Here is a 576,716-nt window from a genome sequence, read left to right as displayed (position 1 = left end):
TTCTCTGAAAGAAAATCTCTGACACTGAAAATCAGGATGTTGAGTGTTGTGAGTTCTGCAGAGAAAATAGATATTCTTAAGCCTACATAGGAGCCATGAGCTCAGGGTCACATATGCTCCATTTTTGCAGAACCTGAGCTTGTACTTGCATCAACGTAATGTATGTATAATATGAAAAACTAACAGGAAAGTAACCTTAGGTTGAAATGTAACATAAGGCTATGGTAACACATGCCAGTTCACCAAGATTTTGAGGCAAATCAGTCCAATAATAGCTGGGGACCATGTTGTCTTGGCATCCACACTCTCTGCACTCATTGCATTGCTCATACATGCGTTAAAAATTAAAACAAAAATGTGTCTCACAATGCATCTGATGACATGATCTGGTTCAGTGAATTGAGAGTAAAATTGACTTGGAAGCATCCAGATCTGCTACTTATTTCACCCTTGTGTGGTCAGATGGAAAAGTCACACAAGCAGCCAGTGTGAGCCTCAGAGATATCAGCTTGCTGCACGCGTTGCTTCGTGTGTGCAGCAGATTTACTGTGTTCACTTTAAGTTTACACTCCAGGGGGATAATGATCAATGGTTTGAGTTAAGTGCTCTGGAAAGTTCCTTTATTATGTGCCATATTTCCTTTGTGCTGTATGCTTCATTTATCATAACTTACTCTCTCTCCTCCTCTTATTACACCGTAGCATCATACGAATGTAAAAGAGGGAGAGGTGCCAGTGCCCATGTTCACCCTGTAGAAAGAAACCTCAGCAGTCTGTCTGCGAACATGGCTCACCTTGATTTAAAATGGAAGAGCTGATATTAAACCATGGTCTTCCATAGTCCTGCACTTAAAAGTCCAAAGCATTGCTCTGTGTTGCTTTAAAAAGTGCAGACATGTGTCTGAAGATATTAAATATTCAATCCGCTTGTGCTCTTTACAGTGCAATCTCACAGAAGAGTCAGTTGGAAACTTAGCTGAGTGGAATCATCTGAAACGATCCCGAGATCCACTTAAAAGCCGTGTTCGTACAAATTGCTGATATGTGCAACAGCACAAAGATTGGGAGGAGTTTTTAAGGATGGATTTATATACACGGTCAGGGTGATAAAGATGTTTTCCCATAAAAGACGAGCAGGAAAGTCTCTGTCTTCATTCCACGTCTTCTTTCCTGGAGTGGATTAGAAGTGGCAATATTCTCTGTCACAGATATCCACCCTTCAATTGCACACCACAGACTATTATATAATGTAAACAAGAAAACACTGCCCTCTCTACCTCATGGAGCCTTTTACCTCTAAACAATAGCAAAATAAATAAGACTACATCTGTGCAGCATTGCTAATGTGCAGACAAACGCTCACTGAATCCACAGCAAACACTCGGTATTCCTGCCTGAATACAACTGAGATAGGATCGATATTGCACTCTTTTCCCATCAACTACTTAATTTTGTGGTCGATCGATAAAAACTAAAGACTGCACTCAAGACCTGCACCATTACCATTTCACGCAAGCACTCAATAAATTAGGACTCAGCTGGAGTTCTTTGCAGTCATACAAATATGATGCTCTTGAATAACAAATAAAACATGTTGTGAAGTTGTAACAGCAGGTTTCCAACAACACGAGCTCAGAGGAGAATCACAGACCCCTGTCCTGCTTCACTAAGTTTAAGAAAATAAACAACCACCCTGGGAACATAGTATACCCTGCATGCTTATCACAGATAATATAGATCTGTGTCTTCTTTATAATCATCTCTCTTTTAGTTTGTCACTCAGTACATGTCTGCAGCTTTGGCTTTCAATATACAGAACAGATGCCTGCCTTTCTCCCAGGGCTGTAGAGCTTAATAAAACTGAAACAACCTCCTACACTCCAATATTCTCTCCTAGATAACAACCCCTGTAAATAGAGTTATTTTCCAACATGCAATATATGTATCTTAGGAGAAAACACCACTGGTTCAAGTTCATTACTCATTCCTGTCAAATAGGATCCAATGAGCTAAAGTCGAACTGGATACAACGAGCAATTTTACCTTCCCATTACTCCTAAGACGTTTAATATTTCACATTAAGCTATATTTATCAAAGAGAATATGCCACTTTTCCACAAAGGTTAGAAGGAAACTCATAGAGTCTATTCAGCAAAGACGTCATAATAAATAAAAGTTAAGTCTGTGGCCAGCCAACGGCCTCCCTATAAAAGAGCACATGACGTCTCAGCTGTCTTTTGCCCTCCATCCCAACAACAGACTCCATTTACCTGCTAATTATTCCTTTAATTTGGGAGTCTTTCTCCATTTGCTGTAGCCGTAGCCTCCTCTCACTATCCTCCAGTCGGTTCTGGTACTGTAGGAGGATCTTATTGGTCTGCTGCTCCTGTGTGAGGAGCCTGCGCTCGTACTCCTCAAGCTTCTTGTGGGACATCGACAGGCGCTCCTTCAGGGAGTTGATCTCCTCCTCGTACTCGCGTACCTGAGGCAGAGATAAGGGGAGAACACTAATTAGAAATGTTGAACCCTTTGCACCCTCCAATGGGAATGTGTCCACCGGTGCATAGATTGTATTTTCTCTTTCATATTGTGATGTTATTTCTTGGAATACTTCAGATGCTTTATCCATTTTATCTGTACATCCTGAGCTGACAGGTCGTGTAAGTCAAAACACATTATTAGTGATGAATTCATTGAGACTGTGTCATAATGAAAGATATGAAAAATTATATTTAAATTCTTTAGGTTCTGCAAAATAAGCACATAAAACATACTAATATTAAACAATTGTGAATGATGAAACTTAGGAAAACACATACTATAATTCAACAATTTATATGTGTACTTTTTTTAGATATGGCCATTGATACAAGGATATTGCAGAGGTGTTTTGATCATTTCATCCCCTGTGTTGGTTTTGGGTCCCCCTGTGTACTCAGTGGAACCTCTTAAATTTGAGCTTGTTTTCATACAGCACGTGTGAATCTCATCCTGTTGTCTTTTAACAGTTACATGTATCACTCAGTGAAATCTCTTGGGCCAACACTTTCCCCATGACAGCAGTTTTGTGCATTCAAAATAACTATAGATGTGCATGTGTGGCCGACTATGCAATTAAACATTGTCATCCTTGCTGGTCAGCATCAGAATAACGGGTCTGTTAAATTAACTATTGGTTCTTACTTGTTACTATAGGCCTGTAATGCCGGTTATATGTTGTGTCTAACTGGTAGTCCTCCCACTGGCCACTAGCTGGATCAGCAGCTCTGGTTCTGCCATAATGCTATAATGCTCTACTACTCTGATGTAAACAAGTACAGATGGCATGTCATAGTGCAGTACAGTTTGGTAGTAATTTGATCTAGGACACTGTGATAAAGTTGTATATGGGCTGTGTGGAAATGGCATAGAACTGACCAGAGCAATACTTAACCAGCATGTGGACGTTAACCTGCGAAGAGGATTGAAGGCTGGTGGTGCTAGCTCTACTAATGTTATCCACTCTTGTGTTCAGCCATGTTAAATAAGGTGTGATCACTTTTGACAGTTAACATCACAAATAAAAGCAATACAGAAATAATCAACGTTGCAGGTGATCATTCACTCTTGCAGATCATGTAGAGGTGTCAGTATTAACTCCAGTCTCTTACATAACTGAAAACCTCCTCACAGTCTCCTCAAATTTTCTTCAAAAACTGTAAATTCTGAAGGTTATATTGTTAAAGAAGCTTTGTTCTAGCTATTGCATTTTTTTATTTTGAATCTGTTGAAACAGAATCCAAATAAACTAGATATTCTACATTGTTTTGCCACTTTTAAGGCAACTTAAAGTCATTATTAATGAATTCATAATATGGAGACCCAGAAGCCAGAAGTAAATAAAAGGAGAGTCTGTGACAGTTTTCACTTTGGATGGATTTTAACAGAATCAAGTTAAATGAATAACCACCATGCCTCAGTCACCTGCAGGAGGTACGCTCTCAAAGGGTTTAACAAGGTAAAGCTCAATGCCTTGTTCTCACAGTTTATAAACTTTAAAGACACTGACGAGCAGAAAACCGCCTCCAAACACTCCAGGTTGGAGTGGATGTTGCATAAAAGCTGATGAAGATGAAACACTTAAAAAGATTTATTAGCACTTGGCTGACGGATGGTGTTTCCCACACTTTTCAAAGCCTCTGAACTTCAGATATCTGAGAGCCATCTGCTCAGCAACCATAGACATGACTCAATGTTCCTGAGGTTCTTTATTAAAGGAGTAGATCTTAAACATCAAAGTGGTACCCACCCTGTCCATGCGTGACTCATCCATGCTCTTTGAGTACTCCTTCAGTTTAAACTCCTCACGGTCGATCCGCGAACTTTCAATGTCGGCCGACAGATGAGGCATGTTGGAGACCCAGGCCACTGTGCGCTCGTTGGCTGGGGTTGGGGCATTGAGGCTGGATGGAGTCTGGGAGGTCTGGGAAAAAAGGTTGGAAGACTGAATATGAGAACATGAGTTAATAAGTAGATCAGAGTCAGTTTCATAACAAGCAGAGGAACCTTGGAGTTAGTTCAAACTGTTTGAGCATGGCTGGACCCTGGTGGGATTCTGGCTCTTATTCTTTGCACACACACACAAACACACACATTTAAACCATAAACAGTAAGAGATATCTTACACATTTTGTTGTAATAGATATAAACTAGAGTGCTTCAGTGAAAACAGGAAATAAAATGAATAGAGGTGAGAACAGAGAGTACAAATCTTTTTCAATTCAAAGCTAGGATTCAATCTCTTCAGGTCATTTTACATAATCTACATATTTTTATATATTTTGAAAATTCTGTTTAAGTTTGTTTTCTTTTGCACAATCAAAGAGGTACAGAGCTGACCTAAAGAGCTCAGAGTATGCAGGTATTACCTGTTTGGCCATGGTGGGTTTGAGCAGGTGTTGTTGCTGTGGCTGAGACTGTTGTGGTGACTGTTGAGCGTTCTGACTGGTGGTTCCCTGTGGACTCCCGCTCTCCCTGACAGAGCTCTGCTGGTGGGGCAGGCCCGGGGCAGTGTTGTCTTTGACGGACAGCTGCCGGGACCCGTGCTGCCTGCCGCCGCCGTAGGCCGATTCGGGTGACTGGAGGAGGTTCCCGCTCTGCGGTCGTGTTTTGGCTGGAGCGGCGGGTGCGGCGGCCGCGCTGACCGACAGCTGATGGGAGGTCTGAGACTTCATGCGCTGGGAGGGGGGCGGGGCAACAGAGCTCTGGCGTACAGGTTGGACTGTGGTGGGAGGCGTGGTGGCTAGAGAGGAGTGGGAAGTTCCTGTCTGGGAGGCCATGCCCATCATTTGTTGCTGTTGGAGGTTATCCTTGGGAACAAAAGATGTGAATAATAAGTGATTCATTTCCTTCTCTCCTGTAACATCTCGGGACTTACACTTAAAAATAAGCTGCTTTAAAGAAATGCATGAGGCAGTAGAGGTCAAGGTGATGTTATTAATCATCAGGAAATTTAGTTAACTGACTGAAAAATGTCTTTGCATCATAGAAGAGGATTTTATGATCTGGAATGACGCCTTAAAATAGCATTCATCTTACAAACTCCTCTTTCAAATGTTTGCTTGCTTACATTTGATGAGTAACAACACCGTTCTGGATGTCATGATATTTGGGTTGCAGCAAAAGTTGAGCCAGGTTCAACTTTTTTGCAGACAACCCTTTGATTTTTGCTGAAGCCCTCTGCATCGTCAGCCCTAATGCATCAGATGGGCGGTGTTATTCAGTTTAATGAAGAGGGGCTTTTTTTTGTCTGGATGCAGCTTTAGCATGTCACATGAGTAAACATCTTAGCAGGTAAAAACAGTTTTAAGAATGGGTTTTCAGGTTTATAGTCCAATGACAGGCATATGATCCATTTTCCATCTGGCCTCAAATAATACATTGGTAGAAAATGGTTAAAGCCACTATGAGCAGGATTTTACTTGTGCCTACTTTTTGACTAATAATCAAATATAAGTCGGAACAAATCTGAAACAAAAATTGATCATAACTTCCTAAAGACCAAAGCTTAATCTACCTGTTGATTATTTTGTCAGACTGACAGTCCTGAACCCAAAGAGATTCAGTTTCATCATGTTTTAAAAAGAAAGCGAGCAAATCCTCAGACCTGTGAGGCTGAAATAAAGAATAGTTTGGTCTTTTTGGATTAAAACAGATGTATATTGATGATAAATTGACAATCTAAATAATAGCTGAATCATTTTCTGTCACTGACTTGTAATTTATTGAGTAATGATTTTAGCTCCTTTGTAAAATGAAGCTAAAATGACATGACTTGTAAGTTTTCTCAAAACTCATCAAAATGATTACCTTTGTGAATTATTTGTATTAATTTTAAAAAAGGAAAATTATTTGGCTCCATTCTTATCTGGAGAGGTGCTGCTCTGTTATATTGTTTCACTTTGAAATGTTCATGGTTTTTGCATTCTCATTTGGTCAGAAAATAACCTGAGAATGTCACCACAGGCTTCTTGTGATATCACTTTCTCAATATTTTCTGTTCCAATGAACAAAAAAAAAGGAAAAACAAACTGAAGCCATCGAAGTAATTTAAACTGGAGATTTAAATCCAGACATAGTGGCTTTAAGATGTCATGGGAGTAGTATGAGCAGACAGGTACCTGCACATGCATGGACATCTGTCTGCGTCCGTATTCAGCCCTGCTGTAGTCGTCGCTGTAGCTGTGTGAGTGGATGATGCTGGGTTGGCCCAGGTGACCGTCCCTGGTCCTGAGGGTGGACAGGTCCTCACTGCGTGAGAACCCCCCGTGGGCGAACTGTGGCATGTAGCCCTGGTGGGACGGCTCATGATCTGGGGTGAGGAGCAGGGGCGCTGGCGGCTGGGCTCGGCTGTGCTGGTGGTGGAGCTGTTGTTGAGGCCCGTCAGCGGTCGCCAGATGAAAGAGGGGATTCTGGAAGGAAAGCGGGTAGCGCATGGCGGCGGCCTGCTGTTGCTGCTGCTGGGATAGCGAGTCGGTGGTGGTGCCCATCTGGCTCAGCTGGCTCAGCCGGAGGCCACCGGACATGCTGGAGCCGCCAGAGCCAGCTGACAACCTCCCACCGGCCCGCAGCTGGCTGCTCAGGCCCGACCCCAGGCCGCCACCGCCTCCGCTGCTCAGCCCTCCGAAGCTGCCCATGCCGGCGATGGAGGCCTGGGAGGAGTTGAGCATGTCCACCGACTGCAGGTTAGACACGCTGTTCATTCGGGAATCCTGGAGGTCCATCATAGATACGCTTTTATTGACACTAAGAACCTAGATTATAAGGGATATGAAGGGCTAGAGTGCCCCCTTTTATTATGTATGTTAGGTGGCCACGGATGACATGGGTGAGGGTGGTGCGGGTGTTTTTACCGCGAGGCCTGGATATCGGAATGCCTCAAAGTATTTCCCAGGAAATACCGCTAGGATGAGTTGCGTGGTGAATCAGTGGAAAAAAAGCAGATGTCATGATATACTACAGCCTCGATCACACGATGGCAGATTGTATTAAGTATGACTAGCATGCACGTCATACTAACCTCACGTTGATAAGAGATAAACCTAGTGGATGGGATGATTATTCCCGAGGTTCAGTGTGATAAGAACTCACCTTAGGGTCAGGTTCAGTGATGTCCGAGCTGCTCGTGCAGTATGCCGGGCTGGAGCGGGCCAAGGGAGGACGGGAGACATAAAACATGTCTTTGGAGGACGCTCGATGAGGGTGGTCACGGTCCTGAAAACTCATCTGGGGGCGGGATGGTATGACCCCTCCAGCGGACGTGGGGGAAGGCAAGCGAGTGATATCTATAGAGCTGGAGAGGAGCGGCGAGTCAGGTCAGCAATAAAGTCATAGAAGTAGACAGAGCTGAAATGTCATGAAGCTGTAAACATCGGCCTACCTATTCAGATCCCTCGTCATTAGATTTTGGAACTCGGATGAGATGCCCCTGTTGAAGCTCGGCCGTGACAGCAGCTTTTCTGTCTGTCTCTCCGTCACCCAGTCTGTCTGATGGCTGGGCTGCCTCTGGAGGTGAGGGTTACGCAAGGCCATACTGATATCGTTCAGGAGGCGAGGCAAAGGACCCAGTTTGATGATGGCATCCTGCAGGTATAAGAAAAAGAAACTGAGCTCTGCAGCAAAATTAAGAATGAGGAATATTTTTGAGAGGAAAGGCTTTCATTAGAATGCCAAATGTCCTCTTCTAATCAGCTAAAGATCATGTGTTCAAGTCAAGTAAAGCCAGCTTACTGACTTCAAAATACATTTTACAAAAAATGGTTGAAGTGAGAAAACAGTGAAACCAAACTGTTAAAATTAAAGCCTTTAAATTGTACACTCAAAATTGTCATACATTGTGTCTTAACTGCAGAAAAGTCACCAACTACTCACGCTCATGTTTACCTTGCTGAGCTGAGCCATGACCTCCCAGAGAAGACTGTGCAGTATGGACAGCTCCCTGCCGAGGTCGATGTATCCCTCAAAGCCGCCCGCGTTGCTGACGCTGTCCAGGTTGGAGATCTCATACAGGAACTGCTGCATGGAGCCCCACTCCATCTCTAAAAACTCATTCATGAAACACATGTACTCCTCTTTGTTGCCAAACCTGCAGGTGGGAGAGGAAAGAGGGATGATGAGGAGAGAGGAGGAGAAAGATATGAGAGGAAAGTGGGGAGACAGCAGGAAAAAGTGAAATGTTAAAATGAAATGTCAACTCGAGTCACCGTCAATAACAACTCTTAAATTGAGGTTATGTTTCCCACACAATGTCACTCACTGCCATCATGTCAAATCCAAACAGAAGCTTTTTGAGTAAAAATAAAACACACAGGAGAGCTTCAAAAGATTAAAAACTTTGTGCTTAGAAGTAGGGTTGCAAAATTCTGTGAAATTTCAAAGTTGGAAACTTTCCATGAGAATTAACGAGAATAAACCAGGAATTTATTAAATTGAAGGTTGGCTCTTAATAGGGAACTTAGATATAGTTGGGGAAAATCTTATTTTAGCATAATCCTGACTTAAAAAAACAGATTTCATGCAAGTACAGTTGAATATCTATGCTATTCCTAAATCACATGCACATAGCACACTGCTTAATGCAGGGCTATTGAGACCACGCCCCCTACATGCACTGTGCATTCCTCCATCACATGCACAGATGATTTCTAGAATCCTGCAGAGGCTAGGCTTGAGAAGCTTGAGGGAAGATGCTTTTTTATTTGCATGTTGAATGGGACTTTTATGGAGGGAGAGGGGTTCTTTTCATTTAAAATTTTGAATGGGACTTTGTTGGGATTGCATTTTTGTTAATTTTTGAATGGGTTGGGTCAGGGGGGATGAGTAATATTTAACTCAACATTCATGTTTTTGTTCTTCAGAGAAATAGTTGATTTTTTAATAAAATATTTAACAATTGATAAAGTTCTAATTACAAATACATCTGTTCAAAATACATATGTCGTCTAATATTTGTGCTTGGATATGATACCTTTCCATTAAATTACCCTCATTTCCCATAAATTCCCATAATTCCCATGGAAAGTTTCCAATTTGGAATATTTCCAAAGTTCCCCAGCTTAACTTCCCATAGAAATTTACTGGAAACTTTCCAGAAATTTACCACCCCTTTGCAACCCCAGTTAGAAGTCAATACAACCGAAATCTTGGTTCTTAGTTCTCTGGGGTCTAATTTAACACAACTAGGGCTGTAAGTGTTGACTCATTGATCACAATGTGATTAAGAAAATTGACAATTAATGTTTTTGTACAGACGCTCCTTAAGTGTTATTTTGCCTTTATGCAGATGACATTTTTTACAATAGTGTCCATTCTTTCATTGGAATTCTCCATCACTGAAACCTTGCTTCATATTAAACACTGTATAGTTTTGAGTGAGGTACACAGTTTATTTTGCTGCTGTTTCCCAGTATGACTCCAGTTAGAGAAGATTGAAAACCTACAAAAGCAAAAATATTGAGTTTTTCTGGCCTGCTTTTAACTCACCTTCACAAAAGAAAATAATTTAAGATTTTACTTCAGAAAAATATTTTTTTGTATCTAAGAAGGGATTTATTTTTTCTATTTTCATGTTAGATTGGTTATGTTTTGTTGTTTTTTACCTCAGCACTCAGCTGTTTAAACTTGTTAGACACTCGTTCTTTTCACACAGCAGAGAACAAGTCATTGAGTTGATTTAAAATGTACAATTCAAAACTCAAACCCAAAATGAAATAACACTGACTTTGAGAAGTTGGCCAGGTTTTGCACTACTTTCGCGATGAGGGTGAGTGTGCGTGACGTCTGCTCGTCGGGATACTCCTGGGTGAGATTGAAGAGCGATGGAGACATAATGGCCGGACACAGGAAGCGCAGGAAGAGGGACCCGCTGATGAGACGGTCCGAGATGTCTTCTCGACCTCTCTCAGCACAGCGCACTCTCCAAGACGCAAAAACTTCCTTTAGCTCTCGAGGAAACACACTGTTGAAGGAGGCAAGATGTGGAGAATCAGAGAGTCTTCGGTTTCTTGTGAAATAATCTGATGACTCATGCAATTTTAAAATAGCAGACTGATACACAACAACCAATACAAAGGACTTATAATGCAAACTACTCACCAATGGGAGTTAATGATCTTACAGAGTGCCAGTTCACAGCACATTCGGAGATTGGCTTGGTGGTCTGGGAGCACAGAGGGTGGTGTTCTCATGGGATCCACTTCGCAATTTTCCTCTGACTCATACAAGGCCCTTATGAACTCCCCTGCAAAGGACATTTCATTAGGAACAGCAAATGGTACAGACTATAAGATCAAACCCGGTGTTGTTACATACTGACAAACAAACATAAAACTCAATAGTACAAAATAAATCAATTTTAAGAAAGTTTTACAGGATGTTAACATCAGCAACTAATTCAAGGGAGTGAATGCATTATTGCTAAAAGAAATGTGACAGTTTGAACCAAGACAAAAAAAGGAAGAGTTGAAAAAAAGTTTTAGAGGACAAACTGAACAACTGAGAAAGCTAATTTTATCTTTTAACATCCACAGCTTCAGTGAGGAGTTTTTAAATGGTTGAGAAATAGACTGGTATTAACATTGATGACTCTCTTTGACCTACAAAAGCACAAAAGCAAACAAGACCATCAGACACAAGACTGACTTTCTATTATTGGTGATATCTGATGCTTCCAAACACTATCATGTAGGTGTCAGACAAAGTTAGTAAAAGCATGCTGCAGTCTGCCCTTCTTTATGTTTTCAACATCAGATATTCACACTGAGTAGAAGGAGACAAGATCTATCTAAAGAGGGAGCCAAAATCTATGCAAACCAAAAGTTCCTTATACAAGCTTTAAGTCATCTATCATTAATTTATGTCTACAAAGAAGTCCTTCATTATAATATTATGAGAATTAGGTTGTAATCTTACTAGTATAAAGCAGTATGAGGAAAAAGACGTACATTTAAGTGATTAAAGTTGTAAATTCACAAGAAAAAAGTTGTACATTTATGAGACTAAACTCATAAAATTGCAAGATTAAATTACTAAATTGAGGATAAAAACAGTTGTACATTTATGAGAATAAAGTCCTAAATTTACAAGAATTAAGTGATGAAAGAGGGATACCAGAAGGGCAGCCAGCCTGCCTGCACTAAAATGAGGAACATGGATCATCTTGTGAAGTTAAACTCAACAGCTGAGGACAAAGAGAAGCATGCACAGGCTGCCTGTTTAGCCTGCCCTTCTTCAGACTCAGTTTCTTGCACAATCTATTCACAATCCCTATTCTTATCACAATGTGCTAAAAATGTGAGTATTCAGTTATTTATGAAACCTATACTAAAGTATAATTCAGTGTAGATTCACTGCATTCATGATGGTAGCGAGGGCAGCTATCAGCTCCTCTGATCTTCCCAATTCGATGACTCGGCCCTCGTACTTCATCGTACTCAGAAAAAAAGGAACAGTTCACATACTACAGAATGAAAGTGTCACAGCTAAATCAAATTCAAGAGGGACAACAAGAGATAACATGAAACTAACTTGACTGAAATAATCTAATCTTTTTCAACAAGAATGCAAAGGAATTGATTCATGCACCCATGGTCTCTTATCTATATTCTTTCTGCTCTTTTAACGTGATTATCAAAGAAACCAGTAAAAGCATTGTAGCATCACACAAAATGAGGCTACCACAGACTAAACAAATGCAACTTTACAGAATATTACACCCCTCTTCACAATTATCATTGATTTAAAATCATATTACAGTTTACAGAAGTCTAACTGTCTTATATTCAGCACTCTTCCTCTCCCTCTTTACTCCAAGCTGCTCTTTGTAACTGTGCAGCATCAAATGAACCAAAAGTTAAGAAAAAGAATTAAAGGACAGGAGAGGCTAAATGTCTTTGTAGTGGAATCAAAAGTGTTACCAAAGAGTTCTCTTCACTCAAATATCTGTGAGGCAGCTTCTGAAATCCCTTCAGAAAGCTTAACCTTTTAAATCTGGGGTTTATTCCTGTATCTTTTCATCCTTGTTAAAAGTTTCATCCTACCCTTGCACGTTACTTATATATACATATTGTATTATATTTTATTACCCAGCTGTGTTAAATACTTGATTCTGATTGGTCAAACTGATCACACACATCACATCAAATCAATCCACGAAGAGGAGTCAGGCACATTTTACCTTTACCTGTTGACACTGCGGCAAAAACTTTAATTTCTGACAACATCAGTAAACTGAATGATGTTTTAATATTACTTTTAATATTGCAAGGCTGAGAAAAGACCCCTTGCCACAGGGTCTTGCTCACCCTGTCTGAATCATAATTTGCATTACTACCTGCTCACTATACATCACCCCTTACTTCATTATTTGTTATTTTTGCAGATCCCATCTTTAATTCTTTGTGGTTTGTGGCTGAGCCACTCAATGGTTCAGCTCCCCAGTACATCTCTGACTTGCTCACAGTGTATAACCCGACCAGGATCCTTAGGTCGGCAGGTGGAAGTCTTTTAAATATACCCAGGGTCAAATCTAGGTCCGGTGAAGGGGCCTTTAGTTACTGTGGTCCATCTTTTTGGAACAAACTGCCGGCTGACCTCAGGTCCATAACAACTGCCTCCACTTTTAGAAAAAGACTGAAAACATATTTATTTTCTCAAGCGTATGAATGATGTGATGACTGTTGTGACTGGATGCATGTGCAGCAACACTTGCTGTTTGTTTGATTGCTGTGTCTGATGTATGTTGGGTGCATCTATTGTTTTTTTGTTTTTATTTATTCTATTTTGAAAAATGTCTTTATGATTTTAATTCTCCATGTAAAGCACATTGAACTTACGTGTAATGAAATGTGCTTTATAAATAAAATTGCTATTGCTATTGTTTAAATGTTTCTGAATACAACTTTTTTTTAAATCTAAAAACCATAAAGCTGAACTGTTTATATAAATGAAATAAAACAATTTATATAATTATTTTCTGTATTTTGTATTATATATTTTGATATTTTCAGGATCCTCCTGCTGTTTCCAAGTACCCAAAGTTACATTCGAATATATTTTAAACAACCCTCACTGATGAAACTGGGCTAGTGTGTACTAAATATTACATGCCTTTCCTTTCCTTCATAGAAGATGTATTTCTGTAACTCCTTGCAGAACTATTGCAAAAGCATACAACAGTTGTGCACGGATGAGGAGTGAAATAATCCAAGAAATAAACCAAATTATTATTACGCCAGGTGAAAACTTGAGACAGGCTATTAGCAAAATTGCAGCATCATCTTAACGAGGACTTACCCTTTAATTAAAAGTTTTGTAATTTCAAAACTTGCAAAAGTCAATATCCTGAATTGAAAATCACTTTCCTATTAGTATGAATTTCCCACAGTTGCTTCAATTTATACAGTCAGATGTAGAGTGCTTCACTGTTGTGGCTCACCTATAGCGTCCTTGAGGTACTTATGTCCGATCAGTTTGAGGTACTCTTCTATGGCTTTGGTGGCCAGAGTGTTCTCTCTGAAAATAAGGTGTTCTCGGTCGATGAATCTGTCTACCTCGCACATCGCCATGTCTGACAGGAAATCCTGGAGAAGAGAACAACTTATTATTGATTTGTATTATACAATACTTACAACAGAGCAAGAATCTCTGGTCATGAAGACTGAAAAATTCTTTGCTACAGACCAGTTTCATATATTTCTCTCACCAATAATTAAGCTTTGTCCCTACCTTAGCTTTCCCTGTGCTCTGCAGTATATGCACCAATGCACAGGCCACCTCCTCTTTGCTCTTCACACTCAGCACGGGCTCCAGCACGGCACACATGGTGCGGTAGTTATTGGTGACATACTCTGCAAACTCCTTGTACAGCTCCATGGGCAGGATGTTCATGGTCTGGAAGCGGGATTTGAGGCGTAGGGATGCATTGATGATCTTCCCTCCTCCCACACCGGCTCCCTTGGTAAGGACGCTAGGCTGGATGACCGGGTACCACTGCTCCACAAACTGACGTCCGGTGATGCTTGAGATGGGGATGCTTACAAGTCCTAAGTATGTGCTCTTTTCCTTGGAGGGGGAAAAAATAGATATCAGTGAAGACAAGCACTTGTTAAAGAAAAGATGTCTTCCATAAAACTGTGGTGTACAGATTTTATCAGAGTAATGTTAACAACTGAAATGTCAAAAAAAGTTCATCTGCAGCTTCAGCGCTGAATAAATGATGAGAATAAAGACGATCACGGGATCCCTGGAGTGTCTTGAAGCTACAAGTGAGCTGTTTTCTTGTACTCATAAACCAATAAAATAGAGAAAATAGAGATTATTGTATTTATGACTTCTTGTTCAGTCCTTTGCTGAATAAATGTTGTATTTTTAAAATTTTTACCTTAAGAGGCACAAAAATAAGATTTGTCCTGCCAAATGAAACACAGCGGCCTTACTGCGGTGCATCAGCAGGGGACTGATAGGGTCACTGATCCGTCAAAATGACTCAATGATTACTTCATCAGTTACGATTGTTTCAGGCTTTCATTTTGTTTGAGCACTCAGAACATAATCACTGCAGTTTTACGACCCTCCTTTTTTCTCTCCAACCCAGACTATGGACTTTATATAACCAGAGCTGTTTTGTTAAAAAGCAAATGAAGATAAAAGCAGACAAGCCTTCCAACATTTAGCTTACAGTGCCCTCCTTTTAAGTTACTATTTCCTTATTTTACTTCCATTCTGTTGTTGAACCACTGTTCTTATTACAAAGGTGTTTATTTATGTATTATTATTATTCAAAGGAGGAAGCTTTCAACCTTTAAAATGAACTTCCAATAATATTATCCCTTGTTAACCCTCCTGTTATGTTGCGGGTCAAATTGACCCTTTTAAAAGTCTATTTTAGGCAATATATGCCTTCAAAACCAGCTAAATGCAGCATACAAATCTGGGCAGCATGTGACAGAAGAGGTGTCGTGTTCATTTATCAACATCACTTCATAAAAAAAAAAAAATTCAAACTGTAAAATTAAACAAAAATAAGTCATGTAAAACTATTGTATCTATATTTAGGTCTTTCCAATGTACATTAAAAAAGTTTTAACTTTAATTTTCATGAAAAACGAGTGAGTTATCCTCATTGAACTATGATCTGTGAGAATTAAAGAACACCAGTGGACCAAATCTTGATTTAAATGGTTAGTAATGGAGTTAAAAATTGGATTTAAAAAAAATGTTTACTGGGATTTTTGGGGTTCTGACACTTATGGATAATTGAATATGCCCCGGGTCATACTGACCCAGGAACATAATTGCTTGTTCCAGAGAAACAAACATAATACTTTATTTATATAGCACTTTTCAATACAAGTGCTTTACAGTGGGCAATAAAAACAAGAAGTGCAAAGCAAAATGAAACGATTAAAAATAAAATGGAATAAAAGCTTAAAAACCCTACAAACTTGTAAAACAGACCCTTAAAATCAGAGCTGAAATTAAATAAAAATCACATAACAGGAGGGTTAATGAATAAGAACATTTTCAGTCCACCTGAGGGATAAAAGTTCAATAGTGTGTCTTTTTTTAGCTCTGTTTTTGGTCTCTATCCAAATTACCCTTAATTTGGCTAGTCTCTTCTAAATGACCCTTTACTGTCAGTACTGTGTGGGCTACAAGAAAAATCTTGTTTTTTGCACCACACTCCAACCCCGTTCCTCCATAGTCTACTCTCTCTTTTCCATTCCCTTGTTGAAGCGAAACAGAGCAACACCATGATGGCTATAAAATATGCTCTGGTCAACCCTCAGGCAGTAGGCGCTCTGTATTTCAGCTCACTGCTTGTTATAAGTAAGTCACCTGAGCTGTTTCTCTTCAAAGCACATAAAGGGATTTTGGGGCCAGAGTCTTCTAAGTGAGCACCACACAAAAACACAGAACCCCTTTGTTTCTGGAGTGGTTTGGTTTCTGGCATTTTTTTAAGAATGAATGAACAATGGTGGTCGCCATGTTGGAAGTGCTCTCTCATCAATTATTGGTCTACTGAGACAAATTCAAAGAAGGGGAGCTGAGCATTTAGCCTCCTGGCAAACAGCTACAACGAGCACACCTGTCAGTAAACTCAGCTGTGCACCCAATTATGTAAAAGAATGTACGAGTCTGAGCCTTAATATTATCTTAACATGTGTACAAATAAATAAATAAGCTACATACCCAAAACCATCTTCTGAACTTTTCTGTAAACATGTTTACTTCTGCTGTAAAGTTGGGCTTTTTACTACAGGCTCTATTGGAGATTTCTTGCCTCAAGTGGACGCTTGAAGAACTGCAGCTTTTTGGCACTTCTGCATCAGGTTCATTTTTCAACGGGTTGCTGCTTTGTTGAGCACTGAAGGAGTCCTGTGTCTGTTTGGGTTTTAAGTGAAAATAAAGTTTCTCTAGAAGTGAATACTTCAGCTTTTAGTTCTTGTGTTCAGCAGGTAGTCTAAAGAGGGCTTTTATAGCAATTTCACTAAAAGGGAAGCCTGCTGCTTCCAAAGAGGACAGTTGTGAGAGTAAAACAGAACAGGTGAGTTGCAGGTTTTGGTTACTGGGCAAAAGAGCTGAAACCATGAGAGGAGCTGTAATTCCAGAGGATGAATCTCTGTAAGTTCATCACTAGAACCTCCTCTTCAACAACATAGAGATTCTAAGACCTCACTGTCAACATCCAGACTGGTACCTTGCGTCTCTTCTTGTCTGTCTCCTTGTATAGATGAAGGCGTAGGTTGCGGACAGCAGGCAGGTTGTTGAATTCAAAGTGCTCGCCCCAGAAAACGGTGTCGGTGCGGGGCTTGCTGGTGGTGCGTGCGTACAGCATGTCATCCAGACAAAGTTCGCAGTAGTAGCGTTTCTTGGCTGGAAGCTCTCGGGCCTCGATGATCCACAGTTTGAGCACATTGTCCACCCGCCGGCTGTTGTCCTGCATGGAGATGAAGTCAGGTCAGATAAGTTGAAATGCATCTTAAAAAACCTGACATTCAAAAGCCGACCAAGAGAAAATGAAACCATGCAGCAGCGTCAAAACAAAAAACAACAAAGAGATACAGAAACAGAGACAGTGTGTGTGAATGAAGGGCGACAGCAGGTCAGCCTGCAGGAGGACAAAGTAAATGACAGGAAAGAAATAGCTGGCGACATGGCGGGCGAGCTTCTGTGGATTCTAGGCAGAACTTGATGAATTACTCTCAACTCTGAACATGACTACAGAGACAGAAGACAGCGTGACAGCGACACAGAAATGAAAAGATACCAGAAAATGAGAAAGGGAAGAGAGGGGGGAGTGGACGCACTGGATGAAAAAAGTAATCCACTTAAACATTCAAAGACACAAATGACACAATGCATATGCTTCCAAAGCAAGGGACAAACAATGGTGCTAATGTTTCTGAAGACAGCTACACTTCCTAATCATGATCACAAAGCCACGGCTATATTTGACATCCCCTGTGGGGGGGAGAGAGAGCCGCGTTGATTGCACAGTGAAGCTTCAGCAAACGGGGGGCTGACTCATTTCAATCGGGCTCAAATGCCATTGTTGTTAGTCCCCTGTTTTCTTCAGACTATTTAAGTTCTCATTTAGACGGCTCAATACGTGAGCATCAGCTAGATCCACACTCCTTAAGTTCTCCATTTGTATGCTCTTTGATAGGCAGCGCCAAACATGAGGTATAATTAATTCCAAACCCCTGCGTTTGAAAGTGCAGGGCATCTGGTAGCTCAGTTTGCTCGTGCACACACGGTGCAGCAGCACCAGCATGGGCTCCAGCTCTCCATCTTGATGTTGTGCTATATCTACTCTAGTTTCTGTCATATCTCAGTTTCACTACCAAAAAAACGAGAATCACACCAAAGCAGGGTGAAGTAGCTGCTCTTCTTTTTGAAAAAAAAGAAAAAGAAATGAAAGCTCAAAGAGGGAATTAAAACGCTCCACAAAGTTAAGAAGCGTAATGATAATCCTTGTCTCTGCAGTGAGTCTTATCTCTGTCGTTGCATCTGGTCTGAGGAGCACAGAGCGTGTGGTTTTGTGGTAAGAGGGGGATGATTTTGGAGCGTGCCCCCGTGTGGAGTCCTCGGAGCTCCATGACTCAGCCAGGACCCCCGCGGCCCGAGCATCTGGACCAAGCATTCAGCTCGGGTGATGTTTCATCTCAGCCTGGCTTAATAACTGCTAGTCCCTGGTTGTCTTCAAAGCTGTATATCTCACATGCCTGTTCACTCTTTCTAATAACAGAGAGACGATCTGGGACAATTTTACTCCACTATGAAATCTGGGTCAAAATTAAGATATTGCTTTTACTCTGACTTGATATGAAGGGCTGAGATTTGTTGCATTTTAAAGCTATGAAGATGGAAATAAAGTCACAGGACTTTAAAGCTGCACTATGAAGGATTCTCAAGTTAAAAAAACACCATCATATCAACTTGAATCACACAATAGCGCTTTGAAATCTGCACTAATAATCTAGCTTCAGAAAAGGAAACACTGACAATGGGCCTCATGCAAGAACACCAGGCTCGTACGAGTATTCCCAAAAACTCTTTAATATTTTAACTAAACACACTTGCTGTCAATCCCTCATTATTCTGATGAGCTCCCCTGGTTCATGAGGACGTGCTTGTTCAGGAGATTGGATCATTAGCATACCAGATGCCTCTGAAAGCTGCCTGTTCAGCTGTGTTGGTGGGAAAGTTTCACTCCTTAAAAAATGCTAGCTAAAGAGTAAAAGAAGAATTTGACACTGTGGATGTTTAAGTTTGGCAAAGCTGCCTGCAACATGATATCAGAGCTGCTCTGCACCTTGGCAGAAATAAGGAAGGAAGGACTGAGCGTGAAGTCAAATAACAGAAATCATCTCACATCTATGACTGATCTGAGACATGTCCACAAGGATGTGACGCGATATATCAGAAAATATAAAGTCATACTATCGGCAAGGTGTTCAACTTCAGATGCAAACACAGAAATACCAGACAGGCAACCTCAAGCAGGAAGGATCATTGTCAAGCTGACATCAAAATAAATGTATGTTAACATTTTGTTAGTGTATTAGTCAGCAAAGGTGGTGAGGAAATGGGGACCAGGTTTTCATTTATTTAAATTCCTGTTCATTCAGATTAAAGTGGCAGTCTGGAAGATGTGGTTTTTCACTCTCAAGCAGCACCGATGGTGTAGGCAGATTTTGAATTTTATCCTGAATGTGTCTTAAAGCCATTTCTTCTTTAGACCTCTTAGTATTCAGGAGGAATCTTTTTTTCTGAACAGCTGCTCTAACCCTTTATCTCAGATCAGTTAAGAAGATACAGCTTGTTCCTGTTCTCCCCAGCGGTCCAGCCACAGCTAGATACACATCCAGGCTTTTTGACCCGGGTGGGGAGCTATCTTATACAGGGTGGCATCCATAAACTTCAACTGGTTCAAAATTCCACTGCCCCCTTCATCACCAGAACCCCCTCCACCAGCCACATCACACCTGTCCTGCAGCAACTCCACTGGCTTCGGGTCAAATACCGTATCATTTTTAAGATTCTGTTTCTCACCTTCAAGGCCATCAACAACCGAGCTCCTCAGTACCTCATTCAGCTCCTCCATACAAAAACACCCACTCTTAGTCTCAGGTCCTCCTCTTCCACCTGCTCGCTTGACCACCATAGGGTCGAGAGCCTTCGCCTGCTCGGTCACCCCCCTCTAGAACTCTCTCCCCCAGGACTTACAAAATTCCACCTCTCCCACCACCTTCCAATCCTGCCTCAAAACTCACCTTTTCCACCAAGCCTACTCGCTTGAATTTGTCTTTATGGGGCTGAAATGACTTCACTTTCGCTTTCACCATGACTTCACTTTTATTTTTCTAGTATTCCATTGTTATTCGGTTGTATTTATGTATCTATTTACTGTTGAGTGTTGTTTTTTACTGTTTGTATGTTGTAAGGTGACCTTGAGTGTCCAGAAAGGCGCCTATAAATAAAATGTATTATTATTATTATTATTATTATTAAGTATGTGTGCACATAGAAATGAACAGCAGTTATTTACCCTTTCTACAATCACCTCTAGCAGACTTGCAGATTAAATCCCAAGGGACTCCTCATCCTACACCCTGAATCTGAACTGTTACCTTCAGAGCCTGTAAGTTGAAGAGCAACCAACTTAAGCTGTATTTCCTTCTGACCTCAATCACACTGCTGAACAAACAACCAGCTGAACCTGACCCTGATGATCCAGACCAATGCACAGTATTTTAAAATCAGGTTTTACATTATTGTTCATGCTTAAAGAATTCATTTTATGTTGTACCTGATCATATTTATGATTGCTGTCTTTTGTGGTGTGTTTGTTTTTATTGCACTAAACTGAGTAGTCCCTCTGCTCTACTGCCCAAGACAAATTCCCCCTCGAGGAGAATGAAGTTATCCAAACTGTTGTAATCTAATCATTAAAGTATCTGAGAGTTCTTATATCCCTGTGTAAACTTTTTTTTAACTTTAAAAAGTAACACAGCAGAGTTTCTGATTATATCTTCACAGTTTCATTCTATAAGGACTTGAAAAGATGAGGTATAAACTACAGGAAATGTGCTTCATTGGCAAGCAAAGAAGGCCTTTAGCAGTCTGTTGCAGCACAAGCAAAGCAATTCATTCTAACTTAAGTACCGCCTCTGACAAGGCAAGCATCAATGATAGTTTTTAGATTGTGGGGTGGCACCAATCAGACTTCAAGGAGGTGGGGGGGCAGGCCAACCTTTGGATCCTGCCTTGTAGATAGAAGCCACATGTGAATGTACTCAGATATTTGGCACTATATCAGGATCATGATAGGAAAAGTGTAATTAAAATGCCAGGGTTTCCATCAGTGAGACCATCGTGTTGTGAACAGACTTTAGAGACCCTTCTAAAATACAGTTTTAAGACATTTTGACTTCATGAAAAGAAAATGTAGTCAAAGAAAGTCAGACAATAATCCTGTGACTTTCAAAGGTCTGGACCACTCAAGAATTCTTGTTTTTGACTGTGTTTTTTTTGCATAAGGCCCATTGTCTCCTTAAGAGCAGTAAAAACTGAAATCAGCAGCATTTGATCTTGAAAGTTTCATCCCTTCAGTATTCTTTGGTATCGAATATCACAGACATGTTGTGTCTGTAAACATGAGCCTGCTGTGTGTAATATTCTACCATCACATTTCCTGGTTTGAGGTAATAAAAGCATTTCTAAATAGCAGTTTGGACCCTCCAGATGCAACATTACCTCGTGCAGCTGTAATATTTGCTCTGAATTTACAACACAGACACACACAGACACGAGGATGGAGTTCACACAGAGAAATGAAGCGGTGCGCTCGTTTTGAAAAACAGACAACAACGGGAGACGGGGAGGAGAGAGAGAGACACACAGACAGAGGGACCATCCTTTTTTTGTTTTTTTTTCCTCTACCGCATCCCTTTCTCTCCCCTCACCTTGTTGGGCTTGACAGCTCTCTGCAGGTTCTCGATCCATTTGTCTCTCTCTGCAGCTGAGCGACACGCAAAGCACTTGGTTCCCGATGATGTAGTCACCTGAGGTTATAGCCAATGGTAAATTCAACAACCACAGCCATTAGTAACTATGGAGACTGCAAGTGAAGCGCCAAAACAATGTCTTGCATGTCATGTTGTGCTAATGGAAAGGTGTTGGAAAAAACTGGGACTCTTTTTAGTGTACTTGATGCTTTTATCTTTCATATTTAAAAAAAAAAAAATCCATTTACATCAGTCTCTTTCACATCAGTGTCATCTGTCAGGATAAACATCATGTTTGGTTCTATTTTCTGCTCTCTGTGTCTGTGTGCTGCTGTTTGTTCACACTCTACAGGCCTCAGTTCTCACCTCAAAGCAGTATTCTTGTCCCAGGATGCTCGAGTGCACAGGTTTGATGATGGCGTCCTCATCCAGAGTGAGGTCCAGCGCCTCGGCAGCGCTGCTGGGAGACAGCAAGGACTCATGGGAGTGGGACTCTTTGAAGCTCTGCATCAAACGGGTCCTGGGAGGAGAGGGAGTTGTGGTTAGATGTGGAGAGGGGCGACGCGTTGATTGAAGGTGGCACGAGGTGGTTTCAGTTCTATGTCCAAGAAACTACAGGAAATATGTTTATCACTGTGATGAATTAGCCAGACAAGTTTCTTTTGATTTTATCTTCCTGAGGAAACAACCACATAATGAAGTACAAGACTATCAGCACAGACCGGATATCAGAGCTTTGAGGATCCTGTGCCAAGAAAAACACACCTCGGTGGCAGCATAGGGAATGCAGAATTAAATTATAAAGGAAACTTGAAAAAATATTAAAAATTTGATAAACTACTCCAATTTCTGCATAAGTTAAAACACAAATCCTATTAGGGCAATAAAAGAGCTTCATATTTCTCTACGAGTCATACATCTACATTTTATATTAGAAAATTCTTGACATGGTCTGCACATTTACATTTCAGTTTTTCCTCCGATGATGTTTAATGTGCTGACTTTGGAAATACTTTATACTAAGGTAATTATTTTCATTAGTTGACTCTAGCACTCATTATTTCAAACTCTGACTCTTAATTGGTCAATTTAAGGCTCAATCTGCATGACCACTTCCTGCAACTTTCCTTCAATAACATCCCATGTGGTGCTTATGAGTAGTCATTAAGTACAGTATTTATAACTTTAATATTTTTTGCTTGCTATATGCCTAATAAGTTTGAAGTACCATAATACTGCATAAAGCATAACACGGTCTTAACTCTAAACCTCTCTTACTATAAACAAGATTACATCTACTTGTGTTTAATAATGAATATCAATTAGCAGCTAACGAGAAGCAGCTAAAAGAGTTATTAATCATTTGTATTATTGTAGGCCCAAAATATGTTGTGTCTAAGCTGTAGATCAGCCACCTGCCACTTAGCTGGGCTGTAGCTTCAGTTGGCTCCAGATGACTGAAATGTGATGGTGCTAGCTCTGCTATTGTAAGCCATACTCAGCCTTATCAACAGACTCTGTGATCCTCTGTTAGATCAATTCTGCTTCATTTTGTCTGAAATAAGAGTGTTCAGTTAGCCAGTTTTCAAATCTCTGTTTCAACGACCGGGAAACATCCCTAACAGATAGCACTGATGCTACTAATATTCATGCTGATAATCAACTATTTAAAGCACCTGTGAGGAACTTGTAGACTCCTTAGACAAATCTGCTGATTTTGCACAGTGCATGTAAAAGATGTGTTTTTGTCTCATTTTGTTTTCTTTAAACAATCAAACGTATCACTCACTGGGAATCTTTCCTGTGGAATAAACTAAGGCTGCTCTGGCAGGGTGCCTTGACTCACTTGGTCTGACTTCACTCAGTGGTAGTGGTTACAAGCATCTACAATTTCTGTAAAGAAAAACTTATTGCTGATGGTCTTGCTGATGTTAGCTTTTGTAGATCAGGTAGAGACATCAGTATTAAGTTTGGTGTGTTTCATCACCAGATGAAAACTCCTCACAGGAGCTTTAACTTAGTATCACCCTGATTAAAGACATTTGTGATGGCTCAGCGTTTATGATGTTTGGGCAGACCACAGCATGTAATCATTATCCCTTGAAATTCAACCTTCATTGCCAAAAGATAAAAGCAGAGAGAGTAATGCAATGAATAAAAAACATTTTGACTCTAGCTATCATAAATTGTTCAGAGGAAGATCTAAAAGTGGACCATCTGATGGCACTTTCAACAATGCTAAGTCCACTTGGGAATTTTTGAGAAATCCATGCTTTAATTCTGAAAGTCTTATTACGCCTTGTTTGAAATTTAAATGACTGCTTGTATCTGGTGATCAATTACACTCCATTCATTTTTTGTCACAATCTGTTACAGTTTTCATCTTTTTGTATTAATGTCGCTGTCAGAACAAATATATTCACTTTTTTTCCCTCAGGTGAAATATTCTTAACTTTAACACAGATATAAAGATGATTCTGGAGAGCATCATTAATCATTAATCCTGAAACACATATATAAAGGGTTATTTATACAAACAAGGAGAAGACCATCCATCATGCTCACCTACATACTCCCACACACACAGACACACACACACACACATGCAGGCACAGGAGCACGTAAAATCACAGAGTCGCTCGTCAGAGAGTCACACAGTCACAAAACAGACGTCTGATGACACAAAGTCCAACCAGAGAGCCAAAAGGGACGGTCAGGTGTGACGAAGCCCCCACACGGAAGAAAAGAGATGGAAATGAGGGAAGAAGAAAGAAAAGAAATGAAAATGTATATCCTCTGTGCTGCTGTCCAACTCTGATGCTTCTCCCCTGCGCTCGCACTGCTTTTGTCTTCGTTCAATCAAAATGTTCATCAACAGAGTGCTGATTACATGTGGGGGACTGTGGAGGGGGGGAGGGGGGTGAGAGAGAGAGGGAGGGAGTGAGGGTAAGAGAGAGAGAGGGAAGGAGATAAAAATAGACCCAAAGGAATGAGTCAGATTGAAGGAAAAGAAGAGAAAGAGAACAGAAAGAGAGGAGTTGTAGAGGTCATGAGAGGATGTGAAAGAAGGGAAGACGGAGAGGGGAAGGGGTGAAGGAATGAGGGGCGAGAGAGGACCTCTCAGAGGAAATCACACTGATTATGTAAACGGTGGATTCTTTAAAGAGGAGGGAAGTGAGAGGAGGGATTAGAGGGAGAGAGGAGGATGTGTGAGGGTCGGGGTGCAGAGAGGGATTCAGAGCTGGAGCTTAAAGAAGGTGTCAGTGGGGAGCTGCAAGAGCAGGAAGTGTCAAACATAAGAAGACTGCACACACACACGCACACACACACACACACACACACACACACACACACACACACACACACACACACACACACACACACACACACACACACACACACACACACACACACACACACTCAGGACTTGCGGTTTTTCTTTACAATATCAGGGCCGAGAAAAGCAGAACTGGTCTGACAATCAACCATAAAAAAAGACAAGAATAAACTGAATGAGTGAAGCTGAAATAATCACTCAATTAGCCCATTGGCAGAAAATTAATGTGCAACAATGGTTGAAGCCATTTAATCAAGCAAAAAGGTCAAACATTTGCTGTTTACTGCTACTGGAATGTTAACTCTGCCGCTCCCCCTCTGTTATACTTCTGTTCAAATTAATAATCTGTGATATTATTACTAGAACAAAGAAGAACTTTGACACCTTCACTGAAAGCCTGCCATGTCTTTTCTGATGAACATTTCATAGACTTCACAATAAACAAATACAAACTAAAACAGGAGCTGAAGATGCATCCTAATTGAAGTCTCTGTAAATGAGTTTTTATGTTGTGTGGATTCTGGGAACCCTTGATGAAATCAGTTATGTCTTTTGGAATGAAGACTTCATTTCCCATGAGCACCATCACCCACTGTCATAAAAAATGTTGGCTCTTGTCAAAGTGTGCATTTGTTGTGGAAGCAAATTAATGAACACAGATCATCTTATTTGATACTCCTTACAAGATAACTTTCAGCAGGATGCAGCGTGATGATGTTAAGTATTGATTAGTAGCTACGGAAGTTATTAACTTTTACGTTACGACGACTTAACTTTGTAAACTATAATTTATTATTGTTAGTTAGCTTACAAAGGTGATCAGATGCACCGGTTTAATGTTAACTGTCACAGATCCGGTGTGATGATGTGAGCTCTGGTGACCCAGTACATGTCTGAATAACATGACTGTGCACACAGTTTAACTCTTTAGTCCTCAAAGAGCAGTGAAGCTCTTAATATATATATATATATAAATTAATTATTATTACTAGTAGTGTTAGTATTATTATTAATTTACATCATAGGTATTATAACTATTAGCATTAGAATTGCAAGCTAAGCTATCATAATTTAAGTGTGTACTTGAGTGTTTGGGTGTATTCTCAGATATATTTACGTGCGCTTGTGTGTATTTAAACTTACGTTCGTGTGCTCTTGTATGCGTGTGTATGTGCGTTTGAATGTGTGTGTGTTGGTGGATGTGCTTGTGTGCCTGTGTGTATCGGTACATGGGGCGCCCTTTCTTCGTTTTACTTTTATTTGTTTATCTTTTTTATTTACTTATTTTTTTTCCTATATCACTCCCCTTCAATTTATTTATTTAGATATTTAGATATTTATTTTTGCTTATCCCTTTTCTTACTCCCTCAACTTTGAACTGACAATTTTTCAATCGCTCCAAGATCCATTACCAGTACCATATTATTATTATAATTTATTATTATTTTTATTATTATTATTATTATTATTATTATTATTATTATTATTATTATTATCTTACAAGTCATCTGAACTTTGTTGAAATACCATCAACTCTGTACCAGTTTACTTTCTATTAGTTATTCTGCTGTTCTGAGTCATGTGTTGTGTATAACGTTGTTAATTGTCCCTCTGCACAATCTGTCTGTCACATAAATCACAAAAAAAAAAGAGCAGTGAAGCATTCACACGCCATCATACTTTAAACACCAAATTATATTCATAGACATTTAGTTCTTTTAGCTAGCAAAGCCCTGGTTGTAGAGTTTTCTCCGTCTGGTACAAACTTCAACAGAAACTGTAAGTCTGTTTGATAATCCTGCTCCAGTATCAACCATGAGGACAAAACATTCTGTCAGAATAAAATGATCTAATGAAATAAAACTTCTCCTGCTTTCAAACTTACTTCTCAATGCTGAACACAGACAATTCAGGGTGAGTGCAGAGTATCAACTCAATTTTTTGCCTTGAAAATTTGACCCAAACACAGGCACTAAATTCTTTACAAGGATATAACCAATCTTGTCGCTGACAGCCTCATTAAACTATGTAGGTCATGAAAAGGCAACGGTATAAGAGTGAGACTATTTCAAACTCAGTTAAAAACTCCTGACAGTCTCTTTAAATCAATATTTCAGTGCTCTTAAGATGCTAGTGCAGCTTATAAAAGGTAAAAATGACAAATAAAAACAAAGAAGCAGACAATTTAATATTTAAATTGCTTTAAAAATGCTAACAGTCATTAAGTTGGAGATGTTAATCTAGCAAATTATTAAACAGCTAAACAAGGTTTTGAAAACATATGAAAGGTTAAAAAACACAGACCTAAAATTGGGCCATTTTCATAAAAATACACAAATTGTAAATAAAACTAGTGAGGTTTTTAATGTTTTTATGTTATATTATTGCAAAAAGATTGACATTATTACCAAAAAAGCACAAAAGTTCATTACAGACTTCTCCTCTGGGTGTATAATAAAATATAATAAGCTTCCTTTCACCTGTTTTCTGATTTTAAAAGCCATAGATTGAATATGTTAATTAAAAAATCAGATAATGAATATATTCAGAAAATTAAACTTTACAGGACAAAAAAGTACTAATTTGCATTGAGGTCACTTCAGGACATTAAAACTTACCAAAAAGTAGGAGAAGATGTGCAATATGTTAATGTAAGAGTTATTAACTACACTGTGTGACAGGGTGACCTACAGTGTTTTAAGTGAAGGAAACTCTGGGACCTATTAAGCATTTGCATGAACAATAAGTCAAAGCAAGAGTTGCATAAACATACATCACTGCAGGTTTTAGAGCCAGTTTGGGAGCTCAGAGGCTCGTTTATAGCTGCATGAATCAGCTGAAAAAAGGGCATGTGTTCTCAACAACTCTCTCTGGATAAATAAAGATAGAAGAGAGAAAAACAATGAACAAGCTGCAGATGTTTGCCAACATCTCTGACAGGAAACATGCAGATTCAAGCAGAAGCTGTGAAACAACCTGAAACAACTTCAGCAAACACTTGACTTTTGTGTCCGTTGTGTGTCTCCTAGGAGCAGCCGGGGATTATAGACATCTGCAACCTTCCCAAATGAATAAATCATGTGGAAGAGCAGCTTGGCAGACACCTGACTCAGAAAAGGTTTCAGGACTCTCCTGAGTGCACTTTCGCCCTGTGTTTATATTATCAACATGACCTTGTTCAAATCTGAAGTCTGAGTTTGTCTTGTCTGAAGTGGGAGCTTATAGATCGACTGAAGAGACAAAAGTACATCTTCAAACTTGTAGTCCATGATTTGTCAAACCACAGCTGATACATTTGCAGTGATAATGACATCTAATCCCTGACACACAAAATTAAACACTGCCTTCCTGCTCAAGTTTCTCAGTTATGATGATTTGCAGCTTACCTATGAGGGGTATTGGTTTTTTAACTGCTGGACGGACAAAACAAGTGATTACATGAGCGTCCTCTTCAGGTGCGTTTCCAGAGGGGTGGCAGGAGACCCCTTGAAATGTGAGTGGCCACCAAAAAATCTGAAGTATGATTAGCTATTTACTTTGTCAAAGATGGAAATGTGTTACCAACAACTAAGCTTTGCTTCAACCAAGCCCTTACCTCTGGTACTAATAAATGGAGTCATTGCGGAAGTGTTAAAAACTGCAGTTCCATAAGTGTCCACTTGAGGCTGGCTCAGAAAGCACAGAAAACCCCATTATAACCCATGTTAAAATGTCAATTTTTGCAGCAGAAATAAACATATTTGCAGCCTATTACATACAAAGGTTTTGGTCTGAGAGCATTAGTTTTAAAGATATTAAGGCCAGAAGTTTTGCATAATTAGATGTGACCCAATTAACCGACAGGCGGGCACACTGTAGCTTTCAGCTTTGTTGCTATTAGCTGTTAAATTAGTTTATCTAAGTTAATTCTTAGTCTCAGTTGGACTTGAATCAAAATGTATCAAATTGGGGCGCTGGTGGCCTAGTGGTCTAAGCGCCCCACTTTTAGAGGCTACAGTCCACGTCGCAGAGGTTGCTGATTCAACTCTCTGCCAGTTGACCATTTGCTGCATGTCTACCCCCACTCTCCACTCCCTACATTTCCTGTCTCTCTGCAGCTGCCCTGTCATTAAAGGCAAAAATGCCCAAACACATAACTAAAAAAAAAATGCATTAAACGAATGATAGTAATGATTTAGCACCAAGTGGCAACCCCTGAAAGTATAAAAAAAATGTGTCCACTTGAGGCTGGTCCCAAAGCCAAAGAAAACCTCATTAGAGCCCATATTAAAAAGCCTACTTTCACAGCAGAATGAAATGTTTGCAGTGTAGTTAAAAAGACAGTTTCTGTCTCATTTCGTTATCTGTGAAAGCTACATTAGTGTTTTTAACTCATTTGTTTTGATTACATTAAAGTCAACAGTCAAGTATCAATAGGCATGATTAGGGTTGTGGCTGACAGTCACATAGTTTGAGGATGGCCGTCTCAGGGTCAACCAGGAGGTTCTGCGGCTTGATGTCTCTGTGACACACACCCTGGGAATGGATATAAGCCAGACTGCGGAACAGCTGGTACATGTACACCTTAACATAGATGATAGGGATGGTGGTCTTGGCCTTGTTGAAGTGCCGAGCGACCCTGTACACTGTTTTGGGAACGTAGTCCCACACCAGATTCAAATACACCTCATCTTTCTTCTTGCGTTGTAGCTGTTCATCAGGCAGCATGGCTATGACCCCAGCTCCAGCTCTTTGCTTGTTTCAGTGTCAACATTTCAAATATGAGGAATGCTATCTTTTGGCTTCATGACTCCTCTTTGATGACACCGAGACTACACACATTTTGTACTGTGTATCTTTGTCAATTAAAGGACAATCTTCAATTTTACCTTTGCACGTATTACTTACTTTTATACTTGGCCTTTCCAATTGGTAGTGCAGCACTTTTTTGTTGAGGATACAATTTAGTTTTTCAGCAAATTGAGCTTCCACAGAAGACAAAAGTTGTTGAAAACACAATTTTTTCCTTCTTTGGTCACATACAAACTTTGGCCGACTCCAATCTTTTCCCATCAAGCTTTGCTGTGAACCTCTTCATTTGAGAAGAACACCATTGCAGTTTAACTGTGTACATGCCACAGAGGAGGTATAATCAAGCAAATCTCCCACTGATTCATTATGGGCTGTACAGCGGCCATATGGCTGTCTGCTGGTTACCATGGAGAGATGGGGGATGTTGTTTCCTGGCCCAGCAGAGAAACAGTATTAGTGCTGAGTGTTTTAATTGTAAGTGACACCATGATGGGTCACAAGAGAGGTAAATAAACAACAATTTACAGCCATGATGGATGGAAGCAGAGAGTGATTATGACTGATGGAGAGAGATGGATGTCGATGATGAGAGAGAAGGTACTAATGGGTAGAACAATAGTTGTGTAGATAACTAGACTGGAGTAGAGAGATATAGACACACAGATACATGAAGAAAAATACAGGTAGATAAATGGAGTAATGGAATAATAGATAAAAAGACTGAATTATAAAAAGAGAGCAGTGATTTAGGTCAACATTTCATGACCCTACTTTTTGAAAAACGGCAGATTTAAGGTCAGATACAAATAAACACACTACTACCTATATTTTTTTTTGCTATCTCTCTTTGAATGACTGCTTACTGCGCTACGATTCACACAAACATCCTTTCAAAACCAGAAATGATGCCTTAAATAAAGGAATAGACACAAAAGTAGAAAGCAAATGATTCCAGAAGTCAGTTTTCCTCCATTCATACAACCACACAGGGGTCAACACAGACTTACACAATCTGACACAACACATTAGTCCACACATACTCTCAGACTCGTTCACTGACCTGTCTTGGTCGGCACTGCGGAAGCGGGGGAGGATCATGTGGCGGAAACTGCTGGTTCGGTCCAGTTTGGGCTGACTCTTGGCCCTCTTGATCGAGCCCTTCAACCTTCTACTGAGGAAACTCTGAACGACGGCAAACAGATGGAAGAGAGGAGGGAGGACGTGCATGGTTGTGTGGAGTGAAGTTACAGAGGAGGGGAAGAGGGTGATGTGAGTTGAAAAAGAGGGATTGAAAGGCGAAGCGAGGATACAAGAGAGTGTGTGATGGTGAAATAAAGGCGGATGAGTCACGTGGTTTTAGTGTGGTTTGTGTCAGATGTAGAAGTCAGAAGGAGACACACACAAATGAGACACATGATGCACGTGATGGGGGAGAGCACAAGGTACATTTTATTATAAACAAGAAATCGTACACCCACACATGTCCATTTGCACAGAGAGGTGCAGTGTTGTAATAGATCCTGTGGTGGGCAGTAGAGAGCCATAGAGTCCAGAAACAAGCTCAGCAGAAGGCTCTTACAGGAGTACAGTTTGTCCTTCATTACATGATCTTTAAACACAATCTTAGACGCTGAAACAGAAACTTTTTCAATGATGAGGGAGATCAGGACTTAGGTATTACCGAATACCTGTACTTACTGTATGTGAAAGTGTTCAAGTGCATGATTTATTTGTGGTAATTTCCACATGAACATCTGGTAACACCAAAAATATGTCTGTTTTTTTTAGAGCTGACTGGATACTTTTTATCACACTCCAGATGGTAAAACCTAGCCTCGATGATGTGTATGATTGTAAAAACAATTTTAAGGTTACATCATATGACAGATAAAGCAATAGAAGTGAGTTAAAAGAGGTTTTGGGACTTCTTTTTAGATCAAATCATCCAACAATAGAGGTTAATTTATGATCTAATGATTCTCTTAGCCGGTCCTTGATGCATGTGAGAGGACTGCAGGACTACTGTGCATTAGAGACATTACATTCTACCGATTTAATGGTTTCTGTCTTTAGAGAGGGGTATTGTACTCGTTTCAGGCTTTGTCAGTAGCTTTCTATGATTTAAAGCTAAAAAGAAATTTTAATTAACATTAGATTGGTGTCTTGCTGAATGCTTTTCTGCTACTGTCTCTTTAAGCCACTCCAGAATCCTCCACCGTTGCCAAGCCACAAAGTCGTCGTCGTTGAGTTATCCAGTGTTTCTCTATTAAAAATGACGTATTACCAAATATGGCAAAATTTTTTGGACTCCAAATCTGACCCAGAAAGTTTGGAAAGAGACAAAAATATTCCCGGCAGCAAAGAACAGGTAACTGTCGGGTTCATTATGCCCTTTTATGGAGATTCACCAATTGGTGATGTCATAATTTGAGCAAATCTCATGTGACTCTCACTAAGTTCTCAGGACTTTTTGACCTCATCATTTTCTACTTTGCCCTTGTTGGGTACTGACGTCGAACGCTTTAGCTTAATATTTGTTAGTAAAATATACTTTTTGAGGATTATTTCCTTGATGTTCTGAATAAAATATTGAAAAAGCACAACACCCTCTCTTTAAGGATGAGGTTTAAAGTCTTCATAAAATGAGAACATCTGAAGTAGGCTACTGTTCTCTCCACATAATTTATACTTAGTGTAAGCTGCTGCTATTTTATTCCTGTTTATTCTTGATTTTTTAAAGGTGACATATCATGCAAAATGGACTTTTTAATGGTTCTCTACCTGAAATATGTTTCCCTGGCATGTCTACAAACCCCCCGAGAATGAAAAAAATCCATTCTGCCCCTGTTCTGATTTCTCCACCTTTCTGTAAATGTGTGTGAAACGAGCCGTTTCAGACTTCTGTGTTTTTGTTACGTAACAACAATATCCGGTCTGTCACGGAGTCAGAGCTCGGAGCTTGTTCAGCCCATAGACTGTATAAAATAATACTGAATCCCTCCTCTGTTTTTCATTACCTGCACAAATGTGTGCTAACAAGGAGCTTAGGAGGGAGGCATGCTAGTTGTAGGCTGTCTTAATAAACACAAAGGTCGGTTTTACTCCCCACGTCTGCAGATTTGAAGATCTAGTGGATGATTTTTATTTGTCATGGATAAGTGCTAGCACTAGTTAGCATAGCCACATAGCTACATGTTCATAGATGTAGCTGTAGCTGTGTACCAAGACACACGTCGACATACTGACAAATAAAACAACAAGAAACACAGAATCTGTGACCAATCCTTCAGAAAGGTCCTGCTGCCTTTCTGGCAGAGGTCGGTTTTACTCCCCAGGCCTGCAGATTTGAAGATCTAGTGGATGATTTTTATTTATCATGGATAAGTGCTAGCGCTAGTTAGCATAGCCACATAGCTACATGTTCGTAGCTGTGTACCAAGACACACGTCGACATAAAATAAAACAACAAGAAACACTAAATCTGTGACCAATCCTTCAGAAAGGTCCTGCTACAGGCGCCTCTCTGTCAGGATCAGATTCAGAGGGTTGAAGTAACGTGATCTCTGAGCAGCCGTGTATATTCAGCCAACATGTAAACATTAGATCAACGTGCTGGAGAGCTGAGACCACATCCACTTCCGGAGGGGGCGTGGTCAGAGGGAAAACAGAGTGTTCTGAGGAGGACTGAAGAAGAGGGCTTTTCAGGCATGCCAAAATCTGATTTCAAAGTGTTTTTTTGAGCATAAACTTTAAAGACATGTTTTGGGGACCTCTTAGACCAATATATATTGATGAAAAAAGCGTGATATGTCACCTTTAAATACAAAGTATTGACGTAGCTATTGACAGGCACCTATTTTTATCTCATTTAAGTTATAACTAACATTTCTTTTTTTCTGTTTGTGCACTAACTCTGCTCAGAGTGATGCTTTGCTGTTTCATTGTGCTGCACATTGACAATAAAGACTGGAGTCTTGAATCATTTATGTTTACCGCGTCTGATATGCAGTTTTATTCTATGAGACCCTTTAAAAACAACAGAATATTTGTATTACAGGATGTTTCACATAAACTTTGTCATGTTGAAAAATGTCATCATGTCTGCTGATTAAATATAGTCTTAAGAAAGTCTACAGGCAAATTCATCTGGATTGAACTGTAGTCAGTTGATTGATTAATTGATTCACTGATTGATCGACATCTTTATTTCAAACATGTTACAAAAACAAAGGTGGATAATTTAAAGTAGAATTACTTACTAATCAAGCTCAGACAGCTGCTCAGACCACGATTGCTGGTACAAGGACAGACCTTAGGTTTGCACCTAAATCCTGCCTAACAGCAGATCAGACAGCCTAGAGCTATATTTCTAACTCTGACCAGTTCTTTAAACAGCTTTCTGCAAATTTGAAGTTTAAATGGAACTATACAAAAATGTTTTTCAAATGTATGAAAAACAACAGAGTTGCAGAAAAGTGTCAGACTTCCACCACGATGATTGATCAGTGATCCATATTTCAAGACTTCCTTCAAGATAAGTAGATAAATTGGGAGACTAGACTAAAATTATCTGACATTTCCCACCTAAATGTTTATTTTCCGCCCACCAAGTAACATTTTAAAATTTCAGCCATGACAGTGTAATGTTTGCAGACTATAAATGTCAAATTTCAAAGTTGTTTTCACGCTCTGTACCTAAAAATGTTAACTGTGAAGGTAACTTTGGGGCTCTAAACAGGCATGAAATATCACTGTGCTTTGGTTCCCACTGAGCTGTGCTGAGACGTCACACCAACAGCTTTAAGGTGCATATTTAAGACACAGTAATAATGTTTGCATACCTGTAGCATGACAACATTATATGGTGGGGGGGTTTGACTGGAGGAAATGACACCTCATCATCTGGCAGGAGTGAAATGGCTTTGAAGCCTGTCTGGAGGATATGACTAAAGACTTGGCTCCATCTGCTGGTTCCCTGCTAATAGCCTGCATGACTAAATCTGATTTGATTAGCCGCTCCGTCTGACACTTTAAGTCTCTCAAAGTGAAAGTCTTCCATACATGGAGATATAGAAAAGCCTGAATCGTAACAAAAGGCAATAATGGGAAAAGTGAGGGAGGGGGAGCATCATCCTCATCCTCATCCTCTGCGGCTGTGTTTGCGCTGCTGCTGCTCACCTGTGGGTTCATTTCAGGTAAGAAGAGACTACTGGTGTCATTTTGTGTTTGAGCATATTTGATATAGTCCACATTGAGCAGCTGTATTTGATTAGTGATTTATTTATAAAACAAAAACAGCAGACATCGGATGAAATTAACTGCTGTCTCTGGCACAGTGATGAGATGTACCCGGATACCTTTAATGAGCTTGTAATTGACTTAAATATTAATAAATCAACAACAGTGTTTGAAATCTACAACAGTGTTTGAAAGTTAAAATATAACTGTGTCAGATTGTTGATGAGAAAAAACCTATTTTACAAAAATTTAAAACTAACTTGATCATCTGTATTTAAAAACTACTCACGCATGAATCAATCAAGATCCTTGATACACTGAAGACTGGTTGTTTAATCATGTGGAAACTAATCTGTAACTGTTTGTATCATCATATTATAGTCACATGTTTTTTATTAATATAAACTGCAAAGCGTTTGCTCACTCTAGCTTCTTAAATATGATCATTTAATATTTTTTATCTTAAGATTTGAGGCTTTTGAGCCCCATGTACAGAGAGGACTGTGACCTCTGTATATGGGGCGACTGCTCTGCCAGGCAAGCTAAACCAGCGACTCATTTGATGCCTTTATTTTTAATACAAGACAGTTAACATTATATTTTGGGATTTTTGACCATAAGTTGGACAAAACAAGATAGATAAAGATGATAAAATACTTTGCAGACAGATCAGAAAATAATAACAGTGGTTAACTTAAGACTTACCTTTTTAATCTAGCTTTTAATTTGGAGTAGTTTATTTTTAGCCCTGGACTGCAATATTATTTTTATTATTATTTTAATCATTATTATTTTAATCATTGCTTTAACATTTATTTATCTTATTTATATGAATTATTTATTTATTGATCTATTTATTTATTGTGTTTATCTGATCTTGTTAACTCTACCTTATTTTTAACTTTTCTTTCCACTCTTACTTATTTTATTAATTTTACTGTATTGATTTTATTTTATTTATTTTCATGCCTTTTTTAATTTTAACATTGCTGTTGTTTTCTGTCTCTCTGTTATTCTGTGAAGCACTTTGGGCTGCATGTTTTTATGTATGAAAGGTGCTATATAAATAAAGTTGAGTTGAGTTAATAATGCTAACAGACCTGTTGACTTCAGCTGCTACACTTTTTTATCATAATACTGTAAGTCTTACTTGTACAACTTATTATCATTACTTTACTGTTCATGCTAATGCACGTTAGACACATTCTTACTATTGTTATTGGTATCACAGCCATAAGCCTGTATTATCTGTTGTCTTGTTGTTGTTGGCGCTCTGTTTGGTGGTCTCTAACCATCTCTCTCTTGCTCCACCTCCCTCCATCTCACTTTCTAATGTCATCCAGTGGCAGCAGACGGATTCAAAGTGCACCATGAGTCTGGTTAGCAGGTTTTCCTTTGTCAAAAGTCTTTTCTCATGGAAAGATTAATGTTGGGTTTCTCTGAAAAATAAGAGAAAGGAGTAAAGTCTAGTGAGTCACCTTTCTTGAAATAACTCTGGCTATGATTTGGTGATATATAAATAACAAATGATTGATTGGTTGAAAAGTGTTTCACTCACAAAGACCATTTCCTTCATTATGTATGAATTTACTTAAAATAAAGGTTGCAAATACGCTGCTGAGACACTTAAATTTGGCATTTCTAACCTTGGACTTTCCTTTGTAATAGACTGTGATTTATAAGGCGGTTCTACTTTACATACACTGTAGTGAGAGTTAGAAACAGTGTAAAAGTCTGACAATATCTTTCGCCAGAACTGCAGGAGGACTGAGGACAAGTAGAGAGAAATGTGTCCCTGAGTTTTGTCTTTAAGGCGGCCCCCTGCCAGTCATAATATATTATAGAAGGAATTTTGCCTGAGAGGTTGCACTGCCTATTTTTGGAAACATTAAGGTAAGTTTACTTTTAACCCAACTGCAATGAGGTGGGTAAACAAAGGCTAAACCCCTAACAATGCACACTTTTTGAGGATTATTTCCTTGCTAACTCATCTTTTTGTACCTTCAGACTTCACCTGATTTACAGTAAACTAAATATAAATAGAGGAGAATCATAAAGTTGTCTGTGTTTGTTTAAAAGTTTTCTTTGGAATCTGGATCTCTGACTGTCCTCCAGCCTTTAAGGCTTTCTCATTCAATCAGAGAAGCTGAAATATTGATATGAAAACACTCATCTCATCCTCTATGAAATAATGATAACACACTAAAATTTTGAGCTACACTGAGGCATCACGGTTACTCAAATGGACTTTCTGGGTTTTGTAATTTTCAACTCTTTAACAGCCTTATTTTCAAATACTGCGACATTGGATTAGCAGTAAATAGTTTTCTGTGAAAGAGAGAAAAACAAGTCCTGTTATTTCCAGTTTCAGTGTCAGTGTGCAAACACCAGCAGAAATAATAGAAGAGATGAGTAACGTAGAGCTCTGGCACAAAACTCATAAAGGCAGCAATCTCTCCTTTAAGGCCTTTCATGTGCACGTTTGATACCTTTTGATTGAGTTTCTGTTGCCATGAATAAAACAATAAACAGATTATTTTTGTCCTCAGACACGGAATGTGTTTGGCTGCCAGCTCCGCTCTCCTCTTTGATTGAAGCTGACTGAAGTATAAAAAAAGAGTCATGATGATCCCAGGAGGAGCAGTGACAGCACAGTTTTTATACCATTCTACTTTGTAAAGAGTCAAACCAGGTTTTTAAATCAATTTACTACAAGTCACATTTACTCTACAGCACGTTTAACCATCTGTGAACCAGGCATACGTTGATTTGATTCACTTCTGAAGGAGATAAAGCTCTGTGAGCGGAATTTGAAACATGATTACGTTTTATTATTCCTCACTGCGAACATCAGGGGGTATACCACAAAGCGAGATTAGAGAGATTAGTAAACTGGGTGTGTTGAGCCCAAACCCAGAGTTTTCATTGCACACCCCTGGCTCTCTTTTAACCTGGCCAGATCACCCTGATAACTTATAAGTCAGAGTTAAGAACTCATAAGTTCAGAGTTAAGAACTCATAAGTCAAATTGGATTTATAACTCTGATTTTTCATCAACTAATGCCTGTTGATGTCATCCACATGCAACATAGCTCATCAGCTGATGTAGTATGATACTATGCATCATACCATGGGAGCCTACATGCATTTCAATTTAATTCCCTTAGTCATTAATATATTGGCTCCCCTCCAGTCACCAGATCATCTATAAAGTAAAAGAACGATAAGAGCCCAGATCTGTGAATTACATTAGATTATGTTTTTATGTTCAGTCCTAAAATCCTGCCAAGTCTGTTAATCACAGCTGCTTCTGAAATCACAGATAATAAAAGTGATTAGTCATCTGATATTTATCACAGATTAAATCAAAGTAACAAACTAATTGGACTTCTATTCGTCCACACACGAGTCACGAGTCACTGTTAAAGTTCAGAGTTGTACTATGTGTCGTTGTTAAAGCTGGGGTTGGTAATCAGATTTAGATACACTTTTTGTTATACTGGTTAAAATGATCTTTATGTCCTGATGGCAATCATTACATGATGTGTTCTTAAAAAAGAGCGAAGAAAAGCTGCTATCTACAGCCGGGGTAAACCTGGGAAAACACTAACCAATCACCGTTTTTTGGGTGCCAAAATTTTAAACCATTCAAATCCCGTCCTGCTGTTCTGCCCGCCTCCTGCGCGTACATTCCCCGACGTGCACTCTGAGTCCCCGTCTCCTGCTGCTGCTTCCCCTGACTCTACTGGCTGCCCCTCTCGCTCGACCTCGGGCCTGTCCCCTCTGACCCGATGAGGTGCTTTGCTCAGGACTGTAGTCCAGATCAGAGTCTAAAAAGCTCTCACCACGGGGCTCTGACAAGCAGAAGAATGAATGACATTTACTAAGTCCTACAGAAAATGTATATGTACTGTAGCGTCCTTCCGTACGCTGTAGGGATGACGAGCCGATTCGTGAACACGTTGAGTTTTAATAACCGGTCACTGTCGGCCGTGATCACGACAACCAACAAAACAACAATCAATGTTTGAATGAATGAAGAACTTCTCCTCTTGTCTCTCCTCTCTCCAGCTTGCACATGCTACACCTCTCCTGATGCCTTCACTGACTGTCAACACTGTAGGAATTAAGAGCATCTACACTGAACACGTTTAACAAACAGTAGAGCTGTTACAGTATTACATGTGTTATAACTTTTCTCCTGATATCGTGTCACCAGTACAACTGGATAATGCTAGCATGATAGTTGTGAGTACTAACAGCAGCCATATTTATTTGTGTTTTTAACTTTCACTATGATAATGTTTTGGTGAGGACCGGTTTTGAATCAGTCACCATCATATGGTCGCAAGTCAGCGGCGCTCGTGCATGTGAGTGGGGGGGCGTCGTTTTGGAGGAGCTCTGACGGAGGAGGGGAGGGGTTAGACGGAGTCATAAGGACATGCTACATTCAAATTCATGCTAGTTTTCCGAGACTACCAACCCCAGCTTTAAGGATGAGCATTTAAGTGAAATTACAACTCAGTATTTGAATAGTTTCAGCCTATGCTCACAAGCAGACAGTAGGAGAGACAGAAAGAGAGAAAGACCTGACCTTTGGCTGTGATCTACATCAGTGGTTCCCAAACTTTTCAGCCCACGACCCCAGAATATAGGTGCCAACGACTTGTGACCCCCACTGTCCCTCAAAGTGGTTAAATGTTGCTTCATACTTCAAAATGAGTTTACCTGGCTGCCTTTCCTGTGTTGATGTGAATTAACCTGCTGCTACTGATGCTTTTGTTAATTAACTGTTAGCTTACCCTAACTTAGGAGACATCTGGCAACAAGGAAAGGCAGAAAACTAATGAAATGTATTTGCAGGGTTTTATTTAAAAAAAAACAACACTATTTTTGTCTACATGTTTTCAATAATGGGTAAAATAAGCTGATTTAGATTACTTAAAAAAAAAAAAAACATCTGGAAGACATCTTGCAACCCCACAGGGGGTCTCGACCAACACTTTGGGAACCACTGATCTACATGGAAAAGAAGATCCCCACATGCAGAAGTCTCTGCAAATTTGATCCATTTCTGAATCTGACAGTACCATACCTGTTTAACCGGTGACTGACATGTAGATTCTTTTGTTTACACTTGTTACTTAACAGCTGTCTGATGTGCTACAGCAACTGTCTGGTGCCTACACTGCATTAAAACCACACACTGGCAAAAACAAAGTATTTATTGTGAGATTAGATTAAAGCCAATTAAACTATTCGATTTAGTATTATTAAATTGAATTTTTGAAAATCATAACCCAGTCCTTGTAGTTGTAACATTAGAAATAAACTTTGGCACTCAGCTTATGTTCTGTGGTAAAATCAATATAATAGTTTTCTTGCAGCAGCTGTGCCCATTTTTGCGGCAATAAGAATTATATATTCATCTTCACTTCTCCTTACATCAGTCTGACCGAAGCAGACGGTGATTGTTCCTTTTTGAGTGGAAAAAGTGCCAAAGGATGTTTTGAACGTCCTCTTTTGTATGAGCCTGCATGGACTGGCAGAAAGCCTGAGTTAACAAAGACAGTCTGGGTATGTTGAGCTCGCTTCGTGATACAGCCTCAGGTCTGCACTGACTATTAATTCTTCCTTATCTTAGATAACGATGATCACAAGAAATACTGATCTGTCTTTTCCTCTTAGATCATGTGTTGCTCATGTTTCTGGATGGTTACACTTGAGCGTGACTTTTGATTGTAGGAATCCTGAGTGAGATAAAACTCCATTAGTAGTCTTGACAACTTTGTTGTGCAACTATTAAAACAGCAAAATTCAATCATCTTCTCACACGTATTTATTTTTATGTAATCTGCTTCATATTTACTCTTCCAGCTGATTAAATCTGAGGGTATTGTCTGTTCATGACGCTCCTCCTCCTTCTATTTCTTTGTCCTCAGTGACGATGTTTCACTTTTGCAGGCAATTAAATTGACAAATGTGGTGCAATATTTTTGGCTCAATCTGCCCTTCAGTAGTATTGATGACTTTCTTTCAGAGCATAATGTAAATTATACAGTTCAAGTGCGTTTCATGCCATCAGGAAATGAATGGAGATCAATGGCTGTGCAGAAGGGTAGAAGAAAACAATATAAAGCATGCATTAAAAATAATCAACAGTAATGAGAGAGCTAAAATATGCAAACACACTGGTGTGGCCTTTAAGATAAACTCTTCAAATCTTTTTTTGTTAAAATCTGTGGGAATACATTTCAAAGAGCAGAAAGAAGGTGTGAGATGTTACCAAGTTTGAGGCCAAATGTTATTTGAGCAGGTTGAAGATATTAACCCTTTATACAAAGATGTGAACGTCGCCAGTGTCTCTGCTTTAGCCATGTTTGTGTCACATACCTCAACAGGGGGCAGTGGTGAAATATACGTTCCTCCCGCCACTGGACTCGAACCGGCAGCCCTCCAATCTCCGCCCCAGAAAGAGAAGGGGGAGGAGGAGTAGGAGGCAGCAGGCGAGTGGGGCAGGGTGAAGGACAGGGAGGGGGAGAGGGGCAGCGAGCGGGGCTTGGGGGGAGTGCCGGGCCCTTTCTTGTAGGCCTTTTGCTGCTGCTGCGGCTGCTGCTGCTGCTGGCACAGGGCGAGGGGGGGGGTGACGACCAGGGAGAGGGGGTAAGGGTGAGGCGGGGTGGCGCTGGCCCGTCGGCCGCAAGTGTGCGGCGGGCCCAGGGCGGGAGAAGGGTGGAGGGACAGCGAGAGGGACGGAGGCAGCGAGCGAGGCCGGGGATAGGGAGGGTTACTCACGGATTGTCGGAAGGGTTGAAGGGGGGCAGTGGGAGGGACCTCCATGCTGGGCTGCTTCCCGGTGGCTATGCTCTTCCGTCGAGCGCGATGATCTAAGAAAGCAAAAAAGAGAAGAGGTCGACAGGTGAGACACTTATACACACCAGTGGAAAGGAAACATCAGAGATAAAATGAAGTGAGGACAAAAAATTACAAAGCTAAGATGGAGGTAGAGCGAGAGGATGTGGAGAGAGAAAGATGAGGCCCATTGTGGAAATAAACAGCGCAGCAGAGCTGTTATTGACAGTCCGCCTGAAGGAATGAAAGAGGGCAGGAGAGAATATGAGCGCTAGATAGAGGTCAAAGGTGAGCCAGGCAGAAATAAAACCATACAGGGTCACAAATATCCAACAGCATAAGCTCACATACACCTTCATCTGTGGCGGAGATGAGGTTGAGGAAGTGGGCGAGAGACTATTTGAGGGATAGATTTTCTGTCTGGACATCAGATGAGGTGAACGTTAACAGTGTGTCGGCTGAAAGGAGGGAGGGAGGGGAGGGGCTGGAGGATGCATGGATGGAGAGGAGTGAGCATTAAACAAACAAATCATTTATTGACTTCTGTCAGCGAGTCAGTGTCTGATGCAGTGGACTGGTCAGTAAGGGAATAAACTCCTGTCCTGCACTTGATGGATGAAGGAGAGTTTCAGTGTACAGTTACATAATACAAAAACACAGGAGGGCTGTTTGACCTGGCTGGACTGTTTATCCACTGCAGCACAAAGCTAATTAAAAAACGGTGTGAATGTTGCATGCATATACTCAAGGTATCGACAGACATGAGCGACGGCCCTTGTGTTTCACAGAACTAAATTACAAAACTCCTGTTTGTCTATAAAACTCTGAATGTTTTGGCTGAAGACTTCATCTTCTTTAAGTCCTGCACATTGCAAGGTAGGGCTTCCATGGACTGTACATGTTTGTCCAGCACATCCCACAGATGCCAGATTGAATTGAGATCTGGGGAATTTAAATCAAGTCAACACTGTCACGAATCCCCAGGCCAACTTCTTCCATTGCTCTACAGTCCAGTTCTGATTCTCACATGCTCACTGTAGGCACTGTCGGTGGTGGACAGAGGTCAGCATGGACACCCTGACCGGTCTGCAGCTACACAGCCCCATAAACAACAAACTGTGATGCACTAGCAACTCTAGTAGTGCTTCTGTTGGATCAGACCACACAGGACAGCCTTCACTTTCCAAGTGCATCAATAAGCCTTGGCTTCCCATGACCCTGTCATCAGCTCCCCAGGTGCCCTTCCTTGGCCACCTATTGTAGGTACTGACCCCTTCAGACTGGTAACACCCCATAAGAGTGGCAGTTTTGCAGATTTGCAGACACATCTCACACACTGACAGACACCACTGATAAAAGATAATGATATTCCCCTCAACTGTCAAAGGTCTCAATGTTATGGCTGATCAGTGTACAAAGGGAGTGAGGGTTTAACGTAGGGGTGTGTAGTGAGTACCAGAATTATTGCTGGTTAAATGAGTTGTTAATGTTTTTATTACTGTAGTTCTGAAATGCCAGTCATAAATTGTGTCTGAGTTGTAATGCAGCCACCCACCACTAGCCGGGGCTGTAGCTCTGGTTAATTGCTACTGCCATAATGCCATGATGCAATGACGTAAACAAGCACAGATGGCAGATGGCAACTCATAGCTTGGAGTTGTTTGGTGGTATTTTGATCTAGAAAATTGAAATAAAGTGTTTAATAAACTGTCATCTCACCACTCAGCCAGAGCAATGAGTTACCAGCACAGGCGTGTGGATGTTAACCTGCAAGGCAGACCGAAGGCTGGTGGTGCTAGCTCTGCTAATGTTAGATAAGCTCTTCCAACCAATTTGACATCGTTTAGAATCTTTGATTCTGTGTTTTGTGCTCAATTTTGACTGTTTTCTGTGCATTTTCTTACCTTTAGACAAGATAGTTAGTCAAAATTTAAATTTCAGTTTAAACAGCTATGAAACTAGTTCACACATCAGTACATTCCTGGTTAAATGCAACAACATATGGCTTAAAATCCGTGTGATAAGTGAATAAAAAAAAGGCAGCAAATAAGAAAAGTTAGAGCGTTATCAGTACACTAATGAGTCCTTTATTTCTGGGTTTTGTGATATTTTAAAAAGTGAAGGTGGAAGGCACTTTGCAACTGGCTTTGTCATAATGTATAAATTGATTTACACAGATATACAAACATTGGTCACACAGACAAAAACTAGGCAAAGAGGCAAAGCTACATGGTATCACAAATCCTACAGCTATCTGTAAAATCTGTTGTGCTAATCATACTTTCAGAATTTTACTGGATGTTTGAAAATGCCGACCTGCCGTTGGAGCTAGATGAAAAGTTAACCTTGAATGTTTCAGACTGAGCTGACAGCAACAACAGGACAGTCAGAGGTACTTGACAGGTGATGGCCACCATTTAATCACTGGGGACGATGAATGTCTGAAGAAAATTTCAGAGCTTGGAACCTACAGCATCTTTGAGCTGTTCAAATGTTTAGAACAAATCAAGATTTATACAGTTAGCATGGCAGAAAGGACTACAAAGGATACTCCAGCTTTTCACTATACTTCCGTACACACACAGAGTATGTAGAGATATAAGAAGTCGACTGTATGTTGCACTCTTTCACCAGATGAAGGAGAAATTATCCCTGCTTTCAATCATTTTTATCGTCTTTCAGCGAGACATTAAAACCTGATTTACATCTTTGCACATTTTGTTCTTTCACTGTTTTACTTCTATTCCTTCCGCAGTCTTTCCCCTTGTTTTTCCACAACATAACCCTATCAAAGAAACATCCACAGCATGATAACCTCCGTGTAAAATATAAGTTGGGTGCATCCTTTCCGTTTGTTCTTATTTCTCGTCTATTTCTCCGGTATAACAGCCTGACTCTGCTGTGTTGATCATTCTGTCTCTGCTTTTTCCTTTGCTCTCTCCCTCTCTCAGCTTCCTCTGTCATGCAGTCACACTAATACTCAGACACACACACACGCCTCTCCTCTCCCACGCAGCTACTTTACATAATTCAAATAGTGCATTTATCCCACTACCTCTCTTCAGCTTCTGATATCTCTCTTCTCTCTCATTTTCTTTCTCCTCCTTGCACTTTCTTCTTGTTTTCATACTGTCCTCTCCTTCAGTCTCCTTCACACATGTGTGGCATCTAAAACCCTCCATTTTCTCCGTATTATCTTTATCTGAATTCTTCTTTCTACCCCATCGCCACTCTCCTCTTGCTCTTTTTTATTTACTTGTCCAAATGGCAACCTTTTCGCCACCAGCCTGCCCGTCTCTCTGTCTGCAATCCTAACATTTTCACCAACCCACGCATGCTGAGAAAAAGATGACGGTGAAGGTGTTTTGTCGTCCAGCAGAGACATCAAACTATGCCAGGGTCTCTTTGCCCACAGCTTCCCCGCTACCGAATCAAACTGTGGGCTGGGTGAGTGACTGGCGGGGGAGTCTTTCTAAATTAAAATCAAGAGAGCAGGGATCTTGCATGAAGAGATTACTGACAAATCACAAGAGAAGGGAAGAAGACTCAAAATCAAGCTTCATTAGGAGGCAGGAGGAGGGCTTTGACAGTTGATTGAAATTGTGTGAAAAGCAAGTTAATTTTGGTCTTTGCAAAACTGCAGTTTCTAATACAGTTACATGATGGAAACTTTCATTTGCATAATTTCAAACCTACGTTCTGGGGGAGAACATCACAAAGATAGGAAAATGGCACTGTTGGTAGGTGGTATATGTACACACATTTCAAGCAAGACTGTGCAAAAAAAATGCTTTTTTTTTTGCTTTGGCGGTACATACAACTTTAATTTTAGAGCCCTTCTCACTGGCGCTAACTGTTGCTGGGTTACATAAGTTGTCCCACTGCACTGCTTCCTTGGTGCTGATTGTTTGTTTTTAAATGCTCCCCATGCTTCACATTTTCTTTTATCTGACGAAATTACAAAGGAAATGTGAAAACAATCAATAGAAATTGTGTTGTATTATTAAGTCCTGAACATTTTACCCTCGCAAAATACAAATGTGGTTAGTTTCTCTTCCTGACATCTCTGAGCTGTTGACAAAGTATTATCAGAAGTCCCGCCTCCTCTTGATTTTGATTGGTTGGTCATGGTAACAGGGCTCTCAAGTTTTGAACTCAGTTCAGAGTGATATTTTGGCAGTGGGGGGGCAGCAGACAGACCGTGTCTCTCCCTGCATCATTACGCATGTGCATCCTTTTCTTCTTCCGTTTTACCCGGATAAAGTGATGCTATTTTTTTAATTGGCTGTTGGGTAGCTATATTTCTTTCTTTCTTTTTGATTAGCTGGTGCATGGCAAGCTCATTCTGAACTCTACGGGAAACCCACTTGATTCCTACCTGTTCCACAGTTTAAGGAAAAGCGGTGCAACTTGGTTGGTGTTGTCCTCGTAATTACTCTGCGTCAGAAATACAAAGTGTGGCGTGTCAGCGTGTGAACAGGTTGAAATGCTTGTGTGAGACTTGAGAGCCCTGTGGTAAGGTGACACTGATTAGCTCAAAGGTGTTCCAAAGTCAAACTACATCAAACTGGGAGTGCCATGAGCACAGCACAAAAAAATAGCTGATACTGAGAGCATCTTACACTGTAAAAAAAAATGTTGGCCGGAAAATGATTTTTTGGTTAAGTAAAGAAAATGTTTTCCATTTTGTTGCAGACTACATCAAAGTAGTTATCTCAACCACCTGTATTAAGTGTGTTGTGTAAAGTTGATCTCATTTCATAAGTTAGGTTGGCAAAACTTGAAATTATAGGTTTGAGGCTCGGCTAAATTATTTTAGTCTGCTTCAGGCGAAGAATGGGTTCTCCAACTCAAATCTACAGGGGTCTTCCACACTTTCAATTCCCCACATGTGGCGCCATCTCTCCTGTCCGGTGTGGATTTTATCGCCTTAAAGGTGAGTATTTTGTTTGAGTGTTGTATTGAAACTCTAGCTTTACAGTTGGTCAATTGATGGTGAGTTGATACCGGTTAATGTAACTTTAATTTGTTTAGTTAGTTTAATAAGGCATGGTGATGACCAACAGTCCAATAGTTAGCCGCCTTGAACATTAGCTAGCTACCTTGAGAGTGTGAAAACGGTGCATTACGTGCAGTAACAAAGGGACATTTTCTGAACCACAAATAATAAGTTGGCACAACTTTCACTTCTTAGTATGTAGAACTCAAAACTTTAAGTTACACTACATATGAATGATAAGGTGTCTCAACAAAAACTTATCAGTTTGCTCAAATGTAAGATTTCTAGTTAGCCTCAAAACTCAAACTTGCCTTGAAACTTTGAGTTTTCACAGTTTTTTTTGTTTTAACAGTGTAGCGCCTAGGATGCTTAGCACTTAAATCACCAAAATTAGTAGTTTTGTTTAGAAAATAAAAATGTACAAAAATACCACATGGCCGGTTGACCATTTCCTGGATGTCTTCCCCCACTCACTATTCCCCACATTTCCTCTCTCTCTTCAGCTGTCCAATAAAATAAGACAAAAAGGCCCAAAAATATAACTTAAAAAAATATATACCACTGGTGGACACAGGCCCTAAGTTTCCTCAGATTTCCTCCAGTATCATGTATCTCCATTTCTTTCTCAATGAGTAGTACTCACAGCTTTCTTAGGTGTTTGTTACTCTACAAGAAGTGTTAATTACCAGTAATCCTCCTGGGTGATGCCCTGAATGACTGGAGGTCGTGCAGCCATTATTTCTGCATCATAACTGCAGCCATCTCAATTAAAAGGCCTCAGAATAATGACATCATGATCCACTCCTGAATATATTGTTTCTCAAACTAATTAGTTTCTCCTGGAGGAGCAGATTGTGCAGGGGAGAGGATGGTGATTTAAGACTCAACTGGCGACAGTCTTACTGTAAAATAAAATTAAGTTTGAGCCCTCTCTGCGGTTTTAGTCAGACAAGGAGATGAGAAAAAAAACGCAGTCTGTGAGTTTTCATACCATCTACACCCTTAGGGGGAATACACTTTGGTCCTTTTGGTGCTAATTTAGAGTCTACAACTCAGCGAGAGCATGTGCTTTATTACATCCTCTAATAGAGGGTTGCATTGGGGTCATGGGACTCTTGATATTGTTGGAAATTAAGCAACTCTTTGCCTAGGGTTTAAGCTACAAGTGCAGACAAAATTTTTGCATGTTTGACAACGCGTTGCAAAACGACTATTCACAAGGACTTCCTCTGTTATTAACAAATTATGAATATTTAAATCATGCGTCAGGAAAAACCTTGAGTCATCTGTGTCACTCAGGAACGTCACACTTTCTTCAGCTGTACAGCAATGCGGTACAGCAGCAAGACAGGAAGGTACTCTTCATCAGAGTCTTGTCTCAGAAGGACAAGACTGGAATGTCTCAGAAGGACAAATTGTGATTAAGAGGAAGGCAATGTTACTAAATGCTCAACTATAGCGCTGAATGATAGCAAAGTCAGCTACTCTTTAAGGACTACCTTGTCTGATGTCCATCGTGATTAAATCTTTGTCTGACAGACGTTAGGAGACACACTGAAAGATTCTCTCTGGCAGACTTTGTCATTGAATGATGACCAGGAAGCACAATGGTAATTATTCACATCGTTAATGTTCATAGGCACTAAAACCTGGATCTGGTTTTTAAAACCTTTGACAGCCCATCAACAATTATCAAGTTTTTGACCTTGTTCTAATGCCTATGCATAAAAAGCTGAAAGGAATATCAGCAATTTATTATGATTCTGCATTTTCTGCTTTGAAGCTGCTGTGTACAAATTCTCAAATGTCTTAAAAGCACAGATTCAGACCATAGACTGTATAAATAATGGACGTAGTATTCATTGATTTGAAGCCAATATTGGATATACTGAAGTAAACCTAACTTCTGTCGAGCTAGTGTGAGGTGGAGAGGCGGGCTTTGAGCCTCCTAGCCAACAGCTACAGTGTTCCCGCCTGTCAATCAAGTCAACTGTGCCTCTCATGATGGGATAAAAGTCATCCCTCGTACAGTGTGTGCTGATTGAGAAATGAGCTATCCAGACTACACTCATTTTTGTACCAGACTGTAAACATGTTTATTTCTGCTGTAAAGATCGACTTTTTTGAATTGGTGTGTATGTGGTTTCCGGTACTTCCAGAGCCAGCCTCAAGCGGGCACTTAAGAAACGGCAGTTTTTAACACTTCTGCATTGGCTTCAATTCTCGCCGGCAGAGGTTGCCTTTTGATTCGGACAGGCTCAAATCGATACATCATACATGGAACCAATCCTGTCACACTGCTGGTTTGAGCCTCAGAGGAACAAGTTGTAACAGAGGAGGAGCCACTTGTAGCGGTGTAATTCAATAATACAACTTTAGTTTACTTTCACCTGTACCTGTCAGTGCTGCTAATCTGGACCATAGTGTATTAGCAGAAAATCATCACATGATCCCACCACTTAACTCAAGCTGTTGGCAAATAATAAATATTTAAAAATGTTAACTTTTTACATGATTGCAACGGCATGTCCATGGCCACTTTCTCAAAGACTGTCATATCATGTCCTTATGTAGCTTTTAGTCATTTTTAATCGTATGGTGCTATTTGTACTTTTCTTTTCTTCTCTTTTTTGTTGGTTTGTTTGTTTGTTTGTTTGTGTTTTGGTTTCTCCTCTACCTTCTTATTTTGATCTTATTTTACCCTATTTTTTCTTTGTTTAATCTTGATCTTTTTAGGGAGCCTTTTTAACATCTGGCAAGGGACTATGGATGTAAACTAGCCTTTTGGCTAACTCTGGCATATTTACAGAAGTGTTAATTAATATGCATGGTCCTTTTAAATAATAAATACATAAATTGAGTTACATTAAAGACTTTTAAGTTGAGAAAGGATGTTTCATGTAAATATTTCTAATTATGTAATTTTGATGAATAGACGAGAATTTGGGGGTTTAGAAAAAAGTAGTTTTAACAGTGTAGTGTGGAGTGACTGCTCTGCAGGTGTGCTGGACTGTAGTGTTGCAGGGCAACTCAGCATAATAACATGTTTTTTTTCATCACAATCATAAACACATGACTACTTAAATAATCACTAAACACAGTGTTTCTGTAAGCATCATGACGTTTCAAACACAACTCCATTGTAATACTATTTACAGATTGCTGCCATTTGCAGCAGTTTGTGTTTCATTCTCAAACTGCTGAACAACAATCCCTGCACCGTGTAAGAGTTTACTCTCTTAATCTCCAAAGAGACTCCAGAGCAGTGATAGGATTTACATTTAGTTTCAAATCCAAAAACAGGATATTTATAGACTGCCTTGGTATGAACACACTCTCTGCTTAAATCTAGATGCATCTGTGAGTCCACACATGCTGTAAAGATCTGTCCAACTCAAACAAATGATTCTCTTGCAGCTTATAGGAGAGGCCACAGAGGGCAGTGTGATTGACTTCCTTTATAAATCATGTCTATAATTTAAAGACACATAGGCCTGACACTCAAAGCCTTACTGAGAACTCAAGATGCTCTGAGGTGTTATGCACAGCTGCAGTGGTTGTCAGTCTGCAAGGTTAAATGTGCCTTTGTGTGTTAAAGCTTCCTCCACAAACACTGCAAGCACTTCTTTGCACAAACTCAAATGTTTGTCTGCAAGCCAGCGACTAAAAGCAGCGATAACTCCATCTGAAGCAGAGCCTTTTTATTCATCAACTATCCTCACAGTTATTTATTCAAGCAGATTACTCAATTATTCAAGTCTTGCTTTGTTTAATGAGGAAAGTGCAAATGATTAAAAATTGCTGTCAAAACACGGGCATTACCCAAAAGGACATTTTTAACTTGCTGCACCAGGATCGACATTACATACTGTCACACCAGAATAAAATGTACATCAAAATTGGTGGTTATTGTGATAGTTGAAGCACAGGTTGAGCAGTGATTTAAAGGTTATTATTATATTAAAAATACACTTTGTACTTTTGCTTGATAAAATCTGATCTTGATCTGTTTTGTGAGTTTATGCAATATCTTGAGAATACAACAGATGGATCCACAGATGAAGAGGTCAAACACTTTCATAAAAGCTCGTTAGTGGACCTTTAATTTGAATTATTCCATCTAAATTAAGGATTCAGTTTGTGTGTGTGTGTTGTGTAAAAACAAAACATCTGATTTGTGTTTTTATCAATGGCTGTTAACACGACGAAGCGATCTCAGACATTCAGCCCACCTGATCAACATTTGTGACTGTTTCATCTCAAACAGGTAAAATAAGGTAAGACTGAACCTCATTCAACAGGATTGAAATTTTAGGAATGACTGTCAAAATCGTGTCCCGAGAGGGTGATTTTTATCTACTGCCAAGAAGATTATGCTTTCAGTGCTCGTGGTCTGTTTGAAATCAGGATTATGAAAGAACTACAGACCTGATTTAGATCAAACTCGACAGAAGAAAACATGAAGAAACAAATCATGATATTTGGGAGGGGATCCTAATAGATACAGTCATACATAAAGTGGTTGTTCTTCATTCATAGAAGACTGGACTGTTGGCCTTGATGGAGGTCTTGAGTGCTTCCTGTTTCTTTCAGCCTCACCCACAATACTGAGTCTTCCTGTCAATGTCACAGGTTCAACCTCTATGTAAGACTCTTTTCTTCGCAGGTGAAGTCTCACTCCAATTGTTCATCTGCTGACAATTTCCCCTCTTCAGCTAAAGGATACTTGAGGAGGAAACGGCTTTACTAACAAAAACATCAGTGAAGGTTTTACTAAAGTTACATCCAATAACCTCTCAAGGAGCTATGGCTGTATTCAAAGTCTTTGTTACTGGTAGCATGAGTTAGGGCCTGATTTAAGAAAAATAGCTTTTACCATGAAATAATAGATGGCATGACAGCTCTCCAAAAGTGAAGCCAAAACAGAATCAAGCTGCAACTAGGGCAAAAAAAATTAAGAAAAATGCTGCAGTTCCATAAGTGTCCACTTGAGGCTTCAGAAGCCAAAAAATCCCCATCAAGTCCATGTTTGAACATGTGTTTCACAGCAAAATGGAACATGTTTGCAGCCTGTTTCTGGTATAGCTTATGTATCTATTTGTACACGCTGTAGGGGGTGGGGATTATGGCACATCTGTTAAGAGTTGTACATAAATCTGCATTAACTAGGGGCACAGCTGTGTTGACAGACAGGCAGGCATATCATACTCAATGTCACCTCTTTGTCTGTGTTTAGGTTGATCAAAAGTTTGCTGTAGTCAGCATTTCCAATATAACGCCCACCACTGACGGGCTTTAAAACGTCACACTGACCACGTCCATGTTTATAGTCTATGATCAGAACGAAGCAGCACAAGTTGATCGAGGGACAAAGTATCCTGGCCCGCCAAGACATTCTACAGCCTGTAAGATCCACCTCCCTTGCCTTTATAGTTTGCAGCATCGGCAAATCCTCCATATTGTTATGACATGGGCAGCAGATGCTTGAAAGCCTACGATGAGGGTGGGCGTTTTCCAGGGCCTGGTGCTGTGACGCCTAAGGGCTAGTTAATACTTCTGTGTCGTGTCGTGCAGCTATACGCTGATGAAATGCTTGCAGGCAGTGTGGTCTTATAGTTCGGAACCTTGCCTGTTTCAGGCCCTGCTTTGTTTTCTGCTTGCTTTTTCACAGCAATTCTAAATGTATTATGTTAATTTAAAGCTGATACATGTTGCTGTTTATCATACAGCAATGATTGCAGGGAAGAATAGAGAGGGGATGTCGGAGGAGATTAAATATGCGGCCGATGTGCTGCGTTTCCGGAAGTGCTGTAAATGCAGGAAATACAATGTCGTCAAGCGGACCAATCACAGGTCTTGTGGTCCCCACTGATTCGACGCGTAGTTACATTTTGGAGGAGGTCGGCTATTTGCAAAGGCCTCTGCGTAGGTACGGGGGCTACTCAGACCTACGCACGTAGGCTACGCCGGCGATTCGATGCAGAAGTATAAACCAGGCTGAAGATAGGACAGGATGACGTCAAATGAAATGAGATTGTTCATGTTGTTTAGGTTTTTCTTCCCTTGTAGGCTCTCCTCTCTTGAAGTAAGATTGAAGGTAGTCAGCTCCTTCAATGAAAACCCCGGACACTACAGTGGCACCTCTTTTTTAAAGAGTATTTCCACTTCCTGCCTGTACACAATGGTTGAAAGTAGATGAGAGAGTGACTTGCAAAAAGCCTTGGACAGGTTTGAAGCCATTAGAAAGCAGTGACTCGAGTTTGGATTACCTTTGAACATCCACCTGGATTCGTTCCACATGTTGCATTAACTATTCTTCAGTAAGAGCAGAGGCGCCGTGAGCCCATTTCATATTTTGGAAAATGACACTCTTCAACTTGAATGCAGACCAAATTTCCCTTCTCAAACACAACACGCCGTACCTGCTCCTTTTTGATGCCTCACAAGCATGGAGAGGGAGGAGAGTGGGCGTCAGCGTGCGCAGAGGCTCATTCAGAATCTGTGTATAAAATCATCTGAGGCATAGTCTTAATATGAGGGGGAATGAGATGGGTGGATGCAAAGAGAAAAGGCGAATTAAAACCTGTAGAAATGGCAAGGTCATTGTTCCTTTTTGTCTTTTTCTAAACCTCTGCATTCTCACTGAAGCGCCCCCAAATTAATCGAAATCCATTAAGCTTCCCTTTTATTAAAGCGTTAACAAAAGGTCTGGAACGAAAAGTCTTGATAGGTCCATTTAAATCTATTTCTCGCTCTCTTTTTGATCCCAACACAGGCTCTGTGTTTCGTCGCCATGGTAACATGTTTTTTTTTTTCTCTGAAGTGCCTTACATTTTCAGTTTCAAACATACTTTACAACGAGGCTCCGAAGAAAGACGGGGCTCAGTGTTGGTGCACAAAGTGGGCTGTTGTACACTACATGAGAACATGTTAAAAAACACGCATCCTCATACACACATAAACACCCACCCACCCCCACACACACACACACACACACACACACACCCACACACACACACACACAAACACAGAGGAAATAAAGGTGTTGATCAGATCTCAGTCAATCATTTTAAAGCTTCATTAGCTTTGGGATCACTGCTGATGACTGACAAGACGTGCTAACTCAAAGTGTGAAGATGTCTGTTTTCAGTCGCTCGTTGCGCTCATTATTTGAAACATCATTATGTAACGATTTTGCTGAGATGATGTAAAGGTTTGAAAAGCAGAGTTGAAAAAAAGGCTCATCATGTCACAGGAGGTTGAGATTCAGTCTGGTCGGGGTCATGCGGCAGGTAGACGTGCTTGTCTCTTGTGTTTAGCTGCTTAATAAATCATCCGTGTGCTGAAATAACATTGTTCTAGGTGCTCAGTCGGACTCTCGCTGTGGTGAAATGTTTCTCTGGCTTTTGGAGAGACAGCCAGGTGCATGCCAATTAAGATTTCAATCCATAATGAAAGAAAGGGAGAGGGTGTCCTGCCAAATCTGGAGGAATGAATGTCACTTGTCAAATTACCGTCAAAACAGGTAAGACAGCATTTCCAGCTGGTATAAACATGCAATGTTTATCCAACTTCTTTGTGTGAGAGACTGTGTTTTATTTATTGTCCAACATTTTATCAGAGTGTACAAATTCCCTGTGACATTTATGCACTACATGCTGCAGTAACATTTTACACAGGCGCATAAAAAAGGAAGTGTGCACATAATGTTAAACTTTTTTATGAGAACAAGTAGGGCTGCAAAACAAATCCCATTTTCATCAGTATCCCTACACCACAAGTGTTTGCAATAAACACCGTGGGTGGAGGCCTGAGTATGGCCAAGGCCATGCTTTGACAACATCTTCATAATAACTTGTGCACACGATAATAAGTCATTTGGGAATGTGTACTCTCTCCTGCTATGTGTGAACCAGACATTAAGTGTTTACTGTGATAACAACAGAAGCACGCAAGGTCTGTAACGGCCACCTTTGTGTTAGCAATAAGCTACAGAAAACGATTGAACAAAGGAAGCAATAATTTAGCTAACTGTGGGAAAGCGACACCGCTGAGATTAATGATGAATAATGATGTAGCTAGAAGAGCATCATGTGGTGAGGCACAGGTTTGGAATAGGGATGTTAATTTTAAGTATTTTCTGTGATCGATCTTTGGAAATGTTAACGATCAATTATCGATAAATCAATACAAAAAAAATGTATTCTCATGTCAAAAACAATGCCAAATACATTTGTTCCCCCCTAAATTATATGTTCCACAGCAGCAAAATGCATATAACTGATGGTATTGAATACTAGTACATGTTTAACAAGCTGAATATCAACGATCAGGCTCATAAAAAAATATTCTTATGAAGTGAAGGCTCAGTTTAAGAAACATCTTCTGATGCACAATCTTGGACACATTATCAGTGTTGTTTCCTGGAATCACCGGGTGTTTCGGGTCTTGCAACAGACACCCTCCTCCAGGCGACCCGACCGAGGCTGATCAGACCCCGGCCTGTGTCCAAGTGGCGTTCTACTGCCCCCACTTCTCTCCCCTCCTTAACCAGAGCCATCTGGATGCTTTTTCTGCTGCCTTCCCATTGTAATACTAAATACTAATACGTTGTCATAATACTAACAGAAAAATAATTCAGACTCAGTGTCCAGTTTTCTGTCTACTCGTTCTTATTGGGAAAAATAAACACGTGTATTTGGTCAGGTGTCAGCCGGGACCGTAACCGGGTCATAATCAGTCCAGCTGCAGAAAAGCCGAGACGGCTCTGATGTTGCTGGTCTGCAAACATAGCGCACTAGCAACTCCCACCATTCTGTTGGCTTTATATCCAAAGGTGGGGAAATGTCCTGTTTAAAGCCGTCAACCTTCATGTCTGTGTAGTTGTTGGCAGCAGTTGCGTATTGATCCTCTTTAAAAAGCGCTCATGGAGACCTGACGCACAGCTGCTGCTGCCAGCTGAGCTATGTGTGCCTCTAAAACACCTCCCTGATAGCTGAATGTAATATGAGACATGATGTTTGTTCCATGTGACGGAAAATTGAAAACAAAAATGTGTGTTTCCAGTCATTTCTTAAAATCGATTAATTGTTTGCATCCTTTCACCAAGAACCTAATAAGCTGAGCTGATTACATTAACAAAACACGGGGCACGCTCCTCCACTCTGACCAGCAGAGGGCTCTTATGATTCACACATAGTATCCGTCTCAAACAAATACACCACCTCCAACAATACGGTCTGTTTAAACTTCTCAAGAGAGACGTTGGTGACATGTTCCTTTCTAGACAGGTTTCAAAGCTGGGATTTTGGTTCATTTTTCTTACCGCACTTGAATGCAACAATCAGGAGTGCTTGACTTGTTCTTGAGGAGATTCAGATTATAAAAATGGGGAGAAAGAGAATAAGTGCTATTTCTGGAAAATCCAGTCAGACTTGGAGAACAAAATTACACCTTTTGTCAAATCAAGGAAGTATCTCCTAACAGCCTTCCAGTTTTCTGTTCTTTGTACGTTTCAGCCAATCAGCAACCAAAGTACTGAAGCACTGCTCTCCGACCTCTGCCCATCACTCACCCTCCTCCATGTCCCACTCATGGAGACAAGAGCTTCAGCATGATAGCACTACAGATTATTTCCCCCTTATGAGGCTGGCTTCCCCTCTATGAGGCTGAAGACACTTTATTGTGTGCAATGTTTTATTTCTTATTTGTCAAAATGTGTCTCTGACAGTGTCCAGGTTTGGGGCATCTTGAAGACCAAAATGCCTTCCAGAGGAGCACAGTTTGGATGATAAGATCAATTATTAAGTTACTACATTGCCAATGTTGCAGCTTTACATCTGACTAATATCAGATCATAATGCAACTACCTGCAGATTTGGTCTGTTTGATTCAACAGCTGTCCAGTGTATTCACATGCCATCACTACTTCAGTTGACACATTCAAAGGGCAGTCTGGTACTTTTGAAAATTACTTCTTTGCTTTCTTGTTGAGAATATCAAGACATGATTGATTACATTGTGGTGTCGGTTGTCTAAGTACAGAGGGGGAGGCCAGGAGGTGACAAGCTTAGCTTAGCATAAACACTTGAAGGACAAGAGGCACCCGTTTTTAGCTTTAAGTGCTCGCCACACTTACAGAGGCTTCAGTCCTTGTTGCAGTGCTCACTAGTTCAACTCCCAACCTCGACCCTTTGCTGCATGTCATCAGCTGCTCTGAGCTCACCACATTTCCTGACTCTCTTCAGCTGTCCTTTCTAATAGAGGCAAAACATTACCCAGAAAATTAGCTTTAAAGAAAACGCAGGAAGCAGGGAGAAACAGCTAGCCTGTCCCAAAGGTAAAAAACAACATGCTTGTATCTTGACCTTTAGTCACTGCAACGAAACTCACCAAAACTACAGAGTCATGTCATAATTTTAGGTGTGAAAAAAAAAAGTATTATTGTGCACATAAAGTTGATGTTATATCCTTGAACATGACATTTTTGTATCTACTAGGGCTGGGCGATATGACCTAGGAATAAAATCCCTGATTTTTTTTTTTTACAAAAAACTCAATTTACAATTTTAATTGATTTTGTTTTTCTCCTGAAAAAATAAATCTACAAATGACTAACAACAAGTTTTGATTTAATTTTATCAATAACATTTTCAAGGCAAACTGAATTTCCCCTTAAAGGTACAGTGTGCAGCACATAGTGACAGAACAGACTTGGTAGGAATGGGAAACAATACCAATTGTACTGATAGACCTTTTTTGATGGTACAAATTTGACAAATGGAGTCTCATACTTATCATTCATCACAGGAACTTATTTTCATTAAAGGCCACTGTTGTTTCACAGGAGGGGTGGGCAAGGAAGCATTTCAGTCTAAAATCTGAATGTTAAGACATTGCTAAATAGTCCTATGTCCACAAACTGTACCTAAAAAAAAGTGCAAACTGTAAACTCTTCTTTAAAAGTGTATTATGTAGTTTCGCTTACATTGAATTCAAACACAATATAATTTGAAGGCCTCTAAAAAGAAATACAAGCCTATGTGTGCCTGTAACAAAATGGCAGACACTACCATAGTAATAAAAGCAGTATAACTTTCAGCTAGATGTCTAGCTTGAAACAAAGCTACAGTACAACTTAAAGAGACTTTCCATCTCATGAAAATAATCATTTCTTTGATTGTGACATTAAGCACCAGGGCAGCAGAGGAGGTTACAGAGAAAATCTAGATTTTCTTTTTTTTAAATCGCCTGAAACAAAAAAATGCTAATTAATCGATTAAATGGATTTATCGTACAGCCCTAGTATCTACCGTACATTCTAGACTACAGTAAGGGTACCACCGATATAAGACGGTCTGATTTTGGGGCCGTCCCAGAGGGAAATGGTTTAAACTGTCCTCCTTCTTGAAGACTTTAATTCCATTCAGCAATGTGCAGTTTCAGTGCAGATGTGTAGCTCTTTACTCAACTACTACTCATATGGATGTTAAGCTCAGCCAACAATAGTGGTGTTTTTAATGACAAAAAAGATATTAAAAGTGAGTCTTATACACCAAATTTGATGATACTCGCCTCACAAAAAATTCAATAAACATAACTCCCCAAAATGTCTAACCTTCCAGATATAAACCAGGGTTTTATCAGAGCTACAAATAGCTTCAGTGCTTATTCAAAGTGTATTTTCACCATCCATTGATCTGGAAAGTCTTTTGGTTCACTTTGTTTCTCTTTATAAATCCACACCACACTCACCTAAGGTGGCATCCTTGAATCTCTATTCTCTCCAACAAACAGCCCAAAACCCAAAAATGTTCCATTTCCACTTTTCACAAAAACAGAATAACACTATACATCCTTACAGACACTGAAGGCTGAATATACTTTTACATTTCTGTTTAATAAATAATTACCTGACCATCAAAGTTAGTCTTAGTGTTGCTGCATTCCTGACATTTCCTTGCGTATTTCTACAGCACTTTAGAACGTACATGTAAAACACAGGAGTATGTGGGCATGTGTGCAAATAACCAGTTCACATGTTGGTGTGTGTAGCCATGTGCAAGGCAACATGTGAAATGCTGCGCTTGCTCATTGTGAATGTAAATCTGATGTCAAGCTGAAAGCTGAAGAGGGAACGTGTGGGTGGCAATCGCTTCCAGCTTAGACCCTGTGAGAGAGCTGAGAGAGAGACAGAGTTAAAAGAGTGGGAGGGAGGGATGTAGACACACATGAGTGAGAGAGGTTGGTTAAAAAATAAAAAACAGAAAAGGAAAAGTGTGTGTGTGTGTGTGTGTGTGTGTGCGGTGTGTGTATGTGTGTGTAAGTGTGTGTGGGGAGGTGGGTAAGTGTTCATGTAGGTGTAGGAGGGACAGCGCAGGAGCAAGGCTGTATGGAGTGAAGACAGAACAGTAGAAAGAGAGAGTTGGAGTCAGAAAAACAAAAAAAGGAAGAGAGTGAAATGGAGGAAATGCAATTGAGGGAGGGAGGGAGAGAGAGAGGGAGAGGGGAGAGTTGTACTGAGGATGGGGGAGTTGGATGGAGAGAGGGAGGGAGCTGTAGAGCCAGAGATGGAGGCTGGAGAGGGAGTGGGTGTCTTAATAGCGCTGAAACGCTCAGGGCTTTTTGTATGTTTGCCTTTGTTATGATAGAACGTTGGTCGGCTCCCTGTTTGCTTTTGATCCATGAACTGTGACTACAAATGCAAGGCGGTCTCTGCTGTGTTTAAAGCACAATGCAGCGGCTGCATCTCAGACCTCTTATTACATAATCTAATGTATAAATGTGGCCATCTAGAGCCCAGCAGGTAAAGAAAAGCACGGCTCTGCGAGGGGTCTGGGGGTTGCACTCCCTCCAGTAGCTACAGGCAAAGAGTTAGGGAGAACATTTTTTGGAAACATTTATCTGGACACTCGCTGACTGTGCTGATAATGTTCTGCAGAGGCTGTTCAAACCCGATCTGAAATGTGTGCAAATGTTAAGACACGCTGGCACAGAGCTGATTATAAAGATAGTGTACAAGCTTTCAATCCTTCATACTACAGCAGCAGCAGCAGCAGCAGCAGCAGAGCGCTTTTTCTCTGCAAACCCTGACCTCACTGACAAAATCCATTCTGCCCTCTGAACACATTTCTAAAATGGACTGTATGCAGACAGCTACATTACGTCTCCCATGAATGATAAATGTGATCTTTAGAGCTTACAAGTTGACTGTGTCGGGATCCATTTATTGAGGCCATATTACTGACTGTACTGTGATGGTGATGCATTTAAATACGCTGCAACTAGCACAAGCTTTTGTTACAGCTTTTTAATTTTTAAAGCTCATTTAGTCACCGCTTGAAGTCCCTGTTTTGTCTGACCACCACTCCAAAACCAAAAGATACATTATTCAGTCACACTCAGCAGAAATTCCTTTCTTTTGAGAAGGTGGAAAGAAAAATATTTGGCATTTTTGTGCAATAAATTACTGCTGAACACAACTCAAAGACATCACGAGTATTACTCAGCTGTGTAACTCCTCCTTTTTTAAATTAAATAGTTCAGTTTCGTCTGGAGACGTCATATTTTTAAAAGTCAGTGTCACAAATGTTAACTGTTATGTCTGAGTGATGTAGGTGTTTCCAAGGCAGAGAGGGTCTAATGTGTATGGAAATCAGATACTGAGTGGCATCATAAGAAAGTGGCATACAGGATTTTTTGGGCTTTTAAACAGAGAGCCAGTAAAACCATAATGAAGGAGTTATGTTGCAGAATCAGGAAACCAAGTTCAACACCCAGCCTGGATCCAGAGCCTTTCTCATATGTTGTGTAACCTGTATGTGTGCCTGAGGACTAAGACTTAAAGAAATGTACTATTACTATTCTTAGCAGCCTTTAACAAGCATCATTTACCATAAGCCCCGGGCAAACCCCAGATAAACGTCAGGGCTCGACAGTCGAGGCCTTACTTATTCCTACATGACTGCAATGACAGCAGCACAGAGAGGACTGAAGGTTGTGCAGCAGTTTACAGGACGGTTTTTCTTTATCTTGTGTATGCAGACAAAAACAAGTTATGATGACTAATAACTCTGCTGCTGAGCTAGTGAGTTTTTGAAGGAGTTGTTTTATTCACTTCCCACTTTCAAAAGGTAATCACGGTCTCTACATGAAAGTACCTCAGATTTTTCCTCAGAGAAAATCTGTCTGTGGTAGTCATGGAGGGTCTTACATAAAACCTGGGGGTGAAATAGAGTCTCTTCAACTGAAACAGATGCTGTTTTCTGATGCAAGGAGAACTAAACCACATTTTTTTTTATCAGTGATTCACAACTGTGATATTCTTTAAATGCAGACTCATCTTCACTGAAAATGTTGGACTCAGTGGACCTTGTGGTGCTGTGATTTGTCTGTTGCTGCATCTTGTATGATAAAGTTTGTTTGCCTGCCTTATACAACTATAGCATATGACATTGGTTCTTCTTTATAGGCCTCAGAATTTGTTAGCTTATCAGGTTTCCACTCTGAATATGAGCTCTCACCATCTGGCAGATGGTGCAGAGTCCCTCAATGAAAACTGACACATTGTTGAAAACATATTTCTGCCTCAATCGAAATGTATAACAGCATTTCCTGAGATGGTATAGATTGTGCATAGCATCATGGTGCTCATATCTCTTCACTTATACATGTTATGTAATATGAAGAACATGTGCATAATGGGTAGTGTGCAATATATGTTGTGTTCATGTTTGTTTCTGGTTTTTCATTACTTTAAGCTTCTTTGTGATCATGTCAGGGTATTTTTTTTTCAACACTTTGTGGAGTCAGCTAAATGTGTGTAGCACAAGTCCATGACACATTTCTGAACATACTGTAATGTATAGCAACGTAATGTAACCTAATGGAACATAATGTAACGTAACATCAAGTTACATAATTTGACATATCATATCATGTCGTATCTTTTGGTTTCATATTGTCTTTGTTGCACCATGTCACATATTATCGTGTAAGACTGTTTTGCGAAACAGTATTGTATCATATGGCATGGTAATGTATCGTAACATATCATGTTGGGATTTGTCGTGTCATGTCGTGTTGTGTCATGTCGTGTTGTGTCATGTAATGTCATATTGTATTGTATCAGATTGGATCATATTGCCTGCGTCGCATCATGCCACATGTTATTGTATCACATTGTCCTATACAAAACTGCATTGTATCATATAGCATGGTAACGTGTCGTACTGTATTGTATCATACTGTATTGAATTGTAATGTATCAGACTGTGTAATTTCTGTAAAATCTACCTCCTTAATTATGTTCTCTAAGGACTCCTAACTTTCAGTCGCTGCAATCTTTGGTGTCATGGACACATCATATTTCATCATTACTCAAACTCACTCTGTCTTCGGTAAATGTGCCTTTAACATATTGCTTAATTTGTCATTACCAACCATAATCACACCATGTCAACCTGTCACCACTGAAACATTGTAGTACTGCCTGTAATTACTTCTATTTAATCTAAATTCCATTGTAACATTGTATATATCTAAATTGTATTCTAGCTTTATTTATCTATTTTTATTTTTACTTATCTTATTTTATTTTATTTTATTTTATTTGACTTATTGAAACTTCTTCTTGATTGTACTTATGTCTGTGTTGCTGTAACAACTGAATTTCCCCCCCAGGGGATCAATAAAGTAATATCTTATCTTATCTTATCTTATAACTTTTTGTCCCCATGTTGGTTGGCGACAGCTCCTCATCCTCACCTCAAACCAGAATATTTTATTACCTTGGGAAATAATACAAATCAGATTAAGGGTTCTTTAATCAGTGACTGTACAGGTGCTAATATAAGGTTTCACACAACCTCTGTATTTGGTTGATTATTCTTAATGTTAAGTGTTTCGCTGCCGTCTCAGTCAGAGCCGCCTTGTTGAATGGGAGTACTCCTGGTGAGATATAGGTTAAAGAAAATAAATAAAAGTGCTGTAAAGGAGGCCAGTTTTTCCTGAAATAAGTCAACCATGGGCACACACTAAATGAAGAAGTGTTCCAGATGGTAACAGTACAGAGGATGTGACGCCGCGGCCTAATGGAAACTCAGTCTGCAAATCAAAACATCTTCTGGTGCAATTTAGAATTGTTTCAGTTTTCATCTAAGCCTTCCGAACTTTACAGACTTGCAGTAGCCGACTACTTAACCTTTTAAATGATTAGTCAAGACTTTTTGTTAAACAGCCTACAGTGGCTCATAACATCATTCCAATGCTGAATAAGAACATACAAAATGCAATGCAAACCCTCGCTGAAAAACCATGCAAGCAGTCCAAAATAGACATAAATTCACTGTTACATAAAGAAGTCAAATGATCTCTAGTGTGAATGTTACACAACAGCTGAAAGTGCAAAATATACCAGAAAAAAACCCTGAAATGTGCAGTTAAATGATGGGGCTTTGGATTGTAAGTGACTGTTGCTGAAAACTACAAATAATTACAAACAGAGTGAGAAAGCAGCAGCAGCCAACAGTCGGATCCTGATACATTTTGACTGCTGATCACAAGTTTCTCCACTCGACATGAACAGCAGACGCCAAGTTGGAATTTAACCAGAATTCTGGACAATCCTTTGTTTGCTCAGAGCTGATTTGCCTGGCAAAACTGTTTTATAACTCCAGGATTCATAAGCCAGTAGTAGAAAACAAGTTGTTTTTTTCTGGCGTTGCTCTTTGGAGTATCTGTTTGATGCTAAAATTGTCATAGGTAGCCTTTTATAGGCTGACATTTACAATGAATCAAGAAAAAGCAATCCTCATGCTGCGTTTAGAGAAATTAGAAAGAAAATACCAGAAAGCTGGATATATCAGTGGTGCTATTTCTCTGCTTTTTCCTTGAAATATTAATAGGCACCTAATGTAAGCTTGCAGGAATGCTTCATTCTCATGTGTCAATCATATGTCTGCAGATTGCTTTGCCTCCATGGGAAGTAAAAGGGAGTTCAGTGTTTTCTGCTTTTCTGCATTGACACCTGGTGCAGCTTTAATGCAAAGAAATCAAAGGTCTAATTTTGGATCAGGCGTGTGCTTCATATTGAGAGCTTTTTTGATCTGTAGAGCAAAAAGAGCAGAGTACAGTCTACGCTCATGTACTAGAATAATATTGCCAGAAGACATTACCGTACATGAGGAGTTTTAGCCTCAGGAACAGATCCTTCAAACACTCAAAATTGATCAAACTGTCCAGCATTAGAGGAGCAACACTGATACAGATTTATGCAAATGAGCTTTTATTTGACTGTTTCATTGCATGTGATGAAACAGCAGATGGGAGCGGTGCACTATTTGTGATCATGGGCTTGGTGCTGAACACAGAAATAGTGATGTCATCGCACAAGAGATGGGTGCACATGAGGTGAGGATTGAGAAGAACATTTTACAGCACACATTTACACTCAGGCTGCTTTTAATGTTTTTAAAAGTATGCCTCAAATTGTGTGTTGGACGTGGGTGTTACTGATACACTCACTCAAAGACAAATGACAGCAGTTTTATAGGGTTAATGCTGTGAACAATCTTAGACCGCTTTGTGCTTGCATCTGAATGTGTATTGATTTGGACTCACAAACATCGATTTAAGGGAAGAAGACGAAGAGGAAGACAAATATGTCCTACCTAGATCAGGTGGGGCTTGTTGTGCTTTGTGTCCAGACTCCGAGAGACAATGTCTCTAGGTTTGCAGTCTTTGTGACCCCCACAGTAAGCTGATTTCAGCTATTACAGGAGATGCATTCACTGACTTCAGCAGCCTGGATTCCACTGAGTCTCTGTTTCTGAAACTGCAGCAGCTCCGTGGTTTGTATTACATTCCAGCGAGCATCAGCTCTTGTTGCGAATCGATACTCCAAAAGCACACAGTGATACGAACGTCTATGAATAACTGAGCGTGTTGGTGTATCTGCAAACAACACCTGCCAACAAGTGTCATGACACACATGTGTTTGTCTGACTGTCTGACAGGCAGGTGGCCGTCCTCTGGAGGGTTTATAAGGCCGTGATCAAGTTCCAGGCAGAGAAGTATTGCTCAGATAGTCAGCGCTCACATCAGCCTGAAAAAAACTGCAATCAAAGAGGACTCTAACTACAGCAAAGCCAGGGAAATCAACGCCACGACAGAAGCCTGATGCAGCTAAACACTTCCATTTGCAAATGGATGAATGATGGCCTTGAACCAATCTCTGACCTTTAAATATTTCATAGACAAATAGATATATGAATAAATGATAAATCACCAGCCTCCATTATCAAGGCACCTGGAAACAGGGCTCCTTCAGCTATCTGGAAATACCTCAGAGTAAGTGAGTTCTAGGGTCTATGATAAACAAACAGCGGTTGTATCATAAAGTTGAAGTAAAATTCTATAGAAATATCACAGTAAAACTATAAACTATACATCATACTCTGAAGAAATATTATAGCTTTGTAATACTTAAGACATAAAAAGTACCATTCAGTGCAACATGGTGACCATTAACTCACTACTGAGCTCCACAGATGTACTAGAAGTCGTTATACAAAGATTACAGGATTATTATTAGGATTATCTCAGACTAGTCAACTACAAGCTAGGAAGAAAAAGTAACCATAAACAAAGTGAAACTGGAATAAAGTGGCCTTTAAGTGGGAGGATGTCCTTCCAAAAGGGTACAGCTCAGGTAAATTCGCAACTGCAGGCTTTACTTGTGCTGAATTTACCTTTTCAGGTGACCCCAAAGTGCCACGTTGATAAGAGTACAGGATGACAGTTATTAAGTAGGCCACTGTTCGTTATCTCGCATCTTCAGACTAATTAGTGAGGAGGTAAAACGACGGAAAAAACACAAACACTCCCAAAGCCAGCTGAGTGTTATAATTTCACACTGAGGCACTGTTCATCCTTCCCCCGCCTCCCCCCGGCGGCAGCAGCAGCAGCAGCAGCAGCCTGCTTCTTCAACACCGGCAGCAGCGGCTCTTCCGCGGCGGGCAGTCCGGCTGAGAGCTCCTCCTCCCCGGCCTCTCCCTGTCCTCTCTCCCCGCTGCCCTCCGCCCCGACCCTGCTGCACTCGCAATTCCGGTGACCGACGGAAGATCCGCTGAGGCCAATTTCTCTCATCTTTTAGATGGGAATGTTTCTGCGATGCTTTCCTTAGAGGGTGTCCGCCTTGTGCATGTCTAAAAAAAATCAACTTAGCCAAGGGATGGGTGAGTGGAAAGGTTAAACGCGTTTTCTACTTTGCACTGAGGAAGGAGGGGGGAACCGGCACAATCAAAAAGCTACACGCAGAGGGGGAGAAGAGCTGCGTGATTGCATGTGCATCCGTGTGTGTGTGTGCACGTGCGTGTGAGCGTGCGTATCCGCGCCATGTGTGCGTGAAGAAGCGGTGCGATGCGCAATAGGTCCGCCTCTCTCTGCATGTGCGCCAATGTACAGCTTCTGCGCTCCGCTCCCTGCTGCGCCTTCCCGTCCTGATCGGACCCCTCCAACGGGGCAAGCAAGCAAGCAAGCAGAAGAAATCAAAAGGAAAGCTTTAATTTCCAATGCAGGCGGATATGTGTGGACAAGCACCAGAAATCACAGAGCTCTGAGGGAGGAAAAAAACGAAGTGGAGTGGCCAAGAAACAAGCCACAGTATAAAGAAGTCTAAAAAACTGCAATGGCTAATCTGAACGTGCGCCAGCAGCTGACAGGCAGCACTAGAAGAAAGAATTAAAAAGGCGATGAAGGCAACTTAGTCCCTCGTTTTCCTTCCCACCAAACGGGGGTTCATCTTTAAGTAATCCGCCTGGCAAGCGATGGATGGTGTAGCGTCTCCTGTCTACTGCCTGGACGCAGATAATCCTGCACAGGTGGACAGCAGTACAGTTTGGAGAGGGAGCAGCAGTGCACTGATGCCCTGCGCTTCAATCTCCCCCTCCCTCTCCCTCTCTCTCTCGCTCTCCCTCTCTCTCTCACTCTCTCTCTCTATTTCCTGAAGTGTGTTGAGAGAAAGTGGAAGAGAAGATGTTTAAAAGAGGTGGGGCTAGCCGGATTCCTGCTGGGACCTGGGGGGATTTTCAGCCCTGCAAGTAGCCCTCACTCCTTCAACATCCCCTCTTGATTTATTCCTCTCCTCCTTTTCCCTTTTGCTTCTCAACCCCTTTCTAGTTCTCCTTCACCTTCTTACTGGCATGCACACAGCTCAGTGTGAAGTTCAGAGCCAGGGGCAAATGTGTGGGAAGCATGCAAGCATGTTATTACCCACACAATATACATCCACAAAGCCCGAGTGGACCACCTGCCTGTGCATATTGTACACACACACACACACACACACACACACACACACACACAAACACAAATCATGACCAATTGAAATTAAAAATCAGACCGCTGACTTCTACACCCCAAGTCTTGCTCGACCCCTGCTAATTTCCCATGAGCCCCCCCCCTTCCCTCTCTCTGGAAATGGTTAATGCTGCTCAGAAATCCATACAACAAGCAGCCAGCCAACATATGTAAGAATAAAATCAACCAATGGAGTCATTCCACACAGCTCCGTTTCTGAGTGCATAAATAACACAAGCAGCATCAAGTACTTTCAAATTTCAGCCATAAGGACAGCAGCATTGATTGGGCTCTCAGCAATGATAAGCAATCAGCCTTCCAGAGGGGTAAAGGGTATCTTTGATCAGTTTCCATGACAACTGTGGGTTTGAAGCAACTTTTTTTTAACCGTCAGTGTTTCATGACACTGTACTGTTGCTGTACTCACTGCATCACAGTCCCTTCATAGCTGGTGAGAAGTGAAGGTGGATGAAAAAAAGAGTGGCCTCCACACTTTCCTTTCATACGTTTCCAGCCTGATTAGTTTGGGTATCAGAGGAGTGATTTGTATCAGGATGAGGAAGATGTTGAACTCTGCAGCTTCTTTAAGGAGCTTTTTAAACTGCTTCTCAAGTTTAACCTCAAACACATCCCCGCTCGTGCCACCTTCAAATAGCTCCCAATCATCCCAGGCTGCACAGACAGGCTTCAGGGATTCCAACAAACATTTCAGCTACTTTACCACCCGCCGTTTCCTTCTCTCCTCCTCTTCTGTTGTTTTTTCCTCTTCCTCCCTCCCCTCTTTTACTCACACCCTCTTTCTCTTTCTCTGTAACACCGCCTGTCTGTCTGCTCTATAATTATTTCCATGGTTACCATTAAGGATGTGAAGCTAAGCCTGATGCACTATGGTAGTAATCTTTTCCTCTCCTCCGCCTTGTTCCCTCCATCCTTCCCTCTCATCTGTCGCTTTTTCTCCTGCTGTGTTGCTACGTTAGTCTCTGCAGCCTTCTCTCACCCACTCCTTTCAAGCCGCTACATGTGCAATCTGCTTAAAACCAACATTTAATTTGGAAGCTCAAACCGTTCCAGTATTCATACTCATGTCATCCATATGTAAGCAAGTCATGCAGTCAGCCTGTCCCATAAGCATGGATCTCATCCTGTCGTATCGCTGGAGGTGTCAGGATGCAAGACGCATCTTCACCCACTCTGCTCTAGTGTTTTTTAAGAAAGACAGCAGGTATCTAGCAGTAGTTATTACGGGGATCCAGGATTCACATCATTTAAGTTCCTTCATTGTTTTGTTGATACACAATATGATGTAGCTGGCAGCTGGAGCACTTCTAAGGCTTGCAAAGGCATGAATCATCATAATGAATGATGAGTAAGCCTGCTAAAATATCTGGTTCTTGGATGAAAAGTCAAAGGCTTAACACTGTGTACATAAAACTTTCTAGGAAATATATTTATTACTTCTTCACAGAGTCAGATGAGAACATTGACGTCTGTTCAGTAACTATAAAGACACAGCCAGGTGCTGCTGGGCTTAGCTGTGCGTGGAGATAAAAAAAAACAGGAGGATAATGTTAGCGAGGCTCTGTTAAAAGATAACAAAATCAACTTTCCAGCACCTCTCATGCTCCCTCAGAAACAATTCATATCCATCCATGAATTATAAGCCTGATTCACATGTCTTGGCCTCAAAATTTGAAGCTGGGTGGTTGACAGAGGAGATGAGTCTCATGACAAACTTCCACCAGATCTATGTCTGGTCCATCTCCAATCCGCTGCGGTCTGGCTCTGTGCTCTCTGTTCTGTCGTCACCCACCGGCTGTGTTTTCAGAATGCAGCACGGAGCAGGACTGGTAGACAGCTGGAGTCACGAGACCAAGGTTTTTCCACTGTAGTTACTGAATCAACTATTATTCGACTCCTTTCCTCATCCATGTTGTCTCTAACGACCTCTGAAAGCCCCTGACCTGTCGACTCCAGGCCTGGTTCCACTCATCATGACAGTCAGTTGTTGTGTTTTATTCTGAAAATTAGCCGGATGTTCAATTTGGTGCCTGACTTCCTGTTCTGCTTGATCTGCTCTGTTGAGATGCAGCCCAAATGCAACAGATCCAGTGGAAGTTAAAACATTGACTGGATTGGAAACCTATCAAATCCAGTCCTGTGACAAAGCAGAGAAAGGATCTGTGGAATTTAGCTGTCAGGAGGCCAGACATCTCATCAAAAGTACGCTGCCAAAGCCACAAGGTCATGCTGGTGGACAAAGGGGCGGCTGTGGCTCAGTCAGTCATCTATCAATTGGAAGGTTGGCGGTTCGATCCCAGCTCCAGCAGTCACATGCCGAAGTGTCCTTGAGCAAGACACTGAACCCCTAATTGCTCCCTCTGTTGTTCAGAGGTGTGTGAATATGAACAAATGAGATTAGCTAACACTGATGGTCCCTCACTACATAGCAGCCTCTACCATCAGTGAGTGAATGGGTGTGAATGGGTGAATGTGAGAAGTAATGTAAAAGCGCTTTGAGTGGTCAGACAGACTAGAAAAGGGCTATATAAGTACAAGTCTATTTACCAAAGTCACAGAGACCTAGACCATGCTCACAGTTTCTGCATTTGGATCAGTGCTACGTGTAAACAATGTGCAGACATCGCCAACATTCTTGTCTTGAAAATGGTTCCTCTTCAAACTCAGATGATTTTAGTCGTCCTGTTTCGTGTCCCTCTTCAAAGTTTGCACCAATCACATGATATATTTCACCAGGGAAGAACATTCCCAGTAAAGTTGGGGTAACAATTTTCTCTGTTTATGTTCACACATGCAGCCCACTCTGAAAATCTCAGGGGGCTTCAGAAGTTTTGAGCAAATGTGAACACAGCTCTTCTTCTAAATCTTGGGTCTTGTGTCTTTGCAGCTGAAGAAAGACAGGTAATGTGGGGACAAGAGAGTCGGGTAGACATGCATTAAAGAGTTTAGGCCGGGATTCAATCCCAGCTCCTGCAGTCAGATGCAAAAGTGTCCTTGAGCAAGACACTGAATCCCAAATTGCTCCCGCTGTTGTTCAGCGGTGTGTGAATTAGATCAGCTAGTACTGATGGTTCCTTACATTAGCAGCCTCTACCATTATGGGAGAATAGGTATGAATGGGTGAATGTGACGAGTAGTGTGTAAAAGCGCTTTGAGTGGTCAGAAAGACAAGACAAGTGCTATACAAGTACAAGTCCATTTACCATTTGAGGCCGGGACTCAACCTGCGAGTTGCAGGGTGCTTGCTTCTTTCCAATGAAAGATTCACGCCATTTGGCCGGGTGGAAATCATTTAAGACCCAGCTGTGAGGACATTAGGATTTAACGGTGGACTCTTCACTGTTGGTTTATAAGAGATGGTGATTTTGAGGGTATTTCTGATGTCTCTCTCTTTTGAAACCCTTTTCCCTCTCTCATTACTTCAGCACAAAGCCAAGGTGACTGTTTCCCTGACTCACTAACACAACATTATGAGTGACTGACATGACATCGACTGATTTTCATGTTCTCCTTTTGGAAAATGTTGCCCGTTGTTTACTGGAAGGATTCAATAAAAGCTGCAAATACTTCTTCATTTCACAAGAGGAAAAAGCATTTATCATAATAAACATTGTAATTAGTTTAGACATGCTCTGTCAAACATCATTAGCTGGCTACTAACAACACAGAGCTAAACTCCAGGGAACCAGTGCTCCCATCACAGGTCGTAAGACTTAAAAGCAGGAGTGATCTCAGACTAATATGTTCACCAGACTGTCTTCATCTCCTTCCTGTCCTGTCCAAACTTGACCAAGCTGCCAGCAGCTCCTACTCCAGTGAAACCAATTGCAGAGAAGACACCAGCTCGTGTCAGCCTCCATGTTTCAGACGAACAGATAACGGGAGGTTCGAGCTGACAGCAGAGGAAGGAACCAGAAGAGTTGTAAGAGGAAACACACTGTGACAGCCAGACCCCTGAAGAGCTGCAGGAGAAAATGGGAAAACGGGAGGGAGCCGGGTGTTGCATTGTAAGAAGTGCCACAGAGAAAAGTCGTGTATTTTGTGACGGGGATGATGGATGGTTGAACAACGAGGACAGAAGTAGACATGTGCACGCTGCCACCTGGCTGGGCTTCACGCCAAGGACGGATGACAATGAGGTGTAGAGGAAGCCAGGGTGGGACGGGCTGGCATTTCAGCATCTTGTAAAGTTTTTTTGTTTTGCAAACTTTTCTTTGGCCAGTGGGGACGCTCTGATCGATCAGGCTGCAACCAGAGTTGTCCAGTATCTTAAACAAATGACTCCATGTTTGAAATCTGCTGATCGGATCGAAAGATCAGGAAACACCTCAGGGCAAAAGAGCAAATGTCACTCTGACAATTTTTTCACTGCACAATCCATCATGGCCGCCCAAAACTTCACCACTGAGAGAGGCACTTCTTGTCGTTTAGTCTCACAAGGATGGAGGATGGTACTGCTTGCTCCACTGGTATCTCAGATGTACTGTAGTCAGAGAGGTAATAATAACCCCTTTTGTTCAGAAAGCCGCAGTACTGCAGAATAATAAGGTTGTCGTGACTCCAGCTTGCTGTTTCAGAGAGAAGAACCAACCAAGAATGGCATACTGCTGCAACAATCCTGATTACAATAGCAGACCAGACCATTCTATTTGATATGACTCAAGGTCAAACTTTACTTCTGTACGGTTTACGATCATCTACTGGATGGACTAGCACAACATTTCCTTCTGACATTTATGACTTCCAGACAATCACTTGACTTTTTTCCTGGTGCCACTATGAGGTTGACATTTGTGGTTTTGGGTGAAATCATGATTTTTATCCAGCACCATCTTAAGGTCACCAGTTTGGCTTTTCCAATAATTTGATATATGACCAAATACTAGGGCTTCACCTGAGTCCATCATGAAGATTTGACCATATGGTTTTTTTTCAGCCGACATGACTCTCAGTTCTTACCCAAAAGAAGCACTTTTATCTGAGTTCTCCAGTAGAGCCAACTGTCTGACATTAAGTCATTCACAGTGGAGAGTCCACAGTGTTTCAAGTTACATTCTCATTTTTTTAATCAAAGAATTTTGTCACCTGAGATCAAGAGAAGCAAAGCTTGAATTTGCAGCTACTCTGCTCACAGAGCTAAGAAACCAAAGAGCTGGTGAGGCGATTTTTTAATGTGAACCTGCTCTATTTAGTGTTCCTAACAGATTTAATTACGGGCTTGTTATTGTCAAAGGTGGCAACCTTTGCAGAAAACGCCTACATTTTTAAAAAGCCATGTACAGCAGGGCTATTTTAGAACTCTGTGTACAGTCTGCCCTGCTCTTGCTCCTGCATAACTTTGAGATCTGACTGACATTCTGCAAGACAACTAGAGTCATTGACTTTTAGGGGTCAGCTCTATTTATAACTGCAAAACCAGTGACATTGTGATACATGTTTTAGGCTAATCATCACATCACTTCTGTTTTAGCTTCTTTGCACTTGCTCCCTGAAGGTTTTAGGATTGATTTTAAGGTTTTACTGGTTACCTTCAAAGCTCTCCATGGCCTTTCTGCAAGCTACATATGATATCTGTTTGCACGGTACAATCCGAGACATATATCGAGATCCTCATGAAGGGGTCTTCTGTTTGTTCCAAATACCTAAGGAGGACAGAGCGTGTGCAGTGACAGAACAAACACTCTGGAGCGATCTGCCTGAGATCAGGTCAGCTGAGTCAGTGATATCTTCTAAACCGTTTCTTAAAACAAACTGTTATCAAAGATCTCTTAATTATTGTACTTGAATTTAAATTGTCACTTGATTTGAATTGTTTTACAGAAGCTTCCTAAAATAATTCTATTTCCTTTTTAGTTTCTTTAACCTTCCTGTTATGTTTGTTTCTCTGGAACAGCAATAATGTTCCTGGGCCAATTTGACACCAAAGTGTCAGAACCCAAAAAAAAACCAATACATGTTTTTTAAATCAAGATTTTAACTCCATTACTAACCATTTAACTCGAGGTTTAGTTTTGGTGTTCTTTAATCCTCACAGATAATGGTTCAATGAGGATAACTCACTCGTTTTTCATTCAAATTAATCTTAAAACTTGTTTTAATGTACATTGGAAAGCCCTAAATATAAATACAATCGCTTTACATGACATAGATTTTTGTTTATTTTATTTTATTCTTTATTAAGTGATTTTAATAAATTAACATGACACCTCTTCTGTCACATTTTCCCCAGATTTTTATCCTGCAATAAGCTGGTTTGGATGGCATATATTGCCTAAAATAGACTTTAAAAATGGTAAATTTGACCCGCAAAATAACAGGATGGTTAAAGTAATTTTACGATTAAAATGCTCGTTAGGTTAAATTGGATTTATGATAGTGTGAGTAGTTGCTTGCATATAATGTCCAAATACTTCAGACATTAGCATCAGTGCTTTTAAAAGAGAGTCCAGCTTTGAATACACAATACAATGCCAAGGGACTGCAGATGTAAATTAGCTTTAAGCTAACTCTGGTACAATGCATCAAATAGTAACATTCATGTTCAATATTGTACATGGTCCATTTATACATTAATCAATAAATAATAAAAAATAGATGGATGATATTATGTGCAGTGTGAGAGTTCAGAGTCTTTAATGTGAGAGAGTCTTCAAGCACAGACCTCATTGGCGATCCGTATCCCACTGGTTCCAGGTGATAAATAAAATGAGTATTTTTCTTTCCTGTTTTCATCGGCACATTGTTGCAGAGGTGTGAAGTTCTGGACCAGTTCTAGATTTCCTCGGGATCACATCAACAATAGTCACTATTTTTCATTATTTAGCACTCAATTTCATATTTTTCCACTAACATTTTGCAGATTCAAATCAGAGCATTTCCAAATAAAAGCCCACATTTTTAACCTTTAAAATACTGCCACCTGCCAATGGCGCACTGACCGCCCACACAAACACGTCTCTCTGCAGCTCTTGTTTTCTGCTTTTCAGTTATTGCAAAGTCATTTGTGAATCATCTATGCTTCGCCAACCACTTCTGTGCCACAGGATGTGGAAAGATGGAGGAGGTGACGATCGCATCCAACAACGCCAAGCTGATCCTCAGGTACCTCCTTGTGGGAAGTTATCTTCCCAAGTTGTCAAGGAGAGAAAGATCTCTTGAAGGAAGTGAAGTACTTCTACACCCTGACATTGACCGCTGAAGAGACACTCTGTAAGGATGCAGGTTCAGGGCTCTTCAAGAGGCTACATCCGTTTCTTATATTCAGTCTCATAGCCAGCAGGGGTTACTTCAGTGCAAAATGAAGTCAGATTATATGGAACCAGAACAGAAAATGACCCTATCTTTCAGTTAAATGTTATTTAACCTCAGATAATGCTTTCTAAAATGACTCGTGGCCTGAGTCACTAGTTTCAAGTCTAACATTTATTTGATAATTGTGGTCCCATTAGGAGTTCAAAAGGTGATGAAGTAGCACCTTGTTAACAAAGAATCAGACCACACAATGCTTTCAACCCTTATTTCTAAAGAGGGTCACTCCTGGTTCCACAAACACAAGCTGGTGACGGTCAAAGTTGGGAACCCCCTGACTTTAAATGGCGAACTGTAAACAATAGGTGACATATGGGTGGCTCCATCCAGTTGTTTTATGATAATATTGTTTGGGCTTTTTCATGCCTTCATTGATAGAACAGCGGATAGAGTCGGAAACAGGGAGAGAGTGTAGCATGACAAGAGGCAAAGTGCTGAGTGTGGGAGTCAAACCCAGGGCAGCTGCTTTGGGTAATGTAGCCTTGGTGGGGTGGACAATTGAACCACTGAGCTAAACCAGCACCCCAACATCCAGCTCTCATATACTGTCTGCCCACAGTACACTTCATCAGTTGAGATACATTGCTGTGCAGTTTGGATGTTATGTGCTGCTGTTACAATACAACCTTAAGACTTGTATGTGTATCTGTTGAGTAAGGGATCATTGACACATCTTTTCTTCAAACCTGACTACATTATTGATACCAAGTGAAAGACTTCAAAGGGGGGACATGAGGACATGAGATCTTCAGTGCTGAGAAACTCTCACTTGATCTCAAGGTGCTTCAGTCATTTTGTTCTTACACTGTGAGATACTGACGCATGAACTAAGCTCTTTTTTAACAGCTTATTCTTTTGAAAAATATATTTTCAATGCAAGCTTTTAGTTTTTTATTAAAGGGGACATATCACGATTTTTTCATCAATATATATTGGTCTAAGAGGTCCCCAAAACATGTCTTTAAAGTTTATGCTCAAAAAAACAATTTGAAATCAGATTTTGGCATGCCTGAAAAGTCCTCTTCTTCATTCCTCATCAGAACACTCTGTTTTCCCTCTGACCACGCCCCCTCCGGAAGTGGATGTGCCTCGGCTCTCCAGCACGTTGATCTAATGTTTACATGTTGGCTGAATATACACGGCTGCTCAGAGATCGCGTTACTTCAACCCTCTGAATCTGATCCTGACGGAGAGGCACCTGTAGCAGGACCTTTCTGAACGATTGGTCATAGATTTAGTGTTTCTTGTTGTTTTATTTATCAGTATGTAGACGTGTGTCTTGGTACACAGCTACGAACATGTAGCTATGTGGCTATGCTAACTAGCGCTAGCACTTATCCATGATAAATAAAAATCATCCACTAGATCTTCAAATCTGCAGACATGGGGAGTAAAACTGACCTCTGCCAGAAAGGCAGCAGGACCTTTTATGAAGGATTGGTCACAGATTTAGTGTTTCTTGTTGTTTTATTTGTCAGTATGTCGACGTGTGTCTTGGTACACAGCTACAGCTACAGCTACAGCTATGAACATATAGCTATGTGGCTATGCTAATTAGCGCTAGCACTTATCCATGACAAATAAAAATCATCCACTATATCTTCAAATCTGCAGACGTGGGGAGTAAAACCGACCTTTGTGTTTATTAAGACAGCCTACAACTAGCATGCCTCCCTCCTAAGCTCCTTGTTAGCACACATTTGTGCAGGGAATGAAAATAGGAGGAGGGATTCAGTATTATTTCATACAGTCTATGGGCTGAACAAGCTCCGAGCTCTGACTCCGTGACAGACCGGATATTGTTGTTACGTAACAAAAACACGGAAGTCTGAAACGGCTCGTTTCACACACATTTACAGAAAGGTGGAGAAATCAAAACAGGGACAGAATGGATTTTTTTCATTCTCGGGGGGTTTGTAGACATGCCAGGGACACATATTTCAGGTAAAGAACCATTAAAAAGTAAATTTTGCATGATATGTCACCTTTAAGAGCATGATGAACTTATTAAAGTTTTATGTTGGAATCTGTTTTAATATACTTTCTTTTAACATGAACTCCTCCTTATTGTAATCTCTTTTGAATCTGATGTGCTTTGTTCTGTCTTATGATTTTAAATATTTTAAACCTTATGTTAAAACATTTTGTTATTGTCATGGAAGATTTTTGTATATTCTTTTGCTTCTTCCAGCCTGCACTGTGAAATAAAATGTGCCCGACAAAAGATTTGACTAGACTTCACAAACAGATGGCAAAGTTGGGACTTGTGCATTATAACTGTTCACGTGACATCAACCACACAGTCAGACTTGAAGTCTAAAGATGTCAGGATTATCAGAAAGTGTCTCCTCTCCCCAAAAAAAACGTGCAAAGAATCTTCATCACGAGGTGTGATGCACAAACAGCATACTCTTGGATTTGATGATTTCTTTGCACTGGCATATTTTAAACCTGCAGGACTAGATGAACATATTGCTGCCTTTGTCACATCCTCCTACACACATATACATATTGGAAAAAGAACCACTTGTAGGAGTGCTGCACTGCATGTTCAGTTCACAACACACCTCGGAGCCTCACTGACGCCAGGTAAGATATTATGTACAAAGACAGGTGACGCATGTGGACATATTACATAACAGACAGGAACACATGGATGACGTTCTGGAAGGAAAGGTTTTTGCAGAAAAGAGCACCAAACTAAGCTGAGCAAACATCAATACACACACTAAGAGTCACATGTTACTCCAGGGCGAAGACGACTGTGTGCATCAGCACAGAACAGCACAGAGCCTTGAGGTGACAGCGAGACACAGTGCTGGTGTTGGCCTGACAACCTCCTCTCTCCCTCCTCTTTTACTTTCTGTCTCACTATCACCACTCCTCTCTCTCTCTCTCTCTCTCTCTCTCTCTCTCTCTCTCTCTCTGTCCTCCCACCTTCCTCCTGCCCCCTGTCTCTCTCCCTTCCAAAGCTGCATTTCACTGCTGTGTGCAGATATTCAATTAAAAGGCAGCAGAGTACAGCCTCGGAAGCCTAATGGTACCACACACACACACACACTAACACACACTGAGACACACTTACACATACATCCACAAGGGGAAGGAGAGAAAGGAAGATGCAGACTAATATCACACACCAGTTGGCGCAGAGGGATGTAGAGATACTGAGATATTTGTCATTGAGACACAATTGGATTTATGTGCGAACTGTACGCAGCTGCAGATTTTATCAAGCTCAATCCACAGAGTTTTCTTATTTTAATTTCTTCTCTAAACACAAAGACGGGTTTCATCTCTCTCTGAGATTAATTCTCTGTGATGCACAAAAGGCTTACGTCTATTTTAAACCAATCAAAGAATAGAAGTCATTGACACACTGCTGCTGATGCTTATTTGATCATCTGAGCTACACTGCAATTGGATTTGAATCCAAAGAAATGTTGTCTTCTTTCATAATCTGGAGGCTAACTTGAGATTGTTTCTATATCTCAATAAGTGTAACCTCATCCAGCTTACTAACACTGTCCTTAAGGATGCATGACTGTGTCGCTTCCTCACCAGTTTGAAGAGAATAAGAGAGGGCAGATCTTTCTGCTGGAGCGCCTTCACCTCTAACAAGCTCACAGAAACAATCTCAGTGTAGAAGTCTACAAACACCTCTCTCAGCACAGCCAGCAGCTTCCCTTCGCTAAGTGGAGATTCGTTTCCCGGCTTTGGAATCAGCAGATGACGTATTTCTCTGGCAGCCTGCCCCGTTATTGACCCACAGTCTGTCCTTTCATTATGCAGAGTTAGGAAAGCGTCGGCAGGGTACCAGAAGTCGAGTGTGTTACACAGCAGCTGTCTCCGGTCTGATCTCTGGGACTTTGGTTAAACTCTTCAGAGGGATACTCAGTTCACCAAAGCCTGAGGTGATTAGTTGAAAAGTGCAAACCAAAGAATATAAGTGCACTTAAAGACCTTTTTCTAACTTAATGTGAACATGAATCATCTCCCGGGGATGATAGAAGCGATCAATACATGGTGAATAAAAGGTGCTGAGTCACAGCAAGGTCAGACATGAGCCCACTGGAATAAAACAAAACTAGTTTCAAACAAGTGTTCATTTTGGAAACTGTTTTAGTGTTAGTCAGACTTTAGTTATTTTTACTCGTTATAGTTGAAGTCTTGTTTTAGTAGAAGAAGTTTTATTCAATATAAAGTCATGACTTGAGGTGTTTTCTCTAAACTTGTTCACTTAGCCGATTAGAAGATGATATCAAAGTTTGAATGAGTGTTGAATCTGCAAAGCAACATTTTACTCTCTTAACTCTTTTACTGTGTAACATCTGGATTCCTTACCTTAGTTGGATAATATAGACCCTCTAGTCTCACCTGGACTCTCCCTCAATGCAATGCTGCTCTGCTGTCCCTACTGATCTACTAACGTAAGGAACGACATTACACACAGATAAAAGTTGTAACATATTCCAGTCCATATTACCTTACTCCAAGTCAAGAACACAACATCTCTCTTTGGCCACTAAAGGCGTTTTTCGACTGTAGGAACTTTACCCCGGAACTATGGACTTAACCCCTGAACTACGTGCATTTTGACCGGAGGAACCAGGGTCTAAATGTAGTTCAGGGGTAGGTAATCTCCCCACTAAAAAGCCCCTGCTTGGGGGGCAGTACTTTTCAAAGGTCCCGGGACTTTCGGAGGAAACGCAGACAACAATGGGAGCAAAAAGACCTTTTAGTTCCAGAGAAAGTAGTTCTGGGGGCTAAAAGACCCCGGAACTCTTGGTCGAAATGCACCTTATGAGTTTATTTATGCTCTTGGACTTCAGATACAACTCCCTTACGGTGCCTGTGGAAGTAGGCATTCTGGGCAGACAATCAGTCCCCTGCTCTCTCCACTACACCATCATCAGTGATGATTTAGAGTTGATTGAAACTATAAAACACAATGTTAAATATGATCTCTAACATATCACCAAACCAGGATAAATCAAGGTTTGGACATGGACTTGTTTATGCAAACCAAGGCAAACAAAACAGACAAACGTCACATATTAATCTGATGTCACCCTGGTGGCTGATTGCTGCTTTGTTACTGACATGCACCCGGAAAAATCATCAATGAAATTGAGAAAGATGCATATAGGCGGTGAGGATTTGTACCCACAGCACACATGCTGCAGGTTAGTGTCAAAATTAACACTGAGCACAGTTACAGGCTGCATTGCTCATATTTTGATGGTTTAGATGCACAGAGGAAAATATGATGGATTTTGAACGTCTGACTGTCCACCACTAACATTTAAGTCCCATCTGTCTCATTAACAAAAACTAGACATACTTTAATCAGTTTTTATTATCGTTGATGTATCATTAGCTCGTATTTGTCTCGTCTTCGTCATGGAAGACGCCCTAGACGAACATTTATCATCATAATTTAGTTCACGAAATAACGACTGTTTTAAACTCCTGCCTGTCATGTTTATTTGTGTTCTTTGGATGTAATATGGGTGAGCATGCTGGCGAGGAGCTCTGCTAAACAGTTTGTATTGCAGTCAATCACACCAGAACAGCACAAATTGTTTTTATGGATGTGTAGTCACTCGCGGCTAATCCTCAGGAGGAAACTGTTGTCTGAAAGAAGCAAACTTTCCTTTACTATGTCCAGCTGTTCGTCTCCATCTCTGCAGGCTGAAAACATCTGTTTTGTTAAAGAATAATTCATTTGAGAAGCAGATTTGCCTGGGAGGAAAATATAAAATTCTGGCTCAGCTAAAGCGAAGTACAGCTTTCGCCTTAATTTCCCTTTCTTGTCCCGCTCGCTTTTTTCATTCATAAATTATCACTTCCAAATTTGCGACCACCGCAGGGCATGATTTGTGATGCGACTGATTAGTGTCTCACTCTGACGGCTTATAATGTGTCTCATTGTAAAAATTGTATGAGAGTTGGAAATGATCAAACAACCAAAGAGAAAAGACGGAATAATTTTACACTTGCTAAATACTCGTCTGCTTCCGCCTTGAGGATTGATTCTGTGTACGGTCACTCCAGCAAGCACAGACACAAAGCTCATTTTCATATGAACAAAACCTCTTCAGCCCCTTCACACTGATACTTCATACAGAAAATTAATGCAAGCAATCTTATCTTCTGATTTATTCATTTTAAGTTAAGCAAAAAATGTCTGGTTTATATTCCAAGACATTTCAAAGCTGAAGTAATGGGTTGAAATAAGGTGTCACTTAAAGTTCAATCAACCCACGAAATCCCATCCCCAATTCTTAAAAAAAAATTAGATGGTGTGGAAAATGTTGACAGAAACAGAATGTGATGGTCTGCAAATCCATTAAATCCTATAGTTAATTAAAAATACTGCAAATAAAACATATCAAATGTAGAAACTGACACGTTATTGTTTTAGGAAATATGTATACTCATTTTAAGTTTGATGTGAGCATGTTTCAACAAAGAAACAAAACACTTAAGAAGTTGTGTAAAACACCTGTAGGAACATCTCCAAGCTAATCAGGTCAATATGTAACATGTTAATAACATGATGGATGAGTTAGTAATAGAGCTAGCTCAGTCGTTGTCAGAATAACGCTACCTATGGGAGCCAGGATGTGACAGCAGTAGATAGCGTTCCACCTACTTTTGCTCATCATACAAGCCAAGCCTTTCTTTATTCTAACATTTCTATGTAGGGCTGCAAGGGGTGGAAAATTTCCAGTAAATTTCTGGAAAGTTTACAGTAAATTTCCATGTGAAGTTAAGCTGGGGAATTTTGGAAATGTTCCAAATTGCTAACTTCCAATGGGAATTATGGGAATTTATGGGAATTAACTGGGAATTGAGGGCAACTTTATGGAAAGGTATCATATCCAAGCATAAATATTTATTTTGTTATAAGCAGACATCCATCCAAAATAATACATTTATATGTGACATTTGTAAGTTAAACATTAGTACCATACATCAAATGTGTTAAATATATTACCACATAATATCATCAAAACTGACTTCACTTTGTTTAGTCCACAGGCTCAGATGTGTGGTCCAGGATTCTAGAAATCATCTGTGCATGTGATGGAGGAATGCACAGTGCATGTAGGGGGCGTGGTCTCTATTGCCCTGCAGTAAGCAGTGTGCTATGTGCATGTGATTGAGGACTAGCATAGATATTCAACTGTACCTGCATGAAATCTGGTTGTTTAGTCAGGATTATGCTAAATATATATTTTCCCCAACTATATTTAAGTTCCCTATTAACAGCCAACCTTCAATTTAGTAAATTCCTGGTTTATTCCCATTTATTCCCATGGAAAGTTTCCAACTTTGAGAATTCCTGGAATTTAGCAACCCTATTTCTATGTATTATCATCTGTAATTAGAGATTATAATTCACTCATCAGACTCAGTTCATTCCCTGCCTCCTCCAGTCTGCATGTCGAAGTGTCTTGAGCAAGATGTTTAACCACAATAGTGAGTTTCCTTGATATGAAAGAGATTCTCACCTGAACAGCAGGAGCCTTGCATTGAGTAACATTTTAAATATCCATCTAAACTATATATAAAAGGAACTTGGGGCAGCAGTAGCTCAGTCCATAGGGACTTGGCTTGGGAACCAAAGGGTTGCTGGTTCGAGTCCCAGTATGGACGAAGTTTGGCAAGTGGACTGGAGGCTGGAGAGGTGCTGGTTCACTTGCCTGGGCACTGCCGAGGTGCCGTTGAGCAAGGCACCGAACCCCCAACTGCTCAGGGTGCGCTGGTTGACGGCAGTATCCTCACTCTGACATCACTCCCTAAGCATGTTCACTGCATGTGCGTGCATTTGTATGTATATACCAAAAAACTGTATGTGTAGCATGTCCAAAATAGCATGAGTGAAAAAATTGAATTTCCCCCCTGGGGATCAATAAAGTACCTTTAACTTACAAATTTTATTTAATATAATGTGTAAAAGTCAAGTAAGGCTTTGTGGACACTACATTATAAACCCACAACAGTTCAGTGAGGTAGCCTTCACAGTGGTAGCAGTGCTGAAGTATCCCTGTGCTAAGTAAAGTAGGAGCAAACATGCACCATTACATTCATCATTTATTTATTATTATTATTTTAATTAAACTTATTTATAATTAGTGTTAATTTGCATGGACAAGTATGATGCAAGTGAACTGATACACAACAGTGTTTACAGCCTGAGGTAATTTGGAAAGCGCGTCCCTCAGTGAGCTTTTGAAATCAACAATAAATGCACAAGACAGTACAAAACACAGTTACAAAGATATGACAATACAGCACACAAATACAGCAGACACTGTACCTAATAATTTGATAAAGGTGCTCCAATAGATACAGCTGCATGAAAAACAGGCGCTTACAGCCGCGAAACTGGAAATGGAAGTCTAATGAGTGTCCATGTTGGACCTAATATTCTTACTTAATTAAATTTGTTAAAAATAAATGTACCTAAAGTTTGAAACGGATGTCTCTGAACATAATTTTTTTTTAACTTCATATGACCCATACTTATTAACGGTGGAAAGGACAAACATTTTTAATTGAATCACCTTCAAATTGTATTCTTTTAAAAGTACATTTTTGTGTTAGTGTGAGTGTTACTTTGAATTCCACACACCTCCCCTCATCTAACCCGTCTGAAAAACAACAGCTCACTAAATTTAAAACAGTCCCTTATCAGAATCCCTCTGTGAAGCTTTGAGCCGGGCAATTATTTCATCCACATCGTTTAGTGCATGATAATTCAATCCACAGTTTCCTTTGGTGACAGACTGACAACACATTGAAATGTCAGCTTAAAACAAATCAATAAATAAAGTTAGACCTGGTTTTAAGTATGAGGAGATGCTGGAGATTTTACACAGTGTAGTAGTCTTATTAATTTTCATATATGTATCTATTTGAGGGATGTTTAATCTTTACATTGAGGAGATTATTCATTCAAACTGAGGGTTTGTGTTTTAAAGATGGACTTCAAAAGTGGCGCAATGGATTTCACACTGATGAACCGTTCGATCAATCAATGAGATACAGGGTTGATCAGTAAGGATAAGACACCGTCTTAAGCTTGGCCGACAAGTCTCATGCTCTCATCTTAACCCTGAACTTTGGAGTAACTTGGCCGTGGAAACTGTCCAAGCTCATTTGAACAGTGACTCTATTTAAACTGTATCTTTATGTCACAGAGCTGGCACTGAATGAGGTCTCCATTGAAAAACTCTCCAAAGCGAGCTGTATTATAACTCCTGTCATTATGCCGAACCCTGTCCTTGCCATTTTCCACTTTCTCAGGTCTATTTTTACCCTTTTGTTAAGGCGGATGTATTGCAGGCTCGCCAGCAGCTCTGTCAAGGTTGTTGCACCTTGGATTCCTTGTGTGTCTCCACATTCACTTCTTTGTACTGCCACAGTGCTAACATTGTGGCTTTAACAAGCCATCCATGATTCACACCTGGGTTGCTGACGCATTGCTGGGATCTGGCAGAAAGCTAAAGGTTAAAGTGGAGCTTTGGGCTGTGGTGGGTTGTTGGTTTACATGTGAGAAGCCTGGGAGCGGTCAAAAGACAGAAATACATTAACTAAAGCTACACTTCTCTATCCAGTGTTTCTCTATTCTAACTCTGTTCAAGTATGAGCTAGTTGCTGTATATATGGAAGACTGGCACACCGCCACCTCCATATATTGTACAAAAACAATGTCAAAATATCCTCCCTTGGCGGCATAGTGGTTTGAGCATGCACCCCATGTACTGAGGCTGTAGTCCTTGCAGTGAACAGTGGAATATGTGAGAAAAGGCTGCATCAGCAATGTACAGTGAAAATTTTGCTCTGGCATCTACCTCCCATCAGTGTTTTCAGACATTCAAAACAACTATATAGAAGTAGTCAAACTTCTTGGTGATGGTCTTGTTTTTTCTGAAGAGACGTCAATTTTAATTTCAGTCTGTTTCATAACCAGCTAAAAACATCTCATAGGAGCTTGAAGCACAGATTGAAACACACAACAGCTTTTGGATGGATTGACATCAGAAGATCTCCATATTTACCAAAATCTATTGGAACTGAAATTTTGAGTTGTCTGATAGCTCCAAAGGATGTTACATTTACTGTAATATTCCTCTGAATTGCTAACATTTTAAAGAAACGATCCCTCAAAATCGTAAAAAGCTCCTGTAAGGAACTTTCTTTATGTGTTGACTTTGGCGCCCCCTGTGGACAAAGTGTTAATTCTTATCTCTTTACTGATCTTGTCTTGTAAATGTGTAAGTCATGTTTTAGATTAAAAACCATCATCCTGCTGGCTTTTAAGAAACAAGAGTTTTAAAAACTGTGAATATTTGCTGTGGACAAAGTAAAGAAAGTCTGTTTCTTCAGTATACAGTCATCATTTGGTTGGACAGCTACCCTTTCACAGAGGTTAAGGCTTTAAAAATTACAATATAGAAATCATCTGTCTTGTTATGGATAATCTTGTTTGCTTTTGAAGGTCATTAAAAGAGCATAATGGTTTATTTTGGTCTGTTTTATAACCAGCCAAAAAAGTCTTCACAGGAGCTTTAAAGACAAATGTACCACAATAATTTGTATAAGTCATTTAATAACTAATTAGAGAAGTCTGTTAACCTTATTGACTACTTAAAACATGAGCAGTTTTTGTGTCGTTGTATTTTTTTGACTAATATTTTAGGCCCATCAGCTCAATAGTCAATGCATTACTTGCAAGTAGGGATGTACATTTTAAGTATTTTCCGTGATCGATTTTTGGAAATGTTAACGATCAATTATCGATTAATTGATAAAAAAAAACTTTATTATTCTTACGTCAAAAACAATGCCAAATAGGTTGTTTTCTCCCTAAATTTTATTTTCTACAGCAACAAAATGCATCTAACTGACTGTATCGAATACGGGCACACGTTTGACACGCAGAATATCAACGATCAGGGTCATTAAAATATTCTCCGCGGACATAATCTTATAAAGTGAAGGCTCATAATACTAACAGAAAAGTACTTCAGACTCACAGTGTCCAGTTTTCTGTCTACTTGTTCTTATTGAGAAAAATAAACATGTGTATTCGGTCAGGTGTCAGCTTGGAGCGTTACCGGGTTATAATCAGTCCCGCTGGAGAAAAGCCCAGACGGCTCTGATGTTGCTGGTCTGTAAACGTAGCGTACCAGAATTTCCCACCTGTCTGTTGCCTTTGTATCCAAAGGTGGGACATATCCTGTTTAAAGCTGTCAACCTTTGTGTCCGTGTTGTTGTTGGCAGCAGTTTTGTATTGATCCTCTTTTAAAAAGCGCACGTGGAGACCTGACGCACAGCCGCAGCAGCCAGCTGAGCGTCTCCGCTGTGCGCAACACCTTTAACAGCTGAATCACATCGAAACATGCTTTAAACTTAAAACACCTCCCTGATAGATGAGTGTAATATGAGACCACATGATGTTTGTTCCACGTGACGGAAAATTGATAACAAAAATGTGTGTTTCGAGTAATTTCTTAACAATCAATTAATCGATAATCGATTAATTGTGGTCATCCCTACTTGCAAGGCATACAATACACATCAAAACTACCCAATATCAGATCATATTAAGGTGCATTCAAATCAGCAAAACTTTGACAAGGTGAGCTTGAATGTCAAGTTGTATTAATTATCTGTTCAACTGAGAAATTGTGGAAAATGATCCACGTTGAGAAAACATGTGACACTTTGGTTGCCTTTCTTTTTTAAAAGAAGCTAAGCTTCTAATGAGACATCTGAGAATTATTCTGACGAACAGTTAAACAGAATAAACGGTGCTAAAAACAAATGGCTTCCAATAGTGGTTACATGCAGGCTGGAGTGATGTCGGCAGAGGGGCTCTATGACACTACATGCACACATTAATGACCTATTCACACACTTTTTATGCAATGTACTTAAAACCCTCACTCATGCTATGCTAACACACACTCAGTGGGTTTGAATATGTACAAAAGGTAGAAAAGCTAAAAAAAAAATATGCACTCCTGCAGCTTCTGTTGAGATGAGCCTGAACATAACACTTCACCCTAAAACTCTGCCTGAAGAGCTGTGAAGTGCCCGACAGTAAAAACTGGTTGTTCTGGGTATCTGCCAGGTGTGAATGTGTGTAACTTGGTGTGAGGCGGGGTGTCACTGAGCACATACACTTTAACTGAAGAAGAAGAGGAGAACTGCAGTGAACAGATGACTGCCATCTTTTCTGCAGGTGATTCTGGTGAGTGTTTGATGCTAACTAGTTTAAGTCCTGGAGGGGTTTAAAGATATTAAACAGCTGTATGGAGCGGTTTATTTCCCAGTAGAATATATGCTGATGTGCCATGTCTCCATGAGATCTCCTCAGGGGAGATTGTCAAATGAGTTGATGTGGTTTGAAGTGGCATATGTGCAGGCATGGTCTGTCTGTCTTGGTGCATGTCTACTTCAATGGGACTGAAGTCTAGAAGACATCTTCATGCCTTGTGGAAATCAGAGAGTGAACATGAAGATAAGAACTCCAAGAAAACTGTGCTTTTGGTATATGGTAGATAAATATTAGGGGTGTAACGATTCATCTACTACATCGATGTATCGATTTATATTCCTATGATCCGACTTCATTGATCTGTGCTCGGCAAGTTGGCCTTCCGGACGACATATCGATCTAACATCGTTTTAAAAGGTAATAAATAGATACTAGGAAATAACGCATTGGATTTAAGCACGGCAGACTTTATATGGATGTGTTTTTATTTGCACTTTTAAACATAAAGACGTTAAACGTTACTCAATTCAGGCTGCCTGTCTGTGACGTCATCGCCACGCACCAGCAGACAGCAAGAAATGATCAAGCCATCGTTACAGTCCAGTGTGTGGAAACACTTTGGCTTTTGCAAAGATGGAGATGTTCTAAATAAGTCGCTCGCTGTTTGTAGGATATGTAAAGGTCAAGTAAAGTACCATGGCAACACTACAAATCTATCCAGCCACCTACTAAGGCACCATGGGATTTCACACAACGCCGATCGTCCAGGCACCTCTTGCAGCGTTCCCGCTGCAGCAGCAACGTAAGATAACATGTAAATGAACCAATATCATCCTTTAATCATATCGGTGACCACAAATCATGATACAAATCGAATCGTTGTTAAAAAAAATCATTACACCCCTAATTAATATATAATATTTAGGGCTATAATGTATTCCCCTAAGATCTATTTTTTCTATTCTGGACATCATTTCGATTGGTTTTGATAAAACTGTACGCAGGGTTTCAGAGTTTAAAGTCATCTTTAATCTCACCCTTCAAAATGTAAAATAAAATATTGTAAAATAGGATTTTACACTGAAACTCAAGCCATTGGCTACAAAGTAACATGTGACTGAACAGTACGTCATTAAACAAAAGCTCAAGATCCTTTTAAAGTGTAACATTTTAAGCCTGTAGATGTTCCAAAACTTTTCAATGCCTGCAGATATATAACAAAATGTTTGACTCACTGCAAAGCAAAGTTAAATAGAAATGAATAATAATTCAAATTGATCACTACATAATTTGTCTACCATAACTGAATCCCTTGAGATGTATTTATATGTGAATATTGCACAAGAAGCTTGTGTTAGACATCCTAAGCAGTGGCAAGAGTTTCAAATGGGCTATACAGACACACAATAAGGGCCTGTGTCCACTGACAGCATTTCTTAATAACTCTGGAAGAGCATATCTTCTATATAGAACTTAAGAAGTGTTTTCAGCATATAGAATCCTTAACATAAAAATGCCCTAGCAGCTTTTTGTTGCTGCGATCTCAGGGCAACTAATGTAATCCATTGGAGAAAACCATTGCCAGGTTTTGCATTACATCAAAGACCATTGGAGGATTCAGAGAGGACAGTTTGAAGCGTTTACCCATTGGGAGACGCCCCAAAAGGACTGTTTCGAGTGTGATTTATATTCCAAATTTTACAGTGTTTTTCACAACACCACTTAAAAAAGAAGAAGAAAAAATGTAGTGTCCCCTTCATAACATTATCTGGATATATATCATTTCCATATTTTCATACAAACCAAGCAGCACACAATCCTTCCTCCTACCACCTGGCAAGCAGGATAGGACGTCCTCTGTAACAAGCATCCCTGGTTGAGGAACACTAGTGTAGATCATCAGTGTTTCATTGATCATCGAGATGTCAGATCAGTGATACACTTTGAAGACTAATGAGCGATAAAGCTGTCAGCATTTCTCAGAGCTGATCACAACACAACACATTCCTGGAACATTCATAAAGACTAATGAGACCAGATGAATATGATATAATACAAATGTATGGACGGTGATAAAGTATGCAGTCTAAAGATTTCAAACACAGAGGGAAGACAAACTGACTGGACTAAAATCAGCTGTTTCAAACACTTGGAATAAAAGTAGCATTTGGTTTGTGGACCTTTCAGAAGCTGTAAATCCTCTCTCATCGTTTCATGGCAGATAGCAGCAGTCCCCATGGACTGCAGAGCTGTGTGTGTGTGTGAGTGTGTGTGTGCGTTAGCTGACTACCACACCTGAAGCTGACTAAGAACTGCAGTGTTGGTGAGCTAAAGACCCTCATGTTTGCTGAGCTGGTGGCCGTCTGTCACTCAAACCAAGGCCGGGCTTTCTTCTCCCCTCTCCCTCTCTCTCTCTGTTTTCACTTAATGCATGTTGTGAAGGTATGATAATATAGCTGTCCGTTATATCACACCAGCCCACGGGATATATCACTCAGGAAGACATTTCATGTTATATAATCATCTAATTTGCATATAATTTTGCATAAAAGTCTTTATACATGGTGTTGTTAAGAGCGCCCTGCCATATTATCACTAAATGCCAGCTGTGAGCGAACACAGTCAAGAAAGAAAGGAAGTGGATCTGATTGTCGGCCAGGTGGTGAAAGGGTTCAATCTGAGACATTAGTCTTTCTCTTCTTTTGCTGTTTCTAATAATGTCAGACAAACTTGATATTGCTCTCTCTGACTGTTTCCACCCACCCAAACACCAGCGGAGGACTTTCATTTCTGGACAACCAGATTCTAGTCTCACCTTCAAAAGAGACGCTAATGTAAAGCTCGGCTCTTGCAATCTTGTTTACCCGTTTTTGACTTTGATGCTCCGGTGTATAAAGATGTTCAGTGATGTTTTTCGAATCCAATAAATACATTTACGATAAAGTATTTTTTTATCCTCTGCAGGTCTTGCAAAGGTAACCCACGGCCTCATTTCCACTTGAAGAGAATACAACTTTTGACTTGATGGCACCAGAGTAAGAGACAGGGGATCTCCAAGGATACAGTTCATCCTGAGGTGTACTAAAAATGTGCTCCTTTAGTCAACCCCACATTTAAATATGGTCACCCATGCTAGTCAACATCAGATATACAAGTCATTTAAAACTGGGGTTGGTAGTCAAGTTTAGATACACTTTTTGTTGTACTGGTTAAAATTATCTTTATGTCCCGATGGCAATCAATACATAAAGATTGTATTCTTTACGTCAGCTCAGGGTGTTTGGTGTTAATCAGCAGGCTATGTTTTTGTTTTATCAGGCAGTACTGGAGAGTATCATTAGGTATGGGATGACAGCATGGTACGGTAACCTCTCTGTTCAGCTCAAAACCAAACTCTCTCTCGCCTGGTGCAGACTGCAATGAAGGTCATGAGGAAGACTGGCAACCCTTCCCTTCAGGCCATTTATGAGCAGTGTGTTCTTGTGCAGGCCAGGGAATACTTGGAGACCCGTTGCACATCCTTTACTCTGAGTACGAACTTTTACCATCTGGAAGAAGGTACAGAGTCCCCAAATGTAAATTGAATCGTTTTAAAAACTCCTTTGTGCCAATCTCTATTAGAATTTTAAATATTAAATAGCCTGTTAGGGTTGGGACAGTGTTATGGTGCTCTCTCTTTAAGAGTATAATGTGTGTTGTATGAATGTGTACTATTTATTGTACTTTTCTTATTTATTTATCTGTTCTTGTGTCAAAGAATCTTGGCGTCTGGTTTGACAGCAATTTAACATTTGAGCATCATATCACAAAACTTGTACAGTCGTGTTTTTACCACCTCAGAAACATTTCTAAAATTCGGTCCGTTTTAACTTTTAAAGACACTGAGACGATTTTACATGCTTTTATCTCATCACGCCTGGACTATTGTAACAGTCTTTTTAGCAGCCTGCACAACAAATCACTTGATCGTCTCCAGACTGTACAGAACTCAGCTGCCAGGGTTTTAACCAGAACCAGAAAATTCGACCACATCTCTCCGGTTTTAGCTTCCTTGCACTGGCTCCCTGTATGTTTTAGAATTGATTTTAAGATTTTACTGATTACTTTTAAAGCCCTGCATGGGCTTGCTCCGAGCTATATAGCAGACCTTTTAACACCCTATGAGCCGACACGTACATTGAGATCCTCGGGCAGAGGTTTACTGTGCATTCCAAACACTAAAATGAAAACAAAAGGGGACAGAGCGTTTGCAGTAAGGGGTCCGACGCTCTGGAACCTTCTGCCCGAGGAGATCAGGTCTGCTGAGTCAGTGAGCTCTTTTAAATCCCTTCTTAAAACATACTTTTATCGCAGAGCCTTCCCGGATTTTATCTGAATTTTATTTTATTTTAACCGTCTTTAAGAAATATATTTTGAAAGAATTTTATTCCTTTAGAGTTCTTTTAAGGGAATTTTATGTCTTTTAAAATATGTTTTATTTCTTTATCTTGACTTGTGTGTTTTTATGATCTGCCTGTTTTATTTGCTACCCATGTAAAGCACTTTGTAACCTGGTTTTGAAAGGTGCTCTACAAATAAAAATTATTATTATTATTATTATTATTGTGGTGATTTTTGTAGGAGCAGGTAACGTGCAGCACTGATGTCAAAGACAAATTTCCCTATGGGGACAATAAAGTACATCGTATCGTATAATGTGTTCTTAAAAAAGAGGTAAAAAAAACCCAGCTATCTACAGCCGGAGTAAACCTGGGACAACACCAACCAATCCCTGCCATCAGGAGCCAAATTATGAAACCAATCAAATCCCATCCTGCTGTTCTGCCTGCCTCCTGCAAAGCGTACATTTCATGTTTCATGTTTGTGTTTCTTTAACTTTCACTATGAGAATGTTTTGGTGTTTTCTTACTGCTGAGTGAGACATGAGTTGGCGTCGTGCAAAACACAAACGATGTGCTGAGGACTGGTTTTGAATCAGTCACGATCATATGGTCGCGAAGCAGCGGCGCTCATGCATGTGAGCGGGGGCGTCGTTTTTGAGGAGCTCCGAGGGGAGGGGGGGTTAGACAGAGTCCTGAGGAAATGCTACATTCAAATTCATGCTAGTTTTCCGTGACTACCAAGCTTTAATCGAGTTATGAATATTTTATTAATAAGCATGAAATCCTGGGGGTCTGTTTAGTCTGAGCTGTAGCCACTCGCCACTGACCAACTACTATCCGGTTGTAAACAAGAACACATGTTGGATGGCATCTCTTAAGGCAAAGTTGGGCACTTTTATATTTAGAAAATGGGGATAGAATTATATAAAGGATTTGTGTGATTAAGTCCACCAGAGGGATGTGTAACAAACAGTTTTATGAACATTAACCTGCAAGGAGGACCAAAGGTTGGTGGTGCTAGCTCTGCTAACATTAGCTACTCTCTGTAAACCTGTTAACATTGTTTCCCTGCAGGATCTGTGGTCCAGTCTGTCCAGCAGTGTTGAATAAATTCAACTGTTGTCCTGAGTTCTATCTAACCTTTAGACTTGCTGGAATTTAAATTTCTATATCAAAGACATGGAAAGTAGTCGCTTAGGTATGTTCCTTGTCTTTACCAAATGCAGTAGCAATGAATCCGATTGTTTTTAAGACATTTCAATTCAAATCACAAAGATTAACTTCATGTCAGCGTTCAGCAAAGATATCAGGATTCATTGCGTGTAGAGGAAGAATATTTAAGATTTAAAGACAATATAACTGAGTTGATGAGACATCTGATAGAGTAAAAATGTGGCAGGAAGATTTAAAGATCTTCAGACCAACACTGGAATCCAACCAGCAATCATGTTTGAAGTTCATCAGTGTGGTCTCAGCTTTCTTTCAATAAGCTTATGAAATAAATGCAGGTACAGAAAATTCCCTGCAAGGGAAAGCCACATTCATAGTGAACTGTAAGATTTAGATGTTTGGCTCCTACACTGGCCAACAAAATCCCACCATCCCCAAATGAATGTAAGCTATAATCACAGTGCGATGATCATTTGAGATTTGGCTGGTAAATGTACCACATTTGAACCTTCAGGCAGTTAAAGTTGTTCTGACCCAATAACAAAATTAGAAAAATGAGAAATGCCACTGACACACTTTTTAAAGGGATAACAGTGAGCACACCAGGGAATGTACTGATCCACTTCTGGGCGAGAGGCAGGGTACAAACTCAGAGACAAACAACCATTCACGCACACGCTCACACCTACGGGCAACTCAGAGTCACCAATTAACCCGACAAGCATGCTGGAGTGTGGAGCCAGTAGCAGCTAATAATTAGAACATCAACACAAACTTTATACACATGTTTTGACTTTTTCCTCTCTGTACATTACTCAGGTTTCAATTAATGCAAATAATTATTTATAAAAAAATTAATCTTCATTTGAGATGTGACCTTTAATTTTGTGTAATCCTGTTAAAACACTTTCACTTGAGGGCTAAGCTCCAACATCTTCAACGAAGAATCTTTCTATATTTCCAGTATGCTAATGATTCAATGTTTGCATAAGCTAAAATATGCGACTCAGTAAAATATTCAATACATTTAAAACAGTTTAGCAGAGTGCAGCAGTATTCAGACAGTCTATTGATCGCGCCCAGCAAACAGGCAGCTTCATAAAGTGCTGCACTTGGTTTTCAGGAGGTCTCTGTGTCCACGTCCATCAAAAGCTGAACACCACTGTGTAGCAAAACCATTTGTATTCATTCGCTGTTCCAAAGGCAAGACAGCCAGATGATTCAGCAAATCTCTCCAAACACAAGCCCGGCGTCTTAGGGCTAGATTTTCACTTTTCCCAGAGACTAAAACAAAAGGTTTATAAACTGTCAGCCTGCAACGCAACACTGATATCCAGCTCACATTTAAGCATACGGCTCTTTTTGTCATAGCACTCTTAATTAAGTCTCACCTCCAAACAGTGAAGCAGCTGATTAAGCTCAACCTCACTGCATTAGGTTATACATTCACTTTTGAATCCAGATTTCCTTCAGTGTGCTGTTTTCAGCAGATTTCAGCAGTAAAATCTCTTTCAAAATATCTCTTTGTGACTTTTCAAAGACCTACTCTACAAATCAATAAGGTCTTTCATATTTTGGAGAGTGAAAGTAAAATACAATCACTACATTTACAGGCTGACAGCTTGCCAGCCCTTCACTAAGTCTCCTAAAATCCAGGGCAATATGGTCAGAAAAATTCTGGCAGCATGCAGCAGGTCGTCTTAGTGCTGATGGAACAACACTAGACGATTCTGGTTGCTATAATTTTAACTGCGAGGCCACAAGCATGAGGGTCAACTGCATGAGAGTGCCCAAAATCAAAGTTAAGGCAACATAATTGCAAGACTCTCTTGTGTAATCATGTAAAAACAGACATATTATGCAAGTGAATTCAAAGTCAGAATATGGCACGGCATCAGGAGTTAGTGTACCGACAGATGGGATACAGGATCAGTGGCATTCTGAATTTACTGCCTGTGCTGCCACAAACACTCAAAGTTTAAAATGTTGGTAACCCTGTGTGGGTTGTTCATGTTTCAATTAATTCAAACAACGACAAATTTATAAAAAATAATCCTTCTTACTGTGCAGAAGAAGTGCCAGTTCAGCCACTAGCCATCAATCCATGTCAAAGTGAGTTCTTTCCACACATATATGGCTGAATATCACCACTGTCCTGCTGTGCTGTGTTATTGCTCTCCTTCAAGCTCGAGTACAGAGAGTAATTTAGGTCTGCATGTAATATCTCCAAATCCAGCACTGTACAGTGTGTTCACATCTTGTGGGCGTGCAACAGCCAAAAATGTCTGTGGAACAACTGTGGGTACATATAAAAAAAGTACAGGCTATCCCAAACAGCCACAGACTCTCTGTACCAGACAATTTTCATATAGACATTTGGTTTTATAATCAGCTTTTGGACAGAGCTTTTGTATATTTCTAAATTTACATTCTGTCTTTATTTATCTATTTTCATTTGTGCATTTTATTTGACTTATTGAAACTTATTCTTGATTGTACTTATGTCTGGGTTGCTGCAACAACCGAATTTCCCCCCGGGGATCAATAAAGTAATATCTTATCCTATCTTATCTTATCTTAGATAAAGCAGAAATCTTTGCACCAAGGCAAGCCAGCTTTATTTGTATAGCGCATTTCATAAACGAGGGCAACTCAATGTGCTTTACATTAAGACATTAAAAGCATTGGAGACATTCAGACAGGCATAAAAGAACACAATTAAAATGACAAATATGATAAAAAGAGAAAAGAAAAGGAAAATTAGAAATGTATTAAAAAATTACATTGAAATTTTAATTTAAAGTGGGTTAAAATGAGCAAAGATAGGAAGGCAGTGGCAAATAAAAAAGTCTTAATCTTGGATTTAAAAGGGGTGAGAGTTGGAGCAGACCTGCAGCTTTCTATATATATCTGGGAGTGTGTTCCAGATATGTGGTATTTTGGGCCTAAACCATTCAGTGCTTTATAAACCATCAGCAGGATTTTAAAGTCTATTCTCTGACAGACAGGAAGCCAGTGTAGGGATCTAAGAACTGGAGTGATGTGGTCTACTTTTTTGGTCCTTGTTAGGACTCGAGCAGCAGCATTCTGTATGAGCTGCAGCCGTCTGATGGACTTTTTAGGGAGTCCTGTAAAGACCCCGTTACAGTAGTCTAGCCTGCTAAAGATAAATGCATGGACAAGTTTTTCTGCATCCTGCTGAGACATAAGTCCTTTAATCCTTGATATATTCTTAAATCTCAGAACGCATCAACAGTTCTTGTTGAACAGAGGATGGATCAATCATTTCTGATGAGTTCCAGGAAGTCTGGAAATCTAAACGATGATTGGCTTTAGCAGCACAGTGTTGAGCAGATTTGTCACTCAATTTGAAATGTTGGATCTGTGTCAGATTGTTAGCTGTGCTTACACGAAGATATCTGTTATAGAGATATAGCCTCTGTCAGATTACTGTCACTGGGAGTCAGGATGCCATTACACCAGCCTGCCTGTTTTTGCTCTCCATATGGACTGTTTTTCCTGCATACACCAAAGCCTACTGATATGTTATTGGTCAATACTGTTTGGACTACAAACGAACAACAATAGGAAACCAGAACTTTTCTATGTGTTAATATAGAGTCTGTTATGTAAGGGTAATATATAGGGTAAGCAGGTAGGTATGGGTAATAGAATCCAGACAAGGTTAGACAAGACTCCCCCTTATTACCCTGCTACTAACTTCTAACACAAACACACACAAAAAAAACTTGATTAAAGATTATGTTATTGATCTAAATTATTTTTGATTACAGTTTTTAAAAAAATAGTCCCAGTGATTCCACAGCAGTTAACTTTCCATTGTGATGGATTCTTATCTCCTTGTTGTGGTCGATTTAACATGAAACTGTCCTCATCCAGCTCTCCTTCAGCTCCGAGCTCTGCAGGTCACACAACTTTAAAAATAAACTAGGCAAATTTCACAACTTTGAACCCTGCAGCTATCATCAACACCGCTCATGGTTTAAGTTTCTTTGTAGAGACCGGTAACCTCAAGTTTCACTCACCAGCCCTGCTGTCATTGCTAATATCGCTGGACAGGATCCAATATGAAAGTATGCATGTTTTTTAGCCTGCAGATTTATCATGCTAAACTCAACTTACGATCTGTGGTGTCAAGCAGCAGAACAAAATGTGCTGGAACTCTTTTCAGCTTTCCAGTTTGCCTCTGGTGTTGTTCTTGTTATTGAAAGTTAATAACCGTTGTCAAGGGGCTTTAAACAATCAGAAGCAAGCATCTTACACAGCCGGAAGATAAGTAAGAAATCCGGTTGATAAACAGAGATAATTTTACAGCAAATGAAGCTGTTGCTCAGTCAATGTGTTGAACGTTCTGTCCACCAGTAACTTTTGGTGTTGTGTCTGATGTCTCGTCTTACTCCTCTTGAGTCTGAAACACATTGTTTTATTCTTCTGCTCTATTTTTTTATTTTATTTTTGTTATTATTTTTCTGTAAAGTGACTTTTCAATACCAAGAAAAGCGCTATACAAAACCTATCAATTATTATTATTATTGTCTCAATGAAACTACATGTTTAAATAAGGCGGAAATGAATAAAATGTATATCACAAGCGTTGGTCAATACCGTGTCCATATGAACTCTTGAAACCACGAAATTTAAGATGTAATAGAGGATGGTTATCATGTTACAGATACAATGTGGTAGCTTCTCTAATGGGACTATCCCAATCTGTGCCTTGGAAAAACATTGTTTTTACTGTAAAGCTGAAAAGGAAAGTTTGATTCAAAACACAAACTAAACTAATGCCAAGAAATCTTCTTTATCCCTTTGTTGCGAGATGACAGATTGGAATGACTCATGATGCTCATCAACGATAACAACAGCGGAAAGTCTAACACCTTTTTTTTCCCTTTGTGATTTCTGTCTTTTATTTATTGTCTCAGTGTTTTTCTCCTCCTCTTTTTAAGGGAGGGAACAGGCAGCCTGAGGGAAATGTTGAGTAGGAGAGTGGAGTGGGATGGTGTCAGGTCTGTGGAGCGAGGGGGGGATAACAGGGTAAGGGCCGCGTGGTGAGACAGAATAAGAAATGCAGGATGAGGAGAATAGCAGCGCAGGGTTAGGAGGAGGTTCAAAATTTAGTACACACACTGATGCTGATGCTGCATTATTTATATTCAAATCCTGAAAAGAAATCTATGAGCAGACGCTGGGAAAGAAAAGATGCAATATGTCAAAAAAAAAAAAAATACAACATCTGCACTTCAACACACTGTTAAAATATTCTGTGAAGGTCACTCATTGTAAAGGCCAGTCCAACAATTGCTCAGCTGAGCCGGCTTCATCACAATGCTCTACTAAGCTGAGAAGTCTGAGGAATAAGTGAGATCCACAAGGACAAACCAAAGAGAAGTCACCGTATGTTTAAACTGCTCTTGCTGAAAAACTATTCAGCTGAACTTAACAACCAATCAGCTTTGTAATGCTGGTTTTTTTTTTCAGTTTTGCTCCCTGCGGCTAAGTCATTCAGATAATAAGGTTTCTCTCAACAACAGAGCAGACGAGATGAAGTCAATTTACAACTTGAACACAAAACATTAAAGGCCAAATTCATTAATGGGGATTATCTCATCGCATTTTGGAGAGGTTAATGAGGGAGAGAGGGGGAGAATGTTAGATTTTTGTTTGCCTCGTGTGCATCCAGCAGCGACATATATTAAAGTATGGAGGACATCTCATATTGCTGTGAGCTGGAAAGTGTCCTCGGCTTGTCCATCTGTCCTGTCCTTAAATAGCTATACAGTTGGCCGTGTTGTCGACTGAAGAAGAGCTTTACTGTCTTCTTCTATGTGTGGTCTCTGTTTAGAAAAGGATGCTTGTTTGGCCTCTGGCAGCTTCTTTTAAAACCTGCTCATCCAAAAAACTACACACTCAACACTGCACTTCATCCGGTCAAAAGCAATGCAGCCCCTAAGTGTGATTACATGTTGCAGAGGAAACTGAATGTACAGTATAGTTCTGTGTTTGGCTGTGTGTTTAAGCCCCTTTCACGCTTGAACTAATACATTTCCTCCATAATTTAAGCACATTCACGCTGTGATGTTTTCAGGAACTGCCTTTCACCTCACAGCAGGAGATTATCTGTGTCGGATGTGCTCACCTTAAAATACTCTGTTTGGTACAGGTGAGGTGTGGGGTGGGTAGCGCATGCAGGAGGGGTAAGAGGACTTGTTTAGAGACTCTTACCTGCTGCATTCTACCATCAGCTTACCCTGACTTAACCCCAGCTGCAACAAGTGGTGGTGAAAAATATCGCCAATGCTAAAGTGCACCGAGTAGCAGTTCCCAAAGTGCCCACTTCAGGCTGGCTTCAAAAGCCAAGGACACCCCATACAAGCCCCCATGCTGGCCATTGTAGCAGCAGAATGAAACATGGTTGTGACCTGAATCAAAGGGGAGCTTTGGTGTCTTTAGCTAATGTTTTCTTTCATGATATCTATACAGGGGGTGCATTGTTGTTGTTGTATTTCTGACAGCTGCACAACAGGGGAACATTTTAACACTCATCCATTGGGTTATATTAAGTCTATGAGGTGTGCAGAAATAGGGGCGTGTCTGATTTGACCAACAGGTGGGTGTTCTAGCTGTTTCCCATCACGCCTGTCTCACATCACCCCGGTACTTAAATCCCTTCACTGGCTCCCCGTCACCTATAGAATCCAGTTCAAAATTCTCACACTTACTTACAGATCTCTACACGGTCAGACTCAAGAATATTTGTCAGAACTCATTCACCCCTACCAGCCACCTCGCCGACTCAGGTCAAACATGTTACATTTTTTAATTGGACCTCGAACACATCTCAGCACTCGCAGGGACAGAGCTTTCCAGGCTTTATCCCCTAGGCTCTGGAATGCTCTGCCGATATCCCTGCGCTCTGCAGAATCTGCAGATGTTTTTAAGTCTTTATTAAAAACCCAATTATTCAGGAAGGCTTTTAGTTGATTTCTAACTTTTAATGCTTTTATGTATCATGTAACCACTGTAGTTTTTATGCTGCCTATCGGTTTTATTGTTCTTATCTGTATGTCTTGTCTTTATAAAGCACTTTGTGACGTTTGTCTGTGAAAAGCACTATATAAGCTATGCCGTCAACTCTACCTCCTCAGCTGAAAGTGGAGTTTCAGTGAGTTGGAGTCAGCAGATACAACCCACTACCCTTAAGTTGCACCCATGCATCCCCCACTTGCTTGGAGAGATGTAAGAAAATGAGGAGGGGGGGAGAAGGAATGAGGACATGTATTTTGAGAGACATGAGACGTCCTTTTCTTTGGAGTGCCACATACAGCAACATCCATGTGTGAAGACGGTCAGCTGAAAACAACATCTGATTGGCTGCTGTATGTTGATGCTATAAGTCTGCATCTTCTAGAGATCAGGATTCACGAGTACAGCACCAGTATTTACAGTTTGCATCTGCAACCATCAAAAAGTGGAGACTTTCTTAAAAGGCTTCCTTTCAATCATAATTTAACATTTTCATCCAAACAGCTCAACATCCACCACTTCTCTATGATCCTGAGAAATACACCCACGACGTCTGACGTGGATTGATTGAATGTTCTTAAGAAATCTGAAGGACAGACAGAAAGAAAAGAAGAATCCGACTTTAAAGATAGACACCAATTGTTGAAGACCTGAAGAACAGTCTGCAGGACTCGAGCATATTTCAGCTGATTTACCCTCATCCAGAAATATTAAAATTGGGATAAGCCTCCAAAATTCACTCTGGGCCCTCATAACCATCCTTCAAAATTAAAGTATAAATCAACTTAGGAAGTATAAGAACTGAGAGTTACATTAGATTTCTGGAGTCGTAACTACAATAATTATGCGGAGTCCCTTTGTCCCAAGTAGTCGAGTAAAGTCATTTTCCCTGTCACAATCATAAAATGTTAATTAAGCCACATATTTGCATAAAATGCTTATGCTGCGCTGTAATTATCCGGCAGAATTAATGTCTTCATTACACGTTAATTACCTCCTCAACTTTTAAATGTTTTCTGGAACATTAAAGGTACACAGAAGTGAACGAAAAGGGGAAATGAATGCTTGTGCAGGGCTTGATGTGTTTTGACATTGACAGAGACGTGAATTTAAAAAAAGAGCTATAATGTATTTGAGTAATTGTAGCTCGACTGTAGGGCCTGATATCCTCTATGTGAGTGTTTCACTACATCAGGTATCCAGCTGGGTTTCTGTCAGACGTCTACATTCATCAATATGTTGAGAAAAATACAGTCTTTACCCCACTCATGAATAGGGAATCAAGGCTGATGTATTAATGTGGTCAGGAACATGTGGAGGGGCGTTTGGCAGCCACAGTTTCTGCAGTTTAATCTCTTCTTGGCTCATAAGAGTATTCTGTACCGCCACATCATTATTTACCGATGATAGCGAGGTCATGTCTTTCAACTTTCTGAAAAGGCACCTTTAATTCTTAAATTTGGAGGGATGAGTAGTCCTAGATGTTTCCAAAATGGGCTTATTTAAGCCAAATTTAGAAGTATATGAACGCCCAAAAAGCATGCTGATCTAATTCTGTAAATAAAGACAGACAGATAAATCAGCCTGAGACTCAGGATCACTCTATCCCTGCCAAGAGATTTCACTTGTGGGCAAAATGTAGCTTTGATACTAAATGCAGGCACAGACATTTTTAAGGATTTTCTTTGAAATCAAAAACTCCAGAATATGTTTTATTGTACTTTTTCATTTTAAAATAGCTTGTACAAAATCATCTTATATGGCATACTACTGCAGAGGCGACGTCTCATATACGGTATTAAAAGAGGAAACAGAATAACAGCTCCTTGTAAGTGAGGCCAAAATATTTGAAGCTCCCCCTACTGACTTGCTGCCATGTGAACATATGGGAAAGCATGTGTTCAACTTGAAAACAAAAATGCACACACACCTGTTTCTGTGACGCAACGTGGCGTGTATGTTTACATTTTACAGTCATGCTCAGTCTCTGGAAATAAGTGTGTAGTAGTGCGAGATTCAGAAACGGAGAAAATTGCCGCGACTGTCGGCAATGTTTTCTTCTTCTTTCGCAACTTAATGGAACGCCGCCGGCAAGCTAGTTCAGGCTGACAACTCGAGCTGTGCAGATTCATACTGACACATCATCATCCTCTATCAGCTGATCTCAACATCCTCATTTGGCAGTACATTTAAGCTGAATTCTCCCCATCTCTGCCTCAGCTTTGCCAATGCTCCTGCTGTCCTGCTCAGTGCTGTGTGCAAACTTCATACCCACCTCCTCCCCAGCATCCACCTGCAGGCTTCGGGGGTTAGTCCTATCTCATTACTCCTAAATGTCTGCATTTAAATAATCTACGAGGAGTAATGAGGTTCGGAGCCCATGCGCCCAACACAATACTGTATGCTGCAATAAACTTTATCTGAAGTAAATGTGAGTTTGACTGAAATGTAGTTAGTATTCTTCTTCTTCTGTTACTTAACGCAGTTAGCAAAGAGCTTTAAGACGCTCTATAGCCACCGTCTGGCGGGAATACTGTATTACAACCAGGCAGCGGTGAAAATGATGAAAAATTTTACTTTTAAAATGAGAAAGTATTCAAAGCAACTCTTCGATTTTTCTAAGTGAATGAATATTTGAATATTCGAAAATCATTGCCTATCCCTTAAATATATCTCTGCACTGGATTAGGAGGGTAGAAAATAATATCATTCCTTTTTCTTCATCCCTTTATTTTACTTACTGATTACTCTTATTATACTATATTGCCATATTACTACTCTTGTTGATTGCTAATATTATTATATATTTTTTTGTTCTGTTTTTTTTTTTATTCTTTTTTTCGCCCTCTCTTCTCTTCTGTCTTCTCTCTCTTCACAAGTGTATAAATATGTCCTTCCATGTTTGTATTTGTTAGTATCGACTACATGTATATACACTAATTGGTGAATAAAAAGTAAAAAAATAAATAAGAAAAGAAAAATAAACAGCAAGAGAAAACATAAATATCACTCACACACAGCAGTCTAAGAACTTTCCATAATCATGAGCGTCTGTCTTACACTGACACTGGCGGTACGTTGTGGGATCTTTGTTGTATTATCTGCGAGTCATGTGATTTTTGGTTAGCAAAGGGGGTGGGACATCAACCCCTGCAGTGTGGATCCCGACTGCACAGACACTAGCTAAAAACACACAAGAGCTCAGCGCCTATTTTGGGGGTATTTTGGCATCAGTTTTGGAGGGATGGAGAAGCGCCATCCACTGTTCTATACAGTCAGTGTGAAGTATGAAGTGTGAAGTCTTAAGCCTTGTGTTGACACAGTATTTCTTCATTTGTTTCCAGTAAGGGAAAAGTGCAAATGACTGCATTCAAGTGCTTGTAATTAAAGAGTCTCTTTCTCAAAAAGAAAACGTCACTCTTATGAAAGACGACACAATATACTGGTCACACTGACAACCAACACAATGAAGCAGGAGCTTCGAGTGGCTCTGTCTGCCTGTTCAGAGCTTTAACACAGACATAATTATCAGTGAAACATATAAAACGTCACAGACCTTGAACAGAGAGGTGAAGGGTGACAGCGGGGAGATTATGAAGCTTATCCATAAAAAGTATGCAGACAAGCATACCCTGGTTAAACTTCGGACTGAGATGAGCCGTAGAGGCAGTTTGTTTGACAGAAGCGGTTATTCAGAAAAATAAATGTCTCTGGTTTGTTACAGAGCAATGAGAAAATCTAACCATCCAGTGAGGTAGATCTAAAACTGCAGGCTTCAGGCTAGCATAGTTTATCATAGCAACAAAGGAAGACACAGATTTTACAAGAGAATCCAAGGCTGCCATCTCACACAGATGGCTCATTTGATGTGTTTTGATTCAGATGAGAACATTGATCCATAGCTGAATTTTTCTTTCACTGACATTTGGACAGATGAACATATTTGTCCAATGTTGGATGAAGTGGAGATCTGTGATGTTTCTACGTGTAGCTCTTCAGTTGATGTTGAATGGATGGAGATGAGTAACCTTAGCCTATTGCTGTTCTTGGCGGCTGTGGCTCAGTGGGTAGAGTCGGCCGTCTATCAATGGAAAGGTTGGCGGTTCGATCCCAGCTCCGGCAGTCACATGCCAAAGTGTCCTTGAGCAAGACACTGAACCCCAAATTGCTCCTGCTGTTGTTCAGCAGTGTGTGACTGTGTACGAGTGAGATTAGCTAATACTGATGGTCCCCCACTTATAGCAGTGAGTGAATGGGTATGAATGGGTGAATGTGACGAGTAGTGTGTAAAAGCGCTTTGAGTGGTCAGACAGACTAGAAAAGCATTTATCATTTCTTAAGCTAACTATCAGTTGCCCCGTAGCTGTGTCTATCCAATAAGCCATCCAAGAAACAAACCCATCCAGGGTTCGGATGGAAGAAGAGAACTGAGACCGCCTCTTCTTGGAGATCTCGCCCCGCTTGTTTTGTTCCCTATCAGGGTACAATTGCTCTGTTTACATATGTCCAAGCCATGGGGGAAAACACTCTAAAAATATTGAGCTCATGCTTTGGGTTAAAATGAGATATAACAGCTAACATCTTGACACACATCATGTGGATTTTGAGTTCTGTGGACAAGGCCAGGCCAACACGAAAACTAAAAACTTACTTATTTATTTAGTCTGGCTTTTATGTAGGGTTTTATGATTTTATTTCTTACTTTTTTATTATTATTATTGATTTAAATGTTGCTTTAAGATTTTATTGATTTTAAATTTTAACTATTTCCTTTTTATTTTTATTTAATTATTCAATTATTTATTTAATCTACTCAGTTGTATTGATATTTTGAGCCTTAACTTTGTTTTAAACTCTTATCCTTACCCTTTTTAATGTATTTATTTTAATACTTCTATTCTTTGTATTAATTTGACATTTTTACTTATTTGAATTACACATATTTTATTTTATTTTATTTTATTTTATATATTTTATTGTTGTCGGTGTGCATTAGTCTCTATTTTAAAATCCATATTTGTTTTTCAATATATTTGCCATCATTTCATTTCTGCTTCTTTCTTGTTTTCAATCGCAGTAAATCACTTTGGGTTGCATTTGATTTGTATGAAAGGTGCTCTATAAACAAAGCTTGATTGATTGATTGAACACTTGCTGCCTTTATAGTCTCCTAATCCAGCTGTTAAGAACACAGCATACAGGTGTATATCCTCAAATAGGGAACTAATCTCTTTACATCTTGTGGGTGATATAATCGCCTCTTCTTGTTGATTAATCGCCTCATGTAATGGAGTGACCACTAATAAGACTGCACCATTAATATAATAAACAAGTCTAAAAATAACGTAATGCTATTCAAGATTAAATAGATGTAATATGATTTCATACAATAACTCGTGAAACAATCTTGGTGGATGCTAATCGCTTATCCATGCTGAATTACTGTCGTCATTAAACCTTCATCAGCTCAGTGTTAGATGTCAGAGATTACATTAAACAGGTCACATGACTCCCTGTAGACTCCATCTCTATCTGCGGCGTTATGACAACCTCCATTTGCTTTTTGTTGATCTGATAATTATTAATTGCTTCGGGCTTATTAATCTCTTTAGGCTGTCTAGGCATTGTCACCACGGATGGTTCATAATAGTGTCAGTGCATTAGTGCCTGTAGCGTAGCATGTTAACATATGTGAATGAGTTCAGAATACAAACACAAACGGGTGATATGAATTGGCATTGCTCCGTCAGCAGATGTCAAAACTTGGTGGGGACCACGTCAACTGATGTGTCACTTCTTTGACCGCTTTGAGGAAAGAAAAGCCCCCCCATCAGAAAACAGAGGGACATATATATATCCAGATGAATCAGCACAACTGTAGAGATGGCAGATATATCGAAAGAAGGCGTCGCGAGGGAGGCCCTCAAAATAGCTGAGTGAGACGGAGAGGTGGAGGGTGACAGAGGAGGAAGAAACTGAGCGGGACATTTGTAGAGAGCCCGGGAGAGAATGAGTCAGGCAAAACAAACAGCGGAAGAAAGCTATCTGACGGTTAGCTTCACAGACTCCGAGGAGAGTTTGAGAGGACAGCACAGCAATATAAAAACAGAGAGGAGCAGACACAGAGAAGATGACTGCAAAAATAAAAACTTCTAATCTTATTGAGAAGAGAAATGAGACAAAACTCAAAAGTTATGTATGATTATCAAGGCATCAATCAATAAAAAGCATTTCAAAGCACACAAAAAGATAAATTGCCCCAACCTGACAAAAGAAGGGCAAGATAAAATCTGTAAGAAATAACACAGATGCCTTAAGCAGTGATCAGAAGGGATGCTTTTATCTCCACTCAGATGCAGACTGCTGCTGGGAGCGTTGTTAGTAACAGAGAGAGTAATGGCTCAAAGGATGCAAAGAGCTTTACATAACTGTTGTTGCTATGCAACTATCCCATTTTTTAACAAAGATTACCTAAAGTTATACAGATGACTGTGTTGTTTTAAATCAAAAGAACCAAAAAGAAAAGAAGCTGAGTCAAAGTGAGACGCTTCCACAGCAACAACTGAAAACTGTCCCATAAATAAGCAGCGAGTCCTCTGGGTAATATGATATATTTGACATTGTCGTTAAAAAGTGACATTAATTAGAAAACAGCTGCTTAACCTCAATAATAAAAAAACATTGGGATACTTTATGGAGTAAAGCTTCTTAAAGGTTTGTCTGCTCACCCATCTCAGGATGGTGCCGTCCCTCAACAGGAACGCTGACTGTCCGCCGCAGCAGCTTGTTCCTGTGGGACTCTGAGCGCCTTTCGCGCATCAGCAAAGGGTGTACCTGCACACAGGGAAAAACAAGAGAGCACAAGGTCAGTACTTATACACACACTGCTGAAGTGCTGCTTCCTGTTCTGTACAGAGCTGCATAAGAGGTTCACACTCTTCTCCTTGTCTTTGTTGTAATTTAAGAACCATTGTGTTCACATTTCACTTTATGACTGCCCAACTGGTTGACTAATGGTCGTAGCAAGTGGCTGTGGTTTGTATTATTTAAGCATTTTACTGCCAGAGGGACACTTTTTGAGATTAAAATGGAACTATTTAAGATAATGGTGACAACGTGAGGAAAAAAAAGTCAAGAGAATTACAGCAGGTGCCAGAAAGGCTCCCAAAAATCATAAAACGATGACTGAACCTTTAAATTAAAGCATGCAAAGATCAGAGTCATCCAAGATATATATTTAAGTTTAATGTAGGGTTAGATGAAACCCACAGTCTAACACTTACATCATACTTAGCTGAAGTCCAAGCTCACTATTCAACCAAAGTAAAAGAAGGCACGCCTCATATGTTCTGATACATAACTAGAAATAAAAATGCCCAGATATCATCCTCTGCAGCGTTTCACTCAGTGATACATTGCATCTGATCTGGAGGAACTAGAAACAAAAAGAAAAGGAAAAATGTATACAGAAAAAGAATAAACCACATTTCACAGCTCTGCCACATTTGGCCCCACAGTCCCTGAATTCATAAAAGTGAGACTTGAGGGAGAATAAATGGGAGAATGTGCCTCACTAATCAGCAGCACTGGAGCTTTTGAAACATCACAGCTACACTCAGAAAATACAGCGTATACTGTAAAGTACCAAGCTATAAATCTTGACTGAACACCAAAGCTGGTACTTTGTTGGCACTGGGCCCCAGAAAACCAACAAAATCACACAGAAATAAAAAAGAGACTGCAGGAATGTGTGATGAGTTTTCTTTCAGCATTGCACGCTGTGATGAATTGTAGATGAAAGCTGTTGTATAAGACTGTATTAGTTTTAGATGGACTTACTAAATAAACTGGCAGCTGAGTGTATGAAGGTTTTTGGTCTTTTCATCTGATCGGTTTTATTGCCAGCAATTTTTGTCCATATTTATGTTGCTCTGTCTGTTTGATGTGTGATAAGCCAATGATGAATTAATACACTACTTCATAAGAGATAATGCACTCCTTGGCCACTGCATTAGGTGTAAAGTTGCAATTTAGTGGAACAGCTCTGCCACTTATTTTACCCTGAGAAAGCTTGTAACTCCAGTTTGATGTTGGAATGTATAGCTAATTAAACTACATGTATGTCATTCTGAGGGTGGATTTAGTGTTCTGTACTGAACTGCATTACATTGAATTGAGTATCCAATACTATCAACCATTAGGTTTGTGCATGTAGTGTGCAAACATCTGAAACAGCTCTTGATATTAGGAAATCTTTTTTTTAAAGTTACATTTCTGGGCCTTTTGCCTTTATTCGATAGGATAGCTGAAGAGAGACAGGAAATGTGGGAAGATAGCAGGGGAAGACATGCAGGAAATGGTCGCGGCCGGGAATCGAACCAGCGACCCCTGCGACGAGGACTGCAGCCTCTGTATGTGGGGCGCTTAGACCGCTAGGCCACCAGCGCCCCAATATTAGGAAATCTGACACAACCCATCAAGTGTTGACTCTACCAGGGTCTTCCTTTCTTGCTGCTTATGTTTATGCATTTTTCGACCGCAGGAACTTTACCCCGGAACTAGGGACTTTACCCCTGAACTACGTGCGTTTCAACCAGAGGAACCAGGGTCTAAATTTAGCTCAGGGGTAGATAATCTCCCCCCTGAAAAGTCCCTGCTTGGGGCGTAATACTTTTCAAAGGTCCTGGGACTTTACGTTGAATGTAACGGTGTTTGTGGAGTTTACACAGTTGTTGAAACACAGAGGGAGTTCCTGGGAATGCATACTAGCTTAGTTTTTTATTAAGATTTCTAAATATTATTTAATATCATTTTTTTTCTCCATACGTCACGGGCCTGATTCGCACAATCTACCCAGGACTTCAGCTTGCAGTCGAAACGCAGACAACAATAGGGGCACAGGAACCTTTTAGTTCCAGGGAAGGTAGTTCTTGGGGCTAAAAGACCCTGGAACTTTTGGTCGAAATGCACCGTTTGTGAATTTCTTTGACAGGATCTTGAAGGGTAGCCATTTCAAGGAGCGAGTCTAGTATTGGGACCTTTGAATCGTACATAAACTTTTTGCAGAGTGTGGTTCTGTTAGCATAATTAATCTGTAGCATGTAATGGGGCAGTTTGTAGTACTCTGAAAAGTCTTGATGGGGGTTAACATCCCTAAGTCTTCACAGTGGATTGCTCCCTTGAGTTTGTGTTAATTATTGCCTCAACTGAAGCAGTTCAAGTGTCTTGAAGCCTTGTCCAAAAAGGGTTACATTGATTGTGAGATTGACAGGTTAGCGTCAGCAGTAATGCAGACATCATACACCCCCTTGTAGTAAAGAGGGAGCTGAGTCGGTGGGCAAAGCTTTTGATTGACCAGTTTTCAATCCTCACCTACGGTCATGAGCCTCAGGAGGAGACCAAAAGAAAGACACTGCAGATATCAGCAGCTGAAATAAGCCTCCTTCACAGTGTGACATGGCTTAGCCTCAGAGATAAAGAGCTCAGAAATCCTGAAGGAAATCCAACTATAGCCACTGGTCCTTCACATCACTGCGAACTTGATGATGTGGTTTGGGCATCTGATTAGAATTCTTTTCTGAGATTCTTCCTTTTTGTGTTTCCCCTGGAAACCACTAACCAGAGGAAGACCTTCAGGTAGACGATGAGCACACTGATGGGATCTGGGCTTTGAATGTCTTGAGATCCCCCCAAGTGGCAGTATCTGCTGTTGAAAAATGAAGCCAATTTGGGAGTCCAATTCAGGCTGGCTCAAAAAGCTAAGGAAACCCAACACAAGCCAATATTGAAATGACTTTTATTTGCAACAGAGATAAACATGTGCACAGCCTGGTACAATAGACAGTTTTGGCAACTCTAGCTAATTTCTTTATTCCTGACATCTGTGAGGGAGGGGGAGGGGAGTCATCACAAGTTTGTGGGTGTCTGCATTTCAATTATGGTGACCACTACCTTTTGGCTTTATACTGCCTCTCCAGAAACATAGGATGACGTCACCAAGACTAAGGGTATTTGGGGACACTAATTTCCTAATCATTTTAAGTGAGATTTAACCAAGTAGTGTAAAGATAGGAAAATACTCTGGAAATATTCAAAATTGAGCACAAGTTATTTAACACGGCTAAACACGACATCAAAGTGTCCACGGGTAAAGGATGCCAAATTAGTTTGCAAAGTGGGACTAACATTAGCTGAGCTTCAGTCCTCCTTGCAAGTTAAAGTCCACTTGCCTGCAGTAGTTATATATTGATCCAGTGGAGATGTAATCATCCAGTTTGACAAGACACAGCCTACTTCTAGATTAAAATCCTGCCATATTGGGCACTGGGCTCAGGCCCAGCAGCAACCAGCCTCCACCAGGCCAGGCTTAGCTGCCACCACTGTACACCAGGCCAGTCTCAGGCTCAGCAGCAACCAGCCTACACCGGGCCAGGCTAAGGCTAAGCAACAACCAGCCTCCACTGGGCCCGGCCAGGCTCCAGCAGCAGCTCCTTGACACCAGGCTGGGCTTAGGCTACGGCAGCAGAACAGCTTCCCCCAGGCCAGGCTCCAGCAGCAGCTAGCTGACACAAGGCTTGGTTCAAGCTTCAGCAGCAATACAGCCTCTACAAGCCTGAGCTCCAGTAGCTGCTAGCTATTAGCTAGTCCTGCAAGTATCAATTCAAAAGTCTTTTGTAGTTTTGTCTATCTTTTCTGCATATTCTTCATCCACATCTTTAAGCAATGCCTCCAAAAAAAGGCAATCCGGAGGATGAACTTATATCACTCTCTGTTTCACATGAACTTCTGGACCAACAAAAGGCTTTCTACAAAGACCTATTAGATATTGCACCCTGCTACAAGATGCCATCTTTCATCTGCAATACAGCTTAGAAACAACATATGACATATGACCGGCATTTCAGGCCTTAAAAATATAAATAATTTGTTTAACCGTCTAGTTATTCTAGCGGCTATCGAGGGTAATCGTTTAGTCAAATAAACGTGCACATCCCTAACTGAGACAGCGCCCATGTTTTACACATACTATGGATTCTAAGGGGAAGCTGGACAACATTGCTTGGAGAGAGAGATGTCTTGACAAACATCCTCAGTCTGATGTACAGTAAGTGGGCCTTGGCCAAAGATAAGTGGAAAAATTACCACAAGCTCTTAATAAGAAACAGAGGGTTCAATTAAAGCCTCTGAAATTGTCGATAAATACTGCATCTCATTATCTTCGAATGAGGAGAGTTTATGGCCGGGTTGTTATGTTGGATTGCAATTGATTTTATTCTTTGCATGTTCGCCCATTGCTTACTTTGGTTTCGCTCCAGGTACTTGAGCATTCTTCTTCAGTTAGAAAAGCGTGTGAGGCTGATTGGCATCTCTAAATTGGTGTGAATGTGTAAATGGTTGTCTGCCTCTTTGTGCCAGCCCTGTGATTGATTGGCGACCTGTCCTGGGAGTACCTAACATCTCTCCCAATGTCAGCTGGGATTGGCTCCAGCCTCCTGCAACCCTCTGAGGACAAGCTGTTAAGCTAATGGATGGACCTAATAAAGTGGCCGCACAGTGTTTATGCAACCGACGTGTTCTTGCGCTTGTTGTGTTCTTCTGCACCCAAGCGGCCAAAAATCCATTTATGCAGCTTTAACAAATGCTGAATAATGGATTCAGAGTGACAAACATGGGCATAGGTGTATTCCTTTGAAAGTGAGCTGAAGCTACTGTCCTCTATGTATCCTTACCGATAAAAAGTCACTGAGTCTGTGGAAATGATGCAGCCTTCTTTGTGCTCTGATACAATGCTGCTGTGCCTTTGAGTGTGTCCTATTGAGGGTAGCGTCTAACAGAAATGCAACATCGGGACATAAAAGAGCTGGTGTGAACACAGAGGAACAGTGTCAGAAGGTGGGACTGACTGCAGCGCAGCGCGGGATAGTGCAGCCTGGGGGGCTTTGGGCCGTAGCCAACAACAGTGAAGGACACAGGCAGGTCACACTAAGCCATATGTCCCATAAGACAACCGAGTGCCACTCACTCTGAAGGAGCTCTGTCAAGAAGGAAAATGCCAGAGCATGTGTGTTTGTGTGCGCAGGGTTTATATCTTGTATGTTAGTGTTGCCTGAATCTTACTATTCTGTATGTGCCGATGTGTGTCCATCAAAGCGAGGGCACATGAAAATTTAATGCGGGCCTCGCTCCTCTTCAAGCTACTAACATTCTCCTCTACCACGCTACAGCTGTAACACAGCAGACCTACACACACTTGCACTTATACACACACATAAATGCACATCTCTACCGCAATAATCGAGTTAGAGCAGCCTTGCAGAAGATGCCTCACATCATGTATCAGGATCCTGTTTTTATGAGTCTCTATATCCAACTTAATCAGGGACAAGCATCGTAAATCAACGGCCTACATGATTACGCTCCAATTTACTGCTCGTGCAACCAAAGTGCACACAACTGCATTGTAATGGGGTGCTATCTTGGTACCAATATATTGCTTGTTGGGATGAAATTACAGTACAACCTCCTTGATGAAAAATATATTAACAGCATCCATTCTTTATGAGTTCAGTGTACAAACGCATAGAGTGTGTACGTTAATGTGCTGAGTTTCTCTTTGGTTGGGGCAATTACATAAGAGATAGTTGAGTCATACATCAGGCTGTTTTTCTTTGTTGTTGGTGTGTTGTTAAACCTGTCCCTCCTCCACCTCCCTCCTAAATTTAATATACACTTTTGGATGGATCACCTTGAAGTTTTTACAGAAAAAAAATTCTTGAGGAGAAATCTAAATGACTTGGCCAGTCCAAAGGTTTCGCTTGGCGCCATATATACAGTAGGTTGATATAAACACCAATCAGCCATAATTATGTGCAGACACCCCTCTTATCAGCTAAGGGCCAAAACAGTCCTGACAGGATGAGACTTGAGGTGCATTTCCACCAAGAGTTCCGGGGTCTTTTAGCCCCCAGAACTACTTTACCAGGAATAAAAGGTTCCTGTGCCCCCATTGTTGTCTGCGTTTCGACCTTGAGCTGAAGTTACAGGTAGATTGTGCAAATCATGCCCGTCACATATGAAGGGAAAAAAAAAGTAAATGCACTACACCACCAGACCAGTAGAGGGCAGTAAAACAAAGATGAAGGCCATTCATCACAGATGACACCATAGAAGCAGACGGACAGGCAGGTATCATTATGAGCAACACAACAGTTAGCCTGTTAGCATGAAGAGACTCAGCTGGTGCTGTTTTAGATGGTGCTATATTTCATCACAGATGGATTCACTGAATCAACACGTGAGAGGAGATAAGCACGAGTAGCAAAGACGTTTCAACACGGCTCTAAAATTATTTTTAACTCAAAAAGCCGGGGCAAAGATCGGACGGTGTTTTGGTTTAAACTGCGACCCTGTTATCTGCCAACTTTCAGCCGGATGCATCCCTCATAAACGTCTTTAGATGATTATTAAATATCTGATGAGGATATTTTGAAATCTTAATAAAAAACTAAACTAGTTTGCATTCCCAGGAACTCCCTCTGTGTTTCAACAGCTGTGTAAACTCCAGAAACACTGACATGTTCAGCTGAAGGTCTCCAGTTTACAGGGTCACTTTTAAAACCGTATCACCGGGAAAGATGCATTTGCAGTGGGCTGAGAGAAGACTACTGTTACAAGCTGCTAAATAAAGGGAATCACAGCTTCTTCTTTTGAAAAGTACACACACATACAAAAAAGATCAAATGACAAATGAAAGAAAGAGGAATCAAGTGAATCACACATGTGTGATGTTATTATGGACAGCGGGCGGAATAAAAACACTGCAGGTAATCTACCAATCAAAATCTACCCTGAAAGCCCCGGGACCTTTGAAAAGTACTACCCCCCTGGCAGGGGCTTTTTAGGGGGGAGATTATCTACCCCTGAAGTAAAAATAGACCCTGTGCTGTGGTATCTTGCACCAAAACTAAGCTTTGGATCCCTAAAAGTCCAGGAAGTTGTGAGGTGGGGCCTTCATGGATCGGACTTTGCTGTCCAGCTCATGCCACAGATGCTACATTTGAGTGAGATCAGGGGATTTGATGGTCATGTCAGCACTGCCATGTTCCTCAAGGTCACTTTCTTCCATTGCTCCATGGTCCAGCTCTGCTCATGTGCTCATTTTAGGTGCTTTCAGCTTGTGGACTGGGGTCAGTATGCAGCTATGCAACCCAGTACACAATAAACTGTATGCACTGTATTTTCTGACACCTTTCTACCTGAACCAGGTTTAATGACTATGGTGCTTGATTTAACTGCTTAGCTGAACCAGTGCCCCATGTTATATTTTCTGCTGGGAAACTGCTTATGTATAAATGAACTAGGATGTCTGTTTCATGCATCCTTTAAATCAAGGTTTGAATGCAAAATAAGCTTAACATACAAAATAATCCTACAATAATATAATAAAGCATACCTGTTCAATGATTTGCAACATCTCTTAAAAAGATTAACACACCCACAGATATAAAAGAGAGAGCAATCACTGCATGAAGGGTAAAGAAAACGTGCATGTTCCAACAGTATTTAAATCACCATATTGCCTAATTAGAATATCCCTCAAACCAGAGTGAAATTATTAGACACCCAGCTGCAGTCTTTATTCCAGCCTTCTTAGTGCATCCTGCTTCAATTTAAACCCCAGTCTTGTCAGTGCTCACAGCTTTTCTCTAACCTTCTTTTAATTCTCTCTGCCAGATTAATGTAGGAAACAGCAGCGGAGTGGCCAAGCACTCTGTTCATCTAATTGAATATGCTTTAGTGCCAATGAATAACAGTAAACCTGAATTAACCTCACATTCTCTGAACCCGTCATTGATCAGGACTACAAATAAAGCCTCAGTTACTGACTGCGGCTTTACTGCGACCGTGCTGCTTTACAGTGTTTCTAAATATACATAGGTGATAAGTAAAGTGGTTTCATAACGCCTGGCTGAGCACTGTGCCAGCTCTGACTCCATGAAAAAGGATTCAGGAGGCGAGTACGGAGGAGTAGCAAACATAGAACCCAGGTAATCTCACTGAATGGTTTTGTGGTTATTGAAGGAATAGTAGTGATTTTCAGCAGGGTTAAAGTGATGCTTCTCTCTGTCCACATTTTCAGCTGTTGCCATGGATTCCAGAGGAGACAAATGTGCTGCGTTTACTTCTACCTACAGTATGAGTTGTGAGACGGTTATGAAATGAATCTCTGGAAAGCTGAGGAACAGGTTTCTCTCTGATCTGCACACTTTGACACCTTCATCTCTTGTCTGCTTACCTAGAACTGAATCAAGACGGTGCATACATGTATTTCAGAACATGAGCTGCACATTAGAAGCTAGAATTTTCTAAAATCCACAGGTCTTAAAAAGTTTAATTCTAAGCAGCAATTAAGATGTCAGTGCCACCCAAATACATGGAGCTACATATGGCAATTTTCTTTAATCACATCCACTCGAACAAGAACAAGCCCACCCACTCTCCTCCTGCTGTCCTGCCCAGTGCAATTCATCACTGACAATTTAACTCACAGAGAAATACCCATAATGCCTCTCTATCCCACCCCGACACATCAGCCCACCAAGAAGCATCCCACTACTTCCTCCAGCAGGGGGGTAAAAACACCTGGCAGCTATTTCTGCTTTGCGTGTGTGGCAGGATTTAATTGGTCAGATGTCGCGGGGTCTGCAGCTGGAAACATGACATAACAGCGGCTCTGGGGTTGAGTGGGTGCAGGGAGCTGGCAGGCCTGCTCTCAGCACCCACAGAGAGGCAGCATTAGGCTAACACGCCGACTTTTTATCACTTCAGATGGTGCACTTACACCTCGCATATAATTTTAAAGGAACAATTTAATTTAGAACCCAATATACCGCTGTGAAAATAAACTGGGAAAGGCCTGGCATGGTGCCATTTTGAAGCTGCAGGATCCATTACCCTCCACTGGACTGAACAAACCACATACCGACTATTCTTAAGACGAAGGTTTGCTTGGTATTGAGTTATTTTTTGATATACTAAGGAATAAAGAGCCTTAATAGCAGCGGGGAAGAAAGTTATAGGTTCATCCTTAGATTAATCCTGGAGGAGAGAGCCGCAGGGTTATCAAAATAAAAAATGTCTCCCTTTAAAAATATGCAAATAACCGGCAATTTCTGTGCCATTGCTACATTTTGATATCTCTAGTGCCCAAAAGTTGCATGATTTATTCTTCACATGTGCAGAAAACTCACAAAACCTGCTGAAATTTAGGGTGTGAGCTGCATGTGTGAATGCAAACACTTGTTCCCCTGAATTTTTCCTGCCAGCTTCCAAGTAACATTTCCATAAGAAGTCGGATGAGCTGATGTGAGAACACAACAGGACATATTCAGGAAAATTCACTCTGAATCACTTCTGATTTTCAACAGAACAACAAAGTCCTTAGCTAATCTGTCTGTTTGCACATACCATCGATGCAAATGCAAGAACTGACTTCACAGCCTAAGTGTCTGTTGCCATCATGTTGTAAACATTACACTTTTGGCTACTGCAGCATGCTTCTGATGAGGAAGACTGTGGCGGACATGTTTTGAACAAGCAGCTGCAGAACTCCTGAAAATGTCTAGAATTTTCCAAGGTTGCATATGTGAAAGAGGCTTAAGGATCACAACTGGTACAGTAGAGCAAAATCAGAGAAGGTTAAAAAGGTAAGAAGGAAGTTTTTCCAATTACCCCTTCACAGATGTGATATTCCAGTGCCGTTGTCTGCTAGCAGTTAATGATCTCCAACCATAGACCTAGAAACCCATCTGTAACCCATCTGTTCCAGAAGCATTGTTTTGAAGCAAGCTGCAACCTCAGGCAGCGAGAATTGAAGCCAATGTGGAAGTCTTAAAAACTGCAGTTTCTCAAGGGTCCGCTTGAGGCTGGCTCTGGAAGTACCGGAAACCAAATACACACCAATTCAAGAAAGACAATCTTTGCAGCACAGATCAACATGTATACAGCCTGGTGCCTGGAATTTTTTCCAGACACTGCAATTTCGCCCTTTTCCAATGACCTTTTGTCCGAGTATCTTCCGCTATGTGCATATTCGCGAATCAGCAACTGAGGAGGAGCTACAGATGAAGATAGGGGATTGTTTTCTATGTTAAAGGCAATGAGGAGATTGCATCTCAAGCTGTAATTACTCATTCCTTGCAAGTTAAAAAGATCTTAAAAGACTCCACTCTCCTGTTATCTCTCCATCCCTGGCTCCACTTGTCAGAGGTGGTTTATGAGTGAATTTTTCTGACAGGTGCCATACTGGAAATGCTGAACACAACCTAACTTCGTCCATGCTAGTGAGGTTAAGAGGCGGGCCTGTAGCCTTTTCGCTAACAGCTACAGGGTGCCCGCCTGTCAATTAAGTCAGCCATGACCTTGTTTGGACAAAACTCTTAAGTTTAAAATCTTTGAAAATACAGAGTTACAGAAAAATTCCATCCCCGTACAGTGTGTGTGTCGAGAGAAATGAGCTATCCAGACCTGAACCGTTTTTTGAACCAGGCTGTAAACACGTTAATTATTGCTTCAAAGATCGTCTTTGTTGAATTGGTGTGTATGTTTTTTCCAGTGTTTCTGCAGCCAGCCTTAACGGACGCTGGATGAAATGCAGTTTTCATCACTTCCGCATGGGCTTCATATTTTAAGACCAGAGGTTGCCGCTTGTGTCCAACCAACAAATCATAAAGCATGCAGTGGTGAATGAGGCAGTGTAAGTAGAAGTGAAACGTGGTTGCAGAGAGAGACATACTAAGGTTAGTGTATATAACTCAGAAGCCTACATGAGTACAGTAGAGACATGTCTCTGATCCCTTTCTTCTAGCTCTGTGTATCAGAGAGTTCAAAATGATGGTTTTCTGTAGCTGTAACAGAGAAAAATTACATAACTGCTGTGAATGACTCTGCTTCTAAGACTCACAGCTACATCATCTCACTTTTACAGTTTTTAACACACTTGTTATACTGAATCAATCCTTTCCTGTAATATGGGGTCTATTAAAAAGCACTCCGTCAATTCCTGTACTTCAGTGACCTGCAGATGAGTGGTTGCACCCAAATAATCAAATAATCTCGCCTAATCACATAAAAGTTCTATAAACGGGTAGAGAACAAGAGTACATTTATCAGGGGTTGGATTTTTTGGCTGTGTTCTGTTGGCACAAGTGCTGCAGCAATCAGTTCTGTCCAATTTGAATTGTAAATCGAACACCTGATGGATTGAAGCATCCATGATGGCTGTTGTAATGGGCAGGGTTGAAATCAATCCATTTCTTATTTTAATTTCAAAAGACAATTCAAAATGATGCTCGTCAAAATATGAGCCAGATGCAAACAACTGTGCCACGCTGCAGGGGACAGACGCCGGTCCTGGCATGGAGAGAGAGAGAGGAGTCAATGCTGGGACCGTGGTGTTGAAGGAGGGAAGCAGTGAGGGAGAGACGGAAGTAGAGGAAGAGAAGGGAGAGGGAGAGAGAAGGAGTGTCATTGATCTGAGGAGGGGAGGAGGGTGTTTTTGTTCAGCTTGGCAGCTTGAGTTGAGCGATGCTGCAGGCTGGCTCGCCCATATGTCACTACCGCTTCCTCAGGCCCAGCTGTGAGGAGCAGGAGAAAATGCTGGGACACTGTATAAGTGTGTCTGTGTGTGTGAGAGAGAGTGCAGGGAAAGGTTTTGAGAGAAATGAAGAAAAGTGGTTGTGTGTGTGTGTGTCTGCATGTGTGCGTGTGTGTGTAAGACAGCAAGAGATAGAGTGTGTAACGGACGAAAAACTGTGCAATCCATTATTTCTTAACGGGGCGGTAATCAAACACTGCTGGCTGTCTAACTCTGGCACAAACACTACAACACAAACTCACAAACACAACTACACACACTCACAAACAAACACGTAAACCTGCACGAGAACACACACATGCAGGCAATAAAGAGAATTTGGCCATGCACCTGCTCGAATACAGAAATGAATTTCACCTCAGCATGGGCACACGCACGAAAAAACGAGCACAAACACACACACACACAAACACACACAAAAACTACACACAGCCCTGTGCGCTGTGATAGGAGGCTGAGCCGGCCAAAAGCAGGATTTGTCCTTCAGACCGTCAGTAATGTTCTTTCACGGACAGATGTTCCTCCTCCTCCTGACCTCAGGCACTGGCTACGGTGTTCATCAAACACACAATGATAGTACTTACTGAGTTACACACATACACTCACACACACACACTGAACAGACCAATAGGGCTGACATTTGGACTATTTCTGACCTTTCACACAGACAACCAATGAGTGGAAAGTGACTAGTATTTGCAGAGAGACGATATTTGAGGAACACAGTTTTTAAGTACTGTGATGTGACATACAGCAGATTCACAGGGGGCTTAAGTGTGTTAGTCCTTTATGGTACAGTGAGTTTTAACTTTCTGTTACTTGTAAATATCTTTGAGCTTTTTAAGGGGAATCCAGCAGACATTGAAAAACACAATGATTAAACATAAAGAACTTGAATGTGCAGAAAAAAAAAACAAGCAGCAACCTGTAGTATTGGAAAAATGAGCCAAGAAGACCCTAAAGTTAGGTTGAGTCAGCATTTCCAATATGGCGACTGTCATCTTTGGGCTTATGATTGCCTCTCTTGGCCAGGTCACCCTTGCGAAAGAGGTCTCGATCTCAATGGGTCTTTTATCTGGTTAAATGATGCCTTTTCAGAAACCAATTGGTGATGCCATTGAGACTATGGGTGCATCTCAAAGCTCTAAACTGCAGTCTCCTCGCTCCTCGCTACTCGGTCGAACCGGAAGTACTTACTGACGCGCCATTTTAACTCGCGTCCCAAAGCTCTAAATGCTGCTGGAGGAGAGAGGAGCGAGGAGCGAGGAGACTGATCCGAGGAGGGATAATCGAGGAAACACGAGAGCAGACTTTGCGGAAGTCTTTTCTCTGACAGACACGCCCCCTTATCGAATATCACTCACCGATTGGACGCTGCAGCGGCTCGGACTTAACCGAAACTTAACATCAGCTGAGTTTAATAACAGAGAAAAGATGGACCTTAAAACAGTCATTAAGGGTGCCCTGAAACAGATCATAAACATCCGTCGGTTTCTAAACAGTCTGTGTGTGATGAGCTGAGATTGAAAAGTGTTTGATGTGAATTTTAAAAACAAAATACTGATCGCAAAATCATAAATTCAATATAACAGAGGATGGATGTTATATCTGATTGTTTTTGTCAGATTCACTGTCTAATGAAATAGAGTAATAGAGTCTGACATCATTGATAGAATACATATCAATGATCAGTTATTCCTCCTGTTAGTTTCCCCATTTGTTCTCGTTTTCTTCATGAAGGGAAGTCTGACAGTAAAGTTTGTCTGTTAGTAAAAACACTTGTTATATTTCCAGTCAGGTTAATAAAGTTTCATACGAGGCTGATCATTAATGGGCACAGGGTTTGAAAAGAGTTGCATGGTTTCTATTTTCCCTTAAAGTAATAAATAATTTAATAATGAGGCATTTTACCGGTGAATCGATCCGCGATGCTTTAGGACAGAATAAACAGAGAGCTGATTCTCTTCATGTGCAAGTGTGTGTTAAACATGTAAACACAGAGACAGAGCTCTGTTACTGTTTATATTGATCAGAGTTATTACAGTGAACATGTGTGCAGACACAAACAGCTGTTAAAGCCGTCATCACAAACAGACGTCGCTTCACGTGACGCTCCGGAGGAGAGGACGTCTCATTTCTCTAAATACAAATCTCCTCTCTCCTCTCTCCTCTGGTTTCATTTCCTCGCATCTCTGGTGGGCGGGACTAAGACTCGAGGAAGAGACGCGAGGATGGACGTTTAGAGCTTTGAGATGCACCCCAGGTCTGTGTTTTATACAGTCTATGGTGAAAACAGCCAAAATGCTGACAAGACAAAATAAAAGCAAAATCATCAGAATCACTAGTCAGTCAAACCAGTTGTTAATATTTGTATTCCAATAGGTTCAAATCGCGTTCATATGTTGTGTCTAAGCTGAAGCACAGCCACCTGCCTCTAACCAGGGTTGTAGCTCCAGTTGATGGCGACTGCCTGTGAGGTCCCTAGTCTCCTTCCCTCCCTTTTCGTCTTCTGTTTCCCTTTCCCTATGTGTTTGTCTTGTTTGTCTGCTCACCTGGAGATGGGGGTGGACTAACCTCACCTTGCTGCAATCAAGTCTGCTCACCTGCTGCTAATCTACAACCAAGCCATCCACTCTGTCTTCAGTACTTAAGCCCAGCTCAGTCCTCCCCTCATTGCCAGATCGTCCATTTACCAAGCTTGATACTCAGCTCTGGCCCTATGAATTGTGTTTCTTGAACTTCTTTTTTTCTCTTGAAACAAACTATCCTTGTCTCTCCCTGTAACCAGATCTCTCAGCAACTTTTCAAGAACCACAGCCAGCCACTCACCATTTATAATCAGCCCCTCCAGGATTTTGCGGGATTTTTTTGTGAATGTTGCGGCCCAAAAAGCCTGAATTTGCGACAGCTTTTTGAAAAAATTAGGGTGAAAGTTGCGGGTTTTTTTGTTTTTTTTTCCCCCAATAAAATCTCAGGGGCCAGTAAACACGCTAAATTACAGATGTTTTTAGAAAACATTCTTGATGTGACCACTGTGACTGTATTTTGATTCTCTTGAATCACAGAAAAATGCCATGAAAGGACTGTCTTTCACATTTACGACTGTCCCTGAATGCACCTCGCAGCGACAGAGGCACAGACAGTCAGTTCACGGCACTCTGAAACGAATCTGCATCTTTGATGACTATGAGTTGATCAAAACTTACTGAAGGTGTCTGATGTTTCACCAAACTGGATTAAATCAAGCTCTAGACGCGGAGCTTTTTACGGTAATGGCGGCAACAACGTCAAACCTCAAATAGAAAACAGACATCCCCCGGTTGTGTCTTTGTCACTAACGCACACCGGGGGGTAAAAATCCTCAATGAAGATGAGACAGATGCATGGAGGTGAGGAGAGCTGGTTCATAAAGCACACCTGCTGCAGGTAGAGACCAAGCGAACACTGAGCCCCTCAATCTATAAATAACAACGTTGTCATCATCACTTGTCCTGCCTGCTGTCCTCTCTCTTTTCACCCGTTCTCTGTGCGTGTTTTGTTGTTGAAAAAAATGCCGATCAAGTGAGGACTTACATTTATGTTCCAAGGAAGTCAAATTGATGACAAATCCGATGACGTACAGGGGCTGAGATTAAGGTAATTGGTCAAATTTGCGGGAAAGTTGCTGTGATTGTATAAAATTGCAGGGCCGCGAAAAAATCGCGCTGATTGGTTGAATTTGCGTTGGTAGTTGCGATCGCGAAATCGCAACTTCCTGGAGGGACTGTATAATGCACCCTGGAAACTTGAACTCTACCTGCAAGTCCTTTCATTAGAACCCTGTTTTCAAGACTTCATCCTTGCCTCCATTTTGAGTCCTAACCTGGATTCATTACAACTCTACCATGATGCTACAATGTTCTCTGTTCATGATCTACTACCCAGATGCAAAAAAGCACAGATGACAGACAGCATCTCTTAGCCTGGTGTAGTTTAGCAGTAATTTGATCTAGAAAATAGACTTTAAGTTGTAAGTAGGCTGAGTCTGTTTAACTCGACTGGAGCAGTTACAGTGCTACGTTCTGCTTTTTCTTACTGTTACACTCGTCAGCCAGTAAGAATTAAAATTTCAGTTTAAATGAACAGGAAACTATTCGCTGGGGAACATCCCCGGTTATTACAGTAAGAATGTGATTTGAATCTGCAATATTTATCTACAGTAATTACACACATAAGACAAGCCATCAGGGAGATGTAGTGTCTCTAGGTTACAGTATGAACAATGCTAAGTACGAGAGAGTTACTCTAACTCATCAAAGTTGTAACAGGAATGATTTCCCTGGTCATATAAATGCTCTTATTACATTAGTAAGTTGCTAATTTAGTCACAAACCTTACAGCAACTTTTCATAATATTTGTCTAGTCAGCAGTAAATGGTGACAACAAAGAGAAAAAAGATCCAGAAGTATTTTAGATATGAAGGTAGTCTTTATTAGATGGCGTTAATTTTTGTTGTGGCATGTATGCTACATCTGATCTGAGCTACGTTAAAGCATGCAGATGAAAAGAAGCTCATCTGAAACACATTCTACTCCTCCTACCTAGATTTAAATCTTGTTTAAATTTGTGTTCAGTGAAATGTCACTCATGCATTTTGAAGATGAGGGTGGAAGAGTTTTAACATTCAAAGCATTTTCTTATCATGTGAGTATTGATGCACATTTGCAACTGGTTCAGCTGGTTAGTGTGAATTATTTCATTACGTTTTAGACATTTTCTTTTTTTTAAAGTTACATTTTTGAGCTTTTTGCCTTTATTCGATAGGTCAGTTGAAGAGAGACAGGAAATGTGGGGAGCAGAGAGTGGGGGAAGACATGCAGGAAATGGTCGCGGCCGGGAATCGAACCTGCAACCCTTGTGACGAGGACTGTAGACTGTATGTGGGGGGCACTTAGAACACTAGGCCATCAGCGCCCTAGTTTTAGACATTTTCTGTTCATATTCAAGCTACAAAGTCAACCAATAAACACTGCGTGACTGCAAAATTGTCTGAGAAATTGATGCATGTAGATAGTTTGCATTAAAATCTAAAAACATTTCAGTTAAACAGAAAAATAAAACTGAAACATGTTAAGTGATTAATCTTTTCCTTTGAGGGCTGACAGAGCTGTGACAGAAACAAACATGTAGCTTGTTCAGTGTAAAACAGCACATTATGCTTTTCTGCAGTTTAACACAGCAGTAAGAGAATGCAAATAATAGCCGAGTAGGTTGATTATGTGTGCTTGTGGACGCTAAGTGCAGAGGAAAAGTTCACAGCACCTTTAAGTGTCCATATTCCACAGAGACGGACCCGGCTAAGAACAATTCCTCTTAATAAAACTGATAAATGGCAGGGGATTGTTTTTAAGGTCATCCAGATCTGGCAGCTGCTCCTGCTAAGTTGGCAGGAGACAAATTAGGGCACTTTTTTCTCCTTCCCCAGGTGCCTCAAAGGTATTAGAGGGACGGAAAAATGTACACTATCTACAGGGAGATGTGAACTAATCAAAGTGCTGAGATAAAAGCCACTTAAACCCCTGTATGCACAAGATGACCTTTTAAAAGATGTTTTATTTCTGAGGGAGTGACGATCTGTATTCAAATGGATCACAGTGTTTACTCAAATACCAACACTTTTTTGTGAACGTCCCCTCAGGGGTTCAGGTCAGCTATCTTACTTTAAAAAATCAACCTTTTTCTGTTTTTTCGCAGAGTCACTGCCCACCGACATTTATTACATAATTAATCCCTCCAACTCCCACACGACTGCCACCTGAATAATGTTCTCCGGGGTCATGAGCATACTAGCCACCTCTTCATGTACTGTGACAACAGCTGCTACAGGCTAGAGTTACTTAGGTGCCTCAGTTGGGAACAGGATAATAAACCTCAGTGTGTAAATTCAGTGTGAAAGCTGCAAAAATCTGCAACATGCAAAGAGGGCAAAGTGTTCTACAGAGATTATAAAAACAATCCTGTTTGTGTAAAACCACTGCAGCACTACATCTACTTCTCCAGTGTGTTAAAATGTTGATTTTTTTTCCCGTCTCTTTCCAACACTTGCAGGCTAAACAAAGCTCGTGCCCCCCAACCGTTCTTCTTGCGTAACACTGGCACAGTCTGGGGAGCCGGAGCAGCCCGGACACATGACTCGGGGGACAGGGCACTGGTGCGTGGCGGTGGTATATGAAACTCTGTCACCTCAGATTAATGAGAGATGAGAGAGGGAGCAAAAGAAGGTGGTGGTGGTGGTGGTGGTGGTGGAGGAGAGGAGGATGGCAGGCGGGCAGGCAGACAGCCATCACTATCAGCCCTCTCGCTCCCCCTACAGGAGGGAAAGAGGCAGAGCAGCCTGCAGAGAGGAGAAGCTGTGAGGAAGTGGGAGTGAATGCTCATAGATCAAGCTCACACGGATTATTAAAAAAGTCAAGAGGATGGTGATCCAGAAGAAGTGATCGTTCATTTTCATCAACGCCAGCATGGATTTTTTCAATCCAGATTTCCCAGAGAAGAGCAGTTAGTGAGGAGTCCTGCAAGCAGCCTGCTTTATTATTCCTCTTTCTAAAACTACTCCAAATGATTGAATTTCTCTGATGTCCTAATAAGTGAAATATGATCCAGTTATTACTTCTATTACAAGTCAAACCAAGCACTCATGTCACAAAAAACATGTTGATAAGAAACGTATTTGGTCTATAAAATGACAGAAAATATTAAATCATGGATATTGAAATATATTTAGATAAGCATCAGAAGCAGTTGTGGCTTTGAAAGAGCAAGATGTCCACAAACTGGAAGAGGAAGTGATCAATACCTTGCTAATCCAGTGTGCAAATGCAACATTATATTCAAACTGGAAAGGTAAGCATCTTCTCCCAGTTGTATATAAAAGTGTGCATGATGGATGAATGTGACATGTAGTTTAAAGTGTTTTGAACAATCTGGAAACTAAAGAAGTATTTTCCAGGTTTAACATGCTTAATCAAGTAAAGGAGGAGAAGATGAAGCAACTGTGTGTTTGTTGTGACGGTACGTTTTCATGCCCTTCATAAGTACAACCTTGCACACTCCTCAGACATGTCTAGAAACACTAAACACAACTGTGATCAATACTTGATTCTGATTGGTTAAATTCCCTTAACAATGGTAATTATTCTCAACAGCCAAAGTGACACCAGGGACAAACTTGATAACAAGTCATATCAAATCAATCATCAGAGGAGCCGTCACATTTCACCACCAAAAACATTGAAATGTCAAAATAAATCTTCCTGCAGAAGTCGTGCTCACCTTGTCTAACGTTACCTTCAGTGGGAAATGTTCAGTTTGATGTTATTTATAACATATTCACAGACAAAAGTTTTAACTTTTCCAGTAATCAAAATATTCAAATACATATAGACATAGACATAAACATTTTTAAATCAACATTTTATATCTGCTTGGATATCTCATTAGTAATAAACTAGTTAATGTATGGTGAGCAGGTGGTGATGCAAATTAGAATCCCTTCAGGGTAAAACAAACACCTGCTTCACGTTGAGGTCATAACCTGGGATTCTAGTTTGTATCACCACCCATTCATCATACATAATCCCTTACATAATGCATTACATAACATTTATCTTGTCTTTATCTCCCCCACCTCTTTATTTATGTTTTATGTATTCTTGTTCAGACTGTGACAAGACATGTCCTTACTAAGGACAATCTATCTATCTATCTATCTATCTATCTATCTATCTATCTATCTATCTATCTATCTATCTATCTATCTATCTATCTATCTATCTATCTATCTATCTATCCATCCATCCATCCATCCATCCATCCATCCATCCATCCATCCATCCACCCGTCCATCCATCCATCCCTCCATCCATCCATCTCTCTCTTGGCCTTTGCAGTCGAGGCAGATGGCTGTTTGAGGGTGAATCTGGTTCTGCTCAGGGTTTTCTGCCTGTGAGTTTTTTATTTCAAGTGTTGCAAAAGTGCTTGCTCATGGTGGAATCATAATGAGTGTCTCTTTAAAAACACACTGAATTGACTTCATTATGAAACATGCTGTGCATATTAAGAAACACCTGCAAAATCACAATGTGATGTAATCCACTGAACCCCTGTATGAAGTATATCATGTTACATTTTTGGTGCAACTTCATCAGTCGAGTGTAAACGCACTTGATGGTTATTTCTGAGGCTTTGGCACTGCATCCATTTGCACCATTACAACATTTTTCTTCTAATCCTAATATACACAAAATGACACTAAGCAACATTTTCTGCTGCTCCAGGCTGCATGCTCGCTTGTTTTCTGAGTAACACATTTCCATTTTTCTGCTTAGATTGCGCTGGGAAGAATTTCCTACCAATCACAGAGAGGGACTCGAGGGAGACAGTGCAAAGTCACATTTACTTCTGGGTACTGAATGACAAATCAAGAAAAATAAAGGCAAAGAGAGGGCACTGTAATTATAGGCGCCATGTTTCACCTCGTCCTTTCTAATTTTACAGCTGTATTTTGAACTTTCAAGAGCATTTTGTTGTGGATACGCAGTGTCACAACATGCCACTCAGACAAACACGTGTTGTCAGCATATCTATTATCCTTAGCAGTCAAAATGAGCCAGGGGTGTTGACTTGTCACTGCGGGTGTAATCCCATTCCAGCCCTATGAAGTGTCTCCACTCCATCAGTAGGAAGCAGTTCAATGAAGCAAACACACCGGGAGTCAAGAGCAAACGCAGGCACTCGATTAACACAAATTTCCATAGTGACAATTTTCAGACACAACAGAGGAGCCTTGTTCCCTGAAGCGACACCTCGGCTCTCCGGGAGGACGTCTCCTCTGCGTCTTTCTGATGGCCACCATTCACAAAAAAGAACTCAAAAACACAGAGCAGAAGCGAGTGAATGGAGCTGTGAGGAGGACAGAGACAGGTGGCCTGTGGGAGAGCTGTAGATTCCTGCCAGTCACCCCAGAGAGAGAGAGAAAGAGAGAGAGAGAGTGGCAGAAATGAGGGTGAAACTGCGAAGGACAGAAAGAGGGAAGAGATGTGAGGAAAGAAGTGTGGTAGCAATGAATATAGAGACAGAAAGAGGGAGGGAGGGAGACAGACAGACAGAAAGTGAGAGGAGGGAAGAGATGGAGCTAACAGACGGATTATGTAAAAAGAGGAGAGAGATAGGAGGAAACAGAGAGAGTGTGCAGGAATCGATGGAGGGCGTTAAACCCTGGATTGAGCCGAGAGGAGGGAGGAGATACACGGAAAGAAAGCAGGGGATTGGACAGGTGATGCTGAGCATGGACGCAAAAGCATGAAAGCAAGCAGGGAATGAGAGAAATTAAAGGTGTGTGTTTCAGATCAGCTGACATGAATAATGTGAAGGAAGCAGCATTCTCCCAACACTCTGCTGTGGAAACGTGCAGAATGAATGCTGCTTTTGACGGCGTCTAAAACAAATGGAAGTAAATTACATTCTGAGTGTGTATGTGTGCATGAAAGAGAGAGGAAGAGAGAGAGAGAGAGAGAGAGGGAGAGAGAGACACCAGCGCTGCATGAGGTGAGTGACAGCCATGAATATTTAAAGCCTCCCGCTGTAGCCGAGGTGACGGCCATCAGCGCGTCAGTCCTGCCTCCGATCCGTTCCCAGCTGCTGCCTTATTGGCACAATTAGACAGGGATAGGGGGCTTTGATTAATTGAACTGGGCTCTCCATTCAATCCCTCCAGAGCAGTGCAGTGCAGGTCTCTTATCGGGATCACAGCGCGCTCTATTCTTTTGAGTGATGACACATTGAAATACTATTGGCAGCCGTGCACACAACAGTAAAGTCACCAGTGGTATACTTTGACTGGCCACATAAAGATTCATCGCTGTAGTGATTTGCCAACATTGCTGAGTGCTGGGATTTGCCTCAGTGCAAACGCCATACACTAATACTTAATGTGAAATATACAGAGAACATAATATTTTATCAAACAGCAAGAGAAAACAGCAAAATGCACTAAATGTGAGATTAAACGCACTAATTAAACATCAGATTAATTGTATTGCCACAAGACAAGAGCGATTCGACAAAATGCTGATGTGCCAGAGTTCAAGCCTTTGAAGTAAATTAAACAGTACAGTATGTTATGTTTATTTTATTAGGTGCAGAAACAGGCCCGCTATGTTAAAGGGAGGTGATGTATGGAATTATTCAGCTCTGGCCTCTGTAAGTTGGTATTGTAAGTGGTGTTATGAATCAGCAGTCTTGACTTTAACTGTGGTAATTTTGTGTGAAGAAGTGGTTATAGTGGAAGGCAGAGGTAGAAAAGTTGAAGAATAGTACCCTCTCCTGGCTCACAGAGCAACATGAGATTTTTACTCACAACCAGCAGCTCGTTCAGTGATGCACTCTCTGTGTCAGGTGCATTAAAACATGAATGGAAGGTGAATGAAGTTTCATCCAAATATTTCAATGTTCATCCCACATGATATTAAAATCAACCGTGAAGACGAAATGGTAGAGAAAGAGCCCCCCTCCTTCCTCTACCATTATATTGTGCTGCTTTAACAGCAGCAGATCACAGTTTTACTGTGAAGCTCCCCAGCTGTGAATGTGTTAAAACAGCTGAAACACAAAGAACAGAAGCACGGCTTAATCACCTCTCTGATAAAACTAACCTTAAAAAAAAAAACACTGCTCTTCTGCAAAACATTTCTGCTTATAAATACGTTGAGCTTAAAGGGATAGTTCAGTTATCTTTTCAGTGGGGCTGTATGAGGTACTTGAGAATAGTGAGTGTATTACCCACAGGGGGCGACGGTCAGCTCGGCCCCTTTGTTGAGAAACTGGACGGAGTAACCAGCACAGAAGCTAAGATATCAACTCCTGTAGACAGGGACAATTTGATCACACAATTAAGCTAGTTTTTAAATTGTAAAACCCAAACACTAATGACAGTGTAAGTGTACGCTGTATGTGGAAATATTTAATTGTTTACTTTGCCTCCAGAAAGCCACTTTGTTTCAGGACTACTTAGTTTACAGAGGAAGAACAAAAAGAATGAAAGAAGGGAGAAACTTTCATGCTAACTGTAGAACAGGAAAATCCCCATGTCACCTGGGGGTGTGTAAACTGTGAGTCCATGCCCACAAACCCCAAAGAGCCTCTGCTTTCACTTCTTCTGAATCAGAGGACACCAGCAGCTCACATCTGACTGCAGTCTTCATCACCAACCAGTTCCCGGCTTCACTGAGCGCTGCTGATTTATCTTTCCAACTTTCTTCAATTTTCAGAAGTTAAATCAGGAAACCAGATAAGTTTGTCTTCAAAGTAAGTGTACGACTCTTAATGTTTTTAATGGCAGAATGACATAACTCATGATACATGATACGCATGATACATTTACCTGATCAAAAAATATTGTGTTACCTGTTGAAGGGGGTATAAATATAATTTTTTATGCTGCAAATTGGCATTAACTTGTACATTATAAAACAGCTGATCAGTGGGCTGCAGGTGGAGGAACACGTATGTGTTGCATCCATGAAGCAGTGCCAAACAAGAGGGCCCTCTGACAGCATAATAAAGCACTGAAAGACTTCCAAATACAGCGTACACCTGAACCAACATCAGTGTTTGAATTGGACTTTCTTGAAGTTAACTAAATTAAGTGGTAGCATTGACCGTATCTGCAACAGTTGAGAGCCTTTATTTTTCTGTCCTGGTTCTCCTCCTGGTTTCTCAAAAAAGGGGCTGAGCTGACCGGATCCTCCTGAAAGTACCTCATACACAGGGGCAGAGACGGACTTTTTCACTGGTGTGCCAAACTTGGGCACTGACTTTTGGCAATAGGTATGTTTGCACAGATGATAATTATCATTTTTCCACATGTTCATACTTACATATATACTTTGAATGTATCCAAATGTGTATTTTGTTTTCACTTTAAAAAATAACACAACTTAGTGGCAACTTTTAAATCCTCTTCGCTTATAACTTTAAGGACTAAACAAAAAATGTCAAGTCATAATTTAAGGTACTAACAAAAGAAAAACATGTTACATTGAAATGCAAAGACGGCTGTGAGCAGCCTGTTGCACAGCTTTAATAATTTGTTTAACTAAGTCCATCACCTAAAAATGTCCAGGTTATACAACCTCAAGTATCTTTGCTATTAGAACATCCCTGCACATGCTGGAGGATTTTAAAGCACAGAAACAACACAAGAGGTTAAGCAGAGAGTTTATACAGAAGACTTCATGAGGTAACTCAGAATTCAGAACTGCTCTTCAATATCAAACTCTATAAGTGAGAGTGAGTACCTTCTCTGTTCAAACAGGCATAAGCTAAAAAGTATGCAGTAAAAGGCAGTTTGAGACAGGAATATATATGTGCCTCTGTCCCGTTTAGACTCCAGAGTATCGACAAATCCTAATAACAATTAATAAAACAATGAGCTGGCTGTTCTTAGAGTTTGGGTGAGATGGTGTGTACTACAACATTCTCACATTGAGGTTTAATGTTCAATTATTACATTAAAAAATATACTTAATTTGAAGAGCAATCCTCAAAAGGTGGTGGAGTCCAAACCAGAGCAAAAAAAATGCAAAATTTACCAAGGAGTCCAAATGACACCAAGTGATTAATAATGTCTCTCTTTGTGTGATAGATGAGAGAATGGTACATTCATGATGTGAAATTCTATCAGTGTAAATCTACAACCTGTTGCACTGCCCTCAAGTGGCAAAAAATAAAATAAAAGTTCATTTTAAAGACTCAGAAAGTGATGGATAAAGTAACATAACTTCTTCAATGTTTGGTCTTTTGATTTTTTCTGGAGCTGTATTTGATAATGTTTGTTTAACCTAACTTATATAGATAAACCCAGACAGGAGAATAGACGAGTACATGTGCTTAAATCAGTGACATATGAGGGACATAAAAAGGGGGATTTTTAAGACCCTACCAGGGTGATGACTGCAAACCAAATGCCAAAGTTATTGTTATTTATCACATCATAAATGTGTCTTTCTGTGTTCTGTGTTTATACTTATGTACTCATTTTTTCACCATATGTTGAATACATGTCTGGTAACAGTGTCAGTGCATTCCTGATGTGTAGATTACAATACCTCCTCCTGGTCCAACATGTAGAGCGGTGTTCCGGAGCTCACACAGAGACCAGGGTTCCAGCGATCAGGGATTGGGGGGCGGTCGTGTGAGGGGCGGTCGTAGATGGGGCGCTCGTGCAAAGGACGGTTGTAGGAGGGGCGGTCGAAGGAAGGACGGTCGTAGCTGGGACGGTCGTAGGTGGGACGGTCGAAGGAGGGACGGTCGTAGGAGGGACGGTCGTGAACAGCACGTTCGTAGGAGGGAGCGTGGAAGGAGAGGGCGTGGGAGCGATGATGGTGATGATGGTAGGAGGGGGGGACGGCACACCTTGCATCTGGGTAGGAGAGAGGGAGGAGAGTCAGGAAGGGGGGAGGAGGAAGAGGGAGGAAAGAGAAGGTCATTCAGGATCATTGGTAAGAGGGCTGAGAGGTTGTGTGTGTCCTCATAACACCAGAGTCAGACCTCTTTACAGTGTTTGATTGGTCTGATTGAAAAAGGTCATCTCACATTAGGTACAATGACACCAAGCAGGACACTTAGCTGGAGAGACGAGCAAGACTCTGAGGTGGTACGTGATGAAGACAAAATCCCTCAAATTTGTTAAACATTTACTCAGAAATACAATTTTCTTGCAAGAAAAAAACTAAATGAAAACCTTTAAAGCTACAGCATTAAATTAACAGAGCAGCAAAACAGTATAAAGTTGCTTCTTAGTACATCCAGCGCACAACCCTCACAGTAAAATCACAACATGTCAGGGACATATCCAGACTCTTTGACTTCAGGGCCCAACTGGGGCACCAACTTACACAGGGGGTGCATGAAGTATGTGTACACCGTTGACTGTGTAAATAAATGCACAGAGCAGCAGATATCCCATGTGAAGCTGTAATTTTTTGAGTGACTGGTTGCGTTAAAGGTCTTAAAGCCTGCCTCCTCCATTATATCAGATGGGACATGGGTCAAAGTAGAAAATAGAAATACACGTCAAGCAAATTGTTCTCACACATGTTTTCTGTGATAAAGTTGGTTCTTATAATGCAGATTTATGTCAAAGTGTACAATTTTCTGAGAAGTTTTCTCTTAGTTATTTAATGTAAAAATATGATTGTCAGCTCTGATGACACAACAAACATTAACACAAAAGTCACAGAACTTTACATAGACATGGAAGAATGTAAACACATTTTCCAATATGTTTGACTGTTCTTTCAAAACGCATTGGATAACAATGAAAGACTTAATCCCATTAGCACAAAATGTATGAACAATGTATCTCTCCAATCTGTGGATGCAGTTCTGCTGGATGTACCAAGATCCTTATAATAAAAGGTGACCAGGCTTTCTCAGTTAGAGCTGCAAGACTGTGGAACTCCTTGCCGTTACTAATAAGAATGTCCACAACCTTAACTGATTTTAAATCCTTGCTGAAAACCTTTCTATGTAAGAGGGTCTTTCTCAACCCTTAAATATTGGCTATTTTTCTGCATTCTGATGTCCTGTTTTTCCTGTTTTTTTATTTGTTTTGTAATTTCTGCATTTTTTTTTTTTTTGCCGTGAAGCACTTTGTAACTTTGTTAAGAAAAGTGCTATATAAATAAAGTTTATTATTATACTATCATTATCTTTTCACAGAGACATCCAGTACAGATGACAGAAGGAAACTGTTATCTGAATGAAAAGGTGTCTTAACGGCTTCATAATGACATCCAAAAATATCAGAACAAATCAGACAAGAGCTGAAACAACACTTTGATAAGTTAGCGCAACTGCATAAGTCACGCACGAGTTCAGCCGACAGTGATGCTTCAGTTCAGATCTTTTAACTTTTTGTCACTCATGTTAACAGACATAGATCCCCTTCAAACTAGTTCAGTTTTATATTATCAAATAACTTTGATGAAATGAAGAACGCTCTTTAAATCACAGCTCTCCCATTCAGAGAAATTAAGTCATTTTTTGTGCTGGTTTTTGTACCCGTACATTCATGGCGCTTACAGAGGAGCAAGGGAACAAGAACTTAAGTTAAGAGATAACTCGTGAATAATCTGGGAACAGTTTAAATGTAAAATAATTTAAAGCTCTAATCTACAAGTCCCATCTTTTCATTAAATAAATGTCTGGTAAGTCACTGTCTTTTGTTGGATGAGTTAATACATTGGTGATTGAGGCTACGGCCCACTGATGAAATCTGTTGCCTTTGCAGTACTCTTGGTATCACAGGGTTGGGTGGTGAGTCGACATTTCCACTAAAATCACAAGCTGTGTCCATCACGGAGCTGTGGTTGGTGCTTGAAGTTGAGTGTTTTCTGTGGTTTTTACTGAGTTGTGAGTAAAGTTACTTTGGCGGAACAAGGAAAAAAAAGACCAGATGACCAAAGATGATGAGAAGTTCAAAAACAAGTGGAAGTCTTGAGAAAAAGGAAAAGGTTAGAGGGTCAAATAAAGACAAAATCTGGACTTCTTTGGAAGTGAGGTTAAAAAACGTGCAGTTCTCGTCTTTTTTCCAATAGGTGTTGTAAGAGAGATCAAAACGCAGACCTCCCATATTGCTGTTTTCTTTACTGGAAACTCCTCCATTACCTTAGGACTGCATTATGACTTACTGAGCAACAACCCAGTGTTTGGAAGGAAATAAAAGACAACCTATAATGCTACTACTTCAGATAATTGGGTGCTTACGTCAGTACTGAAAAGCACCATAGTATGACCCTCCTTGTTAGCTGCACTTAGGCTAACTAAGCATCCATCCACTTCTGATGCTTCCTGTCAATTGAGAGCCAGTTGTTACTGGTTCCGTTGGGACTGTTGGAAAGGGATACTGTGATTTGTGTAGACATTGCCTGCGGGTCTGACTTCAGGTTTGCAAACTCTTCGGAAAAACCCTCAGCTTCCAGGTGGGTAAGTAGGTCAGAGTGTACTCCATAATATTTTAAAAAGGGTAGCTGAGGTTTCTAAGATCCCAACAGTTTAAGGTATTTGTAGGTTCCTGTCAAAACCAGATTACAGCTTAGTGGGTCATTTTGTACCCCTGAAATGTCCGGTCAACGTGACACTATTAAGCTGTAAATTGGGGAGATGTAGGGCATACATAGCAGGGAATAATCTAAAGCACTGACAAAATATAATTTATTTCCTCACTTTAGTCTGATTCACACAAACTGGACAGGCAAAACTAAAGAAAGGACCGTTCTGGGGACTGAACGGTTGGTCCTGAGACAAATACAAACCACTACAAGGTTTAGAAAAGCAAAGAGATATTTGGAAATAGTCCCAAAGGAAATGAAATACTGTTAAGTTCCCATCATCACTCTTACTCTTGGCTCCTTTTTGGCTTCATTAACACGAAGGTGCCTGATAGTGACTCTGCAAACTCACCCTTTGGATGAGTCTCTATCGCTGTTAGTTTTAGAGTCACGGCTAAAAGTGATAATTGTCTAATTGAAGAAGTCCTACACCCTGCTCACCGCCAAAATCTAATCATCTGTTCTTTGGCCCGGAGCGGTCCTGTCCACCAAATATAACAGAAATCTGCTCCGACGCTCCCGAGGTATCCTGCTGACAGACAGACAGAGAAACTAATCTTCTCTGTGGGGGTACGAATTATCTTTGACGTTATCCTGTGATTCGAAGCACCGTTTAAGAAGATGTGGAGGAAAAATGGAAATTATATCTAAGGGCTCTGCGCCTCGGATAATTTAAGGAATTGATCACACAGTATTGGAGACATTAATATGGATTTTTCCCAGGTAGCTGTTTCACTTCGTCTAAGGTGAAAAATGTGTGGCTAAGGACCTGAGGTAAATGAGGCACTTTGTCTTTTCTCTCTGTGCTGCTGTCTAAGTTTCCGGCCTTACGGCACTTCTTTTAATTTATGTTTAAACTTACACTGAAACACACTGAGCACAGAAAAGAAGTGTCTTTGATATGTTGAATAACTGGCACAGCTCAACTTTTATTATTTTCCATGTAATGTAAATCACACTACATTTTCATGCACTTTCAATAGACTGAGTCTCTCATGATGCATTTCTTGCTTTAAAAGTGACCTTGCATTTTCTCTTCTTTCCCCAAACACTCCTTATGTATTCTCTTTTTTAAATCAATTCTGTTACTTCTCCATAAAGTGAAAGGCAACACTGAGCATCATCTTCAGATTTCAACTCCAGCATTTTAGAGTTTTCGGCACTAAAACAAACGTCTGGAGGCAGTTCTCATGCTTCATCCCGCCGGAGTTCAAACACTTTCCTCCAAGTCCAATGGAACAACGCTGGGAACAAGTGAGCCACAATACACTTTCTTCAAACATTGCCAACAGGCTGAATCAAATGTAATTGATTAAAAATGCCTGATATTCAACAATGAAAAGACAACATATCCCTACAAGGCAAAGCAACACTCCACTAGAATCAACATTACGTTACATTCAAGGCACTTGAGCTGATGTGCATTGAAAACATATGACTTGTTTGCTGATATTTTCAAAGTGAAAGGACGTCTGGGGAGGATTTTCAGAAGCTGTTTGTTAAAGCATTTAAAGACACTTGTGGCTTATTCTTGGATATGTGCTTACAATTTGGAACTTAGTCACTCAAATTTATCAACACCCCGTCCTTCCACCCGAGAGCTGTGTAATGGCCCGGGGGTTACACATCCACTGCCCTAAGATTGACCCCAGAATCATCTTGAACACAACAAAATAAGAACCATAAAGAGAGAGGCAGGGTCTCAAATACAAGCTAAACCCAAAATGCTGTTTTAGATTACACCCAAGCAGCAACATCTGGTGATGAAAAACGAAGGCTGTTTTCGAAACGACCTGCTACATACTACCTACTAATGTAGTAGGCAGTAGGTACTGCCTACATTATATGGCGTTTGAATTTAGTCTGTGGTATGACTGTTCTGTTGGATCTGTGTTGCAGTACGCTGGGACAGACGTCACTGGATTTCCGGTTTTAGAAAGCGGAAGTTTAACAACGGACAAGCTGATAGTGAAACAGCTTCTTTAGCATAACTTGTGATTTAAAAAGTTAGGAAGTGGTTTATATGGAATTAATAATTTTCACAGCACCTTAAAGCTGAGTTCCCCCGTCCAAATAAGAAGAGAAAAGAAAAAGCGGAAAGAGCGCTGTGCATTGTGGGAAACAGAACGTGAGGCAGACTGGTCCGATGCATACTGAGAAATTTTCCCCGAATCAGTACGACATCCGGGGAGTTTTGGCATACAGCAGATTTTGCTCTTGTTCACATACTACTTACTACATACTGAATTTTGGCCAAATCAGTACGTACTGCTAGTATAGTAGGCAGTTTCAAAAACAGCTGGAGTCTGTGCAGAAGGGCAAAAAGTGCAGTTCCTCAAATGTCCACTTGAGACAGATGTGTGTCTAACATGAGTCTGGTCCTGCTGGAGGTTTCTGCTTGTTAAAGGAAGTTTGTCCTTGCCACTGTAACTAAATGCTGCAAAGTGCTCTGCTCATGGTGGATTAAGATGAGATCAGACCGAGTCCTGTCTGTAAGATGGGACTGGATCTTATTCTGTCTTGATGTTGGGTCTTTGATAATAATATAACATGTATGGTTTAAACCTGCTCTGTTTGTAAAGAGTCTTGAGATAATATTTGTTTTGATTTGGTGCTGTATAAATAGAGATTGATCGATTGAGTAGGTCCCATTAACACCCATGTCACTTTTAAAAATAAAATCAAACATGCTTACAACGTGGTACAAAAAACTGTTTCGGTCTGGGATTCATTATTTTACAACTCATCCACTTTGAAGATATTACAGCTAAGAATTATTAAAATATATACTTTGAATAAAAGTAATAACAACTGAATCTTGAGTGTGATCTTGAATGGGATGCTACTGTTGATACATGAAGGTGCAAGATGTTGGCCTCCATGGAAGCGGACCCTCTCCTATGTAGATATAAAAGCTCATTCTGAGTTAAAATCCAAATTACTTTTATATTGATGATTATAAACTCAAACATACTTACAGATAATATATTCAATTTCTACAGAGTCTGTACAGCTAAATCCTACACTCTGTACCTCTAAAGTAAAAACAAAGCAGTGTTAACAGAGTCACAGACAGTCGGCACACTTCAATCGTTTTTATACGAGTTCATGCACTTTTTTGTAATCTGACTCTGCCTTTAAAAGACATGTAAAAATGTGATTTGTGGAATAAATCCTGAGATAAACACGTTAGAAAGGTCTTCAGCAGTGTGTGAATAAGTCAAAGTTACATTCCCTCTGGGGCTCACACTTCCATGTGCACCAATGAAAAGACAAATTCACACCACCAACATCCGCAGGCTGTACAACAAGGCCAGAATACACACACACACAAACAAGAGGAGCCAAATATTGATACTTCTGAGCTGAAACACAGACACACACTCCACGAGAGGAGATCCAAGCTGTTGCCTCAGGATGAATCCCTGACAGTGACCACTGACCTTTAATGTTCACGGTCTGTCTGTCTGACTGACTCCCTCCTCTTGATAGAAAGCCACAAACGGTAACCTGTGGCCCACAATGCCACACTTCGGCATGTCATAACCCATTAGCTCACTGCAGCGTCACTTCTCAGATTCATCCCGGCTCGTGACAGGAGAGAAGTTGACGGCTACAGTGCGTCTGTGTCGCCTGCCAGAGGTGAAAATCACAACAGGCGATCATCTAATTGCAGCAAAATAACAGCTCAGATGATCCTTCAAGTTCCTGTTTGAATTATGAATCCAGCTGCTGAAATATAGATGAGCTTCCAAATAAGAACAGCTAATTAATATGCACCATTCATGAAAGGGAAGGAGTGAAGCAAGAAGAGCTGGTTCAGACAAAGGAAACAGTTTAATCTGTTGTTCTTAAAACACATGGACCCACACGTGGTCACCTTTTAATGACCCTTTATCAGCTGTTCAGGGACAAAGTCACCTATCAGTAGGCCAGAAGGGAAGGTATATTCTCACGTACACAGCCATAGGTGGAAGGCTTTTGGCTCCATGGTTAAATTGTAAAGGTGTGTAACATTCCCGGTCCAAACTCTTGTACTGTATATATTACTCAGACATATGTCCAACCTGAGGAAAAATATTGGTTTGATCTACAAGAACAATTTACATATTCTGCAATGCGTAATATTTTTGCCCACATAAACCCGCGTCCCATATACAGAGGCTATAGTCCTCATCGCAGAGGTCCCAGGTTCGATTCCAGCCTCGACCATTTACTACATGTCCTTCCCGACTCTCTACTCCCCACATTTCCTGTCTCCCTTCAGCTGTCCTATCAAATAAAGGCAAAAATATAACTTAAAAAAAATAGAAACACCTAAAAAACAGCTTTTATTACATTTCTTTTAATAATGTTTTACCTTCTTAAATGTGTTTCTATCTTTATCTTGTATTATTATTAATTTTTTTTTCTTCTTCTTCTCTAAATTGTCTGTTTTTATACTGGCTGTGTATAGCCTGACTGTTTTTGTGAAGAACCTCAGTGCAGATCGGGTTTTGCTTTTAAGGTGCTATATAAATTAAATAAACTTAAACTATGTTGAACCTCCCTTCTTAAGACTATTTTTTAAGGAAAACATTTGTTGAAGACCACAACTTGTTTTAATGAGGAAAAAAATCATTTGAAAATATGAGAAAACAAACTCATTAAATAAAACAAGATATTCTAAGATGTTCTTGTTTAACACCTTTTAAATACAATCATGTCCGCAGTGTCTATTCAAATTAAATGTCCATATTTTAATGGAATTAAATTTCATCACATATCTAAATGAAGCACTTGTGGTATCACTATCTAAATACCATAAATAATTAAATTAACCTGCAGTCTATTAATGGATGGCAGGTCTGCTAATGGGCAGACCATCGTTCTATTCTTCAGTCATATAGCCTACTCACACATGCATTTTAAGACGCTACTTTTGTGCTTGCCATCTTATGACATTGCACGTGGTGACAAAATACGTTTTGGCTGTTTGACAGTTGTTCAATGTATTTTCTTTTAATTAAAAAAAAGGACCATTACCAAGCATCAGTTTTTTTTCTTGCTCTACTTTTGTGCAACTTTGTTCTGGTACCATGTCTCTTCATCTTTCTTCCCCCTGGTGTTATAGTGTTTAGTGACAGCTGGCCTCAGTCATGAGAGGCACACTCACTTTACACATGAGTTTGTTGTAACCATTGACTGTGTATAGAATGGATAACGTTACTTCATTCCTGCCCATTATGAGTTGTGAAACCACACAGTCCCCTCAATAGACGCTGACATATTTGCAGAACGGATCCTTGTGTTGATTTGAAGTAGACTTCCATGGCTGTAGAAAGTTCAGTGACTCTTGTGTTAGTGTGTGTTACTTTTTCTCTTGCCGTTCCTCCTCCACTCTGATAATCCGGTTCAGAGCTGCAGGAGCATTTGTCAACCGAACTGCCAATGTACATCTTTACGCTGTCAAATAACTGGTTAAAACTACACTTCTCAGAAAAATATACACTAGGAAATAAATCCGCATGATAAGAACTAAGTTTCATGACAGGAAGCATGTATTATTTTAATACACAAGTGCTGATCGAGTGCTCTTTGGATTTGGATACATGCCCCCCCAAAAAACAGAAAAGAAACATTTTAAGGTTCTCTCTCTCTAAACAACTAACATGACTTTATTTTAACAGCATGGTCACTTTGAGGAGGCATAAAGACTTCCTGATTCCTGATTTTAAGGTTTTACACGTCCATGTTTTGAAATTAAAGGGATTTTTAGTGTTAAAAAGAGAGCTACTTGGTGTTTCTATTGTGTTCTAGAAAGATTTCTGCTAGGCTCTTGTATGCTTCTCTCTTCTCTGGAAGAACTTGAGTATCTGTCTGACCCTTCCATTCACCTGAACCAGCTCCAAACACTGACTTCCCTTTAAACATCACCCCTCAACACCCTTCAATGCTTAGCCTTGTCAAAATTAAAATGACCACTGATGGATGGCTACACCAAAGCTGGCGACAGCCCGGTAAATGGGCTTGGAAGTCAAACTGGGCCTCACTACTTCATATCTTTGCTCTCCATGACACCTGATGAGGATCCGCTAATGGGCTGATAGCACCTGATCAGGCTGCTGTGAGGGCCCTTCAATCACACTGATGGATATAATTAGGGGATAAAACACGAGCTCTCTCTGATGCTGGGATGACTCTCCTCCACTTTAAAAACTGAGCGTGAGTCCAGTCACAAAAAGTTGCACAAAGATACATCATGTTACTTTGTTTATGAACAAAGTAAAATGATGTAATATGAGTCATTGGGGTGGACAGACACTCGAGGCCATGAATATGGGCCACTGTGATGAGGCTGCATTAGAGGGTCACGATAGCCTTGGCTGAGCCTTTTGTGCTGGCAGTTTTTAAAAATGCAGGCAGCACAGGGAGAAGACAAAAAGAGGAAGGGGTGGCCCAGTGGGAAAGACTGAAGAATATAAGAACACAATTCTGTAAGCCACAAAAAGTACATAATTCATGGAGGGAAGTTTCGGCGGCTGGTGTATTGATTTCTATCTCATTTGATTTTTTTTACCTTTAGGACTGTTTAATCCAGCGGCTTTATTAATTGATTAATTGATTGTTTTGGTCTGCAAGACATCAGATAACAGTGACAACTGTCCTTCACAGTACCCTGGGGTACAAGATGACATCAAGGCCTGTCTTCTTTTTTTCAGCCAACAGTCTGACACCAAGAACAGAAACACATTCTCACATTCATGAATCTGAAACCATCTGATGTTAACTTTTTTGTCTGTTCTCTGACTTTAAGGCACAAAATGTAACTACTGCCACCAGACTAACATCAAACTACACCAAAGACGTGGTTTGATGATGTCATGGAGTACTGTAGTGTGGGATCATGGGAGTTTTTGTTTTTATTTCGAGCCACATTCACATCAAGATATGTTTAAAAAATGTTATGTGCTTATGAAATATTATAAGACGATGAGTAAAGGGCGCTCGCTTTATAGTGACATTTATTGAATCAAACAATGTTTTTTCAAATAAGTTATTAATGATTCTATTGTTGTTGGCCTGAAATGCTGGTCACATATTGTGTCTAAGCTGTAGGACAGACACACGCCGCTGGCCAGGGCTCCAGTGAATGGCTCTGCCATGACACCATAAGGCTCTTTACCCAGTAATAAACAAGCACAGATGACGGAAGACATCTTGCTGTTTGGCAGAATTTTCTATGGAGACAGAGTCATATGTGGGCAGAGTCTTGTTACAGTGGTGCTAGCTCTGCTATAGTTAGGCACACTTGGCAAAGCAATCCAACATTGTTTAACTGCAAACTCAGCGTTCCAGTGTTTGTCTTTAACTTTGATTGTTTTATTTCTTTAGACCAGTTGGTTGGTTGGAATTTAATTCCCGCTCAAACAACTACAGAATGATTGGCTCCCTCGAGTAAGGATCAGCATATCAACCAAATATACTATTTGATAGTCACTGCTAACCATTTGCTGATTAGTTGAATAGTTCCCCACCACCCTGATGACTGTGCAAAGTTGTTGTAGATATGCAAGTTAGATATGATATACGTATGGATATGATCTGGATATTCTAGTTTTACCAACAAAGGTTGCACTTAACCTCATTTTTCAGTGATATTTTTCATAGAAGTTCCTCCCAGAAGTCTTTGGCACTGCAGAAGTCTCTACATTTCTGAAACTCACAGAGCTGCACACATTTTATCTCTGGCTGGTAATTATGCTTTCTTCCATTATTTGGAGTTTTATCATGGAACTTTTCTATTATTTAATTGCAAAAGTGAACAGCTTTCAGGTTCCTTACAACCACTGTCAAGAGGTGGTACCGCACTACAACAAGGAGCTTGTAAAGGAGTGGTCTATGCGTGCCCCATAGAGTCCTACTGTCCTCATCGCAGATCGCTGGTTCGACTCCCAGCCAAGACCATTTGCTGCATGTCTTCCTCCACTCTCTTCTCCCCACACTTCCCTACTCTCTTCAGATGTCCTATCAATAAATATATAAGGCGAAAAAATGCTGGAAAAATCTTTTTTTTTAAATTAGATAAAAGTCAAATGAACTAATTGATTTTTTAATTATTAAACAATGATTAGAAAATTTGGAAAATCACATCTCATCTCTATTTATTATATTGCTTAATCTGTCAAAACCAACCATAATCACACCATGTCAACCTGTCACTACTGAATAAATCTTAATACTGCCTGTAATTATTTAAACCATTTGTAACATTTGTATATATCTTAAATCTGTATTCTTTTTTTATCTATTTTATTTTTACTTATTTAAACTTCTTCTTGATTGTACTTATGCCTAGGTTGCTGCAACAACCGAATTTCCCCAAGGGGATCAAGAAAGTAATATCTTATCTTCTCTTCTGTTATCTCAACCTATAGTGGACTTCTTGTCCTTCAGTAGTATGGACATTATAGGAAACATTTGAGATAGAATTCTAACTTTAAACAACGAACAAATTGTCCTAGAAATAGCTGAATATGCTTTAATTATCATCAAATAAGTGGTTAATGGTTAAAGCTCCAACCACATCACTCTGTTTTTGTTTTTTTAAACTGATTACTTCCCCAAAACCTCACAATGTTTTATTCAAGAGTCAGTTTTAGCCTTTCTTTATAAATAAATAACCACAAAGTTTCCTAAAGACACGGTACTTCTTCAAACTCGCAGCAGGATGCCGTGTCTGTACTGGAACAGTCCACGTGATGCTCTCAGGAGTGAGACTGTCAGAGTTTTATCTTATTCAAATACACAGTGACAACTCAATGCTGCCAGAGTTACAACCCAATTACAGACTGATTCTTCTCCGTCGGTCACATTTAGCATTTATGAGTCATTATACTCAAATAATCCTTGAGACGTATTGTGAGGTGCCGTGTGAGATATTGTCAAGACTGAAATGGATGTGTCTCATTAAAACTTCTTTCACGGCTGTGCTGAAAAAGCTGAAGAAGCATTTTAAAGGAACAAGGCTTCGCACTCTATTAATATGCTCTGAGCTGTTCTGTTGCACAGTGGGTTGTTTGGTAATTTTATCTTCAAAAGGGCTACATGGAAAATATTTTTGTTGCAAGGAGAAATTGTAGAAATGTTAGAGCTTGAATCAAACAAAAATCAGTCACTCTCCAGTTCTTAGCAGCGTCTCCATTGATGATGTGATAAAAAAGAGACATGCAATAAAGCTGATCTATCAATTATGACTTTTTAACGCTTCGATCTTTATTCTGCATGTGTGTATGTGAACGTAAAAACAAACAGCTGAAGCAGATTTGATGCCGAGCAAGTGCTCCGTGAACCGTTTGGTGCCCTTACACGGTTTCAGAGACATGAAGCACCAGGGGGCATGCTCTCCCTTTCTCCCAAAAAGCACCTTAGCCCCCTGAATCCAAAACTTTGCAACTGTGTGGAGCAAAGTCATGATGCTGAGATATTCACAGGAGGATGGCAGCGTGAGTCATCCTCAGCCCAATCTGCGCTACTCTACTGTAGGCCTCTCCACCCCCGAGGCTGCCTATTAAGGGCCTGTGAAGCGCAGTGGACAGAATTTCAATGAGCAGACTCATTCTTCTGTCTGTCCGTTCGTACGTACAGAGGGCACGTACACTGTAACCATTGGGCACAAGCAGAAATGCTGAGATGCCTCTTTTCTCTGCTCATCTTCCTCTTCTTCACTCTGTCTTTCATTCACTCTCTGTACTTTCCTCACTCTGCCTTTGTTCCTCTCCTTCTCTCCCTCTCTCCCTCTCTGTGGGCTCTTTTTATTTTTCTGCCATCCTTAGCAGTTTACAAAGAAGAGCGCCATGCACCAATCGGATGACTGGTCAGCCTTAGTCAACGTTGTCATTACTGGAACCCGACAGGCCTAATGTTGATTTACACACATCGCTGAGCTCCAAAACAGTGCTAAAAATAAAGCTTGCAATATCTGCGGGTCGCCCGGGGCAGATAATGTACTCCTGCAAGCATGGCGAAGCAAAGCATCTTACTTTCTAGGCAAGAAAGCCATGCACACTGCTCATGTCAATACACCGTGACCTCAGATGCACCAGCATCACACAGTACAACCTCCAGACAAGATCACTGGAAAATATATACGACTTAAAACCGATGTTAGGTTGAACGGTGAGTGAATATATGGACGGTATCAAGATGAGATGCTCGGCTTCACTTTGACAAGCTGTGAGTCAAAGCGCTGCGTGTCTGTGTTACAGTAGGCAGCTGTCAGCGCTGAGTCAAGGGGTGAAGTCAAGTGTCAGCAGCGGGGTCACAGAGGCCCAGAAGTACAAGGCTTCCTGCTGATCAAGCATATTGGTCGAGCCTTCAACTTTTTGCAACGTGCTGCCGTGAGGAGAAAGTCCGGCTCATTAGAGACGCATCTGTTTGGCCCATGGTTGTAGATTGGCATGAGCGTAGAGCGCATTAATAACAATAAGAGAGTGCGTTCAGAAATCAGGTGTGCTTCATTAAAAGGTGATCAGTAGAAGTTTTCTGCTCTAAAGCACAAATATAACTACATAAATATCTCAGTGGGGGGTTGATGGGTTTGTTGATCAATACCAATTACTCAATGATTACCTCACAGGGTGCCGAGACCTCTGGCTTTCAACACTCGATATCCAGCCTGGGCAGTTTAAAGTGCTCACAATCTGCACAAATAGCTTGAGGATGAAAAACTGTACAGTGTGAGCAGCAACCAATAGCTCAGCTATGACAATGACGGTACTTCTACAACCATTTTAACAGGTTTAAGAGGTTTTTATTCTTTTCCAGGCAGTATCACTGGCAGGATTTATTTTTTTTATTGAATTTTTTAATTGATTTTTTTTATTGCATTTTTTTATTTTAATATTTTATATTTCAGATGTTTTTGATCATTTCAATCTTTCATCTTTACCTGTTTTTGTTCTTCAAACATTGTTTTATTTCCTTTAGTTTGTCTTCCTCACATTTCTAGTTCATTTTATTGTCTTTTAGAGTCTTTCTCACTTTGTAACCCTGTTTTAAAAAGTGCTATATTAATAAAAAAGTATTATATTTTTATCATTCTGATTGATTTGCATCATGATACTACATATTTGACATATATTTGTGAGATCTCACCTCACTGTCCCCCCCTGCTCGCCTTGTTACCATGGGGAGCAGAGCCTTCAGCCGCTCTGCTCCCCAGCTCTGGAACTCTCTCCCACCTGACCTCCACAACACTGACTCACTCCCACATTTTAAATCCAAACTCAAAACCCATCTGTTTAAACTGGCTTATTCCATCTGACCACAACTCCTCTGTCCACTCACTTAAAACTTTTTAAATTGTGTTTTATTTACTGTTTGCTATTTAAACTCTGTTTGTTTTTAATGTTGTAAGGTGACCTTGAGTGCCATGAAAGGCGCCTATAAATAAAATGCATTATTATTATTATTATTATTATTATTATTATTATTATTATTATTATTATTATTATTATTATTATTTATTAAGATCCTGTTTCAGGAAAACAAGACTTTATTTGCACCAAATACAGGCTAACATCACTCAGCAGTAATTGTGAAGTCAAAGCTGCAGACTTAAGCAGGGGATAACTTGTATCCGTGTTCCTGCAGTTGTATCTGATCACTTAATGTCATTTCTACAATCTCATTTCACCATCACTATCTTTTACTGTCCACAGTTTGCACTTGGACACGTTCACTTGGTGCTTAAACGACTGCTACAATAACTGTCGTTTAACTATTTATGATGATGGTTTGCATAGCGCCTTTGCTTGTCTGCTTTATGACACAACAGCAAAACAGAATCTACTATAAAGTAAATTAATAATGACACACTGAAATGCACTCTGAGCTGTCGGCCCAGTACATCTTTCCGCTGTGGGCCAGAATCACTCAGCAGATATGGCAGCAACTTTATTTTGGTTTATTTTTAAGTGGCAGTATTTTAAGCTTTGAGTGGGGACAAAATGTGTCTCTTTGACTCCATTTAACTCCAAAAAGGAATGTAGTAACTGTTTGTAATCATTAGTAAAGTTTGGTCCAGTTGTATGAGTCCTTAAGAGCAGATTATAGTATCCCTGATTAGAAACTGATAGTACTGACAGAGAAATAATCCAAAGCAAGTGAATACTGACACTTCTAATATTTCTTATACAGGCCTGAAGTTAGATAGTGTACATCTTAAAATGTATGACTTACAATGCACTTAAATATATACAGTCACCAAGACGGGTATAGTTGCAGCAATCTTCTGGATTTAGTTTAACTCTGTCTTACTTTGTGTCTAGCCACAAACTAAAATATTGATGTTAGAGACCTTGGTACTGAATGCCAACTTAAAAAACTGTTAATTTACACTCTGAAGTGTTGAGTGAGTGTTTGGCTTAGAATTTAAAATGTGCACCCCATGTACAGAGGCTATAGAGTCCTCGTCGTCGGCCCCGCCTTGACCCTTTGCTACATGTCGTCCCCCTCTCTCTAATCCACACATTTCCTCTCTCTCCTCAGCTGTCTTATCTAAGAGAGAATACATTTTAAAAAAGGCCAGAAAATAACTTTAGAGTGTCCTGTGAGCTGAAACTTCAACACTATCTGCAAACTGACATATGCATACACAAGTCAACTTCAAGTCGTGGAGCTGTTATTTCATGTGATGGTAAAGTTGAATCTGCTCGTTAATGCACTACCTTTTTTTTTTTTTTTCTTTTTAACATTAACAGTTTGTTAACATGCACTCATAAGAAAAACCAACAGGAATGTTCACTTGACTCCAGAGCTCTGCTAGCTTGTTAGCATGCATCAGTCTAAACTGAGAAATATAAGTAGAGGTTTAGAAATCAAGCTACCAATCTACCACTGCTCTTTTTTTTAATTTGTAAATCTGAATCCTTAGCTGCATAAAATGATTTAAATTAACATTATCTAACAGAAAATAAAGACAGTTTTAAAGGCCTACAAATTCTGCACTCAGTTACGGCCAAATTCCCCCAGATCCGTGTCCGGTCTGTCTCCAATCCATCACGGCACCGGAGCTGATAGGTTTCTATTCTAGTCTATGTGTTAACTCCCACTGGATCCGCTCTGTTGTGTTCCGGCTGTGTCTCTGATCCGGCAGGTCGGAAAGCAACGTATCAGATATGCAAGACTTCTATTTTTGCCGGAGCACAATGCATCAATCTCAACAGAGCAGATGGAGTGGGACAGGAAGTCAGGCACCAAAACAAAATGAAAACACCTGGTTAATATTCAGAATAAAACACTATGTTATCGTCAGATCATTTTTAACTTGACTATGACAACAAAGTGTTATTTTCAGCGGAGCCAGGCCTGGAGTCAACAGATCAGAGGTTTTAAGAGGAAGGTAAAGACAATATGGATAAAGAGAGGAGGAAGATAATCATTGATTCAGTGATTGCAGTGGGAAAACCTCAGTCACATGACTCCAGCTGTCAAGCCGTCCTGCTCCGTCCTGCGTTCTGAAAACACAATCGGTGGGTGTTGACAGACGAGAGAGCACGGAGCCAGACCGCAACGGATCGGAGACGGACCAGGCATGGATCTGGTGGAAGTCCTGTGCTACCTTTACCAGCTGCAGTAGCAGCAGGCTGTTCTATGAAAACTTACCACTCAGCACCAAATGACAAAAGTACAAGAAGCTTCTAAACATGGCAGAGCATTTAGCAGCTCAGAAGACAGCTTTATCCTCATGGTTTGGTGACAACCTGAAAAATTCATTTGATAGAAAATACAGGATTTAACATCCCCCCATACATATACTAACGTTGCTCTGTGACTGTTGAATAGGGAACTGTCAGCCAACCCTGCCAACCCAATCTAACCCCTCACACCATGGTAGTGTTCCCTAAAAGTCAGTTTTGAGGCAACCTTTCACATCTTTTTCAAGCTCTGTTTCTTTCTTTTAAACACAAGGTTAATCTGACATTGTTTCAATTGTTATGTTTGACCACCAAAACTACTCTTTACCATGTCTACTCCCTGGCTTATAAATCAGGTTCATATAAATGTTGGGAAACTCGATTTTGTGGCCACACCTCAATAACCAAGGACCAGCGTGTTTTTGAATGAATTCTGTTAAGTTGAACTGCCCTTAATTTCAGCAGATATCTTAGTTGTTGTTTTCCCGACTGAAGACAGTCATGAACAGGATGTTTTGGTACTCTGTTCGACCGAGGGGGCATGTCCAAGTTCCCTCTACACCCAACCCTACACACCCATTTACAGGTAGTTTTTCTGACCATAGCACCAAGTGCACCAGCTGGACATACACCTGAGTGTATCCTAACATCCAACTCAAAGCCCAGTAGGTGCACTCTGTCCCCAGTAGGTTGACTCTGCCCCCAGTAGGTGGACTCTGCCCCCAGTAGGTGGACTCTGCCCCAAGTGGCTAAAACAGTTTCAGAAGCCCTTCTCTGCATCACCTCAGATTGATCACTGATACCAGAATCTACCAGAACTCACATGACTTCAGGAACCTCCCCTCACTTTTCCTTTTCTACAAACTACTTCATGCTTTTTTGGCGATATAAGACCGGTACATGAAAATTAAGTTCCTATCACGGTGGCCATAATGTTTGAAGTGTAAAAGACTTGCTTCTAAACACACAAGGGAAAACTATAATGAAAATAAAAGTTATAAAAAGTGCGTGTTGACTGAAATCTGAGCCCAAAGGTACGTTTGTTTTTGTTTTCTGTGCTTCAAGAGAGCAAAAAAAAAGAGAGTATAAAGCTGTTGTTCTAAATCAGTCAAATCTCTGCATGAATCCAAGCGGAAGCTTTGATCCCGTTTTAAATTCACCCACAACAATGAATCCACTTCAACCATGAAGGGGAGATGTTTGTTTTGAGAAGAGGGGGGGATGGGGGTAAGAGTGTGTGTGTGTGTGTTTGTGTGTACGTGAGGGTATGTCTGCGTGTGTGTCTGACAGAGCAAAACAGAGAGCGTGGGAGAAGTGGAGAGAGAGAGAGTATTCTCACCTATCAGATCATTCACCCAGCCCTCACGCGGCGCGTCCCGGGTTCCCCATTGCTCACCCAAAGCGTCCACACGGCGTCACTGTTGCTGCACTGCTAGCGCCTTGAATCCGCCCCCAACTCCACCACACAGGAAACAAGGTTACTGCCCAAGAGATGTCACTTCCGAAACACCCACTCCCGCTCGCTCGCTCGCGCTCGCTCCCTCACGCCCCCAGCCTATTGCCATGACAACCGAGAAAAGAATAGAATATAAGTGAGTGTTAAAGAGACAGAGGGATCAGAGAGACAGGAGGAAAGAGGAATGGAAGGAAGGCAGGAAGGAAGGAAGGGAGACAGAAAGAGGGGAAGACGGAGAGGAAATCTGGGGAAGAGAGAGGAAGAGAGTGGACCGAGGGGGGGGGTGAGAGAGAGAGGTGAATGAGTGGGCGGGGAAAGGATGGATGACAGGAGAGAGAGAGCGAGAGAGAGAGCGAGAGAGAGAGAGAGAGAGAGAGAGAGGAGGCATGTGGTGGGATGTGAGCGAGGGGGGGAAAGAGGAAGAGGAGAGAGAGAGAGGTGAAGATGCTGAGGATGCTGTGAAGAGGAGGAGAGAGAAACGAAGTGATGACAGACAGAGAGAGAGAGAGAAAGAGAGAGGGAGGAAAAGAGGGAAGGAAGGGAGGAAGGAAGGAGGACACTTTTTTGGGAATAGGGAGCCCACATCTTGTTCCCATAGCAACACAGCCATCCATGAAATACTGACTTGTACCTCCCTCTCACTCTCTTACTCTCTCTGTTTCTGTCTCTCCATCCCTCCCCCTCTCCTTTTCTCTTTCCATCTCTAACTATATATACACACGCACACACACACACGCACACACACACACATACACCATGAGCGTAAGTTGGCAGCGAGTATGTATGCAGTAATCCGAACGCCGCAACATTGTCAAACGCATCAAAAGGTACCAAATATACCATCAACGTATGGCTCTGCAGGAATCATCGGAGCTGTTGTGCTCACTGCAGATCCTTGGAGGGGTTTGGAGTCTTAATACAAAACTCACATGTATCAAAAAAAGAGTTCTTAACCACCGTCCACACTGACTGCACAGGGATCCGGTCTCTGACAAACACACAGCAGACGCCAGGTCATGCTGGGACAAACTAGTTTCAGAAATGTCCAAATGCAAACTGTGTTAGAGCTCATTCCAAAAGGCCAGACTGGAGGGCTGAGTGCAAAAATACAGCTGTTCCAGAGAGAATGATCAATCTTGTTAAAGAGTACAACAGCGCACACTTCTGGAGTTTATGGTGTTGCACTCAAGATGTTCACACAGAAATGATGGAAGCTGTGTGGAAAGTGGAATAATAAAGTGGAGCTGAGGCTGAAGGCAGGGAATGTTTCTCAACTTTGCAAACGTGGCGACTCGTCATGTGAAGCAGGCATTATGGGAGTACAACAGACAAATTCCACCAGAGATCTGTGTCCGGTACGTCTACGATCCGTCACAGCACCAGCATCTGATAGGTTTCTATTCTAGTCAATGTGTTAACTCCCACTGGATCCGCTCTGTTTCGTTCTGGCTGCGTCTCTGATCCGGCACGCCGAAACGCAACCGATCAGATACGCAAGACTTCTATTTTTGCCAGATGCCGGAGCATGACGCATCAATCTCAACAGAGCAGATGGAGCAGGACAGGAAGTCAGGCACCAAAACTATTAAATCCTCTGGTTAATTTACAGAATAAAACACTCTGTGTTATCACCAGATCGTATTTACCACTTAACTACAACAACAAACCGTCATGATGAGCGGAGCCAGGCCTGGAGTCAACAGGTCAGAGGTTTTCAGAGGACTATAAAGACAACATGGATGAGGAGAGGAGGAGGATAATCGTTCATTCAGTGATTACAGCGAGAAAACCTCAGTCACATGACTCCAGCTGTGTTCTGAAAACGCAACCGGTGGGTGTTGACGGACGAGAGAGCACGTAGCCGGAGATGGACCAGACACGGGTTAAAGATGTCTGTCACAATCTCACAAGTTCAAACATTCAAAGTTTTAGGATGTAAGAGATGCTGTTCTGTTCTCAAGTTTGAGGTGTTGAAGGACTGTGTACACCTTAAAGCTCCTGTGAGGAACTTTAGGCGCCCCCCTGTGGACACAGCAGCACCTGTTTTCTTGTTGATGCTGATGGGTTGTAATTTTCTAGTGGTGAGTCAGTACACTAAGATTTATTTTATGCCTTAAGGCTGCTTTATATTCTTGCATTGCCGCTACGCAGCAATGGCCGACACAGACGTGAGCACTCCATGATTGTGCGTTGATGTGTCGCAATCCTCCGCCAAAGCACTTGAGGGCAGTGTGTTCTCTGTTTGCTTTTTCACAGCGATTCCAACCCTATTATGTTAATATACAGCTGACACATGTTGCTGTTTATCATACAGACATGATTAAAGGGAAGAATAAAGAGGACACGTCAGAGAAGATGGAATACACAGCCAATGTGCAGGGATCCTGGAAGTGCTGTAAGATTTCAGTGTGCAACTTCAGGTCACTAACCAAGCAATATCATCATGTATGATGATGTATAGACTTTAAAATCCTGCTGATGGTTTATAAAGCACTGAATGGTTTAGGCCCAAAATACATTGCTGATCTGCTGCTACTACTTTATGAACCATCTCGACCTCTGAGGTCATCAGGTACTGGTCTGCTTTCAGTCCCTAGAGTCAGAACAAAACATGGTTAAGCAGCGTTTAGTCATTATGCACCACATATCTGGAACACACTCCCTGAAAGCTGCAGGTCTGCTCCAACTCTCACCTCTTTTAAATCAAAGATTAAGACTTTTTTATTTGCCACTGCCTTCCTATCTTAGCTTATTTTAACTCACTTTAAATGCAATTTTTTATTTTATTTTTAATATATTTCTAATTTTCCTTTTCTTTTCTGTTTTATTATATTTATCATTTTAATTGTGCTTGTTTATGCTTGTCTGAATGTTTCCAATGCTTTTAATGTTTTAATGTAAAGCACATTGAGTTGCCTTTGTGTATGAAATGCGCTATACAAATAAAGTTGCCTTGCCTTGTAAGCAACAAAATAATGGCAAAATAATAAACAGGACAGTTAAAATTACTCTGGTAAGTTTAATGTGACTTATAGCAATATTTCAGGATATTGTTTCGACTTTACCGTGAATGAAAATGATAAGTTTGATGTTAACTTGACCAACAAGTCGGCTGATACGACAACGAAGCGCTTAAAAGTGTTGGAACTGAGGGACTACTTTTTAGCTGTATAAATAAATGAACCGGCTAACAATAAATTATGCCTTACTTTGCTAACTCAGGCAGCTAACTTCTCCTTTAGCCTGAGATAAACTTGAGATCTCAAAGACGTCACAAAAGGATTGATTAAGAGTCAGCATAGACGAGAGGAATGGTTCCAACTATTTCATCTTATATTTGGTACATGAGTGTTTTAAGAGGATGGACCTGTGAGTTATGTGGGCTGTAAATTGAAGCTCAGGGTGTACAGACATGGTGTAGATGTCAGCTCAGTACATGAGTCGACCTCGAGATAAAAACCAAAAAAGCAATATGTCTGCAGGGGTAGGAGGGGATCGATGTGGCCATCATCCCTCCATGAATCCCAATGAAGTCCAACTTTCGACTCGAACTCCTGGCAGCCTCTCCTCGAACCCCCCCTCCCCCTTTCCCATCCATCGCTCCCCTCCTCCTTCTGCCCATCTGTTTCCCAGCCCCCCCATCCCTTCGCACTCTGGCTCCCTCTCTGGCTTCTTCTTCCTGGATGTGGCCTCCTCGCTTACACCCCTCTGTTAAATCTCTCCTCTCTGTGTATGCCTCCTCCCTCCTGTATTTATGCTGCCGCTCTTCCCCTCTTTCATCCTTAAAATTCCTCTATGTGGGATTAAAAAGAATGAAATAATCCGTCCTAGAATCACATTTTTACCATTCACCTCTCTCCCGTTCCCTCTCACTCCTCCATCTTCTCTCACACTCGGTTATTCTATTTTTATTTCCAGGTCTCTGTGATGTTTCCTCTGCCTCTCCAAAACTCAATTCAAATGCAGCTACCTGACTTTTACAGCTTTCTGCTTTCTCTTACATGTGGCCTTTCCTGTCTTCCTCTAAGCACACATCTTGATCTCCCTGCAAGATTTAAACCCATGTGCACACATGTCAGGATTAACTGATTGTTAATAATAACTGCACCATGAGCGCTGAACACAAATGACTCCATCTGTTGAAGTTTTCTGTTAAGTACTTTGGTGTTGGTCCATGGTTTTACTTGTGTGCTAAGGAAACAGTAGTCGCACAAACAGCCTCAAGATGTCCCTGTCATTCATTTGCATTCACTTGCATAAATCTGAATGCTGCTTATTTGAGACCTCATTTGACCCTGCTGCATGCAACAAGGGCATCTCACACTCTGAGCTGTAAATTGACAATAAAAGAAGTGTTCAGTTTCTTCTGAAAAGGACTGAAAATGTCCAAGAAAGTCAAAAAGTTCACATAAGGCACTTTCCCTTCTACATTTCAGTGCTGTGAAGTTTCCCCCCTGAGATTCTGAATGGACAGGGCACAACTTAGAAGTAAACACAGATGAATGACAGGAACAGCCTGAAACCATTCAGGCTTTGGCCAAAAGCAAAAGTTGCTTGTTATAGCTGTACAGTAGCCTTCTCTCACAACCTCCCTCTCTGCTGCTCTCTTGCTCGCTCTCAGTCTCCCACTCGCTTACACTCACTCCCACAACTCTCCCGTCCGCTCGCACTCTCCTCCTCGCTCTCTGTCCACATCTCTCCTTCACTTACCTAATGTCTTTTAACTAGAACGCTCCCACTCTCGCAGCGTCTCCATCAAAATGTCAAGTTAATCTTTTCCTAAAAACTGAAAATGTCAAAGATATAAAATGCACCTTGTGTTTAATCCTGCGTTTCTCTGATGAGCAAGAGGACAACACATTCCCAGTAACTATTGTTGTGTCTCTCTAAGAACAAAAGTACATGACATAAATTATAATTAGGTAAGAGCTAATGATCCTTGAAGCGGAGTGAAAGTCCCATTCATGGCGAGAATCAGTCGATATTTTAGTGAGGTCACAGTGAGTAGGTTTGTAAAAGACTTCAGAGTGTCCAGGATGCTTCTGTGTGGTAGTACGCCTACACCCAACAACACCAATGTGGGATTATCATGCCAAGTCTATGTCGTAATAAGGTCCAGAGTTCCCCAAAACTCAGAGTCCAGGATGTATGACTCTGAGAATCACACAGCCTTTGGGAACAATGGACGACTTTTAAGAGGTTCTGCTGCATGAAGGGTGATAGCCACAGAAATTAAAATAATAAAAGCAGGGTGAAGTGAAAATGAGGTGATCAATTATTAAGTAATTTGATTTATTAAAGTCAATTTGGGTTGTTTTTTTTAAAGAAGCTCTGATTTGATGAAAAAATAGTAATTTTTTAATTATTTTCCTCCTCTAACATCTCTCATTTATTACTTACATCACTAAATTAGTATTATATTAAATCAGAAAAATAGCCAAGGATGGAAATCAATAAAAATGGAGGCGATGAAAACGCACATGATTAAATGGATGAAAACTGAAAAATAAGCAGTAAAATTGAAGTGAATTTAAAAGCCTTAATAAATCAAGTGATGAGATAATCACTACAGTCTATCATTTATCATTTACAGCATCCAGCTTAACTTTATCATTTACAATATATGATTTTTAACATGTACTGTTTACAGCACATCATTTTCAAAACTGTGTACTTCCACAAAACAAAACAAAAATTAGCTCTCTTAGCCAATTGCTCAACTTTCAACCTCTTCTGTCTGCAGAGAGGACGAAGCTTTTGAAGGTTTTGAGGTGAGAAATTTGATATCTGAGATTATGAGTAAGCACAGTTTTATGATGGTTAACGTCAAACTGAAAAAGAACATGCTCCAGTATTTTTGAAGTCGAGAATCTCCACAAGCTCCAACAAGGGCAGCTGATAAAGCGGTGTCCAAAGTCAGGGTTAGGATCCCCTGGGAGGTTTTGAGAGACTCATAGGTGGATCAAGATATGCCTTCCAAAAAAATAAAAAATAAAAATGTATAATTCCATACTTGATCCATTATTGTAAAAGTATATTTTAATTAATAAACAAGTAATACATGTATAATAATATGATTAGGACAGATTTACGGAAGCATCAGTTGCAGCAGGTTCATTCACAGCACTAAAGGAAACAGCGACATGTGAACACAGTTAGGCTAACTTTCTGCAGAGCAGCTAAATTAAATATCTTAAGCTTTAAGACGGTAAAAAAGTTGTGGATCACTGCTACACTCTAAATATGAAGAATACCTTTATCCTGCCTCTTTTAAATGACTATAAAATAAAAATTAAAGTAGTTTAGCGGTCAGGTTCTTTCGTTGCTCTACTGTCAGTTTTTGTATTGGCCCAGTAGTGTTTAGTACACAGGACATCTTAAATGCAGAATCTGTGAAGAGATTAAGAGCCCACTAGAAGTTGATGTAGTCCACTCAGGTCCTGTCGGTCCAATCACTGTACTTAACAAATCTTGCTGCAAAATGACCCCTCAGTGTTGATCAGTGTTTGAGCCAAGTGTCCGTTTATTTGCCTAGATCCCTGCAGAATTGACAGACCTTCATGAAAATACTGAAAACAATGAAAGAAGCTTTATCATATAGAAATATGTTTGTTCAATGTTTTACTTTTATGGACCCTGGGTGTCAGGGGCTGGGAGCTGAGCTGCCACTGGCTTCTTTGAAACAACTGAGCTTGTATTTCGGTTGCTCCACAGAGATTTTATAAATAGACTTGGAGGTAGAGTTCATAAAAAGATGATTAATTCACAAAGGTCTCATCCTCTGAAAAATAAACCAACATAATAAACCAGTAAAGACACACTGAGCAGTTTTACGTTTGAAGCCAGTGTCTCTCTGACGCTCTTCAGCGTGGCCTCGGGAGCTGTGAGCCGAGCTGCTGCTTATTTTAGCACATTTAGCTGACTGAAATCCATCCCCCTGTTACATAAAACAGTCCAAAGAGATGGTTCTTCAAACACTAACACAGCAGTAGTTGTCTAGAAATATTTTGATGTCCAGTCATCTGGTCCAAAACTGCATTCATAGAGACTCAGATGTAACCCTGAGTCCTCCTGAGAAGATGTTGGGACTCTGATTTGGGATTTTGGTGTAGCGCTGCACGGAAGAAAACAGGTATAAAGAACCGTAATAAAGCTATCATATAAAACAGTTTTATCTCTAGCTTTCATTCTGAAAAGTAGCAGAAACTTGAATTACAAAAATTAATACAAGCTTTATTTGGGCTGTCATGATTCACAAAAGCTACTTGGAAGCAAACTCTCTTTTTACTCCCTCTCTCTCCCTCTCCTTCCCCGTGATTTTCACTCTTACACTGTCCAGCTCTCATGTTCTCTCCCTCAACTCCCCAGTTCACGGTCTTTTTATCTCTCTGACTTCAGATCTGTCCTGCATTTTGCTCTAAAGACTCTGACAGGCTACACAGGAAACTCTCCAGGTTGCTCTGTTAGGCCCTTTCCCCTCAGGGTGTGAATAAATAAACACGATGGGGGGGTTGAATGAGAATCCGGACACCTCTCTCTCTATCCCCCTCTCTCTCTCTCTCTCTCAGCTGTGGTTGTCTCATTCAGAGGTGAAGTCCTTCCTCTCCACCTGGCTGTGAAGGTGAAATTTAGTGTGCTGAGAGGAGGAAATGAAGACGAATGGGGAGAAGGTGGATCCCTGTTTATGTGAATATATGTGTGTGCATGGATTTACATGAATATATCAAGTAACAGAACATAACTGTGTGCAGCTTTAAAGTGTTTAAAATCTGTTTTATGTTTGGATGATATCCCAAATACAGAAGATGGTGCTGCTGTCTGATGGCTCATTTATACCACTTGAATACACCGCGTCTACTACAAACAGGATGCAAAATGCAAATAACATTCCTTCACAATTGTCATCCAAGAGTTCAACTGATGTCCCTCAAATAACAGAAATGCTCAACTCTGCGTTTTTTGTGATGAACATTTCTTGGAGGCAGAGCCGCGATGAAAGCACAAACGATCAGAACAGCCAATGAACCACAATCTGGCTCAGAGAGATGAGAGTGAGGCTATTTTAAAAAAAGATAAGAACAAGAGAGGAAGAAAGCAACATTAGTAAGTCAAAGATAAATTGCTACAACAGATAAACAGGATCCATACGAGCTGTTAAAACTCCCATAAGTTTGGTCAAAGTGTCAAATATTTGGGGGAAGGAAATCCCTTTTGGTCGACTAAATGATTAAACATTTGCATCCCTGCAGGTCGGCACTAGAATCACTAATCGGTTTAATTAATTCTAAATATTTCAGCTGATGTCCGCTAACAATACCAACAGTACAAAAGCTGGATTTGGTGAACGCAGCACTTTAAGTTACGTGTGTGTTCCAGTTTCTAGTTAAGTTACCCTGTTAACTAGTGACTTTCAGGCAAACTGCTCAACACTGCCCCCACGATTTCCAGTGGTACTGCAATTTTTGGTCATATTAGCTTCCAGAGAACGTGCAGAAATGTGCCCTCATTCCTTTGAGCATACAAGAGCCTTCAGAGTGTGACTGACTGTGATTGACAAGCCATGACAAGCACAACTATCCATCCATCCATCCATCCATTATCTAGACTGCTCACTCCGTTTGGGGTCACAGCCTACCCCAGCTGACTTTGGGCGGAAGTCAGGGTACACCCTGGACAGGTCGCCAACCTTTCACAGGGCAAACATGGAAAAGACAGACAACCATTCACGCACAACTACTGGCAACTTAGTGTAACCAATTAACCCGGAGAGCATGTTTTTGGACTGTGGGAGGAAGCCGGAGTTCCCAGAGAGAACCCCACGAACATGCAAACTCCACATAGAAAGGCACCTGCCCGTCCGGGGACTCAAACCAGAAAACCTTCTTGCTGCGAGGCAATAGCGCTGACCAGCTGCACCACCATGTAGCCCATTCAAGTGCAACTAGTCTAATAGAAATGAAGCAATGTGACCAAGAGACTCATTCAAATATGGCTAATGCTAGCTAAATAAAAAGATTGGGTTTGACAGTAGCATGTAGTATGACTTGTCTGTTGGATCTGTTCTGAAGCACGCTGGGACAGGCGTCACTGGATTCCCGGTTTCGGAAGCCAGAAGTAAACAACAGCCAAGCTGAAACTGCTTCTTTAGCATCACTTATGATTTAAAAAGTTAGGAAGTGGTTTATATGGAATCTAATAATTTTCAGAGCAAGTAAAACCTGAGTGCCCCCCGTCAAAAAACAAAAATAAACGCTTAACATTAGCGCAGTGCATTGTGGGAAACAGCACGCGAGGGAGACTGGTCCGATGCATACTGAAAAATTTTCCCGAATCGGAAAGACATCCAGGTAGTTTTGGCATACTGCAGATTTTGCTCTTGTTCACATAGTACACTACATGAATTTTGGCCAAATCAGTACGTACTGCTAGTATAGTAAGCAATTTTGAAAACAGCTGGTGTCAAAAGTGCCAGACTCATGGCTTCAAAATGGTCGTCCATGAACCTCTGGCTGGCATCACAGTGGCTGTGTCCACTTCTTTTAGTCTTTAGTAGAAACCTCTAATATCTATCAATGTATGTGTTCCCTTGTGTTTTTGTGACTGAGTCTGAAGGCTGTTTACTGAAACAAAGACTCCTCCCCTGGCCTTGTTAAAGCCACCACTTAAACTGCAGCAGCTTTATTCCAGCTCACAAACACCATTATTATGTCAAACATGTTAAACATTTAGAATCCAGGGCCGCTAACTCTGTAACAAACTCTTTCTGTTGACACCTGAGTAACAATTTGCCTGACAGAAGCCTCTCATGCAAGGCGAGATAACTTTTCATGTTGCTGACACCTGCAGGTGCCGTAAAGCACAGAGAGGAGATTGAGAGAGCACGACTACAGGATTGATATCAGGGAGAGGTTTATAGGTGCCCCCGTCCTCCAGTTAAACTGCCGCTGGTTCTGTTTGGCTTCTCACCTAATATCAGTGAGTCATTATTTACACTGGGTTCATCTTGGAAGACAGCAACATGGTACAGTAAGCCAAAATGTTATCTCCTCCCATGGTTATTGGATTTTATGATACCAGATATTCTAAATCACCCATCACTGGAGCATAGAAGTGCTGTGCTGCTGAGTTTTTACAACAACTAATAACTAACTATGTTTTCTGATCCCGCTGTGTCAGTGGGTGCAGCTCAGATTTAACACAACAAAATCACACCCGTCATACGTTCATCCTCCGAACTTGATGTCACTAAAACATAAAAATAGACTCCAATAATTAAGCTGTGATTTTGGTGCCATTAGTCTGTTTGTCAGCAGGATTAGGATAAAAAATATTAGTCACATTTCTCTTCGCTTCATGGACAGCTGTAGCATGAGCTAAAGAAGAAGCTTTTAAATGTAGGACTGGATTTGGATCCAACTCATGATCAAATTATCAATCAGAGCTCTGACTTACAGTTTTATAAAACAAATGAAGCAACGCCTGTGAGCCAGTTCACACAGGAAACTCCAGCTGCACTGGTTTCACATTTGACATGCCTCATTTTCACAATCCCCTGACAAATGTACCCTCCCAATTTGGCGGTCTATTTAAGCTCCAAGATTTCTGGTCTCTGCTTCTGCTTTGCTCTGCTGCCCTGCACCAGTGCTGCGCTTAAGCTTTCATCCACGCCACCTCTCCAGCATCCACCTGAAGACTCCATCTACGAGGGGTTTAAGATATTATCCCATCACTCCTCCATTTATGCATGTAAAATAAATCTGAGAGGAGTGATGATGTTGGAATTAGGACGCCAAAAACAAACAGTATGCTGCTGCTGCAATAAAAGTTTTAACCAATGCAAAGTGAGTTGTCTGACTGAAGTGTGTTTCCTGCTTCATGCACCGTGTTTTGATGGGATTCTTACATTTTTTAAAGTTACTTTTTAAAACATGTGTTTTGCCTTTATTGATAGGGCAGCTGAAGAGAGACAGGACATGTGGGGTGTAGAGAGTGGGCTAAGACATGCAGCAAAGGGTGGCCGGGAATCAAGTCAGCAACCGCTGCGCAGTATATGGGGCGAGCTTAAACCGCAAAGCCAACCAGCGCCCCGGGATTCTTGCAATTTAGGAAATTCAGAATATCCAGGCAAAAGGAAGTTTGCATTTGCAGATCCTGCAGAGCTGATCAAATATACCAGGCGTGAACAAAGAGATCTGATTTCCTTTAGTAAAGAGCAGATCCTCCTGAAGTTGAGCTTCTTCTGGACATGTTCTTCTGAGTGAATTTTCTTTATTCCCATCAGTGTGTTGTTTGGTTTTACTAACCATCATTAAAATGTCTCATCCCCTCTGAAGTTTGATACTGAATGCTCTTTAGGTTTTACTTTTCTTACAGACTTTTAAACTCTTATCAAGACTGAGCCGTTATGCTTCTAATAAGTCTGATCCTTGTTTCATTCAGTTTGTTGATTTATTTATTGGTCGGCATAAATATCAGTATTTATTTTTTATCTGTTTACATAAAGCTGGACTATTAGCTTGGTGGAGCTCTGTTCCTTCAGAGCCTTTCTAGTTTTTTTTCAGCTCAGCTGTAGAAAACTTTTCAATTCAAACTGATCCATATCAAGCGGCAACCTCCGGTCTAAAAATATGAGGCCAATGCGGAACTGTTAAAAACTGCAGTTCATACAGGATCGGCTTGAGGCTGGCTCTGGAAGTACCAGAAACCACATACACACCAATTCGAAGAAGACGATCTTTGCAGCAGAAATAAACATGTTTACAGCCTGGTACAAAAGACCAGTGTAGTCTGGATAGCTCATTTCTTGATCGGCACACACTGCACAGGGTGAATTTTTTCATAACGTGGCATTTTCAAAGATATTGAGATCACGAGTCTTCCAATGAGAGGCACAGCTGACTTGATTGACAGGCAGGAACACTGCAGCTGTTGGCTAGGAGGCTCAAAGCCCGCCTCTTTACATCACAATCACTCGACTGCAGCAACATGGCTCCCGTCACCAATTGGCCTCAAAACAGCGCTTCAGAAACAGATGGGTGACGTCCATTATTTATATAGTCTATGATCCATACAAGCAAACTCCAATGACTAACCACCTCTCCAAGAGCACGACCAATATGCAAGCGGGCTGATATTAAGAGGCCGATTCAGACCGATCAAAGATAAGTGATTATCTGTGTGTGTTATCACATAGTTTGTCCAGCAGAGAGCGCCAACACGACGACAACACAGCACTCTCAGCACTGTCTGCTGCATAGTAGCAGAGCACAACAGTTGAGAAGACAGTGGCCAAGCTAGAAAAGGTTTGCATATATATTTCTTTATTATTTTATAAATAAAGCAGCTACTGCATTCATTCACACAACGATAACTCAATTACCCAAGATTACGCAGCTACAAGCAGTCATGGAATGAGGTTGTGTAATATGTGGGTACAAGGGGACATGCAGCATACTCACAATGTCTTTATTTTTTATATTTCAGTTATTGGTATAAAATTACTAACATGCATCTCAAATGCCAGCTCAGACTGAGACAGTGTTACATTTTGGATATTTGTTTTTGTTTTGATGTGTTTGTGATATGTTTGCATGTCTGTGCAGTACCACAAATTGCATCTGTGAGGACATTGATGTTTTTTAAGTCCAAGTCTGAGCTTCGTGTTTACATTTATAAAGTCATGTTGATGCATAATGATTTACTGTTATTTCAGGTCAAAGTAAAATTCTTAGGCCATTGGCTTTACTTTCAAAAATTCAACTTGTTATCACCCACAAAATCCTCCATCAGTCAGGATCTAGAATATGCACAAGCTAAGTAGCTATCCTGTTGACTTTACCTGATTGTCAGTTGTACAGTTTAAAGATTGTCCAGTCAGAGGGAAGTCACTTTTTGCAGTTTGTTGAGCTGTCTTCATGTTTAGCTGCAGAGTCTGCTGTGTCCTCATTTGCTCTTAGGTGTATGTGCACTGAAACTGTGTGCTGAGTGGTGCTACTTCACACCCATTGTACCCTTTAAGTACACACTTCACCATATATAGTGGATGTTGTATCTCTATATTGCATGTTTGATAGTATGTTTCCCCAGTAAAGCACGTTTTCTAAAGCAGGATGTGAAGCTCAGCATCGCTGAGGCACAACTGTGTCAGCTGAGCTGCACTTGCATGTCACACACCTCAGGCCCTGACCCCTGCGTGTTTGTGTTTCTCTCTTTGGTGTCACCATGCTGATTGAAAGCGGGTCGAGCCAAGCTGTCCCTAAGAGATAAAGAACAATTATAGTCATGTGTCCTCAATCCAGAGATAGACTAGGAACTGTGTCATTGTCCTATTACCCAAAGGGTTGTCGCTGAAACTTCTCACTCATAACACTCCTCAACTCCTGTTGCCCCAACAGTGTCTGACAAACAGCTAGCAGACACACTGAGAGGAAGTGGCAGAAACAGACCAGACACTGGAACAGTTACAAAACTTTCCTTAACAAGACGGAACGACATGATTAGAAGTTACTGTGGCAGAGATAAGTAGAAGCAGGAGAAGAGAAAGTGCAAGTAATCAGAGCAGCATCACCATTACTCATCATTCACTGATGACAACAATGACCAGCGATGACAGCCAGCACCATGACACACGATCTGCTCAGCCATGACTTTACAGAAACCGTGTAATACATACATTTTATTTCACACAGGATGAATTATTTTGATTGACTTTTATGTCCTCTTTAACCTATCTTTAAATCTGCACGTCAGATATTTTTATGTTAGCAAATTTTATTCCTCTGGTAAGATGAGGTCGGTCACTAAGCCCTAAGGAAGCCCCAAACCCATAAAAAGAAAGCACTTCATTAGTCCGGGTTCACTGGAGTTTCACTGACCCCTAAAAAATAAATAATGTTACCCAGCCTGACAGGAATATGATTTTGCAAATCACACTGAGGACCACTTTAACTAAATCTTTATTGCACTTTTAACAAATACACTGTGACACAAAATAATACTTTATGGGTTATTTGCAGCCTGCAGTTGTAATTCTAAATGTGTTTTCTGCAAACATTTCAGGGACAAACAATGAGCACACATCAAGTGTTTGTGAGATTGCCCCAGATGTGTTCAGAAACATGTGATGAATATATAAGGATGGCAGTAATAGAAGCCAAAATGAGACAAAATCAGGTGATAGGACCGTCTTAGAGTACAAAAACCTGTGGTTGTATGAGTTCTGTATGCCTCTGAATTTCAATGTATCTGCTTATGAATTTGTCATTGCTCATGTTTGTGTGTTTTTGCAAAGCTGCTCTGAAACTTCTTACTGTTCCTCGAGTCTGTCTTTGTGTTTGTGTGTTGCTGTGTGGTTTATATTTGCTTTGTTGAATTATAGTTTGCTCTACTTTACTGTTGCCCATGGCTGCTGTAATCCTATTATAATTGACAAGCTCTACTTCATGGTTATTGTTAAAATCTTGTTTTTGATTTAACTTGATAGACTTGATGCTTCCAACTTCACATCTGGCCAAGTCTTACAGATAAAAAATTGCCTTCTGGCTAATTCTGTTCATTTCTAAGAAGTCATGGATGATGAATGGTGAGCGGGTCTTCATGCCAAATAGAATCCCGATAGGGTGAGCAGGGCCTAACACAAAGAGGAGGAGCTTTTGTCAACCCTGCTTTCGTCCCGCTTATTATCTGATTATTTGACACCAAGTATTGATTTGAAGATGATTTATTGATTTAAAATGTATTTATCATTGCAACTACAACAAAAGTAGCCCCTAAGATTCCATGGTTTCTAACACTTCCATGACAATCGTTTTTTATCAGCCTACTTGCGGGTCAAATTAAACCATATATTTTCCTTCACTGTCAAGACAAAACATTAGTAATTTTTTTGTTAGCATTCTTAACTGATGCAGAAAAGAACAGCAGCACCTGTATAGGTTTTTCTTCCCCAAAACTTTAAAGTCTGTTGGCATTTTCTTCTCGCTCAGCCAGTGCGCAACATTAAGGCCCACACCGTGCAGCAGTTTGTGTTTGTTTTCTTCCATTTGGTTGATGTCTCTGTCACCCAGCTCCTTGTGCCTTCAAATTACCCTTGTTTTTTCTTATTGGTTTTCCTGCTCTGTTGAGTTTTGTGCTCTCCAAATTAAAAGTATCCTCCATGCTGTTTACCGATGCTAACAGAAGGTAACGTTTCAACCACACTGTCAGCAGGCGGAGGTAGAATCATAAACTACATACAGTAAGTGTGCTGGGCTCCTTTCCGTGGATTGATTTGATTGGATGTGTGGGGTTGACTCTGTTGTTGAGAGTTAATAACCATTGTTATCGGGTTTTGACCAATCAGAATCAGGTATCTAACACAGCCAGGTGTTATTGTAAATTAACATGTTAATCTCATGTGTACCTGTGAGACAAACTGAATGTCATGTCTCGTCAGTTATGCAACTTCACTTCCTGTCCTGGTGTTTCCCTGACGTTGAGATTGTCGTCCGCGCCCCACAGTGTTTACCTCCTGTACAAAAGTCTGCTTCTTCCCCTGTCCTGTGCCAGAACTTTGTGTCTCGTCCGTAATGTATGTGCCAACATTCTATGTCTCCAGAGCCAAGTACCACGTAAATGGTAAATGGACTTGTACTTATATAGCGCTTTTCTAGTCTGTCTGACCACTCAAAGCGCTTTTTCATACTACTCATCGCATTCACCCATTAATACCCATTTACTCACTGATGGTAGAGGCTGCTAACGTAAGGAACCGTCAGTATTAGCTGATCTCTCATTTCACACATTGCTGAACAACAGGGGGAGCAATTTGGGGTTCAGTGTCTGGCTCAAGGACACTTCAGCATGTGACTGCCGGAGCTGGGATCGAACCGCCAACCTCCCGATTGGACTTTGGACGTTGTGCGTTTGGGTCCTTATTGCCAATCCTTATCACTGATCTGATATAAAGACCTGTAAGGATCTTTCGTCGGCGTAGTTTGTTCACTGAATCTTGTTTCAGAAACTTCATAAAACAGAAAAAATTAACTTAACTTTGCAAAATTGCCACAACTAAAGTTAACTTTCCTCAGAATTTAATTTTGTTTAACCTCAAATCAACCTTGTTTGTTTATAGTAATTCATCTACTTCATTACTACATTTTGATTGTAATCTGAGCATGCAGATGTCTGAACCACATCTTGTAGGCCCTACTTTGCTAAAAGAGTTTGCCTAAAGTCAGACTGGATCTGTGATTACATAATCAGCTACTGTCTTATTGAATCAGACTTTTAATTGACACCAGTTGGGAGTGAAAAATGAAATCAAAGGCAAATCGGACCCTGAGAGCTCATGACTGTAATTTTGCTTCAAATCAAATGTTTTTCGAGTGAAAATTGGAGCAAACCATCACCTGATTCACAGCTCCAGTCTGAAAATATGCATCTCTCAGAAACCTGTATCTATCAGACCATTATTTGTTTGGCAACCGCGAGATGAAGACCACAGGACCGACACGGTTCGTTCCACCTGGCCCATCTCTCAGCTGAATGAGCAGCCAGTATTTCTTCAGCGGCAGGATGCTTCAGATAAGAGCAGCATACTGTGTTCAGCTTGCTCTGCATACACACATACCGCAGATTGCAATAATTCCACTAACATTTTGATCCCATCAGCCGAAACGTCGATGGATTTGATTAAATTTATCTACTGGGAGCATTCTGAATAAAGTGTGTCTGGACTTATTATGTGTGGCCTGGCTTGCTGTCCAGAGTGCTTGCTGGGTATTATAAAATGTGTTTTTATTAACCTGATCAGCATTGCCCTGTTAAAAAGGTAATGAAGTCAATTTAGGCATCAGACATTCAAGCTTGTAGCTTTCTTAAGCTGAAGCCTGGAAAGCTACTGATAGCAGTATAGGTAACAACCTTTGAGACTTCCTCAAATGCAGTATCCTGGATTTAAGAGTCTGCCAATCAGTGCACCAATCTGATACCATAAACAACTGGCCTTCCCAAGAAATCTGCTGGCTGGAGGTACAATATTGTGTGAAAATAACAAACAAAAGTGGTGTTCTCACAAAATGCAATGTTAGTCAAGCTAGCAAAATCACAGTAACACTTGTTTTTTCTGCCAACATTATTATGTCACTCAAATTACGGACAACATGACATGTTCCAAAAAGTAGAGCCAAAAGATTTACAGCTCCTCCTACTGACTGGCTGTAGAATAAGTCATAAGGCCTTCCTCGTCCATGTAAACAGATGGGACATGGGTCAAACTTCAGAATTAGAATATAAGTCAACATCGTCACAATACACATCGTCTGCCATTATAGTTAGTTCTCATCGTGGATTTTTATTCACAAATGTTCATTTTTTGAAGAAGTGCAGTTTTGACGAGTCATTTGGTGCAACAAAGAGAGATATACTGCCATGATTGACAACTCTGCAGATGGATGGGGCTCGTGTAGCGCTGTGTGCTCTGGATTAGCATAGAAAAGGAGAAACGGCAAGAAGAATCTAACACACTATAACACAAGAGGCTGTTTGGCTGTGGTCTGTACTGACATGGGGGGAGAAGAGCAGATGGGGTAAGGTGTCAACAGCCCTGGGAACCAGCCCTGACCCAGGACTTCCACCAGATCCGTGTCCGGTCTATCTCCGATCCACTGCGGTCTGGCTCAGTGCTCTCTCATCCGTCAACATCCAGCGGTGCCTGACTTCCTGTCCCTCTTGATCTGCTCTGTGCTAATAGATTTATCGTGCTTCAGCATCCGCTAAAAATAGTAGTCTTGTGTATCTGATCCGGATGGCTCTGGCGTGCCGGATCAGAGACGCAGCCAGAACGCAACGGAGCGGATCTAGTGGGAGTTAACACATTGACTAGAATAGATTCCTATTAATTCCGGTGCAGTGACGGACCGGACATGGATCCAGTTGAATTTGGCCGTGAGAACTAGTCTCTGGAGACGAGAGCCCTAGAGCCAAACTCTGGCTCAAAATTTGATAGATGGTAGAGCCCTGGAGAGGATTTTGGCATCACTTTTGCACAGTGGGACATGGTGAAGATATGTCATCCAACATACAGTCAAAGCCATAACTTGTGTCTACTTATCAAAGTTGTTACTGGGTGGGGGGGAAAGGTATTGGAGCAAGTTCTGTTTGAGGGGGTTGGGCCAGTCTTCTGCTCTGGAGAATACAACCACAACAAACTCACAAATTCAGTCTTAAGAGGAGTCCTGGATAACTTGTGCTCTCAAGAACAGATTGGATTTAGTTCAAGTATGTTTATCCATCATGTCTGTCATATATGGCATGGATAAACTCGCAGTATTTTGATGTTTCAGTCTCTCTTATTATCCAACCCTTACAATGATTTAGCTGGCCTCGTGTCTCAGGGTTCATTCAGTCTATTTATAGTCCAAATGGAGACAATGAAGTACCATTGGGTTTGTAAACAGACAACAAAGCCCTAAATATGGCACAGACACTATAGATTTTTTCTCAGCTGATACCTATAATTACCTGCTTCACAGCTGAGAGGAATAATATCTTTAGCTCTCTGTACCTACTGGACCATGTACTTCAAACTATAATCATGTTAGAATGTTGTTACTGTAAAATATTCTACAGAGGCGATAAATTGTCTTCACACTTTTGCCAACAGTTAACTCAGAGCTCACTGTGTGGGACACATTATCTGAGGGATCCATCTCAATCTGACCAAAGCTAAGCTAACTGCTCTGTGGTGCAAAGAAAGCACAAGCTACCAAAATGGAAGGTGGACGGTGAAGCGGACAACATGTCATTGACTGCATATAGACGGATGACGCATCTCCACCTCCTCCGCGGACACCTTGCGCAGAGTCTCCTCTCGCCACTGTTCCTGATACTGTACAGAGTGCTGCAGGAACCAAATCTGTCCACAGGGCTGTCAATCACAATCTTTTTATAGCGTCAAATAATCAGTTATAACAAAACATCTCAGAAAATGAACACTTGGACGTCAATTAGCATGATGATAACGAGGACTGTGTGATCTAATTTCTTTCCTTTCTGTGACAAATTTTGGGAAATGAAAAGTACAGGAATTTATAATAAATGGAAGTGTGTTTTTTTTGCAGTATATATACAATTATACTTTTATTATTTGTATCTCTAAGTGTATTTTCAGCTTCAAATAAGTTCCCTCCACAACTTTTACCATGCTGTTTCCATCCCGATAAAAGCTCCCCAAATGTCTTGGCTTCACTTATTGGGAGCTATCATGTTGTCCATCATTTTACATATCCAATGATATACCAACATAATGGATGGACTAAGGGGATCTGGTATTTTATCTGCAAGATAAAGTCAGTCAATTACAGGGGTGTAACAAATCATCCACTATATCGATGTATCGATTTATATTCCTATGATCCGACTGCATCGATCTGTGCTCGGCAAGTTGGCCTTCCGGACGACTTATATCGATCTAACATCATTTTAAAAGGTAATGAATCGGTTTTATCGATACTAGGAAATGACGCATTGGATTGAAGCACGACAGACTTTATATGGATGTGTTTTTTTTTTGCACTTTTAAAATATTTTTTGGCCTTTTTGCCTTTATTTTATAGGATATGTGGGGAGTAGAGAGCGGGAGAAGACATGCAGGAAATGGTCGACCGGCTAGGAATCGAACCGTTGACCCCTGCGACGAGGACTGTAGCCTCTGTACATGGGGCGCTTAGACCGCTAGGCCACCAGCGCCCCTTTTTTGCACTTTTAATAATAAAGACGTTAAACGTTACTCAATTCAGGCTGCCTGTCTGTGACGTCATCGTCACGCACCAGCAGACAACAAAACATAGCATGGCGGATGGCAGAGGAGAAGCCGGCGAGCAAGAAATGATCAAGCCACACACACTGGGCATACACTGGACCGTAATAATTACAGTCCAGTGTGTGGAAGCACTTTGGCTTTTGCAAAGACGGAGATGTTCTAAATAAGTCGCCCGCTGTTTGTAGGATATGTAAAGGCGCCATGGGATTTCACACAACGCCGGCCGTCCAGGCACCTCTTGCAGCGTTCCCGCAGCAGCAGCAACGTAAGGTAACATCAGCTCTGCAGAAGCCTCAGGCCTTGTTTGTTTATATCCATAATTAATTCATACCTGATTCCCTTACAAGAAACAACAGGAATCTAGGACTGTCCAGTATCAAGGTATTTATTTCACAGTCACACTGGTTCAATTTTTAGCTGAAAAGTTACTGAATCGATTTCAAGTCACTGAGTCGTTTCGGATCGTATCATTCTAAATTAAAGCATATCATCCTTTAATCGTATCGGCGACCACGAATCATGATACGAATCATATCGTTGTTAAAAAGAATCGTTACACCCCTAGTAGATTACAATCTTAAGGGGTTTGTCAGAGACCCAGAGAGAAATGTGAGGAACCTCTAGAGGTAAAACAAAGCCCCACAGGGGAAGATTCAAAGGTCAAGTGCGCCAACAGATCCAACAACAACAAGCGTTCTCTCAGCTAAGACCTGGAGAACTTTGGAGTCCTCTGAGACGTTAACTGTGGTGTTTTGACAGCCTCCACTCCACAGTTCTTAGATATTCATGACTACATGGCATACAATCACACAACTGTCACTTCCCATACAAATTCATCAGTGCACATGCTAGCAAACTCCATTAACTACAGGAGCCTTCAGAGCCATTGGGGTATGAGACAAAAATATGACGTCTCGCATACATCTTCCAGCGGGGCTAACACATTCACTTATTCTTCACAGCTCACTGTTCAGCAAGGACATGGAGCATGAAACACACATGCACATGCACAGACACACACGCACACACACACCAAAAGTGTGCAAAGAAGTTCCTGAGCTGAACATACTGCGCATCCTCCCTTTTAACCTGTCTCCTCGGCTCCAACCGCATCCACACTCTGTCATGGTTCAGGTAAATGTGCTGTAGCAGATGGAATTAATAAGGGGTCACATGACTCATCTGGTGCGTCTACTCTGTATGAAGAGCAGGTGTTCTTGTTTTCTACATGAACATATAGTCACACACACCCAGGGGAGAAAATACAGGAGAACACGCGATCATGCAAAGAATAATAAAAAATATATATATGAGATGCTCTGATGTTTGGAAACACACTATGGTATTTAAACACACACACACACACACACACTTATTAAAATGGGTAAGGGGAAGCAATATTGAGTTAACAACAAATACTGAAGGAAGGTCTTCTGCAGCCATATTTACATTCATCTGTTAATCATGACCTTTTGTTTGTAATTACAGGTACAATCTGAGGGTATTTGTGTTATTTCAGATACAATCAAACATGCACTAGAAAAATATTATTTCAAGTTGTTGCCTTAAGATGTCTTTTTGGGCAAATTTGAAGGATCTCAAAGTTTCTTTACACACATCTTTTTTTGTGTGTGTTTCTTTCTTTGTCCAGTTAACACCAGGTAGAAAAAGAATCTCTTTTCCAACCCTGTATTCAGCACTGGACAAGAAAATCAATGAATTAAAAGGAGAATCATTTATGAATGAAATAAGCTTTAATATTTTGTAATAGCTTACTTTTTTGCGTTGTATATAAAAAAAACCTCAATATATTAATTTGTATGTTTTTTGTAATATTTGCATAATACTGGGCACTGATTCGGCCCTGGGTGGTTAAGTGGTGCGCCCCATGTACAGAGGCTACAGTCCTAAAGAAGGCAGGATAGATACAATTCCAAGGCTGGTTAGCTACTCCTCGGCTCTTAGTGATGACGAAGGCTGTTTTCAAAACCACCCACTATACTAGCAGTATGTACTGATGTGGCAAAAATTCAGTATGTAGTATGCAGTATGTTTAAAAGAGCAAAATCTGCGGTATGCCAAAACTCCCGGATGTCGTACTTATTCAGGAAAATTTCTCAGTATGCATCCTACCAGTTTCTCTCAAATACTGTTTCCCACAATGCACAGTGCAAACAGTCTGCTTTTTCTTTTTTCTTCTTTTTTGACGGGAGCATTTTGTTTTTAGGTGCTGTGAAAATTATTAAATTACATATAAACCACTTCTTAACTTCCCTCTCTTTCTTGATTTTGACTGATCGATCAGGGAGAAATTACATTGATAGTGTTCCAAAAGTTATACTATATTACAAACTGTGAGGGAAGAAAACCCTCTGAGCAGCTCTCAGATGATAACTGATCAGTACTGTGAGTTACTAATTGTTGCTGAAACATTTTCTGTCATTTAAGTTATACATTAATGCAATGTTCTTTACATTTATGGGAAATAATCACAATCCATAAACGTGTAAAGTAGACTATTTAATATGTCGGGATAAATAAACTAAACATGACGTTTAATAAAAATAAATCAAACTCAAAGATAGTTAAAGGTACAGTGTGCAGAAATGAAAATGCAATATCAAACAGCCGATTGTTGACACAAATGCTCCCTTGCTCACCCCACTTATTCTAACATAGTTATGAATATTATATCCATTCAGTCTGTTATGCTAAACGCTGCTAAATCCTACACCCTGTACCTTTAACGTTTCCATAAATATTTTAAGTCAATCCTTTTAAAAACTGAATTCATCAAGTAGGGCAATATTTTCCCCTTCATATTTGATCTCTTCCTCATGAATGCTTTCTAGCAGCACGATTCCTGTCATTGAATTAACAATTTAACTTTGACATGTTCAATTTAAATTGAACCTTTTGTTGCGCTCTGCATAAGAAAGGAGGGATTGGCTTTATTTTGTCATTTTGCAGCACTTTAATATGATAAAATTAAGAAAACATTTTCATTTTCAGTTTTCAGTGTGGTTTTAAACATTGTATGTTTTTCTATGAGTCTCCTTCAACTGCCTGCTAGCTTACTTCCCCTTGGATGCTGAATGGATCAGTTATTGAACCAAAAAGTGGTGCCAGTAAAAGCCCTAAAGTGTGTGGTTAAGGAAATATGACCCTGAATACATCACATTTGGATTCATAATGGCAGGCAGCGAGTTTGAATGTGGAAAATCCTGTCAAATGAGGCGCTAAAACCATAAAATCTCCAGAGGCACTTAAACAGAAAGCAGCCGGGAAGTGTTGGGAAGAAGATTTGGTATGAAAGAGAGGATTTTAGGAGACAACATGAATGTTTTTCTGGTTTTATGTTTTTTTATTATTTATATGGAGAGCTTTTTCTTCAGTAGTGGGTCTTAAGTGATGAATGGTTAATATCCCCGCTCTGAAACGTGCATTCAGGTGTGTAAGACTTCATACATTAGTATTTACATAAACATAAAAATAAACACGTGTCACTGTGGAGTCTTCATCTCATCATTACTATTACTGATGATATCAGAAGGTACACAATGATGTCACTGCCAGCTCCCAGAGAGCTCACCTCAGGCCTCCCACCGCTCTGCCCTGCCACTAACACGATTGGACGTATACCTCCAATGGAAGCACATCCGCCTTCGCCACAAACATGACATAAGCAGCGGGCTTTCAGTGCACAGCAGTGATTCCTGCCAGATGCCATTAGTTCACATCTTCACTCCAATTCAAGGCAAGTGAAGTGAACACGTAACGCTCGTCGTCCCTGGAGGCTCTGGAAAAGAAAGAGCGCTTGTGACTGGAAGTCTTTGCCGGTTCAAGTCTGTGAGCCTGCTGGAGAAATTCTTGGTGAGGATTGTAAATGACAGATGTTCTCCTGTGTTTCAACAACAATCATCACCAGGCGAAGCAGCTTAACCCAAGCGCTTCACACAGGGCTGCTCTGTCATAACCTGAGGAATGCTGCAGCTGCAAGAGGCATCTCCAAAGTCCCTGGGTGTGTTTCTATGAGAATGAGAAGCAGGGAGAGAAACCAGGCCTGCTCAGAAAAACCTCCCAAAGATGGAAAAAAAATTACCCATGAATTTAAAGTTATAAACTAACTCCAGCAGAGTCAGGAACTCCATAAATGTATTCACTGACTCACATTGTTTTGTGATTTCCGGCTTCCTTTTGCATTCCAACAGAAATACAGTCTAAGGCTGAGCATATGCTGGCAGATTACTGCGTTTGTTCAGAGTGCATGCTCTGTCTTTGGGGGAGAGCTTGGCATTCATTTTATGCAAGTCAGCTCTTCCTGTTTCCCCACAGTATATTAACTCCACGTCTCTGCTCAGCGCGGCGAGTTTACTCAGCGGGTGAGGTGATGACATCACTTGAAAGATCAGACACAAACCCCACCTCAATTCAAGCAGGCAGATAAGACTCCAGTGATCACATTAGATGTTTTCAATACTGATGAAAGCTGGGAGTTATAGTGACAGTGTCCTAGAGACATCAGTGATGAATTAAGACAAGCCAACCAGAGATGGATATCAGAGATCTATCAAAACCACACGAGCAGTGTGTTTGTTTAGTCATCTAAACCATGAACAGTCATTCCCCTTGTTAGTCAGCAACCTAAGTACTCCAGTAAGGGCTCCACTACCCGGATGTAAACAAGCACAGACGGCATCTCATAGTGTAGTGCACAATACGTTTCTTCATAAAAGTATCTTTTATTGTAATTATATACAGTTTCTTACATCGGTTGGATTTTGGGACTGTCTTTAACTAATTCATGATATGTAGTTAACATTAGGGATGGGCGATGATTTTCGAATATTCGAATAGTCATTCACGTTGTAAAAATCGAAGAGTTACTTAGAATATTTTCTCATTTTAAAAGTAAACTTCTCATAGTTTTTGCCTGGTTGTAATACGGTATTCCTGGCAGACGGTGGCTATAGAGCGTCTTAAAGCTGTTTGCTGACCGCATTAAATAACAGAAGAAGAATGCTAACTGCATTAAATAGCAAAAGAAGAAGAAAACACTAGTGACAGTTGATGTTCTCGTTTCTGAATCTCAGACTACTACACACGTATGTCCAAAGACAAATAGTATTTTGGCTTGAAATGCCCATCCCTAGTTAACATCAATATATGCACTGTGACACTACAGTTAACTCTACTGTACATCATATTCCTCCTTTTTGAAAAAATATTTTTGTGGATTATTCAAAATTAACATTTTTTTTCTTATTTAGTCCAATTCTAAATGATTTTTATAATTTTTTAATAGCATTCCTTATTATATATATCACCTCCAAATATTTTCTTATATTCCTATTCTCAATATCATTATACAATTTTAAATAATATTCCTCCTTTTTATAACATTTCAAAATATTTACATTTTTATTTTTTTTATACTGCTTCTACTTTTATAATATTCCTAAAACTTACATATATTTCTTATTTTTTTAGAAAATATTTAGATTTTTTGTTATTATTATTCAAATTGTTATAACACCCTTGTTTTTACCCTTAATAGTTTAAATATTCCTAGATTTTCTTTTTTCAAATATTTCCTCTTTCAGTAATGTTGTATATATCTATGTATATTTTGGGTTTGTGTAATATAATTTATCTCCTTTTCCTTTCTTGTAATATGTAATTAATCTCAGGTTTACTTTGGGACGTTTCAAACTCATTTACTCTTTGAAGCTTACACAGATTGTATGTAGTGCGACTGCTTAAGGCAGATTCCCCCTCCAGGACATGAAGGTATATCTAATCTTACACACGTTCATTAACATATTTCAAATACTGGCTCATGTGTTAAGCCTCTATTAAAGATGGAGGAGGGGTAATTAATAAAAGCTCACGCAAAGCTGTAGCTGTGTTAACTGGAGTGTAAAATGCTGACTGAAGAATATGTCTCCCTGCAAGACATCATTTGAAAATCAGAACTGTTTGACATTATAACTTATTCATACCAGAAATCTAATATTCTCCTTTGAAACTGTGAAAGTGGAAAAATATCAGACAAGCATTTGACACTCACACTATTTTCTGACCCTTCAGAGTACAAACATTTTATCCCCAGAGAGAAGAACAAGCCGGCATACAGTAGTTCTGTCATACGTTCATTTTCCACTACAGTGCGTGTGTTACATAAAGCCAGGCTCCAGGACCCCGGGGTCATGGCGTGGTGGCAAATTACTTGGATAGTAACATCTGCAAGGCAACCTTTCACCCATAAATAATGTCAGCGTGTGTTGAAGCTGAGAGCAGTTAGAAAATGTTCATAAGTGTGTGCAAATACTGTGAGGGAAAATTACCAGAGAGGCTCATTTGATGCAACTTCAGACCTCTTAAAAACGAAGTTCACGAGGTGGTACATTTCTACCTGTGAGAGGAATACTCCAGGCCTCAAAAACAGCAATCCCAACACCTCAGAACATTTTAACAACAGGAACTGTGGTTTAACAATTCTCCCCTGGATCACAACAAAATATTACGTTGCCAAAAGTGGCCTCTTTCGTGCTGTGATCTTTGGATGGGAGCATTTATTTCCTCCTGGTCTTAAATGGCACGAGTAAATATTAGATGCTCTTGAGTCAGGCTTTCAATTTCCCAAGTTTAAAGGTAAGAGTAAAGTGAGAACCTAAAATTAAAAGTGTAATTTTGGCACCATGAAAGCAGCTCTAAGCAGCATCTGTTTTTTACCTGTCTGACAGCATCATTAGTCAAAAACAAAACATCCTTTTTGTTCCATTTCTTAAAATTTCATCCAGAAAAACTCTCCTGATATTTCAGAGATGTCAAACTTCATCAACATAAACCCAGAACATCCCATTTTAAAACCAACATTTCTTTCTTGTATGCAAGATCTGAAATATTTAGCAAAATGTTGCATCAGAGCCACCTCTCATTCTGTTCATTAATACCTCAGAATAATGGAAAATCTCTTCAGCGCAGTAACATGCCTGGATATGTTCTGATACAGTAGAAAAATACTCAAATCGTGTGTGGGACTGTGTGAAAAGGAGGCTAAATTTACCATCAGCCGTTGAGTGAGCTTGCTAACCTTTACGAGGTCCTTTGAGTGGTGGTAGCACACTGATATACACACACACACACACTACACACAGAACACACAATGACATGAATATGTACACAGCGGCACTCACACAGGCTTGCATACAAATACAGCGTGCATAACAATTCTTGTGAAGGTCTTTGGTAATAAATTGCACCAATCTGCATCTGAAATTAAAACTGACACAACGTACCAAAAATCACATGACTGTGACGTTCTCCTTTAAAGGAGGAAATGTTGAGGTCTGCTCATGAGTGACAGCAAGAGGAAACATTGTTCAGTTCAGGGTACTGTTTAAGTTGTTTTTTAGTTTAGTGTGATAAGCAAGCGGCAACCTTTGGCCACGAGAATTAAAGCCAATGCAGAAGTGTTAAAAACTGCAGTTCCTGGAGTGTCCACTTGAGGCTGGCTCCGGAAGAACCGGAAACCACGTACACACCAATTCAAAAAAAGCCAACTTTACAGCAGAAATAAACATGTTTACAGCCTGGTTTAAAAACGTGCAGTCTGGATAGCTAATTTCTATATCGGCACACACTGTACGGGGGAGATTTTTTTCATAACGCAGCATTTTTGAAGTTTTTAAGATTAGGAGTATTCCTCCATTACGAGAGGAACAGCTGACTTGACTGACAAGTGGGAACACTGTAGCTGTTGGCTAGGAGGCTCAAAGCCCGCCTCTTTACCTCACACTAGCTCAACACAAGTTATGTTGAGGGCAACATTTGAAATATGGCTCCCACCGACAATTAGCTTCAAAACAGCGCTTCAGAAACAGATGGGGGACGTCACGGACACTACGTCCATTATTTATACAGTGTATCAGAATCAGAATCAGCTTTATTGGCCAGGTATGCTTGAACACACAAGGAATTTGACCTAGGTAAACTGTGCTCTCTTTGTACAAGGCATAAGAATAGGACCTACAAATAAAAAATAAAATAATATAATAACAATAACATCAGCTATAAATACAAAAGAACAACAAATAGGCATGACTAATATGTACAGGCTAAAATAATATAATAAAGTGCAGTGGTGAGTAGCAGAGGTAGTTTTTACATTTAAAAAATACTAGTTAAATAATACAAAAAATTGAAATATGTAATTCTGCTTGGAGAATTGTTGCATTGTATATTTACATGTATATTTACAGAGAGTATTTATCTGTAAATGGTGTATGGTGATAAGTACACGCTAAACGGTACGTTGAAACTAGTTAGTTTGTCACTTACACTTTGTTGTTTGGTTGCACCATGCAGACATTTGGATGATCTCAGACAGTATAGGGTAACGTCCAAACTAGCCAAAATTATGCTGCAGAAATTATGTTTGCTCCATTTGGCATATTAGCGAAAAGCTCTTTATAAGGTGATGGTAAACCTTCTCATATTTGAATCGCTCTGAATTGCTTTTTTTTTACTACATTTTATTAGTAAATGTATTACTATTATTATTTCATTTTTTTTATTCAACTAAGTACATTGTCTTATTCTCATATCACGTGTTGTAAGCTGCTGGAACAAACAAATGTCCCCCAATGGGAATCAATAAAGTTTACCTATCTATCTATCTATCTATCTATCTATCTATCTACCTACCTACCTACCTACCTACCTACCTACCTACCTATCTATCTATCTATCTATCTATCTATCTATCTATCTATCTATCTATCTATCTATCTATCCATCTATCCATCCATCCATCCATCCATCTATCTATCTATCTACCTATCTATCTATCTATCTATCCATCTACCTATCTATCTACCTATCTATCCATCCATCTATCTATCTATCTATCTATCTATCTATCTATCTATCTATCTATCCATCTATCTATCTATCTATCTATCTATCTATCCATCTATCTATCTATCTATCTATCTACCTGCCTATCTATCTATCTATCTATCTATCTATCTTGTAAAATAATACTGACACCGATTGGTGAAATCACAAACAAATTTAGCTGTATTCTTTTGTTATTATTGTATTCTTTTGTTGTGCAGATGTCACACATGGGATATGAATGCAGGGGTAGAGATCAAAGTCATCCACAGTTTTGATTTATGTGATCTATGGCAGCTCCATCCATCTACTGTGCTGGTTTACATCCAGGCAGTAGAGCAGGGGGGAACAGGCCCGTTAGCTGACCAATTGCAGAATGCCACCAACCAATCAATCAATCTTGATGGTTTACATCCTAAAATGTCTAAAAAGTCAGTCTCTGACAAAGAATAAACCAGAGCATGAGTTCAGTGAATCCCTAAACCTACATACTTTGACTGTTTAAAATATTCTATACCTTTATTTGAGATTTTAATGCAGAGGAAGGTGCATCTGATTAATCATTTATTCATTCAACTCTTCTGCCCACTTTATCCTCTTCCGGCCCACCTGGGGCTACAGGCTATCCCAGCATGCACTGGGAGGATGGCAGGACACTGGGCAGGTCGCCAGTCCAACACAGGTTGAACTCAGATAGGCAGACTTCCACTCACACTCACACTCGTACCTACGGGCGATTTAGAGTCTCCACTCTTCCTGACTATCACATCTTTGCAATGTGGGAGGAAACCAGAGAAAGCCCACACAAACGTGCAAACTGTGCACGAGGAGAGCCAAGGATCAAACCGGGGTCCTCTCGCTGTGAGGCGTTCGTGTAAATCCTGAACAGACAAACCTGTGATGCTTACTTTCATGAACACTTCAAGGGCAGAGGAGTGCTGTTGAGGAGGATTTTACAGTAACCATTAGATGCTGGCTCTAAACTTACACTATAAAGGTTTTTTGAACATATGATTTTGTGTGATGATTAGGGTTGCAGCTAACATTTTGTTATGTGGATTAATCTGAATCTGTATTCATGCAATTATTTTCACAATTCATTAGTCAGTTTAACAAACTATAGGTGCTTTTCGACAGCAGGAACTTTCCCCAGGGAACTAGGAACCCTTTTGAGGAGCCCTGGGCATTTAAAAATAGGAACTAGGGTCTAAACTCAGTACCAGGGTTGTTAATCCCCCCAAAAAAGTCCCTGCTTGGGGGGTAGAACTTTCCAAAGGTCAAGGAACATTGGGGGGCTTGGCCTGAATCGCTGAATGTTAATCATTGGTAGAGTACCTGCAGTGTTTTTATTGCACTCGCCAAAATAAGATTTCACACAACTGTGATTCCCTTGATTTAATAACTCCTCAACATTAGTCATCTTTGAGCCCGATAGCATGAATGCGTCTCTGTCAGCTCCCGGTGTTACAGTTTGAAGAGTGACCCTGTAACCTGGGGACCTTCAGCTGAACGTGTCAGTGGTTGTCGAGTTCACAACAGCTGTCTTTAGCTGTCTTCTTCTCTTTTCCCTGCTGTCCAGGATTGATTTAAAGCAGGCTGATGGTTATAGCTGAAATGAACCCAACAGGGGTACTCTGGATCATTCTCAAAAGGGTTGTACTTCAACAGCAATAACCTGCTTGCTCTGTATTCCTGCTAAGCACACGCTGATTTGAAACAACATACTTATTAGAAGATTGCTTGGTGATCCAAAATGTGTTTTATTTCTTTGGCTATCAGAACTATTATTTCAACAAAGGTCTGTTATTTACTGCAGCTTCCTATCTGCTTTACAGAGATAGCAGGTGGTTACTGACCAATTGGAATCAAGTGTTCTCTACCAGTGAAAAGTTTGGAAACACCTTCTCATACAAGGGATTGTATTTATTTTAATTATTTGAAATACTGTAGATTAATAATGAAGGCATCAAAACCATGAAAGAACATATATAGAATTATTTAATTCACCAAAAAGTGTTAAACAAAGCAGAATATGTTTTATATTTTAGATTCTGTAAAGTAGCCCCCTTTTGCCTTCATGACAGCTTTGCACACTCTTGGTATTCTCTCAGTCTGCTTCATGAAGTGGTCTCCTGGAATGGTTTCTAATTAACATGAGCCTCGTCAAGAGTTCATTTGTAGAATGACTTGCCTTCTTAATGTGTTTGAGACCATCAGTTGTGTTGTTCAGAGGTAGAGTTAGTACACGATGGGTAGCCCTATGGCAAAACCAGATCATTTCATAGTTTTGATGTCCTCAGTATTAAACTACAATGTTAAAAATAACTGAAATAAATGAAACCCATTGAATGAGAAGGTGTGTCCAAACTTTTGAGTGGTAGTGTATTGTATTAAAAGGTGAACAACAAATTGTAAACAGAGCTGTCAGTCCATCATTTTTTAACACCAATTAACTGATAAATGTTAAATTTCTCAGAAAATGTACCCTTGCACATAAATTATTCCGATAAGAAATAACTATATATACTATATAATGATAGAGAGCATGTTTGAGAACAATGTATTTGAAATGTATTTATTTTTTATACTTTGACCCATACCCCATCTGTTATAATGGAGAAGGTTGGCTTCTTACACTACAGCCCGTCACCAGGGGGAGCTCTAACACCTTTGGCTTTACTCTGGATAGCTGTCCATGTGTTCATGGTGTGGCATGTGTTCCATGCAGTCTATAGTACTGAGTAAGTTTGCTTACCAATTCATATTGATAACATAATATTATCCATTAATACTTTATCAGATAGAACAGAATTTATGTGGACATGGTTTTGCGCTCTCTTTGCAGTGTTTAAAAAATAGCTGTGGACAAAATATCTATGAATTAATAAGACTTTTTTCAATTTGTTGGTATGAAGGTAACATGCTGCCAAAGACAGTATTTAAAGGAGCTGTTCTGCTGCTTTCTCAACATTATGACTTCTGTTTACTTGCACTAATACGGCCATCAGCAAAATGAATGTTCCCCATTCGAGGCAGAAAACACACTGCAGCTTGAGCATTTACATTGTAAAGTGAAGTTCATTTGTTTCACACTTAATTCACAACTAAATGAAAGCCTGGCACAGCCAAGCTGGTACCGTAAAATATTTTCCATAACCTGATATGACCGCTTCTCTCCACTGAACCGAATGATACTGCAGCGTCTCAGCCTCGGACGCACAACCAAACACGCACGGTAAAAAACACACAATAACAAAGCTTATATAAGCAAACATAAACGCACAAACAGATATAAAGAGGTAAAAATAGAAAGCCCCAGTAATGAATAGCTCTACAGGTGCCTGATTAAACTCCCAACAGTGCAGTAAAGTCTATTTCAGTGTCGAGTAGGCCGAATGCTACACTGAACAGAGAGCTGGATTCCTCATTCAGAGATTGATAACCTGACGCTGATTTAAGACAGCTTCAGGCTTCAGTGCACAGATGTGTGTTTTTTTTCTATTAATTTCAGGGGCCATTATTTTTCAGCCTGTGGTAGTGGACCTTATTTTACCATCCAGCTTCTTCAGGGAGAGGTTTTAAAGTCACTTGTAATGGAGTAGTTTCAGGGTGCATATCATAAGGAAATATCAGATCCCTCTTACTTTTCATGTTCAAATTCCATCAATATAATTTGATAAAGACTTTTAGCCGGTTAAAAATTGTTTTCAATGATTTCTGTTGGATATTTCCGTTTGAAAGACGTTATCATAATCAAAATCACAATTTTAAAATGGTTCTCACTTTCAACTGGTCAGCAAAATGTGAAGCTGCAGGTTCATGCTGAGCAGAAGTTCCAGATGTTGTCCTATAGCTTGTTAATTGCATGTGCCATTCAAGCCTAGGTATTAAGTTTTATAAGCAAAACAAATCCTCTGGAGTGGCATTCTGTGATGACTGACCGGCTAAACAAACACTGGACTTCCAACCAGAACAAGTTTGACCTCCTTCACAGGCTGACTTTTTTAAAGAAACATACCTCCCCCTGCTATATATATATAAATGTAAAGTTATTAGCTATTTAACTAGCATTTACACTAAAATAACACACTGACTGTCCTGGAAAAGATGCTGGGTGCAGCAGTTTCTCTTAGTGTACTCACACACTGCTTATTAAGCTCTCCTCCTTAGGAACGGCTCTACAAAGGCTTAGCTTGCAGGCTAGCAAAATATTTCAGCTCACAGCTCTGCTCATACCGTCAAAATGGTATAACGGAAAATTGTAGTGTAGACCTGTGACAGGCTGGCGACCTGTCCAGGGTCTACCCTGCCTTTCACCCAAAGCCAGCTGGGATAGGCTCCAGCCCCCCTCCCGTGACCCCAAACGGGATAAGCAGTCAACATAATGGATGGATGGATGGAAAATTGTAGTGGTTTGAGACTGTGATTTTTTTGTAAGCAAAAGCTAATGTGAAAAAACTGTAGTTCCTCAAGTGTCCACTTGAGTCTGGCTCCAAAAGCCTCAACACCTATTAGAATGCCCATCTAGCATCTACAGTCTGGTTCAAAAGACAGCTTTTGGTACTTAGCTTATTTATTTATTCATATATACTGTACAGGGTTTGAGGTGTTTTATATTGCAACTGTCAAAGAAATACAAAGGGTGAAAGGTGTACACACATTTGCATAATCACTGGCGTAGTTGAGTTGACAGAGAGGCGGGCATGTCAGGGCTATTTGACAGGAAGCTGAAAGCCCCTCTCAGCTCTTTGCCTTTTTCTCGGATGTTCAACAGTCAGGTTGAGTCAGCATTTCCAACATGGCGCCCACTATAACTAGGCTTCAAAATGTCTCTCCAGAAATCAATGGGTGATATCACAGAAACGGCATCCATGTAACTCAAAGTGTATGAATTCAAAATTGGTTTGCAGCGTAAACCAGGAGTAAATTGATGTTGGACATCCAAGACATCAACAAACTTCCCAGTGAGCTCTATTTTGAATGCTGTACCAAGCTCTGCATGTCTTGACTGCTGCTTTATTTTTAAGTCTAACCAAATGTCACAAATTAAATATTGCTAACTCGACTGTGAAGCTCAGCACATGAAAAACGAACACTGCTGAGGTACCTGAATCATCTGATTTCGACATGCAGGGCCACTAACCAGGTGGTCGTTCTGAAATGTTGGAAGAGAGACTGCGTTGGGAAACAGCAAAAGAAAATAACATTTGGCAGACTAATAATAAAATATCTTATTATTACAAAAAATAACCAGACATTTGCAAATATATTGCTGAGCAAACAGTGTCACATACCATTACATGGAGGACTAAATAAAATTCTACTTGCCATGAATTCATATTAAAAAATAGCCCATCCATTGGTCACCCTATGACTCATACTACTGACATATGTACTGTAAATTCTCACACTGCCTTGGGTATTTGGCTTAAAACTCAGTTGTGAATCACTGGCATCCATGGGATTGGATAACATCATGCCTGCAAACATGATGAGCCAACCATATCCAGAGGGAGATCATTATCCTGGATTGGCAGCCCACTGATTGGCTCAGGATAGAGGAGGCAGCTCATCCTGACCTTTTTGCTGGGAGTGAATCCTGACAAGATCAATCAAAAGCCAAGGCGTCTTCTCTCTCTCTCTCATTCTCTCATTCTCTCTCTCTCTCTCTCTCTCTCTCTCTCTCTCTCTCTCTCTCTCTCTCTCTCTCTCTCTCTCTCTCTCTCTCTCTCTCTCTCTCTATCTGCACAAACCCATTGAGTCATTCCGCCATGCTTTGCAGCAGAATTGAATTACCCACCCACCCAAAGTGTAGCTGAATCTAAAAAGCCACTCCTCCTGGCGATTCAGCCAAAGAAGCCCCCATGTAGATTCCCCCAGTATCACTAAAGCACTAAAGGCTCTTAGAAGATAAGGGCAGATAGGAATAAAAGAGGATCAGTTGTAGACTGAAGTAAAGCTATTGATAGAAAATAAAAAGAATGAGAAAATGGCGATACATCTGATCTATGGTTGCGTTTTTTTTCTGTCCAAAAATAAACCATTGAGTCATCAACATATCAAATATTCTTTGACTCCAAGCAGCTTAACTCACACTCAATGCAGATGACACACCATACTATCCCAGTCTTGAATACAAAGCACCCCCAAAAAGTGAGAAAGGATGCACGAAAACATCACGTCAGTTCAGATCTCGCCTGGAGTATCGATTCTTCTACCTGTTGCACTATCAATGTGTCTACACAGTCACAGTCCCTGGGGTAACTCAGACATATCTTACACTACTGGGGTCAGTTATCGATTGACCTCCATGAGTATCAAAGACCCTCAACTGTCTGCCAGACAACACACATTTAAACAAGCTTAGCAAAGGACTGCCATGCACCACCTTGTGTTTTCTAATGTAGCAGAAACCTGGGCACACTGATAAATATGTAAAACAATGCGAGTTGAAGGATGCTGATGGCCAGAATAATGACGCGAATGATATTGCCTCAATATCTTTAAATCACTGCTCGTCTTTGACCAGAAAGCTTTGGGGATACTTGAAAAAGCTGAAGGCACAGTCTGGTTTTTGACATTTAGAAGTGCTGACTTCCCACATCTAGAGGGGATTCGGACGGCACATTTTTAAACGTCCCTGAACTTGGACAGGGGGTTCTTTGATTCGCAAAACATCAGATCTCCACAGATCTGTCAACACGAGTGGAGAAGCTCTCCGGCTGGAGGATTCGGCCCTACATGTGTTTTTAAAAGCCAATCGCTTCTCCCCAATGCCCATCACTGGTCATCTCTGCTGCTAATTCGACACAACACTTGAATAAGCCGACATAAACGCAATCTCCAGTACACTCAGCACCCCACTGGAGAATGAATGGGCTCTCTTTTGACGGATCATCTTGTGCACAGGGGCTAGATGAATCCCGCGCATGCAGTACAGTAATAGCCTAACAGATGATGGTTCTTGGCACAGCCTGAGTGGTGGAGGGGTGTAAGACAGTCCCTTATGTCACATGGGAGAAAAAGAGAGGGAAAGGGAAGGAGGGAGAAGAGGAGTGCTGCAGTGCATTGGCGGTGGTGCTGTCTCTTTAACTATGGCCATGCTTGACAGGAGCTGCTGTATCAAACTACTGTAAAATCGACAAGGCCAGGGATAGCTCAGCGGCCGACTGCTCGCTTCCATAGTGTCCATCTGCACTCATAGGTAGAACCATTGTAGAGAAGGGAAAGGAGAGAGAGAGAGAGAGAAGAGACAGTGTGGAGGTAGGAGAGCATGTGTGTGTGTATGTGTGGGTGGTTCAGCGTGAGGGGGGTCGACCACAGCGGAGGAAAGAGAGAGAGAGAAAGGAAAAGAAGGAAAACGACTGAAAGGAGGTGTGAGTTTAAGAGAGTGAACGAGGGAGGAAAAGATTCAGCCAAGATAGGAAGGCCCATCTCTGCTGCTGCTGCTGCTGCCTGCCTCCCACTAACTGCCTGTTCATGTGAGCCGGTACTTGGCATGACTGCAAATGGCTTGCCTGGTACATTAGCTTAACACTCTCGTCAACGTGGGCTCGAATACATCTGCAGGATTGCTGTGGGCTTCTTTTTTTTTTATTTTTTTTTTTTTTACCCCTTCTCCCCTTCTGTCGATCTGCAGCTCATTCCAAATCAATGTCACACCAATATAAACCACCTTACCACATACTTGATCGCTAGATGTTGAGTCACTGTGCGGCAATAAATATCACACAGTGTTACATAATAGCCTTGAGTAACCATGGAGCTTCTAATGTATAGGTACATAGGGGGTTGATGGATATAGTATATACTTGAATGTATGGAGCTGGTTGGCTTAAATATATGGTAGAGATGCAATTACCAGATATTTTCAAAATTTTGCAATTAACTGTTTACCTATAATATATTGGAAAATTAGGTAAAACATTTTCAATCCCAAGGTATTTTCTGATCCTATCAAATCAACATCCCAAAACCAAAGATATTCAATTAACGATGATATAAAGAGAGAAATCATCATTTTTTCACAGTGTAGACGCTGAGCTAGCTACAGGTTCTACACACTGATTTATTTCTCCATGGGGTTGTCAAACGTTTGAATTTTTTAATCACGATTAATCGCATGATTTTCCAGTTAACTCAGGATTAATCACACATTTTTTATCTCTTCTAAATGTAGCTCAAAGAGATATTTTTCAAGTTTATCAACATGAGATTGAACGAATATGCATCCTTTATGCCTACTTTTATTTTAATTTGAATATTTGCATTGAAAAATCTTGGTATCAGTAGTTTTGATTATGTATTTTAAGCTCATCAGAGTTCATGTTGGGAAGTTAAACAGATTTTAATTCCATGTGTAATATATATTTGATATTGGTGGTAAAACAAGTATCACGTTTTAGAATTGTTCAAGTTTCTCACCAAATTAGAATTTTCATTTTCTCAACACATCATCATGGTGCTTTATTTACCTTCACCTAATAGCGATTCTTCTGACCCAAACTTGAACATATCCTAATGTAACCCTTACTACCTGCTATCCTGTTGGTTTTAAGACGGATTTCAAAATTGAATTACTATTTTAGATTTTTTGGAACAGCTGCTTTGAGTGGAGGAGGAGGAGAACTTTCCCACATCAGAAGCAGCAGTTGATGGAGTTTTTCAACCTGAATACATTCAAAGTTACATTTAGCCAAACTTCATGTTAAACCTTGCACTAACTGACACCAGAGTTCATCTTTGTGCGTTTTAAGCCCTGTGAGCTGATAATAAAATGTTATTCTAAAACTGTTAGACAATTGATGCATGTTTGTGAGTCAGGGATTTTATTTAACAGACATGGATTAACTCAAGATAATACATTGCTTCATGGGAACAACAAAACTTGATCGTAAGATAAGCTCACGTTATTGATTTTCAAGTATTGAAAAATGTAGAATTGGGTCCTTAATAGAACCATGTTTCCATTATTTATCTATTAACGCTCATGGAGGTTTGTTCCTCTTACACCCCACAGTGTCACTACTGCACCGCGCGTACGTCAATCACATCAAAAAATGAGAGGCATTAAAAGGAATTTGCGTAAACTCCTATTTAACACTTTAACATTGACAGCCCACATTTTTATATACAATTGATTTGAAGATATTCGTTCATTATTTTCCCAACAAATTTGGCCTCAATTAAAGGTTCAACCTGTAAGAGTTTTTCTTTAGTGGGGTTGTAAGAGGTACAGAATCAGGGGATGTCAGCAGCGCACTACAGTCTGCATCACTCACCATCCAGAGTTCCCTGCCATACTGAACGCTGCTGATTCACTATCTTTTTGAGAGATGTTAATCAGGCTGTAGTGATGATTTGTGTCACTACTGCATTTATGAGATAATGTGCAGTGAGGAGGACTGTATTCACATGACCACATATACAGTATATTGCATATTACCCAGCTACCAACTAAAGCTTTAAACAAGTCGACACAGGGTCCCAAACTTTAACACTGTTGCTATCATCACCACCCCTCATGGTTTCAGTTACTTAGTAGCGATCCTCAACAGGTGGAGGGACACAAACGTATGCCTTGCATCTGAAAAATAGAGCTTGAACGACGTGGTTGTCTGACAAAAAACACATTGAAACAATGTTTATGTATACTGAACTCTTACACCGACATTTAAGTCTGGGTTGGACTTTCTGAAGATGGTTTCCCAACAAAGTGGCCAAGCTGACCAGCATCTCCTGTGGGTGATACATCAAGCATTGATAAAATAGCTCATACAACCCCACTTCAAAAAAATATGAACTATCCCTTTAATATGTTTTTCCTGTTATTTAAATGTACAACATGGAGGGGCTTTTGAATGATGTACGTTTAAAGGTAGAATAAATATAATGTCACAAGTTAGAGAGGGTAAATGTGGACTTTGTAGAGGAAGTATTGAAATGTTTGGATAACTCAATAAAAATAATCATCTGAACTCAATGCTGGAAAAGGAACAGGCTTTAGTTTCCTCCCTAAGTAAGAGTATATGAATATATGCTTAAGGACAGTCAAAGATGATTTAATATAAAAAAGAAAAGGAAATCATGATGTCAAAAACAAACTGGGTGAATGTTCCATCTCCATTGAGGGTACATTTCTTTATTAACTACTGGATTCATGGAGTTAAAACTGTAAAAAACTGACGACTGATTTGTGTATTGCCATATATATTGATACGCCTTACTATCAGGCTGACTGCTAAACCCTCAGCAGTTGTATCAAATTGGGGAAGACAAACACTGCATTGCTCCGAAAACAATGTTTTCTGAAATGAAACACCACTGTGCGATCACAGGGAAAGAGTACCATCAGTGCCATCGCTGGCAGGTTTTGAAGGTGCAGCACTGTGCACACAATTTCCTGGCAATGACTCCTAGAGTGGGCTTACACACACACACACACATGCACACTCACACACACACACACAGTGGAAAAGCATCTCACCAACATTATGCAACCAACTTCCATAGCTGCACTTGCACAAGGGGGCATTTTAGCCATTATCTGCTGTGCTCGGAGGGAATAAAAAAAGCAGAGTGAAAAGAAGCCGAGCAGTTAAATTTGGTTCCTCTTTTCATGTGCCGCTCGGATGATCATCTCGAGGTCACGGTGAAGCCCAGGAGCTGACAGCTGTGGTTTTTCCGGTCGAGATTGGTCTCCATTTTGGCAGCACCCATATTGTTCTACAAGGGGTTACAGGTCTGTGAGTGTGTGCTTGCATCCACACATAAAAGAAGCACTCTCTCCCTCTCTCTCTTTCTCTCTCTCACCCGAACAGTCACATGCAGCACACCTCCACTCTCTCCTGAACCCACACACTGACTAAACTGACGCTCTCTCTCTGTCACACACTCATCCACTTCCTCCCCATCCCTACAGTTTTTGGCATCTAGCCTCCTCGATAACAGGTACTCACACAAAAACCACGACACCCTCAGTCCTTCACGGTTGCTCCAAAACTTTGCGCTGGGCGTTCCATCTCACTCCAGTGTGGCTTTTATTTCCCAAAATTAGCCCCTCTGATCTCTCTCACAACACACACACACACAAACACATACACTGCAATTTTTTTGACTGGATGGATTTGAGGCAGCTCACTGCAGCACGCCTGCTCACATATAGCATTAGTCACAGTTGCAGTGCAATGATACCAAGGGGAATCTGCCTTTACCGTATACACTGAGGCGCCTTTCACCCACTCACACTCGAGTATGGAGGAAGAAGAGACCAGCGAAGAATGAAGTAGCCTCTCCTTCTGGTCATCTACATATTTTAATGGGCCAAAGTTTTTTTGCACACAAGAAGCAGACAGTCCATTCAGGCTGTTGATGAAATTACAAATGTATTTCATAACATATTAATAAAAAACTACAAATCCAAATGTGAGGAGAAATATAAAGAAGCATTAAAAGGCATCTTCAGCTTATATTGAGTATGCAAAGTAAGAAAATTATTGCATTTTTACACCAAAGAGAATAAGATAATTCAATAACTTCATTATATAAACTCCTTATGAGTATCTAATGTGGACCACAGACAAAAAGCAGGAATATTTAGTGTAAATCATTGATTTTTTTTCCCCCATCATAGCAGTGCAGCTGCTCTCCAACAGAGGAATGCACTTGCAAGAGTAGACCTCGACACCAGTACACATGCATACCTTAATACGATACTATAATTGCCGCATGCACAGGTCCATACAGACACACGCTGCGCTTGATCCGTGTGTGTTTGTGCGGGCGTGTGTGGGCATCTATCTAGAAGGCACTCTTAGGCTATTTCAATGCACCTGTCGGCTATGGTGCTTTTTTTGATATGCCTAATGCACATGATAGTGCCAGGGAGACAGAAGGAGAGGAGATGAGAGGGGGAAAGAGAGAGACAGAGACAGAGACAGAGAGAGGGGATGGTGAGGAAACGGGGGAGGAGGACAGAAAAAATAAAGATGCAGTGGAAGGCAAAAACATGTCAAATATATCTGCTCTGCCTTACCTTGAAAGGGAACATAGGACATGTTCCAACGGCATTGAACGTAGGCTGTGCGTCTCAGCGGGCTCTCGGTTGCTCAGAAGTAACGTGGAACCGAATTTTACAAATTAATCTGAAAAATTAAAAAGAAAAAAAAAAAGAAAAGCACGCGATATTGAGCTGATCACAGTTGGAGCCGAATGAGAGAGGCCAATATTCCGCTGTTAAAAAAACTGGCATCATAATCCACGACCGCTTATAAAGCGCCCGGTTCCCGGTGCATAAAAAAATACAGGATGCCGAAATGTGTGTATATGTGTGTGCGTGTGTGTGTGTGTGTGCGTGTGTGTGTGTGTATGCGTGTGTGTTTATTTGCACGCTGCTGTTGAGGTGTGAGGGTGAAACACGAGTGAGAGTGTGTGTGTGTGTGTGTGAGAGAGAGAGATAGAGAGAGAGAGAGAGAGAGAGAGAGAGAGAGAGAGAAGGGGGTGGAGGGCTGAGCACGCGCGCGCACATGTGCATGTTCTGCGTATGTGTGTTTGGGGGGGATGCGCGCACGTTTCCACAATTTCTCTAACCTATCTTTAGCCTTTGCATTTTTTACATTTGCTGCTCCTCTCATTCGAAAACAATACAATGATCTATCTCTGAGTGTACATTAACTGTACTACTGCTCGGGACTAGTACAGTATGTGAAGGTGTGTGTCATGCCTCAAAGGTAGCTGATGAATTTTGCATAGCCTACTGTAATTCACACACTATTGTTTAAGAGGTTAGTCTATTGCACATTGCTTTTTAGTAGCACCTGTTATCTGCAAACTGCAATTATAGAAGTTTGAAGTTTTTATTTTATTATTGTGTCATGCATACATTTGAGCAGTCCAGGGTCAGAGCGCACAGCACTATCATTCATTGTAAGGAAACTGAGGGAGAAAATTACAACAGAAAAAAAGAAAGAACATAATTAAAGCACACTACTTAAAGCTGCTGTGAGCAACTTTTGGTTTGTATCGATTTTGGCGCCCCCTTGTGGACATAGTGATACCTCTCATCTCTTGTCCTGTACATGCAAAATTTGTGTCTTCAGACAATAATCGCATCCTGTTGCGTTTAACATACAGATTTATCACACGGTGGGATTATTTGCCATGAAAACAGCGAAAAAAGGGTGTTTCTAGAGCGAGATGTCAATCATCTGATCTGATATCTACCCCCTCAGAGCAGTTTCAGGCATTAAAAATGACAACAGAGAAGGTATCAGTGTTGTTGTGGATGGTCTTGTTTTCTTTTGAGGGTCATAAAGAAGCATCAGTGTCAGTTTCAGTCTGTTTCTCAGCCAGTTAAAAACTCCTCATAGTGCCTTTAAAAAGACTATCTTGTCTTCTTTTCCAGGTTTTTGTTACAAACTAAGCTAGTTTGAACAGGTCAAAATTAAACAGCCATGTAGTTTTTGTACATCAGTCCACCACAATATTTCAGGCTTTTTACAGGCAATTTCTTAAAACAATCTTTCTTTGAAGTCATCATAATTTGGGACTATTTTTTTTCCAATTTTTGTAATTCCGCTGAAGTTAAACAGATATTGGTATTCTTACTCTCTGCTGCAAAACTGTTAAGTGTTTTAATTTATTTAAAGATTGGCCTCTTTATTTGTTTTATCTGTTACTAAAAGTTTCAACTCTATACGTTGCTTCATTTGAATTGTATGCAGCTAGATTAATGATTGATAGTCACAGTCAGATGCAAATGTGTACAGCACTGTTTAATGTTGTCCTGTTTTGTCTGCTTGTGTCTTCCTTAACATTTCCCTATTGCTGCTTCCTGATTTTATGTCCATGGCAACTTTCTCAAAGACGGTCACATCATGTCCTTATGTAGCTTTTAGTCATTTTAGTGGGATGGTCCTATTTGTACTTTTCTTTTCTTTTTTTCCTCTTTTCTTTTTTTTTTTTTTTCTTTCTTGTGTGTTTCGGTTTCTCTTCTCCCTTCATATTTTGATTTTATTTGATTTTACTTTATTTTTTGTTTTGTTTAATCTTGATCTTTTTGGGGATACTTTTTAACATCTGGCAAGGGACTACGGATGTAAACTAGCATTTTGGCTAATTCTGGCATCTTACAGAAGCGTTAATTAATATGCATGGTCCTTTTAAATGAAAAATAAAATAAATAAATAAAACTCTGATACCTTGCATACCTGTTGAAAACAAGCAATAACTAGCTTCTCTTGCAGCTTCAGATACATTTAAAATAAATTCAGATAAAAAAAAAAAAAATACTGTTTAATTTTATCAAATTACAGCTACCCTACTCCTCTGTAGTTCTCAGCATTATTAAAACCTGTTTTTTACTAGAGGGGACAGAATACTGTGTGACGCTGGATTTGTGATTCACATGACCAAACACTGGAACTGCATCAATGAGGGAAACTGTGGAGCCAAAATGGCGTCATGTATGAAAGTGAGCTACTTAAGAGTAAAGTGGGAGAAATAAATACTTCTAAAAGTTGAACCCACGTGAAACACGGAGGGGGTGAAAAGTGTATCAGTTCATGTTAAAACAAGGGTTCAGAGGTCATGACGTTTGGGTTGTTGTGTTGTCTTAACACGTGCGTGATAAAAACATGCCAATTTGTCATCAATTATAATTTTGTCACATCAGTCAATATAGTTGTTTTACAAACTAGGGAGTTTGGTGGAAGTTGAATTGCTTAAGCTTTATCATGAAACAATATGAAAGAAGATTCGTGGTCTCGTCATTGCGTTTATATTGGCTAACTTTCAGTGTGCAGGTACTCACTCGTGCAACCTGGATGTTGTTCCAATAATCCTCCCCAAAACACAGCTCACCTGTGTTTTGCTTGAACCGAAACACCCAAGAAGAAGCAAAGCCGACATGTTTCCACACTTTTATGCATGCTCAGGTTGTGTTCACCTCTGCACTCCACAGCTGCAGAGAGAGAGACACTGAAGGCAGCACAGTGCAGCGCCTACCTCAGGTGAAAATGTTGAGTAGTGGTCGCCACCTTGTGGGCAAATCCAGCAGCTACAGGTGCTGCAACAAATCAAACTTAAAATAGGAATTAGTTTTTAAGAGAAAGAGCTATATACTGTCATATATGAAGTAATACAAAATAAATATTACCCCACCAAATGAGATAAGATAGTCCTTTATTTGTCCCAAAACGAGGAAATTTAAAGTGTTACAGCAGCAAAGTAGATAGTGCAAAACAGTATAAAGTAAACAAGAGCATATATAGGAATTATTAAAAAGTGATTAGCATTTAAAATTAAAATTAAAGAAGTCAAAATAAGCATATCTTAAGAAGCATATACACAACTAAATAAGTAAATTTACAAATATTTACAAAACCAGTGGCGCGGTGAAAAATGTGCACAGACTTGTAGCATAGGATAAAACAATGTACAGAACAGAACTGAGAAGATGGGTAGAAAATCATATTGCACATGTAAGAAGAGAGGGATGAGTAATTATTACACATTAATAAATAGATGGGGTAGATATTGCACATGAGTCTGTTTGGTGATTGTAAAGTCTGACCACTGCAGACTATTATTCTACTATTTAATTATAGTATAATTCATAATTTTGCTCACCTGAGCAGTAAGTATTTTCAATGTAGTCAAAGCTGTAAAAGCAGATGTACTATTGACATTAAAACAACAATGTATATGAAAGTGTACAATAACTGCAATGAGACAGCCTTGTAATATGAGGATTCAGAGCAGAAATTTAGTCAAAAATAATTCAATCATTCCCACCTGGGTTTTGCTTTAACAGTGCTAAGTCAGACGTCCTGAGAAAAAAGGTGTATTGGACAGGCCTTCAGACCGGGACCACAGGACTTAAAAACAATATGCAGTTTTAAAAGGATGAAGGAAAAGATATACAATCATTTTCTGACAACTTGGATATCAAAACATAATGTCACAGGACTGATGGACTTTTAGATTCAATACAACAAGAGAATTGGAACTGTAACTTTCAGTGCAAGGCTTAACTGCATTGCATTAGTGTTAGGGGAGATAAAGATGCAATACAGGCATAACTTATGAAACAATACAGGTGTGTCTTTGAAGGTGGGAGGGGATCTGATGAATTTTCCTCCCTCTATGGCCGTGATTTAACACCTCTATAGAACAGATTTAAATTGTGTTACATTTTTAACTTGGTGGGTAAGGAGGTCTGAAGTTTTCTTTCCTCCTTTAAGAGACAAGACTGATCGTCCAAACAAGGTTTTGCACATTGCAATGCGACAGTAACTTATTGATGCCTGTGTGCTGACTCTACCGGAGCAACTAATTTAGACAAATTCAGACAAGAGTCTGGTATTAATCTTTGGCGTAATTATTTAGCTCTATCATTCATCCTGAAAACTCAATGGAACTGGCACAAACACAAAACAAACATCTGTCTTTCATGTCGGCAGCAGTAGTAAATTTTCTGCCAAAATAAAGTAGTTAATCTTTCCTACAGGACACATTTGGCTGGGAAGCAATTAATCCTCCCTTTAGACTAATTTATAGAATTCTCACCAACATTGTTTGATTACAACCGACAATGGTCGTGATCAATGACAGAAGAAAATACGGACATTATTCTTAAATGTGTACCTTATATATTAGCTACGAAATAGAATCTCTAAGTTGTGTTTTTGAGCTTTTCATACAGCCGACTGTTTCCCTTCACAAAAACAATGACCTGATCTCAAATTTGTCTCATTAATTAAGAGCTAGATTTTCCCTTTCGTCCAAATTTACAAACTCAGAGTGAAAAATAAAAGATTCAGAGTTGGTAAAGCATAAATTACTGCAATAGGCTACAGAAAAGATATGAGCACATTCCCTCTGAGGCATGTTTGGATAATTGTTACTCAGAATTGGGTTTGCATCGACTTTCATGCATCTTCATTGTTTTTGTTTGTTAATGCAGAGCTAAATCTGGTTATAACATGATTTCTGTGTTGTACATGGTGTACCAGCAGATTTTCTTCCCTGATCTAATCGTGTGTTCTTTCCATTTCAGCCGATTCTTTCACCACCTTTTCTCCTCTAAATATATATATAACTGTTCTTAAATCCATGCCAATTGCTACAGGAATTAAGAATCCCACATGAATAAAACAACATCACAAAATCAGAGGATGAGGAATAACCAGGCGGCAACCTCCGGTCTCAAGAAGTTAGGTTGAGTTCAAGCGGCAACCTCCGGTCGTGAGAATTGAAGCCAATGTGGAAGTGTTAAAAACTGCAGTTCTTCAAGAGTCCACTTGAGGCTGGCTCCGGAAGTACTGGAAACCACATACACACAAATTCAAAAAAGACGATCTTTACAGCAGAAATAATCATGTTTACAGCCCGGTACAAAAACAAGAGTAGTCTGGATAGCTCATTTCTTGATCGGCACACACTGTAGGGGGTGAATATATTCATAACGCAGCAATTTCGAAGACATTAAGATTACGAGTTTTCCATTATTGACAGGCGGGAACAGTGTAGCTATTTGCGAGGAGGCTCAAAGCCCGCTTCTTTACCTCACACTAGCTCCACAGAAGTTAGGTTGAGTTCAGCTTTTCCAATATGGCTCCCACCGACAATAGGCTTCAAAACAGCGCTCAGGAACAGATGGGTGACGTCATGGATACTATGTCCGTTATTTATACAGTCTATGGAACTAATCTGTCTTTGATTGGCTGTTGCTCTAAAAATATGTGCATTTATACCATGTGATCACACTTAAATGTGTTGTTATTCAATATTACTCTTTTACTATAGACATGAGCTACTTGATGACTGTGACACATCAGACTTAAAGTTTAAAGCTCCTCTCAGAAAATGTCAGATTATGTCACTTTTGGCGCCCCCTGTGGACAATGTGGTAACAGTTTATTTTTGCTTCATACTGCCCTGAACATGATTATAATTTCTTTTTTTTTTCATTCTTCATCTGACACCTTCCCCACACCAGTGATATCAGGTATTACATTTCACTAAAAAGAAATAATCGCCATTAATGCTGATGATCTAATTTGCTTTTCTGGCTCATAAAGACATTCCATATTAATTTCAGTCTGTTTCCTAATCAGCTAAAATCTCTCAACAGGACCTTTAACACAACGATTAAAAAGGGGGCAGATATATATAATTGTTTTGAGGCTATTTTAGTTTCATAGTTGGAAAGATAACTGAGCCTATCTTCACGTCATCAAACTTCAGACTAAACATGAACTTTATTCTCAAATGAGTTAAGAGTTCAAAGTTTGGGTTTGTGGTTGACAATTAATTTGCACTTAACCAAACATGAACCACATTTTAACTGAGCTACTGAGCAACTTCTAAGGACACTTTTGGAAGAGCTAATTGCCTACATACAGAAATCCATAGTATGAATTAAATCATACTTTTAACAAAAAGACAAAGGGAACACAATAAAAAAAAAAATAATAATAATAATAAATAAAATAACAATAAATATATAATAATAACAATAATAAAATAAATACACAATAAAAATACACACAATATTGAATCACCTGAACTGATAGATCAAAAATGAAACCACACGAGGTGAAACATTTTTTATTATTCATGTTACATATTAAGTGTCAACGCAGATTATACATGTACAAACATAATTTCTCCAAAAATACATCAAACTGAACTTGGACTTGACTTCTAATCAGAAAAAAAGAAAACTACCTCTCTCAAAATAAACTGTTGTTCCTCAATGTTGATGTTTGTTTTCCTCCTATTAAGTTTGAAACTAGTCTGGTTTTGTTCCACCAAGAGTACGACCTAGAACAAGCACTTGACGGGTAGAGACGTACCATAGAAAACACACAAATACATTCATCACCATCGCCTAGAGAGACACCTCTTCCTAATAAACTACAGTCAGAAAGTCACTGAGGAGGATGGAAATGGTACATCATTTCACTGTCCTGAAATGGATGCAAAAGTGCAGGAGATTCATCAGAGAGGTTTGAAAGAAAATCTGAGTTTTGCATTGGTTTGATTTGAACAGTATGAACTCTGTTTTAGTCTAGTGTTCTTTTTTTTAAACTAAAGATGTTCTACAGTCTATTATTAAGACAAAACTGCAAAAGTATACATTGTGTCTGTTATATCGAAGAAGTTGCTGAAATAAACCTCTGTATAAAATATAAACTCTGAACTTGCACCACAGTATTCTAGATTAATGTAACCTGTTTGCACAAAGATAAAATCCAACTGCAGCACATCACTTGTCTCTATAAATACAGCTGAGGAGATCAGTCAGGCCTTGAAGGAATGAGTTATTTCAATGCATTATCATTAAGATTATTGACTGTTACACCTTGAAGTATTCTATGTTGAGATGTTTGGGCTTTTTTAGATGATAAAAGGGGTTAAAAGTGCATCTTATACACCAGATTTTACTGCATTTATTTAGCCTCTTATAGAATTGTTCTGTTAATGAAACATTGAGTGCTAAAAAAAGATGTGTAAATTAAAGGTTTGGGTTTTGTTCCCCAGCATTCTGACGTTTGGTATTGGCTGCCCCTACGACATCAAGCTGAACAGTGGCCGGACTTTAGGCTGATCTTTATGAAAAATAACATTCATCAAAAACAAACAAAACGAAAAACATTCTTTCAAAATAATTTCCATTCTGGTGACTCCAAACAGACGTTTCTAAAGCATATACAAGTCTTTTTTGTTGTTTGTTGGAATGTACAGTAACATCACAGTCTGTTCTGATTTAAAAAAAAACATTGTAACTCGGTTGTATATCAGTAATCTAGACAAAAACCATCCTTTCTAATTTACAGTAATATGACCTCACTCACCCACCTGTCACCTGATTGGTCTGCGTAGGTCAGCTGACCAATCAGCAGGTACACAACCCATATAGGCACTATGCAACCACGTCAAAAAAATAAAATAAAGGTATTCGATCATAGCAATATATTGTGAATATATAATTCTATCTATAAAACAAAAGCCCTCTTGTGGCTCCTATTTCTAATACTTACAGTAGTCTAAATTCAAATCATGACAAAATCTAACGAAACAAATAAGTAACTCCCGTAATAACATGTTTACAATCTCTTAATAACATACCGCAATGAGAAAAAATACTAAAACCTCCGCCTGATGATGAAATAAAAAAGCTTTAAAACCAGCAGTTGTGTTATCTGTCTTCATGGCCAATAAAGGAAAACAGCTTTCATATAAGAAGCCAGTGGTCACCAACCAGCTCTCATCTGGGCTCACTGATCTCTAAGTGAACATTAAAGCTACAGTAGGCAACTTTATTCCATGAGAATTTTTAAAGGACCCCTCCTCATGAGTCATGTTGACCTCACTGGAGTAAAATTGTTATCCTTTATACTTATTTTGTCCAAAAAACACAAAAGATTAATAAGAAATTTGAAAAACAAATCCTTTTATAGGCCATCATCACTGCTTACTGTGACATCAATTGGTTGCTCCTCTTTTGTTACTCTGTCTCCCCAAAATGTTTCCTGTGTGAGTGACATCCATTGAACTGTTTGAATTTTGACACAGGCTGTGGCTCAAATGAGGCGAGAGAGGAGCTAAAACAATTGCATGGTGGGAGATGTGACCCATGAGTGCTTTTTTTAGACTGTGCCCGCCTTAGAATTAAAACAGCTCAACACTGACGTCACCTAAACGGAAACATTTAGGAGACCAACAAAGCAACCACGATGTAAGCTGTCGATTGACGTCACAGTTTGGTGGCCTGCGAGTGGATTTATCTTTCGAATTGTCTCAAAATGAATCAACCTATTGTGTTTTTTTGTGCAGCAAACATATAAAAGACAAACATGTTAATCCAATTAGATCAACAGGTCTCATTAGGTTTTTAAAAGTGTGATTATTGAGATGTTACTTAAAATGCTCCTGCTTCTTTGTATTAAGCATTTCAAATAATCGCCCGGTCTGAATCAAATAACCATACAGGTTTAGCTTGCACATAACTAGCCAATCTCTGCATAAACTTGCATCATCCGGCTTCTAGTGACCTGTGTTTGCATGCATGTTTGCAGGGGTTTAGAAGAGAGGTCGAAGTAGCAAAGGGAGAATTGGGAGTTTTTTCCCCACTGGAATGCTAACACTGCTTACCGCTACTTTACGCATGAGTTAGATCAGCTAAATAAGCAACACATTTTCACTGTTTCTGGTTTCACATTGTCAGGACCATAGACTGTATATTAAAATGGAAGTGTTGACTAAATGTGAATCCAAAAGATTTAGAGCTCCCCCTGCTGTCAGGCTGCAGTATAGGGCCTGAACCCTGCCACCTTCATTCTAACAGATGGAGCGAGGATCAAAGTAGAAGAATTAAATACATGTCAAATACATTTACTCAAACATGTTTCTGTCATTATAGTTCTTATCATGCTGATTTATGTCCAGTGTTCAATAATAGTTTTAATTAGGTATTTGACATTAAAAATAGGGGATGTGGCCTCATGACTGACAGCTCTGTTGACAAAAGCAGGCTCCAGCAGCGTTCTGTACTGGATTAGCAGAGTACAAGAAGAACAGGTGGAGCAAATGTAACACAAGATATAGAGATATTAAACTTTCCAAGCCATGCATGTTTGCTTCAAACCAACACAAGAATGTCTTGCTGTGGACTATATCGACCTGATGTGTATTTTTTTTCTGGAAGTGTAACACGTGTTTTTTTGGTTAGCCTGCCTTAGTTGCACCAGTGCAATCTGTCAGCACCCAGGGAGGCGGCCTTTTAGCTTCTTATCTCACAGAGGGTGGAAATGAAGACATGCTGTCCAGAACATATGCAGTCAATGGTAAAGACCAGAGGCAGGAGGAAAGCAATTAAAAATAAATCCACATTTAAAATTGTGAAATGTAACAAACAGAAAATTTAACACGCTTAATTTGACTCACTTTTCCCATTTAGTAACACTTTTATAGCATACACTTCTTTTTTAATTTCTTATATTGTTGCTTTCTTTGCTCTAAATCAACATACTGTAGTTGTACAATAAGACCTTATAAGACCTTTTCTTCAGGGTGTGGCCCAGAGACTTAAGAATCATCAGGAGGTTTTAGTATTTTTCCTCATCACAGTAAAACGTGATAAATGCAAAAGGCATATTCCAAAGTTAACAGTACAAATATCAGAGAAACACCAGCAAAGAGGGACATTTAGGAACCAGTAGTGAGCTATAGTGACGTTCAGTTGAGGTGGTACTATGAGAGAAACCTGGATTCGCAACATGAAGGTTCTTGTTTTTTCTTTTCGTCCTGTTTGTACTTTAAACACTGCCACATGTTACATACACAGTATTCCTGTGGCGAAACAGTCATTGCGTCTCGTGTTTGCTCCGTCCGTGTCAGTACAAACTCACGTTCTCCCACTCCACCAGGTACTGCACCTTCCCGTCCGGTGTGACACGCCTCGCCAAAATCCTCACTGCCTCTCCTCCTCCCCAGCTCCTCGACACTGTCCCGTCACTCCCAGCGACCGCCATCCCTCCTCCTCCGCCCCCCCCTCCTCCACCGTCACCACCTCCTCCGCCTCCACCTCCATCGCCCACGCCACCACCTCCGCCCATGGCAGGTTGGTAAGGAGGCAGGTCGCGTAGGATGGCTGGCTCCAGCTGCTTCTGCCCCGTCTGGTGTTGGTGTTGGTGGCTGTGTTGATGGTTGTGTTGGTGGTTGTGTTGGTGGCTGTTTTGATGGTTGTGTTGGTGGTTGTGTTGATGGTTGTGTTGGTGGTTGTTTTGATGGTTGTGTTGGTGGCTGTGATGGTGCTGGTGGAGGTGGTGGTGGTGGTGGTGGCTGCCGTTTGAGTTGTGGGGGTAAGGGAAGCAGGGGGGTGGTACTCTGCAGGTGTCCTCCGTGCTGGGAAAAGAGATGGACACAAGCAGAGAAGTTAGGAACAAGGACAGATTTATATCACTTCATCATGCCTCAAAAAATATAACATCAAACATAAAGGAATCATCTGTAACCCAACATTTTCATTGGAACAAAATGATAAGGTGTGTACAAGTAAACTGATTTAACACAGAGTTATTCCCACGAGATGGTAAAACAATGTAGAGGCGCTCTAACTGAGATAAGAGGAGTTCATTAGTTTTGCATTTGCACTCTCCTGCTTTGGTTTACTCTGGCTGCTTTCAAAAAGAAACAAACATAGAACCTCAGTACGCCAAGAGCAACATTTCTTGACTAGGTCTGACCTACATTTTTGTTGCTTGACCTAAAATACTAGTCCAAATCTGAATGCTTTACCAAAAAAGAACCTGTCACAACCAAGGATACAGTCGCTAATACAGAAGAAGACAAAAAGATGCTAAATACACCTTAAATCGTAATTCTTATCTTTATGTATCTATATACCTTACATTTATATTTTTATTCTTATCTTTATGTATCTATTTTTATTTTATTTGTACTTATTTAAACGTATTCTCGATTTGTGCTTATGTCTGTGTTGCTTCACCAAGCGAATTTCCCCCAAGGGATCAATAAAGTATTGTCTTATCTTAAACTGTAGAAATGTCCTTTGTACTTTACATGTGTACAGTTATAGGGGTCCTGTAGAGCTTCAGTATCAAAATGAACAGGTGACGGCTCAGTTGGTCAGTCAACTTAGTTCTATGCTTTTCTGTGTTTTCGGAAACTGTGTGCTTGTTCTATGTCATCAGTGAGTTGGTAGGTCTGTGCATTTTGCCCGGCTAGGAGCTATCATAGCACAGAGCTAACAATACAGGCTCAGCAGTTTAAAAGTATTCAACACTTGTTACACCAACAACTCCAGCAGCAACTTGCAAAATGTTCAATGCTCATGTTTGGAGGGGGGGTTGATACTGCACAAAGTACATCCCAACTGATTTGATCAAGCCTCTCATGATTCATCATGCCAAAGAATACTAGTTCAACCAAACAAAGTTGCTAACATTGGGTTCTCTAATTTATTGTTTGAACGAGTAACCTCTGAAAGCAGTTAAAGTGAGGTGGTTGATCACTTGGAATCCAGGTACAGTTTACCATCCTGTAAAGATTTGTCCGACACCTCTCTGCTTGAACTCTACGAGAAAGTGTGCAAACATTTATCAACAGAGTCGGAAGATGTTACAGCAGTGAGCTTCACCACACATATCTGGAGTTCTGATGTTTGCCTGTTATCACTCTTAAGTCTAACAGCACACCGGTTGGAGACACGCCACACAGTGCAGACAAGGTGTAAGGACTTGGATCAATGCATGCAAACTGCAGAGCATCGGATCAAGTATCCATCCTTCATAGGTCACGACAGATTTCTGAATGTACTCGATAAGTGTCTATAAATGTCAAGCAGAGGTTAGTAGAAGAAAGGATGACATATGAGTAAAACCTGTTGTAGTGATGAAGACTCCTGGAGAGTGTGTTGTTTCCGTTGTAGGTGGTGTGGTACAGCGCGTACATCCGCTTGGGAGGAGGGCTGCAGATCAGAGACACACAAGTTGAATTAATGATGACTTAATAAAAGAGTGGAAAATATGCAGTTAATAAAAATTACTTATTTACCCCTACAGACAGATTTTGTGGATGATACCATTCAAGGGTCCGGTGATGCTGTCTTGTCTTAGCTAATTGCATGTTTGTTTGTTTTTGGGAGGGTTTTTTTTGGGTGATTTTCTGTCACTTATCTCTCCCTGAAATGCTTCAGGCTCAGTTTCATGTATACATATTGTCTCCCCCAGATTGTAATTCGTTCTAAAAATCATTTAAAACGGAGGACTGCAGAGGAAATGAACTTTCAGGTACTTTACTTCAACACCTCTGATGTTACCCCGATGCTATGGAGGCTATAAAAAGACTTCTTGTTTGTTTAAATGGTTGAATGGTTAGTAGTAATACTCTCTAAGAAGTAAATTATTATATTGGGGTCACAGCAGAAGTCTCAGAGGTGCTTATCTTCCAATTCATAACAAGTCTACCTGCATCATCCCACCACATAACTGACAGTCATGGTGCTGTATCCCCCGCCTCCAGGGCGCTGAGGCAAACTTTATTTGTGTCGTTCCACATTTCATTAATAACTTTTATTCTTATCAGAAACTCTGACGCCTTGCCAGCATTTCCAATCACTATTTGTACAGCGTCTCATAAAAACGTCTGTGTTTATCTGTTTCGGACGACAGATCAAGGTCAGAGACAACGCTGTCATCATGAACCAAATACTGAAATTCAATGAGCATGTAATCTCATCAAACAGAAACCAAAGTGCAACAACACCCCTTACCTCAAACTGAGCTCCTCCTCTGACTTCCTGGAGTTGTAAAGGCTGGCCCCTCCCACGTAGCCATGGCAACATGGCAGCAGCTCAATGGGGTTGGCAGCTACTGGGGGTGGACAAGGCTGGGCACAGGAGACACACACAGATCAGCTTGTCTGGGTGCCAACATCATCACAGGATTCAATGAGGCCATGATACCTCCGTGCTCGCACATACATTAATTTAATTCTGCACACAGTGTTCAGTTCTGTGTTTGATTATTATACATAAAGGTTTGCATGCTGAGAAAAGGGAGTTGATGTACATTTAGTCATTTTTTTAATTCCTAAAAAGAACAAAAAAGGGCTTCAGTTGGATGTCCCTGCTTTGCCTAAGGGCAGATATGTCTATAAATCTGCACTACTAGCATTAATGGATGTGAGTCGCATCATCAAGGCTCATCAGACACAGCCGTAGGATGTCTCCCCCTAAATGTATCCCCTTCACGGCGCATCTTTTGGAGGTGGCTGCTAAGTGAAGCAGCTCTGGTGACACACGGACTCACTACCCGTGAAAAGTTAAAACATCGGAGCATCATCGCAGCGATCAATCACGGGAAACGTCAGCTAAAGGAACATGCATTTCTCATCCCTGGACTGTGACATATGGCTCCACTCTTGGCCCATTATCGCTCCCTTCTCCGGCGTTACTATTAGGAGGGGAGATTATTATTCAGTGGCCTTTGTCCACGTCTGTGCCTTTAAATGGATGTGCTCTGTCAGTGCTGCACTGTCAAGGTGCCAGCGCCACCTGGCCAAACTGTAATCGACTGCAAAGTGCACTTGGAAATGATCCCAGGCTATAGCATATCTGCATTCCTTCCCATCTCACTTTCCCCCCACGACAACGAACCTGCTCCTTCAAGGCGGACGAAGATTAGCATCAATCAGAGGTGCACAATGGGGCCTGGAAGAGCCAGAGTGAAAACTGGTGCTCTGTGAAGCGTATTGTTCCAGGATTACTGTATGTGCACACACACACACACACACGGATCAGAGTGTTGTGTAGGAGGACGCAGTACAATGAGCATTGACGGTTAAGAATGCAGTTTAAAAATAGTAACTGCCACATGTGATGTTGCCTGTTTCACGGGGATCCGCTGGGAATAGGGTTTCATGATTATGATAAATGCGGTGCTGAACTGCAGATGTTGATGAAATACATGAGCAGGCTTTTGTGCAGCCAGGTTTGCATTTGAATTATAGATTTTAACTGAAACACACGACGCATCAACTCTCACACGCTTCCCTTCGACTCTAAAGCAGCAGCAGGCGGTAAACATACGGCAAGAAGAAAAATACAGAGGCAGGAGAGCTGCTCTGGCTGTTAAAAGACATGCAGACTGATCTAGACTGCAAAATGAACCTTCATCACTGCCTCTGACTGACAGGTTATTTGGATGGCAGAGGGCTGTTTACCTGGCTGCATGAAAAAAAAAGGAAAAAAAAAAATCAGGGAGGTTTTGAGGCTCAGACCTCCCCCCTTTCGCCCTGAGTTGAAGACAGAGGCACTGACCTGTGTCTCTATGATGCGACGCTTTGATTTACGCGACTCCGGCCCCCCCACTCTCCTCTGGCAGGGTAGTGACAATGGGCTGAAGGGAACAAAAACACACATAAATTAAAACACACATACATAATCCCAATGTGTGAGGTTGTGTTTATTAGTTTGTCTCCATGACAGCCTATTGAGAGGTGTAAAATACAACAAGATGAGGACAGAGAGATGAGAAGTGGATGATTCTGATGTGTTATACAAAAAAATAAATCTCACATATATATGAGCCCTAACAGCGGTGTGAAAACACATCACATAAAACACTCATCCTCCTTCTTCTGCACTCCCAAACTTCTTCTCATCACTATTTTCTTCTTCTGTGTGAAACTGAACCGCTCATCGTCCCCTGACTTCTTTTAGACTGAACGTTTAAGCCCCCTCAAACGTAGCCCCTCCAGGCGGAAATATCCATTACAACCCACTGTGATGAAGGCTGAATGGCAACATACCACACATATTGCTATAAATAGAGTAGCATAGGTAGTAGGGATTTCAGTGTGCACTTCAGTCCTGGAGGCGATGCTAAAGACAAGAAAACAAGAGTCATTTAAATGATGATGATTCATCCTCAGAGGTGTTAAACTGACATGTTTGCCGCAGGGTAACACAAAGATAAAGTGACGCCCAGCTTTATGTCAGTCAAATTGTGAAAATTTAAACTACATTGAACTGATCTGTGTTTAAAACTTTCTCTTTGATGAAGCCTGCAGAACACTGTACATTCAGTTATAGAGGTTTGACCTGTGGTGGACTGACGCTCACAACTCAGCTGCCAAGGTTTTAGCCAGTATCAAATAATATGACCATATCTCTCCGGTTTTAGCTTCCTTGCACTGGCTCCCTGTTTGTTTTAAAATTGATTTTAAGATTTTACTGATTACTTCTAAAGCACTACATGGACTTACTCTGAGCTATATAGCAGACCTTTTAGTACCCTACGCATGCACTGAGATCCTCGGGCAGAGGTTTGTTGTGCATTCCTAATACAAAAATGAAAAGGGAAGGGGACAGGGTGTTCGCAGTGAGGGGTCCGACACTCTGGAACCATCTGCCCGAGGAGATCAGGTCTGCTGAGTCTTTTAGCTCTTTTAAATCTTGTCTGAAAACATACTTTTATCGTAGAGCCTCTCCTGATTTAATCTGAATTTCATCTTATTTTGTTTTATTTTATTTTATTTTATTTTAAAGCTCCTATGAGAAGTTTTGAGTGGTTGTGAAACAGATCCATATTGATACCGATGTCTCTTTATCACCTGCAAAAGCAATCTAGACCATCAGCGACATGATTGAAAATTTCCATATACTTATTTTTTATGGATGAAACTACTTTGAGGGGGTAGGTGTCGGACCAGATGATTGACGGCACGCTTAAATAACAGCATTATTATAGATTTTAAAAGTAAAATATTCACAGTAAGTGATCCATTGGACTATTGGTCAGAAAAAAAAATCTACCTTCTACAAGTATAGGACGATATCAGGAAAGTTACAAGATGTATTTGATTGCCCATAGGGGGCGATGAAACGACACAAGCTGAAAGTTCCTCACAGGAGCTTTAACCGTCCTGAAAAATATATTTCAAAATAAGTGTAGTCCTTTACAGTTCTTTCATTGGAATTTTATGTCTTTTAAAATATGTTTTATTTCTTTATCTTGACTTGTGTGCTTTTATGAACTGCCTGTTTTATTTTGCTGCCCATGTGAAGCACTTTGTGACTTGGTTTTTGAAAAGTTCTCTACAAATGAAATTATTATTATAATTATTATTAGGTGGCGGCTGGTTTGGTAGCTTGTCAGTTTCGTTCTTAATGTTGTAACACACCTGAGTGAGTGGTGAAGCAACAATTGCTATTTCATGACAATCCGTCCTAAAGCTCCTGTGAGGGACTCCAATGAGCACTAAACATGATCTCAACTTTGAAATTAGGCTGAAAACAGGTCTGAAAATCTATGACCTCATTTCAACCAGATTTTCTACCCAGCTAAAACATGGATACAACATAAACATGAGTGAACATTTTTTAGCCCTATTATTTTGGGGGTGAAAGGAGGATGTGAGTGATTATTGTGACGGCATTTCTCCAAATTCATTTTCCAGCAGTGGTTGAAATCTGGCCAATGCAAAGATGGCATTTCAACATGTTTTATTTTTTATACAGAAATTATAAACACGCCACATTATGGGCTGTTTGATGTTAAGAAGAAGCTCCAGAGACATTGAAGGAGAGCAGTTTTAAACATTCTCCACAGAAGAAGAATAAAAGGAAACTTCACTGAAGCTGTGCAGCTCTAACTACAAAGGTAAAAAGACCCTGAACAAGGGCATAGTTGATACGGCACACTAATCCAACATCACACTTCTAATTTTTACGTTGGTGACTTTTGTGCCCCATGATACAATCATTTGCGCCCAGTCACAGGACATGCGACTCGAATTGTGGTTTATGTCTGTGAATATGTGATGAATCTTATGACAGTTGCAGATTTTCTTCCCTCTCCTCTTTCTTACATCTCTGTGCAGACACTTTCTTTGTTATCTCTTTCTCTCCTGTCTTCCCTTAAGAATATGGGGGAATAGGCAAAGCTAGAGCGTACAGCATCACCTGGCAGGGCGTCAGCTCTAGCCCAAACAAGCTTATGCCCTGGCTCTGCCTTCCCTTTCCTCTCTAGACTCCTCTCACTGTTTCTGTTTTCCCTTCTGAAGTGCGGGTAAGAGAGCCAGCAAGGAGGGCCGTGGTCCAGCTAACTGTTGAGCCTCCCTGAGGTGTTGTGTGCCTAACTTGACAAAACACCAGTGAAGAGAAGAGCTCACTTCATAAGCCTGGTGATGTAGCTGCCCGTCTGTTCCCATCTATCGTCATGTCTGGGTTGTTGGGGGTATCAGGGTCTTATTGTAGGTTACTTAACTTATCAGTAGAACATAAATATTGGGATGGGCACTTATCCTTTTCATTAGAGCACAAGCACCCTATGTTTATTACAAATTCTGGTGAAATCTGGTATACACACAGACGTTTAATCAATGCTTACAAATAACCTGTATAGAAATTATGAATCTGGTTGGTGATGGTCTGGTATGCTGTAATAGGTCTTATCGAGGCGACAGGAGCTTTGAGTTTCAGACATATCTTTCTCGGTGAAGGATTGACAAACTGACTACACAAAAAACATCTTCTACTTTTTACTTCACATGTTGTAGACAATCTAAGAAAGCAGGAATCTAGATTTTTGTGGCCAGCAGTGTGACTTTATTTCTAGTTTTCTTTTCTTCAAGTTGCCAAAGTTGCAAATATCTTTTGAAATGAGCAACTAATATATGTTAAAAGATTGTTTCCATGCAACTAAAAAACTGTAAAATGAACAATCTAATCAAAGCACCACCTCCTTCACACTTCTGGACTCTTAAGACTGCTTCACTGCATATGACTTTATTATAATTCAGTCTGAATAAGCACCAGCCAAATGCAAGAAATTATTCAAAATGAAAAAGCGTGTCTATGAAATCTGCAGACGACAGGACACGTGCATGCACACACACACACACATCTGCACGCACACACACTTGCAGATGTAGAAACGTAAGCCCACACAGGGGTTTTATACTCTTTTATGAGATTATTAAGACACTGATACTTTTGCTGGCATATGAAAACTGCAGTCCTTTGATTCCTGAGTTAATTGTTCATGCATAATGACTGTGTGCCCTGTGGGAATCCCAGAGCTTTGTTGAGATAAGAGCTGAAAAGAGAGACGCTGTCCTTACACTGACCTTCTCCGGTGTGTGATGTTGATAGGTGGGTCAGTGATGAGGGGCGAGGAATCGGACGTCAGCGGAGGTGGGGCTCGGACCTGGAGTCCAAAAAGACACTTCTTCTTCTTGATCTCCTTTCCAGAGACAAACCTGTGGGCAACATCAAAGGAGACGCTCTCATACTCTGGTCCGGTGTTAGTACTTAAAATGTATCATCCTCTTATTTGTGTGTGTTTTCATAACTCTTCTTCTAATAAATTTAATGTTGTGTAACAAAATGTACTTTAACTCCTTATGGAAAAGACGACTCGGGAACATTTCAAAGGTAGCGTCTGTGTAATTAAGTATACATAATTGGAGCAGACTTAGCCTGGAGAAATTTGCAGTTTTGTGACTGCAAGGTTATTTTTAGAAGTTGCAATGAACAAGAAAACACCTCCATGCTGGTTAATGTTATTCAATAATAATGTTCTCTAACGCAAAATAAAAAGCACCCTAATATGTTGATGTCCATCCAGTCTAATTAGACGTCACATCTGTAATCACTCTTTATTCAAAGTCACACCTTTCACGTCTTTTCATTTCAAGCTTTTATGTACGACAATACACTAAGAAGACCCCTCTATTCATGGAGTGCTACTCATCAATCCAGTCATGTGTAGTCAGTGTTTATTCTACTCATCATATGCGATGACTTACCTGTCCTTGTGGGAGTTCAGCGCGTTGAGGAGATTGTGACAGCGGTCTTGCCTTGGCGTGTCAGAAAGCTGGAGGACGACAGGAATGAAAAATCAAAGCTGTGTTTACACAGTGAACGGCCATCAGACGGACAACCTTTAATGCATACAATCATTTCTTTCACAGTCACTGACAGCAGTAGTGGTAATATGGAAAACTACTTGTTGCAGCTACATGACTAACAAAAAAACCTCGCTGTGATGTGATGACAAGACGAACAATACAATTTAAATTGTCTTTTAAAACCAGCTTAAAGGACAACAAAAAAGCTTGTATAGGAAATGCTAAAGACATTCCCCCCGGTGTTTCTGTCACTTTTATGTTACTGTTTATTCTTTGAGGAGCAACGTCAGACTTTAAAACAGGTGGAACTACAACTTTGAACACTTTAGTTTGAGGATTTGCCAAGCACATTCATGTTTACAAATTCTGGCTAGTGTCCTAGATTTGTGATATCCGACCAAGGAGAGCCGGCCCCATGTGGAATGCTATTTGTGCCACTGCCAGGGGTAATACAGGGAGATTATTGAGTAGCTCATCTAGCTGAAAAAAATAATGTATCTATCTACATATCTGTTTTTGGAGAAATAATCTATATCTGATTACTTATTGCTGTTGTGCAGATGTTTGGGGAAATTCACATTCAAAGCCTTAATATACTGGCCACCAGCTACCATAAACTGACTGCACAGTACACACATTAATGTTATATAAATATATGTTAACAAGAGTGTCTTAAAGTTACCAAGATTTGGTGAAAAACAAAGAAGATAGAGTAGTTTTCTAAAAACAATGTATGAGATAATATCAAATGAAAAGCCTTTCAGATAATTCAGGGAGAAAAGAAATGCTAAAAGTAAAAGAAAGTTTAAATAGCTTGCTTAAAGTAAAACTGTTGAAGGAAAATTAGCACACTATTGAATATCTGACTAAAATCATAACAGAAAAAGTTAGCAAGAAGTTTTGGATAGCGAACTCAGTGGTTAGCTAGGCTAAACTGTTGAACAATATGCTAAAATTATGACGAGGAAAAGCTAGCTCAAAGTTTTGGTTAGCCAATGTTATAGTTAGCTTAATGGCTTATGAATAAATTCTTAATCAGTTTGGTAAAATAATGGGACAACAAATGAAAAAGTTAGCTAAGTAATGGATAAATAATTGATAAGCTAGCTTAAAGTCTTGGGTATACTGTTGATAAGTAAACTCAAATTACTGATATTATTTGATGAAGTTAGCTAGAAGGAATGAAACTGAAAGGGAAGAGAGGAGTACTGGATAAACTAGTTAGCTTAAAGTATCAGATAGCAGTTAAATAAGTTAGCTTTAAGAATGCTAAAGGATAAACTGTTGAAAAGTTAGCAAAATGCACTGGATAATATTTGATGTGCAGTAGTTAGTTAAAAGTGGAAAACAGTTTAAATAGATTGCTAACCTAACCAGCCATGTCACCCAGTAATCTAGCTTCCCAGATTAGTCAATAAACTTTCCTCTACTATCAACAAAGGCAAGAAAAGTGATCTTAGAAAAGGTGTATTAAAAATCCTTAATTTCTTGATTCATAGGTGACATAGTTAGCTACATTAAAATTGATAAACGTTTGAATTAGTAAGATTAATATTATTGTTAACAGACAAATGGCTAAATAAATAAAGCTATATTTTCCTTTTTATTGGTATTGTTAATGTTATCACTGATATTGTCCCTTTGAGCTGATGTAAAATGTAAAGATCAATAAAGATGATCATATCTTGTCAAGTTTTATCCTATCTTATCTTAAATAGGTTGTCATTAATTAATAAAAACATTTAAATACCAAAAGTAAGAAACAAAATGTTCATAGATTTAGACCTGAATGTCACGTATGAGAAACATACAGTAATGGTTGAATTAGTTTTGTAAAACTAATGAATAAATGGTTCAAATCATTATCTAAAAATAGCATAAAATTAAAGATTAATACAAATACTTAGCTAAACCTACTGGTTGAACACCCTGAAGTAGTGGGGATGCATTGCTTACTGACCAGGTTGTGTTATTGTAAGTGTTAGTGATACAAATACAAAATAACTATTAAACCAATTTAAATGCATGAAAACAGATGGTTGCAATACTGACTTTTCTTTAACACTTAGTGATTGCACTATGTTAAAAATACTTTAATAGATTGATTAAAATGAGCAGATTTGGAACATGATAGATAACAAGGGGTAGATGAGCACATCTGATAAAGCTGTAATGTTGGGGACTACTGTCCTAGATAGAGACATGCAATGTCATCAGCGCTTCTTTAACTTTGTTGTGCTCCCCTTTGAGCTTAGGCAGAGGTCATCCTTTGGTAACTTTTAATTTTTACTTTAATGGTGGTTAATAAGCTTTAAGTCTGAAACGCAAAAGGGCTGGCAGCATTTCACATCATTTCATCATGGTGCTTAAACTAGGAAATATCAATACCCCGCCTAGGAGCAACGACTCCCAATTCTCATTGGTGAAGGACAGGATTTCATGGTCAAAATCAAAGTATTTCCTCTTGCAGCAAAGCGAGAGATGGTAGAGGACTAAATGAGCCAGATCCACCCTGCATTTCAAATACAAAACACAAAAAGTATTAGACAATAAGAAGCAGGATAAACACATTAAAGGCATGTGGAATAAATGCAGAGAACGTTTTACATGTATCAGAATCAGTATTTGAAGAAGGAAAACAAGAAATGAGGTTTAACTTCTTATACAGCTAACATGTGAGTGAATATTTAAATGTCCACATCACCAGGTCATGGGTAGTCTCTGGATGGTCTCTGGTCCCTTTGTACACACCGAGCACTGAAACTGATAAAACCTGAAGAGAAACACGAGACAAAAATAAAAATCAGACAGGGATCGCTTCAAAGTAGACTTTTTCCTCCTCCTTGATTAATCTCTCATTTTGCTTCGAAGACATCTGTCATTTTAAATTCATCAGTATAAGCTGAACAGACTCCTTTGTTTTCATCCTTACTTACACAATCTTAACAGTGCTGCCTTCTTTTGTGGTAAATAACTGTGAAAAATATGTTTGTCACAAAAGAAATGGAAGAAACGTTTGATGGAGGCCAAACAGAGAGTGGATTTGTCTATACTGAATGACAGCTAGGAGACATGAAGCATCCCTAACTTTATAACCTAAAGCAGGTGTGCTTTTGTATAAGCATGTTCCTGTAATCTTCTTTTGAGTAGTAGATTCAAAGTCCAGCCTGCAGACTTCCTCTTATTAATTCACAATGTTTTTATCCTGATCTTCTTTCCTTTTTTTGACTCTCTTTGTGAGATATCTCATCACATAAATTACCAGAAATAAGCGTGCAGGTGTATCTCTTTCATGATAATAACTATCTGAGCTAGGTGACCCTGAAACTCAGCTGTCAACAAAATAATGTACATCTGTCCTTCTATATGCATGTGTTTGCTGAAGGTCACCGGGAAAGATGAATAGCAGACACAGTATGACGGCAGCACACGCTTGCTATTCCAACTGTGAACCCAGTCTTCACTCTTCCTCCATCACCTGCTCAGCAGATGTTGTACCAATCCGGCCTCACTCTCCTCGCCTGTCAATCTAAATCTAATCCCTCCTCTTTTTTCCCCCCCGTCAGACAGGTTTTCAGCAGCAACACGATGTCAGCGCGGGTGTAGAACCCAGCCGGCTAACACAGATGGTTAATGACAATAATAACTTAATGGATGGAAACATTTTATTACACGCATGAGATGCAGCCTATCAAACGGCACTGCCATCAGCAGCTTGCACATTATATCTGAACTACAACCGCAGAGGTGATGTGTCTGCCCTAGTGTCTGTTACTCTCTCTTTGCTCAACTATGTGAGCCACTTTTGTCCTTGTAGCACAAGTCAGTGAGTTCATTTACATGCAATTTAGTCTTAAGCTAATTAAGGTGATTCTCTGACGAGTGAAGCTGTCATGTCGACGTCTTCATCCGTTTGTGTTAAGAGACTGGAATCTGCTGCTGAGATTTATTTGCAACAATGTTGTTTATCTAATTAGAGTTTCTGATTAGTCAATAAAGTGTGTTAGGCAATTTAATAAAATACAACAATAGAAAGTGAGTCCATTTATACCAGGCCAACTGAGAAACCACATCTGATATGAAATACAACCAATTCATATAAAGATATGACTTTATGGGTTAAACCTGGCTCAGTATACAAACGTATGAATCAAGCGTCAATCTCAGGACTCAAAATATGAAGCCCATGCAGTTCATTGAGGGTACACTTGAGGCTGGCTGCAGAAACACTGGGAACCGCATACACACCCATTCAAAAAAGATGATCTTTGCAGAAATAATAAACATGTTTACAGCCTGGTACAAAAAACGGCTTGGGTCAGAAGAGCTCATTTATCTATCGTCACACACTGTACGGGGGTGAGTTTTTAAAAAAACAAAGCAGTTCAGAATACATTAAAATTATGAGTTTTGCCCATTTAAGGAAATTAATGACTTGCTTGACAGGCAGGAACACTGTAGCTGTTGGCGAGGAGGCTCAAAGCCTGCCTCTTTTCCTCACACTAGCTCGACAGAAGTTTGGTTGACTTCAGCATTGCCGGCGATTGGCTTCAAAACAGCACTTCAGAAACAGCTGGGTGACGTCACGGATACAGCATCCATTATTTATACAGTCTATGGATGCAAGTCATTATGAACATGAACAATTTATCTTCTTAAAAAAAGTCAACTGTCTCTCTTATCACCTCAACTGAGCAACTCCTGCCCCACACATCAATGCTCACAGAGAAGGAAAAAGCAGTATACAATGTGACCACATGAGAGCCACAACAGTTTCCTAATGTGCCGTGTCGAAACTCCACTTTGGTTTTCAGACCCCTAAAAAGAGACCAGGATATAGGAAGTGATACAGACTTGAAAGGTAGTACAAAATTGGCACCAATAGGAAGTTCCTTACAGGAGCTTTAAGAGACAATCATAAGATAGTAGTGCCACATATTCTGATGTCAGAAGTTTGTGCAAAATAAAGCTGGCATCAGCAAATTCATCATTATTGCTACTATTTTTTTTAAAGTTATATTTTTGGGCATTTTCACCTTTAATGGATACGACAGCTGAAGAGAGACAGGAAATGTGGGGAGCAGAGAGTGGGGAAGACATGCAGCAAATGGTTGAGGCCAGGAGCCGAACCTCTGACCACTGTGATGAGGGCTATAGCCTCTGTATACGTGATGCGTGCTTAGACCGCTAGGCCAATTGCGCTCAACATATCAGCTCAAGCTCAAGTATAAAGTAAGCTTCTGTATTCACATTCACATACTCAGAGTGCACAGATATATTGTTAATGTCCATCAGCTGCACCATCGGATGAGAAGCAGGATACACTCTATACAGGTCACCATCCAAACTCAGGGCTAACATATGGACAGACACACTGACCCAAGCATGTCTTTGGACAGTGGTAGGAAGTCAAGTACCCACTCATGCACAGGGAGGACATGCATACTTTAAAAAGGAAGGCCCCAGCCGGGATTGGAACCAGGAATCTTCATGCTGTGAGGCAACAGCGCTAACCACTGCACCACTGCACCACATACATACTTCATCCTTTGTGCATGCATTGATGCTCAGCAGCTCACCTGTCTCCATAGAGTAATGGCTTGGTTAGACACTGTGTGCAGGCCTCATGGAACCACTGACCACAGCTCCCACACTGCAGCATCTTCAGATTCCACCTGCAGAACAACAATATGAAACATTGAGAGATTAAAAACACAATTAGTGAAGAAAACATGTCCAACATTCATCAGGAGGTTAGATCATATGTGTCTATGCTTGTTCTGTAAACACTCTCTTAAAGCTTTAGCAGTTTAGATCTTATTTTATCCAGCTTTATGTACCAGGTAGATGGCATTTGCAACATAACAAAGGAAAGCAAAGCAACAAAATAGCAGGAGTGTGAAAAACACAAGAAATTAAATGACAGAAAGTTTAACTTTGACTTCCAAGAAGTTCCAGCAAACTCTGCTCTTGTCCAATATGCTGCACGCAGTTCAAAAAACTTGAGATGACTTTGACTCTGCGTCAGAGAGCAAACATGAACTGTACATTCAAACCTAAACTGGCCTCTACAGCATCACTCACTCTCCAGGTCCGGCGCAGTAACAGTAACACTGCTGCTGATTGGTCAGATGCTGCGGGTCCCAGTCTAAAGACGACAGCTGGTACGGGAGCCTGAGCTTCATGAACTGCATTAGGCGGGCGAAGCGTCCCCGTTTCAGCGCCCCTCCTCTCTGAAACACAATTTTAGGACAGAACTGATTGGGCGGTGACCCCTCAAATCACTGTCATGTCAGCACAGCGAGGGAGATGGATCACATTTGGTGGCGAGAAAGCAATTTGTTTTATTGTAGGTCGGCTGTGAGAGATAGTGTCCGAAGCGGTGGCAGACTGGACAATGAGATACGGACATTGAGCGATTGACAATTAAGCGGCTGCTTTCTCATCTCACATCTACAGAACTGGAGCACATGTGATTGATTGACTTTAAATGTACTTCTCTCAACTTCAGGGTAATTTTTCTTCTTCATAACTATTGATTCTTCATGATTTCTTGGACACAATGTAGAACATCTCATATTGAACCCAATACTGGGTAAATTAGTGCATTTGTGCATTGAATAAACCCATTTCTGTCATGCACAACACTTTAGTGGCAGCAAAGCCTGATATATTTAACTGGATTTTCCCCCATATTACACGCTGAATGTTTTTTTTTTTTCCCCCAGAGTGTGAAACGGAGAGATTAGCAGCCTGACCTTGGTTGAGACGGCAAAGACACATTGCCGACATATCCACGAATCACTGTCGGCTTCCGGTTCGATGGTTGGCGTGTGGCACTCTGGATGATAACCTGTAATGGAAGGAGGAGGCAGAGCGTTTAATTCGTGTTTGCAAGACAGACGGCCTGAGTGACAATAATGGCAGAGCAGCTCAAATGTTGATGCTCTGATGGTTTGTTTCAGCAGCATGCAAAACATTTGACTTTACTATTTGCATCTTGTGAGCAGAGAGTATGTTTGTCTTCTTTTTTCCTCAAAACAAACTGTCAGCAAACCTCTCCGTCTGATGCTGTGAAGACGGTAAAATCCTGCTTGTGCTGAGTGTTTGTAAAACTTCCTCTCACTTCATTTCATCATAATACTTTTAAAGTCCCCCTCTAGTCAAAAATGTGTTTCTATTATTGTAACCTCACTCGGCTGTTTGAGCTTCACTGTGCAGAATGATGCATGTGCACAAGCTCAAACTAGAAGATTGTTTTCACATTCATTTGCAGATAGAGAAAAGTTTCTCTGCGCTCAATTTGAAACTGAGTGTAGGTGTGCACGTTGGAAGATGATTGCCGTGTTTTGTAGGCCAGTGCAGAGACACTTTACACTGAAGTTGAAGACATTTTTTGCAGACAAACTGCCTACATTTTAAACATCATCGTAGTCACAGATTATGTAGATATGGAAATTGTTAATTATTCAATGGAAAGAAACTTTAAATCTTGAAATATGACTCTTTTTTTTTTTTGCATATACAGCAACTGTGATGATCTTTGGTTTAGTGTTGATTATGCCGACCAGTGTGGACCTCTTTTCTGATCCTTGCCTCTACATGTGTGTGGTTTTCTAGATAAAACATCTTGTTGTGCTTCCTTTTAACCACCCCACGTAATTCTCACCATGCAAAGTTAAGGTAAATTGTCTACGTGCTACATTGGAATCTGATCTGGTGGCAGCTATGACAGGCAGTAAAGAAAGTAAACAGTATAAAGACTAACTTAGTAGAAAAAGTAACTAGGTAGAGGATTTTTTCCAAAGAGACAAATCCGTCTACGTGTTGATGGTCTGGTCTGCTTTCATAGGTCATAAAAAGGCATCAGTCTTAAACTGAGTCTGTCTCCTGACCTCTTGATTTCCCACACCCGAGCAAGTTCACTCAGGTCCTCTGAGCACTCTCCGCTGGATGTCATCCAGGCTCAGCGGACACTCAGAGGTGGCTGTGATGCTCAAAGACCCTTTTTATGTTCACTATGTAAAATTTTATGTAATTGTCAGGATTAATAATAACTGTTTTTATGGTGATCTTTTTTTCTATGTTGAGTTTTTTACGCTAATTTGCCTTTGTTCAATGCACTCAGGTCAACTCACACTGTTTTAAGTGTGCTCCAGAAATTTATCTGACTTTCATAATTCATAAAAAAAATATTCACAGTGCATTCAAGTGTATGAATATACTCCCATATCAAACATCTTAATTTTACTGTTGACAGGATGCAATAACTCATATCTACAATTTACGACAAATAGTAATTTCCTGTTAAAGCCTCTATAAGGTTTTTTTTGCTGGTAATGAAACAGAGATATTACTACTGATGCCTTTTAATGACCTGCACAAGTAGAAAAGAAAACATCAAAGAGAGGACTCATTATTTCTATGCGGATATTCTATATGCCTGTCACCCCTGATGCAGGATGAGTGTCAGACAAGATAATTATCTGCAAGCTTCTGAGAAAGCCTTTCTAAAATGTTTCCAAAGATGACTGAGTTGCACGTAGACATTCAAAATAAAGCAAGATTTTCTGTCGTGCGTGAAAAAGGGGGAAAAAAAGAGACAAAAGTTATCACTCTGTCCACAGGGGGTGCAAGAATCGGCACAACATAAAAGTTGCTCACAGTAGCTTTAAAAGGAGAAACACTGTTAATGAACAGACTGGGTGGGTCTTATCTTCAATGTACAGCTTAGTCAGATGTGGTTCCTTACCATGGCGACATTTAAGACAGTTTATGAGGGGTTCTTTAAGAGGTGGAGCGTCACAAATACAGCAAACGTCTTCCACTCCAGCAGCGACTGAGACAAACAGAGAAAGACAGAGAGGGAGAGGGAGAGAAAGAGAGAGAGAGAGAGAGAGAGAGAGAGAGAGAGAGAGAGAAGGAGAGCAGTCAACAGCATTAATTTATGTATATTGATTCACATCCTTGCCACCTCATTGATTTCAGTGTCTCCTGCACCCTTTTAGATTTCACTTCATCTGACGGGCGGATATTCAGCCTGCTTCTAACAAGCGTCCAACTTCCCCTCCTTGCGCTTGATGTTGAGGTGGATTGGGGGCGCCATTTCCCAGAGGAGTCATTAGTCTAATAAATTCATAAATAGACTCTAATACGGCAATTACATCTCAATGTGGCCCCGATCAGAACACTCAGAGCGCTCGGCATCCTAACCTTGAACGTGAGTGTAATTTCTGCTCTGGTTTTTCTAGGAAGACAATCCAGAGACTCTTCGACAAAAAGTGCAAAAGATACAGAAAGTATCAGAAAAGTTCTTCAAATCCTCAGGCAAAGTTTCAGAGTCGGAGGAAAGAACTGAGCACCCGCACACTCAGGAACTCAAACTAGGAGCATTCTTAACCGAAACAGAAAGAAAGTGCCCCCAATAGGAAGCTATTTACTCCTCTAGCTGTGGGGGGAGAAGAGTTTTTCTTACACGAGTGAATGTCCTTCCTCAGCACCCAGAACTCAGAGTTGTCCTCAAATCTCACCAGACAACATTGCTTGACTCCATCTACCTGAGAGGGAGATAGCAGGTGAGCAGAATGATTGACAAAACTAAATGGAAGTCTTTTCAAATCTCTCTCACACACACACACACTCCCCAAAGTCTCTTCTTTCTGTCACACACACACACACACAGACACACACACATGCACTTACTCTTTTCACATTGCCGAGGTACAGTAGTCCATCACTCCATCGAGCCAACACATCATCTCCTTCACTTACTCTCCCCATCCTGAGGAGAGAGACAGAGAAGGGGGAGAGAGGAGGAGAGAGAGAAGGGCTCATGTGAAATGGAAATCCGATTTATTCGCTGAATACTTTGCTGCTGTTGCTGACAGAGGGGTTTATGGCCCCAGATTTTTTTTTTTTTTCCCGTCTGGCTCTCAGACAGGCGGGCTTTTTTCAGAGCAAAGGGGGTTAAAATCTCTACCCTCCTCTCTTCCTCCTCATCCTCCTTTTAGACCCGAGCATAGCGACAGCCTGTATCCACCACAGTGAAAGATGAGAGTGAGTACACAACCGGAGAGCAAGACAAATGATTACTGCACACATGAAACACACACACAAGCGCACAGACAAAACACTGCATGATGACTGCTGCAAGATTGAATGAGCAAAGATGACTTGAAAGCGGGCACTTTGCAGCTTTCTTCTTCTTCTCCTAACATCTTTAAAAAACTTGAATAGATGCATGAAATGACTGTGCAGGCTTTTATCTCCTGCACATTTGTTCCAGTGCATGCACTCAAGTCAAAGACAGACAGACGCAGGATGCAAAACAGTGTGCGTAGCCTTTCTGTGAATCAAAAAATAAAGGCAAATTGGACTGTGGAAGCTTGCCGGTTTTAAGGGTACCTGTCAAGTCGAACTCCTTTCCGTCGGGGTCACAGTGATTCCTGGGCAGCCTGGACATGAAATGCCCTCATCTGCTGTGGATCTCCAATGCCCAATTACTGCCCGCTCGGATGCGCAGCCTGTGTGTGTTTGCAAAAAGTGGATGATGTGCATGTATGTCCCTGTCTGTGCCAAGCGCCTGTGTGTGTCAGTCAAGACGAGGAGGAGGATGAGGTGGAGGAGGAGGAGGAGGAGGAGTGGAGGGGGGGGAGGAAGGCGACTGACTGACTGACTGTCCGTCCGTCTCTCAGCCTAGTTTGTCCGTCCTCCGCTGTGCCGTTTCGTCATGTCCCCGTCTCTTACACCCTCCTCTCTCCCCCCCCCTTCTATTGATGCTATTAAGGCGGGTTTTGTCAGACCAGCACCGGAATCAAGCCGCCAGAGACGCCATCATCCCTGCCTTGCGCTCTCCGCCGACTTGTTGTGACGCAGACATAAAACACCGAGATAGAGTGGGAGGGAGATACTGATAGAGGGGAGGAAGAGGAGGTGGAGGAGGGGGAGAGAGAGGGGGGGTCCACGGCGAGAGAGAGAGAGAGAGAGAGAGAGAGAGAGAGAGAGCAGCACCTTCCCGTCTGAGGAGGCGCTGACCCTAAATCGTTGTGACAAGGTGGGATTGTGATGTTTGGCAGCCAGCACGAGGGAGGGGACGGCGGGTGACAGGAGCCAGTGGAAGCTGCGCGCTCAGCGACAGGAGCCAATTAAGCGTTCAATTAATGAGTTTAGTCGCCTCATTAGCTCGTTTCAAACAAGAGGGAGCAGCCGAGGGAGGAGGGCTGAGGAGGAAAGTTTGCAAACTGAGATTGTCCCAGAAAGCAGAGCCGAACAGCTCAATGTATCCTTATCGATATTTGATTTTAAGGTTGTGTGATTTCAAATTTAATACAAATTAGCTGGTGTTTACTTTCTTTATCTAGATATTTGAATGGTGATTGGAGCTTGTATCATTTGTTTGCTTGTATCATTTGTAAATTACTAATGTGCAAAAACTAAAATGTTAAATGTATAAACCCTTAAAAATACTCATTTAATCTGCACATTTTTAAAAAAAAACAGGAGGTTTATGCCAAAAACAAGTGGACAAAACTATAATCCCAACCAAAGTAGGTGACATCCAGTCATCTTTTGCAAAATGCAACCAGCATGCACTACACTACTCAAAGTGTGATGGATTATGAGATTATGCATGGCTCTAATTATTACACAAACTCTCAAAGTCTTAAGATTTTTGTAGAAACAATGCAAACTCCTCTTCTTAGTAGGATGCAGTCACAAACTAAAGCTACACATCACCTTGCAAAAGATGCCTTGCCAAATGATCTTATCTGCTCTTCCTAAACAAAGACAACATCAGGCCAAATCTTCTTCACAAAAAACCCAGGCAGTATTAAATTATAGGGAGTTTAATTGAGCGTAGTGCACAGTAGATTATACTCACAGTTTAGTTGCTGTGGAAGAATAACGTTTCAGCTGCAGGCACTTGTCCAAGTCAAGGTGTTTGTTTATTTCCCCATGTTTGTGTCTTTTCCTGTTTATTTACGTCTTGCACATTACTCACACCAGTCAAGCGTGTGGGAACACCGTGCGGTTCAAAATGGCCCCTGGCAGATTAAGAAGTGTTAAATTGGACGTTTCCAGCTGTCACCGCTAGGTGGCGAGCAAATACAAGAGCATACAGCTCCTGTGGAATCAGTGTGTCTGAGGGATGTTTGGGGTCGTTAAGTTTGTTAAGATATGTGATTAGGTTATGTAATACATGATGTGTTCAGTTTTTGATGTTTTGTTTTTTGTGTGTTTTCCACTTGTTTTTCACATTTTCAGATGTTCTTATCACTGTATTTAACTTTTGGTACATGATGCACATAGTTATCCACTTGTAATTATAATTGTGTCTGAAGAGTTGGGCTGCCTCTTGAGCTCAGCGAGTAGATCAGTCACCCCCTTCATACAGCATACATTTAGTCTGTAGTCCTTGTTGCATCAGTTGCAGGTTCAACTCTCAGCTCCAACCATTTAATTCATATCATTCCCATTCTCTTCTCCCCACATCCCCTATCTCTCTTCACTGTCTCATCCAAAATAATAATAATGATAATAAAAAAAAACCTCTTCAAAAAAAAAGTAATAAAACATAATAAGAAAAATTAATAAAGATACAACTCAGAAGAATTACAGCTCTGTTCATTCTTACAATTGTTGTATGCAACAACAGCAGCATTTTTCAGATCAGTCTCCAGTTGGGGCCACAATCTGATATAAAGCATCAGGTGATTAATAAAAGATAATTTGGAGAATTGAACAGGATACACTTTTAGATTAGTGTCATGAGGTGTCATGAGACTCAGGGAAACAAACAAACAGAGGCAGCCATTCAGCAGCCAAATGAGTTTGAAACAAGTCGCTGAAAATGTTTACATCACTTGAGCATGTCAAAGATCAGAAATTAGGATAGTTACTTAGCTTTTTGGAGAATTTCCGTACCATTTTAACGCACATGTGTCTTAGTTGTTCGGGTTAGGTGGCATGATGTTGATGATTGAATGTGCTGTCTAACACTTGGGTCCAAAAATATTCCAGGAAGTCCAGTTTGGTTGAGCTTTTAATGACATGGGCATGCCTTTAGTGAAGTATACTGTCCCAGGAATATAGTATGTAGGATGTACTGTTTCTGTGTTTTACTGAGTGTAAGTAGTAGAGTGAAGTACTTTTTTATTAAAGTCATTTTTACATTTTGAGATGATTAGTTGGTTTGACATGGAGTGAATTTTTCCTATGGAACCTAAGGCTGGTTTTTTTAGGGGGTTATCCTCTCAACCTTTCATTGAGAAAGGAAGAATTTATATTTACTAAGTTGTGAATCCTGCAAGCAAAACGGCTGATAGGACTGTTCTGGAAAAAAACAGAAAGACCCAGTATTGGGACATGGGTTAAAAATCTGGCAACATGCATGTCTATGGAAAAAATAACATACATACTCAGAGGAAAATTGATACTGTATGAAAAGTTGTGGGAACCCTGAAAATTGAATTTGGACTTTGTCTAAATATATGAAATACCTCTTCTCTTTTTATATATGTGTTTGTATACGTGTATGCGTGTGTATATATGTATAAATATGTGTATATATATGTATGTGTATATGTGTATATAGATTGTTCTTACTTTGTTATTATTATTTTTTATTTTATCGTGTCTTCTTTTGTATATATCACTATATCATGAAGTTTACAGGCTGCTTATCCCTCTATAGAATGTTGTGCTTTATTTTTAAAAGATATACATACACACACATTATCTGTTTTTGGCCTATGTTTGGTTTTTTTGGTTTTTGGTTTTTGTTCCTCTATTCTTTTGCTCGTTTTTTTTTTAACTTTATTTATGTATACTATGTCTTAAGAGAAGAGATGTAGGGGGTGGGGGGTCAAAGGGAAGTAAAACGTTTTTTGTGAGTGTTTTGCACTCAAAAATGAAAACAAAAAAATATATATATTGAAAAAAAAAAAGAAGTTCACTGAAGGACTCTTAAATGAAGGGTTCTTGATGTATTGATTGGGTTAGATGAGGTGAAGAGGTTACAATTCAAAGAGGACGCTACAATTGGCAACAGCAGAGCGTGCTTGCATGCGTGCATGCGCGTGCCTTAGGTGCGGAAGTGCGTCTATGCGAGTGATGTCTCTCCAGCGGCGCCTCAGGCGACACTTCCCCGGAGGAGCGGCGCACGGAAGCCGGTGTGGTGTACGGTGAGAGGAGAGAGAGAGAGAGAGAGAGAGAGAGAGAGAGAGGGAGAGAGAGAGAGAGAGAGAGAGAGAGAGAGAGGGAGAGAGAGAGAGAGGGAGGGAGAGATAAATAGAGAAATAGAGAGAAAGAGAGAAAGATAGAGAGAGAGAGTTTACAGCTCGACCGAAGTGCGCTATCAGCTGCTAAAGGCTGGACAGACAGACGGTGTGGTGGACGCCGATAAGAGGTGGAGAAAGACAGACAGAGGGTGGAGGTGGTACGAGGCGTCGGACGGAGCTCTCCCTGGTCGGTGACGGTGTCGGTGTCGGTGGTACAGATGGGTGCGACTCTCCTCAGCTCGAGCCGGCAGCACGGTCACCCTAATGCAGCCTGAATCCAGCTGCGAATGACCCTCAGCTAACAGTAAGTTAAAGACATCCTCTCTCAATTCTCTTCCTGTTGTTATGATTTTAATGCATTTTTTAAAAAAACATCCACGGCCTCAGTGACAGGAGGAAATGTCATCATGTGTCACTCCTGTCTGTGTGTTGTAATGAGAGCGTCAGCACGTACAAACTTTTACAGCCTCCATACTGTTTCAGGCTTTATCCCCTCTTATCAGACTGTGCCTATATATCTGCAGCACCACGCTATGGCTGCTGTTATTGAGCAGAATAAGGAGCATTATGGGGTGTGACTTCACTGTAACCTAGTTACAGCTGTATGTGTGTACACCTCAGGCATATGCAGGCTGTTTGCTTGGGTCTGAGGCAATGAATAGCAGGCATTCAGACCCCTTGCACAGCCGTTGGTGAGGGCAGAAGCTGTTCTGTTTATAACTTGTTTCCCCTGCAGGCCTGCAAGTGCAATGTGTGACTCTCTTTCATGGAGTAATAATAAGCAAAGAAATAAATTGATAAATGCTCATAAAAAGAGAGAGTTAAGCATTGCACACATGCTACCAAGCTGCAGGAGTCTCACACAAAAGCACAATGGAAAGTTGGGAGTGCCAGCACATTTTTTAAATCACCCTTGAGGCTTTATTCGCTCCTGTTCTTTCTTACCTAGGGGCTGTGAGAGTCGACAGGCATCTTCAGGGTATTATTGATCACTTTGGATTTCAGTTACAGCAGCAGCCTGACAGCCATCCTGCAGATTCTGCTGATTAAGAAAGAAAATGAAGCAGCCAAGAACACATAAGTTATCAAGAGTGTGGTGCTTCAACAGGAGTTACTGTACATGAGCTGTATTTGACATTTCCTCAGTGCTCATCCTGTATCGACCCCTCTCTCCCTCCTACACCTCTCTTCCTGAAACAGTGTTTACTTGATTTCTATCTTCATGGTAATCCAAATACCAAAGAGGGGAAAGGGAAATGGCAGGAGGGGTTACTATGCAAATCCTGCTCTGCTGCTGTGGGGCACAATGGATGTGTTAAACAAATTCAACACAAAATGGCCTCAGTGTAACAAACTGCGTACTGTAGTGAGCATCTTTCATGTGAAATGTTTTGAATTTGAACTCAGAGGTTGGTATTAAGTGTTTTTAACAATGCACAAAGTGTCCCTGATATACTGTTCAACTTCACAGCATTACTAATCAGTTGTTTTTAATGCTCCATAGGTAGAAATGTGTCAGCTAAGGCAATGACATGAGTGTATTAGTGTGATCAATAATGTTTAAAGTGCTACATAAGACCTAACAAAGGTTATAGCTTTGTTGTGCATTACTTACATTGAAAGCTCATTATAAAGGGATTATTTAATGACAAGCGTGAAAAGGAGGCAACTTAACTTGTTCTGTTTGTGTTCATACCAGGCAGGTCTACATGGTGTTTCACATAGTGAACCAATCCCTTCTAATAACATACAATGAGCAGCACAAGGTGATATAAATAGTGTGTAAGGAGAGCAGCAACAATAGAAAATCAGCTGTATTGAACTATTGAACAGAGAACGCACGTTAGAGTGCTTTGTGTAGTTTGAATGAGTGATCCCATGTTGATTTTAAAGGCACAGTGAGGAGTTTTTAATTGGTTTTAAAATAGTCTGACTCTTCTACTGGTGCCTCTTCGTGATCTTTATAGTGAATGAGATTATCAGCAACAGGATTGGTTATGTCTTTATACCATAGACTGAATGAATAATGGATGTATTATCCGTGACGTCACCAATCTGTATCTGAAGCGCTGTTTTGAAGCCTATCCTCGGCGGCAGCCATATTGGAAATGCTGAACTCAACCAAACTTCTGTCGAGCTAGTGTGAGGTAAAGAGGCGGGCTTTGAGCCTCCCAGCCAACAGCTACAGCGTTCCCGCCTGTCAATCAAGTCAGCTGTGCCTCTCATAATCTTAATATCTTCAAAATTGCCGTGTTATGAAAGAATTCAACCCCCTGTACAGTGTGTGCCGATCGAGGAATGAGCTATCCGGACTACACTTGTTTTTTGTACCAAGCTGACACTCAAGGAACTGCAGTTTTTAACACTTCCACATTGGCTTCAATTCTCAATTGCTTTATACTAAATTTGAGAGCCTGCATGCGGGTCGTACTTTCTGTGAAATAAAAGGAGAGTCAATATTTCTCCCTCAACATGAAGTGTCTCTGTTTAGACCTCTGCTGGTAAAGTTTAGCAGTGGTTAGCAAGCAGCAGGAGTTTTTGTTCTTCAGGTAATTTCCTTTTTATCTCATGTTTCATGGTTGATACTGGAGAAGGATTAGCAAAAAGATGCATGTTTTCTTTCAAAGTATTGTTTCAGATTAAGAGACACGTGTGAATGCTTCACTGCTCGTAGAGGACTAAAAAGTTAGACAGTGTGCATACTTAAGATACTTTGATATTTATTGGGACACCTGAGCACATATGATGACAACGGGGCTATGACCTTAAACCGGTACATCTGCTCACCTTTTGTAAGCTAGCCAACCCTAATAAATCAGAGTTAACAAAGTTTTATTGCTGTTGCGTTAAGGCTGATTTATACTTCTGCGTCTCCCCTACGCAGCAGGGGCTGACGCGGACATGAGCCCCACATGCTTGTGTGTCGGTGTGTCTGTGTCGCGCAGCAATTCTCTGCCGAAACGCCTGAGGGCAGTGCGGTCTCTCTGATAGCCGGCCGCCTGCTTCCAGTCCCGCTACGATCTCTGTTTACTTTTCCACAGAGATTCAGAGCGTGTTATGTTAATCTACAGCTGATACATGTTGCTGTTTATCATACAGATATGATTACATGAAGAATAGAGAGGAGGAGATGAAATACACGGCCGTTGTGCGGCCGATGTCCGGGATACCGGAAGTGCTGTAAATGCGGGAAAGACAAAGCCGCCGAGCGGACCAATCACAGGGCTTGCGGTCCGCGTCGGCTCTACGGGGAGTCACATTTTGGAGGAGGTGCACGTCAGCTACGTGCGTAGGCCTTGGCGTAGGTACGGGAGCTACGCGGACCCCCGACGTAGGGTACGCCGTTGATTCAACGCAGAAGTATAAATCAGCCTTTACAGTTAATAATTTTAAGTAGCTACCAAGCAGAACTTTACAAGTCTGGGTAATATTAAGGACCTTGTGTGTGGGTGTGGGAGACGCAGTGGAAGTGTTAAAAACTGCAGTTCATTGAGTCTGCACTTGAGGCTGGCTCTGGAAGTACCAGAAAACACATACACACCAATTCAAAAAAGCCGATCTTTACAGCAGAAATTAACATGTTTACAGCCTGGTTCAAAAGCTAGTGTAGTCTGGATAGCTCATTTCTCGATCGGCACACACTGTACGGGGCGTGAATGTTTCCATAGCACTGCAATTTGGAAGATATTAAGATTACGAGTTTTCCATTATGAGAGGCACAGCTGACTTGATTGACAGGCGGGAACACTGTAGCTATTGGCGAGGAGGCTCAAAGTCCGCCTTCAGACTTCAGACCAGCGCTTCAGAAACAGATGGATGACGTCATGGATGCTACGTCCATTATTTATAGTCTATTGTTGCTGCAAATCAATACATGACCTCATCACTCTGCATCCTGCAAAAATGTGTCTTAAAAAATAAAAAGTAGCATTAAAATATCTGTAATGTTTAAATTTACTTTCACAACAAACACATGCGTTTTACAAGAGCTAATTCTTTGTGACACTGGGTGATGGTGCTCATGGGAAATGCAGTCTTCATCCCAGAAAACACTATTTATTTTTGTCCAAGGGGGCCACCATACTCAACAACACATGACATATCTTAACTGTGCCTTTAAAGGTAGTGATGACAATTGGATGTGCTTTAAACCTCAATCATAGAAGACCTCAAGATCTCTAGAAATGTTGTTTCAGATATTTGACGTCTGTAAGAGTTCAGTGACAAAATTTCCACATCACAATTTTAGTTGCTTTTGTGAGTTGATGAGAAAATTACATGTTATAACAACATTATTTTGTATGGGATCAATATTGTATGTAATAAAACTTGTAATTTAAACCCTGAGACAGAACCAGACCTGTTTATGACGATCAGAGAGGTTTTGAGGGTTCATAATTTACAGTAGCAGCAGACCGGTCATATACTTTGTCCTCTAACTGTTCAATTCATGATAAACTACCCCGTGTATGAGAGGTAGAGGAAGCCACTGCTGCTGACTCTGGTCTGAGCACAATGAATTCAGCAGACCCCCACAGAGGTTTGCCTTCATGTCAGCATGAGAGACCACAAACCACTTCTTCTCTCTGTGCATTTCCAGTCTGCGGCAGCTGACACCATGCTCCCCAGAAACATGCGAACAGGTGGTTACAACCTGCCGGGGGTGGAGTCAAGCGAAGTGCCTCTCATTGGCTACCGGCCCCTGTCACCTGACTCTGGCATCAACCAATCGGGGAGGAGAAGCAGCAGAGATGAATTGGACACTTCACAGGTGAGTGTTAGGCTCATGCTTTATTGAAAAACATCCATCACAGAATCACCTGAGCGTTACGAACAACTTCTTCTTATGTTGTTCTGGTACGGTCATTCTCTGAAGTTATTACCTATGTTATTAGTTTTTCTTCAGTTCACACAATAAAGTGCTGTGAGGTTTTATTTCTCATGGTCTTCCTGGCAGACACAGCTAAAAGTATTTCGAGCAGTCCTCAGGAAAAGCTGCGTTTGAGTATCAGTTACTTGGATAAACAGCAGATGAGGTCACTTGTCTGGGGATCAAGTTAGTGTTATATAAACAAAGAGAGAGAGGGAGAGAGATCAGGAAAACATGATTCCTGTTTACTGATTTCCCAAAAGGGAAACCCTCAAAAATGTTATTTCCCGTAAACTGGATAAAAAAAGAAAGGTTTAAAATGTGTTTTTCAGGATCTCACAATAAAAAGGTTTCATTTATATTTCTGAAAAGTCTTTGTCAACATATTAAATCTTTAAATGTCCAGCTTAGGAACACAGATACCTTCTTCATAGAGGCTTGGTTTTGTTGCATTTCCGTGAAGATAAACAAAAACCTAATTTTAAAAAATGTCTCATCTTTCTAACTCTGAGGACAGAATCGAGGAGCTCTGGTTTCCCATCAGCTTTCTGTGACAGTCGGTTTGTTCCAGACTGAATTATTCCAACAACAGCAACTATTGTTTGCAACAACATTCAATTTTGATAAGATATTCTCTGACATCAAAGAATGAATCATAAGGACACTGCTGATGTCCTGACTTTACCTCGAGCACAACCATGACGTTGACTAAGTTTTTGGTGCAATATCTCAATAGTCATAGTTAGTTTGGTGATCCCTTTTCATTTCTTCTTGTATCACTACATATTTTACATTAATTTTTCCAAATGATTATATCAGTGAGGAAATGCGTGCAATCTATGACCATGTTTTGATAATAGACAACTAATCAGACCGTTAAGGGGGGCGAACATGGAGCAGAATGAGGCTGACTCGGACCCTATTTGAGTTCCATGACTGATTTTGAAGTCAGGCCAAATTTCAGCCACACTGCGTGTTGTTTGCCGCACAGCTCAAAGGAGAACCAATCAAGGCCGGATTAGCTGCTCCCAATTGATCAGATGATTTCCTTGCATGTCAGTAATTTTGGTCGGCAATAAACCATGAGCCAATTACGCAATTACAGGTCATTTTATTCTGTGTGCACCAGTGCAAAATGGTAGACATTGTTTGAAAGCACCATTGCAACCTGCTGTATGATGTGGACAACTGAAATACACATTAATCCACACCTAGAGCTGGGCCATATTTAACAAGATGTTATCACAATTTTTTTTTTTCACATCAGTCGATATTGATAATTATCATGATAAAAATCAAATCATTATTTCATTTAAATTTAAAGGCAGATTTTTGCTCCAGGGAGTTTTTTTCTGCTTGTATCTGAATTTAGTTTTCTGACAATCTTCTTGAATCCATCATTTTTGACAGCACTAACAGAAAGCAAGTTTTTTTATATAAGATGAGATTTTTATGAAGTTTTAGTTTGTAGATTCTTATTTTTCTCAGGTTGACACAATTTGCATAATCACATTTATTTACCATCATCCTGAAAGTGTATTAAGTTGACTTACAAATGATCTTCTTCTGTTTAATGTTGGGTGGCAACTAGTGTTTGAGACACATTAGCGCCCCTTCCTTTCCAGTGGCTGGGGGTTGTAATAACAGGTTTAAATCCATCAAATTTTTATCAAACATTCGTTATTGAGAAAAATTATATCACGATAATTATCGTTATCGAATTATCCCCCAGCCCTACATACACCTATACAGCCTTGGCCATAAAATAATGATTGCCTGTGCAGTCTGATGCAAAACAATACGACAGCTCTCCCACAAGGTATGCTTTTATGAAGCTTCTACATTTTCAGTTTTTGTTGACATGTCAGAAAGGTGGTAATTGAATTTTATAATCATTGTTACAGTCATATTCTTTGACTTGAACTTCAATGTGTGGGAGTTATTAAAGGAAGCTTTATGATAGTTGTCAAAGCTCTGTCCCAGTTTAACCCGTACAGGGTGAGCAGATAAATCATGAGCTTCGGTCGTGTGTCGTAAGGGTTTCACTCGCACAATGTGACTTCACTTTCCACCACAACATTCAGAGAATCATTCAGTGTTTGCCGAACTTAGTCTTGTTTATAGAAGTAGTTTTTTCTGCATATAAGTTTGATTCTATGTAGAGGGAAACGTCTCATCCTGTGCGCACTGACAGGCATCATCTCCAGGTTAAATCTGTAATAACACAGACAGGTTGTGGAACTGACTTTGAGGAAGTGAAAGGTTCAGAGCACAGGTGGATTTCCCACGACCTTTCACCTCTGTTAATGTTTGGTAAGGATTCTGTAGTTCCCTGAGCCTTATCATTAGCTGCTGTTTAAACTTCACACACAGTTGATGTATTAGTTAAAAGAATTTGAGAGACATGTGTAAATGATGTGAAGCTGAGGACAGGATTTCTTCTCTTGCTCGCGGGGTGTAAAACTTCAGACCTGTACGTCTAAGTAGGTAACATTTTCCCTGAGTCACAGTGATCTACTGACCCAGTCTCTCGCCCCCATGACACATGACCTGCATATAGCTCTCTGTTTTTACTTCACACTCAGCCTCAAGAACCTTCTCACAGCTAAAAAAAGAAGTTGCACTGACTCTCTTTCTGTATGAGTAGACTGCATCGGCGCTCAAATCCCACGGCAGCTGCTGGACCTCGCAGTAAATAATGTATGGTGCGGTTTGGCCGCTCAATGAGACATACACCTGCTCTCCCTATAAACAGGATCCAGTATCACAGGCTGTCTCCAAGGAGAGTCTGTGGAGTGAAATCCAATACGGCTACTCGCTCATTCTTTTATGAGGAGAACTTGGAGATGTGAGTCAGGATACATGAAGTGATAACCTCCAGTTAACAACCAAGCTGTTAGGTGAAAGAAACACAACATAAAGTACGTGTTCGTGCTCAGTTTATTTGATTTGGATGACTTTCGTTGATGGTTCGTACAGAGTAGAGAGGATAATATACTTTATACTGTTGTGCCATTTTATTTTGGCGGTGTGTTTCTGTAAACTGTAGAGTACAACTGGATGAAAGTACATAGATAAGGGTTTCGAAGATCAGAATCTTAAATGCTGCTATGAAAGGTTGATCAGCTGATATACACTACCAGTAAAAAGTTTGGACACACCTTCTCATTCAAGGATTTTTTATTTATTTTGATTATTTGAAACACTGTAGATTAATACTGAAGACATCATAAATATGAAAGAACATATATGGAATTATTTAATTAACAAAAAAGTGTTAAACAAATGAGAATATGTTTTATATTTTAGATTCTGTAAAGTAGCCCCCTTTTTCCTTCATGACAGCCTTGCACACTCTTGGTATTCTCTCAGCCTGCTTCATGAAGTGGTCTCCTGGAATGAGGCAGGATTAGTACACAATGGATAGCCCTATTTGACTACTGTTGTAATCCATATATTATGGCAAAACCATTTCATTTAATGGTTTCGATGTCTTCAGTATTGATCCACAATGTTGAAAATAATTCAAATAAATAAAAACCATTGAATTAGAAGGTGTGTCCAAACTTTTGACTGGTAGTGTATGAGTCATTAGAGGAAATACAAATTCTGTTTGGTATAATAATTCACAGAATGAAAGTCTTCACATCTCTAAACTTAGCATTTTGTAGAAAAACATTTATTGCATGATGGGCAGAAATACACTTTGATGCTGAAGATAGATGACACTGATGTTATATTTACAAATACCTATAGATCTCTACACAAGTACACAAGCTGTGACATGGTTTAAAAAATCTTTGACCTAGTTTTCATGAGTTTGGCCGTTGACAGTTCGGCCAGAGGCTACATTTTTTCTCAGTTTAGTACCTATCCTTTGACAGACTATCTTTGAATTTGGCACAAACATCCACTTGGACTGAAAGATGAACTGATTTGATTTTGTTGGTCAAAGGTTGAAAACAGTATAATATCATAAAGCAAGCATGTGGTCATAACACACAAGTCCATGGGCTGATTATTTCAAAATTGAAGTGAATAATTCAAGCATTGGGTATCCAAAATATCACATGTTGACTTCACCGTGACATCATAATATTTGGAAGAAGAACTCTTTTGTGGCTGACATTCAGAGCTTAAAATCAGGGACAGAGAGGAGATTTGAAACGTTCTTGACATGTGGTCTGATACTGAGTTGGTGACACTAATCTTTGCCTTCTGAATCTGTCGTGGCTTAAGATCTACTGTGCTGCTGAGTGTAATATATATATATGTGAAGAGTAAGAGCTAAGATTTTGAAGCTTCTCTGCCGCAACATCGTTATTAACTACGCCCATGAATGTGTTTTTCTTCCCTTCAATACAACTATGCAGGGACAAACATTTAGCTACTGTTCTTAGTTTTCTTTCTTTCTTTTGTCCAAGTGAATTGTAAACCCTTCATCATCCTCAATTAACCATCTTGGCTAACCATGACATGACCATTAACTCGTGCTCAACGCCGTGAAAGCAATAGATACATTAGCCCTGACCTCAACAAAAACCATCAGCTTTGGCATGCACTGGAAAAGTCACTATGAAGTTATGCTACAAAAGAACCTGGCACTGCCTGTTTGAGCATGTAGGAAGGCAAAAGTGTTTATAGCATATGCAAAGCTGGGTTGTAGAGCTTGCCATCAGAGATATGAAGCAGATATCTTTTTAATACATTAACCATTAAATATTTCTGGAAGTTATTCACAGTTAATGATGGGGTGTGATTGAAACACAGTTCCTTTGATTGTGAAGTTTGTAAAAGGTAAGCTGGGGAGGTTTCCACCTAAGGAAGTTTTGATAGAGTGAACTGGGGCCTTGAGCCAGGTTTTATCAGACTACATCAGTTAAACTAATGTTCATGTGTTTAACTATAGCGTCCAAAACTGACCAGAAGCCTCTAATGAAGAATGGAAGCTCAGCAGATGAATGTCAGTGGTTTTGGATTAATATGTTGTGTTCAAAAATCGCCTTTGGATGTAAAGCTGGGGTGAACACATATTAAGGATTGTAGGATACAGTTTGATCCAGTTTGACACATTTTGATACGATAGGATACAATACAACAAGACATGACATAATACAACACGATACGTATTTAGGATCGTAAGATACAGTTTGATACGATATGATACAATACAATACAATACGACACGACACGACACGATACGATATTATATGATATTATATGATGTGATACAATACGATACGATACGATACATATTTAGGATTGTAAGATCCGTTTTGATACAGTTTGATACGGTTTGATACAATATGATACAATACAATGCGATACGATAGGACACAATATGATACTATACGATACAACATGATACCATACGAGGCGATACGATACGACACGATACGATACGACATCAGGGTTCCCACGCATCCTGGAAAACCTGGAAAACCTGGAAAACAGTTGACCAGTTTTCCAGTACTGGAAAACACCTGGAAAATGGGAGAAAAGGTAAAAAAGTCCTGGAAAATGATTCCAAACTGACAAGGTTCAAAACCACATCCCCATTCAACATTTGTGGCCATTTTTGTCATTCAGTTCTATTTAGGTCAATTAATGCACTGATCCTCTGATTATTATTAATATTTATTTATTTCAGTAAGGCAGCTTCTAGAGTCCTTTTGCACAAATAAGGTGCTGTACATCTGTGGTTGCATTGTTCTATAATTAATTTGCCATAATTTTTAAGTATGTAAGAGATGATTTCATGGATAGCCACAGACTGCACGTCTTTCAATGTAGACTTCCACTGAGAGGAACATATTAGGCTATTTAGGAACTAAATTAGGAACTCATTTTAGACTGTCATACCAGCTTGATCATCACTGAAAATGTCCTGGAAATGTCCTGGAAAATGATCTCTGGAAAAGAGTGGGAACCCTGGACATGATACGATATGACACGATACGATACGTTAGATACGATACGACATGATACGATATGACACGATCCGATACGTTAGATACGATACGACATGATACGATATGACATGATACGATATGTTCCAAACGACACGATACGAGAGGATACAATACAACATGGTATGATACGATCTAACACAATATGACCCGGTACAGTAAAGTACACTTCGATATGACACGACACAACACAACACGACCCAATACGGTAAAGTACGATACGGTATCACATGACACCATATGTTATTATAGGGCACAATATGGTACGATATGAAATGATACGGCGCAAATAGCTATGATACAATATCGTTTTATACAATGCGATATGATATGATACCATGGGATACGATGCAATGCGATGTGATATGATACAAAATGATAAGTCAAGTTACAATATGATTCAGTACAGTGCCACATAATGCAATGTGATCTGATACAATACTACATATTTAATGTGCGCTTACTGTTCGGACCTCCTTGACTTGTTATGGCCTAAACAGGCTGGTTATAATGCAATACAGTACAATATTATACAAAACAATAGGATATGATACAATGTGATTCATTTTGATACACACCACAACATAACATGATAAGATATGATATGCTACGAATCGATCTGATATGATGTGATACAGATGATGCAATACTCCTTTTTGTCCCCTTTGAAATTCTTGTATGATTACCTTCATGTACATGTCAATGAAAAGCACCAAATTAAATATTTTGCCAAATAATATATTAAAATATGCATACACACTCTATATATCCAGAAATATTTGGACAGGACCAACTTTATGTTGATCATCTGGACATTTCCATTTCCATTTCCACAGAACTGACTCTGTGAAGTAACCCATAGGAGTCAGGTCAAGGCAAAGTTTGCCAGATATCCCCTCCAAACTAACTGGCAGAACATCACAGACTGATGATATCTTACAGAGTAATCGTATTTTCAGAGGATTTTATTCCTTCAAGGGGAAAAGAGCAGCTTTGGCTTAATACCTCAGAGTTTTACTTAAAAGCATGAAGATAACGGGCACCAGGGGAAACACAGATGAAAGCATGAGAAGAGGGGCAGAGAGAAAGATAGGAAGGAAGAGGTCGGGGGGGTTCTGAACCACTCCAAAAAAACAATGGTTATCTTTAAATAAAGCTTCAGAAGATGTATTTACAACCCCTTGTTTGGCTGTAAATAAGGGCATGTGTGTATTTGTTTAAAGACAAAGCTTTTTAGCACACCGGAAGCCTGACTGCATGGATTTATTTGAGGAAAAAGGTGGTTGTGTTTTGAGACGGTGGGTGAAAAAAGGAGAGTCGGTTTCCTGCACTTTGCATTTCTGCAGCCTACCGAAAGCTGACGTAGTCGTCCAGGAGAAGAGGTTGACGCAGTCTCGACTTGTGATGGAAGGAGAGGGGAAGAAAAATAGCTTCGCAACACGACAGCACGTCCTGCTTCCTGTGTTTGTCTCCACTTATTATGTACTTCCTGCAGCTGGGGGGGAGGGGGACTTGAAGAAAAATGAGAGCTTCGAAAAGATATCATCTTTTTAAAAAAACACAAACAAAGTGCCAGATATGACAGAAACAATAGCGCACATGGGAAAAGTCAATATTAGTTCTGTAAAACCTCCCGAATAAGAGCCGTTAAGTCTTGTATTATGAACCAGAACCCACTCATGCCACCCACTGCAGCGCCCTGTAATCATGATGCTTATCCACAAACCTCTGAGGCAACTACTCCAAACCACACACACCTAATATGCTTTGGAAAGTTTCTCCAGTGAGAGGCTGGTTTCTCTGACCCAGATTCAGGCTGGTTAAAAAAATAAACCCAATTGAAAATACTTTTATCTCAAGTATCTCAATTTACTGAGACTAGAAAAAGTGAACAGCAAGGAACTACTATTCTTTGTGTGTGTGTGTGTGATGAAGACCCACAGGATCACTGCACAAACAGCTGATCAGTCTTATCAGTAATGGTGTGGATTGAGGTGTGATACACTATCTTATAAACTGTTTATATCTGGAGCCTAATTTGCTATTATTAATATCTCTATGGGACTCGTTAGCTTGAAATAACTGAATGAATCAGAAACTGAAACTGAATCAGAATGTAACAACTATTTTCAAATCAGTGTGTATTAGTTATGTTGGGACCAAGTTTCCCACCACTTTGCGGTCATCAGAGGTCGTAACAGGCATCACAGAGGCAAGATGAGATCACTTTGAGCTAGTGGAGCAGGCAGTGCTATGTGCGTGTGCATGTCTTAGTGTGTGTATGTGAAGCTACCACTATGTGTGCTTCTGCAGCCGGTAACGCAATTTGAAATCACACACTGGGACAACAACATTACACGCTCAATATGACAGACACGATGATGGAGGAGCTTCATTACGGCAGTGTGCAGACCCTCAATATAACAAGAGCTTCACATGTGTCACTCATTAGGACTTCCTGCAACAACTGTAAATGTAGATTTGAACACAATTATTAACTTTTTGTGATTAGAGCGCCATCTATGTATCGTCACAGAACAAATATTTAATATTTAAATATTGGAGCATATTTATTCTACCAGCAAATGCATTATTTTATAAGCTAATGTCAAACAATATTATGTTTACCTAAAGTAAAAAAACAGCTCACTCAAGATGTGTTTAGCAGGTCCTTATGATAGGTGATGTCATTGTTTGCAAAGGCTTTATGTCAAAGTAAACACTGTGAAGTCCTGCTTTTCAGGATGACTCATACTCATTAGCTTCAATACTAAAGACCTGGGGTATACTAAATTACATTTTTTACATATTTTTGTTAAATCATTTTTAGTTTTACTCAGTGCACTTTTTGCAATTTATATTTATCTGCAGTATCTGACTGTTTTGGTATCAATCATTTGTTGTCAGCCTGTGAAAATAACCTTTTATTGACTAACAGTAATCTTAAAGCTGGGGTTGGTAGTCAGATTTAGATACACCTTTTGTTATACTGGTTCAAATGATCTTCATGTCCCGATGGCAATCAATACATAATGTGTTCTTAAAAAGAGTTTAAAAAAGCTGCCATCTACAGCCGGAGTAAACCTGGGAAAACACCAACCAATCCCTGCCATCAGGAGCCAAATTATGAAACCAATCAAATCTCGTCCTGCCGTTCTGCCCGCCTCCTGCAAAGCGTACATTTCATGTTTGTTTGTGTTTTTAACTTTCACTATGATAATGTTTTGGTGTTTTCTTACCGCTGAGTGAGACATGAGTTGACGTAGTGCAAAACACAAACCATGTGCTGAGGACCGGTTTTGAATCAGTCACTATCATATGGTCGCGAATCAGCGGCGCTCGTGCATGTGAGCGGGGGCGTCATTTTGGAGGAGCTCTGAGGGGAGAGGGGGGAGGGGATTAGACGGAGTCTTGAGGAAATGCTACATTCAAATTCATGCTAGTTTTCCGTGACTACCAACCCTAGCTTTAAGCAAAGTTGCAGACAACAAAATGGCATTTAAAGTGAGTGAATCAGGTCTTGCAAGTAGCTAGGCAGACAGATAGAAGGATTTCACCTGCTGTGGGCGGACAGGATACAGGAGAGCAAGACTGAACTAACTGGTGAAGAAGGCCAGCTCAGCTCAGTCCTGGACCCTAAGGAGGTGGTGGCTGACAGGAGAACTATGGTGAATCTGTCGTCTTTAATGAACATTTCTTTTCTATATATATTCTTTTTGAAATTCTTGATCCAAGATGGCTGTGCGTATGGACGCTGCAGCTGGTTGCTCCATCATTAGGTGCATTGTTTTTTGCACCTAATGAGGACTGCACCTTTCAATTTCATTGTACTTGTTGCAATGACAATAAAGGCATTCTATCCATCTATAGCTCCAAATAAAAGCTAATGCTAAAGCTAATGTGTATTGCTGTTCGCTGACATGTTAGCCGTAACAGCTTCTTAAACAAACATGAAAATCCTGTCACTCTGCCCACTAGTGGCCAAAAATCAACTGGTTCTACTTTAATAATTCGCCTCACATGCCGTCTTTATGGACGGTGACATATTAACAAGCTAACTACCGTCCACACACACAGAACTGTGAAGGTCCCAACCTCGCTGGTTAACATGGTCTCACTGTGCGAAGTCATTAGCTCCTTAAATAAACACAGCTTGCTTCCTGGTTTACTGCCTGTGTGAACATTTATAGCTTCTCTTTACAAGAGCGCAGACTTCTTACTGCTTAAACAGCATGTCAGACTTAAAGGGAGAATAAATACATGAAGGATAAAGGCTCTCCCACTGCTACCTGTTATCAGATATTGCAGGCTAATTGTTGTTTAGCTTAGCATTGTATTAAACAGGATACTCAGTTAAACTGGTTTATCTGCATGGGAAGGTCATTCACAAAAGCAAAGAGCAGGAGGGCAGAGAGGAGAGACTCTAAGAGAGAGAGGGGGTATTGTTCTGGAAACAGCTTCGGGGCTTTGTCTCTCAGTGTGTGTGTGTGCGTGTGTGTGCATGTGTGTGTGTCCGTGCATGTGTCTATTGATGAGGGACTAAAGTTGTGTGACAAAATGTGTATCATTCTGCATGTGTGTCTATGAGTGACTGGGAAAAAAGTGAGTCACTTCAAATGAGTGTTTTGCTAACAACCACAACATAGCCCTTTCTGTTGCGCGTGTGTGTGTGTGTGAGTGAGTGTATGTGTGTGTACTGTGTATGTGTGTAAAATGGGTGTGCCCAGGTAGATGCAGGCTTGCGGGGGCCGGACTTTAGCTCCTGCTTCAGGTGTGTCTTTGTGAAGCAGAGCCACAAGACGTAGAGGGTCAGACAGTTAGGACACAAACACTCAGATCTGGGTCAACGATAGGAACCAATAAGTTTTCAAGGAAAGAAAAAACAAGGGAGCCGCTGATGAGAGATAATGGAGAAAATGAAACTACTATGTGTACCTTTATCCTGAAGATTTCCAGGAAGCTCAGGGATCGCTACCTGTCTGGACTTGCAGAGGTAAAGGTAATTCGTGTGACCATTTTTTCCCCCTTTTTTGTGTGAGTGTTTGTGTGTTCTTTGGTGGATTTCGTGGGAAAAGATAGACTCACAGGCAGATTTATGTAGCAGATAGCAGCTAGAATAACAGGTTTGAAACACAGACTTAATACTACTCAGTGAGCAGGATCCTTTCTGAATGTGAAGACCACCTGGTTGCAGCTCTGACCTACGATCACATCAAGCTAAGGTAATTTGAGAGAGGCGAATAAAGGCTATGCATATTACAACTAATTACACCATAGGGTGAAAAGGGGTGATAGCTGTACTCGGGCACTTCTGCTGTCAGCATGAATAAGATTCTTGGTTCATATGTGGTCTTAGAATTTGCATAAGAGAAAGCCCACAAGTCAGTACATGTAGAATAAAAGAAACAGGTCACTGGATCTGTGTTTTCCAAAGCTAACTGACCGCTTGAAGAGTTTCTACAATGTTCCTGGTGTATTCTTTTGGAGTAAGTTTCCATAATGTTGCACATACAGACCAGAAATGTTGACGCATCACTAGTACAAAGCATCCAGAATCGTCTGGAGAGTTTGCCAGACGGCTGTAATGACTTCACAGTGTTTTACTCATGCATTATGTATTGTGGAAAAAGTCACAGTTGCAAAAGAGTCAGGGTCAGGAGATGGGTAACGTGATTGTGTTCAAAGTAAAATGCTAAATCTAGCATCTAAATGTAAACAAAAGGGCAGCCCCAGGCACCACAATCCACAACAGGAGATAGATACAATAGTGTTCGTCTTAATAGTTCACAGCACTAGCCAGCAGCTAGGTCTAAATAAATAGCGATGCGTATTTAATGAGACGCCTACGTCAGATTAGAGGCACCTTTGTTAACCCCAAATCTGCAGGTTTAATTATGACCGTACAAAATGCATCAAATTAAAAACATGTTTATGACAGCATGTTGAAAGAGACTCAACATCATGCTGAAGTTAAAGCAGCACTACTTCATAACTTATCTTGCATCAATGCTTTAAGTTTCAAGAGTTCATGTATAAATTGACTGATGCATTTTTCACATTAGACGTTATCACACAACGAGGAGCTATCGGCACATTCATGTTGAACCTGTATGTTTTGTTTTAGCTGGTCCAGGTGGAGCGTGTTTAAACTACTTTATTTGCCTTATTACCCGTTTACTAGCTACCTACTAAACACATAAACACGTTGACATGAAATATTGATTTGAAGATGATTTTATTGATTTAAAAATGATTGGTTAAAACAGAACATTTCAATATGCGGCAGCCAAGCTGCAACATTAACCTACTTCTTTGTCATAGCCATAGACTATAAATAATGGACGTAGTATCTGTGACGCCACCCATCTGTTCCTGAGCACTGTTTTGGAGCCAATCGTCGGCGGGAGCCATATTGGAAATGCTGAACTCACCAAAAGAGTGTGATGTAAAGAGGCAGGGTTTGAGCCTCCTAGCAAACAGCAATGTGTTCCTGCCTGTCAATCAAGTCAGTCATGTACTTATTTGGGAAAAAACTCATAAAATGTTATTGCTGCAAAGATCGTCTTTTTTGAATTGGTGTGTTTGTGGTTTCTGGTGTTTCTGCAGCCAGCCTCAAGCGGACGCTCAATGAATTGCAGTTTATAACACATCCGCATGGGCTTCATATTTTGAGACCGCAGGTTGCCGCTTGGTCATAACTCACATAAAACAGAACATTTCCATTGAAAGGGAAGTCAGACAAGCTGAACTGGGCTTTTGCAGGAATATTTATGCAGACACTTTCTGTCCTTTTTGCCACAGTGTCAACAGGCCGAGGTGAAACGTGCGAGGCTCCTTTCTGCAGTTTGATTCCACGTGACATATATCTTAAGGTTGTCCCTTTGGTGTTGCTTTTGCATATGAAAATGTATCACTTCTGTTATGAGTTATTGGCCAATCAGAATCAAGTATTTAACACAGCCAGGGAATAGATTCAGTTATGTGGGTTTGTTCAATGGTTCCCAAACTTTGGGTCCAGCTCCTACAAATGGTCACAAGATAAATCTGTTTCTATATTTATATTTATATCTTCTATTAGTGGGAATTGCTCATAACAGATACACAAAAGATGATAACAGACCTTTCCGCACTGCTTTTAATAGCGACTGTTAGCATATTTAGTTGGAGCCATGGCTGTTTAATCCTTGACAAGATGTGTTTTCTAAGCCTGTGAAGCCTGTGCATATTTTAATGTACACTCTCAATCCCTACAGTGTTCAGATAATTGCAGCATGATAAAAATTGACGATATACACCTTAAATTTTAGTGATGAAGAAGTATCAGGTACCTCAAACTGAACTTAACTGAAGCACTTGAGTAAATGTATTCACTTTCAATCCCTGGTCTTCACTGACACATTTTAAATGTGTCATCCATCTCTCTGCTCTGTGGCTGTTTTGACAGTATTAAAATGTCTCTTCGGTCTGTTGCTGCATATCACACTTCTTCTCTCTAATAAAGTGCTGTGACTCATCTGCTGTGTGTAGCATGAATTGGCTGCAGAGTCCAGCTAAGAGCCGTGTGTGTCAATATGTAGCTGTTATTGAGACTAGGCAGAAATGCTGTCAGGGCTGGTTCTTATATACACGGATTATACTTGGCTGCAGGCAGATTAATGTTTTCAGGGATGAAGGAAGGGTTCAGTTGAACAACATTAGTGCTGGGCTGTTGAAGGTATGAGTGAATGATGTTCCTTAGGATCCATTTTTTATGTAATTTTGTGTTTTTACTGGAGTTTGGATGTTTGTGATGACATTTCCACCAGAGGTCTAAACCTCCTGAAGACATCTGAAACTACTGGTGAAGACTTTTATTGCTGTGCATTATTTAAAATCAAGATAACCAACATATGAATGTGTGTTTAGTCAATGTTTGATATCATTTTGGATGTTTAGTTTTTCCCTTTATTGATAGGACAGCTGTAGATAGAAAGGAAATATGGGGACTAGAGTGGGGGAAGGCATGCAGCAAATGGTTGCGCTGGGGAATTGAACTGGCAACCTCTGCATCAAGGACTATAGCCTCTGTATGTGGGGCACTTAGACCGTTAGGCCACCAGCACCTCATGTTTATTGGACTTTAGCGTCATCTTTTGCATTCAGATTCTCCACAGTCTCAAAATAAGTTTATTTTCATTTATCCTGTGCAAGCAAAATATCTTTAGGACCTAGTTGCCCCTTTATCATACAGATGAATTCTTCATCATCGGTTACATTTCAGTGAATGTGTCCATCTTTCAGGTGAAGATCAGGCTATGATGCATGGAAACTAGGGATGCACCGAAATGAAAATTCTTGGCCGAAACCGAAACCCGAAAATGAGGAAACCAAGGCCAAAAACCGAAACACTGAAAGAAATTATTATGCCAATTATTAGTAGTGAGTAGGCCATGCATTTTCTGTTTGTGTTGCACAGGCATGTTCTAGGCCATTTATTAGCAGACACTTGAAGCTAGTGTGTATAGCAGTTTGAACACACTGGGTTAAAAGAGCTCAAAGTTATAGATAGAAATGTCAAAAATGTTACAACTGTCCCCGGTCTCCCCTACCATTGCATTTATGGCAATGGAAACAAGTCAAGGCTGTGGGTAAAGGATGTCAAATTGGTTTGCTGAGTGTGGCTAAAGTTAGCAGAGCAAGCACCACCAGCCTTTAGTCCTTGTTGCACAGGAACGTTCACATGCCTGTGCCGGTTAGAGGTCACTGGTTGAGTCGTCATAGGACAGTTTAACCAGTCACAGCCTACATACTATTTCACCTCCATTTCCCATATGGAAATCCATCTGTCATCTGTGCTTGTTTACATCTGAGTAGTAGAGTGTTACAGCTTCATGGCAGCAGCCTTTTACTACAGCTACAGTCTCAGGTAATGGAGTGTGGCTGCGCTACTGTTATGACACAACATGTTACCTGTTTTTCAGGCCTTTAAGAATGAAAATAGTAAGTAGTAGTTGTTTGATGAATCGACTTGTAATTCTGGTGTCAATCAGAGAGGATGATACGGTTTAATCTTTGGGTGCATATGAAGAGCAACATCAAGTGAAATCCTAATGTATTTTTGTACTCCCTCAGTAATTTACTGAGTGAACTGGAAATAGACAATCTGTGGTTGAAGTGCATATGCAGTCTATAATTTCTGTCAGGATTTGTTTGCCTTTATATTAAGCGACCACAGACCAATAAAACACACCGCCTCAGACTATACACCCAATGAGTATTCAAGGTTGTTTTTTTAAATCAGGGTATAAAGTTGAGCTCATTTGTTCTAATGCTTTCTTTTTTTTATGTTCTCTCTCCTGCAGGCAGAGCCCTCCCCAATGAAGACCACCTGGTACTGTCCTCTGGATCTGGTAGGTCCAGCTGTGATGAGTATATAGTAGGATGGATGGGATAATGTGCCTGTGTGTCAGTTCCAGTTTAAAATAGAGAAACTGTGTCAGGGACTTTCCCCCAGGCTAAAGCTGTCCTTCAGTGCTTCATGGAGCAGGAGTTCAAAGCAGCTGATTGTATGCTTCATTCTTACACATTCATGGATACTGAGTGTCTCTAGAAAGACAGATTGTATCTTACATGAAAGTGTTAAATACGCAAGTTTGATGAGTTCAGTTAAAGGGCATGATTACATTTCGAGCTTGGATTCTGCTTTGCTTTTAAAACTTTTCTTTTGGCTAAAAAATAACTTTATTTCCCACAACATGATGCATGTTTCATCCAAAGTTCATGGATAGTTTCATTGTGATCTGAAATTGGTCTCTTTGCGGTTCAGTCCACTGTAGTGGAGGAAGAGGAGGATGGAGTGATCTACACAGTCGTCAAACAGCCGCCTGGTGCACTCAATAATCCAGTGGTAAGTCATGTTTGGTCGACTCCACACATTAGAAAAGTTCTCTAATATAAAGAAATACTAACTCCCTTTCTTGTGTCTCTCTGACTCATTTCCATCATGTCTATGTCCAGTCATCGGTTACTCGCTCCCAGTGTGTGAAAGCAGGAACAGAGGAAAAGCTTGTGCTCCACCTCCTCCATTCATTTTCTATGGGAGACTCCTCCTTCATCACCATCTTCCTCTCTACATATCGATCATTCACGTCCACGCAGAGAGTGCTGGACATCCTCACTGACAGGTAGGAGGGCGTTTGTGTTGTGGAGAATGTCTGTAGTTATTATCTGGTAAGGTAACACTTAACACTGTGACCACTGATAGGTGAAGTGAATATCATTGATTATCTTGTGACAATGGCACCGATCAGTGGGTAGGATATATTAGGCAGCAAGTGGACATTTTGTCCCTTGTGTGTTTAGCAGGATAAATGGTAAAGGGTGAGGATCCATCGACTTTGACGGCTAGATAACTGGGTCAGTCTGCAGCTCCTGTGGGGTGTTCCCGGCCTGCAGTGGTCAGTATCTACCAAAAGTGGTTCAAAGAAGGACAGACAGTGAACCAGTGACAGGGGTCTAGGCTTGATGTGTCTGAGGAGTGAGGGCTGTACTGTGTGGTCCAATCCAACAGAAGAGGTGTCAGAACACACAGTGTAACTCAATTTGTGTATGTAGCGCTGCGTAGCTGCAGGCTTACTCCTGTCCACCACCAAACTTCTACAAAGGCCTGCGAGCATCAGAACTGAGCCTGAAGCAATGGAAGAAGGTTGCAGAGAGGACAGTGTTGACTCGGCCTCAAAATTCCCCAGATCTCAATCCAATTGAGCTGAGGAGCCAAGTCCAATACATGGAGACCCAACTTCATAACATAAAGGATCTTTGTGCAAGATACCCCAACACATCTTCAGAGGTCTAATGGAGTCCATGTCTCATCTGATGTGAGGAGAGGGGCTACACAGTATTAGGCATGTGGTCATGGTGTTTTGCTGATCGGTGTTTTTTCCAGTGAGGATTCAAACACATTAAGAAGAGATGGTTAACAGTCTGTGAGTTAGCAGTTTAAGATGCACTGCGAGCAAAGAAGCTGTCAATGTCCCGTCTGTCTGGGTTTGTTCTGTGTGGAGTAATAAAATGTCAGGCTGAGATTAAACACAAGACAAGGAAAAGTGAATAAACACTGCTCTTGTTTAACCAGAGGAGCAAAAAACAAATCCACTGCCATGCTAGCAGCTCTGTGGGTCTGTACTTTTGTAAGGCAGGGACTTAAGTAATGACAACATGCTTGCTCAACTTCAGCAATGACAACATCAACATCTTGTTCTCATACTCAGTAAGTTCACTGATCGCTTCTGCTGTTTGAGTCAGAAAAGAGTCCCGAGTGTCTAAATTCTGGTAGATTTACACCTTTTATTGACAAATCACTAAAGTCCCAGATTGTCTACAGAATGTCTATGCACAAATTATGCTGATCTAATGGTTCATATTGAAATAATTAAACTCTGACAAGCAGATGTGACGAGATAAAGTCAGAGAACTACCAAAATATCAATCTGAATCTGAGTATTTGTCTAATTTCTGGTCAAAATATCTTATTGCTATCAATATCAGTCACATTTAACCCACAAAGGCCAGATAGAACATCTTATTTAAAAGAACTACAGGAAAAAAATAGGCCTGATATTTAAGTAAAAGTATCTGCCAGGGCAATGAGTAAGATTTTTATTTCAACAACCTTCAGTAACATTTTCTTGTTGCACTGGCAGCTCGTTTTTACTCAATCCAGGACTTATTTTTTGCTTGTAATATCTTGACATAAGAAGTCTGGACTTACATTGACATTAAGGAGATTTTTGATGGTAAGATCTTTGCTGTGAAACAGGTATTTTTTTTAAGGCCACACTGGCAGCTGACTTCTGGAACTGTTACATTGGAGTCTAAAAATGGTTCCTCAGTTCACTCTGAAAGCCTAATTTCCATTTCCACATGATAGCAAGTGTTTGTTTTTCATTGCAAGTTGTCTTCAAAGTGAGTCTTAATTAAACAGCTATTTCAAGATGATAGTTCAACCTAACTTAGTGTCACTCTGTGAAGCAGGAAGCACCTGTGTGTCTATTTAAGATAACAGGAGCTCTGCACTGTTTGCTTTTTCAAACAAAGCTGCTTGTGAAGTCTCTTGGTTGTGTTATTAAGCCTTATTGAATTATGGAGGCTTTTTCTGAAACACCTGTTTGAAAAGTTTCTCAGGAGAGTCCGTTCAGATCTTTAATCACTGCAACTACACATTAGTTAAAAAGCATCTTGAGAAAAAGCAGCCAAACTCAGATATTTGAGGCTGGTTTGAGTGTCTGTCTTTTTTTCTGTGTTATTAACTTCAGCTCTTTTGTCAACAGATTAGAGAACCCACCTGGGGAGAACGAGAGGAGCCAGACGAGACAATCTTTCAACAAGTGAGTTTTTGGAAATGCAACCCGTGACACTTTGAGCATGGCATGCTGTGTCTCTGTCTACTCAAACTTAAATGTGGAGCTATGCGCCGTACCTATATTCTCTAAAACAAGACAGTTTAACAAGCGAACGAATGCAAACGACTTAAGGGCTAAAAAAAGAAGAACAGGGAAATTCAACGGTCCAAGACGGCCTATTTATTTTACATAATTATGTACAGGGTTTGGAGATAAATATGGCTGTAAAACTTGTTTTTTATAACTCATTAGTTGTGAAGATATAAAAAGTTAGGTTGCGTAATTATGGGCATGGTTGACTTGACTGACAGGCGGGCACACTGTAGCTGTTAGTGAGGAAACTAAAAGCCCGCCTCAACTCCAACTCTTTGCCTGTTGTTAGGTCGACTGAGGCTGTTTCCGAAATCGCCTACTATACTAGCAGTATGTACTGATTTATCAAACATTCAGTATGTAGTAAGTAGTATGTGAACAAGAGCAAAATCTGCAGTAAGCCAAAACTCCCCGGATGTGTACTGATTTGGGAAAATATCTCAGCATGCATCGGACCAGTCTGCCTCGCGTACTGTTTCCCATAATGCACTGCACTCGTTCTGCTTTTTCTTTTTCCTTATTTTTTGACGGGAGGAAATACGTTTTTGGGTGCTGTGAAAGTTATCAAATTACATATGAACTACTTCCTATCCTTTTAAATCATAAATGGATGCTAAATAAGCATTTTATTTATCGGCTTTGCCGTTGTTTACTTCCGCTTTCCGAAACCGGAAATTCAGCGACGTCTGGCTCAGCATGCTGCATGACAGATCGAACAGAACAGTCATACTACATACTAAGTTCAAACGCAGTGTGTAGTAGGCAATACCTACTGCCTACTACATTAGTAAGTAGTATGTAGCAGGCCATTTCGGAAACAGCCTGAGAGTTAGGTGAGAGTCAGCATTTCCAATATGGCGACTTCTGATGATAGGGCTCAAAACTCTGCTTCAGAAACCAATGGGTGACATCCAGGGCGTAAAATTAACTTTTTACCTCATCTGCCATTGGCTAGTGACCTCCAAAAATGTACGGGCCAAAAATATTTTTCACCAACCAAATAAAAAAATCATGCCTTATTTGATTTAAAACAGTAACAGCCTTGTCAATTTTCAAGTTTTCTTTGAAACTTTGTATAGTGACATTACTCTGTTTAGCTGTCTGTTCCTCTTCTTGATCATCTCCTGCCTCTTTATTTATCCTTTTGTTTGTGGTGGCTTCACACCGGGAATGTGTCGCCACATATTCCTCAAAACGCTCTTCCCGCTGTGCTTCTTCAAGCAAAGGAAATGAATAGAATTCCAGTAGCTGACATCACGTTGTTCCCAACATACCAAATCACAACACAAGTACAGCGTGCCGCAAGGGTCAAAATAGTCTGACGGTTGGCAGAAATGGGCGAAAGTATAAAAACAAAACCTTACATGCAATACAACATTTTCCATCGGCCACTAGCGGGTGTGTTTTTGTTTTACATGCCAAACTAATTTTTTACCCGCCATTGGCGCTTGGTGGGTGTTAACTTTACGCCCTGGTGATATCCATAGACTGTATAAGTAATGGACGTAGTATCCGTGAAGTCAACCAACTGTTTCTGAAGCGCTGTTTTGAAGCCAATCGTCGGCGGGAGCCATACTGGAAATGCTGAACTCAACCAAAGGTAAAGAGGCGGGGTTTGAGCCTCCTAGCCAACAGCTATGTGTTCCCGACTTGCAGTCAAGCCAGTCATGTCCTTAAATGGGCAAAACTCATTATCTTAATATCTTCTGAACCGTCGCGTTAGAAAAAAATTTACCCCCCTTACAGTGTGTGCCTATAGAGAAATTATCTACACAGAGCTGAGCCATTTTTTTAACCAGGCTGTAAACATGTTTATTAATGCTGCAAAGATCATCTTGTTTGAATGGGTGTATGTGGTTTCCAGTGTTTCTTCAGCCAGCCTCAAGTGGACGCTCGATGAACTGCAGTTTATAACACTTCCGCAGGGGCTTCATATTTTGAGACCAGACTACATCCATGTTTTATACAGTCAGTGAGTTTTTAAGTCCACAGCTGTTCTCACAGCAAAGTGGTTGTGTTATAAGAATTAGAAAGCTAACCGATTAAATAGTTCCTCCAATGACATCTTAGTAACGAGCACATACATGTATGTGTTGTTACTTTTCATATCCTGATGTCATCTGTCAGTTTAATCCCACGCTCTAGTTTCCTGAAGAGGTCCTTGGTGCCTTTGACGCAGGCTTACTTGATGTTTTGTGAAGCTTTTCATAGCAAACACGCGAACATTCATCCTCTGTTAACAGAAAACACTCTTCATCCTTTGCTTCCATGAAATGATAGACTCCTCTAAGCTGCTTTTCTTGGCTAAACCCCCTGAGAACGTGGTTTCTTGGCAACTTTTGAGATGGGTCAGGAAATATCAATATATTCAATCAATTCCAATCTGCGACGGCTTGTTTATCTGCTTCCTGCAACCTGCAACAGCTCAAGGTTTAAAGCACAAACATATGCAGGTCCCACTATCACATCTCCTTTTTTGGCATGCAGCAAAATCTAATGATTGGTGTGAAGATGGTCCTTTGAACTTGTACGGCATAATTTGGTTCGAGATGACCTTATAGCCGCACAGAGCGCTGTGAAGAACCGTTCTGTTTGGAGGTCAAGAAAAAAGATTAGCTCATGAAGTGATGGAATACTCAGCTAGTGTGGACAAAGAAGAGGTAGAGTCATGTCATTCCTTAACATTTCTGTCCTGGTTTTCTGCAGAGCGGTGTGTACAGTGTTCAGGACGTGGCTCTCTGAATATCCTGAGGACTTTAAGAGTCTGGCGGAGCCCTCTCGCCTGCTGCGCCTGGCTCCCCTCTTTCCCCAGGACTCCTCATCTGCAGCCGACCTCCGTGCTCGGCTCCTGAGGATAGCAGAGCAGCTCAGCGAGCGAGCCCTGCTCCCTGGCGCCCATAAAGGTTTGTATTGAACAGGGATTTAAATCGCAGGGTTTATTAGGTTATTTTTGTATAAATCAGCTTTCACTCCCGGTATTAATCCAAATCTGGGGCAGCACACCATGAGCTGTTTGCTGCCTCTGTGCTTGGAAAATTGGAACTACTCAGCTTTAGAGGTTTATTTTAAACCAGTTTCTAGTTTTCTCCATTACCCATGAGCACGTTTAAGGATGGTTTATGACTAAATACTTGCAGAGCTAATGGCATTTACACCAGCAACAGCTAACGAGCAAATTAAAGCATGCTTACCAATAAACGATGATTGTAATTATGGTAAACATGTACCTAATATACATGAGCATTTTAGCATTGTTATAGCATGCTTTAATTTCCAATTTAGCTTAAAGAGTGACTGTCTTTGTATCGTCAGACTGTATAAACATGTTCACAGTCTGAGTGGCATCACCCATTGGTGTCTGAAGAGAGGTTTTGAAGGCAAACGATGGCGATCACTAGTGTAGTGGCTTGCTTTCGCCAGTCGAAACAGAAAACCAATAAGCCACTGAGGCCACTTTTCAGGGACTCACTGAGTTGACACGTGTCCTCTTTAGCAGGATGAATGAATGACGCTCTGGTCCACACTCTGTGCGCTGACATCAAACGGTTAATTTACATCGATTCACAATAAAAGCTCTGCCGATCAATCTGCACTTACATCCAGTATGAACTTGCAGAATAACAGGCTCGAACCTATTGTACACGAAGACGCTGACGAAGACGACGACGGTCAAAAACTGTAAGCTAACCCGGTAGGCAGCTCACCTACCACTAATTGGGTCTTCTTCAATTTATGCCTTCTGCACCCTACTTGACAACACCCACCACCTAGTGTGTACACAAGTAAGGGCAACAACAATATCAAACATTCCACACAACACTGATACAAATATGGCTGTAACAACTATATTGGAAATGCTGGCTCAACCATAGACTGTATAAATAATGGATGTAGTAGCCGTGACATCACCCATCTGTTCCTGAGCGCTGTTTTGAGGCCAATTGGCGGCGGCAGCAATATTGCTGCTGTCGAGCGATTGTGAGGTAAAGAGGCGGGCTTTGAGCCTCCTAACCAACAGCTGCAGTGTTCCCGCCTGTCAATCAAGTCAGCTGTGTCTCTCATTGGAAGACTCGTAATCTCAATGTCTTCGAAATTGCCACGTTAGAACAAAAATTCACCCCCCTCACAGTGTGTGCCGATGGAGACATGAGCTATCCAGACTACATTCGTCTTTTGTACCAGGCTGTAAACATGTTTATTTCTGCTGCAAAGATCGTCTTCTTTGAATTGGTGTGTATGTGGTTTCTGGTACTTCCGGAGCCAGCCTCAAGCAGATCCTCAATGAACTGCAGTTTTCAGCATTTCCGCATTGGCTTCATATTTTGAGACTGGAGGGTTGCCGCTTGGGCTCAACCCAGTATTTTGTCAAACTAGCATAAAGCAAAGAGGCTGGTCTGAGGCGTGTCTTTAGCCCCCTCGCAAACTGCCACAATGAGCCTGATTGTCGGTCAAATCATGACCCTAATTTTGCAAAACTTAATACCTTCAGTATAGATTAGTAGTTATCCTCCTTCCGCACAGGGAATATGAATAAAGAAATCAGCTGTTCAGAAAGAAAAAAAGAAAGAATATTTTTGTACCAGGCTGTAAATTCATGCTATAAAAGTCAGCATTTTAATTAGGGTGTTAATGGGGTCTCCCAGGCTTTTGAAACCAGCCTCAAGTGAACACTTAAGAAATTGCAGTCTTCAGCACTTCCGCATTGGCTTCATTTTTTTATCACCCAAGTTTGCCACTTGAGCAAAGCTTCAGTTTCAATAGCACAGAACCCTTATCTTGATTTCTCTTATCCCCTAATCTCAGATCATGAATGACACATCTTATTATCTGGAGATAACAGACTCAGTCGTTTTCTTATTAAATGGGATCCAATTTCCTTGTGTTTCCTGTGATGACTAAACAACTGTTATCTCAAAAAAGCCATCAGCCTCTGATGCGTAATTTTACCCTGCACACAGTTCAATAGCTTTTAGGATCGTCTAGTTCCTGTAACTGACGGACTGCAAAGACATATAGCGCCTATAAACAAAGGCGTGTCTTATGTTTTGAATCCACAGTTGTATTGAGCAGCTTCTCTCTCTCTTTGCAGATCAGACCGGTTTCACCAGCTCGCCTCCTAACGCCTCCAAGTTTGAACCCACCAGCATCCTGGGCTTCCCTGCAGCGCTCATCGCCGAGCAGCTCACCAAAATAGAGACAGTGAGTTATTGCTAAGGCCAGACTCTGTGTGTGTGTGTGCCAGTGGCATGATGCAAACTCTTGAACAATGATGCAGATAGTTTACAGTATTATGAACTTAGTGTACTACTGTTTGGTATTATCTGACATTTGCACAGTGTGTGTGTGTGTGTGTGTGTGTGTGTGCATGCAACAGAAGGTTCCTCTTATGATGACTCTAAAGATTAAGCCTGACACAGTCTCCTTTCTATCATCTAAGCCTGATCTTTGTTTACATTCAGTGCTGGCTGATGATGAACTTTGACGACCTTATATTCTCAAAGATGAACATTTCAATTTGAGTTACTGCTGAAACACACGATCCAACTATCTTTCTCTACTTTAAGTTTGGGAATTACTGTGCATGGTATGAATTTCCCTCTATCCTGAATGTCCCCATGTGTGCCATCTCAAAACTGCAAACTTAAATGTGTTTACTGGGGAAGAAAGTGCCCTAAGTATGAAGTAGGGGAGGAATCACGTGATATTCAAAATCATTTACAAGTGAAAATAGAAAAAGCTTTGAGTGCTTTGTTGTGAAACTCCAAACTAATCAGGTAAACTTTAAGGTTAACTTTTGCATTTAACAGATGTCTGTATTTTGAACGACTTTTGTTTGTTAATCAAAATATAAAATATTCAAATAAGTTTATTTGAATTCCTGTTTGTCAAACTGAGAAAGAAAATGGGAAAAGATCACTGGGGGTCATTATTCATGGAGGGAGCTGTATGTATTACCTTAGAACTCATTCAAAAAAAGTACAGCCTAAGCTAACTCAAACTCTCACAACACAAAACTGTGATTCAGACATTTTTTTAGGCCAAAGTTTAAAGATCTTTTCTCTGTCTCCTATCAGGAACTGTTTGTCCGTCTGGTCCCGTACCACTGCCTGGGCTCTCTGTGGTCTCAGAGGGACAAAAAAGGGAGGGAAGATGTGTGTTGGTCCGTCCGGGCCACCGTACGTCAATTCAACAAATTGGCTAAAGCAGTTTTAGCATCCTGCCTTTGGCCCACAAAGCTGCGAAGCCAGCAGAGAGCCCGACTGCTGGAGAAATGGATCGGCGTAGCAGAGGTTGGTGTGCAGTAACCATACATCAAAGCTCTAAAAATGAGAATTTTATGTTAGTTTTATAGGCGAGAGTTGAAACAAATGGGGTAAATCTGCAAAGGAAATTACTAACAGTATGTCAGCTGGGTATTCAAGCCTTCCAAAATCCTTAGCTGTGCCTTTCCCAACAATAAACTCCCTTTAATCCCCTAACCATAATCCTATTCTCAGCTCTGACTCTGCACATACCGACAGAAATTCACAGTTTGCCTGGTTTCCGCTGTGACTGTTCTGGTAATTTCACTTTAATCCATAGCTGAGAGCAAATCTTAGAAATGAAGACTAGATTTATGGTTCTTTCTAGAGAGAGCAGCAGTGAATACAAAATGAAATGGAGCTCTCTTTCTTTAAGTGAAGTTGATGGTTAACTACCTTTGAAATGTAGCCGTAATAAGCAGCAGATTCTGTGCTGAAAGCAGACAGTTCCAGCACACCTCTACACAACAAGGTAGAGAATGTACTGCACAAACAGTGTGTACCCACGATGTGCTGAGTCATAAAATGTGATGTATGACCTCAGAGCACACAGTAAAGATTTGAATCTGCTGCAAACAGCAGTATTATTCAGGAGGAATGAGGATTAACGGAGCTCTGTAGCTGTGTTTTGGTAATTATGCACAGCATAAGTTTCTTTTAAAATATTAAAGACCTCACAGCATCAAAAGGATCTGCTCTAACAGACACACACACACACACACACACACTGACACCCGCACCCACATAAACAAACACATAAACATCCTGTCCTGGGTTGCTATGGTCACATGAGCAGTTGAATTCTTTGCCAAGTCTCTTTATCCGTGAATAAAACACAGCTTCTCCCCACTTTTCCCTGTATGAGATCTGCATGTATCACCACACAAACGCTCTGACACACACACACACACACACACACACACCCTCAATCCTCTCTGGCAGAGTGAGGCATCACTGGTTTCCTGCCAAAGTGACATCCTGAGCTCTTTCCAGGTTTCTTTTGGGACAAGCCTCTTTAGGAGTATACATTATTCAGCATTTAAGGCCGACACTGTAACTGAATACGAGCCAGACGCACACCCACAGGTGTTCTCAGTTACAGTGTGGTTTCATGTGTGTGTGTCTGGGTGTCTGTGTGTGTGTGTGTGTGTGTGTGTGTGTGTGTGTGTATGTGTATGCGCATTCAAATGAGTGAATTCATCTGTGTGTGTCCTTTCAACAGGAGTGCCGAGCCAGGAAGAACTTCTCTTCGCTGTATGCCATCGTGTCGGCCCTGCAGAGTAACCCCATCCACCGGCTCAGGAGGACATGGCAGGAAACTGACAGGTCTGCAGCTCAACAATGCTCAGTTTGAAATAGAAGTGAAGACAGTTTAAAGGTGCTGCGTGTAGGATTTAGAAGCATGGAGCAGAACAGACTCGGTGGAAATTGAACACAGTATTCAGCAGTATGTTGAAATCTCCTGAATAAAAAAAAGTAGTTTTGCTTTTGCTGACTTAGAATGAGACTTCTATATCTACATAAGGAGTGTGTCCTTGCAAAATTGCACAGAACAGACAAACTAGTTACAAATGCATTATTGTATTCAGTGAGTGAAAGACTAATGCATTGGTTGGAAGATGAAGAAGAAGAGAGAGGTTGTTGTGCGCTGAAGAATTTGTATTAATAGATGCTTTTGATGGTAATAACTCCACAGATGAAGGATCACACTTATCAGCCATCACAGGAGCTTCTTGTCCTGTCATTTTTTTGTATTGAATATTTCCTTTCTAACTGATTCCATAAAGATGTGTTAGAAATAAATAAGGCAACATGACAAGATAATAAACAAAATATAGAAACAAACAGTTAAAATGAAAAGAAGTGTAAGGTTATGCAGAACTTCACAATGGGAAATGCAGTTCTGAACTACATAGTTTGTGCTCTAGTTCAGTAGGTGTTGTATTATTAGAATGATTGCAGACTTATAAGACCCTCTGCTGGTGACTAAAGAATTGCAGCAGCACCTCAGGTCTCTAGCTTGTACCAGAGAGGCTTGAAGCCGAAGGAAACAAGGACGTCTGTTGTCAAAATAAACTCTCCTTTAAATGCGTCATATGTTAAAGTCATCTGACATGTTCTGGGTATAAGAATGTGAATGTCTGCAGAGAGACGGGTCTTATGGATGCAGAGATTTCAAGACAGAGGTCATTTAAAACTATGCTGGATCTTTAATATTAATGTCAGCAGGATGAAAACTTGTGATTCTTACTGCTTTTTTAACCATAAATGCTATTGAAAGACTTAATAAAAATTAACTATAAAATACTTTGATATTACAAGAGACACTTTCTTTTTCTTGTCTAACTTTCTGTTTAATCATTTAGTAAAATCTGCACCGTAAAAGTAGCATTAATCATGTGTTTTTTAATTTAATCATTAAAAATCAGACTAATCAGATACATTATTAAGATAAAATTTGACTGATCATGTGTCAGGTTTAATTTGATGTGTAACCCATCAGATTAACTGTAGATGGTAAATAACCTGTAAAACATAAACCATAAACATGGTGTGTGGTTAGGACCAGGAAGATATTACTTTGTGGCCTCAAACAGAGTTATGGGAAGTTGCTGTCACCCTCAGGACTCTTTATTTATTTTGAACCTAGCAACCTTGTTCATAAATCTGAAGTGGTCATCAGAAAGAAGCAGAAGTAAAAAAAAAAAATCTTTCCACAAAGAAAAACAAGGAAAAGCTACCTCAGCAGAAAAATCCCCACCACAAGCCAGCCAGCCGAGCCACTTTGAGTCACATATTGCCGGTTCATGCTTATGCATTTGCATATTGTTTCAAATAATCTTCCAACATTTCATTATGTTTACATTTAAATATGACCATTTACTGTGAAGTGTGAACTAACTCTCTGTTTGTGTCCCCTCTCAGGGAGGCAATGAAGAGATACGAGGAGCTGTCTGAGATATTCTCAGACAAGGACAATTATGCACAAAGCAGAGAGCTACTGAAGGAGGTACGTTTCAAGGAAATTCAATGTGCTGCACGTTTTTAAAATAGTCCAGGTCAAAAAACAGGAAACACGGCTCTGAATGATGTCATTATTTACATGACACAGTTCAAACAGAGCCGGTTCAGTGAGAAACCTGATCTGTGTTTATGGGACACAGAGGCTGGTTTTTGAGTGGGTCACACGCTTTGAACTGTTTGCTTCTTTGAGCTATAGATTCAAATCTAGACGATGTGTTTCAGATATCTTTTCATATGACGACAGACGTGTTGGTTAATGATAAAAATAACACGTTTCTTGTGTTGAACAGTCGCCACTTTGACATCTGCAGTTTTGGTATTTGAGTGATATTTCAGCAGCTGCTCTGATAAACTGATGAACTTGTTACAAGGCTATTTTTACTCAAGGCTGTGTTGTGCTTGGCTGCTTTTTACCGCTTATCTTTGTACTGCACGGCTAAAAAAAAACATCACACATACTTTTCTTGGTTACTTTAACCCTGTCACGTCACACAAATGAAGTCTGCACCTGAGTATATTACAGGAAGAGAAACACTGCAGCGCTTGATCTCAAACATCGCTACCTCTGCTTTTACTCTTAACTTAATGAAATCACAGCTTTGGGCTTGAGTTCAGAAATCAGCATTTTACATGTTAGCTCATCAGTTTAGACAAGAATATCATAAACTCTCCCTTTGCGATATCCTTGACTGTGCTAACAGGATTAGCATGAATCAGAAAGCTGTTAAAGAAGACTAACCGTCTGCAGCTGTGTGAGGCTGTACTTATGATTGTTGAGCAAAACTATCATCGCCCTCTCTCTCTTATTCTCCTCTATCCCTCTTTCCAACCCCAACCCTGTCGAGGCAGATGGCTGTCTAACATGAGTCTGGTTCTGCTCATGGTTTCTGCCTGTTAAAGGAAGTTTTTCCTCACCACTGTAACTAGCTAAATACTGCGAGATGCAATGCTCATGGTGGATTAAGATGAGATAAGACTGAGTCTTATCCTTGTCTTGGTCTAGGGTCTCTGTTAATAATTTAACATAGAGTGGTCTAGACCTGCTTGAGATAATGTTTGTTGTGATTTGGCTAGAATGCTCACAATTGCATAAAATCAAATGTTTCTAGTATCTCCTCTGAATGTATTTTAGTCTTTCCAGTGTATTACTGGTTTGCAAGCATGTTCAAGTTTGTGAATTACAACAATGTTCAGCTGAGGTTGAGGAGAATGTGTTTTTTGCAATTCGCCCAGTGGGACAGCAATTCACTTTGCATTAAAGAACAAGTGCTAACACCTTTGGCATGAAGCAGGTTTGTGCAAGAAGTGTTGTAGTGACCATGTCGTAAAAAAAAACCCTTAAAGAATAATCAAAATATCAAACTCAAACTTTAACTAAACATAATAAAAGGGTCACTGATACACCGTGGGGATGTATTGTACGCAGGCAAAGGAAAGTCCAATGTCCATGCAAAATATCAGCGTCTCTTATCGTTTATTTTGAGGACAAGCAAGCAAACAAAGGAACAAAGAAAAATCACGGCTCTTGCTGCCTCTCTTGCGCTGGTTAAAAAAAAAACATAGGCCCACCCAGATGCATGCTGTCCTTCTGCTACCAACCTACCTAGATAACCTCAGGTGGCCACAGTCCTTAATCACCAAACAAACACAAGAAATACTGAATATACAAAAATCTAAATATACAAGCAAAAATATGTATCCCAAAAATCTAACTTAAATTAACTTTAAAAAAATCTAACTTTAGATAAATCAAACAACTAATACTACTTAATCATTCAGCTAAATACACAATTAAATACAACAAATAAACAAATAGCTCCTAGTATTTAAAGTCTACAGTCACACTATCAGCTAGTACACTATTTTGACACCATCATGTTTGCTGGGTTCAACTTACAGCTGAGCTTGATGGAAATTTGGTCATTGAACAAATCAGGGCTCTTGAAAAGTCAGTGGATGACCAGAGTTTTTATCTCCTTCTCATCCTCGTAGATTCATGTCTTTACCAGATTTCATGGTAATTCATCTTAACTTTTCTCATACATTTATCTTAAAACCACAAATGTTAACCTCGTGTTAGTCTTGGATGAGAAGACTGTCCCTCACCAAAATCACAAGGATAACTCTCTTTGTACTCTCTGATCCAAATCTATCCAAGACTGTTGAAGATATTTCAGTCTGGGGGTGACAAACATTGTTTTATCCCTAAAGCCACACAGCGGCCGATAAACAAAACAGTGACCATGCTGACAGCAAACAAACTGCACAATGCGGTCTATTAAGCCTCAGACTGCAGCTCTGGAAAACATGACTCTTATGCACTTTGACTGATATCTCACGAGCATCATAATTTGAACACCAGCAGTCGACATTTATTAATGCATCTGTCAAGTGCCACTACTGGACCACATTTGTTAAATCCTATCTGCACAGGCTCGTCGAGCCGCATCCTCCGCAGCTGAGAACACTGTTTAGTGGTAGAGATTTATGACTGCTTTTAAGACCAGAAACCAGTCTAATCTGGTTGAGCACAACTGCCCTTATTCTGTCAACACTTTCCCTTCAGTGTGAAACACCCATCTGAAGACATACATTATATTTAGTTTGTGTCAGGGAGCTGAGGAAGTTGGCAGGATTAGCTGTGTTTTGATTTGCTGTTATGGTGCAGTGCAGACATCAATACCTTTGCATTGGTGTGTGATTTTACCCATGATACCCCCAAAGGAATTCATCCAAACATTTGCTTTCATTTTGAAAGCTTCACTCGGAGCTTTGATTTCAGAAAAACACCCTCGCCTTCTGTTGCCCTTTGATTTCTTTCAGCACGGTTACAGACTCACCTTCATCTCTCTGCTTGTCTAAAAACGACTGCGACTAGCAGACGGAGAGTGAGATGAATGATTCACAATAATAAAAGACCCACTAAAAAGTTTTGGGAAATAAATTATTCACAACTGTGAATACTGAAGCGTTTGACAGAGTAACACTTTAATACAATGCCTGATTATTACAGGATATGTCTCCTGTGCTGATGTAGAGGAGTCATAACGGATCACTTGGCTGAGTGGAGTCAATTAGGGATGCTCTGAAGCGACTAACTTCATAGTCATTTAAATTTGGACTACTAGTTGAAAGGTTAAAGATTCAGAAAACATTCAAAATGGAGTTTAGTTTATTTAAAGCTGCTGTTGGTAGGAATGGTGTAACCAACTTTACTTTTTTTCTGCTGGGTTAGGAGAAAAGGTCATAATACCAGTCGGTACTCATCTGTCAGTGAAGTTATTTGAGACTATGGTGAAATCTCTGTGTTTTCCAATGCCTTTGTATCAAGCAATGTTATTATTCCCCTCGTTCCCATTATCACGGACCAATCAGAGCTACTCCCCAACCCTCTGTCCTGATTGGTTGAGTGGCGGCCCCACTACGTCACCCTGATTGGCTGGGAAGCCACTACTTCCTCATAGAACGCGCACAATGATCTTTTGTGGGTGGGGTTACGACAGGAGTGAGGGGAGGTATATTGTTGACATTCGAAATCTCTCTCAGAATTGCAGCCTGTTGCACCAGCTGTGTGTAAGTTCAAACGTAGCCTAGTTTGAACGTAACTTCTCATTTAGGATGGAGTTTACACTCTACTAACATTTTGTGTGTTGCACCAGCTGAGATGGTTCCAACGTGAGCCTAAGTTGCAACTTAATTCTTACACTTGGGTCCTAGTAGGTGTAAAGTCCTCCGTGGAGTATATCGGCTGCCATGGCGCGTCGTTTTGAAAAGTGGGATGATGAGGAGATACAGAGGGTCCTCTCAGCTATATGACATCTGCAACGCGATACCCGCGAGAGATTAAATCCTTTGGAAAAATATGATGACCAAGATTTGCCCTCCTATGATTAACATATGTTGTAGTTGATAATTTTACCACTCGATGTCACTTTTATTATGCACACCGTAGATTAAGGATTTAGACTGTAGTTATCATTACTTTAGTTTGATTCAGCCGTTGGTCAGTTCTGAGAATATTAGGCACGAAAGATAACAATGCATCAAAATTGGTGCTTTCCTCTGATTGGCTGCTGAAAGTGTAAACGTCATATCTGCGACAATGTTTTGGTTAGTTTGGACGTTACTGTCTACTAGTTAAGATGAACCTTACGTCTCCGTGGTGAAACCAAACAACGACACAACTTAAGTTACAAACTAACTAGTTTCAATGTTTGGTTTAGTGTGGACTTTACACTCTAACTTAGGACTCAACTTAAGCACAGCTGGTGCAACAGGCTGCAGCAGCGTTTGGTGAGTTTGGCTACCATTAGCAGAGCTAGCATCACCAGCCTTTGACTCTCATTGCAGGTTAACGTCCACATGCCTGTGCTGGTTATGCATTGATCCAGCTGAGTGCTTAGATGCCAGTTTAACGAAACACAGGCACAAACAACTTGATCTCCATTTTGTAGATCTGACAAACTACGCTGCAAGATGCCATCTGTCACCTGTGCCTGTTTACATCCTGGTATAGAGCATTATGGCATTATGGCAGCAGCCGTTAAATGGAGCCACAGTTATGTTAGTAATAACATACAACCATAATTTTGGGCCTACCATAATAAGAATATAAATATTTGATCTAACTGACTAGCGAGGGTGAAGACATTTAATTGTTTAGTCGTCTAAACACATATCACTAGTGTCAACCTCTCAACGTTGTTATTAAAAGTAACATAAATGTGAAGGTTCATGAAAATTGACTGATGCTCATATCAGTTTTCATGCTAGTAAAAGGTCTAATCTGGGTTAATGTATACATGATCACATATATGATCTTTTACAATTTATTCTTCCCTTATTGCATATGTTCTGTCACCATGAGTATCTGATGTTAGATTTAAAAAGCCCATCTGGAGCTTACCTTGACAAACCAGGTTAAAATCCTTCATGTCACAAATTCAAGGGAGAAATTAAATATGAGTTTGTTAATCAAACCTCTGAGCACAAACAGCTGATGAACCGGCTTCAAATATCTGAAAATCAAAGCTTGCATACAAAAACATCTTCATAGAGACATTGTTCTGTAGCCTTTCGTCGCTTTGTTATTGGGCAGTCAGTGGAGCTGTGCAGCTGACATTAAACACTGTAATCCTATCAGCAGCTTTAAATTCATCCAAAAAATCTGATGAAAGATACTCAACTCTGAAACCACTGACCTTATGTCACTGCTGGAAAACCGAACCCTTGTTGCTGGAGTGAATTAGAGTGTGTTGTGCCTTATGTGATATCTTGTTTATTCAGAGCTGTTTTATAACTATGTGAGGTCTAAATAGTGGCCTGCCAAGGGGCTAAATTAGATTCAGGCTAACTCTGGTACAATTCATCAAATGGCAACACATTGTGTTATTATTTAATATTGTATTAATGTTGTGAGATTAAATTAAATTAAATAAACAAACACAATATGGGTAATAAATTGGAAACAGGTTATGAATCCAGTTATGGATCAACATTGGAATTCATTTGGACTTTTGATGCAGTGATGTGTTTACAGCTTGTTTCCAATGCCCCCAAGTGGCCAATCAAATATTGTTTTGTAGGCTTTTTAATCCCTATATACTTTACATCCTAGTAAATCTACTGTGTATTGGGATTTGGTCATTAAGGAGTTAATTAAAGACATGTTTACTGGCCAAATAGAAACATAATTAGTTAAACTTTGTTATTTAAGGTCCATTATATCAGCTGTTCTGGATGTTTGAGTCACATTTCATGACTTTTCTCAGCATATGGACGGACTTGTTGGGATTAAAGTGACGTTTTTAAGTCCACACGTGTCAAACGTTGCCAAATACGTAAGAGGATCATGGGATATGACTCAGAGTTTAAATAAAAATGTTGAATGGACAAATCACGTTGATTTCCAACATATCTATAACCTCAGATTTTTCTTTTGTCTTGCAGGAGGGCACGGCCAAGTTTGCCAACCTTGACAACAGGCTCAACAACAAACACGTAAACAGGGTAAGCTTAATGAAAATAAAATTGTTTGAGGTTTAGCTTGAAGGGAAGCAGGCTTGTTTGTGGAATTTCACTCGGTTGCTGATTCAGCTCAGGGTCAATGAACTTTCTCGACAGCACTCTGAAAAACCAAAGGCTTGTTGTTGTACGAGTCAGAACTCCGGCGTGTGAATGCCTAATACTGTGTGAAGTAGAATAACTTTAAACATCTGAAATTTATCCTCAAAAGTGTATGAAATCATTCGGGGTCACTGAGACATTTCAGAATGTCTGAGTCACAGAGGAGTAACTTAAAATGATTTCACCATTTGTCGCTGAGGCAAAAACCTTAGATCTCCGAGCAGATCAAATGGAACAAATTTCACTAAGTTAACATCCAAAGTCTGGCATGCATACCAATCATTTTCGCCTGAAGGGTTGAACACCCCCGCAGGCCTTAATGGGAGACCTTGGCAAGTTAAGGAATGATGTAAGACCCTGCAAAAGTGTCATTACTGTTGTAAAAGTTAGGGGACAAAATGTGGAGTCTGTTCTCTGGAGGAGGATCTGTGCTTAAACATGCATTGAATTTGTGTATCCAAAGGCTCTCTATGTCTTTGTAGTTAATCTTGTATTATAAATCTTGTTGTATACGCAGTCTTATCTTTCATGTTTAAGTTCAGGATGTCAAAAACATGTGATTAAGATAGATTTCTACGAGTGTAATAATAGATTTTAACTGAAAGCACTTGAAAATACACTTTTCCTTCAACATGCCTCATTCAAACACTGATACCAGTGTCAGTTTTGCTAAGCAGGGGGTGTTTCAGTGGTTTGATGCGGGGTTGTAAGGGGGCTCGACTGGCATGCAGCAGTGAAGAAGAACAGAGGGCTGTCGTGTGTGTGTGTATGTGTGTGTGTGTGATGTGCTGAATCCTGAGCCATGGTTTGAAAAATAGCTGCAGGCGGCTGCTCTGAAATCCCTCTCTGTGTGGGCTCTTTTACGATGTGAAAAGAAACCTCTGGGGAACGGATGAAACACTGTCTTCTCTTTTTTTTTCTCCCTCTTTTTTTTGACACAGTCGAATGCCCAGGGCACCGTGCCCTACCTGGGAATCTTCCTCACAGACCTCACCATGCTGGACACGGCGGTCAAAAACAGGCTGGATGTAAGTTCCTCTCATGTCTATCAAGGGGGAAAGCCGGTCATAACCCTGAGAGTCGTTCAGTATATTACATTTATCAAACTGACTTTCACAACCTGTCACTTGCTTTGCAGAACGGCTACATCAACTTTGACAAGAGGAGAAGGGTGAGTGCTTTTAAAGTGAATCCATTATCTCTAATAATGCTTACACATCAACATGAAGCTGCATTTATCTGATGCTCTGACGCCAGGACTTTGCTGCAGTTCTTATACTGATAAAACAAGTTTTAAGGTGTGCATGAGGAAGATTTGATGCACACCTATGACCCAGGAATGATTCAGTTAGAGAGAACACCTGAGAACGAAAAAAGGAGAAGAGATAGGTGGGGTAATTTCTGAGATAAGAGCCTATTAGAGCGAGCAGAGGTAACGTAATACCTGAGGGAGGAAGTGATTAAGAGAGGGGGCTCTGCGAGAAGCACGGTGATGTGAATAAAAGAAGAGTATTACTAGATCAGTCAACACGGGGGCTTTTTGTATGTTATGAAACTTACTGATGAGACGCCTCTTTGTTAACAGGAATTTGAGGTTTTAGCTCAAATCCGGCTCCTACAGTCTTCCTGCAAAAACTGTGTTTTCACCGCTGACGAGGCCTTCACACAGTGGTATCAGAGCGTACCCACGCTCACAGAGGAGGAGAGGTAAATATCACTGAGTGTGTCGAATGCATTCAATATAGAAACGTATTTTATTTTCCTTTTTATTGAGAATTGACAGATTTATTAGACGAGTTCAACCTCAGTTTCAGAGGGGATCCAATTCAGAGTGAATGTTGATAAAAACTGATTTTGATGGTTTGCAAATCAGCATCAAAAAAACTCTTATTAAGTGAAAATAGTGCTGAGATGACATATTAGATGTTGAAACTGACAAATATTACTGTTAAGACTTAAGTCCAGATCTTCTTATTTATTCAAGTGATTTTTTTACACCTTTAATTATAGAGGAGAGGACAGTGGATAGTGTAGGAAACTGGGAGAGAGTTGGGGAATGACATGAGAGGAAAGGAGCCACAGGCTGGAATCAAACCCAGGCTGCCCACTACATGGGCGCGCAACTTAACCATTAGGCCAAGTCTGCACCCTTATTCAAGTGATTTGTATAGTTTTTATTGGATGATTGTTTTCTGATGTGCCTTATAAATGGAACCCTTTATCATTTTATCATGTTTGTATTGTTTTATTAGTTTTAGGATATTTTAGTATATTAAGCTCTTAAAAGTAGTTTGCTTTCACCCCTATGTGTTCTTTCATGTTACATCTGTTTTGTAACTCATTATGTCATGATCTGATGTCTCACGGGCTGAAAAACAAATTTACCTACGGGTACAAATAGAGCAACATGGACCTGAACCTGATTTATGAAAATCAGTTTTTCATTTTGAATTTGAAGCCAGCAACTTGATTAAAAAAGGTTGAGATGGACAGCTGATATTAACATTTAATGATGTCTATAATTTCATATGTTCTGCTGTGGAAAAGGCCTTGTTTATGCCTCCTGTGGACAATTTTGAAGTAACCTTAAGGATTTAAAAGAAATTCTTGGACACTTAGGAACTAGAAATTCATAATATTGAATAACACAGCTCACCACCCCACTATTTGTTTGTTTGTTTTTTTTCCACTCTGTCCCTTATTATGGTATATCATGTCAAAAATTTGACCTCATTCATGATGACCCTGTTTTCAGTATTGTTTATTATATATTTGTTGCGAAACAATAAAAATAAAGTTTAAAAAAAAAAAGAAAAAGTTGGGACGAACATCTCCCAAATAATGAGGTTCATTTTCAACAGGTCAGTAACATGACCGGGTTTAAAAAGAGCATCCCAGAGAGGCTGAGTCTCTCATTGTTCTGTCAGAGGCTTCACAACCATACAGTTTAACACAGCAGGGGTCTTGTCATTGCTCCTAACCTCTTCCCTGAATCTTAAACTGTTCCTATAAAGATAAAGACAAGATGCAATAAGATACAGATGAACATCCACTACTTACATTCATACAAAGGACATTATTTTCCATTATTTCCTTCTGTTTGCAAACCATCAAGTTCTGCTTTTATCAACATGTTATGCTCTGTCTTAACTTTTTATGAATTGGGGTTAATTTGTATTCGTTGGATGATGAGTGAATGTCTAAGTTGTTCTAACTCTTGGGGTGATGTTTCAGCTATAGACTGTCGGGGGAAATAGAAGCGCCTGGAGAGCCGAGCTCTCGTGGTCCTACTCCGACGGTCATCATCACACAGTGCCCAGAGTAAGACACACACTAAAATACAGCAACAGTACAATACAGAATATGTTAACCCGGGTTATGGTTGGTAGTCTAGGTCATCTTGGCAAACACATAGAGAAATAACAGAAAAAGAAAACAAACCAGTGTCGGTGAAAACGGATGTGAAGTATCCTCTGTGGTCCTGGAGGAGCTTTCTGAAGTCTGAGGCGTGGAGTGTGACAGATGTGAGCTTTTACCAGCCGGGCAGAGTCTGATGGAGCCCGCTGTGAAGTTACACTAAATGAAAAATGTGTGATTTCGAGCTGTAAAGGAGTTAAATTTGCATGATATGAAGAGTAGGAGGTTCAAGTTCTGACTGTACTACAAAATAAGTCAGAACATCTTGGCTCTGCTGCTTCAATTTCAACCATCCCTGTGCTTTATACAGTATGTCGCTTTGACTGTCACAGTTCTCACCTCAGAGGGAGAAAATAATCTCCAACACAGGTCCCTTTATTTTACTGAAGTCAGTGCTTCTTCACCAAAGTATCAGCAGAGTCAATTAGAGATGTAATCAATATTTATCAAGCCAATGAAACAAAATCATGAATAGCTTATCGAATCACTTGAGGGTTCCAGCTTCTGAAATCCAAGTATTCCTCACTTGACTGTTTTTTGACTTTATTATTAGTTCAATATTTTGGCTCTGAGATCATTGGATCACAATAAAAACAAGCTGAAGTTGGCCTCACCTTGGTTTCTGTTTTTTACTTTGATGGAAACTTTTCACTTTCCTTTGACATTTTGTTTGGAGTGAATTATAGCTTAAGAGAAAAATGAATGATTAAAGTAATATTATGATTCAACCCTAATTTAAATGTGATTCATGTGTCGACAGCCTAAGTACCTCCCGGACCAGCCTGCATGGTGACAGTGACAGCCTCTTTGACTTCCCCTCCCCAGTTAACCACCTCCTGTCAAAACTCACAAAGGTAAGATATTAATTTTAATACTTTAAGGAAAACTTTCCCTTTATATCACCCAGTTACTCCGACACTGTGTGTGATTGACTCCATCAACATTATTCTCATTATTTCCGTTGCAGCACATGAGATCTCCGTCTGTGTCCTGTCTCGATGTTGACACGTCTCCCCCGACCAATGACTCCACTCCTGCCACTTTGTCTCCAACCACTCCCACAAAATCACACCGCCGATCAGCCTCCTGCGGCAACAACCCTCCCAATAACGTCCAAGGGTCGGGGCCCGACATGCGAATCATCAGGATACGAATGGACCTGCAGGACGGGAATCTGTACCGAAGCATTCTGGTACTAACCCAGACTATTTGAGAGTAATTTACGGCAGCAGTCAGACTGTAGAAAATGCTCTGCCCCGTATTATCTCTGCCTCAGTGCACTCTCAGCCTTTCCTCTTATCTGCAGAGATCCCGTAATGATAGTCATCTGAATCGGATCTTCAGGGTACAATGGACCCAGGATATCATTAGTGCAAATCAAGCTGTCCCTGTGTCATTGTTATTCTTGTCTCTCCCCTCAGGTTACGAGCAATGACAAGACCCCCACTGTGATCAGCTCTGCCTTAGAAAAGCACAATCAGGACCCCAAACAGACTTCCAGATATGAGCTGATACAACTTCAGCCGGAAGGGAAAGGTAAAGAGGAATAATCCACTCTGTCACAACACTGCAGAAAATGTCAACTGTATTTCAGGACCTATTTTAACCATTACATGATGTTTTTCTGACAAACAACAAACAAGACTTGGACTTTTTACTGCTCTGAAATTGTCAACTCAAGGTTTTAGCTACATACTTCTTAACAGTTTATACTTTTTGACTTCAAACAGTCAGGACAAAAGCTATTTTGCCAACAAGGTGATGATTTTAGTCCAGTTTTGTGTCTTTCAATCAGAATGAAGTAGGGGAGAACGGTGTTGGATGTCACTTTTTACTGTTTTGATGATTGCTCATCATCAAAACATCTTCCAGTAGTCATTCCTATATTAAATTGAAGCTTAAGGTGTTGGCTTGAAATGTGTATCCCTCTCATTTTCCAACTCATTGTAACAAAGAGGCAATTTACCAACCCCATCATGGAGTTGGTTGTCACACACTATGGAGTTGGTTGTCACAATGGTAGTTCAATGGGAAAAATCTTTTAAAAAAGGCAAGAAGGCAGGACTAAATTTGAAAGTTCAATTGCACTGACAAGTGATAGGCCTACATAACTTAATGTATTTTAACATAAAGTAAGCAAGGAACATGAACAGGAAACACATCTTTAGGCTGGCCTGTATAACAACATAAAGAACAAAACAAATGGGCAGAATAACAAGGGCCTACTCAACTGGTTGTTACATGTGACAACCAACCCCAAAGAGAATGTGACGACCAACCCCAACTGCAATGTTTTGCTAGCATCAAGGCTAACAACCATCTAACAAGTAGTTAGCTAGCTAATAAAAATCTAAACTATAGCTTTCCCCTCACACTTTGTAAGGGTAACACTTGTTTTGTTATAAACCCATCGTTTAAAAGCCTAAAAGAAAAATACTGAGGAGCTGAATATTTACAATTTGACATGAAAAACACAAAAAGTCCTCTCACCTCAAGTTCAGCTCTCTTACTCCAGAGAAGACTATGTAGGTGAGCTCTGATCCTAATTCTGGAAATTTCCATACCCCAATTTGAGAGACAACGCCCTCTGGTGGCGAGATGTAACGAGTGTGCCAACCAACCCGTGTGACAACCAACCCCGTTCTCCCGTACAGAATCTGGTGTATTGACATGTAGGTTCACACATACAAGGAAGGGCTGGGGTTTGTAGTCAGATTTAGATACACTTTTTGTTATACAGGTTCAAATGATCTTTATGTCCCGATGGCATCAATAAATAATGTGTTCTTAACAAAAGAGTGAAAAAGAGCTGCTATCTACAGCCGGAGTAAACCTGGGAAAACACCAACCAATCCCTGCCATCAGGAGCCAAATTATGAAACCAATCAAATCCCGTCCTGCCGTTCTGCCCGCCTCCTGCAAAGTGTACATTTCATGTTTGTTTGTGTTTTTAACTTTCACTATCATAATGTTTTGGTGTTTTCTTACCGCTGAGTGAGACATGAGTTGACGTAGTGCAAAACACAAACGATGTGCTGAGGACCGGTTTTGAATCAGTCACGATCATATGGTCGTGAAGCAGCGTGCATGTGAGCTGGGGCGTCGTTTTGGAGGAGGGGGGGAGGGGTTAGACGGAGTCCTGAGGAAATGCTACATTCAAATTCATGCTAGTTTTCCGTGACTACCAACCCTAGCTTTAGGGAGATAGAAAAAAGTATAAAGCATATATGCAGCAGTATTTGTGTCAAGAAACTTCAATAAAAATTGATTACAATTATATAAAAAAGCAGAAAAAATTAAACAGACTTCAATAGTTTTGACTTGAAAGAAAAAAGAGGAGGTTTTTGTCTGGAGGCAGACAGGAGAGTAATGGCGGTGCAAAAAAAAAGCAAAGGGACATTCACTGTGTGTTTAAATGTTTTAGGGTCTTTTGTAAGGCCTGGATCAGGAAGTGAAAGTTAAGAGAAAACAGGAAAAGAGAGAAGCAGAGAAAGAGGGAACGATAGGGAACAAAAGTCCCTCCATAGGCAAGATCTTGTGATGTTTTGGGTCATGGTTGTTTTAACCTTCATGGCACCAGAGTGTCATCTAAACTGTAATCTGTAGAGTTCTGATATCTTCAGTGCAGCAGCTTGATTAAATAATGATTCTATCTCTCATTATTTTAATACAGAGCTGGTGATCCCTGCAACAGGAAACGTCTTCTACGCCATGACTTCATCCAGTGTTGACTTCCTGTTGAGAAAAAAAGGCGGAAACACTCCTCTGGGCTCGCAGCCAATCAACACGGAGACGAGCGCCACTTTTCCTCGAATAAAAGCCAAGGGGAGGAGGCTGGTGCGGACTCTATTCTGACGCCACATCTGAACTTTGTCCACAGTGATGTTACTTTTCTCGCCGTCCTGACATGAACGCAGGGCGAGCCCTCACTAGCAGCAACCGTGGCCTTCTTTGTGCTCAACAAATATCTGCGTATGCCTTTCTACCGCGCTCCTGCAAAGCTTCCTCGACCAAAAGACCAAGTCTCCATCGCATTTTTCAGTCTAACCTTTCAGACCTCCATCCGCCCTGCTGAGTTCAGCGGAGACGCATGCTGCTGAATAAACTGTCAGTTTGCCTCTTTCCTGAAAATACCCAGAACTTATTCCCACCAAGAGGAGGAGGAGGAGCAGTGGAAACCTGTCACAGAGTACTCCTGGTGCTGGCCCTTAACTTTCATTCAGGTTGCACTTAAAGCATTTACTTCATTCCAACTCGATGACTGTTTTAATTCCTTCCTCTTCGAAGGACGTTCCTCGTTGTTGTGTGCCACCGTTGTGAAAATAAGAGTCTGTGATCTCACACGAGACACAGCTGAAGACTGAGGAGGAGTGTTTTTGTAAAGGAGTGAAATCTGAATACACAGAGCCTGTCAGACATAGTTCTGGTTAACACTAGCACACTAAAAGAAGACTTATTAAAGATGCAGTGCAAGTGAATTACTGTAGCAAAACACTGGAGCTTGTTAAAAGAGACGTATACATGTTTTGTATATATTAATATATATATATATTTTTAAGTGTGAATGATGTCAACATTGTGTTTACACTGGAAAGGAGCTCTATGTGTCTGAACTGTTTAATTCAACAAGGAAAAACATCAAATATCTGACACACAAGAGGCCAGCGTGAGCGGATTCATCCAGCGTTGAGCACAGAAAGCTGCATTAACACTAGGGTTGCAATGGGGTGGAAAATTTCCAGTAAATTTTCAATGAAAGTTAAGCTGGGGAATTTTGGAAATATTCCAAATTGGAAACTTTCCATGGGGATTTATGGAAATTGAGGGTAATTTAATAGAAAGGTATCATATCCAAGCACAAATATTTGTTTTGTTATAAGCAGACATTCATCCAAAATAATACATTTATATGTGATATTTGAAAGTTAAACATTAGTACCATACATCAAATTTGTTAAATATATTACCACATAATATCATCAAAACTTACTTCACTTTGTTTAGTCCACAGGCTCATATGTGTGGTCCAGGATTCTAGAAATCATGTGTGCATGTGATGGAGGAATGCATATGCATGTAGGGGGCGTGGTCTCAATAGCCCTGCAGTAAGCAGTGTGCGATGTGCATGTGATTGAGGAATAGCAAATATATTCAACTGTACTTGAATGAAATCTGGTTGTTTTAGTCAGGAGTATTCCAAAATATATTATCCCCAACTATATTAAAGTTCCCTATTAAGAGCCAACCTTCAATTTAGTAAATACCTGGTTTATTCCAGTTAATTCCCATAAATGGAAAGTTTCCCACTTTGAGAATTCCCAAAATTTTGCAACCCTAGTTAATACAGATTATTTTAAATTAACAATGAGTTATATCATTATTCAGATTATTGGAAACACATTTTTTGGTCAGTCTGAGCTTCTTGTTTCAGTTTCAGGGTCATGAAAATTCACCCTTTGGTTTATACACACAGCTTTTATCGACCAGTGCAACAAAAAGGTTGAATAATCCTGCTGAATGTGATCTTCCAAAAGCAGCATGTAGGTAAACAGAGTTAGCAGCTAGCCGCTAAAGAGAGAGATACTTTTCTGAGGAGTTGGCATACTCGACTTAAAACAATAAAATGAATTGCTCTTATTTTATCACATCGACTGAAATACAACTCTGAATGAATCGTTGTCCTCCAGCTGGGTTTGTAAGTAGGCAGCTATCAGCTAACGCAGAAGCCTCATTAACACGTGCTTAACACCTTGAGTTTCACTGACCCCTAGTGGCCAAAAATGGATTACAGCAGCTTTAACAACATCTTGCTGCACTTTAAAGTTTTCTGCTTTGCCTCAGTTTATCACAGGTAAACCAAAACATCACATCTTCATTACTAAGGTTAAAGTTAGCAGATCTTAAAACTGAGCATAAGCTAAACTTATTTATGCAGATTTTCTCTCCGCTCAGCTGAACACACCTTTACTGCTTTTAATATTCAGTTCAATGCCTCTGCTCCAAGTCCATGTAACAACTCTAAATGTTGACTTCAGTGTGAAACAGTCTCTTTGAGAATACTTCTGATCTTTGCTGAAGTCTTGTGACCCTCTGGTTGTACCTGCTCGGCGCTGGTGACGCCTCCCGCTGGCTGAGGCTGGAGCTCGGTGCGACCGGGGAGAGGATTCTTCAGATGTGGTGTGTTGGCGTTCTGCTGTTACTGAGTGTTTTTAGTGCCTTTTTCTAACGGATGCTCATCTTACCCATGTTTGCATTAGAATGTATACAGTATACACATGTATGGAGAGAATGCAGTCATATCCAGTGCTGTGTTGTCTCACATCAAAGCTATTTATGCACTACATACCGGATGTCCTATTTTTGTGGTAATAAATTTACTTTTATATGAAGTTCTTTTCTTTTTTTTGACTGATCTGCTGCGACCAAAGACTGTTCATGTTCCATGCTCAGTAACATAGACTGTATAAATAATGGACGAAGTGTCCTTGACATCAGCCATCTGTTCCTGAGCGCTGTTTGAAGCCAATCGTTGGCGGGAGCCATATTGGAAATGCTGAACTCATCCAAAAGAGTGTGAGGTAAAGAGGCGGGGTTTGAGCGTCCTAGCCAACAGCTACAGTGTTCCCGACTGTCAATCAAATCAGTCATGTCCTTATTTGGGCAAAACTTGTAATCTTAATATCTTCTGAACCGTTGCATTAGAAAAAAATTCACCCCCCGTACAGTGTGTGCCGTTACGGAAATAAGCTTAGTTTTTAAATTAGTTTTTGAACCAGGCTGTAAACATGTTCATTAATGCTGCAAAGATCGTCTTTGTTGAATTGGTGTGTATGTGGTTTCCGGTGTTTCTGCAGCCAGCCTCAAGCGGATGCTCGATGAACTGCAGTTTATAACACTTCCGCATGGGCTTCATATTTTGAGACCGGAGGTTGCCGCTTTGCACAGTTATTTACCACCCTGCAAAATGTCACATATAAAGCTATTATCTCAAATACTGACATTAATATTTTTGCACCTAATAAAGTAAACAAAGCAAGATGAAGATCCACCGGCAGCAAAGAATACACCCCAGATTCACCCTTTGGATTTAGATTGAAGATAGCCAGCATCTTTATTTTCAAGCAAAATGAAGAATATAATTAATGTGTTTAAAGATTGGAAAATCAAATACACAAAACACAAAGAGTTCTGGAAATGCAAAGAGACATAATTATCAGGTAATATACACCAACACTGATCAAACAAAGTTTTAAAGCATCCTCAGCGCAGACTATGTATCATTTACAGTAACGTGTTGCCACACTGTGATCGTTTCATAGTGCAAGAAATCTGTCAAGTTATAAAGTGTATTTGCCTCATTTCTAGTCGAAATATCGCCTCCCTATTCATTAGGGATGTAAGGATTACGCTCAACCCAACTCAAAATTGAAATAATATTATTTTATTTCAATTCTCAGATATGGACAGTTGCAATATATATTTTTCTCTTATATTTATTTGTAAACAAAGTCATCCTTTTTCATGTTTAAGGTGTTGTAACTCAAATAAAACCACTGCACACTTTTTTTCAGAACCATGCAAAAAAATTAAAAATGACCGCACAAAAATACCTTGTCAGAAAATTTCAGAACAATTATAAAGAAATGGAAAGTGAACAATTCCCAAATGAAAGTATTAAATATAAAAACAAATGCAGTCAATCTCTTTAAATAAACAAACATGGCGTTTATGCTCCTGGCTTGGAATTTACATGTTTTTCTTCAGGAATATCAGGGAAAGATAAAATGCTGCCGCACCTCAGACTTGAAACACAAAGGTGCATCCTGAACTGTTCGGTCTTCACCTGCTGCCGCCATGTCTGTTATGCTCAACTCAAGAGCAAGAGACTTAATGATGTTGAACAAGTGGAGTGAAATGCAGATAGCGCCTTCTTCTGTTTAAAAATAATATCTCTATACAAATTTTGTTGAATAGATTTTAATCCACCCTTATCTGTATCGCTTTTTTTCCGTCTTGTGATATATCCTTACATCCCTATTATTCATATTAGTCACATTCACTTCACGTGCCAGGATATGACATCATATTTTCAGGAAACTACAGGAACAAATGAACGCCTGAATTGCTTGTCATGAGTAAAAACAGAAGTGATTGCAGCGAGCACAATCTTTCTTATTTAAGCAACCTTAAACAACTTTTACTTACTTATTTCCACTCCTCACAAACAGCTCATGCCTTATATCCGCTCATAATATCTTGAAATCAGAGGACACATCTGGACCTGACAGGTGAATTTGTCTGATATTAAGAGGAGGTGAAAGTCTGACCAGAAATTGGACAAATAAACTTGATCATATTTGAGGTTTTTTTGTGTTGCACTGAAAGCTCCCTTTATACAATCTCCAGTTTTAATGTGCTCCCTGAGAACTCGTCAACAAACCAGCTAATGTTGATTTTAACAGGAATATTTTCAATTAGTGAGGCAGCGCTCACAGAGTTTGCAGTATCGTCTCTTCAGGTAAATTAATACCCGTTGGTTATTAAGACACTTGAACAGAAGCTTTCATTAGAAGAGACACTTTGTGGTTTTGGTGTTGTTCAGAGTGAACGCTGTGTGTCAGCATTAAGCACTCTCCCTCTTGTCAGTTTCTGCTCTTCCAGTGTTGCTCTGTGTGGATTCAGTTTGAAGAGGAGGATGTAACAGCTCTTGGTTGCTGCCAATAACCACTCCAAACTCGTGAATGACCGAGTAAAACGCTGCCTCAACGGCCCCTGAAAAACATATTTTCTCATTTCTGATCAGCTTCTCACTGTGGGTGATGAGGTCCCACATGAATGCAGAGTTTTCTATTAAGGATTTGAGTTATATCACTGGAGATGTTTCTATATTTGAGTATTTTAAGTGCAAAACATGATCATTTAAATTAGATTTCAGCACACATTAAGAGACATGTAAACATTGTACCTAGAATTTTAAAAATATGTCATAAAAACCCTCCTTGTCTGATATAATCTCCCTCTTTGTAACCCATGACGGCCTTTGTCCTAAGCCTTGTTGACCCACCTTCCTCCAGCAGGGCGTCAACACTGTGTCGTCTCTCCTCCACAAGCCTCACACTGCAGCGCCGCACTCCGGTAAGCCTTCCACACCACAGGATCCCGCAGACACACTGTACCGCCTCCACGCTTCTCCTCCGCCTCGTTCCGGTTTATGTCTCCCACACACACCCAGCCTCCACCAGGGCCGGATCCTGCAGCTTGGGTGCTGACGGCCCACTTGGAGTGATCCTGGCTGGTTTTGAAGGTGAACGTCTGGCCCGGGTTGATGAGCTTGATGTCCAGGACCTTCCAGCCCAGAGAGCAGTCAGAAGGGAGGATGCCTGTGGAGCGAACCCAGAACTGGACGAGGAGGTCTGACTGGAGTGTGGGGCCCACCCAGGAGTGGTACAGGTCTGATGAGGCAGAGGAGGAGGATACATGAGATCATGATTTAGAATTTATTTTTGCCCTGAAACATAAAAACTAATGAACTAGCTTTACTCTCAGTATTTCAGCTTCATTCTGAAAACACATCAGAGAGTTTCCTCCTCTGATTATTTCTACCTAAAAATGAACCCAAGGTGAAGCTGACACTTCATGAACTGCAGCCAGATCAAACTTCAAATTTCTGTTGTTATCCCAAAGTCATACCGTTGTCAAAAGCAGCCCCTTTGGCAAAGTTGATGAAGTCGGTGCCGTCCTTTGAGGTCAGAGTCACGCTGCGATTGGCCACAGGTTTGATGTGTGGAGAGATGTGAGCGGGCAGAAGTTTCTTCTTACAGACGGCAGCCAACGCAGGCACCAGGGACGCCAAGGACTCCGGGACGTCACAGTCGTACACATTAGGCTGATTGATCTGAAGCTGCTCCCCTGTGGTGCAAAACAAATTAGATTTAAGACAAACGCCGCTAACAGCACGGCACAACTACAGCACTGGTTAAGCACAGCAGATGAATAACACTGTTCTGGGTGACATTGTGCAGAGGCAGTGTAAATCATGACAGAGGAATAAGATAACTAAATGTGAAGTGGAATCAAATCTACTCTAATATTGATGGTTTTTACATGACTTGTTGGTCTTCTTGTCTTCTTGTCTTGAGCTCTGAGATTTGATGTATCTAGCAAAGCCGTTTCAACACGGCTTTAAAATCATTTTTACTCAAAAAGCCGTGGCAGAGATCGGCCGGTGTTTTGGTTTGGTTTTGGTTGACCCTGTTCACTGCCGACTTAAATACTTAAATACTATCTGATGAGATTATTATGAAATCTTAATAAAAACTAAACTAGTTTGCATTCCCAGGAACTCCCTCTGTGTTTCAACAGCTGTGTAAACTCCACAAACACCATTACGTTCAGCTAAAGGACTCCAGTTTACAGGGTCACTTTTAGAACCAGAACACCGGGAGAGACGCATTCACGGTGGGCTGAGAGAAGACTACTGTTACAAGCTGCTAAATGAAGAGAATCACAGCTTCTTCTTTTGAAAAGTACACACACATACAAAAAAGATAGAACAAATAAAAACTAAAGAAAGAAAGAGAAATCAAGTGAATCACAGATGTGTGTGATGTTATTGTGGACGGCGGGCCGAATAAAAACACTGCGGTTAATCTACCAATCAGACATGTTCAGCATTGCCGGCCTTTCCCCCTGAAAGTCCCGGGACCTTTGAAAAGTACTACCCCCCAAGCAGGGGCTTTTCAGGGGGGAGATTAACTACCCCTCAACTAAATATAGACCCTGGTTCTTCCGGTCGAAACACACGTAGTCCAGGGGTAAGGTCCCTAGTTCCTGCGGTCAAAACGCACATAGTTCCAGGGTAAAGTTCCTGCGGTCAAAAAATTAATTATTGCGAATAGTTCCTCCTCTTAAAACGTCACTGGAACATAATTACAGACTGAATGTCGCTGCTCTTTCAAGAGACGGTGTAATACTCTCACACTGCCGACACTTTTTCAGAGTTCATGCAATAGGTGAACACATGTTGCCCAAATGAAACCTCTTGGTGAACTAAAACATAACAAATATTTCTGATACCTGCTGAGAAAGCTGAACTCTTTTAATGTCAGTAAGAGGATTTTAAGTAACTTTTATTGTTCTTTTATTGAAAGTCTTTTAACCTTTTCTTTTATCTGCTGGTTCAATGGATCACCCATTGAGGAGAAGAACAACCTGCAGAGAATCAAACACAGAGACCTGTGTTCCCTCTGGGAGAATCAGGAGGTGAAAAAAGCTAAAAACATTATCCCCCAGCCATTACATGTTCTTTCTAGAGCTTGCTGTTTTTATGCAACCTTGAGGGGAACTAATCATTACTCCAAATCTTTTATCCCATCTGCTATCAGGCTTTTAAACTCAGACAGAAGTCACTTTAGTCATTTTAAATAACATTGGTATGACAAAGTAGATTATATTGTCTTTTCATCTTTGTCTTATCTTACTGTTATTTATTAAACGTCATATAAACTAAATTAACTTACTGCTGTCCTTCACAGACCCTCTGGTCTCATGCACAGATCTGGTGCTTCACTTGTATCATGCATATATATGATGGATGCGATGTAAATGTTAAATGTTGTATGGTAAGCTATAAATTAATTGCCCTTCTTGGGATCAATAAAGGTGTCTGAATCTGAATCTGAATCCGAGTTATCAAACCTCCTATTCCGAGGCCTTTATTTATGAACTCTGTCACATCTCAGTTTCCTCTCATTACTGTGCTGCAAGATGCTCGGAGAAGACACGTGACGAGGCGCTGATCACCTTCTGTTATCTTACTCTCTGTACATTCATGTCACACCGGACTACCGTCACACATCTCGGCGTCCCAGCTGGAGAGACACAGATCTGACAGAGCACGCGCATGCCGCAGTGTGAGGGCCGATATCTCTATGGAAACATACCTCTCAATCTAATTACATTACCCCAGGCTCTGCCATAGCAACTGTGCCAACTGCTGGGTCTGCCAGGGAACCGCACAGACAGCACGGTGTCATGGTGATGACACCTGTTTACGCTGATTATTCTGGATGGGGATTGTTGTTCTTCTGTCAACACCTGACTGGATTATTAAGTACACGGTGACAACAAGATAATAACGACTGAGGGGATGAGACAGAGCCTATGATGAATAATTCACAGTGTACAATAACCGCACTGCTTTTGATTCCACATCACCTAAAGTGAATATTTTAACAAAAACACATCAGTAGTATTTTTGTATTCTTCTACAGAGAACCTAATGTAAGGTGTTTATGGAAGACAGATATTTAAGGTTGATGGTTAAGCCCTCATGAGAACACCCTCATGGGAGGACTTCACTAAGCAGCTGTTTAAGGCAGAGTAATGCACCGATCAATAGAAGGTAAGCACTAAGATACATTACATGTGATTATGAGCTTAATAGACTTCAATGACTTCTCCACTGCAGTTTCTACATTATAGCAGCAGGGAGTTACACGATTGGCTGATAATAACATGTTCATGTTAATAAAAAGTCTTCATGTATCTTTGATGTTGAGAGTGAATTCCTTATTAATTAGAGTAATGTAATAAAGCAATATATAATAATAATATCCAGTGAGATGGGACAGCCTGCCAGGGGATCTGAGAGGAGCGGGAGATACTGAGACTTTTAAACTAAACTAAAAATGGATCTATTCAGTCTGGATTTTATGGGGGGATTCATAATTTTAGTTCTTGATTTTTATGGGGTTTTTTTGTTTGTTTTTAGTTTTTTCCTTTTAACTATTTGTTTTTTTGTATTATTTAACTCCTCATTTTAATAGATATTTTTAGTGCCTTTATTTATCTTCAACTTTTATCCTCACCCTTTTTATTTATTTATTTATTTATTTATTAATGGATTGATTTAAACCAGTTGTTCTCAAAGTGGGGTCCTGGGACCCCTGGGGGTCCGGGAACCATAGCGTGGGGGTCCGTGAAATAATTTGACTAAATTTCTAATAAATTATAAAATTGTGCTGTGTCATTACAAGACAGCATATACACCATTGTTATGATACCAATTGGTGGCTCGAAGGGATATGTGAGTCTTGCTACTGTTAACTTTCTGAAAGCGTTTAAGATCAATTACTTGAAAAGTATAAATGCTGTCATGTTGAGTCCACAAGGAATGAAATGACTCTCTGTTTTAAAGTATACAAGTGGTATTTACATGATTCAAATTGAAGTGTTATCTGTTTATCACTATGGTACAGGTCTGAAGTATTTACATTGATACGTTTTACAATACAAATAGTTAGGGTTATGATTAGGGTTAGGATTAGGGTTAGGGTTATGATTAGGGTTAGGGTTAGGATTAGGGTTAGGGTTAGGGTTAGGATTAGGGTTAGGATTAGGATTAGGGTTAGGATTAGGTTTAGGATTAGGGTTAGGGTTAGGGTTAGGGTTGTGATTAGGGTTAGGGTTAGGATTAGGGTTAGGGTTAGGGTTAGGGTTAGGATTAGGGTTAGGGTTAGGATTAGGGTTAGGATTAGGGTTAGGGTTAGGGTTGTGATTAGGGTTAGGATTAGGGTTAGGGTTAGGGTTAGGGTTGTGATTAGGGTTAGGGTTAGGATTAGGGTTAGGGTTAGGATTAGGGTTAGGGTTAGGGTTAGGATTAGGATTAAGGTTAGGGTTAGAACCAGAACTAAATTTAAGTAAACAGAACCAGAACCAAACTCATGTAAACAGAACCACAACCAAACTCAAGCAAACAGAACCACAACCAAACTCAAGCAAACAGAACCACAACCAAACCGAACCAGAACCGAGCCTGAACTGAACCGAATCAGAACCGAATCAGAACCGAATCAGAACCGAATCAGAAGCGAACCAGAACCGAACCAAACTGAACCAGAACCGAACCAGAACCGAACCAGAACAAACCCGGACCGAACCAGAACCGAATCAGAACCGAACCAAACTGAACCAGAACCGAACCAGAACCGAACCAGAACCGAACCAGAACCGAACCAGAACCGAACCAAACTGAACCAGAACCGAATCAGAACCGAACCAAACTGAACCAGAACAGAACCAGAACCGAACCAAACTGAACCAGAACCGAACCAGAACCGAACCAGAACCGAACCAGAACCGAACTAGAACCGAACCAGAACCGAATCAGAACCGAACCAAACTGAACCAGAACCGAACCAGATCCAGAACCAGAACAGAACCAGAACCAACTTAAGCAACCAGAACCAGAACCAAACTTGAGCAAACAGAACCAGAACCAAACTCAAGCAAACAGAACCAGAACCAAACTGGAGCAAACATTATTAATGTCTCAGTGCCGGTTGGCATTGAGAAAAATCCGATGCCTCAGCTTGGATGGGCTGATCCGATTTCTCCTCTATCTTTGAGAAGAACCCTAACCCTCTCAGAGGGAACAGATGAAGCCACGATACACAGCCTCCCCTCCATCACCTGTATCCTATATCCTCACATGTGATTGATGCTGACCAATCAAAACAAAGTTCTGCTGTGAGCAGAGCTGGGGCTGAGCACTGAGAGAGCTAAGCAGCGAAAGGAAAAAACTGGGAGCCGGCTCTCTCTTGATGCGAGCCGGCTCTTCTGATTCACCATAAAGTATCGGCTCTCAGAGCCGCAGCTTTTGATCATGACACATCACTAATGTGCCTAATCTGTGTTACAATTATGGGTCCATTATATTGATATTTTGATGCTTTCACAAATTTTTAATTACATATATTTTATTGTTGGTGGTGTGCATTAGTCTCTACTTTAAAATCATGTTTTATGGTTTTTAATATGTAGCATGTTTTGCCATTATTGTATTCCTGCTTCTTACTTGTTTTCAATCGCTTTAAAGCACTTTGAATTGCATTTGATTTTTATGAAAGGTGTTTTATAAATAAAGCTTGATTGATTGATTCAATATTAAAGCAGACAAAGGGCAGAGTCTGATTCTTTCTTTCTCATATTTTGTGTAATTTAAACATTACTGTGTTTGTTGTTATTAACAGCTATGTCTGTGCGGTACAGCTCTGCAGCAGGCCTCCAGTCTTACCGATGGTCTGGAAGCGCTCCAGTGGGTAGGTAACACAGATGAAGTTTTGTCCGTTGATCACACCGCTGTCTGGGTAATAGAACTGTCCTTCCTTTTGCACTGGGGGAAAGTGAGGGGTGCTGTGGACCAACCAGAAGCCCTGATTTTTATCCAGCAGGACGACACCTGAGGGGCAGAGAAATAAAACAATCAGCAAAAAAGCTAACAACTCAACAGCTCTCTTTCATATTTACACCTGTTCAGTAACTTCTTTTTTTAACTAGCTTCATGTTACTAGAGCAACATTGTGTTCATTATCAGTCATGTTTCTGGCCACTTGATAAGTTTTAAGTGAATTACCTACTTTATTACTGTGTCATTTGCATCGTTCCTATCATATGAACCATATAAATACATACAAATGTCTGTGTTTGGCTCCTACCAACCGTCATAACTATGCTGTCTGTTGGGCAGCAGGTGGAGCACAAGAGCTATTTTCTTTAACTTTCACTGGACACAGTTTCCTCCTGTGGCTGTAAACGACCATTAAAGGGTTTCAAGTGTGAACAAAACTGTTGCTGTTGTCATCCAGTACTAAATGGTGCTGCACATTCAGGTGCTCACTTTGTCATTTATTACACTGTAGGTATAAAATATTCATTTTAGTTACTTTAAAGTCTACAGTCTGAATAGATGTCTTCCTTAGAAAATGTAGATACTTTATGTTTTAGATATACTTCTTTGTTTCTTAAATACTGTCTTTTAAAAATATCTTAATTTTAGCAGCTTTTTTGTTGTATTTAAAAATCTTTTTGTGATTTGTTTACAGTCAGTCGTGGGGATTAGCATTTGTTTTGCATGTATTATGATATAATTAAATATATAACTTCATATATGAGCAAGCTATAGAAGTAGATTGATTTATGATGTCCTTAGACAACTTGCAGTTTTGCTCTAACAACATTTCTAAACTGTTCACACTCATGCTCGAGGTATGAAATGAAAAGCATGATCCTCTAACAGGCTCTCTGTGCTGCTCAGGTATTAGAGCAGGCCGATCTGGTGCTCACCTTTTGTGTGCCCCTTACTGCTTCCACTGTTGTGCACCCATCTGTCACCAAAGTCCTGGGCAGGCCTCTGGTCATTGTAGAGGATGTACGCAAGCTCTGTGTTCTGTGAAGAGGAGAAGAAAAAACATCATACATGAGGGAAAAAAAGAGCTTAACATTTATAAGATGAGGTGCACAAAAATAAAGTTTATGTTATGCATGGTGCTGCCACTAAAACCACGACATGACCTCACTCACAGCTGTTCAGACAGACAGACAGGCGGACAGTTTAAATCAACTTCCATCAGTGGCTTTCAGTTCTCATTCTCGGTTTCTGAATTTGTCTAATTTTGTCAGGTGACAGGACGGCTGTCAAAAAGCAGAATCTGGCCCCAAAATAAAAGACATCTGTTAACGTCTGGAGAAGGGTCTGTAAAGAGATCTTAAATAAATACCCCATGCAGGAAGATTTGCATGACAATAGCAAGATGAAGACTTTGTCAGATATGAAGCATACTACTAATATTGGAGTAATTACTGCTTTTAATTCAAGTGTAGATCGAATACTTGTCTCAAATATACAGAACTGTTTTGTTTTGTGTCACTTGAGATGAGAGATGTCCCAAAAAAGCAGTGAAATACAAGCTTTCATAAAAATATGGTCATGTATTCATATAACACATAAAACAAGGGGCTGAAAGCTGCACTGTGATCCCTGAATCACCTATGGAAGGACACTGACATACACTGAACACTTGTTCAACATTTTGTTACAGAACATGAAACTCCTCATGGATGCAGACCTTTCCCTGTGAGTACAGTTGTCCCACAGTCCTTCCCAGAGCTCCAGTGGTGTCGTTCACTGTTCCCCTCCCATTAGTCCATCCTTCACTCCCTTTGTCCATCAGTAAATACAGATCACCCAGTTCGTGAGATTTCTTGCCATGTTCCTTAGGTAGCTTATACAAATAAAACCTAAAACAGAGAGGAAGAAACTTGTAGCAGAGTTTTTTTGGGAACCATAAAATGTATTTTTGTGTCATTAATTGTTGTTATTAATGAGTTACCAATCAACTGCATCTCCTTGGTCGTTGTAGCAGGTGATTGGGGAGGTGTTGCCCCCTAGTGGCACACTGGAGATCAGCAGCGATAGAAACAGAAGCATCTGGGAACAAGAGACAAACTTATTGACTTAAAACTGTCATACAACAAATATATAGATATTGTAACAGTTACAAGGGTTGAGTAATCTCTGAGTAGCTGAATACGCCTCAACTTCAGTGACTGTTCATGCTGTCCGTGCCAATGTACACTAAAGGCTGTGAGTATTGTTTTAAGATGGACTTGAAAAAATGTCAACATATCATTTTTGTATGAATAGTTGTGTAAGAACAGGTGGGAGGGAACAGTCACACTTCTCTAAAAATGTATTTGTGACATTTCTAGTGGTCAGACTACTCTCACATGTTCAATAGTTCCTATTTGTTTTGGTGCACTTAGATTTGGGTTGAATAGAAGTTCCAATTTTTCTGGTTCATTCAGATAGAAGATGAAATACTGAGGGAGTTTACTTAGAAAGTTAATAATACCACACTGCAGACATATCCCTTAACACCCCCTTTAAAATATTGATATCTACATTTAAAATAATGTAACACAATCGACAGATTTTTCGCTTCAAATCACTACCTCATTGCTCCTCATGGTGGCACTAATGACTTTAATCCTGCACTTTACCTTTGAGAGCATTTTGTATTCTTCAGGTATCCTGATGTTTGATTATATGATTGTCATGAAATGCATAAATTATCACATAATCCAGGGGCGTCACCAGCAATTCTGGGCCCCCAGAAAAGATACCAGAGTGGACTTCATCAACACAGTCAACCCTACAAAACATTGCTGCTATAACACTGGTTTATTTGCAATAAACAAAAATATATGCTTAAACTATCCTGTTTAACTGACTCAAATCTAAGCTACATATCAATATATATATATATTTTTTTTTTTTACAATTTCTCCAAATGTAACTTCACAATATTGACCTTCAGACTGTTTCACCTCTTTAAACAAGATTATTTGAAGCCAAGTGACTTGTTGAATAACAACAAGTGGGCATTATTTGGTATAATCTAACCTCATGAAGTCAAATAAATCTCTAAAAACCTGCAGTTTACTTTCAGTCAGATTCAGCCACACTGGATAGCTATGAAAATATGACAATTCCCCACCTCAGGCATCTCATGGAGCTGTGGAATTGTGAATGTTTGTTTATTTATTCAGACCATTTTAGTTATCTTATTGCAGTTTCAACAAGAAAATAAAAGTGTAGCAGAAAACACATTTTTATTTCAGGCCCATTAAGGGCCCCCCTCCACACTTGGGCCTTAGGTAGTCAGACCCACTTCCCCCCACTACGACGGCCCTGCCTGTATCGCGATATTATCGTATGGGTCATGTATCGTGACCTCTATGATCGTGACATATCCTGCACTTCCCATCTACTTGAGTACAAGTGTTTAGGTATAGAATTCTGGCTTTAGTCCTGTCTCAGCCTTTATCTTATATAGAATTACAGAAACATGTGGAAGTTTGTGGAGATTATGTTAACTTCTCATGTCAAAGCTTTCTCAAAAAAATCATTTTGTAAAATAAGGCAAAAAGAAATGAAACCAAAACCTGTATTTTAAGTTCAGGTTCAGACTATAAAGTTAACTCCAGTCTAAAAAGTTTAGAAATACAAATGAAAGCTTTAATGAAACAAGTCCACTTTCCAAAGACAGGCGACTTTACATCAAAATTAACTTTAAAAAATAATCCAAACACCTTTAAATCTCAGCTGGGGCTCGTGCAAGCCGCAGCTGATGAGCTTCCTGCTAACTTGTAAACAACGAGGACAAAGTAAAGAAACACACAACACATGTAAAGTTTCATTAAAGTACTTGTACCCACCTCTGGATAAGAGTCTTGAGCCTCATATGTCTTGAAATGATTATTATCCTATTCTCAGGAGGAGACTCCTCGACAGCAGACAATCCCCAGGAGGTTCAATTTAAACCCACATCCTTGTTTAGGTCTGGGATTCATTTAAGAGGATGAGACAGTGACGTCATGGATACTTTCGGTTGGGTTTCCTAGTAAAATCGAAAGAGATATTAAAACACAACAAAAAACAAGATATCTAGACTCTCTTTAACCACTTAGCAAAAAAACCCCGACACTTAAATAAATGTATATTCCCTGTTATTCTTCAGACACTTCCTCGTCCCCGTCGTATCCTTATCAAAAAGTCCTAGATCTGGTCCCATGGTCTGTGACGTTACTAAGTGGGCGGGGTTACATCGAAAGGCGCTCACAGCAACCTGTTACTAAAATAAAACATTTATATTAATCACAGATACATGGATTTTATTTTCTGACCCACCATTTCAACGTCAATTGCAATATTTAAAAAAATTTGAACAGTTTAAATAATTAAAATGACAAAAACTACAGACATGTCTTCAAACAAATCAAAATACTCTAATAAATAAAAGAGGCATGGAGAAAAAATAAAACAAAAACATGAATGGGACTCATAATACGGAAGAATCGAATAAAGGATAAATACAGCTTGCTCTGATGTAGGATTAGGGCCACTGAAAAAAAGAAGAAAAAATAATCTGACTATAATCTCAGAATTCTGTCTTTCTGTTTGATATGTTAAATGAAAATAGACAGACACACACTTTGATGATTTCCATGACGGGTGTATATTTTTCTCCTGACCACATTTCAAACAAATCGAATGAAGGATAAATACAGCTTGCTCTGATATAGGATTAGAGCCACTGAAAAAATTAAGAAAAAAAAAATTTGACTATAATCTCAAAATTCTGACTTTAATCTCAGAATTCTAACTTTTTTTATCAGAATTCTGAATTTTTAAAAAAGATTTCTGACCTAATTCTCAGAATTCTGACTTTAATCTCAGAAATTGGAATTTTTCTCAGAATTCAGATTTTTTTCTCAGAACAACAATAATAAAAAATGCGTATTGGACCTTGATTTTCTTTTTTTCAGTGGCCCTTATCCTCTTCTGTAATATAACTCATGTTAATACTGTATATAAATAAAAATGTATGCAATATTTCAGGTGCTACCATGACAATCCTCTCCAAGAAACTCATTAAAAAGGTCTACTGCTTTATTATTATTTTTTTTGCTATCAATCAATTCAAGGGTATTTAAGTATAGTTAAGAGCAGTAAACTTATTTGCTTTGAAACTTGACAGCACTCATGGCATCCATTTCAGGTTATACTGTTTTTTTTTTTAAAACAGATCTATCTTTTCTGACTAATTATGTATTTACTGTTAAGAATGACAGTCATGACCTTTTGTAAGTTGTGTGTTGTGTTTTGGTGCTCCTGTGAATCAAATTATAATGAGATTAAAATGAGGTCTGTCATCTGCATTACAGTTTGAAGCAGAGAGTTGTCAGACTTTTGCACTCCCTGAAAGTCCCCTAAAAGCCCATACACCAAATAAAACTGGAGCCTATTGTATCTTGTTGACCTGATCAAAGACTCAGTGTATTGCGTATACTTGGATCTTAAAAGTGGAACTTGATTCTAGTTAGCTGACTTTTGTTGTTTTTTCCTGTTTGACTCTTTCACAATTGTGGTCCAAATGTTTCTTAGTTATCTATTTTGTGTGTGTGTCGCTAACCTTTCATCTGCTCCTCTAGCTATTCTCTATTCCTTTTTTTTCCTGATGAATTTCAGCAGAAGCCTAAAGGAGGAGGTCATGTGACAGAGCACTGTCTCTTTCATCACAAACTAGGACTCATAACATGAACTTTGACCTTTTGGTTTAAATTTTTTAGTTTAAACTTTAAAGTTATTCGTTATTTATTGAATAAATGAATAGCAATACTTCAACTTGAAGGGCAACATGTCTGTTCTTCTATTTGCCTTGCAGTATACATTCTGCTTTGACGTGGCTCTCAGAGACTAGTGTTTGTCAGAGTGTTGCTATACAATAACATCACATTGATCTCTGTTTGAGGAAGTAACAAAGTGCCCTCTCATTGCCTCTATAACCTAACTTGTGCAGAGCGACCGGGACTTCCTCATAGAGCTTTTCTCTGTACTCAGAGGACTGAACACACAGAAGAGGAGGTCACAGGTTTCCAGACAAAGGGGTTCTGGCTGCTTGCATCTTGTGGCCTTGGATTACATGCAGCATTTTGCAAGTATATTACAAAATAAGTGGCTGTATCATGAGCTTTACTGACCCACAACTCTTAAAGCAGCAAATACTGTGAGGCAGAGGAACTGAGTCTCACAACACTCAGAACAACACACATACTCATTGTGTCAATCTCTTCTGTTGGACTTTGGGTTGATGTAACCTTCTGTGTAGTTGAATCAATATAGTAAATTAAAATTCAGGAACTTTGTGATAAGACTTGTTTTATTATGTCCAGTCTGAGGTGAAGATGAAGTGGTAAAACGTCCGATCAGAGTATTCTGTTTGATATGTTAAAATGAAAATAGACAGACACACACTTTGATGATTTCCGTGAAGGGTGTATATTTTTCTCCTGACCACATTTCAAACAAATCGAATAAAGGATAAATACAGCTTGCTCTGATATACATTTTGTTTATTTTCTGAAGGAGATTTTTTCATACAGTCCAATGCTCTGTGCTCTTTGAGTTTATGTCAACTTACCGCCATCCCTGGTGTGTTTAATAACTGTTGTACAAAAAGGAGAAACAATAGAGACCGGCAGACTGTCTCCTTCAATCTTAGGACTGTGCAAACACAAAACCACTCAACCACTCATCACATACACTCAGCACAGGATATAAAAAGCATAACTGCTGCTCCTAAAAATACAAATAAAATAAAAACCAGTAAACTTCACAAACACATCAGGATGCTCGCTTTAGTCACTTTGAAAGCTCTGTTGCTCAAACATTAGCTGTTTCAGCTACAATCTCAACAGCTTTAGCGCTGTAAGGGTCCCAAGGGATGACATTGTCCTAAAAAAGCATCAAAAAGGTGAAAAGCAACAATTTTAACAGTTAGTAAAGCTAAAAAAGCTACAATACTGGATGGCTCCCACTGTGAATCCCAGTTTTTGTCTTTGTTTTCCATCTCAAGTTTGCAGGAGGCATGGTAGTTCAGTCCTCTGCTCCTCCATGCGTCCTCCCTGGACCCTCAGGAGCAGGGAGAAGAAGTCCTCGTCGTCCATGGGACCTGGAGCCCTGCTGCGCTGGTCCTCCAGTCTGCCCTGAGCCTGTGGGTGGAAGAACTAAAATTAAAATGGCATGATACAGAGGCTTTGCTTTATGTTTTTGCAGTAACAGCAACAGCATGTGACGTCTTATTTCATGATTAATAAACTAGTCCAAGTTGCGTACTTGTGTGGTGAGGATCATGTTGTACAGATCCTCTTTGGGCACAGGAGCTTGTGCAGGAGCTGGTGCAGGTACAGACACGGGCCTTCTCACAAAAGAGAGCTGCTTTAAGCTGCCTCTGAAACTTCTGCCCTTAGTTTTTGTTGGTGGAGATCTTTCGAGCTGCGCCCTCTGGTCATCCAGCCTACGAGCCTGAGAGGTGGCCACCAGCTCGAAGAACTCCTCTTTCTGCAGTGAAGTCATGGAAGAAAAGACCACTGTGGAGACATGAGAGAGCACAGCGGGAGACTATCAGCGGTCAGTGGTCACAGAAAGAAGAGAAAACATGACACACAAAGGCGTTTCAAAACATTTTTGAGTCACGAAGTACAGAGTAGTTATGTGTTGTTTCAGCTTGATCAAAATGAGTCAGCACCACGATATGGAAACTAATGCACCAGTTTCATCATTTTAATTTGCAAAGCTTTTCATTTCTCTCCCACTCACCTCTGTGTGCTGGCTTGCCGGTGTTGGGCTCAGAGTGGCACCTCCTCCTTCTGAGCCCTCCGGCCTCCAGGCTGAAGGAGCAGCGCTGGTCATTGAGCCGCCTCCCCTCCTGGAGGGTGCAGAGCAGCTCGTACAGCGACTCAGGGAAGTCAGGGGTTAACCGGTGAGCCTGAAAAACACGCGGGTAGGTGTCAGAGAAAGAATGAGGGAGGGAGGAAAAGGTCTCTTGCTGAGTGGCACAGACTGTTTGTTGGCACAGCAAAAGAATTCACTCAACTCCTACGTACTCCCACATGCTCTGTAACAAAATGTTAGCTGCTCTTTTTTTTTTTCCACGGGGAGGTTGTTTTTCTGGTGGAGCTCATGGTGGATGGTTGGTTGAGTAAAGACAATAAAAACACACGTTGCATGACTGGGTCATTACAGAGACAACTACAGGGATTATGAAAAAGTCCACAAACCTTATTGGTGTCTCCTTCAGGTTGTTGCTCAGAGGAATTCAAACTTTGTACGTCCACTTGAGGATTATTTTCTTTGACTTTTTCATCCTCTGTTTTACTTGGTTTCTCATTAATCCTCATCGTCTCAAGTGTCTGCTTGTCACTCTTACTATCATCTGCACTTTGTCCTTCGCTCATGTTCTCAGAGTCCTCTGGTTTCCCCCCTCTTTCTTTGAAATCCTCTGCCTTGGCTTCTTGTTGATTTCCCAAACTCTGCTCTTCTAAACACATTTCACTTGTTGCATCTTCTTCTTTCTTGTCCTCCACCTCTGTGTGTTCCTCTTCCTTTTTCAGAGCTGAATGTTCGCTGTAGCTCTTGACAGTGAAAGCTGAAGTGATATCTGCATCTTTTGCTGCAACACCCTCTGCTGTGTCTCTTTCTTCAGTGATGTGGAGACGTCTGGGCAGCCCCTCTTCAGCCATTTCAACTTTGATCTCTGCACAGTCCATTTATCTTGCTGTCAAAGCCTAACAAAAAGCACACAGGAACAGGGGTTAAGTAAGAGGTCTTAGGTCAAACAGTTTGTGGAGCCTATTTTTAACATTTCTAAGAAGAAAAATAAAGAAACAGACGTACAGACTGCTATATCTGTGTTTTTCACTTGCTGAGAAATGTATGTGAAACCAGTTCGGCAGGTTCTAGCATGTTGGCTTCAAGATGTTAAGCTGAAAATCCAAGTCAGATATTCTGTCAGCTGTATGACAACAAGGTGTCTGATAACACAGTTGGATGACAGGTTCCTGTAAAGTGGCTGATTAAGGATTTTTCACCATGAATTTCACCTTAATCCTTGTTGAGATAGATACTCATTTGCCACAAATGTAACCATGAATAAATGTAAACTCACTCTTACCTTTAACATTGTTCCTTTACAGCATCATCCTTTAAAGTCACCACAGTCCAAGCAAAGCATATTTCTTGTCACTTGTTTTTCCAAAAATCTGTACAAAGAAAAAAAAAAAGCCCGCTATGAAGAGTTTCACATGCCGACGTGACAAGCTCTCACCCGTTCTGTCTGAGTGCTACCTTCTCTCTCGTCTCTTCTCTTCCTGTTCCTCTTACCACAGCCCACCCCTATTTACATAGCCCACATATGACATGCCATTCTGTTATGAAATAGTGTTGTCAAAAGCAGAAGGAACCATCACACAGTTGCTTTGTATGGTCCAGAGAAAAGGGTTTTCATTTGAGATGAATTTAAAAGCTGTCAAAGCAGCTGTAATCTGCTGCTGCTTCTGCTGCTGCTGCTGTCTTGGAGTGCTGCTCATTTGATTATGACAGACTCGACTGCAACATGTTGAAACAGGCTCACGGCTCTTCTGACACTGCTGTGGTTTTGGCACACATCCTGTTGACTTGCTGCTAAAAGAAGAAGTAGTCAGACAAGTGAGAGGAGCTGTGTGAGATTATCACTTAAAGCAGAGACATTAAAAGATAGCTACTTTAATCTGAGAGTCTGTGTCACAGCTGGTAACTGTGTTTAGATATGAGAGCACATTATCTCCATTTTATCTAGCTGGATTTGTTTTCTTTGTTATTTCCTGACACCCACACACTCGCTTCTGCTTTCTGAAAAAAAAAATGCACAGTGCAGATGTTTTGGTAACATTTCACCCAGCAGTGTGATGCCTGTCTGTTAGCATTGGAATGGACAGTGTGTGACATGTCGCCTGAGGTGAAATGGCTTGTAATATTTTTTGTTGACCAACATAGACTCTCTGTTATGAGTGATGCCTGACCACCAACACTGACAGAGGATGTCTTGTCCACTAAAAATTGAGATCAATATAAAATAACTATTTTTATTAAGAGAGAGAGAGAGAGAGAGAGAGAGAGAGAGAGAGAGAGAGAGAGAGAGAGAGAGAGAGAGAGAGTAGATCAGACATAACTGGTTGCATACTTTTTTTAAAATTATTTTAAAATGTTTTAAGTGTTTGCTGCAGGGGCGATTCTAGGATGGGATGTTTAGGGTTGCTGAGCCGGGCAAGATACATTTCACTGTTTTGCACATTTGAATGCAATTTCATTCCCACATTTGTGAAAGAAAAAGTATAACACTTTTTGGGGAAAGTCTGTGACTAAAGCATCAAATCTGATAAAGGTTATTTAAATTCTGAGCCACAGCAAAAGAGAAATGGATTGGAATCATAAAAGAAACATATGGTAACCCTCATTTCTGAGACAACTCATTTTGATACAGCAGCTCCTCAACACATACATAAACAGTCTGTATGTCTCTGGAGTAAACCAGTCCCCTTATAGTGAGTACCAAAAATATCACAAATTGACATTGGTGTTATTTTTTGGACTTTCATTTGAAATGCAATGCACAACATGTAAAACACGGTGGAGCTGTTGTTAAAATATTACGTTTCAACCAAGTAAACTTGTCTAGCTTAATAAAAAGGGCATACAGTAAAACATTTTTTAAAAAATCTCTCAAATTTTAGGGGTGCTAAGATTCAATTTAAAGGTGCTTCAGCCCCCCCCACCCCCCCACCCAAATGGTCTAGAAACGTCTTTGGTTTGCTGTGTGTTTTTGTTGATTGTTACTGTTCTGGTTTTTGTTTTGTTTCTAACTCTGTAAAGCACTTTGAATTGATCTTTGTATGAAAGTTGCTTTATAAATAAATAAACTTGCATTGCCTAAGATAAATTACACAACCCTGGAAGACTTCCTTTGTGGCTCACATTAGTTTTTAGTTAGTTTCTGTGTTCTGTCTTCAGTCCTCCATCATATGTCTTTCATGGACCATCAATTCTTAAGTATTAAATATTACATTGTTATTGTTTACTACAACTCACAGTCATATTTCATACCCATATTTATTTTTATTTATTGCTTAATCTGTCATTACCAACCATAATCACACCATGTCAACCTGTCACTACTGAATCTTTTTTTTTTAATACTGCCTGTAATTACTGCTATTTAATCTAAATTCCATTGTAACATTGTATATATCTAAATTGTATTCTAGCTTTATTTATCTATTTTTATTTTTACTTATTTTATTTTACTTATTGAAACTTCTTTCTTGATTGTACTTATGTCTAGGTTGCTGCAACAACTGAATCTCCCCCCAATAAAGTCAATAAAGTAATATCTTATCTTATCTTTTCCTCTCTTCTCTTCTCTTCTCCTCTCTTATCTTATCTTTTCCTCTCTTCTCTTCTCTTTTCCTCTCTTCTCTTCTCTTCTCTTATCCTCTCTTCTCTTATCCTCTCTTCTCTTCTTTTATCTTCTCTTCTCTTCTTTTATCTTCTCTTCTCTTCTTTTATCTTCTCTTCTCTTCTCTTATCCTCTCTTATCTTATCTTATCCTATCTTATCCTCTCTTATCTTATTCTCTCTTATCTTATCTTATCCTCTCTTCTCTTCTCTTCTCTTATCCTCTCTTCTCTTCTTTTATCTTATCTTATCTTATCTTCTCTTATCCTCTCTTCTCTTCTCCTCTTCTCTTCTCTTATCAAAAAGAAGCTGCAGTCGTCCTCCAGTCTGTCTTAGGGGGGAATAGAAAAATGAATGCGTCAATTCATAACTGAAGATGGCATGACATTGAGGTTTGGTTTTGCCCTAGTTGACACCACAACACGCACGTCTGCTTTCTGCATAAGCTTGTGGAGTGACTGTGGTGGTTGCATTTCCCCCAGCAGTGTCCTGCCCCTCTGCATCTGCTCTGCACAGCTCAGTGTGTCATATGTTTGTGTGGTATATACCTGTCTTGTACGTTTCCCTTCCAATCGCTAGGGGCCCCTGCTGTGTGCGATGCCTCGGATCAGACAGTGTTGGTGTGAGTCTGTGAGCACAGTTGGGCAGCAGTCGTCGCCACTGTGCGTCGCTGGAAAATGTTGCAGCAGCAGCCTCTGACGGGCAACGGGCCCTCGAACGGCCGGGGACTCGGCATGAGTGGTCACCCCGGGATGCATGCGCTGAACTCGGTTCACGAACCCTCGCAGCACCGGTCCGATGGAGGCAACTCGGGCCTCGAGGGCACAGAAAACGGACATGAATCCCGCAGAGATATCGGCGACATACTGCAGCAAATAATGACCATCACCGACCAAAGTTTGGACGAGGCACAGGCAAAGTAAATCCTAACTTTATTAATGTTATTATTAAGTTTAAAGACTTTCTTTGTTGTTGTTGAATCAGACTTGTAGAGGCAAAGTTTCCTGAACTTCAACCTATTGTTTGGATAATTACCCACCAGCTAACTTAATAACCAATGTAAGCTCTTGAAAACAAAGTGAGTTTATTAATAATATGTCTGTAATCATATGCTGTCACATTACCCAATCATTATTGTTTCTTTGCTGTCATATACTCACGTATTTCCAGCAGAGAACGTAACGCTCGCTTTTGTTACCATGCTAGGCTGAGCCAACCAGGCTAGCTAGCCAAAGCTAATTCAGTTGTCGCTGATTTTAACATTTATAAAGCATTTTCTTTCAAACTAACATTCTTAATTATATGTTAAAGAAGTAAAACATCCGACCAGACTTAGTGGTTAGCATAAGGAAGCAGCTTACAAGGAAACAAATACCTCCTTAGCTCTTAGCTCCTCACAAGCTAACGTTTGCTAAGTTAGCCATGTTAAAGGTTGGATTAGGAATTTATTTATGTTTTGTTTTTGGCACATTTGCATAACTTTACTGTACCTGTTACTCATTATGTCAATATAATGGCACTAGCATTTATTTAATTTATGAATATTTTTCAACATATTGAGAAAATAAGTCTTATAGTTTTTCTCAATAAGCAGTTTTTATGTGTTTCACTTGTTTTGAGTGTTTTGGTCCTAAATTATCTCAGTAATATATTATAGCTTGTTACTGATTTAATTTATCTTAGATAAGGGAATACAAGTTTATCTATAAAGCACCATTCATGCAAAGAGCAATTCAAAGTGCTTTACAGAGTTATAAACAAAACAAAAACCAGAACAGTCACGGTCAACAAAAACATACGGCAAACACTTAAACATTTTATAAGAATTAAAAAAAAATGTATGTATGCATGAAATCTGAGTAAGATTGAATATCTTAGATAAGGGTGAAATTTTCTTATTTTTTGCCTTATAAGATATTTTTTCTCACTAAGCAGTTTTTATGTGTTTCACTTGTTTTGAGTGTTTTGGTCCTAAATAATCTCAGTAAGATATTACAGTTTGTTACTGAGATGTTATGACCTATATTGAGTAATACATGCTTGTAACTAGAATATCAACTGTTACAAAGCTTCTTTATCAACACTCACAAGTATAAAACTGCTTTTTCAAAGTCATAATTTCTTATTTCAAGCATGAAATAAGAATGACTTTGACACAAGTGTATCTCTTCACACAATTAAAACAAATGACAGCCAAATGTAATCCACTGTTTTATTTTCAATGAAACAATAGAAAATATGTACGACTATATATTAGTATAGTTGGTACAGTACTGTAAACTGGCACTTTATATTTAAACATGTAACATTTCAAACTGTTTCAAACAGAAATAATTGCATTCAGATGAGTTCTTCCAAATTACAAGGCATTAATAAGATTTATGAATTCCACAGCTTTGGGCTCATTTCAGATTTTTAAGTAAATGATCCTACATATTGAGAAATAATATATTCTTAACTTTTGTCTTTCCGTCAAGAAAAGTAAATTAGTTTTTAGTGTAACTTTGCTGGTTTTAAGAAATGTAATGCCTAGTGCATGTCATTATGTCAAGATAATGGCACTAGCATTTACTTAATTTAAGAATATTTACAACATAGAGAAAAGAAGTCTCTTTTTTATTTCTATCAAGATAAAATGCACTTGTTATCAGTGAAAATACACTAATTTTAAGGTATTTCTGGGTTCATTGAGGATAGATATTTTTACTTGTTTTGGAAAGTCTTGACAAGCCCAATTTTCTTGTTCTATTGGCAGATCATTTTGCTTAGTTTAAGTAATATACCCCCAATTTTTGTATATTTTTTTCTTGTTTTTGAAGGCTGGCTTTTTGTAGTGAGTTATGTCTGATCTACTCTCTTTCTGTACTTATGTGCCTTAACGTACATAGTTAATAATGTTGGGTCTTACTATTTATTTAAATTAGGAGGGATTATTCTTCTTAGCATTATTTATTGGTAAAAATATTTCTTTTATTTTGATCTCAATGATGAAGTTAAATGTTCTTTTAACAACAGTTTTCTTTGCACACAGGAAACACGCACTCAACTGTCACCGAATGAAACCTGCTTTATTCAGCGTCCTCTGCGAGGTCAAAGAAAAAACAGGTACACTGATTCACTGTTCTTCATAAGTGTTTTATTCATGTCAGTGTTTGATATCATGCATTTCATAGCCAACACGTGTTGCTGAGTTCAGATGTGCAATGGGTTCATGTGGTGCTTGTGTTGACAGCGTGTCATCAGCAGCCAATAAAGTCTAAATGAGTTTACACACAAACATACGGAAGCCCAGGGCATGTCTGCATTCATAGACTTACTTTGTTTCCTGTGATAAGAATGAGTGTTTGTTTTCTTGAGATCTCAACTTGTTTCTTTCATTATATTGGTTTATTAAGCTGGCTTTGTCATTATAACAGAATTTTTCTTTTTTAATAAAATGGGATCATTTCTGTTGATAGAAAAGTAAGCAGTAGGCTGGTATCTAGGATTAGGTGCCCAGATTGTGGTTCTACTTATTAGTTCAGGCTCTTTTTTATATACATATATAATTTTATATAATTGAGTGTGCAAGGGTCTAAATGCATCAGTACATTCTGTGTTTCAAATAGTTCGTCATCTTAATTCCAAAATAAAATAAAAGTACAACAAACAAGCAAAAAACAAAGAAATCATATTTCATTTCATAGATCCTGTTTGTGTTATTCACTCACATTACAGTTACATTAAATTGATCTCACAGGTAGTTTGTATCCCTTACACCGGCTCTGACATGTTTACACTTGTCCACCATACACCTTCACCGATATATAGACTCACACCAACACACACAAACACTTGCAAACACTTACACACACTAGCGTTAATACAAGTTTGAGGGGGTTCCTTAGAGTTTATGATAATCGGGTGACTAGTTCTGGTTCTTATCAGTTCTTGATGCTGATTCCATTATTTTAAAGAGGTAAAAATAACAAATACTAAAAGGACTAAAATAAGCCACTGTTTATTGTTGGGACATATTGGCTCTTTAAAAAAAAAAACCTCGGATCAACAAGAGAAATTACAGACCTGCTTCAGGTACTCTTCGTGGGAACTTTGGGTGGAGGGCTTCTCTCCAAACTCCTCTCTAACAAAAATATGTTTGAAATAATTTTAGACATGAGTCCTGTACTTCAATATAAATATGAAAGTGAATTCAACTATGTTCTAAGCCTGGGAGTGTTGAGACGTTACAGCTGAGTTGGCTGGGGCTGGAGCATTTCTGTAAACAAGACACCACAGCACATCAAATACAGTGCAGTACATCCCTTAACATCACACTGTGTTAAAGCAAATTCTTCCACGTACGCCCTCCTTGCATGCTACGTGTGTCACACTTTGTTATGTCAATATATTTTAAGTGAAGCTTAGACCAAACTATGCACAGACTGTTCTCTCCCGTGTTCCACTTCTCAGAGCTTTGTTGCGTCAGTAATCTTACGTCTGCACATAACGTCCTTTGCAGATAAATACATCCTCAGTGGACCGCTAAATTCTCACTGAGGTTCAAACCTGGAAGATTTATGTTGCTGTTAGGAACTGAAAAGTGTTACCAAAAAAATCATATGCCTTTTATTAAATCCCCAAATATCCAAAATCTAGAACCGGTTCCAAGTTGTTTCTTGATACCCAAGCCTACTGCTCACTCTGATAGGCCAGACCATGACATGCCTTGCTGCCATTGACTACACTTATGAGATAAGTTGCTTTGTGCTTTTGCAACTCTGGGGATGTGAGTTATAATAATCTGATGCTGAGTTGAGATGTCAAGAAATCACCTGTCATCGACTCCTCATCATAGGAGAACAGAGTAGATAAAGTTAACGGGTGCATGTTTTGCTTTGGGCTTCCATACATACACATGGACAGATATAAGGGAGTTACTATAGATAGTTTCACATCTGCAGTGTTAAAAACATACAAACAAGATGATACATGTAATTAGAGAGTTATTATGTTTAATGTTATTTGGTATTAAAACAGAGACAAAGCTGGACAAACACACGCAATGCCAACACGACAGTACAATGCATGTTGGTTTGGTAAAGGCACGAACTGTGCAAATATTAAGCAGATAATGAGAGAGTGGTGAGTTGTGGTTCTTGGCATTTTTAATTTAAGCTGTGAAAGATGTGTCGGTTTTATCCTGACTGTTGAACAAAGAAAGCCTCTCTATACGGGCACTTGGATGTCAAATGTAGAGGTAAATTGACAAGAGTGGTTAATACAGCCAGCAAGATTATAGGGCAACCACAGGTTCCACTCAGTGATAGATATTATGCACACATTAGTAGGAAGGAGGCTCTAAACATCCCAGGTGACCCGTCCCATCCTTTTTGCGCTACCATTTTGAACTGCTCCCATCAGGCCGGCGTTTTTAGACTGCCACGAGCCACAAAGAATGTTTACAAGAACTCTTTTGTTTCAAGAGCAATTCGATTATTAAATTCTTAGATTGCAAAATCAAACCTAACCTTTTAATTTTAGCAAGCTGTAGCACCCCCCTCCCTTTACAGGGGCTTTCCTAATTTTTATGACCTCAATTGTAGGATGTATATATGTATGTATCTACATGTGTCTATGTGCATGCATATATGTATAAATATATACATGTGTGTCTTTATGTATGTGCATTTTTATATATATATAAGGGATGCACTGAAAATTCGGTCACCGAAAGACTTTTAGCACTGAAACAACAGTGGATCCATATTATATATATGTTTTATAGTTTTATTTTCCATATTTTATATCGGCTCCTTTAAGGAATTCTGCTGGTCATCACCGTATAGGAAGAACCCCAAGTACTCTCTCTGTTCTTGTCTACAAATGTTGTATTATCTGTTTGTCTGTGTGAAGCCGAAGGCAATTTTCCACATTGTGGATAGATAAAGTTCTAATCTAATCTATAAATTAATACATTTTAAAACATAATTCATGCAAAGAAACTATGATATGAAATGATGCTTTGTTTTCCAACCATTTCTTCCTGCTGGACATCTCAAAATGAAAGAAGATAAATAAAAACTAAACTTGATTTCTAATCTTTCATAGAGGCTGTGTAGATCAAAGTTCTGACATTATAGAAAGGGAAACAGGAAGAAATGATCAAATCAGACCAACTGAAACCAATAAAAGTATAAAAAACGGTTCCTGCATGAGTGCAGAATAAATAACTAAAGTGATAAAACACAAAGTAATGATGATCTGTCTGTTTCTCAGCATAAGTTAAACTAACTTTAACTGTAAACCAAAACAGCAAAATTATGGATGAATGCATTTTTTCAATTCAAGTAGTCAGGAGTTAAAGTGAGATGTCTCTTTTCTGTGACTGTGTCCTAACACGCTTACACTCTTGTGTTGATATTTGGTCAACAAATCCCATTAACAATAACATCTGTCTTATTGACAGGCCTCTCAATGAGGAACGCCCAGGAGGACGAGCCTCAAGATCCCCAGCTGGTGCGATTGGACAACATGCTGCTGGCGGAGGGCGTGGCGGGGCCAGAGAAAGGCGGCGGTGCGGCCGCTGCCGTGTCCGCTGCCACCAGCTCGGGAGGGATGTCCCCCGACAGCTCGCTCGAGCACTCCGACTACAAAAGCAAGTTGAGCCAGATTCGCAGTATCTACCACACTGAGCTGGAGAAGTATGAGCAGGTACCGTGTCGCATTGGGAAACAAGTGCTGACATTGCCTGTACACGCTTGCTTGAACCAGAGCTGTAATCCTTGGGCATGTTAGATCTAGAGCATAGTCGCTAAGCTTTTCTCTGCTGGGGAATACATTTCTGTGTTTTTACTGCTGATCAAAACTCACCAGGTGTACGAAGGACGCATTCTTGTTTTATGAGACATCTTCTAACCCATACTGAAGCCGACTGTTTGGCCTTTTTAAAAACAAAGTTAAAACTTGTGTTCATCATAAAAGAGTGTCACCCTGTCAGCTACAACATGTTTAAGTCCTCCTACAGTATGCATTAAAACTCTTAACTATTTAAGGAGGCTTTTTAAACTCACTGAACATAAAATGCATTAAATATTAATGTCCTTAATTTTGCTTCATGGATCACTGAAGTGCTTAATGCACCAGCAGGACATGCTGTGATTTTAAGTCTTAACACTCTTACCAGACTTTAAATGCTTACTGACAAACACAGGGCTTTTAACATGATGCATGTAGAATATTTTATTGTGAAAAGTTCATTTTTTTCTCTTCAAAAACAACAAAAAAATGCCATAAAATCCAGACTGGCTTTAATAATCTGTGTCAGATCAACAGAAGACAGACGTAGCTTTTCTTTCTGTGCACATTTCCATCCTTCACTGTCGGTCATCTTATGCCTCACCTGCCCAGGCGTGCACTGAGTTTACCACCCATGTGATGAACCTGCTGAGGGAGCAGTCGCGCACCCGGCCCGTGACCCCGCGGGAGATCGAGCGCATGGTGGGCATCATCCACCGCAAGTTCAGCTCCATCCAGACCCAGCTGAAGCAGAGCACTTGTGAGGCGGTCATGATCCTCAGGTCTCGCTTCCTCGATGCCAGGTAGGCAACGTGTGGTTCTTGTGTTGTGATTGTCAATCACTCTTCTCTGTAGATTTGCACTGTGGCTCTGAAAAGGTTGCACCTCACCCCTTTTTGGAAGACAGACACTGTAGTTAGCTTTGACTTGCAGCAGTCATTATGTCATCAGATGCCAAATAAGGCACACAAAACTGAGTTAACTGAGCAGTATGACTTAATGAAGTAGCACTTTTAGATTTGTATGTGGGAGTGTGTAAACAGTTACTGCCAGGAATGTCAAACATGAAAAGATGTGATAATCAATGACAAAGAATAGAGGACACATCTGTTATTTTCCCAAATACTCATCATCTGTTTTTGTCTCTTCAGACGTAAGAGGCGCAACTTCAGCAAACAGGCCACAGAAGGCCTGAATGAGTATTTCTACTCCCACCTGTCAAACCCTTACCCCAGTGAAGAAGCCAAAGAGGAACTCGCAAAACAGTGTGGAATCACCGTCTCTCAGGTAAACCCCCGACTGAACCTTTTGAGTAAAAGTACCAGGTTTCATTTACAGAAGCTAAGAGGAAGCATTTCTGGGTTTTCAGTCATATGATGCTTGTATGTGTTTGTATCTGCAGCTCAGGGTTTCATCAATCTCTCTCTGTGATGTGATCATTCTGATGACACACGTGCACACTGAACCTTGTGTTGTGATTTTCATTTCTTGCCAGGTCTCCAACTGGTTTGGCAACAAGAGAATCCGCTACAAGAAAAACATCGGCAAGTTCCAAGAGGAGGCCAACCTTTATGCTATGAAGACAGCCTTGGTGGCCAGACAGGGCGACGATTCCCCGCACACTCCTAACTCAACAGGTACTAAAGGACAGTGAAGGTTTAATCACCCTGAAGTGGTGAATTTTACTGATAGCCATGTCCTCTACTGCCTCAGTGTCCCAAAACTTAGCTTAGCTCTCAACCTGAACTCAATTTGTAACCTGAGGGAATCAAAACTGATGTAGGGAGGTACAGCAAAGATAATTTGTAGTCAGAGGAAATGTTTTTGAACCGGTCTACCGCTCAATTATCTTTGCTTTGTTGATTTTTTTTCTTGCAATCAGTATATTTGTTTCCTTTTGTTGGTAATTGGCCTGCATTTTGGCAGCTAGCTTCACTTTTCCTGCCACTCCATACTTTGCTGCTGACTTTGATTGGAGCTGACGTGACAGCTGAGGCAGTCAGATAGTGTACCAGTGATAATTCCTTGTTTTGAAAGTTTGATTGCTTACATTTTGTTGTTTACACCATATACAGAATGTACAGTTCCATTGTGTTAGAGTATTTATGGCACATTTAATGTTGATAAAGAAAAAAAACATCTAAAAAAAGATTGTCAATACCAAAAATATTGTATTTGTATCTGAAAGTTCTGACCTTTATCTCCTGGGTTCGTCTCTTTTTCAGGGTCTGGGTCCTTCTCCCTGTCTGGGTCAGCTGACCTGTTCCTTGGGGTTCCACCTGTGAACGGCGAGCAATCTGCTTACCAAATGGGCGTACAGGTACTGACTCAGTCACAAACAGGAAAGGATTTGTTATACACTACCAGTCAAAAGTTTGGACAAACCTTCTCATTCAATGTTTTTTATTTGTTTTCAACATTGTATCTTAATACTGAAGACATCAAAACTATGAAATAATCTGGTTTTGCCATAATCTGGATTACAACAGTAGTCAAATAGGGCTATCCATTGTGTACTAACCCTACCTCTGAACAACACAACTGATTAAGAAGGCAAGTCATTCTGCAAATGAACTCTTGACAAGGCTCATGTTAATTAGAAACCAGTCCAGGAGACCACTTCATGAAGCAGACCGAGAGAATACCAAGAGTGTGCAAAGCTGTCATGAAGGAAAAAGGGGGCTACTTTACAGAATCTAAAATATAAAACATATTCTGCTTTGTTTAACACTTTTGTGTGAATTAAATAATTCCATATATGTTCTTTCATAGTTTTGATGCATTTGGTATTAATCTACAGTGTTTCAAATAATTAAAATAAATACAAACCCTTGAATGAGAAGGTGTTTCCAAACTTTTGACTGGTAGTTTAGGTCTAAATCTGCAGATGATGTCCTGAGGAGTTACTGAGCAGATTACGGTGCAGGTATCAGCAGCATGTTTCCCTCTGACACCTCCTGTTTCTTTTTCTCTTCATCTCTCAGGCCAACGGGAACTGGCAGGGGCGGAACTCACCCCGGTCCGGCGCCTCGCCCCACAGCGACCAATCGGACAACTCTGACTGATAGGCCACGCCCCTCTGACCCAGAACGACAGCGACGGAAAGTTTGTTGAGGGAAAAGAAGACAGAAAAGAATGAATTCACACTTCCCACTCGGCTGCAGTTTTTATTTTCTGTACGTTGTTCGTTTGGTTTCTTTATTTTGAATTGTATGTTACCGTTTCTTTACTTACCGCTCAGCGCCGGTCATTATTATGTTTATATGATTCGCTGGGTGCACGGATGGTAGAGTGAAAATGTTTGTGTGTCTGTGTTGTGAGCATGCTGGTGTGGTTTTATTATCGGGGTTGTAGGGTTTGTTTTCCACTACTTTTTGACATGTTACTGAGGTGTGTTTGTGGATGGTCAGGAGGAGGGAGAGGAGTGCGTTATCATGGATTTTAGCACACTATATCATTATTATTATTATAATTATTATTATTGCTGTTTTATTATTAGTGCTACAACTGTTTTCAACAGCTCAGAGAGAGAGGATGCATTTGAGAGAGAATGAGAGGGCAATAGAGAAAATCCAAAGATTTTGTGTGTTTGTTTCTCTGTTTTGTTTGTCTGTTTTATTTTTATTTTCTACCGGGCGTCTGTGTCCCTGTAAAATGAATGAGGCGTGTGTGAGTCCACATTAACAGTTTGAATGAGTATATCAACAGTGCTGTCTTTTTTCTGTACAGTGAAACACCTGTATTCTCTCTACCTCTTTTACAATAAAGACTCTCTGTATTCACAAGCAGCTGGTGATCAGACAGATTTATGCAGACTTGAGAGCTCATAATGGGAGAACTTGTGGTGAAAGCCGCAAAGAGGATGGGCATACTCAAACTACAAAAATGTCTACTCTCATCTCTAACTGGATGCAACAGGTTCCCGTTTTATTCGCCGGGCCTCTGACAGATTTGCTTCTCACGATGAAGGTAAGTCGAATATTTCAGAAAATCCAAATCCAGCGTCAGATTTCTCTGCAAACTAAAGACACGATCTACAAGTCCTCAAGGAAGCACGATTTGTTTTAAGATGAGATAAGATATACTTTATTGTTCCCCCATTGGGGGAAATTCTTATGTTACAGCAGCTTACAACATGGGACGGGAATACAACAATGTACTTACATAGTTAAAAATAATAATAGTAGTGTGATGGAATTTAGCAACAAACTGGACACAGAAGACTCAGGAGACTCGGATGGCTTACGTTGAAATAGTTTATGTAGAACTCGATCGAGGAGAAATAACATAGCAGTACACAGGCAGGAGAGTGCAGTGCAATGCCAAGTCAGTTCTGCCAGACAAATCCTCAGGCATGGTATTTATTCCCTCCGAAGACGACACTAAAGTTAGATAACTTCTGGAGACAGTAAGTCGGCCATGAAACATAGATAAAGACGGGAGCAGGGGGAGAGACCTTGACTACTACCCTGACACTGTCTCGCCCGTCACAGATGACATAGGAATCAAGTTATTCTAAACTTGACAATGAGACTGAAAGAATAGAATAGTTAAACATTCTTACATACGCATATATAAGATTAGGAAAATTCCACGACAAGTAGTATTGATAAAAGTAAAATAGAATTAGAAAAATATGACAAATATTACAGATCTATACAAACTATGTACAATTCTATGTCAAACTATCCTTGGAAAGTATTCTGTTAAATTGGTGCATGGTTGAATTAAATTGAAAATATGCAGTTGCCTAAAATATTCAAGTTCAATGAATGTTGGTACTCAACTATAAAAGTTTGCTTCATTACCAAATCCTATCAGATAGAGATGTCAAACTGTGCCTTTAAATACATTTTAATGTTTTGTGGGTTTTTTTTTGCAATGCATACTCCATATTTCTTTTGTATTTTACCTGCCTCTCAGTATTTTTATAAAAGTAAAGTTTCCATTTGTTGTTGTCCTGAGCCAGACGTAAAAATCTGCATTGAAAGAGGATTTTAAAATGTGAATTAAAATTGATTTCACATCAAAATGAATATGCAGATAGTTGAAGCATTCAGCTGCTGTTTAAACTTTGTTGAATAAAAGGACCACGACTTTAATACTTTGAGGTCCCCAACAGGTTAAGCCAGACATTTCAAAACCAAAATTTCTTTCACTTCCTTAGTATTAGGATTGAGTCAAATATGTAAGAGAGAAATGACTCAACATTTCTGTATACAAATTTCTATTTGACTAAGTGCCACTACATGTACACATACATGTGTGATGTCTCATACTTTGGCTGAAGATTTAACAGACAACCTGAGGAGTAGCACTCCCAACACTCAGCAGATAATGGAAAGGATGACCCTCAACACAGTTCTTATGAGCAGATGTAATGGATTTGTTTATGTACTTAGCCCTGCATGTTAAAGTAATCCCATTTTGAAACCTAGAAAATAACTGTACAGTCCACATAAGTATTACAGAATATACTGTACTTTAAGACTCCAGCAGTCCTTATCACTGCGGTTGCCATATAAACATGACATAAAATCAAGAAACCAGGCTTTTACCAGAAATGGATGGACTACTCTGAATGATTTAAAATGGACTTAAAATGAAAAGACAGATGTGGATTTTGCTATAAGAAGTTTTATGAATATTTAACATGTATAACTCTCTGCATATAATCTTCTCAAAATGTAGTATGAAGGTGTTAGAGGACACCTTATGATTGTTTCTTTCATTCATAAACAATCTAATGCAGTGGAGGTGACACTTCTACTCATACCAACTTGTAAAATATATTACCAAAAGCTGAGACAGTGTCACCGTGTGGAGCGTGCAGTCATGATTAAGACTATGTTCCAAGCTTTGATGTGATCAAGACTGTTAATTCATTAACATCACTGAGGATCAGGCTCCAGTTTGGGGAAGCACGTTTTCGAGCTTCAAAAAGACGGTCACGTGAGCGTGGCCACTGTCTCTCTGATCTTTCCCACGGTCTCTCCGCAGCATCAAAGGGGTTTCCACGAGCAAATGTCGAACAACTGTGGCGCTAAACGACTCGAGACGGCTGCCCAAATGGCACGCGTGGTCTATGTGTGGCTTGTGGGTGTGAAAGCAGATTGTAAAACATTGTTACACCTCCCCTCCTGCGGACTGACTAACAAATGCAAAGGCGTCACGCGCGAATGGTGAGGTGTCGGCACTCGTCGTAAGTGGGCGCACAGTTGTAAAAGGAAATAATAAAAAAAAAAGGTTTTACGAAGGAGGTTTAACTGGATGAAGTGAGAATTGTAAGCCTAATCTAATAATACATCTTAACAGAATAAAATGCAGGCCATCATTTCTCACTTTTACACCAGACGTGTCATCATGGGAGAAAGATGGGGCACGTTTTGGTACATTTATAAACAGAAGAACACATGGATTAAGGTGCAAACTCTCGCCTCGCACCTCAAATGGTGCATGCTACACACAAATGGTCCATGCGTTCTCGTGGCACAGCTGCACGTTTCTGCATTGTGCCATCCTATCATACTATAAGCCAAACAAAAGGGCTTTTCTTGTAGCAAAGAAACTGAAAACTTGAGTAGATGATTAAAATGCAATTGGAGAAAACACCATTGTCTACCCAGAGGGCCGGTGGAGGGCAAAACACATGGAAACTATACGCATGATTGTTTTTTTCAATTCAAAAAGTTAAGTTGGTTTTTTTTGGCCAAAATAAATTTAAGTTTCACTTTTTCACTCACTTAATTGTATCTAAAGAAAGAGATTCTGAATTGAAACTGTCTGTATTTTCTTGTAAAATCTCAATCTCTGGTGTTTTACGCATGGATTTTACGCACGAGTTTGCGTAAAGATTCATCAACGCATGTCTTTTGTTTTGAAGCCATTTATGGCCTATTCCTGTAATTAAGGTTTCGAGACAATAAACCTTGGGTCAGTCTATTAAATCAAATTAAATTCTAAATGTGTTGTGAATAGATAACATTGGGATAGAGCAGCCAAGGAGAGGGGGCGACCACTTGAAAGGGGAGGTCGGTGGGTGGAGTTGTAAAATTTTGTCGGGTGGTGGGAGGAGTCTGTGCGACTGGCTGCTGGTGAGAGATTAAAAAAGCAGCAGCCTGAGAGGAACTCCCCATTACCTGATAAACTGCTGACTGAAGGAACGTCTCTGTACCGCTGGATAATAACAGACCACATTGGATCACAGGCTACTATGAAGCTGTTACAGGAAAGGGAGGATGCAACAAGCGATAGAAAGGTAAAAATCAGTCTTTTACATTTTTTATAATAAGTCTTCTTGAACATAAAATGTACAGATAAGGACTTTTATTTTGGTGGTTAAATGATGTTGGAGGAAATTATTTGGTTTGGTCAGTTAATTGTGTTCTACAGCTGGGGATACACTTGTGAAATATATTTTAAAATCTTGACCTTAATGCTGAAAGGAGTTAAATAAAATTGCATTACTGTACATTTCTGAAATACTCACAACTCTTTTTCTCTTTTTTTTCCAGTATATAAAATCTCAGGTGGAGAAACGGCGCAGGGAGAGGATGAACTGCAGTCTGGAGCGACTGAGGACCATGCTGGTTCAAGAGCCACAACAACTGGTACATAAAAACTCCCTTTAAAGCACAAATACAAAAGTGTCTTATTCTGCAGACAGACTCCACTGACTCCTTTTATTATTTATGTTTTGATTCAGGGTGGGACTCAGAGCAGAGTGGAGAAAGCAGAGATCCTCGAGCACACAGTCCTCTTTTTGCAGAAAACTACAAAAGAGGACACCAGTGCTGAAGCTGGTGGAAGTAGTAGAGGCAGGAAACACTCCTTCCGAGACGGCGTCTCCACCTGCCTGCAGCAAGCTGCTCAGTTCCTGGGACCTGAGGGGAAAGGCCTGTGGCTTGGAGCAGCGCTGGATGCATCTTTTGCAGCTCGTGTTTCTTGGACAAACTCTGATTCTGCAGCAGGCCTCCAAAGAAGAACTGACGCTTCCTCCTCGAGCTCTCTTTCACACACAAAGTCCATTCTTCGGAAGCTGAGACAAAAATCCAAGCAAAGACTGCACGCAGGAGTCTGCAGTCCAAAAAGTTTTGCTCATCCTTATCGACTTCCAGCCCAGCAGGGCTTTTCCAGAGTTTCTGAGCAGGCTCAAAGACAAAATCAGCTTGAAACGCAAAGCTGCCCAGTCAGCCAGACTCTGTGGAGGCCCTGGCCCTGACCACATGGTCCCTGAAACTGACCTTTAATGACTTTAATAGATTTCTAATAATCACTTGTGAAAGCTATTATTCCTGAAAGAAGATTTGCTGTAATCTTGAAAAACTGCATCTGATCTCCTGAAAACCCAAATCCTGTTTCGGCCTGTAAATAATGTAACGTATATTCTGTACATGTGCATAATGTGAATGTGTTCACTCACTACTTGTGTTCAGTGGTTGTGAATGAGTGCAGACAGCGGGGCAGTAATCTCTTCTGCAGGCAGGCACAGGGACTCTCCCGGGCTGGGAGAGCTGGACCCCATGGCCAGGCGGAAACTGCTGCTGAGTTGAACAACAAGTTCAGAGGTGAGTTTTATGGAGATAAAACATTTCTATCCTCCTTCTTATGATGCATAAACCATCTGCTGCCATTCAAGTGTGATGCTGAAGTGGATAATGATTGAGTGTCCATCCATCACATTTTTAGGTGTGGGAGCTCAGGTTTCGAGGTTGGGAGCCCCTCACCTTCACCATCACCTGTGTGCCAAGATGTCTGCGCGCAGCCTTGTCTACATTATGACATGTACTCTTTTTAAATATATATTTTGTCTATTTTGCACACTAATTTATTCTGTATGTCTCCCTATGGTGAGAAGTATTCTTTTTTATAAGAAAATAAAAACATTCCTTGAAATAATGTGCTGTGTCGAATGATTTTTTTTAATCCTTTGAAGATGAAAGTTGTGGGGCTTTTGTTTGTGATGTTGACAGCTCTTTTTAGTTTGAGTCAGAGGTGAGGAGCATGGCTTCCTGCAGAGCGACATCCTCCAGGTGTGAAGTCTGGCTGTGATGGGAAAGAGCTCAGTGGCAGTTTTCACTACAAAGACATCAAAGACACTCCTGCTCACACACTATCCATGCAGTCTGAATGACTCTTAGGATTAAACCAAAAAATATAATATACAGTAGAATATAAATATGCATAATATAATAGTGTCTTTGCAGAGAGAGCTACCGCAAATATGCTTTAATAAATTAATGTATAAGATAATCAAGATTAATGTGCCCATGCGCAGAGTTCTCCCATCTAACTCTTCTCTTCTTATGAAGTTTACCTTACTAAATTATAGAAAACACACAACACATTGTTTTTAATATATAGTTAATAACACAATTTTACATTTAAACTCACTGCTTATGAAAAAAAACAGAGTCCCAAAATGTGTTCAGACAGCAGCACTAAATATCAGGGCTTTTCTACCAGCTGCTACGTCATCAAATTCATACACAATATATTATCCTCTGAGGTAAAACTACATGTTAGTGACTCCTCTCTTTATTAATCTTAAAGTAGCAAAGTGAAGTTAGGTGGCATTATCCCTCTCACTCGTGCCCACTCATGTTTTCGCAGTAGTTAGCATTAAATTCTCACCCAGACTCCCCACCTCCCACCCTCCCCCTCTCTTCCTCCCTCCGTGCTGTTTGCAGGACATTTGTTTTCTGCGCGTGTCCGGTGTTAGTTAGCATGGGAACAAAACGTGTCTTAACACCTCCTCGACCTTTTGAAGTCCAGTTGAACTAAGAGGACGTTTGTTCTTCACCTGTCTCGCGCCGCGGCTGTCTGGTATTGAATTTTTACAACAATGTATGATGTATTTTTCATGGCAAAGCAATATTGCCCATGGTCAGAGAGTTTAGTCATTGTCTGATAACTGGTCCTTTTATGGTTATTTTAAAACAGACTTGTGAATGGGTCTTGAAATTCTGCTTGTAACTGGTTTCATTCTGGTTCAAGAGCCTCACATTTTTAAGGCCTAGACAAGACAACTAACAATGGCCGGTAACATACCCAGAAAGTGTGCCAAAAGAAGGGGGGAAGCATGCATTCATACTTCATATGGTCTGTACATGACATTAGGCCTGTTGGGCGACTAAACTTATAGGAACAGTCACTATCTGGAAGAGTTTGTCCATGTTGATGTAAATTTAAATTAAAATGTTTTTTTTTTTACTGAGAAAATGCTTTCATTTGATTCGAAATATTACCTTTCTTAATATCATTAATTATTCTAATCGTTTAAGCTGACAACGTGATGTAAGCATGGGAGAGTCTTCTCTGTTTCGTTCTCGTGGGAAACAGACAGAGAAGCTCCCATTTGCACTTTTATTATCTGTTAAAATTAGAAGATCATTAAAAGAAGTGTGTGTGGAGGACAGTGAGTTTCCAGGTTCCCACACGCACACTTAACAGACATGGCCACTCAAATGCAAATTACGCACGAGGCGTGTCCCTTCATTTAAATGATTTCACGAGTGCTTGTTAAGCTCGTGACTGTAAGTCTGCCTTATATTAACTAAAAAGTAGTCGAAGGACTTAATATAATTGATTTTACTTTTTTTTCTTTTTTTTTTTTTTTTACCTGCATCGACCTGGTATGTGTTTGAAATTAATCTTATCAAATACAAAAATAAAACTCAGGAGAAAATAATAATAAAGAGACATGGTGTCTTTTTAACACTAACAGCTGTTTTAGTTTCTTTCTGAGTTATTTTTATTCAATTATTTGGCACAAAGTTGTAAAACAGTCGTATTATAAATTATTTTGATTTAATAGACTCAACTCAGTCTGTGACTTATCTCAGTTTAATATTTATCCATCCTGAAGTTCAAATATAGTGTAGCTCCATATCAAGTCCTTGGCACGTGCCAACTAAGTTATGATGAGGGGTTACAAAACAATAGCAAAACAAGAGCCACGCGCAGATTTAACGAAAAGAAACGATAACTTTCAATTTATTCTGGAATGAAACTTTTTTTTTTCCTTTTAACAATAAAACATTAACCGGAAGTCCTCGATTTGACGTGAAAACAATCAAGTGTTAGTCTTTTTTTTATAAGCTGGCGCGTGTCTTGTGAGGTGTGAAGTGGTCTCGTGCTGCTGAAGCTGCTGCAGCTCTGCACGTGTCTGCTTACGTTATTTATAATTAGAAATGAAAGGGTCCGAGAGCAAAAGGACTCTTTATGAGTGGGTAGAATAAACCAAAGAGTTTAAATCCATCTTTAGTTTCAGTCGTTTGTGCATACACTCCACAACTTTTACATTTATTTCAACTTTTTTTTTTTTTAACTAAACATTGAGTAAATCAAACATGGCATGTTTCTGCTTGTGTCCATTTATACAGGGGATTTGTCTTCGTTTAACTTCTTTGTTTTTAGGACCTAAACATGTTACATTAGAGAAAGCTATAACTAAAACTGGTGTGGCTGAATATTTTTGGGTCCATTTTCTCCACCTTTATTCAGCCGATACCACAGTAATTACTTATTCATACAGTACCTACAAAAACTAACTTGACCACGTAAGATGAAATATTACTCTAAGTCAAAACAATTGCAAATTCAAATTTTCTTATGGATTAGTTTTGCATTGTGTATTCGTCTATTTAATCTTTTCCAGCACTTATTTTAAACCCATGACTTGCAAATTAAAATGTTGCCAAAGCGTCTCTCAGCGCTGCAGAGGACTATAGTGACATCAGCGTTGTGTATAACGATGAGCTTTCATAATCAGGCAAATGGTCACGCGTTCTTACAACGAAATGACTCCAATTATGTTGTCTCTCAGTCCATGCACATTTGGCATTTGACACCACAGCAGACAGTTTGTTGAATAAGTGTGACAGTGGGAGAATAACCCTCATCTCTTTCTCATGAGAACGTGGATCAGGGGGCGACACGCTCACTTTATTACCTGTGAAAACAGATACTTCATTCATAAAGTGTGCTTGGAGGAGAGATGGTTCTTAGGTTCCCACAAGAGTGGAACACGTATAGATTTAGGCTGTGACATAACTCAAAAATGGGTTCCTCCATATTGCAACTGAACACATTTAAGTTGTGCGTAAAGGGTACATTTGACGCGTAAAGTTTAAAATTAGAGAATTCACAGGGGCTATTTGAGAACTACAATTACATTTGACTAGATGTAATGCATTCATAGAAAAAAATGCATATGAAAGAAAAGTTGCTCGGTAGATAAATCCATAATAAGACGCAGTTACTTATTATAAGCATTATTTTTTGCTAAGTATGAGAAGAATCAAGCTGTGCGAGTAGTTCCTCCAAGTCCTTCTCATGGGAAAATTCTACAGTGAGTTCTATTCGCACTTTATTACCTGTCAAAATCGATACATCATTAAAAAGAGTGTATGGGGGAGACGTTGCTTCTTCTTTCCCACGCGCTGTTGCTCACAGTCTCTTCACGACAGGCGTCACCATTTGGCACAGTGATTCTCATTATTTCACAGGTATCTGCAATTTTACGCATGGCGTACAGGCGCTTTTCCTGTAGACTTTTCAGAGTATTTTTAGATCAAGTTACAGAATTTAAATAAAGTAAATATATGAATATTTTAACAGTATTTTCAGTATAGTTTTGTCTTGCATCCACAACAATAGACGAAGGAGCAAGGCAGGAAAAAAAGTGGTTTTTTACGCACACTGCTGATCAACTTTAGATTGTTTCTGAACGACTTAAACAAATCTTAATCACCAGACACGTTAGTGAGAGTGCTTATTCAAATGTGTTTTCTTTATTCGCTACTTTTTCTCATAGCTCCTGCCCCCAAGTTTGCAGAATCGGCTCTAAAACGTCTCGTGACGCCAGCCAAAGAAAAGGCGCGAGAAGTCACCCACAGTCATTTGTCTGGGCCTCATGCTGTTCTGGCGGATGTGTGTTGCTTTCCCTCACATATGTTAATAAGCGTCACACGAGCTGGTAACACCTTTCACAGGCGCGTGCCTCTCACACACGGCTTGGCAGCTGCACGTGCCCGCAGATTAGTAAAGGGTCCATTGGAGCGTCGTTCAGTCTGTATTCAGATTTAGATACTTGACCAAATGTGCCAAAAACGCACTATTACAAACAGCTAAGAAAAGAAATGAACAAACAAATGCTTTACTCCAAACTCTTCTTTAAGTTTTAATTATAGGCTGCCCCTTTTTGTTGTCATGGCTAGCACTTATTTCTTAAACTTGAGGGTGAATAAGAGTCACATGAAGACAGTAGGGTATACTAAAATGCCAAATATTAAATAGACATTCACAAATTGGACACACGTTTGTATTTAAGTTTCTGTTTTGTAACATTTCTTCTTTGTTTAGTAGTTGTAGGTTTCAGCATGGGTTACCTATAGCTATAAAAGCTATAAAATGAAGGCTGTGATGGGTGGAGCCTACGGCCACGCCCACCTAAGGGTTAAAAGGCCTCACTTGGGAGAGGGTGGTCACAATCAGCTTTTGCTGACAGACAGATACATCTGAAATCAACGCTGGAATCACCTCGGATCACAATGATGAAATTGTTTAAGGATTTAGAGGACGCAAAGGCCAAAAGAAAGGTATGTGTGATACTAATGCTTTCATGGATCATTACATTTTACTTCAAGATCTGCAGAAGGACCTTTATTTGTGCTTATTTATCTGAGACAGACTTTATTATATATTTGGGACGAAATAATTGGATTTAAAAAGACTGGAACAATTAAATGATGTACATTCACTGACGTTATTTTCTTTTTTCTGTGTCATAGAGTCTCAAACCTCAGGTGGAGAGACGTCGACGTGAGCGAATGAACCACAGCCTGGACAGCCTTAAGACTCTCTTGCTTCAGAGACAGGTACAGACCACTGAGCCCAAGTGGTCCGTTATTTTCAGAGTGCAGATTAAAAGTCTTTAAATGTGGACTGGGAGACAGTGTATTAACTATTATCTCTTTTTTTAGGATGAGACTTCAAGGAGAGTTGAGAAAGCTGAGATCCTCGAGCACACAGTCCTCTTCCTACAGAACACTGCTAAAGGAGAAAGGACGAGAGCTGAAGACGGAGGTGGAGGCCACAAACACTCCTATCAAGACGGCTTCTCCAGCTGCCTGCAGAAAGCTGCTCAGTTCTTGGGACCTGATGGGAAAGGCCTGTGGTCTGGAGCAGCACTCGATGCTTCTTTTGCTGCTCGCTTCTCCTGTTCAGTCTCTGATGCTGCAGCAGGCGTCCAATCTGAAGATCATTCTCCATCCAAATCTCTTCACCTCAGGAAGTCGTCCAGATCTATTCTTCGGTCGCTGATAGACAGGTCCGGGTATAGAATCTGCACGCCTTCGCTCAAGGGGAGCAGTTGCGTTAGACTCAGTGAAGAATCCCTTCGTACTCCCCAAACACACCAACAGCCCCATAAACTATCGAGTCGGGGGAGCAAACGGAGCCCACCTCAGAGCCAGTCTATCATCCACAGTCTGTGGAGACCCTGGCCCTGACCACCACGCAGTGATTCCACAAAGTGAACTTTAATGACTTTAAATGCTGATTCATACTCACACAACAGCGTCTGTGGTCCATCTGACTCTACCTGGATATTTTCAGTACAATGTATTGAACATGGACCCCCAGCTTTGCGATAATTGTGATATATTTGTATATATTGTACATTTTAATGTATTCACACAACGTGCTGCTACAACTTTTATTGACCAACTCATGTCATGTGTGTCATGTATGATGTATTTTGCACCTTAATTTATTATATTTGTCATTCGTAAATAAAGAAAATGAAAAATTAACAATGCGTTCATGTTCATTGATTGTCTACATACATGGCACGTGCCTTGGGAGCGTGTGCTGCCGCACGTGAACAAGAGAGGCACCATGCGGTGAAGTTTCACAGTTTCACACAGATGAACGAGCTTAAAGCTCGTGTCACTAAAACTTACCCTGAGGTAGTGATCATTTAGAAACATGCGATACATGTAAACCAAATCACTCTTTGATATGACACGGATATCAAACCATTGCAAAATCTACGTTTGCTCTAACATCATAAGGTGATGTGTAAGAATGAAAGTATGAACGTTTAATCATATCTATCAAAAATAAAAAAGTTGCTGCTAACAAAATATAAGTAAATGAGGAGCTGTATCCATGCGTAAAATGGTGCCATAATCCGTGCGTAATGCTAGAACTTCTTGCGCTGACGTCCACACAATCTGATTTTTTTGGTCCATCTCAACAGAGTCTTAATTGTGAATATGAAAAGTTTGAATGACTCCAGTCACCATTAATTGCGTAAAGAATCGCGTGCGTAAAACTGTTCTCAGGCTGGATGCCCTTCTTTCAAATATCTTCCCTTCAGCTCAGTTAATTCAGTCTGTACCTCATTTCCATCTCAATCGTGGTCGAGTGTGCGTGGGAACGTAGGAAGTGTCTCTGCTCTGTGCCACCTTTTCTCTTTACTGACGTATCAAATCTAACAGGTAATAAAGCTGTAAAAGTGGCGCCATTTCCTCTTTTCCCACGAGAACCAGTTGAAACCTCAACCATTCCTCGTTTCTGAAGAAATCTGATGTATGAATCTGTTTTGATCTTCATTGGCACGTGCCAGCCGCGGAGAGAGAACCCTCTAGTTTTGAACAAATCGGTCGGTCCTGTTTGCCTCGTCTTCTACGAGGGAGAAAATATTGTGTCATAGCCAATTTGTCAGGTTGTGTATGAAATAAAAAAATAAATCTAATGTTCACGCTCAAAGTATATTATGAGGATAGTAACAGGCATGGTTATTTAAGTGTGTAAACTGAAAATTATCTTAATATCAGAGCTTGTTTAGACATCACATTTTGTAATGCACATTTTGTTTTCTATTAATACATCCTTTAATGTACATGGTACCACTACAATTTGAAAATGATGCTGAATATTTTATAAAAGGTCTATAATTATAAGACAGGGATTTTGGGCCCCATGAAAAATCATCACATTTGGCCCTCACACCTGACTACTGCAAATGTTATAAAACTTTTAGGGCCTCTGCCAGTCAGGGGCTCTTAGAATCATCCTTGTCTTCTCTCTCTGTTTTGGGATACAAGCACCTATAATCACTGGAAGAGTACAGTCACAGCCTCATTGTGTACCCTTCATCTGTAAAAATGTGGAACAAAATTCAAAATCCAAACAAGTTGCATGAAAAGTCCCTTTATTGCATGCCTCAGCAGGACTCTGACATCTCTGTGCAACCTCATGCACATTTCTTTTCCCTTGAAAAAGACTCTTGGTTCTGGATTGTTTCCGCTTTCATTAAACAAACAATCTTTACATTTTGTAAAAGTGTATTTATATTACAGTATTTCGCAACAATAGTCATTAAATGTTGCGGTTTCAGGGAGACTGTTGTAATCATTCTGTTTGACCGGCACACATCTCAGACAGAGTATTCCCCTCTCTGGAGAAAAGACAGTTACAGCGATAATAATTAAAGCTTAAGCTGAGTTAAAAGTAGGAAAGTTTGGGAAGGAACATCTCCAAGTGCTGACGTGCATTTATTTGGTCGAATTTATTTTACAAAATGTAATACAAAAAGTAAATCTGTAAGAAAACATTGGAGGAATATGGTCCAAAAACTCATGCAAATAAGGGCTGGGCTCCCTTGAGCTTTGGGTCTTCTGCTTTGCTTTGGGCTTCATAACAAAGTATACCTCATGTCAAACCTGAACTCAGTGCCTTTCACTGTCTGTGATTATCCTCCTGCTTTTTTGCACTATTCTCTACAGGGCAGTTTGTGTGGAGTCGGTGTTGTTGTTTGACCTCTCACCTCTGGATTTCTGCTCTGAATTCGATGAACTCAGCGCTGCTTGCTCTGTTCTACTCAGATTATCACTGTTTACCATCGGCAGGCGATCCGAGTGACCGGCAGCATCTGTGGGAGGAGAAACAACCACTCTCTCTATGGGCTCATGGGCTGAGTTGTCTGTTACGATGAGATAGTTGGGCTCAGGCTGAGGGGCACTGGACCGACGCTGCAATGCATGCTGGGTGCAGGAAAAGGAACGCTGCCGAGGGGCGGGCTGAGGTGACAGGAAGTGAGGTGTTGCGGCTCTGGGAGCTTCCTGATGCCTGTCACGATCCTCGTCCTCTGAGGTCACCTCCTGTAAGGTGCTGATTGGCCGAGGTGAGCGGCCCATGACTCTCGGAGGGACCAGCGCTGTGGCTGATTGGTTGAGCTGTGGCCGCCAGTTCTGAGGGGCGGGGTACTGAACCCGGCTCATCGACCAATCACTGGCAAGAGTAGAAGATTGCCACAAAATTAGACAATGCAGTATCAGAGAGGTTTACAAAGAAGAGACACTGGATGTTAAGACATAAACACAGAGACCCTTAAATGTCGTCCGTGCATGCAGCATGGACTTACTTTTGTGGAGGTGGGGTCATATCTCGATGGCCTATGATCCCTGAGAAGGAGGCACTTCTTCCAGGTATGCCCTGTGACCCGACCCAGGGTGAGTACATCAGAGCACGCTCCTCCCACAGCATCTCATTGGCTGCTTCGACGGTAACTGGTCCTCTTTGAATTTGGTGAGCCAGTAAGAGTTCCAAGACCTGGTGATGCATGCCTTCTCTGGCCACATCCATTGGCCGACGTCCTCTTCGATCACGCAGCTCCAGGTTTGCTCCGTGGAGGAGGAGGAGTCTGGCTGTGTCATAGCAACCATGCAGGGCGGAGAGGAAGAGTGCTGTCTCGCCCTATGGGATGAATGACAATCAATATAGCATTTGGTAACATGTGGAGGATGTTCAGCTTGAATCAAAGTCAGTCAAAACTTACCTTGTTGTCTTGCAGGTCCACAGCAGCCCCGTAGCGAATCAGGGTCCTTGTTAGGGAGAGGTGGTTAACTGAGCATGCCCAGTGCAGGGCTGATCTCCCTGAGAGAGACAGTGTGAGTGGAGGGGAGGTGAGGGAGTAAGTCAGCCAATGAACAACCATTACATAACAGAGTTGAGCCCAGAGGAAGAACAGAGGGAGAACAGAGGGAGTGATGGGAGGTGGAGATGAATGATTTCAGCCAAAAATTAAGAATGAGGTAACTGAGACAGGAAGGAGAGATCGAAAACTATGAGATGGATGAAGGAGCGGACAGAGGGATGGTTAGATTAAAAGACAGCTAAAGCCAGGAGAATGTAAGCAGCAGTGTTAATATGTCCATCAACCCAAGTTTGAGCTCATTAACTCTGTTCTGAGTCAGAGGAGGGCAGCAGGGGAGCTGAAGGAGGAAGACGATGGAAGCCACGGAGAGATGAGCACAGGGTGGGAGAAGAGGGAAGAGAAGGGGTAAGTTACTCAACCCCTCAGAGTACAGGTGTCAGGAAATGGCTTGATTAAGAGCTTTACATGGTTTATATTTCCTGAGATGAGCTGTAGACCATTTATGCTCCATAAACAAACATGGCATGGTAAATAAGAGTTTTTAACATACAGTGCCTGAACACATAGAGGACTGAGTGTAGCAGTGTAGGCATGCTTTAAAGTCTGGCTACAAAAGCCTTTAATGAAGAAACTAGATTTTTAATTTTTGCAGAGGCATTTTGCATTTTATTCCCCCTACCACACTTTTGCATCAACTTTAGAAAAATGTATCCCCTATTATCCTGAATCAACAAGATAACTATCTCAGGCTTATGGAACTTTTTTTTAATGAAAACATAAAAATATGCTCTGTTTTCTCTTTTAACTACCAAGATTCAGCACCCCTGTGAAACTCCATGGGTATCAAGTTGTTGCAGTCATTGCCTAGTTGTCCCTGAAGTCACCAAGCAGCACGCCTGATTGCATTTCAGAAGTTTCAACAGGCACAAAGATTTATGCGCTAACACTGTTTGACCAGCGATGGAGCTGAGCCCAACATTTGTGTATACGTCTTTGATAAGTAAAGAGTGAGACAGGTGAATTACCAGTGTGATCCGTGTTGTTGACGGGCACTCCTGCTCGCAGCAGCTCCAGCACCACCCTGTCCAGACCGCTACGCACCGCCCGGATCAGAACCACAGAGCCATCAGGGCCACACCACTCTGCAGACTGCAAACAAGATGACATGATAAACTCACATTTACATATACATTTCAGACCAGCTGTTTAAGCTACATAGATTTTTTTTACAAACAGTTAACACTAAACAAGATAATTTGTGCTATAACAGATACAAACACTTTAAAACAGATTAAGGAAAACAAAGAGACATAAAAAAATATCTCTTGAAACATCACTCAACTCCACTTAGAGACAAAGAATACAAATAAAAACACTAAAAGTTAAAGCTGGCTCTTCAGAACATGGATGAAATATGCTGATAAAGTAAATCACAGACCTGCTGTGGAGGACTGAGCAGAGGAGGAGGTATGGCGTTTCTCTCCCATCCTCTAGGTGGAGCTGCTGGAGAACGATACTCATTGAAAGTGGCTCTACAACTAACATGAAAGGCTTGATACTGATGTAAAAGCTTATGTATAATTCAGTGGTTTTCCAATCAGAAACATCTTGAATAACAGTATTTAAGATGTGAATGTCTGGTCTTACGTTGTACAGGTCTGCGAGACTGAGTGAGTTGTGAGTTTCCTCCTCTGTAGTGTTTCTGCTCAGGGCTCCTGTGGTCACAGATGGAGGCTTCCTCCTGTCGTCGTGAGCATCTCGCACTGATGTCTTCCATTGAACTCTGGGTGAAGTCTGTATCACTTCCTATATCCTGGTCTCTTTTTAGGGGTCTGAAAACCAAAGTGGGGTTTCGACACGGCCCGTTAGGAAACCGTTGTGGCTCTCATGTGGTCACACTGTATACTGCTTTTACTTCTCTGTGTTCATTGACGTGTGAGGCAGGAGTTACACTGATAAGAGAGGTAGTTGACTTTTTTTAAGAAGATTAATTGCCCAAATTTTATTTGGCAAAACGTGTTCATAATGACTTTCATCCATAGACTGTATAAATAACGGACGTAGTATCCGTGACATCACACATCTGTTTCTGAAGCGCTGATTTGAAGCCAATCGTCGGTGGGAGCCATATTGGATATTCTGAAGTCAACATAACTGCTGTTGAGCGTGTGTGATGTAAAGAAGCGGGCTGCATATACGTCAAAGTTAAAGGTCCTGTAAGGAACTTTCAGTTTGTGTTGATTTTGGCGCCCCCTTGTGGACAAAAAGTACCTCTTACAGTCTGAGAAATAGGAGTAAAACATTTTATAAGATATGGCAACCCTATCTGGACTACATGGAAAACCTGCCATCTCACATTATTGACTGTGCCACTGTATAACAAAATTGTATTGAGAATGTCTTGAAGATTCATTTTTGTCTCTATCAGTTTTTGTAATTTTTATATTTTTTATTTTTATTATTATTTTTATTATTACTCTCTTTTCTATTGATTTTAATCGTTATCCTGGAACTTCCTATTGTCTGTATTCTGTCTGTAATATTAACTCTTCTCATACAGTAGGCTTCCCTCTCTTCCTTTATGTCCTTTGTATAAGTCTATTTTCTGTCTACGTGTTTAAATTTGAAAAGCAAAATAAAATATTCAAAAAAAAACAAAACCTCATACCTGCTGATTTTCTTCACGTTAGTAGCGATTTTAACACAAATAAACTCAGCTCTTTTCCTTTCAAAAATATCACTCAACATCAATCTTAGTTGTGGAAATTGTAAAAGAAAGTCTGTTTCAATCACTTCTTGAGCCTCCTAACCAACAGCTTCAGTATTCACGCCTGTCAATCAAGTCAGCTCTGCATCTTATAACTTCACCACACTCCTGATGGACTAAAACTAAAGGTCATGAAAAGCTGAAATCACTGGGAGTGGCCTAAACCTCTGAAAAGCTCCACTGCTCTGCTGCTGGCTGCAACAAAATATTAAAAAAATGTGTTGTGACCTTTTCTGAACTACTTTCAGAACCTCCAGTCAAATTAAAGGAGAACTCTCCTTCTCTCTCTTATGGTATACTGTGTTGTTGTAATTATATAATTTAAGTAAGGGAATATGCTGAGGATGTGCCTCTGCTGTACTTTACTTTACTCAAATTTGAGTAATAAGTCAGAAAAATATTCTGAAGGAAAATCACTGGGACTGATCTAAGAGTTAATGAGCCTGCTTCCTCTTAAGTACTCTTTAATTGTAGTGGATACATCGTGTACTTCATATGAGGCAGAGACGTGCTTCAAAAGAATAACAGGACAAAGGTAAATTCTGACTGATTGACAGGAAGAGCCTTTTCATTAACTGTACAGGATGACCACTCTCATGTTTAAGTACACACCATATATTTTTCTACATGACATCATTTCTCAAGCAGACAAAACATCCTCTCTCCTCACTCACCGCATTCGAATGGCGTCCTCCCCCAGCGGCTCCCTCCTTCTTTTCTTCTCTGCTTCCTTCGCTTTCTTCTTTTTCCTCAAGCTGATCTTCTCTTTCTCCCTGTTCGACCTGACCCTCTGCTCTTGGAGGGCCGTGTGCGGCGCCAAGGCCTTAGATTTGGAGTCGTTGTTGTCTGTGATTGTGGACCGGTGTCTCACCCTGTGGCCGCCGCCTTCCCTCTCCGCCCGCTGTCGCCTCACCCTCCTCACTATCAAGAGGGCTGCCAGGGCCAGAACCAACAGCAGGCCGATCGCGATGGCTATCACCGCCCAGAGCCACGCAGGAGTCGGCTCTTTGAGAGGGAGGGATAAATGTTAGAGCTGATATGGAAGAATTACTCACAGTCACACCTGAACAACAACAGGTGATGCTACCTTTAAGGGCTAAACTATCAAATCAGTTTTCATAAAAATCTAATTCTAATGAATCTGGATTTATTATAGGACTTACCTAATAAAGGACAAAATAAATTCAATAACACATTGCATATAAGAGTTTTGTTAAGCATCATATTTGACTCAACTGTCATTAAATGTCCCAATATACAGGTTAACTTTTTATAACATTGAAAATATGCACACCACATTTTTAACCCCTGGAGGTCCAATCTTTTCCTCCCTCCACTATACTCTTTCTTTTTCATGTAGACCTTTGCTCACATTGCTTTTTGTTGTTTACTTCTTCTGTGCTTAAATGCCACTAATGCTAAAAAACAAATACCCAAGACTCAAATTATTCTGTATTTCTTCTCTGAACTATTGAGACTAAGCAGACACGCATTTGTCATTTTTTTCATCACTGTTTTTCAGAGAAAATAAGTACTTTCCAGTTGTTTTCTTGAGACCTGGACTGATTTATCTCACTATCTTGAAATAATAATAGTTTCCCCATGATACCAAGTTAATTTCAGTTGGTTTTCTTCCAATCTTGAGCTATTTTCTAATTGTTTTGGGACTACAGAGCTGTTTTTGTGGATAACAGTATAAGTTGAGATCTTCAGAAACAGTAAATGCTCATTATCAAGGGAATATGGAGTAAATAAAATACATACATGCATGTCCGCGTTCAGCTGTCAGTGAGAATAGAGAAAAGAAAACTGAGCAGACCCATAGGAACAGGCAATTCTAAAATATGTAATTGTATTACAACAGGATGCATTTAGAGCAAAAAGTAGGCTCAAGACATCCCAGTTCTCCTATAAAAATACTTCCAAATATGTTGTTCAAGCCTTGAATTAGTTTACTTAGAGGCACTGTCGCTTTATGGAATGCATAAAAGGCATAAAATACACACATTTACAACACAATTTACAATTTCACATTATGAGAGGAAAAGGTCAAAACATGTTGCTTTGTTCCAGCTAATTATCTTCTTGAAGTTTGAATGCTTTACTTGCCTTCCCTTTTTGTAGATGGTTCTTAAAGGCAGGCCTTCTGCATTCTGTTGGATTATTGGCACTGTGTGTATCTGGTTTTATTTATCAGGTTTTAAGGGGAAAACATAATCTCAATGGGAGCTCTAGATAACTTGTGTATCAAATATGATTCACTTAGTTGTACTCAAATTTCTTCTGCTTTAAAGGTTAAGCCCCACACTGACCATCAACAGATCTACATACTGGAAACGGAAAGGTGTTTCACGTCTTTTGTTTGGATAACATTCAAAGTTGGATGTGTGTGTGTTTGTGTGTGTGTATGAACTCGGACATGCAAGCCCACCTTTAACTTCCTTTATCTCGGTATCCTCCTCCCTGCTTCCTATTTCCTCTCGGACACCTCTTATACTGATGACGGCCTTCAGCTCCGGCCGGGTGTGGAACGAGGGAGGCTTCAGCAAAATGATGGCGCGCAGGAAACTGGCTGCCTCGGTGGCATAGGGGAAACAGGTAGCGGGCACACGGGAACATGGCCTGTTGTCCACCTGGAGGAAGAAGAGGGAGCTAAGGAAAGAGAGAGAGGGAAGGAAACAGAGGGAGAGAGCATATACGTCATAACTGAGGCCTTTAAAAAAATAATATCTGGAAACTAAAAAAACTAACACCCTAATACTTAACAAACACAAAATCACCAACATAGACTTTAATGACAGCCAACATGGATACATGGATATATTTAACAGGGTCCCTGCTGGTCATTTGGCTAAGTTCAGACCATCTTAATGGAGTTCCCCAAAGTTCTGTTCTTGGCCCACTTTCACTTAACTGTTACATTAATTACATGCAAGACACTGCACATGATATTAAACCTCAATGGTGACTGGCATCTTTTAGCTTCACTTGCCTCCTCAGGAACCAATTGGTGATGTCACTAGGACTGTGGCCATGTTTTATACAGGCAATGTGTTTTTAGCTACATCATCCTTTACTTGCATGACACATCAGAATATCTAACTGAACTGCTGGTGATGTAGTTGCATTGGTAGCAGGTTGTTGTGGTTGGTTCCGCAAACGCCTGCAACAGGTTGTGATCACTAATCAGACTGGTTGAACAAGAGTTATCTAAAACATGTTTTCTCTCACCGTGCTTGGGATTCCCCTCAGCACTTACCCATTTGAGTCAGTCGTTGATGAATGAGATAGCAGGGTGGCAAGCTGCTGAGCGTCAAAGTCAAATAAGTTCCTGTTTGGGGCGAGAGGGGCGGAGCCTCTCAGTTTGAGAGGTGACTGGAGGAGGACGCTGAGCGCCCAGAGCAGGGAGCTGTTGGAGACGGTGCCTCGTTGATGTGGGATGTTGGCGTGAAGGATGAAGGTGCCTTTGGCCCACTGGGGGCTCTGGTGTTTGAAGCAGTCACTGCCGTCCCATCCACAGGGTGCACTGTGGCATCCCTGTTCACAGTGGGAGTTTGCATAATGGTCACGGCAGTACAGGATGTGGCTCGGACTGGGAAAAAGACAGAAAGCAGAATAAGCAAAACAGACTAAAAGAGAATTATTATAACTTTATTTTTTTTACACCTAGGGCTTATGATGGGGTTCTTTTTACAGTCAAAACACTATTTAAAAAAAACCTCTCTTTACACTTAGAGTGCCCAAACTAACTTTAAAAAATCCTCAGTAATGCAATGTTTTAAAACTGCCATCAGGTTAAATTATAGACATTTTAATGAAACTTTTTTCATGCATTCAAATCACTAGTATTATTTAACAATGTGTTTCATAATACATTTATTTTCTGTTTATTAACTATTAATTAACTATTAAACTTAAATAAATAATGCTGCACAAATAGGCATCCTAGAAAATTCAAAACCATTTTATTATTTAAATCTCCTTTGTATATTTTTTTAATAAAAAACACAAAGTACTGATACTAAAAACTGTGATGGCACATATTTCATAATTTGCTTTTATATTTTTGCATTGGTCTCTAGCCTGAGTCTGTAGGACATGAAATAATACCATAGAGCTTAAGTAATGAATGTGAAAACTGTTACAAGAATGAATACAAAGAGAATAAGATAAAAAAAAAATAGAGACTATATAAACAACACAAAAAGCAGAGGAGTCACACATCAGCAATTGAAAATTGAAATTTAATTAGATTTTAATTTAAATAATTTAACCTGCAACTTGAACTATGAAAATGGAAATGTTTCTATTATATCTTTGTAATGTTAAGAAAAAATAACAGCAAATATATTTTACTTGCAGTGGCTCCTGTCCTTGATGCAGTCAAAGCCGTCTCTGAGACACTCGGGCTCCATACACTCTCTGTCGCATGACTTGTCTCCAAACTTGTCCTTACACTTTCTGTTGACTGGACACTGGCCCCATGGATCACCAGACGCAGCTGAGGATGAAAACACAAGTTAAAAAATAGTTCAGTAATGCAAAATGTACATACGTTGGAATCATGGTTTAGCAGTTATAATGGCTAATTGTTAAAATGGTTCATTTGTACTGAGTCAGAGATATTTGATGGTTTGTTTTATGAGTGTTATGCAGAAGAAGAAGAACTAACAACAGTATGTAATACCAATTTAGATCGCAGGTTAACTTTAACAGCACAGACAATATCTTCCATAACTCTCATGAATGCTTATCTCATCATTTCAACCAAATGTATTTGTAATTTACTGTGAAAAAGCTGTGTTTCTCCCTTGCAAAGAGCTTTCACTGAGTATTTTATCGCAGGACTCAGTCACCCACATATTGAAACCACTCATTGTTTCAGTGCATTAGCAACTATTCATAACAATGCAGGTCAAGCTATGAAAGGTGGCTCCTGATATGGACCGCTTAAAGGAAACAGGAAATGGCCCCGACATAAACAGGAAGTTTCCAGGAGAAACGAATAGCTGCAGGAAATGGAGTGGGCCGTGCCTCGATAAAGGTCGAAGGTTGTCGCCATGGCAATGAAGAATGTGATGGAGCTGGACAATGGGCTTGGCAGGTGTGCGGGGGATCATAAAGTCATAGCAGAAAATAAGCACAAAACAATAGAGATTACAGATGTTGAGATTTTATCAATTTTGTTTGACTTGAGACAAACTTTCACATAGAAGAGGAATAAAAGCAGTATCTGTTATAATTCAATATCTCACAGCTGTGTGATGTACTTGAATCTGATTGGTCGTTACATAGCAACATGTCATAACAACGGTCTGTTATTTCTTGATGGCAGTATTGTGATCAGATCATGGATATAAAGTTTTAAGTAGACTGTGCCTGGTTTAACTGACATAAACACACTGGACTAGAGTAATCTGTAGCTAGCTTAAGCATTTGGACACTATCCTGCTAGTTAGACTGAAGGCTGGTGATGCTAGCTGCTTTGCTAGCTTAACGTTAGCTACACTCTACAAAACAATTAGTTGCTGTTCACCTGCAGTTTTCCTTCCTTTTGACTAGTCGTTGAGGCAAGGCAGCTTTAATGTATAGCACATTTCATACACGAGGGCAACTCAATGTGCTTTACATTAAAATATTAAAAGCATTGGAGACATTCAGACAAGCATAACAGAGCACAATTAAACAAATGTCAAACAAATGACAAATGTATAATAAATCATAGAAAAGTCAGAAATATATTAAAGGTAAATTTTAATTTTAAATTAGCATTTAAAGTGAGTTAAAATAAGCTAAGATAGGAAGGCATACAGTAAATACTAATTTAAATTTCCATTGAAACAACTGAGAAATTAGCTACTTACCTCTTGACAGCTTAGTTAGCACATTTACTGTTACTGTGGATGCAGCTCCTATTGTGAGTGTAACAAACTATTTTCACTTGAAGAAATATAATCATTCTTAAACCTCTTTGCATTATCCCTTACAGAAAAATATTGTATCAGAATGAGTAAATGAGAAAAAAAGCTGTAATCAATACAAAAAAAACACTTGGACAGCCAATAACTAAATATTGTTAGTTGTTATTACTATTAGCTTTAGGATGTAAATCTTAAAGTCACTGTAGAACCACCACTAATCTGCATTATTACAAATGACCAGCAGGGGGCAGCACTGATCAGAAAGCGAAGAAAGATAACAATAATATCACCCTATTTCTCACTAGATTCAGCATTTTCTAAAATGAGTTTATTTGTATAATTCAACAATTTTTTTGTAATTTTCAGGTGACAAGTTTTTGATTCAGTAGTTCTTTTTTTAAATCATATTCTTCTTTTGTCTAATATTACAGTTTCACATCATTGGCCAGATTAGTGGAGATAACCAACCAGGCAAATCTCATTTGTGTAATACATTTTAGGAATAATATGTTGAATAAACTTATTTTCCTTAGTGCTCTGAAATATAAACCACTTTACAAACCCATAAAGTATTCCAAAAACTTGTTTTGTAGAAGTATGGTTTATTATATTGACCTAAATCAAAGTTAAATCAATGTCTACATTTACAAAAGGTTTTTCTCATGTAAAAGTACAAATATAGGGCTTCTGTCTGAATGTTTTATGTCAAGTTGGAAACTACAAAGTTAAAAAACTACTTTTACAAAGTATAGAGGAAATGATGATTCAGTTTGACAGCCCACAGCCCCAGGATAGTTTCAGTACATTTTGAACTGATACCATGTTCGTATTAAAGAATAAGAAAACAGACTCACCTTGACATGTCCAGCTCAGCCCCAGCAGAATAAACGTCCTCAGTGCCAACATCTTCCCGTCCCTCAGGTCACCAGCTGTTTGCCTTCTCTTCTCTGTAGTCAAGTCCAGCTGTTTGGTAAACCTCCCTCTGATCTCCAGAAGTGACTCAAAGTGTTTGTATATGTGTTTCTCTGTGGTGTCACTTCACTCCTGCTGTTCACCATAAAAAGTTAACTCTGAGCTATATTCCATCACGGCCACCAACACCTTCCAGCAGCACCACCACCACCACCCAGCCCACTTTGTCCACTCGCTCTTTTTTTTTTTTTTTTTTTAGAGGCCCTGCGGATATCTGGACAACTTCCTGCCACTGTGTGGAGAAGAATAGGAGGGTGACGACTGTATGTGCGTATTTGCGGCTCTCTCTGTGTCTCGACTTGAAATAAAAAAAACACAGTATGGGGTGAGGGAGCTGTTAGAGGAGCCGTTATTTGAATGTGTAGAAAGCTACGGGGTGTGAGGGAACGGCGTGGTTTGAATTTGACCTTTTCAAGAAGTGAACACGCACATAAACACACACACATAAACACACACATTTGCTTTCTCTGGCTTCTTGGTAAAAAATAAAAGGACTGTAAATGCGCTCTAAGAGGAGGACTGTGCAAACTGCTCCACAAAAGAAAACAGAACACATAAGATATGGTCCAGGCAATCATGTTAAATACACATTAGTGAATTTTTTACACACATTTTTGACATGTTGTTTCAGTCTTGACTAATAATGAAGGTTGGGAATGCTCTCAGGAGAACCTGCATCACAAAAACAAAATGAATGTAGCTTTAATAGTTCATCTAAAGTGACACAATAGATAACGCAGGATGCAACAAGTGTATGCATATCAGGATTTCCTGAAATATGAGATACTATCATACAGCCATTTTGGCAAAGTCAAAGTCTATATAATAATGTTGTTAAAAAAAAGACTAATACAGTTTATTATTTAGAAATAAACTTCCACCAATGTCCCTTTTCTCCTTACATCCAGTCTATTTCTCCAGTTGTGGTGCTGGAGGTCCTCTCTCCAAGCAGTACTCCTCCCAGAGCTCATTGAATAAATTCCCAGGTGCACTAAAAGCATACCCTTGATCCTTTTTGGGGTCACACAACCCCAAATCCATCTTTTTAAAAACAGCACAGAAAACCTGCCTGGAGAGTGGCGTGGTCTTCTTCTCTGTGCAGTGGTTGTAGTAGTGTCTGTAAACCTCTGACATGTTTGAGAACACTGGCTCCAGATACAGCTTAGAGACGGACGTCCCGCAGGAGTACGAGGGCACTTTGGGTAAACTGTCGAGGAACTCTTTGAGGAATATATGCTCTGAAGCTTTACGAGACTTCCTCTGTGTTTGCTTCTTTGTGTTTCCCTCTGAGTCGTCCTGCTCGGAGGAACTTTGTGCCCAGTTAAGCACCGACCACTCTCCGATTCCCAGAGTGGAAAGGAACATCTTTTTGCATACCTGTCTCCTGTCACCATCTGCCATTAAGTGATACCGCATAGAGACAGATCTTCTCGACTTAGTCCAAGGTGCTCGGGTTCTTTCCACAGGGTCACAGTCGACTAATCCGGCCACATGGGTCTTTCTCTGGGACCAGTTCATACACTGCCAGAAACTATTGAATAACTGGTTCCTGGCTTCTTCACTGAAGTCTGCACAGAAGCGGTTCGATGCCCTCCTGCAGGCACTGGAGGCACATCCAGATCCGATTGTCCTCTGAGCTTTTGTCACAGTAGCACCGTCTCTCTTTCGTTTGCTGATGTACGGTTTGCCCTCCATCCTGAGTTGCTTCTGTCGGTTTTGCTTCCATGTCAGTGGTTTGGCAACTCTAGATTTCTTTCTTGTTTGCTTGTCTGGTTCTGGTGGGCTGTTTTTCTCTCTGTCAATACAACTCACTCACACAGGCAAAAACAGGGAAAAAAGTTAAATTTACATTTGGATTGCAGCTAAGATAACTGACATTTTAGATACATTTGCAGATCATTTTTACAAGTAATCTGTTTAGGTCTGCTACATTTAAAATGTTGGCTCCTTGTAGTTTCACATAGCCTTAAGTAGCGTCTTCCAAATGCAACTTTGTAGTCCAACATACAGAAAGAAGCCCTCTAACTGTGATGAGTTAGTAGCTGTAAAGACATAAATAAAGGATCCATAAAAGCACTCACCCAGAGTAACCTCCTTAGAAGAAGAAGAAGGTTTCTGTTGTGTATCTTGAGGCAAAGCCTTCAACTTTTCTAATTTTTTCCCACTCTGTCCCTTCTTATTTGATGCTTCTGTCTGTGCCCAGTTGAGCACAGACCACTCTCCGATCCCCAGAGTGGACAGGAACATGTTCTTACACACTTGTTTCCTTTTGCCATCCACCAGCAGGTGATAGCGGAGTGATACTGATCTTCTGGACAGTGATCCAGCAGCTCGAGATCTTTCCACAGCGTCACGGTCAACTTGTCCTGCTACATACAGTTTCCTCTGAGTCCAGTTCATGTGCTGCCAGAATTCATCAAACACTTTTCTCCTGACGTCTTCGTCGATTTCATTACAAAGTCGGTTAAAAGCCTTCTCGCACACACTTGAGGAGCACCTTGGTCCCACTGCTCTCGGCTGTTTCGTCACGGTCTCCCCGTCTCTTTTGCGTTTGCTGATGTACGCCTTGCCCTCCATCCTCAGCTGCTTCTGCTTGTTTTGCTTCCACTTGGATGGATCTGCAACTCTTGCCCTGGGTTTTTTTCTGCCCATGCCTGTCTTATCCAAGTTAGAGTTTCCATTTACAGCTGCAATATTAAATGCTGGAAAAACAAGCAAACAGATTGGGTTATTATTTGGTATGGTGGTACACATTAACAGTCTTGTTTAGAAGTTAGAACCATTACTATGAAGTAAAAAAAGATTTTTTTTTCCAATGAGGAACTTTATGTTTGTGTTCATTTTACCGCCCCCTGTGGACAAAGTGATACTTTTGGACTCTTTGCTGGTCTTGTCCTGTACATACTGTATGTCAGTTGTGTTTTCTGATGTAATATCTCATCCTGCTTTCTTCCCACAGTCAAAAATGTCACTCAGTGTTAATATTTGCTATGGAAACTGTAAGAAGGGTGTTTGTACAGCATGCCGACAGTCGTCTGGTCAGACACCTATCTTCTCATAGCAGTTACAGGCTCTGAATTACAATATAGGATTATCAATCTAGTGGCTGATGGTCTAATTTGCTTTTGAAGGTTGTAAAGAGTCATCACTATTAATACTAGTCTGTTTCGTAACCAGCTGAAAACTCCCCACAGGAGCTTTAAACTAAATTATGTATTGAGCTTCACTAAACTATCCCTTACTTTACAAATGATGCATATTTGGCTACACTCTGGTGAGCCTGAAAATGTGGATTTGGTGACCAAAATGGGGGAGGGGTGTGATCACTTCTTCATTATAATATCTGCTTCCTTTACAATGTAGTATTTAACATGCAAACATCTAACAGCACATCCCTTCAAAAGAAAAATCTATTTAACTGAAGAACTATAATGTCAGAGTCAGTGTATGGATGTTAATTAATATGTGAAAAAGAAAGGATAGGTTGTAACAGGATCAAAGCATTCACAAAATTCCGCATCCAACTAAACAACAAGACTACACCACACAATTACTTACTGCTGTCAGCACCCAAGGGACCTGCAAATCCAGAAATCATCCGTGGCTCAGCTGTCATCACTGGGTGGGAATCTTTTGTGCATACTCCATCTTTCTGGATGTCAGATTTCCTGCTTGTATCAGTGGGGTGCAGATTTTCTGGATAAAACAGCACACAAACGCATCTTATTAAGACATGTCAGTAACTTACATTACACTAACAAAAACAGAGGCACTATTTGAACTCACCTGGTGGGGAGTGGTGCAGCCTGAAGGTTGTTCTCAGGTCATTCGTGGGTTTGGGAAGATGACCAATATCCTCCATTGCTGCAATGGCTGCAAAAACAGGGAACAGGTTGTACAGAGTGTTTAACATAAAGCAACCAATGACATGATTTGTTGGTCACATATTAGTTTGCAAGCATTAAATCTGTTGTTTTAAAACACACAGTTTAGCCATACACACCAAAGCCATCTAAATCCAGATGTGTTATGTCTTATGTAGAAGAAGGCGTTACAGGTCTGCTGGCGTCTAAGGTAAGCCCAAACAGCTGTAATGCAGCAGTTTTAATGTTGTACTGATTTGATGTGTACCTTACTCCATGCAAGCATTCCTTTACTAGACTAAAACCACCACTAACTATTTCAAAAGGACTCGTATGTTGTGTTGTTTGCTTACACAGTGTTATACATTTGAAAACGTCTCGTAGACCCGTCGGTTCCATCCAGATGACATTACAGGTTTCACCTTCTCCCCTCTTTGTTCTCCATCACAGGTATGAGAGTGACAGTCTTCCTCCCTCCGCTCAGTTCTTCTCTCACGGTTTGTTCGGAAAAATATTCTCACCATCGGCTGTGAGCAGTTTCCAACCACTGGCAGCTGCCATGTCTGAGCATGCGCACTAGCGTTTGCGTTAGAGCGTCTTTCTTATGCTGTCACAGATTTGCATTTGAAATAAAAGGCTGCCAGAGAGCGGTGAAAAGAGGATTCACATGCTAAAGAAATGATTACAAGCTGTCTTGTTGTTAAAGTCCTGTATTCAAAACCTGACTGAGAAACAAAACTGTAGCCTTAGTAGAAAATGTATCCTACTATACTTATCAGAAGTAAAATAACTCAGTCCTTGGTAAAGGGTTATAATTAAGATTAATAACAATTTTGCAATATGTCTTAATTTTACTTTATATCCCATTTTATTTCCCTTTAATTGACTTACTCTCCTAATATCTCATTTACTGCCTGTATAGCTTTTATTAATTTTGATTTATTAATTTTGATTTATTTATTTTACTGCTTTTATCTGCATATCCTTAAATGCTTCAGCTATATTGATGATTTTATTTCACCCTATTGCTTTTACCCCTCTTTTAATTCTGTATTCCTTTTTACTGCTTGTATTTCTTTTTATTCTTTCTTTCCTTTTATATTTCAAATTGTCTTATTTTCTTGGTCTATTAGTCTCAGTTCTTATCTTTGGGTTCTTGTGTTACCTGTGTTTAATCGTTGTTTGGGTATTTTGTGTTCATTTTCCTAATGGGTGATTTTAATTTTGTTTAAAGTCTGTCTGCTGTAGAGTACTCTTTGTGTTTGTTTTTATGTGCCCTTTGTGAAGTGCTTTGTAAACTGTGGTTTTTAAAATGCGCTATATAAATAAAGGTAAAGGTATTATTTTACTGCTGTTGATATGAAAGGTTGTAGAAAATTACAATTACTGGGTAAGGAATCCCTATAAGTTGACATCCGTACATTTGATTTACTCTGTTTTGTGTGATAACTAATTATGTGAAAACAAAGAAAGATGAGAAATAAAAAAACCAAGTTGAGATCACAAGAAATAAACTGTATGTAATCATGTCTGCTTAAAGGGATAGTTCCTTTTTTTTCAAGTGAAGTTACAATGCCAATAGTAAGTGTATTACCTACAGGAGGCGCAGGTCAGCTGGAGGCCCCTTTGTTGACAATGTTGACTTTACACACAAAACATGGCACTTATACCAGTACCATGTGGCTTTATTAATTTATCTGCAGTAGTAATTCTGAAGCCATATGAGCCCTTAGGCACTTGAATATGCTATTTAAATGAAACATACCTTTCTTTACAATAAATCTGACAAAATGTTTTATTGCTTTCTAAAATACTCTCAAAGGGAAACACATTTTAGAGACATGTTATATTTAGGTGTTTGAGAAGGGTCTACGTAAGACAGAAAGATAGTTATAGCTTTGCTCATCCTCCTGCTGACATGAAAGCAGGGGAAGGAAGGAAGCTGTCAGCGAGTTCAAAGTTTCTGCGCAGGGTTTCATCCTTCAGGTGTCTAATGGCCAGAACACAAAGCAAAGGATAACTCTACCGCGGGGAAATCTGAATCAGGTTCCTGGACTGACAACTATTCAGATTTTGCACATTTGCACGGATGTCTGGAACTTATCAGCCAGTATCAGCTCACGGTTACTATCAGTTATATGGGGTCAATGAATGGTTAACACTTACCAAAAAAGTTTACTTTTAATTAGACATTAAAGTTTATACTTCAAGCTAAAGTTATAATTCAACTGAAAGGTGACTTAAGCTTAAGCGTACACTATTGCATTCTTCTGATTAGCTACAATACATTATTTTCAGCTTCATGTATCTTACATTTCATATTTTGATGACTTGCCAAATGTTATATTTATTGTAAATGTGTAGTGTTCTCTTTCTAACCATGTGAAGCACTTTGAATTGCTCTAAGTATGAATAGGTGGTGTGTTATAAATAAACTGGCACTTCTTTGCTGTTAAATTCTGTGAAATGCTTGCTTAATCAGACTCTATTTGTAAAGCGCTTTTCATAAAGTGATATTGTAACACAAAGTGCTGTACATAAAAAATGATGAAAAAATTGAATAAATTAAAAATACAAAATAATAAGAAGACCCCCCATCCCAACCCCGACCCCAAACCAGCCCCACTATCCATATGTAAGGTTAAGAACATGATATGCAAAAATAATAGTAATAAAAAGAAATTAAAACTAAAAATAAAATTAAAAAGAAGTTGCTGAAAGAACTGAGGAAACACGGTTTTGATATCTCAGAAAAATAAAATAAGATGTTAAAACTCACAAAAAAAAAAATACATTACTAAGATATTAAAACACTAAAAGATTAAACCAGTAAAATAAACTAAGATGCTACACTAAAAGTGAATACAGCAAAGTAAAACAGAATACAATATTAAAATGCTGAGAGGTCATCTGTAAAAACTTTAATAATAAAATAATTCACAATAAATTAAAGAAAATAACTGAAGAATAAATATTATATATGTCTATAATAATTTAAAATAAGACAGCATATACTAAAAAAAGTGACTAAATTTGAACTAGATACTAAATAAATAAAGTAAAATAGAATAAGACTAAAAAGGTAGATCTTGAGTTTGCTTTTAAAAATGTTTATGCTTTACTGTTAAATATTTTATGTATGAGAAGGTTAAAATAAAGTGAAACAGGAGTCAAATCCCTTATAACAGACTACTGGATATATTGTATTCAGAGGATGATGTGTAGATTACTGTAGGAGCAGGTTTAGCCTCTGGTCACAAGGTGGCGTTGTTGGACTGTTTGGAAACCTACACCAGGATCATATTACCTCTGTACTGAACACATGTGACAGTACAGGGAGGGAGCAACATAAAAGCTGTCGTTTATTCAACAGAGTGTAATTAAAGCTGGACTTCGAGTGGATGCAGTGAAACTTATAAGAATGTATGTTTCTTTCCTCTCTCTTTAACACACCGTCATCATCATGGCAGACTCAGAGGGGACTTACCGCTCTCTGTCTGCTGCTCGGATATAAAACATTTAGTTTCGGTTTCTCTTCCGCAGTTGAGGCTCGCGCTGCGATCTGAGAAGAAGCGTTTGACCCACAGACTTTGAAGAAGGTTTGACCGTCAGGAAATCATCGACCACTGGTGTCTTCTTCTCTCCTCTGCTCTCAGACATTCAAACCTTCAAAACATCGAAGTTTGCTCGTCTTAAAAAACTGTAAGTTGAATGCTGAACAAATTAAAATATTCAGACTTAACCAGTGGAGCCAGCTAACATTCCTGTTACTAACCTTCTGTAATGTAAGCTTACTAACACTTGTAGTTGTGTTGTATGTATGACTGTTTTGTGCATTACCTGTGGGTCCCTTTGTTTGACCTGGGCCTGCTGCCAAACTGTTTAAAAGAAATGAGCAGGGTAGAAGAAAGCGAAAGTATGTGCTGCAAAGTGAAAGCAAAGGATTAAGAAGTGCAAAAAGGCTGAATAGTTTACTGTTAATATATGCCAATACATATTACTATTTCTTTTGCAGTTACTATGTATTTAACTGTCTCTGGAAACACTGGAACAAATGTCTTCCTATGTTTTAATCACGATGAACATGAACACTGTAGGTAGTGCTGACCCTGTAATGTATCTGTTGTTATTTATATCTAGTTCTATATACCTTTTTATGATGATATGGACCTATGAGTCAGAAATAAAGTATATTAACTCCTAACTCTCTGAGCTTGTAAAAGCAACACACCCACTTGCGCATGTGCAGGGCGCAAGGATTATATCCTGCACATGTATCAATACCTAAAGTACAAGATATCTAAAATATTGTCAGTATTCTTCATTTACATCCTCCAAGAGACAGATAAGTGAGGAGATAAGGCTCACAGAGTTAGTGACATCTTTATAAACCTCTTATTAAAACCCATTTTTACAAACTTGCTTTTATGTGATTTTATCTTTTTAACTGCTTTTACTTCTATTTTATTATTAATTTTGATTTTTATCCAAGTAATTAATTGTTCTAAATTGTATTTGATTATTTATTGTTTTAATTTTAATTTTTTTTCATTTATTATTTTAATGTTCCTAATTTATCCTCAACACTTTTTCTAATATTCCCTATGTGATGTCGTCCTCTTATTCTGAAAACCTCTTTTATTGTCCTTTAAATGCTTTTATTTACTTATCCATTTTTATTTATTTGTTTTTATTTATTCATTTTATTTATTTATCCTTGAAAAACCTCTCAACAATGATTTACTGGTCTATTTCCTACCACTTCATTCTGTTTGATTGACGTGCATTCCTTTTAACCTCTTGCGTTGCATTTTGTTTTGCATTGTTAAATTTCCTCCTCCCTGTTGTTCCAAATGTTTGCTATGTTATTTGAACCATGCTTTGTTTGTCAAAGCACTTTAAAAACATTTGTTTTTAAAGGTGCTATATAAATTAATTTAAAAAAAAAAAGTGGCATGGCAGTGAAGCAGAAAAGTAAATAATTGAATCTGTGCACCTTATTAAAAACTCTCCAAAGGCTATTTCTGTCTGAATAGCAGAACACATGGACACGAGACTTCATTATAAAACATTAAATGCAGTTGAACGTGTATTGTTAACTCTGGTTTTTATGTGTGAATGTTGACTTCAGTTCCTCTGACCCTCTCTGTCACTTCTTTGCAGGCCCCTGTGAATATGCAGAAAATGAGCTACTTCTTCCCTGTATTCGTCGTCTGCCTGGATGTGTGTGTGGTGCACGCCCTCCGCTTGGCCCATCTCTCACCTGTCTTCCTACCTCATCCGTTCATCACCCTGTGGGGAGGAGGGTTGATCAGGGCTGCCATCCTGACCTTCCTCACCCTCACCTACCCTGGAAGTCTGCCATGGATGAGTGGCTTTCAGGGGCTACAGAGTATAGGGGTTCTATGCCTACACCTCCCTGTGTACACCACTCTTCTCTCGATGCTAGGGCTGTCCACCATGGAGGAAGTGTGGAGTTGGCACTCCTGGGAAAGGGTGAGTAGAGTGTTTGAAACCATAGATATAGGTATGTTTGGAAGGACAACAAAGTACTGTAGCTCCCTGAACTTGGTGTTTTTTCATTTGTAGGTGGAAATGTCTGATTTTCATAGATGTTCAGTGAAGCTATTGTACCCAGAAGTTATTTGCTTCAAGTTTAAAATAGTGACAGAATCCTGTATACCCTTGTTAATCTCACAGCTTCATAAGACAGAAGGGAAAGTTTCCTCTGGGTTGTGTTCTTGAGGAAAACCCAAACCAAACCAACCAGAAGAGAACAAGAACTTAATCATTTTAGAAACCTTTTTGTTTTGGTCTCTCTCAACATTTGTCAGAATCACCTGGAGCCTTCAATGATTTCTCTCTGATGGTCTACTTGTATTGAACCTGTCATTTGTCTACCAGGTGTTACAGGGTTATATTGTCACAGTGGTGGCATGGCTCTACTGGAGTCGATATGTGTCCTCTTTTTTGCTCTCCTGGGGTCGATACATCTCGTCTCTGTGGAAGAGGACGCCGTCTGAGAAACCCCAAGACCACGTCAGTGCCTCCCTGAAGAGACTGCTGGGATACATGAGGCCCTTTTTGGGACGCTTTGTTGCAGTGTTGTGCCTCGTTGTTCTCTCTTCTTATGGTAAGTTAGACAACATGTGTTTACATTCCCCTCTTTAAAACCACATATTTAATTTAATATTCATGAGCTTAGAACCAAGTAGAGCTTGTTTTAGGCGTACTGTTAACCTAAACTATAGATTAAGACATTTTTAAACATGACTATAAAATTTAGTTGTGCTTGGAAAGACTTCTCTAATTTAATTTAAACATGTCAATAAGGTCCCTGTGGCCTAAAGTTTAGGCCACAGGGACATAAGGATACTAAAAGACAAAATGTGATCTAAATTGAGCTCACAGAAAGATATGCTGGTGACTCTGTTGCCTCCCCAAAGATCAATATTGTGACAACATGAACTTCTGCCCTTAGGTGAGATGGCTATTCCTCAGTACACGGGTCGTGTGGCTGACTGGATCCTTAATGAAGAAGCTCCTGATGCATTCACAGAGGCCATCACGTTCATGACTTTAATGACTTTTGCCAGGTAATGATGTCTTTGCATGAATGTAATTACATTCCCTCAAACATTTGAACTCAAATTTGAATCTTTGTTCTTTTACTAAGAGGGGAGTAAAGCTTCTTGTAGAAATCACAACCTTATACATTTTTGAGTCTATGGATTTTAAAGTGTGTTTTTTAAAGAATCAATATATTTGTTTTTAATTAAGTTTACCAAACCATGGTACAGTATGATTTCATATGCCTCCTTTTATTCCTTACAATTGATTTCGGTTTGTGCAGTGTCTGTTGTTTAATAACACTTCAAATCAAACAGCATTTTTCTTCAAAGCTAGCTGTTTTGTTGTTTGGTTGAGTTCCTTTTCTTTTTTTGTCTTAATTTAATTCAATCAATGAAAAAACAGTGAAATAAACCCTAAAACATCAGCTGTCTTGAAAGATGATTTAAGATCTGCAATAAATGCTTTAAAATAAAGGAATGAAGAACATTGAGGCAACGTTAAGTTCGGACAAATGTGAATGTTTACTCATAAATAAACTGATTAATTCTGTTTTGCCTTGTTTTGATTCATTTTAATTTGCAGTGAGAGGTATTGATTGGTAGCTTAATAGTATACATAGTACTGAAAACTGTAATGTGATTTGTTTTGTGTGTTTCAGTGCTGTGCTGGAGTTTTTTTGCGACCTCATGTACAACATCACTATGAGCCTCGTCCACACCTCAGTGCAGGAATCTGTCTTCCAGGCTGTGATGAAACAGGAGATCGCCTTTTTTGATGCGAGTGCCACTGGTAACTTGTTTTTACTTACAACATATACAGGCCATCATCATGAATAAATCCTAAACCTGATTTTTTGTACCTCTGATTTTGATTTATTGTTTTTATGAACCTCTGAGTAGATAAACTTGACAGATCAGTGTGGGTTGATTTACATCCAGAACACACAGGATTCTAACAGCAAAATAAAGACACACTGAAAGTGTTTTCACTGTGTTGACCAGGCTTTTACACGTTATTTTCCCAGGTGAGCTGGTGTCCCGTATCACTACTGACACTAACGACATGAGTGAGGCTCTGAGTGAGAAACTGAGTCTTCTGATGTGGTACACAGCACGTTTTACCTTCCTCTTATACTTCATGGTGAGCCAGTCCTGGAAACTGACCCTGCTCACCTGCATGGGACTGCCCATCATCTGGGTCATCCCAGAGCTCACAGGAGGCTTCCACCAGGTGAATAGTAGCACTCCAAATGTCATGTATTCCTTAAAGCTGAACCTAAAATATGTATATTTAGAGTGGATGAAAAGTGCTTGTGCATTGTGAAATATCTCAAAGTGACAGTGAAGTATCCACCACTGTCACAGTTAACCTCAGCTAAACAGAACATTTGACATCTTTAAGCTCATTGTTTTTATTCCAAACTTTCTTTATTGTTTTTTTTTATGCACAGGCAAGTACAAAGTAGGTTCTGTGACAAGTAACAGTGGGAACAGAGTTCTATGACTGATGTTACAAACACATTAACAAAAACACCATTAAGATCCCACCCAACCCAGAACACTGAACACTTCACACACACCTAACATTCATACCAACATTAATTAGGGGTAGACAAACAAAAAAACAAGCAGCACCAGGTAAATACATCAGAGAAAACAAGTTCATACAGAAATAGGTGAGCTCATTGTTTTTTAGTACGTCACATATCCCTGTTTGATTCATCTCACCACTTTGGCTTTGTTGATTTCAGCCACACAGTGGTGAAGCTGCTGTCCAGAGGCATTATAGTTTATAATAATAATAATAATAATACATTTTAATTTATAATAAACTTTAAATTTAAAGCAAATCTCAAAGTGCTATAAGACAGATCATAAAAATAACAGAGTAATATTTTAAAACAGGATGTAAGAACAACAGATTAGAGCCTGCTGGTTTTAGAACAAGGCAATTTAAAAACAGCATGTGAGCTCAGATACTAATAAGAAATACTTGTTGAAAGTTTTAAGCCTGTTTTTCAAAAATCCAGTAGTTTTCAGTAAAGCTCATTATTATGAACCTGGGATCTCAACTCAAAAAATGTCACCAAGTAAACTCTAATGTCAACAAATACACTCTAAATGTCAACAAAAAATCTCTATAGGATGATAATATGTCAGCGTTGTGCAAATGTGTCAGTTAAAGCAAGTTAAAGGAATGCTCCAACCTTAGGTAGCTTTTGTATCCTCTACATCATATCATTTTCCATCGCAGCTACTGTATGATCCTGATTGTGATTATCAGCCATGTTTGAAAACAGGAAATCATCACAAATTCACTGTTCTCTGTTTTAATCTGTTTCAGACGATTGCTAGAAAAGTCCAGGAGTCACTGGCTAAGGCCAACCAGGTGGCCACAGAGACTTTCTCCTGCATGAAGACCGTGAGGAGTTTTGCTAATGAAGATGGAGAGACAGAGAAATACAGACGGCAGCTGGATGACACGTACGCCCTTAATAAGCAGGAAGCAGCAGCGTATGCAGCCTCTACGTGGGCTAACAGTGTAAGTTGAAAATCAGGGTTAAAGTGTGCAGTGATTTCTCTGTTTGTTTCTCTGTGGGGGTTGAATGGGAGAAATTTTGGGTTGACCCAGGAGGATATAGAAAAGCATGCATGAAATGTTTGCAATGTCATCTGACAGGAAATTTACTTGCAGGACTCTTTAAAGCAGAAAAATGTGCTTTCAAATTAATTTGTGTACTGCCTGGGAGAGAAAAGAAATAGATACAGAAAATGGATCACTGTCAGGAATGTGACTATATGTGAAATTTGAGCCGTAAAAGGAACCCTGGCAAAACAAACTAAGTGTACAAACAAATGCACTGTGCTCTGATCAGGGATATTAGCATGCTGCTTGTTTCCATGTTCACTAAAGTGCAGGGAAAATTTGAATACTGTTCTGTTTAACTACTTAAATATGTAAATCACTGTCTTTACTTTTCCAGATGGCCACTCTTGCCCTGAAGATGTGTATTCTGTACTATGGAGGGACTCTGGTGACCAGAGGCACTGTCAGCAGTGGTGACCTGGTGTCATTTGTTCTCTATGAGCTACAGTTCGCATCAGCTGTTGAGGTGAGCCACAGGCCCAGATGAGATTTGAATTAGGCATTGTGTCCTTGCCTGTTAGATTCTGCGTTCAGGGAACTGAGTGCAGAATCTCAAGTAAATAGTTGAAACTCAAATGCCTCATTCTGCCACCTCTCTTCCAGGCTGTCATGCGTTATTACCCAGAGGTGAGGAAGGCAATAGGTGGCTCTGAGAAGATCTTTGAATATCTGGATCGCAAACCTAAAGTACCCGCAGAGGGAACTTTGGCCCCAGAACATCTAAAGGGACACATTCAGTTCAAAAACGTGTCATTTTCATATTCGGAGGAAACAGAGAAAAGCAATCTTGTTCTCAAGGTATGTGTGATTCGGTTTTAACTTCCTGTGTATGAACAACTACAATCACGTTATTCCACAGAGCTCTTTGAACCAGTTCTCCATATTGTTCCCTTCTACCAGGATGTGTCTCTGGATATCAAACCAGGCCAAATCACTGCCCTCGTGGGTCTCAACAGATCAGGGAAGTCCACCTGTGTGAGGCTGCTGGAGAGATTTTACCAGCCTAAAGTAGGGGAGATCCTCCTGGATGGGAAACCACTGCAGAGCTACAAAGACCGGTACTTACATGACAAGGTGGGTTGTGACAAGATGTTACTTACATACTACTGACATACAGGGATGTTTCCTGAACGGTTTTTACTACAAGTATCTCCTTAAAGAATTGTGTCTGTGTTTCTGGGTCCCCCACTTTGTATCCATTGTGCTCAGGGATTCTAGCAACAACTTTTGTTTTGGTTAGAAGCACAGAATTTAAAAAAAAGTACCAAGGGCACCTTTAATAATTGTATACGTCATATGAGGTATAAAGTATGTGGCTGTATGCACCACTTTTCCCTCAAGAGACGTCCTTTGGGACATGAAGGTAAATCTTTTTCTATCTCAACATATCTTAAAGAGCTTTTTGTCAGAGCAGTTTACCAACAACACACAGAAAAGGTCCAAATAATATTTATGTAAGTTCTCCTACCTGTAACCTCGTTTGATATTGTTAATGCCTGAAGATTTCTCATACATTTATACTGCTTAGAGTTGATTTGTCATTATGAAACACAGCATCTTTCAACTTTAACTCACTATACCCCCAACAGTACCACTATCTGGGATTCTAAGTTTAAAAAGTGCTTCCATCTAACTCTTTTTTAACTGGAAATCAGGAAGATTAAATACTGTACACTCTATTTGAACTTACTGTTTAATAGAGGTATAATAAATTACTACCTGTGTGGGTGAGGTGCTGACACCCTGAGGGCATTATCAAGTCATTGTACCCCAGAAATTGACGTAAGATTCAAAATGACACACAGAAGTGAATTCTCAAGTGGAGACCATAAAAAGAAAATGAAATTAAAGCAGCCCTGAGCTGTGCAATTATGATGATATAAGGAAGGTGAATCATAGTTCATTGAAAGTTTCTCCTCAGATTCCTCCAAATGGGTCTTCAATTTCACTTTATTGCTCCTTTTTTACTCTCTTTTCATAATGTCGACTGGTTACATGGTTTTAAAGACATCAGCACATTTTGTGTCTCATTTTATTCTGCGGATGTCCTTGTTGTAAGCCGCTGTCAGAAAAATCTGTGACACCTCAGAAGTCACAAAGTTTTCCTCTTCTTGTGGTTTGTTTACAGATTGCTGTGGTGAGCCAAGATTGTGTGCTGTTTGCTCGCTCTGTGCGCGAGAATATCAAGTACGGCTTAGAGGATGCTACTGACGAGGAAATGTTCAGAGCTGCCAAGCTGGCGAGTGCCCATGACTTCATCATGGAACTGTCCAATGGATACAACACAGGTGTGACCCACAGACTTGGCTAATGTTAGAGGGAGTTAAGTTGGGATCTTTACTGGAGTTTTGTTACTCCCTAGGAATCTTATGAGTGGTTGTTGTACTTTAAATTAACTTTTAGATGTTGGCAAATAGTTCTTTTTAAAGGAAGTTATTCCTCCAGGCGTTCTGACCTGGGTATATGTAGGTCTTAACAAGAAGATAGTTTAGTTCCCTCAAAGGAAACCCAGTGAACTCTTTACAAGTCTTTGATTTATTTTACAGTCTTAACAGTTTCAGTGCTTCTGCTAAAAAAACTGATAATAATTTTCATCCCTCCATCTATTTTCTGCTAATCAGGGTTCAGGTTTTTTTAAAAACTAATTTATTATAATATTACCCGGCTGTGTTAAATACTTGATCCTGATTGCTCAAACCCCCTTGACAATGGTTACTAATTATGAATAGCAGAGGCGACGCTGATCACACATGTCACATATATCAATTACATCAAAGGAGTTATCGACAGTCTGATAAAAACGCTACTTTAAGGGCATTGGTTGACAACCATTGGAGGAAATTTGTGATGTTATTCCCAATTATTTTAGAAAGCACAACACTTTAGATTGGTGGTTAATGGCTGACCAATCACCAGCAGAGAAAAGAAAACAAGAAGTTGTAAACCAATGCAGAAATTAACTAGGGATGTTTAAACAAACAAGGAACTGAGCCAAAGAGACGTTGACCAAAGACAAAGACACAAAGCAAACACAAACTGCAACACAGTATGGGCTTTGATTGTGTCACAGGACGGGTGGGGTGGGAAGAAAATGCCAACAGAAAAGTGACGTGGAGAAAACCATAAACAGGTGCTGCTGTTATTTTCTGTATCTGTTAAGAATGCAGACGGACAAATGTTGTAAGCTTGACGTTTATTTGATCCATAAATTGGCCGGTAAGATAACATTGATTCCAGCCACTTTGAATAAAGGAGTATCTTATCTTATCTTGTTGACAGCACACTCTGTACGTAACGATTTATGTCCGTTATTTAAAGTGACGAATGCACATATTTATATTTTATATCGATAAATATTTGAAGTCCTTTTTTATAGATTGAAAAGCTGCTGCATGGAAATGCTGCCAAACGAAGTTTTGTTGTATTTCCTTTTGCAATGACAATAAAGTGCCTGTCCTATCCTAACATTGCGATGGAAGCACTACCAACAACTCAAGGACTATTATTTAAATCATTAAAGTCATGTTTAGATCAATACTTAGTGTCAACTTGTTTGTATCATTAGTGTGTAGACAGGTAATAAGCAGGTGATCATACCAAATAGAATCTTGTCTCATCCTGTTGGATTTCTATTTGGCATAACTACCTGTTAACTATACATTATCCATCACATCAGTACTGATTCATTTCACAGGGCAGTTTTGGAAGTTGTGTATTTTATTTAACACTTCATGAATGGTGCAGAAACCCTGTTGTATTTAAGACTGATGGTATACTGTGTAACTCTGTATTAATAGCACAAATGAATGGCTCTCTAGCAGTGGGATTTTGTCTGATGCAACAGACAGTTTCAATCTCCACAGATACCCAAACATAATAACTGAGTTCTCTTCTGTTGGACAGATGCCGGAGAGAAAGGGGGGCAGGTGTCTGGAGGTCAGAAGCAGCGCATTGCCATCGCCAGAGCTTTAATCAGGCAACCTAAAATCCTGATACTGGACAACGCCACCAGTGACCTGGACTCAGAGAATGAATTCCAGGTAGGAAATTCTCTCATTTAGCTCATTATTCAGTTTTGTTTTCTACATGTAGGCTAACACTAGCATCATTGTACTCAACAGGTCCACCAAGCTCTGTTTAACCAAACCAAGGACTGCACCGTGCTTTTCATCTCCAATAAAATGAGTGTCGTAGAAAAGGCCGATCATATAATCGTCCTCAACGAAGGGTTGGTGAAGGAGGAGGGCACTCACGGTGAGCTTATGGAGAAAGACAGTCTTTATGCTGAGCTGGTGAGAAAGCAGAATACAGGCTTTCACCGTCAAGGAGAGGAGGGGGATGATCTACACTGATATGTTCAGGGAGTTGTTGCACTAAAGCCAGAGAAGTAGTCAGGGTACTGGACAGTTGCTGGTTTGACGTCCCGACTTCCAGCTACGTTGGGCAAATTTAGATTTCATTTTTTTCCGCTACCTTATATCAGCAAACAAAGTCCTCCCTACTGATTGACACTGAGACCATGCACATGTAGTTTGCTGTCCATAAAGTAAAGGATCAAGGTTCTCTGTAGTGTTGGGAAGACAGGTAAGCGATCTCTTTTCATTTTCTTCACCCACAACTAGCAGCCCGACTCAAGAACATGTTTGATCCAAACCCGGTCCAGTTTGAAAAACAAACAACTAAACACACACCTTTTCAGTTTAACATAATAAGCAGCTGTCAACATTAGACTTTCAACCAAAACTTAAATGGAACAAAATTGCCTACATTAGCTCTAAAGGGTCAAGAACGCAGTGAAACCTAAATTGTGAGAATAACCTTCGTGGTAAATGTTTTATAAGAGTTTTTTGTTTTTTTCGCACCTTAAGAATTCTTAGCTTCTCCTTGTATCTTGGCAGTGAATGAAGTTGTACTTGAAACCCTCAGTCTTCACTAGTAGACTGTAAAGAAAGATACAAGCACTCCTCAGAAGTGATTTTTCTGAACCCCAATGGTTGAAGGCTGGTTGTACTTGCATTTGGTGATAGGGATAAAATCCTGTAGATCTATTTAATTTCAATCTACAATACTTTAAGAGAAAAATAACTTGATTTGACAAATGGCAATCTTAGATAGCTCAACAAGTTGATCCAAAAATTGTATATTTGTACTTTTAACTATGCTCACAATGGACAAATACAGCCAGAGAAAAGTTTCTATCCTAAGGGACTTTCCAGCCTGTTTTTTCCATGGTATTTATAATTATGTTGCCAAACTGCTTCTGTGTACCAGTGACTGGTAATGGAATGTATTATAAAGAAAGACAGATGATTACACTTTGAATGGTGTTAAACAATGTACAAAAAGAAGACATCAATTTAATCTACTTTGTGCTGTGATATTTGAGTTTGTTTTGTTTAATGTTTTTCAAATTGTCTGTTTCCTATTGCTTTTGTACTTGTACTGTATCTGTTTCTTTGAAAATGAATATTAAAACATTACATTTTATCACCTTGTCTTGTATTTTCTTACTTTTTTAAAGTTGCCATGTTTTAAATTGGAGTGTTTGTAAAAGGCTGTGAATTTAGGGGTTTGTGAGGTTGTTCTTTTTCCGTGAATTTATATGACTTTTCTTTCAAAACGTAAGAAACAAGATGGAGTGCTACCATATTTTTTTACTGGGTTTTCAATTTTGCTTTCATTTTAAGGACAGTTTCACACATTAAGGTCAGTTTATACAATATGACCGTGCTTCTCTGCCAGTATAAACAATCCTTAAATGTTATCATGAGCTTTCAAAAGTGGGGATGTCATATTGTGCTGATATTAAGATTATTAGATATCCTGACCTATGAACTGAAAGTATGTGAAGTGATAGATGTCTGGGAATTGATTTGACGGATGAGTCTAAATATACTTTTGAGTTACTTAATGCAAACTGCAAACTGCAGAGGTTCTGGAGATTGCGCAATTGTTACAATGTTACAATGTCATTTAGCAGACGCTTTTATCCAAAGCGACGTACATATGAGAACAAGAACAACACAAGCAAAGATCTAGACAAGAGGAAACAAGATCAGTAAGAGTAACAAAGTGCTTCAAGTCTATTTCGGTGCAGGTACTACCAAGCAGTGTAAAGGCAATGCACAAAAGTAAATAAGGATTTATTTATTTTTAAAATAAAATAAGGAACATTGGAGTGAAATTAAAAAACATCAGATCAAATCAGATCAGAAATATTTTATTTATAACGGGGAAATTCAATCATTAAAGTTGATCCTATACTCAATAATTAAGAATATCAAATAATATTAATAGAAGAAGTAATTAATAAGATATAAATACAAATACAATTGCCTCTGTTAACTGATACACTGTTTCCATCTGAAAATACCACGATCAGGTAAGTCCCATAATTATTTTTTGTATGATTACTAGGCATTTTTGGGAAGAAATTTTAAAGCATTTCCTAAAAGGGCAGTGGCGGTTCTAGACCAATTTGATTTTGGGGGGGGGGCAAGGATGTTGTCAGAAGGACACATTCAACCCCGACTAAAGAGACTGGCAAAACATCAGTGCATCCCTATATACTAGACATATATACTACTGTGTACTATATCAAAATGTAGACTGACAGCAGCTGTTTGGCTGTTTACACTCAACATGAGTCTCTTAGCGCTCTAAGGGACTGGAACCAAGTGCCACACGCATGTGTTTAGCCTGTAACATCAGTGCGACACTGAAGCTTTTTTGTTATTGTATAATATTTGTTTGGTGTGGATGGGGGGGCAGGTTCAGTTTTACAGGGGCACTGGCCCCTGTTGGCCCCTCCCCAGAACCGCCACTGTAAAAGGGGTGGGGATTGGATGCAGACTGGTGAAAGTGAGATGTTTAAAATACAGTGTAATCTCACCTGCTTAAACATGATATATGATTGAACGTTTCTGGGATTAAATGGCACATGTAACAAAGTGCATTGCGTTAAATCTGACGATAGAATGCCAAAAAAATATCAGTCCTGAATTCTAATCTTAGAATAATTTCTATCAAAAAGGCAAACCTAGGATGAGAATGCCTCCATCAACATTTCACCTGCTGCAGATGTCAAAGAATGATCATATTAGCATCCCACCAGGCAAATGAGAAAATACTTCAAAAGAAGTAAAGCTGAACTTGTGAACACATTAATCCAAAAATCTTAAATCATGCTGCATCGTGCTGCGGAGCCTACGACCGCTGTATTAAAAACATGACAGAGAACAAGATGTACCGAGGAGAGAGTGGTGGGCGTATGCTTCACTTTGACAGACGTCTCATTGCAGCCAATCAGCGCTCAGCATCTACCCGAACGTGACCGGAAATACGTGACACTGCCACGTGGTGGGTTTATATAGGGTCAAGCGGAAGCGTTTAAGCGCCATTTCACTGCGGAGCTGAACAGCGGTCTATCAGTGGAAGTACAGCGTCAACAGCGGTGGGAACATTGGATTGGAATAACAACCCGCCCTCAGCCCGATGGAAGCGGCAGTCAACCCGCCTCACGACAGGTAGAGTCCACATTGTGGTGCTGAAGAAACCTGAACAGCCGTTGAACGCGTAAATAAAACGGGAGCTTCGTTTACTGTTACCGCTAGCCTCACCATAACAACGCTAGCTAGGCAGCCAACGGTTGACTTAAGATGTTTTTAGCTAGCTTCTACCTTCTAAGGCGGTCTCTGCTGACAATGACTTGCTTAATCTTTGCAATAATGCAGCTGATTCTGCAAATCCTTCAAGTAGCTCTTAGCTTCATTGTGGAGCTTGCACAAAAGGAGGCGAATGACAGCTGGTTTAACCGGCTGCACCCCGCCGGTGGCTCTCTGTCAGCCGGTGTTGTGGTGTAAAGAGCGACCCTGTAAACTGGTGACTAACAGACAAATGCATCCCTGGTTGTTGCAGTTATACCAGCCGTTGAAATGACTTTGCCACTGAATGTTTTCATTTAACACACAACTCATGAGTGTATTTTTTCATATGATAACAAAAAGGTAAACAAAAGGACATTTTAGAGGACTCTTCCTGTATCACTGGTGATGTTGTTACTACGACAACCCCTGACGCATTCAGCTAAAGTCTCCACATGAAGGGGGTCAGTCGTGAAACCGAAACACCGGATGATTTATTTATTTTATTTATTAGTTCATTTGACAGGGGGGCATGCAAAACAAACATTTAAAATGACATTTCATTGACTCTAGTTTGATGCATTCAGAGGATTAACTCAGTGCTCACATAATTGTTTTTCCTTGAGCCGTAATTTCAATTTACTTTTAAAAACACTGAAGCTTGTACAGTCTCTAATGTGGGTGGGAATTGAGTTCCATTTTTCTGCTGAAAATGCAGACTGTCCAAATGCAGTTTTCCTAAGTTTAGCTGAACAGTCTCCTCTTACTGATGCCCTGGTCTCCCTAAGATTGTCCCTGCAGAGTAACACACGTTGTTTAAGTGTTGGTGGGGCCTGATCATGAATTATTGAACTGGCACCCTGCTGACGTTAATCCTCATGTCGTGTAGCAAACGCATAAGATACATAGTAATAACAACATGTCAAACGTGGCTCGTGCTCATATGAATCTGTGCTAATCGATGAAGCAGCCTAGCTTAATTCTGCTGTGCCTTTCTGCAGAATGACTGAATGACCGAATGACCGACAGGCTCATATTTGAGGCTTCTCTGGAGTATAGCTATTAAATCATGTATTTATATTCATTAGAAAGTCTCTCTCTGTCAGTCGCTTCTGTTATTACTAGGCAGTGTTTACAAACAGTGAGGGCTGGGCGGGGCGTCCGAACCACGCGATCACCAGCTGTTGGAGAGTGGATCCAGGAGTCTGACTTTTTCTCTTTGTTTTGATTCTCTTGATCCTCTTTAGGCTCTACTGTCTGAGAACTCATGCCCTTTACAAGTTTAGAAGAAGCAGTAGATTGAAATTAGTCACATATATGTTTTAGGATTAACTAGTTGATACTTACATTGTGAAACAGTCTCTGATGGATGATTTAGCTCCTAGTATCAAGGCTCAACTCAACTCAACTTTATTTATATAGCACCCTTCATATGTATAAACATGCAGCCCAAAGTGCTTCACAGAATAACAGAGAGACAGAAAACAACAGCAATGGTACAATTATAAATGAAATACTTAAAAATTAAATAAAATCAACACAGTAAAATTAATAAAATAAGTAGTAGTGGAAAGAAGAGTTAAACACAAGGTAGCATTAACAAGATCAGATGAATGCAAGAAATGAATAGGTGAATACATAATTAAACAAGATAAATAAATGTTAAAGCAATGATTCAAAATAATAATGATTAAAATAATAATGCAGCCTAGGGCTCAAAATGAATTACTCCAAATTAAAAGCTAGATTAAAAAGGTAAGTCTTAAGTTCACTTTTAAAAACACCCAGAGAGGTTATGTTATGATGTGACTTATTGTAATGATCATCAAATCAATCAGTCAATCCTTATTTGTGTAGCCCCTCTTCAAAGCTGCTCTCTTTGTTCTGTTATTTAGAACTCACATAAATCCACAAAGCTAAGCACTTGGCAACACCTTGCAAGTAAAATTTGTCTTTTAACAGGTAAAAACTTGAAGCAGGACCAGGCTAATGCTGCACAGCCTTCTGTGTGTAGACTGTGTTGGGTTTAGAGAGTTGAACAGAGGGAGATGCAGAACGAGGGGGACACATTGAAACAGCAACAGCAATACATGTTCTTTTTTTTAACCTTTATTTAACCAGGTAGTCCCATTGAGATTAAAATCTCCTTTTCAAGCGAGACCTGGCCGAGCTGCTAAAGTTAACATGATCAGTCTTCCCCTTATTACTGTCATTACAGCTGTGATATAGACCATCTAGGGCCTCATCATACCTTCCTGTTACTGTTAATACCACACATACTTAAACCATCATTACCTGCAGTGTCACCATATTCATATTCAAATTCCTCCACAAAAAACGTGTGGAGGGTACATTTCTGTCTGTGATTGATTATGGTGATATATCGAACATGCATGCATCTTAATCCACTTTACGGAGCCTTGATTCAGTGTATCATGCGTCTCTTCGTTTTATTACAAACACAAAATCCCTCACTCACCTCTGCATTCTTTATGATCTGGTGGGTTGGACGCATAGACTGTATAAAATATGGACGTAGTATCCGTGACGTCACCCATCTGTTCCTGAGAGCTGTTTTGAAGCAAATCGACGGCAGCAGCCATATTGGTAATGCGGAACTCAACTGGGCAGAGTGTGACGTAGTGTGAGTCTCTTAGCCAATGGCTGTGTGTTCCCGACCGGGAGTCACGTCAGTCATGTCCTTATTTGGGCAAAACTCGTAATCCTAATATCTTCTGAACCGTCACGTTAGAAAAAAATTCACTCCCCGTACAGTGTGTGCCATTAGAGAGATTAGCTTCATAGGGCCAAGCCGTTTTTTGAACCAGGCTGTAAACATGTTTATTAATGCTGCAAAGATCGTCTTTTTCCCATTCATATCTATGTGGTTTCCGGTGTTTCTGCAGCCAGCCTCAAGCGGATTCTCGATGTACTGCAGTTTATAGCACTTCCGCATTGGCTTCATCGTTTGAGACCGGAGTTTGCCGCTTGGTTGGACGTCGTTTGCAATTTGACAACAACACCGGTATATTTTTATTTATAAAGTGATACTGCCATGATGTGCCATCTTACCTTTGTATCCTTCTCTACACCAGCTCTACTGGATACCATCATCTAATTTATTACTCTTCACTGTACCCGGGTTTTGACCAAGCAGCAACCTCCGGCCAAAACCACATACATTACACACCCATTCAAAAAGCCACCTTTACAGCAGAAATAAACATGTTTACAGCCTGGAACAAGAAACAGTTTAGGTCTGAGTAGCTAATTTCTCTATCAGCACACACTGTACTGGGGATGAACACTAGCTCGACAGCAGTTAGGTTGAGTTCAGCATTTCCAATATGGCTCCCGCCGCAGTTGGCTTCAGAAACAGATGGGTGACATCACGGACACTACGTCCATTATATATACAGTCTATAGTTTACACAGTTGTTTCTTCACAAACATATTTACACCCAGTTAACACAAGCGTGGCTAAAAAACAAACTTGAATTATTTCACTTTTCTGTGTATGTGTGCAACAAAAAAAAAACAGACTTCACTTGTTGACAAAAACATTTAGAATTCTTTATTTTGTTGTATCAGAAAATGTGAATATTTAAAAGAAGATCTAGCATATTATTGTCAAACAGTCTCAATTCTTCAGCATTATTTGCTCATAAACAAACATTTCACCTGAGTCGTGCTCAAAGTGTTTGACTGGAGATCTGTATTGCCATTCATTCGTCGCCCAAAGGCTCATGTTTTTCTTCAGTGCTAATGCGGTTTAGCTGTTGTTTGGGTTTCCTGGACTCTGACTGGTGTAGTAAATCAGCTCACAGGCTTTAGGCAGTTAGTGTGTCAGCAGGTCGGTGTGTGTGTGTGTGTTTTGAACTCCAGGGTTAGATTTAACTTCTTCTAAATCTGGTTCATGTGCTCTGCTCAGAGAGCGGGAAAGAGGAGATGATGGGGTTAAGTGTGGACTGAGAGACTCCTCAGGTTGATGTAGGACATGGTATTTGTAGTTTTGTTGAACCACAGCCAAGTCTACAGATACTTAGAACCTGTGTTTGAGTGTTCAAGCTGTGGGCAGCAGGAGTGTCCTGGGACCGGTTCAGAGACCACAGGACCAGAGTCGATTAGATTAATAGGAACATTTCCACATTCATCCCTTTGGGAAATGGGAGAAGAGAAGCACAAGCAAGTGTCATACAGACAAAGCAGTGTTAATAATGGTACCAACCTTTGATGTATTGTTGTCATGGAAAATGTTTCTTTTGAAGCACAAAAACTTTCAGATGTGGTAAACATGTTGGCTGTTAGGTGTTCAACAATGTATTGGGTTGTAGCTGTTTTGTGCATCCTCGCAATGCACTAAACAAAACCTTTAGAGAGTAGGCAACAACATTTCTAAACATGTTTTAAATATGTGCACATATAACCTCCTCATTGAGCATGATGAATGTAAGAGTAGATGGAAGCCAAGACATTCTTGCTTTATTTCAGGTATCATCACACACTGTGAGGTATTTAAATTAACTTCTGATTTTGGAGTCATAGATCCTTCTTAGTAAAAGTTGCTGAAGCTGTCTCTCATATTTTCTCTGAGCTAAATGTAAGAATAAATCCCACACACTCGCAGGTTTTATTTCCCACTCACACTCACGCCTGTGTGATTTTTGCAGCCGGTAAGGACCATGCCATGGTGGTTCCCATGACAGTGCTAAAAGTAGCAGCCTGTTGATACAGCCCAAGCTCCCTCCATGACTCTAAGCTGACTTTGAGGGCAGAGTATTAGCTTACTGGGCTGTTTGTGAATGGAGCCTGTAAAAGCTTTTCATTCTTTATATTTACAGATTTGTTTGAAGTTTGTGTGTTTGTGAGAGTAGATAAAAGATTGAAGTGATGGCTGTTATAATAAATGTGTCAAACGTCAAACAACACATTCATCCAAATGGTTCCGTCTCCTTTTCTGGCATCTCTCTACGGATCTTGGCGAACCGCTTTCTTTTTTATGTATCTGTTCTCATAACGAGCAAAGAGACGAGATAACAGATTTCCTGTGACTGCTATTCTTAATGAGAATCTCCTCTCCTCTCCTCCGTCTGCCTCCTCTCTTCCAGCTCTCTGGTCGGGTTGTCCAGTGGCGGGATGGACCAACACAGCAGTTCCAGCAAACGCATTCGCAAGCCCTCCCTGTTGTACGAGGACTTTGAGAGCCCGTCCCTACCGCACACATTACCCCAAGGGCCTCCTGTCCCTCCACAGCCCCCAGTGAGAGACCCCGGTCGGCCGGGTCGCATGACGAACCAGCTGCAGTTCCTGCAGAGGACCCTGATGAAGTTTCTGTGGAGGCATAACTTTGCCTGGCCGTTCCACGAGCCTGTGGATGCCTACAGGCTGAATCTACCGGTGAGTTTAGAGGCTCTGCACCAACCAGAGACTGGATTTTAGAGGAGCCTTGGCGGGCGGTTTCCATGCCCTCCATTTTTAAAGATGTACATTTGTAATGTTGAACATGCTTCTTGAGGTAGAGTTGCTTTCTTACTCCTTCTGTGTATCTTTTTTTGTTTTTCAGGATTATCATAAAATAATCAAACAACCTATGGACATGGGCACCATCAAGAAGCGTTTGGAGAACAACTTTTACCGCAGTGCCAGCGAGTGCATCCAGGATTTTAACACAATGTTCACCAACTGCTACATTTACAACAAGGTAGGTCGGGTTGGTTCAGGATCTGTTTTTTACTTTTAAATTCCCCTTTATTTCTTCCCCAATATTTTAGCCTATGTTCTGATTTAGGGTTGTAATTTTTAAGTATTGTCCGTGATCGATCTTTGGAAATGTTAACGATCAATTATCAATTTATCCTTTAGAAAAAAAAAAACGTAGGCATTTTCCACGTCAAGAACAATGCCAAATGCATTTTTTCCCCAACATCAAATTATCCTTATTTACACAATGTATCATTGACGATATTGAATAGCTACGGATCATATTGAGATGTACAAATTGTTCAACATGTTGCATATCAACGTGTGGAGCAGGCTCATAAAGATGATCTCTGCAGACATACAGTCAATCTCTGCCTTTTCGTTCTTATAGAGAAAAACCATCTCCATCTGTACGTGGCCAGCTATCAGCTTCGAGAGCATCCGGGTCATAATCAGTCCAGCGGCACAGAAAAGAAGCGCTAATGGAGACCTGTCACACAGCCGCAGCCACCAGCTGAGCGTCTCTGCTGAGCGCAACACCTTTAGTCAGCTGATTCACATCGAAACATGCTTTAAACTTAAAACACCTCCCTGATATCTGAACAAACAAAGGTTTGTTGTTTTAAGGGCCCTAAACGAAGCCTTTTAGTTTTTATTGACAGTCCAAGCTCAGGTCAGGACAAAGGGACTTTCTTTTAATATTTGAGAGACCCATTTTAAACCTTTTTAAAATCTCCCATGAGAAAATGTTCATCAAACACTTGGAACATAACTCTGCAAACCTGTGTAATAACAGAACATGTGCTAACCTGCGTGTACTCGTACATCTGCAGCGGAATAACTTTTGAAGCAAGAGGGAAAATGAAAATGTCGAGATGACACGGGAACAAATGAGGAACAAATGCACCCAACTGTTGTGGATCCGATTGCTGCCAAAATGAACTGTTGATTTATTACAAACTTCCTCTTCATCAGGCTTAGACCGAAGACGATGATGTTGAAGTCAAACATCTCAGCCAAGCGAGTCTAAGCCTTCATGAACTCTCTCAACCTTGTAAATAAACACGGTTAGTGATTAGCTGTCGGGCTGTTCACATTGCTTTTTGAACGAGGCCAGTATTTGTTTCTGTGGTCACTGGATAAACATCCACAACAGTGCTTGAGGGGGGTGAATTCAGAGGAAACCGGATTCAGAGTGTTGAATTTATACATTTTGGTGTGCAGTAGAATCAGTGAAGTCATGAGCAGGAAGATGAGGATATTTCCAACAAGCTTTTTACCAGATTTTTTTCCCCTTGATAGCCGACAGACGACATTGTGCTGATGGCCCAGTCCTTAGAGAAGATCTTCCTCCAGAAGGTGGCCCAGATGCCCCAGGATGAGATTGAGCTGCCTCCTCCGGCTCCCCGAAACAAGAACAACAGAGGGAGGGGTCGTAAAAGCTGTGAGTCATCGACTAACTTTATCTTATTGTTTTAGCTGTTAGCTTTAAACACAGATTAACATTTGATGTCTGTCTCCTCTGCGGCTGAGTTCTGATGCTTAAGTTGAATATACTTTATGTTTCAGCATCGAGGGCTCAGCAGGTGCCTGCAGTGTCCCAGTCGGCCTACTCCCCCTCTTCCTCTGATACTGGAGAGTCGATGCCTGCAAACTCTCCCCAGACTGTGCTGACCAAAAGCCTGCCTCCAGCCAACATCATGGGCCTCCCCCCTACACAGCCAACAACCAAGGTACACACAGATACATCTAATACTTACAATGACATTTACAATCATGAGTGAGGAGATATCTGAAGTGACTGTTTGTTGCCGTGCTCATAAAATAAGTGAGAAGATTTGTTGGTTAGGGTTTAGAGCCTGGATGATTTGAGTGCGCTTTGCAAAGAAATGCTGCAAATAATTTAATTGAAGATCCTTCTGGATCAGTATTTTGATCTCTGCGACCTTCAACCTCTTCATTCACAGAAAAAAGGTGTGAAACGTAAGGCTGACACCACCACCCCCTCCAACATGGGCCTGACTGTGGGCATGACAGGAGCCACACACATGGTGGGCTTAGGGAAAGGAGGACATGGGGGCCACGGAGGCCATGGAAGTCATGGAGGCCACGGAGGTCATGGAGCTCATGGAGCTCATGGAGCTCATGGAGGCCATGGAGGCCATGGAGGCCACGGGGGTCATGGTGGCCATGGAGGCCATGGGGGGCAAGTCCATGACACCTCCATGCACAGCATCTCCATGGGTGTAATGAACTTAGACACCCCACCTGGGATGGGGCTGGTCAGGAGCCCTGGAGGTCCCGTCCTGCTCCAGCCGATGATGGCAGGAGCAGGACGCAGAGTGGGCAGCGGGCGCCCCATTAAACCCCCCAAGAAAGACTTACCTGACTCTGTACAGCCTCTGCCCTCAAGGAAGGGCAAGCTGAGCCCTCAGCTGAGGTACTGCAGCGTGCTGCTCAAAGAAATGTTGTCAAAGAAACATGCTGCGTATGCCTGGCCCTTTTACACGCCTGTAGACGCTGCTGCACTGGGACTGCACGACTATCATGACATCATCAAGTGTCCCATGGACCTCAACACTATCAAGGTGACTTCATATGCTTGAAACTCAGAGAAAGATAAACTAGGGACTAGATTATGCTCCTTTGTGTTTCTGATAAAGTCGGCTGCTTTTGCTGTTATGAATCCATCAAAGTTGGCAGGCACTTTTTCATTTGTAACACTTTGCAAATTACAATATTTAACAGCTTTTCAGCTTCAGAGTGTTGGATGTTACGATGATGGAATTGGAAAAAAAACCCTCCAAATGTTCTGGTCTTATTTTCAAATGTGTGTTTTCTTCCCTTTCATCAGAGGAAGATGGACTGTCGTGAATACAGGGATGCACAGCAGTTTGCCAGTGATGTCCGGCTAATGTTCTCTAACTGCTACAAGTACAACCCGCCTGACCATGATGTTGTTGGCATGGCGCGCAAGCTGCAGGTGAGCATGTTAAATCCCACTTTTCAAATCAGTGCCCGATGATGAGGTGCCTTTTTCAGTCGCTCTTTTAAACCTCAGTTGTTTTCTCATCTCTAATTCTGGCTTCTTTTGGCTCCAGGATGTGTTCGAGTTTCGCTTTGCTAAGATGCCAGATGAACCGCTTATGGACCACACGGCCATGTCCCTGAGCGGCCATCCGTCATCCTCATCTTCTTCTTCCTCCTCCTCGTCGTCCTCTTCTTCCTCCACCTCAGAAAGCGAGCCCAGCAGTGAGAGCGAGGAGAGTGAGAGCAGCCCAAACTCAGACAGCGAGGAAGAGCGAGCAAACCGCTTGGCTGAGTTACAGGACCAGGTGTGTACACAGGTAAGACGTCCAGGACTACTTCTTTTGAATAAAGACACTATTCACTATTCCGGGGAAAACGACATGTTTTCACAACGGATGTTTACTTTAAATCCTTTTTATTGAACAGCTTAGAGCCGTGCACGAGCAGCTGGCTGCCCTCTCCCAAGGCCCCATCGTCAAACCCAAGAAGAAGAAAGAGAAGAAGGAGAAAAAGGAGAAGAAGAAAAAGAAAAAGCTGGAGAAGCGAATTCGAGGGGGCAGGAGCAGAGCTGGCTCTGAGGAGTGGAAAATGCCCAGCAAGATCCTGAAAAGCAAGTCCGCCAGAGCAGGAGGCTCCCAGCCCAAGAAAAACCCAAGCAAGAAGAGCAACAAGAACAGCAAGTGAGTGGAATAATTACCCAGAGAGAGTAACTCTACCATGAGGATATATTTACATAATAATCTTTTATGTTTTAATCATTCATAAGACCAAGCAGCTGATGATGAGATGTTTTTGTTTCTGCAGGAACACAAAGAAGCCGTTCTACCCTCCTCCGACTCCCACCCTGCTGCCACACTATGACTCGGAGGAAGAGGAGGAAATCGTGCCCATGTCGTACGATGAGAAACGCCAGCTGAGCCTCGACATTAACAAGCTCCCAGGGGAGAAGCTGGGTCGCGTGGTCCACATCATTCAGTCCAGAGAGCCTTCACTGCGGGACACCAACCCAGAGGAGATAGAGATTGACTTTGAAACACTGAAGCCATCAACACTGAAGGAGCTGGAGCGCTACGTCATGACCTGTCTGAGGAAGAAGCCCCGTAAGCCATATGCTGATCAAGGTAAATAGAAACACAGAGCTGCATTTATGTGTTGTTAGCAACACTGATGTGTTACAGGGAGAGAAACTGAATATATCCAGCATGTGATGGAGCTGTCCTTTAGGCTAATCTTCAGGATACATTTAATTTCGATGCACACTTTTATGTTTTAAAGTGATGTCAGTGTGAAATCACAACAAATGTTATTTTAAGACTCTTTACAAACAGAGCAGGTCTAGACCGTACTCTCTGTAGACCCAACATCATGGCAGGATCAGATCCAGTCCCATCTTACAGACAGGACTCAGTCTGATCTCATCTTAATCCACCATGAGCAGAGCACTTTGCAGCATTTAGCAAGTTACAGTGGCAAGGACAAACTTCCTTTAACAGGCAGAAATCTCCAGCAGGACCAGACTCATGTTAGACACGCATCTGCTGAGACCGAGCACATTAGTTCACACAGAGCCCCAACATGCAAAACTGTAGTATACATGCACAGGGGGATATACCTGGATTGTAAAATCTGGTGCTTGTAGCAGAGTCCCCACTTGGGTCCACTGGTGCTGATTGTGTTCAGCATACATTAAGATAAAAGGCAGGGCCAGACATGCATAGCTCTTTACCTGAGTGACAGCTGTCAAAAAGAGAGGGGGCGTGTGCATCATCAGTGTTTGTGTAATTACTCTCACTGCCAGAAGGGGGAGACAAAAGCTATCTTTTATTGTGACCATCAAAGCAGCTATAATAAGTGTAAAATCAAATAATGAAGGAATAATAATGAAAAACAGCAACAGGATGAAGATGACAGGAATATAACAATGATTTAAAAAAGAGTGCTGAGCTACATGCAAACAACTATTACCAGACAGAAGCAATTCAAGCAGACTATTACCTACAAACTGTTAATATGAAGACAGGTGATCTGAATCTGATAAACGAAACATACTTTAAACGTAAAACACCTCCCTGATAGCTGAACGCAATATAAGACCACATGATGTTTGTTCCACGTGCTTGTAGCTTTAACTAAATGTAGCTTGTTCCAGCTACATTTAGAAAGGAGGAGTCTGTTAAGGTGCAGCTTTTTATTTTAGATTATGTGTAAATGATGATGAGGAGGGTGTGTTTAGTGTTTCCCACAGAGTGATTGTTAACTGCAGGCGGGGACGTCACTAACAAGATGTTCAGAAACAACAGTATCATGTTCCAGAATAACTTGGATACCTGAACATCGAGGGACCCACAACAATCAGTGCAGTTACTTTAGTACAGGAGGCGTGGAGATCGAAGGGAGATTAACTACTTTTTTTAGTTTCAGGATGGCGTCCTCTTTTTGAGGTGATCAGAAAAATATGAAACACACTGAGGCAACCTTCTATATATCTATCCAGGTTCAGTCTACGCATGAAGGTCACATCTCATCCCTAATGTTTGATTAGATTTGTAAGTCCCTGGGAGAGGACCCCGATGTCTTAAGAACACTGAACAACCCTCTTGACACAAACTGCAGCTCACTAGCACCAGGACAGACAAGAACGGAGGTCTGTATCATGTTTTATCATTTCTATTGCAGTGGGAAAGAAAGGCAGTGTGGGCAAGTCAAAAGAGGAGCTAACTCTGGAGAAGAGGAGGGAACTAGAGAAGAGGCTACAGGATGTCAGCGGGCAACTCAACTCTGTCAAGAAACCCACAAAACCTAAAGGTGAGCTCACGTCCCGTTTTCTACACGAGTGTATTCTCATGCGCACAACATTTACTTTCAGTGAAAACGACCTCATGATGAGCATGTATATTCTGTTGCTGTGTGAAGTTATTCACTCCACCTTGTGTTCCTCTCTGCAGTAGAGAAGCCCAACGCTACAGAGACCAACACGCAGCCCTCACGCCTCAGCGGCAGCAGCTCCAGCTCCGACTCCTCGTCGTCCTCTTCCTCCTCCTCGTCCTCGGACACCAGTGACTCAGACTCTGGTTGAGATCCTTACAGTGGCTCAGAGAGAAAATCACTAATAACTCAGGGACTTGGGCTGGCCCAGGACACAACACACCCTGAAACGGTAGTGGGCTGAGAAATAAGTTACCATGGCGGGAAAAAAAAAAAAACACTCCAAGAGGACTCATTAATGTTTGAATGTGGGACTGAGGGATGTGAAACATTGTCTCTGTGGATAATCCTAAAACCTGAACACTAAATGCCTTGGTTTCCCTTTTCCTTCCCTTTGTAAATACTTGTACAAATTTATGTTTCTTTTATAAAGAAGAATTTTATGGAGATCCCCCAAAGAGGGAACGTAATAAAAAAGATGTGGAAAGATGGGCCGTATTCCAAATCTGCTTTGGCTGGCCTCGACGCTGCGCAGTGAGGGAATGAAGGAGTTTATTTATTTGTTTTCTTCCGCTACATTTCCTCTTGACGTGTCTGGAATCAGAACCAGCAACTGTGCGGTCACAAGCCTTGCTTTTTCTAACAACATAGCCTTCTGCCACTCTTCATTTTAGATCAACCCCCTTAGCCTCAGCCTTAATCATACAGATTGGAGTGTTAACTGGAAAAACACCAAAAGACCCTCCAGCAGCTCTTCCATCCGTTCTCATGTTCACAGGTTCATGAGCATCTACTCTCCTACTTTCAGGTCAGAATCAAAGTTCAGTTGAAGCTCTGAGATATTCACCGTTTATATTTACTATCTTTGTTCTTGAAGTCAAATGTCACTGAGGCGTTTGGCTTCATGTGGTAGTCTGTTGCTGTTTTTTTAAACAAAGTAGTTTCATGCAGTTGTACAGCATAGACATAGCTTTACATGCTGTGCTAACAAGGTTTGCAGTTAAGGATATTCAGTTTTCACAAATCTTGGAGGCACATCCACATTTGGAAGCCCGTCAGCCAATTTAAGACAGACTTGTCTTAAAGTCCTTTATTTGAAGTACTGTGTTCAGTATTTTAAAATCAGTTCTTTGATATTCTTCCCACATTTCTCAGTGTTAAATAGAAGTGTAAGACAAGTGTGCATCTGGAACACACTGCTGAATGTTGTCAGATTACAATGAAGGTTTCTAATTACCACAGTAACTCAAGCAGGTCAAACATTGCTGCTCTTTAAAGTCATCCGTAGCACTTCAAACGGAAGGTTTCTGAAAGAAGTCTTCACGCTGCCCGGCACTTACTGAAACACACCGTGTTGACAAAGTGACACTACAAAGTTTTCTCTAGAAAACAAAAACGTTCCACATGAGAAACGACGGTCCTGTCGTTCATAACTGAAGCTGTTGTTGAATGTTCATTGAAAGAATATATGCTTGTATATACTTAAACTATATTTGCTGTTGCACAAACTTGTACTCCTGCTGTTCAGTCTTTGTTTGTTTGTTTTTTTTCAGTTGTTTTGTTTTTTTTGTTTTTAACCCGGTTCTTTCTCATTCCAGTTTACAGTCTTAGTTGTTGCCTGAAGAGCGTTCACCTGTTCGACCTGTTTGACCATTGCTGCCTCTGGTCCAGCAGGTTGTTGCCTCTCAGAAGCAAACCTTTTCATTTGACAAGTGTGTTAATTAAACTATTCTCTTCTGTAGAAACAGTCTGAGTCGTGTCTGAGTTTCTGGTGCATGTTCTGAGCTCAGTTTACCTGCAAAACTCAAATCTGATAATGGAGGAATATCTGCATCAGTTATGAATAAGCAAAAACATGACACAGTTTCTGAAATGTTCAGATTAACTGCTTTAAATATTTAATGTTCATACTTCTCTCATTTGTTTCAGCTGTATGTCCAACAAAAGCAGCATTTTGAAGGTATTACACCAGGCTCTAGAACAGGGGTGAACAGTTAATTATCAAAAGCATCAGTAGCAGTAGTTTAATTCATAACTGCACAGGAAACACAGACACATGCTCATATAGGTAGGCTAATTTTCTGCAGACCAGCTAAATGAAGGCAAGTTTATTTATAAAGCACCATTCATACATAGAGCAATTCAAAGTGCTTTACAGAGTTAAAAACAAAAACCAGAACAGTAACAATCAACAAAAACATACAGCAAACACTTCAAACATCAAAATTTGATATGCGGCCAGTTATGTTTGATCTACTCTCTCTCTCTCTCTCTCTGTATACTTATGTAAATTAACGTACATGGTAAATAGAAATGGGGTCTTATTATTTATTTAAATTAGGAGAGATTATTCTAAATAATCAGCCCCCCTTCACTGCTCTGAAGTCCATAACTTGCAGTCTTAGTGTCCCCCCATACACAGAATCACAACTGGTCGTCTTAACCGAAATGAACCCTTTAATTATTTGATTCATCTCAGAACTTCTTCCCAAGGATTAAGACTCAAACATTGAGTCTTTTCTGTGTTAGTCAGCTGTCTCAGACCTCTTGACACCCCGCAGGGTGCCCGTATGCCCAAATGAAGCCACATTAAATCTCTTTGAGGGATTGGGGGTCGCGAGTCTTTGGCACCAATATTTTTGGGGATCGAGGGCTGAAAAGTTTGGGAACCCCTGCTCTAGAAAAAACTAGTGGTCCTTTTTTTTTTGCTCTAAATCTCTTCTTCTGAATTTTTATCAAAACATTTTTGATCCATTTCAAATATTCAGCTTAAATATCAGGATTAAAACAACCTGGAAGTGTAACTAAGGAGCACAAATGATCTGTGTGTTGCTCAAAATTCGAAAGTATATTTGAGTTTAAAAATCTATAAAAAATGAAAAGGTATTTTAAGCCTTAAAATGCTTTATTATGAAAGTAAATATAGTAAAAAAAAAAGTAAAATGCACAACTTATTTGTAATAATTGTGATGATACTTAGTTCTTTTGTTTTATAGCAATAGCAAGAGAAAGCAAATAAACAAAAGAAGGAGCAGTAAGACAGTGAAGGTCAGAATGATGAAATGATCAAAGTAAAAGTTAGAAACAAAGTGTCAAACCATTTTTATTCACTGTGCATGGTGTCATATTTTCCTCCACTAGATGGCAGCAGATACTCGTATGAAGTGTTTTAATGGTTGAAATGTCATCGAGTTAGAGGTGCTGGTGTGTGTTTAGAAAGAGTGATCACCGCATGATCTATCAGTGTCACTTTAATGTTTGGGAGGGACAACATTTAGACAATGAAACCTGCTCAGTTTGTTCTCTGGAGGAGATGAATGTAACATGACAGAGACACTGTTCTCAGTGCTGCTCGTTCTCTGTCTTCAAAATTTCAGTCAAGGTAAGATTTTGTGAAAAGAACATTGTTAATATCTGTGAAGTCATTTTCTTTTGCTTCAAAGAAAACACTTGTTGCTGCTACTTTCATGCCTCTGATTGATAATGATGATGTTTTATATATGCATGCATGCATCCTCTCAGTGCCTTCATTCCCTGGATACTGTTTATCATGGAGCTCTGAGGATCGTTGCAAGTCTTTTTGGGGGGCATTTCCGCCTTCATGGACAGGACAGCTGAAGAGAGACAGGAAATGTAGGGAGCAGAGAATGGGGGAGGACATGCAGCAAACGGTTGAGGCTGGAATTGAACCTGCGACCTCTGCAACGAAGACTATAGCCTCTGTATGTGGGGAGCGTAGACCACTAGGCCACAAGCACCTCCCATTGCAAGTCTTAAGTCTTAAGTCATCACTGTATGCTCGAGTTGGCTGGTCTGCATTGTCTACTCCTAAACTGAATCACTGGCTTATTTATATCATGTTTCTTAACTTGCTTCCCTCATATTTATGTGATTTTATTCATTTCAAAAATACTGGAAGCTATGGTCTAAAATCATCACATAGTAACTTGTTAATATGGTGCCCCTGAAGGGAGAAACACAACATTTCAGAAAACAACACCATGCACAGACTCAGGTAAAAACACTCTGAACATGTTGGTATTCACAGTTACACCATATGTTTGAAAAGTGTGGAGACCATGATTTACATGCTTTTGTGTGAGGCTGGTTACAGATTGTTCCCCTTTGGCGACAGTCAGGACTATTCAGGGATGTGTTAAGTGTGTTCTTCTTAAGGCTGTTAGAGTAGTATAATAATACCTGTGGTTAAACTGTGCAATATAAGATGGGTGTATATTTGCGACAAGTATTAAGTCATGTACTGCACTCTCATTTGTCTTTCTCTGCCAAATGTCAAACCATCCATCTACAGCAAGTCCCCCCTCCCTTATATGTTAATTCTGAGGAGTGCAAATCTTGGTCATCATATAATATCTCTTACGGATGTGACGACGTAATGTAGCTTGGAGAACCCTCTGTATCTCCTCATCCTCCAAATCATCCCACCTTTCAAAAGGTTTAGGGTTAGGATTAGGGTTATGATTAGGGTTAGGGTTAGGGTTAGGGTTAGGATTAGGGTTAGGGTTAGGGTTATGATTAGGGTTAGGGTTATGATTAGGGTTAGGGTTAGGGTTAGGGTTAGGATTAGGGTTAGGGTTATGATTAGGGTTAGGGTTAGGGTTATGATTAGGGTTATGATTAGGGTTAGGGTTACGGTTACGATTAGGGTTAGGGTTAGGGTTAGGGTTAGGATTAGGGTTAGGGTTAGGGTTACGATTAGGGTTAGGGTTAGGGTTATGATTAGGGTTAGGGTTAGGGTTACGGTTATCATTAGGGTTAGGGTTATGATTAGGGTTAGGGTTAGGGTTAGGGTTATGATTAGGGTTAGGGTTAGGGTTACGGTTATCATTAGGGTTAGGGTTATGATTAGGGTTAGGGTTAGGGTTAGGGTTAGGATTAGGGTTAGGGTTAGGGTTAGGGTTACGGTTATGATTAGGGTTAGGGTTAGGGTTATGATTAGGGTTAGGGTTAGGGTTAGGGTTATGATTAGGGTTAGGGTTAGGGTTACGGTTATCATTAGGGTTAGGGTTATGATTAGGGTTAGGGTTAGGGTTAGGGTTAGGGTTATGATTAGGGTTAGGGTTAGGGTTACGGTTATCATTAGGGTTAGGGTTATGATTAGGGTTAGGGTTAGGGTTAGGGTTAGGATAAGGGTTAGGGTTAGGGTTAGGGTTACGGTTATGATTAGGGTTAGGGTTAGGGTTATGATTAGGGTTAGGGTTAGGGTTAGGGTTAGGGTTATGATTAGGGTTAGGGTTAGGGTTAGGGTTAGGGTTATGATTAGGGTTACGGTTATGATTAGGGTTAGGGTTAAGGTTATGATTAGGGTTAGGGTTAGGGTTAGGGTTATGATTAGGGTTAGGGTTAGGATTAGGGTTAGGGTTAGGGTTAGGGTTATAATTAGGGTTAGGGTTGGGGATAGGGTTATGACTAGGGTTAGGGTTAGGGTTATGATTAGGGTTAGGGTTAGGGTTAGGGTTAGGGTTATGATTAGGGTTAGGGTTAGGGTTATAATTAGGGTTAGGGTTACGGTTAGGGTTATGATTAGGGTTAGGGTTAGGGTTATGATTAGGGTTAGGGTTATGATTAGGGTTAGGGTTGGGGTTACGGTTACGGTTATGATTAGGGTTACGGTTATGAGTAGGGTTATGATTAGGGTTATGATTAGGGTTATGATTAGGGTTAGGGTTAGGGTTATGATTAGGGTTAGGGTTATGATTAGGGTTATGATTAGGGTTACGGTTATGATTAGGGTTAGGGTTACGGTTATGATTAGGGTTAGGGTTAGGGTTAGGGTTAGGGTTATGATTAGGGTTACGGTTATGATTAGGGTTAGGGTTAGGGTTATGATTAGGGTTAGGGTTAGGGTTAGGATTAGGGTTAGGGTTAGGGTTACGGTTATGATTAGGGTTAGGGTTAGGGTTAGGGTTAGGGTTATGATTAGGGTTAGGGTTAGGATTAGGGTTAGGGTTAGGGTTAGGGGTTAGGGTTAGGGTTATGATTAGGGTTAGGGTTACGGTTACGGTTATGATTAGGGTTAGGGTTAGGATTAGGGTTAGGGTTAGGATTAGGGTTAGGGTTAGGGTTAGGGGTTAGGGTTAGGGTTATGATTAGGGTTACGGTTACGGTTACGGTTATGATTAGGGTTAGGGTTACGGTTATGATTAGGGTTAGGGTTAGGGTTAGGGTTATGATTAGGGTTGGGGTTACGGTTATGATTAGGGTTAGGATTAGGGTTAGGGTTATGATTAGGGTTGGGGTTACGGTTATGATTAGGGTTAGGGTTAGGGTTACGGTAACGATTAGGGTTAGGGTTAGGGTTATGATTAGGGTTAGGGTTATGATTAGGGTTAGGGTTACGGTTATGATTAGGGTTAGGGTTAGGGTTAGGGTTATGATTAGGGTTAGGGTTAGGATTAGGATTAGGGTTAGGGTTAGGGTTAGGGTTATAATTAGGGTTAGGATTAGGGTTAGGGATAGGGTTAGGGTTATAATTAGGGTTACGGTTAGGGTTAGGGTTATGATTAGGGTTAGGGTTAGGATTAGGGTTAGGGTTAGGGTTAGGGTTATAATTAGGGTTAGGGTTAGGATTAGGGTTAGGGTTAGGGTTACGGTTATGATTAGGGTTAGGGTTAGGGTTAGGGTTATGATTAGGGTTAGGGTTAGGATTAGGGTTAGGGTTAGGGTTAGGGTTATAATTAGGGTTAGGATTAGGGTTAGGGATAGGGTTAGGGTTATAATTAGGGTTAGGGTTAGGATTAGGGTTAGGGTTAGGGTTACGGTTATGATTAGGGTTAGGGTTAGGGTTAGGGTTATGATTAGGGTTAGGGTTAGGATTAGGGTTAGGGTTAGGGTTAGGGTTATAATTAGGGTTAGGATTAGGGTTAGGGATAGGGTTAGGGTTATAATTAGGGTTGGGGATAGGGTTATGATTAGGGTTAGGGTTATGATTAGGGTTAGGGTTAGGGTTATGATTAGGGTTAGGGTTATGATTAGGGTTACGGTTAGGATTAGGGTTAGGGTTAGGGTTATAATTAGGGTTACGGTTGGGGATAGGGTTAGGGTTATGATTAGGGTTAGGGTTAGGGTTATGATTAGGGTTAGGGTTAGGGTTAGGGTTATGATTAGGGTTAGGGTTAGGGTTATGATTAAGGTTAGGGTTAGGGTTATGATTAGGGTTAGGGTTACGGTTATGATTAGGGTTAGGGTTAGGGTTAGGGTTAGGGTTATGATTAGGGTTAGGGTTAGGGTTAGGGTTATGATTAGGGTTAGGGTTACGGTTATGATTAGGGTTAGGGTTAGGGTTAGGGTTATGATTAGGGTTAGGGTTAGGGTTAGGGTTATGATTAGGGTTAGGGTTAGGGTTATGATTAGGGTTAGGGTTAGGGTTATGATTAGGGTTAGGGTTAGGGTTATGATTAGGGTTAGGGTTAGGGTTAGGGTTATGATTAGGGTTAGGGTTAGGGTTAGGGTTAGGGTTAGGATTAGGGTTAGTGTTAGGGTTATGATTAGGGTTAGGGTTATGATTAGGGTTAGGGTTAGGGTTATAATTAGGGTTAGGGTTGGTGTTAGGGTTAGGGTTATGATAAGGGTTAGGGTTAGGATTAGGGTTAGGGTTAGGATTAGGGTTAGGATTAGAGTTATGATAAGGGTTAGGGTTAGGGTTATGATTAGGGTTAGGGTTATGATTAGGGTTAGGGTTAGGGTTAGGGTTATGATTAGGGTTAGGGTTAGGATTAGGGTTAGGGTTAGGGTTATGATTAGGGTTAGGGTTAGGGTTATGATTAGGGTTATGATTAGGGTTATGATTAAGGTTAGGGTTAGGGTTAGGATTAGGGTTAGGGTTATGATTAGGGTTAGGGTTACGGTTATGATTAGGGTTAGGGTTACGGTTACGATTAGGGTTAGGGTTAGGGTTAGGGGTTGGGGTTAGGGTTAGGGTTAGGGTTATGATTAGGGTTAGGGTTAGGGTTACGGTTATGATTAGGGTTAGGGTTACGGTTATGATTAGGGTTATGATTAGGGTTAGGGTTAGGGTTAGGATTAGGGTTAGGGTTATGATTAGGGTTAGGGTTACGGTTACGATTAGGGTTAGGGTTAGGGTTTGGGGTTAGGGTTAGGTTAGGGTTATGATTAGGGTTAGGGTTAGGGTTACGGTTATGATTAGGGTTAGGGTTACGGTTATGATTAGGGTTATGATTAGGGTTAGGGTTAGGGTTATGATTAGGGTTAGGGTTATGATTAGGGTTAGGGTTAGGGTTATGATTAGGGTTAGGGTTATGATTAGGGTTAGGGTTATGATTAGGGTTAGGATTAGGGTTATGATTAGGGTTAGGGTTATGATTAGGGTTAGGGTTAGGGTTAGGGTTATAATTAGGGTTAGGATTAGGGTTAGGGTTATGATTAGGGTTAGGGTTAGGGTTATGATTAGGGTTATGATTAGGGTTAGGGTTAGGGTTATGATTAGGGTTAGGGTTAGGGTTATGATTAGGGTTAGGGTTAGGATTAGGGTTATGATTAGGATTAGGGTTAGGGTTATGATTAGGGTTAGGGTTAGGGTTATGATTAGGGTTAGGGTTAGGGTTAGGGTTAGGATTAGGGTTAGGGTTATGATTAGGGTTAGGGTTAGGGTTATAATTAGGGTTAGGATTAGGGTTAGGGTTATGATTAGGGTTAGGGTTAGGGTTATGATTAGGGTTATGATTAGGGTTAGGGTTAGGGTTATGATTAGGGTTAGGGTTAGGGTTAGGGTTATGATTAGGGTTAGGGTTAGGGTTATGATTAGGGTAGGGTTAGGGTTATGATTAGGGTTAGGGTTAGGGTTATGATTAGGGTCAGGGTTAGGGTTATGATTAGGGTTAGGATTAGGGTTAGGGTTAGGGTTAGGGTTATGATTAGGGTTAGGGTTAGGGTTATGATTAGGGTTAGGGTTAGGATTAGGGTTAGGGTTATGGTTATGATTAGGGTTAGGGTTAGGGTTATGATTAGGGTTAGGGTTAGGGTTATGATTAGGGTTAGGGTTAGGGTTTTGATTAGGGTTATGGTTAGGATTAGGGTTATGATTAGGATTAGGGTTATGATTAGGGTTAGAGTTATGATTAGGGTTAGTGTTATGATTAGGGTTAGGGTTATGAATAGGGTTAGGGTTATGATTGGGGTTATGATTAGGGTTAGGGTTAGGATCAGGGTTAGAGTTATGATTAGGGTTAGGGTTAGGGTTAGAGTTAGGGTTAGGATTGTGAATACGGTTGTCGCTGATGATCATGTTTGCTTTTGTATGTCCTATAGAGACTTTAGTGCTAGTCTCATAACCAGCTAAAAAAGTCCTCACAGGAGTTTTGAATACCGTCTAATGACATGTTTAGTAAATATTTAGTAATTACCACATAGTTCTGCAAAGTGAAAAATCATGCATCTATTGAAAATGAGTCACTACGGCTTCAGAGAAGTTCCCTCTTTTTTAAAACAGTTGATATTATTGGTACAAAATGTCTTCATGTACTCAAAGATCTACTATCAGTGAAGCTCATATATTTTATGTTTGTATTTTATTTCCCACAGAGGTTAAAGGCACAGACCAGCTGCTTGTAGAGACAGCAGTGTGTGTGTTTGTGGTGTGATCCTGGGGCTGATTGGAGTTGTCACAGGACTCTGGTTCATCGTGAAAGCCAACAAGTCCTGCCAGGCGTAACAGGCATCAAGACAAACACCTGAATCTCGATGTCAGATGTGTGATCCTTCCTATCTAGTTTCCTTTGTGCTTTTCCTTTGGGAGGGGCGATGGGGTGAGATTCCTTTTTGTCCCCATCGACATGTTATTTTTTTACACCCTCTGTGTCGTACGCTTTCTGTGCCTGTTTTTTTTCCTTCCATTTCCTCAACAACATTAAATCTAATCCTGAGATACAGAAACAACACTTAAAAACTTTACTGTGCTTTACTTCAACATTCAACATGTACGACTGTGGAAATATCTTCTGTGAAAATGTATAAAAACACAGTTACGATAGTGTTTCATTACAGCTGGAACCTACCCCCCGCCAACAGTCCAGACATTAAAATGTACAGCATAGGCATTATACATTTTTATGCTTTATGTGTTGTTTTTTAAAGCTATATTTTTGGGCTTTTTCGCCTTTATTGTATAGGACAGCTGAAGAGGGTCAGGAATTGTGGGGAGTAGAGAGTGGGGGAAGACATGCAGTACATTTTTAACTGGCTGGGAATCGAACCGGCAACTCCTGCAGCGAGGACTATAGCCTCTATACGTGAGACACTTAGACTGCTAGGCCACCAGCACCCCACTGTTAGACTTATTTGATTTGGTAGGTTGTATCGAGGCATCTATTATTTTAAGTCTGTTTCATAATCAGCTAAAAACTTCTTCACTGGTTGGATAATCAATGAACGTCAGAAATGCAGAATCTTCTCTTGAAAGCCTCCTAGTAAAATGTCTGTGTTGAGTTGGGATCAGCAAAATTAGTGAAAGGATCCAGCAGGGAATATTTAAGAAAACATCCATGGTTGGAGAAGAAGAGAAGGTTTTCAAAATGAGAAGATACCTGCACATCCGACTGTTAACACATAGCATTGACAGAAGAGAAGAAACTGTCCTCATAGTGTCGACCTCTGTTGGGTCGTTTCCCATCATGTTGTGAACATTACAGTCTGGCTTATGCTGCAAGCTTTTGATGTCACGTCCTGCCTCCTGCTAATGAACAGCACAGACAACAAGTGAATAATTAGTGATGTTATTGAATAAACTGTCTATAATAACTGATTTTTTGTATCTTACAGAATATGTGCATCAGATGATTTATGACTGTTTGCATGATGAAGACAGCTCAGATATCTCTTCTCAGTAAAACGTTTTTAAACCAGAAGCTCCTCAATTTCTATGACTCCCGGGTTTGGAAGTTTGTTGGCTTTGGAGAATCTGGCATGAGGCTTGTGGCCCATTTTAACTCACGATGTTGGAAAATGGAGCTGAGAAGAATCCAAGTCTGCGGAGACAACACAGAACTTTTCAGAACGAGCACACTGGACAGAAAAGGTTTGTTTTGTGATTTCTTCTGATAAAAACGCAGAAGGAAAATTGAAAGCAGAATAAAAGTCGAACAGAACCTCATGAGCTTAATTGTCTTCAAAGGAAATGATTCTTCGCTCTCCATTCTTTAATTAAATGACTTGAAGAAAGCTATTTAGCCCCTGACTCTCTCTCTCTCTCTCTCTCTCTCTCTCTCTCTGTCTCTCTCCCTCTCTCTCTCTCTCTCTCTCTCCTGCACTCTGCCTTGAAGGTCATTTAACCAATTTTGTGCTCTAATCATTTCTACGCTCCAGTGCCTCCGGTTGTCAGAGTCCGTCAGACCAAGCCAGCGGACTACAGGGAGCAGTCCATGCTCGAATGCAGTGTTCAGGGTTTCTTTCCTCAGGAAGTTTGGGTGAGCTGGCTGAGAGATGGGGTGGAGGTCACCACAGATGTGTCATCCTCAAATATCATGTTCAACGCAGACTGGAGCTTCCAGCTTCACTCTCACCTGGAGTTTACACCGAGTGGGGAGAGGGTGACCTGTAGGGGCGAGCACAGCAGCCTGCAACGGAGCCTGGATATGGAGTGGGGTAAGGGCTGGACCAGATGAGAAAACATGATACAACAGAGTCCTGTTGAAATCAACATTTCCAATATGGCTCCCGCCGACGATTGGCTTCACAGTGCTAAGGAATGGATGGGTGACGTCATGGATGCTACGTCCATTATTTATACACTCTATGGTGTGCACTGCCACTAGTCCAATGACAGCTGGGAAAGGCCAATGCCCCCTCTTGACCCTGGACAAGATAAGCTGTATATGTATTGATATGATACAAGAGTGTCGCTAGTGTTATCAGCCTTACTGTTTTGAACACAACAGCTGTATTCAGGGAAAAAAAACAGCACACTACCTAATTAGTAACAAACAACAATACTGAAAAGAATCTTTAAATTGATGATTTAGTCTCTGAAGAGCAAGATTCTCTTAGGAATTGAGGACGCCATAAAAGCACTTGAAGGAGAGTGAATTAACTGTTTGTCTGAAAAGATCAGAAGAAAAAGCCAATGTTGCTCCATATCTTTAAGTTTTGAAAAACACTTTGCTAACCAGGTAGCCAACTCAGGTTCAAATTGTATAGATTAAAACATGTTCTCACCTTATTAAAGCTGCCCCACAAATTCCTAAAAAAAGGCCAATAGTGATTTTCAAGACAATAAGATAAGTGACATCGTAGTAAGATTGAAAACCCACTGTGTACGTTTGTATGTCCCTGAACACATCATGAACTCAGTTGCACAATACAGAGGACATGAACTCAGCAGTTGCCAGGCCTCCTGGTCTCTACACTGTATATTGATTTATAGAGAATAACTAACACAAATAAGAGAACTAGATTTTATTTGCTTATGTAGATATTAAATATTCCATTTTAATTAATCCATTCTCTAAACTTGTTCTGTCAACATACAAACACAAGCTTTGTTGTCCCCAGTGCATTCAGAACTGAGATCAAATGTATAAAAATAATGTTCATGTCTGATCTATGAATGAGTATGTGAAGATCAGTGTATAAATAAACTAATAGCTTTATCAGTGACACCTTAATCTCCCTCTGAGGCAGTTTTTTAATCAGCAAAATGTGCCGTTTTTATTTTATGATAGTGATGAAGTGTGAGGGGATCCAGGGGATCCGTGCAAAAGTTAATTGCAAGACAGTAAAACTGAAAAGGTTCTGTCACTGCTGAACCGTATCCTGTGGATTATGTTTGTAAAAGCAGCACAGACCTGTGGATTTACTGCAGGCTGGTGATGTAAAATATTAAATTGGATCAGATTCACTGCATGTTGTGAAGGTATGAACACATTTTTGAAAGCACAGCATGGACCCTGTGTGTTTGTACATCAGTGAGAAAACCTTTTCTTTTGACAGCTGTTCATCCCTGCAGCACTGTGTGACTCTGTCAATGATTCGTCCCGATACGAGAGGCCTATTTTGGAGTTGGATGGAAGGTATAAGAGCCTGAAGCCTGGTGCTCTCCAACTTGTTAGTTGGCATTTCAGAGTGAAACCCTGACTCACCGCTGTCACTATGGCAAGTCTGTTCACCGTGTTGGCCCTGCTGGCTGTGCTGTCCGGTGGCTTCTGTGAGGAGAAGCAGTTCTTGCAGCGAGTAGGGACGGCCTTTAACAGCAGAGACTACAGGTCTCTGCTTGTTGTGAGCAATGGAGAGCAGTTTGGAAACTGGACCTGGCCTGAGATGTGTCCAGACAAGTTCTATGCCGTTGGCTTCAGTCTCAGGGTAAAAACACTCTCCTTCAAAATGAATGGTTCATATTAAATTAGAAGCCACTGAAACAGAAAACGCTTGCTTGGCTGTTTTGTGAGTACAGTTGTATAACAGTATTCTGATAAGGTAAACTGAGACAAGTGATGTTCTCCATTTACTTATATGAATGGCCTTATTGAATGTATCTTCAATGGAAAGTAGCATTTTGTGTAACTCCAGGGACAGGTGCTGTAAATTAATGAAATCAACATGAGGCCACATAAAGGCCAGTTACATAATAAGATAATAATGGCATCTTCAAATTAAAGTAAGGACATTTTAGGAAATGTTTTCTAGATATTTGTGTTTAAACATTTACTTACAAACTACATTTTTCAATTTTGTTAACTTGCTTCATCATTCACCTTTTGGGTATTTTCCCTGAATTGAGTTATAATGTTGCAGAACCGTGCTTCACATTTGTAAAATCAAACAATGTGGGTAATTTGACGAAAACTGTTTTATTTGCTGCTCTAGTAAGAAAATCGAACTTCAGTCCATATTTAAAGCAATATACGTGTATGTCAACTTATTAACTAATTTTAAAATAGGCTAATAGCAATGTTTGTCCAGTTCCTAGCTTACATCACTTTTTAATGGTGTTACAATGCAATGAAATGGTGTAGATTGAGATTGCTAATGTTAGTGTTAGCAAACAACAGCTGTTTTATCTAGTTAGCTTCAATGTTAGCTAGTTAGCTCAGCTGTAATGTTAGATAGCTGTAATGTTTGCTATTTAACTGCATTGTTAGCTAGTTAACTGTAATGCTATCTAGTTAGCTGTGATGTAAGGTAATTAGCAGTTAGGTTGTTAGCTGTATTGTTAACTGTGTTTGCTAGTGAACTTGGATATCTATGCTATGACTCATCAAATATGTTGTGTTATCTTCAAACAGCCCTGTATTCCTCTATATTTTTTTTAGATTTTCCTCTAGATATGTTGTCTTTTCAATTACTGATCAATCAGAAAGTGGAGGAAGACAATTAAAAAATCAGATTTATACATATTTGTCTCAGCAAACCTGGAATTCAGCAGGGAAACAGTGTGATGGGGTTTTAGCTGCTTATACTGTGTGCATGATGTCAGAGGAAAGTGGCTGTGCTGGGAGGAAGGCTTTCTGACTCTGAAAATGAAATCCTCATATGTTGGCTGTTAGTGATAGGATCCATTTCAGTTGAAACTTTGATGTTAGAAAAAGTTATTTCAAAGCTTTTTGTCCTTTTTAGTTTTATTTTGGGCCTATTTGTGTCTGCTATACACTTTGTGTTGGTATCATACAGACATGTTGGCCTTAAGTTGTGTAGCACCAGTCTTTAATTCCAGAAAGAGCTGCTTTTATCATGAGGGTAAAGTAGAAATTGAAAATAAGGAGAAGTGATCTGTTTGTTGAAGATGAATTAAAGCACTGGAGTTACAAGAGCAAGTACTTCCTACCCTCATTCGGTCTGTCAAATACACAATTTAGAGGATTTAAATCATAATTTCCTACCAACATATGTGTCCTTTGGATATACTTTAAGGTAGAGGCGGCATTTTTTAGACCCATGCCTGTGTGTACTTTAAAACAATTTCTGGTTGCAGCTTTCCAAAAAATGTGTCCCCTCACTCAGCTCTAAAAAAAAGTGTAGCTTTTTTCTTGTTATTGCCTTTTAGACACCATTTTAATTTTGCCCTTTATGTCTTGTTTTGAATGCATTTCTCTGCCCATGTGCATGACAGGTTCTGTAAAAATAGACCTGCCTTGTCTGTCTTTATACTGAATGGGTCAATTATTATTCAGTATGACAACATAACTTGACTGATTGTGGGTGATCAAGGCCAAAACAGTCCTTGTTCTTCATTGAATGCATTCCTAGGTTCTTCAAACTCACAGTATAAGACTCCAGCACTCCAAATCTTTAAAAAAAAATGAAGTTTCAACATTTCACCTCTGTGTATTCTTCCACTGCAACACTGCACTGGTAGTATAGGAACTATTACAGCATCCAAAAACTGTTAGATGTACACCAAGGGTTACAACATCTGGGAGAACAGGTCGTGCTTGCGTGATTGAACCTGTTCTTTCACACCAAACTTGGCAGATTCTTAGAATAATAAAAAGAATACGAGAATGATAAGATACCAAAGATAACAAGCCTGTTTCATCAGCGCTGTGACTGCTTCTGGGAACTGATGTGTGTTTCCTCAGGTGGAGTCTAACCAGTACGGGGCTGATGACACCGCTCTGAACGGGATCCGCCTCATTTGTGCCAAGGACGACAGCAGGAGCTTCCTGTACTCTATTGAATCCCACACCGGCTAGTAAGTTTCCACCAAGCCAAACTGGTACTATAATGAGAGCTGATTTGAACAAGTCAAAGAAAGTTTTCATGACCTAGTGACCCAAAACTTTAACTTTTAATGCTGATCAAAGCGTCGCTCAAAGTCTTGTCAACCACTGATATGGCCTCCAGTTACTGTGGTACAGCTGATACGTTCAATAAGGCCATTCAGTAAGCTTGCAGGGATTGGAAACTGTACGACATCTGATATCATCCAGATGTAAACGTTTTTTGTTGCTATTGATAGATAAAACTGCATGTGGATCGCTTCTTCCACAAAGCACTTTATCTGAAAATGTAACCACTTTGAAAGCTTCTATTGATGGATGCACATTTCCCCCTTCAATACAATCATTTTTATTTTAGGGAGGACCTCTTGTCTGCTGGGCGGTAATGGACATGTCAATAGAAACACTTTCCTTCACCCTCTTAGAGCTTTTCTGCCACTTACTCTAAAATGTTTGTATTGATGAATTTCAATATGCAGCTGTTAGTATCTGTGTCCGGATTTATCTTATGAAAGAGACAGTAATGGGACCCACTTGGCTGTATTATAAAGGTTAAGTAAGAGAAAGTTAAATAAGCAGCACTTTAAGAGCAGCAGGAGGCTTCGTTTCCCATCATGTTCAGAGGAACACTGAAATCCTGCCAGGATTGCAAATGAGTTATTCAGATGTTAAACTGTCCTGATATCCCTCCTGTGTTTCCTGCCCTCTTCTTGGATCTTTTCCTAATTTTTTCTCTTCTCTCTCATCTGATTTCCCAATCTCCTCTCCAGCTTCGGTGACTGGTCCAGCCCCCAGTACTGCCCCTCTGGCGTGCTCACCTCTTTCCAGCTCAGCGTTGAGTCTCATCGCGGCCTGTTCGGCGACGACACGGCCGCCAACAACATCAAGTTCCGCTGCAGCAGCAACCCGACACTGGAGGGGCCCGGCATGCAGTGGGGGGAGTACGGCCACTGGAGCGAGACGTGTCAGGATGGAGGAATCTGTGGCATTGAGACCAAGATGGAGGATTACCAGTTGGGCCTGGATGACTCTACCCTTAATGATGTGCGCTTCCATTGCTGTGACAGGCATCAGCAGGTAAGGCAGATAAAAGAGGGGTTCATAGACTCCCAGTGACTTTAGTTGGGATTATTTGAGAACAGTTCTCTTACAGACAGATTTACAGAAAGACACAATGACTACAATAAACATTTGACCTCTGAACTCAAAGTCTTCTTACCTTAACATGCAGCAATGTGCAAGAAAAGACAGCTGTTTTGCTGAATTTCATTGGCATCCTTCTTGAAAAGGCTACACAAAATAAGGATTGAGTTCTTCAACTTGATTTAATAAATAAAAAAATTACCAACTAAAGCCTGAGGTACTTCAACTAGAGACTATATATACCAGATGGCCTCATGTCAAAAGTGAGCCAATAATAGAGTGCCCCAAACTTGCACTCCGCCTGATAGCAAACTGCAGCAAGTTTGCGCACGTAAAATAAATAAAATAAAAAGGAAAGAAAACAGCCTTTCTCTCACTTGATTTATCACCTCAGCAAACTTTCCTATAAGTTTATGTCCTCATGCTCCAGTTTTCAGTCTTCTTGGGTACAGAATGATTTTAAAATTTTCATCCCATTTAGAGTAAAATTGTTCATAAACCCAATACTACCCATAACCCAGGGTCAGTGGCATACCAATTAGCAGCCTTTGGTGTTGAAATACCAAATGCAAAAGTGGACAAAACTGCAGTTCCTCATGTGTCCACTTGAGGCAGGCCCTGAGAGCTAAGGAAACCCTGTTTGAGCTTATATTAAAATACCTGGGTTTTTTTACAGTAGAATTAAACATGTTTACAGCCTGGTTCAAAATGTGGGTTTGGTCTTTATATCTCCTTTTTTTATTTGTGAAAACTATGCAGGTGATTGTCTTGATAACTTCCCACTTTGATTATAATACATTTAAGAGTTATGCATAATGAGGTATGATAAGATGCGTGGTTGATTTGACTGACAGGTGGGTGGATTAAAGCTGTTTGCCAGGTGAAAAGGCTGTGAACCCAACTCCACTTCTTTACTGCTTTTTAGATGAGTTAGTCGGAGTGAGCATTTCCAATGCTGACCGCCATCTCTGAGCTTCACAACCTCCCTTCAAAGAACCAATAATAATACAATAATAATATCTTGAAATGTATTTTTTTCTGTCTTTCTCTCTGGTCTCTGAAAGTCTTGTGAAACTCAATAAGCTCTGGAGAAATTCAGGCATAACAATTGTCAATAAGAGGGCTGAATAAACACATCAAGCCTGTAACATTAAAGGAAAGAGAGGATGTGTTTGTACTCATCAATGCATCATAGGAGGTGTTTTTCAGTGTTCTTAAAGGCACATTGAGCGGCTGATGGAGACTTTAATGATGACGTGGGACATTTTCCAGATGTTCCAACACTAGTAAGATGGAGGAAGACAGTCTCTATGAAAATCTTCACCAGCTGTTCTTTGTTTTCAGAAATGTTCTGAGTGATTTCACAAATCAGTTATTAGCAAGATAAGCATCAAATAAGTTAGCGTTTAAAGATTTATCCTGGTGATTCCTATTAAAAACATCATACTGATTGTTCATTGATGTTTGCAGATGACAGAATAATGAGATATTGTACAACATGTTTAAAGATTTAAGTAGCTTACTTCTTGAAATTCACATCTGGCCTTGAAACTGAATTTTCAGCTCCCACGTTTTTAACAGAAAATAATTTTGAGGTGAAAAATGTCAGAGAAAAGAGACAAGCAGCAGAACTATCTTCCTTTCCCAAGCCTGGATTCGTTATTACTCGGTCTGAATTGAAATGAACCAAATTCAAAATGCAACAATGTGAAGACTTGAATTTATTCTTTATCAGAAAATAAGAGAACACTCTCCGTGGTTCATAAATGACTTACCTGCTTCTTTTGAACCACAGTGAACTCTCATGAACACAGAAATCAAAATCTCTTTCCTGCTCTCCTTAGAGATACCTTTCCTCTTTGTTAATATGGCATGAAATATACTAAAAATTAGACAGAGTTGTGCTTTTTTGTATAATTTTAAGTGGTATTTTTATAATTCATAAAATTAGAGATACTATTCAAGACACACTTGGAAAAGGGTTAGCTGTTCCTGGTGATTATGGGATTTATACGTGGGCCCTGAAGGTCAAATGCACAAACACTAACACAGAAAAAAATTCCCTGAACTCCAAAAACATTTCATTAAACACAAAATAATTTCATAAAAATATAAATATTTCATAAACCCTACAACATTTCACAAAAACAAAATTTATCAAGTTGAAAAATATTTCATAAAATGCAAAAAACGTCTTATCTTTCCATTAATGTTTTTTTTTTTCTGTTTTGTGAAATGTTTTAATATTCTATGAAATATGTGTTTATGTGCTTTGTTCAATAATTCTTGCATTCAGTGAGATATTTTTACTATTTGATAAAACTGAATATGAATGTTTTATTTCATTCAAAGTATTTTTGTGTTCGCAATCTTTGAGATATTTTTGCAGTTTGAGATTTGTTTTTGTGTTTGATGAAATCATGTAAGGGTTTAGAGAAAGGTTTGTTCAGTTGACCTTCTGGGCCACCGTAGATCTATGTTTTCATTTTCACTTAGACATCTGAAAAAGCAGCTTCAATAACACAAATAATCATACTTATCTGCTGACATCCGCCTTGTTTGAAAGAAAGTATTAATGTTTGAATTTCCACTTTGAGTAGCTTAAAAGAAGAATTATGAAAGCTGCTCAAGGGTCCTTGAAGTGAGATTTTTTGTGTTTTGCAACATCTAAATGTTAAAAAAGTTCACACGAAGGCTACATGAAATAATGCAAATGTGATCCACTCATGCAGTGACATCCTTTCATTGATACTTTGTTTGATTCTTATTCACAGTGATCAGCAGGTGATCACCACGCAGACCTGACCACTTTGATCCAGCCTGTCTCCATCACCCTGAAGTCAACCATGACTAACAATATAAAATAATAAAATAATGAAGAACTTATTTATGTTGCTGCTTCCTCTTTGGTGATTTCTCAAACCCTGAAGGTCTTGAAGTGTTTGGAGCGATGCACACAGAAGGTTATTTTTGCAGAAACGTGCAGCTCTATCAACAAAGTGGAGTGTCACCTTCAGCAGCAGAAAACAGAAAGATTAAGGAGCATCTCGTCACATCAACCTCCTCATCTGAAGAGCCACTTTGAACACCACGTCACCCCATCATCCCCTCATCAACGTGAACGCAGCATGTTTTCACACTCCGTCTAATGAACCAATGAGCTTCCAGCAAAGTCATAATAAGAGTCAGCACCAAACAGAGCAGCTGACACAGGCATTTCCCAGAATTCCTGCTGGAACTGAAGTAATGACAAGAGAGGGGATATTAATTAATTTACAGTTTAAGGCCTGACAGAGGTTGATAAGACACCGATTGGCATGCACAGAGGTAATTGTGTTAATTAATCGGTGAGTAGTTAATCTGCAGAGTGTGTGCGGAGGGTTGGGGAGGGAACTGGAGGACGTTATCAAACACCGCTGTAATGGTTTTCAGAAGATTTCGCAAGTCAAGGAAAAGTGATTACAGTCTTAAACACACAGCTACAGAGCACCTCTCTGTTCTGGTGAATGAAAACACTCCTGCTGACCTCATATCTGGGTTCAAGGTGGACTCACCGGAGTCAGACGTGCACTTGTTGGTCTGCTTCGGATTACAGATATGTTAATATATGTGGGAGAAGGATGAGTTGTGTCCACGAGGTGTGATCTTATGTTTTGTTAAAAAAATGACATAGAACTCCATCGCACTGAAGCTCTGCAAGCTCAAATACCTATTTGTTTTAATTTTAGCACAACTTTTCCCTTCAGAACTTTAATTGATTAAGTTTTTGATTATTATTACTCTCAAATTCCTTTTTTCTGCTATGCAAATCTCACTGACTCAGAGGTGTAACTGTCCTTTAAAGTCTACGATGTGCAGCCAAGTTAAAGATAAGATTCAGTACCCATGCTTCCACACTATTCAGTATGCTAGAGAAAGTTTTAGTATGTAATAACCCTAAATTCATAAATACTGCCATAAAAGCTACAAGTACTCCCTCATTTTGCAGTGTGCAAACCAGCATATTTTTAATGTCCTCTCTGACCCACAATCCTTTGCACAGCCACAGCTTTTCACAGTGTTTAATATCTCTAAAGCAACATATCTTGTGTTTATTTTGGAGCTGGATCATGAGTGATGCATGAGGTATAGGATTCAAACCTGGACACCCTCTGTAACAACAGTAGCTGTATAGCAGACACCTACAACATGCTGAAAACGTTATTCACACTTTGTAATGGCAGTGAAGTGTGTACTATTGTGACAGAATAAATATGTCATTAGATATGAGCTTTTCTTGAACCTTTGAGAAGGTTTGAAAATGTCCAAATGGCAGAAATGCCACACTGAATTGAATGAAATGTTATAATATTGATGCTCAAGGCTGTTTAAATGTCTTGATTGAAAAGCACTGCCATGGGAACATGAAGTCTTTTGGTTACAGTATTTCACTCTGTGTAAACGTGACATTGCCACAGTAGAATTTGGAAGAAGCTTACACGTTGAATAAATTATCCTGTTGGCTGATTTTGGATATTAAAAAAGTTATAGGCTGCCGCTTCCATGCAATCTGAAGAGATGGGATAGAAAAAAACTGTCTTGGGTAAAACAGCAGAAGGTAGTTTGAAGAAATAGTGGATCACGTACACTACCAGTCAAAAGTTTGGAAACACGTTCTCATTCAATGGTTTTCATTTATGTTAATTATTTTCAACATTGTAGATTAATACTGAAGACATCAAAACTATGAAATAATCTGATTTTGCCATAATCTGGATTACAACAGTAGTCAAATAGGGCTATCCATTGTGTACTAACCCTACCTCTGAACAACACAACTGATGGTCTCAAACACATTAAGAAGGCAAGTCATTCTACAAATGAGCTCTTGACAAGGCTCATGTTAATTAGAAACCATTCCAGGAGACCACTTCATGAAGCAGACTGAGAGAATACCAAGAGTGTGCAAAGCTGTCATGAAGGGCAAAAGGGGGCTACTTTACAGAATCTAAAATATAAAACATATTCTGCTTTGTTTAACACTTTTTTGTTAATTAAATAATTCCATATATGTTCTTTCATAGTTTAGATGCCTTCAGTATTAATCTACAGTGTTTCAAATAATCAAAATAAATAAAAACCCATGAATGAGAAGGTGTTTCCAAACTTTTGACTGGTAGTGTATCTCCCATAATGCAACTCAAAAGCATCTTTTAGTGGACCTTCCCTGCCCGTTACACATGCTCATCAAAATGTCACCTCTCCATCACCAACCTGTGGCACGCAAGAAGGGGCGGGGCTCCTGATATCAGCTTTGTCAACGACAATGGCAAAGGTCCGTACAAAGAAACTCCACTACTTCTACTTCTTCTATTTTACACTATTACTCTATCGGAACTGTTGAGCTTAAAGCTGCTGTGAGGAACTTTTGTTTTGTATCGATTCTGGCGCCCCCTTGTGGAAAAAGTGATACCTCTTATCTCTTGTCCTATACATGCAAAAGTCATGTTTTCAACAAAAACTTAATCCTGTTGTCTTTTAACAGTCAACTTTATCAGGCAATGTGATTATTTTCCATGAAAACAGTGAAATAAAGGTTGTTTCTGAAGCGAGATGTCCATCATCTAGTCTGACACCTACCCCCTCAGGGCGGTTTCAGGCATTAAAAATGACAACAGAGAAGGTGTCAGTGTTGTTGCTGATGGTCTTGTTTGCTATTGAAGGTCATAAAGAGGCATCGGTATAATTTTCAGTCTGTTTCTCAGCCAGTTCAAAACTCCTCACAGGGCCTTTAAATAGACTGCCGATTTATAAACTTCTTTTTGTGTGGTTTTACAGATTTACTGGATCTCACACTGACATGAAACCGACCTGAACATGTGGAGTGTGCAATCAAGTTGTGTAACAGGTAAAACCTTGATTAATAAAATCCAAAGAGATTCATTAAAGGGCTAATTATTCAAAATTGAAAAAAGCTGCCAAATAAGGATGAATTCATTTAGTTAGTTTACTTTGATGGGATTTATTTTGGTTCACTTTGTCAGTCATTTCATTACTAACATGAGTCCAGTGAACGCAGAGGTTTATGGTACTTTATTGCACTTAATGCCTCAGACGGCCACTAGATGGCAGTGCTGTGTCAAGTGGAAGTTGATCCCACATCTCACTTGAAACAATGACTTTCATGACACGACACATCCTGTATAAACATCTAGACTGGTTCAATGATTTCTGGATTGATCCATTATCCACTGAACACCTGGCACAGCCTGCAACTCCACCTCTTTGTAAAGCCTCAGATGCCTTGCAGGCAAGAAAGACCACCAACCAAATTAACATCAACCCCACCCTGAATGCTGTTATTGCACCCTGTACCACAATCTTAAGATTTTTTCTACTGAACTTCATTAGTCAAAACACACTCAGTAAGCTGTTATGTAGCTGTACCTCTGGGTCTTTGAGTGGAACGTACAGGATGCATTGCTGCAGGTCACAAGTTTAATATCCAAACCACAGCTCTGTGTGTGTGTCTGACCAGCTCAGCTGCTCCTCAGCGGTCCCCAGTCTGCTAAAGAGCCATTACCCCCTCCTGCAGTGAACACAATGGATATGGTGTTTGTGGTTTTGGTTGAAGGCAAAGCTCTTAATGACCTTATGCTCCCCTGAGCTCACGGCTCATGATGGATCACACCCGCAGTGTTGACTCAACTGTAAATATACTTCTGTTCATAAACACTGTAGGGTTATTACCCCGCTTTCTGGGCTCGGTTTTCATGTGAAATATGGATGCATAGAGGGACAGTTTTGGGGCTGAATTGCCTTGTTTTGATGTAAGGTCGAAATAAATGGTGTTGTTGTGGTGTTAGTGCGCAGTAAAGTTGATCTATCCTGAGGTTTCCGCAGTAATGAAGGTAATAACCAGATGGAGCAGATTTTAAAAGAAAAAACTAGTTCCCTCCTCAGTGAAAAAAGAAGTGATTTGGATCTACAAGTTTCATTTCCCAGCTGCATTCTGCTCCTTGCTGTATTTCCTCTGTGTTCAGTGGACTAAAGTTCTCTCAGCTAGTCTCTTTATGCTCCAGTGGCAGCATGGGCAGTCCTCACTGTGCAATAAGACACTCTTTTTCATTACATCTCCTACATTTACCATGTGCACTTTGTTGTAATACATGCAATAGGTGTGTAGTTTATTTGGTGAGCAACCTCTCACACTGCTTTGCTGTTAGTTTGGGTTTCCCTATCAAAATACACCAAAGATGAAGTCAACATGAAGTGAGGATGGTTCAATTGCTGCTTAGGTTTTGTAGAACAGAAGTGAATGGGAGCTGAATATTCTTCATACACTGCGTTTTAATAAAACTTGTGGTGAAACAGTGGGAAAAAGGGAGGGAAATGTGAAAAAAATGCAATACCTAAAGTGTCCACTTGAGGCTTCAAAAGCCAAGGAGACACTATTCGATATATTAGAATGTCAATTTCTTTTCAAGTTATATTTTTGGGGCATTTTCCCTTTATTGATTGGAAAGCTAAAGATAGACAGGAAATGTAGGAAGTAGAGAAGGGGAAAGAAATGCAGCAAATGGTCGAGGCTAGGAGTTGAACCAGCGACCTCTGCGACAAAGAGTCCAGAAGTAAACATGTTAACATTGTACAAGCTGTACTGGTGGTGAATGTTTTTAAAACTCATCTGTCTTCATCATATTTAAGCAAAGACTTATGCATAATTAGGGGTGTGGCTGATTTGATTGACAGGTGGATGGGTTGTAGTTGTTGGCTAGCGTGCAAGGTTTAACCTCAACCCCACCACTTTCTAGACCAGTGTTCCTAAAGTGTGGGTCGGGACCCCCTGGGGGGTCGTGAGATGTCTTCAAGAATGTTTTTTTTTTTTAAGTTATCTAAAAATAATACATTTTACCCATTATAGTAAATAATATCGACTAAAATAGTAGCTAAGCTTGAAATAAAACCTTGAAAATAGAAAATTTAATTTCTTTTTGCCAGATGACTCCTAAGTTTAGTGTTAGTGAACAGTGAATTACCAAAAGCATCAGTACCAGCAGGTTAATTCATAAAGGAGCAGGAAACACAGCCACATGCTCGTGTAGGTAGGCTAATAAACTGCAGACCAGCTAAATGAAGCCACATTAAATCACTTTGAGGGACAGTGGGGGTTGCGAGTCTTTGGCACCTATATTTTGGGGGTAGCGGGCTGAAAAGTTTGGGAACCCCTGTTCTAGACCACCTGAAAGATATTTGGAATCAGCATTTCTAACATGTTGACCATCTCTTGGCTTCATAAACCCTCTTCAGAAAAGAGTGACGTGGCCGAGACTGCATCCATGTTTTACACAATTTAAGGGTGTGACTGGTCCTGACACCTCTCGCTAACATACATATGCATGCATCCAATCGTGCACAAATGTGAAAAAATACCCCACCAGGGTTATCCAGTAACATTTCATTGAAAGTCTTTAGGTAGAAGAGATCAGATTGTGTCTTTTTAAATCTTAATCCAAAACCCAAAACTTTTTGTCATAATGAAAAGTCCTTGTATTTCAGCGGGACAGACATTTACTGCCCCTTGAGGGAGAAACTTGATCTTAACAAAAAATTGGAAGCTGAGTTATCTTCTTTTGTTTCTGTTCTTATCAACTAAAATGCTAAATATTGTACCTAAGTGAGATTGAAGTTATTTCCCATTTGTCTTTCATAGCGAAAAATACTCAGACAACATGAGATCACCTTGTGGCATGACTGATTCTCTGGAGTCAGCTCTTTTAGATAAAGTGGAATGAGATAGGTCTGTTTTTGATGGATGACAAAAGGGAATAAATGTCATAAAACTGATTAAAAATGGCAGGAATACTGGAATAAATTCAGATCTATTAAACAGAAAGATGACAGGTAAAATGAGAAGGTATGAAGAACATTAAAAAGTCACTCTTTTGTTGTTTGGCCTCAGCTAAAGTGGTTGTGACCACTTCCTGAATGCTGGAGGCTTACATCAATGTACATTTTCCACCAGCAAATGGACAAATTCAACATTATCTCTTTAGTTAAATCAAAACTTAAGAAAAATCTTTGTGCTTTTGGCATCTGAGTTATTCTTACAGCAGCTGCTTGAACAAACAAACTGTCTTTCCTCTGACACAAAAGAAGCGAGGACACGTGTACACATTAAATATAAATCATTTTATAATATACAAATTGTACAGATGTCATGAACAATAGGAATGTGGACATACTCAGGATAGCAAAGATAAAGAATACTTTTTCTTCCTCGATAGCAAACACTGCTATACAAGTGACATCGGCACATGATCAAAGATACTCAACATTCAAGATGGCAGCCGAGGTGACAGAAAACATCAGAGACAAAAAACCTAAGAATACATTTTCCAGAGGCTGTGAGCAAGCTAAAGTGACAACACAGAAAAATAATGACGGCATCCTATAGTTTCATGTTCTGTCATTTCTACTCTGCTCATTTCACATCATAGTAGCACACAGGAAATGAACCAGTACGGTTTTTTTTTTTTTTACAGCATTACCAAGAACGATTGCACCAGCGCCACTACTGAGGCTCAGAGACAATTATGCTGATAAAAGACAGGAAACTGTAAATTACCTTTTTTTTTTACACGGCTGGGTGAAGGGCTGTGAATGTATATTTGAATCTAACATTAGTCAAAGGTCTCCTTCTTTTCACGGACGGATAAGTTAACATGGTTCAGCATCATTTAACTGATGAAGTGTCAGATCCTGCCTCACTCTGCCAGTGGTTCTCTTTTTTTCTTAATACCCCACTAAAAAAAAAAAAACACAATTACCCACAGTCCCTGGAGTGTACTCATGTCAGAGGTTAGACTGCACAGCAACCAATCAGCCCTTATCAGGGAGAGACGGGGCCCTGAAGGCCGTGGCCTCAGGTGGGACAGGCGGATACGGGGCCAGATGTAACTTATGTCAAGGTTACGATCACCCGTGCTTGTGGATGTCCAACAGGAATGTAGTGGGAGTCAGAAAAACACTGTCATGTCACATGAGATCACCTTGTGGCTTAACTGATTTTCCGAAGTCAGCTCTTTTAGATAAAGGGGAATAAGATAGGTCTGTTTTGAAAGATGCCAAAGGGGTTTAACTGACATGGAATCAGATTAAAAACAAAACAAAGGCAGGAATAAATTCATGTCTCTAAAACAGAAAGATGGCGGTTCAAATGTTTATCTTGACACCAGGAAAAACAGAAAGTGATTAAATCAGGTGAAATTTGTTGGCTAGGATCCAGTGGGGTAATGTCTTAGATATTCATGATCATTTATGAGCTCGTCAGCTATCCAAAAACGTCTTTCAGTATTGCCTGTCATCATTCATATTTGTCACTTTCTGAAAAATGTGTGAAAGCAACAGCTGAGTCTTATTTGCTCCCCCTGCAGCTCTGCTTACGAGAGGCAGCATTAAATATTTCTCAGACACAATAAGTGCTTATTGAAGCTCAAACAGCTGAAAGCCAAAAGTGAGGGTATGAAGTTTTTTTAAAAAAAAGAGGAGAGAAAATGCCACAGAGATTATTAGGATATGACTTCATCTGGCCTAAAGTCAATATCAGAGTGGTTACTTTGTCATGTGTTCGTGCAAACTCCTGTGTACAGCTGTGGAAAATCCATTCTGGCTCATTTATGACCCTTGACCTCGTCTGCCATTAGTGATGACCTCACGCTCGCAGGTCTGGGCTCCGTCATATTGGAGGGCGAGAGGACAAGGAGCATATGTTTCAGGGGGTCAAACCCACTGTGACCCCCTACCCTCGGTTTTAAAAAAAAACCCATCAGCTCTCGGGAGGTAGCTCGAAGCGTCAGTCAGAAATACATTTTAGCAAGCGTTAGCGGAACAGCAGAGGCAACACAAAGTCACCATAAAATCTCTTCGACTCCAAAACAGAACATTCACAATAATAATAATCATAAAATCAAATGTTTTTAACATCTCCAACAGAAAGCAAAACACCTTCATGTAGACGAACTTCAAATATTTCATCCCCTCACTCTGAACTCTAGTAAGAAAACAGGGAACAACAGCTTCAAAAATACCAACACTGACTGTAGCAAAACTTCCTGTTTGACTATAACAAACATATAACACTGAAATCACCATTGTGCCTCTATAGGACATGTTCTAAAAGCAGATTGTGGGCCATTTACAGTATAGTCATAAGGCTAAGCTGGTCACAGTTTTATATACTACTCTACACAAACACACTTGTCATTTTACATTGAAAAAAATCTCAGCGGCGGGTTGGATTAATCAAGGAGAGCACTTATTCAGCATAATCCGTCTTACTTGAGTGTAATTGAAGAGCTCCATCTCCAAAATGGACGCATTTGTCTTGACTGAGTTATCATCTATTCTCATAAAAACAAAAGATCCAAATGATGACAAATCCTAGTCGGTATGAAGCCGATCAGAAGGTAGCTGAAGTTCCTGATGAACAGATGTTTTAATAAACAGGTTTTCTGGCGCGTGTTTTGTGATGAAGCGTGTGTAAAATGAACACAAGCTCTTCCTCCTCAGTGCAAATGCTTCCCTATGACATCACCTTTAAATCTGAAGGCTATTTCCTCGACACGTTGAGGTGTTTTGCTGTCAATAAGTGACCCCCATTATAAATGCATGATTCCTGACAGACACCCCACTGACAAAATCCATTAGCGAGCTAATGAGAGCCCCACACCGTGAACGCCGCCACCTTCCGCCCCCCTCTTCTTTTTGGAAATGGAAAGCTACACGATGCCTTGAAACAGCACATTACGACTTGGTTATTGTCAGAAATGATGTCTGGTAAGGGGTGCTTAAAGAGCTGGAGGTAAAATAATGAAGGAAATCTCAACGGGGGAATGTGGAACGCAAACGGCCGTTACTTTAAATGAGCCTATTCATTTCTTTTATTTGACTCTGTTAGGCTCTCTTTCTCGCTCTCAACCTCTTCCTTTGTCTCAGTTTTCCCCCACAATCTCTAGTTTTGGTTTCAGTAAACAACAAGGCTTGCTCCTGACCACACAGCTTAACCTGACAGGTGCTTTGTTTGTGGCCGTCAACTGGAAATGTAATTAAAAACTGCAACTTTGCTCGGAAATAAATCCTCACTCCTGTATGTATACGCTAACTAACTAGGTGCGTACAAATATGAGTTCTGCCCTTGAGCTGCAAACATTCGGCTGAATTTCACATCCTTATCTAACTTGGCTTTGATTATGAAACATTCTGTATGCAAGGTGAGCTTAGCACACCACACCAAAGAGTGATTATCGGCTCTCTTTGAAGCACTTGAAGGCTTAGAGCTCGGCGTAAACAATTATCTCTTCACTCTACTTTGGATTGCCTGTCGCAACAAACGCCTTTCCCATCACCTCTACCAGCGTTCTCCTTCAACTTCCCTCAACATCACGACTCACTTTTCATGCTGAGAACGAAGGAATGGGGGGGGAATGGTAAAACAGTCAGTCTTTATAATGTCAGTTTTGTGCATGAGCAAAGGCCTGTATCCCGTCGTAATTCTGCCTCTTAAAATTTGGAGCAGACTTCTTACAGCTTTACAATCTGGAGAGAGCCGCTCAAACGTCTCACCTAGAAGATTAAAGAACATCTTGTTAAAGGTGCTTCATCATACTGCAGCTGTAGCACTTTCTTTTTTGTTTCTCAAACTTTTCTCCTGAAAACAGGCGGAGGACTCTCTCAGCTCCATCAGTGTCCTTTCAGTTGATCTAACAAACCCTAATCAAACAGGTTGAAGGCTCACCCCACATACCATGATACTTTAAAATTAATTTCATTTAACACTCCACAGTACTTTAAAAACCTGGTCACACCAAAAGTAAGTGATAAGAAACATCATTTAGCCCTTATCCTTGTAATATCTATAGTTATGAGGCTTTCCAAACTAGTTGGTAAACTTATGCATCTGGTAAGCTAACAGCTAACAGCTAGCATTAGCTAGTCTTGGTAGCTTTGTTAGCTTTGTTCCAATTGAATTGAAATGTCTTTCTTCTTTATGTCAGGTTTGTGCAACATTTTAATCATTACACTTTGGCAGATTGCTTACTTGAAGTTAGCTAGCTAATGGAAAGAAGTTAAAGGTACAGTGTGAATATACAATGGGAATATTTAACGATATCTAGCGGTCAGATTCTGGATTAAAAATGCTCCCATGCTCACCTGGCACATTGGTGAAAATCCAAAAGCGATGGTTGCCTTCTAGGACAAGAAGCTGCTGTGATTCATGACTAACTACCATCATCTAACATGTCATGCTAGCTTCCACCATTTAGACTTTTGGAGTTTTACAGCACCAAAACTGACATCCATTGGCCAGTTGTTCAATTTGAGATGTTGAATCCTGTGTGGTATATACTCAGAGGAGGGCACGTGTCCATTAATCTGCTAATGGTTAATTATCAGCATTACTTTTTTTAAACGTTTAAAATAGATCTTAATTTTAAAAATGATTATCAGAACCTTTGATTTCTGTTAAATACAGTTTTTGTGTGACCCAACTTCACTGCAGGAATACAGCACTGTGGCAGTAGACAGCATCTCCTGCAGGTGAAGAGTAGCATAGATGTCAGTTGCAAACAACTTGTCTCTAAGAGGCCAAAATGGTACTATGAGGAGCCATTTTGGAGCCAAACTAGTCAGCTCTCCCATCACTTGGAGCATCTATGCTGAGGTTGTTTACCTGAGAAAGCAGATTTGTAGTTTTGTACAGACAGATTTTTTATTTTTATTTAAGGTTTAGGTTTATGTATTTACTGCCCTTACTGTCTTGTTGTGTCCTTACTGTCTTGTTGTGAAGTACCAGTGTTCTATTCACCACGTCAAATTCCTTGTGTGTGCGAATCTTGAATTTTGAGAAAGAATAAGGATCCAAAGCCTGCTCTTACATGGTAAGATGTGTTTGGATTAAATATCTTACTAGACTTGGATCATGGTGATGCTTTCTGTTGTAGCAGAAGAGGAGGCGGACCATCACACTTTCAACAGGTTTCAACGTTCATGTTAATTTAACATCCTGTAAATTTGAATAGAATTAAGGGATTAACTGTTAACTAAATGAACATCTCTGTCAGCGGATTAACGGTTAGTTAAGTTGAATTTTAATGAACTGTGCCCACCTGTGCGTATACTTCACTTAGGTTATCCTGCCTTTGAATGTGTTTAATTTTGGTGTTACCAGGCCTTTTACTGTTTCATGTTCCTCTAAAAATCTCATCCTGTCCAGTCATGGCGTCACTGAATGTATCAACCCCCCAATGTTTTAACTTCATCAAGTAAATCCAGTGTCTCCACATTGACTATCCTGCACCAGTTTCTCCTGTTCTCCTGGATATATACATTCAGTATGTGTGGTTATATGATCGGGGTTACATGAAGTCCTTCTGTAGATATACTCTGGCAGGTTGCTGGGGAATTGTCAGTAAAGGATGGTATGTTTGGAAAATGCTGCAGCGAGAGGTTCAAACCCCTTTAATTTGGATCAGGGACGACACCAGGAACCAGTTCTTAGGATGGGGGATTTGAGAGGTAGGGTAGGGGGGATTCCTCGACGTGGACGCCTTGGGGCTACTCTTGTGTCTCGTCCGCGCTCTGATTGGTGGGTGTGGCCTGTAAATCTGCCACAATCTCCTTGGCGGTGACGTCCCCACCTGCAGGCTCTTCTGTTTTGTTTTTGATTACGTTCTCTTCGTCCTTGTCTTCCTCCTCATCGGTCCCGACCCCGTTTTCGATCACGACTTCGACTTCTGCTACGCCTTCATCCTCCTTTTCTTTGGTCTCGCTCTTCGTTTCAATCACGATCTCTGACATTTCCAGGACCTCGCCGTTCTCAACCAGCTCTCCGTTCTCTTCTGATCCTTCTCCATCCAGGGCTACTTTTTCTTCTCCCTTGTCTTCTGCACTGATTTCTGCTCCTTTGTCTTCTGTATCTGCTCCTCCATCTTTTCTTTCGCTCGTCTCTATGCTGATTTCAATCCCATCTTTAATCTTTCTGTCTTCCTCACACCTTTCCTCCCTTTCTTTTGATGTCTCTCGCTCTCTCCCTGCCTTTTCATTTGTTGCATTCGCCCTTTCATCCTTGCTCTCTGCCTCCTCTTTCTCAACCTTTTCTCTGTCATCATGAATCTTCGGATCCTCTGCGTCCCTCTCGGTTTTTGATTTCTTCTTCTTCTTGTTCTTCGCAGTCTCTTTAATGCAGTTCTTGTTGGACTTTCCTCGAGGCTTGAAGATCAATTTCTGAAACATTCAAAGTTTACATTAGCGGGTTAGTGGAATGCATTGTACCTCTTTGAATACGCTTTTGGGCACAAAGTGGAATACAGAGACTTAATTAGGAATGGATCACAGTGGATCTAATAATGTGCCGGGATAACGAGGTAATTCAAATGAGTCTCATTGATGCAGGAAGGAAATTGAGGCCGTTTTGAGGGGAGTTATTGGAGCCTCAGGGTCTGCAGTCTGACCAAACAAACAGGCAAAAAATTTAATACAAAATGTTCTCAATTACTAGAACAAGTTTTACAGAGTTTGATGCACTGCAGGGATACAGAGAGAACTGAAAAACTGCAAAGAAAATCTTGTTAACGTTAGCAATTCCCCGAGTCTTAGGGCCTAATAAATTTGTTGTTGCAATGGCAGTTTGAATTCGGGTCAAAGAGAGCGTCAACATGGATTCATTCCTCTGCAGACAAAGGTCAGCTTAAGAGGTTATCTCCACTTTTCAGGGTCGCAAAAAAAGAAGCATTTCCTGCTCTGACCCCCCTTAAAAAAAACAGAGTCTGAAGCTGAAGAATTCCTGATATTTCAAACTGAGATGAGTGGGTTCACATTTGTTCAGCGCTGTGTGTGTTTGGCTACTTGAAACAAAAACAGCTGTGGAATTGGAGGTGACAAAAAGGTGATGTTGACTTTGGATGTATGGTGAGCAGGTGACCAAATGACTTCTGGTATCAGACAGGAAAACACAGAGAGGAATGTGAGAGTGTGTACCTTGGAGTCTCTCCTCTTTCGGTTCAAGATGGGTCTCTGCAGGAAAACAATCTGTTTGGTGGACAGACTTCCATCACTGAAAGAGGAGGACAGAGAGAAGATTAGTCCAACATGCAGGCTATTCCCAATCCTCTAAGCTCCAATTTTGTAATACTGTGATGACGAATAATCCAAAAAGTAACAATCAAACTTTATTGTTATAGAATCCTTCATTCAGGGGGAGTAGATCAAATGCTTTGAGATGAAATGAAGAGCTGGAGAATTTGAAAATAAGCAAATTAAAACATGAAAAATGTGTTACGAACACCAAGCAGCCACCTCCAGAAACTGCAGTTCCTCCAGTGACCACTTGAGGCTGACTTTGAAAGTGAGTAATTCTCATAGACGTATAAAACATAAACACAGTTGCTGTGACGTCAACCATTGGTTTCTGAAAAGCCATTTTTAAAGCCCAACAATGGCGGCCACCGTATTGGAAATATGGACTTCCACTTATTTAACTCTCAGCCTTCGTATTATCTTAAAGGCTACGTTAAAAAAAATCCCCTCAAATCCATATACGAATATATTAATGAGCTTTAGACCAAAATTGTTTTCTGTACCAGGCTGTTTTTCAACTCTTGTTTTACATTCAGGCAGAGCACTGCTAACCACAGCAAACATCTCAAATCTGAATGTACCCTTAGAATCAATCACTTTGTTATTATTAACTATTTTTAGCAGTATAAGAAAATTACTTCTAAAGTTATAAAATCACCTTAAAATTAGTGTTTTAAGTCACTTAAGTCTTTAATTGGTAGCCTTGTATTAAGCAGGATAATGTATAGAGGGTTGTTTTGCAGATTAGAATCCTGACAGGGAGAGTTAAGACCCCAACACAAAGCAGAGCGGTCTTGCTTTTTGTTGCTTCATCTTTCAGTCTTTCATTTCTTAACCAACCCAAAATGTATCACAGGGGTTTACATTGTTGAAGGTAATTCAATTTTAGAGATTTTACAGCTAGCCGAACAAACAGTTCTCAATCTCCCCCCATGCAGAGATGGAATCACATTAGAGAAGAAGCCACCAGAATGAGATTCTGAGACCGCCGCACAGTAGCCTTCAAAAAATCTGCTGAAATTGCTTGCCGCCCAGATTAGAGGTCAATGGGAAACGAGGTGAAAGAAGGAAGTGTCTGACACACAGAATGAAACCATGGACACTGGGGTTATGTGATAAGTACATTAACAGTTTGACTCCAATATGGTAAAATCTCTAATTTTGAGTTTAAATGAGACTAATGGATATTCTTTATTTACATAATTGCACATTTTGAGCTAAGAATTTAAAGCTCTCTTTTATTTCACGTTGTGGTTTGATGATGGTCAACTATAAGACACAAAAAGCTTATAACAAGTGTGTTTATTATTGAGGCATTGAATTTGTAGGAGACTTAAAGTGAGCTGCATGTATATATTTATGTTTATTTTGAAACGTTTTCAGTTAAAGGTGGCGATTTTCAGTTCTTATTTCAAGTTGCCAAATGAGGAGGAGTGCTACAGGCGCAAGAACATTTGGACATTAGTGAATTATTGTGGGAGTCTTGATTTGTAGGAGACTAAATATCGAACAACATGCACTTTAATGTCTTCCTCTGAGAGGTTTGCGGTGCTGGGTGCAGCACTTTCAGCTCTTTTCTTCATTTGAAGAGGTAGTTTGACAGCAGAGGTGTGCAGCAGACTTTTCCCCAGGGATGAAGCCACCAACAGGTACATTCAGGCATAAATCGACACAGGCTTTTGCAGTTCTGTATGGCTTCAAGTTATAATAGCCCAGCTGACACTGACAGCCAAGAGTAGGCTCGGTAAAGGCCTGTAATTTTCTAAACCATCCACTCCTTTCTAGCCTTAATGGGCTGGTGCTTTTGCTGGAAACTCAGCTTTGATTCACCAGGAAGCCATTCAGCATTCTGGACAGGCTAGAAAATAGCTTATGGATAAATGAAGGAGGGGGGAAGGTAATGGAAAAAAGTAGTTGTGTTGGGCTTTTGGTGGTTTAGATAGTAAGCCTTCAGCTGGAGGAGTCTCGAGTCCATTTGATGTTAAGAAAGAGAAGATTTGTAGCAGGCTTTCAGGGTTCTGCAGCGATCATAAACCTGCCATCTCTCCTCGTGTGCAAGGTTGAGCTGGCAGCTTAGAGTTTAGACAGAATCTAAACCTCTATGTGTGTGTGTGGTTGTGTGTGTGCATGCATGTGTGCTCGTGCGTTATTGAACTTGTGTCGAACCAGCACAGGAAAACATATCTCCTTTTTAAGCCATGTCCAATAACGGCAAAAGAAAGTAGGAATAGAGAAGAAACAAACAATGAAAGTGTCACAAATGCAGCTGTCACAGGAGATAAAAAGCAAAAAGGTAAAAAGTGAACGAGCTGGTAATAAGTGAGAGCACTCTGGACTCAAAAAAAGGGTCTGTGCATGACAAAATGGAGCACATGAAGGAGCGAGAGAGAGAGCGTGAGAGACAGGAAGCACACTCAGAAATGAATCTGCATTTCCTGCCTCGATTAATCTGTCAGCACGAGTACTTGTGCAGATTATCCGACGCAGAACACAGGAGTGTGACGTGTGTGGGAGGGAGGATTAATATTTGGGAAAAAGAGAAGAAATACATGTTGTGTTGTTCACAAGTCACAGACAGACATTTGAGGGGACATTTAAGGGAAATTCTAAATCTGCAGCCTTATGTGTAAATATCAGGTTGTGGTACGGCTTAAAGGGGGAAGAGGGGGAGATGACACTGACAGATGACTTCAGTCTACAGGCTGGGCCTCAGATGTGAATCTGTATCCTTTAAGTGTCAGATAAGAGTGTGAAGTATGAGCTCTGACAGGCATCATTTGACTATAATGATGGAGGGTCCAAAACAGTGAGTGTTATTCAAGGATTTCACTCAGATTTATACTCATCACTAAAATAACACCACATATTTATTTTAGGGGAACTGTGGCTGGTTTCCAAGCAAAGAAACCAGGAAGTAATGAATGAATCAATGTTTTGACTTATTGGAATACATTGTTCAGCCACTAGCATGACTTGATTTTAAGGTCTTTCAACAGTAACGTTATTTAAGGGGCGAAAAAGTTTCATGAATACACACAGAACACAATCAACAGGAAGGAAAACAACCAACAAAACTAAACATGAAAAAAGCACCACACCTATCTTCTGGGTACATCAACAGAGACTCAAAGTTGAGATGTTTGCTGTGGTTAGCAGTACTCTGCTTAAAGCTAACTTCCACCAGATCCGTGTTCGGTCTCTCCCTGCTCCTCCACGGCATCGGAACTGATATGTTTAAATTCTAGTCAATATCCTGTCCATGAACAAACAGGAGCAGGAAGAAGAAAAAAACAAAGAGACATTTGTGATCAGATTATCCCTTGTGTCGATTTTGCTGCTGAGAATCACTCACCAACGGTATTGAGTTTTGACCAATCAGAATTCAACACTGCCAAGTAATTCATACATATATGTATATACACTACCAATCAAAAGTTTGGTAACACCTTCTCATTCTGGGGTTTGTATTAATTTTAATTATTTGAAACACTGTAGATTAATACCAAATACATCAAAACTATGAAAGAACATATATGGAATTATTTAATTCACAAAAGTGTTAAACAAAGCAGAATATGTTTTATATTTTAGATTCTGTAAAGTAGCCCCCTTTTTCCTTCATGACAGCTTTGCACACTCCTGGTATTCTCTCAGTCTGCTTCATGAAGTGGTCTCCTGGAATGGTTTCTAATTAACATGAGCCTTGTCAAGAGTTCATTTGTAGAATGACTTGCCTTCTTAATGTGTTTGAGACCATCAGGTGTGTTGTTCAGAGGTAGGGTTAGTACACAATGGATAGCCCTATTTGACTACTGTTGTAATCCATATTATGGCAAAACCAGATTATTTCATAGTTTTGATGTCTTCAGTATTAATCTACAATGTTGAAAACAATTAAGATAAATAAAAAACATTGAATGAGAAGGTGTGTCCAAACGTTTGACTGGTAGTGTATATTAAAAACATTGTTTACTGCCTGTTACCACTGCCACTTGGTAGTTGTTCGACCAAAAGATTAACATCACATAGCTGAAAAAGCCTTCTTTTACATTTTCCACCCAAAAGACTCTTGACTTGTGAAACATTTGACTGTAAAAAGAACGCCAGAGGGGATTCTTTATTTCCTACTTATCTAGAGGACAAAATCAGGTGAGATAAGAGGAACTGCTTTGTTAACAGGGGTCACTAAGATCAACACAAATGGAGAGTTCCTCCTCACAGGAGCTTTATCTCTGTTTCTAGGTTCACTTGTTTCACTATTAGTGCAGAGAAAATCCCATTTACTGTAATTAATGGCTCCAAAGTGTAATTACCATCTGCAGTAATTGAATGTTGTGAACATGGATGTATGCTCTGGGAAAAATACATGAGGGCAGTGACTGTCGGTGGCTTTATCTGTGGTGCAAAATTAATGAAAGACGAAGCAGCTCTGCATCAAAACAAGGATTTAGATGTAGAGTTGGACTTTTTAAATCATGCTGCCTGTAAACAATGGTGATTGTATTCTTGTGTTGTGCATTCATCCCTGTGCAGTTTATCCCTATGTTGTTGTCTTCACCTTCTCTATCTCTGTTATCTTGTTTTAGGCTTAAATGGCCATATGAGACTGTAATAATAAAGAAGTAAAGATACCTGCAATAATGAACTTATTTGGTCTGCAGCCATTTGTGTCCTCATTCTCTTTCTCCACCATTAATGTAGAGAATTTCACATTTACTGTAATTAATGGCGGCAAAATGTAATTACCATCTGCATTAATTGAATGTTGCAAACATGAATGCACGCTCTGAGACAACTACATGAATTAATGTTGTGTGCTGAAGCCGCTGAGCACCAGTTAGCATTAATTTCAGACGCTGCTGAGATCGCTGACACTTATCCCAACCCCTCCACATGAAGTGCAGTCTGCAAACCCTCAGACAACAAAAAGAGTGCATTTGTAAATCTGCTGTTAAAAATGGAGGCGCGAACACCACAAATACAAGGGTAATGAGTGTTGCTAATCTGAAATAGATCATCAACCATTATTTCGGCGGGCAAAATGTTTCCAAGGCAGGGGGAGAAATGAGCTGCGTCCTACACTGTATCTAGGCCGGCTGATTAATTAGCCATGTTGTGCTGTTGTGTTGTGGCATTTTGAAAGAAGGGGAGAGGGAGGGAGGTAGAGAAAAAAGATGATGAAAATAGAGAGGTAATTAATCTGTGCTGGGAAAGAGCAGCTAACATGACCAGCTGAGGTGGGGGCAGAGCAAACAGTCTGTCAGTGAACTGATGGAAATGCCAAGTACACACTTAATCAGTATGACACAACACACACAACAGCATTATATTAAAGGATAGCTTCACATTCATCACGTCTGTGCCACAACAATACATGCTTTATGTATGTTCAAACTGGCTGCAGAGAGACTAAGTCAAGAATGAGAAGATCTGCAACACGTGTTGGATGAAGAAGTTAATTATTAAAGCTCCTCTGAGGAACTTTAAGTTGGTTTTGATTTTAGCGCCCCCCTGTGGACAAAACTATAGATCTGATCTCTTGGTGTTTTTTCTCCCCTACTTCTGTGAGTGCTGTCTTCAAATCAAAACAGTCACTCATATCTCTCATGGTGAATATTTGTTCTGGAAAATGTAAAAATAATGCCTGTTTCTTCAGCATGTCTCATTTGACATTTGCTCCATGGCAGCAAAAATACTCTGCAGAAATAATCATTCTTGTTACTGATGGTCTCACTTGCTTCTTGCAGGTCATGTCGAGGCATCACTATTTATTTCAGTCTGTTTTATAACCAGCTGCAAAACTCCTCACAGGAGCTTTAAGGTCAGCAAAGTTCGGTTTAGAGTTTGACAAATGTTACAGTCAATTAAGTCTGAAAGTTTGACATGGACTTTGTTTTTCTTTGCTGAGTTGCAGCAAAGGAGCGCATACCGTATGCATTGACTACTGCAATTCCCTACTGCATGCACATCCGATCCTCTGCAGATGATAAAAAATGCAGCAGCACGACTGGTCCTCAATCAACCCAAAACAGCTCACATCACTCTGCTGTTCATTTCTCTCCACTGGCTTCAAGATGCCCCTCACATCAAAATTCAAAATACCGCTGCTCGCTTACCAAACAGCCACAAAAATGACTCCTGAATACCTGGAATCCCTCCTTTAGGTCTACACTCCCTCCTGCCCATTACACTCTGTCAATGAAAGGCACCTGGTGCGTCCATCACATGGCACAAAGAAGCTAGCTAGACTCTTGTCCTCTTTAGTCCCGACTCTGTAGAAGGAGGGAGGAGAACCTTTGCATCTTTAAGAGAAAGGTAGAGCTCCTTCATGAACACCTCCGGAAGGGATATTGAGGCTAGTGATGATGTTGATGACGTTAAAATTGATGATGACACTGAGGCTGTTTTTGATGTTGGTTAGCATATTCATGATGTTGATGATAATGATGATCATGTGTATTTCCTCTGTGCACTGCCTGTCAGCACCTGTCTTCCAACTCAAAGCAGATTTGAGGCACGTACTCATGTCGTGCCTTTGCTTTTGATGCACTCACAGGCGTAAGAAACTTGCATCGTAACATATCAGCTTATATGAGCGATCAACTGAACTTCACAACTCCTTCAGTGGAGTTGCTTTTCAGGGATCTAGTTGTGTCCAGTTTGTCAAATCTGTGGCAAAGCAAAATGTACGTCTTGTATCTGCTTAAAACCGAGGAGCATTTTTTGAGGGTAGTCTACAGCTGTTTTGTTTTGTTATAACATCATCAGGTTCTGACATATAACCAATTTAAGGTGGGATTTTTAGGCCCCATGTCTGCAATATGTAGCACACTGAGGTGTAAAGCTGGGGTGAAATTTGCTCTACTTCTGATCTGCTTTTGGGGGTAGCAACAGGGGCATATTCGAGGGAAGACTGTAGTGATGTTTAGCCTCAGATCGAGCAGGCTCTGTGTGTATGTGCATGTCTGAGAGTGTGTATTCGCACGTTGTGCGTCTTGTGTTTCTGCAACACTGTAATGCAATTTGAAATCACACACTATTAAGCTCCTGCAGAGTTCAGTGTGTCAGTGCAAAGGCAGAACTTTGTTAAGATGCTGTTGCAGCATCTTCATGTGTGAGCAGATATCTCTGTGACCTTAATAAGGCAGTGTATAGTCAATTTGTTCAAACTGTGAAAGTGTTCGTTTACATGTAGCATCAAAACAAAGGCTAAAAATTGTCATCACAGTGTCAGACTCTGCTTTACCCTCAAGCTCTGCTAGCTTGGGTAGCTACAGTGCCTTTTTTTACATCATGTCTGGACTCCTGACCTCCCTGCCTGCTGTCCAACAGTCAAAATTTGACTCTGTGTGGGACATGTGTGAACAAAAACTGTGGAACATTTTAGAGGGAGACTGGCCTGAAATGTTCTACAGTTATTCAGGAGTGTGTGTGTGTGTGTGTGAAAAGGCTCGAGACTGGTTTCAGGAAAGCCTCACTTTGGTGAAGTATTTGTCTGCTACAACGTGTTGAAGTACAGATTCTGTTTTAAAGGTGAGGCTCTTTGACCATAAGCGGATGTACACTCATACAGCACAGAGAGTGATGAGTCAGCACAGGCTTAGCAGGAGAAGCCGTTACATTTCTGTGAAGAGATTTTCCACAGCTGCTCGGCTCAGAGCTCAGCTCAAATTGAAACAGATTTAGGTCAAATCTTTAGAAGCTGTCATAATTCTTTAACAATAACTTATACAGAAAAGGTATGTGTGTCATAATTCAGTGTTCCAGTTTCACAGGAATACTGGAGCCTTTTCCGCGGGCTCTTCCTTACATAAGTTCACAATATTTTGGTTTCGAGTTTTACAGTAACTTTTCAAGGGAAGTGTTCAGATTCATGTGTTTAAACTTTTCAGGAGTTTCTTCTTTTCAACTAAAGTAAAGACTGCTGAAGCTTCAATTCTCATTCTTATTTTTATTCTGAGATATTTTATTTAAGGAAAGAAAACTTGACAAAGTGACAGAGACACTGAACATGAATAATCAGCTGGCTTTTAAATGATTCAGGAGCAGTGCTGGGATGTAATAAAGTACTTTTTCTCAATCTCTGTAATCTGTGTTGTTGTTGAGTTCCCAAAACCTGGAGCTAGAGTCGTACGTGTAGTACTCGAGACCTGTCTTGGTCTCGAGGCAGCTTATTTCAGGTCTCGGTCTCGTCTGGAATCAAAAGCATTTTAACTCTCTTTTGTCTCGGTCTCGAACTGGGCCGACTTCGTATTTTATATCAAAACTGGGCGACACCACCACTGATGCACTCTGTGTCCCTGTCATTACTGTGATAAGAGATAAAACTAAACTTAAGGAGTCAAAAGAAAGGCAACAAATACAAAACCAAACCTTGTTTGTTCCTGTCAATAATATTCAAAGCAAACTTAAATAAAATAAACAGAAGTATTTTATTTTGTTCACTCTCATGATGATTTTTCATTGATACATATGGTCTTGGTCTTGTCTCGGTCTTGCCCTGCCTTGGTCTTGGTCTTGACTCGGTCTCGATCCCTAAATGTCTTGGTCTTGTCTTGGTCTCGGTGCACTCTTGTTCTCGACTAATGTGGTCTTGACTACAACACTATAGAGTCGAGTCTCAAGTCCTAAATGTTCAAGTCTGTTTAAGTCCAAGTCATCAGGAAAGAATCTAGGACCTCTGTGTCACTCTAAACTACTCGGTGTGTGAGCCTGGACTGACTCTGAGGGGCCTTTTGGATGTAGAGAACACATTTCATGTATCAACATCACATTAGTCAGCAATTTAACAAACCAACAGAGGAGTCAAGTAACGAAGTACAAATACTTTGTTACCTTACTTAAAGGCACTATGAGGAGTTTTTAACTGGCTGAGAAACAGACTGAAACTGATACTGATGCCTCTTTATGACCCTCAAAAGCAAACAAGACCATCTACAACAACACTGATACCTTCTCTGTTGTCATTTTAATGTCTAAAACTGCTCTGAGGGGGTAGGTGTCAGAACAGATGATTGACATCTCGCTTTAGAAACACCCTGTTTTGGCTGTTTTCATTGCAAATAATCACATTGTAAGATAAGTCTAAATGTTAAAAGACAACAGGATGAGGTTATTGTCTGAAGACACTTATTTTGCATGTATAGGACAAGAGATAAGAGGTATCACTTTGTCCACAAGGGGGCGCCAGAATCGATACAAGCTAAAAGTTCCTCACAGCAGCTTTAAGTAGAAATTTTGGGTATCTATACTTTACTGGAGAAATTATTTTTCAGCTGACTTTTTACTTCTACTCCTTACATTTTCCCACAATTATCTGTACTTTCTACTCCTTACATATAAAAAATAGGAAGACCAACCAACCCTTCTACATCCCTGGAAGAATTTTTTGAAATGGTTGGATGCAAAAACAACTCCTTTCAATGCGCTTGAGTAAGACCCTCTTGGTCAACACCAGCTGTTCCGGGTCTTGAATGTGTGTGGGTGCTTGATGCTTGGATGAACATTGACATTCCAGTAAAGGCTGTTGATAACTAGCCTGTGAAGTTTGACTTTTTGCACCATTACAATACTTATAGCCAACTAGTCATCATATCTTCCGCTCCATGAAACATGTTAATGCTCAGTAGTAAACATATATGGTTCTTTAATGTATTTGCATTGTACTAAAATGTGTTCAATGGGCATAAATGCAGCTGAAACAGGTGCAACCCAAATACTCAACATTAACATATTCATATAACATTATAGTCATTATGGCCTTTAGAAACATGTTTTTTTAGGAGGTGGGGTCATGCACTATAGGCCCCTGTGGCTCAGCCCAAGCTTTTGTCCTTAATGGCATTTTTTCCCCCTTACATTACTTTTATACTTGAAGTAGTTTTGAAACCAGTATTTTTACACTTTTGCTTGAGTAAACAGCTTGAGTTGATACTTCAACTTCTACAGAAGTCTTTCTCCAAAACCAAGTAGGTAAAAGGTAAGAACAAGGCTTGTAGCTGTAGTTCTTCCTACTTGCCAACAGAGGTCACCAGTGGTCATGGCTCACTAAATGCATCATTAACACTCAAATGAGGGTCATCACCTGTTTGTCTTGATTACAGGAGTTGGCAGCACACAGGTGAGTCTCCATCCAAATGTGGCCAGGGACTGCAGCAGAGGAATATAATCAGCCTTCACCTGCAAACCCTGTGGAGACAACAAGATGTCCATTAGACAACCTGCAATCAAGTGGAACAAACCCTAAACCTGCACATAATCCCCTCACTTCTCCCCATAAACACCCGGTGCACAGCACAGTCGACTGTTTGCCTGCTTATCATTTTTGCAGCGCGCTTTCAAATCTGTGATTACAGCTGTGGAGCATTGAGGTCTGAGATGCAATCAAGCGCTGTCAGCACCACTTAGAGACCCAAATCCTGGTTTACAAAATTCCTCTCAGATACGATGGCTTTAATAAAATGCGTGTGTGCTGTCGAAAAAGAAATACACACAGGAGGGAATAATAAAAAAAACAGACATAAATCAACTGCTACAGAAACTCCCCGGTTGCCATGAGTCAACATGGCAACCGTGTCTTTTCCTGACAAGTGTGTGTCAGCACAGTAAGTCCTTGGGCAAATAGACTGCTCATGTGAAACTGCTCACTTTGAGGTAAACATTTTAATGCTATTAGTGCTATTTTAATACCATGAAATGAGCCACAGTGGCTTTGTCTGAATGACAGATTTGAATAAAAAAATCTGAAAATCAAGCAGTTATTCTGAGTCGGGAGAAAACCATCCTGTTGGTGATTCATACTGAAACACACACACACAAATTAATTCATGTACATTCAGAACACACACACACACACACAAATGCAAAGAGGGTGTGAGCGTGTGGTTTGCCATTCTTGCCGTGTCAGACACCTGCAGAAAATGCCAAACCGCAACCCGTGTCTGTCAGGATGCTCGTACCTACCACAACATATGCATTGGCACGTACACACACACATACAAATAACACACACATATCTGCCTGTTACACAATAACCTCATGCAACTGCACAAGCTTGTCCAAAGTTGTAGACTAAGCAGAAAAGAAAGGCTAGAGTGACATAAAAGTATTCAGTCCTTTACCTTTTTTGCATAAATTCCAGACCATTACACTCACCAGTGCATTATGGGTACTGAAATGAGTCATGAGGACATTGAACACGAACAAAGTACAGCTCAGAAGTTAGTCTATTCATAGCCCGCTGATCAACTGTATAAGAACAGAGAGTCGAGAATACATCACACCTACACACGCCACATTAGCCTTCAGTGCACTGTGAAGTGTGAAAGTCTCCTCTAATTAAAGCTGCAGCGACGTTTTCATGTGGAGATATTGTACAGCCGCCTTCTTCATCCTCTATCACAGAGCAGCAGATTAACAGAATGAGCATTTCGTGTGCAGTTTGCTAATGACAGTACAGAGCAGATTTTTTCAAACAGATGCCTCTTGCTCCTGCTTTGGAGCTGCCATCATGTGTAGTTGTTCTTTGCAGCTTCACAGTGATAGGGTGAGTTACTGTAAATAAACGCTTTTATTCGGTGTACAGGAAGTTAGTTGGTATTCACTGCTTGTTTCCGCTCCTTCAGGTTTCGATGTTGTTGACGCTGTAACACCAAATTCTTCACGGTGCAAACACTCTGGCTTAGAAAACACAGAAGGAAACATTTGATATTTTTGAACGTGACACTTTGAAGGGTGGGTTTGATTTACACAACGAATTCCCAGAGGATTACAACATGTAGTACAAAATCTTTCAAAACCATATCTAATACTAAAACAATGACATCCACATAAACCCCTCACTACTGATGCAGTTACTGCCATAAGTACGATTTATTTTACTAGAGATTAATACTATAATAAAAATAGTTTGTACTAATGCAGAGTAGAGTCCCCACAGGGTGAGACAAGACCCTGTTGGGATTCTGTTTTGCATGGTCACCTATTCACTATACATGATCCTGCTTATTACCTGGCTACCCACTAAAGATACCAACAAGTTGACACTAAGCATTGATTTAAAGTTGATTCTATTGATTTAAAAATAATTTATTTAATCAACTGAAGAAAAATAGTCCCTCAGATTTGACTGTTGAGGAAGACCATTCTTATCAGCCGCCCTGTGTGTCGAAATTTAGCTTTAAACTTCACATTTTCAGTCGTGGTAAAGTCAAAACATTAGCATTCTTAACAGATGCAGAAAATAAGGTCCTCTACCTCTCACCAACAAGCTCATACCGTGTTACAGTTTGTGGTTACTTCATCTTTGTTTTCTTCAATCAGCATCTCTTTCGCTCATCTCCATCCCTCGCTAGTTTCTGCTCTCTTTTCCACCTCTCCTCTTTTTTTCTTTGCATGTGACTGGTCAGCAATTAAGCTAAAGGTTTGTGCTCGCCAAATACATTGAAGGTGATAATAAAAATATCCTCCATGTTTTTTTGCAATGCGATTGGAACAAGTGGCAACCTCCTGTCTAAAAATATGAGTCCAATGCAGAAGTGCTAAAAACTGCAGTTCATCAAGGGATCCACTAGAGGCTGGCTCGGGAAGTACCGGAAACCAAATACACACCAATTCAAAAAAAGACGATCTTTACAGCAGAAATAAACATGTTTACAGCCTGGTACAAAAAACGAGTGTAGTCTGGATAGCTAATTTTTTGATCGGCACACACTGTAGGGGGGTGAATTTTCTTCTAACTCGGTAATTTCAAAGATATTGAGATTACGAGTCTTCCAATGAGAGGCACAGCTGACTTGATTGACAGGTGGGAACACTGTAGCTGTTGGCTAGGAGGCTCAAAGCCCGCCTCTTTACGTCACAATCGCTCAACACCAGCAATATGGCTCCCGACAATGATTGGCCTCAAAACAGCCCTTCAGAAACAGATGGCTGACGTCACAGATACTACGTCCATATTTTATACAGTCTGTGGATTGGGAACTAGCATTTTTGCCACATTGTCAACAGGAAGAGGTGATCATAAACTTTGTGAATGTGCCATATTGCTTTCCACGGATTGATTTGATATGATGTCGCTGATGTGGTTGTCCCTGGTTTTACTCTTGCTATTCAGAACTAATAACCTTTGTTATGGAGCTTTGACCAATCAGAATCAAGTATTTAACACAGCTGGGTGATGAGTAAGAAAGCCGGGTAATAACATGCTAAATCAACCTTCTCACTGAACAGCATACCTTACAACAACTGATACTATAAAAGACTTAAACAACAGCTGAAGGTCTACATTAATACAACTGCATCCACTGGTATCCCTCCAGCAGTATCTACCTTTGCTATTGCACTGCGAGTGTAATGCAGGAATATCTGTAATGTTGGTTAATAGTCTAATTCTGGGTTCTTTTGGCATTAACTAAAAACCTAAACACTTATGTGTGATCATCAAATTTAGCAAATTATCTCAATGTCCTGAAAAAAATAAAGGCTCCACAATATAAATCCCCTCTTCATTTTAAACCAGGGCTCCAAGCATGATTAAGTTTGACTTAAGTACTCCCAAGTAGTCTCCCTTTAGGTAACAGTGCTTGTGGTTAGTTATACAGAGAGAATGAAGAGGGAGGGCATTTCTTAAGAAGAGAGAGTCTGATCAGCATGCAGTGCTCGTCCTCCGCTATAAGACAGACCATAAGACAGAACACTTAAAGCCACTCCATCGCACATCGCCTCATTTTTCTTCCCCAGATTCTTATTGACCGGGGTGACACAACATGAACAAACAGACCTAAAGCAGTCACATATCAACTTGTAGGCTGCGAAGAGCTAATCGTTAGAATACAAGACACTGCTCCAGACATTATTTACACAAGCATTACTTTCTTAGCTCCTACAGGGGAGCGGTGCATCTACATTTTTCGGGGGGTTTATGTTGGAACCCCTCCCAGAAACAGGCTCTCTTTCAAAGCTTGCCCAGAAAGTAAATTGAGAAATAATTTTTCTGTAATGGCTTGCTGTTCTTTGGAGGAGGTGAGAGTTAATCACAGTCCCCAGACTCTGGCTCCCCTCTCTCCCTGACTTATTATGCAGGGGCCACCGCGCTGCCTCAGCACTCCAGCACCAACCTGAGAGCCGAAAAACACAAAGTAATCACACCACCATCTTTGTCTTCGATGTTATCTGGGTGACTATAAAGAAGGACCACAGGGTAAGAGGAGAGAGGAGCTTAGGTTTAACCACCTTGGTTACAGCTGCTTTAGATTATACTCGTTTTTTCCCCCTTGGATTATCTCTTGACACAGTTAAACATACTTTTTTTTGTCTTTGGAGAAATTATGTTCAACCAGCTTGAAAAAGGGCAACTCAACAGGAAGAGGAGAACATGTCAGACACTTTTAGTGTAAGTGTCCCGGCTGATAATGACCACCAAAACAACAACTGCAGAGGCAATAACCTAAGTCTCCTCTCTATCGTTCAACAGGAAGAGGTGAAAATTACCCCGCATTTGAAAACCTATAGACTATAGACAAAGTATGTTTACAGGCCGATAGCAGAGGAGGAGGAGGAAGCAGCTGTGGGTTAACCTAAAGTTCAAAGTCCTCAACAAAAACACAGCTATGTTGTTTTCCTTTAAAGCAGCTGCACCAACTCTGCAAAGGTAGACAACAAAGCGCAGTTCTGCCTCTCTCTGTGCTCTGGGTATTGCTGTTATTTAGCAGCCTGTAGGGTCAACAGGTTCGCACACACAGCTTGGTAATGATGAAGCAAATACCTTTAAAAAAAAAAGGGCATCCAGGTACTGCTCCCGATCGGCTCGCTTGGCCTGAAGCGTTGTCACAGCAACAGAAAATGCAGCATCCACTAACGCGGTGCAATAACCTTTTCTAAATGTGATTGGTTCTTTTTAAAAAGCATTTGAACAAAGCTTTTCATAATAGCGCTATTAATTGAGCTGCAGCCCAGCAGAATAAAAGGATGGGTGGATGATTTTACATATTTTTGTTGTGTTTGGGTAATGTATCAGCTGGTTGGCCAGATGTTATCAATGCTTCATGTTTGGACACATCAGGTGTGGGAGCCATAGACTGTATAAATAATAGACGTAGTATCCGTGACATCACCCATCTGTTTCTGAAGCGCTGTTTTGAAGCCAATTGTTGACGGGAGACATAGTGCTGCTGTTGAGGGATTGTGAGGTAAAGAGGCGGGCTTTGAGCCTCCTGGCCGACAGCTACAGTGTTGCCACCTGTCAATCAAGTCAGCTGTGCCTCTCATTGGAGGACTCGTAATCCCAATATCTTTGAAATTACTGTGTTATGAAAAAATTCACCCTCCGTACAGTGTGTGCCGATCAAGAAATGAGCTATCCAGACTACACTCGTCTTTTGTACCAGACTGTAAACATATTTATTTCTGCTGTAAAGATCCTCTATTTTGAATTGGTGTGTATGTGGCTTCCAGTAATTCTGGAGCCAGCCTCAAGCGGATCCTCCATGAACTGCAGTTTGGACTCATATTTCTAGACCTGAGGTTGCCGCCTGGCTGGAGATCGTAACTGAATGCTCAAGTTTACATGTTTCTGTGCACTTAAATAGGGATGCAAAGTATTCCATCCATGCATCGATGCATTAGCTTGACTGCTTGGCCCGTTTGGGGATCACGGAGGGCTGGAGCCAATCCCAGCTGACTTCGTGCGGAAGGCGGGGTACACCCAGGACAAGGGCCGCCAACCTATCACAGGGCAAACATGGAAAGACAGACAACCATTCACACACACTCACACCTATGGGCAATTTAGAGTGACCAATGAACCTGATTAGCATGTTTTTGGACTGTGGGAGGAAGCAGGAGTACCGAGGAGTATGTATGGGGAGAACATGCAAACTCCACAAAGAAAAGTACCTGCCCAACCAGGAACCTTCTCGCTGTGAGGCAACAGTGCTACCCACTGCATCACCGTGCAGCCCTGATGCTAAATATTATCAACATAATATTTTTATTGGATAAAAGCTTATACAGTTTTTTTTTTTGCAACAGCTAGATGAAAAACATTCTGCTAATATGTACGGCTGTTTGGTTGACCCATCAAATATGCATCTGATTGATGTCAGCTTGCATGCCAGCAACAAGCTTGTATGGAGGTATTTTGAAGCACAGGTGATGGAAGGAGAAACAAAACAACAGTCATTTAACACTACCAGTTTAACCATGCATCTCAAGAACAGTCCTCCTGAAGCACCAAGTTTCTTAAAAGTAAGAACAAATAAGCATCCAGCTGTCAGCAGCCTCTGCTTCAGTCATTTAATAGAACCAGGAAATACAGCCGCAACCACCCAAAGGAAAAGGGGAGCCTATAAGACAAATCACTGAATTCACTGCTCTCAACAACCAGCCTTTCAGCACAGTGGAAGATGTGAGCCTCTGCAGGCTAATGATGAACTGTGAGCCTCACCACGCTGGTGTTACCTCTGAGATGCAGCCTTACCTGACCTGCAGAGCTTCGCCTTCAGTCATGCAGAGAAGCTCCTCGCTGATGCTACTCATATTAGTCAGCATGTTGAGCCTCACTGCTCAGTGGACTGACCACATGTGAGTCACAGATTCAGATGTTGTTGTTTTATGTATGTTTCTAAAACAGACAGACTGTCAATAAGGGTAACAGGGAAGTTTAGTACATGAGAGACTGGGTGATCTTTACAATGACAAAAAGCTCAACAGCTCAACAGCTCAACAGATATTTCCAAATATCCAGGATTGTTCATCCCCACACGTAAATGACGTCTTGTCCATGTTGGCTTAAAGACATAAAAGTTCACTCTTGACCTTTCTAGCTGATCTTGTATGCACATGAAGGAAATATCATCACCACAGGTCCGTGTTGCAGCTCTTCTGGAGCTTTTGATTGTTTCACAGGATCTAAAAATATTTCTAACTGCATTATAGAGTATACAGCAAAGCCCTCCCCAAGCACACCTACGCACCATCTAGGGACATTTTCCCTGCTTCAAACTGCAAACGCTGCAACAATAATATAGCTTAACAGGAGACATCCAAAGTGCATCCAAACTTGAATTTTTTATGAGGCATTAACCTGCCTGTGACTCAGACTAAATTCTGCAGCCTGATAAAACACGATGATGTAGTCTGGGGAACAAAAGACCAGCCAGTGTACGGGGATGTTACTGTTCCTGCAGTGCTGTCAGTAAAGCTTTTACCTTTTACTTTAACAGGAAGATAAAAATACAAGAATGATCCAGACTGACGGCTGAAGTGGAGGTGTGCGAGACGAATGAACTAAGAAGCGGCAGCATTAATCATTTTAGTTCAGAAGACAAAAAGCCCAGAGCTGAACTCAGACAGGGCGGTGCAGAGTTCCTTCCTGTGTGTCTGTTTACTTCTTTAGCCTGCCGGTTAGACAGTTACAAACTGTTTGATTTTAAGGCTTGACTTTTAACCACAGGTGTCTATTCGGTCTGACAGAAGCATGAGACGGAGATACATCAGTTCCTGTCGCATGTGAACTCAGATTCAGACTCAAATCTGCCTCTTAGATGGGACACTTGTTTTGAAGGTTGTTTTCTGTCCTCCCTTTATAGGCTTATTTTTTTTTTTTTTTCAATTTTTGTGTCTGTTTCCTTTTTCATTTTTACCCCTTATTGTAAAATAACTTCAACTTCAAAGGTTAACTGTTGCTTATTACTTACACGCTCTCTTCTGACTTCCCTTCATCCTGCTGCGTGTATTGAAAAGTTTCCGTTGACTCTTTTCGTGTTGATGTCCTACATTCAAGGTGCAAAGAGTTGGAAAGGTAAAAACCACTGCCAGGTGGTAGGTATCAGACCAAAAGATTGACAACAGGCTGAAGAAAAAGCCCTTTTTACTTTTTCAAATAATAAAGGGCGTTAAAAAAAATTAAAAATCTGCAAATACTCATAAAGAGTGACACAGCTTTTTATAAAGATAGCAGGAGGAGAATACAGATTTAATGGTTGTGATAGGTCTCTAATTAAGATCCACATTAAAAGTTAATAACAAAGAATTAAAGCTGATCATTTCTGAGTAACGTATTAACAGATATGAGCCTAGCTCTGAATATAAGGAATGAAAGGGATGACTTCAATGGTTTGTGCTTTGTGCAAAGTTACAAAATGTGAGTTCAAACAGAACAAGGAACTCCACAGGTTATTCCCAATGCCCTCCTTTTTGGTGTCAGATTCACAGTTACATAGAAAGTAATTGTAAAATGACGCACCAACAATTCACTGTAAAACATGCTGATGTCATCGGGTTAAGGTTAGGCACAGCAGTAATGGCAGCTTGTTAACATCCGGTAATTCTTCAGACTAGTCTACATGGGCAGTTTGTCTTAATGATTCCAGACCCTTATGATCTGACTCCCTTTAGTTCATGAGATACTGCAAGATGTATATAATTTTAAGAAAGCTTAAGCAACAAATTCCTGCTGTATTCTCTCGCCATCTTGAAAAAGATAAATGTGTTTTCTTCTGCACTGAAATGGGATTGAACTTAATTTCGTTGTACCTGTTACAATGACAAAAAAGATATTCTATTGTATTCTATTCCTCTATTAACTCAGAGGCAAAGAGATACCCTCGTGTTAATCTGTATTTGGAAAGAAAAAGAAACATCCTCCAAAGTTGGATTTCTTTCTTGGACTTTTATATGTAACTTCCTTTTTTAGTGTATATTAGGAGATAATCTGACTTTATTAGACTTCAAACTCTGATGAGTTTGACAAACGGCATTGCTTTAATGAAAGAGGTCTCATGATATAGATCCCAGGCTGCTGATTTAAATTTTAAGACACATTGAATCAAATCTGATAATTAATATAAAACCTTAAGTTGTATAATTGCTCAGGTAGCTTAAAAGTGTACACATGAAAATTTCTGTGTACATGATAAAGCTGCAACATATCTGTGTACATGTTTCCACTCGTTTCAATTATTTTCCTACACCTGCAACACGGCTGCATCCTGCAGACCGAAATCCTCTCCCTCCATCTCAATTTGATCAACATCATCGTCACGTCGTCTGACAGAGCGGGCACGATCTCTCACTCGCAGGGACGGTGCAAATTACTCTCCTTCTATCTAGGTCACCTCCTCTCTCACCTATGTCACTGAGGATAGAGATATCATGGACAGGAGATACATGTCTACCACCAGCCACTTGCACAGCATGCAGGCTGCAGCATGCACACACATGGAGGGAAGATGAATCAGATCATGCACTGTACATTGGGTGTTTTGCAGAAGGTGCTATTTTGTTTTCTGCATCCATACTTTGTTCTTGTTTGTGACTGAGGTTTTCTTCTCTTTGTTTTACTGTTTCTTCAAAGTGTCCTCGCTGCCTCACAGATGCTGTGATGTGGGGCCTTAATCCTGTCTTTTTCTATGCCTGAAGACTGCGAGGAGCAGCTTTAAAGCCAGGGATGTGAGTGAATTCTGAGAATGAGTGACAACAATGTCAGCGTTGCTAAGCTCCTTTCACTCGCTTTGACATTGGACTGCCATTTCTTACTTTTGAACTCCAGCGATATTAACTTTTGAGGTGCCTTTCCGCAGCAGCACACACTTTCTCTAAACTCTGAGGTTACGTGACGGCAAGATCAAGGAGCGAGCGATCCGGTGACATCATCAAACAGAAGTGCTTGAAATGGTTGAGAGAACTTTTTCATGAACTGACAGTCAGGCTGTGATCTCAGCTTTCAACAGAAATACAAAACACTATCCACAGAGACTAAAAGCTTTGAAAGCTGTAACTCTTCAGTTAATAAAGAATAAACAGCTCCTTATTAAATATGCCTTCAGATCCTCCATTTAAATCACTTTGTAAGAATCAAACTCATAAAATAGTTATGTTTTATGAGTCAGCTGAACTTATTATAACCATTTAAATTATTTTATTTCTTCGTCTTGTTTCCTTATACTATTTCTTTCTTATTGTTTGGAGCAGTAATAAACCATTGTGAACAAGTAATCATTTTCTTTTGGATTCTTTTAACAGTTATAATTGATACTGCAGCTTCTTTGCTGTACATGATTAGAGTGATAAACACAGATGCCGGCAGTAATTATAATATATTCATGCTCTGGTGAGGAATATTTTTCAGGGTCATTTTAAAACAACACAAAAAAAACTCCCTCCCACTTTCTCTTACACCTCCAGTTAAATGTGGCCTTGCACGATAACTCCAGTTTTATGTGCGCAGGTTTGGGAATTGAAATTCATTCTGCCACTTAAAAAATGGAGTTGAATAGAGTTCTCTTTATTACAGTAACCTTCTATATGCTGCTGAAGCACATCTAAACTAAGATTGTGTGCGTGACTGGAAACCATTAACACGGCACAGGTGTAGTTCTTTTGTACGTGTCCCTTTAAGTCTTAAAGCTGCTGTTGGTAGGAATGGTGTAAAAAATGTTACTTTTTTTCTGCTGGGTTTGGAGAAAAGGTCAGAATATTTGAGACTATTGTGAAGTCTCTGCGTTTTCCAATGCCTTTGTATCAAGCAATGTTATTATTCCCCTCGTTCCCGATATGACGGACCAATCATAGCTAATCTCCAATCCTCTGTCCTGATTGGTTAAGGGGCTGCCCCTACTACGTCCTCTGATTGGTTATGAGTCTGGCCCTATCATGATTGCACACGCCGATCTGTGTTTGGGGGCTAAAAGGAAATCTGGATGGGAGGGATAGTGTTGACATTCAAAGTCCCTCTCTCTGAATATATGTTTACTCTGTGATGACAAACAGCAGCTTTTAGTGTTTCAAAGTATAAAAAAGTGTACTTAGTCATTTAAGATCAGGCGTTTCAAGTCTAGAAAACTTGAAACTGCATTAAAGATGGCTGTCAGAGTTTGTTATTGTAGATGTTTATGCAGGAAGGATTTAATCAAAGACACATTTGCTTTGTCAGACATTATGAACTTGATGTTTTGCAGTGGGCTGCAGAGAAGGTAGCACTGTTGCATCTCAGCAAGATGATCCTGGTTAAAATTAGATTGTGCTTGTGAATGGTTGATTGTCTCTACATGTTAACATGATGATCTGTCCAGGGTGCGCCCCACCTCCCCCCATTGACAACTTGGATAGGCTCCAGCCCCACCACAACCCCAAATGGGTAAAAGTGGTATAGATTGATTAATCGATTGAGATTACAGATCAATAATGGATGGATGTTTTGTAGCTTCACACTGACAAGTCAAAACACAAATTCAACCTGTCTCTATCAGAACACTGTTTCACAAAGTTCAGTTTAAAATAGGGTTCAAACTTTAAAGAACCAGAAATACCCTTATTAATATTCTAAATATTATTCTCTTTTCAAAAACTGTCGTGCTGAAATTACCCACAATGCAACTCAAATGCCGACAGGGAGCTGTGCTATGCTAGGTGAAAGCCCTAAGTTGAAGGCAGAGGTGAGGAAAAGTCTACAAAGTTGATTGAACTCACTTCTTTTTAACCCCACAACCTCTGATGTGTTTAGTTTGTTGGATTTTTGTTTTCTCAGTTTATTGGATTATGTGAAACTCTGCCTCTGGAGCTACAAAGGCTTTAAACATCTCATTTCAGAGAGTGCTAATGCACTTTCAATGACCTGTAAACAGACTTCAATAAGAAAATGCTGAGCTTTCTATTTAGTTTCCAAAGTCTCTTTATTCACTTCAAATGTAGCTTTAAAACAGGGTTAACAGAGATATCATCATCTCTGTTACCCGACTCTCTGTCTGGAGGTACTTTTGGTTAGTGTCGATTTTGGCGCCCCCTGTGGACGAAGCTGTCTCTTCTAACCTCACCCTGTCAGTAGTGCTTTCTAACAGAGGAATTTCATCCTGCTGTCTCTTCACACTCACTCAGTGATCATTTTACTGTGATAGATAAAAGCACAGGCAGTTTATGAAGAGTGCTATTAATAATTACTCATTGCTGATAGTTGTATTTGCTTTTGTAGGTCATATAAAAGCATCAGAATCAATTTCAGTCTGTTTCATAGCAGCTACAAACGCAGGAGCTTCAATTAGTTAAATTGTCTTTTTCTGTTTCTGTACTTGGATAGAAGTCCGGATGAGGGAGTTTGTACAGCTTTAAGTCATGCTAATTTGGGCAAATGTTGTGCCAAAGATTCTCTACCACCAAGTGATAGGCAGCCAGTGATCCACTTCTTGTCTCTTGAGTGGGCATGGTCTCTTTTTTGTTAAAAGCAAAAGGCAGTTTTCAAGAGTTGGTATGGTGCCTTTTCATACTTTCAAAGGGGCCAAACATTTTGGACGTGTCTCCTATGTACAAAGAAACACACTAGATTCATACACTTTGAGAAAAAATTATCACATAATGTCAGTCATTATTGTGCAATGCAATCTGGGTAGTAGTCTTCAATGGTTGCATGCTCTTTCCTATGTAGTGTCGTCCTTTGAGCCTTTTTTATTTCAACCATGGTGAAGGTTACTGAAGAGAATGTTAAGGAAGGACACAGCATTGCACAATAATGAAAGCCTATGTGTGAATAATTTTTTTTCCCTTACAATGTTGAAATGTAGTGTTTCTTTGTACAACATACAATAGACTGATGTTAATTCAGCAATGTCTTGCTATTCAGGGCTCCCTTTAAGAATAAATATGAAGTTAAGATGTCGGATGCCAATAATAAACGGGGTCACAGTTTCAAACTGGGAAGTAAGTGTGTGTTTGAGTAATCCAGCGCTGCTCTCAAAGACTTGTTCAAAAAGTTACATGGGAAATAAGCCAGAGGGATACAAGATAAGCTCAATTTGTGACATCACAGATTGGTAAATCAGCAGAACAGCCCCGACAACAAACATTTTCAGCCTCAGTTGGTTGTTTATGCTTTTGCCACGGATACACCAGCTACCAGGGGCAGAGACAGTGGCCAAAACAAAGCATTTTAGATTGAAGCTCAAATAAAGTTTTTAGACACACCAGCCTGAAATTAATAAAGCTGAGCTGTAAATCATCTAAGACACTACAGGGGTATGAGAGGGACAATATAAAGCCTGTAAATCAGCATACTACCCCCTCTTTAAGTAATGAAATGTATGGTTTGAGTTCATTTATATCTTGGGTTATCTGGTTGAGAGAGATGTCTTAAGTTCTGAAGGTTAAGCACCAACAGAGAGAGACATCAGCTCAAGAAAGGAGAGGTATCTAATTTGAGTGATTTTGCAAGAGTATGAAGCTGAGACAGAGACGTGTCAAACAGAACTGTCTCCTGATTATTCTGTCTGAAACTTGAAAACTAAACATCAGAAAGTATAGAAGGTAGCGACTTGTTAAAAATGTACTTATAGGTCTCATTTCAGAGAATAAGCTGAAGACCAGCAGCTCGTCTCCTGCAGGCACAGGTAATTTTACAAACCCATGCGACAGAGATATCAGTGATGACTCTCTGTGTATCGTTTCCTGTCTGAACTTTACTTGGTTGAACTTTTTCGCCCATAACACTCCTTGGCAATGCAACTGGTTATTTCTAAGCATTCAATTAGTCTAACATTGGCATTCATTTAGTTTGCGGTATATTTCAGATTTCTCTCCTTCCCAAAAAATAACGAGCATCTCTTGGTAGAAGAAATATCTGATTTCGTTTTTTGTTTCTTTCTCGAATTGCGAAATCAGATAATATTGAGAGAAGTCTTCAAACTAGAGATGTTCTGCTCATAAACACTGCACCATCACAGCTAACATTTCCTTTCTGCATGACCTGTTAGATGTACTTGTGAAATTTTGGCATTATCTTGAGAGCTCTGAGAAGAGCTCTGAGAAGAGCTCGTTACACTGCGTACATTTATCATAATGGACCCACTGCCGGGTCTGACAGAGCTGAAGTGGATAATGGTGCTGAAAACATAATTTGAGGAGAGTTTGAAAAAGAGTCAGGAGCTTCTAAGAAACATCAGAGTCCTCGCAGACGTACGCCGAGCCGTGCTGAGGTGAATATCAGTTCATCTTTTAATAAAACACACATTCACGGATGTTTTTCTGACTCCGGTGCCCCTTCACTGTTTTATCTGGAAGACTCAAACGTGACACCGTCCTACTAATGCACCTTGTCCCTTTTTATAAATAATCTCCTGCTGCTGAAAACATATTAAGACCAACTCTAAGTGAGGTCTGCAGGAGGACATGTTCTGTCTGGTTATTGCTCCTGTAAAAAGGGCTTCCAGTACATTAGATCTAAAGCAGTTCCTGTATTGATTTCCCTGAAGGACACAATAGATTTGAAGCTGGTCCTAATTGGAGTTTCATAGCAGAGACCCTTAATGAGTTATTCATTTGGAGCTCCTCACCGCCATCCATATGTTTCCTATTCAGGTCATTTTGCTCAGGAGGAAACTGTCATGCTCTGCATCTTTAATGTATTTAGGACACGTGTCTGAAATCTGTGCTGTTCCTCATTCACGATAGAGCTAAAAAGAAACGTCTGTATCGTCTCTTAAGCGCTGATGACATTTTTATGCAGAATATTCTGCAGCCGTCTCCATGCTGAACACCCTGCACGTAAGCGCATTTCCCCTGCTTGTCATTTTATCCATTTTGTTGTTTTCCTCCAGGCTGTGTTCTCATTTAGTAGAAACACTTTCCACACAACTTGCATCCTAGTTTGTCAGTTTGACATTTATTTTTGGTTCTTGTTTTCGTCTCTAATTTCACTCTGATTTGTTTTGAAGTCAGAATTTTATGACCTGTGAGTTTTTGTTTGTCTCACTTGCATTGTCTGTTCTGTCACTATTCATATGAATGTACTTCAGTGCTTTCCTTTGATCACTTTATGTCTTCTCACAGTGTGGCCAGAGGATCTAAATGACACTGTACTCACAGTGTATCATGATGCTATAAACTAAATAAACACAATAATCAAATAAGTATATTTCATTTATTTTACATGGTTAGTCTCTCAGGCCTCAACCACATGCAATTAGATATTTTTGAAAGCATAGTTTTGTCTCTGCCTGTTGGCCTTACGTCCCCACGTACACAGTTTTAGGTCACTGAAAACAGAGGTTTTGGAAAAAGTCCAAAGTCCAGACTTGTCAAAACAACTGCTTTGTCTGTATTTGTGGAGACAGCTGAAATAAAGGCTCTGACGTCATCACCTCAACTATGCATGGCAGTTGTTGTTTATACACATGCACCATAAATCCAAGATGACGGGCAAGACGATATTCTCCTGGTACTCCTGCCCTCTTCCCAACCACACGATGGTCTCAGCAGATGTCTGTCTAACATGAGTCTGGTCCTGCTCGAGGTTTCTGCCTGTTAAAGGAAGTTTGTCCTTGCCACTGTAACTTGCTAAATGCTGCAAAGTGCTCTGCTCATGGTGGATTAAGATGAGATCAGACTGAGTCCTGTCTGTGAGATGGGACTGGATCTTATCCTGTCTTGGTGTTGGGTCTTTGTTAATAATAGAACATAGAGTACAGTTTAGACCTGCTCTGTTTGTAAAGGGGTCTTGAGATAACATTTGTTGTGATCTGGTGCTATATGAATAAAGATTGATTGACTTGTTGACTTTATATTACAGTCTAACACAAAGCAGTTACTCGATCTCATCTGTCCAAACAAATAAATCTCCTTTCTTTTTCTTATTTCTCCATTCTCCACTATTTACATTTGCTGCTCCCTCAAGAAGTCCTAAGCATGCAATATGTTGATCATACAGTCCTGCCTCTGACAAGCCATATAGCCAATCATGGTTTAGGATTTGGGTGGCACCAGGGCTGGGCTGGGCTGGTTAATCAGATTTCAAGAGGGGCCCACGCCACCCTGGTCCTCCATCTGGACATGCCACTGTTGAGTACCAAACTCAATACTCAAAGTGTACCAACCAAATTAACTTTGTGTACCAAGAAATGATTCACATTAAATCCAGGATTTCAAATGTTGGTACCTGACTGAACAGAATTCTCTAAGCAGAGTTGAATGAGAGCCATTTCTCCATCTTTCACAGATTAGTGTTGTGTACTGATAACTGATTCCAGGTACAGAGATTAGAATGGTTTCAAATGTTAACTGTACACAAGCCTGCTGTCCAACAATGTGATCCTAGGATGTGGATGACCAATTATGAGGTGAGACTGAATCAGAGGTTTTGTAGTCTTTCAGAAATCTAGATCTATATCTAGAAATAAAAGGAAGAAGGGTTTTGTCCAGAGCCCAGTGTTGGTATGCAACAACCAGTTTCTTATTGTTCAGTATAATAACAACTTCCACTATTGAAATCTGCGTTCAAGTTCTATTCACTGTATTAAACAGTGCGCCTCTGCTACCTGTCGATCTGAAACCACTTCAGTACTTTCACATGCAAATCCTCTGATCAGTCGTAACTCGTTTATAAAAGGAACAATTAAATGCATTTTTCCCCCGTCAGTGACAAAGTGACACAGTCTCTGAGATGATTCACTCTCACTTGAGGACAATATCAATGATTGCTTCTCCTCTGTGTAACGGTTTATTTTTTCTCCCTCTCTGAGCGTGATACATCCAACCACCTGCCAGACCTTTTGATTAATAACAATGTAAAGCAATCGAAGATGACGCATACAGAGAAGAAAATAAAAACCACCTGAAAAGGCAAAGACTGTGATGAATATAAAGAAGAAGAAAAAACACCCGCAATCAATACCCTGCCTCAGTCTTCACTATAATTATCCGGGGAGGAGAACAATAACGAGCTGCGGGGATACTTTGCATATCAATTTTAAAACAGTTATCACAATGAATGAAGCTGATGTGAGGCCTTTGTGAATGAGTGTGTTGTCAATCTGATTCGGCAGATCACTCGGGTGAAACGTTTTTTGATAAAGTCCCAGTGGAGGAGCTGATTGGATCTCCTGAAGCGCTGGTTGGAGGTTCGGCGTTGTTCACTGTTACTGTTTCTAAGACGGCATCGAAATCCATTAAGCTGTAACAGTATTACCATTCATCTCAGAGGAATGGAGCCTATACTGCTGCTGCTGCCAGACCACTGTAAGAGCCTTTTTTTATTGGCACATGTGTCCATCAGCTCTGGGCTGGACAATCACAGAGCCACATTTGGGGGACAAAAGTCTCCTTTCACACTTGGACAACCACAGCCTGCAAAAAGTCTGAATTCAATTACAGAGATAGCATCGGCAAACACATTCAGACACACAAACCTAACTTATCCAGATATGCACTTAGCACACCCAAACACACACACACACACACACACATTCAGCCATATGTATACACGCTGACACACACGATCAAACAAGCGCATACATCTAGATGAAAGGCAATGAAAAGACCACAAACCCTTCAATTTTCGACAGAAATCAATTTCTAACTTGGAACTTGTGGCGAGGACAGAAGCTAATCGGCGGGCAGATAAGGGCTTGTTTGCTGCTGATAAGACAAGCGACTGCGACACATGTCCCATAAATTGAGATCTGCCAGATTTGCCTTCAGGGTTGTTGGGGAGAAAGGTTGGCTGGAGAGGGAGGAGGGGGGGATGGAAGGGCGCAATGTCTGAATGATGACTGATTTTAGTGGCAGACAAACCGGAATCACAAAGAGGATTTGTGCTCAAAATACAGCTGGAAAATGCAGATTAAATATCTTGTTAAATACCATGATAATACTGGAAAGTACTCCAGAAAATGAAAGGAATACAAATGGAAAAATAGCATCGTGCATGGTTTTATTTGATCAGTGGAAGAGAGGAGACATCCAGTAATCACAAACCAAACAATAAACCTTGAACCTCATTTATTCAACTGTAATTCTAGGCCAGGTGTGCTACTTTAGAAAACATTCCTCATATTTATTCAGTGGTTTGTACTATACATCCAGCACTAATGATGAAAACAACTTTAAGTAAGTTGTTGGACTACTTCCATTTCAAAGAAGAGCCTTCAACAGCAAATCTGAGCCTCTACTGGAGGACTAAACACAATTCTTCGATGATATAACTCTACTCAGTGTTTTAGTGATGAATGTCGAGAGCGCCTCGTTCCAGAACCTCTCAGTGTTGCTCATTTGTGTTTAGATGTGTTTTTTATTCTTATTAAACCACTCTGCATGAAGCGTGATGTTTCTCCCCTCATTCATTATGGTTTATCTTTAATTAGAAAAATCACAAGATGGCTAATGTTTGCACTATCATATCTAATGTCGTTACACAGAACAACTTGCAGATTAAATGTTTCTCACTGTCATTCATTGCACGAGACAAGTGTTTACATTCACAGTGCAATGAAGTATCCATATCTAATGTTCCACTATATGGACTGAAAAGAGTTTAATTTGAAAATGAGCCCTGAGAGTGTTTGTTGCTCAAAAGCAAATCTTAAACGGACTTCACGTCTATACTTGTCTTGTTTTCTGTGCACTCAAAGCACTTTTGGCCCAACATGACACGTCACACACATTCACACATATAAATGAATGCGCTAATATTTTGGTGAAAGGTTCAGGAGTGAACAACCGCTGATATTTCATGGGGATCTAAGAGGTATTGAGAGTTACTGAGAGTTTTAGAGCACTTTGTTTTACAGCAGCTGAAGTTGGATCTATGGCACCTAGTAGGCCTTTTCATGATTCATGCTGCTTGCAATTCAGATGTAGTTCGCAGTGCTGATAAAGCCAGCTATAGTGAACATATGACAGAGTTTTATGAACAAATCAGAACAGATTCCAACAGGCTGCAAATGTATGGTTTTAGAGAGGTGTAGATGTTGAGAATGGAGATGTTTAACATTTTGTGTTTGTTTAGTCCATAAAGCAGTCAATGGTTCAGCTCCCCAGTACATCTCTGACTTGCTCACAGTGTATAACCCGACCAGGATCCTTAGGTCAGCAGGTGGAAGTCTTTTAAATATACCCAAGGGCCAAATCTAGGTCCGGTGAAGGGGCCTTCAGTTACTGTGGTCCATCTTTTTGGAACAAACTGCCGACTGACCTCAGGTCCATAACAACTGTCTCCACTTTAAAAAAAAGACTGAAAACATATTTATTTCCTCAAGCGTATGAATGATATAATGACTGTTGTGTCTGGATGCATGTGCAGCAACACTTCCTGTTTGTTTGATCGCTGTGTCTGATGTATGTTGGGTGCATCTATTGTTTTTCTGTTTTTATTTTTTCTATTTGGAAAAATGTCTTTATTATTTTAATTCTCCATGTAAAGCACATTGAACTTATGTGTAATGAAATGTGCTTTATAAATAAAATTGCTATTGCTTTTGCTATTGTTTGTTCAGTGTATCTTCACCCTTAGTACTTTTTATTATTAGGGGTGCTGAAACCATCTCATCCACATCGTCTGTTATGAAGCAGATTTCCCTGAGACTGCAGGTGGTAAAGTCAGATGGTAAAGATGTGCATCTCACTAATCCAAAACTGGACACATTTCATGAACCTAGGTGAAAATAACTTCTATGACAATCTCTTCTTGAAGACTTCAAAGAGACGCTTTGGAGCTATTTTGGAGAATTCCAGTGCAAGACCAAGAAATGTAAAATATTTCACCAGGCCTGATGTATATGTCCAGTTTCATAAGTCTTGGGGCATTGTAATGATCACCTTCTGTACTGTCTCTTTAAGTGACATTTGCTGTATGTTAGTTACCTTGATAACCTAAGGTCAAGACTGGGGTCAGAGCAGAGTCATCTTCCTGGCCCGCATGCTGCTGGACCGAACGCAGGGAGAGTGTTTTATGCTTAATTTCTTTTCTTTCTGAAACGTCATATCTGAGTTATGCTTAAGCTTCACCTGCATAAAATAAACGTGCAGTGACGGTAAAGCGTTGTTTCAAGTTTTATTTGCATCTTTACCGACCCGTGGAGACCCCCCTGATCTCTACAGCATGTCAAAGCAATTTCTGTTTGCACAGAAAGAGAGAGTAACAGTTCCTTTATTTACCATAGGGTCCTCTCACTGTGTCGGTGCTAAGGCCCCAAATAGCTTGGGATTGCAAACCAAATTTCACTTGAAGTTGACGAATCAAAAATCCAGCCTGTGCTATATATAAACGTACATTTGAACTAGTGGCATGGGTGTATTGGAATATAATGCAGCCTTTAAAAAAAAAAAAGAGTTCAAACCTGAGCACTTACATCAATGACGGTCCACTGCTCTACCACGATGGCGTCGTATGTCGTGGAGGCCACATTCGGCTCGCTCTCGCTCCCCTCCTGGAAGATGAAGACACTTTCCACTGATTTAGGCAGCACATCTGCAGAGAGGAGGGGAAAAAATCCAGTCATGAAAAAGAGTATTTACTGGATGGAGCGTGTCCGTCTTGTCTCTGCTGCTGCTTTAGGGCCCTGCAGGCCAGAGGAAATGGAATGATATCACTCAGCCACAGTCACACACAAGCCTTTATTACATAGCCAGTGGTGTGGGCCATTTGTATGAGCAATGTGCACTTATACATTATGCAGGGAGACAGTGTTAAAGAAGGGAGCAGGTATTCCCCTTCTGGGATGTTAAAAAAAGAAAAGGAGACATTATGCGCTACATCAGGAGGATTTAGGCCTGGTCAGAGCCCTGCTGGTTTTCATCATAGACCGCTAAACAGAGGCTAATTACTGCTGGGAAGAAAGGTGAAAGCAGGAGCTGATGGATTCAGGGAATCAGGACTGCTTTAAAAAGGTTGGGGAGATTTTAGTGATGGCAAAACGTGGCCACTGATTTAATGAAGTCAGTCCGGAAGGCATTATAGCATAAATCCTTTTGCTAAGCCTGCATAATTCACCTTAAAAAGACTTGAATCAAGTGAGCCACAAAAAGACACTGACGTGAATGCTGTGGGCCGGCGGTGAGATTGTGTGCCGCTGACCAAATAGATTTTCTAAGCCTTTCTTCTGTTTGGGGGCTAACAATCTCGGGATTGGCATACGAGACAGAAACACAACTCCGACCCCCATGAGGGAGGGCTTTCCCCCCCAACGTCTCTTGTTATTCATTTGATGCACATGCACATTACATGCAGGCACGCACACACGGACACAATGCACGCCCCATGGTCCGGTCTATCCGGCTGGCCTGAGTGCTTTCTCATTACTCCCACACCATTTACACACTAATACAGTTTGCCTGGGCCCAGGCACCAATACAAGACACTCCACATTTCATTACTGGGCCCTAATAATAGGAGGAATGAGAGGCGGCTGGAGAGCCTGTGGAGAAAGGGAAGCAGTGGAAGAAGAAAGAAAAGGAGGGAGCAAGCGATACAGAGGGAGAGATAGAGTGGAGGGATGACAGGCTCTTTTATTTCCCCCTCCCTGAAAACCCATTTAGGACCCGTGCACGCTCAATTGAAGACATCTCTCAGACATCTACTGGCTCCCTCAAATACAGACATTGCCGTTGTTCACCCCATTCACCCGTTTGGCCTTTTGTCTTCCTCCTTTCCTCAATCTCAACTTCTCCAGTGCAACGCTTCAAACTCTCACTGACCATGTTCACAAGTGGGAAGCTTAAATTATGTTGTAATATTGTTCTGCTGTTCTCAAGGTCCTCCAGTCCTACGAGGATATTGCATAAGCAGTGGAAAAGACGTCAACTAGCAGAAATCTGTAGAGATAGCAGACGAGGTAAAACAACATATTTGTAGCCCTTCAGCTTCTGTTAGCTGATGTTCAGCACATTCTCAGTCTAAAAGAATTAAATCTGACGCTTTGCACAGCTTGTTGATTCATACAGATCTACCAGATATACAGCATCCCTTAGAGACACAGCAGCTTTCAACTAAATGTAATGTAAACCCTTCAGTGTCAATATGAGCCGCTCAGTGGAACTGCTGTAAGTGTCACAATCAATGGGCCAAACAACACAGAACCCTCGCCCAGGACGCAGGGGATGGAGTCCTGTGTGAAACCGTTTGAAAATGTTGTGAAACTTTTTGATTGAATGCTTTCCATAACCTTCAGCTTTCCCCAAACCAAACCACACACAGAATTTCTGCCACTACAAACAGATGTGCTTCTATACAACCTGCAAAAGATACTACACTGTGTCTGCTTAAGCACAAAATAATACCTGGTGTGACCAAAGAGCTCTATAAAGCGCCAGTATTTGAGAATCTGGGTGAGACTGTGATGCCATATTAGCATTTCTCACTCCCTCAGGGTTTCCCTCCGTCAGCTGGGGCATCCTATGTTTAGAACTAAATTGGTTGTCCCCAGCAGGATGCTCCTTGTCCTGTATATTGACGTTACTTATCTGTAATCAGCTGACAACACTTTACTGATCCTAGATCAGATCTGACAGAGATTCATTAAGTGACATCTCTCATCCAATCACAGCCCCCTCACGTGCATCAGATACCTACAGCATCAGGAGCACCAAATCCTGATGAGATAAGTTTTGCTCATGGATGTTGTTTGGTTGGCTTGGTACACAAATGTGAATACATATATTGACAGACTGGCAAATAGAGAAGAGTTTACAGCTACAACCAGCAATGGACTGACTGCTACACTGCAAAAACTCAAAATCTTACAAAGTGAAATTGTCTCATTTTTAGTCAAGGTGTCTTCTCCCACTTGATTTAAGATAAATTTGATTAACAAGTAACATTTGAGAAAGATAGAGGGACTTGTTTTAAGACATCTTAAATATCTTGTTAAGTCAAACAATCTTGAAATGATCTTGTTTTGAGTTGTAATTTAGAAGAAACAAGATTTATTTTACTTATTTGTTGGAGACGGATAATCTTGATTTAAGACAAACCCTTTACTTGGTTTAAGTAAATGCATTTTATTTGAGATTCTATCAGAAAACAGCTCCATTGATAAAAGAAAGAAAGAAAGAAAGAAAGGTTGTTGTTGTTAAGGGTGGGTTACAGTTTTCAGTCTCTGTTTCTTCTAAATCAGATAAAAATAGACATCCTCAAACTACATGCACACAATGAAACACCTACTTTTGAGCATAGCTGGCTTATCCTAAAAAACAACATGACTGAATATTAGTATATCCAGCTCACTATGAGAAGACATTATATCTCAAAATGCTCAAATTAAACTTTGTCATCTTATTTCAAGTACAAGATGGTCTTAAACCGAGAGAAGTGCTGCTGTAATGCAACTCAAATTAAGGTGAATATATCTCAAATGAAGAAGTTTACATGATATGTATTAGTGCAAAAATATTTTTTTTAGTGAAAAAATACTAATTGTTAACATTCCTGGCTTATTATGAGACACCAAGCTTTAAAATACTGGTAAAATATCTCTTAAAATAAGTTTTCCATGCTAATTTTAAGATCACAGTTTTCTAAATATTAAGTCTTATTTTAAGAAATCTTACCAAGCGAATTTTCACTTGCTCTATTGGCAGATTTTGTTGCTTATCTTGAAATAAGTTTTCTTTCTTGTTTTTGGAGGGGCATTTTTTCCAGTGTAAAAGTAGCATTAGCTAACCATAGCTAATGAGCTGAAAATACACTGCTTAGCTTGAGACATAACTTCATGTTGCCACAACTTTTTCACATTTTAACAGCAGCTTCTCACCCTAAGGTTGTAGAATATAGACCATCACGGCCATGTGAATATGGGGATTTTGAAAAAGTGAAAAACAGCCCTTCTTGAAAATGTGAGACACAAAGGTCTACCACCAGGACCCTGCTAGCAAGCCAGGAATCACTCAGGTGAGATCAACAGAGGGTTTCTGTGTTGTTGCTCTGGAGGTAGCAGCCTCTTATGGTGATAATTCAGACAGACGCCAAGCCGAGCAGAGAGAAAGAGGCAGAACGAGTGAAGTGGATGAGAAGGAGTTGGTTGCTGGGGGCGTTGAGTCCGTCAGGGGAATGCACCGGTTGCGTGCAGGAATAAACATTATCTCGGGCCTATTGACAGAGAGCTGAGCTGAGCAGCCAGCGGGCCGCCTGAGAATAACTTGTTTACACTTGCAAAAACCACTGTGCACCCTCAGTAAAATTGCTCTGCAACCCCCCGTGACTCACACACTCAAGGTCGCCGGGCGAGGCATGCTAATACAGTCGCACTAAAAACAGAGAGTGACAGCTCTGGGACTGAGAGACACACAAGCAAACGAAGATAGAGTGAGGAAGCTGGAGTGACGGAAAGTGACACCCCGTGTGTGACATGCAGCAGCTAGAACCAGCACCCGAATGTCAGAGGGGAGGATCAACAACAGGCACCCGGTGTGCAGAGACAAAGCTGACACAGACAGTGGAACTTGGAAGTGTTGAATCCGTAGTAATTTTTGGTGTGTGGGTGTTTGACTGCTGGTGAGCTCTTTGGCTGCACATATCAAATCAGCTTCTTACCAAAATTTATGGACATGTTTGCAAGCCTGCTGTTCGACATCAATTTGTGGCACACCATGTTTTGAACAAGCAAACAGCAGAGAGCGTACACAGGACATCGTGGGTAACTGTGCTTTGACCACTGCTGCAAAGTCTGTCAGGCTTCAGATAGAACTATTATTCAAATTTTGCAGATTTTCAGATTCAGTTAAAGCTCTGAATCATCCCTCAATGAAACATTTACTTTGTTCAATATGAAAGATTTAAAGGTGACATATTACGCTCTTTTCATCAAAATATATTGGTCTAAGAGGTCCCCAAAACATGTCTTTATAGTTTATTGCTCAAAAAAACACTTTGAAATCAGATTTTGGTTTGCCTGTAAACCCCTCTTTTTCAGCCCTGCTCAGAACAGGCTGTTTTCTGTGTCTGTGCCTTTAAATGAGAATGAGCTCTCTGACCACGCCCCCTCAGGAAGTGGATGTGCCCTTGGCTCTCCAGCACGTTGATCTAATGTTTACATGTTGGCTGAATATACACGGCTGCTCACAGACCCGCATTACTTCAACCATCTGAATTTGATCCAGAATCTGATCCTGATGGAGAGGCGCCTGCAGCAGGACCTTTCTGAACCATTTGTCACAGATTTAGTGTTTCTTGTTGTTTTATTTATCAGTATGTCGACGTGTATCTTGGTACATAGCTATAAACATGTAGCTATGTGGCTATGCTAACTAGCGCTAGAACTTTTCCATGATAAATAAAAATCATCCACTAGATCTTCAAATCTGCAGACGTGTGGAGTAAAACCGACCTTTGTGTTTATTAGGACAGCCTACAACAAGCATGCCTCCCTCCTAAGCTCCTTGTTAGCACACATTTGTGCAGGTAATGAAAAACTGAGGAGGAGTTGAGTTGTATTTTATACAGTCTATACAGTCTTTTAAACAGCTTGTTTCAGCACACATTTACAGAAAGATGGAGAAATCAGAACAGGGGCAGAATGGATTCATTTTCGGGGGGTTTGTAGACATGCAAGGGAAACATATTTCAGGTAGAGAACCATTAAAAAGTCGATTTTGCATGATGTCACCTTTAAAACCTTTTGGAAACTATGGGTGACATTTTCAAATTCTTTGTCTTGGGTTTCTTTACTTCTTTATTAATTGATTATCAGGGAAAAAAAACTCCAACACTGTCCTTAAACTTAGAGCAAACTTTATTAGAGACTTTCTAAAAATGCGTTAGTTCTTAGGCGTTCATCAAGTAAAGCTTAAAGTTTCTCTTACTGCATTTATTTTTCAGTATAGAGACAGTGTGCAGGACTGAATAAATATTTAATATTTGCTCCTTTAACTATCTCCAGGAAGCTAAAGGTAGGCTTGAGCATTCACAGACAAGATTCATGGATTACTGAAACAGTAGCTGCATAATATTCTGCTGCTCTTTGAATTGTATCCACTAATGGTTGCAGCCAAAATCTCAGCTCAAATCTAACATTTTGAAAATTATGTTGTTTTAGGAGCTAGGAGAAAAAAAAGAAAAAACAACACAGCTGTGGCCTTTCGCTGTCGTACTATGCTATTAGTCAAATTTGTGATTCGGATGCTGAATTTATTCAAGGAAGAAATACAAATTGAAAGATTTACTGCCACTCTGAAAATGTCCAATTTGTGTCCTGCAAATGTCTTTTCCAGACAAAGGACACAAACGAAGCATCTGACTGTAATCTGCCTGTGTGCTGATGTGGGTTACCAGTAAATAGGCAGGTCCAAACTGAGAGCAAGAAACACAATCACAAATCAGCTCAGGCTGCAGGCTCAGATGTTTCATGTGTGTCTTAAAACCCTCAAGCTTTTCTGACTCTGTGCCTCAGTGGTGGTGAGTTACAAAGACATAATCTGCCTTTCATTTAGCTTATCTCTTTTATGCTATATTGTTTTTTGGCCGAGAGGACTGGCTGGACATGACAATAGAAGAGGTGCTGTGCATAAAAAACATCAAAAATAAGTGTGGTGAAGTAAGCAATGAATGGATGATGACATTTTAATGTTTAACAGACAAATTGCGTGCAATATTTTGCATATTTTTGTTTGTTTTTTGATCTTTTTGGTTTGACTCTGGTTCATTATTGGAAAATGTTGTGTCACAGCTCTCAGGGGTTACAATGGATTCATAAAAAGGCAGATAAGAAGTGAAGCTTTCCTTTCATTTAAAAATAATTGATCTGTTTTTACTCAGTAAATCAACAGAAAGAGCAAAAGAGCAGATATTCATTGGGCTTTTGATTCATATTTTTTTGTTTCTAAGTTTAAGTTTTTACCCTCACATGGTGGAGTGACAACAAAGTTCCTACCCTGTTAGGGGCGCTGGTTAGCTTAAGGTGCATTTCGACAAAGAGTTCTGGGGTCTTTTAGCCCCTAGAACTACTTTCCCTGGAACTGAAAGGTTCCTGTGCCCCCATTGTTGTCTGCGTTTCGACCGCGAGCTGAAGTCCTGGGTAGATTGTGCAAATCAGGCCAGTGACGTATGGAGAAAAAAAATTAGAGTAAATAATATTTTGAAATCTTTAATAAAAAACTAAGCTGGTATGCATTCCCAGGAACTCCCTCTGTGTTTCAACAACTGTGTAAACTCCACAAACAACGTTACGTTCATCCGAAAGTCCCAGGACCTTTGAAAAGTACTACCCCCCAAGCAGGGGCTTTTCAGGGGGGAGATTATCTACCCTTGAACTAAATTTAGACCCTGGTTCCTCCGGTCGAAACGCACGTAGTTCAGGGGTAAAGTCCCTAGTGCCAGGGTAAAGTTCCTGCAGTCTAAAAATGTCTTTAGTGGTTTGAGCGCCATTGTTTGACTCCCAGCTGCAAACTTTTTGATACATTGCCCAAACAAACACACACACACTTCCCACATTTCTGGTCTCTCTTTAGCTGTCTTTGCAATCAACCAAAAATGCCACAACAAAATTTCCCTCCTTGTGTTTACTGTCTATGCTGCTGAACATATCAGTCTAAACTGTAAGTGTTGTGGTCCAGCTGACTCCAGCCGCTCCAAAGGTGACCCTGCCCCAGGTCATGTCTGCTGACATGATTTAAACATGTGTGCCTCAGAGTGCTGCAGACGGGCCGCTGACAGCTTATCTATATTTCAAACAGGATGAGTGGACGTGAAGAGAGAGGGACACAGAGAGAAAAGGATGAGGGTGTGTGTGTGTGTGTGTCTGTGTGGATTGGATGTGACTCTTCCCTGCGGAGCCAAAGGTTTGGCAGCTGGCAGGCTGGTACCTCTGGGTTACCGGGCAGACTTTGGCTGGTAGGGAAGGAACAGAGGATTGACAGCGTGATGATTGGATACCAGAGGGGTTTACAAATGTTTGCTTTGATCTGAATACAGACGATGCAGACAGGGGGAAAACTGGAAGTGGGTGATATGGAGGCAACTATACACCTGCTTCATTGATGCTCTGAGCTTTTGCAAAACATGATTTTTTATTTGTTTGGTGCAATGGATCACATTTAGATTATGACCCCTTTGGACCACCCCTATTTGACTGTGTGTCATCAGTGGATCAATGGAAAAAATGGATCATGATATACAACAAGTTTAAACAAGTTGTGACTATTTTACAGTTCCCTGAAACTCTTGCCTCTGCTTCAAATCAAGTATGCAAAAGATGCCCGTCTGTCTGTGTCAGCTACGCCACTGCATGCTCTGAGTGTGTGAAAGTGGGGGGAGACAGGAGCACAAACTCCAGTGTTTGTTAGCGGTCAGGCGCCATTATGAAAACAAAGGAAAACATCAGTGGCGGTAACATGACACCTGCATTGTACATGTTAATACGCCTGATATAAATTGCCCGTGTTGGTCCTCTCCTTCTAGCCACTGGTCCCAGACAAAGCATCACTCCTCTCACGCAAACACCCCTGTCAGAGCGAGGGCAATAATGGTGCACTTAGTCCCAAAATGTGAATACAGGAGGCATTTCATTCACTGAGCCACAGGAACACTTCACATGACCCGCAAGTGCACACAGCAGCATCACTCACTGACACAGAAGTTGATGAGAAGTTGAGTTGATTCCTGCTTTAGGTGATTCACCTGCTCTGTTAAGTGTATTTCTTTTAATATTGTAATGTAATGTAAAAGCTATATTGAAACAGTCCTCATCAAAAATCTTATCTTTGTTGAATGAAGCTTTTTAAACTTTTGTTTGCTCTGTCAGAAGGCGTACGCTCTGCTGCACAGAAATCATGTTTGGAGCGTAGCGCATCTGAGAACAGGCCGAGAAGCCGGGCTCAGTACAGAGAGAACAACATACTAACAGCAGATTACAGTGCCTTTCTGTGGAAGATTTATTGCTCATTTGGATATTATTCTGTGACTTTTGTTTGCAGTAACACTCTGCTAGCATAGACCACTTTGTGAAAGTACCTTCAGTTTAATCTACGGCTGATGGTGAAAATCACAACGACAAGAAAAATGACAAGTCATATCTCACCCTCAGCTCACCTCCACCAACTGTGAGGCACCCAAACTTAAAGCTAGGGTTGGTAGTCATGGAAAACTAGCATTCATTTGAATGTAGCATTTCCTCAGGACTCTGTCTGACCCCTCCACCCCTCCCTTCGGAGCTCCTCCAAAACGATGCCCCCGCTCACATGCATGAGCGCCGTTGATTAACGACCATATGATGGTGACTGATTCTAAACCGGTCCTCAGCACATCGTTTGTGTTTTGCACTACGTCAACTCATGTCTCACTCAGCGGTAAGAAAACACCAAAACATTATCATAGTGAAAGTTAAGAACACAAACAAACATGAAATGTACGCTTTGCAGGAGGCGGGGAGAACGGCAGAACGGCAGGACGGCAGGACGGCATTTGATTGGTTTCATAATTTGGCTCCTGATTGCAGGGATTGGTTGGTGTTTTCCCAGGTTTACTCCGGCTGTAGATAACGTCTTTTTTCGCTCTTTTTTAAGAACACATGTATTGATTGTCATCGGGACATAAAGATCATTTTAACCAGTATAACAAAAAGTAGATCTAAATCTGACTACCAACCCCAGCTTTAAAATATGGATTGTTTCATAAAAGTGTCTTGTTGGAGATCAGTGTAGCTTGATTTCCCTGCAGTTGTGTAGTTTTTGAAGACAAAGCTTCAAATAAACTCTAAAGAAACAGGAATTTGTTAGCAGAAGTGTCTGATAGTGTGTTTAAGAATATATGAATGTATGCCAATGTGTCAGAGTGTATAATGCAGGGTAAGAAGGGCTTGAAAATAGTTTCATCTACCAGAGGGGGGTCCTGAAGAAAAAGTTTGAGAACTACACATCTAAAGAAGACTAAATGTTGGATAGGAAAAGTCAATGATCCAACTGCCTGAGCGATAAATCCTCCCCAAACAGGGCCCTTCAGCATCAGTACTTTTTGTGAGGATAATCTCTAATGTTGTCAAACCCTTTGTAGAAGTTTTGCCGAGGGTGGCATCAATGTGTAAAAAAGAGATTATCCCACTTTAAACAAATAAATGCTACATTTATCCCCCTCTTTTTTTACAGACAAGTAAAGACAAAATACTCTCATGTTGTTCATTTGAGCAACAAAACTGTCGACATGATCTCTCTTTCTATTTAACAAGTCGGCTTGATTATTTACAAAGAGGATTTCTGCAGCTGTTTGGATCATGTTTTCACTTTACAAGCTTTGGGAGGTTTCATGTCAGTCACTCTCCTCCATTTATTTGCCTGAATACTTCGAACAGAGAAAAAAAACAACTGCTCAACTGCATTAAGTGAGCACTCAACCTGTCTTATGACTACAACTCAGAGGTGAAGAGGACACGTGCTGTGCTGTCAAATCCTATACACGCATAACTGCAACCACTTAGACACACATGCATGCATTCAGGACATGCACACACGCATTGCAGCACTAATTCCACTTCGTGTCAACTTCTGTCTCAGGAAAATGTTTGCACATAATTCCTCTTCCTTGAATTTCTTTTCTCAGAGAAAGTCAAAAGAAAATCCTTATTGGAATTTCATGTACCCCCATCTCTCTCTCTCTCTCTCTCTCTCTCCCTCTCTCTCTCTTCCAACGTTGGCTTTGCCCAAATTTAGAAACCAGTGAGGGCTGACTGTCATGCATATGAATAGCTCAATGTCTCACAACCAGGCTACAAATCCTCATTGTGGCTCTGGAGATAGCTTAAGCTAAACAAGTAACAAAAGCAAACTCCCCGTCAACACCGGTACTGTCAGTTCTTCAGTAAACAAACTCAACCCCCACCCTGTGCACAACTTCAGGGAGGCAGAGAGGACTTGTGTGTGTGTAAATGTGTTCATAAATGTGTGTCTTTGTAGGTATGTGTGGATAAATGTAGGCCTGGAGTGTGTGCGTGTGTGTGTGTGTGTGTTTTCAGACAGTGCCACAGTGTGAATGAATCTTTAATGCGTGTCTTATGACAGTGGGGCCTGCATGCAGCTTTGGATCTGTAAATTCAATCCAATATCGCTCTAATATCCTACGCTGAGGCTCAGGCGAGGTCTCCACTGCAAACAATGTCTGGGTGATCTCATACACACACACACACATACACACAAACACAGATACACACACACAGATATACACATGCATACTCAAACAATGCCCGCTAATGCTTTCTCATCCAGCTTCACCATGGAAACCCATCTTTAGAAGGAGCATGGGGACACGGTGTGTTGTTGTGCGTTTGTGTGTAAGTGTACGTCCCTTTGGACCGTGCCAGACAGCCGATTGTCGGGGACAAAAGGAAGGTAACACAGCATTTAGAAAAAAAAGGGCCTTATAGTTGTAAACTGACGGCGGGAACATGATACACATGTTCCAACACGAGACGGATGATCTGTGAGCTCCAGCTCAGGAAGCAGAAACATTAACAACAAACTCCGCTTGTTTAAAAAGTAACTTTCACCTGCGTAATGCTTCTTGTCATGAACACAATGAGGTTTTTTCACATTTAAAGAGGCTTTAAAAGCTTTGAAATGGTAAATAAATCACGCTAATTAATCCAATTTAGGTGAAAAGAGAGGTAAATTAAAAAAGATAAATGAGATGAAATCATAAAGAAGCAGCTAAAAATCCCCTCATCCTGATGTTATACTCTAATATATCACTCTGCTGATATGCCTGTTTGTCGTTAATACTGTCACATTGTCCATTACCCTTTATTCATTCCATGATGAAGGTATACAGCTCTTTGAGTGCTTTCAAGTAGATTATAAATCACGTTACTGTTTGGATCTTAGGCATCAGAAGCTCAGAGCTGCATGGATAATTAATTTCAGTCATTACTGAATCTGGGCTTTGCATAACAATAGTGTAATTATGAGTAATTGTTAATGTATGGTTTACTTGAGGTGGTTATTGTTGACTCACAGCCTGACAGTGTTTGCACTGTAATACATCTATGTTGTATTTGGCGGGGTGACGGATGGGAGATCTGTACGGGTTTTTTTTTGTGTGTGTATTACCAAAGATGCCAAAGGAGATTTATAATCTGTCTCAGATGACACAGAGTTACATCGACTCTAGACTTCTCAATCTTGCAGTCTGGTGGGAGTTTAGATGGTTCAAACTAGGACCTGTCCTCTCCTGACATTCGGGATGTGTGTGCCTGTAAGCAAGGCCCAGGTTGAAACTTCACCAGGCAACTCCTAGACATAATAAACTCATTGCAAAACAACTCTACAGCCAACATTATTCTTCTTCTGGGTTGTATTTAAGCAATGGTGGAGCTGTGAGTTTCCACTAACCTACACATGCTAACATGCTCACATTGACAATGATTATTTAGCAGCTTTAAACCGTCCTGAACAAAACTGTGAACTGTCACAGTTTGGTCTTTGATTCTCTTCATTTCATGTCTATTAGTTCTTAAATTTGATTGGCTTAGGAACGAATCCTTGATTTGTCCTTAAAAAAAATGGACAGATAGTATCATGTGGGGCACATGGCCTGCACCTGCACCCAATTTTCTTATGAGTAAAATTGTTAGAGAGTGGCAAGTGTGACATTTGGTTCATTTGGTGCGAGTCCATGAAGCTAAAGTAAGCAACCTGTTGCATGTATTATATTTGTCCATAACTTGTAAAGTGTGATAGGTGTTAATAATTTTAGTTTATTGGCTTTGTGTCAGTCGTGTGTTTGCAGCATGTTTCCTGTTGGTGCAGTTGTTCGGGTATTTTTTGGGCTGCGTGGTAGTGCATTTCTGCACGTTGCATTGGTTTTGGACTTTAGCATGTATTCTTAAAACTGCATCATGTGAGCATTTGCAGCATGTTTCACTGAATGAAGATTGTTGGGGCCGTTGGAGATTGGCAGCCCTTGTTGGCCATTGTGATTGATGAGCAAATGAAATAGATAAAGCTTAATATCTATAGGACCTTGACACAGTGACCAGCCATTAGGCTTCATAACTCTCTAGCCAATGGGAGATGAGCTCACAGACACCTGAATTACTTGTTTTATGTGATTTTTATAATTTTATCTGCCAGACACCTGAATTTCCCTTCAGGGAGTAATAAAGTACATTCTATTCTATTCTATTCTATTCTATTCTATTCTATTTTTTCTGTCCTGCAAAACCAAATATCAATGCTGACTTCTTCTAGCACAGACTAAGATCTCTCTCTAAACCACACCAAGTGGTTTTGCTGCCTAAACCTAACCAACTAACCAATAGAGGTTGCCATTATAAAACGGTTGCAGTTTGGTTAGGTTGGTTTACCAAAACTTCTTGGTTAAGCTCAGGGAGAGATTGTTTTGGGTTTTGGGTTTAAACAATGAGTATAGTGGACTTTTACAGGGGACTCTCTGAGCTAAGTGCATAAAGTAATGAATGCAAACTTTGAGGGATGAAGTAGCGGCCGAAGTGCAAGATGAGGCAGGATTATATTTAGGTTAGCTTTGGGCCATCCTCAGGGAAACATGTTTTCTGTATTGCTTGAATTTAATTTACTTTAATCTGTTGCATTAGATCGGTATCTTGTCCAATGATTGTTGAGGATTTTCAGTCAGGACCACATTCATGGACCGACTGAGCAGTCAACACACCACCATGGCCTTCCATGAAAAAGTAGGACACACAGCAACAATGAACATATAATAAAAATGCTTTTTAAAGCTTTTTAAAATGGAAGATAAAAAGTAAAAAAAGTAGAGCAGAAGAAGATCAGTCTGTGAGAAACTCACGGTTACATTTATTAGACTTCATGTGTTTCTGTCATCAAATGAAAGCTGAAGCACCATCATTGTTCTGTATCCCCAAACGAGCCTGTCAGTGTCACTACAATCTCCCATCTATAACCGCACGTCTTTTTTTTTGTCAGTGCACGCCTTTCTGTGTGCTGTTTTTCTGTCAAACTTGTCCTTGATGTTCGTGAGGTTGAGCTGGCCTCCTGCTTAATCAAGCTTCTTCTCATGAATTCAGAAACTCGTCTCAAAGAAGTTGCTAAATACGGAGACGGCAGGAATTGGATTCTGATATTTAAAGCCGAGCAGCGTGGCTGTTTGATGTAATTAGCCGCTAACAACAAATGGGTTACTGCTTTGATGTCATACTGCCAGCTGCTCCCAGGAGACCAAAATCCACAAAGTACAGCATTCACCTCTGTAAAGTTGTCTGTTTTCTAAAGCAGTTAAGCTAAGGCTGTGAGCTGAATTCATTCCCATAAGTCAGAGAAAGAGAGAGAGAGAGTTTATAATGCAGCTGATCCGCTTTCTATTCTCCCCAGTAATTTCACTGTTCAAAAGACCCATATCTGAGCAGAGCATAAAAAATGCAAACTATGTTGGAGGACCGTTAATATGCAGAAAAAAATGTAATCATAATAATACACTTCATTACTCCATTCTCAGGACATAAAATATGCAAGGAGGCACTAATTTGTTATCAGGTTAATTATCTATGTTTCAGAGTTGCTGAGGCGTTCACTTTCCCCGATTAATGAATTATGACTCTTATTTACTTTGGCTGGCTTATTTCTCCAGTGTCAGAGCGACTCGCTGAGCCGCCGGGGTCTGGTGGAAGAGGAAAACCCAAACAGGAAAGAGTTTAAAAGAGGATACAAAAAAGCTCTATGAACTTCTCAGAAATCCTCAGGAAAGAGAGAATCATTACATGAGCCACATTGCACTCAGACTAGATCCGTCTATGTTTGTTTGAATTACCACGGCAGTGTCTGGGTTCTTCTAAAAAACTGATGTGTTTAGCAGGGGTGTTGTACAGGGTTGGGGCATCTCAGAGGACACCTGCATGAGCCAGAGTTTACAGAAGAAGAACAAAGGAGGTTAGACAGCAGGACAGATCTCAAGTTACCTGGTAAGTAAGTAAGTAAGTAAGTAAGTAAGTAAGTAAGTAAGTAAGTAAGTAAGTAAGTAAGTAAGTAAGTAAGTAAGTAAATAAGTAAGTAAGTAAGTAAAGTAAGTAAGTAAGTAGGTAAGTAAGTAAGTAGGTAGGTAAGTAGGTAGGTAGGTAGGTAGGTAGGTAGGTAGGTAAGTAAGTAAGTAAGTAAATAAGTAAGTAAGTAAGTAAGTAAAGTAAGTAAGTAAAGTATGTAAGTAAGTAAGTAATGAAGTAAGTACGTAAGTCAGTAAGTAGGTAAGTCAGTTGGTAAGTAAGTAAGTAAGTAGGTACGTATGTAAGTAAGTAAGTAAGTAAGTAAGTACGTAAGTAAGTAGGTAAGTAAGTAAGTAAGTAAGTAGGTAGGTAAGTAAGTAAGTAGGTAGGTAAGTAAGTAAGTAAGTAAGTAAGTAAGTAAGTAAGTAAGTAGGTAAGTAGGTAAGTAAGTAAGTAGGTAGGTAAGTAGGTAGGTAAGTAAGTAAGTAAGTAAGTAAGTAAGTAGGTAAGTAAGTAAGTAAGTAGGTAAGTCAGTAAGTAAGTAAGTAAGTAAGTAGGTAAGTAAGTAAGTAAGTAGGTAGGTAAGTAAGTAAGTAAGTAAGTAAGTAAGTAAGTAAGTAAGTAAGTAGGTAAGTAAGTAAGTAAGTAAGTAAGTAAATAGGTAAGTAAGTAAGTAAGTAAGTAAGTAAGTAAGTAAGTAAGTAAGTAAGTCAGTAAGTCAGTAAGTCAGTAAGTAGGTAGGTAAGTAAGTAAGAAAGTCAGTAAGTCAATAAGTAAGTCAGTAAGTCAGTAAGTCAGTAAGTAAGTAAACTTAAAAGCCTCCTTAAATAAGTGGGTTTTTAATGTAGACTTAAAAACATCTGCAGATTCTGCAGAGTGCAGGGATATCGGCAGAGCATTTACAGAGCCTAGGGGCTACAGCCTGGAAGGCTCTGTCACCGCCAGTGCTGGGGTGTGTTCGTGGAACAGTTAAAAAGTGTAACATGTTTGACCTGAGTGGGCGGGGTGGCTGGTAGGGGTGAATGAGTTCTGACAGGTATTCTGGAGTCTGACCGTGTAGGGATCTCTAAGTAAGTGTGAGAATTGTGTACTGGATTCTATAGGTGACGGGGAGCCAGTGAAGGGATTTCAGGACCTGGTGGTTCAGGTTTGTAAACCAACTTTCCTCCCCTTTCAGAAGTTGAATCTGGTGTCATCAAAGTGTTTGGCTCTTACTGTTTTGTTTTGCATAATTACACAACCAATGGTCCACACAATATGCTTACATTGTCAAAATAAACTGTGTTAGCTGTTGAAGGGGAAGACTGAGCTTAAATAATTAACTCTACAGCCATTACTGTGTCCGCCAGATCATTTTCACATTTGTTGCTTAAAAGTATGTCAAACTTAGATGGGAAAATATGAAAATGATCAGTATTTCAGTGACACAACACAGAGCTGATTAGCTAATCAGTGCATTACAGGGTTATGAACACGTATAAGTCGTGTTGGAGAACAGTGCAAAACAAATGTGCTTTCTGATGGAAAACCAAAGCCATTCATTTTGATCCAAAAACTACTCAGAGAAAAATCATGAAAGGTTCTACTTTTTTGATATATATACTAACACACTTTCAAACAGTACATTATGAAAAATGTAACATGTTGAAGTTAACGCACATTAAGCCTATTTGAGCTTCTTTCTTGCATATTATTATTATTTTTATTATGACCTTTATTTAACCAGGAAATGCTCATTGAGATTAAAAATCTCTTTTCCAAGAGAGTCCTGGCCAAGATAGCCAGCAGCACAGTTACAGAGTTACAAATTTACCATAGACACAAATACAAATAGCAGATGCATACAACAGCTACACAACAGGTACCTCCAGAAAGACAGCATGTCACATGTAAACAAAACATCTACAGACAGATGCTTCAGCCTCCAAGTTGTTTAAGGACCCCTTAAAAGCCTTCAAAGATATCATGTCAGACAGTTTTAGATGCTTTTGTAAAGCATTCCAGGTCGAGGGAGCAGCAAACCTGAAGGCCCTTTTACCAAGTTCAGTCCTGACCCTCGGAACAGATAATAATAAAAGATCCTGAGATCGAAGATTATGACTTCCTGAGTTCTTTTGTGCAATATATGCGAGGAGGTAAGAGGGAAGTAGTCCATGCATTTATAAATAAGAAGATGCCAATGTTTTGCATAAGATTCACATGAACTGTTGCACGGAGGATCGAAACACTGAGATGAAATATCGTACTTCCTCAGCTCTGTTAAGTTTCAGAGTTGAGTGTTGATTCTCGGATGAACTGGCAGCATACGCACCAAACTTTCAGTATTCTCGCTAATGTCTTTTAATGGAGCTTGAAACTTTTTGTTGCCATTAGGTGAAAGTTGGTGGTACAAAATCCTGCAGGATTGCACCACTTCCACTCACTGATGGTTCTCAGTGTCATGTACAAGTGTTATTAAAATCTGTTCTGATGGTTCTCTGGAGGAAAATGAATGCCGGCTAATGCATTATTAATGGCAGAGAGGTCAAGGAACATCATTACCTGCCCAGGCTTTTTATTTTATGGAGGCTGACTTGAATTTTGCATCTCCTTAATGTTGACAGATTAAGTTGAAAAGGCAAATTTTGGAGCCTTTTTGGGGATTTAATAACTGTAATTGCAGAATATCTGAGAGTACCTGCAGAAGAATAAACCTGGAGAATTTAAGAAATGAAGATTAAAGGCAAAGGTTGTTTCTTTCCTATTGAAGCATTACAAACCTTTTATTTTGATGTGTTGTTAATGTGTGTGTAATCCAAAAAAACAGCACATGTTGATTTAATGTTTAAAAGACATTTCTTCTGCTGTTTTTTAACTGGAAAAATCTGCTTACCATTAACGTTGCCTAGGTGGAAGTATCCATCAACCAGTGAGGCTCCATTGTTGAAGTGCTGGGTCATGTGATCAAGCCAGTTAGCCTCCACTCCTTTGACCCCCTCATCACAGTTCTGAACTCGCAGCGGCACCTTGACAGTGTAGTACTTCATCTGACCCTCTCGGACTGGAGGGTGGTTGTACAAGGCGAGCAGCTCCGACCCTGTTCAGACACGAGAGAAAACAACAACGCAGCCATTGATTTCACTGAGTAAGAGTTGTGACAATACAGATGTAGCTTCTGTGAAAGTCCAACATTTTACTGCATGATTATTGAACTACTGCTGTACGCTGGACTCAGTCCAAAGTGTAATTTGGCTCCGTCTGCAGGAGCACTTTCCCCTTCTCCAGCTGCCAGAAGTCATTAGAAAAAGCTCAGTGAACAGTTGGCTGAGAGATGTCAAAGTTTTACTTTAACATAAAGAACTTTACTGAGATGCAAACAGCTATCTGCAGAAGTTATGACAGATTGCACAACTTTATATTAGTTGGAGCTTATTTTTCTTTAAGTTTTCAACACACACATGCTACCAAACATTGAGCAAGTGATTAGAATCACTTGGAAGTACAATTATTTCCTCTGAGATAAGAAAACAAGAAATCTCAGCCAATGTGTGGAAAGTCAGAACACTTCTTGGCTGAGAAAAGTTGGCCAAAATGTTCTCTTCAGCAGCAAGTTCTCGCTTTCCAACTAGTTAGACTTTCCTGTCTTGGTTTGAGGGATGATGCTAAAAAAACAGCTCATAATTCTGGGCAGCATGGACACGATCATTAGTACATAAAAACCGACACGCTCAATTTGTTAATTCAATGTTTTCTTTTGCAAGCTTTGTCTTTAAAAGTCAAAATCTCTGATTATTCTATTTTCATTTCAGTCTCAAATTTCATGCAGCAAAGTAAACAATGTGTTTGGCAGGAAGCAACGTTTTCTGAAATGAGATTTAATACTTATCCCTGGAAATGTATCCAGAACATTTTGCTTGGTGCACTGACAGATACTTTTACACATTATAAGCAATTCAGGCCTTATTTATGGCTTGTAATATCTTGAAGTAAGATGTTTACATGGACTTGTCAGGTTAATGTGACTTACATTAAGTGTGAGGAAATATTTAGACAAAAAATTAGACAGATACTCCTGCTTTGAATTAAGATCTTGCAGTGTGTACAAAGTATCCATATCTGTGTAACAACTACAACGTGAAACCTGGTTCTTCTTTTGTGTGACTTTTTGTATTGTGTGTTTCATTCCACATTTGACTCATGTGCTTCTGGCATCTGTGCAGCAATGATGACAGTAGTAATGATGGTCACATGAGGTACAATGATGGTGATGGATGATAGTGGTTGTTGTTATTTTTTGATATGAGTATCATTTATGAATGGTAGGAGTAGTTCTATTACAGTAATCATTGTCACTGCTGTGTCTGTAATTATTCTTGTCATTGTTGCTATAAAGTTTATCTTATTGCTTTTTCACCACTCTGCTTTTTTCCTTCCTCTGTTTGTGTTTATTTCATTTGTTTGCTTTTTGTTTTCCTCTGTTTGTGTTTCCTGTAAAGCACTTTGGATCGCTGTGTGTAAAGTGCTGTATAAATAAAGTTGATTTGATTTGATCTGGCTAGCTGATGCGATTCAGACATATTTGCAGGGTTCGAGTTACGTTGGAGCCAGCTGGAGTCAGCTCCCATGAGGAGGAGGCTAAACTTCCTGAAGCAGTGTAAAATCACACATTTCTGCCTGTCCAATCCTGGATAAAGGACGGGCATCAGACTTCAGACTCCTGGGTTCCAGGACTGCGACCACATCCTGCTGCAAACAGTCAACTTTGGTCCGATGTGTCTCTGTATGGGGCACCCTTGGACTAGCAGTTTAAGTGCATGTCCAATGTGCAGAGGCTACAGTTCTCATTGCAGCTGTCACTGATTCGACTCCCGACCTTAGCCATGTGCTGCATGTCTTCCCCATAGACTGTATATAAAATGGACATCATCTCACTCGGCTCCAAGTGAGGCTGCCACAGAAACTGCTCCCCCTAGTGGCTGGCTGCAGTTTAGGTCAAAAACTCTATCTCCCCAATTCATTTGAATGGGGCTGCGGTCAAACTTTAACAAATAAATACACGTTGTACGAACGTTTCTCACATCTGTATGCTGTGGTGATATGTAGTTATTATTTGACTGTTTTGTGTTCAAGGTCTCATTTTTCTGAAAAGTTTCTTTTTCGTTAGTTATTAGAGGTTAAAAAACAGGGTTTTACATCAGGGTTTGCTTTGATTGACAGCTGCTGTAGAGAGAAACTCTGTAGGACCTTGAGACGGTACGCTTTAGGGCGGAGCTTGTTACCATAAAAACACACAAATTCCCTACTGCGCAGACTCTGGCTGCAGAAATTTTACAAAATGTCTGCCTTCTGGAATGGGATATTTTGGCTTCAAAACTGTACAATGGCAAAAGGCTGAGCAACCCTGTCTGTTATATATACAGTCTATGGTCTTCCCCCACTCTCTGCTCCCCACATTTCCTGCCCCTCTTCAGCTGTCTTATCAAAAAATGCCACAAAAATACAACTTAGAATAAATTGTGTCTCTGTAAGTGTAGTTATTGGCGGAGATGTGTGACTATCACTTAACTGTTGTTTCAGAACAATGGACAGCGCTATCGGACGTGTGTCTGGGGTGTCTGCCCAAAACATGCCATGATAAAAACGTAGGCTTTTGTGTATGAGTGTGGATGTGTGTGTGTGTGAGAGAGACAGAGAGTGACAGATAGAGAGTGTGTGTGTGTGTTGAACCACATAATGAGAAGATTACTTCCCGGTTACGTTTATTCATCTCCACCCCTAGTTTCTTTTAGAGACCTCCATAAAGCTCAGATTATCCAAACCCTGCATATTAGTATGGAAGAGACTAAAATACAGCCTTCATCATCATCATTACCATATCAGGAACAAAAGCCCACCTGGAACTTGCAAAATACAGGAGAAATAAAGTAAAAACAGGATGAGATTTTGAGCTGCCTCAAGCTGGACCTGATATTGCTGAAAATCTTTTCCAAGGATGCTGAAGCTTTTTTTCAGTTTGCTCTTTTTCCACAACAAACGTGGAGTGAATCAGAAGCGATCTGATCATTTTCATGCTACTAGTCATCCTCGTATTCCTTTTAATGTCTCCTAGAAGTGATGTTACTCGTCTGTTGCAGAACTTAAGAGGGACCGTTTCATTGTAACCGAGTTAATTCGTAGTACAACCTTGAATAATGCATTAAAAGCTCTCCTGCTGGCTGTTGTTTACATCAGGCAGGAATATACATAATGCAGCGGGGCCTCAGAGGGGAGAAACAAGCTTGGAAATTTGCCCACAGTACGCATGTCGCCGCTCCACGCTCATATCGCTCTGAATCAAAGGAGTGGAAGGAGTTTTATTTGTTGTGATGTGACTGAGTGAAATATTTGCTCTGCTCGGCTTTGAAAAAAAACGTGAGATGTGAGCCGGGTTTGAATCAGGCAGAGAGCAATTCAGATCCAGTCTGGTAACATTTTCCTCCTTTCTTTCCAATGCAAATGTCGGCCTGTCATTCCCCAAGTGAACCAGATGGATGAGCAGAATGTGCGGCGCTGCCACCCACCCACCCGTCCACCCACACACACTTTGACGTGGTGGTGGTGGTGTTTGGGGGGGAGTCATGGCTCAGTCGCTCTGGTTACTCTGTCCGTCCATCCGTCCGGCAGACACCCAGGGAGAATGAATCATTTATGACCATTTCTCGTCTGGCTCGTCTGACCGATGTGACAGCTGGGCACCAAATTCCCTAAATCTTGTCATTTGTCACTCTGGAGGAAAGTTGAATCGCAGCAGAATATTCAAACGCTTCCCTCTTGTCCTCCCCGTGTTACAATGAGGACAATATGGCAAACAAATCTTGGACAACACGCAACAACAAAATGACGCCCCATTCAACGTGCCAAAAGTACATGTTTCCTCACTGTGAGTGATTTGGTAGCGATCTGTATCACATAAACTGGTTTACAGTGTCTGTGAGATGATGCATCACAACAGCTCTTCACATGAATCCTTTCTGTGTGTCAGTGTGCTTCAGGCAGGTCATAAAAAACATGGCCTGGGCCAACAATAAAGCTCCTATTTCCTGTAATCACACAACAACAACATCAAACCACATTCAACACAGATGATCCCATCACTTCTGATGGGCCTGTTAGGGACACTGCTCAGATTTGTCTCATTTATAACAGCCATTAGGGAGAAAACATGCTGCCTGGCCTTCATCTTTTTTTCACAATACAACATGCTTTCTGTATAATAATTGAGTTTTTGATGCATCATATCTAATTACAGTCTAATTACGCTCTGATTACAGCACCAAAGCGACTGTAATTAAGGTGGGGGGGTTGGCAGCACAGGTTTTTAACCACTATTTGTTGAAAGAAAGTCCTTTTGAGTCTGTTAGCATCTTTTCAGTTGTGCTCCAGTTTCAGGAGTTACACACACGCATCAGACAGATGGTGCCTTGCCCAAGAGAAACCAGGGTGGTTTTACAAAAACATGACAGATCTATCTACTGATGTTAAAATGTGAGGGTGGAAATAATCTGTATCACACAGGCCTTCAAATTTAGTCAGTCAAATCCCCCTAGCTTCTCTCTGGGTGAATTATTATTCAGGCTGCAAACTTTTACAAGTGGAGCCTTATCTCAAAATTTCCCAACGACTAAACGAAACTAATTGTGATGCCAAAAAGAAAACAGGGGTGAAAACAGAGGGATGAATGATGTGGAGCAGTATGAGTCATCAGCCCTCTCCACCTTGACTTGAGTCCTCAGCCTGAAGCAAAGACTCTGATTTGAGTCTAAAAAAACCATAATTGGATTGTTGCCTTGGAAATGTGACTGTATGAGCAGACGTTTGGTAGATGAAATGCACTGCGGGTAGAAGTCAGCACATTCACATTTGATGGTTACCACCTTAATTTAAGAGAAACTGTGTTTTCATGATGGGCTGTGGTTGATTGATGCATCTTTGAATGAGCATTTTTTCTATACCTCATTTCACTTTATTTCAGGGATGTGCACATTGAGTTAAAAAAACAATTAAACATCACCCTCGTTAGTCAGCACCAGAATTACATGTTGGTTAAATTCATTATTCAGATTTTTTAATGATTGTAGGCCCACATTGCTGGTCATATACTGTGTTTAAACTGTAGCACAGCCACCTACAGCTAGCCTACTGCCATAATACTATAATACTCTACAACCTGGATGTAAACGAGCACAGATGATAGGTGGCATCTTGTATCGCGGGGTGGTTTGTCAGTATATTGATCTAGAAAATGGAGATACAGTTATATGTAGGTTGTGTCTGATTAAACTGGCACACAACCACTCGACTGGTGCAAGGTGTAACCAGCACAGGCAGGTGGATGTTAACCTGCAAGACAGACCGAATGCTGGTGGTGCTCGCTCTGCTAATGTTAGACACACTCAGCAAACCAATTAGACATCTTTGAGCTGCAGACTCCAGTTAAAGCTGCTGTTGGTAGGAATGGTGTAAAATATGTTACTTTTTTTCTGCTGGGTTTGGAGAAAAGGTCGGCAAGTTGAGTAATTTGAGACTATTGCGAAATCTCTGCGTTTTCCAATGCCTTTCTATCAAGCAATGTTATTATTCCCCTCGTTCCCGTTATGACGGGCCAATCATAGCTAATCTCCAATCCTCTGTCCTGATTGGTTAAGGGGCGGCCTCTACTACATCCTCCGATTGGTTATGAGTCCGGCACTATCATGACTGCACACGCCGATCTGTGTTGGGGGCTAAGAGGAAATCTGGTTGGGAGGGATAGTGTTGACATTCGAAGTCCCTCTGTGACTACCAACAGCAGCTTTAAGTCGTGTTAATTAAATTGTGCTCAAATTTGTTTTTAGAGTGATTTTGTCAGAGAAGTTGGTCAGACAGAATTAAATGTTCATTTTAACAACTAAGATATCAGTCACTTTAGAAAATCACTACTCAACCTGTGTTTTTTTCAACTTATTTTACCCATATAGAATAGTTGTGTACCGTTATCATTTGTCATTATGTTGTATGTCATTTATTTGGTATGGTTGGATTTTCTTTTCAAGTACTTTGAATGCCTCTGTGTATAAATCATAACATTAAGCAACCTTGCCTTATAGTTGCATTTCTGCAAAGCATTACAGAGAAAATATCCAGACAATGTTCTATTTTCCAGCCATCAGCTGTAATTCAGATGTCAAAAGGAAAGAGTTTTGCAAGGCCAGGCTGCATCAGAACCTTTGGGAGTCAATAGCTGTTGCAAAACCGTGTTTCAGTCTGATATGAGTTTAAAAAAACAACCCAATGTGGTTTGGGCTTCATGCAATTACAAAACAAACAACATTCTAACAGTGACAGATGATCAACAGATAACTTTCCTACTGTGAGATTTTACCCAGCTAAAGATACAACCAGAACATCTGATTATTCCCCTGAGAAAACTGCAGAAGGGCAGATACTTCACCCTGAGGAGGAACACGAGGTTAAGTGGTCTTTGATCTTTAAGAAACTCCATTAGCATAAATCTCAAAAACATGTCTCTTGCCAAACCCACCACTCCCCCTGTCCCCTTGTGCTACAGTGAAGGCCTGTAAAGGACACAGCAAACTTTACTTTTCAGGACAAAGGGGAAACTTTACCATGTAACAGTGGTAATAACACCACCATTCATTTGCTTTTTTATAACAAGAACAAGTTCTGTAAGCCTGGAGGGGACCTGATCGATATCTTTATTAATGTTTCAGAGAATTATTACAGTCATTTTTATGTTGCAGGGCAGTAAAATCTCACTTAATCCCACAATAATTACATTTTTATAGCTATACTTGTGCATCATGATGTCAAACAAGCACACACATAAACCACATTAGTGTTTGGCGAGGTACTTTGAATGTAATTGCATTAATTCATTACAGGAACAGACAACTTTAAGCCTTTCAGAACAAAGTCTGCTCAGCTAACCCAAGTCTTGCTCTCTCTGGTTGTCTGCCTAACAAGAAAACGAGCGCATGAGTGTGGTTAGGACGTTGAAAGCGTTACTCTTCAAAGGCTTATCTAATGGCAGCGCTGCTGTCCAAAAGATGAGGGCGGCTTCAGTAACCCTGCCATGATCTCTGCAGCGAGGCTTTCCAACATGACATGTCATCATTTCAACGTCTGTTTCTCTAATCTTTGGAGCCGGACACTGATCCCATCAGAGCAGAGATAACACTGATCTCAAGGATAAAACTCAGCAGCTGAAAAGACTTCCTCTGCATGTTGATTAAGATGCTGAAGATTTCTGGATTACACCTACGAACAGAGTCTTTACTTAATTCCATGTTTGTTTGTTGAAAGCTCATTATGAAGTAATATCCTGAGAGGAAACAGACACAATCCATTTTTAGGATCAGATGAACAGACTCTGGATTTTTAACACTTGTTTATTTAATGCTGACTGCACTCAAATAACCCCCCCACCCCCTTTTTAAATGTAATTTCCTGACTATATCTCAAAGAAAATACATGAATAAATCACGGATTTGCATGACATTAAATGTTTTTTTTATCACTGACAGTAAAAAAAGAACATCTCATTAATGCCACTGATCAGTTTCTGAATTAGTGTTTTGGCCGACATGTTGGAAATGCTATCTCCAGCTAAATTTTGGGTAATATAAAAATCAGCAGAGGTGTGAAGATGAGGCCATAGCAAGCTGCAACCGGCCGCAAGAATTGATGCCAATGCAGAAGTGTTAAAAACTGCAGTTCATTAAGTGTCCACTTGAGGCTGGCTCCGGAAGTACCGGAAACCACATACACATCAATTCAAAAAAGCCGATCTTTACAGCAGAAATAAACATGTTTACAGCCAAGTACAAAAAACACCTGTAGTCTGGATAGCTAATTTCTTGATCGGCACACACTGTGTGTGTGTGTGTGTGTGTGTGTGGGGGGGGGGTATTAAGATTGCGAGTTTTCCATTATGAGAGGCACAGCTGACTTGATTGACAGGCGGGATCACTGTAGCTGTTGACTAGAAGGCTCAAAGCCCGCCTCTTTACCGTGACAGAAGTTATTTTTTTATTAGACCTTTATTTCACCAGGTAAAATATTTGAGAACCAGTTCTCATTTACAAACATGACCTGACCAAGAGGCGCCAACAGGAACACACACACACACATTATTCCAGTCGTTAGCTGCAGCAAAACGAAAGGAATTACGTCCGAAAACAGTAGAAGTACTGGAGATGATGAGTTTGATATATTCACTGGACCTAGTGCGATCTGACGCTTGGGTGACGTGAAGAAGTTAGGTCAACTTCAGAATATCTAATATGGTTCCGCCAAGGATTGGCTTCAAAACAGTGCTTCAGAAACACATGGGTGATGTAATGTTTGTGTATTTCATTTTATGTGCAAGGCTCACAACGATGTGCTTCTCAGTAACAACGTTTATTGTCCAACTCACTGCACACTCACAAACACAGTCTAACTAACTGCCTTCTGATGTTACCACTGTATCACCAACAGATGGCGCTGTTCTTCCCTGGATACACTACATCCCTGTAAACATCACAGGGGACGCCCCAGATACTACGTCCATTACTTATACAGTCTATGGGCCATAGCCTCGTATCCAACACGTCCACCCATCAGTTCACCTGAAGCGCTCCCAATTATGCCAAGTTCAGTCAGACAACTCACGCTTTAATGCTTTGAACTGCTCATGACAACAGCAGAACATTGTTTGGAATCCAGTCTCTGGCCTCATTACTCCTCACAGTTTTACTTTTACATGCCAGAATTGAGGTGGGTGAGATATTGTCTTAAACCTCTCTTATTCTGAGCCTGCCGGTGGATGTTGCATGGGAAGGTGATGTGGCTGAAAATTTGTGTCCAGCACTTATGCAGGGCAGCAGTGGCAATAATAGAGCTGAGGCAGAGACTGGAGATCTTGCAGCTGTCATAGAGCGCCAAATTGTGAGGATATGTCTGTCAGGTGATTGTGGGAATGATGCATGTTTAATGTAAAATCAGTGCAGCATGAGTGTCCTGCCTGAACTCGCCCAAAGGCTTTGCTTCATTTTTGCATTACTCTTTAGAAAATAACACTATAACTGTATGAATGTGCCTTTTAAAATGTATTGTGAAGCACTTTGTGACCTCTGCTTATAAAAGGTACTCTATAAATAAACTTTACTTACTTACTTACAATTGCTATGACTAAGGAAATGAGGTACAGGGACCAAAAAGCATTTTTACCAGGCTGTAAACATGTTTTATTCTGCTCTTAAAATGCAGTTTATCATGGGCTCTGATGGAGTTTTCTTGGGCTTGGGAGCCAGTCCTAAGTCGAGACTCATTTATACCCTTAGAGGATTTTGTTGGTTTGGAGAAAAAAACGTGTTATTGTACATCAACACATGCACTCTTTCATCTTTAGTCAACATTTAACATCCATGACAATCTTGCCCTTATCAGAGCTAACTACTTTGGGTTATTTTAACATAAACATTAATCTATCAATCAAGCTGTCGGTACAAGCAACCACAAAAGTGACATCTTGTTATCACCCAGAATAAATGTTTCCTTGGTGTGTTTACAATAATAATCCTTGTGGCAAGACATTTCTGCTCATGCATATCACATGTTTGTCTTCAAACTTTGCCTCATTAAAATTGTGCACAACAGGACGTAATCAGTGCCTGGAAATATTTTCAGAATAAACCGCGATGTTTGTGTTGTGCACAGAGGTCACCAGGACAGGTAGGGGTGGAAGGGGGGCACGGAAAGTGCAGGACATACACAACAGAGTCAAAGTTTAGTTTCATTCCTCTGGTCTGTGGTGAAGTTTATGTGCTGGGGCCAATGTTATGGACACACTATGAGATCATTGGGCTGTTTTTGGGCTCAATTCACCCCTTCTGAGAAAAGTAAGCAAAGTCATGTTAAGAAAAAGATCATGACTTTCCTAAGATGGGTATGTTTAATGTGATTGCACTGCCTTCAATCTGCTTGAGAGAACGTTGTCGATCAGATCCATCAAACCATGTTTCCTTCCATCCATGCATCCATCAATCCTTCCATCCATGCATCCATCAATCCATCCATCCAGGCAACCATCCATCCATCCTTCCATCCATGCATCTATCAATTCATCCATCCATCCATCCATCCATCCATGCATCCATCCATCCATGCATCCGTCCATTCATCAATTCATCCATGCATCCATCCATCTATGCATCCATCCATCTATGCATCCATCCATCTATGCATCCATCCATGCATCCATCCATCCATCCATCTATCCATCTATCTATCTATCCATCCATCCATCCCTCCATTGTAAAACAAAGATTTTCCTACCGCAGGCTGAAATCAAAGGTAATCTGTACATTGTCATTGAACATTTCACTGAAACTGTTTTTGTGATTTGCGGGAACATGAATTACCAAAATGTCTAAATGGAATTGTAACCTGTTCAGCATTAGGTTTCCTGCAGTACATGTTGCAAACGAGTAGAAATTGGATGTCATTTCTAGGAGACAAATCTGTGTCTTATCCAGACATTAGTGTACATCTGTCACTTTCATGTTATTCTTTCCATTTTCTGTTCCCCAGAATCCCTTTCTTTATAACCATCCAAGCATTTAAGTCCTTAAACTTATGGGCTCAGTTTCAATCCAGATCTCCAGCCTCAGCGATGGAGATCCTCTTTTGACCGTAAGCCGCCGACTCTCGCCAGCTCCACTGCCAACACTTGCACGGTGTTCACCTCGAGATCTGAGGATTAGCGCCGACAAGCCATGCAGCAGCCGAGACTCGCGGGCCTCCTCGGCAGACTGGGCATTAGTAGAGAGGGACATGGGAGCTTGGCAGAGTCCCTCACCACCCCGGCTGGCTGCAACACCGGCGCTGCTGGCGTTGCCACAGAGAATCGGGGAGATGAGGAGGGAGTGGGGGGGGAACTGGAGGCTGAGGGAGTTAGAGGACGAGGCAGTGGGGGATTATCTCACTGCAAAATGCACTGTGGGGAGGCCCAGATGGACCAGTGGGCTGTGGTCTGCTGTGATGCCAAGTGTGTTTTAATACGCGCACACAAAGATAAGAACACACGCATAGGAAGTATGCACACAACAAAGAGTACATTCATTATGCAACACCTAATATTAGGTGCTTTGAACCTAATCTCTCTGCACACACTGTCCATACAAATACACAGCATACACACAAATACACACATGGTAACACTCCCACCGGGACTGAGTCTACTGCTCAGTTTGCACATTGCACTGACACATATCATAAATAGGTTCTGTGCGAGGGGACTGCAGGAGGGGGTGATAGTGGTGGGTGTCTCCTTCTGTCGATCCCAAAAAAAGCTGAAATTAAGCCGAAACTATAAATGTCTGCGTTAATTCCAACAAGATTCCCAAAGAAAAGAGAGCTCTCATGAATAACTCAAAGGAGATGTAGCTACTTATGCCACACTTTCTGGGAAGACGAAACTCAAGCCATGAAATTTGCAGTTTCCGAATAACTCAACAAAACTGTTGTGGTGGATTTCACAGACTCCCAGCTTCATCGGCGGAGTGTGAATTTGTATGCACCACAGCTATAAGACGATTCCTTTTTTTGTGTAACGGATAGAGAGGATTATATCCCAAGGCGGCACATTGTTGTGTAACATTGAGGCAATAGCAAGAAATGACACCTCTGCAGCTGCCAAATGTTTAAAGAGAGGCTCTCTGGCACCACGATGCTCTTCAGTCAAACAGCCAAAAGGTATGGCTTCAAATGAAACACGAGTTAGTCAGATATGTAGACAGATATTGGACGAAGATTAGAAGCTGTCAGTTTGAATCAGTGTGAATGTGCTAGACAAGAAGCTACAGTTTACAGCTGGTGCTCTCTGGTGCAGGATTTAACCCCTGACTGCTTTGGCTGCCCTGAGTCAGTCCACTAGAGTTTGATGAGGGAGCCAGCAGGTGTGAGTACACAAAAGCCTGATTAAAAAATGACACACCCCTAATATTCTGGAATTGATGAACATTTTTTAACGGCATTTATAAAATATCCCAAAAAAAGAAGACACCAATTTGAGTCTAATCAACACCAAGCCGGTGCTGCAGCAGCAGTTTCAGCCTTTCATGGTTTGCAGTTTTGACATTTAAGTATCTTAATTAGCATCCCTCATTAGGCCTTTGTGTGTAATTTATATGGGGAGCTGTGTGGCAGGTCCTGTGTCATTTCAGCTCAGAAGTCCTGTAAAGTTATAACGCTCAGTGCAGTTTTTAAATTTTGACCTTTAGGCTTACGGCCCTCATTGGACCAATTAGTTCACATTCCTTTGAGAGGTTCATCCAAATGACAAAACAACATATTGATATCTTGTCTCTAATGATATGTAGCTTTGTGAATAATGAAGATTTTATACAGATATGTTGAAATATTTCAAACAAAGAACAAATTCAAACCTTTGTACTTTCTAAAATGTTTAAATTACTTTAAGCATGGCATTTACTCAAAGTAGTTGTTGCATTTCAGTTCTCAAAACAAGATTTTTACCCTTTTCTGTAAGACCAGAGCACAGTATGAGGTTTCTCCTCTAAGTTCGGTAAGAAATGAACCAGCAGTGTGTTAGGAAGTAAAATATAGAACTGAAGAAGCCTCAGTTTTCCAAATACCATCAGTTATTGAATAACCAAAAAGATTTTGGATCGGGAGAAAGGGGAACGGATTTTCACTTTAAAATTACATTTTTTTTTTCTGAGAAACTTAAAATATTCTCTCAAGATTCTTATGTTGCACAAACAGAAACATCCTTTATAACTTCCTATGAAAATGTATTCACATGTTTCTGTCTAGTAAAACTTGTTAACTTGATCATTGGTTGATTTATTGAATTATTTGTAATGCAGGACATTAAATGGTTTAAAGGTGACATATCATCCAAAATTGACTTTTTAATGGTTCTCTACCTGAAATATGTGTCCCTGGCATGTCTACAAATCCCCCGAGATTGAAAAAAATCCATTCTGCCCTGTTCTGATTTCTCCACCTTTCTGTAAATGTGTGCTGAAACCAGCCGTTTCAGACTTCCGTGTTTTTGTTACGTAACAACAATATCCGGTCTGTCACGGAGTCAGAACTCGGAGCTTGTTCAGCCCATAGACTGTATAAAATAATACTGAATCCCCCCCTCTGTTTTTCATTACCTGCACAAATGTGTGGTAACAAGGAGCTTAGGAGGGAGGCATGCTAGTTGTAGGCTGTCTTAATAAACACAAAGGTCGGTTTTACTCCCCACGTCTGCAGATTTGAAGATCTAGTGGATGATTTTTATTTGTCATGGATAAGTGCTAGCGCTAATTAGCATAGCCACATAGCTACATGTTCGTAGCTGTAGCTGTAGCTGTGTACCAAGACACACGTCTACATACTGACAAATAAAACAACAAGAAACACAGAATCTGTGACTAGTCCTTCAGAAAGGTCCTGCTGCCTTTCTGGCAGAGGTCGGTTTTACTCCCCACGTCTGCAGATTTGAAGATCTAGTGGATGATTTTTATTTATCATGGTTAAGTGCTAGCGCTAGTTAGCATAGCCACATAGCTACATGTTCGTAGCTGTCTACCAAGACACACGTCGACATACTGGTAAATAAAACAACAAGAAACACTAAATCTGTGACCAATCGTTCAGAAAGGTCCTGCTACAGGCGCCTCTCCGTCAGGATCAGATTCTGGATCAGATTCAGAGGGTTGAAGTAACTTGATCTCTGAGCAGCCGTGTATATTCAGCCAACATGTAAACATTAGATCAACGTGCTGGACAGCCGAGGCACATCCACTTCTGGAGGGGGCGTGGTCAGAGAGAAAACAGAGTGTTCTGAGTAGGACTGAAGAAGAGGGCTTTTCAGGCATGCCAAAATCTGATTTCAAAGTGTTTTTTTGAGCATAAACTTTAAAGACATGTTTTGGGGACCTCTTAGACCAATATATATTGATGAAAAAAGCGTGATATGTCATTAATAGTGATTAGTTTGTTATTAAATCACATATTTAAAGCCCTATAATTTTGCAGTTCAAAACATTTTCTAAGTCAATATTAATGATGTAAAGAGATTCTTACCAATGTCAATATACTGTGCAGTTATTCTGAGATAATTTCAATTTCTCACTGACATCCAGTGACTCCTGGTTAATGTGACAGCACTAGCATTTTTCAGGAGTTCCACTTTGGTTGCTTTCTCTGTTTCATACAGGTCCTGTATGCATGAAACTCTTGTTCCTTGTGATGGTAATATATAACCCCACATGCCAACCTGAGGACTTCTTTAGACCTGAGCCTGGCCTGCAGTCAGTTGTCACCCATTAGTGCTGTAGTTCCCTTCTTTGACTTAGTTTCAAACACAGGTGTGCACACTCTAAAATAGCCCTATGTCTGCTTATGTGGTATGGTTGCTCCACTGCCTCTGTTGCCCCGATGCAAATAATGAAACATCTGTTTAGTTATACAGAAACCTGTATGAGTAGCTTATAGATGGTCACTTAGCACTGAATGCAAAACAGGGATGAAACAGCACATGATGAAATGCTGACAGCCCTAGTTTTAAGATATGTATTGTAAGATATGCAAGAATTACCAAAACATCTCCAAAATGGTCAACATCCCTACAACTGTTGTCTTGACTCCTTTGTCCTCCCTCTTCTCTTTCAACTGTATTCATTTCACAGCACGTATGAGTTCAACACTCCATCTAACGTCCTCTAAATACTTAACCTCTTCTCAGTTTGTGTTTAAACAGGCGACCATAGAGAGCACTCACCATCGCCCCTCTGCCTGCGGTATCTCAGCCTCTCCTTTGTGTCTCTGTCTTTGTTGTTGTTGTGACACGGTGAGCCCTCCTCCGTCAGCTCCTCGCTGTGCTCCAGATCTCCCTCTGATATCGGAGATGCTGCAGACGAGGCCTCATCTTTGCTACCCTCCAACCCGCTCCCCGAATGGTTCCCAGTGCTCTCGCTCGGTGCTCCTTCCTCGTTCCCTTCTGTATTCACTGCATGAGCTCCGGGTTCTGCGTGGTTTGTGGGGCTTGAGGGGTTCGAAGGGCTGCAGCTGCCAAGAGAACCGAGCACCGAGCTGGGGCTGGAGTGCAGGGAAAGGGATGGTGTGTCTGGTTGTCTGATCCGGGTGCACGGGGCCCCATAGGGCTCCTGGATGAATCCCACGAACATAACCCCCTGGTCAGCGGCATCCTGGATCTGCTGTGGGAAGCAGGAAGAGAGAAAGAGAAGATAAGCACGCAAACTCAATGCCATGGAAGGAATAATCATATTTCCACGCAACAGTCTTTGTCAGGTCAGAGCTTTTTATTAAGGGGGCAACAACCATGTATTGGTTTGTAACCAACAGGCTGCTCAGCGATGTGATGGCAGATGTGGTCAAACATATAAACCGCCCCAAGGTGAAAAACATTTCAGGCTGCCTCTGCAAAAAAAAGTGGCAATGTGTTCACAAGAGGCAAAGAAGTAATTTAGAGGGGAAATCCTTGAGAACTAGGACGCCATGTTTTCCATTGCCACATGGTCTCATGAGTCTAGGATCCTCACTACGACACAGCAAACATGATTAGTTAGCTGACAGGAAATCAAATGATAACTTTTTGATTGTAGTTCAATCATTTCACCCACACCTAAATCCTAGGATCGGCTATGTGCCTTTGTAGAGGTGATGTTGAAATAAACTGTTTGAGTTATGTTTCCTTGCATTTCAATGTAGGACATAGTTTGAATATGAACCCTTGTAGGCTGTAACATCCATATGATACTCTAATACTGTTAATTAACCCTCCTGTTATGTTGTGGGTCAAATTGACCTTTTATAAAGTTCAAAAATCTAAATTAAAACGTTAAAAGTATTTTTGCCGCTATGAAACTTCTTCTAATTGGCTTAATTAGCGTAGACAACATATAAAATGTAAATTGTGGGTCTAATTTGACCCTGCAGTCAAAGTGGAGGCTAAAAGGGGTCACAAGCGTCAAATGCTAAATGTTTCTTTGCAACTGTGTTGAAAAAAACAAGCAAGTTATCCTCATTGAATCATGATCTGTGTGAATTAAAGAACACCGATGCACTAAATATATTGATTTGAATGGATAGTAATGGAGTTAATAATGAGATTTTAAAAAGTTTATTGGGATTTTTTGGGGTTCTGACACTTTTGGATCATGACATATGCCCCGGGTCAAGTTGACCCAGGAACATTATTGCTGTCCCTGAGAAATGAACATAACAGGAGGGTTAAAACATATACAACAAGACAAAAAGGGAGCATTTAATTCATGGAACTGTTCCCTGGAGAACTTTCAAACTGAAACCAAACATTCAGAGTGAAAATTTGAGGTCAGTTATCTTTAAAGGAAATGTGTTTCTCACTTTAGTCCGCCGCAGCTGTTTGATCTCTATTTATTTTATTTTGGTACATGTTTCTTTTCAGTCTGTCCAGGCAGCTTCTCCAATCACTCAGTGGTTGATTAGATTGGAGAGGCCACAACCCCAGTCGGGCCCAGGCCGCATCCAAAATCCAGCTCCCGGCATTTTTCTTCTCTGTCTTATTGTCATCTGGCACTTTATGTCAATATTGGGATTCTGCCACCGAGTGAGATTGAAATGTTAACTGTCAGAGAATGTTAATGATGCCATTCTCTATTTCTCCCCCTTGCCCCCCTCCACCACCAACCCCTCCCTTCACGCAAAGGCGGTGCCGCTCTCCGTCTCGAGCCACGGTGAGGGAAGAGAATGAAAATCAAATCAAATGTGCAGGTTATTCACTATGAAATTAAATTGGAAAACAGTCACATTGTTTCCAGCCATATTGTTTAATATCAGTGCACGCTCTCTGGGTGCTTCCACATCATATTCCTCATACCAATATGTTGGAATGGAATTGCAGAGATAAAAGGGAGCAACTGTTGTATCTCATTTAATGGTAGTGCACGCAGAGAGAGCGAGAGATGAATAGCTTCGACTGTCTAATGTTTGTGCAGATGATAGCAAAGTACATTCAAATGGAGGGCTGTAATGATCAAATTTATTTTTAGTACCCTTATTATTATCATTTCAATTTAATCAAATCCCTCGTCTGACAAAGTAGAACAAGTCAGATTAGATTTTTTTCTCCAGAAGTCTTGCCATCATCATGAAAAGATAAACCCGAATCTACAGAGGGTTTTTGGTATTAGAGTGAGATTGATGAAATGGAAATAAATCTCTAAAATGTAGGCGCATTTAATGATAGTGAAGGCTAAAATACTGTGATTACTACGTCTCTGTTGCTTCAGTTTAAGTATGAATGGTAATGTTGTCCATAAATATTCTGTAATTGATTTCAATTTCTACAAATAACCAGACATTTATCCTTTTTTTTGACATGTGATCAAGCGTGCCGGATACGGCCCTGGTGGTGAGGTTTTCAGCAGTGTGACTGCCCCCTGGTGGCTGGCTGCAGTATAGGTAAAAAAATCCGTCTCCCCCATTCATTTGAATGGGGGAGCAGTCAAACTTTAAAAAATAAATACACGTCGTACGAATGTTTCTCACATCCGTATGCTGTGGTTATATGTAGTTATTATTTGGCTGTTTTGTGTCCAAGGCCTCTTTTTTCTGAAAAGTTTCTTTTTCGTTAGTTATTAGAGTTTAAAAACGGGGTTTTACTTTCGGGTTTCCTTTGATTCACAGCCGCCATAGAACGAAACTCCAAAAGGCACACAGCGTCTTGTGACGTTACGCTGTAGGGCGGAGCTTATTACAAAGGCTTCACAGGCTCTGGCTGCACAATGGCTGCGCCCAGGAGAGGGATTTTTTGGCTTCAGAACTGTACAATGGGATCAGGCGGAGCAACGCTGTCCATTTTTATTTACAGTCTATGCATGTGATCCCCAAGTTGGTTGTTTTTAACTCACACAGATTTGCTTCAAATCTCTGTTTTACATTACTGTTACTGAATATTACTGAACACTGGATATGCAGCATGTGATATGCGATTCTACTCTGGGAAGCTTCAGGGTACTGAGGCACAATCTAAGCATGCACTAACTGTTTAACATGTCACATGTATAACTTGGTATCTTTGAAGTGGGGTAGTATGCAGAGGTGTCAAAAGTATTCACATTCATTACTCAAGTAGAAGTATAGATACTAGGGTTTAAAAAGACTTCTGTAGAAGTTGAATTATCAACTCAAGCTTTTTACTCAAGTAAAAGTGTGAAAGTACTGGTTTCAAAACTACTTCAAGTATAAAAGTAATGTAAGGGGGAAAAAATGCCATTAAGGACAAAGGCTTAGGCTGCTTTTTCTAAGGCCCATAATGACTATAATGTTATATTAATATGTTAATGTTGAAATATTTGGGTTGCACCTGTTTCAAGCCATGTTTATGCCCATTCAAAATGAAAGCATTTTCGTACAATGCAAACACATTAAAGAACATATATGTGTACTACTGAGCATTAACGTGTTTCATGGAGAAGATATGATGACTAGTTGGCTATAAGTATTGTAATGGTGCAAAAAGTCAAACTTCACAGGCATGTTATCAACAGCCTTTATTGGAATGTCAATATAAATCCAAGTACCAAGCAACCACACACATTCAGGACCCGGAACAGCTGGTGTGGGCCAACAGGGTCTTACTATTAGTCAAAGCTATTTTTAAAATGTAAGGAGTAGAAAGTAAAAAGTCGGCTGAAAAATAATTACTCCAGTAAAGTATAGATACCCAAAATGTCTACTCAAGTAAGGTAACAAAGTATTTGTACTTTGTTACTTGACACCTCTGGTAGTATGAGGTACTTGTCAATAGTGAGTGTATCGCCCACTGGGATGTTGGTCAACTCAGCCCCATCTTTGAGAAAGCGGCTGGTGGACCAGGAACGAAACTTGGCTATCAAACTCTGCAGACAGGGTCTACTCTAACACATAATTGAACACATGCTATCCTTAGTACTCTTGATCCCCAAGAACCCCAACCCTCAACTGAGCTGACGAAAAAAAACAGAATAGGAGCAAAGTAGCATTTTGTGTCCCCATTTAGGAAACCATAAAATCCACAATATTCAACAGAATTAAATGAATTTCAGAGCAGGGGGGGTGACAGTTCAAGGGAAATATGATGAAGATATAGTATGTCCCTGTTGTAAGCATATTGCATACACAATATGTACTTTGTGCGTCCTATGGCAAAAAGAAAACATATTCAATTTTAAATGCAGGGACGGTCATTAGTTTCAATATATCCTGCAGTAACAGTTCAACATAGTGACACGACACACAGTGACACAGTTCAATCCTTAAAGCCAGAAGCTAAATGGAAATCAAAGGAGGAAATTAGATCCTGAGAAGCTAAAGTGTTTACAGAAACTATTAGTTCCTTTAAGAGTCAAATCTAATATACAAGTGGGATCAAGTGTAATAAACTTTCTGCGGAGCCAATAACGAAATAAATGAAGGGTAAAATCCAAAATATGCATTCCTCTAAAGGTCTAAATGAAGATGGAAAGACAAGTTACTCCGGTTCAGAAAGAACCAAGAACCCAGATCAAGAAAATGAGGTTTCGAGGTCAGAAAGGAAACTTTGCATCGCATCATTTCTCTTCATTAACAGAAATGATGCCGAGCACAAACTTGATGAAAAATATTCTGGAAGCAGCTTCCTTCATTCTGCCACCAGAATATCAACAGCCTGCAGAGCAAAACCCATTTCAATTTTGACTTGAGACCACATTTCCTATTTCCCCCCGTAAGTTATTAAAGTGGCACCAGGAGGAGGTGTCTGAAGGTCAAGATGAAAACCCCGGAGAGAGAGATTGAGAGAGTGAGGGGGGAGAGATGACGGCGGGAGAGGCAGAGGGATAACGACAGAGATTGAGACAGCGAGGAAGAGAAAGGAAAGAAAATGAGAGGGGAAAGAAAAAAGAAGATGAAGAGAGAGAAAAACAGAAAGAAACAGGCTGAGGAATGGACTCCTCCACTCACTCCTCCTCCACTCAACCATGTCCTTTTCCCTTTTAATAGATTTCTAGCATGGCCTCTTCCTCCTCCTCCAGCAGGCCTGTAGCAGCTCAGTAGATTAAAATGATAACCAACAGTAATGAGGTCCTGCAGGACTGCGGCTGCATGTCTAATCGAAGGGCAGAATGTACAGAAAAGTTCAGGAGCGACTCTTCAGAACCCGACAGAAGGGTCGCTAATATACGGATAAGAACCTGGGGTTAAATCCTGATGACGCTGCATAACTGGCTCACATGAGAGAGAGCGATGTGTTCGTATACATCATCTGAAGTGCTGTTTCAAACAGGCTTTCTCCAGCAGAGCATTCATAACACTGACATGTGCTGCAGAGCCAATTCATTATCAGATCAGTGAATGTGATTTCAGCTCTCCTGCTCCTGAAGCTGCTTTCATCTCCTCTGAGGAAAATACAGAAATGTTCAGCTACTTGGTTTGCTAATTAACATTAGCCTTGAACCATCACCCAAACACGGCTTTTAGTTTATTACATACATACATTTAGCAAATGGAAAGCACTGCAATACGCTGGATTTCTCATTCCACATGCTTAACTCTAAAAATAAGACAGAAAACAACATCTCATTCTGTTAAGTCTCCGAGACGGATTTAGAAAACAGCTATCGATTTGGAGGGAGAGATTTATGGATTAAAGTTTGAAAAAATTCGAAAAGAAAATTCGAGGGAGAAAAAGTGGAAACTGCACAATGACACAAATGATATAGCTTTCACTCAGAGATGGAAAATGTGTGTCTGCTAAAGTACTCTACTTATATTCAGGTATGTGCACTTGACTTTCATTTGTAAATGGTAAATGGACTGCACTTATAGAGAGCCTTTTTAGTCTTCTGACCGCTTTAAACGCTTCAGACATTCACTGTTTCACGCACTCACACACTCACACAAAGGCTACTCTCAGGAGCAAATCTCAGAGCAGCTTCTTGCCCAGGGTTGCTTTGATATGACCGGAGAGGCCAGAGATTAAACCTCCAAATATTAGATCAGTGGACAACCCACTCTACCTCTGACACACAGAGGCCCGATATCACATTAACTGAGATGGTGGGGTTTATACAGCTTTAGACATCTTCCCCAGACCATTTCAAGATAGAAAATACTTCTTCTGAAACCACTTTATCTTTGATGATCTGCAAATAAACTAGTGAAATGAAAATGTCCTGAAGTGACCTTTGTAGATTTCAAAGGTATTTAATTCAAAGTAGGAAAACACGCAGACAACAGTCGAAATTGAGCACGATTTATCTAACATGGGTAAACATGGCAGAGCTAGCACATAGACTGTATAAATAATGGACGTAGTATCCCTGACGTCACCTGTCTGTTCCTGAGTGCTGTTTTGGAGCCAATTGTCGGCGGGAGCCATATTGGAAATGCTGAACTCAACCAAACTCAGTGTGACGTAAAGAGGCGGGGTTTGAGCCTCCTAGCCAACAGCTATGTGTTCCCTTCTGTCAGTCAAGTCAGTCATGTCCTTATTTGGGCAAAACACGTAATCTTAATATCTTCTGAACCGTCGTGTTAGAAAAAAATTCACCCCTGTACAGTGTGTGCTGATAGAGAAATTAGCTACGTAGACTGAAGCCGTTTTTTTAACCAGGCTGTAAACATGTTTATTTCTGCTGTAAAGATCGTCTTTTTTGAATGGGTGTGTATGTGGTTTCCGGTGTTTCTGCAGCCAGGCTCTAGTGGATGCTCGATGAATTGCAGTTTTATAACACTTCTGCATGGGCTTCATATTTTGAGACTGGAGGTTGCCGCTTGAGCTAGCACCACCAGCCTTCAGTCCTCCTTAAGGCTGATTTATACTTCTGCGTCGTATCGACGGCGTAGCCTACGCCGTAGGTCCGCGTAGCTCCCATACCTACGCAGAGGCCTACGCACGTAGCTGACGTGCACCTCCTCCAAAATGTAACTACGCGTAGAGCCCACGCGGACCGCAAGCTCTGTGACTGGTCCGCTCGACGGCTTTGTCTTTCCCGCATTCACAGCACTTCCGGGATCCCGGACATCGGCCACACATCGGCCGTGTATTTCATCTCCTCCTCTCTATTCTTCATGTAATGATGTCTGTATGATAAACAGCAACATGTATCAGCTGTAGATTAACATAACACGCTCTGAATCGATGTGGAAAAGTAAACAGAGATCGTAGCAGGACCGGAAGCAGGCGACCGGCTATCAGAGAGACCGCACTGCCCTCAGGCGTTTCGGAGGAGAATTGCGGCGCGACACGGACACATCGACGCACAAGTATGTGGGGTTCATGTCCGCGTCAGCCCCTGCTGCGTAGGGGCGACGCAGAAGTATAAATCAGCCTTTAGAGGTGAACATCCACCTGCCTGTGCTGGTTAAACATTGCTCTTGTCAAGTATTTATATGCCGGTTAAACTGGACACAGCCTGCATACAATTTACCTCCACTTTAGGATCAAAATACTGACAACTGTGCTGCGATATCAGACGCCATCTGACATCTGTGCTTGTTTAAATCCAGGTAGTAGAGCCTTACAGCATTATGGCAGTAGCTATAAACCAGAGGCTGGTGAGGGATGTCTGTGCTACAATGTAAACACAACATATGACCGGTGTTTCAGGCCCTACAATAGTAAAAGCATTAATATTCATTTTACCAACTGGTCAGTCTTGTGCAGACTAGCGAGGGGAAGGTTAATTGTTTAGTCGACTAAACATGTACCTCCCTAATTTTAACACTTAAAACTATAAAATATGATACCTGGAATACTTTACCATCAATATCCAACACATGAAAAAATAGTGCCAACCTACAAATTAAAAATGTTGTTCAAGTAATGCATCAGTGACTTTACACGTTTGAGAAAGCTAATCTCTCTACAACTATTCATCATATACTTTACACTATCCTGCCATATGTTCATACTTTGCTTGCATTATTACATTCTGCATCCCTGCATCACTACTTTAACTTAAATCAATGATAAGAGCTTTCCACAGGAATGTAAGTTCCTGGTATTTGACCTGTTAGGAGCTAATCCTGGGCCTGGGTCAAGCCAGCTCCGTGTTACATTCAGTCTAATCAGGTCAGGCAGGGTCTATGTTTTACTGCAGGCGTGTAAATATGTATAATATTCAAGAGGATCTGAGTGACCTGCTTTCAGCCTGCAGTGCATAATAATTACAGCAGGAAAAATGTGTTATTTGAGGAGAGATGGAGAGAGTCAGCTGTGAAGTGTGGATAAAAATGATAGAGATGCTGTCCTTTGTGACTGCAGCTGCTCGTTCATTGTGGAGCATTTTTCTGTTCTCTCTATATTCATGTCTTTTGGGTCAAACACAGGCAGTGTTATGATTGTATTATCCTCCATCAGGTTTCAGGGGGGTTCATTTAGACGGGGACGCACAGGTATCTTTAACTACTGTGTGACAGAGCTGCAATCCGAGTTTTCAGATGCATTAGGGAGAAATAATGTTTGATACATTGTTGGTATAAAAAGATGGACGACATGAAATCTACCCAAAAGTGAAGCCAAAACATATGGAGCTCCCCCCATTGAATGGGTGCAGTATAGAACATGGAATAAGCTAGAAATTAAGACATCAAATATATGCTTTCTGTCATGACAGTTCATTCTCATCATGCTGATTTATGAGTGCTCATTTTTCAAAGGAGTCTAGTTTTTAATTAGTCATTTAATGCTTGAAAAAAGGAGGATGTGACATCATGATTGACAGTTCCTTCTGTATTTCTGACAGGATCTGAAGAATAGAATGACGAGAGAGAACGTATAGACACTGACACAAATCAATGACCTTTCCATTACTGTGAGCGTCTGCTTCAATCAACACAATAATCTGTTCTGCTGTTGACTGCATCAAACTGATCGATCTTTGCTGTTGTATAGGATAGTTAAACATTAGAGCTGTTAGAGCTGGCTCAAGCTTGGACCGGCTCTTAGTTATGCTGCCAGCTTAGACTGCCGGGGGAACTGGCGCACTGACACACTGGGATCCTATCCCCCCCAACCCCCCATCACTTACTTTAACTCTACCTGTCCCATTAAAGTTACTAACTATAGACCTTTCTGGAGTCCCTGAGCTCCATTGTCCCGTAGGTCCCTCTGAGCTGCCGTAGACGTCCTCCTGCAGTGAACGTTCCAGACTCCAGCTGATACGAACTAGCTGGACTCCCTGTATCTCTTATTCTCCTCTATCCCTCTCTCCAGACCCAATTCGGTCGAGACAGATGTCTGTCTAACATGAGTCTGGTTCTGCTTGAGGTTTCTGACTGTTAAAAGGAAGTTTTTCCTCAGCGCTGTAACTAGCTGAATACTGCAAGGTGCAATGCTCATGGTGGATTAAGGAGGGATTAGACTGAGTCTTACCCTGTCTTGGTGTCGGGTCTCTGTTCATAATTTGACATAGTGGTCTAGACCTCCTATGTTTGTAAAAGTGTCTTGAGATAACATTTGTTTTGATTTGACGCTTTACAAATAAAGATTGATTGATTGATTAAACGTGTGCTCTGTGAAGTGGAAGGTACAGGATTCTTCTTTGCATGATTTGGCTGCAAAATATGTCACCACTGCAACATGTCAGCACTTGTTCAGGGGTATTTTGGCTTTGTTTATTACATTTGGAGGAGATAAAGGCGTGTCGTCCATATTTATAATGAGTCACTGGTTTTACTATATCAAATAAATGGGAACGTTTCCCAGAATCTTACATGATTGTGCTCCTTTTCTAAATCTTTGTCTTTACAATAGAAATTAAGATACAAAATGCGCCAGACAGTTTTGTATCCAGTTAAACTGAGGATCCAAATTCAAAACTGAATTTTTGTATGAACAAAAAACAAATAAAATGGACATCCTTCCACTGTTGTGCATATACTTTTGAAACTCTGTCTTATGTATAAAGCTCTAAGCTGTAAAATCACGACAACATTGCCAGAGACTTCTATTTTAAAAGAAACATCAACAACATCTAAGCTGCAAAGTTAACACTGATTAACACCAGTGGACTCTCCTCAAGTGACAGCGTCCCCTTGTTTCCTTTGTTGTTGTTTTTAAAATGGCAATGGCGTGAAAAAAAAATCCTTCCAATGTGGGGTTCATCATGGAAACTGTTTCTGAAGCTTTGCAAGACGCGCTGCTGTTAAAGTTTGCTTGCATGCAGGTTCAGTTGTGTGGCTGATTCACTAAAACCCAGCTGTCAGCAGGCGAACACTGTGCTCTGGTAACATTCAAACAGAGTGGCATGCTGGATAAAGTAATTTAAGTTTCGGTAGCTGGCTCAGTTTGACTTCTTGTGTTTCCAACATTTTGTCTGCTTTGGATATCTGACTCAGTTTTTGATGTGTGAATATGCATCTAGGCCTCCACTTGGAATAAAAAGCAGCTACAATTTCTCTGCTTTCATCCCTCCCTCACTGTGTTTGTCCTTCCAGCTGTGCTCACACTGACAAAACCTTCAGCTTGGCATTTATAAAGCAGCCCTACCTTCTTGACGTAGCCCTGGATGAGCTCAGGGGTGGGCACCTGCTCTGCAGACAGACACTCCTCCAGCTGTAGTTTGTATGGTGGACAGACTGGCTGGCTCCTCTCTGCCCTGCAGGCACCACAGTGGGGGGAGAGAGGACAATCAGTTTCAGTCTTTTCAAACAGCCAGCTTGCCGGACAACGCTCCTGACACACTCGGGTACCCATGCATTCACACACACACACACACACACACGCACAAACGGCCTACATTATAAAATTACAGTCATGAAACATAACAAAGATTTGATGCCTGGGTCTTTGAAATGTGTAATAAAAAAATAACCCCCTATCAACAAATTACACTGCATCAAGAGGCTTTGTTAATGCTATTGTTGCACTGTGGGAGGGCGGAGAGAAATACAATAAAACACTTAAGTGAGACAAAGATACACACGGATGAAAGAAAACACACATGGAGTGCAGAAAGCAGTGCAAATGCAAATCTCGTCCCGCCCCCCCGTCTCTTCAGCCCTCCCTGCTGAGGCCATATCAGTATTTAGAGCGGGGAAAATCTATTTATATGGTGTTGTATTTTCCTTCTCTGTCCTCTGGAGGAAATCCCAGAGCCTGCCCCGAGGAGAAAAATGCTCCTGCCTCCATCTCGCTCTCTCTCTTCCTGTTGACAAGGGGAAGAAGCCCCACACGCCCTTTTCCTCACTGTGCTACACAGTCCACATGCATGAACAGTACGTGTGTGTGTGGGTGTGTGTGTGAGAGGGGGCTGTGTGTGTTGGCTCTGCAGGAGCTCTGTCTTGACACGGACACCTGATGTGTGGGAGGGTAAAGGATGCATGTGTGCATGCTGGTGTGCGTATTAAAGGCTGTGCTTGCAGCTTCCCAGTGCATGCAAAGACTCCCTGTGAGTGCTCTTACATGTCCCTCTGGGGGTGTGTGTGTGCATGCAAGCGCTCCTAATGCTTTGTCTCAGTGATTTTTCTGTCATGTCCCCGACCCTGGAATACAAATTGAGAAGTTTTTCTCAAATAATAACTTTGAGAGACGTGTAGAAAAGAACAGTTTTGGGGAGAACGCTTGCTCACTGTCTAGACACATTTGCTTTTCTTTTGATAAAATTATTTGAATATTTGTAATATGGATAATTCATGGTACACTCAGCTAACATGTTGTCTGTAAGGCTTTCTATTTCACATATTTTATTCATATTGCATATTGCACCTTAACTGCCTCACACTCCACGTCATATTTTGTCACCCTGGAGTGATCCTGTTACCATCTTTCATAATCACACCATGTCAACCTGTCACTTTTGCATAACATGTCTCAACTGCCTGTATAATTACAACTATTTATACCATGTGTAATATTTGTATACTCCTTTAAGTTTCATTTTTATTTGATTTAAATATTGTATTTTATTTAGTTTTTTTCCTTTTTCTTCTACCCTTATTCTTTTACTACTACTTGCTACTATGTCTGTGATGCTGCAACAACCAAACAGGGATCAATGAAGTAATATCTTAGATTATATGATACGAAAGTACGGGTGCTTTCCCACCTGTTGCTCGTTTGCTTTGTTGCATTCAGATGATGAAAACATACATTGCTGCATTTTCCCCTTGGGTCTCTTGCAAAGTGGGACAAAGCACACTCCATCACAAGAGGCTGTCTTTGTGTCATTACATCACAGCCTCCTGTTTCCCCTGCATAGGTGAAACAAGTACCATGCATACTGGTTGCACTTTGTTTGTGGGAAGCCAGCTTCAAGACGCTAACTAATGCTAATCGGCTCACCCACCAATAAAATGAGTCGAGGGTTGGAACATTGCCCTGCACAATGTAGAGTATGCACCAAGGCTGTAGTCCTCAAAGTAGGCGCCTGGGGTTGATTCCAAACAGCAGCCTTTTGCCACATGTTGTTCACCACTCTCTCTCACATCACCTGTCCTATCCACTCAATAAAAGGTATGAAAAGGCCAAAGATAGAAAAAAAAGGAGCAGTCAAGCAGCAATGAGGTCAAATGTCTCATTGACGGTAGGGCAGATGGGTATATTTGTCAGATGTCAAACTTACATAAATATAGACATTTACAGACTCATGAGTCAGGCTGGGCTGTCACCATTCTGCTGAGCAATGTTGCATAAAAGACAAGGAACTCAGACAGCCTTACAGTATGTAAATGTACAAGACCAGCTTGATTAAAGTCGAGGTTCCAGAGATCAGATGGACAAACTCCCATTTCTTTGAATTCTCTGAATTGAACCAGTTGAAGCAGTAGATGTTGAATCCTGAGATGTTACGCCTAGCATTAGCTATTCTGATGATGTTGAACTGGATGGAGACAGTGAGTAATGTCACTGTGTTCATCGTGTTCTCACTGCAAATGAACCAATCCTGGGTTTGACTGCAAGTGAGCGTTGCGCGACCACCTCTACTCAGCAATCTCAGCTGGTTTGTTTTGTTCTGCATCAGGGTGTGATTGCTGTGTTCATGTATGTCCAAACAAAACAGACCAAGGATGGAAACACTCCCTGTTTCAGAACGTCTTCAAATATTCCAGATGATAGCACTCCAAATCTTTTTATCCAACTCTCTACAAGAAAGTGAAAAGGATGTCAAACTTTCAATTTATGTTATTGTTACTGGTATTACTACTCCAAATCAAAACTCTACCAAATGTATCTCCCTGAGTCTATTTATCTTTGCACAATTCATCCTTGTCCATGACAAAAAAGGAAAAAAAAAGAAGAAAATTGAAGACACTGTAGTGATGTGGTATGGTAGTGTTAAGCCTGGGGACTTGCAGAAGCTGATTTTGTAAAGAAACCTTCAAATGTCTTCAACAGTAGCAGAGGATCTAGCTTCCTGCAGTGCAATGGGTTAAGATCCAAAAACCCTGGGTCCCTTACTCCCTACAAAGAAAATCAAAAACATTTTTTTGCACACATATTTCAACTTTTTGGCTCCCAGTTTGTAGTTTCCAAACCCAAGCTGAGATAACTTGAGCTGTTTCCTCTGACTTAAAAAAAGCTCTTTCCACAGCAGACATTACACAACTGTTTTCACAGGATGTGTTGTACCATCTGTGACTAGTAAATTCACTTTGACACATACAGTTTGAGGAGTTTCCCTTTAAAGTTTGCCAGAGTTTCACTGTATACTCAAATGACACAAGCTGTCCTACTGTATTCACAGGGACTCTGACAGCCAGACACTCGCCTTCATATTGTGTTTCGGGGAAGTGCTTGCTTGATGAGCCTCACCCATGTTTCTTTCTCCTGATAAAAATATGCCTAAATTTCACTTTACATGTCATTTTACTGCCTGAATAAATGTTGCTAACAAATCTCCACAGGCTTGTTAGAGTGAGAGCGCTCCTGTTCCCTCATGAATCACACAGTGGGAACATCTCTGCATTATCACATTCTCAAGACTTTCTGTGAGACGTCACAGAACAACCAGCGGGCCTCATTTATGTCATCCAACCATCCAAGAAGCCCCCCCGAAACAAACAAAAACAAAAACACAGTCACCACACTTCTGCTGGATTGTCAGTGACACCCGTCGCTGTGCGGGTATTGCAGTCGCAGCACACAGCAGAGCAGAATCTGGGCCGAGCGACTCGTTAAGTGCAAACTTCACACGCTCTGTGAAACATTCATTACGACGAGCCGGGAGCACACTCGTTTTTTTTTTCTTTTTTGCAGTGTCACAACATTCAAAGGCACGATGACAGATGCTTGGTGGCGCTGTCAAAAAAAGGTAGATGTATCCTCTATTGGTTGCAACATAAAGCAGAAGCAACCAACAGCTTGATTGTGCTGCAGGCGTGTCTGCAGGGACCAAAACAGACAGGGGAAGAGGTAGAGAGAAACAGTGTATTGTATATATTGTTGTTCAGTGTAAACCATTTGCAGTCTTTCCTTTCTTACATTCTATATCACTGCACAATAGACCTCTACATATTATTTTGGCAACACTGTACTGATGGGTCTGTGGCCTTGTGTGCTACAAGTTGAGAGGAACCTTCAAAAGACAAACGGCAACCTCTGGTCTCAAAGTATGAAGCCCATGCGGAAGTGTTAAAAACTGCAATTCATCGAGAATCTGCTTGAGGCTGGCTGCAGAAAAACCAGAAACCACACACACATGAATGGGAAAAAGACGATCTTTGCAGCATTAATAAACATGTTTACAGCCTGGTTCAAAAAACGGCTTGGGTCCACGTAGCTAATTTCTCTATCCGCACACGTGACGGTTCAGAAGGTATTAATCTCTTAATGGTCTTGGTCCTTCTTATTTATCAGATTTACTTTTATCATATGAGCCAGTGAGAGCCCTCAGGTCATCAGGTAGTGGACTTTTAATTGTACCAAAAGTAAGAACTAAGACCCACGGTGAGGCAGCTTTTTATTATCACGGCCCACGACTGTGGAACACCCTACCTGAAGATCTGAGGGCTGCACAGAGCATCAACATTTTTAAGAGCAAACTCAAGACCTACCTTTTCAGCCTTGCCTTTAACTGAGTTTTATTCTTAACAGTTTTATTAATTTATTTATCATCTAGTTCAAATTTTTGTCATTTTTATTCTATTGTATTTATTTATTTACTTTAAGTATAGTATCTTATTGTCCTTTTATGGTTTGATATTTTAGTGTTTTATTATCTTAGTAATTTACTTTATTTATTTATCAATTTTAAGTATAGCATCTTATTTTCTTTTAATGGTTATATATTTTAGTGTTTTATCATCTTAGAAATGTATTTTATTTTGGTGATTTTAATTTCTTGTGTTGAGTTTTAACATCTTATTTTTACCTCCAGTGTTTCCTCATTAAGATATCATGAGAGCGTTTACTCTGTTTGTTCAGAAACTTCTTTATTTATTTATTTATTTTCATTTATTTATTTTATTTAAATAAATTTATTTGTGTTCTTCACTTTAGGATTGTGGGTGGGTTTTGGGATTAGGATGGGGAAGGTCTTTTTATTATAATTTTTTTTTGTACAGCACTTTGTGTTACAATGTCATTGTATGAAAAGCGCTTTATAAATTAAGTCTGATTGATTGATTAAGATTATGTGTTTTTGCCCAAACAAGGACATGACTGACTTGGCTCCTGAGCGGGAACACATAGCTGTTGGCTAGGAGGCTCTAACCCCGCCTCTTTATGTCACACTATGCCTGGTTGAGTTCCGCATTTCCAATATGGCTGCCGCAGTCGATTGGCTTCAAAACAGCCCGCAGGAACAGATGGGTGACGTCATTGATACTATGTCCATTATTTATACAGTCTATGTCAAAAGATGAAAAACAACTTTTTTCTTCATGGTGTAATAATTTCAGTTTTCAGAGAAAAAGCTCCAGCTCATTTTTTAAATTACACAAATTATTTTTCTTTTGAATCAAACATTAAGCACATGAAGCTGATTTCATTTGGTAGCCATCAAATGTATCACTATTTCCTTTGAAATGATGAACAAATACATTTTGGAGTAAAACTCTGAGGACTTCTTCCCGCAGAGGAGGAGAGGAAAAAGGACAAGGAGGAAGAGCGGATGGTGAGGACATCAAACGTTGCACTCGCTCCTGGAGGGAGGCCTTGGGGTTAAAAATAGCAGCTGCATCACCTGCAGTCCATCTTCTCCGTGTGAAACAGCGACTTTTCATGCAGCGTGCAGCTCCAGCTGTCAACCTCGGAGGTCTCCAGTGGTTAGACGGGTGTCAAATGCCTGCCTGCCTACCTGGAGCTCCCCTCCTGGGTGAGTACACCTGCTAACGTCCCCTCCCCTCCCCCCCTTCCTTGTCTGCCCACAGATGGGTCACACACACATACACTCTGTTTCGCCGTAGAACATCTTGTGTTGGACTAATCTCTCCCACCGGAGCTGAACGATCACATGGTAACTAATTGCGTGTTACCTGTTAATGGCTTGCTGAGGGATTTGTTTTAGCACTGTAGTGGCTACATCATCTGTAATTGTGTGGTTTCCAATTACGCAGTGCTCACTAAAGTATGAAAAGGCATAGTGCTGATATATTACTGTTTCTCAGTGGAAGATGAATGTAAAAGCAAAATGCAAACAGCTCGTAGAGTCCTCATTTGTTTACTTGATATACTCTCAGAACAAACATTGTGAGCTAAATCTGATCTGTTGAAACTTTACTTTGTTTTGTTAACCTGAAAACCTGAAGACATACAGACTTTACCAAAATCTGAAAGCAAATCACTCTCAGGTTTGGACTTTGCATTAAAATCAGAGATCATAAACTACAATGAAAGCCTTCAGTGATGACTGTGAGCTAAATATTGATGAAACAGAAAAAAAACAAACTCATGCAATATGTAAATTTCATGAGCAACAACAGATGTACAACATTCTCAGGAGTCCATATATTTCATATTGTTTTATTTAGTGTCTCATTTTATCTTTCACTTTCATGAAAGTTTATTTTTAGAGTGATTTTTTCTTTTGTGCCTTTTGGAAGTTCTATTAAATTTATTCTGCTGCTCTTCTATCTTTTAAATGTTATATTTTGGAGTCTGACTCGAGGAGCAGTGCACAACAATTTGATTGTACCTGCTCTGTCCTGTACCCGTGCAAAGAGCAATAAACATCGATTCCAATCTTAAATCTTTGACCTGCTGGTGACTCCAAGAGAGCTTCTTCATGTGCACTTGTTTTACAGCACTATATCCAATAGTTGTGACGGAATTTGACTAAAAGTAAACACTGAAAAAATGTTGGCCTCGTGGTGGCACAGGGGGAAATCTAGTATTCTGCATCCTTTGGAGCAGTGTTTTTCAACCCGAGGCACATTTCATACATTAAATAAATCCTGAGTCACAGCACCAACCAAAAGTTTTATAAAATGACACATTTAATCTCTCCACATATGAATCTATTTATCTGAGAGAGGGACTTTGGCTACTTCTTTAACTGTGTCAGGGCGAAGCATCTTATTTACAATAGCTTTTGCAGGTAGTATTAATGTCTCTGCCAAAGTGTGTGACTTTTTTGATTTGGCTACGAGTTTAGCGTCTAAGTAGCTAGCTTTGAGAGCTCTCACAGACACCGTTGTAGTTTTTCTCATAAAAGTCGCCCTTTTCAACCACCCATATTACGCTCTTCATCCGGGTTAGAATTTTGTCCTGGGCCCTGTTTGGAGTTTTAATTTTTCCTTTTTGAATATTTATCCATCACTGTTGTATGCCTACATCTTGTCACATACACCTCTCACACGCACGATAATTCTATTGTCTTAAATTAACATGGTCATAAGTCAGTCCCTCCAGGAAGTTGCGATTTCGCGATCGCAACTATCAACGCAAATTCAACCAATCGGCGCGATTTTTTCGCGGCCCTGCAATTTTATACAATCACCGCAACTTTGACCAATTACCTTAACCTCAGCCCCTGTACGTCATCGGTTTTGTCATCAATTTAACTTCCTTGGAACATAAACGTAAGTCCTCACTTGATCGTCACTTTACAACAACAAAACACGCACAGAGAACGGGTGAAAAGAGGGGACAGCAGGCAGGACAAGTGAACATGACAACGTTGTTATTTATAGATTGAGGGGCTCAGTGTTAGCTTGGTCTCTACCTGCAGCAGGTGTGCTTTATGAACCAGCTCTCCTCACCTCCATGCATCTGTCTCATCTTCATTGATGATTTTTACCCCGGGTGTGCGTTAGTGACAAAGACACACCCGGGGGACGTCTGTTTAATATCTGAGGTTTGACGTTGTTGCCGCTCTCACCGTAAAAAGCTCCCGTCTACAGCTTGATTTAATCCAGTTTGGTGAAACATCGGACACATTTAGTAAGTTTTGATCCACTCCTAGTCATCAAAGATGCAGATTCACTTCAGAGTGCATGAACTGCCTGTCAAGTGCCTCTGTCACTGCGAGGTGCATTCAGGGACCGTCGTAAATGTGCAATACAGCCCTTTCATGGCATTTTTCTGTGAATCAAGAGAATCAAAACACAGTCACAGTGGCCACATCAAGAATGTTTTCTAAAAACATCTGTAATTTAGCGTATTTACTTGCCCCTGAGATGTTATTGGGGGAAAAAAGCATAAAAAAAACAATCGCAACTTTCACCGCAATTTCTTCAAAAAGCTGTCGCAAATTCAGGCTTTTTGGGCGCAACAATCACAAAAAAATCCCGCGAAATCCTGGAGGGACTGATTAGTGTGCTTTATTGTCACCCAGTGGGTGGGTAGCACAGGTGAGTACATGGACAAGTATTTAATTACTCTGCCAATCACTACACTGCAGGCACAGATGCACTACATGGCAAATTATTTGCAGTATATAAATAATATATTTTTTGGACTAATTCAGTGAAATTTGATAATGTCCCACGGCACACCTGACGATCTGTCACGGCACACTAGTGTGCCACGGCACAGTGGTTGAAAATCACTGCTTTGGAGACTTTGAATGTTTTTGATATTATCATGGCCTCATGTAGTCATAGGTGTTGCGATACGTCAGTCTGGCCCAGAGTGGGGGAAAGATCAAACTTTGTCCAAAGCACAGCCTTAATGAAATGTTAAGTGTGGTTGTTCCAATGGTTAATACAAGTGTAAACAATCTAGTTAAATTATTTTTGTGTTTTATTAACTGAGGACGCTGAATTGTCTGACTCATGCAGTACTCTATTGGAGGATTTATTGTTGTGAGCAGTGGTAACCTTGACTTTGCTTTGCAGCATTTCTTTGGCCATAGACATTGGACTTTAATCAAATTGCCTGATAATCAAGGTCAGACACAATCTGCAAAATCTCAAAAGCTTCCAAAGATGAATGTGAAACTTTTTATTTCAGATGTAAGCGGTGAGCAATGCAGACCTTAAAAAACACAGAATTGTTATGTGAAGTTCTGTAACGACCTCTTTTATCATGTACTAACCGCTGCTAAAATCAAACTGCATCACTTCTTGTGCATAGGGCTGTACTTCACAGGAGATATGCAACTGAACGACAAAGAATAATCTAGTTATATGTGGCTAAAAGCAATCATTTTCTGACAGTTACAGAGTACGCATTCAGTCAAGTGTTTCAAATTATGACTTTAATGCAAACTGTTCCAGAAAATTGCTCGACAGGAGTTGAATTGCGTTTACCGTATAGAAGAAAAGCTTTGCTCATTCTAAAGAGAGGAAGTCAAGGCTGTATAAAACCATTTTCTCATCAGACAGCCACTATTAACAAAAATGTTCCTTTTTCCATCAGGAACTCAGCCTTGTCAGACCTCTCCCACACCTCCATCACATACTCCTCATCTGTTGGTATGACGACCCCGGCAGGAACCTATGTTTAGTCCTCTGTCACCATAGAGCTTAAATAATACAGCACATCTCTCCTAATGTCACATTTTCACACATTCCTGAGTGGTCTCACCAGAGTGAATCCCCTCTAATGGTTTTAGGCCCTACCTTTTCATTTTCATCGTTCTCCATCTCTCTTTTCTACACTTTCCAACCTTTTTCTACCTCTCAACCCATCCCTCGCTTTCAATCTCTCGCTCTCTCTGCCTGAGCTCACATGGGCTCCTTGCAATTACCCAATAATGATGAATATATCCCATCAGACATTGCCTGCTAAACTGTAACCCTATTCCATTGAAATCAAATTGAACACTGGGAAATTTGATGGTTGACATTTAAAATTTCTAAATGGTCTGATGCATTCTGTCAGCTGTGCAGTTTTTCCCTCTCTCTGTCCTGAAGCAGGGGGTGGGCACTGCATGGACTAGACTAATTGTCTTAACAGATTTTAAAGTTTGTTTTGTATTTATTGTGCATGTCTTTATCCTGCTGTTCTATCTGTTTTTTGTGGGTTCAATGGAATTCAGTGGGTGATTTCTAATTTTCATCTCACTGCATGAAATGGTTAAAGTTTATCATTCACTCCCTGCCATTCATCCAAAGTTTAGCATGATTAGCTGCACCTGCAGAGCTTGCTACCTGTTGATAGACTTTCCTCTTAAAAGCCAAGTGTCCCCTGACCAATCAGCGGCCAACAGGGAGAGCAATGGCAGACAGGAGGACAATGAAAGAGCTAGAGAGGAGCACAGGGGAAGACGATCATCTACACACAAGCAAACACCAGCAGCGTGAGGGAAGACAAAAGCAGGGTGTAGAGAGTCCTAATAACTCTGGCACGTGAAGAAGAGAGCGGCATGATTAGCATACTGAAGTGCGTCCAGACAGACTCTGTGGTTGGTCTTCCTCAGGCATCCTGCCTAGAGAGTCGGTCTTTATCTCCTGACAAAGGTGTGGAATCTGGTCCAGACAGAACATTCAGTATCCAGTGACCCCTGAATTGTCCCTACCAATAATGTATCTAGTGCATAGAAAAATATCAAGCCTATCCCCCTATAATGTTAAATCTGAATACAAGTGAAATTCATGTTAGTTAAAGAATTCATCATTCTGTACGGAGGCAAGCAAGTGAGGAAGTCATCTTCTCTCTCTGTTTTTCATTCCTGCATCAGCGTCTTCAGACCGCCATGTGAATAATGTCACTTTAAATCTTACTAGAATAGGAAATGGGACTCATGTTCATGTACTCAAAAGTACTCAATGATTATTATTCATGTGCAGCAAGTGACATGACAAATTGGTGCCTAAAAATACGCCAGAATACAGGAAATAAAAGTGTTTGGCACTTTAGACCCTTTTCCTACGCACTTGGCTTCTGAAGAGGAGGACAAGGGAGCTCAGCAGCAGCAACAGACACAGCCAGCAAGGGAAGAAGACATTCAGCATTTTGACACCATCCTTGTTTTCAGTGTTGGACTTAACACTAGGGAACAATTATGTTCACTGCTGGCCCTGAGTAATGTTTTACGTTCCTTCATGTTTTCAATATGATTGAATGACAATAAAGTGAACCTTGAACCTTGAACCACTAGTCCTAGATTTCGTAGTCAGAAATTTAAATGCCGATCATCCTACTAGTCTAAAGTAAGACAACTTTTTTATGGACTTTTTTGCCTTTATTAGATAGGACAGCTAAAGAGAGACAGGAAACGTGCAGAGAGTAGAGAGTGGGGTAAGACATTCAGGAAATGGTCGCGGCCGGGCGTCGAACCGGTGACCTCTGCGACGAGGACTGTAGCCTCTGTGTGTGGGGTGCTTAGAACGATAGGCCACCAGCATCCAGAAAACAGTCCAAATTTGGCACAATTTATAAACACACACAGTCAGTGGGTAAAAAAAATATCATAATGGTTTGCAGCATGTGGCTAAGGTTAGCAGAGCTAGCACCGTAAGCCAGTTTATCCTCTGACATCCACATGCCTTTGATGGTTACACACTGCTAGTAGTAACTAGTTTAACAGCATAGTGGTTCTGGTGCTTACTAGCATGGGTGATGACGTTTAATCATTCAGTCGATTAAACCAGCACTCCTTATCAAAAACCTGCACATATCCAGAGCCTTTAAACTATCTTGAGTATTTAAGACTTTTAACAGCAAACTAGTTCCAAATACCTGCTGCTGGTCCTCATTGAACACGGATTGTAATAAAGTATGAAGTTAGTTTCCCTTAAAGGCTTTTGTCTTCTCTTTGGTTTTAACATTCATGCTCTACATAATTCTTCCTATAGCTCTCCTGTTCATACTTTGTATTCCCTACATCACATATAACCCACTCAGCAGGATATTTAACTAATTTGCAGATGACACTGCGCTCTGTGTACACAACCTCTGTACAGCCCTTCACAGTGTCCTGCCCAGAGTCCTGCAGTGTCGCCTCCTCGGGGTGAAGTGTTTGCTGAGCCTTTCACAGTTTGGAGACTGCTTCTGCTTCTACTGTGCATACTAAACCAGTCAGCTCCTCATCCTTCACTTTCTTAAGAGAAAATTCCTAAAAACTGTTCTTTTGAAGAGACGGATGAATGGCCGCACAAGGTTTTGCTTCCAGGTCCGTTCAGTGTAGCCTCTCTGTCTTCTTCCTTTTTGATTTCTGGATCCGTCAGAAGGAGGAAACCGGAGAGGGTATGCTCTGCTTTTTGGTGTCTCTCATTTCTCTTCCTTCGTTTTCCCCCCGGTGTCGATTTGAATTCCTCTGGGCTGGTGCTGATGTGGGCAGCTGTCTCCACGGTGACAGACGCCGGAGATAAAGCCTGGCCTCCGTTTTCAGTCAGAGCCATCAAAGAATGGTATACTCTGCCCTTTTCACTCAATCTCTCTCACTCTTTTGCTCCTTCATTTTATCCCATTCTTCCTCCTCCTCATTCCCTCGCTCTATACTTCTTCACACTCCAGCTGTGATTTTCTTTTCTTCCTCTCTCGCCCCTCATGGTGTCTTTTTCTTCAGAGCAAGGCAAGCGTGTCTTTAAAGGAGAAAAAAAAAAGACTGGAGACTTGTGGACCATTCAGCCGTAGCCTTTTCATACCGAATCGATAATTTCTGTTGACCGGTTCAGCAGCAGCAGAGCGTTGAGGAGTGTCTGGCTGTTTGTATTAATGTCTGGGCATGCAGAAAGTGAGACTGAGGTGTTATACACAACAGCATGGAAGGAGATTACTAATGGACAAAATCTGAAGGAAGAGAGGGCAGATAAGACGCCATGCATTTCAACTGTATGACCTTCTAAGCTGTGGGAGGCCGCCTTGTATTCACTGTTTAACGGGAGTGTTAAAGTCACTTTCATTCATTTACAGAATAGGAGCAGAAGTAAAAGTCAGACTCAGCTTCTGCATAAACAATGTTTGCTCCTGGTTCAGCAAATGTTTGAATGCATCTAACTCCACTGATTGAATTATGTGTAAGCACAAAAACTGAAGATATAACCAAGAGACTGTCAGTCAGAAGATATCTGGTTCTTTCTAATCAAACAAGATCGACTTCATAAAAACAGGTCAAACACATTTTTTCCTAAAGCTTGCTCTGGGGGATGATTTGGCTTCATTTTTTTTAAAGGGGAAAAGGTGGACAGATTCAGAATACTTTATTAGTCCCAGAGGGGCAATTCAGTTTTACAGTCAGCCCGTCCATAGTACAAAATATGTATATATATGACAGTAAAATATATAAATAATACATCGTTACATTTCTCGGTGTATTCTGCATTTTGTGCATTTAGCAGCCTTATGGCAGAAGCATACACTGTATAAAATATGGATGTAGTGTCCGGGATGTCACACATCTGTTTCTGAAGAGTTGTTTTGAGGCCAATTGTCGGCTGCAGCCTTATTGCTGCTGTCGAGCGATTGTGACGTAAAGAGGCGGGTTTTGAGCCTCCTCGCCAACAGCTACAGTGTTTCCGCCTTTCAATGAAGTCAGCTGTGCCTTTCATTGGAAGACTCGTAATCTCAATATCTTCAAAATTGCAGTGATAGAAAAAAATTCACCCCCCTGTACAGTGTGTGCCGATCGAGAAATGAGCTATCCAGACTACACTATTTTTTTGTACCAGGCTGTAAACATGTTTATTTCTGCTGTAAAGATTGGCTTCTTTGAATTGGTGCGTATGTGGTTTCCGGTGTTTCTGGAGCCAGCATCAAGCAGATCCTCAATAAACTGCAGTTTTGGACTCATATTTTTAGACCGGAGGTTGCCGCTTGGGCAGAAGGGATAAAATAATTTGCATAGCGGTTTGTTTTCCACACTGGCACATAATACCACCGACCTGAGGGCATGATTTCAAATTCACTGCCAAGTATGGGATCAGATTGGGTTAAAATTCAGTTTGCTTTCTGGACTGCCCGCATTGTCCAAAGGGAGCAGAGGTCCTTAACCCTCCTGTTATGTTACGGGTCAAATTAACCCTTTTTAAAGTCTATTTTAGGCAATATATGCCTTCAAAACCAGCTAAATGCAGCATAAAAATCTGGGCAGCATGTGACAGAAGGAGTCGAGTTAATTTCTCAGCATCACTTCATAAAAAAAATAAAATAATAATAATAATAATAATAAAAAATAAACAAAGATCTATGTCATGTAAAACTGTTGTATTTATATTTAGGGCTTTCCAATGTGCATTTAAAAAGGTTTTAACATGAATTTTAATGAGAAACGAGTGAGTTATCCTCATTGAACCATGATCTGTGAGGATTAAAGAACACCAGTGGACCAAATCTTGATTTAAAAGGTTAGTAATGGAGTTAAAAATTTGATTTAAAAAACAATGTTTCTTGTGACATTTTTGGATAATTGAATCTGCCCCGGGTCAAATTGACCCAGGAACTTTATTGCTGTTCCAGAGAAACGAACATAACAGAAGGGTTAAGCTGGACTCCAGTGATTTTAGAGCACAATCTGATGATGCCATTCAGACACTTCTTGTCTTTCACAGAAAGACAACCAAACCAGCATATACAAGAATAAATGAAGAGACTCTCAATAAAACTTTTATAGAAGGTACATCAAATATTTCTGTTCACACCGAGTTGAGTTTTCTCAGCAAATGGATTCTCTGGTTTTCTCCCTTAACAATGCTGTCAGTGTTTTCATTGAATTTCAGATTGGACTAAGTACTTATGTGATTGTACTATTTGTACCTCTTCACCATGGATAGTGCTGGTTTTGGGGTCTACACTGGATTTCTTGAAATCTATGATAACTTCCTTGGTTTTTAACACATTTAGATCGAGGAAGCTAACATCACACCATTTCACAAATTCAGGGAGGACACACCGTGGTTTGATTGGTGGCCCTGAAGAAGAGACAGTAAGACTGTGTTGTCTAAAAATTTGACAAGATGGCTGTTTTCTTGAGAGGATCTGCAGCTGTCTGTGTAAAGGATAAAAAGCAGGAGAGAAAGGACACAGGTGTGTGTACAACAACTTAATACTAAAAAAAAAGAGGGATAGGCCTTGAGATGGATTTTCTGATATCAACAGACGGTATAGTTCTACTTTTTCGATGCACTCTTTTCCACAAATTAGGGCCAACAGCTGAAAATACTCAATTACCAAGGGTTTTTAACTGGCTGCATGGCATAGAGAGCAGTAATTGGTCACCTGAGATGGAACAGAGGATGAGCAAGGAGTAATGAGAGAAGTCAACTATGTCTCCACAATGAAACAAGAGGAATCATCTAATTACTGCGCTTACGCTTGTAAAGATCAGGATTACACATTTAACAGGAGAGACCTGATTGCAGGTTAAACCAGTTCACTGTTTGGATATAGGTCAGTCTAGGATTGTTCTGCAACTGTTACACCCTGTTTTCTGAAGTTGTAACAGCCCAGAGTTCAGAATCATCTATCAGTGAAACTCTTCTTGTGAGCGGACATAAAGAACATGATTTATATCAAATAACATAGATCCATTAAAATTAGAGGCCAGGAGACTTTTTTGTTGAGGAGCCTTGAGGGCATCAGTCTGAGATATTTCAGATGAGGCTTTAATTCTGAGCATAACACATAAACATAGTTTTCATAAACCAAAGAAATAAACCTTGACATGTTTAGTGCTTCTTCTACTTTTGACAAAACATTGATGCCATGCAGCCTCCTCCCATAAGTGTAGTCAGGGGACCTTTCTCCATTTCTTTCTACATCTCTCTCACCATAGCAGATAAAAAACATCACAAGTGCAGCATTAAAATGATGTGAATGCATACTGACTGATGCTTGATTAATAATGCAGTGTTGTCATGTCTTCTTGAATAAATTCATGAAGGCAGTTGATGGGAAACACAAACTGAGTCCAATTTTTATTTTGAATTCCACAAGCATCGTCAGGTATCCTGGGAACCAGACTAATCTGTGAGCTTAGTTTACCCTGGTCCCTCCTCTCCCTCAGACAGACTCTCATCCCATCTGATTAAGGTCAGGCTCATGACAGACTTTTATCTCTTATTAGGTGGATTTAGGTGCTCTTCAAGCATTTACTTAACATCAAACATGGCTGCTGCTAAAGTGGCATGTTGTGAATACATTACTGGTGAGTATTCAGTCTTCATTCTCAATCAGTAGGCCGACAAATGACAAAGTGTGGCTAGCAAATTACCATTTGTCAAAATCTTACTTCAACTAGACGGTGTATATATTGCTCCTAAATTATGGAATGAGCTTCCCCTCCACATTAGACAAGCCTCCTCACTGTCCATTTTTAAAACTCGTCTAAAAATCAATTTTTATTCCTTGGCTTTCAACCCTGCATGAGACTCTGCTCATGTTTTAGTGTTTTATGATTTGTTTTTATTTATTGTTTTATTGTTTTATTATCCTGTGTTTTAATTGTTTTATGCCTGCATTGTTTGTCTATTTATGTACAGCACTCTGTTCCGGCTGTGGTCGTTTTAAAGTGCTTTATAAATAAAGTTGAGTTGAGAGTTGAGTATGTGTTGAATGTTGACGGAGAGCTGAATGAGGAGAGAAGTATCAACAGTAATATTCATGTTACCTTCAGTGCAAATGTTCACTTATGTGGAATCCCTGAAGGAGGCTGATAAGAATCCAACGTGATGGAAGCATTACCAACCATCAAGTCTATGGACTTTTTTTTTTTAAAGCTCTGATAATTAATAATTGTCAACTCAATAAGATCATATTAAATCAAATCAAGTTAGCTAACTATATCTATTCTGTGCTTCTGTATGTACTTTATTATTATTTAATTTTATTCTATTTTATTTTACTTTATTTTATTTCATTCTATTTTTTATTTTATTTATTTTATTTATTTTATTTATTTTATGTATTTTATTTATTTTATTTTATTTATTTCATTTTATTTCATTTCATTTCATTCTATTCTTATTTTTATTTTATTCTATTTTATTTTTTTATTATTTTTTTTTATTATCATTTTATTTTCCTCTTCTATTAATATCTAACTTTCTTACATACTGTTTATAAGAGCTCTGTAATGCCTGAATTTCCCTCCCCGGGATAAATAAAGTATTTCTGATTCTGATTCTGATTCTAAATACTTTGTGTCTGACTTATGTCTGTAGCAGGCAGTCAGGTAATAAGTGGGATAGTGAATAGTAAGCAAATTAGAATCCCTTCAGGTTGAGAAAAGACCCCCCACCTTGCTCACCCTGTCTGGATCCTAATTTGCATAAGCACCTGTTCACTATACATCATCAATCAATCAATCAGACTTTATTTATAAAGCGCTTTTCATACAATGACATTGTAACACAAAGTGCTGTACAAGAAAAACAGCTTAAAATAGAATAAATTAAGATCCCAGCCCCAGCCCCGACCCCGAACCCACCCCATAATCCTAAGGCTAACAACACAATATGCAACAATAGTAATAAAAACACTAAAATAAATAAAATAAAAATAAATAAATAAATAAATAAAAATAAAAATAAAAATTTGCTGAACGAACTGAGGAAACGCTCTCATGTCATCTTAATGAGGAAACACTGGAGGTAAAATAAGATGTTAAAACTCAAAACAGGAAATTAAAATCACCAAAGTAAAATACATTTCTAAGATAATAAAAGACTAAAATATTAAACCATTAAAAGAAAATCAGATGTGAGACTTAAAATAAATAAATAAGTAGAATAAAAGTGACTAAATTTGAAATAGATAATAAATAAATAAATAGATAAAACTGTTAAGAATAAAAATAAAACTTAGTTAAAAGCTAGACTAAAAAGGTAGGTCTTGAGTTTGCCTTTAAAAATATTTATGCTCTGGGCAGCCCTCAGATCCTCAGGCAGGGTGTTCCACAGACGTGGGCCGTAATAATAAAAAGCTGCCTCACCGTGGGTCTTAGTTTTTACTTTTGGTAACATTAAAAGTCCACTACCTGAAGACCTGAGGGCTCTCACTGGCTCATATGATAAAAGCAAATCTGATAAATAAGAAGGGCCAAGACCATTAAGAGATTTAAAAACCAATAAAATAATCTTAAAATCTATTCTAAAAGATACTGGAAGCCAATGCAGAGACTTTAAAATTGGTGTGATGTGGGCTCTCTTTCTGGTCTTCGTCAGCATTCTAGCTGCCGAGTTCTGGAGCAGCTGAAGCTGAGAGATGTTCTTTTTGGGGAGACCAGAAAGAAGAGCATTACAATAATCAATTCTACAGGTTATAAAAGCATGAACTAGTGTCTCTGCATTGGCTTGAGAGAGAAACTGACGCACTTTGGAAATGTTTTTTAGGTGATAAAAAGCCTTTTTTGTTATTTCTCTAATGTGTGGCTCAAAACTGAGGTGTGAGTCAAAGATCACACCCAGGTTCTTTACCTGCTCACATGGTTTTAGAGCCAGTGCTTGGAGTTTGGTGTTCAGTTTCTCTCTCTGAGGTCCAGTACCAATGACTAAAACCTGAGTTTTGTCCTGGTTGAGCTGTAAAAAGTTCTCTGCCATCCATGACTTAATATCTAAAATACAGTTAAAAAGTGTGTCAATTGTTCCTGGGTCATCCCTTACTTAAATATTGTTCAATCCAATTACAGCGATGTGAAGCCTCAAAGTTTTGACCTCTGCTTCAGAAGACTAAACTGTTTTCAGATGGAAACCAATGAGTTCAGAGTGACAGCCTTTACTGTAATAGGCCACTTTAAGATAATTAGGACTCACATTTGGAACACGATTTATTAGTGAAACTTGTTGAACATTTGTCTTCTTTATTGAAACCTCATCTTGGAATGGATGTGATTCCGAGGAACAGATATGTCTCCGATAAGAAGACCTGGATATGAGGAGGAAGACTGTACGTACAGGTTTTCAAACAAAGTTTTATTTTGCCAGAGACTTCTTTTCCTTCCTGTGTCTGTCAGGTGACTGACAGTAAACCAGGCATGTCTTAACACCTTGCTCAGCACCACTCTGCCAAATTACAGCAAATAATGATAAAGCAGAAAGTTTGACGAGCCCAAATTAAGCTGTCACGTCTGCTGTGATGAATTATCTCCTGCTGTGGAGGTTGTTTCTCACACTGAACGACAAGAAAGAGCAGCGGATAGTTTCTCCTGAAGGCATAAAAAGCAGGCTCTGATATCTCCCACAAACACCATCAGGGACTGAAGAAGGAGAGGACGTATAGACGGCTGGCACTGACTTCAAAACATTTTCTCCTCAGGACACAATCTCACTGCACCTACAAATTCAAATTATCATCAGCACACGTCTGCACAAACTAATTAATTGTTTCCATTTCAATTTATGACTCTGGAAATGTGTCAACCTTTATGTTATTATCTTTTCCCATGTTTTTTTCTTTGCTGGTACTATATTTTTCTTTTCAGAAGTCGTATCCCTACATCGTCTTTCATAGCTTCCCATGAGGATAGACAAATCTTATTTTATCTGATCTTAAAGTTTATTCTGTCACTAAATTCCCTCTGGTTTTCTTGACTGAATCACATCTCTGATCCTCAATTCATCATTTTTCCCTCAAATAAAAACAAGTGCACAATCCTTTCACGGAAAGAGTGTCTATAGTATCTACTTTACCTCTTCTTTTGTGTCGCTTTGTTACATGATCAGTCTGTGGATGCAGCAGAACTGTCAGAGCACAGCGGCTCTGATTATTGCACTCCTTACTCTCGCCTGTTCGTAATATCTTGCATTGGTTTTCTGCAGTTATTGTACTGTCGCAGTGGGTGAGAGCTTTAACGGAATGACTGAGATGTCAATGTAGATTAGTGGCTGTGTTGCTTTGTTTGTGCACAGCAGTGAAGAAATTACAGAAATGATTTCTGCATTGAGAAATGAGTTCTGGGTTGTGAGGAATCTGTGGTGGGTTCTGCTCAGAAACTAAAGAAAATAAGTAAAGGATTAAAGCCGCAAGCGGTGATGAACGGGCCCTTGCACAACTACCACCTGATGTGCGCCACCGCCTGATGTGCGCCACCGCCTGATATGCGCCACCGCCTGATGTGCAGCAGGTATTGCTGTGCTGCACTTTATGAGGCCGACTTTATTTTGAATGTTCAATGTGTCTACTCCAGAATGTGCCTGGTTTTGACTTGATTGGAGAAAAGGCCTGGGGCAAGATCTCTTAAATACGTACCCTTGCAAATCAGGTGAAAAAGTGAAAAAAAGATGGCCGACTTCCTGTTGGGATTTCACCATGACATTAGGAATCATTTTTGTAGACCTTGGCCTGATAGATATGGAAGAAAAAAGTCATGCATGTAGGTTAAACCATGTTGAGGAGGTGCCTTGTTGGAAGGAAGGGGCGCTATTGAGACATTTTTGGGAGTTTTGCACTGGACCACTAAAATATTGACATTTTTGCCAAACCTGATGAATGTACCAAGTTTGGTGAATTTTGGGGCATGTTAAAGGCTCCAAAAAAGCTATTTGTTTGGGTAGATAGAAAGAAAGAAAGAAAGAAAGAAAGATCCTTAGGGTTACAATAGGGCCCTAATAATGTATAGTGAACAGGTTGAAATGGAGCGATGCCTGTGAGCTACTTCAGGCAGGCAACTCGAGCTGCACTACTTCCACATTTGTCATTCCCACAATCACCTGACAAAGTATCTTCCAAATTAGGCGCTCTATTTAAGCTGCAGGATCTCCGCTCTCTGCCTCTGCTTTGCCAAAGCTCTCCTGCACCAGTGCTTCGCTCAAACTTTCACCCCCACCACCTCCCCAGCATCCTCCTGCAGGCTCTGACTACAGGGGTTTAAGATATTATGTCATCACTTCTTAATTCCTGCATGTAGAGTTAATCTGCAAGGAGCCAGGAGGTTCAAAGCCTAGATGCTAAACACAAACAATGGTCTGCTGCTGAAATAAAGTTTTGATCAATGCAACGTGAGCTGACTGACTGAAATGCAAATTAGAATACTGACAGGGTGAGCAAGATGAAGAACGTGAAACAAAGGGGTCTTGCTTGTTATCCCTCTTATAGATGAATCAACATCAAACTGAACATTTCCATTAAAGAGATGTGATAAAAGGTGAACAGGATCTCTGCAGGAATATTCATGTTGGCATGCCTGTCCTCATTTAGCTCCTTCTTCTCTGAGCTTTGCCGTGGCACACCTTTAAATATGAATAAGGCAAATGTCACAACTTTTAACATTGTTGCTAGTATCACTACCACTTATGGTTTAAGTGACTTTCTAAGATCAGCAGCTTAGAGATGCTGTCACCGGCTCTCCTGCCTTTGTCTGGATTACAGGACAGGATGTTGTTCCTCTTTTCCCTATCAGAGATGGTTGGTAGCTCAGTAGCTCCTCAGGCTGCTCTCACATCTGTGCAAGATAACTTATTTATTATTATTTATTTATTCATTCTTCCTGACTCTCAAGAAGAGCCAGAAGCCTGGAAAGCATGTTTTTTGCCACAGTGTCAACAGGCAGAGGTAATGATTTGATATGATGTGTGTGATCTGGTTGTCAATAGTGTCACTTTAGTTGCTGAGGAGTGAAGTCCCTGTTGTTAAAGGGTTTTTGACCTACCACAATCAGGTATTTAACACAGAAAGAAAGATGAGTAATAAGGAGATTTATCACTCAAATCACGTTTCAAAGGCGGAGGAGGAATTGTATATGCACCAAGACAAATGTAAATGCAACAAGATTTAGTATGTGAGGCACACAGAACACTCCAAAGAAGAAGCTCCCTGACATCTTCAGACAGGGGATAGACACGCTCACACATACACACTCACACACGCTCACACACACATCCATGCCCTGCAGCCAGGGAGCAGGCTTTTTGTAAACAGGCCTGGATGTTCACTGGACTTAAGAGGCAGACAGAGCAGCCACAGGGGCTTTACTGTTGGACTCCGCCTGTCTGCATGTCACTGCTGCCAGAGACAGAAATACAAAAAAGAAGAAAAAACTTCTCCTCATGGCTTCAATCTTTTTGACTGTCATGTTTTCACTGAACTGACTTTACAGGACGTGGTTTGAATAATCTGATCAGGTTTAACGACTCTCAGATCTTCAAAACTGAGGACGAATCGTCCCAAAAGATCCAGCAGAACTTTTTTACAACTACAGTTCAGAGACAGAATTTTTAGTATTCCAGACAAAAAGCTTCCTCCACCCCTCCACCATCCATCACTCCCCCCTCCCCCCCTGCATGCCCTTCAACCACTCTTGGAGCCACTCCACCCCCACAGCTCCCAGGACAGAGGGGTCCGGGCACATCGCTGGAGGGCAGATGTAGGGGGCAGCGGTGACTTTGGGCCTGCAGAAGGTTTTTGGCCTCAGCACTGAAAGGGCTGGCGATGGAGAATTGAGGTCAGTGCTGACTCACGTCCAATTAAAGCTGCCCACATGACAGCTTGCTGAGCCCCAAACAGATGTTGTGAAGCTCTGCTGTAGATACACTGAAAGGTTGACCAACTGGTATGAAATGCAACATGATCCTCTGCTCAGTTTTGTAAGTGCCATTGTGAAATCTCTCTGCTAGCATGTTTTGTCCAAAAGAAGACATGAATATTGCTGAGGCAAGCAGCGGTGCAGTTTCATGCTGTAAATCCTGATGTCAACTACCAAGCTGCCAGAATACCACTTATGCAACAGGAACCATGAAGACCGAGCAAATCATATTCACATCCAGAGTTTTTCTGCTTAATGACACCAGCTAATGCTCATTGATGATCCCAGCACACCTTCTTAATTGACTATAATGGCTCCATAAATTTGTGATGACACAGCTTTTATTCTCAGGGGTGCAGCTTCAGAGTCTGAGGCCCCTGAAAGACAATTTCCTCAAGCCCTGGGTGGTTGTTTAGCAAAATATATTCCTTCCAATAAGAGCCATTGAACTTTAAAGGGAAGTTTGGCCATGTTTTCAACTGGATGTCCAAACAGTGGAGGAGTTAATTGAAGCAATAAATTGTTCTATGTGTTTGACAGACTAAGTTGCTTTCTCAAATTGGTTCCTCTCCACTTCCACTCTGCTACTGAAGTCACGCCCAAAACTGAATGAAGCAACTTCATCAAGGTGGAGGAATCAGATACAGCTGCAGACTTTAGGACAAGCTCCCCTCACACAGTCCATGCACTTATAAAGCACTTAATATCAAATAAACTCCAGGGCCTTTTTCAAGACTAGAAACTGACTTTTTACAACGCCAAAGTTCCAATCTAGATAAGAACAGAATTGGGTGGACTGCAAATAATTTAGACTCTATAATTAACTGAAAATAGTGCAAAGACAACATATCCAAATGTTGAAACTGAAAAATGTTAGTGTTTCATGAAAACTTCATGCTCATTTTAAATTTGAGGACAGCAACCTGTTTCAAAAATGTTGCAACAGAGGCATGTTTACCATTGTGTTGCATCAAGCCTTCTATTAACATTACTCTGCAACAAATTGGAAACCGAGGAGACCAGTTTCCAGAGTTATGATAGTGAAATGTTGTCCCATTCAAGCCTGATAGAGGATTTCAGCTGCTCAACAGTTCAGGGTCTCTTTTGCTGTATTTTTCATTTCATGATGCACCAAATGTTTTCAATGGTTGACAAGTCTATGACCTCTTGATCAGTTTCAGTTATACCACTAACTAGCAAAGCATCTGGAACTTTATTCCTCGGCTGTCAAACACCTCCATACTTCAGAAAATATTAAACAAAACAAATCATAGATTCAATGTTCATCAATGTGCACATCAAGTGTAGTCATTCAACAAATCCTCCTGGCTAGCTCGCCATATTTATGTAACATCTTTTTGGCTACCAATCATACAGCAGGAAGACCAGTTAAGCACGCGGACTCTTCTACTACAGAACCATGCTGTTGTAATACGTGCAGAATGTTGTTCGGTCTTCCCTGAAAAAGGCATCGTCTGAATGGCAGCATGTGTTGCTCCAAAACTTGTACATATTGTTCAGCATTAATCATACCATCCCAGATGTGTTAGCTACCTATGCCATGGGCACGTATAGATCCCTATCCTATCAGGGATGCTGGCTTTTGAACTGGGTGATTCCCCCCCTCTTTAGAGTCGCGGATGTGGCATCCATGTTTCCAAAAAAGAAGGTCAAATTTTAAATTGGAAGCTCACTGGAAAGTTTTCCATTCCTCCTCAGTCCATCCAAAATGAGCTTGGAGAGTTTCTGGATCATGTTTATGATCACCATTTCCTCTTTGCATGGTTAACCTGTATTTGTGGATGCAGTGATAAGCTGTCAATTTGGCAGAACCTCCACATGAGTGTGCAAACGGAGTGGAAGTGTGAAGGGAGAAGGTAAAGGGAGTGGTTAAAAATAGCCCATAAGAAAGCTGAGTTTTACCTGATTACAGAGCCGTGCTACATGAACATGTACCTCGGAGCATACTGCAAGGACTGTATCACCGTATCACCACAGCAACTGCATCCCTCCGGCTGCCATATACTCTGGGTTGGAGGATTTAAACTGAGCATTCATGCCAGCCAAAGCACATAAAAATGTGTCTTCCCCCCCGAAACATCCTCTCACATCCTCACATAAACTTTTGGATGCAGCTGACATTTTGAAGTGTAGTGACTGAACTAGTTTGGATTACAAGCAAAGCTGGAGACAAGACAACCACACTGAAACAGTCTGTAGCTTCTCTGGAATACAAACTATGTCACTGTACTCCTCAAAAGACCACAAGGAAAGGTTTTTGACTGGGTCCAAGCTACACTAAAGTGAGACATGGAACATCTGCAACAACTGTGTGTTTTTCACAACATATCTATTACTCGAACTGATAGAGAGGAGGTTCAAGATTGCAAAACACTGGTTTGACGAACACAACATTCAGCCCTGATAAAAGCAAGCAAGAGTCCTAGGAAACATAATGTTTGGGTTACAGAGATCTGGAAAGGTGTATGACGGTCCATGCATGATCTTCTCTTTTCATAAAGCCAAGAATTTTTCAATAAAACTCTTTAGAAAGGGAAAAACAATTAGCGTAAAGTACCAGCTTAAACAATTATACCGAGCATGGCCTTTATCTTGCTTGAGCAGACAAAGTAATGGAGAGACTAAGCTAATAATACTTTTGCAGACATTGTTTCACTGGAAAAGAATCTGCAATAAGGCTATTGTTTCTAATCCTTAACCACCAATTTGTCTGCAGAAACTGGATGTTTAAGTTTCCTTTAGATTAACAATGTTTTGAACCTCTTCTCCTTCATAAATATATCCCCATCACTCACATAAACACACGGTTAAAAGTCAGACATCAGTCTTGAGTGGCTCTTACCCGTCGTTGAGTCGGACCAGTATGGCCCTGTAGAGCTGGTGCTGAGGGCTGTTGGACTCTGGTCCACAGGGGTGGATGAACGGGTGGACTGCTGCCAGGACGAAGCCCTCCTGGTAGAGCTCCTGCAGCTGCCCGGGCAGCTCCCTCACCGACGAGAGACGCAGCGTGGACGTCCCGCCTGAGAGACAACAAACAGGAAAAGAAATAAAGTTTCTGACTGCTGAAGTTTGTTGGATATCTGACTAGAAATCTTTTTAAAGTTTACACGCACAAAACTTTTCTACTGAACGCTCATGATTATCTGTATGATTGCTGAAAGTTAAAAGTCTCTCGCTTATCAAACTGAACAAGCTGGACTCTTCATTTGGATTTCTGTTAATGAGAATTGAGTTTACTGTATTTCTCATCTGTCTGCCATAGTGTCAGTACCAGATAGTGTCAATAATGCCCTTATTCTTCTGTTTATTCTTAACAATTTGCTGCAGAATATCAAGAAGAAAACAACTTGAATTATGACGGGAGACTTTCTCTGGGAAACTGACACATTTCCATGTAGAGCTTCAAGGTTAAACTCTAGTTGTAAGATTTGATTTCAACTGGCAAGTCATTTCTATTTTCTTCCTTTTCCCAGACTAAGGTTGTAAAAATGTTTCGGTACTCCAATACTTTTCAATATCACATGCTTTAAATCAACACAATCAGACATTTTTAAGTTTAGTATCAAAGAGCACTGACGCTTACAAACAAAAACAATCAGATCAGCTGTATTTCCAACCAGGAGCTGCCATGAGCGAGAAAAGAAAGAGAGAGCAGGCAGTGTTGGTGGATTGACATGGAGATTTAGTAAAGAGAGTGAGCAGAAGAATCAGAATCAGAAAGGACTTTAATCACAATGCATCTCAAGAATACAAAGAATCTTTATGTTTGCGTACTCCCTGTACAAACATAAATAGACAGACACTAAAAATCAAGTACTAATAAAAAGTACAAAAGGCACGAGTGCAATAAAAAGAAACAATTGACAAACATGATAACGTGCAATAGTGCAAGGATGAAGGTGGCTCTGTCCATGAGGTAGCTAGTTTATGACACAGTGTTAAGTGTTCATCAGTGTGACGGCCTGAGGGAAGAAACTGTTCCTGTGTCTGGATGTTTTTGCGTTCAGAGCTCTGTAACGTTGTTACAGTGTTTGAAAAGTGAGTGTCCAGGGTGTGAGGGGTCTGCAGAGATGTTACTGGCCCGCTTCCTGGTCCTTGACCGGTACAAGTCCTGGATGGAGGGCAGGCTGACTCCAATGGTCTTCTCTGCAGACCTGACTGTGCGCTGCAGTCTGTGCCTGTTAGCACCAGCGCTAACCAAAAAAGCAGCCAAACTAAAGAAAGAGAAGTTTCAGCAGGTAAAGCTAGGGTTGGTAGTCACAGAAAACTAGCATGGATTTGAATGTAGCATTTCCTCAGGACTCCGTCTAACCCCAAGTATTATCCAGTTGTACAGGTGACACGATATCAGGAGAAAAGCTATAGTACATATAATACATCTAAAAGTTCTGTAGGACTTACTAAATGTCATTAATTCTTTTGCTTGTCAGAGCCCCCGTGGTGAGAGCTTTTTAGACTCTGATCCAGACTACAGTCCTTAGCAAAGCACCTCATCGGGTCAGAGGGGACAGGCCCGAGGTTGAGCCAGAGGGGCAGTGAGTAGAGGCAGGGGAAGCAGAGGCAGGAGACGGGGAGTGCATGCCGGGGGAATGTACGGGCAGGAGGCGGGCAGAACGGCAGGATGGGATTTCATTGGTTTCATAAATTGGACCCTGAAGACGGGGATTGGTTGGTGTTTTCCCAGGTTTACTCCGGGTGTAGATAGCGGCTCTTTTTCGCTCTTTTTTAGGAACACATTATTATTATATATTATTATTGATTGCCATCGGTACATGAAGATCATTTTAACCAGTATAACAAAAAGTGTATTGTCGTATCTTGACCGCCCGTGATGTGTAGATGCAGAAGGAATCTCCGTGACACTGGCTTGCTTGTTTAGTAATGCATTTATTACAAGAAAACAATACCAGTATTGGACAAGCATAGCATAATGCCTGGAAGACAGCGTGTCAATCTGTGTCTTGCTGTTTGCAGTTTACCAGCACCTCTTATGGTCTGCGAGCCAGTAACATACTACAGAGTCCAAACTTATCTTAACATCTAGTCATTTATTGTACTCTCCTTGGCTCTGCTGGCCTAAGGGTCACACAACTTATCCATGCAAGTCACTAAACAGGAAGGGGGTCTCAATCTTAATTTCCTTGAGAGTCTGGGACACCATAGTTTTCTCCTTAACTTGTTTTACGTCAGTTATTTATTTCCTGTCAGATACTTCAGTTTCTAAATCTGACTACCAACCCCAGCTTTAAGCTCCAAAGAACTTAAAAACACGACTACATCTCCACACTAACGTGCAGGAAGGCGCTGAATGACATTTGCTTGCAGCTGAAGTTGCCCTTCTGCCTGCCTGTGTGCGTCTCTGCTCTGCCCTCTGTCACAGCTACAACACCACTTACTCTTCTCATTCAAAGGTTGCCAAAACACTTTCATGTGACTGCCAATCACCTGCCTTGCAAAATACAAATCTACCTTCTCACACAGACTTGATAAATCCTTAATTCTCTCCAGCAAGTGTTTGGTTCCAGTTTTTCTTCCTTTCCTGCACCTGAAGTTTGACATTTACAGCCCAAACAAAAATCCCAGCAGAGAATCAGTTGTTCCATGTGTCCTCCTAGTGAGCGAGAAACACCCATTGTGTACAGTTTCAGATGATCCCAAAGTAAAGTGATGAACAGAAACTGCTTGAGAAATATTTTCCACAGTAGTTCTCGCAGTTCTGAACTATTTCTGTCGCACAATACAAATCACAAAAGTCCTGTTTCACAGCAGTTAGCAGCTTTTTTTTATTATCATTCCACTTAATTTATGTATGAGGCCTTTGCTTTTGGAGTAGGGCTCCAGCACAGCTTCATTTTTTTCATAGATAACAGAGAAGGAGAGGCACCGAAGTGTTAGACAAGAAAGAAAATTGCTTTGCATGAAAATAAAATGAAAAAAAAAGCATGCTTGGATTTGCAATTCAGATCCCGACAGTGATTTTTGAGTCATTCCCGGTTTGTTTTGGCAATTAGCATCACGCTTTTCGCTCCATCCCCTCAATCTGGGAGTTAATAAGAGTGGATCAAAATCCAATCAGGGCTGATTGCTGAGGCTCCGTATCACTGCAGCTCTCTATTTTCTGATGCCGGCTTTGATTCCCTCTCAGCCTCTCATAACTGTCCAAGTACAGCAGACAGGAGCATGACATTAATGAGACGCAATCAGCGAGTGGCCGACTGTTTTAAAAGAAGAGCAAAGTTAGGGACAAGGCTGCTGCATGGTTCTTACTACAAGGAATATTTCCCCTCTTTCTTTCTCCCCAGTACTCCCCCGTGGGATGAAAACCTCCAGCAGACAGCCGCTGGTGACGCCTGGTTCAGGGAGCAGCCAGCTGTGTTACGACAAACCACACACAGCTTCTGTCAGGCAGCATCAGCCAGTCAGGACGTATGGTAATGAGTGCAGGGGGGGGGGGGGGGGGGGGGAGTAATTCAGGTTCAGGAAGAGGAGCAATTACATGTGAAAATGGAAAGGGAGAGAGAAGGATGCAGAGAAAAGATAGAGGGAGAAATGATAGAGAGGTCAAAACAGAGGAGGAAATTTAGAGAGAAGATAATCGAGACACTGCTTGGCTCCCGGTTGCGTGACGGCTGGGATCCCTGCAGCACGCAGTACGAGGCGACATTTACTGTAGGCCAAACAGCTGGGGCACATGGGAGAGTGCCAAGACAAAGAGCTGGATGCAAAACAGGAGATCAGGGAGAGGAGGAAAGGAGCGTGTGAGAGAGAGAAGCAGAGGAGGCCTGGTTGTATGTATGAGCTGTCACAAGACGTGGGAAATGCCGCTTTGGCTAATTAGTGTCAATGAGACTATACAGAGGGAAAGGTTCAGATTCATGGGAAAAGTCAGAGCATAGAAGTTCAGTGGGAGGTCAGAGAGACGGAGTGTGGGTGGAGCAGAGTGTTGTTTTTTTGTGAGTGTCTGGTCTGAGAATCAGCAATGATAGCACCAAACAAACTGAAGATATTATGAATGCAGCTCAAGTACTTCAAAATTAAGCTAAAATCAAAGCTCTTTCATCCCTCCATCCTTTAACTCGCTATAACTGTCCTGAAATAAGCTTGATGCGTATTTGTATTGCTATTCGTTTACAAGATATGAAGTCCTGTTTTTGAACTTCTGTGAGGGATAATGGATAGTGAGTGGGTTGTAATAGGGCATTAGAACCTCAACAAGGTGAGCAGGCCAAAGTACCTTTTAGAAAAGGTTTAATCTATGTGTGCAATTTGGCCAACTCCTGCAAAGTAGAATTATAGAAGAGAAACATGAGAGCTTTGCTGTTCCTTTAAGTAATGGAGCATACACTAATTATCACAAAACACTAAGGAATGTAGGCCTGGTATTTTCACACTCAGGGGGCAGCTCAGCAATGCAGTGGATGCACTAAAATCCAGATGACAACAGAATGTGCAGACACTATGATCTCTCAGGATTTGCAGATCCAGGGCACGTTCTTATTCTTCATGAGCCAATGTTGCCTAATATTGCCACACTACTACACTGTAAAAATGAAAACTTTAAAATGTTGGCCTGAAAATGTTTTTTTGGTTAAGTAAAAATGACAAAAATGTTCCATTTTGTTTCAAACTACATCAAAGTAGTTATCTCAACCACCTGTATTAAGTGTGTTGTGTAAAGTTGGTCTCATTTCATAAGTTAGGTTGGCAGAACTTCAAATTATGTGTTTGAGGCTCGGCTAAATTATTTGAGTATGCTTCAGGCAAAGAACGGGGTCTCCAACTCAAATCTATAGGTGTCTTCCACACTTTCAATTCCCCACATGTGGCGCCATCTCTCCTGTCCTGTGTGGATTTTATCACCCTATAGGTGAGTTTTTGTTTGAGTATTGTATTGAAACTCTAGCTTTACAGTTGGTCAATTGATGGTGAGTTGATTACCAGTTAATGTAACTTTAATTTGTTGTGTTAGTTAGTTTAATAAGTCATGGTCATTACCAATAGTTAGCCGCCTTGAACATTAGCTAGCTACCTTGCAAGTGGGAAAACGGTGCAGTAACGTGGAGTAACAAAGGGACATTTTCTGAACAAACAATAATAAGTTGGCACAACTTTCACTTCTTAGAATGTAGAACTCAAAACTTTAAGTTACACTACATATGAATGATAAGTTATCTCAACAAAAACTAATCAGTTGGCTCAAATGTAAGATTTCTAGTTAGCCTCAAAACTCAGAAATCTGGTGCAGACAGTTGACAGTGTACCAGCTACAATAACCAGCAAAGAGGTGGCGCTGAGGCTAAAGTCTTGCCGCGTGACAAACAGTAACAAAGTGATCATGTCAGACAAACTAGCCACGCCTCTATTTATGTTGAACAATTAGCCTACATATAATCATGACAGGTGAGTTGTAGTTTTGTTTTGTACCATGTAAACATGTTTAAGTCTCCTGCAGTTGATCTCTTGCAGTGTTCTGGGGCAGACATTGTACCCCACATTGCCCCTGAGTGTGAGCCTGCAGGTTGTGAACGTGTGTAAGTGATTAGATAAGTAGTGATGGGCAGATTGGCACTTTGTACAGCAGCCTCTGCCAACAGTGTGTGAACGTGTGAAAGGGTGAATGTGACATGCAGTGTGACAGCACTTTGAGTGGTTGCAAGACGAGGAACAAGCTCTCTCAGTGCAGTCCATTTACCATTTATGTCTCATGCATCGGCGACTGCATGCGTCATTAAGTGGATCTGTCTGTCTAAATGTAGCCATGCTAAGCTAATGTTCTTGTTTTTCTGTGTTTCTGGAGAAAGGAGTAAAAACATTATCATAAAAGAATGCTTATATTTAATTGCCTGTTTGTGTCCAAGTGTTCAACTCCTTCCCGTAAGTGTTGAGTGTTTGAGCTGTTAAAAAAAGAAACTCTCTGTTCTATCTCTAATCTGATCCGTCTTTTCAATATCTGTAATTGATTAAAGCTGTAATTCTGCAGAAATGAGATTATAATAATCCTTTAAACCTCCCACCCTTTACACCTTGACACACCACACTTCCCCTGGCAGACAAATGCATCTGAAGCCCATATGTGACACTTTTCAACCATCTGACTCAGGCTGCAACACAATGATGTGTCGTGCTTTCACCGTGCCACACTACATCATCAAGACTGCAACAGTGCAGAAGAAAAAAAAAAACATTTCTGGAACAAGCCTGCGAGCGCCAATCAGGAGGCAGCTCCTGTGATGTAGCTTGAGCGCTGATTCAGTTCAGATCCCAACTCTTCCTCGCGGGCACAAATCCAGAGGTTCATTGTGAAACCACGAAAGAAACAGAAGAGGAAGAAGGGAAGAAGAGGAAGGGGGAAAAAAATCATATGCTGTCCCCTGAAGGCAAGTGACTGCTTTGGCTAAAAATACTCCTCCAAATTTCTCAATCACACTCTGTCCTAGTGCGCCACAATGCAGGAGCTTTAGAAGTTAAAAGGCGTGGAGGAATTAACACAAAGAAATAGGCTGCCATCGCAACGAGTGAAACATATTCTTCTCCCCCTCCCCTCTGCCACTCCATCCTCCCTTCTTCCCCCCCTTTCCCTCCACTGTTGGCTGCCTTTAGAAATGGGATTAATCCTTCTGCTATCTCTGATTTTGTTTTCTCCCTCCTTCCTTCCTTCCTTCTTCATTTCGGTTGCGACATGAACACCCTGTCCTTTTCCCCCCCGAGGGATGCCGGTGCCCATCGTGTGCACATGATTCTCAGGGCCGTGGATATTAAGTAGAAAATGAAACCGTCTTTGCTTGCTCTCTGATCCCCTTAGTTGAGATGAGTAAATAAGGAATGGTTTCAATTAGGCGGAGGGAACACAGCCGCTGGCGACTTCTTAAGTTGGCTTTAATCGCTGTGTGAGCTGCTAATAATCACATCCAGAGGCCTCTAAACACACAGGCCCTACATTTATTTATCAGACCAATTTTATTTATCATTCTGTCTCCAGAGTGAAGGGGTGCCCAGTGGTGATTCTCATGCTTGTGTAAGGTTGTTTACTGTGGTTACTTTGCCCTAAAATCATGTTATCCAAGGAGAATCTCTTTGTTTACGTAGATGAGAGCAAATTAACTGCCATAAAAACTGCTGCGTCTAAGTGTCAGCGTTGATGTTTTATATGGTGAATCTTAAGGCCTTTGAAGGAGTCGCTCCATGATCAAACAGGCAATCTTGGGGAACCTTACATGGCAAACTGGCAGCCAATTACTTCGTTCCGTCTTTTTGTTTACCCTGGAAGAAAAATCTTGCACATATCAACACAGAAGAGCCTTAAACTCACAGGAACAAATCGCTTCGTGACACATAATGAGAAAAAAAAAGGGGGGCGTCTGGCTGACAAGCAACAAATTGGTTTTCTGGAAAATTGTGTTAGCGCTGAGCCGTCAAACAGACACCGCTATTAAACACAGAAGGAAACAAAACAGGGGGGAATGTATGTATGAATGTATGAAGAGGGAGTGATGGCTGTGTCTTCAGGCTAATGGGGAGATGCACGAGTCTTTGCTCATTGCTCATGCTGGATGACACATCAGGGGGATGAATAACTTTTTTGTTGTGTGAGGATCAAAAGTTTTTATGTCAAACCCAGTGATTGTGTAACTTCACAGGTAAACACTCGTGCCTTTAAAGGTAAACAGTGCTCCCCAAAATGTAGAAATTAGGCGGTTTGCTGTGGTGACAGCTCCAACTGTAATGTTGAGTTTAATTCTCAGTTGTTACAGTTTGTTGAACTTAAATGCCAAAAGCCATCATGAGAAAAAATTCTCATTCACATTTGGGCTTACGAGTTTATCATTCAGAAATCAGCAAACTTTCCATGTTTGTTGTTATCTCTAACTTTAACTCTCTTTAAAGTATACAGGTCAATATTGTGACATCTATCGTCTTTAAGCTGTTCTCAATTTTTGTACGGTGTTGCTCTGCTAACATCAAAAGCACCATCTAACAGCTCATTGTAACTTAAAGGTCATTTCAGCTGAGGTGCACTGTTGGTTATCTGCCTGAATGTTGTATGAGGGTGCAAACGGATGCAGAGGTGGAAAAACACCTCAACAAATCTGGTAAGCGCTCCAGAAGAACCCACACCAGTGCACACGCATGATCCAGAATCTGACCCCGAACAGGAGGAGGAAGCTGTTGTGTTGCAGCCACGGTTCTCTGAGTGGTTCCTTAAAGTCTTAGTTTTATTCCTACTTTCTTTCCTTCTGTTTGTAACTTTCTGTGGTCTGTCCTCATTGTTGAGGCAGTCTGAGGTGAAGTGATTGGCATTAAACGGGGCCTTCAAACACAGTTCAGTCAATCAGCGCTACCAACATCAAGAAAACATACACCACTGCTTGTTATTGCACCTCTGCAATATTTTTAAACCACAGAAACTAATGTTACAACCATTCTGTGTCAACTGAAATCACTAAGCTTTACAGACCTGGTCAACTGGTGACATTAGCCTGCTATTTGACCAGCTGGAACAAGTACAGGAACTTCTCTTGGAAGTGGACTCCAGTGTGCGAAGGGCTCCAGCTAAATGCCAAGAAAACTGAGGTCATCGCTAACATCCTCCAGGACCGTCGACCTTTACGGACAACAGGGGGTACTGAACTGAAAGTACCAAATATCTCGGGTCATGGATTAGCATGTCAGTTCAGGACTTTAAAGTAAAGGAAGCCTCTAGCATGGGAGGCTTTGAAAAGTACAGCCAGTATGTGGAAGTCCAACCTCCCCAGACATACAAGCTCGGCCTCTACTCTTCTCCTACACAGATGTGAATGCTGGACCCTGAAGTCCCCGATGCTGGATGGATGCTTGACTTAATGGTGCATATGGTTCAAGACATCAACCAGGATGCTTATGTCACCATCAAGAAGCTATGGGGGCGGGGTTACAGAAAGTGGGTGAGGAAGAAGTGTCAATGAGGATGAAGTTGGCTAGTCATTGCCAGAGAAACCAGGGGTTCTCAAGAAACTAATTATCACAAAACACTGAGGAATGTAGGCCTAGTATTTCCACACTCAGGGGGCAGCTCAGCAATGCAGTGGATGCACTAAAATCCAGATGACAACAGAGAGACGCTGGTGCAGAAAGCACTGGTGAGCCTGCTAGATGTATGGAGGAAAGGGATGACTGGAAACTGTGCTGGAGGGAACATCAGTTGACAACAAATGAGGGTTGGCTCTCCAGCTCCAGATCTATACAGTAAGCCATGTTAGTGTAGCATTAGCTTACTCCACTCTTTTTAACTGCTGAATTCAGAGATGCCCTTTAGGATGTTTTCTCCTGCAGATATGAAGAAAGCATTATGATACACAACAAGATACAAGCACTCTCACTTTCTTTGTTCCTCGCCCCAGTGTACACCTGGCCCAACAGATTATGATGTTTGAATTAACATAAAAGGAAATACTGAACTATCATTAATCATGATAAGATAAGAAAACGGTTGAGAAAACTTGACGTCTCAGCCAGGAATCAAAAGAGAGAAGCATGTTATGATGCTGAAAATGAAAATGTTTCTGTTTAAAGCTGCTGTTGTCAGGAATGGTGTAAAAAACTGTACTTTTGTTTCTGCTGGGTTTGGAGAAAAGGTCATAATGCCCATCGGTACTCATCTGTAAGTTAATTAATATGATATTATGGCGGAACAATCAGAGCTACTCCACAACCCTCTGTCCTGATTGGTCGAGTGGCCGCCCCACTACGTTGCCCTGATTGGCTGGGAAGCCACTACTTCCGCATAGAACGCGCATGACAATCTTTTGTGGGCGGGGTTACGGGAGCAGAGAGGGGAGGGGGAGGTGAGTGAGGGGAAATCTGGTGGGGAGGGGTAGTGTTGACATTCGAAATCTCTCTCCAAACTGATGTTTATATCACGACTACCAACAGCAGCTTTAATTGTGAGGAGAGAGTTAAATAGTGAGCAGGTGGTGTATGTTCAGAGAGAGAAGGAGAGAGTGTGTGTGTGTGTGTGTGTGTGTGTGTGAACAGCTCAGAGTGAAGATGTACACATGCAGTTTGAATATGCATGCGTGAGAGAGTTCATCTGACGAGCAGAATAAATAATAAACACACTGCTCATTTCTCCGAAGCTGACCTTCTACACACACGGCCACACATATTGATATGACTCATTACTTGGAGTTAGCAGATGCCCTCATTGAAAGTGTCTCCTACCTGGATAAAATCCAAAACATGATTCCATACACATGGAGATTAAGTGAACAACACAAATAGATGAAGAAGTAAGAAGAAGGAGAAGGAGAAGGATGAGAGGAGGAGTGAGAGGAGTCTAACATTTCTGAATGACTGGTGCAGAAACAACTTAACAACTAACCAGTAACTGACGCAAACACACAAATGACTCACACGAGGCCAACGAGGGAGAAGAAAGCTTCACTTGCCATGTGTGTCACTCTGGACTTTCACCAACAGAGGGTTTAATGATGTAAGCACCATCTACTGCAAAGATACAAGTCATTGTTTGATTGTTTTTGTGTAGTTTCACCTTCAGTCTTCCCAGCTGCAGCAATGTGGAAGAAGGTACCTCTGCAGCCCACTTACTGCCATGCATTTAAAAGTTTTTTGACATGTGGCTAGTGTGCTTCTTCAACTGACTCTTTAACCCACAACCCACAGGAAACACTTCCTCTCAAGGTGTTTTGAGCAATTTCAACATCCATCCATAATCTATACGCTATATATCCCATTCAGGGTCACAGGGGGTCGGAGCCAATCACAGTTGTCATTGGTTGAGAGGCGGGGTACACCCTTGACAGGTTGCCATCCTATCACAAGACTAAAGTGAAAAACAACCACTCATGCATACATATCTACAGGCAATTTAGAGTGACCAACAAAAAGAAACCATGCATGCTTAGGGAGAACAAGTCAACTCCACACAGAAAGCCTCCTGGTCCTGGTGTTGGAACCAGGAGCCTTCTTACTGTGTGGCAACAGCGCTAACCACTGCACCACAGTGCAGCTCCAATTTAAACCAATGCATTCCAAAAAGCACTTTGAAAAAACACTCCAAATTATTATTCTACATTCCCCCACCCACCACCACCGCCACCTCCACCACAACCACCTTATATAAAACCCAGCTTGAAGTACCTGCCTGTTGTACTCCAGGGTTTCAGTCTTTTTATGAGTATGAAATTCAAGCTGCTCTACGGGGAAACAGTGGGAGAAGAGGGATTGGGATATGGATATGCTCTGATTCTTTTGTTCATTATGCAGAGTCTCACTGTACACTTTGTAAATATATTTCAAAATGTCTATAAATATATTCCAGAGGAAAAGAAAAGCACACAAGAAGAAGTATGTATTGCTGGAAACTTGTTGCCTCTGAGCCCCAAAAAAAGTAAAGTCAGAAAAAGATCTATGAGTTTAAAGACTTATCACAGGCCAAAACATTGCACAGTGGTGTCCAACCTTGAAAAGCTGTCACAGCAACACTTATCTTATTATCTGTAGAAATACACCACGCCAGAAGTGAGACCATGCACATGATTGGTCACTGCAGCACCTTGATGTAAAGTGCAACATGTCAATTATCTTCGCAGAAGCCAAATTGCTGATGAAAGAACGTTCTGCAAAAAAATCTGAAACAACTGCATTAACAGCAAACATGCTGCGAATGAATGAATGATGCAAACAGTTATAAACCTCAAAAAGGAAAAGCGCTGCATGTCCAGATATCACAGAGGACAAAACTTAAGTGAGACATGGTTCCTGATGGACAGGTAACTCTGCTAAAGTCGCTGCTGCCAAATATAGCAGAAGTAAACCAAGCTGTTAGCGGCACCATTAGCTGACTCTGCCAGAGTCAGACTCGGAGTGTGGGGTGTGTTTACCGGCTTCATCTCTGTCAGGTTGACGGATTGCAGTGGAAGCAACTGGTCTATCAAAGGTTGTCACGCTCTAAAGCATGTCCTGGTTTATTGTCTATTGTATTCAAAGGTGCACCAGAGTTTTACAAAGTGACTTAGATTCTGTATTAGTGAGGACTTGAAAGACGATATTAAGGGCATTACGTTTTTATGGCCATTGTTATTTAGCGCATAAATCAGCTGAGGAGTAGGGTCATTTTCTCCATAGGGGGCTTATGATCATGCTCAATTATGGAACCTGTTGAGTGCCCCCCTGCTGCCCTTTAACGAGAATACGGATTTGTGATTCTGTGATGGAAACTGAAGTTGGGTCCTTAGACAAGTAATGCACTCCACTTACAGATCTTGCTCCCGTATAAAGATATGGTATGTGACCCTTGCAACACGAGTTAAGAATGTATCTCAAACATTAGCAGTCAGGCTTTCTCACACGCTCCTGCATGCTCACTTGGTTGGATAGTCTGTTAGATGTGTAAAGAGAAAAGATACTGGCTTACTGTGAAACAGCTGTAAATACTTAGAAAGAAAACTGTTTGGAGACATTTAACCCTGTCACAAAAAAATGCCTCTGAGCATAACAGCACAGAACTGATCAAGTGAGGCTTCTCTATTGAATAAGCAGCGCAGTAAGACACCATGTCAACTTTCCATGGATATTCCTTGCTTTCCATGAATAATCAAAGACGAAAGATCCCTCAAGTTTGAATGTGAAATCCTGCCTCTGACACCGGCTCACTTCCCCTTTTAAACCCATCTGCCATGTAAGCACCTCTGAGCTGCAGCCTGCCGCATTTCCATCACTCAACACATTTAAAAATAAATGAGTAAATATGAAATTAATAAGCTGAAAGATTGAAGCGCCGGGGCTCTGCACACACACACACACGCCACCGTGCTCTGCCTCTGGGAGAAATGGTTCCACCGCATTTGCATGAGGGTGAAAATAGCCCGGCATATATTATCCACCCGCTGCTTCTGATTTCTGATCCTGCTGCTCCGATTCACCACGTCTCATTCAATGAGATTGCCTCGCCCCACCGTCATTAGAGAATTATTTGTTTCTGCTAATAGTAATGGCTCAATTAGCAGCTGACGTGTTCATACTGGTGCACATCATCTTAGACGGCTGAGTGTTTTTATTTTCTTTTGCTTGAGCAGAAGTTGAGGAAAACGCTGCTGAGCCACTGGAGACAGGAGAGAATAATTTCTGGTACAAAAAACAAAATGAGTTTCAGTGCTTAAAAAATCTGAAATGGAACATTTAGTCGAGTACTGCAGGCTGCCAGAGTAAAACTTGAAGAAAATTAATTTGCTTCACCTAAACAGGCTACAGTCAATATCTCTGTTAAAATAAAAGCTTGTTGTTTATGGTGAAAAACTCACCGTATAAAATCCTGTGACAGCAGTTCAGCTGAGTTCTTCCAGACATTTGTAGTGTCTTTAAGCTCAGCTTTTGGATCAAGGGACCACAACTTGAATATTCTGGTTCACTCTCTATGCTGTCATAACTCTATTTATTGGCCATAACAGAAAAGTTCATGCACTGCACAAGAGTTACAGACAGAAACAGTTAGCATCCATCTGTTGAAAATAGTTAAGTATTAAGTAGAGATATTTTTTCTCATGAGATGGAGGAGACCAAAACAGAGATACAACAGAGAACATGGGACATACACTATAAGTCAAAAGTTTGGACGCACCTTCTCATTCAAATTATTTTCAACATTGTAGATTAATACTGAAGACATCAAAACTATGAAATAATCTGATTTTGCAATAATCTGGATTACAACAGTAGTCAAATAGGACTATCAATTGTGTACTAACCCTACCTCTGAACAACACAACTGATGGTCTCAAACACATTAAGAAGGCAAGTCATTCTGAAAATGAACTCTTGACGAGGCTCATGTTAATTAGAAACCAGTCCAGGAGACCACTTCATGAAGCAGACTGAGAGAATACCAAGAGTGTGCAAAGCTGTCATGAAGGAAAAAGGGGGCTACTTTACAGAATCTAAAATATAAAACATATTCTGCTTTGTTTAACACTTTTTTGTTAATTAAATAATTCCATATATGTTCCTTCATAGTTTTGATGTCTTTGGTATTAATCTACAGTGTTTAACATAATTTAAATAAATACAAACTCTTGACTGAGAAGGTGCTTCCAAACTTTTGACTGGTAGTGCATGCAACAGGTAGCCTCAGCATGACTCACAGAGACAGCTAGTGTTGCTCTGTGTTTGCTACTTGTGTAAAAAGTAGGGCTGTCTGGTCTAATCAGTGATTGTGATGTGATTAAGGTCTGAAAATGAACAGGCTTTTTCAATCATGTAGTATTTTGTCCCCTTCAGCCCACCGTATAGCGTCTTCCTGTGCCCTGCTGCTGCTTCAATGATAAACAAGGACACAACCGGCACATTTAACTTTACAGAACTCCCAGACGACTTAGTTGTCTAGTCAAGTCTAGAGTTTGAGCCACCACCAAGAGCTAAGCATACAGGTGCAGCTTATCAGACTGATATCAGTGGGGCAACTGCATTATACAAATTAGTAAACCCTCTAAGTCATGATTTCAGTGCTACATTTATTTGAATAATACATCTAAAAGTCAAGATCATAGAGTACATGTTTTGCGTTTATTTGATTCCTAAATTAAGACACTGTTAAGAATATCTTGAAAGTGTTAATATGGACTTAAAAACTATTTTGAAATGCAAAATAATGACATTTCATTCATAACAAATGTGATTGATCCAGAGAACAGCACACAGATAACTGATAACTTTTTACAAATCTATGTCCTTTGTGCACTTGAGAGAATTCTTGCCGATTTCAGCACACTCAGGTCCTGACATTTCCCAGATTTGCCTTTCACGCATGCACCTCACAGCGGGAGACTGTCAAACTGTCAGCGTCACTCACTCTCTAAACTCGAAATGCTTGAGTTGTTTTAGATGAGTGGATGTCAGCTGGATAAAGTGTGCAGGACTTCTCAAAAATAATGACCAGTTCTGGGTGTAAATCCGTACCTCATGTATAAAGATGTTCCTTCAAAATAAAGTAGAAAACATGGCAGTAGTAACAGCTGTGTACACACATTGCTCACCTTTTTAATTGGGAGATGGCAGGATAAAGTCTTTAAAAATGGGTGTGGTCATTTGCTTTCTCACATGCACTCCACCTTGACAACGATGGGATAAATTGCAGAGTGCAGTGCACGTGTAAAAGTGGTTTTAATCCTTCCCGAACTGTGTTGATACGTGGCGTAAGAATCCCTCAATGCGGCTATGAATATATGGGCAGAATTAGGAATAAAGTCCAGCAGGAATAAACCTGACATGAACCTGTGCACCTTCATAAAGTCTTGATAAAAGCAGTTCAACATGAATATGGTGTAATTGGCCTTTTGGAGCTGAAAGCACCACCCCTCCATCCGCCCTGTGAAGTAGTCATATCGTTATTCAGTGTCCAATTAAAATGGCCTTAGTCTCCTCAGGAGCTCTCCACTCCAGTGAGGACCACCTGCAGCACTCTCGCTCCGTCTCAGCAGCCCGCCGTGAGTCATTAGCCTTCATACAGACTCAAAATGGAAATGCCACTAACTCCTCTGTCCTCCCCTCCACCACCTCCTTTATTTTTTCCCCCTCCTCTCCCACAGTTCTGCTTTCTCTCGCCCCTTTTCCACAGGAGGGGGAAGTTTCTCTGCTTGGTTCCTCTGCACATTTAGCCTATTTTTCTGCCTCTGCTCTCTGCAGGGAATCCACCCCACTCTCTTCAACTCTCCTTTCCCTCTCTCTGTCTTGCTCCTACCTCTCCTGCTTTCCGCTGCCCCCCCTCCATCTATTCCCTACACCGTGCAGAGAGGAGAGAATCTTTGAAGGGTCTCTTCCGCTGTTAACCTCTTTTTCTGCCTCTACGTGTGAGAGTCTATTTTCTGTATTTTTCTGTCATTTCCTCTCCTCAGTGTCAAGACGGGACAGAGTCTCATTGCTGGGATGGTAAAATACAAAAATTGAGTTTGTGAAGATCTTCTGTTGGTCGAACTAACACCGCACACACTACACTCTTCTGTATTGATTTAGTTGGTGTTGTTTTATCACACAGTAGACATTTCTCTTGTTCCATTAAGTAATCATACATTTTTCCTGTGAAATCCAACTCTGCTCTTGCAGTGCAAAAGAAAAACATGTGCTGTGTCTCTGTGATGTCACCCAGTGGTTTCTGGAGAGACTCACCTTCATTTAAGTGAATCTGAGGCGGGTCTTCAGCTTTGTGTCAAACAACTACAAAGCACACACCTGTCCATCAACTCAGCTGTTCCCCCAATCATAACTCTAACCTTTAATATCATCTTAAAATCATGTTGAATTATGCTGCAAATTTGGGCAGAATAACACAGAACAAAGCAGGGTCTCTTTCAGTCCCTCCAGGAAGTTGCGATTTCGCGATCGCAACTATCAACGCAAATTCAACCAATCAGCGCGATTTTTTCGCGGCCTTGCAATTTTATACAATCACCGCAACTTTCTCGCAACTTTGACCAATTACCTTAATCTCAGCCCCTGTACGTCATCAGTTTAGTCATCAATTTCACTTCCTATGAACATAAACGTAAGTCCTCACTTGATCGGCACTTTTCAACAACAAAACACGCACAGAGAACGGGTGAAAAGAGGGGACTGCAGGCAGGACAAGTGACGATACATTGTTATTTATAGATTGAGGGGCTCAGTGTTCGCTTGGTCACCTACCTGCAGCAGGTGTACTTCATGAACCAGCTCTCCTCACCTCCATGCATCTGTTTCATCTTCATTGATGATTTTTACCCCCGGTGTGCTTTAGTGACAGAGACACAACCGGGGGACGTCTGTTTAATATTTGAGGTTTGACGTTGTTGCCGCCATCACCGTAAAAAAGCTCCGCGTCTACAGCTTGATTTAATCCAGTTTGGTGAAACATCAGACACATTTAGTAAGTTTTGATCAACTCCTCGTCATCAAAGATGCAGATTCATTTCAGAGTGCGTGAACTGACTGTCAAGTGCCTCTGTCACTGCGAGGTGCATTCAGGGACCGTCGTAAATGTGCAATACAGACCTTTCATGGCATTTTTCTGTGAATAAAGAGAATCAAAACACAGTCACAGTGGCCACATCAAGAATGTTTTCTAAAAACATCTGTAATTTAGCGTATTTACTTGCCCATGAGATGTTATTGGGGGAAAAAAGTAACAAACAAAAAAAATCGCAACTTTCACTGCAATTTTTTCAAAAAGCTGTCGCAAATTCAAGCTTTTTGGGCCGCAACAATCACAAAAAAATCCCGCGAAATCCTGGAGGGACTGCTCTTTGGCTTTTGGACCCAGCCTCAAGTGGACACTTGAGGAACTGCAGTCATTTGCACGTCTGCATTAACTTCATTTTTCAACACCAGGTGTTGCTTGTCAAAGACAAGGGTCAGCAGCTAAATATTGCCATCACGAAGCTCACAATGACAATGCTAACATGGTGTGACTTACCTTCTAACATGTATTAGCACAACACACATACTGCACAGCTCAGACTAACTGTAATGTCATTAGTTTTAGAAGCATTAGGCAAAGGTGGAAAAGTCAGGAGCTTAAATCTTTGGGATATATTTGACTGTTATTGCAAATGATCCAGTATTTCTTGAGGTTTTCTTAAATCTATACTAAATAATTGACCAACAGTTGCTTGTGCAGATAAAACTTCACATGTTGCAGCACAGGGACTAGAATGTTGGTACAAACAGGGAAGGCTGAAACGAATGGAACCTTTGACCATGGTAGCTGTCATCATAAATCATTAAACCGCTGTATGTTTTGATGGAACATATATTATGAAACTTCAACTGACTCTCCCTTTATATAAGAAATATCTGGACTCACTGTATTCTAATCAAACCAAATAATCTGATATTAACATACATTATCATATTGCTTTGGGAGCATGATTTCAGCATATAAAAATAGTAAAATATTCATCATGTGAAAATGACCAAAACAAGAGGAATGGCTCAGTGTCAAAAATTTACACCCCTGTAACGTCACATGCTCAATATATGAATGTCCACATCCCTGTGCAAGTATCAGTGGTAGCAAAGAGGTGTTATGGTGTCCTGAGTTTGTGTGTATGTGAAGCATCCACTGTGTTTCTCTCATGCTCTCACAATACCCTGATGCAATGTGAAATGACACAAAGGGACACCAGCGTTGTGCCGTCGTGAGATCAATACGAACGTAAAGAGACGTGTTCAAGCGCTGATGAGACTCACAGTATGAGAACGAACTAAAGAAAGACGAGAGTTACCGTGACCGCAGTCTGTTTGTGTCAATGCATGTCTTGTCAAAGCAGCGTGAGAAGACCCCACCATTAGTCTGTTTGGATTTCTTCTTTGTAATGCACATCATTGCTCTATTTAAAGCATTTTACTTCAGCCTGGAGAGAAGTTTAGCTTTTTTAAATCTTAATTTCATTTTGTTGATTATCTTCAAACCGTACAGGCACAGCTGTGAGAAGGAGAGAGTAAGGAAATAAGGACAAAAGGGATTACTTTGATTGTAAAAGTTACTGTAACTGCAATAAAACAAAGTTAAAAAACACAGAGGAATAAAATAAACAATAAGTTGCGTCTGTTAATTGACCTCAGCGTCCTGCTATTAGTGTTTATTGCATGTCATAAAACTCTACACTGTACTTGATTGTTAAGGAACTCTATATTAGTGTGCAGTTAAAAACAGTGTAGATGGGTTTACTGTCCATTATATCTCTGCTGGGTGTGAACAGTATCGACCGCTCCGTCTTTTCACCTCTCTGTGTGAGGAGCAGTCAGAGCAGCCACTGTGAGGACTGATCTATGTGTCGCTGCCTGTATCTCTGTTTCTTTCTTTCTCTCTCTATCTCTCTCTCTCTCTTTCCCCCTCTCTCTCCCTGAGGTCCCGGGCTGCGTCATTAGCAGTCGGGGCTCAGAGTGTAGCTCAGTGGAGCCCTGGGGCCGTAGCTTTGTGCCTTAATTACCCACCTAATGAGTCACTGGAAGTCACTGGGTCTGCTGGTGCCTCCCTCTCTCTCTCTTTCACACACACACACAAATACACACATACACACACACGTACTTACAGTGTTCACATTATTCCTTTTGACGTCTTTTCTTAATCACTCATTCACTCATCGCCGCACACACACATTCACACACTTGCACTTGCTACACCCACCTAATGACTGCAGTTGTACTCAGACTAATTCACTCTTTTGCTCACTCTCTCTCTCTTTCTCTCTCTCCCTGATTTACACACTTTTATATTTACTCAGTCGCTTAGTTGCTTGTTTGGGTTTCTCGACTACATCCACACAAAAACCCACTAAATCTGACAAAGCTGCGATGGATCCAAACAACAGTGTCCACTGTTTCTGCAAAGATTTCCATCCCTGCTGCAACGCTTAAAGGCTTACAGTAGCAACACTGTAAATCTCATCTTCTTCTTCTTCTACTCTTATTTGGCAAACAACAAACTGTGCATCCCAGACAGCATATGGTAAAGAGATGTGCAGACACAGCCCAGTTACTCTGCTGAGTCTCTGCAGGATAAACCTCCTCCTGCTCTGTGTGCGATAACCTAAACAGCTCTGATACGGCCGATTCACAGAATGGTCTCTTTGTATATTATTCTGTTTCTGTTGTCAGTCAACAGAAGAAGCAAAGAATACAATAACAAACAAACTGGGAGACTATATTGTTGTTTGCATTGTCTAACTCATCTATATTACAAACTCTGATGCAGCAGCTTCACAGTAAAGTTCTTTAAAGCTTTAGCAACACTGTGCTAAGTTACAAGGCCAGTGGTTTCAAATGTCTTGGTATGACATCCAGCCCAAATGTATGTAGGGCCTATGGGTTTTTTGCATGCATGTTTCACCTTCATTATGTTAGTTTTTCCAGATGTGAGCACACTGACAAATGAATGGATATGATTGAGGACTGGTTTAGTGAATCAGATGACCTGAGGGGAAACCCAGCCAACACTAACATGGGACTTCCACCGTGTCTGGTCCGTCTTGGACCCGATGCGGTCCAGCTCCGTGCTCTCTCATCCGTCAACACCCACTGGCTGCGTTTTCAGAATGCAGCACAGAGTAGGACCACCGGACAGCTGGAGTCATGTGACTGAGGTTTTTCTGCAGTAATTACTACATTATTGAATATCTGACTCCTCTCTTTATCCTTATTGTCTTTATGGTCCTCTGAAAACCTCTGACCTGTTGACTCCAGGCCTGGCTCTGCTGACCCTGACATATTGTTGTTGTAGTTAAGTGAAATACGATCTGGTGATAACACCGAGTATTTTATTCTGAAAAACAACCGGATAGTTGAATTTTGTTTTGGTGCCTGACTTCCTGTCCCGCTCCTTCTTCTTTGTGCAGATTGATGCGTCATGCTCCGGCCTCCAGCAAAAATAGAAGTCTTGTGTATCTAATCTGGAGGGCTCCGACCTGCCGGATCAGAGACGCAGCCTGAACGCAATGGAGTGGACCCAGTTGAAGTTAACACATGGACTAGAATAGAAACCTATCATATCCGGGCTGTGACAGATCAGAGATGGACCGGACACAGATGCAGTAGAATTTAGCTGTACAAAGTATCAAACTAGCTCAAGGCTGCCACACCCTTTCCTAACGATTACTTATAAGTGTCAATGTAACTGTAATGAGGTATAGACATCCTCTTCCTGTAAAGCTATGATCATAAGTGAAAGAGCCAAAGCTATTTTAAGAACCAGGCTGTAAATATGTTTTTTCTCCAACCTTAAGGTGCAATCTCAAGAATCTTACAACAATGCCATCAATGAAAAACAAGTGTAAATAACTGCAGTTCCTCAAATGTCTTCTCATTTCTGTATTCATACAAACTGTACAAGGGGTGATTTATTCTATAACTCCTCCTTTTTAAATAATATTAAGGCTAATTGTTTTGCATAATTCGGCATAATCAGCAGCATGGCTGATTTTCTGGACAGGTGGGTGTTTCTCATTTCCACCTTTCAGCTGGTTTCTGGATAAGCTGAAAGTTGGTTGGAGTCAGCGTTTCCAACATGGCGACCACCATCTATAATCATTCATCAGAAACCAATGAGTGGAGTCCCTCAGACCATGTTTCATTAAGTCCCTCACTTTTGGAGCCTGCCTCTTGTGGCCATTTTAGGAATGACAGCATTGATCTATAGCACTGGGTTCAATTTTCAGAACCAGAGGTTGATTCTTTATCAATATCCTCCAACCAAATGCTGCATTCACTGATCAGAAGACTAGACTAGTATGCTCTGGTAGATAACTCCGTAATGAAGCTTTTCTATTGAGAGCTCTCATATTTGCAACAGGGAATAAAATGATTGTTTAATGGCTTTATGGTGTCTTTAAAAACTGCTGTGCTGTGTTAAAACTTGTGCAGCTCAGTCAAACAAGCTTTCATGGATCCTATTCAATTGTCTCATTGCTACTTTTAAACAACAAGCTCCAACCAATGAAGCTGTTGTGTTATTGGATGCTAGTCAGTCTGAACACCTGGCTGCTCACTTGTTTACATTGAAGTATTCACTCATTTATCACTCAGTTTCCTTCTCTCTATCTTTCTTAATCACTCTCTCAGTTTCTCACTTCTTCGGCTCAAATGTGTAGAAAGCAAGCAGATGCTCAGTATCCACAAAACAAATACATCTCAGTTAGGAGACATTTATCAAATAAAATTAGTTTTTCAGACTGCGTACGTTTTTTTTTTTCTTCACATGAACACACGGACACTGATTGGAGACACACTCTCCCTGTGAATTCACACCTCCTGCGCTCTCCTGCCTCACATTCTCACTGTAACAGTCGGACCGATGGGATCACACCTGCATGTCGAGCAGAACAGTCTGCTCCTGTTCACTTCCCAGATGCTGCGAGCGGACATGATGACACTCGCTGCACTCATAATGTGTGAGACAACTGAACCGCAGCCAGGGATCAAACCCTGCAGCCACGAAGGTCTTTACAAAACATGCTCAACCATAAATGTTGCTCTGAAAACACACAAAAAAATCCTCATGTTTTCCTGAGTGGTATTGATTCTTATTGCTCCAGAATGAGTCTGACATTATTTGAGTGTTCTTTAACTAAAACATAATCAGAAAGAACATTAAGTCATGATTAGATATTGACTTTTGCAGCTTTCTTATGGCCTTAACTTTTAATGAATACATTTGATGGAAAATGACAAATCTAATATAAAGAACCCTATAAATCTTTCTGAAGAGCAGAGCTGTAGTGCCCACAAAAATAGGGATAAATAAAGGGTGATGATTCATCATGAGATCTTTGCTCTAGAGGGAAAAATACTGCATTTTACTGAAGTACGTATGTGGAGACAAAAGAAATCAATCTCAGTACATTAGGTTAGGACAAACAGAGCACTTTGCAGATTGCAGATTTACCAAAATGCAATTTCAATGAAAGAACTCTGTGAGCATTTCTCTGTTGAAGAAACATACAAAAGACCAAAGTTTAAAAAAAACACTGAAAACTGGTTCAAATGTGAAACTTTTAAACATTTAGACCAGGTTGCATGAGATCCGTCACATGACTCATCACCCATTCACACACATTAACAGCAACTGAAGTCACATCTCGTATTAAAATGACTGTATTACACTGCATTATGTTGTGTTCTTTCTTAATGCAACATAAGACTTTGACTCAAGACAGAAGACAAATGAGAAGAGCCTTTTGGATCTGCCTTAAAATTTAAGACTTTAGAATAGAGCAGAGCTGACCGTGCCTCATCAACTGAAATGTACAGGCTTTAATTATTTCATATATTCTGACAGTGATGCATTCAATAATGTATCTTAAACTTCTGAATAAACATGGAAACAATCACACTCCCAGAAAACATGAGGTAATCTATCATCAGAGAACTCTCACATTTATACTGTGGCATGATCATCTTCATTACTCAGGGATCAACTTTAAGCTCACACACTGACATTGTTACTGATAAACATAATGCTCACTTCACGTTGACCCATATTCAGCATGTTCTGACCATAGACTGTATCAATAATGCACGTAGTATCCATGACGTCACCCATCTGTTCCTGAGCGCTGTTTTGAAGCCAATCATCGGCGGGAGCCATATTGGAAATGTGGAACTCAACCAAGCTTAGTGTGAGGTAAAGAGGCGGGGTTTGAGCCTCCTAGCTAACAGCTATGTGTTCCCGCCTGTCTGTCAAGTCAGTCATGTCCTTATTTGGGCAAAAACTCGTAATCTTAATATCTTCTGAACTGTGGCGTTAGGAAACAATTCACTCCCTGTACAGTGTGTGCCGATAGAGAAATTAGCTACCTAGACCAAAGCTGTTTTTTGAACCAGGCAGTAAACATGTTTATTTCTGCTGTAAAGATCGTCTTCTTTGAATTGGTGTGTATGTGGTTTCTGGTGTTTCTGCGGCCAGCCTCAAGCGGATGCTCCATGAGTTTATAACACTTCCACATGGGCTTCATATTTTAAAACCTGAGGTTTACGTTTGGTTCTGACCCATTCACCTTAGAGTTGCGGTGACATAGTGCCCTCGGTTAAGGGTCGATCAATGCTTTGTAACTTGAACACAGACAAGCAGAATAAGATCATATGAATCAGAGCGACTATAACCACAGTCACCTCTGAGAATAGAACCCCAGAGTTTCATTAGTTCTCACGATCTTAATGATTCAGGCCTTTCACTTTGTACCCTCAGCCAACAAGCTCGTTCACCACAGCAGCTCCATTAGCCATCAATCAGCTGCGTCAGCATCCAGATGTCTTTCTATCTTAGTGGTCAGAGCTCTACAGTGTGAGCAAGCAGAGTCTTCTTTTTCATTTCATTCTGTGGGGAAAGTTTAAAACTGCTCCCTTTACAATGCTTCAAGTGTCTCTGAACATTCTTGTTGGCATTGCAACTTAAAACACCATGTTTATGTTTTTGTATGAAAAATAAAATGTCTTTGGAAAGATGCCAATTCAATTACAGCTGGAAAAACACTTTTGCGAAATGCTGTCACAGTAATCGCTCTCATCCTCCTGTCGAATGCGTTTTACCTTGATGTCTTGATTTTATTTTATTTTGTTAAAAACAAGTTGAAATTAAGTCTTGTGCATTCAGACCTGCTTTCAACCAAATCAAAGAAAATTAAATCCTGGTTTGTGCTCAGTGGGAATAAAGTCTTGATTGATTTTGTAAAATAAATGACTTGTAATCATGTACAGGGTTTCAACACTTTTATTATCTTCAGAAATTTGAGTGTCCTCAAGATCTTTGTAACCCTATCAGAGATTTAACACCATTACAGTCTAAGAAATTATTGATTTTTAAGTTGTTGTTTATGTTGTAACTGGTTAGAGTGTTTCATCCTTGAACTTGTCACACAGGCTAAGAAAAGATCCCGTACATTTCTATGATTTACACAGCTGTAAAGTGGAATAAAATCTACTTCACAAATATAAAAAACTGTCAAAATAACTTAGTTTCGTCCTTCAAATCCCTTCTTCTGCAGCTCAGGATGTTGAAAACTCAAACAGTCACCTTGCCAGCTTAGGCAATCTCACCATTAAGGTAATGGGCACCAAAGGATTGGTTTAGAGAGGAGGAAAAAAACAGGAACTGGAAACCTGGTGGAGCGTCTGCCTCCAGGCTGAAAAATTCAAAAAGCAAACCCGTGACCGGAGGAGCGAGGAAAATCTGGACACGGAAAGAGAGAGAGGCACGCTTTTTTTTGCTCTGTCGACAGCAACCGTTAAGATGCCCTTGAGCAAGGTGCTTAACGGGCGACTGCTCAGACGGAGATGCTGACTGGCACCAGACTCTGACTGAAACTGGGCAACTCTAAGGTCCTAAAGCCTGGAACTGAGGGAGTGAGGATGAACACACAGCAGGGCTTTTCTGGGTAAACAAAGATATAAACAAATAGACAGGATGGCCGGCTAAATGCTAATTCAATTACTCTCTGTTTATCTAGACGGTGCATTTAAAGCTGCCTGTGTACATTTCTTAATACATACAGGATGCATTACTTGATCTGTGTCCAGAGCTACGGCAAAGCTTCTACTGGAGATGGAGAGAATAGAAGCAGAATTCATCTGCTTTTTTCCCTTTGCTTAACTACCAGAGGAGTGTATTTTGAAGGCACACAGCCACATGAATAGATGCCGGATGTCTTGATGGAGAGAAAACTACCTGTAATTTGTTCAGCCAGTAAAAAGGTTTATATATAGAAATAAAAAAGGGTCTCTTTCTTTTCCCTCTGTTTGATTCTCTCAGGAACGGCCTCCGTCAGCAGACTTCAGGCTGACAGGAGGTCTCCAGAGTGCGTTTTGTCCGCTCGGCGCCACCTTCTCTGCTGACAGCGCTCAGTTGCCTGGAGACGAGGACTTGAGAGACAAAATGTGGTAAATGAGCAGGTTGTTGATCAAAGCCCACGGCGGCTCCACTGCTGCGTTTTCAACAGCGTGCTGCTCAGGCGCCGCTCACCGCTCCCACTTCCTGTTCTCTGCTAACAACAAGTTGCAGAGCTTTTTTTTTTTTTTTTTTCCATACAGTGCACCCTGACATTACCCTCCTGTCGAAAAATCACATTTGAAGCGTTTTCTGCAGCTACGTGCCGGCTTGATTGGGGGTTTTTCTGCCATTAGCATTGCAAAAGAGTGCAAATTAGGAATCTAAAACACGGGGTTCTGCTGTGATTAAGTTCTCTGACAGGCTTGGGATGTTTTAGTGGCACCGTGAGTCTGCCATTAGATGCTTTGAGCTGTTGATTGTGCTGCATAATTTACTCCATACTCTGAAGACTGCAACCAGTGCAAACAACCGGGGTTATAATTGTTGTTACCTTTCAGGCAGAAGATTAGTAAGGTGGGGGAGGGAGAAATTTACAAGCTATGGTTTTGATTCAGGAATATTTTAAGGACATATCGACTAAAGCTACAGATAAGTGTTTAAAGTGGTGGCTGTTATGGAAGGTGTGTGTGCTGACAGGTGGAAAAAAATATTCAGCTTCTTCAGCAGATAAAACACAAAGTGAGACACAGCTCCTCTGTTAGGTTACAACTGAATCTACCAACCAGAAATATTAGTAATAAGGTGTTGAAAGCTGACGCCAACAAGGAAGTGCTAAAAACTGCAGTTCCCTCATTATCCACTTGATGCTGGCTCAAAAAGCCAAGGAGACCCCAATGGAGCCCATGGTACAATGCATTTTTTTTTAAACAGTGGAATTGATTAATTCATTTTAACTGCATTATTTTAAAATACGTTGTGATTTTTTATCGCCCTTTTGTTTGATTATATAAGTTATTAGGCATATTTAAGGGTGTGCTGGATTTGACTCTTACATTGATCAGCACTAGCATGAAGAGGGTTTGGTTTGCTCTCCCTTTACCTCTTTGTTTTCCAAGGTGGGTTTTGTTTTCCCAAATATGCTTAGTTTGTAAGGGTTTGTTATGTTCCGGTAGTTTAGTTATTGGGTTTCTTATTTCCTAGGTTCAGATTTTTAGTCGTAGTTAGTTTAGGGTTAGGTGTTGGGAGCTACGGTCCATTGCACGGCTGGCCCGGCACCTTTTTGTCTTTTGTTCATTTTGGCCGGGGTCTCCAGTCCCTTTTATTTCCCTTGTTTTTGGTTTTCTTGGTTCTTTAATTTGTGACGGTTTAATTTCTCAACAGAAAGCTTGGGCTTTTGGGGCACTGGTGGCCTAGCGGTCTAAACGCCCCACATACAGAGGCTACAGAGCGCGTTGCAGAGGTCGCCGGGTCAACTCCCGGCCACGACCATTTCCTGCATGTCTTACCCCCGCTCTGTCTCTCTTCAGCTGTCCAATCAAATAAAGGCAAAAAGCCAAATAATATAATTTAAAAAACCAAGAAAGCTTGGGGTTTAATTGTTATTTTGAGTGGCGTCCCTTTTTATGTGTTGTGGTCTCCACTTTTTGAGCCTTAGTTCATTGCTGCTTAGCAGACCTTAACATATTTGGCTTCAGCCTTAACTCCCTCACTTTGCAGGTTTCCAGGTTTGGTTAGCTGGAGTTGGCATTTCCAATATGGTGACCAACATCTTAGACTACATCCAAATTTAATACCAGTGGTGCCCAACCAGTCGATCACGATGTGGGAGACATTTACATTTCTTAAAATGTTTAATTGCTTTCCTGTCTGCACTCTCTTGCAATCATGTCCTGTAAGTTACACTTCAGTGTATCATGGGAGAAAAACAAAAAGCTAGCACTTTGGCATGTTTGTTCTGAAAAGTGCTTAGTAAACAGATTTCTGTCAAGTTGAGCTACTGATGACCTCCCCCAGGACTGCACTGGCTGCTGCTACCCTTATCTTATCAGATAAACACATAAAGCAGGTTTGGGATTATAATAAAAGATGCAATCGCTAGTGTGACAAAATCTAAATAGCAAGTTTAGCTCATAAATATGATGGGAATTCTGTCTCTTTTTAATCAGCTGTATTGTTTCGGCTCAGCTGAGAGTTGGCACTTTAAGCTTCCATCTTCGGCTCTTCATTAAGGAAAACTTCTTGTGCCTCTTGGCGAGACACGCACAGAGAAGCACTCGTGGGCCCACATCAAATTCATGCCCTGTTCGCTGCCTCGGTTACTTATAGATTTGTCAGCAGAAAAGTGAGACACAAAGTGGTCCCCCCTTTTCTTTAATACATAATCTGCAAAGTAAGAACAACAGCTGACAAGAAGTAAGAATCTCTGTGTCAGAGTGGTACAGTACTTGAGTCACTGTATGGAGTGAATGTTTGTTTTGGAAATTACACACAGGGAGGGAGAGAGAGAGGCTCTGAAGACAAAATGAAGCAATGTAGACTAGCCCTTGACATCCCTCCAGTTCAGCTGCTGAAAAGTCTGCAGTGTGAGCTGTGTTGCCTCTTCAATTACTACACCGGGGCCGTGACGGCAGAGGAACCCGACATGTCACTTCAGATCCTCCGCTCGCAGAAATCTGTCCAAACTACCTGCCTGGGAGAGGTTCAGTGTCAGTGTGGAGTGAAGGCGAGCCGTGGGTGAGAGCAGGGGTGTCACAGCTAGCTTTGGGACATCACGATTTACTGCTGGATGTGTTGTGATCTGGATTCAAGGAAACATCTGGGAAGAAGTACATGTGACATTTCATCTGTCATGTCCCCCTCTCTGCTCTGATTTCTGAGTCAGACTTCTCCCACATGGGACTGGAGTTACACGCCGTGTACATGTTCTACTGGGGCACAGTAGCTAAGAAAAGAGTTCTTAATAAAACACAAGTTCCTTTAAAATCTATAAAAAGACACGCAAAACCAGAAATGACATTGTGTTAATTTAACTTCATTAAGCTGTCAAGTTTTCAGCTGAATGTGACTCGTTTCCTGACAAGCAAAGGGACTTGTTTGACGGTAGTTGTTAAATCATTATGGGCTGATGGCAGTAGCTGAAACAAGACGTCTGAATCAAGAAAATTATATTTAAAGAGGTGGTGTTACACATTTTTACATCCCTCTATAAAACCTCTACAATCAAATATTAAGATAAAATGTCAGATGTCAACACTAAATGTGGGGAAAAGTTTCAAATTGTGAAGTAAATGTGAGTTTGAGTGGTCCCAGGATGAGATAGTTGGCCGCTCTGAATGGCTTGTTACACAAGAGAGACACAGATTTGCTCAGATTGTTATATCACCAATTGCTTAATCATCTTAAAAGTGCATGATAAATGTGGCACTTCCCTGTTCTTTGTTGCTTTGGATTCTTTTTGACACTTACCAAACTTTCCCGATCAGATTTGGGGTCAAAAACATCTGGCCAGATTTCAAAATTTGTCACTTTAAAGCTGCTTTTGGTAGGAATTAGTATAAAAAATGTTACTTTTTTCTGCTGGGTTTGGAGAAAAGGTCATAATGTCCATCGGTACTCATCAGTAAGTGAAGTAATTTGAGACTATTGCAAAATATCTGCGTTTTCCAATGCCTTTGTATCAAGCAATGTTATTATTCCCCTCGTTCCAGTTATGACGGACTAATCATAGCTAATCTCCAATCCTCTGTCCTGATTGGTCTACTACATCCTCCAATTGGTTATGAGTCCGGCACTATCATGACTGCACACGCCGATCTGTGTTGGGGGGCTAAGAGGAAATCTGGTTGGGAGGGATAGTGTTGACATTCGAAGTCCCTCTCTCTGAACAGATGTTTACTCTGTGACTAACAGCAGCTTTAAATGGTGCAATATCGGATAATTCAATGACTGTTGTGCATGACTTAAATAATTCATGCACCAATTTAAAGCCAAATTAATTGTGGTGCTTGACAAGCAGAACAACTAATGGCTAATTTATAGGGAGTACATATAAGGATTATACAAGGAGTACTACATGGGACGAAACAAAGCTGAAAATTCCTTCCAATCTCCACTTTCCTCCTCAAAGCATAATGGGATAGCTCTCAGATTTTTTAAAAGCTTTCTCCTGTATTACGTTATATAATATGGGAAGCTTCCCACCTACCTTACAGACTTGTTTGAATGGAATTATGGATCCTTCGGGACTCGCGATTCTGATTGGCTCATTCTGAAAGCACCTCGAGGTAATAATGAACTGGGTTGATCAGCATTTTCCATTGATGCCCCTAAATCATGGAATATCCTCCAACAGACTTTACAGCTGATATCCATACCCTCTTTTGCAGAATTTAAGACTTTGATCTCTGACCACTGTGTCTCAAACTGTATCTGTTTTAATTCATCTGTTGTTTTGTGAATGATTGTGTGTTTGTTTGTTGTTTCTAATGTGCCTGTGATCTGAACAACATTGGAAATGAGGGAAACCTCAATGTCTTTTCATGAATAAATAAAGGTTTGGAATTGAATTGAATTGAATATAATCTAGAGTAACAGTGATACTGTATAGAAAATAAACTATGTAGGAAGCTGGTTTTGTTGAAAAGAGTCCTTAATTCAGGATGAGTGACTTGCAGAGGTGGGCGGTATGACTCCAGGCAAGTTGATCCTTGTTGTCTGTCCGTACCACAAAGCAGGGAAAATCTACTCACTGTGATCACCGTCATCAGCCCACTCAGTCACTGACACTGAATGCTTCAGACTATAACCTGCTGTGTTCACACATCAACTCATACTGACTGCACAAAGGGGCTGATAGGAAAAAGTCAGCTTTGAGTCGGGCAAACAGATTCAGCATTTGCGTTCACACATGCAGCCCACTCGGACAGTATCTGGAAACGCTCATGAGAGCGGTGCATGTGTGAAAGAGGCTAATGCCAGCACTCTTGTTCAGTGAGACAACCTGGTCAGAACAAACCGTTGTATTACAAACAATATAGTTGAAGTATGTCTATCAAAATGTCACATAAAAGTCTATTTCTCAAGTGAAATGTTTCACAATAACTGACAGGAAATCAGATCAAAGTCTCAGCTAACCCTCAGTGTATCACTGAATATGTTTCTCTCTTAAAGACTCCTTCAACCAACTGTTAGACATCCTGTTCCACACTCACAAGATGACGACTCAGCCTAAAAATAACAACAAAGTGTGAAATGGTTTCAGGCTTGCAAACTGCTCCTGACTGTGAAACTGAACGAGAGCTCTGGTGACCTGTTTGTTGCAGATCTTAGCAATTTAAAGTTGGTACGTGGGCCTGTTCTGCCCGGAGTCCCTGAGCAGAATTCCAACACAGGATTGTTTTATTCTTTTCCTCTGCATACTCAAGCTTTTTAATGCAGTGTGACTTTGAAATATTAAGAGTATCTTTGTTTTCAGGCGATACATTAACCCCTAATTTGTCTTTGTATTTAGCGTGTTGCAATAACAGGAGCCAGCTGCAGCTGCTGTGTACACTGGGGGAAGAGATCAGATGATGGTTTCAAAGCTGGGATGTGTATTTTGCGTTAGTATTCCAATAAAAAGGATGTTGATTTTGTTAAAGCCTGTGGTCCTGATGCAAATGGGGTGTCTGTGTATCAAAGCAGAGATGCTCTCTTTTGGGGGAGGTGGGTCCTTTCATTTTCTACCTAAATAATTTGCATCAGACAAACTGAGATAAGGTGTTTATGCAGCTCTCAAAAATAAATGCAGTCTTGGTTATGCAGAGAAATAAGCTACAGGACAATGTATGGCAGACTCTATTATACTGAGTAAAACCAAGTTTCATTTCTCTGAAGTCTCACTTGAAAAGGGTAATTTGTGATATTTTTTAAAATAAAACATGACCTTCCTGAATTAACAAAGCAAAGACTCTTAAGTTTCAACTATTTTTAAAAAACTAATTATTACTTAGCTTCAGGAAACTTTTTAATATCATTTTTATTTCAAGGATTCAAATAAAGATGCAACACATGTCCTGGAAAATGTATATAAACTACATGAGACAAAAATATAAATAAATCACACAAGACAGGAGTCTAAAGCCACACAAGAAGCTCTGCCAGGCTTCAATTTGGCACAGCTACATGCCAACTGCTTCTAATGTCAATGTTAACAGCCTCATTTAGCTAGAATGAATTTAGCTGTGTTGGAAACGACATATATCATTCTTCTATTTATACTAAGAATGATGTCTCATTGAGTATTTAGCATGTTCTGAATATGTGCAAATCTGTGTACGCTAGAAATGCCAAGATCTATTCTGGATTGGCCAGAATGTAGACAAAATGAGACAGGAGTCATACTCAACCACTCCAAAATGCATCCTACATATTCAAACAACACAATAGTTTAACTAACCAGCCAGCTATAACCATTCTACAAGTACTACTGTAGGAGCCATGAAGGATTCATGTGTTTATTGTATCTTATTTTGAGGTTTAGGGTAGGATGTGTTTGTATATTTTTTGTAGTGTTATATTTGTTGTTTGTTTACAGTATGGTTTATTGTGGGGTGGGTTAATTAGCTTATTTATGGGTCATGTGTTAGGGGCGGGGATATTCCACCTGTTTTCTTTTGTTTGCAGGTAGAGAGAGATGGTGAGCTGGGTCTCCGTACTTTTTGTTGGCCGCTTATTTTTCGCTTATTATTGCTTTTTTTTTGTTGCTATTTTCTCTTGTGCACTTCATCATGAGTTGATTATCCTTTCTCGTTAATTAAAGGTTAAACTTCCTTTTGTGCATTAGTGATTTTTGCTTTTAGCGCATCCAACACTTCACTAGGCCCAACCTCAGCCTATCAGCTGCTTTTGGCTCTTCGTAGTTGCTATAAATACATTTTATAAGTTGTTGGAAAACCGCCTGTTGTTTCTTTGGCACAAAATGTGCTCTCAGCAACTCAATTAGCTCAGCTAATTTCAACTCTGCAGGTTTTAGCGGTGCGCACAAGTCCATTAACAGTGTGGTTCTTACGACCAATTACAGTCAGAAAAACGGCTTTTGACTTTCCATCCCTGTAAGTCAGCCCGTTGGCCACGAAGAATTGCTCTAGCCTCTCCAAATAGGCATCAAATCCTTCTTCATTTTCATCGAAGTGTAAGTCTTCAATCTTACCGAATGCCGTAGGCATGTTGACCGGTTCTGCTTCTGTCTCGACGGAGTCTTCACTTTCGGATTAACTCATTTTAAGCTAAGACAAATCCCATCCTCGTCGCCAAAATCTGTTACAATGTTACAATGTCATTTAGCAGACGCTTTTATCCAAAGCGACGTACATACGAGAACAAGAACAACACAAGCAAAGATCTAGACAAGAGGAAACAAGATCAGTAAGAGTAACAAAGTGCTTCAAGTCAATTTGGGTGCAGGTACTGCCAAGCAGTGTAAAGGCAATGCACAAAAATAAGTAAGGAATTTCTTTTTTTTGGGCGAAATAAGGAACATCTACAATGAAGCAACCAACCAATTTATGACCTTCCATTATCATCATCAACAATTAACATCACCACAATAATGACCAAAGTACCAAGTGCTGGGTCACTCAAGAGCTGAACACAGATTCCCAGAGTAGAGCAGGACAGTGCGAGTCAATTGTAGCTGGAAGACATGATCTGCCACTGGGGACAACAGTGGAGAACAGTCTAGCTAAGTGCATAGTGCTTCCTAAAGAGCCGGGTCTTTAGCTGTCTTTTGATGTGTGTCTTAAACACACATCAATGTTATTTCTTAAACAGATAAAAGTAGGATTTCATATTCCTCAGCTGAAAGACGAGAGCGCTGCAAGTTCTCAACATAGTTTCTTTATTGAACTCTGACTCTGACGGGGCAAATCAACGTGGCTCAGCAGAGCTCATACAATACAGCTCGCCCTCTAGCGGCGTTGACATGCAACAACATGGTGACTCCACACAGCACCTAAATGAGCACACACAACTTCTGCTTACTGTGCTTATCCTTTTAAACACCACACCGCCTGTCTAGCATGCTAACTTAGCCACTGCTGCTAGAACTGGATTTGTGAATGATGGAGTCATTTAACGTAGAGAGGAAACGCATTAGCATGCTAGTAACTGCATACGAGACATCAGGTTAGTCGGCAGTGTGCAGTACTGCTTGAGAATGTAGTAGGTAGTACAATAGTATGTGGTGTCAGACACAATGTTCACCACGTGTTTGTTTGTAATATTAGCAGGCTAATTGCTACTAGTTAGTAAGTTACAGTAAACACAGCTGAGGCTTATAAAGAGTCGAATTAACCATGGTTTCTGGCTTTTATATTATCCTCATGAAATATGAGAGCAACAAATGTCATGGTGATCCATCAAACAGATGTCTACACATATCACTAAATACCCCATGTGATGCAGGAAAGTCTGGGATCACCAGAATTAAGAAGATGTATCCTTTAAGAACCTTAAATAAGAAAAATCCATCCATCATTTACTCAGATATTTCAGTCCGGCCCACTGCCATCTTTAGATCCAAGCAGAAGTGTAGTGTAGCTTCAATACCCCCAACTTAATCTCCCTTTAATACAATTAAAACAATAAATCATGTTATCTTGAATTAGATTTAGAGTTGGAGGATTATGGAAGGCTAGTTTTCAACAATTAAGAGTTTCACTAGGCTGAACTGGAGGGCCGTGGGGAACCAGAGAGCTTATGCTAACAGTAACACAGTGCTAATCCATCACCCGGTCTCCTCAGAAGTAATTAACTCAAATTATAGTCAGCCTCCGCACCAGCCCCCACACCTTAATCTCCCTGCAGACGGGGACCCTGCTGAGCAACAGGTGGCCTCTCTTCATATGAACCTGCAGCCCACCATTGTCATCTGAATCCTTGGGAAACAATGTCGGACCCAAAGAGCCAGACAGCCGAGTTAATATATGAGACTAATGTGTAATTATGACGGAGTGAGCGTACGTGTGTGATATCTATTTCATAATTAACCACACACTGTGCCTTTGTGACACCTGTCTCTGTGTTTATTCTACGAGGAGAACAAAAGACTGAATAAGACATGCTCAGAGTTACTGCTCACAGAAAGCTCTATCTTAAAGTTACTGGATTACAGGGAAGTGGTGGTCAGGGACAATCTGGACCATACATCACATGATCTTCTCCCTGGACTCTGGGTTTGCTGAATTCCTGAACTAAATGTTGAGTTATGGTTGTTACTTTATGTATGGTGTTTTCCTTAAAGCAACAGTGAGGATTTACATTTTGAGTAGACCTTGGTGACTGCTGTGGACAAAGCGGTACCTCTAAACTATTTACAGATCCTGTCCTACGCGTGTGTGTCATGTTTTCTCATCAAAATAAAATCCTGGCCTGCTTTTTTATGTCTGATGCATGACTCAGTGTGAAATGTTGCCAAGGCAAATGTTGAGAAGGCTAATTTGGTCTGCATGCTGTAACCCTCTACATCCGACTGTGACTGGGTTGCAGCATTAAAAATAACTTTAGAATCAGTCTCCTCTCTGATTGTGTGGTGTGCTTATAGAGAGGCATCAAAATCAAATTCTGTCTGTTTTAAAACCAGTTAAATCTCCTCACAGTACTTTAAGAATCTGACTTGTAGTTTCTATGGCATTAGAGATGAATGTAACAAATGTAGGACTGGGAATTGATGACTTTTTTGATACCAATGCCATAATCAGTCTGATTTTTTATCTTCCCTTATAATTCCTGTGGATTTTCTGCAGGCTGCTAACATTGACACAAATAGGACATATGTGCCTTCACCTGCTGAGACAGGGAAGCACATTTTGACCGGTGTTTTGGTTTAAAGAGTGACCCTGTTAACTGGCGATTTTTCATGTTCATCTTTCATATTCGTTTCGCATTTTGTTCTTACATTTGCGTCTCTTTTTGTGTTAAACAAACAGCTGTTGCAACTGACAACCACTGATGCATGCATCTGAAAGTCGCAAGATAACAGGGTCACTTTTTAAACCAAAACACCGGCAGCATAAAGCGTCAAACATATGGCACTCCTGATATTGATACTGATGTTTCACTCTTTCTTGAAATCACACCGCCACAGACAATGCATATTGTGCTGTCAGCATCAATTTGCGCAAAAATAAGCAGCACATTAAAACGCCTCTGTCTCCTGTCCACCATGAATACTTCCTCAACTACTTGGTTGTCATTTACGCTGACTGCTCTTGAGATGCGTGCCGTCATTGTTTTGTAGGGCCTTCAGAACTACAGTAAGTGGAAGGCATGGAAGCTGGAACCAGTTCTTCCCATCCTTAATCATATGGACTGATTAAGACTCAAACAGACCCTATAATTTGTGTCTTTATGAGATTCGAAAAAGCCTGACAGAGACGTGATGAGAATATTTTGACTTTTGGGTGATTGTCAAAACAAAAACCCCAAGATGATTCTTTCTAGAGCAGATTTTACTTTTTAAAAATGCATACATTTCTTGGTGCAGACACTTATAAAACATGGTGCTGAGAACCCAGCATTCAGAGGACTGTTATTTTAAGTCCCCAGCAGGTGAAAGCTTCTGCACTGTGTGTTTATATATCATCATGCAGCATAAAGTGCCTATCAAGCTGCTATCGCCTGTCGTCACAGAAGAATGGAGAATTATACGTCCTTGTTGCAGCTGGAGACATTGAACTCTGATTGCTTTTCCCTCGTCTCTCCTCCACGACTGCAAATTCATCACACCAACAAAATCGCTCTCTGCATCCCACGCGGGTGTGAGTGCAATCAAACTGTAATGTGCACGCAAATTGACCCCAATCAGCATCTTATTTTTGAATGCCAGCCCCTTCATGTGATGGGTTGAAAAGACAAGCAGGTCTGAAGCTTCTCTATTCCTGTCTAACAATGGGTCTGGGAAAATTGTCAGTCAGTGCTTGCAGGAATGAAATCACATTATGGGTCTGCAGGGCCACTGTATACACAATGAGTGGAAGCATGACTCACAGTGCCGTCCAAAGATTTCATCAGCACAGCTTCGAGTTATCTCCACAAACATTTTCCGTGTAATTCTAAGCACATTTGTCAAAGACCCTTTAAAAAAACAGCTTCTTGTTTCTCTTATTGATGTCTCGGGTTTGGTAGACATTACTAGAGAGCTGATTTCTGACTCAAAAGAGCCGAGCAGTGGGAGGCAAGTGTAGCAGAAAGAGGCGTACTGCTTCTGCCAATCCATACTAACGAGAGGAAACTTCAAACATGCTTTTGAAAAATGCCCGGCTTCCAGCGCCTAACACGTCCAGAGTGGTGGGAGGAGCTCACATAACTTCAGAAGGTCTGGAAGCCTCAGCTGGAGCGGGTAAATGGGAGTGGGAATAGATTTGGCACGAGTAAAAAGTGAAACCACAACTGTCTGCAAAAGGCCTGTTTAGACATATCTAAATCACTGTCTCTCTTCTTTGCAGGATTTTCAACAGAAACAGAGTAAAATGAGATTATAAAGGAAAAACAGGATGGCTTCATCTGAGAGGACTGATACACCGCCATCTCTAATCAGAGAAAAAATCCTTTAGTGGTTTACTTTATCATTTCTATTGCCTATTTTAAGAGAGGAAGAGGCTCTATTAAAAGCAGTATGTGAAGTTTTATACCACTTCTCTATTAAATATGTTTCCGTCCATTGCCAGCCCTGGACCAGACTCTAGTTCTGCTACAGACTGCCAGAAGCTGGCAAATTACAGGAAGTTAACAAGCAGCCATTACTGCCGTGGCGTCTCCCTGCAACATCAGAGCATTTTAATGCAAACTATAAAGGAAATCAGGAAGAACAATGGAGTTCCTCGCTGTTTTAACAGCTGTGACAAACTAATTGTGTTAACTTTGCACAAAACACAGACTCTTACTTCCTGAAGTATAGTCCCTGTAATTCCCTACATGTGAGGACACTTTACCACCGGATTCATCTTAGACTGCTGGGGGACCTGACACACAGAGCTCCTGTCTCTTCCCCTGTCTGTTTCTCTCTTTATGTGTATGCATCATGGACTGCTTAACCCTCCTGTTATGTTGTGGGTCAAATTGACCCATTTTAAAGTTCAAAACTCTAAAAAAATATTGTTAAAAGTATTATTTTGCCATGAAATTTCTTCTGCTTAGCTTAATTAGCATAAACAACATATACAATGAAAATGGCTCATTTCACACATTTACAATATGTACATATGCACTACATAAAAAAAAAAAAAAATCAAAATGTAAAATAAAATAAAACAAAGAAAATCTACATCATGTTAAACTATTATATTTATATTTAGGGCTTTCCAATGTACATTTAAAAAAGTTTTAACATTAATTTTAATGGAAAACGAGTGAGTTATCCTCATTGAACCATGATCTGTGAGAATTAAAGAACACCAATGGACTAAATCTTGATTTAAATGGTTAGCAATGAGTTAAAAAATAGGATTTAAAAAAATGTGTGTTGTGATTTTTTGGGGTTCTGATACTTTTAAATAATTTAATGTGCCCCAGGTCAAATGGACCCAGGAACATTATTGCTGTTCCAGAGAAACAAACGTAACAGGAGGGTTAAAAGAATGAATGACACCACAGCTTCCCAAAAGTGAAGCCAAAACCACAGACTGTGCAAAATCGATGATGTCAACCCATTGGGAACCTCAACAAAGGACTTCACCATATTCAAAATGCTGACTCTACATAACTTTGCTTCACTGTAGATGCAAGGCAAAGAGGTAGAGCTGAGGTGGGCTTATAAAGCCTCCCAGCAAAAAACTATATCACATCCACCTGTCAGTCAACTCAGCCAGGCCCTTATTCGTGCAAATCTATTCATAACTCTTCTTCTAAATATCTGCAACATGGTAAGGTTACAAAAAACTTCACCTCCGTGCAGTGGGCACAGGAAAAAAAAGAGTAGCTGTTCAGACCAGAACTTTTTTTGTAGAAGACTGTAAACATGTTTACTTCTGCTGTAAAAATAACATTTACCACAGGTGTTCATGTGGCTTCCTTGGCTAGGGGCTGACTGTACAACCCGACTGGGCCTGCCTCCTCTATTATAACAGATGGAACATGAGTCAAATTATAAAATCAAAATACATGTTCTTCAGCACATGCATCAAAACTCATCTGAGCAAAGTTTTGTTTTGCTGTCAGCGTCTCTCATTCAAAAGGACTGAAGCCTTTCATTACAAATTCAGATAATTGTGACAGAAAAATGACACCAGTCCTCCCAAAATGACAGAGCAAGATCTGAAAGAACAAGAAAAGCAAACTGTTCATACAAGCTCCCAAAGATGTTTCTTTTTCATTTTTTTGTGACTTCTGTTTTTCAGGTTGTGACATGTTGCCCAAAATGAATTCATGGCAATTGTGAATGAATAATCTAACACCCTCCTACCTGTGTGCAAATTGAATTGAAAGGGACCAACGGTTTTATAGGAGGTTCAATTTATAACTCAGCGGAGATGAAGGGCTGCTGAGAATTTCATTACCAAGCTGACAAATCAGTTATTTACCGTGTTCGCAGCGTTTTCTTTGAGGAAAGAAGGTATTGAAATGTTTCGAGTGTGATTTGTAATTTTCTTTTAGTGCAAATGGAAAAAAAAAACAACATATAACTGAGATTTGATGATTGTTTGTTTGTACTTCAAAAGAGACACATCATTTAAAATCATTCACTACTACTCGAGGAATGTCAAGGATGCATTTTCCTGAAATCAAACTTACATGTGAAAAAAAATATTGCAATGTCTGAATTTGAATGTACAACTCACACTTGAGGAAAAAATTGTCGCCTAACAGACACTGCTCAGTGTATTGGTTCCCTCTCTTCTGCTGTCCAGTCTAAACTCAGAAATCTTGGAGTTATATTCGATCAGTCCATGTATTTTGATCACCACATAAAACTGTTGTCCCGGTCATGTTTCTTCCATTTATGAAACATTGCCAAACTTAGGTCTGTTGTGTCACATCCTGAACTGGAAATTATCATTCATGCTTTTGTTTCATCCTGACTGGACTATTGTAATTCACTTTTCACCTGCCTCAGTAAATCATCCCTCCATCGTCTTTGATTAGTCCAGAACGCTGCTGCAAGGCTGTAGACCAAGTCCAGCCAGACAACCCACATCACTCCGATTCTATCTTCCCTACATTGGCTTCCAGTTAAATTTAGGATTCATTTTAAGGTTCTTGTTTTTGTTCTTGTCCACCCCTACCTCACCAGTAGGTCACTCAGGTCTTCTGACCAGGGCTTGCTGGTTGTCCCTCGGGCTCGTCTAAGGACAAAAGGTGATCGTGCTTTTGAAGTGGTGGCACCAACATTGTGGAACACTCTTCCTGTTATATTCATTCAGCTGTCTCTGTTCTTGCCTTTAAAAAACTCATAAAGACACATTTATTTAAACAGGCCTTCGACTCACCTTGTACAGACTAATGTTTTAATTATGCTATGGTCTGTTTCTTTTAATGTTTTATGATTTGATTTTATTCTATGATTTCATTTTAAATTGAATATTTTTTCTGTGAAGCACTTTGTGATTTTATTTTATGAAAGGTGCTATACTAAATAAAATTGACTTACTTACTTACTTACAATTAAGATCAGATTTGAAGCCTGAGAACATATTTTCCTTTAAAAACACCGCCCACTTTGCAGGAAGTGAGGTCAAGGCAGGTCACTTCCTGCTCATGCTGCTTGGGCAACCTCACATTCTTCTTGGGAGAGAGTGTCTAACAATAGCCGCGACCAGGTTAGAGTTACTCCATTCATCTCCACACACACACACACACACACACACACACACACACACACACACACACACACACACACACACATAAATAGGTTTGTTCCTCTCTGGGAGGTGCTCCCAGGGCCAAACAGAAGGCCGGCGGAGGTGTTTGGTTAAATTTAGATTGTTTGCTTCTCTGCTGTGTGGACCCCTGATTGCATTTCAACACAATCAATACTGGCATATTGGATCTTAGCAAGATGGCAATAAGAGCCAATAAAGCTTTGAGGGGGCGCTGGAGCGGATTGTCTGTCAGGAGGCAATAAGCAGGCAGGCTGGATAAAACAGCTGTGTACAAACACAGCTAAACACAAGACAAACACACAGATCCACACACAGAGCTTCTGAGACTGCAAAACATGTCAGCAAACTCCAAGTACATGCAGCACACACAAACTATATCTCTGTTTCTATCTTTCTCCCCTCATTTCCTCTCTCTTCAAGACACTCACTTACTCATCTAATGACGCACGGATGTTCCCCACCCACATGCAGAAACTTTCATATCTCAAAAATAAAACCCAGAGAGCCCCAGGATGTGTTATCTTGTTGGAGCACATGGTGGTTCAGAAGGTGCAGTCATGACCAAAATCTCAGGAATCAGAAGGGGTTCAGATAAAAATCTCAATAAATCTGAACTTTTAAATATCTCTGAATCAACCTCAGTGTCACACTTTAGTTTCCTCTTTTTGTTTCCTTCTTTCCCTTGACTCTCTGACTTCTATTTCTGCCCAGTTGGGTAACCTGTACCACACTTGTCCTGCAGGCCGGAACATTCAAATCGAATCATGAGGGGAATATTTCTCCGAGCGAGGGAAATTACATTTGCATCAATGGCATACACACACAGTCCAGTAAGCTGCAATAACAAAGCCTTCAGACACAGGAAACAGTCTGCACAGAATATGAAGCATTACAAGGACTGTTAATCTTAAACATGCCGCCGAGCGAGAGACAGCGAGGAGGGGAGGAGAAAGAGGAAGGAACCGAGCAGTTTCCTGTTGCTGAAAACTTTGTCAGCAGTTGCAGCCGTTTGAAGCTCACGGAGTGGAACCTGCTGAGCTCCGGCTCTGTCACCCGCCTAAAACGCTGCCCTGACATCTTTGTCTCTGCAAACGATGGCGTGGCATTTTGCTGCCTGACTGGGTTCCAAACAATGCAAAAGAAGCATCCACTTAGTATGCAGCTAACTATCGATGCAGCCAGAAAGAAGAAGCAGTGACTCAGGGCTGAAATTGTACTGTCAGCTTGGAAGGTACCTGATGCATATTCCATCAGAGGTGGCAAATAAGACACTCAATACTTAAGTAGGAGTACAGATAACTGTTTCAGAATGTTTGTGGTTAAAGTAGAAGCACTGATTCAACTTCTTTGTCAATTGAAATGTTAAAAAGTACAGGTTTTTGAATGCACTCAGTTTAAAAGTAAAAAGTTTCCTTTAAAGGAACTATGTTTAAATGTTTGTATATTTTTAAAGCGCTTGTTGGAAAGCTCCCCACCTACCTCACAGACTTGTTGGAACGGAATTATGTATCCTATGGGACTCGCTGTTCTGATCATTTTGAAAGTCCCTCGAGTTAACACTGAACTGGGTTGATCAGCATTTTCCATTGATGCCCCTAAATCATGGAAAACCCTCCAACAGACTTTAAAGCTGACATCCATTCCCTCTTTTGCAGAATTTAAGACTTTGTTCTCAGACCACTGTGTCTCAAACTGTATCTGTTTTAATTAATATATTATTTTGTGTATGATTGTGTGTTTGTTGTTTCTAATGTGCCTGTGATCTCGACGACATTGGAAATGAGGGAAACCTAAATGTCTTTTCAAGAATAAATAAATTGAATTGAATTGAATTTAAATTGAAATGGATTTCACTGTCCATTTGCACCAGCCCTGTATAAGTTATGACTTAAGTTAGGTGATAAGTCGACACCACACCACATGCTGAAACTAGTTAGTTTGTAGCTGAAGTTTTTTCATTGTTTGGTTGAACCATGTGGCCAAAAGGTTCATCTGAACGATTGGAGCATAACGTCCAAATTAAACAGAATATAGTTGCAGAAATTACGTTTTCACCTCATTTGGCCAATCAGAGAAAAGCTTTTTCTTGATAAGGTGTTTGTGTTTGCATCTAGTGTATCTATACAGGCAAATGGCTAAAATGACTGCAGTTAACTTTTAAAAGCTTACATGGGCTGGCACCACCTTATCTGTGTGAGTGCTTGCACCTACATGCTCCGGCCAGGCTCAAAACTCGAGGTGACCGAGCCTTTGCGGTGGCTGCTCCCACACTGTGGAACAGTCTGCCTCATGGTATAAGGCATGCTCAGACACTTGGGAATTTTAAATCTCTACTTAAAACCTATTGAGCGAGTTATCATACATTTTATTTTTTGTTTTTATTGATTGTGTTATTTTAAGTTTGTACAGCACTTTGGCCAACTGTGGTTGTTTTTCAAACGTGCTATATAAATAAAGTTCACATGACTTGACTTGATATTTGACTAACAGCAAATTATTGGTATGTAAAATGTCACAAAGCATTATTTTAAGGTGATCATTCGATAGAGTAAAATAAAAATTAAGACATTAAGTGGTGAAATGGTCAACTGCAACACATGTAAATATAATAGTACTCTGACAATGAAAGCAGGAGTAGAGGTCAGTCATCATACTTTTTTGATTGATGTAATCTATCCTGGAGATCATGCTGCTGAAACATTACAGCTGGAAAAACTTTCTGCTCCTCTTCATCCTCCAAATTATCCCATCAATCTCCATCCTAAGTTAGAAATGACATTCAAGCTAGGCTATGTTTGAACTTGTGCACAGCTGGTGCAACCAAATGCAGCTCTTTATTTTAGGATGATACCCTAAAGAACACAAGTGAACTTAATGACAGATAATGACAGATACAGTGTGCTCTGAACAGAAGAAGAACAGTTCCAATCCTGGAAAAGTTTAACAGACCAAATGCTAATAGCTTTAACTTCAGAGAAAGTGAGATATTAGAAAAGGAAAACAGGGTGTACTCAAAAAGATATGAGGACTGTTGGCTGTTTTTGTGACGATGGGAAGGAGTGGGTGTTCTTAGGTGGGATCCTCATGCAGCATCCTGCCAGACTGAGGTTAACTTTGTGAACCTTACAGTTTTTAAATGTGTTTTGGATTTATGTTTTTATGGAAATGGCTTTCTGTCTGACAGCTGTCTGATTCCTGTTTGTGTTGGTGGGTACTTTGGTTAAGTGGCACCCGTCTATTTGTTTTTGTCATTAGCGTTTAAAAGTCAATAAATATATTGACGGAAAAAGAAGCCCTCTGAAGGATGACTCTGCAGTCTGTTTCCGTGCACAGCTAACTGAACCTCTCATCATATTTAGGAGACTGTTATAATAGAAGAAAAAACAATAGCACAAAACTAATGAGCATGAACTTTGCTCCAATATGCAAAACACGTAAATGGATTTAATGACTTGCTGCTCTGACTCTGCTCCAACATCCCTGCATGGTTCACTTTAATCTTTGGCTTTACAAGTTCTCTTTCTCAATCACAAACATCTCATTTAGAGGCTGTTTCTCTGCAGTGAGGTTTCCATCCCCTGTTTCTTTTCCTGATGATCATTTATGTAACTTTGTCTTGCGTGATTAGGCTGATGGATTCACAAAGGAATCTTCTTTACGGTGTGTAATTTTCCATTCGTTTAGGGGGAAATCAGTCGTGACGCTGGGAAAGTGGTGCACATGGAGTCAAAATGTAATAGAAAAAGGACAAATCCCATATCCAGTGTGTGGATGTCTGTGTGACATTGTTACGGCAACACTGTTCTGAGCATGGGTGTTATGGCTGTCAAGCTAAAGGTGGGCGGGCCTTCCTGGTCAAGTGGCCAATTAGCCAATGAGATGGGAACGCTGTGGTCTTGATTTAGCTCGGGCAGACACCTGTGCAGGAGGCGAGAAGAAAAGAGACGCCGTTGTCGGAAGCCATAGAAGACATTTTGAGAAGTTTTCCCATTGCGTTGAGTTATTTGTCGTGTGTTATATATGTTAACACAAATGAACTGTCATCTGAAACCCTGAGGGGTCATACGAAGGAAGCAGCATGAGCTGGTCCCGGAACCGTGCATGGTGGCCTGGAAAGAGACGTCGCTACAGTTAGGGTCTGCCTTTTCTTTTGCCTTTTGCTCGACAGCCACCTGTTTCCTTCCTTTATTATGGCACGGGCAGCCAACGCTTGGATGCCCTAGACCACGCTTGTGCCAGGGTTATGTTTCCGTGACATCCTCCATTGGTGTTTGAAGAGGCGTTATGGAGCACAAAGCTGGTGGTCGCCATATTGGAAATGCTGCTGACTCAACCAAACTTCAGCTAAGCTAGAAACCAGTAGGAAAGGTTGAGTTCAGGCCACAGCCTACCCGCCTGGCAAACAGCTACTATGTGCCCCGATTGTGCCAGCTGATGTATTATTAAAGTTAACATGGTCATATTTGGTTCAGTTATTAAATATATGGGACTCTAAAGGGGTTTCCTTGACTTTTGTAGCCAGCCTCAAGTGGACACTTGAGGAACTTTGCTTTTCTGCATTCATTTCTCACTGTCAAAAGTTCCCACTTGGTGAGTCTCTTCAAAATAAATAAAGCTTAAGCAACAAGCCTGTTATAAAATTGTAAGTAGTGGGAAATTAACATGTGTTGAAATGCAGATACTTAATGTTGTAAGTGAAAATAAATATCTAAAGTCCTGGTATCACTCAACCTAATGCACATGTCAGAAATACATTTGACAAAGTACCAGTCCTCACATTGAATACTGTCTTCAGGAGTGATCAGAGTGCAGAGACAGCAGGTCTGGAACATTAATTCAGCATTTTTCCAATAAATAATCATCACCTGGCTGTTTTGATTTCTCAGACCATCAGAAACACATTTCCCATTCGACTTGCTTCGGCCTGCATCTAATTTACAATCATGTTTTGGTTTGAGCCGTGCAGTCACACCCTGGGCAGCAGGGATATAATGGAAATGTAATGTAAAAACCAGATGACCGTGAATTCAGTCCTCAATGTCATTCTCCCCTTCAATAACTGCGATTCAATTCCACCTCTCCAGCTCAGGAGCCAGGGGATAAATCCCGGCTCTCCCCCCGCCATCCCAGGACTAATCTCCCCTCGGAAAGCCACTCCGGCGTGCGGCGTTCCTTCTGACCTCTCCTGTGGCTCTGTCTCACACTCGAGTGGAACGACTGGGGAGGGGGGGTGTGCTCCTGCGTGTCACTCACCTGGCGCCACTGCTACAGCTCATATTAACAAGGAGACCCTGGGCTGCAGGGGGTTTTGCATATAAATGACGCGTCTGGATCCAGAGATGATATCAAACAGAGTGTGTGCGCACTTGTGTGTGTTTGTGTTTTTGTGTGTGTGTCTGCTCAGCAGCTTTGATGTCAAGGGCGACATCTTTATAATTCAAGCTTTTTCGACCTCCCAGCCAAGGAGACGAGATGTGTTGATTATGTTTCATATTTCTCCTGACATTTTTAACATTTTGAAATCACATTTTGGGGAAATATGCTTCTTGCCACACATCCATGACTCCTTTGTGCTTGTGTTTTCGTTAAAATGGCTTTTTTTCCACACCATTCAACACAGCTACAGCTGCATTTTCTCAGCTCCCCGTTGGGTCATGATCTCAATATCAAACACACTCTCCGTTTTGTTTTTCTGCGGCTCTTCAGAGGTGATTGAATGGTAGCAGAGTGGCCATGAAGCTGAGTGCAAGCTCAAAATGTTACAGCAAAAACTCATTGGTGGGCTGAAACTAATATTTAGTATAGAGGGGGTTTATTACCTACGATTTACTCTTCCTTTCATCACTGTTTCTGCAGAGAGCGGCATTATTTTTGTACACTTGGTGGCTGGTAAGGAGCCTGCAGGGCTGTTGTGGTGGCTTTTGCAGAAAGTTATGATCAAACACTGTGGTGAGAAATTATTACAAACATTATTCACAGTGCAGAAGTCATAAAGAAGTGAACTCAACATCATGAGGGCATATTTCCAAAGAGGAGGGAGGTGAAACAGAAAGCAGAAGTCAGACTTAATTTTGTTCCCATTTAAAACGCTGATGAAGGATATTTTGTTTCTGGAGCATTATTTCTTTTTTTAAAGAAACACTTTGTGTTAGCATAGAAAATTAGACACTGACACCAAAAAACGGTTCTTGAATTAGACAGATTAACAATAAGTAACCCATGTCTTTCTCTCATGCAAAGCAGAGCCAACGGATGAAGTGTAATTTGCTTTAATACCGCTAAAAGCCTTATAGGATCAAACAAACATGCATCCATTTTCAAGTCACGGTAATTAAAGCCTCACTTTTGAAGCCAGGAAAGAGCTGGAGGGAGATCAGGCATCAGTCAGCACCCATCACTCGAGGTGCTAAATAACCATAAAAGGTTACAGAGTATTATCCCCAGGAGTCAAACACTGCCAGAAATCCATCCTGTTACTGCACAAATCTTCACCTCAATTTATGTTAGAGTGACCCCTGTTACATACGCAAGAATGACAATCCAGTTCCCTTATCTCTGAGCTGGTTCCCATGATAAGGGAATCAAGTGTGGCTCATGTGCTGTATAAACAGATTGACATAACTGCAACCAAAAGTAAAGCCGAAACCAATGGAGATCCTCAGAATAACTGGCTGCAGATTATCAACTCTGTCATTGCCTTGTTAACAGATGGGACATGGGTCAGATACATGTTATCAAACATGGTTCCTGTCAGTACCAGGGACGTGCGGTCAGGGCAGGCAGAGCCTTATTAAATAAAGATCTTTTCAAGTATTAGTTCTCTGGTCTGTGCTTTATATTGATTTTCTTTTTGAATCCAATAATGTCCATGATTTCATAGTCAAAATTCCTGAATTTGCGTATTTCCCGTTCAGATACATGGGCGAGACGTGAAGTGAGCAGCCTCACCTCACCTCAGATTGCGCAATCCCTCACTGACTTGGTTGAGGCTTGTAATCGGCGAGTGCCTGTTTCTGTCTCTCTTCACGTCTCCAATATAATGTCATCAGACACTTTTAATATGCACTCTAATTTTCCAGTCAGGCTAATGTATTTAATATTTGTGTGTTACATATTTAGTTTTGCTGATCACATAAAACCGCTGATAAAAAAAGCGCAAGGTGATGCAGACAGTACTCTGCCTCACTGAAGCGGGCCTACGAGAGCACACAGATTAACGCTGCTGCCGTTCTTCTACGCAGAGACAAAGCGCTGTAATTTCAAAATCAAATGTGCAGCTGCAGTTCGTTCATTCTAAAATTTTGCTCCAATTGAAAGCCAAACATGGAAGATATTATATCTAACCTTAACAATTTCTCCCTCCTCTGTCTGTTCTTTCTCCAGCCAAAAAGGACATGTTAGCGTTCACGACTTTGCTGGCCAGAAGGCTGATATTGTTAAATTGGAAATCCTCTGCCCCACCTACCCATTCAAGCTGGATTAAGAGTATACTCTATTTTCTTAAACTTGAAAAGATAAGGCTGAGGTGGCAGGGCTCACATCTTTAAAAAGATCTGGGACCCTTTCTTGTCTTATGTTGAGAGCTCGGCTTGCTGTGTGTCTTTAGACTGAGCATCAACATGGTGTGTCTTACTATGTTCAGATTATTGCTTTCATCGGTTTATTTTTGTTATATTTGCTTTTTATCTTAGGTTTTCCTTTTTTGGAATTCTATCTAGTTAGTCTGGAGGGAGTATGTGTCGGGGTGGGGGGTTATTTGTTGTTTTGTATTTAGTATGTCATTTGTGTGTTTTTTTGTTCAAAGAAAAGAGGAAAATGTGTAAACTTTGAATTTCGGATGTAACTGTTTTTCTATGTGAAAATCAATAAACAAAGTTTAAAAAAAAAAATTAAAAAAAAAAATAAAAAAATTTTCAAAACTGGACTACCAATCGAAAGGGGATCTAATTAATAAAGGAAGGCCGATCTGTTTCAAACATCAGGTCAGAAAATAACCCACTCCTTTCAAACCGAGCTGTTTGGCTCATAAATGTGTAAATCTGACTCTAATCTCTGTGCCTCACCAGCCATGAACCTCACCGCACGTCACTGGTCAGTATAATTAGTACTACAGTTAGTTTCATGCTGTTGTATGTCCAAGTGTTCCTTCTTCTAAGAAGTTTAGTTTGAATTTGTAAACTGATGCTGTAAAAAAAGGTAGAATGCCTTAATGACAGCTTTGTTGTCAATCTTCAAAACCCCTCTCCAGGAATGAATGGGCGACATCACAGAGACTACACACATGTTTTGTTCTGTCTATTGGATGAATAGGATCTACACTCTTTGTGTTATGTAGCTGGCACTAATTTACAGCTGTTTGATAGCTTGTAAAAAAAACAACAACTGAAAATGTGGAGATCCCCTCTGAAGCACCGCTCTAAGGCTGAGAGCTGATTGTCATATAGAAAGTATTCCCTCCATGCAAAAACCTCAAGAGCTCCTTCTAACACTATTCTCAGTCTGACTCTGTAAACGTGTTTCCTGAAAAGAGAGCCAGACATTTCAATCATTGCTAACGCCTACATACATGGTGCAAAGTCATTTCAGCCACGAGTACCACGCCAACTCTTTTACCCCTAAAAAATGCTGATCCAGTGAAATGGTTTATCCTCCAGGGCTACATTTACAGTCTCTAATATATCTCAAACATAATGTGCTCCTGTGGGAACACACACACACACACACACACACACACACACACACACACACACACACACACACAAGCGCACACTACTTTAAGAGTGAGAAATAGACAGAGGCGTAGTGACAGTGACAGAGAGACAGAGAAAGAGGAAACTGATTACAGTAAGTACCAACCCCCACCATTATAGAGAATACCTCAAGATAACAATGTGGAAGTGAGCCAAGCACACACACACACACACACACACACACACACACACACACACACACACACACACACACACACACACACACACACACACACACACACACACACACACACAATTTGACAAATAGGAGGCACCCAAGCACCTCCCACCGCCCCCTCTTAGCCCCGCCCTAACGTCAGGTCCCGTTTGAAGCAGTTTGTAAGCGCCTGCCTGCCCCCCCGGACGCCGTGTTCCCCCAGCTCCATCATCCATCCAGTCCAGTCATCCTGACAAACTAATGGAGACTAATCAACTGTCAGAGCGAACACGCAGCGCACTACATCTCCCTGCTTCCCATACCCACCCCCCTCCTTCTCCGCTCCTCCTCTACCGCTGCTATCAAACCCCCCCCGCCACCATCATTTCAGCTATAACTGTCATGAGCAGAAATAACGGAGTGATGGCTATATATAGCACGCATGGCTCCCTCCAGGCCAAGCACACGTACACACAAACACACACACACACACAAAGAACCTCTACTAAGCACATTAATTTCCCTTTCACACACCTCGACCTTAATGACCCCCATTATATACTTAACCTTAATCTAATCCTAATTCTGCACCTGATTTTAAACTTACCCTGACCTTAACCCCAGTGTTAATGTCTGTCTACAGAGAAGGTGTTTAAAAAAGGAGCAGAAGTTTGCAGATGACACTTCACTCTTTTTCTCTGGAACTCAAAATGTTTACAAAGAGTCTAAATATTAGAATTTAATCTCTAGCTGAGGTTAGATGCACACCTTTCTTTTTAAACATTAAGATTGAAGATTATACATCAGTTCTTTTTTCTTTATGATGATTATATTGTCTTGTATTAAAGCCGGACTGTGACTCTGCAAAAGTTATGAATACATCAGGCAGCTGTTTATTAGAGGACTATCAGCAGCACCAAAGCAGTCAAAGTAGGGATCATTGTTTTATGTCTCAATTTAGTTAACAACAAGCCTACAGTACACACAGAGGTGGAGCCAGGGGTGGCAAGGAGTGGCCATGGCCACCTCAAAAAACTGATTGGCCACTCCAGAGGCCACCCTGAAATTCTAAACATGATTCGCTATTTGCCATGTCAGAGGCATTACTTAAATGGAAATCAGCTATTGTGTTGATGTGTTTCAACAAGCTGCAGAGACAGTAGTTTCTTTGCATTTGAATATTGTTTTTGTTGATGCTTTGACTTTGGACAATCATCTTCATTTTGAGTCCTTAAAGAGTTCAGTTCAGCAGATATAAATGTTGACACAGTTGAGTTACATTTTTAATGTTAACATTAGAAATCTACAGAAATGTAACATTTGTTAAATTATTCTATAAAAAGAAGTTAAAGTAGATGTGATTATTGGAGGTAACCGTCCTAGGTTTGGGGTAAGCCCCTAATGTTTTCCATGCCTGGCCACCCCTTAACAGTCAGTGCCCCAGTTTGGCCACCCAGGTCAAAACTGTCTGTCTCCACCACTGCCTACACACACCACCACAGTAGGCAGTATGCATCCAGCCATTATATGCAGAGAAGAGGATATGCAAGCTGACAAGAGAGTAAAAGTTGCGTCACAGGTGTGGATGTTCATCACTATTTCAGCTTACAACAGAAGTATTCTGAGTCCTCATGTTTTAAAGCTCCTATGAGGAACTTTTTGCATCAATCTTCGTGCCCACTGCAGATAAATGGTACGGCCTGATTCTGTCCTGTACATGTCCAGATGGTCATTTCTGACATAAAATGTCATATTTTTGTCTCTTAACAATCAAATTCATCTCTCACTGTGAAACGTAGCTATGGGAATGTTAAAAGGCTGTTTCTTCATCATGCTGTGAATTGCTTTTCTTGACACCAACCCCCTCGCAGTGGTTAAAAGCATTAAAAATCATTACAAAGAAACATCAATTCCTGCCACTGATGGTTTGCTTTTATACATCCTAAAGAGGCATCAATAATAAACTTTAGTCTGTTCCACGATCAGCTTAAAATTCCTCACAATGGCTTTAAGAGAACAACAACTCTTAGGTTCTCATTGCAACAAAGATGCATTGAAGAAATAAGAAGCAGCAGTAGCCCCATGTAGCATTAGCACCAATAAAACAACGAGTGCCAATTTTAAGGACTGCTGAAAGTTTCATGAGTTAACCCAAGGCTTCAGCTATTAATGACAAAAACACAAAATTTCCAACACTTGATGATCCTCCTTAATCAGAGGTAGTTTGGCCAGCTAATGGCGTATTCAGAACAGTATCATGAGTCGCTTTGAGGACTTCTCCCTGATCTGATCAACAACTGGGTCAGTGACATACGCTTTACCATGGACGTATGGACTTCTGGTGTTAGTCCAGTGAGCATGTTTGACGACTCAGTGGATGAAGATGTTCACATGAAAGAGACATCACTACACGCACAGGAGGTCACAGTGAAATCCTGACAACGACAATCAGAGAGTCAGAACTATTCTTTGTTTTTTTGTGTTACAGTAATGATTTCACTTAGAATTTGTAAGTAAAGAATATGAATTTATATGCAACAACATATTCTGAAATACAAGAAACCCCCAAAGAACCCTCATTATGCCTCCTTAATTCAAATAAATCTCTGTCACATCTCTGAGCAGCTATGTTTCTGATGTCACTGAAATCTTATTGGGGGCTGTTTATTCTCATTATGTCTCTTTTTTAAAGCTCCTGTGAGGAACTTTCAGTTTGTGTTGATTTTGGCGCCCCCTGTGGATAAAGATGGTCTCTCTTAGCACCATGCTGTTTTTATCCTATACATGTGTAAATACTTTTCAACAAACAATCTTACCCTGCAGTCTCTTAACGATCAAATTCATCACTAAAAAAAGTTACTTCCGCTGGGTCTCCTATTTTTAAGTTTTAACTAACAGCATCAAAATGTCTATTATGTGAAGGCTCTTTGTGAATTCATTAGTGTGCCTCTCTTGATCTGGATATTCAAGGTAAACAGCCTATTTGTATGCATGTAAACATACTGACTGTGTCTCATTAGACAGCAGAAAATGTTGTATATGTGCACAAGGATCAGCATGCAGTCAATCTGCAGCAAAGGCAATGGGACTCAATACCAAAACATTCTTCTAAGAGTGTGCTTATCTTTTAGATTTAGTTTCTGATACCCTGAATATTTGATTATTTGAGTTCTTTGGGGCAGCAGAAAAAAAAGGTGTGCACACCTTGATTTAGGTTGATATGCTAATCTTGTAGTCAAACATGTGCATGTAAATTAACAGAAAATTTCATGTTACCTGCCGCTGGAAAATGTCCTAAAGTTTGCCCCTACATTAATATTATGCCTTGTCATGTTCACAGTATCAGTGAACGAGTGGGAAAGAACATGCTGGGGATAAATAAAGGACACAAAGCACTTTCATCACATGCAAAAAGATATCATGATGTCAATATAAGCCTGCCCACTTGCCAGTAGTGTATTTTTCCCAACTCTTCCTTGCTGTGTTTTCACATCAGCCCACCCTGCCTTAATGCAGGAATCCTCTTTAAAGGCTGATTTATACTTCTGCGTCTCCCCTACACAGCAGGGGCAGACGCGGCCATGAGCCCCACATACTTGTGCGTCGGTGTGTCCGTGTCGCGCAGCAATTCTCCGCCCAAACGCCTGAGGGCAGTGCGGTCTCTCTGATAGCCGGCCGCCTGCTTCCGGTCCCGCTACAATCTCTGTTTACTTTTCCACAGAGTTTCAGATCGTGTTATGTTAATCTACAGCTGATACATGTTGCTGTTTATCATACAGACATGATTACATGAAGAATAGAGAGGAGGAGATGAAAGACACGGCCAATGTGTGGCCGATGTCCGGGATCCCGGAAGTGTTGTAAATGCGGGAAAGACAAAGCCGCCGAGCGGACCAATCACAGAGCTTGCGGTCCACGTCGGCTCTACGGGGAGTTACATTTTGGAGGAGGTGCACGTCAGCTACGTGCGTAGGCCTCGGCGTAGGTACGGGAGCTACGCGGACCCCCGGCGTAGGGTACGCCGTTGATTCAACGCAGAAGTATAAATCAGCCTTAAGGGGCTGAAAGGAGGAAGTCTGGGTAAAGATGGGGTCACATACGTGCAGCCCAGTGTGCGCCGGTTTAGCTCAGTTCAAGGGTCAGGTGGGATAGTTCAGGGTTTGTTCACCTTTTTCTATCCATGGATGGATCTCAGCCGTTGTGGAAGGAAGTGGAGGGAAGCAAAGGACTCAAGAGGTAAGAGGACACTGTGGACCAAGGCACCAAAAAATAATTTAAGGAAATACAGAAAATAGAGAAAGAGGAACTAAGGAAAATAAAATAGACTAAAGAAATAGAAAATAGACTGAAAGAGTGAAATAAAAAGTAGAAGAGTGTGTGTGTGTGTTTGTTAAGCTCAGTCGGTAGAGCGGCTGCCTCTTGTACAGAGACTGCGGTCCCCATTATACTGGTCATAGGATCGGATTCCTGGTCCAAGCATGATTTGGTGCGTGTCAATCCTCCCTCTCTCTCTCTCCAAAGATTGGCCTTCTGGAACTCTTTTGAACTCTTTTTGAGTCTTAACCAACCCCTCAGGGAAATATTTCCCTCTTAAGCACTCTTGTATTTTCATCAGCTTACTGTTAATTCTGTCTCTCTACAGTGTAAAGCTTCTAAAGTAATTTATAGTGTGATTTAAAGAGATTTATGACTAAAAAAAGCTCCCTGGTTGAGCCTAAAACAGCCCTATGAGAGTGGTGAGAGCCAACCATAGCACATAGTTGTCAGCCAGACATTTATATAATGCTGTAAAATTCACTATAAAGCTTCATAAAGACACCAGGGTGTTTGTTCTCTGCTGGTTTATTATTTGCATAACCACTTTCACATTATCACAAGTTATTTGACACCTTGTTATTATAAACTTACCATAATAACAGCTTTAATTTAAGTCTGTCAAATCAGATCCAATAACTTCCAGAATCTAATTTAATCTCATCTTAATCTGTGATATCCAAATAATCTTAAAACAAACTTCAACTTAAACACACGTAAACCTGAAACTTCAACCGTCTTTTGGCAAATTACCCGTCTTTGTTGTAAACTTGCACCTAAGTTTAGAAAAAAAAACACAGACACACTTTAATACGCCTCCACACACACAAACACGCACACACAGAATCCCTGGAGTCTTACTTTAGGTCTTGGCAACTCAGGAAGCAACACCCACCTCCTATCTAATAAACACCTCAGACTGAGGAGGGAAAGGAGGGGAGCGGGCTCCGCCGGCCTTGTCTGTGTGTGTGTAAAGACTGTACTGTATCTGGCTGTGTGTTATTGTGTGTGTGTGTGTGTGAAGAAGGATGCTATCTCGGTGAAAGGAACTGATTCATTTCCATATTTTCATCCGCAGCACAGGGAGCCTCAGATTGAGTCCGGCTGTGAGCAACACCTCCATAGTTTACTTGTTGACATGTTTACAGAGCCTGAATCAGGCCGGTGTGTCACCCACTGAATACCGTAAACAACTGAAACACACTTCTGTGAAGTTCAACCCTTGGACAAAAAGTCTCTCCCTCATCCTTTACTTTATTAGCATGTCTTGCTGCAGAGTTGGAATCACTGCCATACATAATTGATGGCTGCCAGCAGGCTGTTTGGAGTTGATTCGGTTGGAAAATTCTATATCATTAGCACATCGTGGAGGCATAACTGACTAATTGTCAGAAAAGAAATTACAACAGTGGCTGCTAGACAGGGAGCAGGCGCTAATTAACACTCCATCATTACAACAAACTCCTGATGAAAATTATAGCCAGTGTGCTGCTCTTGCATACAATGATAGATCTTCTCTGCATCTGAATCCTCAGTGTTTTTCTTCTGGGGATAGGCGGGTATGATGGCATTTTAAGAGCCGGGTATAGACAAATTAATCACACTACAGGAGGCATTTGTCAGTATAACGCTCGCACGCAGGATAGAGTTGTAGATCGCAGTGCCGATCAGCAGTTTGTGTAATGTGTGCGGCATATTGCCGTCTCTTCATGCAGAGGTATGAGGCAGCATAAAGCCAAAGGCCTTAAGCTATTCATAGATTTAAACCGTGCATGTGGAAGGAACAATATTTCAGACCTTTATGACTCAGCAGCACAAAATGACCGTAACATTTCTGCAAAAGGAGGCAGCAGGGACCACTGATTAACAGCAACTATTGTCACACAGAGGAGACTTTCTTTTTGGAGCCCTCGACTGTATTTGGAGGAAAAACTCGAACGGCAATTCAAAAGATTTATGGTTGTAACATACCGTGCTTTGCATAAGTATAAACCCTGCTTAGACTTCTTCATCTTACAGCATTACAACCAGAAACTCCAGAGGACTTATTTCCCCTTTCTGTGTTGGACTAGTAAACAAAAGCAGCTCAAAAAGTGGGCGACTATTGGTCAGTTTTTTCACAGCAAAGCACATCATTTGGAATATCGCAGTATTCACCCATGCACTCTTCAAACATCTTTAAAACAGTTTTGTCTTACCGTCTTTGCCGATGAGGAAGTCCAAATATCGGTAAGTGTAGGCCACACCCACTTTCGTCTCCACCTGCGGTCTCTTCAGCGTAGAGTAAATCTTCCCCGGACTGCTCTCCTCCGACGTCGGCTTCATCTTGCGCAGGCCGCAGCCCATGGCTCCACAGTGTGTGTGTGTCTCTGTGCACGGACCCTGCCAAGCAGACAAAACAACACTGAGACATGTGTTTCATTGTCACCTGTGCGCCTCTTGTGTAGCTTAGCCTGTAAATGAGTGGGTGCAGATGGGTAAGTGTGTATGTGTTGTGTTAACACATTGATGCAACCTGTGGTGACAGAAGACTCAGATCCTTCACTCTGCTGAGAGAACCACGACCACATTGTTAAACCCAAGCCTCAAACCTGCCTCCATTTATGGTGAATGGTGAATGGTTAATGGACTTTTACTTATATAGCGCTTTTTTAGTTTTTCTGACCACCAGAGCTTTCACACTACTCGTCTCATTCATCCATCCATGCATTCATACAACATTCACTCACTGGTGGTTTAGGCTGCTATAGTAAGGGTCTATCAGTATTAGCTTATCTCATTCATACAAACTCACACTCCGCTGAACAACAGCGAGAGCAATTCACAGTTCAGTGTCTTGCCCAAGGACACTCCAGCATGTGACTGCAGGAGCTGGGATTGAACCTCCAACCTTCAGATTAACAGATGACAGACTCTAACCCCGGAGCCACAGCCGACCCTATATACAGTAAATTATATCTGTGGTGTAATGTGGGTTTGTAAAACTGGACACTGGGTATTTGAATTTCTACGTTTTTTTATAGAGATTTTTTTTGCCTTTTTATTTGTTAGGACAGCTGAAGAGAGACAGGAAATGTGGGGAGTAGAGAGTGGGGGAAGACATGCAGGAAATGGTCGACCAGCCGGGAATCGAGCCGGCGACCCCTGCGACGAGGACTGTAGCCTCTGTATGTGGGGCGCTTAAACCACTAGGCCACCAGCGCCCCTCTACATCCATGTTGAGGCTGTACATGGGACAAGAGCTGAAGATTAGCAGAAGCTAAAAACTTCACGTAGCTGGCTTGAATGTGTTTCAGATGCATCACTTTATATCCGCCATATTTGCTCAAGTGTTTCTCCGGGGTGGAGAGAGCCTTAATGCACCAGTGCAACATCTGCAAACTCAAGCTAATCCCAATCTTTACCAAACAATATTAAATTAAGACATGAGTATCCTTCAATGCCTCAAACCAAACCAAACAATACTGGATTAAACTGAGCGGTCTGTGCATGTTGGCTTCCTTGAGCGACCCTTCCATTTGGATTCTGAGGTACCAGTGTCTTGGTCAGTGTTGATTCAGAAAACACAGGTTTTATTTCTCTCAAGTTAAAGAACAAAGAAAGAATCAAACACATATAAATAATACAAAAATAATACTCATGATTCGTGACATGTAACTTCAATAAAACTGTATTTAAGTACAATACAAGAGTTAACGTTCATATTTACTTCCCCCTCACGCAGCTGATTGATGTAGGGCCAGAAAACCTGTCTGTAAAACACTGTACGTACACACACATATGTACACACACACACACACTATATGAAAACAAACATTCATGCACTCAAATATCCACGATTCCTCTGGGATTTCAGACGGAAAACCAATAAAGAAGAACATGCCGGATAAGCCTCAGTAAATAAATATATAAACACAACTAAATGAGCTTGATTCTTCACGGGTTCCCTCTCCTTCGTTCCCAGGGAGACCAAATTAACAGAGACAACCGTGGAGGGAGTGGAGGCCCTAAAGAGACGCCTCGCCCCAAATGGTTTGTGACAGCATCACTGCCTCTCTCCAGCGGCTGAGTCGGGGAGCAGGTGACATCCTATTGTGCGCCGCTGATTAAACTCAAGGATGGATGGATGGATGGATGAGTAGACGGCGGCAGTGCCCCCCTCCTCCCCTCCCACCTCTGCTGATGAGGAACCCTCTCTATTATTCTACTTACTAATTACAGAACGGCTCAGGGGCCTTGGCCGGAGACTAGGAATCTGAGCCGGCCGCCGCTCCAGAGACGACAGGACAGGAAGTAAGGAGGGGCGATGTGGGTGCTGGGGAGGGGGCGTCGGGATGTAGGAAGGAGTGGGAGGCGAGATAGGAAACGAGCAGACGGGGACTCTGTTAATGAGGTGAACGGCAAGAATGGAAAAGGTGAGAATCAATCAAGGGAGAGAGAGGAAACGGGGTTGGCCGGGTTGGAGATTGTCCGTCAGCGTGGGGGGAGGATCGGGGGGGAAGGTTGTGGATAATTCCTTGCAAGTAGAGTCTGGAGAGAAAAAGAGCGTGCAATTAGAGCGCATTGAAAAGAAAACGGGTGATCAACATACAACAAGGGAGAAAATGGAGAGAAAGAGTGAGAGATGAGGAAGAAGATTCATTACATTGTCAGTAAAGCCAGTGTTTCAGTGGCACTTACACGAAAGTCTTTGTTTGGCATTATGAATCTCAACATGCATCATAATCATATCTCTGAAGGCCTCAGAACAGCTCCCTGAAATAGACCGCGGGCTGACGGACCGGTGATTAATACCAGAGCACACTGAGGGAGAATTCACAAAGAAAAATGGATTGCAGCGGCTGAAAGCCCGATCGTTTGCACATCACACGTGAACCGTCTGCCCTGACTTGAGCTCCAATCACATAAAATATCACGCTAATAGTATTTCTCCAGAAAACACGTCAATAAAGTTTTGCAGCTCAGTTTAATTTGCTTGTATTTTGCGTTTGTTTGTAAAGACGATGACCTAAACCCTGCTGTGAGACTTTATCATGCTAATAAAGCTTAACTCTGTCCTTGTATTGCTGTGGCCGAAAAGAGAGGAAGATCTGCAACGGCCTGAACAATCGTCATGAGGAGAGACGTGCTGCAAATGCAGAAACGATGCAAATTCAAAAACATATGCAAAAGATCAAAACAAACACAAGAACGGAAACACACTGCAAATGAAAAACCATGCAGCGTCGGTTTTGATCTTCTGCACGTGCTTTTGAATTTACATATTTTCTGCATTTGCAGCATGTTTATCCTCATGGAGATCGTCAGTGCTTGTCGGTCCACCTTATCATACAGATGACAAGCTAGGAGAGGAAGGGGAAGCTCTCTTACAGCTTTATTACCAGGTCCACAGTTGACAAGTGTGATAACAGTTTTACCCCAAAAAACACAGCATCTTTCAAAAGTGAGCCAGCAAGAGAAGGCCATCAAGAAAACTAACTCCAATCTCTGTCAAGATGGAGAGTAACTGCTCCAGACTGTATCCACTAACAACAAAAAGGATGCCTTTGTGTCACAGGCCTGAACAATCTTCATAAGGAGAGATGTGCTGCAAATGCAGAAACGATGCAAATTCAAAAACACATGCTTAAGATCAAAACAAACGCAAGAGCAGAAACACACTGCAAATGAAAAACCATGCAGCGTCGGTTTTGATCTTCTGCACGTGCTTTTGAATTTACATCTTTTCTGCATTTGCAGCATGTTTATCCTCATGGAGATCGTCAGTGCTTGTCGGTCCACCTTATCATATAGATGACAAGTGGTCCAAATATGCTGCTGCTAAACTGTTGACCAAATCATCCAGGAGATCTCATGTTACACCGATCCTCATGTTAATGCACTGGCTTCCAGTTAAATGTAGGATCCATTTTAAAGTTATTGTTGTTGTGTACAGAGCGCTCAATGGTCAGGCTCCAGTCTCCATCAGGGAGCTGGTGAAGCCTTATAACTCCAGCAGGAATCTGAGGTCCTCTGATCAGGATTTATTGGTTGTGTCTCGTACCAGGTTAAAAACTAAAGGGGACTGTGCTTTCCAGGTTATTGGTCCTAAACTCTGGAACAGTCCCCCCCTGAAACTGAGAGCTGTGGACACTGTTGACAGGTTCAAAAAACATTTAAAGACCTATCTGTTTGGACTTACCTTTGTTTAATCTGTCTGTTTTTGTGTCATGTTTTTGTCTGTATTTGAAATCTCTGTTTTGCCTTTTAATGTATTTCTATTGTTGTTGTTGTAAAGCACCTTGTGACCTCTGTTCTTGAGAGGTGCTCTATAAATAAATCCTACTTACTTACTTACTTACTTACTTACAAGCTGGGAGAGGAAGGGGAAGCTCCTTTACGGCTTTATTTTCAAGTCTTAAATTGAAAAGTGTGGTACCACTTTTACCCCAAAACACAGCTTCTTTCAAGAGCAGGCCATCAAGAAAACTGACTCCAATCTCTGTTCAGATGGAGAGTAACTGCTCCAGACTTTATCCACTAACAACAAAAATGATGCCTTTATGTCACAGGATTGAGACATTATAACAATTGTATCTTTGTAAGATAGAGATGGCTGGTTATAGATCCTCCACATAGACACAAATAAAGGGAAATGGATGTATAGATTTGCATAATCAAGCGTGATAATAATCAGTAGGTTGCCAAATTAATTGTTGGTTCTGGGGTTCTACTGAGGAAGTGTGTCTCAGCTTCTCAGCATGCTTTAACAGCAGGACTGATGTCTTCTTCCATTTCCAACAACAAACAAACCTAATACAATCTACAGAAGCTGGCATAGTCAGTCCCTAAAAGTGCTTCATTCCTCCTCTAAATAGTCACTCAGGACTGCGCTGCTCTGTGCTGCAGTTCACAGCGCAGCATCACAAATGGCTCTGGCATCAAAGAAAACAGGGGAGAAGAAAAAAAACAGATTTTTTTCAAGTCCTGGATTTTCACTGTTGCCTACAGTTACTTGTAAATAGCTTTTATCATTTCTTCCCCTGCCCTGGAGAGAAGCAGCAACAAGAGGGGAGACGAGGCTCTGTCATGTCGTCTACAGGAGATGGAGAAGAGGTAGTAAGAACAATAGGATGGGGGGTGTAAGGGGGGGGCTTAAAGGGAGGGGTGTGGAAGGAAAACAAAGTGGAAGAGAAAAAAAAATGGAGGGGTTGCATTTGCATAGCTCCATGAGACCAGAGAGGAGGAGATGTGAGGCAAAGGCAAACAGCATTATTTTTAGAGCTACGCTGACGGAGGAAATGTGCAATGTTTATGATTTTCGACTCACTGTTTGTTGCCTCAGACCTGTCCTCGGGGGCGAGAGCTCTGGGCAGTAAGCAGCACCTGAATGCCCCACCTCTACTCCTCTGTGCCCTGCTGTTTTCCTGAGATTGATAGGCAGTGAGTCAGAGAGACTTCATGGGTAGACAAACGCTTGCTAGCTACCGAATAAAATAAAGAAACAGGAAAAGGACCATTGATTTCCATTTTGCTGAATTAGCAACGATCCTCTGGCCATTTTGTTCTATCTTTTGTCTCTTGCTAATGGCTTTTTGAGGTTTTATTCGATAAGATTCTCCTCTCATAAACCCAGATTGATGTTCTGATGCTTTGTTGTAGCTGAGATGCACTTAGCTTTGGCCCATACAAGCAAAACATCCCGTAGCTCTTTGTGTTGTGCTGAATAAGAAAGGAAACATCAGGGAGATGCTTGTCTCTCACAGCCATGCTTCCGATCTGTCAATCACGCCAGCTTGAAGACTTAGTTTGTGTTGTTTCTGCATCAGCGTCGGTCACTATCTGATCTCTGGTGCTTTTATGAGGATGTAGAACATTGTGTAAGCTAAAATGTTTCCTTGTTGGAGTGGAGTGAGAGAACTTTACTGCAAGCTGAAAGTCCTAACTTATACGTTATCATCCAAAGGTTGCTTACCAAGGGCGTAGGTTTGATTTTGACATTGGTGGGGACAGGCACAGAAAACAATGTTTTGCATTAATTAGTGGTTGCCTGTGAGGGGGAACTATTTTCCTCTTGTGACTCACACTTTGTTTGTTGATATAGCTTCTAATGTCCATCTTTCTTTTCTTGCCTGCCGACATCCTCAGACATGAGTGCAACGTCAACACCGGCGAAACCTGCAAGTGAAACAGCCTACAGGGGGCTAAGCCAATCAAAAAACAGACTGGTCTCCAAGACGTATTTGGGAGGCGGTGCCGAAGTGGGAAAGGTTTAACCCTGTGTGTGCTGCATGAAGCAAATTTTTTCCCCTTCAAACTTAATATTGGTGGGAACATTTCAGCCATTTATTGAGATTGGTAGGGACACGTCCATACAGTCCATTCACAATTCTACACTATTGTTGCTTACTCATCCATCTAGAAGACTTGGAGCGACATAAGCAGCTGCTGGGAAGTTAATCTTAAGTCAGGTCAAGTTTAAATCAAGCGGCAACCTCTGGTCTCAAACTATGAAGCCCATGTGGAAGTGTTATAAACTGCAATTCATCGAGAATCCGCTTGAGGCTGGCTGGAGAACAAGAACAACACAAGCAAGATCTAGACAAGAGGAAACAAGATCAGTAAGACTAACAAAGTGCTTCAAGTCCATTTGGATGCAGGTACTGCAAATAGTAAATAAGGATTTTTATTTTTTTTGTAAGATAAGGAACATCTACAATGAAGCAACCAAACAATTTAAGACCTTCCATTATTATCATAAACAATTAACTTGTCATCACCACAATAATTACCAACAAAGTGCTGGGTCACAGATTCCCAAAGTAGAGCAGGACAGTGCGAGTCAACTGTAGCTGGAAGACATGATCTGCCACTGGGGACAACAGTGGAGAACAGTCTTTTAAGATATTAAGATTTCAAGTTTTTGCCCAAATAAGGAGATGACTGACTTGACTCCCGGACGGGAACACACGGCTATTGGCTAGGAGGCTCAAACTCCACCTCTTTACGTCACATTTTGACTGGTTGAGTTCCGCATTTCCAGTATGGCTGCCGCCGTCAATTTGCTTCATAACAGCACTCAGGAACAGACGAGAGATACTACGTCCATTATTTATACAGTCTATGCTTTAAATGCAATATTAACTGTCCTTTTAGCTCTCCAAATCCCTCCTCCCCTCCACCCAGAACTTCTCACTACGCATCGACAACCACACAGTCACACCCTCCCCCAGTAGTCCGTAACCTCTGCATCATCCTCGACCCCAACCTTTCCTTCAAACCTCACATCAGAAACGTCACCAAAGTATCCTTTTTTCACCTCTGTAACATTCCACGGCTCAGATCTTCTCTCTCCTCCTCTGCTGCAGAAACCCTCATCCACGCCTTCATAACCTCCCGACTTGACTATTGCAACAGCATTCTCTACGGCCTTCCCTCCACCGCCCTCAAAAATACTTCAATATGTCCAAAATTCAGCTGCCCGATTACTGACCCACACCCGCTCCAGAGCCCACGTCACACCCATCCTTCAGCACCTCCACTGGCTTCCCATTCAGCACCGAATCCACTTCAAGATCCTGCTCATCACCTACAAAGCCCTCAACAACCTCGCCCCCTCTTACCTGACCGACCTTCTCAAACGCCACTCCCCATCTCGCCTCCTCAGATCCTCAGATGCCAACCTCCTGTCCCCTATCACCAAGTCCAAGCACCGCACCTTGGGGGACAGAGCCTTTGCCATCGCTGCCCCCACTCACTGGAACTCTCTCCCTCCACACATCCACAACTCTGACTCACTTCAATCATTCAAAAACCACCTCAAGACCTACCTATTCCAAAAAGCATACAACACATGACCTCTCCCCCTGCCCCACCTCTGTCCCTGTTTTGTTTTATTTAGATGTTTTATTTTTTAGTTTTACCTTTTGTAAAGCGACTTTGAGTACTTAGAAAAGCACTATATAAATTCTATGAATTATTATTATTATTATGACTTTGGTTTCCACCAACTTGTGCCCCAGTAGAAGATGAAACAGGGTAAAAAAAAACTACACAGAGCAGCAGACTTTGTGAATTAGTCTCCTTCACATTTTACTATAATTTGATCAACGCTCCATATTATCATACTGAGTAGGGCCATTTTCGACTGAACCCTAATTTTAGTGATGAATTAAATTTTAAAGTCATGAATCAATGTTGAAAATGATCTACAAGAATCTTACCTGCACTTTTCGACATCCCAGCATCAGGAACAAGAGGAAGCTGCACTGAATAATTATCCTTAATGCTGTCTGAGATCTTCCTCGTATTACAAGCCCATGTTACAAAGCTTTGATAGCAGCGATGCTGAGATCAAACCCAGCAGCATGGGAAGCTTCAGAGTGGATTAATGTAGGAAGACATTAATTAGGACACTGTGTTCTTGTGTTCGTCTCCATGTAGTCTCCCTTTAAAGCCCGCTCTCTCTGTCTCTCTCCCTCTTTATCTCCCTCACCCGCTTTTTCTGACTTTTGATCTTTTTAATCTGACAAGTAAAGTGGAGCGCTGAGCTGTGTTTTGTGGTGGGTACTGCCGGTCCAGTGCTATCATCCATAGTTTATTTGAGCAGTAGCCTCAAGGGCTCTCTGAGGCAGAGTGGTTAGAGAGAAACCATCGAGAGGATGAGACTGACCTCACAGGAAGAACAAGAGCAGGGATTGTTGGTTTAAATGCTTCAAATGACCCATGTTTACACTGAATATTTTTCACATGGAGCCTTCTGTGGTCATTTGAGAAATACAGTGTTCGTCATTATTTTAAATGGTAACTGTGAGGTAAGAAACAAAGTATAAAGTGATCTTCTTTTTACTGGAAATTGTGCATCATGTATTTTGTTTTTGTCCTTGGCAGACGACCAGTCCTGAATTTGCCACACCTCACCCGGGAACGAGTGCACCAGTTGGGCATAAACTAAGTAGAATTTTGCAACAACCAAACTCTTTCACTCAAATTATACCAAATGCAACAAGTCTGACTGAGAACGGTTACACCTGCATGTGCCAGGTCTCATCATGTGCATCCACGAGAACATTTACAGAGCAGTGAGTGTTGCTAAGTGACACACTTCATCCACTGTCTTCTCCAATTAAAATATCTGAAAGAAGTCTGAATAACACAAACCAAAGGAGAAGACAAATGGATAGCAACATTTAAAAACTTGAAGAGTTTAAAAATAAAAATGTTCTCACTGGGAGACTGGACAACAGCAGCACAAAAATCCAAATCTATCAACAAGGAAGTCGGGGAGGTCTGTGACCAAAATCTTCACAATATAGCAACATAATCTTTGACATATCGTCATTGTCGGGCAGAAACCTTGTATTTCCAAAACCACTACTTTCCAGGAAGTCAAACACACTGCATGAGATTCAACTACAAGCTTTTTAAAATGATTTTCATCATTTTAATTTTAGAAAGCATATTGATCTCTTAAATTAGATCAATAGCATTGATTAATGCAAAAAAAAAAAAAGGATAAAAAAATGGAGATACAAAGGTTTCTTCCTGAAAGTGACAATATATTCTAAAATAATTCTTTCACATTCACTGGACTGGATGGCACTGACAGCTCAGAGCTGACGGCCTTATGTGCATAAAACCTGAGAGTGATCAGCAGCAGCAGGGCGGCAGACAGAGACCCTTTTCTGTACGACATATGCCAAAGACAAGGGGATTCAATCAGGGCTGAAAAAGAAACCTCAAAATCAGCTCACTGCATATCTGATCAGGAATGACTCCCTCAGGCCTGAACGCTCTTTCATCAAGTTTTCTGACTTTACTTTTCTATTTGTTTTGCCTTGTATAGACAGAGTTGTCTGACTTTACAAACTTAAACCTGCCTTGCTCTAGGCTTAAAAGTTAGACCCAGGTGAAAGTATTTAACAGGATGAGCAGTAAAGATAATTCATGGATGGATGGATGGCTTTTCATGGTTTCTATTCTTGTTACCTGCAATTTGGGCCAATAAATAATACACCTTATCTATCCCTATCAAGGGTTTGATGGTAAGTGTCAGTGTGAGGGTTAGAAACATGTACTCATTTAAGTAACAAGACAAAAGGGAAGGTGTTGGTGTTTTCATGGATCCACTGGAGAAGTTAGAATATGTCTTATGACTAGTAACTTTATGCCGTTTATGGAAGCCAGCATGTGTCACATTATGTAGACTGACATAAGCCGGTCGAGATCAACATTTGAACAAACATTCGACCAGTTTAAGTATTGTAATGTAAAAGCCTGAAGGAGTCACAGAGCTTGAAGAAAAGTGAGAGACTTTCTACTCCAGCAGTCTGACCACGATTTACATAGCGGCACTAATTAGATCAGTTCCCCCCACACAGCTTTGAGAACAGCTGGTTATCTCACTGTTGTAATAGTCTAGAATATGTTTGTATTTGTGTTTTATGATGCTGTCATAACAATATTTTATCATAACAGGAGTTGTCTGTGGCTGTTTGAGACACTCCCTGGCATGAGGTTTTGATTGCATGAGATGAAAATTATTCCTAATTCTTAGCGGGGCATTTCAGAGGAAACAGGCCTCAACAAAAGCGTCATCATTACAGCACTGAACACAAATATTTAACATGCCTAACGTATACTTGTAAAACACACTTCATCATCTTTTACATATGTGGAAATAGCAAATCTCAAACATCATGGACCTGGCAGCTTGATGTCACAAACATTTACAAAAATCTACACAAGGACGAACTTCTAACTTCTTTGTGAGTCAAATGTGGTTTGATTTAATCACCAGTGTTGTCAACACTATTAATTGATTATAAAATCCACATCTGGTCCAAGATTTGACAGGCCAGTCCTCTGCTCATGCTACAAACTAACATAGAGTTTCACTATAATGCAGCTGCTATCTTTTCCATAACCCTGCTGACATGAAAGTGGCTTGAAAGCATTACTTCTTTTTATTATTACTTAAAACTTCTCTACTGAGCAGTTGCTGCAACACAATGTAAGCTAGGTAGCCCTCAAAGACCTAGACAGCTGCCGGCGGCTACTTGTTCTTAAATGTTTGATAACTTTTGAACCGCTAAAGATCCTATCAACAAGCTTTAAAAACTCAGTTACAGCCAGGGGTGCAGCTCGCTCGGCTGGAGGTGAAGCTTCCACCAAAACTCTGCCCCCTGGTGGCTGGCTGCAGTATAGGTCAAAAACTCTGTCTCCCCTATTCATTTGAATGGGGCTGCAGTCAAACTTTAAAAAATAAATACACGCCGTACGAATGTTTCTCACATCCGTATGCTGTGGTGATGTGTAGTTATTATTTGACTGTTTTTTGTTCAAGGCCTCTTTTTTCTGAAAAGTTAATTTTTGGTTAGTTATTAGAGGTTAAAAAACAAGGTTTTACTTCCTGGTTTGCTTTGACTGACAGCTGGAGAGGGAAACTCCAGATCTCGTGATGCTATGCTGTAGGGTGGAGCTCGTTACCGTGGCAACACAGAAATTACAGTGGCAACCACTGAAATGCTCTACAGCTCAGACTCTGGCAACACAATGGTTGCGCATTGGAACAGGTTTCTTTTGGCTTCAAAACCGTACGACAGGAAAAGGCGGAGCAACGCTGTCCATTTTATACACAGTCTATGGTTACTTTCTCAGCTTTCCATTGATGCCACATTTGTCTCATTCAGCATATTCAAAATAAATTCAGGAGAGTCTGGCGCCCCCAAAGATGGTCTAGGTCTTTAAGGGTTAAACAGACAAGATAGTGTGCACGTTTAACCATTGAGTTGACAAACGTGCACAACCCCTAGTTTGTATCAAGTTTTGGTCGTTCTAAAGGAAAAGATTTGTGTTTCCAACTTTCAAATGTATCTCACAATCAAAACCCTGACTTCTTTATTCTCTCCCTCAGATGACGACAGCAGCTTGTTAGAGAAATAAAACAGTTAATAGAACAAATGAATAAACAGGCTCGGCTGTTTGTGATTCACCCAGAGAGCAGGAGATTACATTTCACACCATGTTTCCTTTCATCAGTCATCCTGGAAAATAATATCCCAATGCACATTAGAGTTACTATAGTTACCTTGTATAAACATCAACTATCAGCTATAAGTGATGACTGATCACATTTCACAATAACAACTGTTCTGCCCCCTGTTGATGCATGGCTCTCAAACTGTGAACAAACCAAGAAGAGGTTAATATCTTCAGATTTAAAAAAAGACTTTAATGTAATGATTGAGTTAGCTGCAAAAGTGATCGCATCAATTGCACAAGTTTAACCAACCACCACCTGGAAGCTCACAAAGAAGAAAATGCTCATACGACTTGATTTCCCTGAACAAGCATCTAGAAACCACCAATACTGAGAAACAGCCCTTTTGTCCGATAACCTCATGTCATATAATGACTCATCAACCCTCTGAACTCCAGCCGCTCTAGATGACAGTGCCAGTTAAAAATGTTACAACACTGCATTTTGGAAATCCCCAGCTCTCCCCTTTCTCTCTTTAACACCTTGACTCCTCACCCTGCACAGGGGCAGAGGATGGAAAAAGAGGTATCCCGAGGAGAGAAGGAAAACAATGGATACTGAAGCAGGATGTTGATGCAGTAGCATTCAGTGGTCATTGTGAGACAGCGGCCTGCAGAAAACAACTACATATGTGTGTGTGACCCTGACACTGCCTGCAGGCTTGTTAGGTGGATTGGTCCCATGTGGTTGAAAAAACACTCATTCACACTGTCAGCTGTTTGTTTTTCCAACACTTGCTTACTCTTCCTTTGAGCCTTTTGAGCGACATATAAAGCTCTCCTAGCTACCGTCCAGCAAACATAAACTGAGTTTCAGCACATTTTGGTAAAATTATCCAGCATACATGGGCAGAGAACAGAAAAGAAGTGCTCCATGAGTGTCCCAAAAAGCCTCTATTGATGCTTTCACATGTATTTTCACCATCAAGCAGGAATCCATTACCTGTAGTGAATCTGAGCTGAGTACATCTGTCAGTCTTTCAGAGAGGAGAAAACATCGACTTCCAAAGGGAGCATTTTGCATGTAAGGTGCTGAATTAAACGCTCAGAAAGCAGAGCATTTTGAAAATCTCTGTGATACACAGAGCCAGGGGTGTAGAGATGTTTTTATCCTACCAGAGCATATTGAAGATGCTCATTCATATATGCCTGCACACAGTTAAGGTGTCTCCTTTCGAATGTTGTGTAACAACCACTCCTACTATGACACTTTTAACGTAGCATTAGCCAACTGTAGAACACCCAATTAACACATGAGCTTAATTAATGTTTTAAGCATGATGGCCTGATGATATGAATATGAAAACATAGTTGGTGATAGCCAAGTGGCAACCTCTGGTCCCAAAATATGAAGCCCATGCGTAAGTGTTAGAAACTGCAATTCACTGAGTGTCTGCTTGAGGCTGGCTGCAGAAACACTGGAAACCACATACACACCCATTCAAAAAGGCGATCTTTGCAGCAGAAATAAACATGTTTACAGCCTGGTTAAAATAATGGCTTAGATCTGATTAGCTAATTTCTCTATCAGCACACACTGACGCGTCGGTTCAGAAGATATTAAGATTATGAGTTTTGCCCAAATAAGGACATGACTTGATTGACAGGTGGGAACACATAGCTGTTGGCGAGGAGGTTCAAAGCCTGTCTCTTCCCCTCACAATGAGCTTGGTTGAGTTTAGCATTTCCAATATGGCTCCTGCCGACGATTGGCTTCAAAACAGCCATTCAGAAACAGATAGGTGACGTCACAGATACTACATCCATTATTTATACAGTCTATGGTGATAGCACATCTGACATAACACTTACATTTGTGACTGATGGCGCACATGCATATGGGTTATGCTCAAATGCACAGTGCGCATGGGCCTTAGGCCATTACCATGCATTCACCAGGTAATAATGAGCTGATTTCAGGGGAGAGAGGAGAGTTGGATACACACAGAGGCCGCCACAGTGCATAAGATTGCAAATGGTCGATCATGGCTGGTGGGACCAGACTGCAGGAAGACCAGACTATAGTAAAAGCATGGCGCCTGAAGCCTCCTGTGGTGGACGTTGCATGTGGATGAAGATTAATTTGCTGCCCTTTCATTGTGACTACAGTACAGACCAAAGAAAACTCATTTTGTCTTGAAAATCAGATCTTGAAGCGCTTAAAAAATCCTAACCCATGGCACAAGATTAGAAGTCACAATCGACTTCCTATCTAGAGGAAGTAAGAGTCGTAACAAGGTTCCAGTAGGTGAACCCTCCTCCTCCTGCAGAGTTCTGCTTTTGTTGAAACTTGACAGCCTGACAGCATTCGGGTTCCCCGTTTACTCCATGCCACTACAGCGATCAGTGAATGTGACCTTTTGTGTTTTACTGAAAGCAAAAAACAAGTCAGGAAATTATTGTACAAGTATACAGGCTTCTAATTGAGACCTGCCTTTATTAGTCAAAACGTGCAGCTACACCCTGCTGGGAAATGAACCCTGCCTTCAGTTGGGCTCAGCTTTGTATTGGAAATGGTACTGTTGTTGAAAATGGTTGTTAGAGTCCATTTCTTGGATTACACACAAGCAAATATCACAAAACTGTTCCACAAAGAAGCATGTTGTGTGTTCAACAAAAGGAAAAATGCATCACCATTTTGCTGAACTACTATTTCAGTGAATTGTAACACCAGTACTACAAAACTCATAACAGCTTAGTTTTTATTTGAAGTGATAAAAATGTGGAAATACCAATTAACCGTGAAGAAAAGTCCTCACACGGAGCTCCAAGTGTTGTGAGTGAATGTGCAGTAATGTAAGAGTCCTCTTTCTCCACGTTTAAACTCTCACTCCGCCACGACGAGGAGGACCACGGATGCCGAAGGTGGAATTGCTTTTTCAACTCACTGAATTTTGTTGTATTTTGCTTTGAATGTACAAGGACGATACATAATGGCGAGCGTGCAGGAGGGAAGAAAATATGGAAGATGAGAGGTTATGGAGTGAGGCAGCGTAAACAATAGTGTCTGTCTGAGAGTCTCCGTCGTTACAAGGCTCCAGTTGTCTCCGCGGTTCGCCATGGCCTCGGCCAACCTCGTCTGTGTACAGTCTCAAGGCCCTGCATACACTCCGTCCACACACACACACGCACGCACACATCGAGAGAGAGCTATTGCCATGGGAACCAACCCCTCTATGACTATTCCCTTCTCTGGAGAATAATAGGCACCAATCTCTCTAAACCTCTCTCTCTTTCATTGTCAGCTCCTCCTCTTTCTTCTCCTCTCTTCTTCTATAAGCTCTCACCCTCTTCATCACATAGACTCCCCTCTTTCCCCTCCTCTTCCTCTTCCCTCTCCTCCATGAGCAGGAGCAAACACTCATGTCCTCCTGTTCCTCTCCTCTCTGCTCTGACAGTCACGAGTATGATTTGTTATGCATAATCTATCCATGCTGGGATTAGTACAGTTCTTGCAAGTATAAAGCAAAAACATCATCTCAGGCCCAACCTGCACGAACACGACGCCGGTTGTTTTCAGAAACATGGTGAATGGGGAGTTTTTGGATTTCAATATAATAGAGAGAGAAGTGTTTAAAAATAGAATAGAAAATCTGACCCTCTTTTGCTTTCTTTCTCTTAAACACAGAGGATTTTGAAGAGATTTCCCGTGAGTGAGTCATTGTTTTTCTGTGAACTCGCTCCAGGCGGGTCATTTTTTATTAAAGCCAGCCGGGCCGAGTTCTTAGGTTTTCAGACACCCTATCGACATGTCCGTGTTGGACATTACCCAATCAATACGGCTGCAATTTTCTTGACCACCCATTACAACAGGAGTCAATTTGCCTTATAGAAATATCAAGGGCCATTCTTTCTTTTTTCTTCTCCTCCGTTCGAGCTAAGCTGCTACAGAATTGTCTGAATACTGGAAAACTGGCTCCTTTGTTTCCCCGTCTTGCCTGGAGGATTCATCCTAATATGCCGTCTCAGGTCTAGGGCAATGCCAGAGGCTTGAATAACTTAGTATCTTCAAAAGCACGATCACTGTCACCTGGCAGGGGAGCGAGGGGAAAAATAATCTTTGCCCGAGATCTTGTAAGCGAGCATTTCACGGGGAAAAGACGTGAGACTCACAGCAGAGGCTGCAATCAAGATGACACCCTGTCATGAGAACTGCATAACTCACACCTTATCTCTCAGTGTGTCATTCAGCCATGTTTACTGCCCAGAGTTTATATTACTGCCAAAAAAAAGTGGTGCCAAATCTGATTTCTGTGCAACAAATGAAACCAGACTTCTTCTAAAAACTCACCAAAGCACAAAAAATAACTGAAATTAAGTTTTATCTCCAAAATACAGACGACTCTGTCAAGCAAAGTTTTCCAATTTTCTACTTTCTTTTATTTTGCAGGAGTAGAAGTCACCTCCAGGCAACTTATTTTGGAATCAAATTCCTCTCATGTTTATATTTCATCATGTCCCAAATCTGAATCTTGTGTTCCTTGTTGTCTGGCATCAACAAGCGCAGCATGAAATGAGGAAAGAATGAAATTAAGATGGTTTAAAAATAACCACTTTCAATTAGATGTAGCCCAGATTATTGTTAGTACAGAAAGTTCCGGTAGTTTGTTGTGTCTGCCTGTGGGTGTTTGTCTATACATACTGAGCGGAGACGAGTACACACTACGGTTTACACACGCCAATGCTTGCCAATTACCTTAATCAAATTTCACACCACACAGGGGGATCGACTGCGCCCGGGATCAGATAGCAAACATAAGTTGATTAAAATACATGTTTGCTAAAAGACTGGAGTGAAAAAATCAACATGCAAAATATACAAACTGAGGGCTGGAAGAGAGGATGCAGAGAGTAAATGAGAAACATCTGAAACGCCATGACTGTGACGATCGGGTAAATCAGAAAGGAGTATGTTCATGTATCTAAAGGCACTGTGAGGGGGTTTCATGTTGTGTTGGATCCGATGACTCTTCTGGATGAAACCAGAAGTGGTTTGAAGACTACATTTCCCATGAGCACCATAACCCGCTATCGTAAAGATGTGGCTCCTGCCACAGTGTGCATTTGTGGTGGAAGGAAATGAATGAACACAGATCTTCTTTCAACGCTACTTTTCTTTGTTCAAGATAACTTTTAGAGATGAGGTATGTAAGATAGTTTAGCCAGAGGGTTGATGGTGAAGTAGGAGGCAGACTCAGAGCACTTAAATGAACAGTTCCAACCAGGAAGCATATAAAACATGAAGATGTAAACTAAATAAACAAAGAATAACTAAACTCACAACAGAATAGACCCTGGTGTCCTTGACAGACCGTTTTCCCCCCTTTGCTTCTCACAGCATACAGAATTTATGGAGGCAAGCGTCCCCATCCCCAATACTTGGTCACAACCATCCTCCCTTGCAGAGTTAAGCACCCCACACATAACAAGCATGATAAAACCAAGCGGCAACCAGTGGTCTCAAAATATGAAGCCCATGCAGAAGTGTTATAAATTGCAATTCATCGAGAATCAGCTTGAGGCTGGCTGCAGAAACACCGGAAACCACATACACACCCATTCAAAAAAGACGATATTTGCAGCATTAATAAACATGTTTATTAATTATAAACATTAATAATTAATAATTAATAACCTAATATAAAATTATTAGGTTCGGCGGTTCGGCGGTTCAGAAGATATTAAGATTACAACTTTTTGCCCAAATAAGGACATGACTGACTTGACTCCCAGACGGGAACACATAGCTGTTGGCTAGGAGGCTCAAACCCCGCCTCTTTACGTCCAATATGGCTACCGTCAACGATTTGCTTCAGAACAGCGCTTAGGAACAGATGGGTGATGTCACGGATACTACGTCCATTATTTATACAGTCTATGGATAAAACACACACACATAGACAACATATTTTCTCAATAGTCCAATTTCCCACGGCACTTGAACGCATCCCAAGAAGACAAAGAACTCTGCAACAAAACAACAAATAAAAGTAATTTAAATATCACCCATGTTTGTCTGCCATTACTCTGTCAACCTGTATTTAGATATGGTGGAATTATCAACTAAATTTAACACAAACAGACCCAGGATAGTATTGTGTATTAAGTCATTCAGAGATGTTAATGGTTAACATATAATTTAACTAAACAAACAAAAGATGTATTAATGAGACCATGTAAACTAAGTAAAACATAAGTGACAAATGACACAACTGAGTCCACTTTGTCACAAGATAACATTGTCACATTGATTTGTGGCTAGGTGAAATTATCAACCGTGATGTAATAAAGGCTAAACTTTTTAAACTCTGATTTATTAAACTATATATATGATATACTCTCTGCTCTCTGTAAATAAACATGTAGATATACAATTGAACAATTCTCCAAGCAGAATTCACATATTTGTATTTATATTATTATTTAACTCTCATCTACATATACTTTTTTAATGTAAAACTACCTCTGCACTATTCACCACTGCACTATTATCATATTATTTTAGCCTGTACATATTAGTCATGCCTATTTGTTGTTCTTTTGTGTTTATAGTTTATGTTATTATTAATATATTTATTTTTTTGTTTGTGTGCCGTATTCCTATGCCTTGTGCAGAGAGCACAGTTTACCAAAACAAATTCCTTGTGTGTTCAAGCATACCTGGCCAATAAAGCTGATTCTGATTCTGATTCTGATTATTAGCATTAGTTAGCTTCCAAAAGGTGATCAGGCGTACCGGTTAAATGTTACCTGTCACAGCCAGTGTCCAAATAAATGTTCAAGTAACACAAATATGCACATAGTTTAACTCTTCAGTCCTCAAAGAGCAGTGATGCATTCACATGCTGACTTAAACATTAAATCCTGTTCATAGCCTTTCAGTTCATTTAGCTAGGAAAGTCCTGGTTGTAGAGTTTCTCTGTCTAAAACAAAACTTCAACAGCAAACAATCATATTTTGCTGATCTCCAGTATCAGCCATGAGGACAAAACAATATGTCAAAAGAAAATCATCTTAAGAAGGATAACTCCTCCTTCTTGCTAACTTTCTCCTCATTGCAAAACTTTAAAAGCAGAGTTCTGAATAAAGCCATTTCAGATGAGTGGTGAGTATTATCTCAGCTTTTCTCACAGGAAGTCCAACCACACACCAAAATTCAGTGTGAATAAACAACCTGTCACTGATAATCATATTTAACTACGTAGCTCATAAAGAGGCCGCTGTATAGGAGGGATAGTATTTCAAAATGTGTTAAAAACTTCTCACAGTGCCTTCAATATGTAAGATAACAGTCATTTAGTCCAGCCTTACAAACATTTTATCACTTTCTTCTACTGCTTTTGTGTATGCAGTTTGTTTTATGTCCCCAAGGTTTGAGTTATCCTCCTGAAATGCTAACAAGTCATAAATAAAAGCTCATAAATCTGCAGTCATAAACAATGCCATGCCATTAATAAAGGTTAATGGATCTAACATTCTCAGAAGCCATCAATCCTGCAGAACAAATGTTAATAAAGTCATTAATAACGTGAAGTTATTTTTTTTCTCTTTCTAATAAGCTGTCACTGCAGGGCTAGTAAGCCATTTGCAACTCTTAATGTTAATAAATCATCAATAAAAGGTCTTAACTACAATAGATCACGTCTGCTGTTGTGTGTTAAAGTTCCAGAAGAAAGGACGGATCTACATATTTCAAGTCTTAATTAAATTAATACAAGAACTGCTCGTGTGTTCATGCATTAGAGGAGCAATCGCTCTTCCATACTAAACAGGTCTTAATGTGTTTCTTCTTGCCTTGCCTTCAGAGTTAGATCCAAAGAAGTGCAGGAGTGAGTATAACCCCGTGGAGTGAGGATCTGTCATAGTTACAGTCTTTATAGTACCGAGTTCCTGCACTGCTGCTTTGCCCACGAGCACTGTCAAGAACACAAAAAAAGTTTCTCCTGAAAAAAAGAGAGACTGCAACTCTCCAAGATACCCACTTGAACTCAGACTGCTGAGGCCTAACATTATCTATTCAGCTGAACTTAAGACTCCTTGTTCTAACTGAAAACTGAATATATTTCTACTCAGACAAGGACTTTGGATTTTGTCCCCTACTGCACCAGGAAGGGATCACTTTGCACCAAGCATAGACAGGAGGAATGATTTTACATAAGCAAGATTTATAAAACTCTGAATTGATTCTTTAATTTATGAAGCAGGACTTTAATTCTGAGCCCATCAATGGTTGAAAGTCCACAGGCCCAAGAACACAAGAGTCTTTCAAGAGGATAAAACAGGAGCAGGACAGTTTCATGAACACGTATACCAGACATCTTCCCAAGAATGGCATAAAACTGATCTGATACTGATGTGTTCAGAAAAATATGCTGATTTAAGTCTCTCATTTTCTAACAAGATCACAAGAAGTTTCACAAGTAACCTGTTAGCTAAATATAACAGTTTTAACATGAAAAACGTGACATTTTCTGCGATGGGATGGATGTAAAAATAACTTCATCAGGTACAGAGATGTGAAAAGGAGACATGCAAATTACTTTTAAGACATGTTTGTTGAGGTTGGATCGACCATATCAGATGCAATCTCAATGGGATCATGCAGGATGTCAATACACTGTATAAGATATGGATATAACTCAGCCACAAATGTTAGTATGCCAATTCATGCAAAATATTTTACAAATAAAGAAAGAATCACTGCCTGTAGAGTTGTCATAAATAAAGAAATAAGCTATTGAGACCAAGAGCTTTAGGGCCAGCTGCAGTCAACACTTGGAGTGGACAACGCTGGCTCCATTTTTCAACATATGGGGTTGCCAGACTCGATGCTAACAGACCTCAGACACTCAAGTTGATATAATTCAGCTGGTGCTAAAATAAGCATTACATTACATTACATAAGTGTAAATCGCATCGCTTGGTGCAAATATGGGTCAATGTAATGTCTCTGTTTGCCACACTACTAATGAATTCAATTCACTTATGGTTTACAAACAGCTTTGGAGAGATTTCTATTATCAAATGTGTCATAAAGCTTAATTTTATTAGAATAGAAAACAAAAGTCACAAAAACTGGTGTCTTGAACGTTGGCAAGTAAAGCCTGTAGGAGCCATGAGTGCATATAGAATTTTCTAGTAGTTTTCAGGTATTAAGTGTGCAATTGTTGATATTTTTTGTGGTGTTACTTCTTATTTCTGGTATCCTTTGTCATCAAGGGGGCAGCTGTGGCTCAGCTGTAAAGTTGATTGCCTCAATTGGAAGGATGGTGGTGCGATCCCAGCTGCCTAAGTGTGCTTTGGTAGGACACTGAACCAGGAATTGTGTCTTGTGGCAGTTTGTGAATGTATATGAATGGGATAAGTTAAAATTGATGGACACTTTACATCAGGGGTTCCCAAACTTTTCGGGCCCATGACCCCCAAAATATATGGTGCTAAAGACCTGCGACCCCCACTGTCCCTCGAAATGATTAAATGTAGCTTCATACCTAGTTTAGCTAGTCTGCAGAAAAGTAGCCACCTACATGCACATGTGGCTGTGTTTCCTGTGCTGTTACGAATTAACCTGCAGCTACTGATGCTTTTGTTAATTAACTGTAAACTCACCCTAACCTTAGGAGTCATCTAAAGAAAGGCAGAAAAATAATGAAAAAAATATAGTTGCAAGTTTTTACTTCCAAATGAATTAATTGTTAAAAAAATATATTTACAGTAATAAAAAATATATTTTTAGATTTTTAAAAAATCTTGCAACCCCCAATTAGTGTATGGCGACCCCCCAATCAGCACCGATCCCCACTTTGGGAACCCCCGCTTTACATAACAGCCTCCGCCATCAGTGCATGAATGTAGTGTGAATGGGTGAATGTTACATAGTGTGAAAGCACTTTGAGTGGTCAGAAGACAGGACAAGGGTGTTTTAAGTATCGCCCATTTCCCATTGATTGTGTGGTCTTATTGATTGAGGGAGTAGAGGGTCACATGGGTAAGCCACCTGTTCACCTTTCATGATCAGTGGGAGAAACAAGGTGAGTTGGGTCACTGTTGAAAGCTATCAACTCTGATTACTGGGATTACTATTTCAAGTTTGAGCACAACATAAGTTCCTCATCTTGTTGTGTTAATGAAAAGTAAAATGCACTTGTGGATTTTAGAGATCATCAGATAAGTGCTTATCCTGACCTCAGCCTCCCAGCGGCTCATATCTTCCATGAAGTTGCCACAAAACCAATCATTGCTACATATCATCATAGATTTTTTTTTCAGAATTTGGGTGAATTAACCCTTTAAGTCAAAGGTCCCATCACCTTCTGACCTGCATAATAATTCCCTTTTAAAAAAAGGACACTGTGGTGTGACAGAGCTCAAACCTCAACCACTTCCACATTTCTTACAGTGGAGCCGCAGAGTGGTCAGTGTACGACGCTGCCATATGGGCTTCCTATGGTGGAGTGTGCTTTTCTTCCTCTGAGTGTGCGTCTCATGTTTATGCACTCATTCCGTGTGTGCAGCATGTATGCATGCTCACATGCTCAGGGATGTTCCACGAATAATTTAGCCTTTGATGTACACACTTGACACTGAACACATGGCAATTTTCTCTGTGCACATGCGAGTGTGTGTTTATCTGTGAGTGGTGTGCATACAAAATGAAAATGTGCTTGTGTTTATTTGTGTGTGTTGTATGTCTTGCATGTTACAGCTGCTTTCTTCTTGTTTCATATATTCATAAAGCTCCATATGCGCTTAATTTTTTTGTGTTGTGTGTGTTTTCATTCTGTGTTTATGTTTTATCTTTGTGTGTATGAATTTGTGTGTCTTATGTTTCAGAGTTTGTGTCTTCTGCCCATATGCTGCTCGCCTTTCGGGTGATTGTTTTTTAATGTTGCTGTATTTATCAGTTAATGTTTTCCATGCATATCTGTGTTGGTGTGTTTGTGCATGTGTGTGTTTGTGTGTGTGTGTGTGTGAGACAGAGAGAACTCCTGACCCAAACGCTCTTTAGAGTTAATGCAGCCCGGCGCTCCACAACTCACCAGCTGGAACTAATTAACAGCAGCTCAGTCAGATGGAGCTCTCTCACTCACTTTCTCTCTCTCTCTCTCTCTCTCTCTCTCTCTGTCTCTCTGTCTCTCTCTGTCTCTCACACACACAAACACACACGCACACTGTCTCTTCCTCTCTCTCATGCCCCTGTCTTCCTCTTCCCTGACATCCCCCCCAACCTTCCTTCACCTCCTGCCATCTCTCAACTTGTTTTTCTCTGTAAACCTTCTCTCTCTCTCTCTCTCTCTCTCTCTCTCTCTCTCTCTCACTCTCTCTCTCTCTCTCTCTCTCTCTCTCTCTCTCTCTCTCTCTCTCTCTCTCTCTCTCTCTCTCTCTCACACACGCATGCTTGGATGAACATATTGTAGTCATGTAAACTTGAACAGTCACACAGACTTATCAGCATGCACGCTAACCTATACTTTCACCCATCATCCTTAGAGAACACAATATCTCAAATCACTCGTTCCCCTGCGTTTCTCTTCACGAGTGGGAGTGGTGTGTTACTGTATGCCAGGCACATCTTGAATCGCTGTCAGGGTTCGGTCTGTGATTGGATCCAGGTAGACATTTTTGGCATTCTCAGCCCTGTTTTGTACCATCAGTCATGCATGTGACTTCAAAACAAGCAGCCCTATTGATGTGCATGATGAATAGCAGGAGTGTGTGTAGATGTGGGAACATGTGTATGTGCGTGTGGTGGAGCTGCATATTGAGCTTCTTGTTAAATACAAAGATGTCAAACTTGTGGCTTTCGGCTGATAAATCCACTCTCTGTGGCAAACAGTTGTGACCATGCAGTCCAAGTTTACAGCAGAAGCTTTGGAATCAAGTGTGTGTGTACAGCAGCACATCTGGCAGGAAGTTGAAAATCATGCACATGTCAGAACGCTTCAACAGAAAGAGAAAGCGGACTTACCTGTTTGACAAAATCAGTGAAAAGTTCACTGCTTGGATGCAAAGGCAGCAACTGGACCAGAGCTTCCAGTAGAGAAACACATTCTTGGTGGAAGGAAACCAGCACAGAAAGAGGATGGAGGTTCAGATCCCGTCCGATAAGCTGGCTGAGGTTGCCTTGGAGCTGCCCAGATTAAAGGAAACACAATCCTCAGGCAGGCGGCAGGCAACAGACGGACCAGAGCAACTGTCAGCAGCAGCAGCAGCAGCAGCAGATCCAGCGGTTTGCTTCGTCTTCCCCTCTTCACCACCTAACAGAGCTCAAACACACTTGTAAGCTCGCCGTGTTTAGGTCATGCTCAAAGTATGCCTGTGTAACGATGTTCTGCAAGCTCAGGGAAACCACATCCTGTCACATATTTACCTCCCTCCCCTCTCTCTCCCTCTCGTTTCTGTGTCTTGTTCTATCTTTCCGTGTCTTGTTCTCTCTTTCAGTGTGTGTGTGTGTGTCTCGTTCCCTTGATTGTCTGAAGCAAACTGAGCGCTCCGACCCAGCGTCTGCTCAGCACAGCCCTCTCCGCCTCTCTGCCTCTCTGCCTATCTCTCCAGCAGCCGCACCAGTTCCACTCGGCTGACTGAAGAATCCATCTGAGGGAGAGGAGGAGGAGGAGGTGGAGGGGAGAAAAGAGGGGAGGGGAGAGAAAGAGGGAAGGGAGGGGGCTTGACTGGGAAATACCAGAGTTAGAGAGAGAGAGAGGAGGAGGAGGAGGAGGAGGAGGGTGTTGTTTAGGGGGGGATGCACTAAAGAAAGATGGGAGGACAGAAATAGGAATCAATAGTTAGTTTGAGAGAGAGATGGAGAGAAGTAGAAAGGAAAGCAGGATAATGATGTGTCACCAAGTCAATACTCTCTCACACACACAAACACACACACACACACACACACACATGCAGGAGCGAGTGAGGTGTTGTTTAAAAGGTGTTGGACTACAAAAAGGTTAAAAGGTACATGTAGTAGAGATGTTTCGTTGAATACAGATGATGTTGTGTGTGTTTGTGTGATTCTCAGCACTCCCCTCTTCTGTAGTGGTTATGCATATTTAATACGTCCGGGTCAGGACCCCCTATAGCTCTGTATTCATTATTTAAGCCAGTTTGTATGAGGGGCCACAACTCTTACGAAACCACACGCCTGATACATAAACTGTGATTTCCACCACAAAACAACAACCACTTCCTGAACAACAACAACAACAATAACAACAACAGCATCACTGGGATCCTTCGTGGTGCCTGAGGCGACACGTGTCTGCATCACTGCTGACATCAGGGAAGAAGTTTCCATCACTGTCTGTCTCCACCATTAACTCTCTGCAATGCTTAAAAGTCTATTGACAGATTCAGTAAGTGACTGTGTGCTTTGGCCCTCTTTGGGAGATCTCTGCTGAGTGTAATGTACAATTTGATGAATGTTTTTAATGCAGGAAGGATAAATATTTTAATAATAACAATAATGGATTTGCGGGAGACAACAAAGCCTTTTAGCATCTGGCTCAATGTTTGGGGTGTTGATTTTGGACAGACATCCAGTAAACAAAGGTCAGATTGATCTCATGCAACGTACTGTACCTGCAGACATCGACCGGCCATGCTGTCCATGTGCCTGACTTGCATATCCCTACTTGGTCTTAAGGCTATGTGTCCCATGAGGGGGGAAAAACAATGAAATGATTAAAGACAGCATATCAAATAGTGTCACATCAACCATGACACTTTGAAGACCAAAGCAACCAATGGGACCTCCTGGAGCAGGCTTATCCATGAAGTTGCTGCACTATCTAACAATCACCCCCTCCATGCCTCAGATGAAAAACACAGACTGAAAAAGTTGATATCCTTCATCAGAAAGGTCCGAAATGAAATTTAACACCATCACCACTCACCTCTGCCCACTCTGTGCATAGTACGTGGGTCCAGAATCAAGCTCTGTGTCCACCTGAAAACCCACAAGGAACAGGAGGAAGGATGGTAATACTCCAGCCTGAGCGACCACCATTGATGATGATGATGATGATGATGATGACCTGCAAAGAAGCAAATGTTGGTCAATAAATGCTGCCAGCTAGCCTCTTGGTGTAGACCAAAACAAAGCCAAAAGGAGAACAAATTCTGGACTTCAGCTCATTGCTCTGTCTGCTGGATGTGTGAATAGGTAACTGTTAACTAGTATCAACTTAAAAGGTGGAGATATGCCAGTTCTATCTACAGATCATCTCTGCTGCCCCAAAGTGGCCAAAAAGAAAACAACAAAAAACGGCACTAACAATATTTTCCCAGATATAGTTGGTTTCTTTGCTTTTATGCCCCCAAAGAGAGCAGGGGACCCCAAAACAGAGTGGCTGGATGTGTCTGGTTCTGCTTGAGGTTTCTGCCCATTAAAAGGAAGTATGTCCTTGCCGCCATGACTTGCTAAATACTGGAAGGTGCTCTGCTCATGGTGGATTAAGATGAGATCAGACTGAGTCCTGTCAGTAAGATGGGACTGGATCCGGTTCTGTCTTGGTGTTGGGTCTTTCTTAATAGTCTAACATAGAGTACGGTCTTGACCTGCTGTGTTTTTAAAAGCGTCTTGAGATAACGTTTGTTGTGATTTGGGGCTATGATTGATTGATTGATTGATCTGATCTTTCTGGGATGAACTAGCTGACTGCCGAGGATATTTTGAACTTTAATGACTTGAATCAATACATCTTCCAAAATTGGAAAACCTTATATTCTGTAAGTTAACAGATGTCCACTTATGAAATGATCAATTAAACATGAACTCTGAAACCATTGCCTGAGAGAAAGAACATGACCCTTACTCTACAAACATTGGTGTCTTCATTCCATTTGAATGTGGGAACTCTGTCCCTTCAGCTGATCAGTATTGGTTATGACTCTGTTTGTGTGTTAAGACTTATTGCAATTGCAAGTTACATACCCTGTAATAAAACTCGTCCAACTCTAATGACTTTATTTTCCCAAGAGGGAAGTTACAACAGTTTCCACAACACTGAGCTCTGAAAATCATGGAACTGTAAAAATGAAACCTGAATGATTTGGTAACTCACTTTTAAACAGCAGTTACAACAACAGGAACTCCAGAATCATGAAGAACCTTGCCTGAAAGTCCATGATTAGGTCATGTCATAGGAGCTAAACCATCCCCTCAACAACAACTGAGTAATGGATGACTAATCTCATATGATTCAAACTTTGGAAAGAACCATTAGTCTGGCTTTGAATTAAGAGTTTTGTGGTAGAGTTTCCTTTTATTGTAAGTATACAAAGCGGTGTTGAGCGGTGTGTCAGTGTTGATGCTGGTTTTGACAACTGTGAGGAAAATAGCCTGTTTGAATCTTATATTACTGCTGCCTCTTTTCAGCCATAATTATTGGCAGACACATAAAAGAGTCAGATTTTTTCTCAAGTTTTGTTGGAACAGTTTCATTTAACACAGCATGTCTGGGTTGCTGATTCAGAGGAGGTGCTGAATAAGGATATTTCACAATGGTGTCTAGTTTCACAGATCATGGCATCTGTTTTTCAAAAAAATATGAGAGCTAAGAAGAAAAAGTACCGTTTCCATAACAAAACAGAAAATATTGTGATATTTCTTTTTACATTTAAGCAGTTGGAGCTTGGTGCAGTGACAGTCTGAAATATCACAACACCTTTTGCATTCAGTGATGTAAGAACTCAGTCTTAGACGACTAACAACCCTAATTAGGACCCTTTTGTGACTACCTGGACACACCCATGACTGTAAGAGGCTGATAATTTCTAGCTCTTCCCCAGAGAGGTGAAACATCTTCAAGAATTTCTACCACTGCAGTTGCCTTACGGATCAAGCTTTGGATTACAATGACCTGGATGACTGAGAACCTTCACAGACAAGTTAAGACGTATTGTTTTTGAGTTAAGACAGATATTTAAATATAAGCATTGTTGGATTAAGTACATGCCTTCATTACTTGAGTCAAAGTATAGATCCTCCTAGTAATCTTTAAAAAAATGTCATGCTCCACTTTTCCTGTTTTTTAAGCTCCAAAATAACAGAAGCAATAACAGGAACAACCAACCATAGACTACAAGCACAGACAGCTTGGTTTAAAATGTCCATCTGGAACAAAACAAATGTTTCGCCACATTCTCTGATATGCTCCCTCAGGCTGGACGGTGAATTTCTGTAGGCTTGTGCTCAGTAAACAAACAGTATGAATCATTTTTCATTTCAAAAACCTCAAACATGATCTGAAGAAATGGTCATGGGTGCTCAGGTGAAGTTATCATCCTCCACTGTAGCCATCTCTTCTACCACTGAATGAACGCCTAATCGGAGTGATGTTTGCTCTACCTTCAACCATGGAGACCCTCAACGCACAGGTATGACATCATCGCTGAGACAAACGAACAGTCTTTCAGGTAGACATAGAGAAAGAAAAGAAATGTAGTGGATACTCAAAAAAAAAAAAAAATTGTACAATATTAAAGTAAATTTAAACTTTCCATTTATTTTAACAACCAAATCATCCAGAACTAATGACAGTCCTATCAGCTATTACCAGATGTGTTGTGTTCTGTGCTAATTAGCATATAGTAGCGGCTTACACACTGAACCAGCCTAGAGATCATGCTATGCATTATACCTGATAAGCATGTTGGCACTGTCATTTTGAGAAAGCTAGCATGCTAATGTTAGCACTCCCAGTACATACTGGGAATAATGAATCTTAGTTAGAGCATAGGAAGGAATCAGAGCAGGGATTTTATTTTTCACAGTGTTCATTTTTTTTTTTGAGAATTATTTTCAGAGATCCTGAAAAATGTGACTGGAATCAAACAATGCCTCAATGTGGAGAACATCTGCAACGTGTGAATATAATTAAAAGACTAAATATGAAAAAAAAAAAAAAAAGCTGAGGAGAAAACACAGCTGATTAAATACACTCGACAAAGGGTTGACTTTTTGATGCTTTTTGATGAGCTGCCATAATTACTGCTGAAAAGCTAAATGCACTGTGGTGAGACTTACTACACAAAGTGATTGTGACACTGAGCTCTTCTCAAAGTCATTTCTAGCCTGAAAGAGGATCCATTCACTCATTTGCCAGGGTTGTAGCTGCCTTTTCAAGCAAAGACGTTATTGTGTCGCTCAGACCTTTTTGTACCAAAATCTGACTCCAGGCTGCAAAATAATGATATCTCTCTTGTTATAGATGGAGGATTCCTGCCTCTGTTTTCTGTCACATCGGGTGCACCATTAGACTTTAATCACCCTTCCTGGAAGCAAAAGCAGAAACAGCCAATACGTATCTAAATCTGGGCAACAGGAATCAGATTTTGGAAGGGCATTTTTTTTCAGCATCACATGAAAAAAGGTTCAGCGCCGGAAGGGGGTCATTCTGGCAAATCATATCTTTGAAACACCCGGGGAGAAGCCAGAACAAAAGAAAGTGAAATTGTTAACACTGGGTGGATGCTTGACTGGTTTCCCAGCCCTTTAGCTCAAATGGAATCAAACAGATGCCAAAATGTAGAAACCATCCTGACTGGTGCTGAGGTCTGAATGGAGTTAATGATCACCCACAGCGTAATAGCCTGCATGCTTTAACTTAGGATGGTAGTTGAAAAACACCAAGAAGTGATGAAACACTTACATGTGTGACAATGTGACATTTGCATGATGTAATTTTCAAATCCTTCACTCCAGTGGTTTTATTGTTCTCTGTGTTTAATGTTGTGTTACTTGACCCCACAAAGGGCACCCTGTGAATGTCTTTTGTGGACGTTGTGGGACAACTGAAATGGGACAAATAATTTGAGACAAGTTATAAAGAAGTGCAGCCAAGCATGGTGTTTGTGCATGCTAGTATTTGTGGAAGCAGCAGTTTTACATGAGTGAGTGAGTGCAGTTATTGTGGTATAATGTATTCATAGTTTTTTCAAAGAGAATATTTGTGTTTGGTCAGTGGACCTCAGCTGCTCTCACAGCTCCTCTGTTACCAGAGATCTGACAGTGCCCCCTAGTGTTTAAAGTGATAATTGAGATTTTAAATATGAGTTGACTACTAAAGAATATGAGCATGTCTTTATTGTGGGCTGACCTTTTTTTTCTCAATGATTTTTGTG

At 40.5% G+C, this 576,716-nt stretch overlaps 14 protein-coding genes and 1 long non-coding RNA gene across 32 annotated transcripts in view; 7 read left to right on the top strand and 8 right to left on the bottom strand.

Annotated features, from left to right (window-relative positions):
- The window catches only part of syngap1b (synaptic Ras GTPase activating protein 1b), a 216,635-nt gene extending 23,173 nt beyond the window's left edge, over positions 1-193,462 (bottom strand). The window contains exons 1-20 of the mRNA XM_034698420.1: positions 193,300-193,462; positions 190,525-190,633; positions 131,648-131,961; positions 106,575-106,680; positions 41,808-42,301; positions 31,237-31,358; positions 22,415-22,568; positions 22,007-22,105; positions 17,236-17,475; positions 14,262-14,597; positions 13,972-14,116; positions 10,632-10,776; positions 10,258-10,494; positions 8,421-8,622; positions 7,918-8,120; positions 7,629-7,830; positions 6,659-7,249; positions 4,907-5,347; positions 4,288-4,461; positions 2,270-2,481 (exon numbers count right to left, since the gene is read on the bottom strand). Of these exons, the coding sequence (XP_034554311.1) occupies positions 2,270-2,481; positions 4,288-4,461; positions 4,907-5,347; positions 6,659-7,249; positions 7,629-7,830; positions 7,918-8,120; positions 8,421-8,622; positions 10,258-10,494; positions 10,632-10,776; positions 13,972-14,116; positions 14,262-14,597; positions 17,236-17,475; positions 22,007-22,105; positions 22,415-22,568; positions 31,237-31,358; positions 41,808-42,301; positions 106,575-106,680; positions 131,648-131,961; positions 190,525-190,546 (4,439 nt within the window). The 5' untranslated portion in view covers positions 190,547-190,633; positions 193,300-193,462. The remainder of the gene's footprint in view (positions 1-2,269; positions 2,482-4,287; positions 4,462-4,906; positions 5,348-6,658; positions 7,250-7,628; positions 7,831-7,917; positions 8,121-8,420; positions 8,623-10,257; positions 10,495-10,631; positions 10,777-13,971; positions 14,117-14,261; positions 14,598-17,235; positions 17,476-22,006; positions 22,106-22,414; positions 22,569-31,236; positions 31,359-41,807; positions 42,302-106,574; positions 106,681-131,647; positions 131,962-190,524; positions 190,634-193,299) is intronic.
- Positions 193,463-197,083: 3,621 nt separating this feature from the next.
- On the bottom strand, positions 197,084-225,218 carry phf1 (PHD finger protein 1). 5 transcript variants are annotated; one of them, XM_034697849.1, is made up of 15 exons: positions 225,158-225,218; positions 219,636-219,714; positions 219,409-219,490; positions 218,686-218,772; positions 216,692-216,786; positions 216,018-216,166; positions 215,513-215,608; positions 212,638-212,706; positions 212,322-212,445; positions 209,832-209,899; positions 209,145-209,282; positions 205,339-205,417; positions 203,791-203,906; positions 202,900-202,986; positions 197,084-201,401 (listed from the first exon to the last, which is right to left on the bottom strand). In XM_034697849.1, the coding sequence occupies exons 2-15, from the start codon at positions 219,711-219,713 to the stop codon at positions 200,891-200,893; spliced, it is 1,779 nt and encodes a 592-aa protein (XP_034553740.1). In that variant the 5' UTR covers position 219,714; positions 225,158-225,218; the 3' UTR covers positions 197,084-200,890. The 5 variants fall into 5 exon arrangements, with proteins under 5 accessions (XP_034553740.1, XP_034553739.1, XP_034553742.1 ...); XM_034697848.1 differs by lacking the exon at positions 225,158-225,218 and adding an exon at positions 221,815-222,099; XM_034697851.1 differs by lacking the exon at positions 225,158-225,218 and adding an exon at positions 221,815-222,097 and having other exon boundaries at positions 209,151-209,282.
- Positions 224,034-270,951, top strand: rgl2 (ral guanine nucleotide dissociation stimulator-like 2). The gene is made up of 20 exons (XM_034697845.1): positions 224,034-224,516; positions 228,813-228,983; positions 244,393-244,440; positions 244,857-244,937; positions 245,048-245,214; positions 247,360-247,416; positions 250,231-250,427; positions 252,614-252,723; positions 253,599-253,814; positions 255,049-255,152; positions 256,752-256,836; positions 262,800-262,859; positions 263,918-264,004; positions 264,115-264,147; positions 264,562-264,683; positions 266,211-266,297; positions 267,154-267,247; positions 267,361-267,585; positions 267,815-267,929; positions 270,067-270,951. Exons 2-20 carry the CDS (start codon positions 228,831-228,833, stop codon positions 270,246-270,248), a joined length of 2,223 nt encoding a protein of 740 aa, XP_034553736.1. The 5' UTR covers positions 224,034-224,516; positions 228,813-228,830; the 3' UTR covers positions 270,249-270,951.
- A 2,522-nt stretch (positions 270,952-273,473) lies between these two features.
- On the bottom strand, positions 273,474-285,615 carry dnase2 (deoxyribonuclease II, lysosomal). 2 transcript variants are annotated; one of them, XM_034698548.1, is made up of 8 exons: positions 285,453-285,615; positions 283,565-283,662; positions 283,301-283,472; positions 282,519-282,621; positions 281,470-281,634; positions 276,084-276,302; positions 275,458-275,845; positions 273,474-275,165 (listed from the first exon to the last, which is right to left on the bottom strand). In XM_034698548.1, the coding sequence occupies exons 2-7, from the start codon at positions 283,660-283,662 to the stop codon at positions 275,475-275,477; spliced, it is 1,128 nt and encodes a 375-aa protein (XP_034554439.1). In that variant the 5' UTR covers positions 285,453-285,615; the 3' UTR covers positions 273,474-275,165; positions 275,458-275,474. The 2 variants fall into 2 exon arrangements, with proteins under 2 accessions (XP_034554439.1, XP_034554438.1); XM_034698547.1 differs by having other exon boundaries at positions 273,474-275,845.
- A 2,436-nt stretch (positions 285,616-288,051) lies between these two features.
- Positions 288,052-293,923, bottom strand: LOC117822613 (G-protein-signaling modulator 1). Of its 3 annotated transcripts, none has more exons than XM_034697441.1 (6): positions 293,616-293,923; positions 290,750-290,837; positions 289,857-290,363; positions 289,396-289,564; positions 288,913-289,166; positions 288,052-288,788 (listed from the first exon to the last, which is right to left on the bottom strand). In XM_034697441.1, the coding sequence occupies exons 3-6, from the start codon at positions 290,343-290,345 to the stop codon at positions 288,648-288,650; spliced, it is 1,053 nt and encodes a 350-aa protein (XP_034553332.1). In that variant the 5' UTR covers positions 290,346-290,363; positions 290,750-290,837; positions 293,616-293,923; the 3' UTR covers positions 288,052-288,647. The 3 variants fall into 3 exon arrangements, with proteins under 3 accessions (XP_034553332.1, XP_034553331.1, XP_034553330.1); XM_034697440.1 differs by lacking the exon at positions 293,616-293,923 and adding an exon at positions 290,923-291,596; XM_034697439.1 differs by lacking the exon at positions 293,616-293,923 and having other exon boundaries at positions 290,750-291,596.
- Positions 293,402-303,629, top strand: pbx2 (pre-B-cell leukemia homeobox 2). The gene is made up of 8 exons (XM_034697438.1): positions 293,402-293,986; positions 296,099-296,172; positions 299,516-299,760; positions 300,457-300,647; positions 300,996-301,131; positions 301,340-301,481; positions 302,070-302,164; positions 302,829-303,629. Exons 1-8 carry the CDS (start codon positions 293,745-293,747, stop codon positions 302,907-302,909), a joined length of 1,206 nt encoding a protein of 401 aa, XP_034553329.1. The 5' UTR covers positions 293,402-293,744; the 3' UTR covers positions 302,910-303,629.
- Positions 303,630-306,899: 3,270 nt separating this feature from the next.
- On the top strand, positions 306,900-308,742 carry LOC117823118 (enhancer of split mgamma protein-like). 2 transcript variants are annotated; one of them, XR_004633319.1, is made up of 4 exons: positions 306,900-307,102; positions 307,359-307,454; positions 307,550-308,411; positions 308,533-308,742. XR_004633319.1 is itself a non-coding variant. In XM_034698185.1 (3 exons), exons 1-3 carry the CDS (start codon positions 307,058-307,060, stop codon positions 308,063-308,065), a joined length of 657 nt encoding a protein of 218 aa, XP_034554076.1. In that variant the 5' UTR covers positions 306,900-307,057; the 3' UTR covers positions 308,066-308,517. The 2 variants fall into 2 exon arrangements, 1 of the variants encoding a protein (XP_034554076.1); XM_034698185.1 differs by lacking the exon at positions 308,533-308,742 and having other exon boundaries at positions 307,550-308,517.
- A 4,022-nt stretch (positions 308,743-312,764) lies between these two features.
- On the top strand, positions 312,765-314,690 carry LOC117823179 (transcription factor HES-5-like). The gene is made up of 3 exons (XM_034698266.1): positions 312,765-313,445; positions 313,638-313,724; positions 313,830-314,690. Exons 1-3 carry the CDS (start codon positions 313,398-313,400, stop codon positions 314,355-314,357), a joined length of 663 nt encoding a protein of 220 aa, XP_034554157.1. The 5' UTR covers positions 312,765-313,397; the 3' UTR covers positions 314,358-314,690.
- Positions 314,691-316,046: 1,356 nt separating this feature from the next.
- notchl (notch receptor, like) lies at positions 316,047-327,625 on the bottom strand. Of its 2 annotated transcripts, none has more exons than XM_034697059.1 (11): positions 327,334-327,625; positions 324,915-325,059; positions 323,818-324,150; positions 322,990-323,210; positions 321,233-321,563; positions 319,439-319,623; positions 319,230-319,294; positions 318,817-318,940; positions 317,693-317,790; positions 317,279-317,610; positions 316,047-317,145 (listed from the first exon to the last, which is right to left on the bottom strand). In XM_034697059.1, exons 1-11 carry the CDS (start codon positions 327,383-327,385, stop codon positions 316,635-316,637), a joined length of 2,397 nt encoding a protein of 798 aa, XP_034552950.1. In that variant the 5' UTR covers positions 327,386-327,625; the 3' UTR covers positions 316,047-316,634. The 2 variants fall into 2 exon arrangements, with proteins under 2 accessions (XP_034552950.1, XP_034552951.1); XM_034697060.1 differs by having other exon boundaries at positions 319,230-319,291.
- Positions 327,626-327,936: 311 nt separating this feature from the next.
- LOC117822999 lies at positions 327,937-331,899 on the bottom strand. Of its 4 annotated transcripts, none has more exons than XM_034698012.1 (6): positions 331,668-331,899; positions 331,238-331,324; positions 331,010-331,147; positions 329,533-330,153; positions 328,354-329,262; positions 327,937-328,123 (listed from the first exon to the last, which is right to left on the bottom strand). In XM_034698012.1, the coding sequence occupies exons 1-5, from the start codon at positions 331,711-331,713 to the stop codon at positions 328,361-328,363; spliced, it is 1,794 nt and encodes a 597-aa protein (XP_034553903.1). In that variant the 5' UTR covers positions 331,714-331,899; the 3' UTR covers positions 327,937-328,123; positions 328,354-328,360. The 4 variants fall into 4 exon arrangements, with proteins under 4 accessions (XP_034553903.1, XP_034553905.1, XP_034553902.1 ...); XM_034698014.1 differs by having other exon boundaries at positions 328,521-329,262; XM_034698011.1 differs by having other exon boundaries at positions 327,937-329,262.
- A 2,603-nt stretch (positions 331,900-334,502) lies between these two features.
- LOC117823536 lies at positions 334,503-335,529 on the bottom strand. The gene is made up of 3 exons (XR_004633423.1): positions 335,465-335,529; positions 335,155-335,237; positions 334,503-334,980 (listed from the first exon to the last, which is right to left on the bottom strand). It is a non-coding gene; the product is annotated as an uncharacterized LOC117823536 (long non-coding RNA).
- On the top strand, positions 334,616-346,020 carry tap1 (transporter 1, ATP-binding cassette, sub-family B (MDR/TAP)). Its single transcript, XM_034698754.1, has 14 exons — positions 334,616-334,737; positions 334,858-335,016; positions 336,478-336,810; positions 337,219-337,447; positions 337,796-337,910; positions 338,546-338,676; positions 338,912-339,117; positions 340,231-340,428; positions 340,871-340,999; positions 341,137-341,331; positions 341,434-341,607; positions 342,662-342,821; positions 344,437-344,573; positions 344,655-346,020. The coding sequence occupies exons 3-14, from the start codon at positions 336,490-336,492 to the stop codon at positions 344,883-344,885; spliced, it is 2,226 nt and encodes a 741-aa protein (XP_034554645.1). The 5' UTR covers positions 334,616-334,737; positions 334,858-335,016; positions 336,478-336,489; the 3' UTR covers positions 344,886-346,020.
- A 740-nt stretch (positions 346,021-346,760) lies between these two features.
- brd2b (bromodomain containing 2b) lies at positions 346,761-361,578 on the top strand. Of its 6 annotated transcripts, none has more exons than XM_034697448.1 (12): positions 346,761-346,915; positions 353,285-353,573; positions 353,740-353,877; positions 355,179-355,320; positions 355,446-355,609; positions 355,844-356,464; positions 356,731-356,859; positions 356,978-357,223; positions 357,333-357,586; positions 357,711-358,027; positions 359,583-359,711; positions 359,852-361,578. In XM_034697448.1, the coding sequence occupies exons 2-12, from the start codon at positions 353,313-353,315 to the stop codon at positions 359,980-359,982; spliced, it is 2,532 nt and encodes an 843-aa protein (XP_034553339.1). In that variant the 5' UTR covers positions 346,761-346,915; positions 353,285-353,312; the 3' UTR covers positions 359,983-361,578. The 6 variants fall into 6 exon arrangements, with proteins under 6 accessions (XP_034553339.1, XP_034553338.1, XP_034553335.1 ...); XM_034697447.1 differs by having other exon boundaries at positions 346,796-346,915; positions 359,580-359,711; XM_034697444.1 differs by lacking the exon at positions 346,761-346,915 and adding an exon at positions 347,871-348,059.
- An 11,279-nt stretch (positions 361,579-372,857) lies between these two features.
- On the top strand, positions 372,858-379,549 carry LOC117822387 (vitelline membrane outer layer protein 1 homolog). The gene is made up of 4 exons (XM_034697089.1): positions 372,858-373,163; positions 375,380-375,492; positions 376,291-376,597; positions 379,438-379,549. The coding sequence occupies exons 1-4, from the start codon at positions 372,954-372,956 to the stop codon at positions 379,438-379,440; spliced, it is 633 nt and encodes a 210-aa protein (XP_034552980.1). The 5' UTR covers positions 372,858-372,953; the 3' UTR covers positions 379,441-379,549.
- A 6,264-nt stretch (positions 379,550-385,813) lies between these two features.
- On the bottom strand, positions 385,814-571,173 carry LOC117823513 (raftlin-like). The gene is made up of 10 exons (XM_034698722.1): positions 570,565-571,173; positions 546,776-546,959; positions 491,059-491,236; positions 465,962-466,070; positions 455,228-455,663; positions 440,300-440,503; positions 422,887-423,005; positions 402,864-402,967; positions 392,681-392,756; positions 385,814-391,927 (listed from the first exon to the last, which is right to left on the bottom strand). Exons 2-10 carry the CDS (start codon positions 546,921-546,923, stop codon positions 391,259-391,261), a joined length of 2,043 nt encoding a protein of 680 aa, XP_034554613.1. The 5' UTR covers positions 546,924-546,959; positions 570,565-571,173; the 3' UTR covers positions 385,814-391,258.
- Between the last annotated feature and the right edge of the window lie 5,543 nt (positions 571,174-576,716).

The sequence above is a fragment of the Notolabrus celidotus genome, chromosome 12 (assembly GCF_009762535.1).
Source record: "Notolabrus celidotus isolate fNotCel1 chromosome 12, fNotCel1.pri, whole genome shotgun sequence".
Classification (NCBI taxonomy): Eukaryota; Metazoa; Chordata; class Actinopteri; order Labriformes; family Labridae; genus Notolabrus; species Notolabrus celidotus.
The sequence above is the reverse complement of the archived record's forward strand: the minus strand, read 5'-3'. Positions and strand labels throughout refer to the sequence as shown.

Coding starts and splice junctions, on each gene's coding strand:
- rgl2 (XM_034697845.1), top strand. CDS start 228,831: ATGCTCCCCAGAAACATGCGAACAGGTGGTTACAACCTGCCGGGGGTG. Junction 244,441..244,856: donor GGTACTGTCCTCTGGATCTG/GTAGGTCCAGCT, acceptor TTTGCGGTTCAG/TCCACTGTAGTGGAGGAAGA. Junction 250,428..252,613: donor GCTCCCTGGCGCCCATAAAG/GTTTGTATTGAA, acceptor CTCTCTTTGCAG/ATCAGACCGGTTTCACCAGC.
- LOC117823513 (XM_034698722.1), bottom strand. CDS start 546,923: ATGGGCTGCGGCCTGCGCAAGATGAAGCCGACGTCGGAGGAGAGCAGT. Junction 466,071..491,058: donor CTGGTCCGACTCAACGACGG/GTAAGAGCCACT, acceptor TGGTGCCTGCAG/GGCAGAGAGGAGCCAGCCAG. Junction 440,504..455,227: donor CCGCAGGCAGAGGGGCGATG/GTGAGTGCTCTC, acceptor GTGTCTGAACAG/GGTCGGAGCTGCTCGCCTTG.
- LOC117822613 (XM_034697441.1), bottom strand. CDS start 290,345: ATGGACTGTGCAGAGATCAAAGTTGAAATGGCTGAAGAGGGGCTGCCC. Junction 289,565..289,856: donor CTGAAGGAGACACCAATAAG/GTTTGTGGACTT, acceptor CGTGTTTTTCAG/GCTCACCGGTTAACCCCTGA. Junction 288,789..288,912: donor ACATGATCCTCACCACACAA/GTACGCAACTTG, acceptor TTCCACCCACAG/GCTCAGGGCAGACTGGAGGA.
- LOC117822387 (XM_034697089.1), top strand. CDS start 372,954: ATGGCAAGTCTGTTCACCGTGTTGGCCCTGCTGGCTGTGCTGTCCGGT. Junction 373,164..375,379: donor CCGTTGGCTTCAGTCTCAGG/GTAAAAACACTC, acceptor GTGTTTCCTCAG/GTGGAGTCTAACCAGTACGG. Junction 375,493..376,290: donor ATTGAATCCCACACCGGCTA/GTAAGTTTCCAC, acceptor TCTCCTCTCCAG/CTTCGGTGACTGGTCCAGCC.
- dnase2 (XM_034698547.1), bottom strand. CDS start 283,662: ATGCTTCTGTTTCTATCGCTGCTGATCTCCAGTGTGCCACTAGGGGGC. Junction 283,473..283,564: donor CAAGGAGATGCAGTTGATTG/GTAACTCATTAA, acceptor TCTCTGTTTTAG/GTTTTATTTGTATAAGCTAC. Junction 282,622..283,300: donor AACTGTACTCACAGGGAAAG/GTCTGCATCCAT, acceptor TCCTCTTCACAG/AACACAGAGCTTGCGTACAT.
- notchl (XM_034697059.1), bottom strand. CDS start 327,385: ATGTTGGCACTGAGGACGTTTATTCTGCTGGGGCTGAGCTGGACATGT. Junction 325,060..327,333: donor GCTGAGCTGGACATGTCAAG/GTGAGTCTGTTT, acceptor TTTCATCCTCAG/CTGCGTCTGGTGATCCATGG. Junction 317,791..318,816: donor CAACAACACGGATCACACTG/GTAATTCACCTG, acceptor TGTCTCTCTCAG/GGAGATCAGCCCTGCACTGG.
- LOC117823118 (XM_034698185.1), top strand. CDS start 307,058: ATGAAGCTGTTACAGGAAAGGGAGGATGCAACAAGCGATAGAAAG. Junction 307,103..307,358: donor ATGCAACAAGCGATAGAAAG/GTAAAAATCAGT, acceptor TTTTTTTTCCAG/TATATAAAATCTCAGGTGGA. Junction 307,455..307,549: donor TTCAAGAGCCACAACAACTG/GTACATAAAAAC, acceptor GTTTTGATTCAG/GGTGGGACTCAGAGCAGAGT.
- brd2b (XM_034697443.1), top strand. CDS start 348,028: ATGGAAGCGGCAGTCAACCCGCCTCACGACAG. Junction 357,224..357,332: donor AGGACCAGGTGTGTACACAG/GTAAGACGTCCA, acceptor TTTATTGAACAG/CTTAGAGCCGTGCACGAGCA. Junction 357,587..357,710: donor AAGAGCAACAAGAACAGCAA/GTGAGTGGAATA, acceptor TTGTTTCTGCAG/GAACACAAAGAAGCCGTTCT.
- tap1 (XM_034698754.1), top strand. CDS start 336,490: ATGCAGAAAATGAGCTACTTCTTCCCTGTATTCGTCGTCTGCCTGGAT. Junction 338,677..338,911: donor TTTTGATGCGAGTGCCACTG/GTAACTTGTTTT, acceptor TTATTTTCCCAG/GTGAGCTGGTGTCCCGTATC. Junction 341,332..341,433: donor AAAGCAATCTTGTTCTCAAG/GTATGTGTGATT, acceptor CCCTTCTACCAG/GATGTGTCTCTGGATATCAA.
- LOC117823179 (XM_034698266.1), top strand. CDS start 313,398: ATGATGAAATTGTTTAAGGATTTAGAGGACGCAAAGGCCAAAAGAAAG. Junction 313,446..313,637: donor ACGCAAAGGCCAAAAGAAAG/GTATGTGTGATA, acceptor TCTGTGTCATAG/AGTCTCAAACCTCAGGTGGA. Junction 313,725..313,829: donor CTCTCTTGCTTCAGAGACAG/GTACAGACCACT, acceptor CTCTTTTTTTAG/GATGAGACTTCAAGGAGAGT.
- pbx2 (XM_034697438.1), top strand. CDS start 293,745: ATGTTGCAGCAGCAGCCTCTGACGGGCAACGGGCCCTCGAACGGCCGG. Junction 293,987..296,098: donor TTGGACGAGGCACAGGCAAA/GTAAATCCTAAC, acceptor CTTTGCACACAG/GAAACACGCACTCAACTGTC. Junction 302,165..302,828: donor CTTACCAAATGGGCGTACAG/GTACTGACTCAG, acceptor TTCATCTCTCAG/GCCAACGGGAACTGGCAGGG.
- phf1 (XM_034697849.1), bottom strand. CDS start 219,713: ATGGGGAGAGTAAGTGAAGGAGATGATGTGTTGGCTCGATGGAGTGAT. Junction 219,491..219,635: donor ACCTCGGCAATGTGAAAAGA/GTAAGTGCATGT, acceptor TCTCCCTCTCAG/GTAGATGGAGTCAAGCAATG. Junction 218,773..219,408: donor GAGGAAGGACATTCACTCGT/GTAAGAAAAACT, acceptor TGTTTGTCTCAG/TCGCTGCTGGAGTGGAAGAC.
- LOC117822999 (XM_034698011.1), bottom strand. CDS start 331,713: ATGGAACCGACGGGTCTACGAGACGTTTTCAAATGTATAACACTGT. Junction 331,148..331,237: donor GCTGCACCACTCCCCACCAG/GTGAGTTCAAAT, acceptor TGTTTTATCCAG/AAAATCTGCACCCCACTGAT. Junction 329,263..329,532: donor TTCTAAGGAGGTTACTCTGG/GTGAGTGCTTTT, acceptor TGCCTGTGTGAG/TGAGTTGTATTGACAGAGAG.